The sequence below is a fragment of the Pinus tabuliformis genome, chromosome J (assembly GCF_031772625.1).
Source record: "Pinus tabuliformis cultivar Carrire ecotype Pingquan chromosome J, CPIR1, whole genome shotgun sequence".
Lineage (NCBI taxonomy): Eukaryota > Viridiplantae > Streptophyta > Pinopsida > Pinales > Pinaceae > Pinus > Pinus tabuliformis.
Window position 1 is genome coordinate 785803056 of NC_142295.1, and position 576716 is coordinate 786379771.

General features: G+C 40.2%; 2 protein-coding genes across 3 annotated transcripts; one reads left to right on the top strand and one right to left on the bottom strand.

Annotated features, from left to right (window-relative positions):
- Nucleotides 1-65446: 65446 nt before the first annotated feature.
- Nucleotides 65447-445878, top strand: LOC149229075 (Pseudouridine synthase family protein). Of its 2 annotated transcripts, none has more exons than XM_089378450.1 (14): nt 65447-65654; nt 65767-65824; nt 107210-107237; nt 107343-107389; nt 132474-132564; nt 132974-133163; nt 140402-140489; nt 207259-207346; nt 231367-231442; nt 231775-231842; nt 293336-293405; nt 371714-371807; nt 392626-392707; nt 445326-445878. In XM_089378450.1, exons 1-14 carry the CDS (start codon nt 65579-65581, stop codon nt 445416-445418), a joined length of 1149 nt encoding a protein of 382 aa, XP_089234576.1. In that variant the 5' UTR covers nt 65447-65578; the 3' UTR covers nt 445419-445878. The 2 variants fall into 2 exon arrangements, with proteins under 2 accessions (XP_089234576.1, XP_089234575.1); XM_089378449.1 differs by having other exon boundaries at nt 65449-65654; nt 392626-392719.
- LOC149229076 (uncharacterized) lies at nt 313050-342359 on the bottom strand. The gene is made up of 3 exons (XM_089376870.1): nt 342102-342359; nt 313704-313879; nt 313050-313575 (listed from the first exon to the last, which is right to left on the bottom strand). The coding sequence occupies exons 1-3, from the start codon at nt 342357-342359 to the stop codon at nt 313113-313115; spliced, it is 897 nt and encodes a 298-aa protein (XP_089232996.1). The 3' UTR covers nt 313050-313112.
- Nucleotides 445879-576716: the final 130838 nt, after the last annotated feature.

Here is a 576716-nt window from a genome sequence, read left to right on the forward strand (position 1 = left end):
GGCTATGAGAGGAGGAGAAGACATGATACAATGAGCCATAGATGTCTGAACAGAGATACCTGCAGCAGTAGATATATAATCAATGGATGAGAGAGGATGGATCAGAGGAGTACCCGAAGCGATCACGGCTTCAGCAGCAGAATGGGCCCTGGTCAGCGGCGACGAAGAATGTCTATTTCCCGGATCCACCGAGGGAGTGGTTACCACCGGAGCCGGACCAGAGGGTGCGGGGCGCGTGCTGACCGGTGAATTTGCCCTGGAGGGTGCAGGTGTGATCTTCGGGGAGTCTTCTGCTTTCCGATTAAGAGGGCAGTCTTTGAATAGGTGTCCCACCTTGTGACATCACCTGCAGCGGAACGGGACCCCCTCGTAGTCCAGTATCTGAACTCTGATGTATCTCCCCCACTGTAGGGTTATCTTTTCCTCCAGTCCCTCGCGAGTATCCAAGTGAACCAATATGCGTGCAAGGGTTCTGCTTCTTGACTCCACAAAGGTACGATCATGATCTAGATAGGTGCCCAGAGCATTTCCAATCCTGATGAAAACTTCTTCACCCCAGAACTGTAGCGGAAGACCTGGCAAGCGCACCCAAATCGGTCCTGCTCCAATTTGTTCACGTTCGGGGTTGAATAAGGGGCTCCACCGCTTAAGAAGGACCGGGGCCATCTCGATGTGCCAGTACCTGGCCAGTACTAAATCCGTGTAACTTTCCTTAGAGAAATGTAGGGAGAACCAACCTCTGGGTAGGACATGGACTTCTGGCAGTTCAATAAGCATCCCTCCCCAAATCTCCTTAACCCACTGAGTCAGCATATTGGCTGAATATGCCCGACCACGTACATGCCCAACCAACACAGTGCCTGTCATGATTTCAAACTCACCAATAGCTGAGGTCTCGCCGAATCTGATGGCGATATCCTTTGAGGTAGCCTTGATGCACTTCAACTTCCTTTTGCTGGTGCGAGGAGTTGACGGGTGGTCCACCAGAGGGTTTGGGATGCCTTCCTGGGGAAAGTGTTTTGTTGGTTTAACCTTAACCGCTGGAGTCTCAAAACACCCAGACAGACGGGCTCCCGCACAGGAGGTGTGTGCCGCAGCAGTAACCAGGGTATCGACAAGAGAAGCAGTGAAAAATGATGAAAGCGGGTCAAAGGAGGGCGAGGGAGGAGTGTGGGAGGATAGTATATGGAGGGTGCCCAGAGAAAGAGGAGGCACTTCGAATCTCGGTGAATCGATGGAGTGAGACCCGATCAGGGGTGGGGCAGGGCTATGTCGAGGTAAAGATAAGACGGGAGAGCGATGAGGCAGTTCTGGGGCCGCCAGCGGTGTGGATGTATCAATCGATGGGGCAGTAGTAAAACTAGGGTTATCGAAAATAACGCGATCCGGGTAGGGCTCCTCTGAATAGTCTACCTCTTCCGTCTCCATAATGTCACCCATATCCAACCACAGGTCGATATCAGAAAGTGACGAGTGTGAGACAGCAACGGACAGGGTGTACATTGCGTCGCCAGATCAGTGACGGAAGTCTGCAGTGCCCAGAAAGCGTAACCCTAGGGATTACCCTAGACCTTCACGAACGCTCTCCATTCTCTCCGCCTCACTCCTCCAGCTCCTTCCTTCACCACGTAATTTAGAAATATAAATTAAAATATAAAATATATATATATATATATATAATAAACAAAACATACCCTATCCTACGTCATGCATATACGTTTCACTTAAAACTTAAAAAAAAAGTAACGAACGTATGGGTTAAATAAAGCCCAAACATATTTGATAATCCCTTTCAAATACGCCTCTACGAGACTGACTTAACATTCGACTCATATGTGCAGCCCATCAACCATTACTTCCGACCTGACGGTAAACCTACTTCCGACCGGACGACTTATATTTCATCGGGCCTAAGGTCTCTTAGATTTCTCTATCCATCCAACAACCCAAAAAATAAGGTTTATAAAGTTTTAATACATATATAAACTTTTATACAGTAATATATATTATACTTCAATACATTATTATATATATTATCATTCACACATTATTACTTTTTTATATATGGTTTATAATATTTAAAATTTTATATTAAAATAGAAATATAAAATATATAATTGAATTTTTATTTTATTTTTTTAACATAAAATATATATATATATATATATACACGATTTTATTTCACTTTGTACTTAAAATATTCATAACTAATAGTTCAATGGACAGTGTAATTTATTTGTGACCGGGAGGAGTGTTGAAGTGGACTAGTACATGATTTTTAAAATTTGAAATAAATTTGGAATTGTTTCAAGCATATTAGAAAATATAATTTGTTTTTCCATCAAATCTAAACTAGTTTTACATATTTAAAAATCTAATTAATTATGGCATTTTTGTTGGGGACTAATTGTCAAGGTTTTGTTTCCTCTGGTAAATGAATTAATAGTTAAGTTTGTGATCCGTTGGTGGACACGGTCACATTTGTACGCGCCTTAAAAAATTTCCAGTATATATTCCTTTGTTTTGTTGTTCACTTAGTGACTCCTAAATTGTTTTTTACAATGGATTTCTCTTGGGCTTCTTTGGTATCCAAAGTATCTACTTCTCTTTTTTTTCCTGACATACCTGGTTTATTTCATGTTCCTCATCACACTAACATTGATGATTCTAAGCATGGAAACTTTGAAAGAGAAAAAAGGTTATACAACCTCGACGAAGTAAAGGTATATGATGGTGTTTTCCTTAGTTCCGATGTTGATTCATTTGAGCTTCATGTTAACTACTCAAAACCTCATATATATGATGAGTACAATGATGATTATTCATTTATATTTTTAAATTACAACCATAGTGCAACAATAACACCTCTCATATTAAAAATCATGATGAACATGACTATATAACTAATAAGGAAATTGTCTATGATAATTATGCACATGATAAAGTTATTGTACATGAAAATACAAATAAACTAACTCTAAACTTTATTTTTAAGAATATACATTTATATATTGTATATATTTTATCATATATACATCATCTCTTTAATAACACCTTTGAAACTACGCATGGCTATATCAATAATTCTTCTTCTTCTTGTGATGAAAAAAAAAATTACCACAAGACTAATCTTGGTATGATCTTAGATTGCCCCGAGAGGGGACTAAATTATGAATATGTTACATATACGTTTATGTTAGAAATGTTTCATCATTTAAAACATCACACAAAATATCATGACTTTGTAGAAGATTGGATGGAAGAGGTCTTTGAGAGAACATGATCTTATTTTTATATAAATATCAACTCTTTTCTAGGGAGTAAAATGAGCGAAACATCTTACCGTTACTTATAATTACTTAACATAATACTATTTTCATAACATAGAGGTAACAGTTATGGAGCTGATAAATTATTGTCCTGGTTGCATTGGCTATTTGATTTCTTTGAACAAATTTACTCTCGAGAATACTAATGTGTATAAATTATGTACACAAATTAACTTTTGCTTACTTGTGCTTTATAGTTTAGAATGAAAAAATATGACAATATTTACACCTTGAAGGAATCACTGCGAGAATGAAATATGAATTTATGATCCCCAACATATTCTATAACGATGAGTTTCGAAAACCATCCTAAAAGTCTTTGTTCGTAAATGAAGGTTGAGGGATAATTATTTTTCTAAAGGGATCAAATCTTGTCTCTTTAACAATCTCAAACTTCAAATTGAACATTTTTTACCACATCTTTCTTTTCATACTACTTACACACAACTACCATGAGGGATTGCATTAACTCATAGGTGCTAGAACTATAAACATAAGGTTTGGCTTTCATAAAATCTAATTGAAAATTTTATGGAACTAGTTAGTTACAATCATTCATGAGACCTTCCCTAATCACCATACTACCCTAGGGACAGGAACCTATGTTTTCTTCGGTGAAGCATGTTGATATCCCTACCAGCGCTATAAATGTTCACTGACAACAGAGTAGGATCAATGGTGCTAGAATAAAACCTAGTGCATAATCCTCCCACTCCTTCTATTGAGGTAACTTCCAATGGGGTATTTTGATATATTCATCAGGGCTATAGATGCTCGTTGGAGACGGAGCAAGGTAAGTGTTATTGGATTAATTCCAATGGATGACCCTCCCATCCTGTAAAAAAAAACACATATATTCAAGTAAAAATGCATACTTGCTAAATAAATTGAAAGAAGGCCTCTAACACGAAGAGTAACCAAGAATTTAGAAAGTCTCTTATCTAAGGATAGTGGATGACTTTGTTAGGGCTATGGATGCTCAATGGCAGCAGAGGGACATCCAATTCTAGAAATTCATGTTATGCAAACAAAAAAGGGAAGCAAATCCTTGATAACTAGTCTTCATAGTTTTAGTGAAACTGTGTTCTAAGATGAAAGTCGCACTTGTGATCTTAAATCAGTACTATGACTTCTGCAATCTCTTGATCATTAATTGTAAGCATGTATTACTTATATATGGTGTTGAAATGTTCTTATGAAGAATGAGACATATACAAATCTATGATCAATATGCCCTAAACACTACAACAGTATAGGGAAATAACACCCAAAATTACACCAAATTTTAGTGTTTATCAGTTCACGAATTGGACACATTTCCTAGTGCAAAAAAATGGGCGCAACCAAGTATGTTTGTACTACCACCAGATTTTGCATCATAAATTTCTCCAAAAACAGCATTGAAAATAGCACCGGAAAAATAGTGCCATAAATAATTCCCAAAATAGCGCCTGAAATAGCACCCCACAATTTTCCTAAAGTTGCACTGGAAATAACATCGTAAGTAGTACCAAAATAATGTTGTAAATAGCGTCTGGAATAGCACCATTTTAGCGTCAAAAATAGCGCCAAGACTTGCTTCTAATTTGGCTCCTGGCTTAGCTTCTAGTTTAACGTCCAATTTTGCTTCACGTTTTGCTTCCAGTTATGCCTCTAGTGTGGCTTCCAATTTTGCTTCCCATTTTTCTTCTAGCGTTGCTTCCAATTTTGCTTCTAGTTTTTCTTCTATTCTGGCTTCCAATTTTGCTTAAATTTTGCTCCCAATGTGGCTTTCAATTTTGCTTATGGTTTGGCTTCCAATTTTGTTTCCAGTTTTGCTTCTAGTATGGCTTCTAATTTTGCGTCTAGTTTTGCTTCTAGCGTGGCTTCCAATTTTGCTTCAGTTTTGCTTCTAGTGTGGCTTCCAATTTTGCGCCTAGTTTTTCTTCTAGTGTGGCTTCCAATTTTGCTTCCAATTTGGCTTCCATTGTTGTTTCGTTTTTTGCTTACAATCATAGGAAATAATGCCACGTTTAGCGCTAGGATATGCATCCAATTTGGTTTCTGATTTGTCTTCTAGTTTTGCTTCCCATTTTTCTTCTAGTATGGCTTCCCAATTTGCTTCCAATTTGGCTTCCATTGTTGCTTCTTTATTTGCTTCCAAAAAATGAATATTTTTTAGCATACAGTTAAATTAATATGTTTTATTTAAATTTAATTAGTTAAATATATCATGTCCCTTAAATAATTTATATGATTATACATCATATGAAAGCATTTGAAATATTTTATAGGATAACATTTATAAAGAATTTTAGGGAAACAAACATCCATACAAATTAACAACATCATTATACTTATTAAATCTCCATCAAAATAGAATCTACAACATCTAGTATATATAAAATAACAAGATAATTATTGTAACATGATCATCATCTATAATTAAAACAAGTGAATCAAATATCTATAATTTAAGTGAATTTGACAACATCCATCATGAGAAGTAAATCAAAACCATCATACGTAATAAATATGCATCCAAATCATCAACCACTTTCAACATATAAAAGTTGAAGAGTCAAGACTAGCAAGATCATCATCTTTGGAGACTCTCTCATTACAATTCAAAAATGTATCAAATTGAATCATTGTAAGGACCCAAATACAACACCAACTCTGCAAAGAATCCAATTGATTATGGATAAATCTGAATTTTGGAGTTCTATCATATCAATAGAGAGAACAAAACTTTGGTGGACGATCAAGCCAACAAAGGCATCAATTTGGTTCAAGGCGAGTTGATGGAGGAGGGCGACATAACAACTATATGTCACATACCATGATTTCTCATAACTCAAGGACCTTGAGATGCTTAAGGGTAATTAAGGAAGACAATCTGACTGACTGAGGTTGCATAAATTTGGTATTCATTTCATGACACAAAAGCTCATTGGTGATCGCTCCAGCAAAATGACGGGTCAATCATCCAACAAATGGTTAAACACGAGGATTAATGCTAAGCATGTGGCCAGGTGGGATGTCGTCAGCAAAGGATTTGATATTTCTGTGGCCAAGGAAGAACGTCTTAGTTCGACCATGTGTGTTTATGGTCCATACCAAGAAGCAATGAATTCGCAATTGTTAATGCGAACAACATTAAACTCAAAGGGACTCCCCCCGCGATTATTTTGGAGTTAATTCTGGATATAAGAGAATGGTTGTGCATAATTCACACAGAGTGGCTTTCCATACATTTTTTCTGAGGCTAAGAGATCATGTCCTCCTCGTCAGGCAATGGCATTGGTGGCTCCCCATATGAGATTGACCAGACGTTCAAACAGGAAATCAAGGAGATGATCTCCAGGACATGTGGGCAAATAATTTCTAAGGCTCACTCTCATTTCACCCTGGTAATGGGTCAGTTGGAAGGTATCAAAAAATATGTTGAAATTGTACAAGTGATGGTGGAGGTAATTATATCCAAGATAGAAAATCTTGATTACAAGGTGGAGAACTCTGAGGTCAATGTGGAGAATGCAATTGTTTTAGTGTTAAAATAAATATTTGACCTTGATGACAGCAGTGAACAGGATATGGCGATTGGGGAGGGAGAGGCTCTCCCTACGTTGTTTCCCGATCAGCAGGAGTTAGAGCAAGAGCAGGGGTAGCAAGGAGCAGCAGAACCATTTCGGCAGGAGGAAGCGACAACGCTGCTACAAAGGAACTCGGCTAGAACAATGTGGAGGGAATTGGGTAGTTAATTTCATAGTAATAGCTAAGTAGATTATGTTATGTAGGTATGTAAGTATTAATGGGGTATTTTGGAGAAATTACAAGAAGAATGATGTAGTAAATCTGGAAAAAAAACGTTACTGCGTACCCAAAGATACAGGTAACAACAATTTTGGAGAACCTTGGAAATTTTGATGCTTTCAAATGTAATGGCACTGGCCAGATTCCAATTTGATTAATAGAAATATACTCGTTCCTTGTAAAAAAAAATGTGAAAATGATGCATGTCCAACAGTCGACATAAGTCAAAATGATACATCATGTACAAATGATATAAATAAAAATGATGAATTATGTAAGACAAAATGATACAAGTCAATATGATACGTCATGTCCAAATGATATAAGTCGAAATGATACATGTCAAAAAGATACAACTCAATAATATGGTACAAGAGGTCATGAAAATGATACATATGATAGTAACCATGAAAATTGACATCATAAAAATATATCAAAAATGATCCATGATGCAGTCTATATGATCATGAATGTCACTAGCTGCTACCAACAACTGCCTCATGATCATCATCACCATTGTGATCATCATCATCACCATCATCGTCATCATCATATTCTATATCGGCATCGACCTCATTGTCATCTATATTTGCGTAAACATGAGCATCATCTACCATCTCAGCATCGGAGCCAACGTGATCTAGATCTATGTGATGAGGATCATTCTAATTTTTTGGAAGATTCTTGTGCTGCAAAAAAAAACATTTAGAACGAAAAGTTATTATTTATTTCATGCAATAATTACTTTCGATGTTATATAACTAATATTACATCATATCAAAGTGCACATATGATAATAAAAAATCAAATAAGTTATAACTAAGATGTTGTAACAACAAGTCATTTCATATTGCTTGTCAGAGCTTGAAAGTGGATACCAAAGAGGTGTTTCTACCACTAAACACTACATCAACACTTGGGGGATCAAGAAAACAAATTGAGAAGCACAAACATAGGTAACAGTGGATTGAGAAGAAGGTGTTGTAATAGTCAGTGTTGTAGCAGTAGATTTTGTAACAATAGATGCCATAACAACATGTCAATGTTAAATCTACTGAAAAAACTATAACACTCATTACTGATGAAAATGTTAAAACTGACGTAAAAGTTGATGCTATAACAACCACTACTATTGAAACTACTAAAACAATGACCATTAGAGCAGATGTTGTAACAACAAATGTTGTAACAATTGAAGGGGTAAAAATCCATTTCATCTTGCTTGTTAAATCTTTGAAAGTGGGCAGTCAAAGAGGTGTTTCTGCCACCCAACACTACATCAGCACTTGGCGGATCAAGAAAACAAATTGAGAAGCACAAACATAGGTAACAGTGGATTGAGAAGTAGATGTTGTAACAGTGAATGTTGTAACAACATATACCATAACAGATGTTGTAACAAAAAGACATTTCATCTTTCTTGTCAAAGCTTGAAAGTTGACATCCAAAGAGGTGTTTCTGCCACCCAACACTACATCAGCACTTGGGGGGTAAAGTAAACAAATTGAGAAGCACAAACATAGGTAACAATGGATTGAGAAGCAGATGTTGTAACAATGGATGTTGTAAGAACAGAAGCCATAACAACATGTCAATTTAAATATGTTGAAAATGTTGTAGCAGTTGATGTTATAGCACCCATTACTATTAAAAATGTTGAAACTGCTATAAAAGGTGATGTTCTAACAAATGCTACTATTGAAAGTTATGAAATAGTGACCATTACAACATATGCTGTAACAATGGACGTTGTAACAACAGATGTTGTAACAACAAATGGGGTAGAAATCCATTTCAATTTGCTTGTCAAAGCTTGAAAGTGGACATTCAAAGAGGTGTTTTTACCACCCAACACTACACTGACACTTGGGGGATCAAGAAAACAAATTGAGAAGCACAAACGTAGGTAACAGTGGATTGAGAAGCAGATGTTGTAATAGTGGATGTGTAACAACACCCAATCCCTCATACTGTTAGAGGAATGGGGTTAAACATATATATTTATTTTTTCCCTCTGTACTCTACTTGACTTCCCAACTCATCATGAGGGCCTCACAACTAGAGTTGTTACTCTACATGCTTTATATATATATAAAAGCATGTAGAGTAACAACTCTAGTTGTGAGGCCCTCATGATGAGTTGGGAAGTCAAGAGAGTATATATATATATATATATATATATATATATATATATATATATATATATATATATATATATATATATATATATATATATATATATATATATATATATATCAGGCTCTGCCGAATGCAACGACCTACACTCATCACATCAACCTGTCACGGACCTATCAAGAGGGCCCACCTCTGACCAATCACAAAACTTCTGGGCTAGCGTGTTAGCCAGATCATCCTAGTTGACATCATCTTAGTCGATTCCATAGCTACACCACACAATCCTTCAAGGTAATCTTTCGGGTTTGTACCTCTGGGCCACGTCAACACTTCCTCATCCAATTTTGTTAAAGGAAAAATCAGCCCATGCCAATGAAGAGTCTCCACAACTAGGGTTTGGAGTGATGCAAGGTTTTGTCGATTTTTCATTATAAGTTTAAGGCTTGCCCTCCTGCATCGCATCAAGCTTGCCTTCAATCTCTGCCATGGCTCGACTAAGGGATCTTGACCCTGCCTTAAGCAATGCATCAGACGAGGATCTTTATGGCTGTCATAAGGGCAAGCCTAGACTTGTCCATAAGTTGGTTTTTTCGACCATGGCTCTATCTCATAGGTCTTGCAAACCTCTGTATCAAAGCTAGTACTCAGTGCCAACGTCGATGGCTTATTAAGTTGCCCTATTGTGTTATCCCTCATAATCTTGAGCCACTCCAACTCCAATGTGTTTTTGGCCCTTCTACATTCCCGATTCTCAGATAAGGAATTTCGGGAATGTTGTCATAAGTGTTCCTGAAACCCTTACCTACCACCATATGCGTGTGAACTCCTGAAAGGTATCGACATTGCCTACCACATGCCAAAGGTTTTAGGCTTCAAAGCAGTCCTATAATCATCTCCATGGTGATATGCAGATACTTCCGAGGCTAATCTAGCTACACCTTGATGCAAGAAGAAGATATATAGGTTTCTTATAATGCAAGGCTGGTGAAGCCTACCTGCATGGGTTTCGGCTATTCCTACACTTAAAGGGAGGATAACCCTTCCAATGTTGACTTAATGCCTTTTGCACAGGTTCAAGAGCTTACATCCCGATGAAGGAACATCCATGTAAATGTACAGACCCTGTTAAGTGGGTGGTCTCTTATGTACTTATTTTATGTTAATAAAAAGGGTCTATGTGCCCAATGTTCCAAGTTTTTATTCCAGATCATTATGAATCCTTCCGCTGCATGTGGCATTTCATGACATATTTGTATTACTTACATATGCATTGTTAATCAATACGAATTAGAATTTACCCCAAGACAGGATTCTGGTTCAAGAAAATGACTCGAGTTAGTTTATTGTATACAAAATTTCACATTTTGCTACAGAGTATATGTTATGAACTATGGTAATGAGCATTTAACACATCACTTCATTCCATTGCAGATGCATACACTAGTTCAACTTGTTTATCAACATTGTTCATTTTGGAGGTGTAGCATATGTGTTTATGTATGCATTTATTCATCATAACTATAAACCTATATATGCATGAGAGGCATCAACATTCTCATCACATTATAAATGTTGTTACAGTCCAAAAAGAATCCAAACCGTTTCATCCAGAAATGCATCATAAGTTCATTAATCTTTAAGCAACACAAACAAATACTTATCTTTAAAGTTGCATGGAAACTGAGTATGGGACAAAGATTCTCCACCCAACCATAGATAGTTGTAGCCACACTTGCAGCTGTCACCCCAGAGCCAGATTTCATATTATGAGGGGGTGCTTTCTTAAGGGATTAGAACACCAGTTGTCAATGGAAACAGGGAATCCAAAGGGCCTCTTCATCAATCCCACCAGTTTATGCTAACTTCTTCTCAGGATAGGGAGTCCAGAGGTTCTTACCTCACCCCAAGTGCATAGACAGCTATTCACTCCCTTCCAAGGAGTCCAAGATCCACTATAACAATAATGTCATAACCAAGGTCTTTAATCAAGTCTTCTTTTGATGTTGCTCTAGGATTAGCCTCTTCCCAAGCTGTCCAGGGCTCCAGAGCCTACTATCTCAACCCATAGCCTCTAGGGAACCCAATGTATTACAGGTCTCTATAGATTACATCCCAACCCAAAGCCTCGAGAGATCCAAGTTGTTACAGGACTCCAGAGATTATCTAAACTCATAGCCCCCATGGACCCAACTTGTTACATGGCTCCAGGGATCCTATCTCAACCCACAGCCTCCATGGGACCCCAAACTGTTATAAGGGTCTAGAGACTAGCAGCTCAACCCACAACCTCCATGGAAACTAAGAGTGAATCCCCTTCTCTTCTCTCCTATTCTGCAATTCCTATTGATTGAACTAGATTTATCTATTTTTTTGTTGCTCGAATTCTGTCTCCTCTCTCCTTCAGCATGAATTCGAATACCATGCCTTGCCTTCTTTTCTTGTCTCGCATTTACTGCTTCATCCTTCATTTCTTTCATTATGCAGTTCCCCTCTTCGTTTCTTCTCCCTTTTCCTTGTGAGGGTTCCCAAGTGCATGGGCTTGTGTACCTTCCTTGCAGGTCATTCAATTTTAAGAACCAATTCATTAATTCATGCACCAACCAACTTTTAATGGATGTCCTAAACATTTTAGATCCTATCCATAAGAAAACCTCATCCTCCCAAGGAAGCAATCCTTCTCCCCAGCTCTGGAATCTGTGTCCCTTTGACTCGATCCCTTTTCCTTAATTTCACATATTTGTAAAAAATGTTTACAATGCATTTTATGAAAGGACCATGGATGGGGTTGTCACAGGATGTTGTAATAGCATATGTTGCAATAATAAATGCCATAACAGTTGTCAACATTAAATATGTTGAAAACGTTGTAACAGTTGATGTTGTAACACCCATTATTCTTGAAAATGTTAAAATTGTTGTAAAAGTTGATGTTATAACGACTGCTACTATTGAAACTACTAAAACAATGACCATTAAAGTGGATGCTATAATAACAGATGTTGTAACACCCATGGAGATCCCTTCAACTTGGTAGTATCACCACTTTTCAGCAATTTGAAGAAGTCTTGCTTAAAATATGGTGTTGTAGCTATTTTATCATTGTCTTTCAAAAAAAAAATCAAAAAAATTATATATACATAGATACATAAAAAGAAAAGGGAGGTATAGGGACCCTTTGAGCAAAGCTTCCATAAAATTTTGTGCTATATATACACTACATTTCCACACTCAAGTGAAGGGATGGTTAATGTTTCCTTTCAATTTTGAGTAGCTAGATGTAGTAAAGGTGTTGAAGTTAAAATGGTTATGGGGAATGAGACTAGAGTTAACTCCAGGTGGAGCAGAAGGATCAACAATAATGGCACAAGTGAAATTGTAACTAGTAGTGCTGACTCTCTAGTTTCAAGAAGTGGTGAAAGGAAGATTCCCTTTGTCTATGCCACTTCCTGTAGAAATGGTTGTGTTTGAAGCTCACATTCACAATAGATAAGAGATAGAGGGATCGTTCCACCTTAGGCATAGAGGTCAAAAACAATTCAATGACTTGTGGGACGATGAAAGAACTTGACTTTAGTCTAAGAATGAATGCAAGGAAGGTGACTTAGAGGTGACCTAGAATTGTCCTAAAGGGATTCTATAGGTTTGCACTAAAACTATAAGTTGATTGTCCTTTTCGACTTCTACAGGGTAAACACTTTCCATATAGATGATTGTTGCAAATTATTTGTGCTTCTCTAACAGTTTGAGAACATATTCAAGGTAGAGTTTGTCAGGGATATTAATTAGGGGTCAAAGTCAAAATCAAGATAATCCATGGAATCTATTAATTGGCATCAGACACTTCACAGATTGGTCATGATGAACCTCTATTCACTGGTGAACCCATGCATTTTAGATGTTGCAGCAATTTTCAACTAAATAAATCGAACTTCCTTGTGAAATAGCCTCTTATTGATGAATTATAATGTTGGAATACATTTGGAATTAGTCTTGAAACCTAATGCAAACATAGTCGATTATGCCCTTTGTTGATCAAGAGCATTGATCCTAACAAATGTTTATTTTGGTCAATTGTATATAAGTTGAAGGTTGAGCATTCGTTACGTGAATTACAACAATACATCATGGGTAGGATCCTTTAACTCTAATCTAAATTGGATCATTATATTGTTTGTTGTCCATCTCGATGCATTTGGAGTGTAAAAAGTGGAGGAATCAGTTCACAGGATAGTTTTTACCAGCGGGACCCAGTTTGGTGAAACAGGATCTGAAACCTTTCGGGAGCATTTTGAGGCACCAAATGATGTTTTTTGGGGGTAAAAAAAATTCACTTAGGTGTAGCATTTTCTAAATCAATTCTACACACAAAGATCTTTCCAACGGTGCAAGAAATGAGTCAATCGGAGTCCGTATGCAAAAAATATGCCACTCAGAAGTTGACCTTCCTGTTTTCACACCTATAGTTCGGAGGGATGTCACATCAGCTCCCATTATTTATAGAAAAGGTGCTATCCATGTGTTTGTGGTGTAAAATACACTAGATGATTCTATTTTGTAACTCTAGTTAAGAGTTGATGTAGTCAAAATTAACCACTAGTAGGCTATCTGATTGGGTTATAACCGGGCCACTGAGAGGAAGAGGCATTCCATTCTTTCGAGATCATTTTGTTTCATAGATGAGAAATATAGCCAGGTTAGATAGGAGGTAGAGCACACAGAGAGGATTTGTGCATTGTAGAAGCCCACAGGCCACAAGCATTACTTCTTTGTAGATGTAGCCATATTTCCAGACAGAGAAAGAGAGCGAAGCGACCTCACCTTCCAATTGGGTTTTCTCCTGAAAGGGTTTCCCAGGGAGTATATATTGTGTCTTATGTGTGTGTGTGCTTATTTTTTCGTTCTTTGCTTTTATGCATAATTTCCATTTGCATGCATGCACTAATTACAGTTAAATTCACAGATCTTAAAGTTTAATAAATTGTAATAGTGTAGAATTTCCAAAGTTTTAATATAATATTATTAGATCTGTTGTGACGAACTATCTAGTGGAACATCCATGGAAGTTTACGGATCATTTGGTATCAGATCAAGTTTCTTTGGGTATTTGTGGATATTTGCAGCAGATCCAGGTCGGTGGGGTCGGAAATCGTAAAACCCTAAATGGTCAACAAATCAGTAAATGAACCTCGTGATCCTACAGAGGTGAGGTTTTCGAGGCTCAAACAACAAGTCGATATAAATTGCAATGTAAATATCCTCATGGCGTCCCTAAGAAATAAGTTGGGGATATTTAAAGAAGATGGGCTTCAAATGCAGAGTATAAATCAGAAGGGGGATCAAGAGATCGGGAAGACTCAGAGAACTAGTCGAAGAAAGAACCCAGAAAAGATCAAAATAATTCGAGTATCGTGAATCAATCCCTGTTGAAAATGGAAGCAAAAGTAGATGTCAATCCATACCACAATGGCATCGACGCTCTGAAGCTGAACCACTGATTGCAACAACTAGAATTTTATTTCAGCTTTGATCAGATTGAGGAGGGGCGAAAGATCTCATTCGCGTAGCCAAAATTAGAGGGTCATGCACTAACTTGGTGGGAGAGCCACACGGAAACCTTGAGGTTGGAGGGAGAACCTCCAGTGACTAAGTGGGAGGATTTAAAAACCCTCATCAAGTCACAGTTTTATCCCATTGGGTACGTGGAGGACCACTAGATCCGGTGGCATTATTTCAGGAAAAAGTTGGGCCAAATCATGCAGGAGTACACCATAGAATTGAGAAAGATGGATATAATGTTGGTATCTCTCCAAAGACTAAGATTTACTCAATTATTTGGGGGGTATACACTGACATTTGCATGAGAAAGTGATGTTACTCATTCTCAAATTGGTGGACAAAGCTTGTGTACAGGCACAGTACCTGGAGAACATAGGCCTGAAAAGAGTGCAATCAAGTGGATCGAAGCAAAAGGAGCAACAAGAAGATTATAAGGAGGGTAAGAAGAAGAAAAAAGGGGGAAATATAAAAAGATGGCAGTCAACCAAGGAAAATATCCTAGCAACCACTGCAACATTGATGGCTATACATAGAAGAGATGGAAGTTGCATCCAGAGCTAAACCTGAAGAACAAGAAGAAGTATAAGAAGAAGAAGAATCTCATGGCCACTCATTCGAGCAACCAATTTGAAAGAAGCTCGAACGTGGATGAGAAGATCGCATGTACATTAGTGTAGAAGGAGGTGAATTTGAGTAGCCTTCAGCAACAGGAAGAGAAAGAAATGACCAAGCTCTTCCATATAATGATACAGATCAAGAAGACAAAGATTGATTCCATGTTTGACTCAAGATTGCAAGTGAATCTCATTACCGTAGAGCTAGTCAAGAAGGTGGAGTCGGAAGTTTGTGATCATCCAAACTCATATCCACTGGGATGGGTAAATAAGGATGTAGAGCTGGAGGTAACAAAATAGTGAAAAAATAGATTTGCTATCAGTGTTGATCTTATTGATGAAGTAGACCTGGACGTGGTTCCCCTTGATGTATGTGGAGTCATGTTTGGGAGTCCATACATGTACATGCATGATGAAATATTTGTGATGAGAGCTAACCAGTACCATCTCATCAAGGATGGAAAATCATTCTTCATCAATGTGCATAAAGGAAGTAAAAAATTTCACTGGTAAGTGCCAACCAAGCCAAGAAATTGATCAGTTCCAGCAAGAAGTATGTTTTATTATTTTTAAGAGAAAGTCAGACTAAAGAGGAGTCAATAAGAGGCAAGGCATCCCTGGAGGGGTGTACTAAGAAACATAAACAATAATTAGATGATTTGTTACAGGCATACAAGGATGTGTTCTGAGAGCCTAAAGGGCTACCACCTAAGAGAGAAGTGGATCATGAGATCTAGTTATTTCCAGACTCCTTATTGGCAAATATTGGGTTGTACAGGTAGCATGTTATAGAAGTAAGTAAGGTGAAGAAACAGTTGTAGCAGCTGCTGGAACATGGTGTCATTTGGCCGAGTACATCACCTTGTGGGTTCCCCATCATCATTGTGCTAAAGAAGGATGGGACTTGGTGGATGTGTATAGATTACAAGGCATTAAATAAAATCATGCTCAAGAACAGATACCCCCTACCTAGGATAGATGATCTACTAGATCGGTTACAGCAAGCAAAGTATATCACCAAGCTGGAATTGAAGTTTGTATATCACCAAGTTCGAGTCAAAGAAGAAGCTACATGGAAGACTTCCTTTAAAACCAGGCAAGTTTTGTATGAGTGGTTAGTTATTCCATTTCATCTATGTAATGCACCTATTATGTTTATGAGATTAATGAATGATATAATGTACCCTTTTATAGATTCATTTGGTATTGTCTATCTGGAGGATATACTAGTATAAGGTGCTACCTAGGAGGAGCATATTTCACATTTAACTTAGGTGTTGGAAACATTGAAGAAGCACGAGCTACTAACAAATCTCAAGAAGTGCAAGTTTTCGCAACCGTCCTTAGTGTATTCGGGGTATGTGATTGGGGAGGAGAGTTGAAGATAGATCTTTCGAATAGGAGGCCATCATGCAATGGCCTATGCCTACTAATGTTTCTGAGGTTAGGAGTTTCATCAGAGCAGCATAGCACCTGAGGAAATTCATAGCCTCATTTTCAGCGATAGCAGCACTACTCCACGCCATAATAGCAAGTGGCAAGAGTTTCTAGTGGGGAAAAGGTCAGCAAAGGGCCTTAGAGAAGCTAAAGAAGAAGATCAACCAAGCACCAGTTTTGGCATTACCAAACTTACAACGACCCCTTGAAGTGGAGATAGATGCAAGTGGGTATGTTATGGGAGTTGTCTTGATGCAAGGAGGAAGGGCCATTTGCTACCATTATGAAGTATTTCGTGGGGCAGTTCTTAACTACCATACTTATGATACAAAGCTCTATGCCATGGTTCAAGATGTGAACAAGTGGAAGCACTATCTAATGGGAAAGGAGACAATAGTCCACACAGTTCACTAGTCGTCATAGTACTTGCAGGCCTAGAGTAAGCTACAACATACCAGGCTTTACAAGCGGATGGGGTTCTTACAACAATTTCATCTGGTGATGAAGTATAAGAAGGGCAACACAAACAAGTTGGTCGATATGATTTCAAGGCCACCCACATCAAATATTACAGCTTTGGGGACTCTTATGCACATGGCGTCATTCACCCATGATGCATACAGAGAGGCATATTTAGAAGATGAGGACTTCAAGTAGGTGTATCAACAGTTGGAGAGTAAGAGTCATGTGTACGATGGCGACAGCACTGTTGGCTACCATCTCCAGGGTGGGTTACTCTATGGGATGGATAAGTTATGTGTTCCTAAAGGTGAGCGATTGCGGCTGATTAGAGAGGCTCACACCTCTAAGGTTGCAAGGCACTTTGGTGTAGGGAAGACTGTGGCTAACTTGCAGAGGTATGTTTATTGGCCCAAGATGCAAGAGAACGTAGCTAGGTTCATAAGAGGATGCATGATTTATTGTATGAACAAGCCTAGAAACATGAAATAGGGTCTATATCATCCCTTACATGTACCTACTCATCCATGCGAAAGAATTGACATGGACTTTGTGGGAGGTTTACCGACAAATAGGAAAGGACATGGCTACCTGTTTGAGGTAGTTGACAGGTTAAGCAAGATGTGTGTTATGATTCCCTGTAAAAAGACTGTCATCAAACAATAAGAAACAAACTTATTCTTTGGACAGGTTTGGTTGCACTTTGGGATACCAAGGAGCATCATTTTAGACAAGGACACAAGATTTCTCAGTGCATTCTAAACAACATTGTGGGAGAATATGGACGCAAAGTTGAAGAGATTTACAAAACTCCATCCACAGATAGATGAGCAGACATAAGTAGTCAACAAGAATTTGGTGTAGCTTTTGAGGGGATACAACCAAAAGCATCTGAAGGCCTGGGATGAAAATCTAGTATATATACAACATTCTTATAACATAGCAGTCCACACTTCTACAAGAAAGTCCCCATTTGAGACGTGTTTTGAATATTTTCCACCTTCACCATTGGATATTGCATATGGGCAACAAGGAGGAGTGAGGGAAGATCTTAAAGGAGATGCTTTGAGGGCTGAAAAATTTATAGAGAAAATTAGGCAAATCCATCTACATGTATAGGAAACACTGCAAAAGTCGCATGAGAAGTACAAGGCGAGGCATGATCAACACAAAATAGAGAAATCATTCAAGGTGGGAGAAAGATTATGGCTATAGTTGAACAAGGATAGGTTGCAGGGGTCTAGAAAGAAAATCAAGGCTCTAAGGTATGCTCTCTTTGAGATACTGGAAAAGGTGGGTGATAATGCCTATCGACTTAGTTTACCACCATATATGTGCATTTATTCAGTTGTCAATGTAGAGAATTTGAAACGCTAAGAGCCTTCCATGCTAGATCAGGAAGAGGAACATGTCCTACCTTTTATGGAGGATTTGGCACTAGACGCTTAGGAAGAGCTTACCAAAGATACAATTTTGCAGAAGAGGTCTAGAACTACAAGACAAGGGAAACATGACCTTTGCAAAATTGGGTTAAAGGGACAACTTCCAGGCAAAGCTAAATGGTACACCAGAGAGAAGGAGGAAAAATTTCCTCACTTCATTTAGTAAAAGGTTTTGGGGACCAAAAGCCTCCCAAAATGGGGAGGTGTGATCTGAATTGGATCATTATATTTTTTTCAGCCATATCGATGCATTTGGATTGGAAAAAGTGGAGGAATCAGATCATGGGACTATTTTTACCAGTGGGACCCAGTTTGTGAAACGAAGTCTAAAACCTTTTGGGAGTGTTTTGAGGCATCAAACAACATTTTTTTGGGGTAAAACTTTTTTCGCTATAGTTTTTCACCTTTTAATTCTATTATGTTAGGACCCTATACTACTAGTGTAAACCTTTATTTTTATTATTACAACCCCCTTATTATATTGTTGTGCCCATGTAGTCCCCATATTGTTATTATTGTGCCCCATAGAAGCCCATTATTGTTATTATTGTGCCCTTACATTATTATTGTTATGTCGGCTCTGATTATATTATGACCCCTTAGACTCCTATATATAGAAAGGAGGTCTTGTCATTTGTATCATCCAAGAATTGTTCATTTATGTAATGTAAAGGAGGTCTCCCCCTCGAAGAGGCTGAATTCTAAGGCGTTGATCTATCTTTTCTATCTTTTTGTGAGTTGGTTTCATAACATTTGGTATCAGAACTTTGAATTCTAGGGTTTCACTGCTCCAAACAGGTCATCATGGAATTTGCGCTATAACTTTTTTCTGCGACGTTTCAGACGCTAAAAACAAAACCCATTTGAGCCAAAATCGTTATGAACCTCGGGTCTGAATTTCAGAGATTTTCACACAATATTGGCGGAGATATGATCTAAGGAAGTTGGCCTTTTTGCAGACTCCTGAATTACATTCCAAACAACTGACCTAGGGAAAATAGTCATAACTTTTGTTTTGAGCATCAGATTGAAATTTCATAAGAATCTCCAGAAAGAGGACAAACTGTAGTTTCTTGTGTATATTTTTAAGATCCTAAGGTCAAAACAGTGACACATGGCACTTCATACAAGTTCGCTCTTTTGAAAAGGTATATAATCAGGTCATCTTGGGAGATTGTGCACAACTCTTCCTTGGAGAATCTAAATTTGATCAGACTGGTGGCATTGGAAAGAGGAAACAGAGTGCTACTGCAAGTCACAATTTCAGAACTGGAAGAGCCAAAATTACAAAGTTATAGGCATTTCAAGATCGAGCTCCTAAAATCAAGAAAAGGATATATGAGGAAGTTTGATGGCAAGGATCCGATAAATTGGATACTTCAGATGGAGCAATATTTTGATCTACATGGTGTACCACTGTTACAAAAGGTATGTATTACATCTTCATATTTAGAACCGGATCAATTTTTATGGTATAAAGGGCTTTGTTCTCGTAAACAACTTGTTATGTGGTCAATTTTCACGGAGGAAATGATAGCACATTATGAGGATACAAAGAGAAACACCTTCTTTAGCCAATTGATAAATCTCAAACAAAAGTGTTCAATGGCAGAGCACATTAAGGACTTCCAAAATTTTAATATAAGGGTAAATGATATTCCAGAGAAGCAAAGGCTTGATGTCTTCATAGGTACTTTAAAGGATAACATTCAACATGAGGTTCGCCTTTGCGAACCTGATTCATTGGAGAAGGCATTCAGGTGGGCAAGAAAAATTGAAAGCAAAATTATGGAAACAAGGAATCTCACCACTCATGACTATAATTATGAAAGTGTTTCTTCTCCTAGCCTTCCACAACCTACAAGGATTACACCACAAAAATTGGAAGAAAAAAGAGAAAAGGGGCTTTGTTACAATTGTGATAGCAAATTCACTAAAGGTCATAAGTGTGTTGAGAAGAAATTATTTTACATAGAGTATGAAGAGGAGGAATAAAAGGATCAAGAAAAATCAAAAGAAGAGGATATACACCAGGAACAAACCCCAAAGAAAGAAGAAATGAATTCGATCATATCTTGTAAAGCATTGACAAGAATTATCACTCCTCAAACTCTCAAGATAGAAGGACATATCAAGAAGAAAAAGGTTCAAGAAGTGAAAAATCATATCGAGAAAGAAGAAATGAATCCAACCATATCTTGTAATGCATTGGCTGGAATTACCACTCCTCAAACTATCAATATAGAAGGACATATCTAGAAGAAAAATGTTCAAGAAGTGAAAGATCACATCAAGCATCAAGAAATGAATCCGACCATATCTTGTAAAGCATTGGAAGAAATTACCACTCCTCAAACTCTTAAGATAGAAGGACATATCAAGAAGAAAAAGGTTCAAGCAGTGAAAGATCACATCGAGCATCAACAACAAGTTCTCCAACTTTTAAAGGATAACACCACTTTGGTGCAGAGTCGAATGAAACAACAGGTAGATCAACATCGCAGTGAATTTTTTTTTGATGTAGGTGATTGGGTATTTTTACGGCTACATCTCAAGCAAGCTATTTATGAGAAGGAAATGTTGGCAATACTACATGCACTTAAGAAATGGAAACCTTACCCACTGGGAAGACACTTCAAGGTAAAAATGGATCATGATAGTCTTAAATACTTTTTAGAACAAATAGTATCCTTAGAAGAACAGAAAAAATGGGTCACAAATATGTTGGGTTATGACTTTGACATCATCTACAGAAAAGGGAAGGAAATTATTTTTGCAGATGAATTCTCAAGAAAGAATGAGGATGTGGAAGAATTGTTTTGTTCTATTTCTATTATCCAACCAGATTGGATAAATGAAGCAAGGGATGAATGGAAGAAGGACAAAGAAGTGTGGCCACTCATTCAAAAGTTGCAGAATGTCCCAATTCAAACAATATTGCCAGAACTTGAAGAGGAAGGAAAAATCATATTGGAACCTGGAGCAGTCACAGAAACAAGAACCCGACAGCTACGAAATCGATCAATTTCAGAGTATCTCATCAAGTGGAAGAACTTACCCGCCGAATATTCCACATGGGAGGACAAGAATTTTATATAGAAGCATCAAGAACTACTCAAGCATTGAGGACAACACTTTTTTAAGGAGAGTGGCATGTTAGGACCCTATACTACTAGTGTAAACCCTTATTGTTATTAGTACAACCCCCTTATTATATTGTTGTGCCCATGTAGTCCCCATATTGTTATTATTATGCCCCATAGAAGCCCACTATTGTTATTATTATGCCCTTACATTATTATTGTTATGTCGACTCTGATTATATTATGACCCCTTAGACTCCTATATATAGAAAGGAGGTCATGTCATTTGTATCATCCAAGAATTGTTCATTTATGTAATGTAAAGGAGGTTGCCCCCTCGAAGAGGCTGAATTCTAAGGCTTTGATCTATCTTTTCTATCTTTTTTGTGAGCTAGTTTCATAACATATTATACACACAGATACCTTTCCAATGATGCAAGAAGTGCATCAATAAGTGTATGTATGCAAAACTTATGCCACAAAGAAGACCTTCTTGTTTTCACACCTATAGTTCGGGAGGATGCCGCAGCAGCCCCTATTATTTATGGAAAAGGGGCTAGCCACATGTTTGAGATGTAAAATAATCAATAAGATTCTATTTTGTAACTCTAGTTAAGAGGTCATGTAGTCAAAATTAACCGCCAATAGGCTATCGGGTTGTGTTATAACTAGGCCACTAGGAGGAAGAGGTATTCCATTCCTTCGAGAGCATTTTATTCGATAGATGAGAAAAAATAGCCATGATAGATAGAAGGTAGAGCACACAGAGAGGATATGTGCACTGTAGAAGCCCACGAGCCACAGACATTACTTCTTTGTACTTGCAGTCATATTTCCAAACAGAGGAAGAGAGCGGAGTGGCCTCACCTTCTAGCTAGGTTCTCTTCTGAAAGGGTTTCCCAGAGAGCATATCTTGTGTCTTATGTGTGTGTGTGTTCTTATTTTTTTGTTCTCTACTTTTCTGCATAATTTTCATTTACATGCATGCACTAATTATAGTTAAATCCACGGATCTTAAAGTTTAATAAACTATAATACTGTAAAATTTTCATAATTTTAATATAATATTATTAGATATGTTATGAGGAACTGCCCTATGGAATATCCACAACAGTTTACGGATCAAACTCGCTTGGACTAACAAAGTATCCTTGAAATAGACTTGATAAAGGTATGGTTTTGTAAATGAATTTCATTGACAACTGATTAATGAATTGCATTGGAAACAATCATTGAGTTTTAGAGACATCATTGTTTTCTTTTATATTTATTTTCACAATGATCCATGTTGATGAGATAAACAGACCATAGGCCTACTATTTATGGATCATATGTTATCAAAGCAGTTGAATTTGTAGCCTTGAAGGATATGTAGCACCTTGAGGAGAAAATTGAGGGGGTAGAAAGCTATTTCAACTTGTTTGTCAAAGCTTGAAAGTGGGTAGCCAAAGAGGTGTTTCTGCCACCCAACACTACACCAACACTTGAGGGATCAAGAAAACAAATTGAGAAGCACAAACACATGTAACAGCAGATTGAGAAATAGATGTTGTAACAACAGATATTGTAACAACGAGCCACTTCATCTTGCTTGTTAGAGCTTGAAAGTGAGCAGCGAAAGAGGTGTTTCTGCCACCAAACACTACAACACTTAGGGGATCAAGAAAACAAATTGAGAAGCACAAACATAGTTAAAAATGGATTAAAAAACAATGTTGTAACAGCGTGTGTTCTAACAATAGATGCCATAATAACATGTCAATGTTAAATATGTTGAAAATGTTGTAGAAGTTGATGGTGTAACACCCATTACTATTGAAAATGTTGAAATTGTTGTAAAAGTTGATGTTATAACAATGGATACTATTGAAACTACTAAAACAGTGACCATTATAACGGATCTTAACAGCAGATGTTGTAACAAATGTTGTAACAACAAAAGTTCTAACAATTGAGGTGGTAGAAAGCCATATCATCTTGCTTGTCAAAGCTTGAAAGTGGGCAACCAAAGAGGTGTTTTTGCCACCCAACGCTACACCAGTGCTTGGGGTGTTGTAACATTTTCTTGTTACATTGAAAATTTCAAAATTTTGAGTAAAATCTAAAAAAAATTGTCTATATTTCCCTTTGTAATAGTTTGCGCGCAAATATATAATGTCGCAATATATTATTTTGTTTTATTTTAATAAATAAATGTCAAAACGTCGCACACTAACTATCGTGCACACTAACTAACTATTGGCAATGATTGATGCTTTGGTGATCGATGACTCTTGTTCTATTGTGCAGCCCCCCTGCTTGCTTGACATTTAACCAAAGAGGGGGGAGGGCGCGGGTGGGGGTGCAAAAATTTGTTTTTCCAAAACAACTTTTGCAACGTAGCATCAACAATTGAATTGTGCATACCCCGCCCCCCAACTCATTACCACTTACCGCCTACCCTCCCACGCAAAAAACCATCCTCGGTTTTCGGTAATAAATATCACCCACCACCATTTTATTGATCGTTTTCCATTTAATTTTGAATACCATTTTCAATTTAAGTCTAAATATGCCCCTTATCAGAATGTTCATTCCACTACTTTCTCTCTCCCATTCATAATTTAATCGCTCTCGCCTTTTCCTGTCCCCTCTCACCTTTCCTTCAGTTGCCAGACATAGAGAATCAAAGTGCATAATAACATAAAGCCCCTCAATGACAGAGAAAAATTACAACATGAAGTATATTTTACAGGTAATTTTGCTCCTTACTACAAGTTGATAGTTCGAAATGAGTTCAACTAAAGGAAAAGTCTTACGTTTAGTCTGAAACCCTCTCAAAAATTGATGAATTTCCCTTAGTTGATAGGGAAAGCATAATAGGAGATATAAACTTAGAGTTTGACCTATTTGAATTGCAGAATTGGGCTTCCCAAAAGTTTCAAGATAACAACAACGATTTTTCTCTGTGGGAGTCATTTTTACTCGAGTTTATATTTCCTCAAAGTCATCCTTTTCTGGAATTTGTAGTATGGTGTGCGGACAAGTACTTACCCAATGAGAAAACCATAATTGCTCAAAATGGTGAAACCCTATTTTCTGTAACTTCTAAGTCCATTTTAAAATCCTTGTGCATATCTTTGCCCAACTCTTTGCACCCATTCTCGAGTGAAAATATCTTGGAAATATATCAGAAGTTAAGTTTTGAAAAAAGAGTAGTTGTTTTTGAATTATTCATGCCTGAAGGGACTCGTATTCCCACTCATAGTTTTCCTTATCCTTCATTAATGTTTCCAAAGTTTTCAAGACAAACCATATCCATTTTATGTTGTATTTTAGGGTATCAGAGTGATGAGAAAGTGGATGACGTAGTTCTAGATTTTCTGTCAACTTTTTGTCTAGATAAGAAATCACAAACCTTATTCATTTTTAACAAATTTTTATCTGAGGCCATTCATGACCAGTTTCTTAAATTTGGAGTTGAAAAATATTTTAAATATCAATCAGTCATGGTGTACTTGTTTTTGTATTATCAATCAGAAAGATTCCAAACACAATTGCAAAAGCAAGATCTTCAAGGGAATCAATGGTTTGTGATTCATTGGATGTCGTTGGTTAGAAGGAATTTAGATGAATTTTCTTTCATTGGTTTTGTGAAAAAAATTCTTCACATATGCTACAGTTTATTGATTAGTGATAGTCCTCCCAAAATTTCACCTGAAATCAAAAGGATTATGCATCTTAGTGAACAAACAAAGCTTGGTGATTGGTATTTGTACCAACATTTTATAGAAATTAGATTGTATGGGTGTGAACTTCCACTCTATCAGTTTCCAGTTTTTTTTCCTGTGTGCATTTTTGTGCTTGAATTCATCAAACAAAGCCTCAATATAGATCAAGTGTATTTTTTTCCTAGAATGAAACATACGTTGCTTAAACTAAAGGCACATGTATGGCCATTTATAGTGAATCAGAGGTCAACAGACAAACAGGTGGAACAATTATTGGGACAAATGAAGTTTAAATTGGGGGTTACTTGGCCATATGACCCCATTGGGAGAACTTAAGCCATCATAGTTCAACAAGAATCCCCACCTTATTTCCATGTGTCCAAGCCTAAGATAGAGAAGTTTGCTAATAATGACGCCTAGGAGGAAAACACTTTGCAGGAAGTGACAGAAGAACAAGTTGTGGAGCAGTCAGCAGAACAGAAAATTTTGGTTACACTTCCAATGAAAGAAAAAGAACTTAAGAGGATAGATCAAAGCTTATCAGAGTTAGAAATGGAACAGTTCAGAGTATACAAGAGAAATAAGACAAATAATATCAAGGGAGTTGTATCAAACATTGTCTCATCTTAAATTTCTTCACCAACTACTATTGTTTCAAGTGAGCCTATTTTCAAAATGCAAGAATTCGATCTAGGGACAAAACAATCTTATCCTTCTTCTTCTTCTAACCAAAAAATATTTTATGAGTTTTTGGAAATGAAGAAAAAGAATCAGGCTTTGAAGGTAGTAACTTATACCAAGTTCTAGAAGTAAGATTCTTCCAGTAAAAACAGGTTACTTTCAACTCTTTATACTAAAAAAGGTGAATTTAATTTATCATTTATTGAACCTAAAGTTTATGCTCTTAGAGTTGTTGGAGATTATAAGACTTATGTTTTATCTTTCAATACTAAAAATCCATCCTATAGATCAGCGTGATCTACATAGACAAACTAGTTAGATTATTTATTCCTCTCTCACTAGTTCTACTTCAAATGTTTCAAAATTGTAGAATTCTTTGAATAATACTATTGTAGAACTTAAAATAGTAAACAAGTTATTCTCTGATGAAGAATCTTAGGATCAAATCATTGGAAGACCTTGTAATTAAATTAGGTTTGGATCCCAAAAATGTGGATGCAGCTCAAGAGATTGTTAATGAAGATATTCAAGCACTTAGAAGACAGTTGAAGTTTCCTATATAATTGAACAGAATTTGCAAATTCAAAAAATGAAAGAAAGGATGGAAGAGTTGTTAAAAGAGAAGGCCCAAACTGAAAGTGTACTAATTCCAACAACAAAATCAGGTTCCACAAAAATTATATCACATGCATTATCTTCTCTTAAACTAAAGGATGTTGAGATTGGCAGATTGAAATAAAAATCGGATAGAGCTGAGATGAACAAAAATGAATCACACAATGCCTCAGTCAAGGAAATAAAGAAAAAAAACAAATTTGCTAAAGCAATTAGAACAATATTTGAGCAACTCTAACAATATTCAATGTTTATCACATGCTAAAAGACAAATTTGGATAGAATTTATGTTATATGTGTCTGATATTTCGCAGTTTGTGGAGATTATTGTAGAACACGAGGAGTTGATTGAAGGAGCCAAAGACGTTATTAATGATATAAAAATACAATTGGGAAATAAACCTAGACAAGCAAGTCATATAATAAAAGCTCTAAAGACAAGGTCCAGAGAAGAACTTGAAGAACTAGGAATTGTAGATAGAACATAATCAATTATTCAGACTAGAAAAGCTCTCATGAAGAAAACTTTGATGCTGAAGACAAAGGAAAAGTGTGAAAATATTCTAGTGCAAATCAATAAATTCTACAAAAATAATAATAATAATAATAATAAATTAATAATTAAATTAATTAATTAATTAATTAAATAAATAAAAAAAAAAAAAAAAAAAAAAAAATTATATATATATATATATATATATATATTCTAAAAGAGAGAGGTCTTCCATCATTTAAGAATTCATATGGCCAGATGGTAATAAAAGATCAATATGAAAGATTGTTGAAGAGAGAGGCAGGGGACAGGACAAAGTTTGTTGGAATCAAGGGAGAGATCAGTGGTTAGAATCTATTTCAAATGTTAGATGACAACCTTTTCATCTGCTACAAAATCAAACACTTGTTCATAGTAAAACCTTCTTATGATAAGTATAGTGATGTAGATTAATCGTACGGACAGATGATGGATCTCAGTTACCCAACAGATAAAGAATGGGAGTAGTTATTCAAATTTGTTCAATAAATCCAGCTTATCAATGCAACATATTAGCAACATATCACAGTTATTAAGGATTTTGAGAAACAAGAACATAACAATTTCAAATACATCAAACCTTAATGCAGAAATAAAGCACATCTGCAAACATTTTTGGAGTAGTTTTCTGAGCAGATTTCAATTTTTAGTTAAAAGCAGTGTTGCAAACATCTTGATAACATCCCAATTTTATCTCGAAATCACAATTTTTTGGCCTAGCTGATGTTTGCCGATTTTTATCGATACTTGATGGTATCTTGATTTTGCCGATGTTTGTCATTTTTTAACCGATTTTTACGATTTTTTGGTTTTCCGGACCCTTGTCGATTCATCCCGATGTCGATGTTCACAACATTGGTTAAAATTTGTTTAAACGTTATCCAAAGCTTTGGATAAAGAATACTTTGAAGGTAAATCTTTTAAGAGATAGGATATTTTGTAAAGCACTCTATATATACTTTATTTTTTAATAAGAAAGGGTTGATACCTAGAGCAAGTTTTTTGTAATATTGTTGTAATACTTTCAACTTGGATATAATCAAAGGCTTATGGTTTTCGTTCTTGACAACAATTGTGTACTTGTGAGTTATTCTTGTAATTTCATAGCGTGTTTCTGCGTTGGGAATAGTATAGGATATTGGGAAGGGCCAGATTGAGTATAAATCTCCTTGATGTCCCTCTCCAAAGTTATGTTCACACATGAGTTAGAAATTGAACAATCTGTTTAATTTACTACCCATAAATCTTTAGATTGTTGCTTCTATGTTGTACTTGGATATATTTGTGTTGACTTTATAGGTTCACCTATATGTCTCTGTTATTATTAGATGATTAAATGTTCAGGGAGAATGTTTAGCCTTCTAAATTCCTCTCAATTCCTCATATTGATGCTTTGGCTCATTTCTTTAGCTAAGGACTATCTACAAAGATACAACATGGGGGATCAAGAAAACAAATTGAAAAGCACAAACATAGGTAGTATCGGATTAAGAAGAAGATGTTGTAACAAAATATGCCATAACAACATGTTAATGTTAAATCTGTTGAAAATGTTGTAACACTGATTACTGTTGAAACTGTTGTAAAATTTGATGTTATAACAACTGCTACTATTGAAACTATTGAAACAATGACCATTACAGCGAACGTTGTAACAATGGATGTTGTAACAACAAATGTTGTAAGAATTGAGGGGGTATAAATCCATTTCATCTTGCTTGTCAAAGCTTGAAAGTGGGCATCCAAAGAGGTGTTTATGCCACCCAACACGACACCAACACTTGGGGGATCAAGAAAACAAATTGAGAAGCACAAACATATGTAATAGTAGATTGAGAAGCAAATGTTGTAACAATGGATGTTGTAACAATAAGCCATTTCATCCTGCTTGTCCAAGCTCGAAAGTGGGCATCCAAAGAGGTGTTTCTTAGTAACTATGCATTTTTTTTATTCTTCGTTTGAGACCTGTATAATAAAGTTGTTGGTTTATTTCATTAATATATTTATCAATGTTATGTGAATAGTTGAGATACTTGTGACTTTTATCTAAGAAACCTTAATGAAGCACTATGCAGTCTTTGCTCCTTATTTTATTTCATTTCATGCTCTCTGTTGTATATTTAATGCTTAGGATTTTGTTAAGCCCTATGCTTTGAACCTCAAATTTCTTTTATGTTCTTCTCTCCATACTACAACATCGATTTTAAAGGTTGTAATCACATATAAGTAGGCCAGCTAAATTTATTCATTAATTTCTCCAAAAACTAGTTCACATTGAATCTATAGGTCTATCGTCACCTGCCCCATGTGTCTGGTTGTTTTAGGATTAATAAGGGTTTGATAGAGTTGGAATAATGAGCAAACTTGTGTTGTAGTCTAGAATGTAGGAAGAATTATGTTTTAAAAATCACCAAGTTGTGTGCTAACCATACTCCCCATAGGGCTAGCAAGGAAGTGCCTTATATAGTTTCAGATCATTTCTTTCAAACTAGGCCTTCAAAGTTCAAACATGCTCCAATAGGCCTACATTGTAAATGTTCCTATTCTAATAGAAATGTCCCTACATATCTACTTATTCATTCAATATATATATCACTACAAAACAAGTGTTTTAGACCTCAATACACCCTTCATCCTACCATATGGAAAATAATTGCTAAGACAAGTGCTAAGGATCAAGATCATCCCTAGTGCTAGCATTCATATTCATTTCTTCTCTAGGGTTTACGTCCCAAACTCTAGGTCTTCCTCTATTGCATCACACAAGTAGTAAAAACTCTCCATGAAATTATATAAATGGAATAATCAGTATAGTGTAGACAAAGACATTTGCTTCCCTCTATATAGAGTAGGTGAGGGAGGCCAACATTGGTAAAGTGGACTAATTACACAAGAAATTTAATCCAATGCACAATATAATGTCTCCAAGTGAAGTACTCTCTCTCCAAGGTGTTAGTGTCAGTCTTTCCAGCCTTCCTCCAGTGATCAAATATGCTCTTACAAAGTGATCTCAGAGTGTCAAGGTCAAATTTTGTCATTTCAGTGAGTCTTCAAGCAAAATTTGGTCAATAGGCATTAGGTTTAGGGTTTGCCCAAATGTCAGTCCATGTCATCATTCAGCTGAGCCTATCATCATTCAGAGGGTTTTCATTATCATGTTAGTGTCGAATGAGTCATTTTACACCTTATTCATGCTTCAGTTGTGCCTAGGCAAGGTCATTTCCCTCTCCTAAGGTTTTGAAGGCAATTTCTCTTGGATGGTCAAATCACTGGCAAAACTTGTTTCCTGATGTTCATACACCTTCCCCTATCCTTAAAGTACCTTATCAAACACTTCCCATCCCTTAGATACGCCAAATTCCTCATTTTTGCACAAACCCTAGTTTCTAGCTACAACTTGGCAATTTTCTAGGTTTGGCCTGTGTTTTGCCCTTTTGGACCCCTTCCCCTCACTCAATCTTTGAGATTCCACTTTCCCCTGCTTCCTAACATCCCTCCCTACTTCCAAAAATTTCCCCAAAAATTTAGAAGCCCCCTATCCCCTTCATTTCGCTCCATTTCGACAAAATTCCTTGTTTCACACATCGGGACAAGTCGCACTCAAATGATGTTCCAGAGCAATGAAAGATGAATTTTGGAAAACTGAGAGAGGTTTTTGTCCAAAACATGCCAAAGAATAAAAACCTCCTTCACTTTTTGCACAGGTGTCATGGTTTTAGAGAAATGTCAAAATTACAATCACCGGATCCAAGGCGGTTGGCCAAGGCACAAAAAAGGAGAAAGAGGCCCGATCCCCTCCATATCTTGGCTGAGGCCTCACTGAAAGATCAAGGCACTCAATAGCCTAGCCACAGCTCAAATCCCAAAAAATTTTGAGAATTTTGAGTAATTTTGGCATTTTTTGGAAATTTACAGGTTTTGGCTCCTCAACGGGTCTCACCCCCGGTGAGACCCTTTGTCATGGCAACTCCTTTTCACAAAAACTCAGCATTTCCTGATTTTTTATGCAAAGTTACATATGCCCATGGATGGAATTGAGTTTTTATGGAGTTTTGGGCCTCCGAAGGTCAAAATACATGAAAAATTTGACTTTCTGCCACTTTTTTGAACTGCAGAAAGCTGTCTTGGGAGAATTGATTTTTGACAGGGAAAATGAACTCAAAATTGAAAAATTCCAGTTGGGTTGGAAATTAGACTCAAAGACCTTTCCAACGAGCTATCCTGCACCTGATTCTGACACCGGGAAGTGCCTCAAACAGAGCTCCAAAGGGGCGCGACCCGTTGAGCAGACTTTGCCAGATTTCACTGTACAGCTCGAAAAAGCACAGTTTGACTTGGTTTGACTTTTTGGGGTTGAAGATGATTATCTTTGATGTAATTTTTGTAACTCTAAGACACTTTTACTCTTGTTTAACACTTCTAGAAGATTCATTCATGTCAAGGGTAAATATTTAATGAATGGATTGGTTTCCTAGCTTATAGAGGCAAGTTGTTTTGACTGCCTAGATTTTAGTGCTCAGTTTAGAATTAGTTGAAACAGCTCCTAGAAGGATGAGCTCGACCCCTAGAGGCAAGGGAAGAGGTTGGCTTGCCTATATTATGTATTTTCTTAATCATTTTCAGAGGTTGGAAGGTTGGACTCTTGAGGGAGAAACTATCATTGTATTATCACTTGTATCTCTGCAATTTTTGGCTAAGGAAGACCAGGGTTTTGCAGTCATCTTTGGGATTCTTGTGGACTCATGTGTTGATGATTTTTATCTTAATGTACTTGTAAGTGTGTTTATGTGCTTCATCTCCTTTCTTTACTTCTGCATATTAAACAAATGAAGTGATAAAGTATGAATTCATGTCTGCCATGCTCTGCTTTTAAATTTGTTTAATTTCTATGTTTTCTGCTGTCTAAAGAGAATTCAAAGTCATTGTTTGCTCTCTTTAGCTTCTCCTCTTTCTTTCCTAATCATCCACTTCAGCTAAAGGCATCAATACAGGCTCCTACCTCGCCCCAAAGACCCCCCTGCAGAAACTGTGTCAAATCCCCGCACCCAAAATTGCAATTCCTCAATCTGCCACCAAAAACTCAAAAAACCCCAAATCAACCTTTTTAATCAATTTACTAGCCTAATATCAGTTTTACCTTGTTGGTCATCTCATCCCATTGAAGATCTACCGAGATTGACCGGAGAGAGCCTTCTCCTGCCCCGTAGGGCTAGCTACGAGGCTGAATGGTTTGATGTAGCCTTGAGGTTTACCTTTCTCAGCCTGAGGTGAAATTTCAAGCGCTAACACAAGGTATACACGTCAAGAGACCAATCCTCGAGTGGTGCACTCTCTAAGCATGGGTTGCAAGTGTCAAGTGCTCTTCATCACAAGGCTTCTTGTTTTCCAAGACGATCATCCCGTGCTCCTCAACACATGTATCTTGGGTCCATAATCAATCCCATGTAATGTGCTCTCAGCCCAAGCATCTACAATCAATCCCATGTAATATGTTTTGTTGTCTACAGGTTATCTATTGCATGGTCTTGCATCCCTCCTTTGGCCGAGAGTTTTTGGCAAAGGACTTGATATAGCCATGATTGGATATTGATTTCTAAGGACTTGAGCATAGTGAAAGGTTTGTGATTTATAAGGTTGTTATGACCAATGGGAGCACAAAAGAACTCAAGCTACACATAAATAAACAACTCAACACAAGAAATGCAAATTGACATATTAACGTAACAATATCCACGTAAGTTATTGAAAGTCAACTAATGATACCTTTTTCTCCATCCAGATAACAAAATTGAACCACTTTCTTTCTTGTATCATATCAAATTCTGATCTGATCATTTAACACAACAACGTTATAGAGCCGAACTGAATCTGGAAGGATGGCAAGGGTTTGCGCGAGGAAAACTGGGGCCGAGCTCAACGAGAGTGCAGGCACGCTCCAAACTGGTAGTCGGGGACGAAGCAAACGCAGCCAGGGCCAGGGAGAAATCGTCAAGGTTTATGCATGTCAGTTTTCAGACCAGCATTTCTTAAACGCAGATCCTGGCATGCAGCGGTTCAGGCGATGGATTTCGAGGACTGATCGGGCCTTTTTCCCTCTGATCAGAGGTTTGATGCATAGATCCAGCTTAGTTTTCACCTCTTCAGACATTCGTTTGCCGGATCGACCCCTATACTGGTCGGATCTGGGAACCCTTATCGGTGGGGATCGGGATACTGTAATAACAGTCAATGTAAAGGAACAGGACTGGCATATGATCGATGCCGCTGGCCCGCAGATGGATCTCCGGTTCCAAGACATCGCCATCAACCTGACGGTGCTTCAGAAGCGGCTGCAGGATAGGTTTTGGATCCGAGCAGTACTAAAGCGGGGATCAGGGAACAAATCAATTTTTTTTCCCACGGACCCCTTTTCAAGAACAAAGGAACTGCGTAAGGGAAGTGAGATCCAAAGCTACGCTCAGGAAACTAAGCTTTTTAACAGATCGGATAAGGTATGGGATGGCTCAGATCTGACAAGAATAGAGCCATCCCAGACTGCCAGACCCGGTGGGCAAATTTTTGTAAAAACGCCAAAAGGAAATACAATCGTGATCAGGTCTTTTGACAGTGACAGGGTTTCAGACCTGCAGAATAAAATCGTCGAACGGTCTGGCTACCCGGCTGAGGAACAACACCTTTTATATGAGGGCAGATCGCTGCAGGAAAGCAGAACCTTGCAAGAATACAACATCCAGGCAGGCTCTACAATCATTTTTAATATGAGGTTACGAGGGGGTGCCGAAAGCGCTGGAACTAGCTCGCAAAGTAAAGGGACATTTAAGGAAGCAGTGAAGGGAAAGGGGAAAGAATCTACAGCTGTCACTGAACCCCAGGGGCAGTATATTGTAGATCAAATACCGGAGAGCCCCTCCATCTCCATCGACATACCAGAGGTAAATAACATATTCTCAGATCTACAAAAAAATGCAGTTATTTGTAGATTCAATGGTTTCTGGCCTAGAACTGATGCATTGTATCAATGGATCCACACGGTTTGGACAAAAAATTGCCAAATCTACCTATACCCTAAGGGGTTCTTCATAGTATGTTTTCACACAGAAGAAGAAAAGGAAACAGTTCTCAACCAAGGGCCATGGTTCTGGGGCAGTGCTGGACTTTTTATTACTCCATGGTTCCCTGAGTTTGATGCCAACACCATGGTGGTATCAAGGATGCCAGTATGGGTTAGAATGCATAACCTTCCTTTACATTTCTGGCATTCAAAGGCTTTAACAGCTATTGGAAACACCCTGGGGAGAATGTTAAAGATAGACGGAGAGAGACATATAAAAGGGATTTTTACCTTTTCCAGAATATGTGTCGAGGTAGATCTAAGCCGAGGACTACCTGAAAGCATAATCCTGAACTTCAATAATACACAGTGGAAACAACCCTTGGACTATGAGAATACAGCTTTCAGATGCCGGGGATGTCAACAAACAGGTCATTTGTATAATGCATGTCCAAGCCTCAACAAGAGCAAGCCACAACAAAGGAAGCCGAAAGGATGGCAGAATATAGATGTTGCTTTAAAGAAGGCAGATACAGCAAAGAAGGAAGAACATAAAACAACAAAGGATAAAGATCAGGACAATAAGGAAAAAGAGATAAATGAGGAAAAGGAAAAAGACCTCCAGCTGGAAATAAGTGGTAATAAACGAAGTCTCAGTCCTGATGGATCAAATTCAGATAAGGAACAACAAATGAACACAGTAGAAAACCAGCTCGCCATTATTGCCTCCACGCTCAACACTGATGGTTGGCGAAAAGTGGAGAAAAAGAAGGGCAGGAAGACTTAGGCCAGCTGGTTTTTGAGGGCTGCTCTTCGGTTAACTGGAGAGCATTTTTCTTTATTTTGCTTGTAGGCAGGAGTGTATCCTGCGGGCTGTATGTTCCATTTTCATACAGTCAATTTGAATGCTTAACGCATATACTTGTAAGTTTTTATTTTTATTAATAAAAAGTTCGTTTTTTTTCTTTGGAAAAAAATCATATCAAATTCTAATTGTGATCGATAATGATCATATTGTTGCTCCTATCAAAACATGGCAAATGGACAAGTTAAAGTAATTAATATCCAGTCATTTAATTTTTTATACAATATATATATATATATATATATATATATATATATATATAATTTCAAATATTAAATATACTTACAAATTTTCATGTTAGGGCTTCTAAACTTGTCTGGCCACTGTGATGTGTGGCACGATATTTGGCAAGCTTGGCCTTCGGGGCCTTTTCTTGAAACATACGCTAATTCAATTTAATTATGCAGCAATAAAATATAAAAATCATTTAATGAGTTTGAAATAATCTTATGACCAAATGTAAGTACATGTATGCTCTCCTCGTCAGACTTCCTTCGTGCTTTTCTCTATCATATGCTTTCACGAGCTCTTTCAATACTTTCCCGCTTACATCAATTGGCCTTATTTTGGCCCTTAGCTCGGGAGGAATTTGTTTTATCTTTTTCGTTTGCTTGCAATAGAATATCTTGCAGTTTTTAGTCATTTGTTTTTTTACTTGCTTTATTGACCAACCTATCGCAAATTCAGTCTACATGTCAGGGATGACTGCCTTTTGAAGGTGCATGGGTATCTTCATTAATGCAAGATGTAGATGCTCTTTGAAGCATTGAAGGAATGATTCCTTCAACCTATAATTGAACACTTTCCTGGCATCTGTCATTCTGATTTCGTAGAGGCAACATCATATTCTATCTCGGTTTCATATGTACCAATGCAAGATGCATAAGTACCTGTACTAGTGGTGGAAGAAATTTGTGTTCCAAGAGGGTGCGACATTGGACGTATTTGTTCCTTTTTCCACATTCTTAGAGGTTATTGTGATTTATTTTTTCCTATATCTTTTGCTTGATCCAAGAGTTGATGGGGAATCAATCGATTCCCTTTGACAGGGTTGCTTTGGTTGGTCTATTTCAGTGCCTTTAGTACGTTCTTCCACGTATTTGGAAAGCATGGACAAGTCCATACCTTCTATTTTATTCATTGCTTCTACCCCCAATATAGAAGTCATTTCCTCTTTCAGTTTCTCACTGTCATGTCCCTATATATGTATAATAATTTTTTTTTATTTTTTATTTGAAAAAAAAAACCCTAATTTCTTCTTTTATAATTTTGAAACTAAAAAATAAAAAATACAATTCAAACAAGCAATGGAAACATGTGCAAATCTATAAATTGAGTATGAAATACCTCATTCTCACAAGAATCAGATCCCTTTTCTTGTTTCCCTTTGTTGTTGCTTGACATTTTTTGGCGTCCTAAGGCAATTTTTTTTCCTCCGCATTGTGTAAAATCCATTCCCTTTACTCCCTATGTTTTTCTCCCTTCCCTCTAACTGTTTTAAACAACAATAGTGCAAAATGGATGGACAGGGGTTTTATTTTTGTCTCTAGTAGGGGGTGAATGAGATGCACAAATTGATTTCATGACTGCTAGAGGTCGAATCACACCCACAAATCAATTTTTTTTATTGAAATCCACAACAGGGGAGGAGAGGTTTGTCAATATCTCTGCCCACCATCAACAAAGATCCAATCGATTAGTTATTTTCTTTCATAGCCTCAATGCATTGCTCCAACCGTGGTCTGCTCCAACTCTGCACAGAACTTCAAAGCTCCCTCGATTTGCAATTGGTGAGTATTAGAATGGAAATATGGTGAATGTACTACATTGTTTTGGTTGAATAGTCGGGATACACAATATTTTTATCCATTGTGCGCGCCAATTATAGATTGGTGGGTTTTTTTATTTTAATTTTGATTTGGTCTAATTTGTATTCATTGTCATCTTTGCACTTTGCAATGTCGATGTGGGAGGCTTCCATGTTATTATCATTTTTTATGAGGTTTAATTGAATACCAATATTGGATGTGCAATGTGCATAGGCACACGGGATAATTATAATAATAATAATAATAATACTAATTATTATTATTATTAAATGTGGTTGATATAAATATTAATAAATGTGCTTAACCCCAAAGCTTAGTTCAGTTGGTTGAGTTCTCATTGCTAAGTACTTTTCCATTTGGGAGGTCACGGGGTCAAATCTCCTTGATGCCCTTGGGGTTAGGCCCTACTTGTTTGGCTGGTGGGTAGATCCCTTCGAGTTGATCTACTTGGATTTTCCCGTGGATGTAGCAGCCACCCAGTGTCTGTGAACCACCCTAAAAAAATATGAATAAATGTGCTTAATATACGCTTATCAACCACATTTTTTAATGTGGTAGTGCTAGTTGAATACCAATATTGGATGTGCAATGTGCATAGGCACATGGGATAAGCTAAAATATTGGTTGATGTAAAGCCATATATATGGTCTTTTGACTGTACAATGAAAGGTGTTTTATGTCATATTTTCCTAGCCCACTAATGAATTTGGTTTGATTTCAAACTTTCTAATTTTATTTTAATAGCCAATGATTCATAATGTAACAATCCACTAGTTATAATCACATATATTTTTTCACCTTTAAAGGTCATGTTTCTTAGTGATTATGTATACATCTTTACTCCTTTATAGGGTGGATGGTGGTGTTGAAAATATATCTCATCCACAAGTTAACTTATACAAATTATTATATTATATATTGAGTTCATTTAGAAGACTTAAATATCAAAATTTGAAAATAGTATATTCTCTAACATATAGGGTCAAAGGTTTTTTCTTTCAATATACAAAAATACATATATTTGGCGGTTTAAAACTATGGATGAAGGGTTTGAATTAAGTTAAACGAAAATATGAAGAAAAAAAATCTAGTCCATTAGTTTTTATAATCCTCATCTACGATTTATAAGAGTTGTGTCATGTCACCATATCGGGAGTATAAATTAACAAAAAAGGTTTATATTGAAGATAGGGGCATTTTAATTAGAAAGGTGTGGTGAAAACTAGTTGAGCTTAAATCGATTGTGCATTTAGAAAATTGGATGGAGCAACAAAGAAGTGCATAGATGTTATGTGACTAATGTCATTGTTGTGTATTATAAGATCTCTAGGAGGCCATGGGCAGAGGACATGGACGATGTAGGCCTACTAAATCAACGAGAGGAAAGTGGGTGGCCATAGAATCAGATACGAAATCTACAGATACAACAAAGATAAGAAGATAAAGCAACCTCAACCAAAGGAGGATGGTGTTTATGAATTCACAAATGCTACAACATAGATGAGATAAAGTTATATAAAATATGTTGTTTTTTTTTTCAATCCAAAACATGATATCCATATGTCAAATATATGAGTAAAGTGAGCATTTGTGTTGGATAGAATATCGGTTGAAATGATATAATTGGTGTACTAAACATCATTGACTATGTTATGTGTTATAGGGGCAAGACGAGGACATGGAAACAGATCATGTCATATTAAATAAGGACACAACAAATGTCACAGGACATCAGGTGATTATTAAATTTTAACTTAAATTAGCAAGAGTTCTATGATATGTCCCTCTTTTTTCACACTATTATTAGACTTTATATTGTATTATCCAACCTTCAAATAAATGAATGCATGTTGTTGATATTTCAGATGGAAATTGGAACAAATGCACAACCTAATTGTTCAACTAGCAAAAGAAAAAAAACATACGTATGTGGGTCTGGACCTAAAACTGTTAAATGACGAAGAACAAGTGGATGGAAGAGGATATGACAATGGATACTTCAGACACAACAAATAATTGCACTGAAGAAGAGGTTGGTCAAGACTATAATACATGGGATGGGATTTGTTAAGCAATATTTGATTATATTTCTTTGAAATTGATACATTTATGATTTATCCAATTCTTGCCAAACATTAAATAATGGTTTCATTTGTTGATAGGTATAAGATGATGATGAAAGAACGACTACTAATACCAAAGTTGATCCAACTAGGCTATTAAGATTTGGACGGGATGATCCAAACCATACCAGGGCAAAAATAACATATTTAAAGAGAACTCTACCACCTAAGAAATTTGAACAACTAATGAGATTCACATACACTAATGACAGAAATATGCTACCAGCTATTGGCCTTAATGATGATGAGCATGGAAGTCAAAATGCAATGCATGAAGAAGGATTGGATGAGATTCTTACAGGTTTCTTTGGGAATGGAAACAATGATGACATTAATGATCATATGGTTAACAATAATGATGACAATAGGGGTAATTACCACCAACGTAATGTTGATGATAACAGCCTATTGAAATACTCCATCAAGCAAGCAGCAAAGACACCCGTGTTCAAATCAGGTGCAAGTAAAACCTCAAAACTCACAGGCACATTAATATTATTAGAAACCAATTCAATATTTGGTTGGTCAGACAAAGGATTCACCACTCTATTGAAGTGAGTTTAAATCTGTTTCTTACAATGCATTGTCAATTGGTCTACGTAATTTGTAAACATTCATCAACTTCGTTTATATTTCTTTAAAAAGCTTTTAAAACCATATATTTTCACATGAATAGTAATAATATAGATTGACATATCAAATATGTTCATCATAAGTCAAACATTCAGTTGATCTAATCTTTGGCAATCTTACAGGGCAGTAAAAACTAAAATATTTCCTAAAGAGAATGTGTTGCCATCAACTTGCAGAGAGTTGTGCCAGTTGTTGGTTGAGTTAGGGATTGAATATAAGCAAATTCATTAATGTCAAAATAATTGCTTTTTATACATAGATGACTATCAAGACAAGGTAGAATGCCCTGTATGCAAAGAGAAGAGATATCGTACAGATGTACAAGGTCCTACAGTTCCAAAGAAGGTTTTACATCACATGCCAATTATACCTAGACTTCAACGAATGTTTCGTTGCAAGTCACTTGCACAATTAATGGACTGGCATGCAAAGAATAGGAGTAAATATGGATTCATGTGAATTCCAACTGACTCCAAACCATTGAAACACATACATGAAAAATGGCTAACAAAATTCAAAGGTGAACCCCGTAGTATCATTCCTAGTCTTACAATTGATGGAGTGTGCCCATTCTCTTTCATGAGCTCAAATTATAGTGTTTGGCCAATCAAATTGATAGTATACAATATTCCCCCATGGATGAGTGTTAGAAAGGAGCACCTTATGCTAACTCTCATTGTTCCAGGAAAACATCAAGTTAAAAACATGGATGTTTATCTTGCGCCTTTTATTGATGAGATGCAACTACTATGGAAAGGCATAAGAATGCATGACATATCACATCCTCCATCAAATAGGTCCTTCATGTTGTATGGTGTGCTATGTTGGACTATTCATGATTTCCCAGGACTTGGTTGTTGTTTCGGTAAGATAAAAAAAAAATTACTCTTTACACTCATAATTTGTTTTCATCCCAACTCTCATACTTAGTTTTGTACTACTATTTTGATGTTATTAACCTTATTAAATTGCAGGGCTTCAAAGAAAGGGATATTTGCATGTCCAAGATGTGCAGAACAATTTTAGGGGTGGTATTCTAAATATATTTGTAACTTTATTTATGCAAACAATATGGTTTCTCTACAACCATATCATAGGATTAGAAACCACCATAAGAAACAATTTGATGGAAAAGTTGAAAATAGAGGCCCTCCCATGATTATGGGTCCAGCTGATTGGCTTAAGAAGTATGAAGATGCAGAATTGAAGACTTGTTAGGATTTTTTTGATGGGGGTGATTATATTGAAGAACCAGAACAAGTTGTAATTAAGATGCCAGAAGCAATGAAAAGGAAATCCATATTTTATGAGCTCCCACATTGGAAGGATCTATTAATATTTCACCTCTTAGATCCCATGCACATCTTCAAAAATGTCCCAGATTTAATTTTTCAACATATATTAGGCAAAGATAAGGACATCTTGTCATCAAGGAGAGATATTTCTCTTTCGCATACCAAATTTGATAGAAAACATTTGTGGCCAAACAGGGAAAATGAAAAATATGCAGAAGCTCCATAGATTTTGAAAAAGAAAGAGCTACTCCAACTAAAAGATGTCACACATTCAATAAGGACACATACTGACTATGGGTCATCATTAAATAAAGCTTTTACAGTTGATGGACATATCACATGATTTAAAACACATGATTTTCATAATTTTATGAACGTAATATATATCATCATTTAACATGTATTGATAAAATTAATTAGGTACTAAATATATTATGATAATCTATTGTGTGACAAAAATCATTAATGATGATGTTTGATAAATGTGTTTGACAACATATCATGCCATTGGCAATTAGGGGGGATCCATGTCTTATTGTTGACTTGAGGAATGCCATAAGTTGATTGTCAACATTTGCAAGGTATGTGGTATGGAATGTTCATGTGTGAGAGACATAGAGATATTGTATTGCATTTTAATTTTTGCCTAAAGGTTCATACTAATTTAGTATTCTTATATTAGGTGGGTGACATCCAAGGAGATCCACGAATGTGAAGTGCCAAAATGGAAGAAGGAAATTGCAAAAATTGTATGTGTATTTGAGAAGGAGCTCCCTACAAGTTTCATGGACCTACAAGTCCATTTACTTATACACCTAGTCAATGACATTGAATTGGCAAGTGTCATATCGACGAGGTGGATGTTTTTCTTTGAGAGGTATATGAAAACTCTAAAAAGATATGTTCGAAAAAAGGCACATCTATAGGGTTGCATGGTTGAAGGTTATGTACTGAATGAAGCATTTTTCTTCCTGTGAATTCCTTGGTAAGGTTTTTGAAGGTGGGCCACGCTTATGGGATGAAGAACAAGCATTAGATATTATTGATGGAGAAAAACCACAATCTAATGGTTTTCAAGTAGAAATTAGTAAGTAAACTCATGATCATTGTGGTTGTTTTTATTGTGATCATTAATTTACACTATACTATATTTGTCAAATTAACAATATGGGCTTTGGAGTTTGAAATAAGCATGTTGACATGCAATAGGTGTAGACGAAAGTTATATACTCAACAAGTTCATTCTGTACCACATGGACTTTATGAACAAATGGATTGATTTGTATGATAAAAAGAGATAAAAAAATGTTAGAAGCAAGGAGACAATTTAAGAGATCGGACCCAAGGAATACCCCATTTCCTATTGATCTACAAGGGGAAAGGGCTAAAGAGTGCACACTAGAATGGGTTATTGAACAAATTCAAAATCAAATAGAAGATGCGGGTATAGATTCAAACATAACAGAAGATGAAATCAACATGTCTAGAGGATGTGAAAGTCGCAGTTTTGACACTATTATCTATTTTAATATTCGTCATTCTATTTGTTTTAACCCAAATAAATAGTATTTCACAGGTAAGGAAATATCCAACAATGTGGGCATATGGTCGACATTATTGCGTAGAATGTGTAGATGTAAAGAGAAAATCCTTCAATTGTGGCATCATGGTTGAGTTCGAGCAATCCAGTCGATCAAGCTGAAAAGATAAGAATATTATTGAAGGGAATCTACAATATGTTGGGAAAATATAAGAAATTATTGAGTTAGATTACCGCTCTTCTAAATATTGTATTTTTAAGTGTAGATGGTATGAAGCATTTGAGAGGACACGAAGACATGATACCCATAGTGGATTGTTTTCTATAGATTCCTCAAAGTTCCTACCAGAGGATAAGGAGCCTTATGTTCTACCAATTCATTATGAGCAGGTATTTCTTTAACTCAAAGAATTAGAAGCAGTAGTGATCAATAATCTATTAATACATTAATTATTGTGAATATATACATGTGTTTATTAATCAATAAAATTGTTATAACATATGTCTAATATATGTATGTACTCATTCATGTGCAAGTATTTTTCTATGAAGATATTCTGGACCCGAAATGGATATTTGTCATACATTATGATCCAAGATTAAGGCATGTATTTGATGATGCATTAGTGGATACTGAGCAAAACAATGATGGCCAACAAAATGAGAGAGAGGGATTAGAGAACATTGAAGAAATTGACATCCATGATGATGCTGAAGATGGTTATGTTCAGGCACAAGAAGACAACATTAATACAGAGTTACATGATGTTACAAAAGACAATAATATGGGTGGTAGAGGAAATGATGATCCAAATACATTTGGTAACAATATGGATGGTCTACAGTAAGATTTCAGTGATGATGAAGATGATGCAAGTCAAGACGAGAATGATGATAATATTAACTAGTTAAAAGATCTTTTGGACATTAACAATGATACACTGGATGAAATTGTTGCAGACAATGATGTTAATGATCAAGACTTCTAAACTTTCAGAATTATTTGTAATCTGTATTTAAAAAATGATGATTATTATAGCCTAAACTTTGAAATGCTTTAGTATTATTTGTGTCAATACAAATTACCTATTGCAATATCATTAAAGTGTTCAAGATATGGTATTAATTGTTGGCAAAATAAATTAGGATTACATGAATGCTTCTTCCATTCATTTTGTATCAACATATGTTCATGAAAACATAAAAAATAAAATATTAATACTCATATCTCACAATGATTTGAATAAGAAACTTTGTTAAATTCATTATTTTTATATTCTTTGCATTTTAACGTTGGTCGACCTGCTCTTACATTTAATTATCGATCCAGGTAGGCTTTATTTTTTAGAAGATTGTCGTGCAAAGTCTATGCTAAGGCAAATGATGACTAGTTTAAAATAATCCGAATCCAAATTTGTTGTACACACACTCTCAGCAATCAACAAAGTTGTTACACACTCCACACAGATTCAATGTGAAGAAATACTGCAAAATAAGCTACTCTGTCATTCAACCACTCTCACAGCACTCTTGAAAACCATTACTCATTCAATCTGCACACATAAAAGGAAGTGAAATCCAAACAGTTAACAACAAAGCAAATAATTCATTACTACACTAAACTGAGGGAACGGTCCATGAATTAAGTTGTCACACCATCCAAATCTTACTACAATTAATTAAATTACACACAATTAACTATAACAATAGCAATCCCTGGATCCGGATGATCTCTCCCTTTTATTCTTCCTTTGGTTGCCTTCCCCTGTGATCGTCGTCGCTCCCTCTAACCTCATCCTTGCACCTTGCTTCCCCTGCATCACACTCATGAGTGGTGACAGAGGGAGAGTTCATCGCCCAGGTCGGGGCAGAGGTCGTGGACGACCCTAAACCACCCTCGACGACACCTCCATAGGCACATTGTTTGACTACGACATATGTGATAGCATTCGCAGAAAGATGTTGGCCATGGAAGAAGAGGAGACACGTCGTGGATGTTCGTCCCTCTAGGCCCTCTACAACCTCTTGGTGAGACAACTGAAGGAAAAGGAAGAAGCTAAAACCAAGGCTACCAACCGAATTACTGAGCTCTTTGTGCTCTTCAGCCACTCGTCCTCCTCCCTGAATCATTTGGATAGAGGCCTGGATATCGATTACCCTCCCAACATGCCTTCCCCTGTTGTGTCTCTCGCACACTCCCCTCTAACCAAATCCTCCCATCCCCCCTCTCACAAACCTTCTCCACCTCCCTCTATGCCACTCGCTCACCCGCTGATGACTGAAGCTCTCCCCCCCCCCCTTCTTCCCTTCAGCCCAGCTCATACGGGTGTTTTCTTATCGAGGAGATTTTGGAAGTTACCAGTTTGATGTAAGCTCGTGGCAGCTCTCAAGCACGTGGCGACTCCAGTTCAGAACCAGTTTGCCTTCACAGCAACACGCATTATCTGTCGGCCACTTGATCAACACAAGGTTAGTTCTCTCCCCTTGTTTTGGTTTGATGGATTGCAAAACAGTTTTGTTTTGGCTCAATGGTGATCAGTGCGATAGCACCCCATGCTTGGCCCATAAGTTCCGAGTTTGCGACTGAGGCACCCTCAGTTTTGTTGCAATTCACATTTGTTACCACCCCTCAGGCTATTATCCAGATGCCACGAGGCTCAACCCTCCTATGTAATTTGTATGGCCACACATTTTTTAGAAATAATTTGGAAGTTGTAAGCTCTAGTTTCCCCCTTCAAGGGCAGACAAATTTTGATTTGTCTCTTTGGTTTTCTCGTTTCTAGGCTGAGATGAACCTCATGGCTATAAATACTGTAAATTCTGTTCAGTTAATATAATGTTTAAGATATGGTATGAATTATTGGCAGAAAAAATAGGATTACTTTAATGCTTCTTCCATTCATTTTGTATCAACATATGTTCGTGAAGACATAAAAGTTAATAACATATTAATGCCCGTATCTCACAATGATTTGAATAAGTAACTTTGTTAACTTCATTATTTTGAAATTGTTTGCATTTTAATGTTGGTTGACCCACTCTTACATTTAATTATCGATCCAGGTAGGCTTGAATTTTTACAAGACTGTCGTGCAAATTCTATGCTAAGGCATATGATGATTAGTATAAAATAATCTCAACCCAAAGTCGTTGCACACACACTCTCAGCAATCAACGAAGTTGTTACACGCTCCACACAGATTCAATGCAAAGAAATACTGCAGAATAAGCTACTATGTTATTCAACCACTCTCACAACACTCCTGAAAAACATCACTCATACAATTTTCACACATAAAATGAAGTACAATCCAAACTGTAACAACAAAGCAAATAATTCACTGCCACACTAAATTAAGGGATCAGCCCAGGGCTTAAGCTGTCACACCATCCAAAGCTTATTACAATTAATTAAATTACACACAAAATTAACTATATCAGAAGTAGTAACAACAATCACATAAGTGAGAAATATTTATGCAATTTATCATTCAACCACTCTCATAACGCTCCTGAAAACCATCACTCGTTCAATTTACATGCATAAAAGGAAGTGCAATCCAAACTGTAACAAAAAAGCAAATAATTCACTGCCACACTAAATTGAGGGAACGATTTAGGAATTAAGTTGTCACACCATCCAAAGCTTATTGAAACTAATTAAATTACACACAAGATTAATTCTAATAGCATCAGTAATAGCAATCACATAACTGAGAAATATTTATGCAATTTTTCATTCAACCACTCTCACAACACTCCTGAAAACCATCACTCATTCAATCTGCACACATAAAAGGAAGTGCAATCCAAACTATAACAAAAAAGCAAATAATTCACTACCACACTAAATTGAGGGACTAGTCTAGGACTTAAGCTGTCACACCATCCAAAGCTTACTGCAATTAATTAAATTACACACAAAATTAATTATAACAGTAGCAGTAACAACAATCACATAACTGATAAATATTTATCTAATCTATCATTCAATCACTCTCACAACACTCCTCAAAACCATCACTTGTTCAACCTGCACACATAAAAGGAAGTGCAATCCAAACTGTAACAACAAAGCAAATAATTCACTGGCACATGAAACTGAGGGAAAGCTTATTGTAATTAATTAAATTATGCACAGAATTAACTGTAATAGTAGCAGTAACAAAAATCAAATAAAAGAGAAATATTTATGCAATTATGTATTCCACTCTAACTAACCAGTGGTGCCTGCTAAGAAGGAGGGCCCTTCCTCTTCAACAGGGGTTGGTGTACTAAAAAGCATACAAACTACTCAAAGGAAATTATTGAACCACAAAGTTGAGGTTTGAATTAATAAAAGTATCAGGATTACAAATCTTTGGTGTTTCCCCTTTCCAATCCTATTCTCCAATTCTTCACTCTAGCCCTCGCGGGCAAATAGTACTCTCTTTTATAGATCTTAATTACAATGAGAATATCTTGATTCTCATGTGATCTTAAAATAAAACAATATCTTAACAATTACACAACAATTTCCATTGAAGGGGCAAAACTATAACAATTTCCTTTCATTACAAATAGAGTTACAAAAGATCTCAACCAAATGATCTAGATGCTCCATAAATATCTCCAAATGATGAGTTATATCTTTTTACTTTGACGCGCTCCTAGATCTAGTCTGATTAGGAAAGGCAACATGTGCTTAAGAAATTGTCTATGTAACAACAACAACTCCCGAAACCTTAATTAATCCAAATCGGTAAAGGAATTGAAATGTAATCCTATAACAACAAGCTTCGACAAACCATCCAAACCTGAAACAACCCATACATTAGTTTTATGATAAAAAGTAGCCTAAGAAAGTAGTTCTAATTTCAAATTATAAGTAGAATTGGACTAAGAAAGCGACAAGTGAAAAATGACATACTTAGGTGAATAAGGGTTGTTACAGTAATAAGATATAGCCTTGTTGGTCAAAAAGGGATTAAAAAATAGGAAAATAAGTAGGGAAAATATGACAATTTTGTGACGTAACATCTCCCCCCAACTTAAGCTTCTGCATGTACTCATGCAGACTCATGTCACTAATGCATGACATGTTGAGAGTAAAGTTGTGTGAGGTTGTATTTTCCTTTCATGTCTTCACCTCTGGCCCTGCATCCTCAAGAAATAACCAATTATCACTCCCAACACATATCCGTAATAATATATGCATGTTGATACTGATGTGTGGGTAACCAAACAAGAGGGAACTTGAATCTAAGTCCTATCCATCCTGCACCAATCTTCCTAATATAGTCAACATACTGATGAACTCTGGAAAGTGCTTACTCAAAATTCTGATAATAATAGGAGTCTCCCTTCTTCAATTCTTATCGAGAAAGATCCCATCTCAACTTGCTTTCTTCTAAAGAACCATCTCTTATTCCTTGTATATTTATCTGGCATCTCCATAGAATTGATCCTTGATGGTCAATCAATAGTGTCTTAGTGGATGGAAACTGCCATATTTTGTTGTATTTGTGTGCAACAACTTCAACTGAACCACATTCTCCTCTAATAAATAGCTCTACCCATTCTTCATTAGTTGTTACAGTATCATGGAAAACTTTCCAGCCTACCTAATTTTGCATAAAATACATGAAAGCACTGAGTTGTACATCTCCCACATAAGGTGCCAGATTGAATGATTTGTCCCCAAAGCAAGTGAGATCATGCAAGTACAGCGTGCACAACAAATGTTGTTCTAAGAAATTAGCACTTTGATATGTTTCTAAGAAGTCGTGTATCTCCCTTATCTTATATGGTTGCTTTTCCTTCAGGGTTGTTAATTGGAAGAGATAAATGCTTTTCTTGCAAATATAAAGGATACGAAGGAGAAGGAATCCCACTACACAATAAGCCATTAATGATCTCATAAATGAGCTTATTTTCATGTTCTAATATCTTAACCTCTCATTGCAGTTCCTTCAACTGTTTCATTGCTTGATTCCTCTCGTTCTAAATTTTCACAAATTCTGCAATGCTTAATTTTTCAGCCCAATACTTATTAAGCTTATTAACCATTTCCTCGTGTTCCTTTAGGAATATGACTTCATCTTTGGGAAAGAGAGCTAATTTCTCCCTGTACTCTAGTACCCTCATCAAATCTTCAAATTTAACGCGAGTTGTTTAAGATGTTGTTTCAACATCCTCCTTCTAATCCCTTTTCTCCTCCTATTGATCTAGCTCAGTTGTTGGTTCTTGTGTAACCAACATCATTGATGGGTTCTTGTGGCACAATAGTCTTTTTATTTTCAGTCTGCTCTGTTTCAACTGCTAGTTCTTATGTACCAACAACATCATAAACATGTTCTTGTCAATTAGCAGAATGTTTTTCTTCTTCCTGCTCTACTTTGACTACTGGTTCTTGTGTAACAACAATGTCATCAACATGTTCTTGTGGAATAGCAGGTTGAAATTCTTTGTCCCGCTCCCCCACTTGTACTCCAACTGAAATAGTAATAGTCTCCATGATTTTAGCCTCCTCAAGGATTTGTTGGCGGCCTTTACAAATTTTTTCTGAGACATTAGATGATGCCATTTCTATAGCCTCTGCCAATGTATCCAATCCAGTTTCATTCTTAAAACGAATTTGTTCTTTAACCAAGGCAACTTGTTTCTTTAACTCCTCATTTTCCTTTATCAAATTTTCAATTTGATCAAGAGGGTCAATTTTTGTCTTACCTAGTGAAGTAACAACTTTTTCTTCTTTTGTCTGCTCTTCTATTACCGGTCCTTATGTCTCCTGTTGTTTCTCTGGTTCTTGTTCAGGCTCCGGTGCAACAATCGGGATTTCAAATGTAGAGGGGCCTTCCTCTACATACTTCTCTTGCTTTTCTTGCTCCTATTTCTCCTCAAACCCATCAGGTCTAGTTGTATCAACACATTCCCCCTCAATTGTAGCAATAGGTTTTTGAGTCCCTTTTGTTATAACAACTACTCGCACCCTTTTGCCAGGGGTTCTTCCATTAATTGGATTTTTCACTTTCTTTTTCTACACTATTACCTTCATTGATACTCCCAACCTGGTCCATTCAGTTGTCTTCACTTCCTCATCTCTAGTTTTAGACACAGTTGTTGTTCCAGCAATTTCTTCCTCCAACACTTCCTCTACAATCGATTACCCACCTCAACTTTCCTCTAACGAGTCACTAGACACCACCATAGGTTCTTCTATCTGCATCTCCTTTCTTCGTGAGGATGAACTAGGGGTTGTTCTAATGGAACTCCACCTCTTAGGGTTTCATCAATGAGTCATAGGAGGTGTATCAACCCTACTCCGCTTAGATCCTATAGTTGTCTTTCTCCTGGAAGATATAACAGTTTCAACAATAGGTGTTGTTTCATTGTTGGGTGTTGCTTCATTACGTGGTGTTGTTTTAGCATTAAGGGTTGTTTCATCACCCGGTGTTGCTTCAACACTCTCTTCATGCTCCTCATTCACACCATATCAAGGTATCACTATTAAAGCATGCCACAAGCTCCCTTGTCTCTATAATGAATGCATGATGATTAATTTAATGAGCGCATGGTTAGTGACGCAAGTTTCTGGATGTTTTTCCTCTTTCACAGCCTTTGCCATGTGTTGTAATGACTTTAGCAAGTAGTATGGTAAATTAATCAAATGCATTGTCCTCAAGTGTGCCAACAATTGAAAGTGATAATTGAAAATAAACCTAAAACGACCCTCATAGGTAATGGATTTTTGGATGAAGAGGGCTACATCTTCCCAAGGGTGATGAAGAGATGTTCTATCAAAACCCCTATGCTTGGACGTCAAGTCTTCTCCCTGCTGTAAAAATATGGCATTAGCTTCAAGATTGGCCACTTTGGTTGAGAACCATCGTTCTCTTGTCTTAAGAAGCCCTATCAATTTTGCGATAACTTCGTCTGTAACAACAATTTTGAAGCCCATGACAACATAGTGTTGTTCAAATTCTCTTCAATGGAAATTATAGTGGAAATTCTCTTTAATGGAACTATAGCTTTAGCTGGTCATAATCAAGAAACCATTGGTTTTTCTTAGTGGGTTGGTAATGCCCAACTTATCAATTTGTCTGATAAATTTCTTGGGGCTCACATGGCTCATGCGAGATTAATTATATTATGGTCCAGGGAAATGAACCTATTCGAAGTGGCTCATTTTGTACTAAAAGAACCCATGTATGAACAAGGATTCATTTTACTTCCCCATCTAACTATTCTAGGATGGGGAATCAGTCCTGGTGAGGAAATCATGGAAACTTTTTCATATTTTGTGTTTGGGCAACTTCACTTAATTTATTTTGTGGTTTTAGGTTTTGGTGGTATTTATCATGCACTCATAAGATTCGAAATGTTGGAAGAATATTTTCCATTCTTTGGCTATGTGTGGAAAGATCGAAACAAAATGACCACAATTTTGGTTATTCACCTAATCTTGTTAGATGTTGGTGCTTTTCTTCTAGTGCTCAATGTGAAAATTCCTTGAATGCAACAACTAGAGTTTAATCTCCTAATTATTAGCAACTTATTTGTCTTTTTAATTATTATTTGGCAAATAATGATTAAATCACTGATGCATTCTTCACAAATATGTTGCAAAAATATAAAATACAGAACAAAGAAATAGATGCACACACACAAAATATAACACTGTTATTTTTGGATAAATGTTCGTGGGAAAACCCCGAAAGGAAAACCAATGCATCATATATCAAATGAAGGCTTTATTATTGATTCTTCAGCTATAATAATTTGCCTACCAATCTGGCAAGGATCAGGAAATTTTCTACTGACAAAATAAACTAGAAGACACCCTTGTCTCTCTCTACAACTGATCTGCCCTATGTCCTAGCAACTCGCATCGCCTCTTGGAAATGTGCATTGTTGCTCAAGATAAATTCACATAACCTTGGATCTGCCTCCAGGTGGTACGTCTAGTTTCATTCTACTCTGGAATCAATTCACTCTGCCTTCCAAACCCTGATTTGGTTACTCACAACTGAAACAAGTCTCTTCCTGCAACTCACACTAGGGTTTTTGGTTAATCACACTGCTCTGTATGACCTCCTCTGTAGATAATGGGCCTCCTCTTTCGTTTCTCCCAAACATTAGAAACATTGAGGAAATTTTCCTTTGGAATCCTTGCTCCCAAATCTTTGTTGATCCCTCACTCTCTTATGCTTCCCTAGCTTCAACTGCACCCTTACTAAATAATACAAATACGGTAAGTTGAACTGCTCAAATGATACTTAGTCTTCTTTGATGCCTCTTCTCCAAGTCCTAGACTTGCTCTTATAATCTTATGTTGGGAAGTGAACGACCAAAATCTAACCCTGATCAATGACTTTGACTTTGACTCCACCAATAGAAGTCTCTAGAGAAAAATTGAATTAACTTAATTAATTAACTTTAATTAACCAACTTCCCTAAGTTAGACTTAGGAAATAATTAAATGATTGGCTAATTAATTTAATTAAGGCCTTTTTTAGTCTTATCTCGTGAAACCTTTTCTGGGTTTTGGAGATCTCTTGTTTCTTAGCCTCTTAGACATCATAGACACTAGAACACTTATCCACTGCTACCAAATCTATCAAAAGCTAACACTCCCTCTTAGCGAATAAGGTGTTCTCCACTATACCCACTTGTTCTCTGAAGTAGATGAACTTAGCTCTCCCCAAATATTTCGTGAGTATATTAGCTACCTGTTGGTTTATGGGAACATGTTGTAGCAAAAATGATCCACGTTTTTGGTGTCTTACATCTGTGATACAGACTTTATTCACATCTTCAAACTGATATGACTCCCTTTTGCTCAAAATCACTATGAATAAAATACTATGGTAGATATTGTCCACCAAGCTAATGAGCATAATCTAATATCACATTGTTGATGCCTCTATGCTGGGGTATCTCTGCTTGGAACTGCACCTTCCTCACAATAGCTGGGAAATTCACACTACGTTCTACGTGTGGCTGTGTTGTTTCCATCGCTGCACCTATGTGAACTGACCTCTCAGAACTTGAAGATCCAACTCCCATAGGTTTCTCCCTCTAATGCCAAACTCCCTCTGAGGTCATCATTAGAAACACAAATCAAAATGTTGCTGAAGAAATAAGACAGGACGTCGCCAGAATTCTCAGAAATGCCAAACCCCCTCCCAACAACATTTTCAAAGAAGAATCCATAGCTTTAAAAAACATCAAGAAGAACAAGGATATCATGATTTTAAAAGAGGACAAAGGAAATGCCACTGTTATTATGAATAGGACAGATTATGATAAGAAGATGGAAGAACACCTTAACAAAAGTGGTTGCTATAGAACTCTCAACAAGGACCCTAGCAACAAAATCCTCCGCCTAGTTAGTAACAAAATCAAAAACTCCTCTCTAGATTCTACCATTAAGAACAGGTTAATTCCCAATAGTGCCATCATCCCTAGAATCTATGGTGTACCCAAAATCCATAAATCTGGAATTCCTCTAAGACCCATTGTGAACACCATAGGATCACCCACTTACTGGTTAGCAAAATACCTTGCAAACAAGCTTAGACCTTTATCAGGTAACACTCCCTCTTACATCAAAGATTCCGCTTCTTTCACAGAATGGATTAAAAACCTAGAAATTAGTGACAATGATCTCCTAGTTAGCTTTGACGTAGTGTCTCTCTACACTATGATTCCAGTAGATCAAGCCATAGAAGTCTTGAAGAATATTACAGACCATGAAACGGTGGAACTAGTAAGCATTTGCCTTAAATCTTCATACTTCAGTTTCAAAGGAAAAATCTATGAGCAAACTCATGGAGTTGCCATGGGTTCTCCTTTATCTCCGCTGATTGCCAATTTATACATGGAACATTTTGAACAAATGGCCCTTAAATCTTTCCCCTTTACCCCAGACGAATGGAAAAGATATGTAGATGATATTTTCGCTAAATGGAGACATGGTTTAGATAAACTTAATGAATTCTTATCCCACTTAAACAGTCTCTCAGAACACATTAAATTCACTATTGAGATTGAAAAAGACAACCAGCTCCCCTTCCTAGATGTCCTCCTTACAAAGAAAAATGGCAAACTAAGTCACCAGGTCTTCAGGAAACAAACTCACACTGACAAATATCTTCACTCAAACTCCCACCACCATCCAAAGCAAAAAGTCGGTGTTATCAAAACCCTAACTACCAGAGCTTCAAGAATCTCTGACCCTGAACATTTAGAAGAAGAACTTAACCATCTCTACAAGGTCTTTATAAACAATGGCTATCAGAAAAATGTTATCCAAAAAATAATTAAAGAAGCCATAACCAATACCCAAAAAAGAAAAACTCCAGAAAACCCTAGAATATCCTTACCCTATATTAAAGGAACCACAGACAAAATCGCCAGAATTCTCACCAAGCATAACATTATGGTTGCCTTCACACCCCCTAACACCATCAAAAACATGCTACATTCTGCCAAGGATCTAATTGACCCAAAAAACCACAAATGAGTATACTCGATTCCTTGCTCATGTGGCAAAATATATATAGGTGAAACAGGAAGATCATTTGGCATTAGGCTAAAAGAACATATCAATGATATTTCAAGAAATAGGTCAGGAAAATCAGGGCTAGCTGAGCATGCATGTTCTTCCTCACACTATATTTGCATGGAACAAGTGAAATTAATTCACAAAAAGACCATTATTTAAAAAGAAGGGTGAAAGAAGCAATTGAAATCGAAAAATCCTCCAATAACATGAATAGAGACGACGGTCTAAAGTTAAGTAATACCTGGAAACCCCTATTAAATAAAATAAAATAAAAAATAATAATAAAATAAATATAAATAAATAAATAAAACAAATAAATTAATTAATAAAAAACAAAAATAAAAATAAAAAAAAAACAAAATAAAAAACAAAACAAAACAAAATAAAATAAATAATAGAAAAATAAGGAGAAAAAAATAAATGAGTAAATAAATAAATAAAAATAAAAAGAATAAGAATTTATTAAAAATAAAAAATAAAAAATAAATAAAATGAAAATGAAAATAAATAAATAACTATATAATGAAATAAATTTTAATATTAATAAACCAAATGATTTAATTAAGAAATACATAAATAGAACCTACTCTCCTGTAAATGAAATTTAACAGGATCACATTAAAAAAAAATAAAAAAAATTGGTTAACATACAAAGTCAAAACTAATCCTTAAAATTATATATATTATAATAAAACAACTAACATATAGCTAAGGATCTAAAACAGGTAATAATAATAATTATTATTATTATAATTATAGTATATATACACACATATATATAGAGACACATGTATGTAAATAAATAAATAAATATTAATAATAAATAATAAATAATATTTAAATAAATAAATAAAAATATTATTAATTAAATTAATTATTTGTAAGCCGACTACAGAAGAAGACATCAAAAATATTTCTCAATAACTAGTACGTCACTGTAATTGACCCTATAACTGTCCCTTAAGTCTCTGACTGCACCACTCTAGCTCCTGCATTGTCTCTCAAGTACCTGATTGTGCCTTGTTGACTCTTTTATCCTCCTGTTACTAAAAATATTGTTGTCCTTCGTAGCAAAGGTATTGATCCATGTGAATAATACACAAAAATGGATTTGATATACTAATAAAGTCCACCATGGCTAGACCTAGACCTCTCACTACTCTTCCCACTGACCTTGCCTGATCTAGCATACTGGAGCAACGTACTCCTCCTCCATTTGACAATAATGTTGCAAACATAATGAATTCATCATCCAATCTGGAAGACAAGTCATCAATCTTTATCGAAGTAGTTGTATGCTTCCCATTCTTGTCCTTCTTCCTCTTTGGACATCGGGTGATGTGGTGACCAAACTCTCCGCAATCGAAGCACTTTATGTTCGACAAGTCTTTCTTCTTCTTCTCTCCTTTAGAGTCTTGTCCCTTACTGGGACCCATCTTTGATTTTCCCTTACCTGCAAGAGCTACATTCTCCTCCTCCTTCTCTACCTTCGGTCCCTTACCACTGTTGTTGGTGGTACAATCTATGAGGCTAAGCCTTAGCTCCTCTTGAGTGAAGTCACTTTGTAGGCGCTCCCAACTAGGAAGTGTGTGTTGCCAAAAAATCACTTGGACGAATGTACACCACTCCTTGGAGAACCCATTGATTGTTGTGTGGACTAGCTCACTATTTGATGGTTTCTCTCCAACAAATGCAAGTTCATCTCTAACTCCATGAAACCTGGTGTGATAAGATGTAAAGTTCTCACCCTTCTGCATTTTAATTGTCCGCAACTTCCCCTTGAGAATCGTTTTCGATTCTCAGATGGATCCTGGTACAACTTCACAATGACATCCCACATGTCCCTTGTCGTATTCTTACCTGCAATATGCAGGATGATATGATCCCAAACCCCAATAAGAACCATCCTCTTAGCTTTGACCATATCCTTCTTATAATAATGTAACTAGACAGGATCTATCGGTTCAGCTACAACTATTGTCATGAACTCCTTGAGACCATGCTCATCCAATAGGAATTGCATCCTTGCCTTCCAGACGCTAAAGTTGGAGGCTTCATCCAACCTGTCCTAATCTCTTAGTCCCACTGCGACCATCTCTGCAAAACTCAAAAACACGAGAAATATATGTTAGAAATCTCCTTCTCCTTCTAGAAAATTAACTCTATATGCTCCCTGCTACTCAAACTCCTACCTACAACTAGATCCTGAAACTCGCATTGGACTATGTAATATTGCCCTAGGATTTTGATCTTGCTACCAAAAATCATTTGTCGATACTGTCACTACCTGCTATCAGACACTGAAGCTGCTCGCTCTACCTTTGTTCTAGTACTAACACACGATCTGCAGCTTTTGCAACAAACACAACTGAAAGTGTAACTCGAACTGGCAATCAAACTACTTGCAATGTGTCACGTCTACTGGAAAGCATAGCCTCCTTTCCTGCAACTAGAAAACTGGAAACGCTCCGAGAATTTTACTAGAAATTCCGTCGGCGTGCTTTTCTCTTCCTTTCCCTACACTGATATGCTACTACAAAACCCTTGGTGCAAAATCACTACGCTAGATCTACTCTGCGAACTAACTAATCTGCTCACCGAAAACCCTCTTCGATAATCTTACTACCTGTTGCTACTGCTCCTGAGGCAAATCCAACTTTTCCTCCAACATGGACTAAAAATCGAATTTTTGCCTCCTGCAATTTGCATTGCCTGGATGGCCTACGTAGATTTGAAATTTTTGCTTCATATCTCCCTCTGAATCTACACGATCCTACTTCCTCTTTCTTAGAGACTCTTTAATCTAAACTTATGCTCTAATAAAATATGAAAATTCCTTGAATGCAACAACTGGGGTTTAATATCGAAACTGTTAGCAGTTTATTTGTCTTATGAATTATTACTCGATAAATACTGATTAAATCATTGATGCACTCTTCACAAAAATGTTGCGGAAATATAAAATATGAAACTGAGAAATAGATGCACACACACAAAATATAACACCATTATTTTTGGACAAATGTCCCTAGAAAAACCCTAGAGAGAAAACCAGTGCTGCAGAGGAGGGTTTTATTATTAATTCTTCAGAAAATTCAGGAGTACAATAATATTCATGCCAATTTAGAAAGGCTCCAAGAACATTCATTTATCAAAATAAACTAGAAGACACCCTTGTCTCACTCTATAATTGATGTGGCCTTTGTCCCAGCAACTCACACTTTCCCAAGCTATTCGCACTACCTCTGGGAAATGTGCATTGCTAGTCAAGTTAAATTCGTACAATCCCATATTTGCCTCCAGGTGGGATGCCTATCCTCCCTTTTCCTCTGGAATCAATTCGATCTATCTTCCAAACCCTTATCCAGCTACTCGCAACTGAAATGAGTCTCTTCTTGCAACTCACATTTGGGTTTCTAGCTATCTGCACCACTCTGTATGACCTCCTTTGTAGATAATTTGGCCTCCTCTTTCTTGTCTCCTAAACACTAGAAATATTGATGAAATCTTCCTCCATAATCCCTACTCCCAAATCTATGTTGATCCCTTGCTCTCTGATGCTTCCTTAGCTTCAACTATGCCCTTGTTGAATGCTGCAAACTGGGTAAGTCAAACTGCTCAAATGATACACGATCTTCTCTAATGCCTCTTCTCCAAGCCCTTGACTTGCTTTTATAATATTTTGTTGGGAAACTAACGACCAAGATCTAATCCCAATCAATGGCTTAGATCACTTTGACTCCATCAATAAAAGTCTCTAGAGAAAAATCGAATTACCTTAATTAATTAACTGTAATTAACCAACTTCCCTAAGTTAGACTTAGGAAATAATTAAATTATTGGATAATTAGTTTAATTAAGGCATTTTTGAGTCTTATCTCGCGAAACCTTTTATGGGTTTTGGAGATATCATGTTCCTTAGCCTCTTAGACATTGTAGAGACTAGAACACCTGTCCGCTGCTACTAAATCCATTAAAAATTAACACTCAAATATCTGCCTTTTGGAGGTGTATATGATACTTAGGCTCTCGATGGTGGTGATGTAAGAAAAATTACGAACCCAACTCTTAACCCAAGTGTTATTTTTGTTTATTTATCGAAATCTCCTTTTAGAGGAGAAGGATGGATCATTAGAATGGACAATCTAGAAGATGTAATTCAAGGACATGTATGGTTAGGTTCTATTTGTATCTTCGGTGGTATATGGCATATCTTAACCAAACCTTTTGCACGGGCTCATCATGCATTGTATGGTCCAGAGAAGCTTATTCATTCTATACTTTAGTGGCTCTATATGTATTTGGTTTTATTTCTTGTTGTTTTGTTTGTTTCAACAATACAATTTATCCCAGTGAATTTTATGGGTCCACTGGCCCATAAGACTTGCAAGCTTGAGCATTTACTATTTCAGTTAGAGAAAAACGTCTTAGAGCTAGTGTGGGGTCTGCCCAAGGATCCACTGATTTGGGTAAATACCCTATACATTCTCCGACCAGAGAAATTGTATTTGAAGGGGAAACGATGCATTTTTTGGATCTCCGTGCTCCTTGGTTGGAACCCCTAAGGGGCTCCAATGGTTTGGATCTGAGCAAGTTGAGAAAAGACATACAACCTTGGTAGGAATAATGTTCAGTAGAATATATGACTCATGCTCCTTTAGGTTGTTTAAATTATGTGGGTAGTGTATCTACTAAAATCAATGTGGTGAATTATGTATCTCCTCAAAGTTGGTTAGCCACCTCCCATTTCGTTCAAGGGTTTTCTTCTTTGTAGGTCATTTGTGGCATGGGGGAAGGGGTCGTGCAACTGCAAAAGGATTTGAGAAAGGAATTAATCGTGATTTTGAACATGTCCTTTCCATGACTCCTCTTAACTTAAACAATAGGTCAAACTAGATGAAAGAGAAATTGATTCAATTTCATTATATCTATCTCCTATATCAATGGGATATGAGTATTTGAAAATTTTCTCTTTCTAACTAGATCCTTGTAGCTCATTTATATACAACTAAGTTATTTTTATTTTTTTTGTATCAGACCGAACTAATAAATGTGATTTTTGAAAAACAACAGGAGGGAGATGGATTTGAACCCTCGATAGTTTTTTTTACTATACCATTTTTCAAGATCGAAGCCATCAACCACTTGACCATCTCTCTTGGGGACAACTTATATTCTACCACTTGGAACAATCCCTAAATATAAGCATAAGGTTGTGTCAATACCAACTATACCTTTGGCATATGATGATTTTTCATCGTAATATGGAATGGAAAAAAGAAACGAATTTCCCTCTCTTCTCACACTCAAATATCAAATTGAAAAAGTTTAAAAAGCTCAATCAATTTATGGTCAAATCCTTTCCATAGTGAATTTGATCAGAATTGAAAATTGGGGATCGTATGGTACATTCTATTTAATTTGTTGGGAGCTTATAAGATCACAACCATGACTATTGCTTTCCAATTGGTCGTGTTTACATTAATTGCTATTTCATTTTTACTAGTGATTAGTATCCTCTTACACTTGCCTCTCTCAATGGTTGGTCAAGTAGAAAAATTGTTGTATTTTCGGTTGTATTATTATGGATAAGATCAATCCTTTTTGTAGGTATCCTTAATTCTTTCATATCTTAGATTTGTTCTAGATGTTTTAGGTTCAAACTTCCTCCCCCACCTCCGAGAGGGTTTTATAGCTCTTATGAAGGGCCTTTCACTTTAGGACCAAGGAGGAAGGGTTTTCCATATATGTAATTGAATGAATAACTTGACCATTCAAAAATGGTATCTACCTACGAATGAGATTAAACATATATGCATTTTCCATTTCAATTATATATATATAGATAACAAATAAAATTCAAGTATGGTTGAATGGTAAAATTAATCTTTTCCAACGAGAATATGTGGGTTCAATCCCTGCTACCCACCCGTCACATGGAATATGAAAACGAATAGTTGATGTAATGATCGTTTAATCTCCTCACTTATCATTCAATTATGAAATGATAATTGAGAGAGAAATCCTTTCTAGACCAAAAGACTTCGTATGTTCTGGTTAGGAAAAGATAGGATTTGAACCCTTGATCTCAAGGTTATGAGCCTTGTGAGCTATCAGTCTACTCTACTCCGCACCATTTATTGATATCATAATCAAAATGGGTACACCAAACAATCATGGGATATACTACCCCTATCCCTATATATGGTTAGGGGTACTTTTCCATTACCACAAGAAACTTCAATTACTTTTTTTCTTTCTTTTCCTACCGACTCGATTTTGCTATCATCGGGAATAAACATGCGTGGGCCATCTCACAAAGTATGTGTTCGAACAATCTAAAGTATCGATAATTGGCTCTAGGTCTTCCAGTCGAAGAACAACATCGATGGAGACATGTAGGTGCACTATTACATGGTGAAGATTGCAATTTTTTTATATGAATTTCGCATTTGTCATCCAATGATGAAACTTTGTTTTCTTCCTCCAAAGATTGATGAATTAAATGCTAATTCCATTCGTGTGCTTGTTTCTTCTTCTCTCTCTGAATGAGACTCTTTCTCACCATAATAGTTTAGTCAGTACTATTACCTGCCAAAAATAAAAATATAGATCATATTTTAGATGGAGTAATAATACATTGATTACTTTTTCTTTGTGGGGTATTGTTATTGATACAATGGTATCCTATTCACTCATGAAACTGATGAAGACTAATTAACCAAATTTAGTTGATGTAGAGGCAATTAAAAATGTTAGATAAGTGAATATATATAGCCTACGGAAAAGTGAGTTAATCCAACTAATCATGCTTAAACAATGGAAATGGATATTGGTTTGTCTCTCCATCGAACTAAATTAGCTAAAGGCGTGTGTTCATGGGCCTACACAAGAGTTTCGATCAGTTCCTGCCAATATCCATGCCAAGAATCAGGAACATAAATCTAATAGCCCAAACAAGATGCCCGAATAAGAAAATCCACACCCAAATAGATAAATTGTTCATACCAAAAGGATTGTATCCATTAATAAGTTGTGAAGAATTTAACCATAGATAATCTCTTGACCATCCCATTAAATAAGTGGAATACTCATTGAATTGCGCTATAATTACCCTGTTATAACGTTATATGCCTCCAATGCCAATAGAAAGTAAACCATCCAATAATATTCAACATCCAGAAATGCGTTAAATAAAAAGCATTCCATGTTGAGATATCGCAAGTACCACCCTATCCCAAACCATCACAAGGAAAACTATAACCAATTTTGTTTTTATGTGGCATTAGCCTAGAACCACACACATCAAAAGCACCTTTAATTAGGACCAACGTAGTTGTATGCAAACCTAGAGCAATAGCGTGATGAACCAAAATGTCTTGAGGACTGATTGTTGAGAAAAATGAATTATTATTATCATTAATAACATTTAACCAACTAGGTAACAATATGCTCTTACTTGCATCAAATGATGGACCACTGATTGAAGATAGGAGTATATCAAAACTATATAACATCTTACTATGAGCAGATTGTATCCACTGAGCAAATACGAGCTTGATCAAGATTTGTTTATCTTGAGTACTGAAAGCAAGCATAACATCATTATGAACATAAAGTCCGAAGGTGATGATTAACATTATTCAAATCATTTTATTAGTTTCAATCCCATTTATTTACTTTCTTGAGTATCACTTTATACCATAAGTACTAAGAGAACTACTCACATTAATGATAAATTAAAAAAATGAGAAAAAAGTATTCATAAAGTAAATAATGTTTTTTTTGTTTGCTAGATTATGTAAGTCCTGAGATTATTGACACGTATAACTTGTGGCTTGAGTAGTTGCGACCCAGGGGCATCTAAGCTATCAAAATCACCCAGGGATTACACCTACCATGGGCCACACCATCCCTTAGCATGGTTGGATTTTTTCCCATGAAGTTTCAAACTAGTGACCTTTACACCATAGAGTGGCTTAATAGAATACATTGTCACTGTCTACTCTACACCCAGTGAGCCATAAAATATGTTAAATTAACTACCATTATTAAATATGAGCATCATATTTTGACTCGGTCAAACTATATATATATATATATATATATATATATATATATATATAAGTGTGTGTGGACTACAACTTCTCACCACGATCGTGGGGATAGCACAAGATTTGAATCCAATACTTTTGGTTCGGTGAGACTTCATTTCCACGGCCATTGCCAATTGAGCTACCCTAAGCAAACAATAATAAAATATTAAAAGATAAAAACTAAAAAAATTAAAAAATTAAAGTTAACAATTAAAATAAATTTGAGGTAAGCACTCGAGGTTTTGACAACCATGATTTTGCTAATGGTGTGTGTGTGTGTGTCTATATATATATATATATATATAACCAACCTAGATTCATCTTAATTCTGAATCTACAAGCGTCAAAGGATTAAATCTCTTGAGGTATAAACCTCTTTTAGAGTGAAAAGGGATTTGATCCCTCTTAGCGCTTGGTAGATCCCCAATTAAAATGGATCTAAGTTTGTTAGTAATATAAAACATTAAAAGAAATAATTAATTATTTTTAAGAAAAAATATGAAAGGCAAATATAAATATAAACAATGCTTCCTTTTGTTTATGAATAACAATCTCTATCAAATAAATTAGTAAAATGAAATATTTATTAACTTAAAACTAACCAAATAATAAAAGTATTAAATACTATTATTTAAACTAAAAACACATATATGAAAGGTGTAGTTTATCCATTATAAGTTTTGGAGATTTTTTGAGCATATTTTCTGGTTGAATTTGCAAAGAATTCAGTAAGGATTTGTTGGAATCACAAGTTTGAGTTGTGAACTCAATACAATCCAAGTGCCCCAAAGATTTTTTAGGGTGAAGAATCTATATTGCACTCAAAAACATATTTTAAATAACAAGAGATCGAGATTTTGATTTTTATTTTCAAACACAAATGAGTAGAAATTAGGTTAATATTTGCGCTCAGTCGTAGCAAATACACGAGAGATATAAAAGCATTACATCTTCTTTTTTCATTAAATCCTCCAAGGAGGCAATGTCTGATGTACCAAAAAAACTAAGATGGAAACAAACTATGATAACGAAGCAACACTCATGGATCCTACAAAATTGTTCTAACAATAGGACGCATTTACAATATGAGTTCGTTAAAAAAGGAAAAAGAAAGCCTCCTTAGGAGGCTTGTTAAGATCTAAATGCCAATTTCTCATGGGATGGCTTGAAGCAATATTGCCAATTTCTTGGTTTTTAGGAGCATGAGGCATTTGCTTTAGGTCCTCTATTTGCCACCACAGAACATCAAGTTTGTCATCTTGACAAGATAGCCTGTCCTTTAGTGAGTGAATTTCCTTAGTGAGGAAGGTAAGAGAGTTTGTCTTTTGATGCACATTCCATTTAATTTCCATGTTCTCCATCTGAAGGGCCTCAATTTAATGGTTGCAGAAGCGGAGTTGAATTTCCTAGTAAACATGACTAACAGTGAAATAAGGGGGACCTGGGTGACAAAGTAGGTAGGGCTCAAGGGATTCAAATAAGAGGCATTAGAGCAGTCAAAGGTGGTGCAAAAAATGTTGATAAACACAAAGCTAGTGGAAGTTACACAGATAAGATGGGAAACGAAAAAAGGCTAGCTTTACCACAATTCTTTCACAAGGATTGGGAAAAGTGAGCGAACTTAGAACAAAGGGAGATTCCAAAGAAGGGAAACTAATAACCAATGTGGCAAAGTGTCAGGGGAATAGAGGATTCTCTTTAGGGAGAAGAGGAAACCAAGAAATAACAAAGTTTATGAAAAGACCGACATGTGGATTTCACCCTCTATTATTGAAGTCCAAACGTCTAAGGCAACCACGAGCCTGACAACTACTACTTCTATACATAGATTGGGAACTCTATTGAGCTTCTATGAGGAGATTGCTCCACTTGGCATGGGGGAGTCGATTACGTACCCCGTTGACGCTAATAGAGCATGTATGTTCACATAGAGCTGGTTGTAGAACCTACTGTCATTAGGGATAGCATACTAGACTATGTTTATAGAATGAATTGACGAAAAAGATGCTTGGGAGTAATAGGGGGATGCTCCCACTGGAACTGCACCTTGGTATAACCAAGAAGGAACCAGGCATAACTCGTGGATTTAAAGTAAGGGCCATTATCCTCACACGAAGAGGATGTAGAATCACCATTAATTTTCATGATGCCCAACATCTCATAGTTCATCACAAAGCGAGGTGCTTATTCAATTCGAGGCAAGTGATTCCGTCTGAACGCTAAGGAATAAGCATGTGAATTAAATGGGTTAACATCCCCTGTATGACCTTCTTTCTCGTTTGTAGCCATAGCATCAATCAAATGCCATTGCATGCGATCCTTAAACTTTATATTGCCCTCGTGAATGAGATGAGGCGCGGTTGGCATGGGGTTTTTATGCATCAAAATGAAACCTAAGGTATGGTTCTCCAATGCTTGGAACCATTTATTTCAGTCTGGCCCACATTGAGGAGGCATGCTAGATTGGCTTGATGGTCTGCTTCTAAGTTTTGACCTCTGAGAATATGGAAGAAAGACTTCGAAAAAAAGTGTTCCAAAGCACGTTCAATCCTTTGTAAAAGGAGCTTGAGATGATTCTCTTTAGGAAATGTGTGGTTGCTAAGATGTTGTATAGTAATCAGAGAGTCTCCCAAGATTACTATCTTAGAGATTCACATATTTTGAGTGAGTATTGTGGCTAGTAATAGTCCATATATTTTCGCTTCGCTGTTGGTCTTCTTGCACAATGCTTAGAAATATTTAGTGACTAGTTTTCCTTCGGGATTAAATATAACCCCTCCCTCTCCTGCCACTCGTAACAAGAGATCAAGATTTGACCAAAAAAATGTTTTGCTAAATTAAGACAAAAACTCCCAAACCTATCATAATTAAACAAAGCCTATATAAAATTTAAACATACTATTTAAAATTATTTTTTAGACCGTATAAACTCCAGATTAACTACCATGTCCTGATCAAAATTAAGATAAATTTCAAAATTAAAATAAGTTTAATTTTTTAAATACCATAGACTCAAGATTAACTATCATGTACTAATCAAAGATTAAGATAATTCTTGAGAATTTCCTCCTTCCCTCTTCCCGACAACACCATCCTTTTTGGTTTGCTGTTTTTATTTGTTCGCATATGAACAGTTTCAACGACACAGCAACACTGTCTTCCTTTCAGTTCGTTGAAAGAAATTGCAACCCGAAACAAAGGAGACAACAATGGAGTTTGGAATTCCTTGGCCGGAGTTTAACGATGGCTTATTCTACACAGACACTGTCAAATCGACTTCGACTCGTAAGCTGTTTTCAACTGCAAGCTTTGTCTTAACCATTTTATGCGCCCCGGCGCTTTATTTCTAATCCGTCTTCAATTTTTTCTGATTCTTGTTTAATATATGTTTTTCCAGCGCTCACTCTGATCGATTTTTACAGTTCACGGTATAAGAGCTCGGCTCCAAGAAAAGGGTAAATTGCATTTCTTCGTCTGGCTTTTCATACATTCACTAAATTTTGTTTCTTTAAACAGACAACAAATCCGATTGTGTTCATTCACAAATACGGGTGTTAATTCACGGTCTAAATAAAAGAAGTCGGAAGGCACAGACATCCTCCATGCAGGATTTCTACTCAGCAGACATAGTATTACATCTCTCGAAATATACCCCATGAGATTTGAAATTTTGCCATTCTGGTAAAAGGATTGCTCATAATCACTTTCTCTACCTACCAATCCCTTCCCAAGTTGATTACATATCCCACCACCTGATTCCCTCGCCAAAATGTTCACAATCTTTTTTCCTTTTCTGCTAGTTCTATAGGTGGAAAGAAACTCTCTTAGCAAATGGTTTAAACCCGCAGCATTAGAGCGTACATACTTTTGATCTTTTATAAGACTAACTGCAGGGACCTGAAAGGAGTGGGCTGCCTAGGATGGCCGGATTTGCAATTTATGCATGTTAATTCTTATCGCGCTCACACACATACACATACATCAATGTAAAGAGAAGTAAATTTTCCCTTATTGCATTATGTAAACTCAATTCTTGGTGTAATTCTCTTTCTGTATTTATTTTCTATGCAATAATTACTTGCGTGTGTTGGGATTGTGTTTTCTTTTTACATGGTGTCCGAGCTGTAGGTAGTTGGCACAGTGTTTGACCTCTTAATTTGAATTCTCACTTAGTGGTTTCCTTAATAATAGAATAGGTTTCAGAAGTACAGTTTACAATATAGCTATGAGCATCGCGGCAGAATAGCAGAAATAGTATGGCAATTGGATGGCTAAAAGTTTTGCCTTTGAAAATTTCAGAGAGAGATGTTATTTTTGGAGAGGGAGCTGCCTGACATTGTGAATGGGGATCAGGTGAAACCTGTGGCTACAGAGACGACTGAACTGAAAAAGTGGCTGATAAAGGATGGGACTGCACGGGCCTGCATTACTCACCGTCTAAGTGACCACACCGTTATAATTGCAAGTTAGGCGGAGCCCTTGAAACATGCATGGGACAACTTCGTTCAGATTCTTGAAAAGAAGTATTTGAACACTAAGCTTGATCTGAGAAATAATTTTTTTCGACTGAATATGCAAAAATCTGAGAGCATGGGGTATATATAACACAATTTCAATCCCTCATGGAAGAATTGGCAGCACGTGCTGTTAATGTCTCTAATGAAGATGCCCTTATTACAAACCTTGGAAGCATGCCTGTTTTGTATAAGGGATATTGTTGATAGCAGGGTCTGAAGGTCAAATTAACCTTTGAAGAAGCATGCTTTGACCTATTGAAGGAAGAGCTTAGAAAAAAGGGTGTTGGACTGATTTCGGACAAGAAATTCTCGTGAGCATTATGTCCATCATGGGCAAGAAGAAGAATAAGCGTCAACAGAATCAGCAAAAATCAAATCTCCTAAGGATAATTCAAAGGGCGAGAAGAAGAAGGTGAAATGCTTGTCCTGCCATTAGATAGGGCATACGGAAAAGGAATGTTTGAAGATTATTGTTGGGAGAAGAAAGAATAATGATGTGGCCAATCTCTTTTCATCACAACCTTCATGACCATAAACATGGGATCATTGTTTCTTATAGAAACTCGTATATGAATTTTGGTGCAAGTGAGTTCATGATGTCTGAATGAGCATGGTTTGTGAGATATGAGTCTGTTGAAAAGGGAAGGGAGGTGATTTTCGGAGATGGTGTTGGGCATGGCATTATATTGAAAGGCACTATCTTAGCGACAATGCTGGATGGTGCCTACAATGATTAACAATGTCTTGCATGTTCCTACATCGATTAAGTTAGTAAAATAAAAGATGTTAGATTGACCATGGAGTTACATGTAGTTGGAGGCAAGTTCATGAATGGTCATGGCAAGGTGATGCAGCAATGGTGATTTGTACAGACTTAATGCAGGGGCGCCTAAAGTGACATTGACTGCCACTGATGAGATTAATGATGTTGTCATTTGGTGTTATAGACTTGGGCATGCCAATACACAATCATTGGAGACCATGGGGAGGGAGAAGTTGGTTGAAAGCCTTGGAGCTGAGAATGCTTGTTTCATTTGGCATTTGCAAAGGACGGATCTTTGAGAAACAACATTCATTTCATTTCTTAAAGGATGGTGTCGATAGAGCTGAAAATGGTTGGAGCTAGTTCACAGCATATCAATGGAAACTCTAGCTCAAGGTATTTCTAAAACTTTTGTGGATGGTTTTTCAAGGAAAACTTTTGTTTATTTCTTGAAGGAGAAATAAGAAACAAGGGAATATATTAAATTGTTGTAGGCCTTTGTGTTGGGGATTGGGAATTTGCTAAAGAGGTTGAGGTATGAGAAATAAGAAACAAGGGAATATTTTAAATTGTTGTAGGCCTTTGTGTTGGGGATTGGGAATCTGCTAAAGAGGTTGAGGTATGAGAAATAAGAAACAAGGGAATATTTTAGATTGTTCTAGGCCTTTGTGTTGGGGATTGGGAATCTGCTAAAGATTTTGAGGCATGACAATGGCAGTGAGTATGCTTTGATGGCCTTCAAGACATTTTGTGAACAATAGAGCATCAAACTTGAATTCATAGTGCCGTAAACTTTGTAGTAGAATGCAGTAAAAGAAAGAATAGGACATTGATGTAGAGTGCAAGGTGCATGTTTAAGAGTTGGATTGCGAAATAATTTTTTGGGTGGAGGTGGTCATTGCAACACCAAATGCTTATGATTAGTTACCCACAACAACATTTAATTCAAAAACTCTTGATGAAGCATGGTGTAGGAGGAAACCCAAATATTCAGTGTTTGAAGGTGTTTGGCTCTCTTGCATATGTACATTGGCCTAGTGAGAAGCAAAAGACATTGGATGACAAAAGTGTAAAATGCATCATGGTTGGTTATGATGGTGATGTTGGAATTTATAGGTTTTATGACCTAGTTAAGGAGAAATTTTTCAAAAGTAGGGATGTGATCTTTGATGAAAATGTTGTGTTGTAGAGGAAAGTGGGAGATATGGGCGTGGGAGGTGCTATGGAGAAATAATCTCAGATGTTTGATTTTAGGTTTGATAGTGTTGTTGTTGGTTTAGCGGAAAACATCAACATGGATGTTTGATTCAAAATGGATCATTGAGAAGTTGAAATGGCTTGGCTTGAAAGATTGAAGGCTCAAATTGACTAAGGTCAAAAAATAAGGCAGTAAACCCATGGAATTGACTTGCTAAAGGAACACAATTGATAGGGTTGCGCTGTTTTGCTAAGGCAATGAGTGTTGGTCTAAGGTGACAAAACTAACTACTTGAGCGAGGTCAACTTGGCGCATTAGATTGGCAGTAAAGGGGATCATAAAACTAGAGGAGCACATGGGGGAAGATGACAATCTACTCTACAAGCACCGCTATTGGATCAATCTCATTAGATCTTATGTGTGAGGTGGCATAATATTCCATTTTGACTGAATGGTATCTTAGTCGACGAGGGCCTTCGTTGACTCAGGACTAAGATGAAGAAGAAGAGACGTGGAAGGACAATTATCCATGTCATTTGAACTTATGAGTTGCATGCTTGTTAAATGGAGTTAGAGGAGGAAGGGTTTAGCCAAAGTTAGATGTGCGCTAAGTTTGGCAGAGGGACCCACATGTGGACCAAGGCACAAATTTGCATTTATCTTATCATTTGACTTGGGAGAAATTTAATTTCTCCTATAGTCAAAAAGTAAAACAATCTCAGTCGTCCCAAAGATCTAATCTCAACCCTTCATGGCAGTGGTGGGCCCAAGTCGATTTCTAAAAGGGAAAAAAGGGTGCTCACTTGGTTCATTCATGCACTAGAGACTTGGTGGCTAAAGGCAACAAGAAGAGAACACTTCAAGCTAGGGTTTCAACGAACTAGGGCTTCAAATCAACATAGTTTAAGGGAGAAAGAGAGGCACACAAGCCTCAGATCTTATCCAACATCCATCATACTCTAGCCAGGCCATGTTCAGGGCGTAGAAGGGGCCATACTCGGCTGTATTTAGCTATACGGATTTGTATAGTGCACAGGTTGACTTGATTGTGAGGTTGATCAAGGGTGTCTCAACCTGTTGAAGAATTTGCAGTGGCGAAGGAACGTTTCCCTTCTTTGTAATATTTTCTGAACAATACTTTTGTTGAAGCAGCCTAATAAAAGCCACCAAGTTTGCAGGTTTTCCCCAGTTAGGGGTTTCCTAGGTAAAATTTGTTGTGTATAGTTTTATGGTATGTTTGTCTTCATTTTTTATATTTGTGGATTGAAGTTAAAGTTCAGTTTTTCAGCTCTTTGCTTAGATATTAGATTGTTGAGTTTTAAGAAATCTAACATGGTATGAGAGCTAAGTCTCTGAGTGAAGACCAACACCCTTGTTTCGACCTCAGGAACAAGTTTAAGGCGCAGAGGAGAGGCACAGTACAATTGGAGGTTGCGCTAGGGTTTTCTAGTAGTGCGACCGAGGGTTTTGACCCACATAGGGCAGATTTTCCAATCAGACTTAACGCGCTAAGGTTTCTGAAGAGTTCGATTAGCATAATGTCCTACCAGGGTTGGAGACCAGAGCATAACTTGGAGGGAGCAACAAATTTATGCTCATAGAAGGAGAGGATTATTATGGTGCTAGAGGAGCAGGGTGTGAAGGAGTTTGTGGAGAATCCACTAGCCACACCAACTGACCCTCAATAGTTGGCTTAGCATAACAAGAATGATGCCAGAGCAAGGAGGATTATCCTTGAAGGAGTCAAAGACCACAGTGTACCACATTTTTTCGGCAAGAACACTGCCAAAGAAATGCGGACAACCATTTTGAACCTGTACCAAGGCTCAAGGGAGGCTAGAAAACTTGTGCTCAAGGACAAACTCAGAAACATCCGGATGGGCAAGTCTGAGCCCATAATCTCTTATCTCACCAGGTTCACCTAGGTGAAGGACGAGTTGGCTGGTGTGGGGGAGACAATACCTGAAGCAGACATGGTGAGTCTTGCACTATTAGGGCTTCACAAATCATGGGTTAGCTCCCAGGACGTAGTGAGTGGCAGAAAAAAGATTCCAGAATGGGAGCGGTTGTGGGGTGACTGTGTCCAGGAGGAGATTTAGAGGTGTGAAAATTTGGATGCCCCAAATTTCTACTGCAACAATTGATTACGTTTCTCCTATTTGTTAATTACTAAAGCAAATTATTCACTGTTTCCTACAGTAAACATTGAAACAAATACACTGCAGTCTACACCATTTAAATTATAAGCGGAAACAAGAAATTGAATAGGAAAGAGATACAACACATCTACACAGTTATTTTTGGAAAAATGTCCCCGGAAAAACCCAATGCGGGAAAACCGGTGCAGTAGCTCTGAGGGTTTTATTATTAAGCAATAGTAATGTTTGAATACAATCTCTGGATGCCTTCCCGACAATCCTGTTACAGAGAATATCACTGACAGAGAGATTTGTGAGATTACCTCACACTATTGCTGGAAGTCTTGCCTGATCTAACCCTTGAATGAACAACCCCTGGTTGCCTTTGCGCTGCCTCTCCGCAGTGTCTGTGTAAACCCATCGTCACACTGTCTAGGGCCTGCGTCACTCTTCTCAGCTGATCGATTTGTCTCTGAGATTTTGACTTCTGCTCTCTCGGTTTCACACCCTAACTTCCAGCTACAGAAATCGAACCCTCCAACAAATTTCAGATTCCCTCAAGGCTTTTGTGTTGCCCTGCATCAGCCTCTCTGGCTCTGCGCTACCTCTACTGGATCTCTCTTTCTCTTCTCTGCTGAGTATTCTCCGACCGAGAAAGATTTTTGGATACTATCCCTGCCCCTCTCTGCAAAAGATCACTGGCGAAAATCTCTCCGACAGCCCCTCTGCTTCAGAAAATCGAACTTTTGATTTTCTCCCAGTGTGTTCTCCAAGTGCCCATCAAGCCTCTTCTTATAATCCTCTCGTTGATCAATCAATGACCCAAATTAGATTCTAATCAATGGCTAGGATCATATTGACTTGATCTCCGCCTTCTTCTAGAAGTTTCACCCACAGTTTAGATTAATACCCATTAATTATTTTAATTTCCTAAGTTTAGACTTAGGGTCCCATTAAAAATAATTAATTATTTTAATAAAACTATCTCTGGGTGGAATTTCCCAAAACAATTTTTGGGTATTGGAGAATGCATGTGTCTAAGCCTCCCTGCAAAATTTGAGACTTAGAGCACATTCGATGCTACCAGAAATCAACACTCCCTCTTAGCGAGGAATGTGCTCTAGCAATGCACCCTGCTGAAGCATCACTTTGTTCTGTAACATCTCCTTCTGCGCTGATGATGTTTGACATCCTATCCACCAACCACTGTGCAAATGTTGCACCTATACTGCTGCTGACCCTGCCACTGTCAACACTGCATCCATACTGCAACTCCCTCTCAATTTTGCATCCATGCTGCTGTTGGCACTGCCACTGCCAATTGCATGCACTGCAACCTTTTCCAACTATTGTTGCTACTACATCAGCGACGGAAAAGCATCTCAAATTACTGAACAAGTGTTTAGTATGATGCGTGTCGTTGCTGGAGTCTGATTGTTGCTAGTCTCTACGCTGACCCTCTGAAGTCTCTGCGCTGTTGCTTACCTCTGTTTTGTGCCATCTGCACTGCTGCCAACTCTGCTCTGCACTGCTCAGTCTTTGGCGCTACTAGCTATTGCAACTGTCACTCCGACACTCCTTTGCACCAACTGACACTAGTCCATCCTGCTACTTCTGATCCAGGCTCCTGCAGCAAGGAATTGATCTGAGAGGTGGGCTCCTCAAGGATCCTGCCCATTTGTAGCTCTTTCGAACTACAACTCTAAATCAGCCCACCTCCCTCTTGGAGGTATCTCGGCTGTCATGGAAAACTCATCCTCCTCGATCTTCGCGACTACAACTTTCAGATCATGCTTCTCATCTTTGTCCTTCTTTCTGAGAGGACACTGTGTTGCGTAGTGACCAAGTTCACCACACCTGAAGCATTTGATCTTCGAAACATCTTTCTTCTTCTTCCGTTGCTCCTGTTGCCCCTTGGATGCGAGGGTTGCATTCTCTTCCTCCTCCTTGGGCTTCGACCCACTGCTACTTCCGTCAAGTTTACACTTGACCAAGTCCCTCCTCAGCTCCTCTTGCTTAAGAGTTGCCCACATCTCATCCCAGTTTGGCAAAGTCGCCTTGCCCAAGATGCTCTAGACAAAGACTTGCTACTCAAATACTGAATTTAGGGCTAGTCTTACCATCTCAGAACCTTGAGGTGTTGACTCCACAGTTGCCAGTTCATCTTGGGTCTCCTGAAGCTTTGCAAGGAACGGATCAATGTGTTCCCCCTTTTGCATTTGCATAGATCTCATCTTTTGCAACTCGAAAGATCCTTGATACAACGTCGACAATGCATCCCACATTTCCTTGGTAGTGTTTCTGCTAGCGATGTGATAGATTATATGATCCTTCACTCCGTCGAGGATCATTCTTTTTGTCTTCGCCATTTCTCCCTTGTACTTCTTGAGCGGATCTGGATCCGCGGGCTCAGCTACCACGCTGTCGACGTAGACTTTGAGAAATGTTCATCCAAAAGGCATGCCATCCTTGCCTTCCAAATCACTTAGTTGGATGCCCCATCCAACCTACCCTGATCTCTTTGTCCATTGGTTGCTATCTCTGGCAATCAAAAAGTTGAATAGCCTCCTCTCTTCTCTACGCAGCACTAGATTGGCCTACGCACTCCCTTCTGGAGCTTGTAGATCTACCCGTCTCTACTGCTGCTCAACTAGTGAGAATTCAGACTCCTTGGCTGGAAGTCCTCTAAGGAAGAATTCCCTCAACTGTGTCTCTCTCTTCCCTCTGACGTCTTTTTTCCTAGCAACTGCCTGCAAAAAACTGCGTCCCACCAGAATTCCCTCTTCATTGAGGTTTCTGCTGTGCTGCTCCCTCTGTCGCTGACAAATCTCGATCTGGAAATCCTACCTCTCTATCGACTCACTCAAAGAGAAATTTACCACAAAAATCTTTCCCTCTTGGCCTGACTGCGCAAACCCTTTGGTGATCCGAATTGTTGCCTTTGTAGGAATTTCGAATTCCCTTCTTCCTTCAACGCTGGGTCTTCCGGCTCTGCTCTTCTTGCTTCACTTGTAGCTCTGATACCATGTGAAAATTTGGATGCCCCAAATTTCTATTGCAGCAACTGATTACATTTCTCCTATTTGTTAATTACTGAAGCAAATTATTTACTGTTTCCTACAGTAAACACTAAAATGAATACACTGCAGTCTACACCATTTAAATTATAAGCGGAAACAAGAAGCTAAACAGGAAAGAGATACAACACACCTACACAGTTATTTTTGGACAAATGTCCCTGTAAAAACTCAATGCATGAAAATCGATTCAGCAACTCTGAGGGTTTTATTATTAAGCAGTAGTAATATTCCTTGCATGCTTAATAACATCCCGCGAGGTTGGCGGATTAAAAGATTTTACCTTGTTATCGCCTAAAATGTACACCTCAATGCGGACAAAATTCTAATCCCACCAGGTGTAATTTTAGAGCGCAACCATCAGAGTAGGGGTTGTCACCTATTCCCTACTCACTCTGTTTAAGCTCTCTCCTAGGAAAGCTAAGGTGGGTAGTCCCTACAGGATGAAATTAAAGGAAAACGTTGTTGGAACAAAAATTCTAGGAGATCTAAGGGCAAGGCAATTATTATCAATGTAACATGATTATTAATTAGAGTAAGTGTAATTATTTATGAGCAATGTGTATGAGATGGATTCGATTAAGATCAATGAGGGAAACACAAAATGTAAAGGTGATAGACCAGTGCCTTAAAACAATGCTAAATGAAAATCAAGATACTTGCAAGTGAACAAATTTTCATGTTACAATAATAACAATGTTACAAGACAAGTGTTAGTACAAAAATGAGAAAATATGAGCGGAACAATATAACTTGCAAAATGAAAGAAACTTGTACTTTACTCTAAAGAGATGCCCAAATGACAATATCACAAGGAAAATGAGCAAGGAAATTAAATGACAAGTACAAGAGCAATCATGTAATGTTGTAAGGAAAGATTAAATGCTCATAGTTAATAATATGCCCAATGAGAGAAAGTTAGAATGAATGCAAGACTAAGCTAGGTGAGATGCAAGATCTTGGTTAATTTTAGTTAAAATGCCTAATCTAGATGAAGGCCTTCTCTTCAATTATCGAAGCAGGTCTTAAACAAGGTTGTAGAAAGAATTGTTGGGGAAGGAGGCTAAGGCCTCATTATTAATATCTACCCAGGAGTTCTGACGACCCAAGTGCCTTCGTTCCTACATGGGATTTCTCACAAGAGAACTGCAAGGTCACTTGTTTTAACCGTTGAGTAAGGGTCAAGCTTCTCAAATTGGATGTGAAGAAGGTGGTCCTAAACTTTCTATACAACCAAGCTTATGCTTGGAGGTAAATTTTAGGAATGCAAATCTAAATCTAAGATGATGGTGCAAATGACAATGATGACAAGATTAAATTGTTTCAATGAGATTACAATTATGGCAAAATGCTTCAATGAAAGAAGTTAAATCACTTATAACCAAGCTTATTGAATATCACTTAAAACACAAGATTATAAGATCACAATAGCAAACAAATGAAGCACTTTAAAATCTGCTTAGTGAAACAATGACAACAATTCAAATGCCTTGAATTATAGTGCTTATTAGGATATTATTCACTTATATGAAATGACAATTTACAATGAGTGAGAATTAAATGATGTAAGCACAAGTAGGTAATAGCAAATGAGATTACTAACAAACAAAATGAGGAGATGCAACTCAAAAGACTAGATCTAATTTATGATATTAGTAAAATTCTATCTAATCAAATGAGAGCAATAGAAAGGGTTAATATCCAAATCTGAAACTAGAACAAAGAGAAACTAACTACAGAGATGAAGAGTCCCTTTTAAATAAGGAGGATACCATAGTATTGAATGCAAAGTTTCCTTCAAGCAAGAAGATCAATTTTATATTGAGTTTACAATGAAGAAGAAGCCTTTGGACAATGAGAAAGGCTCTTCTTATACCTTGAGGAGACTTACAAAGATGAACAACACTTTTGCAACAAAACAATGACTCCTCAAGTCTCCAAACGCCAAAAATAAGGGCACAAACAAATAGATAACAAGCATCAGTGAAAAATGACTTGCACCAGACCTCAGGAAACCCAACCTTGATGAATCAACCCTTAAAGCCCATGACTCCACACAAGAAAGGCTAGAAAAAAATAATAAAATTTCTATGGCAAATTTACAGATTTTCCAAGACTTGAACACTTCAAATATAATGTGAATACCCTCAAATTAATTTAGTTCAAGTCAGAAGGGTATGTGGCCTTTTGAAAAGCCCACGACTAGGAGGAGGAAGGCCTCCTAGGCCTGCGACTTCCCTTGAAAAATTTGAAATCAAGTTGAAACCCTCCAACATGCAACTTATAGCAAAAAATATGATGAAAACCCTCCAAACATACCAAATCCTCTTCGAAAGAAGTCAAGGGTTAGCCTTTAAAATCAAGAGCAAAAGTGAGAAGCCCTATAGGACTCGCGGCTAGAAGAAACAAACTCCAAAAACTTGCGGGTAGGCTAGAAATGGATAAAGAGGCTATCGACTCTCCAAAGGAAGGTATAGGATCCAAACATGAGCCACAAGAAATGTCTATTCTCTGCAAAATCGAAACCCAAGATAGATTTTCAATGGAAAAATGGAGAAAAATTTTAAAAATTATTTACAATTTTTTTAAAACCAAGACCCTTGCCAAAAGCAAATTCTGAAGTGAGAAAAGGGACTGAAACCCTTGCAGATTCCTTAGAAATTTTTTATTTGATGAGATGAAGCCACAAAATTTAAATCGTTCCCCTTGAGAGGCCTAAAAGTTTGCGACCCTAAAGAGGAAGGGTAACAAGTAAACGACCTTCCAAAAAAATGATGCGTTGAGGCAAAACCATAGCTGTTTAGGTCAGGTGAGGGCTTAGCCCCTCAAAAATTTGATTTCTCTTTGATTCATTGAGAAAATCCACTTGCAAACAAAATCAAAATTGAAACCCTCGTCCCTCCCCTCAAATATACAAGACGAAATAAATACCCCAATCGTTGTATACAAGATAGAGAAAATATATACAAGGGTTAGAGAATATATATACACACACACGCAAAAATCTATTTACAAATTTACAATGATAAAAGCTCTTATAGAAGATTTATTCATTAAAGTGCAATAGATAAAAGAGTTGATGAATAAATAGATTTAGATGGAGCACTAGCTAAGAAACGTGTCGACAAATGTATTATCATGTGATTTACGTCGAAAAACTTTTTCTCTTAAAAGAAATTATTCGTTGGATAAGTCTTGGAAATTCAATCAAATAGGCTCTTTAGAGATTATGTCTTGGGAGTTGGCTGGTCCAACTGAAGACTTCCCCTCATGCCCAAGATCTGAATATGAAATTGATCTCTACACACTTAAGATCAAGTTGTTAGATCAATAGAGATTAGATAACAAAATAATTCTCAAGAACTAGAGATACTTGCTAGATCAATTGAATTAAAATGCTTCTCTAAAACTAGTAACTAATGCAAGATACTTGTGCAATTAGTTATTCCACAACTAGCTAATGAAATAACAACTCTTTAAAATTTATTCAGTAGAGCATTAAGAATAGTATGCAAAAAAAATTACCATAAGATACAGGAGAGAAACACCACCATCAATGAACCCCAAATACTTTTGTTTTATTATTTCAAAAAATGTATTATAGAGAGAGAGAGCTTCCAGAGCCAATTACACCATCCAAAGATGTTTATAATGAGGAGCCTTAGGCTCAATTTATAGAAAAATGAGAGACCTAGATCCCGCTGCAAGTGGAAAATGGCTAGGTCCAGTGAAGTGCACAAATTTGATTTGATCCCAGAGAATAATGACTAGTTGAAGCTTGATCCATGCTAAAATTTAATCTTGACCTTTGATCTGGAAGAAAAATTCGAATTCCTTGATGAAGGCTTTGATCCCAGCCCAAATTTTAATTTTAATAATTTTTTTTCCTTGAAAAATCCCCATTCACTTAACCAACTTGGTCCATGAATTTGATTTTCCTCAAAAAATCGATTTTTTACTTTATGGAGGGCCACAAAATATTTCTTAAAATTTTTCCTTCTCGAAATTCTCTCATTCAGAGTAACTAGTTGGACCAAAAAATCAATTTTCCTTGAATATTTGTTTTTGGGCCAACGATTTTTTTGTGGGAATTTTTTGCCTTGGAAATGAGTACTTCAAATTTAACCTTCCTTAGAAAAGTCAATCTTCTCCAAAAATTCGTTTTTCCACTTGGAGATAATTTTTTGACTAATTTCTAGTTAAAAGAAAATAAAAATAATTTGAGGGGATATAGACATGATTTCAACCCTCAGGAAACTGTCTAAATAGAGAGTTGAGGTGTAGAGGTTCTAATTATGAGTACTCATACCCCCATCAACTTCTATAGACATTACATTTTACATTTTGCATCAAAATAATTATTAAAATCTTGACTAGTGGGAAATTTTAATAATTAAAGTAGACACTTAGACTTAACCAAATTCCGTGAGACTCAAGACATGATCTAATATGATAATTTACATCGACTCTATACACTAGGACTCACTTAAGACATCACCATCGAGCCCCACCCTAGCTTTGGGGTATGCTTGGGAGAAAAATTCCGCTAATTATTCGATGTTTAGGAAAAACACAAATAATTAGTTAAGGTTAAAAAACTCCCTAGAGTGAAACTATTTGTTGGAAATTCTTAAGCCTACCTAGGTGTTTTACATGGTTTTATAAACATATTAGAATCATTTTTACAATGGCCACATAGGGTTGTAGAAATTGGATTTATAATTTTGACAAAAATGCTGAAGAATAGTGATGATCTCTGGCTGTCTGACTTCTCACTCATGATGGAAAGCTTTGATTTTTTTTTTTTATGCTGCTATAGGGTAGTTGACACAAAGTGGTCAACAAACCCAACCCTTGAGAGGTTTTGACAAGCTTTGTATGAGCCAAGAAATCAATCCCTTCTCAGTCACATCAGAAACCATGGTTGACAATTGAAGAACCTTTGAAATATATGCATCAAGTGTCCCACCCTATCTCAACAGAGCCAACTTTTTGGAGTGCACCGCTGAATCCTGGCGGTCAAACTGTTTTATCAATGTGGTGTAGAATTGATCAAGAGATTGTTGCACCATGTCCTTGTGTCACTAAACCGTGATACCACCATTCAAGTGCAGCTCCCTCAAGGCGAAGGGTAGAAAAATTTATGGCCTCAATCTCCTTCATTTGATTTAGGGCAAGATGAGTATCCAATTACAGAATCCAAGCCCTAGCTGTACACTTGGACGATCCATCAAAACTTGGTAAGGATAGACAATACAACCTCATTTGAAGCCCCTAGTTCTGCTTCCCTTTGTCCCATTGCATTTGCTTTGGCTTTGTGCGCTTTGTGATCTCCAAGTAGTCCTTAAGGGAGATGGCTGATTCAAAATCTGCCCCCAAAGCTTGATACTTAGTTAATATTTCAGCGTCCTCATTGTCCTCCATAGGTTCTCCTTCTGTAGGCTCATCCTCTTGTATAAAAGTAGGCATGAAAGGTCTAGATTGTGTTGAACTTGAAGGTTTGCTGGAAGAATGTTCAATGTTTTCTTCAACCTTGCTACTTTCCACTCCTTCTGTATGAACCAAATCTCTTCCATTTGCCGTGTTTTGAGCCATCTGGCTCAAATAAAGGTTATTTATTTATAGCTGTTTAAACATTTTTGCGAACAATTGTTTTACCTCCTCCTCATTTGATGGCGATGATTGAGCATTTCCCGCCATTATTTCTTCCAATGTTACTAGACTCGGAATTGACAATAAATCGGATGCAAAAGAGCGAAGAGTTTTAACCGGAGTGGGGAAAATCGGGTAAAAATCAAGAAAAATTCGGGAATAAATTGGTGAATTCAATAAATAATGATATACACATATATTGAATTCAAAAAACATTTTTCATTGATATTCAATAAAGCCATGTACAAACAATGCATAATATCAATAAATGTCCAAAATATCATGAATGAATAAGTATCTCCTATATGTTATGAGTCGAAACATGATCCAAAGCACTGATTCTTGTGTTGAAAAGTGTAACTAGGTTCGGTCTTCATAATGACATGTAATTATGATTTTATGTAATGAGATGTAAAGAAGAAAAATAAAATTATTGTATTGACTTGCTTCATGGGTTTCATGAGCAAGAGATTTTATTTTTGAGTCAAGACTCCCATTGAGAGTCTTTAGGATTTATTTGTCATCTAGTCATAAAATGTTAGAGTCATTGTCATGTAATGAAGTCATGTTACACTTTGTAAAAGGTCAAACTTGTCTATGAAAAGTATCCTCCAAGACCTTGTCACTTATCCTCTTCAAGTCAGCCTACAACGATGGAAGAAACTGCTAGAAGAAGTTGGCCTAACCACAAGTGATCATGTTAGCCTAAAGGACATGAGGAAAGGTGTATATATAAGCCACACTCGGCCTCACTTAGAGCAAGCAACTCGACAAGCATTCGATCAGGGAGAAGTGCAAGTAGAGTCCAACAAAAGAACTGCGAAGAAGGTATAGTGAAGCAAATTCTTCTGGGTATTGCGAAGTAGGGTTTCTTCTAGGATCAACGAAGAGAGGTTTCTTTTGGGGCAGCGAAGGAGATATTCTTCTGGGGCAGTGAAGAAGAGGTTTCTCCTGGATCAACGAAGAGAGGTCTCTTTTGGTGCAGCGAAGAAGAGATTCTTTTGGGGCAGCGAAGAGGAGGTTTCTGTTGGGACAATGAAGGATGTTTCTTCTGAGTAACCCAGATCAAGATCTAGAGACTGAGATTCCCTAGAGGAAGCCAGTGAGATCATAGAGACTGAGTTTCTCTAGAAGGAGCCAAGGAGAGCAGTTCGAGATCAAGAAGGAAGTCGAGAAAGGGAAGAGGCAAAGCATCAAGGTTAGTGACAAGGTTCTTGCGAGGAAACTAGAGTCAAGGATTTGTGTCATGGTCTTGGTACTCATCAATTGAAGATCTAGAAGAAGAATTTTGATTGTGTTTTCCTCTCAAGAGGTGAGAGGTTTTGGCCCTGGTTGACAAGCCTACATACTGTGTCACTTGTCTTTTATTGTGCATATTGGTAATTGTCTTTACGAAAAAGAACACAATAATAACATAATGAAGAAAAGACTATAAGCTAGGAAGTAAAAGTATATCACAAGAAATTATCAAGTAGAGAAATCTTTTAACTATTCATGCCCTAGATTTCTCAACATGGTATCATAGCTTAGGTGTTGAAGTCAAGAAGGGGCATTCAAGCAAGTAGACACACGAGAATCAAGCTTCAAAGAAGGATCATAACAAATCCAAGGGCTACCAAGGGCAAGATCTTTAAAACCCTAGATCGAAGAAATCTACAACAACAAGAGTCTTGAAATTATCTTCAAGAAGGAAGCAGGAAGAAAGATCGAAATCCTAGAAGAACTTCAAAGATCATCACTCATACATCACCGAAGAAGTGGAAGTTCTTCAAATCTAAGGAAGGTTAGATCGAAAGGCAATCTTCTCTCTATTGAAGCAAGGATCTCATTTGAAAAGGATCATCTGAAGAAACAAGTTTGTCATCAAGTTGAAGATTCTATCTTCACAAGTAAGTACCTTTTATTATAATCTAATCTAGTAAAAATGACTTCATGTTTCAAGGAGAACCATAAGCTGGTTGAGATATCAAACTTCCTTGCATGGAAAAGAAGGATAGACATAGTCCTCGAAGTAAATGAAGTCATTGATCATGTCCATGGAAAGGTCTCCAAGCCATCCCAAGAACAAGCATTATCTGAATACATGGAGAGGGATCTCAAGGCTCAAAAGATTCTTAAAAAATATATTAAAGATCCTCTCATTTCCTATGTAGTTGAGCTGGAGACATCTAAAGAAAGATATGATAAGTTGGTAGAACTTTTCTCTAAAAGCACGATAGGAAACATCATATCACTTAGATCTGATCTATATAAATTGAAGGTGTCAATGGATGAAGGGATATCGTCATGCCTCTCAAAAGCATCTCAAATAAAAGGTTAATTGCATGATCTAGAAGAGATGGTATCTGATAACGAAATGATCTCCGTTATTCTAAATGCATTGATTGATGAACAAGGTAACCTCATATCTACTAGGGAAGAGGAAGCTATCCCATTCATCAAATTATGGTCTCTTGCAAGGTAGAAGAAGACAAGTTGAAGAAAGAAAGTAACAAAAGATCAGATAGAAGGGATCAATTAGTGACAAAAAGAAAAGGAATATTTGGAAAGTTTGGCTATCCAAGGGAAAAAGAAGAACATGGTTAAGGAAAGATACTATGGTTGTCAGAAACTTGGGCACTATAGAAGAGATTGTCCTAAACGTAAGAGGGACAAAGAAGAAGTCCATATTACTGAGGAAGTGAAAGAACTTGAGACAAAGGAGCTTACGAAGGAAGAAGCAAAAAAATCTATACTATGACTGAGATGATCTTCTTCACTAGAAGGTACTTTTAACTTGTAATTTATAGATAGAAAGCATTATAAATAAGATAGGATACATCAAATTAAAAAATAGCATTTTGATAGAAGCATTAGAAGAAAGAGCTTGTGACATGAGAAGTAGAAAGGATGTTTGTGTGTAAGGTCCTATTTTTACATAATATATATATAGTTGCTGTTAACAAAATATGACGTCTATCCCAACCATTATGCCAGAATCCATAATTTACCTTAAATTTATCATTAAGTAGACATTGAATTTGAAAATTAAGTGCAGAGGAATACCTGGAAATTAGCTTGGAGATGTTTCCCAGTTTGTTCCCGCTCTTGTTACCAAAAGACCAAAACCTCCCAGCCAAGCTGAGCACAACCTTGGTACTCAGCTCCAAAATACTTCCAAATTGGAGTATTTTGGTCCCCCGTGCCCAAAAGCTTCAAGAATAATCGAATCTTCGGCTTTGATTCAGATCTCCTGTTCTCCTTCCAGTGTTTCTTTTCCCAAAATTCCCCCTCCTCAGTGGCTCTGCGTACTTGGGATAAATACCCTTCCTAGGCGGTCACCGCCCTCTTCCACCGCCCCTCAACAGATTTTTATTTGACATTCATAGCTTTACGTGTAATCAAAAGGTGAGGGTATGTATGTTTATATAGCTATGTTTGTTATGTTTAAACTTAATAACTTTAACTTTAATAAAATTTAATTATAATATATAATAAATGAATAATTATGCACACACACACACACACACACACACACACACACACATATATATATCAAATGTTTGTTGTATGAATTTAGAAATTTTAACTTATATATATATATATTAACAATAATTAATTTATAACTTCAATTCTATAGTGATTAATATTTACATTAGAAGGATTGGAATTGTAAATTTTATTTAACAACCTTATAAGTACGAAGTATTTAATATGTAAATTTTGAGTGTCGATTTTTTTTGGTAATATCGCTCCTCACTAATTTAGTTATTCAGTCATTTTTCATTCATTTAAACATTTTTCCTAATTATTTAATAAGTATACTAGTGCAAGACATGCGGGGTGTGCATATGTAGCTATCATATGCATACATCGTATGTCTGCTAATACTCTTTTGCTTATAGATCGAAATGGGTCATTACATACTTCCTTTCTTCAGAAAACTTTGTCCTGAAGTTAGGGTTTATATAATATATCAGTAATTGCTTTAGTGATTAGTGTGATGATGTAAGGATTGCATTTCAAGATTGAATTTTTGTTTGTTTGTTTGAACATTTAAAGTTTTATAAACTTAATAATCATTCCCTGCCCCAACTGGGATCCCAAGCTATTCTAGAATCATCCTATCCTTCCTAATCTCTTCCACTTCCTTCCTATTCGTCCTCTATTGGAGTATGCGATGGCGTCAGCTATACTGATCTAACCATTTATAGGCTCTTAAGGGTGTCAGCGTCGATTATATCGACCTGATTGCCCAATAGGCATTTGGCAGTCATCATCACACATCTAGGGGAGCGTGATTCGCACAATCCTCCCATGACTCCAGGTTTTGGAGGATAAAGAATGGGCAATATCTCCACCCCTCCTAGTAAAACTAGGGTCAACACCCTATCATGAAACCTTATTGAGTTTCAGTTATTCTTGAAGCTTTTGTCAGCACGTAGTCATTTGGTAACGATGTTATCTGTAATGAAAACACTTGTTTATACATTATAACATGAATCAATATATTCAAAACAATTCGTATTTAAATAACAGTTTCTGCATAATGCGTACATATTTTTATCTACAGTATAACATACTTGGCCTTACCTAGCTCATGTAATATTTAGCTTTCATGTTAACATGTAATCATTTTTTTATTTCTATTTCATCAATCATATCAGTATGTAGAAATGAAATAAAATTATAGCTCTCTCATCCATAACATAATTCATAATTTAGATTTCATCGTAAAGTTAATCAAATACTAGACTTCATATTCGTATTCATAATTCAACAATATTAATGTAAATAACATATCTCAAATTGGTATCCACGTACTAGTATAATTAAATAAATAACATATATCCTGTTCCAGTGACATAAAATTCATTTTTACATGTGATCACCATCAAATAGTTTTAAGTGTCTGATTCAAAGTAAATATATACAACACATGGGTTTAAGTTCTTCAAAATTGACACAAGTTGGGGTATTTTTGGCATATGATCTCCATATCTTCTTAAGTAGCCAATCCAGGGCTTTACTTGTCCCACTAGATCTTAATTTGGTCTACCAGATGGTTCCTAAGTTGTCGAACCATACGTTCTAGTATACGTAATGGTTCGACCGAAATGGTTCCCTCGTCCGTTACCTGCAGTTCCTTCCATTGAAGGTTATGCGATTTGTCAGCTATGTAATGTCTTAATCTATGTTGCACAAAACTTCAAAGAACTCGACGTTTCGGGCCGTACACGTACCCGAAACTCTGAAACTTGGCTGAAACTCGGCCAAAACTCAACTATCATGTAATCATCTATTAGAGTTTTTTTTTTTTGAATATGTCTACTCCTATATTGATACAAAAAATATTTACATAGAGGTGGCGGCCTCGAAAAGTCTAGCCCAGAGAGGCGGCATACTCACATTACATAGCTGAAAATTTGACCAGAAAGACTTGCTGTAGACTGACTAGAATACAACAGATTACATAGCTGAAAATTTGACCAAAAAAGACTTGCTGTAGTGCATGGACACAGAATGCAACATTGTCAAAACTGTAGATTGACCGGAGGTAATTCAGGGACCAAAACGGATTGTCTGGGCTTATGCTAATAAGCAAGGAAGCGTTGCCCAGGTCAAAACTGTAACCTGATCCAAAATGCAACTGTACCCGTAACTTAGAGCAACAGGGAAACAAAAACCAAAGAGCGCAGACCTGATTATGCTTCATTAGTGGTGGAAGGCGACTCTTCAATGATACGACACCCATAATTGAAGGGGTCATCATCATCAGAGGGATGGCCCTCTTTGCCTGAAGAACCGCCAACAGTTGGGACACTCGGACCAGCATGAGTTTGCGTTGGGACACTTGGACCTGGAACCTTATTCTGCTTGCTGTGCATCTGTGAAGTGCTAGGCGAGTCTTCTGCCTTCGTCTCCATAGTTACTCCTGGAGTTGTGGCCACCAGACCCCCAGTACCCTCGCGCAGCTCAATTGTGACAGAAGCAATGAAAGAGTGATTGCTGAGAGTGCAGGGGAATTGAAAACGAGCAGTGTGAGAGTGAGAGTTATGAGAGCTCGACGCTAAGCCATGATGCCCACGACCTCGTCCACGACCGCTCCTGGTAGCGGGATAGCGATCAGAGCCAAAGCCCGAGGAGTAAGACGAGGAATCCGTGGTAGAGGAGGAGGGCTGGCAGAGAACTCGCCCACGGGAGCTTCCCCTCCTGCAGCCCATTCGTTGGCGCAGTTTAGGCATGATGAAAGGAGCAGTAGGAGCTAAATTGACAGCAGGACTGTGCAGGCCGCGGGAGACTGAAAGGGGCAGAGCTTCAGCACGCAGAGGAGCGCTGAGAGTGACAGAGGCCGAGCGACACTTAAAATTGCAGGAAGGACTTTGGAAAGCATGAAATCCCGGCTGAGAATCAACACTACAATCCTGAGCACAACAATTAACCGGTCTGGACCGAGAGCAGGGCTCCGCGGCAGCAAGGGAGCAATACATACACAGGGGAGGAGCGTTGAGAAAATGGAGGAGCGCCATATCAAAAGGACGAGCAGGCAGGTATGGAGGAATGAGCTGCAATAACGCAACATTGAAGGAGCTTGCAGTGAGTATTAAGGCCGGCAGCACGCGAGGCCAGATGGCGGTGGGAGTGAGCCACGCGCCAACCCACCTAGCCGCCTTCGTACCATATGCCGTGCTAAACACCCGCATCTGGGAATCTATTAGAGTTAATATAGACTTGTTTTTCCTTTTAAATCGCTATCTATGGGTCGTATTTCCCTTTTTCTTGCAAGATAGTGTGTTATTCACTTATATATATATATATATATATATATATATATACATATATGATGTTTTGACTGACGTTTTGGTCGACGTTTTCATTTTTGGGATGTGACGTTTCTAAACGTACCCGTTTTGGAAACTCTGAAACGTTTCGGCGTTTTGTGCAACTTAGGTCTTAATATAGATGCATGAAATACATTATGCACTTTATGCAAGTGGGATGGCAGTGCAAGACGATAGGCGACAAGTCCAACTTTTTATTTGACATTCATAGCTTTACGTGTAATCAGGAGGTGAGGGTACGTATGTTTATATGGCTATGTTTGTTATGTTTAAACTTAATAAATTTAACTTTAATAAAATTTAATTATAATATATAATAAATGAATAATTATGCATATATATCAAATGTTTGTTGTATGAATTTAGAAATTTTAACTTATAAATATATATATTTATATACATATTAACAATAATTAATTTATAACTTTAATTCTATAGTGATTAATATTTACATTAGAAGGATTGGAATTGTAAATTTTATTTAACAACCTTATAAGTACGAAGTATTTAATATGTACATTTTGAGTATCGATTTTTTTTTGGTAATATCTTTCTTCTCACTAAATTTAGTTATTTAGTCATTTTTCATTCGTTTAAACATTTTTCCTAATTATTTAATAAGTATACTAGTGCAAGGCATGCAATGTGTGCATATGTAGCTATCATATGCATACATCGTATGCATGCTAATACTCTTTTGCTTATAGATCGAAATGGGTCATTACATACTTCCTTCCTTCAGAAAACTTCGTCTCGAAGTTATGGTTTATATAATATATCAGTAATTGCTTTAGTGATTAGTGTGATCATGTAAGGATTGCATTTCAAAATTGAATTTTTGTTTGTTTGTTTGAACATTTAAAGTTCTATAAACTTAATAATTATTCCTTGCCCCAACAGGGTTCTCAAGCTATTCTAGAATCATCTTATCTTTCCTAATCTCTTTCGTTCCCTTCCTATCCGTCTTCTACTGGATGCGATGGCGTCAGCTATACTGATCTAACCATTCATAGGATCTTAAAGGTGTCAGCGTTGACTATATCGACCTGATTGCCCAGTAGACATCTCACAGTGATCATCACATGTTTAGGGGAGTGTGATTTGCATAGTCCTCCTATGACTCCAGGTTTTGGAGGATAAATAGTGGGCAATACCTCCACCCCTCCTAGTAGAACCAGGGTCAACACCTTATCATGGAATCTTATTGAGTTTCAATTATTCTTGAAGCTTTTGTCATCACGTAGTCATTTGGTAACGATGCTATCTGTAATGAAAACACTTGTCCATACATTATAACATATGCATCAATATATTCAAAACAATTCGTATTTAAATAACAGTTTCTGCATAATGCATACATGTTTTTATCTACGGTATAACATACTTGGCCTTATCCAGCTCATGTATTTAGCTTTCATATTAAAATGTAATCATTCTTTTATTTCTATCTCATCAATCATATCAGTATGCAGAAATGAAATAAAATTATAGCTCTCTCATCCATAACATAATTCATAATTTAGATTTCATCGTAAAGTTAATCAAATACTAGACTTCATATTGGTATTCATAATTCAACAATATTAATGTAAATAACATATCTCGTATTGGTATCCACGTACCAGTAGAATTAAATAAATAATTTATATCCTGTTCCAGTGACATAAAATTCATTTTTACATGTGATCACCATCAAATAGTTTTAAGTGTCTGATTTGAGGTAAATATATACAACATTTGGGTTTAAGTTCTTCAAAATTGACACAAGTTGTAGTGTTTTTGACATATGATTTTCATATCTTCCCAAGTAGCCGATCCAGGGCTATGCTTGTCCCACTGGACTTTAATTTGGTCTACCAGACGGTTCCTGAGTTGTCGAACCCTATGTTCCAGTATACGTAATGGTTCGACCGAAATGGTTCCCTCGTCCGATGCGTGTAGTTCCTTCCATTGAAGGTTATGAGATTTGTCAGCTATGTAATGTCTTAATATAGATACATGAAATACATTATGAACTTTATGCAAGCGGGATGCTAGTGCAAGGCGATAGGTCCAACTTTTTCTAGAACTTTGAATGGCCCAATAAATCGGGGTAACAACTTTGTTCATTTTCCGAATCAAATAGTGATTTTGTTTGGTCTGATACAAATGAAAACTTGATCCCCTACTTCATAATTCCTATCTGTCCTGTGAGCATCAACATAGCTCTTTTGTCTATCTCCATGTTGCGGGGGAGCGCCCCCCCTCCCCCCCCCCCTCGAACCCGCTCCCGAATCGCGCTCCGGGCGGGAGCGGCTCGGGAGCGCGCTCCCTTAAAAAAATTTGCGCTCCCTGGTCTGTTAGGGAGCGACATAGGGAGCGATCGCTCCGACGCTCCCGGAGCGGTTTTTAATGCCTGGGAGCGATCGGGGAGCGATCGCTCCCGGACATTAAAAATCGCTCTAGGAGCGATTCGAGCCGGGCAGAGAGCGGTTCGGCGGAAAAAAAATCCGCCGGACCCGAAAATAAAAAAAAATTTAGAATTTTTTTTTGGTTTTATAAGCCCAATGGGCCAAAAAAATATTCATTCTAACTTCATTGAGCTTGAGTTTGGAGCTGGAGCAAGAGCAAAGGAGCGAGGAGCAAGTGTTGAGGAGCGAGGAGCAAGTGCCAAGGAGCGAGGAGCAAGCCTGCAAAGGTAAGTAATTTAGTTAGTTTAGCTGGTTAGGTAGTTAATTTAATTTAGCTGTTTGAGTTTAAAGATCATGTATTTAAATTAAATTAATTAATCCCAATAAATTAAATTAATTTGCAGATTCAAGAATCAAAACCCTACAAACATCAAACACCATGGACCTGGCTATATTTATTGGCATTTTTCTCTTCCTGGTCCCTTTTATGGTTATTATGGTGTTGGAGAGTAGGAAATGGAGGGGGCCCCAAACTGAAGAGGGGGATGAAGAAGCCGGAGAAAGTCAAATGGGTGAAAACCCCAGTGAGGAGGAGCTGGAGGAGGGTGAACATGACCCTCAAAAAACTAAACAAGACCAAACTCCATTGTGGAAATATGTTCACAGGGCTGAAACAGGGAGAGGGGGTGGAACCACTAAATTTCATTGCCCCCATTGCAACACTGATTACACAGGTTCATACACTCGTGCTAGAAGACACCTCTGCGGGAAAAGGCCATGGGATGGAGAGAAACAAATAGGAATCAAAACTTGTACAACGGTGTCAATAGCAGATAGAGCCAAATACATAAGGGAAGAGGAAGAAGCCCAATACAGAACAAAAAAATCAAGGGGTTTCTTTGAACCAAGCTCACAATCACAAAGAACTCCTTCAGCATCCTCCCAAGGCAGTGGATATGGACATGGAGGCACAGGGTCATCATCTTTAAGGCGTAGAACCATATCAGATTTCCTTGATGAGGGGTGTAGGAATGATGTGGATTCAAAAGTTTACAGGTTTCTCTATGCATGTGGGATACCATTCAATGTTCTACGCTCACCTTATTGGCACGAAATGGTTTCTGCCATAAATGATGCCCCTAAAGGATACAAGAGCCCTGGGTATGACAAGGCAAGAACCGTTGGCCTTGATCATGAAAAAGCAAAAATATCACATTCTTTGAATAAAATGACAAGTTCTTGGACTGACCATGGGGTGTCCATTGTATCTGATGGATGGACAAATGTAAAAGGCAAGCCATTGATAAGTGTTCTTGCTGTGTCTGTTAGTGGTCCCATCTTTCTAGCTGCACATGATTACTCAGACAAGTTCAAGACTGCCATCAACATTGCAGAAGCATTACTTGAAACAATTGAGCTTATTGGCCCATACAATGTCATCCAAGTCATCACTGATAATGCTCCTAATTGTAAGGCAGCGGGAGCAATTATTGAGGATAAATACCCGAACATATTTTGGTCTGGATGTTTGGTTCACACATTGAACCTTCTGTTGCATGATATTGTCAAAAACAAAAATGAACAATACCAATGGATTGGTAATTTGTACAAGAAAGGCAAACAAATGATAAAATTTATTACAAATCATAGCAATACCCATGGCCTTTTCCGCAGTCACTCGAGATTGGAGTTGCTGAAGATTGCGAGGACTAGATTTGGTAGCTATTACCTCACCTTCAGGCGCCTTTTGAAGGTAAGAGAGGCATTAGCTAACATGGTATCAAGTCCACATTGGCAGGTGTTAAAGGAAAGGGCTACAAATGTAGCTGACATGGCAGGTTTTGAAATGGTGGAGGAGGCCGCTCTTGATGGGCAGTTTTGGACAAGTGTGAGGCAGGTATTGGATTTCACCAAGCCAATTTATCACATGATTCGGTTTGCAGATACAGACAAACCAGTGATTGGCGAGGTGTATGAGCAAATGGATACCATGTTGGGGGAAATAAAAGACATTGTTCATAATAGAGATCCCAACTTGTACAAACTGATTCATGATTGCGTGTGTGAACGGTGGAATAGGCTTAACCTTCCACTACATTGCTTGGCGTATATCCTTACGCCAAAATACTACTCTACATCTTGGTTGGGCCAACCTGCAGCAGGGGGTGGGGTTAGGACCAAACCCCATTTAGATCAAGAGGTAACTAAAGGATATTTGGAAGCATTAGAAAAGTTGGTACCTGACAGGGAGGAATGTGCAGCTGTGCGCCTTGAAATAGGCAGATACTTCAGTGGCACTGGTTTGTATGGTAACTTCCATGCAATGGACGACAAAGATAAATTTGAATCTCTCACATGGTGGGAAACATATGGCGGCCACGGACTTTTGCCAAAATTGGCAAAAAAAGTTCTTTCACAGGTTGTAAATTCTTCTTCTGCAGAGAGGTGTTGGAGCACCTACATCTATATACATAATGTGAAAAGAAACAGACTCAATGAAAACCGAGCAGAAAGCTTGGTTTATGTGCACTACAACTTGAGGTTGTTGAGTCATTACTGTGATCGGGCTAATGAGGATCCCACACATAAAATTTGGGACAATCACCCAGAGGATGACAATTTGGAGGATGGCATTGTACATATTGAAGAACTAGAAGAGGAACTTGTAAGGGATGAAAATGAAGCAGCAGCCATGCCACCTCCACCTCCACCTCCACCATCCAGTAGCAGTGCTTGAGGTCCGAGTCTTGTTCCTTTGCTGTCGCCACCTCCATCTACACCCTCGCATGGAGGTTCTAGTTCTGGTCGTCGGTCTGTGCGGGAGACTCCTAGAAGACCACCACGACCTGCTTATACTCCTGGAGACTCTCGTGGCAAGGGCCACATGTAGATTTACAGTTTACTTGTCTTTTTTAGTTTCTATTAGACTTTAGTTTTCATAACTGTTGAGTTTTGAGTCCTTGACTCTTGACTCTTGACTCTTTCATATCATAATGATATTTTTTGTAAACATTATATCACTGTGACAATGAAAATTTGAAGTTTGAAGTTGGGCCTTGGCAATTATAACTCATTGGTAATGATTGTGAATTATGAATATGATGCTTTGTGAAAGACTAAAGTTGTTTCATTTCATCTCATTATTCATGTTTCATTTTATAAATTTTTAACATTTCATATCATGTTAACAGTTAGAAGTTAGGACTTAGAAATATCTTGATATTACTTCTTGTAATGGTTAAACTTAGCTTACAAGTACAACTTTGGTGATCAATGATGATAAATGTTATTGAATTTTCAATTCTGAAAGCTTGAAGTTGAAACTTTAATATTGAATTTGATGAATCATGATTTATAAGACTCAATATGTTGCAGTTGTAATATGTATTTTACTAACTTGTGGACATGGTTGATGACGATTATAATTTCTAGATGATTGATGTGATATGGTTCAATGATCAATCTATGTTTTTTTATGTTTTTTATGTCTAATTCATCATTCTACATGTTTTTGTTGACATATATGTATCAAAAATTAAAAAATATATATATATTTTTAAAAAATCGTTCCCGGATTTGCTCCCAAATCGGGAGCTTCTGAAAATGGTCGCTCCCGCTCCCCGCTCCCGCTCCCAAGTAACATGGGTCTATCTTGTGCCTCTTTCAATCGTTGCCTAATTTATTTCACCTGTTTTTCCATCTCTTGAATTAATTCTGGCCCTACTATCACCCGATCTTCTAACCTGTCCCAACTTAACGGTGTCCTGCAAGGTCTGCCGTACAATGCTTCAAATGGAGGCATCCCGATTGAACTGTGGTAACTGTTATTGTATGAAAATTCAACTAAGGGTAAATACTTTTCCCAGTGTGATCGCTGATCCATAACGTACATCTTCAACATATCTTCTAGTACTTGGTTCACCCTTTCTGTTTGTCCACCAGTCTCAGGGTGATAAACTGTACTTAAATTTAGTCAAGTTCCTAAGGCAGATTGCATACAAGTCAAAATCTTGAAGTGAATCGTGAATCTCTATCTGATATGATCTTAGGTACTCCATGAAATCTGATAATTTCAGCAACTTCGTAAGTATCTCTTACGGGAATGAAATGGACGCTTTTCGTTAATTTATCCACTACAACTAGAATGGCATTGTGCTTTTGTAGAGTAAGAGGTAGCCTGACGATAAAATCCATAGAAATTATCTCCCATTTGGTCATAGGAATGTCGTACGGTTGCAGGAGACCTGCTGGGTGACAATGATCAGCTTTCACTTGCTAACATTCAAGACATTTTGCAACGAATTGAACAATATCGTGTTTCATGCCTGCGCAAAAGAAGAGTTTCTTTGTATCATCATACATTTTCTTTACATCAGGTCCTAGGATGTGCGCAATGCAATGTTCTGTGAGCTTCCTTAAGGATGGTGTTTTGGAGGTCCCCATTATCAGGAATGTACATCCTTTCATGGAATCGCCAAATTCCATCATCTTCTAGTTCATATCCCTCAAACTTAGGTTCTTTTGAATTTTTACTATCAAGACTGGATCTCACTTTTAAATACCAATTATATCTTAAGAGATGTTCTAGTATTCACCGCCTTAAGTCTACCTTGATAGGTATGAGGGAAAATATCTGAGGTCTTCTGTTTAAAGCATCTATCACTATGTTCTCTTTTCCTTTAATGTATGAAATTCCAAAGTCATACTCACTTAGGAATTCACTCCATTGTCTTTGCCTAGCATTCAAGTCTCTTTGAAGAAACAAATATTGTAGACTTTGATGGTCGCTTTTGAGCATAAAGCTTCTCGCTACTAGATAGTGTCTCCATATCTTTAAAACTAGCACTACAACGACTAACTCTAAATCGTGAGTGGCGTAGATTTCTTCATGATGCTTTAACTTTCTTGAGGCATACACTATTACTCCTCTATTTTGCATTAATACTGCACCTAATCCTTGCTTGGATGCATTAGTACATACATGAAAATCTTTGTCCATATCAGGGAATTGCAAGATTGGTGGACTGGTCAACAATCTTTTAAGTTCAAAAAATGCTCTATGACATTCCTCAGTCCATTCATATCTAACCGCTTTACGCTGGAGGGTTGTGATAGGTTTTGCAATTTTGGAGAATCATTTCACAAACCTTCGGTAGTAGCCATCTAAGCCCATAAAGCTTCGCACTTCATGTGCATTTTTCAGTATTGGCCATTCCATGATTACTCTTACCTTCTTAGGATCTACTGAGATTCTTTCACCAAATATGATATGACCTAAGTAATGAATCTTCTTCTGAAAGAAAGAACATTTGGATAACTTTCTGTATAATTGGTGTTCTCTGAGACAAGATAATACTATCCGCAAATGTTCTCCATGCTCTTTCTCATTTTGGAATAGATGAGAATATCGTCTAAGAAGACTTGTACAAATTGATTGAGATATTTGCGGAAAACGCTATTCATAAGGTTAATGAATATTGTTGGTGCATTGGTCAACCCAAATGGTACCACAATGAATTCATAATGTCTAAAGCGTGTTTGGAATGCAGTCTTATAGATATCTCTTTCCTTAATTCTTAATTGATGATAGCTTGATCGTAAATAGATTTTTGAAAAGACAACAACTCCTTTCATTTGGTCGAAGAGGTCATCAATTCGAGGCATTGGATACTAATTCTTTACTGTAGTTCGATTTAAGTCTTGGTAGTCTATGCATAATCGCAAGGAACCATCCTTTTTCTTGACGAATATTACAGGTGCACCCCAAGGTGAAATACTACGTCAAATATGTCCTATATCCAGTAGTTCTTTCAATTGAATTTGTAATTCTAGAAGTTCTGGAGCTGTACTAGGTTTCAATTCTATTGTGAGATCCAGCTCTCTTTCTGGAGGTAATCCTGGTAGTTCCTTCGGAAAAACATCTGGAAATTCGGATAATACTAGATATTGTTCTAAGGATGATCCTTTCTATTTGCTTACTTCTTGAACTGTGTATACCTGACAACCTTTTCTTAAACAACGCTTCATTTGCATTGCTGAGATGAAGCATAAAGATACTTTTATTTTATGACCTTGGATTTGGATCGTCTCTCCTACATCATTTATACCGAGAATTGTTTTCCCGTAACAGTCTACCCATGCTTGATGAGCTTCTAACCAGTCCATCCCTATGATGAGGTCATAAGTTCCTAGGGTTATGACATAAACTTTTAACTTAGTCAAATAGATCGTTAGATCAACTTTGCATTCCTCAACATTTAAATCTACGGGTTGGAGTTCTCCTGAGGCCATTTCTACCTGTCTGAAATTGTTTTGCTTGCGAGCTATCAACCCACATTTATTTAATGCATATGACGAAATGAAACTATCAGTTGCACCCGTATCAAATAAGATTTTGAGTTTTATGCCATTAATAATACCTGAGGATTCCACTACAGTGGACTGATGTGCTGCCTGGTTATCGCTGACTACTGCATGGATTCTATGATTGCCTTGGGTATTTGATGATGGTTCCTTTCTTGTTCTATGCATTATACTTGAAGCTTTCGAAAAATCACGTTGAAAATGCGGTCCTCCACATCCCCAACAATTAACCTGGGGTGATCCCCGTGAGTCAAATTGCAGTTTTTTAAACAAGGAACTTTGTTCTCTTCTGCCACTTCCTCTCATGTTTCTTCCTCTATTAGCATTTCCTCGAGATTTCCATGGACTTGTATTTGATGATTCAACAACTATAGTATTAACTACCATGGGGGCTTTTGCTCCTGCTCCTCTTGTGGTAAATCTATTACCATAAGGAGGTGGTCTCGAGCTACTTCCCTTGAAGAAGTTTCAGGGAGTCTTTCCTGGAAATCCTGGCTGTAGAGGTTCTGTTGGCCTGACATTCCTTTTTATCCCTAGATGCTCCTTTGCATAACGACCACATTCAACTGCTTCGACTACTGATGATGATTTCCACATCCTAACCATGGCCCTGATGGGAGAGTTTAATCCATATATGAAGCACTTAGCTTGACATTCGTCAAAATCTAAATAATGAATATATTTCACAAGCTCCATAAACCTCACCTCATATTCCTTTATTGTTTTGTTACCTTGGACTAGCGTATGAAAGGCCCCTGCTTGCTGCCCTTGAAAATATGGAGGTAAGTACTTGGCGCGGAATCTTTCCTCAAACAATTCCCAGTGAGCATTATCCGCTATGAGGTGTAATTGTTTTTCTAGATTCCCCCACCAAATCAAAGCACTTTCCTTTAACTGAAATACGACAATTTTTGTTTTGGAAGTAGAAGAGTACTCTCTTAGCGCAAAACATTTGTTCATTACTTCTAACCATGCTTTAGCACGTTCTCTAGCTCGTCCTCTTGAAAATTTTGGGAGTTTAACTTTCTGCAGCTCCTTAGAAATATCTTCCTTTGATTGTCCATATTCAGAACTTTTAGGTTCCGTTGAATTTCTTTCTTCAATTGAGGTTGCTTTTCTTTAGTATTAGCTATTGGTGGCCCTTTTAATGTTTCCAATATGGCCTCCAATGAGCACATTATAACGGTTAACTCCTGTGCTGGAGTGATTGGTGTTGATGATGGTCTCGTTGGTGGTGGCGATGGAGATGGTGATGACGACGGTGGTGGCTTTAACGATGGTGATGCTACCCGATCATGTTGTCGTCATTGATATGTTCTTACAATCGTAGCTTTTTCCTAGATACATAATAAAATTATTAAAATCTGAGGTATGAGTTAAATTTAATAAATATAATTTTTGTAAATTCAAGCTCTCATATGGGTATAGTTTTTTGTTGTTGCTATTTTTCCCTACTAGGCAGGTCTTACTGGTATCGAGGTCAAGGAGGGTGGTATCGCTACCTCCTTGGCCTAATGCATGATGTTCTATCCTAATACGTAATAATTCTTAGCAAAATGCATGGGTCTTCTTAGACCATAGTATTACTTTGTATTATTTGCCTAGATTGAATTTATATAAAATTGGTCTTCTCAACATTTTTCTCATGTACATCTCAATCTCACATTGACAAGGACAAGAACGATGTTGCAAGCATGTTCTTAAAGAAATGGGGTTAGGTTGGAATATGTGATACCATAATGTAATACTCGTTTCGAAGGTATAATTAAAATAAAGTGAGAATATAATTATACAAATCAAAAGATAATGAAATGAGAATAACATTATATCAAAAGTTCTTATATTGAATACAATAATTTAACTAATGAAATAAATAAGTAAATAAGTGATATTTTCAAAATCTTCCTCTAATAAATTATAATAATTACATCTTTTTAATTATTAATCTAAACCATATTAGGTTTATTATAGTCAAGATTGTATTTTAAATGGTACCATCACTAAATTAAAAAAATGTGAATCCTCATTTTTAAAAATTGACTTGCTTCATATATCTAAATTACGTATACGAATATATATGGAGGATTGGTTATAAATATATAAAGCATATGAATTGATTAAATAAGAAAATTAACTTTTCACTTATTAATTTTTTTTTATCTATTTAAGAGTCCAATTTTACCAATTTATACACAGAATTACTAAATCAATTTAAAATAAATAAAGTGATGAATATAATATTAATTAGGCTAGACTATTACACAACGATATCTTACATAGACAACCCTATTATTATTAATAATTAAAGAATATACCACCCATAAAATACTCTAGATTTGCCTTCCTAAGTATACAGTTACGTGTGATATCTAAATTCACATGCAAGGTTATACAACTAATTATCTATGAATTACTTAACAATTAATTATCACAATTGCTTTCGGTCAAAGATTCCATAATCTATAATGGTATGTGCCTTGGCCATGGTTCATTAATATTTTAATGATGAAAGGGGTACATTTGAAATTAAGTTCTTTTAAGACGGCCATGTTAATTTTAGGTATGTTCTATGCTGATAACAAATTTACTTCAATTTATGATAGTAAAAAACAGATAGAACATAAACATAAATCGCAGAAGACAAGCCAAGACAAGAGGACACAAGATGTGGCGCCAGCCAAGGACAAACCCCGATGTGGGGAAACCCTTGATCAATTCTTCTTATATGTTCTTCAATAGTTCAATAGAGAGAGAGACAATACATATACATCAGAAGTCAACATTTTGACTTATCTAAATAAGAGCAGAGATCTTCTCTAAGAAGATGTCACATGAGATAGCTAATCTGGACACAGGTGATTCCATCACCTAGGTGTACCTATCTGTGCTGCACCTCACTGTGCTGCACCTAATCATCATGTTGGACCTCATTACTATGTTGCACACATCATATCATGTACATCATCACTGTGCTGCACCATGTTGCACCATCACTGAGTTGTACCTCATACTTATAACTATCTCTAACACCATGCAACATCCAACTGTTGCTTCTAAAACATGTTGCTTCTAAAATCGTGAAGTCACAACACATAATTGAATTTCACAAGTTAGAAACGGAAACAATCGGAGGCTGGCTAATATGCAGAAGCTTGAAAACGAGATTTAATGGGCGTATAAGGTCTCGCAGGGTTCTAACTATCCTCTGATACCATATGTAAGGTCCTATTTTACATAATATATATATATATATATATATATATATATATATTAAGGTCCTATTTTATATAATATATATATATATATATATATATATATATATATATATATATATATATATATGATAGTTGTTGTTAACAGAATATGACGTCTATCCTAACCATTATGCCAGAATCCATAATTTACCTTAAATTTATCATTAACCAGACATTCAATTTGAAAATTAAGTGCAGAGGAATACCTGGAAATCAACTTGGAGACGTTTTCCAGTTTTTTCCTGCTCCAGTTACCAAAATACCAAAACCTCCCAGCCAAGCTGAGCACAACCTTGGTACTCAACTCAAAAATACTTCCAAATTGGAGTATTTTGGTCCCTTGTGCCCAAAAGCTTTAAGAATAATCGAATCTCCAGCTTTGATTTAGATCCCTGTTCTCCTTCCAGTCTTTCTTTTCCAAAAACCCCCCTCCTTAGTGGCTCTGTGTACTTGGGATAAATACCCTTCTTAGGCGGTCACCGCCCTCTTCCACTGTCCCTCAACAGGTTTTTATTTGACATTCATAGCTTTACGTGTAATCAGGAGGTGAGGGTACGTATGTTTATATAGCTATCTCTGTTATGCTTAAACTTAATAACTTTAACTTTAATAAAATTTAATTATAATATATAATAAATGAATAATAATTATGCATATATATATATATATATAAAATGTTTGTTGTATGAATTTAGAAATTTTAACTTTTATATATATATATTAACAATAATTAATTTATAACTTTAATTCTATAGTGATTAATATTTATATTAGAAGGATTGGAATTGTAAATTTTATTTAATAACCTTATAAGTATGGAGTATTTATTATGTATATTTTGAGTGTCGATTTTTTTTGGTAATATCTTTCTTTTCACTAATTTAGTTATTTAGTTATTTAAGAAGTATACTAGTGCAAGACATGTGATGTGTGCATATGTAGCTATCATATGCATACATCTTATGTATGCTAATACTATTTTGCTTATAGATCGAAATGGGTCATTATACTGTGTTGATTTCTGGTAGCATTGGATGTGCTCTAAGTCTCAAATTTTGCAGGGAGGCTTAGACACATGTATTCCACAATACCTAGAAATTGTTTTGGGAAATTCCACCAAGAGAGTTTTATTAAAATAATTAATTATTTTTAATGGGTCCCTAAGTCTAAACTTAGGAAATTAAAATAATTAATGGCTATTAATCTAAACTGTGGGTGTAACTTCTAGAAGAAGACGAAGATAGAGTCCAAATGATCTTAGCCATTGATTATAATATAATCTGGGCCATTAGTTCTCAACTGGAGGATTATAAGAAGGACATCAATGGGCATTTGGAAAAGACACTAGAGGTAGATACTCAGTTACCCGAGTAAGATCGATTTTCTCACTGGTCGAAGTTCGGCAAGAGAAAATCGAATCAGAGGGAGAGTTGCAAGTGAGAAGGAGAGAGAGGTTTTCAGCATCAGTCGGGAGTGCAGGAGCAGAAGACACAGAGTAGACGAAGGACAACGCAGAGGCTGTGACGCAGAGGAGGGACAACGCAAAGGCAGTGTGACGCTGGGATTGCGCAATCCCCACGTAGAAGCTGACACAACGAGACACAGAGGGGGAAATAGGTCCTCTCCTGGATGAGAAACTCGTTGAGAAGTATCTGTAAAGTTTCTCATAGAGAATTCTCTTCTATTCTGTTGGTTGTATCTTGTACATGAGATTTTTGCTGAAGATTAATAAAGAAACCTTCATTTGCTGCACTGATTTTCGCACATTGGGTTTTTCCAGAGACAATTGTCCAAAAATAATTGTCATCGTGATTATACTTGTGCTAGTATTTTTCTTTGCATTCACTTTCCGCAGTATTTTAATTGTGAAGGTTGCAGTAGAATTTGTTTTGATATTTGCTGTAGAAACGTTGTGAATAACTTATTTTTGAGTTAATAAGTAGAAGAAATAATATTAATCATTGCAGTTGGATTTCTATTTAGAAATTTTCACAGTCTGGAATAAATTCTATTGTTTACAAAGAATGGGAGCTCTTGGAAACCTCATTGAAATCTCAAAAGAAGTAGAGGTCATCATCAACTAGGATCATCATACTATAGTCAATAAGGAAACATTTGCGAGGTGAAGATATGAAAGATCCTCAAGCTTCTTTGATGGAATCCTCATCAAAGGATTCATCGATCTAGAAAGGAAGCAAGAGTTTCATTAGGAATTCCAACTTGTGGGATTCAAGAATGGTATGATGACATAACAGGAAAGCAGGTCTAAAGGATAAAGTTCTTTCGTTCAAATGAAGCTGCTACAGGAAGTCTGGATGACCAAAAGGAAAGATGAGGTATGTATGCTTACATAGATTATTATGAAAGTCATGTCATATGGTTGTAGATAATATGGATCACTATTTCCATCTTGGGAAATATGATCAAAAGAAGAAAGGATCTCCTCCTCTGAAAGATTGCAGAAAAGCATAAGTCGCACTAGATGAAATCAACATAATATGTTCTCATATGAATCATGAGGAAGCTGACTACAATTAAGGAACTCTGATTAGAAGCTCCTGGGAATGAAGTGTGTGAAAAGAAAGGAGGAGATCATAAAATATGCAACAAAGATAAAAGGCATTCAACATCTGAGACCAAGAAGAGTTGACTAGAATATCTCCCAGAAAGATATGAAGACTTCGACATGAGTCGGAAAAAGGTGGAGACCCTTAACAATGGATATCTTTGGGAAATGTGTCAATCTGCATGCAGGATGCTGATACTTACAGGAAGATGTCATGATGAAAGACCATCATAAAGGTAATTTTGATTTAGTGTTCATCTCTTATTTTTGAACTAATATCTGGATGGGCTTATGTAGGACTGCCAAAGGGAAGATCTGTGGATGACTTCCAGGAAAACCATAGTGTTCATCTCTTATTTTTGAACTAATATCTGGATGGGCTTATGTAGGACTGCCAAAGGGAAGATTTGTGGATGACTTCCAGGAAAACCATATTGAAGGATGTAAGATCCTTTCGGAAAATATGGCATGAAAGAAAGCAAAATGACATGAAGCAAAGCCAAATGGAAAACTGATGGATCACTTTCTGATGAAATGAGGACATGACTAACTCATGGATGAAAGTGATGGATGGTCTATGCCCTATGAAGAAGTCCTCGAAAGATGAAGACTCCATGACAAAAGAAATTGATGACATCGAAGAAGAGAGGAGTTCTTCAGGCAGCTGGTTGTTCCACATGAGGAGCTGCTGTAGGTCCCTAGTTAAGAGGGAGCCTGAAAAAGAAGTTTCTTACTTGGAAGAAACTTGGAAATTCCTAAGCCAAGAGGGAGCTTAGGTACATTCCTTTTTGGTAGGAATGAGTACATTCCTTTATTGGAATATGTCCTCCCTATTTGAGAGGGAGAGATAGACATGTCATTCTAGTTTTCACTTGGAAAGACAGAATGGAGGATTGGGTAATCATTTGGCATCCGATACTCTTTGAGGATGAGATAGGGCATCCAATAGGAGAGTAGTCGTGGAGGACCGATATTCTTTGAGGGCTGGGGAGTCCAAGATAAGAATAGTCCTCATGGAACACACCCTGAGTACCCGGGCAGGGATGTTCCGAGAGAGACAATGATGAGAGTGTCTATAAATCATTGGTCTCGCCAGCATTGAGCTCAGATCTTGTGGAGATAAGGAGCTGTTAGTCAAGGCCTTGCTATGTAACAATGCTAGTTGATATGATGCTATACAAATGAGTTACAAATCCGAATTCTTCTTATGAGAAATTCTTCAGATTGAGAAAGTCCAAGTACCATTATGAATACCTCCCTAGTTAAGAGGGAGTGTTGAAAAGTGTAACTAGGTTTGGTCTTCATAATGACATGTAATTATGATTTTATGTAATGAGATGTAAAGAAGAAAAATAAAATTATTGTATTGACTTGCTTCATGGGTTTCATGAGCAAGAGATTTTATTTTTGAGTCAAGACTCCCATTGAGAGTCTTTAGGATTTATTTGTCATCTAGTCATAAAATGTTAGAGTCATTGTCATGTAATGAAGTCATGTTACACTTTGTAAAAGGTCAAACTTGTCTATGAAAAGTATCCTCCAAGACCTTGTCACTTATCCTCTTTAAGTCGGCTTACAACGATGGAAGAAACTGCTAGAAGAAGTCGGCCTAACCACAAGTGATCATGTCGGCCTAAAGGACATGAGGAAAGGTGTATTTATAAGTCACACTCGACCTCACTTAGAGCAAGCAACTCGACAAGCATTTGATTAGGAATAAGTGCGAAGTAGGGTCCAACAAAAGAAGTGTGAAGAAGGTATAACGAAACATATTTTTCTGGGTATTGCGAAGTAGGGTTTCTCCTGGGATAAATGAAGAGAGGTTTCTTTTGGGGCAACGAAGGAGAGATTCTTTTGGGGTAGCGAAGAAGAGGTTTCTTTTGGATCAACGAAGAGAGGTCTCTTTTGGGGCAGCGAAGAAGAGATTCTTCTGGGGTAGCGAAGAGGAGGCTTCTTCTGGGACAATGAAGGAGGCTTCTTCTGGGTAACCAAGATCGAGATCTAGAGACCGAGATTCTCTAGAGGAAGCCAATGAGATCATAGAGACTGAGTTTCTCTAGAAGGAGCCAAGGAGAGCAGTTCGAGATCAAGAAGGAAGTCGAGAAAGGGAAGAGGCAGCGCATCAAGGTTAGTGACAAGGTTCTTGGGAGGATACTAGAGTCAAGGGTCTGTGTCATGGTCTTGGTACTCATCATTTGAAGATCTAGAAGAAGAATTTTGATCGGTTTTTCCTCTCAAAAGGTGAGAGGTTTTGGTCGTGGCTGACAAGCCTACATACTATGTCACTTGTCTTTTATTGTGCATATTGGTAACCGTCTTGATGAAAAAGAACACAATAATAACACAACGAAGAAAAGACTATAAGCTAAGAAGTAAAATTATATCACAAGCAATTATCAAGCAGAGAAATCGTTTAACTATTCATGCCCTAGATTTCTCAACATCCTGAGTCCTAACCAACGACTACATAGAACCAAAACCATCTGCTTCTAAAAGTTTATAAAATACTGCATACTATTCAGTAAAAGAGCAGTAACTGAAATCTCTTGATTGCTGTTGAAATGATACGATGGTTTGCTACTGAAATCTCTAATAGAGCACACACTGGAGCACATTGCACACTATGCCTCTATTACATTATGACTCTATCACGCGGAGTAAACTGAAACTGAAACCATGCCTCTATTACCTTCTCGACATATGAGTTGCGGGCCTGAGCAGTGAGAATTCAGTTATGGATCGACATTTAATTTTTAACCTAACTAAACCACATAGTGAAAAATGTAGGAATCCTAAAAGTTAAAACCCGCGCTCGTCGAGTTGAGGGTTGAAAATTGCCTAAATTTCAATTAATCGTTGAGTCGTAAGTCAAATTCGCGTTGACCATGAGTCAAACTCGGTCAACGCGGGTTTGACTCGCCCAGAGTTGAATCAGATCGTTTGAGGGAAGAGCAGAGTTTGACTCGCGATTAATCACGAGTGATTGAAGATTCATGTTTCACTGATTTCTTCTTGTTTTTCCAGGTTATGACCACCCTCTTTACGCATGCAATTAACCCAAAAAGATTGCCAAGTCTTGCAACTCTGATACCACTGTAATATCCCCAAGTAGAGATACTAGTAAAATAACAATATTTTTAAAATGAGGGCACAACATAATTTTAAATTTTAGTTGCATATAAAAATCATGAATTACAACTTTGAAAATTACTTGTTGAAATAAACACAAATCTGAAACTGTCCATTGGATTTTATCTCCAATTCGAACTCCAAGCCTGATGAATGATTGCAGCCTAGAAAAGATGATGTGCTAGGGTCTCACAAATTGAAGCTCTTCCACTGAAACACACCCATCCGATTAGGGGGCGTCCATTATGTCTTTCTGAAACTAGGAATACTTAAGTTTGTCAAAACTTAAGCCCAAAATTATAGCAGTGTAGGATAGAGAACTCACAATGTCTATCCTACCCAGCTATCAAATCGACCTTCCCCCTTTAGCAATTATGGAAGCCGAATTACCCATGCAAGATTGCCTTCAAATTCTATGCATTTAGGTTAACTAATGGTGAACTAGGATGAGATGGCCATGCACATGGCTAAGGGAGTACACTTGAGTTCAAATGAAGGAGAAGTGGAGAGAAGAAGCACGTGCTTAGTCTAGTGGAGATACTCTTATGTTAAACTGTTATGAAGTGGGAGTGTAAAGCCCTAAATTTCAGATTTTTACTAGGGTATAACCATTCAGAATATCAAAATTTATCAATTTGATTTTGAGTACCTACTTAGGTTTCTGTGGTTGAAGATACTTTTGATTTGCTGGGCTCTCACTCATGTTTTCGCTCCTGTTACCAAATGATCAAAACCTCCCTACCAAATTGGGTATAGTCTCAGTACGCAGCTCCAAAGTACTTCCAGTTCGAGGTACTCTGGGCCCCGTGCCCAAAATTTCAAGAACAATGAAAGCTCAACTCATTCAATACTGACTTGTTCATAATTCTTCCTCTCTGTAAAAATTCTTCTCCCCCTTGTTATGGCCTCCTCAACCCCTTTATATGCTTCATTCGACTGTCCCCATCTCTCCACTGCCCCTGCACAATATCTTCTCGGCTCTTCTTTACTCCTTGCCACCTGCAATGCCTTAGGCTCTCTCTCTCTCTCTCTCTTATGTTTAAAGAGTATTTATAGCTTACGTGTCTCATCACCTTTATTATTTCCTTTTTAATTTGATAGGTGTTATTTTATGTTTATTTGGGTCTTGTTTAGTTAATATAATGTCTCATGAATACATTCATGGTTTTATTTGTAATTTTAATATTTTACTTTATTAAATATTTAAATAATTTTATTTATTTATTTAATTAAATCAATTAAATTAAATTTATGTTTTATTTCCTTTAATTATGTATATAGATATATACGTATACGGGTGTTATGTATCAAAGACTTCACTTGATATATTTATTATATTGTGGTAAGCTAGGAATATACTTAGATAAAATTTATTTATTAACCTAAATTAGATATTTTCCAATATTAAACGGTATGTATACTAGTGCCGTGTATGCGATGTATGCATATGTAGCTATCATATGCATGACTCGTATACATGCTAATATTTACATTCTGTTTGTAACTGTAGGAAAGTCGTTACATGGAGAGACAAAGGCATGCACCTAGTTAACTAGACCACATGCTTAGTTATCTCGCCATGCATGCACGTGCTGTAGTTAACTCCAAAAAAGTGCCAACTCATTCCTACATTAGTGGATGCGTCCCAATGGTCTTTAGTTCACTCATGCATGCGCTTCAAATAACTCCCAGTCATGCTTAGTGTTATCCATGCACATTAATCCTCGTGCATGCACCCTAACCCAATCTGGCTCTGCTTCCTTTTCCTCTTGGGTAAGCCAAGGAAAGGACAGCTGATTAGCTGTTAGTTTTCCTGGTTTGAGTTGGGGACATTACAAGTTAATCCTCGTATTGAGTTGTTTTCCAAATTAGAGTCAATGTTCCCTGAAAATTTCAACCCACCTACCATAGATGCAAAGGCTGATTTAAGCTCTAATAATGATTATTTTCTACACTGCAGTAGTAAAATATATCACTCTTGAAGAACTGGGCTTTTGGAGCCTACTGTTAACCTGTAAAGAATCCCATCTACAAGGTCCTTCTTGTTTACAATAGCCCCTCTTATGGCTGATTTTTACGACTCTTTACATCCTACCTGCTAACCCACTAGCCAGGTTGTATTCCCAAGGTTGGCACTCACTTGAATATGCCAAATTACGTTATAGAAGGAACTTTGGCTTCCGCCTCCATGCATGATTTCTTGTTCTCATCTTTGCCTATTACCTTTTTATCACACCAATATTCAAGAGACTTTAGCACAACAGTCAATAAAGCAAAATAAACCTGTTCTTTAGTTGGCTTAGATATATTTTTTTATTAGGGAAATATCATCTCCTAAACCATGATTCATGAGATGTCAATAGAATTGCCATCAATACCATATGAAATGTCCTCACATAGACAAGTACACAGAGTTGCAGACAAGAGATTTGTATATTCAATATTGCACAAAGTTGCTTTGGCATTCCCACAGTTTCTCACTACTGATTTGTACTTTTGAGTCCTCCTGACATAATTCTTTTGGTCATCCATGACATTAAGAAAATTATCTTATTTTATTTATCTCATCTCTCAGTTGGCCATTAGCTTAGCTTAATTCAAACTGTGCTAATTGTAGTTAGGTTGGTTTATTTACATAAGATATGAGCTAGCCTAAGATTACTACAGTTGGCTTAGGATGTAGATTTATTAATAATTTCCAAAATGTTTAACAGTTTCCAATCTTCTTAAATCATCTTTGAAATACTTTAATGTATGTTTAATTCATCACTCAATGAGTGCTAAATCAATTTCATATGTAGTTTTATGTTTTAATTATGTGACATCATCTTTCAAAGCTGAAAGTTGAAAATCAGTCCTTCCTTTTAATAAATGTTGATGACTGAACACTGGTCAACATACTTTAGATTCTAGAAAGAGAGAGGCAACAGTTAAGTGGTTATATCTGGGAAAATTTCTTAATATTGGAGCAGTTGGTTGCAGCGGATTCACAATGACCAGGTGAGCTTTCTGTTAAACTTCCAGATTACATAGGATTTTTGTGGCACATGGAGAGTTAGCGGGCAACTTGCAAGTACCATCTGACATGGACAGTTCTTTGGACAGATCACCATTGATGGGAAAACTGTAAATGAGCCAGACACTGCACTCAGGTCAGCCTCAATGCTCTCTCTTTCATAATGGTTCTCAGCACATTGTTTTCACTGATTAATAAGCTTGAACTGCAAGTAAGAAGGATGGTTCATTATAATTTTAAATTACTTAAGTCTTTTCTTTTTAGTGCTCTTGAATCAGTTACATAACTTTGGATTCATCTTACACATTATAATTTTTTTTTAATTAAATTTGATGAATTATCATTTAGCATGAATTAGTAATGCTGAAAACTCACAATAATACAGCAGAAAGCCAGCAGCAAAATCATTCAAACTACCATAAAAAAATGAAAAACTAGACATGAAACTGAAAAAATCAGATTCTGGAATAAAAGTTAAGATCTGCATTTTATTATAACAGCTGCATACGATGCTGCTAGATTTCCACAAAAAGTTCTAATGAAGATCCATAACCAAGCAGATTAATTCTTACATTAACTTTGATGCATGTTTACAAAACGGGGGAGTTTTAAATACCTCTAGAATGCACTTTTCTACAATCTGCTGATGTCATCTCACATCATCCTTTGGCAAAGGGGCCCTGCTTACATTAACTTGTATTTTACTTACTAGGACTGTTTGCATGGCTGGAAACTTATTGGCTTGGATCTTGCATTAGCTTATATTTTATTGGCTAGGATAATTGACATGACATGAAACATATTGACTTGGATATTACATTAACTTACATTTCTGTGACTCGGACTATTAAATGCCATGAAATAAGACTTCTTACATCACATAAATTCTGCCAACATGGACTGATGGCCTCACATAAAATCAACATTAAGACACTAATAATTAGCATTCTAGTACCCTCCAGCAAATTATTATTATTTTTCCTTGGCTTCTAGTATATTTCTGCATTTCTTATGCTTTTCCTTGCTGAGGAGTAGGATTTGAAAGCTGGTTGAGTTGCCTGAGGGAAAGAAGCCCATTCACTGCAAATGGGTATTCAGAATGAAATATGAGGTAGATGGAGTCATGGATAAATATAAGATGAGGTTAGTAGCACAGGGATATGGACCAGTGTTGTGAAAATTGCGATAATATTGCGATATTATCGTTTTATTGCGATTTTTTCCTGAAATCGATATTATCGCGAGTAATAATCGCAGGATTTTTTTTTTATACCTGATAATTTCGAAAAAATCGCGATAATTTGAAAAAATCGCAATTTTTTCCCAATTTATCGCCGAGGGTCGGGGCAGCGTGGTTTTATAAGGGATGTTAAATGTTCGAAATGCAATTTTTTTTGAAAGAAACAAATAATTTTTGAGTGGAGCAGCTTAATGATCAAGTCTAGGCCCTAGTATTGATATGCTATTCATGGTAATGTTAAATTCTTAAAGTAAAAGTGACATTCTCCTTAATCTTCATTTTCATCTATTCATGGTAATGTTAAATTCTTAAAGTAAAAGGATGAAAATGAAGATTAAGGAGAATGTCATTCTCCTTAATCTTCATTTTCATCCTTTTACTTAAATTTTTAACATTACCATGAAATGACTCAGGATGTTTGAGAGTGGTTCCGGCCTCATTGGATTTCATATGGAGAAAGCAAAATTTTAGATTTCATTCAAAATCCAGCAGACTTATAAGTTTTTCAGGATTTCAGGATTGGGAGATTGTAATGTTCCCAGGGGACGCCACCTGCTCAGGCTACCCCTGCCACCAGTAGAGGACGTGATCTACCTCGTATAGCTTCTACTTCTAGTTCTTCAGCTTCTAGAGCATAGCAGACTCCACTGCCAACTCCACCAGCACCAGCATCTACATCTAGAGGGAAAGGGAAAGCTGTGGCATTTTCTCGCAAGAGGGGCAGAGGAAATCAATAAGATTAGACTTTAGTTATTTTCTTCATTTTAATGTATATGACATTATGACATGATGAGATACATTATTATATTTTTTGTTGATATTTTGAGGCTGAGTTGGGACTCAGAAGTGAGGACTTACTATTCAGGACATGATTCAATGTTATGTGTGATTTTAACACTAGAAATGATGTTAAACATCTTATATATTAGTTCTTTTATCATATTTATGTGTCAATGTATTTATTTTATGTTGTAGATGGTTTAGATATTAAAAAAATTGAAAAAAAATGAATATTTTTGTACCAAACGATTTTTTCCCGATTATTTCCGATTATTTCCCGATAATTATGATTTTTCCCGATTTTTTCCTCGCGCCAATATTATCCCGATAATGATTAATGCAACATTGATATGGCCAGCAAGAAGGGTCGATTTTGAGGAGACTTTTGCCCAAATTGCAAAGCTAATCACAATCAGGTTGGTGCTATAGTTGGCAACACAATTTGGTTGGAATATCCACTATATGGATGTGAAGGTGTGTTCTTGAATGAAGACCTTGAAGAAGAGGTGTGTATGACTTAGAGATAGGGGTTTGAGGTAAAGGGTAAGGGATTTGCTGCAAAATCTAGCAGGCCTTGGAGAGGGAAACCCTACAAGGTATAAACTAGACAATGGGACAACAATGAAGTAGAGGCCCAATGTCACCTCAGCCAAAACCCCCTGCTCTTTATGGATTTTTGCCGATGGAAGCAGTCTTGGTAAGAGAGAGATCACTTAAAATAGATATGCTAGGGATAAGGTATACCTTGCTAAAGCTCATTCAAGAGAGAGACACAATAATGGTTCAAGGCTTCAAAGAAAAGCCCTAGAAAACGAGGTTCAAGACCTAGGATTTTGAGGTTTTCAATGATAATAGGTATTTTCAAGGCCAAGACCAGAAGGAAAGGGTTTCTTACAAAGGAAATTAGCTACTCCAAGGTTCATGAAACCCTCAAGGAAGTCCTTAAGTTGAGAGAATGAAGACTACGGTTTCCCTCTTAGGGAAAACACCCAGGGCAAAAGAATTTATGGACGAAATTCGAGTGGATGCTCACCAAATTGAGAGATTTTGTGGAAAACCAATTCAACTTAATGTATAGGCTCTCAAACCTCGGAAAACCCTCTTTCCTAAAAATTCGCACCAAGCCCTAGTTGTTGAAATTTGGTACCGGAGGACAGGTGGTTCCCTAAGGCTTTGATCTTTGGCCTAGGGAAAAGTGTCCAAAAGAATTTACTTTTTCTCCTAAAGTGACTTTATAATTTTTATAAAGTCAAATCTAATTTAAAAGTGACTTTAAGTGATAAAGTTACTAAAGTCTAATTTTAAAGTGACTTTAATAAAGTCAATGTAAAATTAGAAAGGAAAAGTGACTTTGGAAATAAATGACTAAATGGGTCTTTATTAAAGTGGGGTGAATTAAAAAATAGAAAGTGAGATTTAAATGAGCATTTAATCTCAGCCCTAGATCTCAATCTATTTCAGCCATTGGATTTAGGGATCACCCAAAAGTCACTTAGGGTTAGAATAAAGGAGGAAAATGAGGAAAAGATCATTTATTTCTTTCATGAGCAGATTGGGAGAAGGAGAGCAAGAGAGCAAGGGAGATTTTGGATAGGGAGGAGGAGGAGGCAACAACTTGGCACACATTCCAAGGTAGCATTCCAACAAGTCCGTACAGTTGAGTTAGCATACAGTGAAAGGCAATTTTTTGGGCACGATTTTCAAGGAGGCCGTACAACAGTTTGCACAGAAATCGAGGAGCAGAAATCTGAGTTTGCTGGCACGATTTTCAAGGAGGCTGTACAACAGATTTTCAAGGAGGCCGTACAGCAGTTTTCGGCATAGAAATCGAGGAAATCGTGCAACAGAATTTCTGGCAGCTTGCACGATTTTCTAGTCAGGCGTACAACAGAATTTAAGGCTGAAAATTGGCACAGAAATTGAGGAGGACATACAACATTTATTGCTGTTCAGATTTTGTTGTTTGCAAGTTTTTCTAGTTGGCTGTGAGGCACGGAAAACGAGATAAGTTGTAAAAATTTTCTTGCTGATTTTTTGTTGAATATTTCTCACTGTAAAAAGCATTTTCCAGAAACAAGAAGGATCTCTCGAACTGGTTTTCCCCAAGAGTTGTAGGGGGTTTTTCCAGGGTCACCTTGACAAAAAATCACTGTGTTTAAATGTGTTAAATGACTGTTTGTACCTGCTGATTTTTTATTTCTGCATTTTCCAGCATTCTGTAAAATTTCCAGAATTTGTGTTTTCAGCAAAATTTATTTTTTCAGTTGTTGAATGTATGGATATGGGAAAGGGCATTTAACTATTTTGGAGAAATAAGGTGAAACTGAAAACCGGGGTGGGAAATGAGAAATTTTTACATGGTATCAGAGCTTGAGTGCTGAAGTGCAGTTTGGGACAACAAGGAGGAAAATTACAGCCTGCTGATTTTTCACTTAGAAAATTCCAGCAAGCTTATTTTCACAAACAACAGTTTTATCTTTACTATAGCAGTGCTATTTTTCAGTTTTAGGACAGCAGGATGTCATTGGGATTGAGGGTGGAGGATAAGCTGGATGGGCATACAAATTACAATGTTTGGAAGGAGAGAATGCAGAGTATATTTGAGGAGGCAGAAGTCTGGGACATCATGGTGCATACCACACAGAACCCTGTTGTTGTGCCTACTGATGCTACTCAGTTGGCTGAGTATAATAAAAAGAACAACAAGGGTAAGAGACTGATTCTAGACGGAGTCAAAGACCATTGCATTCCTCATGTGAGAGGAAAGAGAAATTCCCATGAGATGTGGACAGCATTGTCCAATCTCTACTAGAGTACCAATGAAAACCGGAAAATGGTCCTGAAGGAGAAGCTGAAGACTATTAAGATGGGCAATGATAGTGTAGCTGGATATCTCACAAAGATTACTAATGTGAGAGATGAGTTGGCAGCAGTTGGAGAGGACATTCCACCCACTGAGTTGGTGCGGATTGCAGTGAATGGCCTCCCCCGTTCATGGATGAACTTTGCTGATGGGGTTTGTGCACATGAGACCCTTCCCACATGGGAGAGGTTTTGGGATGATTACATTCAGACAAAGATCAGGAAAGGTCAGCTTGGGGCAGCCAAGCCAGTTGAGCAGGATGAGGATGTAGCACTGGTGGCAGGAGGCAAGAAAGGCAAAGGGAAGAAGCAGGCTTCCACAAGCAATGGTGGGGGCAAAGGCAAAGGTAAAGGTAAACAGGATAACGCACAGAAGGACTATTCCAAGGTGAAGTGTTGGAATTGTCAAAATATGGGACACTATGCAGTTGTGTGTCCGGAGAAGAAGAATAAGGGGAAGAACCAGAGCATGGCAACTTCAGCAGAGGTTGAGGACTTTGCAGTTCGTTTTGACCGGGAGTTTGCGTTCACTGCGTGTAAGTCCTCTAGTGCAGGATCACTTGCCACACAGGTTCAGAGGGAGCATGCTTTTCCCTCGATTAGCGGAGCATCTTCGGGTATCTGGTATGTGGATAGTGGGGCTTCACGTCACATGACAGCAGTCCGTGAGTACTTCTCAGAGCTTTTAGAGAGTGGCACTGATATAGAGGTAGTATTCGGTGATGACAGAGTTGTTAGAGTAGTCGGGGTGGGGACATTGACATTTTAGAGGGAGTCCAAACCTCCCTTGAAGGTGACAGATGTTCTTTATGTGCCAGGGATGAGGAAGAACCTCATATCCGTCTCAGCTTTGGAGGACAAAGGATATGAGGTACTGTTCAGGGGAGGACAGGTGTTGATGTATCCCAGGGGCACTCCAGCTGATTCAGCTAGAGTGATAGGTGTACGCCATGCAAAGGTGTACAAGTTTGCATTCCAGTCCCTTTTGGCATTGAGCAGTAGTACCGACAGTAGAGCTAGCAGTTCTGAGTTGTGTGAGATTTGGCACCGTAGGATGGGACATATGTATCATGGAGCCTTGAGGACCTTACGGGAGATCACTACAGGTGTGCCAGATTTCAGTACTGATCCTTTGATACTTGCAGAGGATGTGCGATGGGCAAGTTTGCCAAATCCCCTTTTCCCAGCAGTGACAGCAGAGTGACTGGGATGCTTGATTTGATTCATTTCGATGTGAGCGGTCGGATGTCTCATGTTTCCTTGAGTGGATATGAGTACTATGTTTTATTCATTGATGATCACTCCAGGAGGACCTGGATTTATTTCTTGAAGACCAAGAGTGAGGTCTTCAAGCGGTTTCAGGAGTTTAGAGCTCTTATGGAGACACAGACAGGTCAGAAGATCAAGTCCTTGAGGTCGGACAATGGGGGAGAGTACACCCTTGGAGAGTTTGTTGACTATTGTGCGGAGGCAGGCATTAGGAGGGAGTTCACTGTTCCTTACAACCCCCAGCAGAACGAGGTTGTAGAGAGGAAGAACAGATCCATCGTAGGGGCTGCCAAAGCCATGTTACATGATCAGGGGTTGCCATTGTTCTTGTGGGCAGAGGCTTGCAACACAATTGTTTATTTGCAGAACAGGAGTCTGCATTGTGCCTTGGGGCACATGACTCCGGAGGAGGCTTTTTCTGGGAAGAAGCCTGATATTGGTCATTTTCGTATCTTTGGATGCATTACATACTCCTACATACCCAAGGATAAGAGGACCAAACTAGAGCCCACCGTAGAGAAGGGTATCTTTGTGGGCTACAGTGAGACCTCAAAGGCCTTTCAGATTTACATTCTTGCACAGAGGAAAGTTGTTGTCAGGCGGGATGTGAAGTTCGAGGAGGACAGGGACTTTAGGAGGTCACGGGAGTTAGAGTATCTGGATCAGCCAGACCCTCAGTAGCAGTTGAGTCAGTCGCAGGGATCCAGTGGGCAAGGATCAGGAGGTACATCTATGAGGATGTCAGGTCCGTCAGTGAGCAGTGGCTTGCCGAGCCAGAGGGGTGGTGCTCCGGGCAACATGCAGAGCAGTTCACATAGCAGTTCACTAGGGAGTCCACTGATGGACAGTTCACACGATACCTCAGCTTCTACAGGTTCAGGTGCAGGCAGGAGGACAGCAGGCAGACAGTCAGGAGTTCAGGCTCCTGATGGTGATGATGATGAGAAGTTTCATTTTCCAATGGGAGAAGTGCGCTCAGGGAAGAGGAAGCCCAAGTGGCTTCAAGACACCTTGAGAGATGCCACATCTGTTGCTGAGCCTAAGAGGCCGGTCAGAGAGAGTAGACCACCTGAGAGGTTTTGTAGCTATATGGCAATGGCTACCAGCATCCTTGACTCTGAGCCTTCTAGCTATGAGGAGGCAGCTAGCCAGCAGGTCTGGACTCTGGAGAGAGGCCATGCAGGAGGAGTATTCTTCTATCATGAAGAATGATGTTTGGGAGGTGGTGCCGAGGCCTGAGGGAAAATTCGTGGTTACTTCCAGATGGCTTTACAAGGTAAAGCATGCTGCAGATGGCAGCGTTGAGAAATTCAAAGCGAGGTTTGTGGCTAGAGGGTTCTCCCAGGTAGAGGGAGTTGATTATGAGGAGACCTTTGCTCCCGTGGTTCGATATACTTCGATCCGCTCCATTATATCGATAGCAGCAGAGATGGGTTGGAAGATCCACCAGATGGATGTGAAGACTGCATTTCTCAATGGCTTCATACAGGAGGAGGTGTACATTGAGCAGCCACAGGGCTTTGAGGTGCATGGGAAGGAGTCCCATGTGTGCAGACTGAAGAAGGCCCTTTATGGCCTGAGGCAAGCTCCCAGAGCTTGGTACTCTAGGATAGATGAGTACTTGCAGGGGATGGGTTTCACAAAGAGTGAGGCAGATCCTAATCTTTACTTTATTGTGATTGGTGAGGAGCCTCTCATTCTGGTGCTGTATGTGGATGACTTGGTCATTACAGGTGCAGAGAGACTCATAGAGCACTGCAAGAGAGATCTTGCGGCGGAGTTTGAGATGAAGGACATCGGCTTGATGCATTACTTTTTGGGTTTGGAGGTGTGGCAGGAGGAGGGGCATTTCTTTCTGGGGCAGGGGAAGTATATTGTGGACATCCTTGGCAGATTCCACATGGAGGATTGTAGACCCATGTCGACACCGATGATCACCAACTGGAAGAAGCTTCATGCTTTGGATTCCGAGTTGGTGGATCCCACATTGTACAGGGAGCTGATTGGTTCCTTGATGTATTTGGTCAACACTAGACCAGATATTTGTTTTGCAGTCAACACGATGAGTCAGTATATGTGTGAGCCTAGGAAGGTTCACTGGGTGGCTGCAAAACACATTTTACGGTACTTGCAGGGGACAGTGGATTATGGTCTGGACTACAGGCAGGGGGATGGAGTGAGATTCGCAGGTTATACTGATTCTGATTGGGCAGGTTGTGCTTCTGATAGGAAGAGCACTTCAGGGTGCTGTTTTGGGTTGGGTTTGGCAGTAGTGTCATGGTTCAGCCGGAAGCAACAGTCAGTAGCATTGAGTTCAGCGGAAGCAGAGTATATGGCAGCCAGTCTAGCTAGTTGTGAGGCCATCTGGCTTTGCAAGATGTTGTTTGGCTTATTTGGTCAGCCGTTGAGACCTTCAGTGATTTACTGTGATAATCAGAGTTGCATTAAACTCACGGAGAATCCAGTATTTCATGACAGGTCAAAGCATATCGGGATCAAATATCATTTCATCAGAGACTGTGTTCAGAAGGGCGCTGTGAAGCTTGAGTATATTCCCACCGATGAGTATGTTGCAGATATTCTTACCAAATCCTTACCACGGGGCAAGCATGACTACTTCAGAGACAAGATGGGTGTGGTGAGGAACACCTTCCTCGGTAAGAGGGAGTGTTGAAATTTGGTATCGGAGGACAGGTGGTTCCCTAAGGCTTTGATCTTTGGCCTAGGGAAAAGTGTCCAAAATAATTTAATTTTTCTCCTAAAGTGACTTTATAATTTCTATAAAGTCAAATCTAATTTAAAAGTGACTTTAAGTGATAAAGTTACTAAAGTCTAACTTTAAAGTGACTTTAATAAAGTCAATGTAAAATTAGAAAGGAAAAGTGACTTTGGAAATAAATGACTAAGTGGATCTTTATTAAAGTGGGGTGAATTAAAAAATAGAAAGTGAGATTTAAATGAGCATTTAATCTCAGCCCTAGATCTCAATCTATTTCAGCCATTGGATTTAGGGATCACCCAAAAGTCACTTAGGGTTAGATTAAATGAGGAAAAGGAGGAAAAGATCATTTATTTGTTTCATGAGCAGATTGGGAGAAGGAGAGCAAGAGAGCAAGGGAGATTTCTAGACAGGGAGGAGAAGGAGGCAGCAGCTTGGCACACATTCCAAGGCAGCATTCCAGCAAATTCGTATAGCTGAGTTAGAATACAGTGAAAGGCAGTTTTTTGGGCATGATTTTCAAGGAGGCCGTAGAGCAGTTTGCACAGAAATTGAGGAGTAGAAATCTGAGTTTGCTGGCACGATTTTCAAGGAGGCTGTACAACAGATTTTCAAGGAGGTCGTACAACAGTTTTCGGCACAGAAATCGAGGAAATCATACAACAGAATTTCTGGCAGCTTGCACTATTTTCTAGGCAAGCCATACAACAGAATTTAAGGCTGAAAATTGGCACAGAAATCGAGGAGAACGTACAACAGTTATCGCTGTTCAGATTTTGCTATTTGCAAGTTTTTCCAGTTGGCTGAGGCATGGAATACGAGATAAGTTGTAAAAATTTGCTTGCTAATTTTTTGTTGAATATTTCTCACTGTAAAAAGCATTTTCCAGAAATAAGGAGCTCTCGAACTGGTTTTCCCTAAGAGTTGTAGGGGGTTTTTCCAGGGTCACCTTGACAAAAAATCACTGTGTTTAAATGTGTTAAATGGCTGTTTGTACTTGCTGATTTTTTATTTTTGCATTTTCCAGCATTCTGTAAAATTTCCTGAATTTGTGTTTTCAACAAAATTTATTTTTTCAGTTGTTGAATGTATGGATATGGGAAAGGGCATTTTACTATTTTGGAGAAATAAGGTGAAACTGAAAACCGGGGTGGGAAATGAGAAATTTTTACACTAGTTTATCCTCTATTCTTGAAAGGACCAAAATTTAAAAGGGAGATAAAATGGATAAAATTTTAGATTGATCACCAAAGACTTGGACTAGTGACTTGTCTCTTGGGTATATAGAGTCATGGATGTCAAAGATAAGCCAATCTTTTTCTTAAGGAGGTTCAAATTTGATGCCCTAGCACAAATTTCAAGCATTTACCCACTCAAGGAGTAATGGAGTTTATGGGAAGAGCTAAAAAGAATTTCACCACTAGGATAAATATTACAATGTCATGTATGAATAATGCATGCAGTTTTCTTCTAACTAGCATTCAGTAGACGCTTATCAAAATTTAGGGCACAATTTATTGAAGGTTATAACATGAAAAGAAAGATCTTCAACGATAAAGCACTTACAAGGCAATTTAGCAAGAAATTCCATCCATTATGCTAAGAATAGCTCCAGAAGATGTTTAAAAATCAGCTCCAAATATCAAAATGCATCCAATCATCCAATAATCCAAGAAGAGAACAAGTGCGAGTCTCTCTGGTGGACATGGGCCCCACTTAAGTTGCCCAACCCATAATGAAACCACTTGCCAATCACACACAATATCCAGTGTTGCAACTTATATCATCAGGTACATTTAATCATTTTTGCATCTAAGTGAACCAAGCTTGCAAGAAATGGGCAATATGACATTTCATACAAGGCTCCTCTTCCAAAATTGGGGCTTTAGTCACGTAATCATGTCGATTTTTCCACGACACTTAAGAATCACGTTTGAGTTTTGTTACTGCTCAAACTAGCAGGGGTCCTAAAAGGGGATCCTTGAAGGGCTACCACTAGGTCAAGGGCAACAATGGAGCAATAGCCCACTGTCACTTGGCTAAGGCTCCCTACTCTTTACGACCTTTCACTGATGGGAGGAGACCTAGTTATAATAAGGATCACAAAATTGAATGGATCAATGATAGGATGAGAGGTGATCCTAAAAGCCTATTCACAAGAGAGGCTCAAATATATGGCTTGCTTGCCTTGAAAGCAAGATGAAAGGCTCTCTAGGAAGGGCTTAGGGAATTCTAAGAGCTAGGGTTTGAGTATATGACTTGTCAAGAAGATTCTTAGCTCCTAAAATCCTTGTGGAAACTTGGCTTCCAAGTGGTCTTTGTGAAATTGGCTTCAATAAGTTGTGGGACCACATGGGACCAAGTGGACCCGGGTTAGGTCAAGGGGGTAGGGTTTAGCAACCAATGATATACTTGACCTAATTAGGGGGGAGAAGGGGATCAAGGAAGGAAATTTCAATGAAAGATAATGCAATGATCCCAGTGAGGTTTCTAGCCTAAGGAAAGCAGGGGCAAGAATCAGTCTTCAAGCTAAGGCTTGGGATATCTCAAGATCCCACCATCGGAATCTCATGAAATTTGGAGGGATTCTTGAGGACACACCAACGCAGTTGTGGGCCAAAAATCGAAGTGTTTGGATGGCTAGATTGTGAGATAATTAATGTCCTATGTGACCTATGTAGGCTAGGCCTAGAAAAGAGGGGAACATGAAAGAAATAAGCTTTGAGGTGATCACCCATGGAGGACCAGTGCCTAATTCTTTTGGGGAGATTGGAGTCAAGTAGAATTATGACTATGGACTTTGGATTTTCTATGTCAAGGAGGCCTTGAAGACAACGTTGCTTATCATTATGGCAACAACAAAAGCAACTTCAAGAGCTTTATACTTTGTTTTGAAAAATAGATGGCTTATCAAGATGAATTTCAATGATGAAGCATCTCTAGGAACATTGCCCATTCATGAAGCATCACTATCTAGAAACAAAATTTCCACAACTTCTCATCAATGGATGCAGTAAATTAGCCCTAGTATAGTGAAATCCCAGCAACGATGTATGTGACAAAATAGAAAGAAAGAATAGCATTAAATTGCACTTACATGTTTGAAGAGTATATCCAACAATGAAAACTTTGCCAATCAAGAAGCTCCAAGACAAGCGAAAATGATCCAAACATCAAAATTCATTCCATGCTCCAAAAGTTCATCCTCCAAGAAGGATAGCCAAGTTCTCTAAAGAGATACAAGTCAAATCCAAGTGATGATGGTAAAATGAATTCACATCTTGTGAGGACACTCTCTAGCGAAGTGGCCAAACTTGTTACAATTGAAGCAACTTCCTTTTCTTCCTTCTTTGAATCCTGGCTTGAACCCTTGTCCTTGATTCCTTGGACCAACATTGTTCCTTCTTCTAGAATGAGCGGAGAAGGCAGTAGGATTGTTTCCATTTGAGGGCTTATCTCATTCTATCATTCTTATTTCTTCTTGAGTGCATTTGGCTAATAGTTCCTCATATCTTGGAATCCTGTCATTGTTAAGAATGGTGGTGTTGAACATATCCCAATCTCTTGTAAGGTCCTCAAGTGCAATAAGAGAGAGCTCCCGGTCACCAGTGACTTCTCCAATAGATAGAAGATCATTCTTGATCTCGGTGATCCTCATGAAGTAGGATTGGATGGATTCTCCTCTATCCATCTTGATGTCTTTCAACTTGTTCTTGAGAAAGAGAATTTGATTTGCATTGTTCACTTTGAACATCCCAACCAGTCTTTCATACATCTCCTTAGATGTTTCCAAATCAGAAATATATGCAACCAAAGGCTTATGAATAGAATCAACAATAATCTTCTTAGCTTTTGTCTCATCTTTCTTGTACTTGGTTTGAACAACAGTGAATGCACTTGAAGGAGGCTCGACTATTCTTCTTTTGACATAGTACATGGCATCATTTTCTTCCAAAGTAAAATCCAAAATCATCTTCCATGCATGATAGTCAGATTTGTCCTTGAACTTGTCCTCGGTTTGAAGAAAGATGTAGTCATCATTGGGACTAGTTCCAAGTCCTCGTCCAATAAATTCCTTTAGTGATTGCTTTGCTTCACTCTTGCTTGGGCTTTGTCTTCACTTCAACGCTGATACCATGTTAATTTTAGATAGCAATGGTATGTTCTATGCTTAAGACAATTTACTTCAATGTTCCTTTAGCAGTCCAATGACAAATCCAATTATATCCAGTAGCAATCACATTAACTGATAAACATTGATAGTAAATGCAGATAGAACATAAAATCATATGCATAAGACAAGCCAAGACAAAGGACATAAGATATGGCGGATGCCAGGGACAAACCCCAATGTGGGGAAACCCTTTGATCAAATCTTCTTATTATTTTTCAATAGTTTAGCAGAGAGAGAGAGAGTACAAATGTAAGCCCAAAGTAGATCTGCCAAATCAACAATCAAATCAGCCCTAACCAGAAATTCAACTGTGGTCAAAGCTGCCCCAAAATGTCCTCCAATTAGCAGTTCAATTTGGCCTTCAAATCAGCTCAAATTCTTTGGTCAAACCCAATTAAAGGAGAGAGAAAGTCTGTTGTAATTTTTGCAGTCAAACCTAAAGTCAACGCTGGTCAAACCACTCCAAATGCCTCGATTTCTATGCCAATAAATGTGGTCTAGAAAAATCGAAATTTTGGCCCAAAAACTAAGGTTAATGCTGGTCAAACTTCCCTTGGTCAACGCTCTGAAATTTCGGCTCGATCTGCACAGAAAAACTCGGCCTCCTGCCACTGTGTGAAGTAGAGAGAGAGTTGCCCAACCACATGTGCGAAGAAGAGAGAAGCCTCCAATGTTGTACGGCCCAATCAAGAGAGAAGAAGTGTGATGAGATGATGTCCAAATGAGGGAAAGGTCTCTCCTATTTATACACTTTTTTGAGGATGAAAAGACACATCTGTTGGGCTTCATGAGCCTACATTTCACTGGAGCTGACCTTGACAATTTGTTCATAGGAGAAATAAATTCATAATTCCATTTCTGCTTGTCAGAATCAGATGATCTTTATATCAAAATTGTACCTCTCCAAAAGAGGAATCCAACGCAATAATCATCTCCATCATATGAGCTATCCGAAGGTGGAATTTTGCCCTAGTTGCCAATTTTAACAGAAGGAATCAAAATTTTGTCTATCTTAGAAAAATAATCGATCACAAATCTAACCATCCAGTTAGAGCCGTGATAAGAAAACTAAAGATGCACAAAATTCATCTCAGCGACAACACGTTCCTATATGGCAACATATCTTTGAAATGCCATAATCTGGGTTGAACATGAATCTATTTCTATGGTAGACCGAAGCACAAGCCATATTATTATGACAATCAATGAAAAGTTGCGAAATATAGTATGCTATAATACATGGTTCTCCAAGGTTTAAGACTGAGCATCATTAAAGAGTATGTGACTACAACAAAGGAATTATGATAACCAATGATCAAATTTATGAGGAAGCTCATCTCTGTTGCATTGTATGCAATCAAAGGAAGAGACCGAAAGACCAAGACCTTGTAAAGAGCTGAAACTAGATATCTGAAGTCTTATAATGCATTGGTATGAGAAGCAATTACACTATCAAGATTCCTATACGTAATAGAAGAGTAAATGACATCAATGAAGCCGACCTATCTGAGAATCCATGACACTGCCAACAGATAATAGGAATATGACATCCTGAAAATTGAATTCTTCTTTGTGCCTAGCTTGAAGGACAAAGGACTAAAATCACTGAGAAGATCATATGAAGAATTGGTTATGGACAAAATTAAAGTTTGAATTTCTCTGTAAAGCAGGGCAATGAAATTTCTAAGGTTCAAGGAATTGAGGCACCATTATTGAAGAATGTTGGCACTTAACAAGCTAAGGTTGTAAAGGTATGTACAATTTTTGTGTGCATTTCATGATCCATGCCATTAGTTTACTAGATCATGGTGATGATCATTTGAAAAATAGTAAAAGGGTTTGCATAAATATAGACTAGAGACAGTGACATATTGTTGATTTGGTAGCGCACCAAGAAGATCACTGCATATGAAGACTAGATCAAGAAATGAATTGGATAAAAAGCATGTCAATAGTATGATTTAGTGTTTTGCAGTTAGCAACATGCTTGTAGTGTTTTGCAATTCCTGTATGGTAGGTCTTGATGAATATGAAGAATCTAGGGTTTGTAGAATTTGCAGTTTGTGAGGTCTTGAAGACTTCTGGCATTTAGGGTTTATGAACGCCAGCATAGTTTGGATCAAGAAGAACCCTAGGAGCAAGACTCTATCTAATCACATCCACTGTTATAGGTAGTTCTAACCCTTACCCTTCATGTTTAATATGACAACGAGGTTGGTGAATAGGTCCTAGATTAAGAGGGAGCTAATCCTTCTCAAAAGATAAGTACTCTATATCTCCTTGTTTATTATCTTTGTGTCTTTTCCTTTTTGTTCTTTCATGGTCTTCTAATAAAGGCTGCATGTCAAGGAAAGATCTATATAAAGCTTGGCTACCAGATGAAATATTTGAAAGAATGTGGCATATCATGGAGAATATGAAGGAAGGAGCAGTTTGATGTATGCATCAAAGGAGACAACTAGATGGCAAGAAGTTCACTTACCTTAGATGAATAGAAGGAGCTATAAAGATCTGGGTGAAAACAATAGTAATTGAAGTTTGGCAGAAATCCCCAAGAAGCTTGTGATCAAAAGGAAAAATGATTGATCTAGGACAAAGTCCTTAAGCAAGAAGTTGAAGAGTTCTGATATTGTTGTATCAATAGTCGATTGGTTCATTCTAGGAACACATTGATTGATGATTGAAATTTGAAGAGCATGAAGCGTAATTATGAGGATAGACCATGCAAAGGAATGTTCATCTCAGAGGGAGTAATTAGCAGAAATTGACATGAAGAATCCCACACCTTGACCAACGGATTTTGTGATTTGGTAACTTAGATATTGATGATTTGTTTGGGATATCATTTGGCTCCTTGGAAGGACATATTGTAGAAGTATGGGTAGAGGCTGGAAAGACAGCAGTTGAGATAATAAGCTGTACCTATAATTGTTTGGTTTAATTCGATTTGGGAGCACATGGATTGAGTGGACAAAACTAATGATGGCTTGCAAGAGAATGAGGGCATAATTATATTATATAAGGAGAAGACATGTGCTAGCAGCTGTGGAGAAGTTTGGCTCGTTGAAGATGATAGTTGAACCATTTTGTTATCTATGATAACCCTTGGAGTTAGTTTTTGAGTCAATGGTTAAATTAGATAGGGTTTTCAGTTTTCTTAAAATAAAATTCATGTACAAAAAAAGTCTGTTTGGTCACCTAGTCAGTGTGTAGAGTCGACATGAGCCTAAGTGAGGATCGATGATGTGAGAAGACCACTTTTGTATATTTTTCAGTTAATAAGAAATACAGTTTTCAACAATACTCTGTTTTAACCTGAGATTCATTTTGGTTTCAGTTCCATCCTATCATGCTTTCATGTTGTTATCTGTTTTCATAGTTTATTTGATCACTTGGAATTCAATGTTATATTGCTCCAACTTCCTTCAATTTGCTCTGTTTTATTGTAAATGTTTACTTGACACCAGTTTAAAGTCAAAAATGCCTCAGCTTCCATGAAAACAATGTTGTTTATAATTGATTTTCTTTAATTGACTCCATGCCCCAATGGTGGCTTTCCTCACACTCTTTCCCCCGCAAAATCACATGAAAATCCACAGTTAGCCATCTAAAACTGAGTTTTAGAATATTTTCTAGTTTTCCTTGAGAGAGCCCTGTCATGCTAGAAGGGCTAACTTCTAGCTACAAGTGGTTTGAAATAGTTATGCTGGGTTGATTGTCTCATCTGATGGTCTATATGGATCGAGGACTTCCTTGAGAAGGCACTCAAAATGTTGAGTGAATTCCCTAATAGTTTAATTTTCAGTTTTCTTAGCATCTTGGAATTTGTCAAGAAGCATGAGTCCCTCCTTGACTGTGGCCCATCTTTTGTCGAAAGCTCGGTGAAAGGTATCCCAATCAGTAATGCTACTGTGGGGTAGACTAATGCACCAATCTCTTGCATATCCTTCTAAAGTTAAGGCTAATAACATCATAACTATATCTTCCTCCATGTTCAATTTGGCACTTACAACCCAATAAAACTCCTGCATATGTTTTTCAGCAGTAATATCATTCTTACCATTTAATTTAGGCAACCATTCACTATACTTCTTAGGTAGAGGATATGGTGCATTAGAAAATTTGCTAACATTCAAGGGCTTGGATGCTGCAATGAGCTAGGGCTTGTCCATGGTGTTAGGGGTAGCAGTATCTATAAATAGGCTTTTAACCCATAGTCTTAAAAACCAGTGGGGTTGAACTGCAAATTGGTCAAACCGACCGGTCAGATGCTTGAGCTTGCTAACTAGAGCAATAAACCTGATTCATGGCCGATTAGGATTGGTTAGGTACCAAACCGGTTGGTTTTAACTTTTTGTACCAAACCAGCTAGTATGGTATCTAACTAGTCCTAACCGGTCGGGTTTGTAAAAAACCGGCCACCTTGGAATAAGCATGCACTAGTTTTGTAATTATAAAGGAAAATATTTGTTGTTGGTAAGAGGGATAGCAATTCTAAATTGTCCACTCCCAAGGTGCTCCCTTGATGCTCCCTGATACTTCCTAGATGCTCCATACTGGTAATTTTAAATTCTTATTACTTAAATTTTTAACATTACCGTGAAATGACTCAGGATGTTTGAGAGTGGTTCCAACCTCATTGGACTTCATATGGAGAAAATAGAATTTCATATCCCATTCAAAATTCAACAGACTTAACAATTTTCAGGATTTCAGGATCAATGGGATTGTGGCATTTCATTAGATTATATCACATATGAGGGTATGTGATTGGCATTTAATCAAGAGCACCAAGCCCTATATGTACCCTAGTGTTGGTGGTGTTGATTGTTGAACTCCTTTGTCATGGCCTTAGCAAAAATGTTATTATAGGGAAACTCGATGAGTTATTATCAAGCAATCAAGTTAATGTGGAAGCCTGAGTTTGATGAGTGATCACGTTGATCAGTGATTTGCAGTAGGCTAGTGGCCTAGTAGCTTGAGTTGTAGCATTGTTTTTTTACTCTAGATGCCCTTTAAAGCCTCATTGCTTTTGTTTTTTGTTGATGATATGCAGTGCACTTGGTGCCAATTTGATATATGCAGTTGCACCCTTACATGGTATATAGACGAGCAAATTTTGCATATTTTGTCTCTAATTGTTTGGAATCATCATTTGTAATCTTAAAAATATTTTTTTCATTAAAAATTAATTATTGTATGTATTTTTTTCAATTCCAGTTTATTGAATCCGGTTCAATCTCGTTTGATTGAGTTTTGGTTCCAATCATGGTTACATAGGTAGTTGGTTCGATACCTGGTTTCAACTTTTAAAACTATGTTCTAACCACAGGGCTCTTTGGGATCACAAGGGATGTAGTTGTGTTAGTTGTTTTGCGGTTAGTCTTCTTTCTTGGAGCTATGGTATCGTCAAAAGAACTACCGAGGGATCTAATTGGATTAGTATAAGTAGTCACCAGAATAGAAGCTATTTTTTTGTTTCAAATATTCTCTTCAAAAGTAAGCGAAGCTTAATGTTCAAACAACGAGGAGGTTGGCTCAAATCCTCCCTGGAAAGGGCGTCGGAAATGTTGCCTAAAAATCTTGCAAGTCTTGAGAGAGGCCTCACAAGACAAGGGCTAGACCAAGATACAACAATGAGGTGGAGGCCACTATCACCTCAACACTCCACTCCCTTCTCTTTAGTGGAGTTTCACCACAAGGGAGGTTCCTGGTATAAGTCACCTAATAGATATTCTAAGGCAATAGCTCAAAGGTGACAACTTTAATAGGCGTAGGAAGGACACTTAGACTAAGAAGAAGGCTCAATTCAATATGACAAGGAATAACATGCTCTCCAAGGAACTTGCCAAGAGTACTTATAGCCTAGTGTTTGAGTTATATCAATATGCGACAAAAGTGGCACACTTGGCATATAAGACCAAGAAAAAGCTTGTAAGATAGGTATGATCAACAAGAGCGAACCACAAGCCTTCAACAAGCCCTAAGTTGAAGCCTTAGTGCTAGACTAGGGTTTCGTAGGGCAAAATTGCCCAGGGTTTGTGATGTCAGCCCTAGGGAGGCTATTCCAACTGTCTAAAAAGGAATATTTGGATGTTATAAGGTCCAAATAGCAAGAAAAGCCTCAAAACATGTCAACGACTTAACCCTAGTTGAATTTCACCCTATGCCCTAGCCTTAGCGGCTCGCTTTGATGGGCCGAAATTGAGTGAGAGAGGAAAAACGATGAAGTTTTAGTAATTCTTGACCATCTATGTGGAAGCTAGTTCCTACTAACTAGGGTGATGGAGTCTAAGGGAAAATTTACTTTAGAGATATCAAACCCTGAAAGGGAGCAAGAGGGAAACCCTAATTTCCACTTTCAAAGCCCTAGCTATCACTCAATACGAGGATAAAGGCAAGAGAAAATAACTCGCTTGGAGGTTCTCAAAGGATGTTCAAGATTCTTTAATTACATCATGCAACATTTCACCAAAATTTCACATAAAGATATGCATTTAGACAAGAAAAATAGAAACCCTAGCAAAATATATAGCATACAATATTGATAAAAGATATTCAACAATAAAATAACTCACAAGGTATCAATAAAAAATCCTTCCTTATCCCAAATTGACGTCTCTACCAATGTTTTAAAACTCCGGCTCCGACTTTGACTCGGCTGAGTGTCGACTCCGACTCCGACTCCGACTTGGCCGGCTCGATTTCAATGACTCGGTCGTTGTAAAAAATACATTAAATATTTATTTTTTATAAAAACACATAATTTTAAAGATTTTCATTCATGTTTCCAAACACATAGCGTTAGAATATAGATAGAAGACAACATATGATCAAAGTAGGCTCATGAATATATCCATTATATCAAAATGGCACCCAGTGCACTGTCCAATACATACACGATGATGATATAGAGATCAAAACAAAAACACATAACTAACGAGGCTAGAAATGGCCTCTACAGCAAAAGTCCGTGACCAGTACTACTTAGTACTGGCTACTGCTAGAGTTGCCAACATCATTTGGCTCAGTGTTACTTGGGAGTGGGAGCGAAAGTGGGGAGCGGGAGCAACATTTTCAGAAGCTGCCGGTTTGGGAGCGAATCCCGGAGGAGTTCGACAACCAATGTCACTAACATCAAGGTACATAGAGGGATTGGTGCTCTTGATTAAATATGAGTTCCATACCCTAATACATGACAAAAATCAATGGAAACATTGCAATCCCCTAATCCTATAATCCTGAAAAACTGATAAGTCTACTGAATTTTGAAAGAAATCTAAAATTCTACTTTCTCCATATGAAATCCAATGAGATCGGAACCACTCTCAAACATCCTGAGTCATTTCATGGTAATGTTAAAATTTTAAGTAAAAGGAAGAAAATGAAGATTAAGGAGAATGCAACTTTTACTTTAAGAATTTAATATTACCATGAATAGCATATCAATACTAGGGATCAGAGTCAGACAGGGAAACCCATGAGTCAGACAGGGAAGCCCAGGGAGTCCCCAAAAATGAAATTTCAAAAAAAAAAATGCCGCTGAAGTGACTTGACTAGCCGCTGTTACCGAGCTGGCCGAGTTGGCTCGGACTCGGCCGAGCCGGCCGGGTTGTTACCGAGCTGGCTGAGTTGTTAGCCAACTCGGCCGGCTCGGTAACAACCCGGCCGGCCAGTCCAGTTCAAAGGCCGAGTCGACCTGGTTGGGCTATGACTCGGACCAACTCGGCCGAATCGGAGTCGAAACGGCCGGTTTTTAAAACAATGGTCTCTACAACATGGACTATTCTCCAAAAGAAAAAATATCCACAAAGATCACATCTCCACAAGAGTAACAAGCTACAAGAGCTAGGCTGGAAATCTCTAAGAGGGCCAAAATAGGCACAAGTGATGATGAGATGTAAGAGTGAGGTGACCTTTATTTATATTGTGAAATTTTTATCTATTGCAGTAATTAGAAATTATTCTTTTAACTGTAAATTTAATTATGCAATTTATTTGCTACGACAAACAATGAATAAAATCGCAACTGCAATTTTCACCATAAAAATGTTGCGGAAAATAAAATGCTGAAAACTGAGAAATTCTAGCACACACAAGAATTTTGACACAGTTATTTTTGGACAATTGTCCCCAAAAAAACCTAATGCGGGAAAACCAATGTAGCAGATGAGGGTTTTATTATTATTCTTCAACAACCATTCTAAGTACAATAATTTAAATGCTTAACTGGCAAACTAATTTGAGGAAAATACCATCTAGGGTATGTGATTGGTGGAGGAGAGTTGAAGATAGATCCTTCCAAGATGGAGGCCATCATGAAATGGCCAGTGCCTACTAATGTTTCTGAGGTCAGGAGTTTCATTGGGGCAACACAATACTTGAGGAAATTCATAGCCTCATTTTTAGCGGTAGTAGCACCGCTCCATGCCATAACAACAAGTGGCAAGAGTTTCCAGTGGGGAAAAGGTCAAAAAAAGGCTTTCGAGGAGCTAAAGAAGAAGATCAGTCAAGCACCAGTTCTGGCATTACCAAACTTGCAGCGGCCCTTTGAAGTGGAGACAGATGTGAGTGGGTATGCTATGGGAGTTGTCTTGATGCAAGGAAGAAGGCCCGTTTGCTACCATTTTGAAGTATTTCATGGGGCAGTTCTTAACTACCCTACCTACGATAAGGAGCTCTATGCCATGGTGCAAGATGTGAAGAAGTGGAAACATTATCTGATGGGAAAGGAGACAATAATCCACATAGATCACTAGCCATTACAGTACTTGCAGGCCCAGAGTAAGCTACAACATACTAGGCATTACAAGTGGATGGGGTTTTTACAACAGTTTCATTTGGTGATCAAGTATAAGAAGGGCAACACAAACAAGTTGGCCGATATGCTTTCAAGGCCACCCACATCAAAGATTATAGCTTTGGGGATTCTTATGCACATGGAGCCATTCACCCATGATGCATACAAAGAGGCATATTCAGAAGATGAAGACTTCAAGGAGGTGTATCAACAGTTGCAGAGTTAGAGTCATGTGCACGATGGCGACAACATTGTTGACTACCATCTCCAGGATGGGTTACTCTACAGGTTGGATAAGCTATGTGTTCCTAAAGGTGAATGTTTGCAGCTGATTAGAGAGGCTTACACCTCCAAGGTTGCATGGCACTTTGGTGTAGGGAAGACCGTGGCTAACTTGCAGAGGTATGTGTATTGGCCCAAGATGCAAGAGCAGGTAGCTAGGTTCATAAGAGGATGCATGCTTTGTTGTACCAGCAAGCCTAGCAACAGAAACATGGTCTGTATCATCCCTTACCTGTACCTACTCGTCCTTGGGAAAGCATTTCCATGGACTTTATGGGAGGCTTACCAACAACCAAGAAGGGACATGACTACTTGTTCGTGGCAGTTGCCAGGTTTAGTAAGATGTGTGTTTTGATGCCCTGTAAAAAGATGATCAGCGGACAAGAAGCAACAAACTTGTTCTTTGGACAGGTCTGGGTGCACTTTGGGATACCAAGGAGCATCATTTCAGACAGGGATACAAGATTTCTCAGTGCATTCTAGACTACATTGTGGGAGAAGATGGACACAAAGTTGAAGAGATCTACAACATTCCATCCACAGACAGATGGGCAGACAAAAGTAGTCAATAGGACTTTGGTGCAACTTCTGAGGGGATACAACCAAAAGCATCTGAAGACTTGGGATGAAAATCTGGTATATATACAACATTCTTATAACAGAGCAGTCCACACTTCTACAGGAAAGTCCCCATTTGAGACTTGTTTTGGATATTTTCCACCTTCACCTTTAGATATTGCATATGGGCAACAAGGAGGAGTGAGGGAAGATCTTACAGGAGATGCTTTGAGGGTTGAAAAATTTATAGAGAAGATTAGGAAGATCCATCTACAGGTACAAGAAACACTGCAGAAGTCGCAGGAGAAGTATAAGGCCAGGCATGATCAACACAGAACAAAGAAATTATTCAAGGTGGGAGACAGAGTATGGCTACAGTTGAACAAGGAGAGGCTGCATGGGTTTGGTAAGAAAATCAATGCTTTGAGGTATGGTCCCTTTGAGATACTAGAAAAGGTGGGTGATAATGCCTATCGACTCAGTTTACCACCATACATGCGCATTTAGTTAGTTGTGAATGTAGAAAATTTGAAACTCTATGAGCCTTCCATGCTAGATGCAGAGTTGACAGAAGATACAGTTTTGCAGAAGAGGTCCAAAACTACAAGACAGGGGTAGCATGACCTTTGGCAGATTGGGTTGAAGGGACAACTTCCGGGCAAAGCTAAATGGTACACTAGAGGGAAGGTGGAGGAAAAATTTCCTCACCTCATTCAGTAAAAGCTTTTGGGGACCAAAAGCCTCCCAAAATGGGGAGGTGTGATCCAAATTGGATCATTATATTGTTTGTCATCCATCTCGATGCATTTAGAGTGGAAAAAGTGGAGGAATCATCTCATGGGACCGTTTTTACTGGCGGGACTTAGTTTGGCGAAATAGGGCCTGAAACCTTTCGGGAGCGTTTTGAGGCATCAAACAACGTTTCTTTTGGGGGTAAAACTTTGCTACTTCAACACAACACCTTTTCATGCTATTCTACACACAAAGACCTTTCCAACGGTGCAAAAAGCGTGTCAATCAGAGTCCGTATGCAAAAGTTATGCCACTCAGAAGTTGACCTTCCTGTTTTCACATCTATAGTTCGGGAGGATGCTGCGTTAGCCCCCATTATTCATGGAAAAGGGGATAGCCATGTGTTTGTGATGTAAAAGACTCTAGAAGTGTCTATTTTGTAATTCTAGTGAAGAGTTGATGTAGTCAAGACTCAAACTTAACCACTAGTAGGCTATCGAGCTGTGTTATATCCGGGCCACTAGGAGGAAGAGGCATTCCATTCTTTTGAGAGCATTTTTTCCATAGTTGAGCAAGATAGCCAGGAGAGATAGGAGATGGAACACACAGAGAGGATTTGTGCACTGTAGCAGCCCACAGGCCACAGGCATTACTTCTTTGTACCTGCAGCCATATTTCCAGATAGAGAAAGAGAGCGAAGCGACCTCACCTTCCAGCTGGGTTTTCTCTCGAAAGGGTTTACCATGCATCTATACAAGAAGCATCTATTTGCATGCATGCACTAATTACAGTTAAATCCACAGATCTTAAAGTTTAATAAACTGTAATAGTGTAGAATTTTCAGAGTTTTAATATAATATTATTAGATTTGTTGTGACGAACTGTCCAGTGGAAAACATCCACAGCAGTTTACGGATCACCTCACATCCCCCACTAGCTGGTCTCCATGAGCAGGAAATGTCACTTAGTGCTTTTTAGTATTGACTGGCCAACTTGGCTCATTCTTGTACTATATTTAAAAACACCTTAGGGTCTTCAAATTTCAAATGGATGCACAAAACCTTAATAAGTTAACACATGAAAGAAATGATAGGTCATTTGACATGGTCATACCCATCATAGCTTGCATTTATACAAGAAGCTGACTGTGGTGGACCCTCATATACATGGAAAGGAATGGAACTCTTTTTGTCTATTGGGGTTAAGAGCAAACCAAAGTGGTCATAATACTTTGGGAGCAACATAACAAAGACTTGATGGCAATGGCCCTTGGAAGGGTATCGTGGATCTCTGATTGCTTTCCCAACGACAGGCAATACAGATTGAGGGCTGTCTATAGAAAAACGGCTCCAAGCATGGTCATTTTAGTGCCAGAAATTGAATGGGATGTTTAAATTTACATGTGCATGATTTAAAGTTTATGCTTTTGAATGTTAAAATTCAGATCCATAAGATTTTGTATGGGAAATACTTTGTTGGATCTGTTGCATGATGGATTTGTGATCCATTGTTTTAGCAAAAATGTGCCTCGATATGTTATATCTTCGGCATGTTCACAAATTTGTTGGTGAGGAATGACACTGTTTCCTAATTTTTCATCTTTTTCCATTCAGGTCCCAACTCATGGTTTTTTTGAAAGAAATGTGATAACCTTTCTGCATACTTGTTACTATTGGAACTTGGGCAGTTATTAAAACTTGTTTGTTTACAGTCCAACTTTTATTGTTATGATTGAAGTGCGATTGGATACTTTTCTAGTACATTGTGTACCCTCATTTATCTTTTGCAATTATGGGATATGCAGGATAGGGTCCAAATTGGTTTATCATCGCCTTTCATGGAGGGAGCCAGTTGCACCCTATAAATTATATGTTCTGTTTGAAGATGATCATCTGGTAAGTTTCTGTACGACCACATTTTGGTTGATAAAAATTTGAGGTGACAATGCTGAAGCACGGAGTGTTGATCTTTTTAATTTCAAAGACTTGTAATGATAGAAGAGTGCAGACAGTGTACTATTGTTTTGAGTTTGTAGCATTTTACAACTACAAGTACTCACACCACATGCTAGTTTCTAATAATTCATTATAGTACAGGTCATTTATGTAACCAACTTTGAAGTTTATATAGGTGAACTTCCTAGTGTGTTAGTTTCTGGTAGATGACATCTCAGCAGGAAGCTGACTTGGCTACTGCAATTGCTTGAGTCCGGTGTTGTATTTCAGGTTATCTTGAGATGTTGTTAACATCTAATATAATGTTCTATGGTGTTTTACATCTAATATGATGGTTTATGATGTTCAGCTTGCAGTGAATAAGCCATCTGGCCTGCAAGTTCTACCTGGGGGACTATTCCAACAGCGGACTGTATTAACTCAGCTCAAGTGGAAAGCTAACCAGTCGAGCAAATATAGATTAGTGGCTGGAAATACCATTGTTGATTTGCAAGAATCCCATCCTGTTCCTGTTCACCGCTTGGGTAGAGGCACATCAGGTACTTTCAGTTTCCATTAACATGACCTTAAGTTAGGTTTTTTAGGAATGATTTGCCCCCCAAGGAAAATCTCATGGGGAAACCCAAGAGATGCTTCCTTACATTTGTGAATGTCATCTTTAATAAACCCGTTGGTGTAGAGTCTAGACTAGTGCGCCTTACCAAAGGGGATTTGAAATGTGCGCCTGCATGTGCAGAACTAGTCAAACACCTAGCAACAATGGTGATAGCTAGTTGAGCTAATCCCTTGGGCCAGGTTTCTAGGAATGTCATCTGATTATGCCTAGCTTTGTTAGTGAAGTAAATTCAGGTTGTGTTGAATAATAATTGTAAATGATTCAAAATCTTGTCAGAGACAATCAAAACCTGTTATCCATTTATTGTCATCTCTTGTATTGCTGATGTGATCCCAGTTCAGAAGTTCTGATGTGACACTATGTAACAATAGTTGTGCTTTGTAAAAATGTGTCTCTAATAATTAAGTTGAATTAGGAGGCTATTTGTCTATCAAAGGGTCTATTGCATATTGAAGCAGACAAAGTTCCTTCTTCAAATTAATTACTCCAGAAGACTTGGAATATAAAGATATCCATGAGGATACAAATATTATATATTAAATGTGTGAATAAGAATGATGATGCAATGAGAGTGAGAGCTTTGCTTATATACTATGCAGGCGCCTCTTCATGGAGAGTCATGTCTCATTTAGACACGACTCTTCAACCTAATTACTAATTTAACTAATCATTATTAATTATTATCATTTACATTATTTCCTATATATTTATTCATAACATTGCCTTTCTCCTCAAAAAGCTTTGTCAACAAAGCTTGTCGATGAAAAAGGCTTGATCTCTTTTTCGGGTTCGAATTTCTTCTCGTCTTGAAACAATAATCTTCGTCGATACAACTTGATATGATTTTCTAAGTGACAAACAAAATTGTCGCACTGAGAAGGAATCAGACCATCCTAGATTAATCTTTTGTGGAATATTCTAATCCATGTATTTTTGTCTATGTCACACGGTTCGAGTTCAAATTCGAGTTCGACAACGATTAAGTTCGATTTGAATTCAAGTTTGACAATCAGGTTCGAATGAGGTTCGACTATACATATTTTTCAACATATATATATATATATATATATATATATATATATATGACAAAATAATAGAAAATTCAAAATCGATCCATAAACACATGAATACAAATTCTTATTAGTAAACATACATGAATAATGTAATCATTCTAACATCTAGTTAAATGTAAACATACACAATAGTAGTTTGCAAAAGGAGATGACATAATTTTCAGTCTTCAAAATTTAAATGAATGTCAAATACTAGTAATCTTTTAAAAAATCACATAATCAAAACATGATCAAAATTTAAACATACACATCATTTAAGGACATCTTCCAATTTCAAAATTTTAAATATCATCAAAGTCATAATATCATAAAAGTCATCAACACATGGAATTCCATCATTTGGCTCATCTAGTGAGTCATCATCAATGCTAATATAATAAGGAAGTCATAAAGACCATTGCCAAATAGTTATAATCCAGCCAAAATTTCCTTTGTTTTTCTCAAAATCCAGCCAAAATTTCCTTTGTTTTTGAGAAAAATTGTAGCCTCATTTGACTACAACATTTATTTTTTATCACAGTTTAATCAACAAGAATAAATTAATATAACATACTATTTAATACACATTGATAGATAACTTTCAAATATTTTATTAAATTACTTTTAAATTTATTGCGCCTCTCAACTCAATATGTTAGAGATGTTGTAATGTAATGTTTAATATTTTGACTAAGTCAAACATTTTAACTTCGTAAAAATAAAAATAAAAATAACCCATAATAATAAAAAATAAAAATGGCCAAAATAAATTTGTTAATTTTAAAATATAATTATGCTAATAGGGATATTTATACTTACTATCCAGCTAATAACTATTCATAATTAAGTTAAAATTCTAAAATTTTATTCTACAATAATCATGCCTATTATTATTATAATTAAAAAAATAATATATGAGTTAGACATAAATATTAAAAAAATCATGCAACAAAAATTGTAATTATAGAGAATCAACTCCACTCTACATGGAGATTTTGTCATGGCTTACTCATACCACAAACTCAAAAAATCATAACTCATGTTCATAAAGCATATTTTTTAATTAATGAATTTAATTAAAAGGTAGAATGAGATAACAGCTCTTAAAATAAATCTATCGCCATAAATATTCTAGAATATTTTGTGGAGTTTATATGATAAGCTATTTAACTACTTCTATAACAAACCTATGGGCAATCTAGGTCATAACATTAACTATGACTCTTCTAAGACTCGGACTCCTAACAAAACTTTAGTTAGTGTTATGACTCAAACACCCCCTTAACATGAAAAAGCACTTTTCATTTTTATTCCCCCTCCCGAATAGAAAACTTCAAGATCAAAGTTTTGTTGCCAAGAGTTAGAGTTAAAGATGTTAACAAAAACTTGGTAATGACTTAGCTACTCCTCTCTTGTCACAGATCTCCATACAGATGTAGTCAGACTCATATAGGCATGATTCCAAAGTTCCCTCGAAATTCCAGAATTCCTTAATTCCATTACATAATCATCCATGTCGAGCAAGCATATACCTTCCCCGCTCTCATGGAGGTCCATTTGTTCACAATAATAACTCATCATTGTGACTTTTTACGCCATCATCCTGTCGAATATTTTTCCTTTTACAAGCAAAAAAGTTAGCGGTAGGCTCTTAGCCTTGTCTCACTGAAACACTTGACCAAATGTGAGACTCAAAACCATACTTTCAGAAGCATTTTTCATATTTTCGTAACAAATACATATTGGTTTCAAAATTTAAATTTAGCTCAAGTTCTTCTAGAGCCAGTATTACGTATGTACTAAAACCAACTCAATAAAATACATAATAACTAAACTGCATATATCTTCGGTCATTGTGCTTCTTCTCGAGATTAACCAAGAGAATGCTCTGTAACCCTTAGCCTTGTCTCACTGAAACACTTGACCAAATGTGAGACTCAAAACCATACTTTCAGAAGCATTTTTCATATTTTCGTAACAAATACATATTGGTTTCAAAATTTAAATTTAGCTCAAGTTCTTCTAGAGCCAGTATTACGTATGTACTAAAACCAACTCAATAAAATACATAATAACTAAACTGCATATATCTTCGGTCATTGTGCTTCTTCTCGAGATTAACCAAGAGAATGCTCCGTAACTTACATAAGTCTACAAACACAAGATCTGGGTTTTCTAAAATTTTGCTGCCACAAATCTCGGCTTTGCAAGTCTTCACGCCTACGTCTTAAGAGTATCTATCTAATAGCAACACGGTATGCGGCCCCTGGTTTTTCTTCTAAATAGCCAAATAAAACTGTCAAGAAAATCGTCGAACCTCAAAAAATTCGTTTAAGTTCGCGTTGAGGTTCGTTGAGGTTCGATTAGGTTCGATGAGGTTCGGGTTCGACTTGAGGTTCGAATTTCAGGTTCGGCGAACCTGAACGAACTTCAATTTTTTTTTTTCAGGTTCGCCGAACCCTGTGACATAGATTTTTGTAACAACTTATCATCATAGGACTAGATTGAGGTTACATTAATATTCTTTGGAACATCAGTTTGTTGTTTCTGTTCTGAGTGGTCCCGATATGTAGCATGGTTGAGTTGTCTACTCTCATGATTCAAATGTCGATAGGGAAATTTTTTGGCTTGACTTTCCCTTATTAAGTGTGTGGAATTTTTTTTATTTACTTTGTGACGATGTTGTTGAGTTGGTTACAGAACCTTCACTTGGGGTGTTTATCATTTGAACTGCAACATCTAAGTGCGTCTTTTCTTCAACTAGTTTGCATTCTTCTTGAGTTATGATATTCACTGGATCAGTATTCGTTCCCTTATCTTCAACTTGGACCATTATCACTGGAGATTTCGAAACATCTTCTTGAGTAAATTGTTCTAACCTGTCTTTTAATACTTTCTTATCATCTTTAAGTTTCTTAATTTGAGTGAGTAGATTTTAATTATGGTTTCTCAGATGTAAAAGTTCTTTGTTTTCTGATTTATCAACCTTATTTTCAGTGTTTTGACTTTTAAGCTTTTCATCTTTTAGATCTCTGATTTGTTCTAAGAAATTTTTATTAAGGTTCTTTGAACGTAAATTTTCCTCTTCTTGTTCTGATAAGTGTTGCTTGAATTCCTTCTTTGTGACTTTAGTCTTCTTGTTTGTATCATTAATTTTTCAACGTGGTCCTTGAGGCAAGAAATTTCTTCGTCCTTTTCCATTACTTGTTTGTAATGAATATCTGCAAGATCTTCATATTCTTGTTGTAACACTTTCTTGTTTTGCCAAAGTTTGGCTATTCTGTCTTTCTTTTGATCTTTCAACTGCCATTTCTTGGTACATTGGATTACATTGTTTTGTAGGGGTGATAATGGGCGTTTATCTTGTAATTTGGATTCCGTTTTCTTCATTTCCTTATTAAAATCTGTATGTTGTTGCCTAATTGTTGCCATTAATTGTTTCATATCTCTTGCTAATGATTGTTTTTCTGTATCACTTAGACTTGGAATATAAAGATATCCATGAGGATACAAATATTATATATTAAATGTGTGAATAAGAATGATGATACGATGAGAGTGAGAACTGTGCTTATATACTATGCAGGCGCCGCTTCATGGAGAGACATGACTCTTGAACCTAATTACTAATTTAACTAATCATTATTAATTATTATAATTTACATTATTTCCTATATATTTATTCATAACACATATGCATATCAAGAAATGACAAAGGGAACGCAGTATTTTTGGAATGCATTTTGGTCCTAATTCAAGGAGAAATTGAAGGATAGCCCAAAGACTGTAATGGTTGTAGTCATTTTGATGGACCTTGATAAACTCTTTGGTTAGTTTCTGTCTGTTGTGATAGATTGTGTTTATGTTCATTGAATCCCCATTATTGTGGATTCTTAGCCATTATGTGGTAAAAGTTCTTTATGTATATTATATATAAGCTTCTATCCATTGTGACGAAAAATATTTTTTCCAAGGAAAACTTCGTGGGGAAACTGAAGCAGATATGCTTTGCTAAATTTGCTTGGTGTGATATATATATGAATGAACGAATTGAATGATAAAATACTTGTATTACAATGAGGGTCCCCATTTAAATATGTGTGAGGGGGTGCCTTGATACCTTTTACAAAATGTTGTCATTTTTTTTTTTCAATTATTTATTTCTCTTTCATTTTATTTTAATATATAGTTACCCTCATCTATGTATACATTTTGTTATTATTTTTCTTTTTATATCACATCGCTTTTCCCTTTAGAGATTCTTTCTCCTCAAAGCAATCTTGGATGAATTTTTCTTCCATTGTAAATAGGCGTCTTGATTCCGGTTTTGTTTTTGAATACTTACAAGCTGTTTTTTGATGATGAAGTTGTTGAAGGAAAGGTAACTAGGTTCAGTCTTCATAAATGTACTTTTGATATTTGTATTTATTCAAGAAATAAAATATTATTTTTATAATATATGTCAATGAGTTTCTTGCTCATTGAAAATAGGTCCAACACTATTTAAAGTGCTATAGGTGAGTCAAATAGTCAAAAGAATAAGTTGAAGACATTAAGGGCATGTTATACCTTGTATGTATATGTATTATGGTCAAGAGAACACCTCCAAGCAAAGTCACAAGTCTCCTCCTAGCAATGGCACCATCAATAAGCTCATTCAAGCTCTCTACTCCATCAAAGAACCATCCGAAGTCCACTCTACAAGTCGGCCTACAAGCAGCCAGACAAGTCGGCCTAAAGGACTGTCTAGTCGGCCTAAAGAGGAGGGACAAACCTCTATTTATAGAGGCTGTCCACTCCTCATAAAACACACAACAAGAGCTCTGAAATCAATGAAGAAGAAGGTAAGGAAAACGAAGTGAGAAGGTCTCCAAAGGCAGCAAAGTGAGAGGGTACACCACCGAAGTTTTGAAGGTTGTTCCAAGGACTACTACAGTCACACGTGTGGAAATCTGAGAGCTGTTCCTACGGCTAGGACAACAGTAAACCACAGTCACACATCCACCCTCGGTTGGGGCTGAAACTAGGCCTACAAGGCCTACTACTCTAGCGTGGAAGAAAGACCCTCAAGCGAAGAAGAAGGGCACTCAAACGAAGAAGGAAAAGAGGCTACAACAGTCACACGTGCAAGAATTTAGGGCTGCCAGACAGTCACTTCCAGTCTGCACCTACACTTTGAAGAAGGAGCTCATTTGGTTGGAGAGTGAAGGATCATCATAAGGGAAAGACACCTTCTCTAGAGCAAGTGCAACAAGGTTACTAAGAAGTTGAAAGAAGAACAAAGTGTCAGAGGAAGGAGGACGAAGTGCTGGAGTACATGGTGCAGAAAGGAGTGAAGACTTGACTTGTGCTTGGAGGATCTTATCGTCAGGGGTCTAGAGTGTGGCATTGATCAAAAGAAGCTTCAATAAGAGAAATTCACTAAAGGGTTTTCCTCTCAAGAGTAGAGAGGTTTTGGCCTTGGCAGAGAGGCAACATCTTGTCTTCTTGTTTTACGTTTTGGTAGCAGTTTGATGAAGTACACAGGCATGCACTAATAATAAGAAGAACAAGAATAAGCTAACAAGAAATGTTAAAAGACTCCACAAATTGTTATCAAGTAACGAAGAATCACACTACACTACTTTGCCCTAGATTCTTCAACAGAAGTCACTCTCATGCATATACTTTGTAGTTCTTTCCTTGCCATTTGAATTCCATGAATTATTCTTGTAGGTTTGTGGCATAGGTGCCCAACTGTATCAACCACTCCGCTCCTAATGCCATGTTTGTTCCACTAAGGGGTAAAGCATAATAGCCAAATCGTACTTTCAGATTTTGTATCTTTACAGAAACCTTATTGCATCGTCTGAATCCTTTGATTTATTGACCATCGACTGTTGTAACCATGAGACTTTATAGGGTATACAAAGTGATTTAATTGTCTGGTGAGAATATTATCCATGGAGTTGTGTGTTTTTAAAATCTGCTAAAATTGTGATATTTTACCCTTAATGCTTCCCTTGAATTTTGTGGTTTTTGTCTCCTTTTTTCCTATAATTTTTGTGGTTCTTGGCTCCTCTACACTAACTTTCCATATATATTCTAATCCTTAGATGCGACTATCCAGGTATATTGCTCTGTGCAAAATCAGAACTCGCGAAATCACAGCTTGCAACAGATTTTGCTGATGGCACCTCTCTTATCTGCAGTAACAGGTTTGTTACAGATTTCATTTTTGCTTTGCCAGTATATGTAGATTGCTGTGCTCATTGGATCTTTCCCCTTTGATATGCTTTTTGGAGTGCACAGAGTGGGATGTGCAACTAATGCATTAATCTCTTTAATGTCATTTGCTTCGTGGATGTTTTGGGATTCAACAGTGTGTTGTGAATGAAGAGGCAAGATTGCAGAAGCAGTTGAGCCTAAAAGGCTCTTCAGAATCTTATTCACTAAACATACCCTTTGTACATAAATTATTCATGCACTGAACAAAGCACAAATGCAGTGCTTGAGAAATCTCTGCAATGCAATCTTTTTGCTTCTCAGAAGCCCATTGCTTCTTATTATTAAGATAAAATTAAATGTTCCAGAATACAGGAACAGTTCTTGTTGTTGAGGCATCTTGTTCTTAACCGAGAGATAAACTGTTTATTTAAAGTGAAGCCTGAAGGTAAATCTTTGTTTCCTTTTCTATACGTAGTATGTACCCTTTCCTTAATTTTGAACTATTCGGTTAGCTTAGTTTGGCAATCATGTGGCATTTCCTAGTGGTCTAAACTCCAAAGTCCTACTCTTCCAAATCTCACTACGTCTTCATTTTATTATATGATATACTTATGCTGCCAAAGGAAGAAGGTCCATCAAAGACTTCTTAGAAAGCCCTGCAGTTGGTAAAATTAATTTGTATGACTACACATTATTTTGTTCAGAGCCTCTTTTATCTTAGTTAGCCATGTCTACTATGATCTGGTTTCTTGCCCACAAACCCTGATAACATTGGGGTGTGTTAGCAATAATTCTCGCACTTAAGAAATGGAGCCCAAAATTGGGTGCAAGGTTAAAGGTAAATATACTGTCCCAGACAGATAAAATTTTAAGAACTTTGGAACACTATAATGTTCCTTTTTTTTTTACTTAGGGTTTCCAGAAAAATGCTTTAGAAAATATTGCCAAAAAATTTCTTGATAGAAATAGCACATTTATGTACAAGAAATATCGACACAAAATAAACCCTGAAACCAAATACACAAGAAATAGCCACAAACTTGGCTAGATTCAACCTTATTATATTATTATGAAAACCTGTTACAATAGCAGCAATGGCTGACAATAGCTCCTCGAATCACTGGAGATGCAGCATAAATTGGAGATTTGTGTGATCCCCACTCCAATGTACAGATCTGCTCCAGACCTGATTCACAAATGATTCTGACGACACTCCGTGAGATTTATGGCTCAAGCCTCCTTGATAGTGGGTTGGGTTTTCATCGAATCCACACAAGGAAACCCGATGGTTTTCGTCCTAGGGCTTACTGAAGCTGAGAACTACGTTCCTAAAACCTATCCATAAAAGAATACTCAAATCCAAAATATCCCAAAAGATTTGCTTCCCCTCCTTTTAAAGATCTAATGGATCCATCTCCAACCTTCTAGAAGCACTTTATTGTATTATTTTATTTCCATTCTCGGAGATTCTCCCCTTTATATAAGTGACTTATAATTTATTTTATTTAAGTCACTTTCCCTTTTTTGGCCTTTTTCTCTAATTAAACAATTTCCCCTCTTTTATTTAATCAAGTGACTAATTAAAGTCACTTTTAATCCTAGGAAATTATTAATTCGTCAGCGTGCTTCTTCCAACCACTAGAAGTCAATTCTCACCATCCCATCCTGTAGATTTCTTCATTCCGGTTCCAACGAGCTATTACACAGGTGTTTTTCCAAATAATCCCCTCCAAACGACACCTTTAGTATTTTTTTATTAAGTTATGTTGATAATAACCCCGTTTTACGGGATTCACCAAAATGCAATGGAACCAAGAACAAACTGTGCGAAACAACCCTTGATGATGAAGTACAACAATCAAACTTATTCAGACCCCTCCAAAACCCTTTGGGCCCACTGATGATGTAATCTTACTCTTATGACCTCGCTGTCACACACCCTGGAAATCCGTCCTAACTGCTTCACAAGGGAAACTAAAAATGTGGACATTACAAATCGTCCCACCCCAAGATTGCTTGCCCTCAAGCAATCCACATCTGTGAACTGTAGAGGCATTTGTACATTGATACTAGGATCCCATATAAACCATCGTGTCGCATGCCTCTGCGTCATCCAATCATGTATGGATCCCTTTGTTAAAATTTGGGTACCAGAGGACAAGTGGTTCCTTAAGGCTTTGATCTTTGGTCTAAGGAAAAGTGTCCAAATTTATTTGTACTTTTCTCCTAAAGTGACTTTATAAGTGGTAAAGTCAATTTAATTTAAAAGTGACTTTATAAGTGGTAAAGTTACATTTTAATTTGAAGATGACTTTATTAAAATCAATGGAGAATTAGAAAGTGAAAAAGTGACTATGGAAATAAAAGGCTAAGTGGGTCTTTATTTAATTGTGGGTGAGTTAAAAAATAGAAAGTGAGAATTAAATGCATATTTATTCTCATCCCTAGATTTGAATGAATCTCAGCCATTAGATCTTAGGGTAACCCAAAAGGTCATTTAGAGAGTAAAGGAGAAGAGAAGTGAAATAGATCAATTCATTTTTTCATGAGCATTTGAGAGAAAGAGAGGAGAGAGCAAGGAGAAAATTTCTGAGCAGTGAGGAAGTGAAAGAGAGCAGCAAGAAGACATTTCAACAAATCTGGACAATAACATTTATTGACATGCATCCCAAGGCAAAACCGTACAGTAGGAGAAAGACACAAAAATCAAGGAAGAGGGGCAACAACAAAGGCATGAATTTCGAGGCAGTTGTACTGCTGAAATCTGTGTGGTCCGTACATCAAATTTTGGGCATGTTTTTTGAGGCAAGCTGTACAACATTTAATGTTTTATTGCTAGAAAAATTTCTGTTTTGGTTGTTTGCTGATTGGCACGATTTTCGAGGCGGAGTTCCAACACATAAATCAAGATAAGTTGTAATTTGTGGTTGTTGGAATTTTTACTGTATATTTTAGTTTCTCTGTAAAATCATTTTCAGAAATAAAGAAGAGCTCTCAAACTGGTTTTCCCCAAGAGTTGTAGGGGGTTTTTCCAGGGTCACATTGACCAAAAATCACTATGTTATTTTCTGTGTGGCTGTCATAATTTTGCTTGTTTTATTTTTGCAATTTCAGTAGTTGTAAAATTTCTAAGTTTGTGTTTTCAGAAAAATATTGTCATTTCCCGATTTTAGAATTTTTATCATGCTTGGATTTAAAACTAAATGCATGGAGTGATAAGAGAAACTGATAACTGGAGTGGGGGTTGAAATTTCTTCATGGTATCAGAGCTTGATTGGCTGAAAAGTGCAGTTTGGGACAACAAAGTGAAAATTACAGCACGCTAATTTTTACATAGAAAACATAAACCTTTACTACAGATTTGAAAATTTCAGTTTGGTAGGATAATGAAACATGTCTTTGGGTTTGAGAGTTGAAGATAGGTTGGATGGGAAGAACAACTACAATGCATGGAAGGAGAGAATCCAGAGCATCTTTGAGGAAGCAGAAGTCTGGGGCATTATGGTAAATACCACATAGAACCCAATAACATTACCTGTTGACCCTGTACAGTTGGCAAAGTTTAACAAAAAGAATGCAAAGACAAAAAGATTGATTCTGGAAAGAATCAAAGATCATGTCATTCCTCACGTGAGAGGAAAGACTTATGCACATGAGATGTGGATAGCCTTGACCAGTCTTTATCATAACTCAAATGAAAACAGAAAAATGGTCTTAAAGGAGAAACTAAAGGCCATTAAAATGGCTAAGACTGATAGTGCTACAACATACCTCACAAAGATCACTTTAGTGAGAGATGAGTTGGCAGCCGTAGATGAGATCATTGCACCCATTGAGTTGGTGAGGATTGCTTTGAATGGTCTTCCCAAGACTTGGGAGAATTTTGTGGATGGCATTGTTGCACGGGAAAACCTTCTTGACTGGGAGAGGTTGTTGGATGATTGCATTCAGAATGAGATCAGAAATAACTATCTTGGGGCAACCAAACAAGTGGAGGAGGATGACAATGAGTGTAGTATACCTAGGGGGGATAATATGGGGTACAGAAGGAGTTACCCAAGGGAATAATGTAATAATGGGATGGGCCATAGTAATAAATAAGGTGGTTAACCCGTATCATGTAAGGGACCACAAGTAGTTAGCAATAATGTAATAAGCCCATGGTATTAGATAGATAGTATTGAGGGAACCATGGTAATGACCCATGGTATTGTATGTATGAGACCTATATAGAGGCTAGAGACTCCCCAGTGAGAGATGTGAAGGAATATTGTATGAACAGGCATATGGCTTGTGGGGTGTTCTCCTTCTTTAAGGAGTGAAGGTATGGTGTTGCCCTACCTTAAGGGTTTGATCAATAAAGAAGCATTTCTATATTCAAATCTCGTTATTTCTTGGGTTTATTTCTATTATCATATATTTTTGGATCAGATTTATAACAAGTGGTATCAGAGCACTTTCTTGGGCAAAGTGGAATTTTTTATTTTTATTTTTATTATTTTGTAGGAATTTTTTGGGTCGGCGAGTTTGCAGCTCAGATCTGTATGTTTTGGTGCAAAATATGTAGAATCTAATTGCAGATTTGGATTGTTTGTGAAAAAATACCCAAGTTCAAAAAAAAATCGGCCGAATCGGAGTCCGAATGAAGGAGATATAATTGATCTAAAAATCAGTGGTGTTGTAGACATTTTTCAGGGCGGCGGGGTTGCAGATCAAATCTGTAAGTTTTGGTGCAAAATCTGCAAAATCTAATTGCAGATCTGGATGGTTCGTGAAAAAATACCCAATTTCAAAAAAAAAATTGGCTTAATCGGAGTTCGGATGAAGGAGATATCGCTGATTTAAAAATCAGTGGTTTTTCGGGGCGGCGAGTTTGCGTCGCAGATCTGTATGTTCTGGTGCAAAATCTGCAGAATCTAATTGCAAATCTGGATTGTTGGTGAAAAAATACCCAAGTTAAAAAAAAAAAATCAGTCGAATCGGAGTCCGGATGAGGGAGATATCGCTGATTTAAAATCAAAGCTTTTTCATAATTTTTTTGTGATGGCGGGACAGTTGTAGTGTGAATCGGAAATTCCAGTGCCTAGATCGGGATTTCTACCACATGGGAAGATGCAAAATGGTTGTTCCATTTTCGAAAACAAGTCATAATAAAGATTCTGAACAATATTGACTAAACTGCAACCATTTTAAATTTTTGCCAAGTGATTTTTTTCATGCCGTCTAGCAAGATGTTTTTTACAGGGAAAGATAATGGCCCTACTATTGAAGAATTCATAGAAAAAGAAAAGTCATTATGGTCAAAAAATTGGAAAAGTTTCCTAGGGCTTGGTATGAAAGATGAGGCTGCCAGATGGTGGTTCTCACTTGACCGCAAACAGTTGTCCAAACTTTCAGATGAAGAATTTGAAAGAGTCCTTTTAGACAAATGGTCTCATGCTAGAAAACAGGAGAATGAGACATGTAAGGGGTTATTTTCTATTGGTATTTTCTTATTGCAGATTCATGGATTCATTCAGAAAGAGAAGATTGTTGTGTCTATAAATCCTAGTTGTCAGCATAATTTTATCAATGTTAATTTGGCAAAAAAATTGCAAGTTCCAGCAAAACAGATTGAAAACATACAGGTTGATAATGAGGATGTTCAAGTTTATAAAGATTTGAAAATTTCTATGGACAAGTATGTATTGCATTCTGATTTTTATGCTTCAGATATGGCTAATGAGGATGTTGTTTTGGGATACCCTTGGATGGAATCGGTGGGTACTATAAATATTATTGTGCAGAAAAAATTCCTGAAGTTCTGGTATAAAAAGAAGAAAATTACATTACAAGATATTTCCATCAATAAACAGGTAGAGTCTAAGGACGCTGAAGCAGAAGATGTTCCGGGGATTGACATATCAAATGATGAGCCATTGATGGTTGACAACCAAACACAAACATCAAACCAGGTACCAGAAAAACAGGTAGAGTCCAAGGAGGCTGAAGCAGAAAATGTTACATCGGATGAGGACTCAGTGGTTGAAGTAATATTGGAAGATAAGAAACAATAGCAAGCACCACAACATGTACTAGATACCAATCAGGCTCCATTAGGTGGTGAATTAAAGAAAGATACACCGTCAGCATATCACCACCCACATCACCCAGCAAGAAAACAACCAACAAGATGGCAACAAATTAGCTACAAGGACAACAACCCCCACATGACATATAGAGAGGGGCGACGATCCACCTACTACTACACACAGAAGAGTCGCGAGGGTCAGCTTCTATCTCAAGCGAGCGAGGCACCAGCAAGATCGAGAGTTCACCTTTCTCTGGGATGGCTAGATGCATGTGCATAGTACCAATGGACTAGTCTTTTGAGTAGATCTTATTATTTGTGTTCTTGCCATGTTTTGGGGACGAAACATGTTAAGTGGGGTGGAATGTAGTATACTTAGGGGGGATAATATGGGGTACAGAGGGAGGTACCCAAGGGAATAATGTAATAATGGGATGGGCCATAATAATAAATAAGATGGTTAACCCGTATCATGTAAGGGACCACAAGTAGTTAGCAATAATGTAATAAGCCCATGGAATTAGATAGATGGTATTGAGGGAACGATGGTAATAACCCATGGTATTGTATTTATGAGGCCTATATAGAGGCTAGAGACTCCCTATTGAGAGATGTGAAGGAATATTGTCTGAACAGGCATATGGCTTGGGGAGTGTTCTCCTTTCTTAAGGAGTGAATGTATGGTGTTGCCCTACTTTAAGGGTTTGATCAATAAATAAGCATTTCTATATTCAAATCTCGTTATTTCTTGGATTTATTTCTATTATCATATATTTTTGGATCAGATCTATAACAATGAGGCATTGTTGGCAAGAGGCAAGAAGGGCAGAGCAAAGAAGCAAGCTTCCAACAATGGAGGCAAAAGAAAAGGTAAAGGCAAACAACAGAACAAGGAGAAGGACTATTCCAAAGTCAAACGTTGGAATTGTCAAAAGTTGGGACACTATGCTGTTGTGTGTCCGGAGAAGAAGAACAAGAAAGGGAGAGACAAACCCATGGCAGCTTCTACAAGATAGAGAGCTTCTCCGAGAGCTTTGATCGGGAGTTTGGATTCATAGCTTGTGAGGCCACTAGTGCAGGATCATTTGCCATACAGGTTTAGAGGGAGTGTGCACTCCCTGCTACTAGCAGAGCATCTTCTAGCATTTGCTATGTTGACAGTGGCGTTGTTAGGGTCCAACCCTAACCCCCTTATTTATGTAATAGGGTCGAGTCATAGTTATAGTTAGTTAAAGAGTCAATAAAGCCCATATTAATAATTGTAAGTTAGTTAAGGGAACCATGGTACTGACCCATGGTATTGCATGTATAAATCCTATATAAAGGATAGAGACTCCCCATTGAGGAGCGTCGTGTCTTATTTTGTAATCAAGCCCTGCTCTATTAGAGGTTGCCCCCTCGAAGAGGCAAGTGAACATTGCTTTCATCTCTGAATAATAAAATACATGCTGTTATTTCTCATTTTGTTCTGTGTTCTGGGTTGTGTTTCTTCGTATATTTGGTATTCTGGCATCTTCTCGCAGGTCAAGAGCATAACAAGTGGTATCAGAGCGCTTTCCAGGGCTGGTGGTATCTCCATTTTTAGCAGATTTTTTTTGGCTAGAGACGTGTTCCGACGTCTTTAAACCACGGGATCTGTCGTTGAGCGCATAAACTTGCGGATTTGGGGAGGCATGCACGCAGGAAATACAAGAGGTGGTCACGCTTGTTGGACTCCCTTGTAACCCCTGTGGGTACCCCTTCGAGTAGTAGCGCATTAGACAGAACCGCGCACGGACTGTCTTCCACATACCCTCGGGATATATAGGAAGCCCCCTAGGCTCACCTGAAACCTCGCCGTAGATAAACTGTCGGCCGTCTTGCTGCTATAGTACACCGAGAACACCACTCGGGGAGATTACTCGTGCATACGATAGCGTAGTCGGGTAGTATGGCTAAGGGTACAATTGATCCTCCTTAGTGCCCTGAAAGATTGGGCCGAGTACTACTGTTGGACCCTTATGTATATTGCGATTTGTAGCACCTGACACTCCTTGAGACCATAGTTCCCTCATCTCTCTGAAGATCACCTATTATCTTCTTTGCCAGGTCAGATCTCGCAGTTGGGGTTTTGTCGCCATCGCAAAAATTAGATCCACTAGTTCAGGGTCTACTGCCACAGTACCATTCAGATCTAGCAGCTGGGGTTCTGTAGCTACCGTAATCCAACTCACATTCAGTAGTTGAGGGTTTCGCAGACAGATCTGACCATTTGTGCAGGGAAGCTTGTGGCTCCTATACCTTGGGGCGATTATCGCAGGACATTGGGCAGGATTAACTTTTCTAGAAATTGGCCACTGCAGTATTGATAAGCAGAGAGTAAAACTCTCAGGACGCTTATTAGAGACTTAGCCCATAAGAATCAGGACGATGCGCTGAGCGTGGTGGTACCATTCACTTGTCAGCCTCAATTTTCGGGTGGTCCCAATTTTTTTCAAGTGAAGACAAGTGAACTAGATCTGTGTATGGTAGAAACCAGAGCTCAAGCCATGGCCCATGAGAAGATTGAGGGCATTGAAAAAAATTTGGGTTGGTTAATGGATCAGATGAAGACATTAACAGTCACAGTCACAAAGGGCAAGTCAGTGTTACAATTGGAGGCATATGGTTTTAATGAAGACCTTGAAGGAGAATCTAGCCATCATCTTCACTTCCATGGAAATCACCAACATTCCCACCCTCGACCACCCAAGCTGGACATGTACAAATTTGATGGCTCTAATTTGGCAATATGGGTAGCACAAATGGAACAATATTTCACTCTGAATCACATCGTAGATGATGAAACTAAACTACGTGTGGGAGGCCTTTACTTGGACCAAGAAAGATGGCAATGGTGGCAGTGGCATCAGAAATGCTATCCAAGGACAATTACTTGGCAGGTGTTCACAAAATCCATTTGTGACCACTTTGACCATGAATCTAATTTTTTGGGTTGTCTTACTAAGCTCAGACAGACAGACACAGTAAACAACTATATTACAGCCCTTGAGACATTGGCCTTCCGCACATCAGGTTTGGGAGACAAATTCTACTTGGAATGTTTTATAAGTGGTCTCAAAGAAGCCATCCAAGCCCACGTCCAGATGCACCACCCAGCCACATGGATGGAAGCTTGCACAAAGGATATCGAAGTGGAACGTGCTTTAGCGGCCCAGTCGCCTCGTCCAAATTTCATAGCCAAGGGACGCCCCACCCAGGCTCAGGGCACTACCCAAACACTTAAGGTTCAAAAGGTGTCCCCCGCAGAAATGGCTGAAAGAAGAAAGCAAGGATTGTGTTACTACTGTGATGACAAATACTCCTCAGGGCATAAATGTAAGGAACCCAAATTCTTTCAAATTGATGCTACTGATCATAGTTCATCTGAGGAAGCCCCACCCTTTAAGGGACCAGAGGAGGAAGATGAGGACAACCAGCGGGACAATGAGCTCCCAGCTACACTAGAAAAACCAGTTATCTCACTCCATGCTTTGGCAGGCATTTCTTCTCCCCAAACTCTTAAAATCAAAGGTTTTATTAAACATCGCTCGGTAGTAGTATTGATTGATAGTGGCAACACGCATAAATTTATCCATCAGAGAGTCGCAGAAGCTGTTCATTGTTTTGTCAGAGCAGTCTCTAATTTCCAAGTCCAGGTTACTGATGGGGGGACAGTGAAATGTGAATGCCGCTGTGAAAATATCAAACTGCAGATGGGAGATTACCACCTAAAGACCCACATGTTTGCCATCAACATGGGTGGTTGTGACATTGTCTTGGGTGCTGAATGGTGGGTGCTGAATGGCTCCGCACACTAGGCCCAATCACAATGGATTTCTAGGAGTTATATATGAGCTTTAAGTAGAATGACCACATGCATACCCTCCGCGGACTCCAGGCAGGTACTCCTTCTATCATCAGCTCGCATCAAATGGAAAAGTTGTTAAAAAAGGGCCATCATGGAGTTATCGCCCAATTTAATGCCATCCAGGCCATCAAGCCCACTACTCTTCATATTCATCCTGAGATGCAACAGGTCTTAAACAACCACCCGCAGGTCTTTGACAAACCTCACGAGCTTCCACCCTCTAGAGGGGAACATGATCATAGCATCACTTTGGTCCCAGGGGCACAACCACCGAATGTGCGCCCATATAGATACCCTTTCGCCCAAAAGAATGAAATTGAAAAAATCATCAAGGAACTCCTGGAAGCTGGTGTCATTCGTCCTAGCATCAATCCTTATTCATCACCTGTGGTCATGGTGCTCAAGAAAGATGGGGAATGGCGCATGTGTCCAGACTTCATGGCCCTCAACAAGCTTATGGTCAAAGATAAATTCCCTATCCCGGTTATTGATAATTCGCTGGATGAACTAAATGGTGCTCAATTCTTCACTAAGATAGATCTTCGCTCGGGCTATCATCAAATACGCATGAAAGAAGTAGACATTTCCAAGACTGCTTTCCGAACTCAAGAAGGCCATTATGAATTCCTGGTCATGCCATTTGGTCTCTGTAATGCCCCGTCCACTTTTCAGAGCCTCATGAATCACCTGCTCAAACCATATCTCAGAAAATTTGTTCTCGTTTTCTTTGATGACATTCTCATCTACAGCCTCACCTGGTAAAAACATCTTCAACATGGAGACTTTCTCTTGCAATTGCTCCGGAAGCATAAATTATTTTTCAAATTGTCCAAGTGCTCTTTTGGCATGGAAGAAGTCGAGTATTTGGGCCACATTGTGGGGCGTGAAGGTGTCAAGGTGGATCCCAAAAAGATCTAGGCAATGCAGGATTGGCCCCAACCAAAGACCTTGAAGAGTTTGAGAAGATTCTGGGGTCTTACCGGCTACTATCGCAAATTTGTCCGCAATTATGGTCGCATTGCTAGACCCCTCACTCAACTTCTCAAGAAATATCATTCCTCTGGAGTAATGAAGCACAACAGGCGTTTATGGCTCTTAAACAGGCGATGTGTTCCACTCCCGTATTGGGACTACTTGACTTCACCAAATCTTTTGTGATTGAATGTGATGCTTCAGGTACGGGTATTGGGGCTGTCTTAATGTAGGAAGGTCGACCCTTGGCCTTCACCAGCCAACAACTATGTGGGAAACCTCTGGGACAATCTACCTATGAGAAAGAGATGATGGCCATCTTACATGCAGTGGATACCTGGCGACCATACTTATTGGGGCAGCATTTTCAAAAGCCTCAAATATTTTTTGGAGCAACGACTATCCTCGCCACAGCAAAATAAATGGCTAGCCAAAATGCTGGGATATGATTATGAGATAATTTACAAGAAAGGGCACGAAAATGTCGTAGCGGATGCTTTATCACGCCAATTTGAGGAGGACAACACCTTGCTAGCAATCTCTCTTCCCATTCCAGATTGGATTGAAGAAGCCCGCAAGGAATGGTTTTCACATCCTTCGCTCTCCCAACTCATTAATAACTTGCGAGCAGATCCTAATTCCATAGTGGGCTACTCTTGGAAGGATGAGATTCTTCGCTACAAGGATAGAGTAGTGATATCACCAACATCCACCCTCAAAACGCGCATTTTGGCAGAGTTGCACTCATCTCCCACTGCAGGTCATGCAGGCTTTCAGAAGACTTATGCTTGCACTCGTCGTTCCTTCTTTTGGACAGGCATGAAAACTGACATTCTTACTTTTGTAGCTGAATGTGATGTGTGTCAGCGCCACAAAGGAGAAACAGTCAAGTCCCCAGGCACTTTACAACCATTGCCCATCCCTGCCTCAATCTGGACGGATGTTTCTATGGATTTCATTACTGGTCTTCCGAAGTCAGGCAACAAGTCAGTCATCATGGTGGTTGTGGACAAACTTTCTAAGTATGCTCATTTTTGCGCCCTACCCCACCCATTTACCCCCACTTTGGTGGCTCAATCTTTCATGGACCAAATCTTCAAACTGCATGGCATGCCCACTTCCATTGTGTTTGATCGTGACCCGATCTTCACCAGTAACTTTTGGTAGGAACTTTTCAAGCTACAAGGCACCCAACTCCAACTAAGTACTTCCTATCATCCCCAAACTGATGGTCAAACTGAAGCAGTCAACAAATGTCTGGAGACCTACCTCAGGTGCTTCACTTTAGAAAAGCAACATCAATGGGTACAGTGGTTACCTCTAGCTGAATGGTGGTATAATACTAACTATCATGCCGCCACCAAGATGACTCCATATGAAGCAATTTATGGTCAACTCCCCCCTTCACCTACTTCTTATATCCCTAGATGCTCTAAGGTGCAAGCAGTGGATCAACTCCTACAGAACCGTGCAACCATGCTAGCCCGTCTCAAAGATAATCTCCATCAAGCTCAGAATTGCATGAAGCAACAGGCAGACCAACATCGTTTAGAGTGCACATTTCAAGAAGGGGATCAGGTATTCTTGAGGCTGCAACCATACAAGCAAACATCACTCAAAGACAAGGGCCGTCAGAAATTATCTCCAAAATTCTACGGACCTTATCAAATACTTCAGCGCATTGGAGAAGTAGCCTACAAGCTAGCCTTGCCACCCACTACAAAAATCCATCCCGTCTTCCATGTATCATGCCTCAAGAAAGTGGTGGGGAACAATTGCAGAATTCAAACCAGTCTACCTGAATTGGATGAAGAAGGTTCAATCTGGCTCCAACCTGAATAGGTCCTTGACACGCGAGAACGACATCTGCGTGACCGCACGATCAAGGAAGTCCTCGTCAAGTGGAAAGACACCTCTCTGGAAGATGCGACCTGGGAACCAACCACTATTCTTTAGCAGTTTCCGCAGCTTCAGCCTTGAGGACAAGGCTGTTTTGATGGGGAGGGCATGTTAGGGTCCAACCCTAACCCCCTTATTTATGTAATAGGGTCGAGTCATAGTTATAGTTAGTTAAAGAGTCAATAAAGCCCATATTAATAATTGTAAATGGTTGACCCGCATTTAAAAAAAGGGACCACAATTAGTTGCAAATGGACCATGGTATTAGATAGATGGTATTAAGAGAACCAGTACTGACCCATGGTATTGCATGTATGAATCCTATATAAAGAATAGAGACTCCCCACTGAGGACCGTCGTGTCTTATTTTGTAATCGAGCCCTGCTCTATTGGAGGTTTCCCCCTTGAAGAGGCAAGTGAACATTGCTTTCATCTTTGAATAATAAAATACATCCTGTTATTTCTCATTTTGTTCTGTGTTTTGGGTTGTGTTTCTAACTTTCTTCATATATTTGGTATTCTGGCATCTTCCCGTAGGTCAAGACCATAACAGGCGCTTCTCGCCACATGACAGGAGTCAGAGAGTACTTCTTAGAGCTTTCAAAGGATGATACTGATATGGAGGTAGTACTTGGTGATGACAACATTGTTAGAGCAGTCGGTGTGGGGACTTTGACATTTGATAGGGGACCCAAACCTCCCTTGAAAGTGTCAGATGTTCTATATGTGCCTGGAATGAAGAAGAACCTGATATCCGTCTCAGCACTTGAGGATAGAGGGTATGATGTGTTGTTCAGGAGAGGGTAGGTGCTTATATATCCTAGGGGAACTCCAGCTTCTTCAGCTAGAGAGATTGGTGTGCGCCATGCCAAGGTGTACAAGTTCTCATTCCAACCCCTGATGGCATTGAGTAACAACACCCGAGATAGGACCGACAACAGATCTAGCAGTTCAGAGTTGTGTGGGATTTGGCACTGCAGGATGGGGCATATATATCATGGGGCTTTGAGTACATTGCGGGAGATCACCATTGGTGTGCCAGATTTCAGTTCTGATCACCTTGATGTATGCAGAGGATGTGTTATGGGGAAGTTTGCCAGATCCCCTTTTCCCAGCAGTGACAGCAAAGCGACCGGGATCCTTGACTTGATTCATACCGATGTGAGTGGTCGAATGTTTCATGTATCCTTGAGTGGCTATGAGTGCTATGTTTTATTCATTGATGACCACTCTAGGAAGACCTGGATTTATTTCTTGAAGACCAAGAGTGAGCTCTTCAAGCGGTTTCAAGAGTTCAAAGCTCTTGTGGAGACCCAAATAGGTAGGAAGATCAAGGTCCTCAGGTTGGACAATGGAAGGGAGTATACCCTTGGTGAGTTTGTTTAGTTTTGTGCTGAGGCAGGCATTAGGAGGGATTTCACAGTTCCTTACAACCTCTAGCAGAGTGGGGTTGCAGAGAGGAAGAACAGATCCATTGTAGGGGCTGCCAAAGCCATGCTTCACGATTAGGGGTTACCTTTATTTTTGTGGGTAGAGGCTTGCAGCACTGCTGTGTACTTGCAGAATAGGAGTCCACAACGTGCCTTGGGGAATGTGACTCAGGAGGAGGCTTTTTCTAGGAAGAAGCTTGATGTTGGGCACTTTTGTGTCTTTGGGTGCCTTACATATTCCTATGCCCCCAAGAGAGTAGGATCAAGCTAAAGCCCACTGCAGACAAGGGCATCTTTGTGGGTTATAGCGAGTCCTCGAAAGCTTATCGGATTTATATTCCTGCGTAGAGGAAAGTGGTTGTCAGGCGAGATGTGAAGTTCGAGGAGGAGAGAGATTTCAGGAGGTCATGGGAGTAGTATCCAGAGTCACCAGACCCTCAGGGGTAGTTGAGTCAGTCACAAGGATCCAGTGGTTAGGGATCAGGAGGTACATCTTTTATAGTGTCAGGTCCATTAGTGAGCAGTGGCTCTCAGAGTCAGGTGGGTGGTTGTTTGGGCAGCATGCAGGGTAGTCCGCAGAGCTGTTCACAGGGTAGTCCACTAATGGACAGTTCGCACGGTACTTCAGCATCTACAGGCACAGATTCAGGCATGAGGTCAGTTGGAAGGCCTTCAGGAGTTAGCGCTTCTGATGATGAGGATTTTTTCGCTCTATGTAATATTCCTAATTAGCCATGGCTAATTGGAATATTCGATTTTGCTCAATTTTGCCTTCTATAGTTATTTATAAATAAAAAGGTGAGGAAAGGGGGACATAACTCACTTTTTGAATAAAGTCACTCCCTAGTAGCACAACGTTGAAACTTAAAAGGGGAGCCAAGGGGGCCAAAGGACCACGTAGGGAAGGGGGCTCACGTAGACACTTGGAGGGACTGTGCAGATGGAGGAGGAGCACGTGGCAAGAGAGAGGTTGGAGGAGATGGGCCTTAGGGTTCTGAGGAAGGCCAAGGCTATAAAGGAGAGAGGAGCCTCCTCATTTTGGCATTCGATTATGTTGCATTTGAGCTAGTCACTTCGACTTAGAGCACGCTGGCTGTTTAGCCTGTCTGCAGCGCTGTTTAGTGCATCGAGTGTCTCCGTTCGGAGATCTCACCCTTAGCCCCGGGTGACTTCGAGTGCCTGCTCGGGCAAGGTAGTTTCATTAGTATTTTGCAGGAGGAGTGATCTTTGGAGTTGAGGAGGAATGGAGCATTTTGATGACTGCGCAGCCTTGAGAGGGGAGGACGCAGTCTCTTTTTGTAGGAGCTCCGGAATTGGGGTTTTGTGGAGGATTTGAGCTTCGAGATTGAGCAAGGGATCAGCCCTTGCATATTGGAGGATTTTGGCAGAGTTTCGGGTAGAGTTTTGGAGGATTCTCTTCAGGAGCAGCGTAGAGCCTTGAGGGATAGCGTAGATCCTCAAGGGGGTGATTTTTGGGGGTCAGCTATTTTAGAAAAGCTTTATGGGCTTTTCTGGGTTTATTGAGTAGAGGCTGATTCCAGAGTTTCGACATTTTCTGAGGGGAACAACCCCAAATCCTCACTTGATTCCAGCAGTAGCAGCAACACAACAGTTCTCCAGTAGCTTGGACGTAGTTCAGAGAGGCCATTTCCTTACCATTCTGAGTGTATTTCTTCACTTGCCTTGTGCAAGTCGAGGTGCTATCTTTCTGATCACCTCTCGTACTCTTTCCATTACTCAGTATAATAAAATGGCTTAGTGTTTCTCTCTGCATTTCTCGAGTATTTGCTTATATTCCATGTATACATTATTGTATGTTGCACTACTGTTATTTTTATCTCTTTGAGCTTCCCGACTACTATACCACTTGTGTGTTTTTCTCCTATACTCTTAGACAGAGTCTGGAAAGGGCCAGGTAGCCTCCAGATCTTGTCCTCTTTTCAGAGGCGACAAATCTGGTAAATGTCCTCCCAGTCCATCTCTGGTTGGAGTTTGCTTGTGTTAGAGGGATATCCCTAATAAGGGATATTACAATGGTATTAGAGCATATATCTGGCTCAACCTGTGGAGCTAGCAGTCTATGACACCGAAGGAGAAGGCCTACATCTGTTACAGAGGTAGGAAATACAGAGATAATGAGCGTAGGTTGGCAACACCTACGGAGAGGGAGACTGTGTTCGGGTGGTGGACACAGAACAGGAGGAGCCGGTGGTGAACACAGAACACGAGGAGCCTGTGGTGGATGCAGAGCAGGAGGATCCGATGGCAGATGAGGATGAGAAGAGATTTGCGGACATGCTCCTCAAATTAGTGCAGGATCTATCGAGGTGATGGGGCAGAGATTCACGGCGGTGGAGGCTAGACAGCGTGAGAACCCACGGGTTTTCCAGGTTGGTGAGGGATCGGGTACATCCCACGATTTGCCTGAGCAGGGTGCCACTTAGCATGATTCTACTTAGCAGATGGCCTCACATGCCCCTACACTCTCTACCATGCCCACTTTCCTAGGAGTAGACACGGGGGCCGGAGCCAAGCAAGAGGCAGAGCCGGGTCATATGGGCGATTATTTTGCAGAGTACCAGGCCTATGGGTAGGAGTTTAGGGATGCTCTCTCATTCAGAGACTTTGTTCAGCTCTAGCGGGATAGTAGACCCCGCGACCATCACAGGGGGTACCGGCATTATCATGATGGAGACACCCACTGCACAGCTAGTAGATTCCACTTGCCTACATTTGATGGCTCATCAAACAGTTCGGCAAAGTCTTGGGTGGAGAAGCTGGACATCTATTTCTAGCTTAACCAGATGTCAGAGACAAAGGCCATCAAGGTGGCGACATTACATTTGGATGGTGAGGCCCAGGACTGGTGGTTCCATGGGATGGTTACACTCGGACACTCCACAGTGACGACATATGCCGAGTTCACCAGGAGATTGATAGAGAGGTTTGACCGGGGGGATCCGGAACAACACTTTGTTGAGTTGACGAGGCTCAAACAGACCGGGAACCTAGAGACCTACATTGCAGATTTCTTGAGGGTTTCAGTGATGGTTCTAGATCTATCCACGACACAGAGGATCTACATGTTTGTTGAGGGGTTAACAGAGCCACTTCGGGGTCTAGTCAGATCCACTAGACCAGCCACACTCCAGGATGTTATTAGCAGGACTCGGGACCTACAGGATGCTATTAGCAGGACTCGGGACCCGGACCCAGACACCTTACCCCCAGAGACTGGCTTTCCAGCCTAAGGGGAAGGATGCGAGGATTCCACCTCCAAAGGGGAATCCAGGACGAGCACAAATTGATGATGATGCCAGGAGGGAGTTGAAGAAGAAGCGATTGTGCTTTACCTGTCAGGAGCCGTGGGCATTGGGACATAGATGTGTTGCTGGCAAAGCACATTTTATTGAGGTCTTCTCCGAGAGCAGCGGGGAAGAGGATGAGGAGGATGACATGGGGGCAGGAGATAGTCATGCCGCGCAGGATCCTTTGCCACCTCCACCACCAACAACAGGTGGTGCAGCTTTTGCACCTACTGGAGGGGCCCTTGCAGCATTGCGAGGAGTTCCCAAGTATTTGACGCTGTGCGTATGGGGGACAATATGTGGCCAGCGAGTATCAGTTTTGGTTGACAGTGGGGCAACCCACAACTTCATCGATGCACAGATGGTTGAGCGGAGAGGTATACAGACAGAGAGCTTTGATGGCTTTTCAGTTTTGGTCCTAGGAGATCAGACCATGGTGTGTGCTCGTTATGTCCCAGAGTTATCAGTGACGATGGGCACCTACACACTGACTGACCACTTTTTCGTGGTCATTATTCCGGACAACAACCTGATACTGGGTGTTCAGTGGCTTATCACTCTAGGGAAGGTCACGACAGATTGGAAGGCCCTAGTGATGGAGTGGGATGATGAGAAGATAGGGAGGCATGAGAAGATACGGGGACAACACACATATCCGCCTCAGATTGTTTTGGCTCATCGGATGGAGGCAGTCTTCCGAAGGGGAGACGTAGAGTGGGTAGTGGAGTTGCATGCATCAGAGGCAGGGACTACAGGGCAGACGGTGCACCCAGAGATACAATCCATCCTTGACCAGTATGCCACAGTGTTTGGGGAGATTCCGCCAGGACAGCCACCAGACCGGGGGTTTGAGCACACCATTGAGCTTGAGCAGGGCATACAGGAAGTGATTACTACCCCCTATAGGCATCCCAAGGCCTATCGAGTTGAGATTGGGCGGGCCATTCAGGAGTTGCTGGCTCTTGGGCACATTCGGCCGAGCACGAGTCCTTTAACTTCTTCCGTGGTGTTGGTGAAGAAGAAGGACGACACATTGAGGATGTGCATTGACTACAGGGCCCTGAACAAGAAGAACCTGAAGAACAGGTACCCCATAACCAGGATCGATGAGTTGATGGATGAGTTGAGAAGAGCACGGTTTTTCTCAAAGATTGATTTGAGATCTGGGTACCATCAAATTCACGTGAGGGAGCAGGACATTCCCAAGACCACCTTTAGGTGTCACTATGGGCACTTTGAGTTTTTGGTGATGCCCTTCGGGCTAACCAACGCCTCAGTTACATTTCAGTCCTACATGAATCACATCTTCCGCAGTCACTTCAGGAAGTTTGTGTTGGTGTTCTCTGATGATATTCTCATTTACAGCAGGACTTGGGAGGAGCATCTTCAGCACATTGAGACAGTGTTGCGCATCTTGGAGGAGCAGCAGTTCTATGCCAAGCTCTCCAAGTGTGAGTTTGGGTTGACGAAGATGTTGTACTTGTGACACATCATAGGGGTGGATGGAGTGAGAGTCCACGTGGAGAAGATCAGGGCTATCAGAGATTGGCCGGAGCCGAGGAACGTGACAAAACTTTGGGGATTCATTGGCATTTGTACTTATTATTGGAAATTCGTCAAGAGTTTCTCACAGCTTGCTGCACCCCTGACATATTTGACGAGGAAGGGGGCATTCAGTTGGTCAGATATAGCGCAGCGAGCCTTTGACAGGCTCAAGGAGGTTATGAGCAGCTGCCCAGTGCTTGTATTGCTGGATTTTTTGCAGCCATTTGTTTTGGAGTGTGATGCGTCAGGAGAGGGGATCGACGCAGTGTTGATGCAGGGAGGTCACCCTATAGCCTTTGAGAGCTGGAAGCTCCTTCCACATGAGAGGTTGTATTCTATATACGACAAGGAGTTGCTGGCCATTATGCATGCATTGGCCAAATTCCGGGAGTATTTAGTGGGTAACAGGTTCAGGGTGAGGACTGATCACAACAACCTCAGGTTCTTTTTGGAGCAGAAATAGCTACAGGAGAGGCAGCAAAAATGGATTAGTAAGATTCAAGCGTATGACTTTGACATTGAGTATGTCAAGGGTAAGAACAACGTGGTAGCAGATGCCCTTTCACGTAGTCTAGCCACGTTGTCTCTTATGAGCTTGGACACAAACTGGAGGGCTCGACTCTTAGTGGAGTACTCCAAGGACAGATTTGCATGTGAGGTTCTAGATGGGCAGGTGGCAAATGACAGGTACAGGGTAGCTGATGAGATCATCTACTATAGGGACTGGATCTTCTTGACCGAGGGATCTCAGCTCAAGAAGAAGATACTTCAGGCATCACATGATTCACCATTGGACGGCCATCAGGGGTTTACCAAAACCTACAGGGCCATTAGAGAGAGGTTCTCATGGAAGGGCCTTAAGGAGGACGTACTCCAGCATATCCGGGAGTGCGATATTTGCCAGAGGAACAAGGGGGAGATGAGCCATACTGCAGGATTATTGCAGCCTCTTCCCATTCCGGAGGGGAATTGGGAGAGTATTTCGATGGACTTCATCACAGGGTTGCCCATGGTGTAAGGAAAGGATTGTATCTTTGTCGTCGTTGATTGACTGACAAAGTACGCACATTTCTTCGCCATACCTGCACACTACACTGCAGCGTAGGTGGCCGAGTTGTTCTTCAGAGAGGTCTTTAGGCTACATGGTCTTCCTAAGACCATCATCAGTGACAGGGATAGCCGTTTCATGGGCAGGTATTGGCAGGAGCTTTTTTGGTTGGTGGGAACGGAATTGACACTGAGTACCAGTTATCACCCACAGACGAACGAGCAGACAGAGATAGTCAACAAGTGGCTGGAGGGCTACTTGCATAACTATGTCAGTGGGCAGCAACGAGCATAGCTGAAATGGCTGCATCTAGGGGAGTACTGCTACAACACTACACATCACATGTCCATTGGTATGTCACCTTTCTATGCTTTGTATGGATATCATCCTTTATCTTTTGCTGATGTGATGTTTGGTGCTAGCAAGGTTCCGAGAGCCAAGATTTGGATTCAAGAGAGTCAGGATATTCTCTGAGCTCTCAAGGATAATATGGCTACAATGCAGAACCAACAGAAGCTGTATGCTGATAGGGGTCGGGTGGAGAGACAGTTTGAGGTAGGGGACTTGGTCTACCTACAGTTACAGCCATATCGACAGTCATCACTGAAGCAGAAGGGCGCTGAGAAGCTCAAGCCCCACTTTTATGGGCCATACAGGGTGATATGCAGGATTGGACAGGTTGCGTATGAGTTGGAGCTGCCCCAAGGCAGTAAGATTCATAACGTTTTTCATGTATCATGCCTGAAGAAGGCATTGGGGCAACAGGTGACAGTGTCAGATGAGCTACCACCCATGGATGATGAGGGGCATTTGGTGTTGCAGCCAGAGGCTATTATTGATACCAGGGAGAGGTAGCTACGGAACAGGACAGTTCGAGAATTCTTGGTGAGGTGGAAGAATTTACCGGATGAGGATGCCACTTGGGAGAGTGAGAAAAATTTGCAGCATCCATCACTTCAGTTGCTTGAGGACAAGCAACATTTTGCCGGGGGAGACTGTAATATTCCTAATTAGCCATGGCTAATTGAAATATTCGATTTTGCTCAATTTTGCCTTCTATAGTTATTTATAAATAAAAAGGTGAGGAAAGGGGGACATAACTCACTTTTTGAATAAAGTCACTCCCTAGTAGCACAATGTTGTAACTTAAAAGGAGAGCCAAGGGGGCCAAAGGACCACGTAGGGAAGGGGACCCATGTAGACACTTGGAGGGACTGTGCAGATGGTGGAGCACGTGGCAAAAGAGAGGCTACATTGGAGGAGGTGGGCCTTAGGGTTTTGAGGAAGGCCAACGCTATAAAGGAGAGAGGAGCCTCCTCATTTTGGGATTCGATTATGTTGTATTTGAGCTAGTCACTTCGACTTAGAGCACGCTAGCTGTTTAGCCTGTTTGCAGCACTGTTTAGTGCATCGAGTGTCTCCGTTCGGAGATCTCACCCTTAGCCCTGGGGGACTTCGAGTGTCTGCTCGGGCAAGGTAGTTTCATTAGTATTTTGCAGGAGGAGTGATCTCTGGAGTTGAGGAGGAATTGAGCATTTTGATGACTGCGCAGTCTTGAGAGGGGAGGACGCAGTCTCTTTTGGTAGGAGCTCCGGAATTGGGGTTTTGTGGAGGATTTGAGCTTGGAGATTGAGCAAGGGATCAGCCCTTGCATATTGGAGGATTTTGGTAGAGTTTTGGAGGATTCTCTTCAGGAGCAGCGCAAAGCCTTGAGGGATAGCGTAGATCCTCAAGGGGGTGATTTTCGAGGGTTAGCTATTTTAGAAAATCTTTCTGGGATTTTTTGGGTTTATTGAGTAGAGGCTGATTCCAGAGTTTCAGCATTTTCTGAGGAGGGGAACAACCCCAAATCCTCACTTGATTCCAGCAGTAGCAGTAGCACAACAGTTCTCCGGCAGCTTGGATACAGTTCAAAGAGAGGCCATTTCCTTACCATTCTGAGTGTATTTCTTCACTTGCCTTGTGCAAGTTGAGGTGCTATCTTTTTGATCACCTCTTGTACTCTTTCCATTACTCAGTATAATAAAATGGCTTAGCATTTCTCTCTGCATTTCTCGAGTATCTGCTTATATTCCATGTATACATTATTGTATGTTGCACTACTGTTATTTTTATCTCTTTGAGCTTCCCGGCTACTATACCACTTGTGTGTTTTTCTCCTATACTCTTAGACAGAGTTTGGAAAGGGCCAGGTAGCCTCCAGATCTCGTCCTCTTTTCAGAGGCGACATATTTAGTAAATGCCCTCCCAGTCCATCTCTGGTTGGAGTTTGCTTGTGTTAGAGGGATATCCCTAATAAGGGATATTACACTCTGGTGGGAGAAGTATGCTCAGGGAAGAGGAAGCCTAAGTGGCTTCACGATACCTTGCGCGAGGCCACATCAGATGCTGGGCCAAAGAGACATGTTAGAGAGAGTAAACCACCTGAGCAGAGTTATATGGCATTGGTAACAAGCACTGTTGATTCAGAGCCTTCTAGTTATGAGGAAGCAGCCAACTAGCAGGTCTGGAGAGAGGCCATGATGGAGGAGTATTCTTCTATTATGAAGAATGATGTTTGGGAGGTAGTGTCGAGGCCTGAAGGTAAATCAATTGTTACTTCTAGATGGCTTTACAAGATAAAGCATGCTGCAGTTGGTAGCATCGAGAAGTTCAAGGCTCGATTTGTGGCGAGAGGGTTCTCACAGGTATAGGGAGTTGACTATGAGGAGACCTTAGCTCTCGTAGCTCGGTATACATCTATTTGCTCCATTATATCAATTGCAGCAGAGATGGGTTGGAAGATCCACCAGATGGATGTGAAGACCGCATTGCACAATGGCTTCATTCAGGAGGAGGTTTATATTGAGCAGCCGTAGGGCTTTGAGGTGCATGGGAAGGAGTCCCATGTATGCAGATTGAAAAAGGCACTTTATGGCCTGAAGCAAGCTCCTAGAGCTTGGTACTCGAGGATTGATACATACTTGTAGCAGTTGGGTTTCACAAAGAGTGAGGCTGATCCGAACCTATACTTCATTGTGGTGGGTGAGGAGCCTCTCATTCTGGTGTTGTATGTTGATGACTTGATCATCACTGGCGCAAAGAGACTCATTGAGGGTTGCAAGAGAGATCTTGCTTCCGAGTTTGAGATGAAGGATATTGGCTTGATGCATTATTTTCTGGGATTGGTGGTGTGACAGGAGGAGGGGCATTTCTTTCTGGGACAAGGGAAGTACATTGTGGATATTCTTAGCAGATTTCACATGGAGGACTGCAAACTCATGTCTACACCTATGATCTCTAACTGGAAGAAGCTTCACGCTTCTGATTCCGAGTTGGTGGATCCTACTCTATATAGGCAACTGATTGGTAAATTGATTATATGGTCAACACTTGACCAGATATATGTTTTGCAGTTAACACTATGAGTCAGTTCATGTGTGAGCCCAGGAGAGTGCACTGGGTAGCTGCAAAACACATTCTTTGTTACTTGCAGGGGACTGTGGATTTTGGTATGGATTATGGACAAGGTGATGGAGTGAGACTAGCAGGGTACCCGGATTCAAATTGGGCAGGTTATGCTTTAGATAGGAAGAGTACTTTCGGGTGTTGTTTTGGGTTGGGTTTAGCAGTTGTGTCGTGGATCAGCCAGAAACAACAGTCAATTGCATTGAGCTTAGTTGAGGCAGAGTATATGGCTACTAGTTTGGCTAGTTGTGAGGCCATATGGCTTCGCAAGATGTTGTTTGGTCTATTTGGTTAGGCATTGAGACCTTCAATAATTTACTGTGATAATCAGAGTTGCATAAAACTCACGGAGAATCTAGTTTTTCATGACAGGTCAGAGCATATTGAGATCAAGTATCACTTCATTAGAGACTATGTCCAAAAGGGAGCTGTCAAGCTTGAGTACATTTCCACAAATGAGCAGGTAGCGGACATTTTCACCAAAGCCTTACCACGGGGCAAGCATGTTTACTTCAAAGACAAGATGGGAGTGATGAGGAAACCTTTCCTCGGTAAGAGGAAGTGTTAAAATTTGGGTACCCGAGGACAAGTGGTTCTCTAAGGCTTTGATCTTTGGCCTAGGGAAAAGTGTACAAATTTATTTGTACTTTTCTCCTAAAGTGACTTTACAAGTGGTAAAATCAATTTAATTTAAAAGTGACTTTATAAGTGGTAAAGTTACATTCTAATTTAAAGGTGACTTTATTAAAGTCAATGAAGAATTAGAAAGTGAAAAAGTGACTATAGAAATAAAAGGTTAAGTGGGTCTTTATTTAAGTGGGTGAGTAAAAAATTAGAACGTGAGAACTAAATGCACATTTATTCTCATCCCTAGATCTAAATGAATCTCAGCGATTAGATCTTAGGGTAACCCAAAAGGTCATTTAGAGAGTAAAAGGAGAAGAGAAGTGAAAACGATAATTACTTCCAATGATTTATTAGTTTAATTTGTCACATACCACATGTATCATTTAGCAATTATACTTAGAAAATATTCAACGGTAATACAATAATAACAGTAGGATCAATAAGAGACAGTCAAGCACAATAGAGACAACAAATTTACCTTGGCAAAACTAACTTGGGTAAAAAACCCTATAACTTTTTTTCTTATGAGAATTTGTCTTTTGATGATAAATACAATTCCAAAATACTTCAGAAATCTGTGCTAGAATTCCAAGTCAAATATACTAGTCAAACTTGGTCACATAAAAACTATTCAAGTGCTGGTCATAAATTGCAAATACAGAGAGGTCAACACTAGTCAAAGCCTCCAAATAACAGAGAAGCCAACGCTAGTCAAAGGGGCCAAAATTCGGCGTGAGGTCAACTTGGACTTGTCGTTCAGTAGTCTATAGTCAACTATGGTCAAGGTGCCCATAACTGTGGTCAAACATGTCTGAATTTTGGTAGTCAACTCAACCTTCTTCAACGGTCAAAATCCATCCAAAAATTGGTCAAACATAAGTCCGAATCTCAGTCAAAACAACAAGTCAAAGATGGCCAACGAACAACTTCTATTACTTGTCAAATAACAAAAAATTTCCTCCTCTTCCTTGCACATGTGAACAAAATTGTAGAAGATGTCGAGTGATCTGAATTGTCCAAATAATGGAGGTTGAATTGATATTTATAATGGTCAAACAAGATGGGTTTTGACCAAGGGTCACACCCATTCACATGGTGGGGCTTACATGAAGGCTAGAAATAATAATCTTTTATTTTTCATTTTGTGCAATATTCTTTAGCCAATTTAGGAAGCCTATTTGGCATGTGGGAATACCTCCCGATGCTACGCAAAAATCAACACTCCCTCTTAGCGGGGGAGGTATTCTCCAACAACAAATTTCTTTTTGAAAATTCTCCTTTATGAAAAAAGTTCATGAGCTCATAGATGAATCCATCTTGGAGTGGGCGATGTAATTTTTCACGTGCACGTTTTATAGATCATTTCATCTTCTAGGGTACTTTGCCACAATCCTCTATGACTTCTATCAATTTCTCTTGGTCAATTTCCATTAGGCCCTATTCAAGTCCTTTTGGTAGCCAAGTCCTTCTGGCTCCTCAATTTTTTTTTATTCACCTAGATAAGGTCCATTATGGCTTTTCGGGTGAATTACATTTATCTTTTCTGGTCAAAGTCCATTATGACCTAGCCAAGTCCTTATGGCAACCAAGTCCATATAGATTCTAGAAGATTTGCCCAATTTTATAATTTGCCTTGCAATCATTCATCGTTTGGTCAAAGTCCGTTATGACCCAGCCAAGTCCTCTGGCATTCAAAAGATGCCTTGCTTTTTACCATGGACATCTTGGATCCCTCTTAATGAGGAAATAACATTTGGTCAAGCTTGCTTCTGAAGTATACAAGACTTACTTAAGAGAATGTCATCAATTTACTTATTTGTAGATATTTATTGGAGCGTCATTGCTCCTTTCTACACCATGTCTTGGATAAAGTAACTTGGCCATGTCCATCTAGCCTTTAATGCTTTATAGCTTCATGGTTTGTAATACAGGTGCAGTATATATAAGTCTGCTTTTTGTTTCAACAAGGATATCATAACTGAAGTAGTTCCCTTAAGATGTTCTTCTGTCTTCTGCACTATCTGAATTTGTAGCCTCTCTTCATTACCATATTCAATTTTACTACATAGGTGTTAATTTTAGGGCTAGATAGTTCTCTGTTGTAGATAATTGCATCTTTAAAATTTTTCAACATTTTCACATTATTTTCACCCCATATCATCATATCATCATAAACAATTATTTAGAGAGAACATTAACAATGCAACAGAACAAGAAGGAACATTAGAAGAAAAGGATATACCATAGAGACACGAAGATTCAGGTCAAAGAACATGCAAAACCCCACAAGGGGGAAAACCGAAAAGTCAATTATTCTTCTTCTTTAGCTATTCATCAAATGTTCAGCTGAGATACAATGTACAATAATAATTAGACATAGGTCTTTCAACGTAAATCACATTAGGCCTTCTAGGCCAACCCTAGATCATACAAGATCCTTATGAGATGACGACAGACAAACTTATCACGGAGGCATTTATAGACCTTCCATAGGACCTCTGATATCATTGTCACAAGCATCACATATCCCTGTCTCAAATAGCTTACAAGCAACTGCCATAACTGTTATGCATCACTGTCATTAGGACACTATAATACATTACTGTTATAGGGACATAGCCATTCATTACTGCCATAAGCTCATCGCCATACGTTACTGTCATCACTATTATGAACACATTGTCATCTATGTCACCTGACACGTGGATTCAGGATTCGACGGATACAGGGATTCGAGTGTTGAATAGGACATGTTAACGTATCCGAATGTGTCCTATATATAATAAACTAATATATAATGTATCCGAACGTGTCCTGTTCGGGGGGGTCAATGTGTCCGTATTCGATATATATATATATATATTAAAAATCAGATATTTCTTACACAAATTCTCATTCATGATCCAAATTAATTGATTTCAAACATAGATCTTCATCTACATGTAAGTTTTATTGTTTACAAAGTAACATTATGCATAGTACATAGTACATACAAATACAATTGTGACATAAATGATAAATCATGATTCATAATACATATTCAATTCATCAATGATCCAATAGGAGAAAGACAAGATCGTAAGATAAAGGTACTGACAACTGTCGTTTTCTCATTAAGTCATCATAATCAAAATGTGTTACATAGGTAGTGCAATGCCAATGGAAAATAGAAATATCAAATAGCAAATACAAAACAACTACAAGTATACAAGCCTCAAGGCAGTAGGTAGCTCATGACTCATGAGTCATCAATCCTCATAGTCATCATCAAAATCAACATCATTGTCCTGATCATCATGGTCACCAGTACCACTGCTCTCCTTTGCTGCATACTTCTCTGTATCCAAAGTCATCTTTGCATTTGCTGGTGTGTAGGATGACCCCTCTATAGTATCACTATCATCAAACCTGACGGGCTCTAGCACTGGATCATTGAGATCCAAGTTGGCCAATGCCAACTCAACACTGTTGTCCAGACCCATATCATCAGGAAATACATCCCACATCTTTGTCTTGCCCTTCAACCACTCATCCCTCTGCCTGAAAATAAGACGAAGGTTGGTGTGCACATACACCATTGTCTCTGCCCTGGACTGCTCAAGCCTTCTCTTCTTGACACGATACAATTTCCCATATGTGCTCCAATTATTCTCGCAACAAGAGGATGAAGTCATTTGAGAGAGGAGCCTCATGGCTAACTGTTGTAGAATAGGGCTTGTTGCCCCATGATTTTCCCACCAAGAATAGGGCTTCTTAGTCCCCTTGTCTGTAATCAGATCATGTCCTGTAAATCGACTAGTGCCAGTGGAAAACTTTGCAAAGGCATCCTCCACCTCATCAAGGATGCTCGATCCTGAAAAGCCCGCCTGAATGCATCTTTCCTCCCCTGTGAGATTTCACCATCCATGTGAGAAGGGAATTTGCGGGAAGGTCCACCATTCAGAGGCTCATGGTTGTAATATTTTGGGTTTAATGAGTGAGCCAAACAATGTAAAGGTGTGCAATTCTTGTCCCATCTGCTGACAAGAATATCCTATATAGTGGTGAGGAAGGCCTCTGATGATGTCTCATACTGGGGGCACTCACTCTGTAAAATAATGCTCCTCACAGACTCAATCATGGAATCACATCCCTCATAAACCTCTCCTAGGATGGGTTGGTCTGCATCTGCAAATTGAAGCAAAGAAATGATGGGGTCCATGATCTGAATAACTAGATCTACCCTCTCCCACCAAGCATCATCTAACACTGTGTCCTTCACTCTTTTAGAGGCTACCTGATCTGTCTTTCTCCAAAAAGACCAAAACTCTGAAATAACCATGGCCCCAAGAGCGGTCTTGACTTCCCTCAACCTCTTCAACATGATGAATGAAGATGCAAATTGTGTATCCACAATCTTCAACAATGATAGATTGTTGTACTCCTTGTACATAGTGAGGGCATTTGTATGCTTTTGTACAAAGTTATGGATATGTCGTGCATCCTCAATAATGTTACCAATCCAAACCACATCAAAAGCAATTTATTTCAGTGCTAAGTTCAATGAATGTACAATGCAAGGTGTCCAAAACACTTGTGGATATTTAGCTTCCACAATCATGCCAACAACCTTGCAAATAGGTGCATTATCTGTATTATGTAATGATTTGCACACAAGAATCAACACCTACATCTTCAATAACTTTAATAAACAACTCACCCATATATTGTGCATCCTTGTATTGTCCAAGTGCATCCACTGCTTTCAAGAAAACTGGACCATTCAAGGAAGACACCATGAAGTTGATGAGTGGGTGTCATGCTGGATCTGTTCATCCATAAAAAAAAATGCTAACCCCAGATATTGGCCATGATGCTTTAATTGGCTCAAACATTTTTTCGACCTCTTTTTTGCCTTCGTCAACAATGTGGTTCTAAGCTTCTCTGACCCAAGGGGCACATACCGTGATGGAGCCCCTTGAGTTAGAGCTCGACACATCTCAATAAATAGAGGTGAGCATGCAACATTGAAGGATATGAAGTTTTGATAGAAAAAAAAGGCAATGGTGAGATGAAGCTCTTCCCATTTCTCCTTCTGAAAAATCTTGTCCATTGGACCAAGTGAAATTGCCTTTCTTTTTGTTGCTTGTCCCCCACTAGAACTCTCAAATGGGAATTTGTTGCTTCCTTTCCTCAAGATTGGAAGCGGGTCATCATTCTTGGTTTTTTTTAATTATGTAGCCACATTTGCCATACCAACATTGGACTCTCTTTCCATTTCTTTCCTCTTTGGTAAATGCAGCTTTGTTCAAGTTTCAATCCCACAACCTGGTAAAGCCAAAAAATGACCTTTCACATGGAAATATGTGCTTGTGAAAGTATTGTGGCAATAGCTGCATTTCCAACTCACATTGCCTCCTCCCTTCACCTTGTTACTTGGCCCTTGCTCTCTTGCGACATATTTCCACAAGGGATATTTGTCAATGTTACATTGAGGAGGAAGTTTTCCCTCAACATTACTTGCAGCAGACTCTGATGAAATTGGGAGAGGAGGGCATCTCCAATGGGGACATTCTTCCCCTTCCTTTGCCCCTTCCCTGCTGCCCTTGATTGAGCCATGAATACTATAAAAAAATAAACAAAAAATGCACAAATTTGTAAAAGAAATGCATTTGCAAACTGTTGTAATAAAAATGAAAAAATATTAGAGAGAAAATGCACTTACTTGTTGCTTGAATCTCCTTGAAAATGCTCCCACACCCTTTGCTCCTTGCTCCCAAACACCCACAACAAACCCACAGTAAAGTAAATGAGTGAATGTGCAAAAAGAAATGAGGAAAGCCCTCTTAAAAAGCCGCACATGTCGTTGTTTTGTCGTATTCGTGTCCGGAAATCGTGACACATAGTGTCCGATCGGGACACGATCCAGATTTGATCGTGCCCTGATCAGGCACGACATGTCATGATATCCAGACACGAATCCGTACGAATTGTGTCAGATTCGCTGGATTCGCGACACGTAGCCCCTGTAGGACGAATCCGATTACATAGATTGTCATATATTACTGTCATCACTATTATGAACACATTATCATATATTAGTGTCATCACTGTTATGAGCATATTGCCAAGTGTCATTGCTATAAGCACAAGTATCACTAATATAACTCACTATCACAAGTATCACTACAATAAGAGTCACAACCATTCATCATAGGCACAAGTATCACTGTCATAGGAATCACTACAATAAGAGTCACAACTATCACTGTCATAGGAACAAATAAGAGGCATAAGTATCACTACAATAAGAGTCGCAACTTTTATGATGTACCTGCAATCCTCATTTAGGAGGTCATGAAAGAAACAATTATAACCAAGTAAAAGAAGATAAAGACTAAAGTTATCTAAGGAATAAAACAACAATAGTAATCAAGGGAGAAGGATATGAATTACTTATCTTTGATAAATTTGTCTTCTTGATTCTTGCTTCCTTATAGACATCATTTTAAATCTTCCTGCAATCTTTATCAAGCTTATGCAACTTCCTTTCTTGCATTAAGCATTCCAAATCCAATTCTAGGGTATCCCACAAACCCTAGAATTTACAGTAGGCTGTCCTTTGCCTCCAATATAATTTAATGATCTTAACCCATGTCATGGTCCTAGGTGTTTATCAATCTATTTGTGAGCAGAGCAACAATATAGTTATTGTTCTCTCCCTTTTGTAGGAAAATCCTTCTTCCTACTATATAGCTTTGTACTTTCTGATGCTGCCATAAGTCATTGTAATGGTAGTCTTCACAAAGGTCTTCTTTTATAGGAAGGGTTTATAATAGAATTATAAAGAAAGTACCAAAGCTATGCATAAAATTTAAAAGAACAAGAAACTTGAATAGAACAAAAATACTTATCTCTTGATTGAAAGAATCCTTTGACTTCTTTTGAGGTGGTTGGTTGCTTTGCATGATTTGTAAGGACTAGGGTTTCTTCATCCTATCGAGTTATTTAGTCATACATAAGCTCAACAACAGGCTAGCATCAATACAAAGCTGTCCTTTTTCTCTCAAAGAGATGCATCACAACAACTTTACTTGCATCTTCCTCTAGAGCTTCATTTCAACCCTAGGATCTTTTCATTCGTTACTTTAATACAAGTTGTAACTTGCAAGTCTTCTAGGATTTACAAACCCTAAGACTTCCAACTTTTGTAACACACAACTAAAGAGACTTCACAAAAGGGCACATATTGTGATACAAGTGTTATGACGGGTTCTTTTCTTGCTTCATAGGTGAAGAAGCCTTTCCCCTCAGCTCCCTCTAGCTCTGGAGTAACCAATGTTCCACCAAGACTCTTGTGCGGGGAGATGCAGGTGCGGAGAGACACACAGGGGGGACGTGTGGGTATATATTAGTGTTCCACAGGGACTCCCCCCCCCCTAGGGGTCTAGTTTCCTTGCTCCCCCATGCTCCGGGGACTTGGGGATGAGTAGGGGACATTTCCCTACGCTCCCAAAAATCAGGGTATGCAGGGGGGCGTGCCAGGGGTCATTTCCCTATCCTGAGGGGACGTTTCCAAAAAGGGGGACGAGGGGGGTCGTGAGGGGACGAGGGGGGTCGTGGGGGGACGAGAGGGGACGAGAGCACGCTTTAAAAAAAATGTTTAAATTAACAGTTTTAAAACTAAACTAAAGTTAAACTTTAATTAATTTATAACTAAAATTTAATTAATTTAATAGACACGTAGGGTTTTAAGTTATAATGCGTAGGACATCTATGCTTGACGTTAGATCGAGATGAGAACTTGGAGAAGAGAGATGCCATCAGCTTGTAAATGATTGAAACTGCTTCATGGAACACTGGAACTGGCTACTGGACTGCTGCTACAAGTTGTGTATGCTGAGAATTCGGTGATTTGAATTTTGGACGACAAAAAGTTCTTTGTTTTATGTCAATGAAGTTAATGAACACTAGAAACCCTAGGACTGTACGCTGGTAAAGCTGTGTTCACCTGTGGGAGCTGAACTGGGCAGAAATCTGCACAAAATAATGAGCGCAGTGAAGATATTTTTTGTTGTTGGTTTTATATAGAAAAACATCTGGAGTTTTTGATTGGGCTTGTGAATTTGAATTGCTGAGCTATGAAAAGCTTTGCAATACTCACCAGTTAGATAACCTGCAAGTGCTCGCATGTGTATTTTCTTGCTGGTAAGTTAGACTCACTATTAGCTAGTCTAGCCTGTAGCTGTTTCATAATGGCTTGTTTCAGCAGTTGGGCCGAATTTGACTCTCGAGTCTGAGCCAAACTTGTCGGGATTTTCTGCTGCTTTGGACCCAATCTACTGTGTTAACTTTTTGCTCCAGAAAACCTTGTTTTGTCTCCAAGCAATATTATCTCTGTTAGATTAGAAATTACTTAGAACTGAGTGCTATCTCTTGTGGTTCTTCTGGTTGCAACAGATGACTAATGTGTGATCTATCACTGTGTCTATAGAATACACATCTATGAGCTCCTCTGAATTCATATTACTGTCTGATTTACATCTTCTTACACAGACACACACTAATACACACATTAGTTACTTCAAATCACACTACAAATAAGTGGAAGAGAAAACTTCAGCTAAAGTATAGAATACAAATAAGTGGTATTGAAACCGTATTTTATGTGGTTCATGGTAAAAGATCTTTGCGGTTAAAGACCTTTCAATCTCATAGTAAATTTCCTCCTTGTTGATCATAAAATTTAATGATATTTGAAGACACATACCCTTTAATCTTTAAATCTATATGATATTAGATAATGATATTCATATCAATGATCATGCTTTGTAGCTTTTCAATTCAAACCCAATTGTCATAGTGGACTCAATTAATAAATTACATTTTATATTTATAAGTTTTTAAGACCCTGATGCTCCCCCATGTTTCCTAAAAATTGGTGGGGAGCTTTTGCATAGGCCGCTCCTGCATATCCTCGCTCCCTCTCCCCCTCGTCCTGGAACCTTGGTGGAACATATATATATATATATATATATATATATATATGAAATTCAAGTTCATATTCAATAATGAAAGCATAAATAAACTAATAGTAATAGTAAATACATTGATCCACACATAACATTTAAATTCATAATTGAATTAAATAATGACATACATTGATCCATCCTCATCATTCATTTTGATACATACATCTTTCGTATGACATACTCATCATTCACCCATACCATGAGATTCAATAATAAAATTCAATAATGAAATATTCAAATACATTGATCCATATCATTTGTCATTCATCATTCAATAATCTACATTGATTTAAAAAATAAATTCATCATTATAGAATCTAAATTAAAAGCAAAACAAACTAGTATATACTATATACTAGACACTGAAGTTTGAATACTAAATTCAAAATTCATATAACTCAAAGTATAAAACTCAAAAATAGTTAAGAGTGAGGAGTCAATAATCAGTCTGAGATCATCAATATCTAGTGTCATGACTCAAAAGTTAAAATTGAAAAGTAAAAATAGACATTGAGGAATTTTCAAATTTTTTTATATTCAATGTTATTAGACAAATTCAAGGGGGATGCGTCTCTCCTCAAAAGGGGATGCCGAGAAGCACCCCTTTTGAGGGGGGACGCCCATAAGCACCCCTTTTGGGGAGTTGTGTCCCCCACACTGGGGATACACACCCCCTTGTGTCTCCCAAGACTCCCCAAAAGGGTGTGTGGGGAAACACACCCCCAGAAGTCCCCCCCTCCTAGGTGCGAGGGGTGCGTGCACCCAACCCTGGGGGACATGTCCCCGTGGAACACTCGGAGTAACTTCCCCAACAACTTCAAATCTGTTTATACACATTACATGTCAAGTTTGGAGAGTTATCATTCAAATTTCATACTGTAGACTGTCTCAGATTATTTAATGAGAACAAATGATGTGTTATCCATCTTTAGATCATTCTCCAGACCATTGACCACTGAATTATGAATACATTGTGGATATAAGTCTTAACTACACAGGCTGTCCTTCAAATGCTCACACAGGGACTTCTTTTGATCAACATCAATCAATAGTTTGTTAGTCTTCCTTGAGGTCTCTCTGTCTGGTGCTGGTTACAATATCTTGTCTTAGCTTACCAAGCTTCCAAGTCCAGGTCTCGGTGAAAATTTCTTGAGTTCAGGTCAATCTTACACTCCGCAGTTCAACTTATACTCAGCTTCAACCCTTTCTGATTGGGGTCTTTTCTCATGTAAATGATTATATAATTGTTGATGCCACCATTGATTTCCAAAAATAGTCTTGTATACTGAAAATATGTTCACATACCATTGACATATATGCTAATTTCACATGCAAATTAAGGAGGAGGTGATCCCATCAAATTCATCCATGTTTTTATGGGTGAGTTCTGTCAAAAAGTGAAAAATGAACAGACCTTACAACATGTCACTTAAATGCCATTCTGCTGCTAGATCCCTTCTTCCTTCAAGATGTCAATGAGTGCACTTATCATAAAGGCTAGTCTCCTGATCTTGCTTCTTCCAATTCATTCTTCATGTGATCAACATTAAGGCTGTCTCGACTTAGTTAGTTAGAATTCTGTTCCTTCAAACTGCAGCTAGGGCATTGACTCTTCCACAGTCCAACTTGGTTCTCCTTATAGGGCATTCCAATGGCTGCTCTTTAACCTTGCTTATCTTTTGTCTTAGGGAAGCTCTTTAACAACCTTTGCTCTGATACCATGTTGAGTTTTCTACAATAGTGGACAGTAGAATCTGTTCTTCTAACTTTGATAATTACTTCCAATGATTTATCAGTTTAACTTGTCACATACCACATGTATCAGTAAGCAATTATACTTAGAAAATCTTCAACAGTAACACAATAATAATAGTAGGATCAATAAGAGACAACCAAGCACAATAAAGACAACAAATTTACTCTGGGAAAATCCACTCGGGGAAAAAACCCATCAACTTTTCTTCTGAAGAGAATTTGTCTTTTGATGATAAATACAACTCCAAAATACTTTTGAAATCTGTGCCACAATTCCAAGTCAAATATACCAGTCAAACCTGGTCACATAATAGCTATTCAAGTGCTGGCCAAAGCTTGCAAATACAGAGAGGTCAACATTGGTCAAAGCCTCCAAATAGCAGAGAAGTCAATGCTGGTCAAAGTGGTTGAAATTTGGCTTGAGGTCAGATCGGACCTGTGGTCTAGTAGTCTGTAGTCAACTGTGGTCAAGGTGCTCAGAACTGTGGTCAAACAGGTCCGAAATTCGGTGGTCAACTCAGCCTTCTTCAACAGTCAAAATTCATCAAAAAACTGGTGAAATAGAAGTCTGAATCTCAGTCAAAACAGCAGGTCAAAGATGGTCAATGAGCCACTTCTATTACTTGTCAAATCACAAAAAATTTCCTGTTCTTCGTCGCACGTGTGAACAGAATTGTAGAAGATTTTGAGTGATCTGAATTGTGCGAATGATGGAGGTCGAATTGATATTTATAGTTCTCAAACAGGTTGTGTTTTGACCAAGGGTCACACCCATTCACACAGTGGGGCTGACTTGTCTTTTGGGGTCTACATGAAAGCCAAAAATAATAATTTTTTATTTTTCGTTTTGTGCAATTTTCTTTGGTCAATTGAGGAGGCCTATTTGGCATGCGGCAATACCTCTTGATGCTACACAAAAATCAACAATTACTAGCTAGGCCTTAAGTGTGTTTTCTATGTTTAGGTTCAATGTATATTACCATGCTAGGCATTACCCAGAGTCTCACCGAATTGCACTAGGTATTTCTATTTAACAAATAGAAAAGTGGCACTAGGAAATGTTGTATTGCATGAGTATTCAATTTATACTCAAAGGACCAACATTATCCTAGTACCCTCTTTGGGGTACAAAATATTGATTTTTTCTCACCAAAATTCACTTTTACTCAAAAAGTGGGGAAAAGGACAAGAAAAAGCAGTTATTAAATATCTGGGGACATCTTAGAAACAAGTTTTTAGTTGACTAAAAGTCACACCCAGTTTGAAGTGAGTTGACGAGGTAACAAAGAATGAACCAAAGCATGAGTTTGAGGCCACCTAAGAGGGCTGAGTTTGCTGCCTCTTGGGAGGCCGAGTTCATGTGGTGTTGTGGCCAAGATAAGTGAAGTAGGAGGGGACACCTTAGAGGAGCTTAAATACTTAACCATTAGTTAGTTTAATTTTATTTCACTAGTTTATTCTAATTTCATTAGAATAGCCTCAATTTTTCAAATTAGTTTAATTTCATTTTCTTAGACTAATCCCATTTCATTTAATTTGATAAGAGTTTGATTTTTCTCTTAGTCTAGATTTCAATTCTTGTTCTTAAATTAATTTCAATTTCTTACAAAGTAATCAACCCCATCAAAATCTTTGTGCTCATGCCATTGCAAGCTTGCCTTGATCCTTGCCTGTGATCATTAAAAATTCGTTGGTTGACTTAGTCTAATAGGGAAAACCACTTCTATATCTCCATATTGTGAGATTGGCGGAAATTGGTAAATGTTTGACTTACGAAATTAGGCTAGGGGCTTGCTACTCCTAGTGTTGGATCTCTTTGCAAATAGTTTGACTTTGGACTCTCGAGAGTACTCATTGAAGCAAAGATTCCTCCTATAGGATCTGCTTGCAACTTAGTTCGATGAGGATAAGGCTGGAAGAGAAAACAAACATTAGTTAGATTTACTTTATTTAAAGTTGCACTTTTCACATTGTACACTCATACAGATCACAACATATCCATCAAATTAGCTTAAAACCAAGTGAAATCTTTCTCTCTGTGTGCTCTACCTCCTATCTCTCTTGGCTATCTTTGCTCAGTGTTAATTTTAGGCAACAATGGTATGTTCTATGCTGTAGAGCAATTTTGCTTCAATTTCTTTATTAGCCCAGTATCAATATTCAGATTAGCAATCACATCAACATGATAGTAAAATGCAGATAGAACATAAACATAAACAGTAGAAGACAAGCCAAGACAAGAGGACACAAGATGTGGCACCAGCCAGGGACAAACCCCAATGTGGGGAAACCCTTGATCAAATCTTCTTTTAGTCTTCAATAGTTCAACAGAGAGAGAGAGTACAATTTACAAATATGATAATTTATAACAGTAGCAAAAGAGCCCTAACCAGAAAAGTCAACGCCAGTCAACAGAGCAGATTTGACCCTTAGCAAATCGGTCAACTTCAGCCTCCAAACAACAAGATAAAACAACCCTCAAAACAGTGAAATTCAGCCCAGTCAAAGTCTGGTCAAACAACCCAGAAAATCGGTCTCCTGAAATTTCGTTTCCCTAAAATTTCGACCGCCTGAAATTTCAGCGTCCTGAAATTTCACTCCCCTGAAATTTCGGACGTGTGGAGAGAGAGAGTCCCAAAAATCCGTATCCAATCAATGAGGAGAGAGAGAGAAGTGTGAAGATGGGTGTGTCCAAATGAGGCTAAGTCACCTTCTATTTATATGCAAAGTTGAGGATGAATAGATGTGACTGTTGGGCTTTTGAGCCTACATAAGTTCGCTGGCCGACCTTGACAATTTGATCATAATCAAAATAAATTCATAACTTCACTTGTACATGTTAGAATCGGATGATCTTTAGATCAATCCTACACCTCTTGGAGAGAGGAATCCAAGAAAAATATCAGCAATCATAAATAAGATGATCCATGTGGAGTTTGGCCCTAGTTGCCAATTTTAACACTCCTCAACTAGGGAGAACTCCATCTGCCAATCTGTACTATCTCTGCCATCAATGCACTGTTGTGCTCTGCTGAACTATGAAGAAGAAGAAGTGATCAAGAATGTATCATACAATTCTCTACTGACCCGAAGTTAGTCCCAATTAAAGGAGACTGTGTCATATCACTCTTACTGAACCGAAGTCAGTTCCAATCAAAAGAGAGTGTCTCATACCACTCTTATTGACCCGAAGTTAGTTCCAATTAATCCTAGATCAATATTGGTCATCCTCGCATAGGGAGTACGGTAGTACACAATGCGTCCATCGGTAGTACTATGGTCCCTATCCTCATTTCCCTACTCATTGGCTAGATGAGAGGTACTTCCCATGAGTCCCAGACTGCATGCGTAGGATGTCTTAGCAGGAGATGGATAAACCACTCATCTTGCCTACATGTCGCCAAGGGGTATCGCAGGGGAAGGATGAACCACTCACCCTGTACACAACAAACCACTAGGGGAGGGCTAAACCACTCACCGTATGATTTCTCATCGCTCCAAGAAGTACCCCAAGCCCCCCAGAGCTCCCAGAGCTCAATGTCCATCTCATGTAGGGCCCTCATATGAGGGTCTTTCCACGACTCCAAGTCATTGTCAGAAGGCCAAGAACTTGACCTTCCCCAGGGGTTTTGTCAGAACATCGACGACCTGCTCATCAATCCCAATGTGATGGAGCCTTATTGCTTCTCGTTGTACCATATCCAGGATAAAGTGGTACCTGATATCTATATGCTTGGAGCGAGCATGAAACACAAGATTCTATGATAATCTGATCCCACTTTGGTTGTCGTAGAAGATCACGGTGGTATCCAACACATGTCTAAACAGCTCACTGAAGAGCTTCCTCAACCAGACAGCTTCAGAGGAGGCCATACTAGCAGTTATGTATTCGGCCTTGGTGGTGCTCAAGGCAACCGATTTTTGCTTCCTGCTCATCCAGGATATCGAAGTAGAACCCAAAGAAAAACAACATCCAGAAGTGCTCTTGCAATCCACCACACTGCCAGCCCAAATCAACATCAGAATAGCCATGCAACCCCACATCTCCAGCAGTGTATCTTAGTCCATGAGTGATTGTGCCCTAAAGATATCTTAGAAGATTCTTGGCACCAATCCAATGTATATGATGAGGCTCAACCATATATTGGCTCAATGTGTTAACTGCTAAACATATGTCCGGACGGGAGTTCACCAAGAACAATAGTGCTCCTATGAGTTGACGATACTTAGAAGCATTTCCAATTTAGGTCCAGCAACACTACCGCATAACTTCTTAAAGTTAAGTTTCATCAGAGTAGTCACAGGCTTGCAGTCCACCATCCCAAATCTTTCCAATATCTTCACAACATATTTTCTTGGAGAGAGGAAAATCTCACCTTGCTTTTGCCAGACCTCCAACCCTAGGAAATAGTGCATCGGTCCTAGGTCCTGCATCTCAAATTCAAAGGCCAACTCCCTCTTACATTTGTGAATGAGAGGGTCTACACCTATCAGAAAGAGGTTGTCCACATAAAGTACCAAAATGAGAGATTTATCATTTTCAACCTTAAAGTAAAGGTTCGGATCGACTTCACTTCTAGTGAATCCCAGCTTCATCAGATAGCTATCGATCCTCTCATACCAAGCTTGAGGTGCTTGCTTCAATCCATAGAGAGATTTCTTCAACCTTCATACATGAGATTCCCGATCATGAACCTCAAACCCCTCAGGTTGTTCCACATAAACTTCCTCTTTGATTGAACCATGCAAGAAAGCGGTCTTGACATCCATCTGATGTAGGTTCCATCCTTGCGAGGCAACAAGGGCTATGATCGAGTGGATGGTGGTGTATCGGGCAACAGGTGCAAATATCTCATTGTAATCTACACCTTCCTTTTGAGAGAAGCCTTGAGCAACAAAACTAGCCTTGAACTTTTTTGCACTTCCATCAGCTCCATTTTTGATTTTGTAGAGCCACTTAGAGGTGACAACCGAATTTTCCCGGGGTCTAGGGACCACATCCCAGACATCATTCTTCATAATTGACTCATATTCTCCATTCATAGCATCCTTCCATACTTGATGCTTCACGGCTTCTTCGAATGATGAAGGCTTGTTTTGAATGATAGTGCTCATGGCAGTCAAATATCCTTGATACCTGTTCGGTTTCTTGCTTTCACGGAAAGCCCCCCTTAGTGCAATGTGTCTCTCAGCATCTTCGAGAGTGTCCCTAAGCCATGAGGGTCTCCTTTTGGAGGAGGAGGGCTCATGAGGAGGAGGATCAATAGGATCCATAAGTTTATCAACATCATTCATCATTTCGTCTTCTTTTGCACCCTGATTTCTAGTGTCATCTTTTTTGTTCTTCCTTAGGATAGGAAGGTTGTTGATCTTCCTGAGGGCCATATTTTCGCCGAAGGTGACATCATGACTTATCTCAACTTCCTTTTGACCAGCCACATAAATTCTATATCCCTTAGAATTTTCACTATAACCCACAAAGATTCCTTTCTTCTCAGATGCAACCAATTTGCTTCTTTTCTCTTTCGGCACATGAAAATATACGAGACTTCCAAAAAATTCTAAAATGAGAGACATCGGGTTTCTTACCAGTGAACATTTCTTCGGGAGTCTTGGAGTCCAATGCTTGATGAGGGCATCGGTTTTGAACATACACGATAGTATTTGCAGCTTCAGCCTATAGGAACTTCGAAAGGCCTTGATCATGAAGCATGGCACGAATTGCTTCTACAATAGAGCGATTCTTCCTTTCGATCACACCATTCAACTCAGGAGTGTATGTCGTTGTAGTCTCCCTCTTAATGCCAGCTTCTCTGCAATAATCTTGGAATTCATTGGATTCTTCTCAGATTGGTTTTCGATCAAGGCTTTGAAGTGTTGGAACCAGGTGAACGCTTCATCCTTCTTCTTCAAAAAGTAGATCGAGGCCTTGTGAGAATAATCATCCATAAAGGTGAGATAATATAAGTATCCTCCCAAAGAGTTTACGTGCATTATACCAGATATGTCGGAGTTGATTAATTGCAATATATCTATGGTCTTGCTATTACTTGAGGGGAATGGTCCCCTTGTAGGTTTTCCTTCGGTACATCCCGGACATACAACTTCATGCTCTACTTTGAACTTGGGCGTACCTATCACCATATGTCTCACATCGGGTAGGGCCTTATAATGAAGATGGAAAAACCTCCGGTGCCATAGTTCAGATTGTAGAGATGTGTCGCAAGACATGGCTCCCAATGGACTTCCTCCAACTTGATACGAAGTGTCAACCCTGAACCCAAGAGTAAAAGCATCTTTAAAATTTCTTTTTCAAACACGTACCTTTCCATCAATGAATGCCACCTTGAATCCTTTGTCCTCCATGGCTGAAATGGACATTTGGTTCTTCTGGAGATCATGTACATATAGTACTTCTTGCAAATGAATAGTGTTACCTTTATTCAGTTGAAGGGTAACGTTCCCTACGCCCTTCACGGGATAGGTGGCATTGTTTCCAAGGTTGATCTCCAAGTTTGCCTCCTTTTCTATCAAATTAGAGAGGGCTTCCTTGTATCCGATGAAGTGCCTTGAGGCACCACTATCAATTAGCCAATTTCCCAAAGTGTCCAGAGGAGAGGCAGTGTAGAGGGCCGATATAAGATAGTACTCTTTTTGCTTATTGTTAACAACATTTGATTCTTCATACCTAGAGTTCCTTGATTCCTTGGAGGGTCGACCATTTCCTTGACGTCTCGCATTACTTTTTCCTTTGCCATTGGACCTGCCATTCCTTTGATCGTTGATGTTGAAGTTGCCCTTGGAATGCTTGTGATCACCATCATGCAATGTGTCCCTTTTATTTGGACACTCCCTTGCATAGTGGCCAAACTTATTGCAAACAAAGCACCTGCCCTTCCTTCCTCCCTTAGATCCAGGCTTTCTGTTATGAAACCAGCTCACAAAAAGATAGAAAAGAGAGATCCACGCCTTAGAATTCAGCCTCTTCGAGGGGGCAACCTCCTTTACATTACATAAATGAACAATTCTTGGATGATACAAATGACAAAACCTCCTTTCTATATATAGGAGTCTAAGGAGTCACAATATAATCCAGCCGACCTAACAATAATAATATAAAGCCACAAAAATAACAATAGAGGGATTCTATGGGGCACAGAAATAACAATATGGGGGTAATAGGGGCACAACAATATAAATAAGGGGTATAACTACAATAGTAATGGGGTAATCACTAGTATTATAGGGACCCAACATGCCCCTCTCCTTCAAAAAAGTGTTGTCCTCAACGCTTGAGCAGTTCTGGATACTTCTGCATAAAATTCTCATCCTCCCATGTGGAATCTTCAGCGGATAAGTTCTTCCACTTGATAAGATACTCTGAAATTGATCGATTTCGTAGCTGTCGAGTTCTTGTTTCTGTGACTGCTTCTGGTTCCAATATAATTTTTCCTTCTTCGTCAAGTTCTGGCAATATTGTTTGAACTGGGAGCTTGTCGCCTATAACCTTCTTTAAACATGAAACATGGAAAACTGGGTGCAATCGAGAAGCTGCAGGAAGCTCCAATTTGTATGCCATAGTACCAATCTTTTCCAACACCTTGTACGGACCATAATACTTTGGTGATAATTTATTATCCTTCTTAGCTTGCTTTAGGGACATTTGCTTATATGGTTGTAGCCGTAGGAATACCCAATCACCTACATCAAAACTTCTTTCACTGCGATGTTGATCTGCCTGTTGTTTCATTCTATTTTGTGCCAACACGAGGTTATCCTTTAAGAGTTGGAGGACTTGTTGTTGATGTTCGATGTGATGTTCCACTGCCTGAACCTTAGAATTTTCTCTTAAATATGATGTGATTGATGGTGGTTGGTACCCATAAAGTGCCATAAATGGGGTCATTTTTGTTGCTGTATGGAAGGAAGTGTTATACCACCATTCAGCCAGAGGCAACCATTTGACCCATTGTGTCTGTTTATCAGATACAAAGCAACGAAGATATCCTTCCAAACATTTGTTTACTATCTCAGTTTGCCCATCAGATTGAGGATGATAAGATGAGCTATGAGCTAACTGAGTACCAAGACAAGAAAATAATTCTGTCCAAAAATTTCCAGTGAAAATGGGATCTCTGTCACTTACAATAATTTTTGGGTTTCCATGTAGCTTTTGAACTGTTTCCATAAATGCAGTAGAAACTGTACTGGCTTTAAATGGATGTGATAATGCACAAAAGTGTGCATACTTGGTAAGTCTGTCAACTACCACCATGATGACACTCTTTCCCTCAGACTTGGGTAAACCTGTGATAAAATCCATTGAAACCTCCTCCCAACGTTGGCTTGGAATGGATAAGGGTTGTAATAGACCCGGTGTCTTAATTGTTTCAACTTTATTTTGTTGGCAAACCAAACATTTCGCCACAAACTTTTGAATATTTGATTTAAGGCCATCCCAAAAAAATTCCTTCTTAACCCTGTGGTAAGTTTTTAAAAATCCTGAGTGCCCTCCTAAGGGAGAAGTGTGCAATTCCATAAGAATCTTTTGTTTTAGCTGGGAATTCTTACAGAGGTATAAGCGATCTTTGTACCATAATGAATCATTTTGCCAGCTAAATGTATCAGAAGTACTGGAATCTTGTTGTAGCTTTTGAATAAGTGCCCACACTTCTTCGTCATTCTTCCATTCCTCCTTTGCTTCGTTTATCCAATCTGGTTGGATAATAGAAATGGCACACAACAATGCTTCCATATCCTCATCCTTTCTTGAGAGTGCATCTGCCACCACATTTTGCTTCCCTTTTTTGTAGATGATTTCAAAGTCATAACCCAACATCTTTGTGACCCACTTTTGTTGCTCTTCAGAGGATAATCTTTGTTCTAAAAAGTATTTAAGGCTATCATGATCCGTTTTTACCTTGAAGTGTCTTCCCATTAGGTAGGGTCGCCATTTCTTAAGTGCATGGAGTATTGCCAACATTTCCTTCTCATAAATAGCTTTGCTTAAAAACTTTCCCTTGATTGGACGACTTTCAAAAGCAATGGGTCTTTCATCTTGCATTAGAACAGCACCAATTCCATTTCCTGAAGCATCACATTCCACAATAAATGTTTTTGTGAAGTCCGGTGTAGCTAAGACCGGTGCTTGGCACATTGCCTCTTTAAGATGTTTAAAGGCCTTTGTTGCTTCCGGAGTCCATGAAAATGAATCTTTCTTCAATAATGTTGTTAGAGGTGCTGCTATTCTCCCATAATTCTTAACGAACTTGCGATAATACCCTGTCAACCCAAGAAATCCTCGCAGATGCTTTATGGATGTGGGGATTTTCCATTCCTTAATGGCTTTAATTTTGCTAGGGTCTACCTTAACTCCTTCATGAGATACAATATGACCCAAATATTCCACCTCCTGGACTCCAAAGAAACATTTGGATCTTTTTGCATATAATTGTTTCTCCTCCAATAGTTGTAGCACCTTGTCAACATGTTCAACATGATCCTTCCAAGACTTGCTGTAGATTAGTATATCATCAAAAAATACCAACACAAATTTTCTAAGGAATGGTTTGAAAATTGAATTCATCAAACCTTGAAATGTTGAAGGTGCATTGGTAAGGCCAAAAGGCATGACCAAAAATTCATAATGACCCTCATGAGTTCTAAATGCCGTTTTCGGAATGTCTTCAATCTTCATTCTGATTTGATGATATCCCGAACGAAGATCCAACTTGGTGAAGTAAATTGATCCATGCAATTCATCCAGTAATTCATCAATGACAGGAATGGGGAACTTATCTTTAATAGTGAGCTTGTTGAGCTCCCTATAATCTGGACACATGCGCCATGATCCATCCTTCTTGTGCACCAATACTACTGGAGCTGAGAAAGAACTTTGACTCGGTTGAATTATACCAGCCTCTAGCATTTCTGCAACCATACGTTCAATTTCACTTTTTTGGACATATGGATATCTGTACGGCCTGATGTTTGGAGGAACACTTCCTGGAATCAGATGAATAGCATGATCATGATCACGCATAGGTGGGAGACCTTTGGGAGTCTCAAATACCTTGGAATGATTGTCCAGGACTTTTTGGAGATCTGGAGAAATAGATGATTCCAATGTGGAAACATCTAGCGAACATAATTGTGCAATTACACCTCTTTGCTCCTTTTTTAGAAGCTTTGTCATGCCATTAGAGCTGATTATCTTTCCTGGTTTCCCTGCAATACCCCTTAATTCAACTTCCTTTCCTTCGACAGAAAATTTCATGAAAAGTTCTTGAAAATTAAAAGCTATTGTACCCAAGGATTGTAGCCATTGGACTCCTAGTACAACATCAGCACCTCCCATTGGAATGGAAAGCATTGGGCTAGTCAATACATATTCTCCCATGGATAGCTTGATATTATGGCACTTTCCAGAACAATTTATTGTTCCTCCATTTGCAATCATCACTTGACACTCTGGTGCTGGATATAGGAAGCAATTCAATTCTTTTGCTACCCTACAATGAATAAAATTGTGGGTGCTTCCTGAATCAATCAACACTATTACCTTTTTCTTCTTGATTTGTCCTTCTATCTTGATGGTTTGAGGAGTGGTAATTCCCGCCAATGCATTACAAGATATGGTCGGATTTATTTGTTCTTCATCTAGGCTTTGTTCCTGGAATATATCCTCTTCTTTTGACCTTTCTTGCTCCTTTTCTTCTTCCTCTTCACAATCTATGTAGAATAATTTCTTCTCAGCACACTTATGACCTTTTGTGTATTTGCTATCACAATTGTAACAAAGCCCTTTTGCTCTTTTTTCTTCCAATTGTTGTGGTGTCAACCTTGTAGGTTGTGGAAGACTATGGGCAACAACACTTCCATCTTTATAGTTGTGAATGGTATGCTTCCTAGTTGCCATAATTTTGCTTTCCATTTTTCTTGCTAACCTGAATGCCTTCTCTAATGAATCAGGTTCCCAAAGGCGCACATCATGTTGGATATTATTCTTTAAAGACCCTATGAACACATCAATCCTATGCTCCTCTGGAATATCTTTTACCCTTATGTTCAATTTTTGGAACTCCTCAATGTGCTCCATTATTGAACCCTTTTGTTTGAGACTTATCAATTGGCTAAAAAAGTGTTGCTTTTTGTATCCTCATAATGTGCTATCAATTCTTCCGTAAAAATTGCCCAAGTGATAAATTGTTTACGAGAACAAAGCCATTGATACCATACAAACTGATTTGGTTCCAAATATAAAGTTGCCATACGTACCTTTTGTGTGTTTTGCACATTATTGAGATCGAAGAATTGCTCCATCTGTAATATCCATGTGGCGGGATCCTTGCCATCAAACTTCCTCATATCGATTTTTGGAACATGGTGAGTCTTCGATCCAACATTAGAGTCTATGGAATCATGATTAACATTTCTTTTGTTCTCATCATGAGTTTCCTTTACTACCTTTTCACCATTAGTGACCCTTTCTTGTAGCAAGTTCTTCAATTCTTCCATGTCTGTTTTCAAATCTATCTTCAAATTTACCATCGAATCCTCCATCTTAGCTTCCATGCCCTTTATCTTAGATTCCACACCATTTATCTTAGATTCCACGCCACTTATCTTAGCTTCTGTTAGCTTTTGTGAGCGTGACATTTGTTGCACTTGTTCTTGTAATTTTGATATATCATGTAGCATTTCTTCCTCTTCTTCATGAGTCATGCTAGAGCTTTCAGGTTCCTTACTAGGTGTTTGCATTTTCTTTCCTCGGGGCATCAGTTACCGATAATAATGCTTTACTATGCCCTTTGAATTCCGTTAAACCAAGCTTACATAAAAATTTAAAAAAAAAACTACACACATTTTTTCACTTTATAGAAGCCTGATATTGAATCTGATGTATCTCTGTAATTTCGGATCATCCAGTTCTGAAATTGCTACCTGTAGTAGCCTTCTGTGTCCTCTTTCCAACGCCTTGTACGACGTGCCACGAGTCACTGTTTCAACCTTTGAATCTGAAACACACCTACAAGAAACTACAGTCCGTCCTCTTTCTGTACCTTTTTACGAAATTTCAATCCGATCCTCAGAGAGAAAGTTATGACGATTTTCCCCAGGTCACCTGTTTTGAATGTAATTCAGGAGTCTGCAAAAAGACCAACTTCCTCAGATCATATCTCCGAAAATATCGCGCGAAAAGCTCTGAAATTCGGACGCAAGGTTCAGCGCCAATTCTTTTCAAATGGGTTTTTTTTGCGACTTCTGAAACGCCATAGAAAAAAAGTTATAGCGAAAATGCCACGATGACCTGTTTGGAGCAGCGAAACCCTAGAATCCAAAGCTCTGATACCAAATGTTATGAAACTAGCTCACAAAAAGATAGAAAAGAGAGATCCACGCCTTAGAATTCAGCCTCTTCGAGGGGGCAACCTCCTTTACATTACATAAATGAACAATTCTTGGATGATACAAATGACAAAACCTCCTTTCTATATATAGGAGTCTAAGGAGTCACAATATAATCCAGCCGACCTAACAATAATAATATAAAGCCACAAAAATAACAATAAAGGGATTCTATGGGGCACAGAAATAACAATATGGGGGTAATAGGGGCACAACAATATAAATAAGGGGTATAACTACAATAGTAATGGGGTAATCACTAGTATTATAGGGACCCAACACTTTCCATGGAAATGACCTTTAGACCTTGCATTATTTCTCCTTTTGGCATGAGTGGAGAATGCAGTGGGGTTGCTTCTATTAGAAGGCATTTCTTGCTCCGCCATTCTTGTTTCTTCTTAAATGCATCTCAACATCAATTCTTCAAACCCTGGAATTCGATCATTGTTGAGTACGGTGGTTCTAAATACATACCACTCAGGTGGGAGTCCTCCAAGGGTGGCGTGAGTAAGTTCCTTGTCAGGAATGACTTCTCCAACTGAGAGTAGATCATTCTTGATTTCAGTAATCCTCAAGAAATAGGATTGAATATCCTCGTCTTTGCCCTTCTTAATTTTCTTCAACTTATTCTTGAGAAATAGAATTTGATTAGCATTATTAACCTTGAACATGCCGACCAACCTCTCATAGGTCTCCTTGGAGGTCTTCAATTCGGAGATGTAGGCCACCAAATGCTTGTCAGTGGAATCCCTGATAATCTTCTTTGCTTTGACTTCAACCCTATTGTACTTGGTCTTCGCAGCAACCGGTGCATTTGAAGGAGGTTCAAGGATTTTACCCTTTACATAGTCCATCACTTCTTTTTCTTCCAAGGTCAAATCAAGAGACATCTTCCATCCATGATAGCCAGATTTATCAAGGAGCTTGTCTTCAGTTGGGAAGTAGGATGAGGAACCCATTGAACCTTTTGTCCTTGTCCAACTACCTTTGGTGATTGCTCTTTCACTATTGCTTGGGCTTTGTCTTCACCTCACCTCTGATACCATGTTAATTTTAGCCAACAATGGTATGTTCTATGTTTTAGAGTAATTTTACTTCAATTTATTTATTAGACTAGTATCAATATTTAGATTAGCAATCACATCAGCATGATAGTAAAATGCAGATAGAACATAAACATAAATAGTGGAAGAGAAGCCAAGACAAGAGGACACAAGATGTGGCACCAGCCAGGGACAAACCCCAATGTGGGGAAACCTTTGATCAAATCTTCTTTTAGTTTTCAATAGTTCAACAGAGAGAGATAATACAATTTACAAATTTGATAATTTATAATTGCAACAGAAGAGCCCTAACCAAAAAAGTCAACGCTAGTCAACAGGGCAAATTTGACCCTCAACAAATCGGTCAACTTCAGTCTACTTCGACCTCCAAACAGTAAGATAAAACAACCCTCAAAACAGTCAAATTCAGCCCAATCAAAGTATGGTCAAACAACCCAGAAATTTTGTCTCCTGAAATTTCGGCTTCTTTTTATTTCGCATTCTTGAAATTTCGACCTCCTAAGATTTTGGCTTCCCGAAATTTCGCTCTCCTGAAATTTCGGACGTGTAGAGAGAGAGTCCCAAAAATCAGTACCCAATCAATGAGGAGAGAGAGAGAGAAGTGTGAAGATGAGTGTGTTCAAATGAGGCTAAGTCACCTTCTATTTATATGCAACATTGAGGTTGAATGGGCTTCTGAGCCTACATAAGTTCGCTGGTCAACCTTGACATTTTGATTATAATCAAAGTAAATTCATAACTTCATTTGTACATGTCAGAATCAAATGATCTTTAGATCAATCCTACATCTCTCAGAGAGAGGGATCGAAGAAAAATATCAGCTGTCATAAATAAGATGACCCATGTGGAGTTTGGCCCTAGTTGCCAATTTTAACACTCAGCTATGGAACAAAATGCTCCCAAAAGAATGAAATGCCTCTTCCTCCTAATGGCTCGGTTATAACACAACCCGATTGCCTACTAATGGCTAATTTTGACTACATAAACTCTTAACTAGAGTTACAATATAGACTCCTCTAGAGTCTTTTACATCATAAACATGTGGCTAGGCCCTTTTCCATGAATAATGGGCGCTGACGCGACATCCTCCCAAATTATAGGTATGAAAACAGGAAGGTCAACCTCTGAGTGGCACAACTATTGCATGCGGACTTTGATTGACGCGCTTCTTGCGCTGTTGGAAAGATTTTTGTGTGTAGAACAACATGAAATGGTGTGGCGCAAGGGCAACAAAGTTTCACCTCCAAAAAATGTTGTTTGATGCCTCAAATGCTCCCGAAAGGTTTTTAGATCTCGTTTTGCCAAACTAGGGCCCGCCGGTAAAAACAGTCCCATGCGCTGCTGATTCCTCCACTTTTTCCACTCCGAATGCCTCAAGATGGATGACAAACAAAATATTGATGCAATATAGATAACACCTCCCTAGTCTGGGAGGCTTTTGTTCCTCAAAAGCTTTTAGTGCATGAGGTAAGAGCGAAGCGACCTCACCTTCCCGCTGGGTTTTCTCCCGAAAGGGTTTCCCAGAGCATATTTTGTGTCTTATGTGTGTGTGTGAGGTTATTTTGCCGTTCTCTATTTTTCTGCATAATTTCCATTCACATGCATGAACTAATTACAGTTAAATCTATAGATCTTGAAGTTTAAATAAACTGTAATAGTGTAGAATTTTCAGATTTCTAATATAATATTATCAGATTTGTTGTGATGAACTGTCCAGTGGAATATGCATGGAAGTTTACGGATCAATCTAACCTTCACTAAAATCTACCAAGAACATTTCCTTTTGCAGCATTTGGTACTTGGTCATTATCTTATATCCATCTACTTTCAAGCTCATTTATTTTTGGTACTTTCATTTCCAAGTACAAGCACTTTACTTTCAAGCAACTGCTATTTACTTTGAGTATTTCATTTTCAAGTATTTACTTTCAAGTATTTGAGCATTCACTTTCACAAGTTATCTTACTTGGCACTGGTCTGTATTTGTTATATCATTTGTGTGTTTCATTCATTTGATCACTATTGATACATATCTTGCTTATGGATTGTTATATGTGTCTTTGATTATTTCTTTTACTTGTGAAATTATTTACATGCTCTTGAAGTGCTCTTGGTTAACTCATTTAACTCCTAGAATATTGGTTTCTTAACTTAATTTAGTCAAGCCATGGTTTTCTTTTTCTCATATGGACTAGTCACTTCCAGTGTTTTAAAAATTTAGCTGGTCTGAACTGGCAACCGGTCAAACCGGCCGGTTAGCAAGGCCTCCGGGTCAAACCGGCTTAAAAACCAGGTTTACCTCCTCACTTTGCTTGTTTTTTTCCCTAACTAGCCCTATCATGCTGGTTTAGGACGAAACCGACCGGTTTGTGGTCCAACCGGTCGGTTCCATCCTAAACTGGCCGATTTGCTGCCACGGCCGTGGAGGACCCACACAGCGATTTATCCAAGTTGCTTAGGGTGTTTTGGAGGGAAGTAGGGTTCCTTACCCTCCAAAAACACCTTCTCCAAGCCTTTAAAAGGCCCTTCTCCCTCTCATTTGTCTCACACATCTCATTTCGAGTATTTGTGAGTTTGTTTGGGAGCTTGGAGAGTGTTGAGTTTTTGCTGGAGTAGTCATCTTGGAGGCTTGGAGTTGGAGTTGGAGCTATTTTGGAGATAGTTTGGAGTTGTTAGTGGAGTTGGCATCTTCAAGAGGAGGCCAAAGGAGTTAGTTTGCATTTCCAGGTAAGGATTTTCACTTGAAAATTTTTCATTTGAATGCTGTCCATGTATTAATTTTTTTTTATGTGTTATAAACTTCTAACTTCTATCATCTATGCTATCAAATCTCTAGTTCTATGCTATCAAATTTTGTAGGCTACATGTGCATTTGTTTTCCTAAATTTAGCTTTGGTTTTCCATGTTTCTTACCTGCAATTTTTTTTATATGATAGATTTCTTTGCAAATTGTAATTATTTCAAGTAAACATGGCTCCAAAAGGAAAAGACAGTGCATGGGCTCATCGTGATGTGATTTATGGAAAAATGTTAGGTCCCTATACTACAAGTGTAACCCCTTATTGTTATTAGTAGAACCCCTTTATTATATTGTTGTGCCATGTAGTCCAACTATTGTTATTATTCTGCCCCATAGAAGCCCACTATTTTTATTATTGTGCCTTTACATTGTTATTGTTATGTCGACTCTGATTATATTATGACCCTTTAGACTTCTATATATAGAAAGGAGGTCTTGTCATTTGTATCATCTAAGAATTGTTCATTTGTGTAATGTAAAGGAGGTTGCCCCCTCAAAGAGGCTTATTTCTAAGGCGTTGATCTATATTTTCAATCTTTTTGTGAGCTGGTTTCATAACATTTGGTATGAGAGCTTTGGATTCTAGGGTTTCACTGCTCCAAATAGGTCATCGTGGTATTTTCGCTATAACTTTTTCGCTACAAGGTTTCAGAAGCTGAAAAAACCCATTTGAGAAGAAATCGGTTTGAACCTCGGGTCCGAATTTCAGATCTTGTCTCGCTATATTTTTGGAGATATGATCTGAGGAATTTAGGGTTTTTGCAAGCTCTAGAATTTCATCTCAAATAGGTCATCGTGGAATTTTCGCTATAATATTTTTTCTACAAAGGTTCAGACTCTGAAATTAAAACCCATTTGAGCCGAAATCTTGGTGAAGCTCGGGTCCAAATCTCAGATCTTTTCTCGCTATATTTTCGGAGATATAATCTGAGGAAGTTAGGGTTTTTGCAGACTCCCAAATTACATTCTAAACATGTGACCTTGGGAAAATCGTCATAAATTTCTCTCTGAGCAACAAATTGAAATTTCATAAGAAGTTACAGAAAGAAGATAGACTGTAGTTTTCTGTGTATATTTTTTAGATCTGAAGGTCGAAAAAGTGACACGTGGCACGTTGTACAAGTTTGCTCTACAGAAACATTATATAATCTGGTCATCTTAGGAGATTGGGCATAACTCTTTCTTGGAGAATCAAATTCTAATCAGACTTGCGGGGTTAGAAAGAGGACTTAGAGGGCTACTGTAGGACGCAATTTCAGAACTTGGAGATCTAAAATTACCGAGTTACAGTCGTTTCAAGATCAAGTTCCTAAAATCAAGAAAAGGCAATATGAGGAAGTTTGATGGCAAGGATCCAATAAATTGGATACTACAGATGGAGCAATATTTTGATCTACATGAGATTCAACTGTTACAAAAGGTACATATTGCATCTTTATATTTAGAACCAAATCAATTTTTATGGTATAAAGGGCTTTGTTCTCGTAAAGCACTTGTCACTTGGTCAATTTTCATGGAAGAAATGATAGCACATTATGAGGATACAAAGAGTAACACCTTCTTTAGCCAATTGATAAATCTTGAACAAAAGGGTTCAATGGCAGAGCACATTGAGGACTTCCAAAAATTGAATATAAGGGTAAATGATATTCCAGAGAAGCAAAGGATTGATTTCTTCATAGGAACTTTAAAGGATAACATTCAACATGAGGTTCGTCTTTGGGAACCTGATTCATTGGAGAAGGCATTCAGGTTGGCAAGAAAAATTGAAAGCGAAATTATGGAAACAAGGAATCCCACCACTCACGACTATAATTATGGAAGTGTTTTTTCTCCTAGCCTTCCACAACCTACAAGGTTTACACGACAACAATTGGAAGAAAAAAGAGAAAAAGGGCTTTGTGACAATTATGATATCAAATACACCAAAGGTCATAAGTGTGTTGAGAAGAAATTATTTTACATAGATTATGAAGAGGAAGAAGAAAAGGTTCAAGAAGTGAAAGATCACATCGAGAAAGAAGAAATGAATCCGACCATATCTTGTAATGCATTGGCCGGAATTACCACTCCTCAAACTATCAAGATAGAAGGACATATCAAGAAGAAAAATGTTCAAGAAGTGAAAGATCACATCGAGCATCAAGAAATGAATCCAACCATATCTTGTAATGCATTGGAAGAAATTATGACTACTCAAAGTCTTAAGATAGAAGGACATATCAAGAAGAAAAAGATTCAAGCAATGAAAGATCACATCGAGCATCAACAACAAGTTCTCCAACTTTTAAAGGATAACGCCACTTTGGTGCAGAATCGAATGAAACAACGGGCAGATCAACATCACAGTGAAAGAAGTTTTGATGTAGGCGATTGGGTATTTTTACGGCTACATCTCAAGCAAGCTATTTATGAGAAGGAAATGTTGGCAATACTACATGCACTTAAGAAATGACGACCTTACCTAATGGGAAGACACTTTAAGGTAAAAATGGATCATGATAGTCTTAAATACTTTTTAGAACAAAGATTATCTTTAGAAGAAGAGAAAAAATGGGTCACAAATATGCTGGGTTATGACTTTGAAATCATCTACAAAAAAGGGAAGCAAAATGTTGTTGCATATGCACTCTCAAGAAAGGATGAGGATGTGGAAGCATTGCTTTGTGCTATTTCTATTATCCAACCAGATTGAATAAACGAAGCAAGGGATGAATGGAAGAAGGAAGAAGAAGTGTGGCCACTCATTCAAAAGTTGCAGGAGATCCCAGTTCAAACAATATTGCCAAGGAAGGAAAAACCATGTTGGAGCCTGGAGCAGTCATAGAAACAAGAACCTGACAGCTACGAAATCGATCAATTTCAGAGTATCTCATCAAGTGGAAGAACTTACCCGTTGAAGATTCCACATGGAAGGATAATAATTTTATACAGAAGGATCAAGAACTACTCGAGCGTTGAGGACAACACTTTTTGAAGGAGAGGGGCATGTTAGGTTCCTATACTACTAGTGTAACCCCTTATTGTTATTAGTACAACCCCCTTATTATATTGCTGTGCCCATGTAGTCCCCATATTGTTATTATTGTGCTCTTACATTATTATTATTATGTCGGCTCTGATTATATTATGACCCCTTAGACTCCTATATATAGAAAGGAGGTCTTGTCATTTGTATCATCTAAGAATTGTTTATTTGTGTAACGTAAAGGAGGTTGCCCCCTCGAAGAGGCTTATTTCTAAGACGTTGATCTATCTTTTCTATCTTTTTGTGCGCTGGTTTCATAACAAAAAATGATATGCAAACTATGCCATAAATCTATTGGAGGTGGGGGTATTCTTAGATTGAAATCAGTGTTGAAAATATGAGTATCGGCAAAATATTGGTGAGGGTCTAGAAAACATCTTATCGGCAATATCGGCGAAAATATCAGCAAAATATCGGCAAATATCAGCAAGCAGAGAAAATGCATAATATATTCAATTTTTTTATTTTTATTTTTTTAAATTTATTTATTAATTATTATTGTTATTATTATTTTTTTTCTTCAGATTTTTAAACATATAAAGCAATAACAACATGAACTAAACACATTGGCACATAAATATGAAGAAAGCACTGATATATATGATGTCAAATAGAAATGATACATCAAACTTCAAAGGCGATACCAAATCCTGCTGATCCTTGATAATTGTCCAATTAAGGACTCAAACAAAATAACATCACATATCTTGCTGATCCCTGATAATTGTCCAATCAAGGACTCAAACAAAATAACATCACATATATAAAAGTATTTCATCATCATGAGTTATAAACTTATATGTAGCAAAACAAATAAAACTAGCAGCTATCTATCTGAGACCAGTGGCCTCTCCTTAGAAACTATCTTTCTGTCTTGTTCAATAATTGTTTCAAGAGCTTTTTCTATAACCTCCGCACTAGAAACCATACAAGGCATTACATCTGCATCATGTGCAGGGAATCTAGCCAGATGGTATTTCAATCGCGTAACCCCTCCTGACATCTTGGTCCCACACAATTTGCATGATATATATGCCTGATTTTCCCGACCAACAGGTTCCCCATAGTCCCAAAATGGGTCCAAGGCTTTTGGCATATTTGACATTTGTAGTGAACTAATTCAAACCTAGGGCACAAAAAAAACAAAATTGGCATTAAACCCCCCAACACAAAAAATAATAAATAATAACCACCTCATTTAAAAAAAATTACTACATTATTTGCAGTTTGCAATGTGAATGAAAAATGGCAATAAGAGGATGCATAAAGTTATGGTATGTTCTATGCTTATAACAGTTTACTTCTTTTTCTTATTATATTCCACCGTTTAGCAATCACATGTACATAAAGTAAAGTGCAGATAGAACATTAAGCGATCGACAGAAAACAAGCCAAGACAAGAGACACAAGATGTGGCGGCTAGCCAGGGACAAACCCTACAATGTGTGGGGAAACCCTTTGATCAAATCTTCTTTTATCTTCAATAATTCAGCAGAGAGAAATAGTACAATAAATCTGATTCATATCAACAGTAGCAAACCCTAGATCAGTAGCATCAGCATTAGCGGCTTCATTATCAAACTAGGGCAGACCATATCTCACAAACCGACAGTCGGATTGACTTCATTCCACCACCAAAAGTTTCGGCTTCTAGAGGAGGTTCAGATGAACCTACAGCGCAGTTCAGATGAGGAGATCTTCTAGGCCACGCAAGTCAATCTTTACTTCTGTAGTTGCTGCTTCAATTTCAGCAGTTTCCGGCTTCAAACTAGGGCAGTCGATATCTTGCAAACCGTTCGTCGGATTGATTTCATTCCACCACCAAAAGTTGTGGCTTTCAAAGGAGGTTCAGATGAACCTACAACGCAGTTCCAAAGAGGAGATCTTCTAGGCCACGCAAGTCAATCTTTACTTCTGCAGTTGTAGCTTCAGTTTTAGCAGTTTCCGGCTTCAAACTAGGGCAGTCGATATCTTGCAAACCGTTCGTCGGATTGACTTCATTCCACCACCAAAAGTTGCGGCTTTCAAAGGAGGTTCAGATGAACCTACAACACAGTTCCAAAGAGGAGATCTTCTAGGCCACGCAAGTCAATCTTTACTTCTGTAGTTGCAGCTTCAATTCAACAGTTTCCGGCTTCAAATGTGTGAGAGAGAGAGACCCATTTCAGCGTAGTAGAGAAGAGACTCGTATCTGCGCAGTAGAGAGAGAGAGATGTGATGAGATGAGTGAGTCTAAATGAGGAAAAGTCCTCTTATATTTATACACAAGGTTGGTGGGTGAATAGATGCGACTGTTGGGCTTCTGAGCCTACATGAGTTGTAGGTCGGCTTGATAATAATTCCATAATCAAAATAAATTCATATCTCCATGAATAATTATCGGAATTGGATGATCTTTATGTCAATCCTACACCTCTCAACGAGAGGAATCTAATAAAAATATTATTAGCCATGAATAAGATGACCCACATGAAGTTTTGCCCTGGTTGCCAATTTTAACACTCCCTCTCAACCATGGAGAACTTCATCTGCAATCTGTCTATCGGTCGTTACTATTCATCCATCAAATGCACTGCCTTGTACAGCCTGACCCTTGCCCTGCTCTGCTCTATTTTGCATGTTCTGATTTGTCTTGTTCTGCCCTGCACTGATCTGTACTGCTTTGTTCTGTTCTGCTCTGCTCTTGCATTGTTCTGTTCTACTCTTCTTTTGTCCGAATTATGAAGAAGAAGAAATGATCGAGGATGTATCATACTGACTCAAAGTCAGTCTCAGAGTATGTACCACTGGTCCCAGACCAGTCTCAACCAACCCAAAGTCAGCGTCATAGTGAGTACAACTCCAATGGTCCCAGACCAATATCATCCTCCACTGACTCAAAGTCAGTCTCAGAGTATGTACCACTGATCCCAGACCAGTCTCAACCGACCCGAAGTCAGCGTCATAGTATGGTACAACTCCTACCACTGGTCCTAGACCAGTATCATTGATCCCAGATCAATGGAGGTCATCCTAGCGTAGGGAGTACGATAGTTACAACGATGCGTCCATCGGTACTACTATGGTCCCTAACTTCATTTCCCTACTCATTGATCAGATGAGAGGTACTTCCCATGAGTCCCAGACTGCATGGGTAGGATGCCTCGACAGGAGAACTAATCAATCCTGTCCTCACAGGAGAACACATCAATCCTGCTACAATTGCCATGGAGAACACATCAATCCAGGCCGCCATGGAGAACACATCAATCCAGGCCTCACAGGAGAACACATCAATCCTGCTACAATCGCCATGGAGAACACATCAATCCAGGCCTCACAGGAGAACTAATCATCCTGCTACACAGGAGAGCGAATCATCCTGTTCCACAAGAGAGCGAATCATCTTGTCCCACAAGAGAGCGAATCATCTTGTTCCAGTGTGCACCACCAGGGGAGGGTGAGTCACCCTGTGGTCGTATGTTGCTCCAGTAATAACCGCAAGCCCTCAGAGCTCCTAGAGCTCAATGTATGCAACATGCAGGACCCTTGTACAAGGGTTTCTTACCGACTCCAAGTCGTTTGGGAAAATCACAGATTAGATCTTTCCTCGGGGCTTTGACAAGGTGTATCAACCTGTACATCATCTTAATGCGATGGAGCCTCCTTGCTCATCAACTTACCATATCCAAGATGATGTCTATCTGCTGGAGCAATCGACGAATACGGGATTCCTCAATAATCGAATCCCACCTCTGGTTGTTATAGAGAATCACAGTGGTATCCAATGTAAATCCAAACAGCTCACTGAAGAGCTTTCGCAACCAGACTACCTCACACGAGGTTATGCTAGCAACAATATATCCTGCTTCGGTGGTGCTCAAAGCCACCGACTTCTGCTTCCTGCTCATCCAGGATATCGAAGCAGATCCCAAGGTGAAACAACACCCGAAAGTGCTCTTACGGTCCACCACACTGCCTGCCAAATCAACATCAGTATATCCAAGTAGTCTCACATCTCCGGCAGTGTATCTTAATCCATGAGAGATTGTGTCCTGAAGACATCTCAGAAGATTCCTGGCATCAATCCAGTGAGGCTCAACCAAATATGAGCTCACAATGCTAACTGCAAAAAATATGTTCGGACAGAGGTTCACCAAGAACATCAATGCGAATGAGTTTATGAAACTCAGAGGCATTTCCCAAATCTGGTCCGACATCACTACCATATAACTTCTAAAAGTTAAGATCCTCGAGGTAGTCACAGACTTGCAGTCCATCATACCAAATCTTTCCAATATCTTTACCACATATTTCCCTTGAGATAGGAAAATTTCCCTTGGCTTCTGCCATACTTCAAGTCCTAGGAAGTAGTGCATCAGTCCTATGTCTTTCATTTCAAATTCAGAGGCCAGCTCCCTCTTACATTTGTGAATGAGAGGGTCTACACCTGTTAGAAAGAGGTCATCCACATACAATACCAGTATGAGAGGCTTGTCATCTTCAACCTTAAAGTAAAGGTTAGGATCGGCTTCACTCCTAGTGAATCCCAGCTTCATCAAGTAGCTATCGATCCTCTCATACCATGCTCGGGGTGCTTGCTTCAGCCCATAGAGAGCTTTCTTCAACCTGCATACATGAGATTTTCGATCATAAATCTCAAATCCTTCGGGTTGCTCCACGTAGACCTCTTCTTTGATCGAGCCATGCAAGAATGCAGTCTTGACATCCATCTGATGTAGGTTCCATCCTTGTGAAGCGACAAGGGCTATGATCGAGCGGATGGTCGTATATCTGGCAACAGGTGCAAATATCTCATCATAGTCTATACCTTCCTTTTGGGAGAAACCTCGAGCAACAAAACGAGCCTTATACTTTTCCGTGCTTCCATCTGCTGCATGCTTTATTTTGTAAAGCCATTTTGAAGTAACAATTGTCTTGTCCAAGGTCTGGGAACTACTTCCCAGACATCATTCTCCATAATAGACTCATATTCTACGGTCATAGCATCTTTCCATATTTGATGCTTGACGGCATCTGAGAATGACGAAGGCTCATTTTGTATGATCGTGCTCATGATGGTCAGGTATCCTTGATACCTATTAAGTTTCTTACTTTGACTGAAGGTTCCTCAGGGTGCAGCATGTCCTTTAGCATCATCAAGTATCCCCCTAAGCCATGAAGGCCTCTTCCTAGGAGAGGAAGGCTCATGTGGATGAGAATCTATCAGATCCATGGGTTCTTCTACATCAGGCATTGATTCATCATCCTTTTCTTTCGGTTCCCTGGTGTTGGCTTCTTGAGAGCTCCTCAAAGTCGAAAGATTGTTCACCTTGCGGTGAACTTTTCTTTAGGAGTCTTGGAACCCAATGCTTGATGAGGGCATCAATTTTGTACATATACGACGGTGATTGTAGTTTCAGCCCATAGAAACATCAGAAGTCTTTGATCATGTAGCATGGCCCAGACATCTTCCATTATCGTGCGGTTCTTCCTTCCCACCACACCAATCTGCTCAGGAGTATGTGGTGTAGTAGTCTCCCTCTTAATGCCAACCTCAGGTATGCCTGAGTGAACCAATTGTAATATATCAGAGGTCTTGCTTTGGCTTGAGGGGAATGGTCCCCTTTTGAGCTTTCCTTCAGCACATCCTGGACATACACCTTCATTCTCTATTCAGAATTCAGGCATCCCTATCACCATTTGTCTTACACCGAGTATAGCTTTATAATGAAGGGGGGAAAACCTCTAATGCCAAAGTTCGGACTGAAGAGATGTATCATAAGACATGACACCTAGCAGACTTCCATCGACCTGATATAATGAATCAACACTAAACCCAAGAGTAAAGGCATCTTTAACATTATTTTTCCATATACATACCTTGCCATCGCTGAAGGTTACCTTGTAGCCTTTGTCTTCCGTTCCCGAGATGGACACTAGGTTCTTTTTGAGGCCAGGTGCATTTAATACATCCTGGAATTTCTGGCCTTCTTTAATGCTTGTCCTCTTCCTTGATTCCCAGCTCTCCTCTTACCTTTGCTGTTGAATTTGTCATTCCTTTGATTGCCATCAGAGGGATTTTGATCATCGTCCTAGAGTGAGTCCTTTCTATCAGGGCACTCCCTTGCATAGTGACTTGCTTTATCGCAAATGTAACATCGTCATTTTCTTCTAGCCTTAGGTCCAGCCTTTCCTTTTGATTTAGTCCCGGAATTATTTCTTTTCTTTGCATGAAGAGAAAAGGCAGCAGGAGGACCTTTAGGCATGGGCATTTCTTACACTTCTTCCCTTGTTTCTTCTTGAATGCATCTAGCCATTAATTCCTCGAAACCAGGAATTACATTATAGTTCAGAAGAGTAGTCCTGAACACATACCATTCAGATGGTAATCCTTCAAGAGTTGTGAGTGCCATTTCTCTGTCAGTAATAGTTTCCCCAATAGATAGGAGATCGTTCTTGATCTCGGTGATTCTTAAGAAGTATGCTTGCATACTTTCATCTTTACCCTTCTTGATTTCCCTCAGCTTATTTCTAAGAAACAAAACTTGATTTGCATCATTAACTTTAAAAAAACTCACCAGTCTGTCGTAGATTTCCTTGGAGGTGTCTAGATCAGAGATGTAGGCCACCAAGCGCTTGTCGATAGAGTCCCGGATGATCTTCTTTGTTTTGACTTCTCCATTTTTCCATTTGTTCTAGGCAGCAGCAAATGCATTTGATGAAGGCTCAACAATATTGCCTCTTACATGGTCCAGCACTCCTTGATCTTCAAGGGTTAGATCGATAGACATCTTTCATCCGTGATAGTCAGCTTTCTCACGGAGCTTGTCTTCGGCAAGAAAGAGTATTGAGGACCCCATAGTTCTTTTAGGATAGCCTTGCCAATCTTCTCTTCAATGATTGCTCTAGCTCTTGCTCGGGCTTTGTCTTCACCTCAGCTCTGATACCATGTTAAGTTATGGTATGTTCTATGCTTATAACAGTTTACTTCTTTTTCTTATTATATTTCACCGTTTAGCAATCACATGTACATAAAGTAAAGTGCAGATAGAACATTAAACGATCGACAGAAAACAAGCCAAGACAAGAGACACAAGATGTGGCGGCTAGCCAGGGACAAACCCCACAATGTGTGGGGAAACCCTTTGATCAAATCTTCTTTTATCTTCAATAATTCAGCAGAGAGAAATAGTACAATAAATCTGATTCATATCAGTAGTAGCAAACCCTAGATCAGTAGCATCAGCATTAGCGGCTTCATTATCAAACTAGGGCAGACCATATCTCACAAACCGACAGTCGGATTGACTTCATTCCACCACCAAAAGTTTCGGCTTCCAGAGGAGGTTCAGATGAACCTACAACGCAGTTCAGATGAGGAGATCTTCTAGGCCACGCAAGTCAATCTTTACTTCTGCAGTGGCAGCTTCAGTTTTAGCAGTTTCCGGCTTCAAACTAGGGCAGTCGATATCTTGCAAACCGTTCGTCGGATTGACTTCATTCCACCACCAAAAGTTGCGGCTTTCAAAGGAGGTTCAGATGAACCTACAGCGCAGTTCCAAAGAGGAGATCTTCTAGGCCACGCAAGTCAATCTTTACTTCTGCAGTTGCAGCTTCAGTTTCAGCAGTTTCCGGCTTCAAACTAGGGCAGTCGATATCTTGCAAACCGTTCGTTGGATTGACTTCATTCCACCACCAAAAGTTGCGGCTTTCAAAGGAGGTTCAGATGAACCTACAGGGCAGTTCCAAAGAGGAGATCTTCTAGGCCATGCAAGTCAATCTTTACTTCTGCAGTTGCAGCTTCGATTCAACAGTTTCCGGCTTCACATGTGTGAGAGAGAGAGACCCATTTCAGCGCAATAGAGAAGAGACTCATATCTGCGCAGTAGAGAGAGAGATGTGACGAGATGAGTGAGTCTAAATGAGGAAAAGTCCTCTTATATTTATACACAACGTTGGTGGGTGAATAGATGCGACTGTTGGGCTTCTGAGCCTTACATGAGTTGTAGGTCGGCTTGATAATAATTCCATAATCAAAATAAATTCATATCTCCATGAATACTTATCGGAATTGGATGATCTTTATGTCAATCCTACACCTCTCAACGAGAGGAATCTAATAAAAATATTTTTAGGCATGAATAAGATGACCCACATGAAGTTTTGCCCTGGTTGCCAATTTTAACAATAAGAAAGTTGAAAAAAATGAAGCTTGCTGTCCAAATATGGAGAAAACCCTTGCATTGGCTCATGGGCATGAAAATCATAGCAAATGGAAAAAAAACAAAGAAATAAAATGTTGGTAGGCAAAGAGGCAAGCAAGCATAACCCTAAATCTATGAAAAATTCATTAACATAGGGGTTTTTAAGAACATACCTGTTAATGGCAGAAATGAAGTTTGTCTCACTGTTATTCAATCTTTGATCCACAAAAAATCTTAGTTGGTGGTGATAATTGCTGTTTGATCCTCAATCTCTCCTTCCTTCCTTCTCCAACACTCAGAAACAGAAATGAAGAAAAAAAAGATGATTTTCCCTTTTTTTTAGCTGCAGCATATCCTGCGCTGCAATATTTTGCCGAGATATTGATGATATCTCCGAAATATTGCAATATTTTCAAGAGCCAAAATATTGCGATATTTTCGATTATCGGCGAAATCTCGCTGATATTATCATCACTGATTGAAACAACACTTTGCTGGGGTAAGAGGCCAAATAAAGCCATGTGATGCACCAAATGCAGTGTTAGGTCCTATTAGGGCAGAATACCTTTCCAAGTTTGCATGAGGATAAGGCTAGGGAGAAGGCCATTCAAGATAACATTGCAAGGAAGAGGGAATTATTAGAAGCCATGAAAGAGAGTGGTTATGATGATTATGAGATTCAAGACTCCTCTTCTATCCCTTCCACCAATGGCCCCTTTCACTATGTTCATCATTCTTTTGGCCAAATATCAAAAGGAACGAAGAGAACAAACATCTAAAGTTATTTCTCATCTTCTGCCAACATTGCCTCTTCTAATCCCACTTCCTCCTAGCCAAGTCGTCAACCCACTTTGGGACAACATTGGAAAAAACAACGCAAAGAAACTTCTCATCAATACATTGCTAGATGGTGGTATGATTCAGATATCCCATTTAATGCTGCTCGCTCACCTTATTACCAAGCTATGTGGGACTTTGTTATAGATGCAGGAAAAGGCTTCAAAGGCCCTAGTATGCATGACTTGAGGGGAGCTCTTTTGCAAAAAGAGATTTCTTCCATTGATGAGTATTTGGTTGAGTATAAAGATTCATGGCTCAAAATAGGTTGTTCCATCATGTCATATGGATGGACCGATGGAAAGAACCGCACTATGATTAATTTCCTTATTTCTTGCCCTCAAGGAACCATGTTTTCGAGATCAGTTGATGCATCTGATAAGGTGAAGGATGCAACCCTTCTATTTGAGCTTTTAGATGGCATTATTCAGGAAGTTGGGGAGCAGAATGTTGTGCAGGTCATCACCAATAATGCCTCAAACTATGTTCTTGCTACAAAGATGCTTGAGTCCAAATATAGGACCGTATTTTGGACTCCATGTGCTGCACATTGCATAGACCTCATGCTTGAGGACATAGGCAAAGTGTAGTCGGTAAAAAACACTGTAGAGCATGCCAAGTGCACTACAAAATACATTTACAACAACTCATAGGTATTGAACCTAATGAGGATAAACACTGGGGGCAAAGAGCTTGTTAGGCCTGCAATTACGAGATTTGCAACTCAGTTCCTCACGTTGCAATGTCTCAATGGTCAACATAAAAACTTGCAGAAAATATTTTCTTCTGATGAATGGATTGAATCTCGGTGGGCTCATAGACAAGATTTCAAAGACACCAAAAAGAAAGTGTTTGACAATTATTTTTGGAAAAGGTCTGTAGAGCTTGTGAAAATTACAGAGCCCCTTGTTAAGGTGCTAAGGATGGTGGATGGAGAAAAATTGGCCATGGGCTACATTTATGAGGCTATGGATCAGACAAAGGAGCATATATGGGCAACTTACAAGGACAGGTTAGTTAAATATGACCGTATATGGGAGATCATTGATAATAGATGGAACAATCAACTTCATCGTCCTATACATGCAACTGGGTATTTTTTGAACCCAAAGTATCATTATAAAGCTCGGCTAGGAGATCTGCAGGATGGGGAGGTCAGAGCTGGATTGATTGATTGCTTGGAGCGCATGGTCCCTAGCCATGCAGACTAGTTGGAAATTCATAAACAACTTAGTGTTTTCAGTATGGCAAGTGGTACCTTTGGCAAAAACTTGGCAAAGATGGCAAGAGATGTGGATCAACCAGGTAAGCAATTCCAATTTCCAATTTGTTTTTCTTTTCAAGTTAAAATAGTTTACAAATTTACAATTCAAATTTTAAACTAAGTTACTAATTAATGTCTTTTTCTTTGCAGCACATTGGTGGGAGTCATTTGGCAGCCAGTGTCCTCAATTGCAAAAGTTTGCAATTAGAGACTTCAACCAAACTTGCAGTGCTTCAGGTTGTGAGCGCAATTGGTCTGTTTTTGAGCGCATAAACACGAAGAAAAGAAACCGCTTGGAACAAAAACGGTTAAATGATCTTGTCTTTGTGCAATACAACCTTTGACTAAGGAGGAACCAAATGATGAACAAAACACCTGATCTAGATCCCATTGTGTTGGATGATATTGCTCAAACATCAGAATGGGTGGAGGAGACTAAAGACCCTGTGTTTGATGTTGATTTTGATATCGACATGGCATTAGCGAGGGATGAAGCAGATTTGGTGGCGGCATCAGAACTAGGATCAGTAGCGGCATCAAGGAAAGGCAAAGAACCAATGGAAGGCACTAGTCGTGCAGGTCGACAAACTTGTGCTTCCATTAGGTCCACTACTTTTGTTATTGGTGGCATTGCTATTGAGGTTGTAGATCAGGCTGAGGCATCCTCAGACTCTGAACCAAATGATGTCTATGTAGCTCCTGATGATGATCCTGTGTCTAGTAGTGGTGATGAACTTGATGATTGATCATGTGTACACTGTAGACCTGTAGTAGGCCAATGGCCTCATAGCTCGCAGCATTGTTTTTGGACTTTATAGGCCATTTAGAGCCTCATTGCTTATGTATTTTACTATTTTGTCGATGATATGTATTGTACTCGGTGCCATTTTGATATATTCACCTTTACGTGGTATATAAATGAGCAAACTTTGCATATTTTGTCTCTATTGGCTTGGAATCATGGTTTTAAATCTTAAAATAGTTTTGTTTCATTAAAAATTAATTATTTAATGTATTTTTCTAAAACCGGTTCGTTTAGACCTGACCAGTGCCGGTTGGACCGGTTCCGGTTTGAAACCCAGTTCATTAGGTGGACCGGTCCGGTCACCGGTTCCGGTTTTTAAAACATTGGTCACTACCCCCCTTGGCTTTGCTAGGAGGTAGCCTAGATTGAAGAGTTGAGAATTGAATGACAGCTGCTCAACTTGAGACTTGCCCCCAAGGCCACACCAAGTAGATTAAAGATTTATTCCATGTTAGCCTAGGTGTGGATTTAGTCAGCAACACAGGCCTGCTCCCCTTGATGAAGACATGGTTCCCATATCTTGGGTCCTTAATGATCTGTTGGCATAATAAGAGGATCAGAAGAGCATATCCTAAAAATAGTGTGGGATAATTGCCCATTTTGGAGGATAGAGAGGCATAAATATTTTGAAAGCTGTACTTGTCTTCAAAAGTTGTAAACTGAGGTAAACATAAAAACAGTCTTAACTGACTGTGTTTGAAGGCAAAAGTGAGATGTTTCCTGGCTGGTGATTCATTTGTGGTGCTGAAGATCTTCACCTTGGCATTGCCAAGGTTAACCTCAGACCATCTATAATAACAAACAAATCACAAGAGCGTCCTCCAGTTCTAGACCCCTCGGGAATGAAGAAAGGAGAACACCATAATCTGCAAAGATGATAGTAGATACTGAAAATCACCTGTACCTAGCATCAGTCCTGTCTTAGTATTCTCACAGATATTCTGCTTAAGCTCATAAACCTACAAGTCGAGGAGGATCAGAGATAGAAGGCATTCCTTTTAATATTGATGCCACTTTGAATATCTTGTAAGAACATGTATGCCATAAGGCAAGAAAACTTTTCCAATCAGTCTCTGATACTATGATTCTCTTGCCATTCAAGGTAGCAGAAGTAGAACCCTGTCCATTGCAAAGCTGTTATGCTGTGTGTCGATTCTCGAACATCAGAAATCCTGGATGAGTGTGATAATGAACAGACCCTTGTGTGTTTCCCAACAGGCCTGTGAGCAGATTATATATGAATATTAGGCTACTACTTATTTTTTTGGTTCAATTTTTTCTCAAGAACTGTAGTTTTCCTGATTTTAGTTTATTTAAGTAGCATTAGAATGAGTATTTAAAATATTTGAAACTGTTCTCTTCACAGTGGTTCTGACATTGATGCTGGTGAGATCAAGCGGAGAATTTATAAAACATACCGTGCGTTGGCAGAGGGAATAATTGAACAGAACAAGGTAAGAAACATATATTAAACTGAATTCTTCTTTGGATGCTTAGCTATTGAAGATTGAACTCTTAGGTGAAATATCTCCCAACATGTTTCCTAATTACTCTATCGTGCATTTGGCCTGATTATCATTCATTCATAGTATCAATGTAAAATGGCATGCATGATATATGAAGTGAGACATTGGCAAGCTTTTAATTCAATAAGAAGAAAAATTTCACCTAGAATATTTTAAAATCCCATGGTCAGGTTTCTTCCCTGTTGCTTGGTAGCTGCATCTGGACCATCATGGTTCACCTCTGCTGGTTCTGTGAACAGAATGAGGGCGAAGCAGCAATAGCAGGAGCCTCTATGAGGCACACTAAATATAGGCAGAAGTTGAGGATGTTTTCAGCCCTAGCTAGTTACTATTATGAATTTTCCAGTTTGGCTTCTCTGTTTTAGAAAATGCTTTTGTATAGGTAATGGATTGTTTTTTCCAGAATTCAAATAGTTGCATTTTTTCAGATGTTTTGTAATTCTAGGAGAAAGGCATTGATCTCTAGGAGGTTGTCGATGCTCTTATGTGTAATTACTCCAGCAGTTGGTTGCTTCTATCTAGGCAAATCTCCAGTTATTCTGTGTGCACTATCCTATGCCAAATTCAGGGTTTGGTGTTACCAATAAATTTAGGGTTTGTCAATTTGTGAAACTCTTGCTTTCTTCATCTATAAAATAAGGCAGAGTGGGTGATTATTCATTCAGCTTTTGTGAGAGAGATAGTGATTAGCAGTTAAGGTTTTGGGCTAGAGCATTGTATTTTTTCCAGTCAACAAAATACAGATCTACGTTTGAGAGTTCAATTTTGTGTACCCTCTCTTCAAATTTTCACTGTGCTGTGTTGACAAATTACAGCATTCAGAATTTACTGTTTTGATTGGTGTTTGGGTTCTAAGCTTCCTAAATCTTGTTGGGAAATCCTTAGGGCAGCATAGTTGGGTTTTTTATAAAATTGATTTCTCTTTCTTTGACACTTTCTTGTGATGTTTCTTATTAGTTCTTCTTTCCAATTATTATATTATTATCATCAAGACAAATGCCAAACAATGAAGATCACAAACACAATAGAGAACACAAGATGTAGGCACTCAGCCAGAGCAATACCCCTCTCCTAGGGGAAAACCCAAAAGTTGTTCTTCTCTTCTTTAGAAACAAATCAAATGGGACAACCTTGACCCTTTGACCAAGACATAGACAACCTCCAATCCACCAAGTCAGCCTCCCATGTAGACAGGTCGAACTTCAAGAGTCAACATAGGTCATCCTTCCAAAATCTGAGTCAAATAGGGTCTCGGCACTCTCTGCAATTCCTGAACTTCGGCCTGCAACAGATCAGTCCTGTGATAACCCAATCTCACACGTGTGACAGGAAAATTTGGAATTTCAGCTTCCTTTGCTTGTCTAGTGTCACTCACTCCTTCGCTTTGGTTTTCCCTCCTTTTCATGGCTTCTTCTCTCCTCTTTTCTGCTCTTCAAACCTCAGATTGAATTGCTTGATGATGCTTGTTACCGCTCAAACTAGCAAGGGACCTAAAGGGGATCCCTAAAGGGGCAAATGCTAGACCAAGGGCAACAAATGGAGATTTAGCCCACTATCATCTCAGCTAAGGCTCCCTACTATTTACGGACTTTCACCGATGGGAGGAGACCTAGGGTATATGGAGTCACGAATGAAGGATAAATCAATAAGTGGATATAAAATGACCCAAATAATCCCTTTCTAGAAGAGGTCCAAGAATGAAGCTTGCTTGCTTCCTAAGCAAGGTACAAAATCTTCTAGGAGAAAGGTGTGGGGATTCGAGGGCTAGGAAAAACTTGTGAATGAATTTTCCAATCCCTAAAATCTTTATTGAAGTTGGTATCCTAGGTGGTTCTTGAAGAACTATCTTTTCAAAGGAGCGGGACCACACGGACCAGGTGGGCCCAACCTAGGTCAAGAGTCATGGATTTAGCAACCAATGATGTTCTTAACCCAGATAAGGAGGGGGAAAGGATCAAAGAAAGATTTTCACTTAAAGGTGTAGATTTCATCCTATGAGGCACTAGCCTTGGGGAAACTATGACAAAGTTTGGTTTCAGAGCTAGAGCTTGGCTTTTCTCACAACTTCACTGTCAGAATGGCTTCAAAATTTGAGGAGGCCTTGAGGAGACACCAATGCAGAAGATGTTAGGAGATCAAACTTTTTGGAGGGCTATTTTGTCTGGAAAATGATGCCCTAGGTGACCCAACTTGGCTAGACTTAGGAAAAGGTGAAAAAGAATTGATTTTGGGTAACCACCTCTTGGTAGATCAATGCCTTAGTCTTGGGAGTGTTAGTTTTTGGTAGCATCAGAAGTGCTCTAGCCTTGAAAATTGGTGGAGCGGCCAAGGCACATGAGTTCTAAAGAACCCAGAAACAATTTGGTGAAATTCCACCCAAACTGTATTTTATTAAAATAATTAATATTTTTAATGGAGTTCCTAAGTCTAAACTTATGGAAATTAAAATATTAATGGGTATTAATCAAAATATGGGTGAGAATAATCTAGAAGGCGGATCAAGTCATGTTTTAATCTTAACTGTTGATTAGAGACTTAATCTTGGCCGTTGAAGACTCAACAGGAAAAGTATAAAATGGAGGCTTGGGGTTCATTTGGAAACACACACAAAGAGATTGAGGAAATCAATTTTCTGAGGTGAGAAGTTCTTAGGAGGAAAATCGATTGGGGAGATCTTGCCGCTGAGGGGTAGAGAGAATCTGAGAGAAGGAATTTCTGGAAAATGCAGAACAAAGAGGCGGAGAGAGCTTGCAGAGAGGCAGTGCAATAGTCGGGAGCTGTTGGGAACTACCGGGAACTGCCGGAATAGTTAGGAGAGCTGACACAAAGGGCAGAGAAGGTGACGCAAGGCTGATGGAGAGCCAATGCAGAAATAACTGGGGTTAGCCAGTCTTGTGTCGGATCAATCGAAATTCTGCTGGGTGAAGTGAGGTAAAACTCACTTAGATTTTCCGCGGATTGCTAGATGAGCATCCTAGATTTGTATTCAGATATTTCTCCTGCATAATAATAAGCCCTTAGAGCTGCTGCATCGGTTTTCCCGCATTGGGTTTTTCCGGGGACTATTGTGTCCAAAAATAAGTGTGTCCTATGTATTTTTTTCTTTGCTCTGTTTTCTGTTTCATGAGATCAAATATTTAATTAGTGTAGGTTGCAGAAGTAATTTTCTATAGTATTCAAAAGAATAACTTGATGAATGTAATTTAAAAATCAAGTAGGTGAAGTAGATTCAGATTTGTTGCAGTAGGGCTTCCTTCGAGTTTAGGAATTTTCACATGGTATCAGAGCATTGATTTTGAAACAGGAAGAGCGGATCCAATGTTGAGCAGTGAGGCCGAAAGATGCACTTGGCAGCAATTCGAATCCCCTTAAGGGGATTGCGTAGTCCTTGCCGGGAAGTAGATTCGAGGAAATCATTCTCTGAGTGAGACGACATAGAGGTACGATTTCCAAATCGCGAGTTTGCAGAGGCAAAGGGAGTGATGCAGAGCCTCAGCGCAGTGCTTGAAGGGCATAGTTTCTACCGGGGCAGAAATCCGCTGGAAAAGAACGAAGACACGTAGAAGGGGAATTTTCTCCATAGAGAACTTTCCGCCAGAAAGTTCAAATTTCTCACTTGCTGAGCAGTTGAGCAGTGCTAAGAAGTGACTAGAAGAGTCAGTTCGACAGTTGGGTGAGATGGCATCGCATGGGCTCAGAGATCAGGACATGTTGGAAGGTGCTTTCAACTTTTGTCATATGGAAGACCAGAATCTTAGCTGTTATGGAGGAATATGATCTTGAAGCCTACGTCAATAATGTTGTAGCTGTTCCTGCTGACAATGATCAAAAGAAGAAGTACAAGGCCGAGCAGGGGAAGGCAAAGAGGCTCATTCTCGATGGAGTTCGAGATCATGTGGTGTCACACTTGCAAGGCAAGGATACCGCCTGAGAGATGTGGGAAGCCTTGTTGTCTTTGTATGAAGGCTCTTCCGAACAACGAAAGATGTATTTGGAGCAGAAGTTGCAGTGGACTTTGATGCAAAAAGGAGAAGGGGTGATCCTCTATCTTCAGCGTCTTCAGGACACTAGAGAGAAGCTTGCTGCAGTGGGGTCCACTCCTCAACCAACCACGATGATGTGGATAGCCATGAATGGAGTCTCGGATGAATGGCCAGTTTTCGTCCAAAGCACATTGGGCAGAGAAAAACTACCTTCACGGGAGGAGATGTGGGCGGCTCTTCAATAAGAGGAGTTAAGGAGAGACCTAGTGATGGTCAACCTTAGTGGCAACAGTGGGAGTGGGACAAAGACAAAGGAGGAGGAGGAGAACATAGCTCTAGCATCGAAGGGACGACAGAAGTCGAAGGGAAAGGACATTTCGAGGGTGAAATGTTTCAGTTGTGGCGAGATGGGCCACTATGCATCCCAGTGTCCTTTGAAGAAAGAGGAAAAGGATGAGAAACATGATCCTAAGGCTGGTTCAACAAAGATTGACGATGGTGAGTATGCCATGAGTGCCCACGCATCTCTAGGAGGGAGATGGGGCAATATTGAGCTGTAGTTGGGAGGACTACATGTGGGTAGGATCCTTGAGGAGTACACCTCTTGGATCAATTCCTTGCTACGGGAGCCCAAAATTCAGTAGTAGAGAGATGGACTTAGTGTCAGATGATGCAGTGGAGTGTTTGGAGGATAGATGCAGTGGCTTGGGACCAGAGACTGATCAACGCAAAGCAAGGTTGGCATCAGTGTAGTTGGCACAATGCAGGAGTCAGCAACAGTCAGATTCCAACATTCATTTTATTATGTTGAACACAGTTAAGTTCAACTAATTTTGGATGTTTTTCAGTGGCTTCTCTCAGCAATTGATTTGCAGTACAGATGCTGTGTTAGCAATGGCAGTGCTAGCAACATAGCAGATGCAACATTTGAGAGGGAGATTAGTATAGATGCAGTAGTGGCAGTGTCATGGGCAGCAGTACAGTAGCAATAGTAGCACAGTGTTGGTGGCAGCAGCAGTGCAGAAAGGAGGTGCTTCAGAAATAGAGCATCATGCAGGTGGACATTGTTGCTAGAGCACTTTCTTCGCTAAGAGGGAGTGTTAGTTTTTGGTAGCATCAGAAGTGCTCTAGCCTTGAAAATTGGTGGAGAGGCTAAGGCACATGAGTTCTAAAGAACCCAGAACAGTTTGGTGAAATTCCACCCGGATTGTATTTTATTAAAGTAATTAATATTTTTAATGGAGTTCCTAAGTCTAAACTTAGGGAAATTAAAATATTAATGGGTATTAATCAAAATATGGGTAAGAATGATTTAGAAGGCGGATCAAGTCATGTTTTAATCTTAACAGTTGATTAGAGACTTAATCTTGGCCTTTGAAGAGTCAACAGGAAAAGTATAAATTGGAGTCTTGGGGTTCATTTGGAAACACACACAGAGAGATTGAGGAAATCGATTTTCTAAGGTGAGAGGTTTTTAGGAGGAAAATCGATTGGGGATATTTTGTAGCCGAGGGGCAGAGAGAATCTGAGAGAAGGAATTTCGGAAAATATAGAACAGAGAGGTGGAGAGCGCTGACGCAGAGGCAACGCAGTAGCCGGGAGAGTTGACGCAAAAAAGCTGACTGTCACGCAGAATCCAGAACTGCCGGAACTATCGGAACTGCTGGGAACTGTCGGAATTGCAGGAACTGTCGGGAATCGCCAGAACTGCGAAAATTCTGTGGGTGAAGTGAAGTAAAACTCACTCAGATTTCCGCCAGTATTTTCTCTGTAAAGGATTGCTAGACGAACATCCTAGATTTGTATTCAGATATTTCTCCTGCATAATAATAAACCCTCAGAGCTACTGCACCGATTTTCTCGGATTTGGTTTTTCCGGGGACTATTGTGTCAAAAAATAAGTGTGTCCTATGTATATTGTTCTTTTCTCTGTTTTTTGTTTCATGAGATCAAATATTTAATTTGTAGGCTGCAGAAGTAATTTACTTAAGTATTCAGAAGAATAACTTGATGAATGTAGATTAAAAATCAAGTAGGTGAAGTAGATTCATATTTGTTGTAGTAAGGGTTCCTTCGAGTCTAGGAATTTTCACAGGGAGAATGGAGTCTATGATAAATATGAATGAGGACTTCGTTTCTTAGTCAAGGAGGCCTTAAGACTACCTCACTAGTCTTGTAGGGCAAAGGGAAGCAACCTTACAACTTTTATACTTCGACTTGCAAAAGGTGATGGCTTATCAAGATGAATTTGTTGATATAATTATCCATAGGAAATTTCGTTCAAATTACATTGCCCATACATTGAGAGATGCTATATAGAGACAAAATTCCACAATTTAAGTAGTAAATGCATGCAGCAATTAGCCCTAAAAATAATGAAAATCCCAATCCAATGTATATGACAAAGTAAAACAAGAATAATATTAAAAGCATGTAATATCCAACCATCCACAATTTGGCAATAGAGAAGCTCCAAGACAAGATAAACCAAATCCAAACATCAAATTCATACTTAAAGCTCCAATTCATCCTCCAAGAAAAAGTGCGAAATTCTCAAGAGAGAGACGATCCAATCCAAAGTGATGATGAGCAAATGAACTCATCTCACTTGTATTTATACACTAAGAAGGAGTTCGAATTAGTCTCCTTGGCCTACATAAGCCCCAAAACTAAAATAATTTGCTAATAATCTAGCTTTTGATGACAAGCCCACCAAACTAGCTCACAAATGAAAAAGTAAGCCTCTTAAGAGGTCAGATGATGAATAATACATGTCGTAGGTCCCTCCAAGAGGCTTGATGAGGTCCATAGGTGCCATAATGAACAATAGGACCCTTAAAAGTGATGGAAAAGGGGTTGGCCCTTTGTTCTTCAAACCAATTTTGTAGGAAACATCCCCCCCGGGATCTAACCCCTGAAACGCGGTCCGTACCGATGCATCCAGGAAGCGCTTCCCGAAACGCGTTTCGGAATTTTCGAAGCGCGTTTCGTACGACGGAAGCACAGCGCTTCAGAGGCCAACTGATACGGTTCCCATACGATTCCCATACGATTCCGTACACGCTTCGGAAAAGTGTGCTGCGCGGCCTAAAAAAATCAGTTTTTTTTTTTTTTTTTTTTGGTGAGTTTGCTTGTTGGGGGTGGGTCCACCTTGGGTTAGGGTTAAGGAATGAAGGGAATAAAGTCCCCATTCATCCCTCATGGTAATGTTAAATTCTTAAAGTAAAAGTGACATTCTCCTTTATTTTTCATTTTCACCCTTTACTTAAATTTTTAACATTACCATGAAATGATTTAGGATGTTTGAGAGTGGTTTCAGCCTCATTGGACTTCATATGGAGAAAATACAATTTCATATCCTATTCAAAATTCAGCAGACTTAACAGTTTTCAGGAATTCAAGATCAATGGGATTGTGGCATTTCATTAGATTACATCAAGTATGAAGGTATGCGATTAGCATTTAATCAAGAGAACCAAGCCCTATATGTGCCCTAGTGTTGGTGGTGTTAATTGTTGAACTCCTTTGTCATGCCCTTAGCAAAAAATTACCTTTCAATCAAGTCAAAATCATCTATCAAGCATGTTAAGCTTTTTCTACCATATTTTAAGTCTTGGATTGGGTAGTTTGATCAAAATTGGGCAATGTTGACGAATATCCCTAGACAATCGAGGTAGAGGCAAAGGCTAGACAAGAGGAGAAGAATCTAGATTCTAGATGGTTGATGCATTTAAATGGTTGATACTCGACTAATTAATCATTAATGTATAATGGATGCTATATCTATCTTGATTTATGCAAAAATATGTATGTTTTCATGTCTTCTACAACTAATTTGGTATTTGGGATGTTTGTTTTGAGTATAAATGCAAATATATATATATATATAGCAGACGCTTCTGCAGATGCTTCGCTTCCTAGATTTTTGGAAAATGAGGCTTCTGCAGTCCCGCTTCCAAAAAATGTCCCCGTTTCGTCCCTACTTCGTGCAACATTGCTCCAAACAATAAACTTGTGGTGCTCCCAGTGGATGTGGGGGCACAATAATAGCCTCATGGGTCTCCAAAATGAGTCGAGTATGCCTATAGATCATCTGCAAGGGCTCTGATGATGGTTTAGGTGATGCCACATCATCCTACAAGTCTTGGGTCAGCTGCCAAGTATATGGTACATCTGTGCGGTTGGCTGGGCAAAGGTGAGCCAAGTGCATCTTTCTCGTCCAATAGGTGAATATCGAGCACTCTGAACATCCTCGAGGATCCATGGAGTACTGTCTACTGCTGTGGAGGCCCATGCTTTCAACACACACTCTACATGTGCCAATGTAGCTCTCTAGAGGATTAGGACCTGTATACGGAGACCAAACCCAAGATGGAGACCATCTGCAATCCTGCATAAGATGGAATGCATCCCCTAGCCTTCCAATACAACAAGTCATTAGAGAAATCGAGTAAATGAGCTTATCAACCATGGACCACAGTTGGGGACTTCATAATGGCCTTCCCTTTCAAAGTGGGCTTCGAGATGTGCCAGTGTCTCCTAAACTCCAAATGGGGTTAATCAAGTATACTATTAGGTGGTTTCTACTTCTAAAGCAGATAATATGTTCAAGGTACATCCTTCAAAAGGTGGTGGCATGTGATAGATAGGTGAATGAAGTAGGGGATGAGAAGGGGCATCCCTGGGCCACATACTGGGGTACAAGGGTAGCTAATTAAAGGGAAGCCCACACTTGGGTTTATAATGTATAGGAGGGAGCAATCATGTTACATGAGGTGCCCCGACTGTTATTTTTCCACCCTTCTTTATATGCCTTTTACCTTTTTATGATTTTCTTTTATTAACTGCTCAGAGCTCAAGGGGTAAGAGCATGATGCATAAGATATAGCAGTGAATACCCCCTTTTAAGTTAGGGTGGTTCATTGCCCACTAGGGGTTGGGACAATCATGGATTCCCATATGATGAAGGAGGCTCATAGAACCTGTAGGAACTAGAGTGATGGCCATGATGATGGGGTAGAGCTCATGTATTGGCTTTTTTCCACACACTAAATGTGTTTGTCCCAACCATCTTTTGCATTTTGTGGTACATTTTTCTGTTGAATGTGGCCAAATATGCTTTTATCTTTCTTTTTAGCTGCATCAACCTTCGGGGCATCATTCCAAGCCTGATCCAAGGTGTGGGCAAGGGGAAGGGGTGAGCAAACCGTATGTGGACCCAGTGGAGGAATGTGGACCCAGGTGGGAGAAATGATGAATGGGGTAATAATGAGCGGAAAGGGTGTAATATATACAGATAAGGAAGCAGGACCATGCAACCAAAATCAGGGTTTCCTGTGAAATACCATCCTTAAAGCCAAATGGTCAGTAAAAGAGATCCCGCGGGACTAGAATTCAAGGTTAATATCCAAAAGTTGTCTAGGGGACAAGAGCACAGACCTAGCCCATTCTTTCCGCCAAATCCCCTCATTAATCCATGCCCAAAAGTGTTCATGATAACCAAACTACAATATTCAATTACCAAATGACAAAGCATACCTTTAGGTTCGGGAGGCCCACCTTCAAACATATGATCATGACAGATGGGCGAGGGGCCACATGGATGGCTTAGGTGGCGGAGAAATTGCATAGTGAGCTAGCTGGTGGCTGCCGAATGATGATCATCTTGGATATTTTTTTTTCTCATAGGGATATCACCTACAAAATGGTGGGTAACATCTAGCTCCAACTGGGACGTGATCTCTCGAGGAAGTGGACGAAGCTACTCGAACATGAAGTCACGAGAACTCCAACAATCTCTTGGTTACCGTACACTTGTCACCTGCACATATAATAGATGAAAAACACGGGGAAACATGCATTCACGACATCTCATGGTTGCACATGCTAAATGTTAGGCCATAAAACCAACGGAAAATAAAATATGCAAATAGGCGTCTATCTACCATGAGAAATATCATATGACGTTAATTCTAATGAAAAAATAATCATGCAATGCATCCTATTCTACCATGCATATGATATAATGTCAAATCTCAAGGAAAAAGGTGATATGACTTAATTTGACCGGCTCAGGCCAAAGTTCATCGTTAAGTTTGGTAATGTAGTAATAATCCTCCCTAACCTTTCCATGAATCCTGACAAGTATGGGATCTCTATCAACCAAGACTAAATGCCCAACCTTATATTGTTTCTTAGGCTTCCACTTTTTACTCATTTTAGAGATTGGCCAGTTGAGGATACTGTAATATTCCTAATTAGCTATGGCTAATTGGAATATTCGATTTTGTTCAAATTTTGCCTTCTATAGTTATTTGTAAATAAAAAGTGAGGAAGGGGGACATAACTCAATTTAGAATAAAAAGTCACTTCCTAGGTAGCACAACATTGTGACTTAAAGAGGAGCCAAGGGGGCCAAAGGGGGACGCAGAAATGGAGCCCACGTAGACACATGGAGAGATTGCGTAGGAAGGAAGAACATGTGGCAAGAGGAGAAGCACGCAGGAGGAGGTGAGCCTAGTGATTGTGAGAGGCAGAGGCTAAATAGAGAGGAGCCCCCTCATTTTGGATCATTCAGTTATGTGCATTTTGAGTTAATCGTTTCGACTTCTGAGCACGCTGGCTGTTTAGCTAGTCTGCAGCGCTGTTTTGTGCATTGAGTGTCTCCGTTCGAAGATCTCACCCTTAGCCCCGGGGGACTTCGAGTGCCTGCTTGGGCAAGGTATTTCCTTTGGCATTTTAGTAATAGTTTTATTAGTATTCCAGCAGTAGTTTCAGCAGCGTTTGGAGACCTGCGCAGCACTGGGAGAGGGACGCAGTTCTTTCTGGCAGCAGTGTTGGATTGGGGTTTTTGCAGGAGGATTTATGTTGGGTGATTGAGCAGGGGATCAACCCTTGCATCTTGGAGGATTTTGGCAGAGTTTCAGGCAGAGTTCTTGAGGGGTTTCTTCAGTGGCAGCGCAGAGCATTGAGGGACTGCGCAGATCCCCCAAGGGGGCGATTTTCGAGGGTCGGCCATTCCAGGAAATCTTTCTGGGTTTTTCTGGGTTTCTTGAGTAGAGCCCGAATCCAGAGTTTCAACTTTTTCCGAGGAGGGGAGCAGCCCCAAATCATCATATGTTTACTAGTAGTAGCAGCAGCACAGCAGCGACATCCACGTAGAGAGGCCATTTTTGTCATTCTGAGAGTATTTCCTCACTTGCCTTGTGCAAGTCGAGGTGCCATCTTTCTAATCACCTCTTGTACTCATTTTATTACTCAGTATAATAAAATGGCTTCGCATTTGTCGCTGCATTTCTTGTGTATCTGCTCATATTTCCGGTTTACATTATTATATGCTATTCCACTATTATTTTATCACTTTTGGGTTATTATATCATTTGCACATATTTGGCTGGAGTTTTTGCTGGGGTTTGAGGAATATTTTGGGTTAAGAATATTACAGTGGTATCAAAGCATAGATCTGGCTCAGCCTGTGGAGCTAGCCATCTATGGCACCAGGGGAAAAACCCTACATTTGTTACAAAGGTAGGAGGTACAGAGACACTGGATGTAGGTTGGAGAATATCTACGGGGAGGGAGACTGTGTTCCTGTGGTGGACGCAGAACAGGTGGAGCCTGTGTTAGACTCAGAACAGAGAGAGCCAGTAGTAGACGTAGAACAGATGGCCGATGAGGACGGGAAGAGATTTGCAGATATGCTCCTCAAATCAGTGCAGGATCTGTCGAGGCAGATTGAGGTGATGGGGCAGAGATTCACGGCAGTAGAGGCCAGACAGCGTGAGAGCCCACGAGTTTTTCAGATTGGTGAGGGATCAGGTGCATCCCATCAGTTGCCAGAGCAGCGTGATATTGCGCAGTAGGTGGCCTCACATGCCCCTACATGCTCTACCATGCCCACTTTTTTAGGAGCAGACATGGGGGCCGTAGCCTAGTAGGAGGCAGAGCCCAGACATATGGGCGATTATTTTGTAGAGTACCTGTTAAGTTATGGTATGTTCTATGTTTATAACAGTTTACTTCTTTTTCTTATTATATTCCACCGATTAACAATCACATGTACATAAAGTAAAGTGCAGATAGAACATTAAACGATCGACATAAAACAAGCCAAGACAAGAGACATAAGATGTGGCGGCTAGCCAGGGACAAACCCCACAATGTGTGGGGAAACCCTTTGATCAAATCTTCTTTTATCTTCAATAATTCAGCAGAGAGAAATAGTACAATAAATCTGATTCATATCAGCAGTAGCAAACCCTAGATTAGTAGCATCAGCATTAGCGGTTTCATTATCAAACTAGGGCAGACCATATCTCACAAACCGACAGTCGGATTGACTTCATTCCACCACCAAAAGTTTCGGCTTCCAGAGGAGGTTCAGATGAACCTACAGCGCAGTTCAGATGAGGAGATCTTCTAGGCCATGCAAGTCAATCTTTACTTCTGCTGTTGCAGCTTCAGTTTCAGCGGTTTCCGGCTTCAAACTAGGACAGTAGATATCTTGCAAACCGTTCGTCGGATTGACTTCATTCCACCACCAAAAATTGCGGCTTTCAAAGGAGGTTCAGATGAACCTACATCGCAGTTCCAAAGAGGAGATCTTCTAGGCCACGCAAGTCAATCTTTACTTCTGCAGTTGCAGCTTCAGTTTCAGCAGTTTCTGGCTTCAAACTAGGGCAGTCGATATCTTGCAAACCGTTCGTCGGATTGACTTCATTCCACCACCAAAAGTTGCGGCTTTCAAAGGAGGTTTAGATGAACCTACAGCGCAGTTCCAAAGAGGAGATCTTCAAGGCCACGCAAGTCAATCTTTACTTCTGCAGTTGCAGCTTCAAATTCAACAGCTTCCGGCTTCTCATGTGTGAGAGAGAGAGACCCATTTCAGCGCAGTAGAGAAGAGACTCATATCTGCGCAGTAGAGAGAGAGAGATGTGATGAGATGAGTGAGTCTAAATGAGGAAAAGTCCTCTTATATTTATACACAACGTTGGTGGGTGAATAGATGTGACTGTTGGGCTTCTGAGCCTACATGAGTTGTAGGTCGGCTTGATAATAATTCCATAATCAAAATAAATTCATATCTCCATGAATACTTATCGGAATTGGATGATCTTTAGATCAATCCTACACCTCTCGACGAGAGGAATCTAATAAAAATATTATTAGCCATGAATAAGATGACCCACATGAAGTTTTGCCCTGGTTGCCAATTTTAACAGTACCAGGCCTATGGGCAGGAGTTCAAGGAAGCCCTCTCACTCAGAGATTTTGTTCAGCTCCAGTGGGATAGCAAACCCCGTGACCATCACAGAGGGTACCGACATTACCATGATGGCGACACCCACCGTGCAGTGAGTAGATTCCACTTGCCTACGTTTGATGGCTCATCTAACAGTTCGGCAAAGTGTTGGGTGGAGAAGCTGGACATTTATTAATAGCTTAACCAGATGTCGGAGGCAGAGGCCATTAAGGAGGCAACATTGCATTTGGATGGCGAGGCCCAGGATTGGTGGTTTCATGGGATGGTTACACTGGGGCACTCCACAGTGACGACATATGCCGAGTTTACTAGGAGACTGATGGAGCGATTTGATCAGAAGGATCCATAGCAGCATTTCGTTGAGCTGACGAGGCTCAAACAGACAGGGTGCCCAGAGGCCTACATTGCAAATTTCTTGAGGGTCTCCGTAATGGTGCCAAACCTATCCATGGCACGGAGGGTCTATATGTATGTTGAGGGGTTAGCAGAGCCACTTCGAGGTCTAGTCCGATCCACTAGACCAGCCACACTCTAGGCGCTATCAGCAGGACCCGGGACTTACAGGATGTCTTACCCAGGACTCGGATACCCCAAAGACAGAGTTTCCAGTCTAAGGGGAAGGACGTGAGGATTCCACCTCCAAAGGGGAATCCAAGACGAGTACAACTTGATGATGATGCCAGGGGGGAGCTGAAAAAGAAGCGGTTGTGCTTCACCTGTCAGGAGCCATGGGCACCAGGGCATAGATGCGCTGCTGGCAAAGCACATTTTATTGAGGTTTTCTCCGAGAGCAGTGGAGAAGGGGATGACGAGAAGTATGTGGAGGCAGGAGATAGCCATACCATACGGGGACCTTTGCCACCTCCACCACCAGCAGCAAGTGGTGCATCTTTTGCACCCAGTAGAGGGGCCCTTGCAGCGTTGCGAGGAGCTCCTAAGTATCTGACGCTACGTGTACGGGGGACAGTATGTGGCCAGCGCGTATCAGTTTTGGTTGACAGTGGGGCAACCCACAACTTCATTGATGCACAGATGGTTGAGCGGAGAGGTATTCAGACAGAGAGCTTCGATGGGTTTTTAGTATTGGTGCCAGGAGATCAGACCATGACGTATGCCCGTTAGGTCCCAGAGCTTTCAGTGACGATGGGCACCTACACATTGACTGACCACTTTTTCATGGTCGATATCCTGGACACCAACATGACACTGGGTGTTCAATGGCTTATTACTCTAGGGAAGGTCACGACGGATTGGAAGACCTTAGAGATGGAGTGGGATGATGAGAAGATAGGGAGGCATGAGAAGATACGGGGACAACACACATATCTGCCTCAGACTATGTCGGCTCATCAGATGGAGGCAGTCTTCCGGAAGGGAGACATAGAGTGGGCAGTGGAGCTGCGTGCATCAGAGGCAGGGTCTACAAGGCAGACGCTACATCCAGAGATCCAATCCATCCTTGATCGGTATGCCATAGTGTTTGGAGAGATTCCACCAGGACAACCACCAGATTGGGGGTTTGAGCACACTATCGAGCTTGAGCAGGGCATCTAGGCAGTGATCACTACCCCCTATAGGCACCCCAAGGCCTAACGGGACGAGATTGAGCGGGCTATCCAGGAGTTGCTGGCTCTTGGGCATATCTGATCGAGCACGAGTCCTTTTGCTTCTTCTGTGGTGTTGGTGAAGAAGAAGGACGGTATATTAAGGATGTGCATTTACAGGGCCTTGAACAAGAAGACCCTGAAGAACAGGTACCCCATACCCAGGATCGATGAGTTGATGGACGAGTTGAGAGGGGCACGTTTCTTCTCAAAGATTGATTTGAGATCTGGGTATCATCAGATTCGCGCGAGGGAGCAAGACATTCCCAAGACCGCCTTCAGGTGCCACTATAGGCACTTTGAGTTCTTGGTGATGCCTTTTGGGCTAACCAACGCCCCAGCTACATTTCAGTCCTGTATGAATCACATCTTCCGTAGTCACTTGAGGAAGTTTGTGTTAGTATTCTTCGATGACATTCTCATTTACAGCAGAACTTGGGAGGAGCATCTCCAGCACATTGAGACAGTATTGCGTATCTTACAGGAGCAGCAGTTCTATGCCAAACTCCCCAAGTGTGAGTTTGGGTTGACGGAGATGTTGTATCTGGCACACACCATAGGGGTGGACGAAGTGAGGGTCCACGAGGAGAAGATCAGGGCCATCAGAGAATGGTCGGAGCCAAGAAATGTGGCGGAACTTCGAGGATTCATTGGCATTTGTTCTTACCATCGGAAGTTCGTCAAAGGTTTCTCGCAGCTCACTGCACCCCTAACAGATTTGACAAGGAAGGGGGCATTTAGTTGGTCAGATACAGCACAGCGAGCCTTTGACAAGGTCAAGGAGGTTATGAGCAGCTGCCCAATGCTTGCGTTGCCAGATTTTACGCAACCTTTTGTTTTGGAGTGTGATGCGTCAGGAGAGGGGATCGGCGCAGTATTTGATGCAGGGAGGTCACCCTATAGCCTTCGAGAGCCGAAAACTCCTTCTGCACAAGAGGTTTTATTCTATATACGACATGGAGATGTTGGCCATCATGCATGCATTGGCTAAGTACCGGCAATATCTGGTGGGTAACAGGTTCAGGGTGAGGCCTGATCACAACAGCCTCAAGTTCTTTTTGGAGCAGAAGCAGCTACAGGAGAGGTAGCAGAAGTGGATCAACAAGATCCAAGCATATGACTTTGACATTGAGTATGTCAAGGTTAAGAATAATGTGGTAGTAGATGCCCTTTCACGTAGACCTGGTACGTTGTCTCTTATGAGCTTGGATACAGACTGGAGGGCTCGACTCTTAGTACAGTAGTCCAATGACAGGTTTGCATGTGAGATTCTGGACGGACAGGTGGCAGTTAACAGGTACAGGGTGATCGATGAGATCATCTATTACAGGGATCGAATCTTCTTGACTAAGGGGTCTCAGCTCAAGAAGAAGATACTCCGGGCATCACATGACTCACCATTGGCAGGCCATCAGGGGTTTACCAAAACCTATAGGGCCATCAGAGAGAGGTTCTCATGGAAGGGCCTCAAGGAGGACGTACTCCAGCATGGCAGGGAGTCCGATGTTTCCCAGAGGAACAAGGGGAGATGAGCCATCCCGCGAGATTATTGCAGCCTCTTCCCATTGTGGAGGGGAAATGGGAGAGTATTTCGATGGACTTCATCACAGGGTTGCCCATGGTACAGGGCAAGGATTGTATCTTTGTCGTTGTTGATCGACTGACAAAGTACGCACATTTCTTTTCCATATTCGCACATTATACAGTAGCACAGGTGGCCAAGCTGTTCTTCAGAGAGATCTTCAGGCTACATGGTCTTCCTAAGACCATCGTCAGTGATAGGGACAACTGTTTCATGGGCGGGTTTTGGCAGGAGCTTTTCCAGTTGGTGGGGACGGAGTTGACACCGAGCACCAGCTATCACCCACAGACGGATGGGCAGATAGAGATAGTTAACAAGTGGCTAGAGGGCTACTTGCGTAACTATGTCAGTGGGCAATAGCGAGCATGGTTGAGGTGGCTACATCTAGGGGAGTATTGCTACAATACTACACATCACATGTCCATTGGTATGTCACCATTCTATGCCTTATATGGGTATCATCTTTTATCTTTTGCTGACGTGATGTTTGTTGATAACAAGGCTTCTAGAGCCAAGATTTGGATCCAAGAGAGTCAAGATATTCTCTGAGCTCTCAAGGATAACATGGCTATAGCACAGAATCAACAGAAGCTGTATGTCGACAGGGGTCATGTGGAGAGACAGTTCGAGGTAGGGGACATGGTCTACCTACGACTACAGCCATACCGACAATCGTCACTAAAGCAGAAGGGGTTTGAGAAGCTCAAGCCCCACTTTTATGGGGTACAGGGTGATACACAGGGTTTGACGGGTTGCATAGGAGCTGGAGCTGCCCTAAGGCAGCAAGATTCATAACGTTTTTCATGTATCATGCCTGAAAAAGGCATTGGGGCAGCAAGTGATAGTGACAGATGAGCTACCACCCATGGATGATGAGGGGCATTTGGTATTGCAGCCGGAGGCTATCATTGATACTAGGGAGAGGCAGCTATGGAGCAGGACAGTCCGGGAATTCTTGGTGAGGTGGAAGAATTTGCCGGATGAGGATGCGACTTGGGAGAGTGAGAGGATCTTGCAGCATCCATCACTTCAGTTGCTTGAGGACAAGCAACATTCTGCCGGGGGAGACTGTAATATTCCTAATTAGCTATGGCTAATTGGAATATTCGTTTTTGTTCAAATTTTTCCTTCTATAGTTATTTGCAAATTTTTCCTCGAAATGCCTCTTCGTCCTGTGCCGATTTGCGTATACCTTTTGCTGCTTTTGAGCTGTCACTAAGTTATCCTTGAGAGCCTTGAGGATGTCATGGCTCTCCTGGACCCAGTCCTTGGCCTTTGGGGCCAGACTGTCTCCAAAAACAATGCCAACAAAAGATAATGCATCATATACATATAAAGCACAGAAAGGAGTCATACCAATGGACATGTGGTGGGTGGTGTTGTAGCAGTACTCGCCTAGATGCAACCATCGAGTCCAAGCCCTCTGCTGACTAGTCACATAGTTCCTCAAGCACCCCTCCAGCCACTGATTAACCCTCTCGGTCTGGCCATCTGTCTGAGGATGATAGCTGGTGCTAGGAGTGAGCTCAGTCCCGACCAATCTGAAAAGTTCCTGCCAGAAGTCTCCCACGACTCTGTTGTCCCTGTCACTCACAATATTCTAGGGAGTCCATGCAATCTCCCGAAAGAACAGTTTTGTGACCTGTGCAGTCGTGTATTTGGTGGGGATGGCGAAAAAGTGGGCATATTTGGTCAATCTGTCGACCACTATGTAGATGTTGTCCTTCCCCTGCACTGTGGGGAGCCCTGTTATGAAATCCATAGGGATACTTTCCCATTTCCCTTCGGGGATGGGAAGTGGCTGTAGTAATCTTGTGGGGTGGATCATTTCCCCCTTGTTCCTCTGACATGCCTCACACTCTCGTACGTGCTGCAACACGTCCCCCTTGAGGCCCTTCCACATGAATCTCTCCCTGATTGCCATATAAGTTTTGCGGAACCCCTGGTGCCTGGATAATGGTGAATCATGTGCTGCTTGGAGCATCGTCTCTCTCAACTGCGAGTTGGGTACTAAGAAAATGTGCCCCTTGTAATAGATGACCTAATCCATCACTCAGTAACGATCATCTGCATGGGTACCCTCCATTACCTCGCATGCCCTCCCATCCTTGGAGTACTCCACCAATAACTGAGCCTTCCAATCATGGCAGATGCTCATGAGGGATAACCCAACTGGTCTTTAAGATAGAGCATCGGCCACCACATTGTGCTTCCCCTGCACATACTCTATATCGAAGTCATAGGCCTGCACCTTGCTAACTCATCTCTACTACTTGTCATTGAGGCCCTGCTGCCCGATGAAGTGACGAAGAATGTTGTGATCAATCTTCAATCGAAACCTTTTGCCCACCAAGTATTGAAGGAATTTGGCCAATGCATGCATGATGGCCAGCATCTCTTTGTCATATATGGAATATGATAGCTCATGTGGTAGGAGCTTCCGACTCTCGAAAGCAATGGGATGCCCCTCTTGTGACAATACTGCTCCAACTCCTACCTCGGATGCATCACACTCCACGGTGAATGGCTGGGAAAAATCTGAAAGTGCCAAGACCGGGCAACTGCTCATCACCTCCTTGAGGCGGTCGAAGGCAACTTGTGCTCCATCAATCCATGTGAAAGCCCCTCTCTTGGTCAAGTTGGTCGGGGGTGTTGCCAGCTGTGAGAACCCCTTATAGGTGCAAATGCCTAAGAATCCTCTTGGCGCAGTCACATCTCGGGGTACTGGGCAGTCCCGGATGGCCCGAATCTTCTCCTCATGGACCTTCACCCCATCAACACCAATGATATGCCCTAGGTAGAGCATCTCTGTCAAACCAAACTCGCACTTGGAGAGCTTGGCATAAAACTGCTGCTCCTCCAGAATGTGTAGTACCTCCTCCAAGTGTTGGAGGTGCTCCTCCCATGTCCGGCTGTATAAATCAGAATGCCATCGAAGAAAACTAGCATGGACCTCCTCAACTGTCCCTAGAAAACATGGTTCATGAATGACTGGAAAGTGGCTGGAGCGTGGGTCAGCGCAAATGGCATGACCAGGAACTCAAAGTGCCCATAGTGGCACCGAAAAGTTGTCTTAGGGATATCCTGATCCCTCACCCTAATCTGGTGGTACCCTGAACGCAAATCGATCTTAGAGAAGTACTTGGCTCCTCTAAGCTCATCCATCAGCTCATCTATGTGGGGAATGGGTCTTTTGGTTGAGGGCCTGGTAGTCAATGCACATCCGAAGGGTTCCATCCTTCTTCTTCACCAGTATCACTGAAGAAGCGAAGGGACTGGAACTTGGTTTGATATGGCCCAATGCTAGCAACTCCTAGATGGCCTTCTCAATCTTGTCCCTATAGCCTTTGGGATGCCTATAAGGGGTGGTGATCACCGCTTGCACGCCCGGCTCCAACTCAATAGTGTGCTCAAATCTCTTGTATGGTGGCTGCCTTGGTGGAATGTCCCCAAACACCACTGCGTATCTGTCCAGCAAAGCCTGTATGTCTGGTGGTGGTGGCTAAGCCTGTCTCCCAGCCTCTGAAATCCTCAGCTCAATTGCCCATGCAATGTCCCCATGTCGCAGATCTGCCTCCATCCTGTGGGCCGAAACTGTTTGAGGTGGATAAGACTGCATGCCTCTCAAAACTACCAGTTTTCCATCCGGCCCAATGAACTCCATCTCTGGCTTCCTCCAATTTGTCGTGACTTTCCTAAGGGAATACAACCACGACACCCATCACCATGTTGGTGTCTGGCACATCGACCACAAAGAAATGGTCCGTCATCGAGTAGTTCCCCATAACTACTGTCAAGGAAGGCACATATCTAGTGCATTGTATGGTACGGTCACCTGGTACTAGGACTGAAAAGCCCTCGAACTCAGCCGTGGTGAGGCCCCTCCTCTGAACCAACTAGGCATCTATGAAATTGTGGGTAGCCCCACTGTCAACTAGGACTAACACCTTTCGCCCTTGTACAGTGCCTTTGATCCTTAGTGTAAAAAATTTGGGAATCTCGCATAAGGAAGCAAGGACTCCCCTAGCTGGGGCAAGGGATGCCCCACCCTGTGGAGGTGGTGGTGTTGGCCCTCTATTTGCCAGACTCTCACCATCTCCCACACCACAATCCTGCTCCACCTCGTCCTCTTGGTCACTGTCAGAAAAAACCTCAATATAGTGTGCTCTACCGGTAGTGCACCGATGGCCTGGTGCCTAGGGCTCCTTGCATGTGAAGCACAACTTCCTCCTCCTGAGGTCCTTTCGTGTCTCATCATCTAATTGCCCCCTACCTTGTGTGGTCCTCTGAGGTGGAGGTCTAGTTTCATGCCCCTTTTGTGGAAAATGGGTCCGTGCGGGGAAAGGGGCTCTAGTCTTGGGGATGTCCCCCTGTAGATCTCTGGGCACAAGACTACTTCCTGCAACGTGGAGGGTCTGCGTGACTTCACTGGTCCACACAGGGGCTCAAGCAAGCCCTCAATGAAGGTATACACCCTCCTAGCCTCGGATAGATACGAAACCATCACTGATACTTGCAGAAACTCTGAGATGTACTACTTCGGGTTGCCTGTTTGGCGCAGTTGGATCAGCGCTCTAAAATGGGCCTCTGGATATCTCTAGTCAAAATGATCCACCACCCTCTTGGTGAATTCCTCATAAGAAGCCACATTGGCATGCCCTAGGGTGGTCAAGCCATGAAACCACTAGTCATGGGCTTCCCCCTCCATGTGCGACGTGGCCATCTTGATGGCTTCCTGTTCTGTCATCTGGTTGAGTTGGAAGTAGGTGATGATCTTCTCAACCCAAGCCCTAGCCGTGCACTTGGCAGTGCCATCGAAAGTAGGGAAGTACATCCTCCCTATGGTCCTCTGCAGCTCTTTGTTTTGGGTTCCCTGTCATCGATAACCCTTGCTCTTCTCACTCTACTTGAGCTTGCAGAAATATCTGAAAGAGAGGGCTTCCTTAAAGTCTGCATCCATAGACTGCCACTCTCTGAAATAGTCTCCCATCTGAATGGGGTCTTCACCCTTTGCAGGTTCAATTTGTGCCATTGGTACAAAAGAAGGTAGTGCAGCACGAGTTGGCCCACTGGCTGATGGGTGTTGCGCTGCTGGTGAGGGATGTTTGAATGGCTGAAAGGCCCCAGAAGTTTCCCGAAACAAAATCCCTCTAAGAGTGGTCCTCTCTCTGTTCTGCGACTTGATCTCCTCCAGCGTATCTTTTTGACCCTTGCCTAAGTCATTCAGGGCCCTCAGAGGTTGTCGAAAGCCATCTCTTTCGTGCTCTTGAGTTCGACCATGTCCTCCTCTTCTACCACTGCTTTCCCTCTGTCCTCCATGTCTGGAGTAATCTCCAGCTCTCTCTCTTTGCTCTGGTACCTCTGCCTTTGGTAGGTGATGTTCTGCTGGTCCCCTTCTCTCATAGGAGACAATCCCCACAACTGAGCCAAGAACTAGGCTCTGATACCAGTGTAAATATCCTAAATAGGAATACAAGTGATATTAAGCAAATAATTTGTGCAACAAATTATAAAAACGAAATACGCATTAAACACCGATGGAAAAGCTGCAAATAAGGAACTGATAAGCCATTTTATTACTTTTCTGAAGGCAAAATACACTGGATAATAAGATGGTGCACCTAGGCTTGTCTCAATGGACAAGCATGACCAAACCTAGGTGAGAAAATGGCTGAATTGAAGGCTGTCCAACTGCTGCACCAATCTGCACTGCACTGCCTAGAAAACTGCCTTTCTGCTGCAGTTCGAATGGCTAGAATTTGCACTTGTAATTCCCAGAAAATTATGTCCTTTTAATCCTGGACTCCTTGGCCTAAACCCAGAAAAACCCACGAAGGATTTTGGCTGGTTCAGACTTCAGAAATTTGACCCCCTTGGAGTCCAACTTCAGCTGCAACTGCAAAACTCGGCCTGCTGGAAACTACCTGTAAATCCTCTCGGAAGTGTTCACAAAATGCTGAGCTGACCTCTACTATCAAATCCCTGACTTCCTGGATGGGCTTTCAGCGTATGGCACCTGCTCCCAAGCTCCACAAAAACTGCTGGAATGGTCTCTGCGCTATCCCCAAGCCCAGCAATTCGAATTGCTGGAATGCTGGCTCAAAAACTCACCAAGAGTGCTGGCCTATTGCGGCTTTCTCAATCCACTAACTCTGCCGACAAACACTTGTTCTCTGATGGCTCCAGACTCCCTCTACGTAATTCCCCGCTGCCTAGAAATACACACTCCTTGCTTTGCGCTGAATTCGTGGCTAAACAGCCGGTTGACTCAGCTAAACGGCAGAGCGAACAATCAAGTAATTTGTTTTCAAGATGTAAGAATGAATTCCTAAATGAGAGCTGCTCCCCCCTTATGACTCCTTGGGACTCTCTTGTCTCATGTGGATCCCTCCATCCACGTATTCGACTTCCCTCCAAGCCATTCGAATGGCCCAATTCGACTTCTCATGTGGGTGGCCCCCACATTCCATTAGCAACCAAATAAAGTTGAATTGCCTCCTAAGTCCTTCAATTGAAAATGATGGGTTCTTTTCCTTAGCCAAAATTGTGCAAAATTGTGTAGCAGCACCCTGTTACAAATGTATTTGAGAAGGGACATGACAGATATTTTGGAGCTCCTGGTGAAGGGGAAGTTTGAGATGCTGAGGGAGACATTGGGCTTGATGGTGAACAACTTTTTTGCAAGGTATTATAATTTTTCTTGTTGCTTGTTGGCTGTGTTTCCAGCAGTATTTTACACCTCTACTGGTTCTGTGAACAAAACGAGGGTGCGGTAGCAGTAGCAAGAGCCTCTAAGGCCCAGTAGATATAGACAGGAGTTGAGGCTGTTTTCAGCCTTAGACAATTTCTATTTTCTAGACTTGCTTTTCTGTTTTTTAGAAAAAATGCTTTTGCATAGGTAACTGTTTTCCAGAGTATGATAGTTTTGTTTTTTCCTGTGTTTTTCTATTCTAGGTGGAGGGAGTCTATCTCTATGAGGTTGCACATGGTTTTTTGTGCTAATTACTCCAGGAGTTGGGTTCTCCTGTCCAAGTAGCCTTCTCCAGCTATTTTGGGTGCACTATCTGAGGCTAAATTTAGGGTTTCTAAGTTTGTAAAACCCATGAGTTCGTCATCTATGAAAAAAGGCAGAGTGCGTGATTGTATTCATACAGTTTTTTGTTACAGATCTAGTGATTAACAGTTAGGGTTTTTGAGCTATTGTATTTCTTCAGTCAATAGTATAAAGATGTAGGCTTGTGAGATCAGATTTGTGTACTTTCTGTTAATATTTTCAGGGTGATATGTTTGTAGTTTACAACATTCAGGATTTACTGTTTTGATTGGTGTTTAGGTTTTGAAATTTCTTAGTTCTTAGGGTTTAAATTCTGAATGCAGAATCTGCTTACCATGATCCAAAATTTAACATGTTGTATGTCTTGGAAATAATATTTTTTTCAGATTATGATTAAACTAAGGTGCTTATCATAATCTAAAATTTAACATGTTGTATGTCTTGGAAATAATATTTCTTGCAGATTACGATTAAACAGCCAATTGGGAAAATGCGATATCCTGGAGTACAATCTGGACTTTATGTTGCTTCTCCCATGGGTCATCCTGCTTCTTCTTTTAGTCCATATTTTTGGCTGCTTATATTTCTATTAGCATTATCAAATTCATTGTTATAATTTTGCAATATTGAAAGGTTCCATGATAGACCATTGAGATCAGATCTTGAATTTTTTAATGAAGAGAACAATTGGCATGGCAAATATGCTGGGTGCTGATCATTGTCAACACAATGTTTATCACTTTTGGATTTCTGTTCGTGGTGCTCACTATTTTATGAAGTTTTGGATAATTAGTTCCAAATATAAAGTTATAGGTCTTTATTATTTCTTTTGGAGGGCATTTTATCTTATATCATGTTTCTTATTTTGCAGGAAAACCAGCTGAGAGCAGAATAACAGTTTTGAGTCGAGACAAAAATAGGAACTGCACCTTAGTTGAGGTGTGTTTTGAATGAGTTTCATATGATTGTAGGTCATTCTGTGGAATAAGAGTTGCAAATATGTATTCCTTATATGAGATCGAATCTTTGTTGATAATTTAGACCGAGGACTGTCGAATGGGTATTATTATTTCATGCAACAGGCTACATTAAAATGCACACCGTAAAAATCTTGGTCATAGTCTATTTTGTTTTAAGGTTGCATGTTGCATGATTCTTACTGTGCTTGTTGTAAATATTCAAAGTTTGTTTAAGCCATATTCTAGGCTATGAGGAAAAACACACATTACATTTGCTTCACAATAGTAGCGTAATTGTTGTTTTCTCAATTTTGCTTTGCTAAGTTGCAGGTTCTTCCAATTATGTTCATTTTTCTATCCTTCTTCCAATGGTCTATTTGTGAGGAAAATGATACTGTTTGACAACGTATTGTTTATGGGACATTTTGATCCCCTCTATTCCCTTTATCTCTTTTAGTGTTCCAGGTTTCTCAACCTTTGGATTTCTTTTACCGTTGTGTTAGTATTCACTTTGAGTTTTGTCTTTTGGTAGTTTTCTTTGCCAAACAAACTTATTATTCATTTCAATCATTTCATTTTTTCCAAAGTTGACATTGATGTAGGCATAAGTTATGAAGGCCATAGTGATGGTTTCAACAATAAACTAGGTTGCTTGTTGATGCATAGTAGTGTTGAAATTCAATTGGAGGATTGAATTTCTAGTCATGATAATAACTTGTGAAGATGTTTTAGTGTTCTTCTTAGTTTTTCTTTAATGTTTATTAAGAAATTACCATTCAAACACAAGAAAATAGAGATCAAAGTGCACAAGAGACAAGAGACACCAGAGATTTGGCCAGAAGCCAAGGAAAAATCCACAAGGGGAAAACCCATCAATCCTTTCCTTGTAAATTTTTCGTCAACAAGAGAAATCCAAGTCAACCTAACCAATGATCCAAGTGCCAAGTCAACCCTCCCAGCTCTGCCATGTTTAATCCATAAGATAGTCCACCAATCAGCCATATGTCAGTCCTTAAATGCCTCTGAAACTTGCATCATCATGTAGCTCTGAAACTCGCATCATCACAGTAGAATGTGCTTCTGAAACTTGCATTAATATGTACTTATGAAACTCGCATTATCACAGTAGAATGCGCCTTTGAAACTTGCATCAATATGTACTTCTGAAACTCGCATTATCATAGTAGAACGTGCATCTGAAACTTGCATTTACACAGAGAATCATACCACAGGAACTCACATGATCATAGAGGAATATGTCACAGAAAATTGGCATCACCGAGAGCCTTAGATATTCGTGTGTTACAAACAATAGGAGCCTCAAAACCTTTGTATATGTATGCTCAGATTTAATGCTTCGGATTTGAATTGTCTTCTACAGATGATATCCAAACTAGCTTGGCAAAAGGTGGAGGATAGGTGCCAATATATAGTTGTTCCTGCATCTGAAAGGACACATCTTTTGGGCAGGTCGACTTGTCTTCTAGAGGACCAACTTGGCAGATTGGAGGAAAAATGACGCTTTTTCAAAAATTCAAATTTGCTTCTTTTACAAGGGTCATGAAGAACATGCCCTTTTACATTTTTCTTTTGACCAAAATACAACATGAATTGCATGCTAGAAAATATTAATTTTTTCTTCTTTTTTTTACATAAAATACATAATGATATAATGACAATTATGAAGACTGAACCTAGTTACAACTTCAACACTCCCTTTTAACTAGGGAGGTATTCATAATGACCCATCGAGATATTCTGAAGTTGAAGACTTCTATAAGTAAGGATCCTGATTGATAAGCATCAGTGATGATAACATCATCATAACCAACATTGTCAAATGCTAAGGCCTTGACATGTAAGCTCTATCTCTCCACTAGATCAGAGCACAATGCTGGGAGGCATTCAATAGGACACCACCACCTCTCAAGGCACATACCCCACTTAGGTTCACTAAGGTATATCCTCACAGGACCATTTCCTCCTAATCCCAAGGAAATGTTCGTCCACCAGACCATTCTTTAACCAAGTCCATGTACTTGACTTACGATTGTTAGCCCTGGTCACAGTACACGATCTCAAGAATGTTCGTCCTTGATGCTTATCCAATCCACCATTCTGCCTATCCTTGTTCATGTACTAGAATTACAGCCCTTAGTCTTGGCCATTTTACATGACACATGGAGAACACAGTGTCCATCCTCACTCTCTCTCAAATAGGGAGGAGATATCCACAAGCCTAAACTTGTCTCAAAATTTAAAAATACTCATCCTTTCCCTTAGGAAGGAACTTCATCAATGCATTGACTACCTAGTCGTCAGTGGAGATATACTGTAGCTTCATGGCTCCATTCTGCATCAAGTCACGAATCATGATGTTCTTCAACCTTCTATGTAAACTTGGTTCTTGACAATCTTCATATTGCTCCGATCATTACAAAATATCATTGTCGAGTCCAGCATGCCATCAAACAGTCGATCAAACAAATATTTTTATGGAGCCAAACTACTTCAATGCCATATCTTCTACCTCTGCAATGCAACAAAGTCCTTCTTCATGCTCTTTCACAAAACCATACCAGATCCAACTATCTATAGTATCTCAATTCATTATTAACACTGCCAAGCCAAATGATGTATCCTCAAGTCCGAGGTTGTAGTGTAAGATCCTTTATGTCAACTTCTGCTTCTAGTTCCCTTTGAAGTCAATATTTCTTCCTTTGACTCGCGAGTCCTTCTTTTCTGAAGTATGAGGTCTTCTTTAATCATAAGGCTCCTTTTTAAAATCCTGGGATAACTCTTCTACCTGAGGCAATTGTCTAAACATGATCCTTTCCCTCTTATTTGGAGAACCTTCTTTCTTACAAGCTGCCATTTGGTGCATGTTAGATTTTTGACTTCTCTAATGCATATTTCAAACTACTCTCTCCTTCTGCATTCACGTCTTTTGTGATTCAAGAAAGTCCTTGTGCTTTGCTACGCTCTTCCAAATCTGCTATCAGGTCTTATCATCGACTTGCAAACTTTACTAGGAAGCTATGGAAGAATAAATATGATTAAGCAAAGTGTAAAGGATTATCCAAAGATGATAGCAACAATAATAATCAAAGAAAGGAGATGTAGAGTACTTATCTTTTAAGAAGTGAATCAATGTTGAAATTTTAACTCTGACACGTCAGAAATTCCTACTGCATTATCTGGTTTGTTTCACCTACTTGTTTATTCCATTAACAAGTTATTTATACATATAAATACTGAAAATAAACACAAATGCATCCTTAATTCATATATAGATCAACAACTGAAATACTAGACAAACACACAAGGGACACTGTTATTTTTGGACAATCGTCCCTGGAAAAATCCAATGCGGGAAAACCGGTGTAGCAGTTCTGAGGGTTTTATTATTATGCAGATTTCTTGAGTACAACTACGATGCCAAACTAGTTCACCCAATAGATATTTTTACACGGTAGTAATACCTATTCTCGGAGACAGATATTCAGCAAGTCTACCCCACGAAAATCCTTCCGGCGCTTCTCCAAGGCTCTGCTTCAACCCTACTAGCCTCAATGTAGCTCTAGAACCCTCTGAGTTAGCAACTGCCTCTCTGCGTCAGCTCTCTGGCCTTTTGCATCACCCACGCAGGCCCCTCAGCGTCTGCACAGTCTCTCGCTGCCTCTACGTGGCTCTTGCTGCCTCTGCGTAGCTCTGGCTGTCTCTACGTCAACCTCTTTGGTCACTGCGTTGACCCTCTGGCACTATCTCTGCCTCTCTGCTATGTTCTCACTGTCCCTCGCTGCAACAGATCACTTGCTCGAATTTTCTCAACAAACCCCGCTCCAGAAAATCAAATTCACTGATCAATCTTGGTGTATCTCTAACTGACCCTTAAGCCTCCTCTTATACATTTTCTGTTGAGTCTTCAATGGCCGAAATTAAGTCTCTAATCAACGATTAAGATTAGATTTGGCTTGATCCATGTCATTTAGAACATTCTCACCCAGTTTTATATTAATACCCATTAATATTTTATTTTTTTCTAAGTTTAGACTTAGGAACTCCATTAAAAATATTAATTATTTGAATATCTTTCTAACTGGGTAGAATTTCCCCAAACCATTTCTGGGTCTTGGAGATCTCATGTGCTTTAGTCTCTCTGTTGATTTGGGGTAGCATCGGATGTGTACTAGCCATGACAATTGGTGGAGAGGCTAAAGCACATGAGATCTTCAAGGCCCAGATATGGTTTGGGCAGATTCTAACCAATTTAGGAGATAGTAAATTAATTAATATTTTTAATGGCGTTCCTAAGTCTAAATTTAGGAAAAATAAAGTATTAATGGGTATTAATATAAAACTGCGTTAGAATGTTCCAAAAGTCATGCATCAAGCCAAATCTAATCTTAGCCGTTGATTAGATATTTAATAGCGGCTATTGATGGACCAAAGAGAAAAGTATAAGAGGAGGCTTGAGGATCAGTTGAAGAATACACCAGAGTGATCAGTCATTCTATTCTTTAGAGTGGGGTTTGCTAAGAGAGATAGAATGAGTGATCAGCAGCGAGGGGCAGTGAATACATAGTAAAGAGGCAAAGTTGGTACCAGAGAGAGCGCAAAGTCGGGAGAGGTTGACGTAGAGGCAGCTGGGGGCTACGCAGAGGCAGCTGGGAGTTGCACAGAGCCAAGAGAGGCCAGTGTGGGCGACACAAAGGTTTCAGTAGCTACGCAGAGGCTAGCAAAGCTGATGCAGGACCAAGAGGTAGTGCTGGGAAGATTTTCTTGGGGCAGACTGGGTGATGGTGAGCCGGGAAGGGTGACACAGTCCCTATTAGAGTGATGCAAAGCAGTGGAAACTGCAATTGTTGCTGTGGGATTGTTCATCCAGTGATTGATCAGCCAAAATATCTGTCTCCGAGGAGAGGTACAACTGTCGAGGGAATTCTCTATTGGGTGAGCCATTTTTGGCACACTAGTTGTATTATGAAAACTGCATAATAATAAAACCCTCTGAATAGCTGCACTGGTTTTCTCGCATTTGGTTTTTCCGGGGACATTGGTCCAACAATAACGGTGTCACTTGTTTTCTTTCAACTGATGAGCTTAGATGTTGATACTGTACTTATGTTTATTTTCAGTATTTACATGGTAAATAACTTGTTAAGTAATTAAACAAGTAAGAAGAAATAAACCAGATAGTACAGGAAGAATTTCTAACAGATCAAAATTAGAAATTCCAACATGGTATCAGAGCGAGGTTACAGATCGCAGGATATTTGAAGGCATCAGCTAGCAGAGCAGTAGCAGCAGATTTAGTTGTCTCGAGTGACAAAGTTGATTCGTGCAGAAGGCGACAAAAGGAGTGACACGGAGAGGCTGCATCGTCATTATGGGCCACAGAAAGGGAGTGCAGAGGCTAAGGGAGGCAGAATCAGGGTCATGCAGAGCCACACAGAGGCCAGGAGAGCTGACGCAGTTGACTAGGGGAGCTAATTTGTCGGTGCCAGGATTGCGCAGAGGCAAGTGGCTCAATCCTTCAGTTGCTGGGGTATAGGAGGATGCGAGTAATTTGCAGAGCGAAGCTGGTGGGGTACTGTGGTCAGAACAATACCTAACAAGGCAAGACCAAGGTGGAGGGAGTTGCTGCCAAGGCAGATTTCTACCCAAGGAATCCTGATCAGTGTCATACGATCGGAGTGGGGCAACTTGATGTTGGAAAAAGGATTTCCAGAAGGGAAATCGAGACTCAGAGGGCGTCAAACCAATAACTTCTAGACGGGAAGTTGAGAGACTCGGAGGAGTCGAAAGAAGAGCAGCGAGATTGCCATGAATGGACTGAGAGATCAGGATAGGTTGGATGGTGCATCCAACTTCGTGGTTTGGAAGGCCAGGATCTTGTCCATTCTAGACAGATATCACATCAAGGACTTCGCCTTGAAAATAATAGTGATCCCAGTTGACCCAGCTCAAAATGTGAAGTACGAGGAGGCAATGGCCAGGGCAAAGTGCATCATCCTTGATGGGGTCAAGGATCATGTGGTGCCGCATATTGCCGAAAAGGACATAGCAAATGAGATGTGGGAGGCCCTGAAGAAATTGTACCATCATACTTCTGTGCAGAGGAAGATGTTACTTGAAAATCAGTTGCGGTCATCCCAGATGGAGAAGGGAGAGCAGATAGATTTCTTCCTCGGTCGATTGAAGGAGACCCGTGACCAACTAACTTCCATAGGGCCCACACCAGATCAGGAATTGATGGTGAGGACCGCATTGAACGCAGCCTCAGAGGATTGGGAGGTATTTGTCCAGAACATACTGGGCAGGATGAGCCTTCCGGATTGGGAGGAACTGTGGGTGGTTCTTCGTTAAGAAGAGATCAGACGAGTGACCAAGGTGGGGAATAGTGGCAAAGGGGTTAGAATCAAGGAGGAGGAAGAAGAGGATGCGGCTCTAGCATCTGCGGGAAAGCAGGAGAAAAGAAAGAAGGACCTCTCCAAGGTCAAGTTCTTCCATTGTGGGGAACTAGGTCATTTTGCGAACTAGTGTCCTAGGAAGAAGAGTAAGGGAGAGGCTTCTGAGACCTAGGCAGCGCTAGCGAAGGAGGAAAAAGAAGTTGAGGAGGATGACGATTGTGCCATGAGTGCTCATGTACCACTCGAGAAGAAGTGGGGAGACATTGAGCTATAGTCAAATGGATTACATGCGATAAGGGGCAGGATCCTTGAGGTACCCAACCTCTTGGATTATACCTTGCTACGGGAGGTCTGAACAGGAGTAGCAGGAATAGTGGATGTCAGTAGAGACGGACGCTAATGGAGCGACAATGAGTGCTATAGTGCAGGAGTCTCGGGACAACACGAGGCTAGCAGGTTGCAACAGTGCAAGAGGCACGGGAATGTCGCGCCAGTGCGGGATGGCACAGAGAGGTGTGCAATGGTGCGAGATGTAGGGAGTTGTTGCAGCAGCGTTAGTGGCAGAGGGAGCTTCAACATCGGGAATGTCTCTAGCCTGACAGGGATGTCAGAGTTAGGTGGATCAGTTACTTACTTCTCGGTAACTGAGTTGCAGTGCAGCAGTTAGCAGTGGCAGTGCTATGGGCAGCATGATGCAACATGATGAGAGGGGGATGCAGTGCTGGGAGTATGGGCTAGCAGCAGCACGGATGCAGAGGGAGCTATCATATAGATGCAGCAGTGGCAGTGGCAGGGCCATGGGCAGTAGTACAGGATGCGGCAATGCAGAGGATGTTGGGTAGGGAGGCCTAGCATCAACACAGATATCGGTGCTGGATAATCAGAGTGATACTCACTGTGGAGTATTACTAGAGCACAGTCCTCTCTAAGAGGGAGTGTTGATTTGGGGTAGCATCGGATGTGCTCTAGCCCTGAAAATTGGTGGAGAGGCTAAAGCACATGAGATCTTCAAGACTCAGATATGTTTTGGGCAGATTCTAACCGGTTTGGGAGATATTAAAATAATTAATATTTTTAGTGGAGTTCCTAAGTCTAAAATTAGGAAAAATAAAATATTAATGGGTATTAATATAAAACTGTGTTAGAATGTTCCAAAAGTCATGGATCAAGCCAAATCTAATCTTAGCCATTGATTAGAGATTTAATCTTGACCGTTGATGGAGCAATGAGAGAAGTATAAGAGGAGGCTTGAGGGTCAGTTGGAGAATATACTAGAGTGATTAGTCATTCTATTCTCTAGAGCAGGGTTTGCTAAGAGAGATAGAATCAGTGATCAACAGCGAGGGGCAGTGAATACATAGCAGAGAGGCAAAGTTGGTACTAGAGAGACAACACAGAGCCGGGAGAGGTTGATGCAGAGGCAGCTGGGGGCTACACAGAGACAACTGGGAGTTGAGCAAAGCCAGCATGGGTGACGTAGAGGGTCTAAGGGCTAATGCAGAGGCTTTAATAGCTACGTAGAGGCTAGCAGAGTTGACGTAGGGCCAAGAGGCAACGTTGGGAAGATTTTCGCAGGGCAGACTGGGTGCTAGTGAGTCGAGAAGGGTGACACAGTCTCTATCAGAGTGACGTAGAGCAGTGGAAAATGCAATTGTTGCTATGGGATCGTTCACCCAGTGATTGATCAATCGAAATATCTGTCTCTGAGGAGAGTTGCTACTGTCGAGGGAATTCTTTGTTGGGTGAGCCATTTCTGGTACCCTAGTTGTATTTTGAAAATTGCATAATAATAAAACCCTCTGAATAGCTGCATCGGCTTTCCCGCATTGGGTTTTTCTAGGGACATTGGTCCAAAAATAATGATGTCACTTGTGTGCTTGTTTTCTTTCAGTTGATGATATGTAGATGTTGATACTGTACTTGTGTTTATTTTCAATATTTACATGGTAAATAACTTGTTAAGTAATTAAACAAGTAGGAAGAAATAAACCAGATAATACAGGAAGAATTTCTAAAGGGTTAGAATTAGAAATTCCAACACTCTCCACCAATTTTCATGGCTAGAGCACATCCGATGCTACTGCAAATCAACACTCCCTCTTAGCGAGGAATGTGCTCTAGTAATGCTCCACCACTGAACATCACACTGATCCTTCTGCATCGATACCTGTGCGGATGCTTGGCTTGCTGCCCAACATCCACTGCACCGCTGCTTCTTGTACTGCTGCCCATGGATGTGCCACTGCCACTGCTACATCTATACCACAACTCCCTGTCAACATGCTGCGTCATGCTGCCCATAGCACTACCAATGCTAACTGCTGCACTGCAACTCAGTTATTGATCTACCCAACTCCTGACATCCTTGTCAGTTCGGAAGCCTCTAGATGTTGAAGCTATCTCTGATGCTATCGTGTGCTCCCTCTGCTGCCTTTGCACTGCTGCAAACACCTCTGTGCCTCTCGCACTGCTGCGACCTCCACTGCGTTGCTACATACCTCTACACTCTAGCACTGCCTTGTCGCTCCATCGCATCTTGCTTCTTCTCGACATCTGTCATCCTGCTACTGTCATTCGGGGCTCTCGTAGCTGGATATGATCCAAGAGTTTGAGCACCTCAAGGATCCTGCCCCTCATCTTCTGTAGTCTTCCTGACTACAGCTCGATGTCTCCCCACCTCTTCTCTAGAGGTGCATGAGCAATCATGGCACAATCTTCATCAGTCTAAAGTGGAGCTGCCTTGGAGTCAGAAGCCTCTCCCTTGTTCTTCTTCTTCGGACACTGGGTTGCATAATGACCGAGCACCCCGCAATGGAAGCACTTTACCTTGGAGTTGTCCTTCTTCTTCCTCTTCCCCTGCTGTCCCGCAGATGCCAGAGCCGCATCCTCCTCCTCTTTCTTGATTCGACCTCCTTTGCTGCTACTCCCCGCCTTGGTCAACCGTCTGATCTCTTCTTGGCGAAGAGCTGCCCACATCTCTTCCCATCCTGGAAGAGTAGCTCTGCCCAAAATGCCTTAGACAAATGTCTCCCACTCCTCAGAGACTGCATTCAGGGCGGTCCTCACCATGAACTCCTAATCTGGCATGGCCCCTATGGAAGTAAGTTGGTCGCAAATCTCTTGCAATCTGAGGAGGTATAGATCTATCTACTCCCCTTTCTGCATCTAATACGATCGCAGCTGATTCATTAATAACATCTTCTGCTGCACGGAAGTGCCGTGATACAATGTCATCAAAGTATCCCACATCTCCTTTGCCGTGTTCTTTTCAGCAATATGCGGTACGACATGATCCTTGACCCCATCAAGGATTATGCACTTTGCCTTCGCCATTTCATCCTCATACTTCTCATTATCAACAGGGTCTACTGGGATAGCCACAGTTCTCAAGGCAAAGCCCTTGATGCGATGTCTATCTAGGACTGACAGGATCCCGGCCTTTCAGATGACAAAGTTGGAAGCCTTGTCCAACCTGCCTTGATGCCTCAACCCGTTCATTGCCATCTCCACTCCTCTTCTGGACTTCCTCTGAGATTCGACTTCCCTCTTGGAAATCTCCCTCTAAGTCCTGATTTTCCCGCTGGAAATCTTCCTGCCAACTGTCAATCCGCTCCTCTCCAATCCTCTTTGCAACTGCAACTTAGATCTGGATTTCTTGGCTAGAAATCCATCAACGCAACGACTCCCTCTACCTTGGTTTTGTCCCGTTAGGTACTGTTCTGCTTCGACAGAAACAACATCCCACCAACTTTCCATTCCACAATTTTCCGACGACTCCCTAGGCCTCGACAACTGAAGAAACCCAGCCTTTGAGCTTTGGGCAATCCCGACAAAGGTTGAATCACTCTTCTGGCCAATTGCATCAAGCCTTCCTGGCTGAGTAGGATGATGTGGCTCTTCATGAGCCTCTTTTGCCTCTCTCTGCCTTTGCACTGGCCCTCTCTCAGGCTCGAAATGATGATGCAGGCCCTCTGCATTACTCCTCTGTTGCCTTCTGCTTAGGAGCAGCCATGTCTCTCGGGATAGCTGCTATTGCTACAAATTTCTGATATTGTTGGTGCTTTCAGTCCTCCCGTGATTTTGCAACCCTCTAATACCATGTTGAAATTTCTAAGTTTGACACGTCAGAAATTCCTATTGCATTATCTGGTTTATTTCACCTGCTTGTTTATTCCATTAACAAGTTATTTATACATATAAATACTAGAAATAAACACAAATGCAGCCTTAACTCATATACAGATCAACAACTGAAATACTAGACAAACACACAAGGGACATCGTTATTTTTGAACAATCGTCCCCAGAAAAACCCAATGCGGTGTAGTAGTTTTGAGGGTTTTATTATTATGCAGATTTCTTGAGTACAACTAGGGTGCCAAACTAGCTCACGCAACAAAGATTTTTACACGGCAGTAATACCTCTTCTCAGAGACAGATATTCAGCAAGTCTGCCCCACGAAAATCCTTCCGACGCTTTTCCAAGGCTCTGCGTCAGCCCTGCTAGCCTTAGCGTAGCTCTAGAACCCTCTGCGTCAATCCTGCTAGCCTTAGCGTAGCTCTAGAACCCTTTGCGTCAGCCTTCTGCTTCTCTGCGTCAACTCTCTGGCCTTTTGCATCACCCACGCAGGTCTCTCAGCCTCTACACAATCTCTAGTCGCCTCTGTGTGGCTCCTGTTGCCTCTGCGTGGCTCCTGCTGCCTCTACGTAGCTCTGGTTGTCTCTGTGTCAACCTCTTTGGTCACTGCGCTGACCCTTTGTCACTCTCTCTGCCTCTCTGCTATGTACTCACTGCCCCTCGCTACAACAGATCACTTGTTCGAATTTTTTCAGCACCAGAAAATTGAATTGACTGATCAATCTTGGTGTATCTCTAATTGACTCTCAAGCCTCCTCTTAGACTTTTTTCTATTGAGTCTTCAATGGCTGAGATTAAGTCTCTAATCAACGGCTAAGATTAGATTTGGCTTGATCCATGTCATTTAGAACATTCTCACTCAGTTTTATATTAATACCCATTAATATTTTAATTTTCCTAAGTTTAGACTTAGGAACTCTATTAAAAATATTAATTATTTTAATATCTCTTTAACCAAGTGGAATTTCCCCAATCCATTTCTGGGTTTTGGAGATCTGATGTGCTTTAGCCCCTCCACCAATTTTCATGGCTAGAGCACATCCGATGCTACCACAAATCAACAATCAACTCCCGCTTAATTTAATACTTCTTGTAATCATCCTAGCCCTCATATCAACATGATGTTAATTTTGTCATTTTCAAGAGCTAGGGCTTCTTTCAACGGAAACAATTCGTCCTAAGGTTTTGTTGCTAGGGTTTTCAGACAAACTCTAGATGCTTCAAAAGTCTTCAAGACTTGTCAACTTTCAAATTGCAAGTTCTACATGTATACTGATGTGTTAGTTACAGACGCTAAAATGCCATTTATAAGCCTTCTATATTAGAGATGGAGCTCATTGATATTTTAATTGTCTTATTCGAATGGTAGCACAAAACTTTGACCTATATATGTTGAAATTTGGGGCAGCCATGGGATGAATTCTGCATGAGAAACCTATCTAACCCAAAAGAAGCCCATGTTGTCCCAAAGATGAAATCAAATTGGATAAAAGAAAATTTATTATTGATATGTTCAAATCGTCATGGCACTCTCTCATTTTTATTCGATATATCAAATCTACTTGGGCAAGTAATCCTCAAATCATGTGGAAAATATATTTAAATATTTTCAAAAGAAAAATTGAATTTATGTTTCCCTCCAAAAATTCACGTCGACCTCATATACATTCATGTTGGCCTACACAAGGGATGTGATTCTTCATAGGTGGAAACAACTATAAATAGGCGTCTATTCTCCTCCATTTGGCACATGAATTTAGACTTCTTTGTGGCTTTTCAATGTGGCTTATCTAAGGCATCTCTATGACCTTGTGTGGCATACTTTTGCGACCTTGTGTGGCATACTCCCACGGCCTAATCATGGCATCATCTGCGGTCTAGTTCAGCGACTTTCTTCGACCTAACCTCAGATCCAATGCGCCTACCTATGGCATTCTAATATGGCCTAATGATGGCAATTAATGTGGCCTAATAGAGTGTTGATTTGGAGTAGCATTGGATGTGCTCTAGCCACGAAATTTGGTGGAGAGGTTGGGGCACATGAGATCTCCAATACCTAGAAAGGGTTTGGGCAAATTCTAAATAGATCAGGAGATATTAAAATAATTAATATTTTTAATGGAGTCCCTAAGTCTAAACTTAGGGAAAATAAACTATTAATGTGTATTAATATGAATCTGTGTTAGAATGGTCCAAAAGACATGGATCAAGCCAGATCTAATCTTAGCCGTTGATTAGGGACTTAATATCGGCCGTTGAGATGTCAACAGAAAAAGTATAAGAGGAGGATTGAGGGGCACTTGGAGAATACACTGAGGGAGACTAGTCAGTTCAATTTCTGGAGTGGGGTTTGCTGAGAAATTGAACTAGCAGTCTAGAGAGAGTAGTCAAGAGGCAGCAAGTACGGAACAAAGAGACGGGAGATCTGCGCAGAAGAGGCAGACGAAGAGCTAAAGGAAGCGACACAAAGGCAACAGAGACTGCACAGAGCCTCAGTAGGCTGACACAGAGGGTTTCAGGCTGACGCAGAGGGTTTAGGAAAGTGCTGGAAGTTTGTCTATTTTTGGGTAAGCCAGTTTGGCACCCTATTGTACAAGAAAATTGCTGAATAATAAAATCCTCACTTGCTACACCGGTTTTCCCACATTGGGTTTTTCCGGGGACATTAGTCCAAAATAATAGTGTCAATGTGTGCATATTTTGTTTTTGTATTACGATGTGATATCTGCAGCAATATTTATTTTAATGTTTGTTGAAGTAATTTCATGAATAACTTATGATGAAATAAGTAGGAAAAGTAAATCAGTTGCTGCAGTGATAGAATTTTGACATGGTATCAGAGCAAGTAATTAGAGATAGAAAGGGAAAATTAGTTATGGGTCGAGACCACGATGTAGAGGCATCGACCTCAGGGGACTCACGCAGATTTTCAAAAGATTGCACAAGAGAGAGAGGTTTCGATTTATCTATGTTGGCTTCCAGGTTGGAAGAAGAAGTGGCGTACATCTAGTGCTGCATCATTAGAAGTATGGTATATAGAGAGTGGAGCCTCGTGGCATATGACAGGAATCAGGGAGTGTTTCTTAGAATTTTGAGAAGAGAAGATGAACTTTCAGATCACCATGGGGAACAAGGCAAAGTGTACTCCAGTGGGAAAGGGTACCATAGTTTTTCAGATAGAATTGGGAGAGTGGTTCTGTGCCACAAATGTGTTGCATGTGCCAGGATTGGGGATGAACTTACTTTCCGTGTCACAATTACAAGGCAAGGGCTATGACGTCTACTTCTTCAAGGAAAAGGTATACGTCAAACACCCGAGCTGGAAAAAGAAAGTGCAGATCGGGATCAAAAGTAATCGGTTGTGCAGATTACAACTAGAATCTCCAATGGCACTAATAGGTAGTCATGGGGACAAAGACTTGAATGAACTATGGCACAGAAGGATGGGTCACTTGCACCATGGAGCTCTGAGACTTCTCAAGAGCACTGTGACAGGAGTTCCGGATCTGAGTACGGAATGAGATGATGTATGCAGGGGATGCGCTCTAGGAAAGTATGCCAAGGCGGCATTTCCTAGGAGCAAACACAGGGCCAAGAGTGTACTAGGATTGATACACTCAGATATCTGCGGACCTATGTCCGTCAAAGCTCTCAGCAGTGCCGAGTGTTTCCTTACCTTCATCGATGACCACTCGAGGAAAACTTGGATGTATTTTCTGAAAACCAAGGATGAGGTTTTCTGTCGATTCAAGGAGTTCTAGGCTTTGGTGGAGAATCTGTTTGGGAAGCAAATAAAAGTCTTGCGCTCAGATAATGGTGGAGAATATGTCGATAAGGACTTCGCTGATTATTGTGCTAAGGAGGGCATCAGAAGAGAGTGGACAACTCCCTACAATCCGGAGCAGAATGGGGTGGTAGGAAGGAAAAACAAGACTATTGTAGAAGTAGCTAGGGCCATGCTGTATGATCAGGATATGCCAGAATTCTTGTGGGAAGAAGCATGCAACACAGCTGTCTACGTTCAGAACAGGACTCCTCATCGGGCATTGGGCAAGATTACTCCAGAGAAAGTCTTCATTGGGAAGACACCTGAAGTCAGTCATTTCAGGATATTTGGGAGTGTGGCATATTGTCGCATACCCGAAGAAAAGAGGAAGAAGCTGGATCAGACTGCAGAAAAGGGGTATCTGGTAGGATATAGCGAGAACGCTAAGGCATACACTATCTATCTTTGAGGGAGCAGGAAGGTAGTAATACGACGAGATGTAAAGTTCATGGAAGACGAAGCTTTCAGAAGATCTCGCGAAATGCCTTCCAAGGAGCAGTCGAAAGAAGGATCCGTTGGTCATGCCTCCTCAACCAACGAAAGTGAAGAATCCTTCCTCAGATCAAGAAGATTCTCAAGATGGGGAAGAGGAGCAAATAAAAGAACCTGTTGGCAGAGGAAGAACCAACAGGGAACTTCGTCAGATTCTGCGTGATGCACAGAACTTCATCGGAGAGCCAAGGAACAGTAAAAGGGAGCAAAAACAGGCAGACGGGTATCAGGCGTTAGTAGCTCAGGATGGAGAGCCTGCCAGCTTCAAGGAGGCAACTCAGCATTAGGTCTGGCTAGATGCGAGGGTGGAGTATAACTCCATAATGGTAAACGATGTCTGGGAGGTGGTGTCAAGGTCTCAAGACAGATCTATGGTAGGTTCAAGATGGATCTACAAGATCAAATATGCTGCGGACGACAGTATTGAAAAATACAAGGCCATGTTTGTGGCTAAGGGGTATGCTCAAAAGGAAGGGATTGACTATGAGGAAACCTTTGCCCTGGTAGCCAGGTATACATCTATTAGGACCGTGATATCTCTTGCAACCTAGATGGAATGGGAGATCCATCAGATGGACGTCAAGACAACATTTCTGAACGGGGTAATAGAAGAAGTATACATTGAACAACCAGAAGGCTTTGAAACTTATGAGAAGAAGTCTCATGTATGCACACTGAAGAAAACCTTGTATGGGCTGAAGCAGGCACCAAGAGTGTGGTATGGTCGAATAGATGGCTACTTGTAGAAGATGGGGTTTGTCAAGAGTGATGCGGATCCGAATCTCTGCTATCTGGTCGTAGAGAGCGAGCCACTTATCTTAGTATTATATGTGGATGATTTCTTCCTAACAGGATCATCCAGACTCATTGAAGATTGCAAGAAGAATCTAGCCACAGTGTTCGATATGAAGGATCTGGGACGAATGCACTATTTTCTAGGGTTGGAAGTTTGGCAACAAAAAGGAGAAATCTTCCTTGGGCAAGGAAGGTATGCTACAAAAATTCTGAAAAGATTCGGGATGGGAGACTGTAGACTTATGGCTATGCCAATGATCACCAACTATAAGAAGGTTGATGCATCAGAAGACAAAGATGTCGATCCCACCCTATACCGACAACTCATAGGGTCCCTGATGTATCTAGTCAATACCAGGCCAGATATTTGCTACGCTATCAACACCCTCTGTCAGTTCATCGTGGAACCAAAGAGGGCTCATTGGGCAACAACCAAGCACGTTTTCAGGTATTTACAGGGAACATTTGATTATGGGCTCTTGTACAACAAGGGGAAGGATATCAGGTTGAGTGGATTTACGGATGCAGATTGGGCAGGAAGTTCAGTGGATAAGAAAAGTACCTCTGGGTACTGTTTCAACATTGGATTAGGAATAACCTCCTGGTGCAGTAGGAAACAGAACTTCGTGGCTCTGATGTCGTCTGAGGCAAAATATATGGAAACAAGCACAACTTTGTGTGAGGCCATATCGCTTAGAAAATTGCTGGTACACCTATTTAGAAAAAATATGGAGGCGACCAGGATCATGTGTGATAATCAGAGTTGCATCAAACTCTTTGAGAATCCTGTATTTAATGATAGGTCAATGCATATTGATATCCGGTGTCACTTTGTCAGAGATTGTGTCCAACGTGGAGTTGTACAGTTGGGCTACACTCCTACAGGGGAACAAGTGGCAGATATCCTCACCAAGGCCCTTGGAAAGTCAAAATTTGACTACTTCAGGGAAAAGATGGGGATGGTAAAGAACCCCTTTTAGAAGTAGTGTGTTAGCAACACAAATGAAGAGGGAGTTGCAGTGCAGATGTAGTGTTGGGAGAAAGGACCAACAACAGCACAGATGCAGTGTTGGGAGAGAGGACCAACAACAACGCAGATGCAGAGGGAGTTGCAGTGCATATGCAGTGTTAGGAGAAAGGACCAACAATAGCATAGATGGGGCGGAAGGTGCAATGCAGATGCAGTGCTGGGAGAAAGGACCAGCAACAACACGAATGTAGAGGGAGTTGTCATACATATGTAGCAGTGGCAGTGGCAGAACCATGGGTAGCAGTACAGGAGGCAGCAGTCCAAAGGATGTTGGGCAGGAAGGCCTAGCATCAGCATAGGTACCGATGCCGGATGATTAGAGTAATACTCAGTGAGGAGTATTGCTAGAGCACAGTCCTCGCTAAGAGGGAGTGTTGATTTGGGGTAGCATCAGATGTGCTCTAGCCACGAAATTTGGTGGAGAGGTTGGGGCACACGAGATCTCCAATACCTAGAAAAGGTTTGGGCAGATTATAAATAAATAAGGAGATATTAAAATAATTAATATTTTTAATGGAGTTTCTAAGTCTAAACTTAGGGAAAATAAAATATTAATGTGTATTAATATGAATCTGTGCTAGAATGGTCCAAAAGACATGGATCAAGCCAGATCTAATCTTAGCCGTTGATTAGGGACTTAATCTCGGCCGTTGAGATGTCAATAGAAAAAAGTATAAGAGGAGGCTTGAGGGGCGCTTGGAGAATACACTGAGGGAGACCAGTCAGTTCAATTTCTGGAGCGGGGTTTGCTGATAAATTGAACCAGTGGTCTGGAGAGTAGTCAGGAGGCAGGAAGTACGGAACAGAGAGACGGGAGATCAACGTAGAAGAGGCAGACACAGAGCCAGAGGAAGCCACGCAGAGGCAGCAGAGACTGCGCAGAGCCAGAAGGGCTTGCGTCATCCACGCAGAGGCTGCAGGAGTGACGCAGAAGCCCAGGGAAGCTGCACAGAGCCTCAGTAGGCTGACGCAGAGGGTTTAGGAAAGTGATGGAAGTTTGTCTATCTGTGGGTAAGCCAGTTTGGCACCCTATTGTACAAGAAAATTGCTGAATAATAAAATCCTCCCTTGCTGCATCGGTTTTCCCACATTGGGTTTTTCCGGGGACATTAGCCCAAAATATCTGTCAATGTGTGCATATTTTGTTTCTGTATTATGATGTGATATCTGCAGTAGTATTTATTTTAATGTTTGTTGAAGTAATTTCATGAATAACTTATGATGAAATAAGTAGGAAAAGTAAATCAGTTGCTGTAGTGATAGAATTTTCACATAGAGTGGAGTGTATGTGATCTATTTCTGTGCTTATCTCACTGGTATATGCGAACTATCTTTGGGCCTATCCTTTGTGGTTTGTGCGGCCTAACTCAGTGTTTATATTGGTTTCTTTTGGTGACATATGCAGCCTAATACAATGGAATATATGCGACATATTTCCGTGCTTACCTCAGTAGTATATACGACTTATTTCTGTGCCTATCTCTGTGGTTGAATGCAATCTTCTCTTGGAAATGTCCATGGCCTAATGCGGCCTACCTCAACCAATATATGCAACCTTCCTCTATGATAATATGCACTCCTTTATGTGAGTATATGCAGCTTCCATGTCCTATTTATATGTGGTTTTTTCTGTGAATGTGTGACCTGTTCCAATGTGGTTTAGTGGGCTTCATATGCTGTTCATTTGACTTATTTTGTTACGGCCCTAATGACCCTAATCCTTCGAAGTTAGAATGATGCCTGTGTGACCTAATCTTCAGTGCATATGACTGTGATATATGGAAATCCTTATGGTAGTGGCATATGATATGCCTAAGATGGATAACAGTGCTTATGACAATGACCTTTATATATGCCAATGATCTATATGACAGTGACTTATTGATGTATGACAGTGACCTTGATGTACTATAGTGATCCTTGTTTAGAAATATATGACAGTGATCCTTGCTAAGATGAGTAACAATGATCCTTGATTCAGTGACATTTGGGCTTATGATGATGACGATGACGTGATGTATGACCATATCCTTATGACTTTGATGTGACAATTGTAACAGTGCCTCTATGACAGTTGTGATATTGCCTCTATGGAAATTGTGACAGTGTTCTATGATAGTTGGGATAGTGGCTCTATGATAGTTGTAACAGTGGCAAGTGCCTCTATGATAGTTGTGATAGTGCCTCTATGACAGTTGGGACAATGTCTCTATGACAATTGTGATAGTACCTCTATGATAGTGATGTGTGGCAGTACCTCTATGATAGATGTGACAATGCCTATGACAATGGTGCTTATGATAGTGTTAACAACAATTCTTGTTACAAGGATAATAGGGCTTGTGAATACCTGCTTGAGAGGTAAGTTTGCTGCAGGATTGGTCCTAGGTGGTCTAATGTGATTGATGATGAAAGACATATGTCTCATTCTTATTGTACTTTGTATCTTAGCTGAACATTGATGAATATCTAATAGAAGAAGAAGAATTAATTATGGGTTTTCCCCCTTGTGGGGTTTTGCCTTGGTCTTCAACCAAAATCCTGGTGTCTCTATTGTGTATGTTTTTCTTCTGTTGTTCCTTACTGTTCCACTGCATTGTTGATGTTATTGTTCTCTCTACATAATTGCTAATGATGTTATGGTGTTATGGGGTGAATGTAATATGAAAATGTTGAAAAGTTTAAAAATACAATTATCTTCAGTAGAGAACATTCTAGCCCTAAAAATTAACATATGCAAGGACATAATAAAGCACTAATCACATTGATTATGTCTTTATCCGCAAGACAAGAGACACACCCATTGTAGCACAAATCCATGCAATATGATAGACTTGTAAGATTAGAAATCTTTGAGATCATGCTCTAGATAAACTTGGGAGTCATTAGTTGCAGGAGAACTTGAAATGGACTTACAGTCTAGATCTATGCTTGGTTCTTGAGTTATGATAACAAGATATTATACATACCTCTTCAGCCTTACCTGTTCAACTTTGTTCTCTATTATTTCCTTCGAGTATGGTACCATATTATAACTTCCTTGGGCCGGTTCAAAGAGATATGCTTACAACAAATTCAAACTTCTCATTCAATTCTGTCCATAAGAATTCCTTTCGTTTCTTGTCCATAGGAGTTCTACCACTAGGTCTTCAAGAGGTCCAAACATCGACCTTCGAGTTATTCACAAAGAGTAGCTTAAGTCCTTCAAACATACTTCACTTCAAGGATACAGACTTTGAACTTTAGATATGTTTAGGAAGGAGGCGACTTGCACTTGAACAATACCAAGACGCAACAAATTCTACTTCAAACATCATCTACAAATCTTTAATTTACCACACATACTTGGCTTTACACACAAGGATCATAATCTTAGCTTTGATTCACGGGGGTAACACAGTCATGTCACTGAGAGATGATGTGATTCAGAGCTTCTTTCAAATTGAACATTGTAGATGTAATAGGCTTTAATCACCACAGGAAAATCGAATCACACTTTGGATATATAACTCATATGTCATCACAGTTGCAAACTCGGATCATCGTACACCAATACACCAACACAAAACTCAGATTACTGAATTTGTATACAAATAACGCCACAGGGCTTGTATGAGAGGTGTTACAGGGTTCAAATAAGATTCCAAAAAGATGTGTTTGTATAGTGCACGAATCACAAATCATACATAGATTTGACTTTAATTCCAATGATAATTCGCTTAGTACCCGTTACTGCTTAATCTAGTAGGGGTCCCAGGAAAGGTTCTGTTAGTACTTAGAAAGTTTTCTCTTGGCTATAGGAGAGAAGTTTCCAAGGAAACCTTTTCAATCCAACTTATAGATTGAAGGCTAGCCCCTTCAATCTAGAAAGGGCTCTCTCTGATCTTTACACTGTGGCTATATAGTTAGATAGGTTGTGTTGATGTAGGGTTTGGTTGTGTTGAAAAGTGTAACTAGGTTCGGTCTTCATAATGACATGTAAATATGGTTTTATCAAATAAGATGTAAATAAAGAAAAATGAAATTATTCATGGGTTTCATGGGCAAGGGTTTTTGTTTTTGAGTCAAGGCTCCAATTAAGAGTCTTTAGGATTTATTTTTCATCTAGTCATAAAATGTAAGAGTCGTTATCATGTAAATGAAGTCATGTTACAGGTTGTAAAAGGTCAATATTATCTATGTAAACTATCCTCCAAGAACTTGTCACCAAAACTCTTCAAGTCGACCTACAAACGATGAGGAAGTTGCTAGATCAAGTCAGCCTAACTCTAGCTGTCAAGTTGGCCTAAAGGGCAGCGAAGGAGGTGTATATATAGCCTAACTCGTCCTCCATTTGAAGACAAGAAACTTGACTTACTTGAGACTAGAAGAAGTGCGAAAGAAGGAAGAGAAGCAGTAGTACGAAGAAGGAAGAGAAGGAGAAGTGCGAAGAAAGAAAGAGGGTTCTAAAGGGTAATACAAAATTAGGTTTTCTTTTGTGCTAGCGAAAAGAATTTCTTCTGGGGCAATGCGAAGTCTGGGCTGTAGAATCTTCTGGGGTAGTGCAAAGTCTGGGTAGCAGAATCTTCTGAGAAGTGCGAAGTTAGGATAGCAAAAGAAGGAACCTTCTGGGAGGTCAAAGTAGAGACCTAGAGACCGAGTCTCTCTAGAGGAAGCCAGGAAAGACCTAGAGACCGAGATTCTCTAGGGAAAGCCAAAGAGAAGCAGTAAGAAGGATAGAGATTGAGTTCTTTAGAAGGAGCCAAAGGAAGCAATGTGAGAAAGGCAGAGCAAAGGAAGAGGTGGAGTATCTAGGTTTTTGACAAGGTTCTTGGAAGGAATCGAGAGTCAAGGTTTATGTCATGGTCTTGGTACTTATCAATTGAAGATATGAGAAGAAGAATTTTGATCGGGTTTTCCTCTCAAGAGGTGAGAAGTTTTGGCCTTGGCTAGAGAAGCCTATATTCTGTGTCACTTATCTCTTTTATTATTGAATATTGGTATTTGTCTTGATGAAAGAACACTTTAATAAGCTAACGAAGAATTGAATATAAGATTAAGAAGAAAAAGAGCATCACAAGCAATTATCAAGAAGAGAAATTGTCATTTATTGAATGCCCTAGATTTCTAAACATGTAATCAGAGCTTAGGTGCGGAAGACAAGAAAGGACAGTCAAGGCAAGTGAGCACACTGTTGACCACTACGTGTCAACTACCCATAGCAGTACACCCCCTTTTCTTCACAAAAAGGGATAGCGCTTGATCAACATGTCCATGCCATTTGACAGTCATCGTCGACTTGATCATATTATGTTGTAAACCCAGTCTGCATGCGTGAATTGTAAATAATCTTAGCAGATATGAGTCATGTATGTAAAATTGCCTAGGTGGACCTAATTTCCTAGTGATAATCTACGTTCCGGAAGGTTTTTTGTCTCACCGATCTATGATCGGCAGAGTTTTCCTTCAGCCTAACCCCAAAGCCAGAATGAATTTTGTCATTAGAATCTTAGGAGAATCCTAGTGTGTTAATCTGCTAGATTATAGTTGTGTCGCAGAACTGGGTGGTTTATGAGGGTCTATGTCAAATGGGTTCTCACCCTTGAGATGTAAAGTTGTAAAAGTCATGATGTAAAGTGTCTTGAGGGTTAGAAAATGTTTTAATCCCCTCATAAGTCCTAAGTCCTAGGTCCTAGGTGATTTTTCCAAAGGCTAAGTTCGAGGATCCATTTAAAAATAAATTAAAAAACTAAAAAAAATAACTGAAAAATAAAAATTTAAAAAAAATAAAAAATAATAAAATTTTAAAAATAAATTTTAAAATAAATAAAAAATAAATAAAAAAATTTAAATAAAAATAAAAAATAATAAAATAGAGTAAAAGGCTAAAAATAATAAAATAATAATATTTTTGAGTAAATAAATGCAGAATTTCAATTTTTAATGCATTAAAAAATTCGACGGATGAGATTAAGAGATGTCTTGATCCTCATCGACGGTCGAGATCATTTTGACGTGGATCACTCGAACTAGCCGTTGGGAATTTTTCCTTTAAATAGGGTGCTAGGGGTCATTTGAGAGAAGATGAGATCTGAGTCTTGTGCTAAAGAAGCTCTCTTGTAAACTTTTTCTAGTGCTAATAAAGAAAGACTTTGGGGTTGAAATCTTGCTGGTGTTACTCTCTTGAAGTGCTGTGAGCTATTTTATTTTCTGCATATTTTAATTTTCAGCCATTAGTAACAGCTTATTGTAGAGTATTGTTGAACACAAGTATCTTGTTCACTTACTAGGGTTTGAATGGTATTAGAATTTCTGAAATAATGGCAGGTATCTCCATTGCATCTGAGATCTAGTACTGTTTTTCTCTCTTTATTGATGGTTGAAGTGAGTTGTGCAGGAAATCCTTATTGAAGAAGATCAATGGGCGTTTGGGGAAGTTCTCGACTGAATCAGCCAACTCCCGCAAGCATTCTCTTATAGAGCCACGCCAGTTTCGATCCTGGGTTTATCATTTAAGTTTGTTTTGGCGAATGCATGAGAGATTTCTGAAGCTTTTCACAGTAAATCTGGAATTTTGATAACATGTCTGTGGATTATTGATGAATCTGGCTGTTTAGAGTCATTTATCTGTTAAAACTGTAATTAATCTATTAAATTTTGGGTTTTATCCTTGTATATTTTGTCTCTGGTTTCTTTGTTCTTTTGCAGGTTGTAGGAAGAGATTTCTCGTTGGAAGCCAGATCTAGGCCTTGGGGCAAGATCTAGCCTCACAACCAGTTTTCTACAGGGACATTGTTTTGTTGATAAAGGGTTTCAAATTCAGTCATCTTCAGATCCAGAGAATTGTTGCAGGGTTTCCATCAAAAGCAAGGGAATTAAAAAAAAAATTTGCCAGAAAAAGTTCCAAGCTCCATATTTCTCCATCAAACCCCCCCACGTTGGTCTCTTTTGCTGCTGTCAAACCACGCAGCCCATCCCACGCTACCACCACAAACTTTTTCTGTTTCATTTTTGCTCTCAACCTGTACGCTGCAAGGGGATCACTGCATTTCTTCATTTTTTTGCCTCCATCCAACTCCACGCAGCCATATATAATCGTTTCTATCCACCCCTGTGGCTGTATCCAGTCAACCATACGTTGTTACCTCCCTTCCCCTTAACCTGCAAAATGCATCAAACTGGTTCACCCTTGCATGCTGCCGCTGTTCAGAACCTGCAATAACAAAGCAGCAAATCAATAAATCTACGTCCTTGATGCGCAACCTTATTCTTCTTTTACTTACGCGTCCTTGCATCGTTCCTCACCAAGCTGCCCTCTGCACGCAGTCACTCCATCACCTGGGTATTGTCCTTCTGCCGTTAAACACCTGCCTAGCAAATCAGAGACATGAATTCGATTTTTTTTTGCTATGTTAGATTTTGTTTTGATTTATATCTTAGTTTAGTTTCAGAATTTTTTTTATGTATATATGTTAATTCATTTTTAGATTTTTTTTACGTTGTGTCTTTATTTTAAACATGAGTTTCATTTCGGTTAGATTTTAGATTTAGATTTTAGGTTTTGTTGTATAGTTTATGCTTTTGATTTTTGATCATGGTTTTAATTTTTTTATTTATTTAACTTATAGTCTTTAGTTATAGTGTGTTTGAATTTAAAATTTAAAAAATATATAAAAGATATAAAAAATCATAAATGTTTTAAAAAAATAAAAAAGGTTCCTTTTCAATTTTTTTTTTGATCTTAGTTTAGATTAGAGTTTAGTTTATTTTTGGTTTAGCCGTTCATTCATTAAATTTTTGTTTTAGTTTTTTTTTAGGACTTAGATTTGTTTAAAGTTTTAGATTTAATTTTTTATTTTTATTTTTGTAAGTTTTGATTTTAAACAAATCAATAAAAAATTTAAAAAAAAATTAAAAAAGTTAAAAAGTTCATTTTTATTAGACTTTTGATTTAAATCATAAAAAATCATAAAAAGCTCCTTTTTGTTTGTTTTTTTAAAATAAATTTTAGTTTAGATTTTAATTAGTTTTGGATTTATTTAGATTTTAGTTGTATTTCATTTTAAGCTAGAAAATCTTTATTTAAAAATTAAAAAAAAATAAAAAATAAATAAATAATAATAATTTAAAAATTAAAAAATATTTTGAAAAAGCTTTAAAAAAAAGAAAAAAACTGAAATTTCATCGTTTGTGGTATTTTCCTATAGCTAAGTGCACTTAATGTTTATCTTGAAGTTAGCTATGTGAAAGTGGTATCTGATTCAGCATCTAAATTTTATGATCATTTAAAGCATTTAATTTTTCTTTAAGTTTAATTGCTGGATCATCGTTAAAGCATTGTGAATTTACTGGATATCTTGCATTGCTTGGGTTATTTGATGATAAATGTTTGTTTTACATGGTTCATATTTCTGCAACATCTAATCATTTAATCATTAACTCCATAAGGCACTGGTCTATTAAGCTTAACAAAATCAATTTAGTGCTTGTTTCTTCGTGTCTCCCAACCCATCTGGTCCACAGTTGGTCTTCATCATCTCATAGGGTCTACCCCCCTTAGCCGCGGGAGACAAGCTTAAACGGAGAGATCGGGGATCAGAGCGACAGCCCCCGGTCTGAGCGTTGTCATGACAATCTATGCGACAACACACACAAGAGACAAACTTTAAAGAAGGATCGAAGCAAGTCAAAGTACTCCAAGCAAGAAATCTAGATCTTCATCAATCCGAAACCCTTGATCTACATCTACTATATTGAAGGCATCTTCAGGAAGGAAGATCGAAAACCCTAGAAGCACTTCAGAGATCATCACTTATACATCATCAAAGAAGTAGAAGCTCTTCAAGAAAGAAGGAAATCTAGAACATTTAAGAAAGATCGTGAATCAAGCTCTCCCTCTTTAATCATTGAAGAAGTAGATCCTTTATCAACATCAAGATTAAAGATGAAGCAAGCAACAATCACTCGAGTAAGTCTATGACTATATCTGATAATATAAAAATGTCTTTTTGCAAGGAAAGCAATAAATTGGTTGGGTCTGTAAATTACTTTGCATGGAAGAAAAGGACATACCTAAATCCTATTGAAAATGAGGTCATGGAGCACATCAAGGGATCACTGACCCAACGTCTGAAGGAAGATACTCAAGCACATGCTAGATACATGAAGGGAGAAGTGAGAGCCCAAAGGATTCTTATAGAATCTATAAAAGATTCTCTAATCCCATATGTATCAAAGTTGGAAAATTCAAAAGCTATATATGACAAATTTGTAGAGTTGTTTTCCGTGAGTACTGCAAGAGAAGTAATCTCATTAAGGCAAGAACTCTACAAACTAAAGATATCCAAGGAAGATGGAATAGCCTCATACTTCATGAGGATATCAAAAATTCGAGATCAACTACAAGAACTAGGAGAAGCCATGTTTGATAGAGAGATGACCACAGTGGTACTAAATGCACTACTGGAAGAATGGGGTAACTTCACTTCAAGCTTATATGGGAAGAAAGAGACTACTCCTTTTCAAGATCTATGGTCACTTTGTAAAATTGAAGAAACCAGACTTAAGGCAAACGTTGATGTTGTACCAAATGAGCAGAATCAAGCATATGCTGCTATGACAAGAAGAAAAGGGAAATTTGGAAAGTTTAGTCCACAAAAGAAAAAGAGGAACACGGATAAAGTAAGATGCTATGGATGTCGAGAACTTGGGCACTATAGAAGGGATTATCCTAAATGAAAGAAGCCCACATTACTGAAGAAGTGAAAGAGCTTGAGTCAAAGAAATGTAAGAATGAAGATGTAAAAGCTCTCTACTATGATTGAGATGATCTTCTTCATTGAAAGGTACTTTTCACTTGTAAATTTATAGATAGAAAACAATGTAGGATGCATCTGATTAGGAGGTAGCATCATAATAGAAGCATTCGAAGTAAGTGCTCATGGCATGGGAAGCAAAAAGTATATCTGGTGCAAATTCCACTAACTACAAAGAATAGGAAGCTCTTATGGAAGCAGAGGTCATCATTGACTAGGATCATCAGGGTCAATAAGGAAACCTCTGTCGGGTGAGGATTTGAAAGATCCTCAAGTCTATCTGATTGGATCCTCATCAAAGGATTCACCGATCGAGAAAGGAAGCAAAGATTTTCATTAGGAATTCCAACTCGTGGGATTCAAGGAATGATGGTATGATGATAGAACAAGAAAGCAAGTCTGAAGGATAAAGTCCTTTCGAATGAAGCCGCTACAGGAAGTCTGGATGACCAAAAGGGAGATGAGGTATGTATGCTTACATAGATTATTATGAAAGTCATATCATATGGTTGTAGATAATATGGATCACTCTTCCCATCTAGGGAAATATGATCAAAAGAAGAAAGAATCTCCTCCTCCGAAAGATTGCAGCAAAACATAAGTCGCACTAGATGAAATCAACATAATATGTTCTCATATGAATCATAAGGAAGCTGACTACAATTAAGGAACTCTGATTGGAAGCTCCTGGGAATGAAGTGTGTGAGAAAAGATAGGAAGAGATTGTGATAATATGCAACGAAGGTAGAAGGCACTCAACATCCGAAGTCCAAGAAAATTTGACTAGAAGATCTCTCAGAAGGATGTGAAGACTTTGATGGAAGACAGAAAAAGATAGAGACCCTTGACAATGGATATCAGTGGGAGATGTGTCAATCTACATGCAGGATGCTGATACCTATAGGAAGATGTCATGGTGAAAGATCATTACAAAGGTAATTTTGATTTAAAAGTGTTCATTAATTTTTGAACTAATATTTGGATGGGCTTATGTAGGACTGCCAAAGGGAAATCTATGGATGACTTACAAGCAGACCATATAGAAGGATGTAATGTCCTTCCGAGAAATATGGCATGAAAGTAAAATGACATGAAGAAAAGCTAGGTGGAAAATCTGATGGATCACTTTCTAATGAGTTGAGGACGTTGAGGACATTACTGACTCATGGATAAAAGTGATGGATGATCTGTGCCCTATGTAGAAGTCCCCAAAAGATGAAGACTCCCCGACAAAGAAGAAATTCATGACACCGAAGGAAGGAGCTCTTCAAGCAGCTGATTGTTCCAGGATCTCCACATGAGGAGCTGCGGTAGGTCCCCAGCTAAGAGGGAGCCTGAAAAGAAGTTTCTTACTTGGAAGAAACTTGAAAATATTCCTAAGCAAGAAGCTTAGGTACATTCCAGTGTGATAGGAATGAGTACACTCCTTTAATGGAATTTGTCCTCCTGGCTTGAAAGGGAGAGATAGACATGTTGTTCTGGTCTTCACTTGGGAAGACAGAATGGAGGATTGTGTAATGATTTGGCATCCGTGTAACAACCCATCTTTAAATACACATATTATATGCTCCTAAAAAATAAATAAAAATAAATAAATAGAATAAAAATTAAGTATTAGTATCAATAATTACTTAATCTAAAGTTCTAAAGTTTATATTAAAAACAAACATAAATAAAGTAAATATTAAAAACAAACATAAATAAAGTAAAGGTATACATGAATATAAAAAGGGCAAAGAGACAACGAATATGATAAGGTACATATCAGTGTTATAAAGTTATAAAAGGATACGTATATGGTTATATAGAGGTGTAATAATATTATAATAACCATAACACATATATGAGGGTTAAACATTATAAAACCTTAATGCTGCATATGAACACCTGTAACGGAAGGATGACTCACGCCCTTGAGGAAGCTGTCACCGCGGGAGAAAGCGGTGGAGTCGTTGGTGTATAGGGCGGCCACCGCTAAACCCAGCTATAAAACCGCGGATAATGGGCTGAGAACGGGGGCGGGAAAAAGAAGAGAGCAGGAGAAAACCAGAAGCAGAAAATCAGCAGGAGAAAACCAGGAGGAAGAAAATTGACCATTGGAAGAGCTTTAAGCAGTCTGAGGTTCTGGGCACGGGGGACAGTGAGCTTCTGTTGAGAAGCTTTTTGGATTGAGCAGCCAGGCTCTGCTCAGTTTGGCTGGGTGGTATTGGTCTCCCGGAAATTGGATCAAAATAGCCACAACATCATCAACGACACCAGTTCAGTAGCAGTTAAGGTAAGTACAAATTTAAATTCTTTACGCTTCCTGTATTTCAGTTTTGGTTATTGCATATGGTTATTACACATGGTATCAGAGGGTTGTTCAAACCCTTTTCGACCTTACAGGCCCACAATTCGTTGTTCTTTGGTATATGAAGAATGAAATGGATTTCTTTAACCTCATAATTTGTCCCAAAACATGTCTACTGCACCTTCAGGAAATTCACGCTCCATGCTGTTATGTTATTTAACAGTCAGTTTTATATGACATATGGCCTGACATGGTATTCCACTGCCCGCATACCACAGTCCGCTCCTCACGACTCTGGTCCTCTCGCTTGGTCCCTCCGTTGCAAAATATATAATACTGCTAGTATAACAATAGCACAATATCGCAATACCACAATCCCATACCACCGTTTGCTTATACGTTGCCACTATTTGAATCCACTCCTGTTTTTTTTTATTATATATAAGGTATATATTGTTGTGTTTTCCTATTTCATTACTGTGCATCGGACAGTGAAACGCTCCTTCTCAGCGCTATCTACGCTATTCTACAGGCTGTCGTCTCTGTATTCCATTCATTGTCTTACACTGTTTTGTTGAGCAATTTTCTCGTGCTCATTGCCTTAGGGCATCATTCCGACGCTTGCAGCATCCCATCCTGTATATCTTCTTGTTCCGGTTCCAACAAGCTATTACACTAAGGTGTTCCATCAATTAATTTCCTCGAAATGCCACCTCGAGCATAATTAATTAAGTTATGCCCAATAATAACACTGATTTCTGAAAGTTGTCGAAATGCGACAGAACGAAAGGAAAACTATGCAGATGATGGAATATGCCTAACGAATGCCATCAAATCCCATAAAAACTCCTCAAAACCCCATCGGAACCCTTGATGACATAAACTTGCCCCACTGACCTGGCCATCTCCTGCCCTGGAAATCCACCTTGGCTGTACTATGAAGAAGAATAAAAATGGGGACATGATAGTGTAGGGTTCCCCAAGAAAGACCTTGGAGGAAGCCTAGACCTAGGGATTAAGGATATATCTTGATAAGGGATAGCCTAGACCTAGAAATCCTAAGAGAATAGGGCTCTTAAAAATGACCCTTGTGAAGTTAGAGTACGAAAGGTGTGGGACCACAAAGGTGCCCTAGTGGACCCAAACAAGGCCAAAGGCTTGAGATGAAACTTCAAACAAAAGGTCTTGACCAAGTAAGGGATGAGAAAAGGATCAAAGAAATTAGATTTGTCTTGAGTTTTCAATACAATGATCCTTAATGAAGCCACTAACCAATGAAACCTAGGGCTAACAACAAAAATTGGAGCTAGGGCTTGAGATAATTCCAAATCTAGCCATGAGAATTGTTTCAAAATTTGTGGACGCCTAGAGGACACCACAACGCAGTTGTAGTCCAACTCGCTTACCAAATGGATTACTGCAATAAATTTTGTGTGATGCCCTGAGAGAGACACTAGGGTTAGGGCTTTAGAAAAGAGGGAGAGGGAGGTGAAAAAATGTTTGTTGAAGTGATCACCAAGGATTAGACCAGTGCCTAGTCTATTGGGAAAATGGAGTCAATGAAATTTCAATCTTTGGAGTTTCTTTTCCCCAACAACTTCGTGTTGATTTTTGGTAGCATGAGATGTGGTCTAAGTCTCAAAATTTGCAGGGAGGCTTAGACACATGCATTCTCCAATACCCAGAAATCGTTTTGGGAAATTCCACTCGGAGACAGTTTTATTAAAATAATTAATTATTTTTAATGGGACTCTAAGTCTAAACTTAGGAAATTAAAATAATGAAAGGGTATTAATATAAACTGTGGGTGAAACTTCTAGAAGAAGGAGGAGATCAAGTCAATATGATCCTAGCCATTGATTAGAATCTAATCTGGGCCGTTGATTGATTAACAAGAGGATTATAAGAGAAGGCTTGATGGGCACTTGGAGAACACACCAAGAGTTGATTCGTCAATTCGAATTACTGAGGCTAGAGTAGTGTAGTGATTTTGTGGTGATCATGCAGAGAGGGGCATAGATAGTTTTTGGTTGGAGAATATTCTCCTGAGCTAAGAATACACAGTAGAGAGGCCGAGAAAGACACAAAGGAGGCAGTGTAGTGCCCATTGAGGGTGATGTAGAGCAACGCAATGTCTTTAGTGCAAAAGTTCGAAATTTAGCTGGAGGTTCGATGTTCTGAGCTGGGAGGGCTAAAGTCGAGGCTCCTGAGAGAAAATCGATCCAATAGAGGAAGTGACGCATTTTCTCAGAGGCAGTGATGTAGGCCCACGCAGTGATTGCGTGGGGACAACGCAGAAGTAGCCGTGGACTTGTTGTTTTAGTTGCTGGATCAGCCGGGACTTGCAGTGTAGAGTGAGATAATCTCGCTAATTTCTTCTGCCAAGTGATATTCTCAATACTGGATAGCCGGCAATGCATTCATAGTTTGTATTCAGATTTACTAATGCATAACAATAAAACCCTCAGAACTGCTGCACCGGTTTTCCCACATTGGGTTTTTTCGAGGACATTTGTCCAAAAATAATGGTGTAATTGTGTTGGATCTATTTCTTGTTCAGTTTCTTGTTTCCGCTTGTAAATTTAAATGGTGTAGCCTGCATTGTGTATTTCAATGTGTGCCGTAGGAAACTGCAAATAACTTGTTCATGTAAATTAACAAATAGAAGAAATATTATCAGTTGTTGCAATAGGAATTTGGGCATCCAAATTTTGACATGGAATTTCTAAGTCTAACTCGTTAGAAATCCTCCATGCACTTTACTGATTTATTCCTAGCTACTTGTTCTGTTAATTAACAAGTTATTTACCATGTAAATACTGAAAATAAACACAAGTGCATGCTCAACACATTACAGATCATCAACTGAAGGAAATAGAAACAAGCACACAAATGACATCGTTATTTTTGGACTAATGTCCTCGGAAAGACCCAATGCGGGGAAACCGATGCAGCTATCTTAGGGTTTTATTATTAAGCAACTCTTTTCTGAGTACACTGGGTGCCAAACTGGCTAACTCGACAAAGATAAAAAATCTGGTAGAAATACCTCTCTTCGGAAATAGGTATTCAGAAAGCCTGCTCCACGAAATCCCTCTCTAGCACAATCTGAAGCTCAGCGTCAACCCTGCTGGCCTTTGCATCAGCCTGAAACCCTCTGCGTCAACCTACTGAGGTTCTGCGCAGCCTCCTGGCTCTCTGCGTCACTCCTGTAGCCTCTGCATGGTTGACACAGGCACTTCTGGCTCTGCGCAGTCTTTGCTGCCTCTACGTGGCTTCCTCTGGCTCTGCATCTGCCTCTCTCTGCTTCTGCGCTGGTCTCTTGGCACTGTCCCTGCCTCTCTGCCTCGTACTCACTGCCCCTCACTGCAACTGATCACTGATTCTATCTCTCTTAGCAAACCCCTCTCTAGAGAATAGAATGACTGATCACTCTGGTGTGTTCTCCAAGTGACCCTCAAGAGTCAAGCCTCCTCTTATACTTTTTTCGTTGACATATCAATGGCCGAGATTAAGTCCCTAACAGCTAAGATTAGATCTGGCTTGATCCACGTCTTTTGGACCATTCTAACACAGTTTTATATTAATTCACATTAATATTTTAATTTCCCTAAGTTTAGACTTAGGGACTACATTAAAAATATTAATTATTTTAATATATCCCAAACAATTTAGAATCTGCCCAAACCCTTTTTGGGTATTGGAGATCTCATGTGCCCTAACCTCTCCACCAAATTTCGTGGCTAGAGCACATCCGATGCTACCCCAAATCAACACTCCCTCTTAGCGAGGACTGTGCTCTAGCAATACTCCTCACTGAGTATTACCCTGATCATCCAGAATTGGTCGCTGTGCTGATGCTAGGCTTGTTGCCCAACATCCTTTGCATAATGTATTGTTGCCCATAGCTCTGCCACTGCCATTGCTGCATCTGTACGACAACTCCTTCTGCATCTGTGCTGCTGCCCATGGCCCTGCCACTGTTGCATCTGCACTGCATCTCTTCTCATCATGCTGCATCGTGCTGCCCATAGCACTACCACTGCTAATTGCTGCACTACAACTTAGTTACTGAGAAGTAAGTAATTGATCTCCCAACTCTGACCTCTCTGTCAGGCTAGAGTACTCCTGATGCTGAAGCTCCCTCTGCCACTGACAAGTGCTCCCTCTTTGACCTCTGCACTTTTGCAACAAATCCCTGCATCTCGCATTGTTGCACACCTCTCTGTGCCATCCTGCACTGGTGCAACGCTCCCATGCCTCTCGCACTGTTGCATCTTGCTAGCCTCGCACTGTCCTTGGAATTCTGCACTGTAGCTCTCTCTGTCGCTTTATCCACATCTGTCTCTACCCACATCCGCCAGTCCTACTACTCCTCTTCGGGGCGCCTGTAGCAAAGTATAATCCAAGAGGATGGGTACCTCGTGGATCTTGCCCTTCATCGCTTGTAGTCCGTCTGACTACAGCTTGATGTATGCTCACACCTGCTCAAGTGGCATGTGTGCACTCATGGCATAGTCATCGTTTGTCTCCACTTCCTGCTCTGCCCTTGCTAGCGCTGCCTTGGTCTCGGAGGCCTTTCCCTTGTCTTTTACCTTGGACACTGGGTTGCATAATGACCCAGCTCCCCACAGTGGAAGCCTTTGATCTGGGAGAGGTCTTTCTTCTTCTGTTTCTCTTGCTTTCCCTCAGATGCTAGGGCAACATCCTCCTCTTGCTTGACTCTAATCCCCTTGCCGCTGCTTCTCGTTTTGCTTAGTCTTCTGATCTCTTCTTGGCGAAAAGTTGCCCACATTTCCTCCCAATGTGGAAGGGTCGCTCTACCCACTATGCTCTGGGCAAATACCTCCCAGTCTTCTGAGATTGCGTTCAAGGCTGTTCTCACCATCAATTCTTGATCCGGCGTGGCCCCTATGGAACTCAGTTGATCCCAGATCTCATTCAGTCGACCCAAGAAGGTGTCGATCGGTTCTCCCTTCTTCATCTAGTATGACCGCAACTAATTTTCTAGTAACATCCTTCTCTGCACAGAGGTATGTTGGTACAATTTCTTTAGGGCCTTCCACATCTCATTTTCCGTTTCCTTCTCGGCAATGTGTGGTACTACATGGTCTTTGACCCCGTCAAGGATGATGCTCTTGGCTCTCGCCATTGCCTCCTCGTACTTGTCGTTATCAGTTGGGTCAACTGGGATCGCTATTGTCCTCAAGGCGAAGTGCTTGACACGATTTTTGTCAAGTACGGATAAGATTCTGGCCTTCCAGATTGCGAAGTTTGAGGCTCCGTCCAGTCTGTCCTGGTCTCTTACTCCGTGTAGTGCCATGCTGCTCTTCTACTTCCCTCCTGGAAGTTCTCGATGTGACTCCCTCTGAGCCTTGATTTCCCTCCTAGAAACCCTTCTGCCGATGTCGAGATGCCCCCTACTCTGATCATCTGTGCAATTGCACCATTCATACGGATTTCTCCGCTAGAAACCCTCGGTAGTGTTGTGCTATATAACAACCCCCCATTTCATAAAATTTTCTTGAAAAAACATAATATGAAATGGGTCCCTTTTAAACTTAGATGTGTGAATAAATTGGTATTAACTCATCATTTGAAAATCCTCATCAAAAGGTCTAAGGGAAATGATATATTATAAACCTTTTGAAGAATAATACAATAGGTCTTTTAAATAATTGCAAAGTCCTTTATTATTACGATAAAGCGATCGCAAGATCGCATATCGTAATAATAAGAAAAACATATATAAAAGACCCATTAACTACTCGATCCAAAAAAGGAGATCGCCATCGGATATCGGGGAAAGGCAAAAACACATCGTATATATAAAGCACCTCTCCCATTCGTCCGATGCGATAAAAGGCATCGCCATTGGCAATCGACCTTAACAACCCTGCATATGAATTGTCACACCTTCAAATCTTTCGATGCGATAAGGCATATTGCCATCAGCGATCGGTGATTTCGCAATGGCATAAGTAATATGACCCGAGCCCATTCCCGATTGTGATACATTAAATCAAGGCGCGTGTTTCGAAACATATTTGAAAGGCTTGCATGTATTGTATCACCTTTTGGTGATGTATTAAAACCTTCCCGTTCACGTCACCAATCATCAAATGCGATTATCCGCCAAAAAATCTAAGCCACGCTTGAATCGATCATTCACCATATAAACTTTATGATGGGTATTTAAAAGCTCCCTTATCATGATTGACAGGTGAAGCGGCCAATTAATGAAGCAGTTATGCCGAAATGTTCCACTTAGATTCTATCTGCGGCAATTTCACTATAATCTTTGATTATTCGCTAATAGATATAACTCTTTCATATTGGCTCATGCTACCTATTTCCCTGTATCATGCTGGTTTCATTCCTTGTGCAGTATTCCGCCGAAATAACAAGTTTTAAGCAAATGGGAAAGAAATCCAAGAGATCCGCGGCAGCAGCAGCCCCTACAGTAACAGTGCAGCCGACCAGTGATCCAGGACCAAGTAAAAAAGGCCTAATCTCAGACACTACATGTCTCGGCCTTGGAAATACAAGCTGGCAAAGCATCTATAATTTAATTGAAGCAGAGGAGCCTGAGGAAGTGTCAGAAGAAGCTACTGCGGATTCAACTAATAAATCAGAAGCCTCTCTGAAAGATTTAGCCGACTCATATTTGCACAGGATAGCAGCTCGGGAGAAAATTCTTCCATACACTGATGTAGTCAGATGGGTGGTTGAAGAAATTCCAGTTTCAAATAGAACGTTTTGCACAGTTGATGGAAGAATTTTTGGTTCATTTCAGCCTAATGACTTAAGGAAGATGTATCATTTGCTTGAACCTGAAAAGAAATACAACAAAGCCTTTTTGGAGAAATTCGCAGCGGAGAACGAGATGGAATTGGCCCCGATTAAGCCATGGAGACAGAATCTCGCAAAGCACAAACATGAATCATTGGGTAAGTACTCCGTGGATTCATTATCATCTCCTTACTGTTACGTTGGTGCAATGATGTGTAGGATATGGGGAATGCATGATTCAACAAAGTTTACTATTGAAATGGTTCCTTTAATGGAAGCGGCTGTTAACAGTTATGTGATGGATTGGGCTAACATATTGTCTGATAAATTAGCCTCTGCAATTCTTGATTTTAGATCAAATTCACGTAAAACCACCAGGACCATTCCCCCTTTCTATTACAGTGCTTATGTTATGGATATGCTTTGCTTTAATTCCGAATACCCGGTACTTGGATGGAGATGGACGCCACAAGACCCTAAGCCAATCCACATTTATCATCAAATGTTATGGAAGGCGCACTATAAAGACCACTTGTATCAAATCTGTAATGGTTTCATGTTGCCTATCTATTATGCCATTTTTGATAAGCCTGCCTCAAAGATTTCTGAGGAGGCAGAGATTGACTTGGCTGCTGTAGGAAATTGGTTCGGGGAGGACAGGTTCACATATATAAGAGTTTTTGGTAGCCTTGCAAGACCCCATGTCCTTCCTTTGTATGTACCTGATAAGCTATTAGCTTGAGATTTGGCCTACCAAATAACAACAGCCGGAACATCCAAAACTCTTAGGACTTCTAAAAAGCAATCATGGCTTATATTTCCTTTGAGATGCGGTGTTTATACTTTACATGATTACAAGCATGCGGAAAAGGAGGCAGGAAAAATAAATTTGCTCAATCTTCCAACCATTCCTAACAGGGAATTTGATCCAAGAAAAGTTACCTATAATGTGCTTGAACAAGCCAAACTTACAAAGTTTGACCATGAAAAGGATGAATTCGACGAACTGTTTTCTTCAGCAGAATCATTATTTCAAGTGAAAACATTGGCCAAAATGAAATATAAAGATGAAGGACTGGTAGAATTCAATAGGCTCAGAGAACAGAGGTTGCAAACTCTGCCTCTGGACTTATTAGCTACTACACCAACAACTAAGTCAAGCGAGCCTAAACAGAAAATTATTGACAAATCTCCTGCTATAGAGAAAATTCCCAAAAAGGGAAAAGAGCCAGAACAAGAAACAGAGCAGGAGAAAGAGAAAAAGCAAGACAATGAATATATTGATCTAGAAACTCAAATTGATCCCAAACTCTTCAAAGAGTGGCAACAATTTGACTCTATTATAAGCAATCCCGAGACTTCACAAGGGTTCGGCACACCTCAAGTAACGGTCAGTCAAGAGACAACAACAACTACGGTTCCAATTGAAAGGACCAGCGACCTATCCGTCATCAAAGATGTAGAAATAATTCCTAAAGATCCATCCGATCAGATTGTTTTGCAGATAGAAGACATACCACCATTAGATGTCTTTTACAGTCCCAAACACAGCGCTGTGGTGAAAAGACAAAGGAAAAGGAGGAGACTTGATCAATCTTCCCTTTTACCAGAACAAACAGAGATGGCTAATGTGGTGTGGAAGGAGGAATTTAACCCTTCCGATGACCTTACAAAACTTTCTTAGTATGCAGGAGCCTATTCAGCAGCCACCATGGATAAAGCCTCGGAAGTAAGCAATCTATTTAAGGAAAGAGACCAAACAATTGTTTCATTGTAGTCACAGGTGCCCGAAGCACAACGGAAAATAGAACAGTTAGAACAACAACTATCAACACAGCAGCAGATAAACAATCAATTAAATGAGCAATTGCTCAAGGAGAAGCAGAGGATAGACTTAAGCGCAGTACAGAAACAAAAGGAATTGTCCGAAGCATTGGCCAGATTGAAGACGATGAATGAACAAATGAATAAGACGAAAGATGAGCAAATCGCTCAACTGTCACAAGAAGTAGAAAAGTTCAAGAGTCTTCCTCAACCAACAGAGTTCAGAACCGAAGCTCTCCAAATCAATAAAGCATTGATTACACAGCTAAAACTGCTATGTCATAACATTTCTCTGGTTGAGCCCCTTTGTGAGATTACTGCATCAATAGTTGATAAATCAGTCGATGCCAGGCAGGATTTAGAACAGGCCGATGAGACTTTAACCAACTTTCTTGCTTGGCAAGACACAAGTGAAGGACAAGCCGCGAATCTGCCCAAAATTCTAGAGTCACACAAAGACATCCTTTTCCTAGAATGGCAGTCACAACTGATGAAAGCAGAGAGAGAAACCTCAAGATGCCGAGTATCTACCAGTAATTTAATTGAGTTAATCAATGACACTCTTTATCTGTCTAACATGATTTCACAGTGCACTCCAGGTAAATTGACGTCAGCCAAAGCCTTGGAACAAACATGCAATCAAGAATTGGAAAAGAATGGAAGATTAATTGCCGGCATCCAAAGTTTAACTTGGGATACCTTTTGGTTTTTCTTAATTAAACCATACAGTCAAAGGGCTGCACTCAAATGTTTAACCGATGCGATCGGTTGTATGATTCCCGAAATCCATGATGCCACATACTCAGCCCAACTGCATTCTCGTCTAAGTCGTCCTCCGGAATTGCAACCGATGCTTGATATCTGCCAGTTCAAGCCAAAGGGAGATCATCCGAAACAATGAATCATGCTGCCGACTGCGAACAAGCCGATTTTGAGGAGATACTCATAATGTAGTTGTACCAATTAATAGCGTTTTTATTTTGTAATTAGTTAGCCTAATTAGTATTTATAGGCCCTTTCATGCATTTAGAAAGGGTCCTCAGTTTTTGTATAAACTCATATCAGTAAGTCACACTATTGTGCTTCTGAGCTATTTTTTATGAAGACTGGGCCAGTATTTTGAATTTTAACGAAAAAAGCTTTGATGACATGTGCACTATTGCTTTATTATGGAAATGTTTCCAAGTTAGAAAAAGGAATTTGAATTCGATTGATATCAAGAGTGATTCAAATAACATATGGTACTATTATCTATGCTATTGTTTCATTCTTACATGTGAATCAACATTTATTTAATCTTGCTATCATTGGATATATGTATGTGTTTTAACAACAATCCTTATACTTATCACTATTGAATGTCTACGGAGTGTTATTCTTTCAATCATATTTATGTCTATGATATATATGAAGAATAGTATAATAATGTTTTCTTGATTACTTTGTTCAACTACTTGAACAAAGTAATTATCATACGAATGAATGTCTTTGTTTACCAATAGAGTCATCTATATTCCTGTTTATGGATAAAGATCATCAAAAGTTATACTAAAACAGAAATTTCCCGGGATAGGATCGTTGTTTATAATTCTACTTTTAGATTAAATCATTCATCCATTATCATTAGATGTTAGAGAATCAACCATTTATCCATCCTATTTACCAATCATTGGGAAACTGGTCCCATTATTTCCAATCGGAGCCACCACACCAAACAGAAAAGGAGCTGCCTTTAAGGTCCGGACTGGGTGGTTTTCCCCGATGTTGTTGCAGCGATTTTCGAGGGATCAACAGGTAGCAACTCCCTCTTCCTTGGCCTTGCCCTGTTAGGTACTGTTCTGACTACAATACCCCACCAACTCCACTCTGCAAGTTACCTAGAGCCTCCTAAACCTTAGCAACCTGAAGGTGAGAGCTCCTAGGTTCTGCGCAGTCCTGGCATCGGTAAACTAGCTCCCTCAGCCAACTGCGTTAGCCCTCCTGGCCTCTGCGTGAGCTTGTCTTTGCCTCCTTTAGCCTCTGCGCAACCTCTTCTTGGCTCGAACTTGGTGACGCAGGCACTATGTCACCCCTTCCTTGCTGCTTTGCTGCTAGGAACAACTTCTGTCACTCGGGACAACTGTTTTCTGCTGTTGCTACTTTGCTCTGCTGATGTCCTCAGTTCTTCTGTGATTTGCAACGACGCTCTGATACCATGTTGGAATTTCTAAGTCTAACTCGTTAGAAACCCTCCATGCACTTTACTGATTTATTCCTACCTACTTGTTCTGTTAATTAACAAGTTATTTACCATGTAAATATTGAAAATAAATATAAGTCCTTGCTCAACACATTAAAGATCATCAACTGAAGGAAACAGAAACAAGCACACAAATGACACCGTTATTTTTGGACTAATATCCCTGGAAAAACCCAATGCGGGAAAACTAGTGCAACTATCTGAGGGTTTTATTATTAAGCAACTCTTTTCTAAGTACACTGAGTGCCAAACTGGCTAACCCGACAGAGATGAAAGATCCGGCAGTAATACCTTTCTTCGGAAACAGGTATTCAGAAAGCTGGCTCCACGAAATCCCTCTCCAACACAATCTGAAGCTCAGCGCTAGCCCTGCTGGCCTCTGCGTTAGCCCTCTTAATCAGCCTACTGAGGTTCTGCGCAGCCTCTCTGGCTCTCTGCATCACTCCTACAGCCTTTACGTGGTTGACGCAGGCCCTTTTGGCTTTGTGCAGTCTCTGCTGCCTCTGCGTGGCTCCCTCTGGCCCTGCGTCTTCCTCTCTCTGCTTCTGCATTGGTCTCTTGGCACTGTCCCTGCCTCTCTGCCTCGTACTCACTGTCCCTCATTGCAACTGATCACTGATTCTATCTCTCTTGGCAAACCTCTAGAGATAGAATGATTGATCACTCTAGTGTGTTCTCCAAGTGACCCTTAAGCCTCTTCTTATACTTTTCTCGTTGACATATCAACGACCGAGATTAAGTCTCTAATCGACGACTAAGATTAGATCTGGCTTGATCCATGTCTTTTGGACCATTCTAACACAATTTTATATTAATTCACATTAATATTTTAATTTCGCTAAGTTTAGATTTAGGGACTCCATTAAAAATATTAATTATTTTAATATCTCCCAAATTGTTTAGAATCTACCCAAACCATTTCTGGGTATTGGAGATCTCATGTGCCCTAACCTCTCCACCAAATTTTGTTTCTAGAGCACATCCGATGCTACCCCAAATCAACAAATCTCACTAATTTTTTCTGCCGAGTGATATTCTCTATACTGGATAGCCAACAACGCATCCAAAGTTTGTATTCAGATTTACTACTGCATAACAATAAAACCCTCAGAACTGCTGCATCGGTTTTCCTACATTGGGTTTTCTGGGGACATTTGTCCAAAAATAACGGTGTCATTGTGTTGGATCTATTTCTTGTTTAGTTTCTTGTTTTCGCTTATAAATTTAAATGGTGTAGGCTGCAGTGTGTATTTCAGTGTGCGCCATAGAAAACTGCAAATAACTTGTTCATGTAAATTAACAAGTAGAAGAAATATTGTCAGTTGCTGCAGTAGGAATTTGGGCATCCAAATTTTCACATGGAATCAGAGTTGCAGGTGAAGCAAGAAGGACAGAGCCGGAAGACCCAGTGCTGAAGGAAAAAGGGAATTTGAAATTCCTGCAGAGGCAACAATTCAAATCCCCCTAGAGGAATTGCGCAGTCCAGACCGGAGGGCAAAGATTTCCAAGGTAAGTCTCTCTCTAAGTGAGTTAACAGAGAGGTAAGACTTATAGGTTGAAGTTTACTAGCGTCAGAGGGAGCAGCACAATAGATCCAACGAAGAGGGGTTTTCTTTCTGGTGGGACGCAGTTTTCTACAGGCAGTTGCTGGGTAGAAAAGACGTTAGAGGGAAGAGTTAGACACGGTTGAGGGAATTTCAGAGAATTCCTAGCCAAGGAATTCAAATTCTCACGAGCTGAGTAGTAGCGAGGTGCAACAGATCTACTGACTCCAACTGAGAGTGCGTAGGCTAGCCCAACAAAAGCGGAGAGGAGAGAGGAGGTCATTGGACTTTCTATTTGGTAGAGATGGCAGCGAATGGACTGAAAGATCAGGACAAGTTGGGTGGGGCATCCAACTATGTGATCTAGAAGGCAATGATGTCGTGCCTTCTGGATAAGCATTTTCTCAAAGTCTATGTCAACAGCGTGTTCGCTGAGCTCACGGATACAGATCTGCTCAAGAAGTACAAGGGAGATATGGCAATGACGAAGAGGATGGTCCTAGATGGGGTGAAGGATCATGTAGTCTGTCACATCGCTAGCAGAGGGACTGTTAAGGAGATGGGGGATGCATTGTCTACGCTGTATCAGGGATCTTTTGAGTAGCGGAAGATGTACCTTGAGTAGAAGATGAGATCTACACAGATGCAGAAGTGGGAACACATTGATCCGTTCCTCACGAAGCTTCAAGAGACCCAAGATGAATCAATAGCTATGGGGTCAACACCTCAAGGTTTCGAGATGGTTAAACTGGCCCTCAACTCTGTCTCAGAGGAGTGGTAAGTCTTTGTCCAGAGCATCCTGGTCGGAGCGACTTTGCTAAACTAGGACAAAATGTGGGCAATTCTTAAGCAAGAGGAGCTGAGAAGGGACTTGGTCAAGTGTGAACTTGACGAAAGAAGTGTTGATTTGGGGTAGCATTGGATGTGCTCTAGATATGAAAATTGGTAGAGAGGCTAAGGCACATGAGATCTCCAATACCAAGAAAGGATTTGGGCAGATTCTAAACAGTTTGAGAGAGATTAAAATAATTAATATTTGTAATGGAGTCCCTAAGTCTAAACTTAGGGAAAATAAAATATTAATGTGAATTAATATAAAACTTTGTTAGAATGATCCAAAAGTTATGGATCAAGCTAGATCTAATCTTAGTCGTTGATTAGGGACCTATTGTTGGCTGTTGATTTATCAACGAGAAAGGTATAAGAGGAGGCTTGGGGGTCACTTGGAGAACACACTGAGTTGATCAAGATAACGACTTTCTGGGGTTGGGTTTGCTGAGGAAGTCGAGAGAGTGATCAGAGTTGCAGCTGAGGGGCAGTGAATATAGAAACAGAGAGGCAGAGATAGCACCAGGAAGATCAGCGCAGTAGCCAAGAGTGAGGGACGCAGAACCAGCCAGGGGTTCACGCAAAGCCAGCTAGGATTCACGCAGAGCTAGCTAGGAGCTGCACAGTGCTTCAGAGGGCCAGTGTGGGTGACGCAGAGGGCTAGAGGGGTGACGCAGTGCCTCCAGAGGCTGACGCAAGCCAAGGTAGAGTGACGTTGGGAAAACACTGGGCCAGAAAGGGCTAACGCTGTCCCTAGAGGTTGACGCTGGAGTTTTGTGGGGAAGATTGGAGTTGTGAAGCTGTTAGAGTTTTTATCTGAGGTTTCAACTGGAATATCCGCTTCCAAATAGAGAGGTACTACTGTCGAGATTATTCTCTGTTGGTTGAGCTGGTTTTGGTACCCAGATTGTATTCAGAAATTGCGTAATAATAAAACCTTCAGATAGCTACACTGGTTTTCCCGCATTGGGTTTTTCTGGGGACATTGATCAAAAAACAATGGTGTCTCTTGTGTGCTTGTTTTGTTTCCTTTAATTGATGATTTGTAATGTGTTGAACATGTACTTGTATTTATTTTCAGTATTTACATGGTAAATAACTTGTTAATTAATCAGAACAAGTAGGCAGAAATAAATCAGAGAAGTACATGAAGAGTTTCTAACAGTTAGACTTAGAAATTCCAACAAGAAGCAGCAGTGCGTGGAAGCCCAAGGAGGAGGAAGTAAATGCAACCCTTGCATCCAAGGGGCAACAGGAGCAGCAGAGGCAGAAGAAGGATGTCTTGAAGATCAAATGCTTCAGGTGTGGTGAACTCGGTCACTACGCAACATAGTTTCCTCTCAGGAAGGAGGACAAAGATGAGAAGCATGATCCGAAGGTTGCAGCCGCGAAGATTGAGGAGGATGAGTTTTCTATGATAGCCGAGATACCTCCAGGAGGGAGGTGGGCTGATTTAGAGCTGTAGTTCGAAAGAGCTACAAATGGGCAGGATCCTTGAGGAGCCCACCTCATGGATTAATTCCTTGCTACGGGAGCCTAGAACAGAGCTGGCAGGATGGGCTGGGCCAGTTGATTCAGAGGAGTGTAGGAGTGAAAGTTGCAGTGGCTGGTAGCGCCGAAGATTGAGCAATGGAGAGCAGAGTTGGCAGCAGTGCAAATGGCACAGAGTAGTGGTCAGCAACAACGCAAAGGCTTCAGAGAGTCAGTGTAGAGATTAGCAGTAGTCAGACTCCAGCAGTGAGATGCATCATACTGAACACCAGTTCAGTAATTTGGGATGCTTTTCCGTTGCTGATGCAGTAGCAACAACAGTTGGAGAAGGTTGTAGTGCAAATGCAGTTGGCAGTGGCAGTGCTAGCAGCAACACGAATGCAGAATTGAGAGGGAGTTGTAGTACGGATGCAGTGTTGACAGTGGCAGGGTTAACAGCAGTACAAATGCAACATTTGTGCAGTAGTTGGTGGACAGGATGTCAGACATCAACAGCGCAGAAGGAGATGTTACAGAACAGAGTGATGCTTCAGCAGGTTGCATTGCTAGAGCACATTCCTTGCTAAGAGGGAGTGTTGATTTCTGGTAGCATCAGATGTGCTCTAAGTCTCAAATTTTGCAGGGAGGCTTAGATACACGCATTCTCCAATGCCCAGAAATCGTTTTGGGAAATTTTACCCGGAGACAGTTTTATTAAAATAATTAATTATTTTTAATGGGACCCTAAATCTAAACTTAGGAAATTAAATAATTAAAGGGTATTAATATAAACTGTGGGTGAATTCTAGAAGGCGGCGAAATCAAGTCAATATGATCCTAGCCATTTGTTAGAATCTAATCTGGGCACTTCGAGAACACACTGAGAGTTGATCAGTCAGATCGAATTGCTGAGGCTAGAGTAGCGCAGTGATTTCATGGTGATCACGTAGAGAGGGGCAGAGATAGTTTGGTTGGAGAATCTTCTCATGAGCCAAGAATACTTAGCAGAGAGGCAGAGAAATATGCAGAGGAGGCAATGTAGTGCTTAGTGAGGGTGACATAGAGCCACGAAGGGCTCACGCAGAGTAGTGCAATGTCTTTAGTGCAGAGGTCCGAAATTTAGCTGGGAGTTCGATGTTCTGAGCAGGGAGGGCTAAAGTCGAGGCTCCTGAGAGCAAATTGATCCAGTGGAGGAAGTGATGCAGTTCCTCCGAGGCAGTGACGTAGGCCCATTCTGTGATTGCGTAAGGACAACGCAAAAGTAGCTAGGGACTCGTTGTTTCAGTTGTTGGATTAGCCAGGACTTGTAGTGTAGAGTGAGGCAATCTCACTAATTTCTTTTGTCGAGTGATATTCTTTATACTGGATAGCCAGTAAGGCATCCAGAGTTTGTATTCAGATTTACTACTGCATAATAATAAAACCTTGGAGTTGCTGCACCAGTTTTACCGCTTTGGGTTTTTCCGGGGACATTTGTCCAAAAATAACAGTGTCATTGTGTTGGATGTATTCCCTGTTCAGTTTCTTTTTTCTGCTTATAAATTTAATTGGTGTAGGCTGCAATTTATGTATTTCAATGTTTGTCGTAGAAAACTGCAAATAACTTGTTCATGTAAATTAACAAGTAGGAGAAATATTATTAGTTGTTGTAGTAGGAATTTGGGCATCCAAATTTTCACACTTCGTATAGCCCTAAAGACAGTAACTAGGTTACCAAAGAAATTTACACTTCTTATTACTGCAATTTGATGACTTATCAAGGCAATTATATAGATAATATACCCTTAGGAACATTGATTCACTATACTAGATATGTAACATATGCAAAACCATCACAAAATCAAATTCACACTTCAATTAGGGTAGAAACATAGATTTGACGCAAAAATTCCATACATTATACACGTGACATTAAATAGAGAATAGACCCATGAAAAAGCACTTACAAGTATAGATAATATATCTAACCATCAAAGAGAGACAAAATCGAAGCTCCAAGACCAAGACAAGATTTATAAATGTCAAAATGCATCAAAGACTATCCAATTCATCCTCCAATAGGTATAGCGAAATTCCAGAAAAAATAAAGATCCAAATTCAAGTGATGATGATAAGAGAATAAGCCTCTCATTTATTTATATCATCCTCCAAGGGTTCAATTTGCCTAATTAGGCCTAATGATGCCCCAACTAATAAAATAATGTACAAAATAACATTACTTGGTGACAAGCTCACCAAGATAGCTCCATAACATGGAAATATGCCTCTCAAGAGGGCTAAAATGATAGATACAATAGGTCGAAGGGCCATTGGAAGGCCTAATGGAGTCCAATATGTGCCAAAATGAGTGGAAGGGCTCCAAATATAGTGACAAGGGGAGTGGCCCCTTGATCTCCAAGCGAATGACCTGTGGTGCTCTCAAGTGCCTATTGGGGCACAAAACATCCTCATGGGTCTCAAAATAGATTGAACTAACCTGTATCCCATGTGTAATGGCTGGAAGAGTGATGCAAGCCCTCCCTTTGCCTCCCATGGTGAGACATAACCTCATTTGGGCCCTGGATCAGCTGCCAAGTGTGTGGTGCAAGAGTGTAGCCGACTAGGCAAGGTGGTCCAGATGCATCATCATCATGAAATAAGTGGGAAACAAATGGGCAATGGATGGTACTGATGGATCCCATGATGTGGCAATCTGCTCTCTGCTATAATGGAGGTCCATGGCTCACACTCACCCTACAAATGCTAATATGACCCTCTAGGGGGCTTGGACCCCATATAGGGAGACCAAACCCCATATGAAGACCCACCTGCAATCCTGTATAAGAGCCAATGCGTCTCCTCGCCTTCTAGTTCAACAAATCATTAGTGCAATTGAGTAAATGAGCTTACAAATCATAAAACCAAGTGGAAACTTCATAGTGGCATGCCCTTCCATAATGGTAAAGAGGGTGCAAGTGTCTCCAAGTTCAAGAAGAAGGTTAACCAACGACCCTATTAGGTTGGTTTCAACCTCTAAGGGAGTGACAAGTCCATAGTGCATCCATCAAGAGGTAGGTGTCATGTGAATAAATGATGGAACAAAGCAGGGCATTAGGGGAAGGCTCCAGGTCACATGCCACAGTACAAGTGTAGCTGTGATAAGGGAAGCCCACATTTGGGTGTATAGATGTAGGAGGGAGCAATTGTGGTATATGAGTTACCCCGACCTTTGTTTTTCCACCCTTTTTCATATGCCTTTTGCCTTACTGATTTTTGTTTTTATAACTGCTTGAGGCTCCAGAGGATGAGAGCATGATGTTCATGATATAACAGTGAATACCCCTTTAAGGTTGAGCATTTCATCGCCCACCAGGGGTTGGGATAATCATGGGTTCCTTAGTGATTTACGGGGCTCATATAGGGGCCCTAGGAACTAGGGTGATGGCCATATTGATAGAGGGTAGAGCTCATGTCGGGTTTTGCCCACGTGCTAAATTTGTATGTCCCGACCATCTTTTTCATTTTGTGGTACATTTCTTGTTGATAGTGGCCAAATTATGATTTTTACTTTCTTTTTAGCCGCATCAACCTTAGGGTTATCGTTCCAGGCCTGACCCAGAGTGTGCACAAGGGGAAGGGAAGGCTAACACCTTGTGGACCCGATGGGCAAATGTGGACCTAGATGGGAAATATATGAAAAGGGGTTATAAATTATAATGAGCGGAGGGGAGTGATGTATATCGTGTCGGGAAGCAGGACCACACAACCAAAATTAGGATTTCCCATGTAGCAGCACTCCTAAAGCTAGTAGCCAATAAAGGAGATCCCACGAGACTTGGATACAAGGTTAACGACCAAGTTGGATAGAGGATACAAGAGTGCAAACCAAGCCCATTCTTTCTGCCAAATCCCCCCACTAATCCATGCCCAAAAGTGTCCATGATAAGTAAGCAAAAATACCCAACTACATAATGAAAGCCATACCTTTAGGGTTGGCGGCCCACCTTCAAACATACGATCATAACATATGGGCGAGGGAGCACAATGGCTGGCTCAGGTGGCCGAGATGGTGGCACATCGGGCTAGATGGTGGCTGCAAGGGGTTGCTGGCTGCCAGCTGAGGACCATCTGGGAGAAAAATTTTCCCCTATGGATATCACCCATAGGTGGTGGGTAATAGTACCACAGTCATATATGCCCTCAGGTTCGCATGGAGTCAAGACTAGTAGAGAGCCTTAGGTTCGTATAGTTTCTATAGAGAATTAGATACCTCACAAGTGTTGATTTGGGGTAGCATCGGATGTGCTCTAGCCATGAAAATTGGTGGAAAGGCTAAAGCACATGGGATCTCCAAGACCCAAAAATGGTTTTGGCAGATTCTAAGCGATTTGGGAGATATTAAAATAATTAATATTTTTAATGAAGTTCCTAAGTCTAAACTTAGGAAAAATAAAATATTAATAGGTATTAATATAAACCTGGGTTAGAAGGGGCCAAAAGTCATGGATCAAGCCAAATCTAACCTTAGCTGTTGATTAGAGATTTAATCTCTGTTGTTGATGGACCAACGAGAAAAGTATAAGAAGAGGCTTGAGGGTCAGTTGGAGGACACACTGAGGGAGATAGGTCCGTTTGATTTCTGGAGCGGGGTTAGCTGAGAAATTCAAACTAGTGGTCTGGAGTGCAGCAGAAGGCAGCGAGTACAGAACAGAGTCGGGAACAACACCAGAAGACCAGGGCAGAGGTTGGAGAGGCAAATTCAGAGGCAACAACAGACTGCGCAATCACTGGAGCGCTTGCGTGGGTGACGCAGAGAGGTAGGGGCTGACGCAGAGTGTGTGGGAGCTACATAGAGGTCAGCCAGGTTGACACAGAGACTGGGAGAAGTGCTGGAGATTTTTTCTCTCTGTTGGGTAAGCCAATTTGGCACCCTGTTGTACTGAAGAATTGCTAAATAATAAAATCCTCCCTTGCTGCACCGGTTTTCCCACATTGGGTTTTTCCGGGGACTGTTGTCCAAAATATCTGTGTCGATGTGTTGATTCTTGTGCATGTGTTTGTTTCTGTATTATGGTGTGATATCTGCAGCAGAATTTATTTTAATGTTTATTGAAGGAATTTCATAAATAACTTATTGGAAAATAAGTAGGTAAAGTAAATCAGTTGTTGCAGTGATAGAATTTTCACAACAAGTCTTTCTGGGTTAGCATATTTACACAAAAGTTAGGTGTCTCAGGTAACAACTTTCCACAGGTCGTAAATGCTGCAGGTCCACAGTTTTCATAGAGGATAAGTGCCACAAAGAAAATTCGCATTGAATTTCGTGACTGTATCTTCAATTCGGCCCTTCCAGATCTTGAGGACAGAGCAAATTCAATGAGCCAATGCTGCTCCTTAATCCTAGCTCTGATAGTAGTGTTGAAATTCAGTTGTAAGATTAAATTTCTAGTCATGATAATTACTTGTGAAGATGTTTTAGTGTTCTTCTTAGTTTTTCTTTTTTATTCATCAAACAATTACCATTCAAATACAAGAAAATAGAGATCATAGTGCACAAGAATCAAGAGTTGCAAGAGATTAGGCCAGAGGCCAGGGCAAAACCCACAAGGGGAAAAGTTGAAAACCCATCAATCCTTATAGATTCTTCGTCAGCAAGAGAAATGCAAGTCAAACTAACTAATGATCCATGTGCCAAGTCAGCCCTCCAAACTCTGCCATGTTTAATCCATAAGATAGTCCTCCAATCAGCCATGTCTGTCCTTAAATGCCTCTGAAAATTGCGTCATCATGTACCTTTGAAACTCACATGGATAGTGGAAAACTAAAATTTGCATGGTGGGGTCCTCACATACCTGTTGGCAGAAAGACTCCTTCCTAAGTGGTTTGTGCTGACCCATTCCATAATACATGTATGACGCAAATAATTAAAAAATGAACTTCCTCTTGACCAAATTGGGTGATATTTTGGTCAATTTTGGTCCTCTCGAAAAAATGTTGGGCCATATGATCTATCCACCTCCTCATTTGTGGGGCCCTCAAATTAATAGGCTTGAGTACAATCTATTCAGGCTGAAGTAATGACACCCATTCTAGAGAAAAATAGACTAAGATCAAGCCATAGCTCACTAGCTTGATCAATTTCCATAAAATCATGAGACACCACCCAAGGATCAGGAGGTCTATGGTGTCCACAGGTGTAAGAAGAGACCATATGCATAGGAGCTTTAGAAGATAAGATAGTAATTTGGAAATTCAACAGCTTGGCCAAATGTCTTCAACAACAAATTTCGAAGTCTTGGAAAGCTCCCTTAACATATGTTGTAGCTATATACCACTAGTAAAGAGAGTAGCAGTGGACGATACTCAGAAGGATTTCCCAAATCGGGCCAAGCAGCACTTCCGCATAACTTCTTGAAGTTAAGTTCCATCGGAGTAGTCACGGACTTGTAGTCCGCCATCCCAAATCTTTCAAGCAGTGTTGCCAAAATCGCGATTTTTCGCTGAAACGATTAAATTGAAGCGATTTAATCCACGATTTTTTGGGAAAAAATCTTGATTTGCTCTCTATTATTATTCTCGACTTGGAAGTCCCTGACTTGCCCAAATTGTAATGCTTAAAGAAAATCATGTCTAGCTTTCGTTCATGATCAAAACCATGTCTCCCCTCTTATTGTGTCATTGGGAGATTGAAATTAATTGGAAAAAGTGATTGCTACTAAAAGAAGAATTTGTTAAAGTGATTGTTACAGCATAGAACATTGGAAAATTAACATTGCGTAAATACAGCCAACAACTTTACATTGTGACAATCAAAGTCTCATCAAGATGACAAAGATGTTTTAGTGTTCTTCTTAGTTTTTCTTTTTTATTCATCAAACAATTACCATTCAAATACAAGAAAATAGAGATCATAGTGCACAAGAATCAAGAGTTGCAAGAGATTAGGCCAGAGGCCAGGGCAAAACCCACAAGGGGAAAAGTTGAAAACCCATCAATCCTTATAGATTCTTCATCAGCAAGAGAAATCCAAGTCAAACTAACTAATGATCCATGTGCCAAGTCAGCCCTCCAAACTCTGCCATGTTTAATCCATAAGATAGTCCTCCAATCAGCCATGTCTGTCCTTAAATGCCTCTGAAAATTGCGTCATCAAGTACCTTTGAAACTCACATCATCATGGTAGAATGTGCTTCTGAAACTCAAATCAATATGTAATTCTGAAACTCCAATTATCACAATAGAATGTGCCTTTGAAACTTACATCAATATGTAATTCTGAAACTCGCATTATCACAGTAGAACGTGCCTCTGAAACTCACATTTGCACAGAGAATCACATCACAGTAACTCATATCATCATAGGGGAATATGTCACAGAAAATTCACATCAGAAAGAGCCTTAGATCTTTGTGTATTACAAACAATAGAATCCTCAGAACCTTCATATATGTATGCTCAGATTTGATGCTACATATCCGAATTGTCTTCCACAGATGATATCTGAACTAGCTTGGCAAATGGTGGAGGATAGGTGCCAATCTATAGTTGTTCCTGCATCCGAAAGGACACATCTTTTGGGCAGGCCGAGTTGTTTTCTGGAGGGCTGACTTGTTAGATTGGAGGACAAATGAAGCTTTTTCAAAAATTCAAATTTGCTTCTTTTACAAGGGTCAGGAAGAACATTCCCTTTTATGTTTTTCTTTTGACCAAAATAAAGCATGGAGAACATGCCAGGAAATAATAATTTTTTCTTCCTTTGTTTTTACATAAAATACATCATGATACAATGACAATTATGAAGACTGAACCAAGTTACAACTTCAACAAGTAGACTCGCACATATGCCCAACAAAAGGCAGTTACTTAGGGAAAGTGTTACGATAGCAGTAATTAATCTCAATTGAACAATGTATGCATGCCTTGTATAATTTTTGTTATTATTTTAATAATAAAAAATAAATTGAAGAAAAATTGGGGTCGAATAAAGTTATTATTCTAAGTAACAACTTTAAACAAATAACAGATAAGTTAAAAACAAAGTCAAATTTTTTTACTATTAAATAAGAAATAACGATAAAAATACTCCATAGTGAATAATATGGTGGCACTCTAAAGAGAATTTTTTTATTAATATTGTCTCTTCCATATTATTCATCTTGTTCATAGTGAATAATATGAATGCCTTGCATAGTTTTGGTAATTAACGGTTTCTTGAGGAGTTGCAGTGGCCAATTCTACAATAGGAAAAAAATGACATCAATATTAGATTGGAGGACCTAGAGAAGTGATGGGAGTCCGCTAGATGCATTTGATGTTTGATGGTTGGACAAATGGGAAGAGTAGGAACCTTTTTAATCTATATGCTATTGTTAATTAATATGGTGGCACTCTAAAGAGAATTTTTTTATTAATATTGTCTATTCCATATTATTCATCTTGTTCATAGTGAATAATATGAATGCCTTGCATAATTTTGGTAATTAACGGTTTCTTGAGGAGTTGTAGTGGCCAATTCTACAATAGGAAAAAAATGACATCAATATTAGATTGGAGGACCTAGAGAAGTGATGGGAGTCCGCTAGATGCAGTTGATGTTTGATGGTTGGACAAATGGGAAGAGTAGGAACCTTCTTAATCTATACGCTATTGTTAATTGAAGGGAACTGCTCCTTGTATAATTTTAATAAGAAGCAGTTCACAGATTCTAAGCTATTTGTTTTCTCAAATAGTTTAAGTGAAATCCTCCTGTATTATTAATAGTTATTAATAATACTACTACTTCACCTCTAAATTGAAGGGAACTTCTCATTATTAAAATTATTCAAGATAAATGTAATAAAACCCTAAAATCAATAACAAATAAAAATATTAGCATTTAACTATGGTTGCTCAAATGCTTAGAAAATAAAATATTCACATAATAAAGGAACACCTTTTGAGATGGAATATACCCACTTCATAAGGTCCAACATGAGCATAAAAATAATATAGCACCGAAATTTAGGAGAAATGGCAGCCCATAATTTTCATAGCCATTGAAAAACTAGGACTTCTAGGCCAACATATAGCAAAGGTTATTTTGAATGACTGCATTCATCTATAATTACAAATACACCTCCACACCTTTGTCCTTGCCTTGAATGATTGTGGTGTTAAGGCAAGACAGAACAAGGGGCATAACTTCAAGGTCTCTTCCCACAACCTATAACTGCTACGAAACTCCAAAGATCTTCCGTTGTGCTGCGAGTGAGGAAATCTCATGAAAATGTGAAAAACTCCTGCAATTTCAGAGAGAAACAAACCCCATATATACCCCCATTGGAGTCATAACTGGTTGAATAATTGATAGAAACCAATTATTAATGTATATAGATAAAATATATCAATGGTGAATAATGTCATGTTCTAGTTGTTTCATGGATCTGATTTTCTATTTCAAAAATGTTTAAGGGAAGCATATTTTGTTTCCTAGTCATTTGAATATATATGTATTTGTCTTCACGTCTATCCATCTATCTAAATGTTTCTTTCTTGTATCATGAATATTCCTATTTCATTTTTATTTATTTACTATGTTGCCAGGAAACGTGGGTGCGGGGACGGGGACGGGGACGGCATTTTTGGAAACAGGGTGCGTGGGTTCGTCGGGTAATATAATAATATTAAATTTTAATAATTAAATTTTATAAATTTATAAATTATAATTTATAATTAATAATATATGTGAAATTTGAATTTGACAATTTGTATATTTTTTCAACTTTAAACAAGAAAACTTTAATGATAATCATTTAAACATTGCACATCATTGAACATTCAGCATTGACATGCTTCCCTCGAGCTCTCCTGTGATTCTCTAGCACGCCCTTGGAAACTATCCATGTTTCTGTGACCCTTTTCCTTACACTCACTGTCACGAAATATGGAACATCTGTTGTCTTAATTCAGTGCAGAGTCTACAAGGAGGATGTGTCTCTAGCTAAAGAGGAAAAATGGCGTTTAGAAATATTGATGATTCAGGAATCTTTGCAAGATTGCAAGAGCATTAATGCTAGTCTCGTTTTACAACGTGATGTTTCGAGTCTCAACGGTGTGCTGTCTTGCACACGAGGACATATACCTAGCTAGATATACTAAACCAACCTTGGTTTACCAGTAGATATAGAAGCTACTTGCCACATTTTCTAATCGAGTGATGATTATGAAAGGTTACCAATTCTGCAATACCAATACGCATACAAAACATAAGAAATTATGCTTAATCCTTATTTATGCTAATGCATTAATGTCTTAGTCTAATACTTCTCAATGTTTTACAAGAGACTCAATGTTATATATTTTTATTGTCTTCAAGAAGACCTAATGATATACATTTTGACTCAATGCTAACTACCTCTGCAAAACAGAAATATCAGTCCTAAAATCTGCTTACAATTAGGAGGTAAATAAGCTGAAATCTCACACCTATTCTCTCAAATATGAGTTGAATTTTAATTAGAATTTCAAAGCAAATTTGTCTGGTGACTGGTCTCTTTCAGAATCTGTAGCAAATATTTAAGTGATTGCAGGCCTAATAAATCCCGTCACACCAGCTACTACAAGCAAGCCCCTAGACTCACGGCTAAAGGGAAATAGGTCACCCAAGTAGCCTCTTTCCACCCTGCAAAGGAAACACTGGCAGATCTGCAAATTTTACGATGGAAACACGCGGAAAACCCTCTTAAGATCAATTTGAATTTTTTATTGTCTTCAAGAAAACCCTGTACTCTCACTCTATCGGTGAAACCCTCTGGTAACCGTAATACTAGTTTCAATGACTTCAATGATTTATGCTTCAGCTTTCATAAATTTTAATTTTTAAAACCGTATTAGTCTGACATTTATCCTGAGCTTTTATAGGTTTAACTGTAGTCTCCAATAACTAAGTAGTTTGAATGGTAAGTTAATCTAGTATAAGGAATTTCTTCACTTTGGTCCAACTAAAAGGTGTCGTGGCTACGATGACAAAATCCCCGAGATCATTCAGAGATACGAGGGAACTCCTGTAACATACCAGGTTTCCACCAATATTCCTTTAATGATGTTATACTGTAAAAATACACAGTGTTTAATAAAGAATCGCACTGTAACATTAAACAGACGGAGACCAAACTCTCACATTAAACAAATGAATCAGACATTACTAAATAGTAAATACGCACTCACTGCAACGCTCCACTGCCCACTGCTGCCGGAAGCTGCCCACGGTCCACGCTGAGCAAGCTGCCCACGGTCCAAGCTGAAGCTGCCAACTGCTATGCTGCCAACTGCTATGCCGCCAAGAACAATGCGTATAGCGTTTCACTTATGTTTTAAACAATGATATTTGCCTTTAAGATTTAGGGTGTTTTAAATTATTTTTTAAATTTCATTGTTTCAATAAAAAAAAAAAAAAAATTTTATGAAGAACCCATTAGTTTTTTATTGAAGAACCCGAAGAACCCAACTTGAAGAACCCGAAGAACCCAAGAACCCAAGCACCCGAAGAACCCAAGAACCCAAGAACCCGTCAAAGGCTAAGAACCCAAATTTTTTTTTTGAAGAACCCGGTTCTTCACAGAAGAACCCGGTTCTTCTGGGTGCGTCTGAGAAGAACCCGTACCCGTTTCCGAGACTTGGGTGCGGGAACCCGGTGCGGGTTCGAGAACCCCACCCCCGGGTGCGGGTACCCGTGCAACACAGTTTATTTATTTGTGCACACATGCACACACATATTATTTCTGTGCAATCTTATGTGGAGTTTTGTTAATTTTTGGTATGTTCTGTGCTAGAGCAATTTATTTAATTTATTTTCCATATTAGCAATCACTTCAGCATAAATTAAACTGCAGATAGAACATAAATATAAATCGCAGAAGACAAGCCAAGACAAGAGGACACAAGATGTGGTGCTAGCCAGGAACAAACCCCACATTGTGTGGGGAAACCCTTGATCAATTCTTCTTTTATGTTCTTCAAAGTTCAGCAGAGAAAGAGAGAGAGAGAGAGAGATTGTACATTTACAATAGACGTCAACACTTTGACTTATCTAGATCTAGCATAGATCATTTCGTATAACGATGAGGTCAGTTGAAGACATTCTGCTTCAACTGATTCTCCAAGGTGACAGCTTCACCTATCATAGTACTAAATCCAGGTCCACGTGCTGCATCACTACATATGACGTCATGCTGCAATAGTTGTGATTATCATCATGCTGCCCATGTCCATGATCTCATCATGCTGCTGCCCTTCATGTTCATGATCTTATAATGCTGCCTATTCATCATCATCATGCTGTCCTATATGTCCATGATCTCATGCTGCCCTTTATGTCCATGATCTCATTTATCATCAAGCTGCCCATGCTTATTATTACATTCATCATGATGCTGTCCATGACCATGATCTGGTTCATCATCATGCTGCCCTTGATCATTATGCACATGATCTCATTCATCATGTTGTAGGATACTGAGATATTCTTTTCAACATTTCATAGCACATCAAGACACATTGTCCAAATATCACTAAAGTCGCTGCGCAAACATTATTGTCATAGGAACAAATATCGTTTCCATATATTATCTCCATTCATCACTTGTCAAGAGAACATATCACTGCTATGCATAACTGTCATAAGAGTAAGTGACACTACAATAAGCGCAGAAGATCACTGTCAGAAAACTTTGTCATATTGTCATATTTCACTGTCATACGTACAGAAGACGGGGTCTGCCCTTAAGCTCTTCCATATATCCATTTTTATGATTCCAAATCATCTGCCTTTTAACAGCCCTTGTTGTCCCTCTCAAGGGACTATACTTGGAGCTTTACCAAGCATCTTCATACAGCCCATTATACGAGAATTGCAAACTTTCTAATCTGGACCATAATATTTGGAAAATTCATCATTAGAAAAGACAAGCACATACCTGTGATAGACGTCATATTTTTGTCCACAAATACATTTCGGCCAGTGCACAGGATCCTGAAATTTCAGCTCTATCATATGACAGCAGCCGAGTGTGCTTTTATGCCTGCGTGCTTCAGCGGGTTCCACTATGTTAATTCACTACGGCTCCCATCACGTTAATATGAACCTTCATATAGTGCGGATCTGCTAATATCCACATGAAAGAATTTGAGTTGCTGTTAGCGGATACCCTAGCTCACAGTAATGCGTATCTTCCGTTCCTTCATCCGAGAGCGTATAAGAACTGCGTGTAAGTGTCTTCACGGGTAAGGAGTCTTCAAGAACTGCGTGTAAGTGTCTTCACGGGTAAGGAGTCTTCAAGAACTGTGTGTAAGGAGTCTTCAAGAACTGCGAGGTCTTGGATAGCTCCATTGACTGTGTTGTATCTTCCAGAACAGCGTTACCTATATCTTCTGTGTAAGGTCTCATCCTCATGACCTATGTATAGATGAGGAGTCTTTATGCCTTGCATATAACTATGGTAGGGCTCCTTCCATCTGCGGCTTCACCATGAACAGTGTATAAGCTTATGACCGTGTTGGATTTAGGGCATCATCAAACTAGGTCAACGAATTCCTTTTTGTGACTCTCTTTCTCCAAAAACCCAAGACGTGGAGAGGAGATCACATCGAGGATGTGGGTTGAAATGAATTCAAGTCCTCTATTTTTATACTAAAACATATATGATGAATAGTCATGATGTTTGGGCTTCTTGAGCCTACGTAAGCGCTGGTCGGCTAGATAATAAAACCATAATCTAAATAAATTCATATCTCGATAAATACATATCGGAATTGGATGATCTTTGGATCAATCCTACACCTCTCGACGAGAGGGATCCAATAAAAATATCAGCTGTCATAAATAAGCTGACCCACAAGGAGTTTGGCCCTAGTTGCCAATTTAACACTCCCTCTCAACTAGGGAGAACTCCATTTGCTGATCCATATGCTCGGCTGTACTATCTTTGCCATCAGTGCCCTGCACTGCTTTGCTCAGCTCTGCTGGCTCAGCTGGCTCTGCTAGCTCTGCTTTGCTCTGCTCAACTTAGCTTTGCTGAACTATGAAGAAGAAGAATTGATCGAGAATGTCTCATACCATTCTCCATTGACCTGAAGTCAGTCTCAGAGTGCGTACCACTGGTCCTAGCCTAGTCTCAACAGACCCAAAGTCAGTGTCATAGTGGGTACTACTCCTATGACTGGTCCCAGACCAGTATCGCAGGCTCAAAGAGTGTACCACTGGTCCCAGACCAGTCTCAACCGACCGAAAGTCAACGTCATAGTATGTACTATGTACCACTCTCACTGTTCCTAGAGCAGTCCTACACTGACACAAAGTCAGTCTCAGAGTATGTACCACTAGTCCCAGACCAGTCTCAACTGACCCGAAGTCAGCGTCATAGTATGGTACAACTCCTACCATTGGTCCCAGACCAGTATCGCAGGCTCAGAGAGTGTACCATTGGTCCCAGACCAGTCTCAACCGACCCGAAGTCAGCGTCATAGCATGTACCACTCTCACTGGTCCCAGACCAGTCCTGCACTAACACGAAGTTAGTCTCAGAGTATGTACCACTGGTCCCAGACCAGTCTCAACTGACCCGAAGTCAGCGTCATAGTATGGTACAACTCCTACCACTGGTCCCAGACCAGTATCATTGATCCGAGATCAATGGAGGTCATCCTAGTGTAGGGAGTACGGTAGATACAACAATGTGCCTATCGGTACTACTATGGTCCCTAACTTCATTTCCCTACTCATTGCTCAGATGAGAGTACTTCCCATGAGTCCCAAACTGCATGGGTAGGATGCCTCAACAGGAGAACTAATCAATCCTGTCCTCATAGGAGAACACATCAATCCTGCTACAATCGCCATGGAGAACACATCGATCCAGGCCTCACAGGAGAACACATCAATCCTGCTACAATCGCCACAAAGAACACATCAATCCAGGCCTCACAGGAGAACACTTCAATCCTGCTACAATCGCCATGGAGAACACATCAATCCAGGGCACACAGGAGAACACATCAATCCTACTACAATTGCCACAGAGAACACATCAATCCAGGCCTCACAGGAGAACACTTCAATCCTGCTACAATCGCCATGGAGAACACATCGATCCAGGCCTCACAAGAGAACACATCAATCCTGCTACAATCACCACAGAGAACACATCAATCCAGGCCTCACAGGAGAACACTTCAATCCTGCTACAATCACCATGGAGAACACATCGATCCAAATTAGAGAGTGTACCCTTCTATCTGATGAAGTGCCTTGAAGCACTACAATCAATATGCCAGATTCCCAAAGAATCTGAAGGAGAGGGCCAATACAAGATAACACTTCTTTATCAAAAACAATATTTGATTCTTCTTCCCTGGGGTTCCTTGCTTCCTTGAAGAGTCGGCCGTGTCTTTGATGAAGGGCATCTCTGTCATTCAGACACTCCTTCGCATAAGGGCCGAACTCATAACCAAGACATCTACCTTTCCATCCGCCCTTTGATCTGAACTTCCCAATGAAGTGATCTTTAGGTATGCCATCAGAAACTTCCGCTGCGTCATTCTGATAACATTCTCTGCTTCAACTTCACTCTAGGTGAATTATGAGGAACTGATTGATCCTTCTGTCTTGTCCCAACTATCTTCGGTGATTGCTCTTTCACTCTTGCTGGGCATTGTCTTCACCTCAGCTCCGATACCATGTTAATTTTTGGTATGTTCTATGCTAGAGAAATTTGTTTAATTTCTTTTCCATATTAGCAATCACATCAGCATAAAGTAAACTGTAGATAGAACATAAATATAAATCGCAGAAAACAAGCCAAGACAAGAGGACACAAGATGTGGCGCTAGCCAGGGACAAACCCCACAATGTGTGGGGAAACCCTTGATCAATTCTTCTTTTATGTTCTTCAAAGTTCAGCAGAGAAAGAGAGAGAGAGAGAGAGATAGTACATTTACGATAGACGTCAACACTTTGACTTATCTAGATCTAGCATAGATCATTTCGTATAACGATGAGATCAGTGGAAGACATTCTGCTTCAACTGATTCTCCAAGGTGACAGCTTCACCTATCATAGTACTAAATCCAGGTCCACTTGCTGCATCACTACATATGACGTCATGCTGCAATAGTTGTGATTATCATCATGCTGCCCATGTCCATGATCTTATCATGCTGCTGCCCTTCATGTTCATGATCTTATAATGCTGCCTATTCATCATCATCATGCTGTCCTATATGTCCATGATCTCATGCTGCCCTTTATGTCCATGATCTCATTTATCATCAAGCTGCCCATGCTTATTATTACATTCATCATGATGCTATCCATGACCATGATCTGGTTCATCATCATGTTTCCCTTGATCATTATGCACATGATCTCATTCATCATGTTGTAGGATACTGAGATATTCTTTTCAACATTTCATAGCACATCAAGACACATTGTCCAAATATCACTAAAGTCGCTGCCCAAACATTATTGTCATAGGAACAAATATCTCTTCCATATATTATCTCCATTCATCACTTGTCAAGAGAACAATATCACTGCTATGCATAACTTTCATAAGAGTAAGTGACACTACAATAAGCGCAGAAGATCACTGTCAAAAAACTTTGTCATATTGTCATATTTCACTGTCATACGTACAGAAGATGGGGTCTACCCTTAAGCTCTTCCATATATCCATTTTTATGATTCCAAATCATCTGCCTTTTAACAACCCTTGTTGTCCCTCTCAAGGGACTATACTTGGAGCTTTACCAAGCATCTTCATACAGCCCATTATACCAGAATTGCAAACTGTTTAATCTGGACCATAATATCTGGCAAATTCATCATTAGAAAAGACAAGCACATACCTGTGATAGACGTCATATTTCTGTCCACAAATACATTTCGGCCAGTGCACAGGATCCTGAAATTTCGGCTCTATTATATGACAGCGGCCGAGTGTGCTTTCATGCCTGCGTGCTTCAGCGGGTTCCACTATGTTAATTCACTGCGGCTCCCATCACGTTAATATGAACCTTCATATAGTGCGGATCTGCTAATATCCACACGAAAGAATTTGAGTTACTGTTAGCGGATACCCTAGCTCATAGTAATGCGTATCTTCCGTTCCTTCATCCGAGAGCGTATAAGAACTGCGTGTAAGTGTCTTCACGGGTAAGGAGTCTTCAAGAACTGCGTGTAAGGAGTCTTCAAGAACTGCGAGGTCTTGGATAGCTCCATTGATTGTGTTGTATCTTCCAGAACAACGTTACCTATATCTTCTACGTAAGGTCTCATCCTCATGACCTGTGTATAGATGAGGAGTCTTTATGCCTTGCATATAACTATTGTAGGGTTCCTTCCATCTGTGGCTTCACCATGAACAATGTATAAGCTTATGACTGTGTTGGATTTAGGGCATCATCCAACTAGGTCAACGAATTCCTTTTTGTGACTCTCCTCCAAAACCCCAAGATGTGGAGAGGAGATCACATCAAGAATGTGTGTTGAAATGACTTCAAGTCCTCTATATTTATAGTAAAACATATATGATGAATAGTCATGACGTTTGGGCTTCTTGAGCCTACGTAAGAGCTGGTCGGCTAGATAATAAAACCATAATCTAAATAAATTCATATCTCCATAAATACATATCGGAATTGGATGATCTTTGGATCAATCTTACACCTCTCAACGAGAGCGATCCAATAAAAATGTCAGCTGCCATAAATAAGCTGACCCACATGGAGTTTGGCCCTAGTTGCCAATTTAACAAGTTTCAACCAATCTTTGCAGCATTGTACAACGAAAGGTTGTTTGTCTGCTCAATTTATTTGTTGGTTATTGTCATTTGGTTGATATACATTGAAAATGTTGTTTTAATAATTGATAAAAATGGGAACCATGGAATAACTTGGCATGCAATAGAAAGTTGTTTGGCTGATTGGCTCATGGGTAACTTTCTAACAATTTTTCTTTGGTATGTTGTGACATTTGATGTAGGTTGAGATATACTCAGGCAGGCCTCACCAAATAAGGATTCACTTGTCCTTTATAGGACATCCTCTTTTAGGTAAATTCCTCTGTTAATACTATCTTCATTTGCTTCATATTAGATTATTTTTCATTGTTATTTTAGAATTTGGCTATGAATAGAAACCATCTTCGTTCCTCATGATTTTGATGTAAAGGATGGCTGACTTATTAGCATCTCTCATGATTTCAAAGTAAAATATGGCTGACATGTTTCATTTTCAAATGATAAATAATAAACTGGATTCTTTGTCATCTTGATGAGACTTTAATTGTCACAATGTAAAGTTGTTGGCTGTATTTACGCAATGTTAATTTTCCAATGTTCTATGCTGTAACAATCACTTTAACAAATTCTTCTTTTAGTAGCAATCACTTTTTCCAATTAATTTCAATCTCCCAATGACAGTGAGCAATTGTAGATAGAACAATAAACAGTATGCACAATAGAAGACAGCCAAGATCAATAGAGACACAGATTTTTGGTCAAAGACCAGGGAAAAACCCCACAAGGGGAGAAACCCTAACCAGATTCTTCTTCTATTAGATGTTCATCAAATGTTCAGCAGAGAGATGCATAGTCCAAGTACATCAACAATTAGTCAAAGGTCAAAGCCTTAACTTCAAGTCAACTAATCCAATATCCAATCAAATATGAGCAATATAGTCAAATCTGGTCAAATAATAATTCTGCAATTTCCAACTGTCACAGTCAAAGTCAACAGCAATCAACGCAGCACTAACCAGTCCAAAGTCAATGGTCAAATCAGCTCCAAACAGTTCCGTCAAAGCAGCAACAAACTTGGCCTTCCTTGCTTTGTCAAACCCAGTCAAAACGGTCCACAAATCTGCCTCAGAAATCGGGCAAAGTCAAGTCAACCCTTCAGAGACCCTATCTGTACATCTGCGGTCAACGCTGGTCAAAATGCCCGGAAAATTTCGGTCTTCTCTTTCCTGAGTTTGGCCTCCAAGAATAGACCCAAAACCCAAGTCAAGCCAAGCCCAATCACCCAAAGTCAACACTGGTCAAAGGTGCCAAAACAGAAGTCAAATTCGGTCAACAGAATTTCCCTCTCTCCTGTTTGAATGTGTGAGTTCAGACCCTGCAATTTCAGACCAGATCAAACCAATGAAGAAGAAATGAATGTGTGATATGATGCCTCCAAGTGATGCCAAGTGAGGTGTATTTATATGTGGTCTAGGTGGATGAATTTCTCCTTTAGTCCAACTTGTACTTTTTGAGGAGACATGGACCAGCATTAAAACTAGTATTTTACCATGTGCAAATTAAATGCAAGAGCGGTCTCCTTAGGGTTTGCTGGGCTTCCCCAAGGAGGGAATTGCTCCCTCAGCTGCCAATTTTCAAAATGCAAGCTTCAAATCACATAAAATTCTATTTATCTACTCTGATTCTCATGTTGCTCCACCTGGTACTCTGTATTCTGCTTCTATTCTGGAAAGAGGTACTGAAAGTTGATTTTTACTTGGTAAAAGCACACTGACTGTAGTTTTTCTTTCATCTTTATCACCTTCCCAGTTTGCATTTGAAAAAAATTGCAACATGAAGTTTTAATTTTTCGCAACTACGATATGAAATTGTGAAGTACTTTTGATATTGCTAAGTAATCTCCTTGCTATATTCCAATGTGTTCCCTTGGGACATATCTCAATGCTGTCTTTTCTGTAGACCAACGTTCTACTTTCAGTTCTGTCATGTATTTGGAAACAAAACTGATAGAGTAGCTGAAATGAGGCTTAGTGGTTGTAAGGTATATCAAGCTCCCCACTAGGTGCTTGTAGACAAACTCCTTATCTGCCTTAGAGTTGGTCTTGGCTGAAAGCTTCAATCCTTTTCCCATAGGTGTAGATGAAATTTTGTAATCCATCATTTTGAGCTTGTCGAGTGAACTCGTGGCATATTTTGTTTGTGAGACAAAAGTGCAGCTACCTATTTGCCAAACTTCTACACCTAGGCAGTAATGTAGGAGGTCTAGATCAGTGATATCAAAATCTTTACTCATTGTTGTGGCCCAAACTCTCACCTAGGAGGAAAAGTCCTAACCTCAGTGGGGGAGCCAAGATGCAAAACTCGGGCAAGCCACCCACTGTCACCATGGTGGGCTTGCCCCACTCTTTAGACTATGGAAAGGGTCCTAGTCAAGGGGGGAATCCCTAAAGGGCAAACTAAGTCAGATTATTGAGTGTGAAGAGGAGCTCTTTGAGTTGCTTTTGACTAATACAATTCGATACTGCCCACTCTCAAGGTAGTAGATCAAATTGCCAATTATGAACTAGCTCAAAAATTTAGACAAGTGTTTATTCAATATTGTGCTTGGAAAGTAAAGGACATGTCTTGCTTAGTAAACGATATGCCATGAAATGCTAGTGATAGAGTGAAACATATGTCAACAGATTAGAGCATAGCATTCACTATCTGTAAGATCATTCATTGAGTTATCCATTGAACATTCATCATATCATAGCATCGATTATTACTGTCATCAACAAGAGATTATATAGCAAGGATTTGCGATAATAAACCTGAAAGTGTACTGCTGCTATTATAAATAGAGAGGACAGCAGGCCTGTGGCAGAATTATATCATCAAAGTGTCATTCAACAAAGGTCATAGTGCATCATTTGAGGACATCAAAGATGGCAGAATTGAACGATGAATCATAGAACATAAATTTATCATTTCAATCATAAAACAGGCAAATAAAGGCAGCACTTATGTTATAATCATGAAATATTTCCAGACAGTGAATGGGCAGTGAGTAATGGTATATCCACAACACTTAAATATTGGGGAAATATACCAGCCTTAAGGCTCATTTTACCACAATAATTCAAGAGCAGATTTGTAATCAATGACATGAGTGAGCAGTGAACTGATACAAGCACATTTACCACAGTAATCTAGGACAAATTGTTACCATGAATAGTATGTTATCAAGAGTGTAATCACCACAATTAGTCAGTGATGTAATGATGAATTTCGAGCAGTGAAAGGTAGATTCAGGGAGCAGTGAACAGTACTTACAATTGAATGAAATGCACCAGCGTGACATGCCAGAGGTCTATTGTCAAACAATGATGAGATCATGTGATAATAGAGTGATATGATAAAGTTAGCAGCCAATCAGCATGCCTATAGTGCTCTAAACAAAGTCAAGACACCAACATTCAAACCACAGTCCAATGGCTAATCTTGCAATGCTCCAACTGACAAAACTGCATGAAATAGATAGTGAACAAAGGCATCCACAGTGAAGTTTAAAGAAAGATAATATATGTTAGGATTCAAAGCTTTGTCAACTGTGTTACCATCAGACAATGATGCACAGTACCCCAAACGCTGGTCAAGATAACTGAAGTGTAAACAGAGCTTACCCACAATGAAACGACTAACCACTGAGGTCACGGTGAATGTTATTTAAGATCATGAAGAAACCATAAATTCTGCAGAAACAGTGCTTAAACCTTCAAAGGGTATGGGAATTGGTAGCACTATATGTTAAGTCATTGGGACTTGTAGCATCAATTTAGTTTGAGAGGTATTTTAGATGCCAGATCCACCAAAAACAATGCAATATGAATCATGATGATCCCATAGAAATGAACAGCAAAATGGAGCGTATTTGTGGCCAAGAACTATATAAACAATTTTATGCAATTATTGTGAACCACAAAATTTTATTCCACTGCCAAGCAAACTATATGTGTTCCAAAAAATTAAAGGAAATCATTGACCAACTTATGTCTTCAATTGTGAATTCGCATCTAGCGTTTCAACATTATTCACTAACATAAATTATTTCATGGAAAGTGCTGGACATGTTTAAACATATGCAAATATGACCTAGTAACAATGCGAGATATGTGGTCCAAAGATCAACAACATTAAAAAAATGCAGAATATTGTCATTAATGTTTACTTTTAAGTTTGACTTCTGAGGTTTAAAAGTATGATGAAAACCAATATTGTTTTAAGACTTTGGTACCATGGGATCCAAGTTTTCTATTTATCAAACCAAGGATGATCATGGATAGATATTTACCCTTTAGGAACTCGAAAAAATAATCGTTGTATGCTTTGTGTCTGATGTGTGGTGCATTTAATTCGAAATCAATTCTTAAGCTTTCAAACCTGTGAAATTATAGTCCCAAAATATCATTTAACTAGATGGCATTAGTTTGTGATACCTTTTATATGTAAGGGAAATAAGTCAAGAGTGTGTGAAGATGTTTATGGCCTTGTAATAAAATATATTGTCTTATGATATTTTGATTTTAACAAACCAAATCACTACAGGATAAAAAATAAGGTTTTCAAATGTGTAGATTAAAGAAAAAATTGTAGTGAATCAATTGGTGAATTCAGACTGATCAGAACCGATGTGCCTGAGAGGTTATATATGAAAGAAAACTATGTGATCAATGTCAAAATCTTCCCTCCGTAACTTGGCAAACCTTGTACAAAGTGTTTGAGTGTAGGATGAGCACAAAATAAACCATGGTTTCGTGGCTAAGTTCCATGCAAGGGTTTCTCTGTGGCTTGGTTCGTGACCCTCTCTCCTTCATTTATTCGTGGGCATCTTCTATCTCTTTGCACGAGGGTCAAAGCTTGAAAGATGCAATGTAGGCCTTTCAACACCTGCAGCCACAAATCATTAGCTTGAAAACAAAAGGAAAAGGCCTTCAAACCCTCACGGCTAGGGCAAATGAGGCCTCTTAGGCATGCGGCTAGGGCTAGAGAGTGAAAGTGACAAGTTCAAACCCCAAAATGCTGAGATCTAGTCCTCATTCAAGCATCAAAACTCCTTGAAAGCTTTGCAACCACAAGATATTAGCCAAAGACGAATTACAATGATGAATCAAGCCCTTTAAGAGGCCATGAATAGGGATACTAGCCCTTAATACCTTTGTGGCTAAGTGAACAAGAGCCTTCTAGGCTTGTGGCTAGGCCTAAAGGCGAATTTGAGACCACAAAACTCCTTCAAAATTGATTGTAGCCCTGGAAAAGCAATATTTAGCAAAGAAAACTCAAATCCTTATGGATCAATGACAATACTCAATGAGAACCCACTTCAAATCCTTGCCAAATTTGTGATTAAGCCTACAAACACCAAGAGTTAGTGCCAAATATCAATAATGAAGAGATTATCCAACCAACAAGGGTTGTGGATAGGGTTATTAGGCCCTCTTAAGCCTGCGACTAGGCTAGAAAGGCCTATTAGGCCTGCGGCCAAGCCTAATGAGGCCAAAAACCCCTGCGGCTAAGCCTAATGTGGTTGAAACTTGAAAGCCCCTGTGGCCACCTAATCAAATATTAGCCACAAGAATGTGATTAAATCCAAGAAATTTGCCTGCAAAAACCTTAGATGATAATTCTTTGCCAAGAAATGTTGATTTTGGAGTGATTTTAGCCCTAGCAGCTCCCTCTGGAAGGCATGGTGTTGCAAATGTGTCATATGGGTCTTGCAAATCAGGGCCTCTAGACGCTAGACCCACCTTCCTTGGCTGAATGCTCCCCTCCTTTGGGCTAGACGACCTTTCCAAAAGCTAAATAATACCCAAATCCTAGCTGTCTAGGTTAGGTGAGGGCTAGGATCCTCTAAATTCGAATTTCTTTTTGAAATTTTGATCCTTGACACTTGCAAGTTATATAAAAAGAGTCGTCCACAAAATCTAGAAATAATTTGAAAATATAACCCTCAATAATTGTTTACAAATTGAAAAATAAATAAAAAACAAGAGTTAGAAAATTTATTTACAAATTACAAAATATCTACGAGAAAATTTAAGCTCTAATTACAGATGAATCATTTATAGCCCAAAGTAGAAGTTTGAAAATAAGAGAAGGAATATTTTATTTTTAATATACTGGCCAGAACCCTACAACACAAATCATTAGATCAAGCCGAGAAGCCAAACAAGATGAAGATCTCCTCAAAGTCTATGTACTTGGGGGTTTCCCAAGGGTTGAATCACTTGAAGATCTCTACACACTTTGGAAGATAAATTGTTAGTTTCAAAAGGGGTTTAGATACACACTTCAAACCCTCAAGATCTAGAGATACTTGCTAGATCGAGTGAGCAGAAAATGCTTCTCTAGAACCCAACACCTAAAGCAAGATACCTGTGCTAATAGATGATCCAACCATTGGCTATTGAAACAACAATATTCAATATTACACAATTAGAGCATTAAAATCATTCAACACATACCATAAATCATTGAGAGAGAGACACCTTGAATTGAAACCCCAAAGACTTATGCTTTATTATCAAAAGAAATCTAACAAAGCTTAGCTCAATACATCATAAGTTGAAGTTACAATGAGGAGCTAAAGAGCTTCCTTATATAGAAAATGAGAGGGATCAACCCCTCCAAGTGGAAAATAATAGCTAGTAGCTCGATTTAGGGCTTGATCCTTCTCCAAAAAATTCGAACCCTTGATACACTGACACAAATCTCTGAAAGAATTCGATCTTCCTTGTTTACTAGGCTAGAGGGATCAAACTTTGACTTTTGGAGCACAAGAGAATCTCCAAAAATAGAATTATTGTTATTTGTGCAAAATAAATCAACTGCTTGGTCTAAAAATTTGAATTGCTGGGAAAATAGCCTTTCTGGGTTCAACGAATTTTTTGAATGGGTCATCCTGCGTTTGAAATGAGGCTTTTTATTTTTGACTTGAATTTTTTCCTTTTAAAATAGCCTCAATAATTTTTTTGAATAATTTTTCCACTTGGAGGGTAATTAATTTTTCCCTTCATTTGATTTTTGACAATTTGTGGCTAATTAATTTCTTTTATTTTTTCCAAAAAATAAATAAAAAGACTTAAGAGGGGAGAAAATATTTTTCCACCCTCTAAGTGGGTCTAAAAAATGTTTTGGCAATGGTGTTCTAATTATGAGGAACCATTCACCAAAAATATTCCTAGACACACTTTTTACATCAAGATATTACAATAATCAACCCTTAGAAGGGGAATTTTAGACACAACCTCTTAAGACTCAACCAAATTTTTTGACACAAGACACATGATCTAGTATGATAAAATATATCGATTGATAACACTAGGACTCACCTAAGACCTTATCAATGAGTTCCACCTTAGCTTTGGGGTATGTTTGGGAGAAAAACTCTGCCAATTATTTGTGTTTACAAACACAAATAATTTGGAGAGGTTAACAAACTCTTTAGAGTGAAAGCCTTTGAGAAGAATCATAGGCTTAGCTAGGGTTTGTTACATGGCTTCATAGTCATACTAGAATCATTTTTACAATAAATTAGTAGAATTTGGTATTACAATGATGACAATGACTAAAATATTTTAATCAATGCTTTATACTTTGCTTCTCGGAACTGTTGACGTGTACATGGTCAACATCTGGCTCTACTTGGGGACACGTTGCTTCATCGAAGGAATGTGAGAATCCATAATTTGCTTTTAAGAAAACAAATTAACATCAGTAGATATCTATTCAAATACAAATCAAAATCATCATATACATCATCAACTGCTGGAATAGAAAACATAAAACATAAATGCTGAAATTAAAACTATTCTAATGACAGAAATGAAAACTAATCTAGAAGAATAGGGTTAGAGATACAATACAAAGGATGCCATATGGCATCAAATGTCATTTTTGAATTCCAATATGAAGAAGCTATCTTCTCTCAAGTGGATCCATTGGCTGCTTCTCTAATGTTCCTTGTTGAATCTTGGTTCTCTTAGGTTGATGAAGGGTTTCCACACTATATTGTATAGGCCAGTCAAATCTCTTTCACTTTCGTCTCTTATTCGCAGTTGATGATGTGATATCTAAGGCACTTTCCATCATAGGCTCAACAAAATCAATCAATATTGTGGTATATTCTCTAGGAGGTCCATCAACATCTATATTGTTGGGTTTCCTTGGATCCTCAACATGATGTCTCCTCTCAACCGTTGAGAAATCTAGGGCAGGTAGATAAGATGATTTCTCTCGCTTGATATTTGCTTGTGATATATTTTTACTTCACTTAGTTAGCTTCTTCTTTTGTCTTGTTTATTATTAGTATTTTCTATTATCAAAAAGCTATCAAATATAAATAACAATGAGACAAAGGACACCAGATATAGGCTATTATCCAGGGCCAAAACCTCTCCAAGCTTGAGAGGAAAACTTACCAAATTCTTCTTCTTGTAGAATTTCAATTGATGAATTCCAAGACCAAGACTCTTGACCTAAGAACCTGTCCAAGATCAAGTCACAAGGCTTCCTTGAGCAACTCTTCTTTTGCAAGTCAATGCTAGTCAAACTAACTTCTACACCTCTGGTTTCGGCTTCTCTGGAATTTCGACCTCTTGTTATAGACTTGCAATATTTCAGCCTCTTTAGAAACCCTAGTTGCAACACGTGTGAGAGATAGACAAAGATTTATCCCTTGATTCCTCTTTGCTTGGATGGAGATTCCTTCTTTTGCAATTCAGCTTGAAATGTGTCTTGATTTCCTCCTTGTTTTGGCCCTCTTAGATGACTGTAATGACTCGGCTTCGGCAACAACAGATAGTACCCAATCTTCCTCGCACGTATGAGGGATTTTCACCCTAAAACAAACCTAAACAATTTAGTACTTCCTTCTTCTTCCTTCTCTAGGATAGGAGGCTTCTTCTCCCTTGATCGAACTTTCTTACGCTTGAATGAGTGCTCTTCAAATGAGGTTGATGACTCTATATATAGGCTTCTTGACACATCCTTTTAGGCTGACTTGAAGTGTCCTTAGGCCGAATTTTTGCTTGCATATTTGACATGGTCTTGGAGGGTCTTTTGACTCTAATTTGACTCAAATAATTCTTCTTACAATATGTAACATGCCCAAATGGGTCATTCATTCATACATGACAATGACTCAATGACTTTATAAGAAACCTAGAAGCACTTAATGGGTGTTTTGAGTCTTTTGACCTCTAAAAATAAATTCTCTTGATCATGAAACCCATGCCTCAAGACTCACAATAATAAATTTATTTTTCTCTTTCCATTAAATACATAAAATCATGATTACATCTGTCATTATGAAGACCAAACCTAGTTACATATTTCAACACTTCCTCTTAACTAGGGAGTTATTCATAATCCATACCAGTACTTGGACATTCTCAATCTTGAAGAATTCTGATAAGAAGATTCGGATTGGTAACCCATCTGTATAACATCATATCATCCAACATTGTCACATAGCAAGGTCTTGACTAAGAACTGTATCTCTCCACAAGATCAGAGCACAATGCTGGCGAGACCAATGATTTATAAACACCTTCATCATTGTCTTTCCAGGAGCATACCCCACCCGGGTGTTCATAGGGTATGTCCTCCAGGACTATTTTTATCTTGGATTCCTAGTCCTCAAAGAATATTGGTCCTCTACGACTACTCTTATCTTGGATGCCCTACCACATCCTCAAAGAGTATCGGATGCCAGATGCTTATCCCATCCTCCATTCTTTTCTTCCCAAGTGAAGACAAGAATGATTTGTCTATGTCTCCCTCTCAACTAGGGGGGATATACCCATTCTAGTGAAGGAATGTACTCATTCTTATAATGTACCCAAGCTCCATCTTAACCAGGGACTTGTCCAAGCTCCCTATTATCTAGGGACTTTCTTCCAAGTTTCTTCTTAATTAGAAACTTGCTTCTAGGCTCCCTCTTAATTAGGGACCCGTTTCCAACAACATCTCTTTCTTCATTGTTGGAGATCATGGGACCTTCAATTGCTTGTAGTGCTCCTTCATTCGATGTCATGAATTTCATTTTAAACATTATGGAGCCTTCATCTTTGGGACTTCTTTGTAGGGCATTGACCATCCATCACTTTCCTTCTCAAATTAGTGTAGTCATCTCTTTCTTTCTTTTATCGGAGAGTGATCTATTAGACCATATCTAGCTTGGTCTCATACAACTACCTTTTCCACATCATGTATTCTTTAAGATCTTTCATCTCGCCACATGAGCATCAGTTGTAGATGACATCCACACCTTTCTTTTGGTAGCCCTGTATCAACCCATCTAGATATTGTTAAAAAATCGGAAATGCACATGAAATAAAAAATTACTTTTGTGATGGCCCTTAGTCATGATATTTGCTTGCTACGACATCGACATACTGCATTCATATTGACACATCTAAAGATATTCATTTGTTAAGGGTCTTTTTCCTTTTCGTACTTTTCCAAGGTCTTCATATCTTTCCCATGGAGATATCATAGTCAATTCTTCTAGTCTTAGGATGTTGATTGCCTATTCCATAGTTGCATTTTTCACGATCTCTTCCTTTCTCTTTATTCGCTAGGAAATCCCAATCATAGTTCCTTTATTTTGTCAACCATTTCATATTTCATATGAGGACATATTATGTTGATTTCACTAGTTAATATGTGACCCATGCCTTTATGCATCCTTTTTAATGAAAGAGATCCTTTTCCCTTGATAATGCTTATGCATTCTTACTATCTGCAACTATGACATGACTTGACTCATTGAATATATGCATACACACCTCTTTTCTTTTTTGGTCATCTAGATTTCCTTCAACAACTACCTGTCCTTGTTTGAGAGTGCTTCATTCATCTTTGACTTGCTACATTCCTTTGTTATCACACCATCATTCTTCTAAACAATGAGTCCCATCTCAAGTGGAATTCCTTTTTTTAACAAGTTCGGATATTGAGATTTCCATTCCAAAAGGAAAATCGAACAAGCTCCCATTACAGATAGCTTTTTGGAGATTAAGTCGATTTTAGAGGCAGAAGAGGGAGTGCAATCCCGATTACCCCAAGCATTAGATCCAAAATTGCCCAGATTTTCTACTACATTATGCTTATATTGTCTTACAAACTGATTAAGCAAAAATTTACATTTACATAACATGTGAAAAACTTATGATAATTGCCGAGAATGCTGCATTAGTATCACTGCTGTGATCTTCTAGAACTGATTGACTGATGGTTCTTGCTGAGACTTGATCCTGCTGCCCTAGTAGTTTGAGTTCTCGCCAGTTTGGTTTATGATGAGTCCCTTGAGATAGTTGATTGATTCCTCAAGGTGTGAGCACTTGTTCTTGAGTGAAGCAATTTCAGTATTCTGATCATTAAGCTGCCTTTTCAGAAAAGAATTCTCTGACTTCGATTGCTGCCTTATATCCTTCACTGTTTTGCAGAGCTGATCTATCATAAATTTATTTTCTCTACATACTATGCACTTGTCATTTTGGGAAGCTCTATCAAGAGGATTCATTTCCATTGTTGAGCAGAGGGATGGCTTAGCTCTTCTCTGATGTCTGGAGATAACAAGGGATCGCTTTGATAGGGAGGAGGATGAGAGATCTGCAGAGAGTGCTCCCTGTTGGTAGATATTGAATAAGATGACAAAGGATGAGAGATGAGGCAGAGAGCAGCTTGGAGGCGATGAGACAAGCAGAAGAACGCGAGGGATGCTGGATAGATGGAAAGCAGGCCTGCGGGAGAGGGAGTGAAAGGAAAACAAAGAAGCAAAGGGAGGCCGATGCGCAATGGGATACACAGATGAAGGGGAGAAATCATAACTGAAGGGGGAGAGGAAGCCACGACAGAAGATGAAGGATGGAGCGAAAAAGAGGCAAATATAAAGGAGAAAACAAAGGATAGGTTGAGGAGAGGATAAGGTCGATGAGGAGTCACGAGAAAACTGAGGGAGCTTATCAGACTTGGAAATCGAGCAGGAGCAGGAGAGGGGTACGAGAAGGATTTGAGAGAGATCTGTTTTCAGAGAAGGAGGATTATTTATAGTTTTAGTCAAATTCCTATCCATATATCGATGTGACAATGACATGATTGGTCTGAAGGATATTTTTGTTGATTTGGGGTAGCATCGAATGTGCTCTAGGCCTCAAATTTTGCAGGGAGGCTTGGGCACTTGGGCACATGTATTCCAAAGAACCCAGAAAGCATTTTGGGAAATTCCACAAAGAGACAATTTTATTAAAATAATTAATATATTTTAATGGGACCCTAAGTCTAAACTTAGGAAATTAAAAATATTAATGGGTATTAATCTAATTGTGGGTGTCACTTCTAGAAGAAGACAATGATCAATCTAAAATGATCTTAGCCATTGATTAACTTTTAATTTGTGCCGTTGAATGCAATGTGGAAAAAGTCGACGTCGAGATTAAATTAGCCAGGGTCGAAAAGTTGAAAAACTCGTTAAAGTCGGGAGTTTTTTGAAAAAGTCGGCAAAATTAAAAAGAACAAAAAAATATTCATTTATTTTTATTTTTTTAACATCTAGAGTATCCACAATCCATTAGGGCTTGTAGTTTGCAACATCAAATCTGCAATCTAACCAATGAGAAATAGACAAGAACAAACATATAGCTTACTTGTTGAAGTAGCCAATCTAGATCAACCCTTTTTGCATTTTTTGTCCTTGACACCTGGCAGGTCCTTTGCCTCAATCACTGAGTATTTGCTGCTCCAAAATACACAATATACTCGGCCCTAACCAGATCTACTTCTCAAGTGGATTTGACCACCAAATCACTGTACAATCAGTGTCAAAGTATATCATCAACTCACCAATGGTTTGGCCCTTCCAAGACACTGAATACTAGTTGTCCAAACCCCTTATTGTTCAACCTCCTCACAACAAATTTGCCTCATCAAATTCATTGTATAACAGCTCTAACAACAGTGGAAACTCATAGTAATTTTGCTTATCAAATCACTATATGATAGCCCTTAAACACCACTGTCATATCCCACATTCAGCAGAGATGGCCGACTTTTTTGATCGACTCCCAATAAAATCGGGCATATAACGAATAAATTGCAATTTTTTTTGTTTTTGAAAAGTCTGCAAAAAATCGGAGGATTAAATCGTTTTGTTGAAAAAATCGCAATTTTAGGATTTAATCTCGATTTTTTGCAGACTTTTTCCACATTGGTTGAATGTCAACGAGAAGATTATTTAAGGGAGCTTGAGGGTCATTTGGAAAACACACCGAGAGATCAAGAGATCGAATTTTTGAAGTGAGAAGTTCTCAGGAGGAAATTCTGATCGAGGAGATTTCTTGCAGAGAGGGGCAGTGAGTATCTGGAAGAAGGAAGTTTTCCTGGGCCAGAGAGTACGAGGCAGAGAGAGGGCAGAACGACGTCCAGAGAGAGGCAGACGTTGGCCCACGCAAAGCTGACATAGTGGCAACGTAGGCCTTAGAGGGAGATCAAATTCTTGCTGAGGAAATCGAGTTTCAGTAGCCGAGAGTCAGGGTGTGAGATTGGGAGGCAGAGATTCGGATTTTCCAGCCAACAAAGGGTCCAGAGAAGGAGCAACGTGATACCCAGCAGGGGTGATGCAGGAACTACGTAGGAGTGATGCAGTTCTGTGCAGAGGCTACACAGAGGCTCCAGTTTAGCGTGATTAAACTCAAATTCTCCCAGTGACAGGGTGAGATCATTTCACCATTCATTTTGTCCAGTTTCTCTCTGTATCGGATTTCTAGTTGAGCATCCAAGAATTGTACCTAGATTTTCTCCTACATAATAATAAAACCCTTAGATCTGCTGCAACGATTTTCCCGCATTGGGTTTTTCTGGGGACATTTGTCCCAAAATAATGGTGTCAGTTGTGTTGTATTTTCTTTCTTGCTCAGTCTCTTGCTTCCGCATATAATTTAATTAAGTGAAGGCTCCAATAGTATTTACTTCGATATTTATTGTAGCACACAGTAAATAACTTGTATGAATTAACAAGTAGGAGAAGTAACATCAGTTTGCTGCAGTAGGAATTCTGGTTAAGGAATTTTCACATGGTATTAGAGGTGTAGGTGAAACAAGAAGAGTAGAGCCTGTGGATCCAGCGCTGAGTAGAAGAGGGTGATCGAAAAGCTGCAGGAGGCAGCAATTTGAAACCCCAGAGGGTTTGCGTAGTTCTTAGCCGGAGCGTTGAAATTTCGAGGCGATCTCTTTGAGTGAGTCGACGGAGAGAAGGACTCCTAGTTCGAATTTTTGTCGGGCAGAGGGAGCAGCGCTGAAGCCTCAGCGTAAGGAGAGCTGGTGGGACGCAGATGTTTTTGCGGTAGTTTTGCTCGGCAGAAAATCGTTAGAAGAAAGAGGGGAAGCATGACTGAGGGAATTTCTTCTTCAGAGAATTCCTAGCCAAGGAATTCAAATTCTCTAGAGCTGAGCAGCAACAAGGGGCAACTTCTAGAAGAAGACGAGGATCAAGCTAAAATGATCTTAGCCACTGATTAGCTTTTAATATGGACTATTGAATGTCAACGACAAGATTATTTAAGGGAGCTTGAGGGTCATCTGGAAAACACACTGAGAGATTAAGAGATCAAATTTCTGAAGTGAGAAGTTCTCAGGAGGAAATTTTGATCGAGGAGATTTCTTGCAAAGAGGGGTAGTGAGTATTCGGAAGAAGGAAGTTCTCTTGGGCCAGAGTATGAGGCAGAGAGAGCGCAGAACGATGTCCAGAGAGAGGCAGACACTGGCCCACGAAGAGCTGACGCAGTGGCAGTGCAGGTTTTAGAGGGGGATCAAATTCCCGCTGAGGAAATCAAGTTTTAGTAGCCAGGAGCTGGGGTGTGAGACCAGTACGCAGAGATTTGGCTTTTCCAGCTAGCAGAGGTTCTAGAGAAGGAGCAACATGATACCTAGTAGGGGTGATGCAGGAACTGCGTAGGAGGACACAGTTCTGTGCAGATGGTACGCAGAGGCTCCAATTCAGCGTGATCAAACTTAGATTCTCCCAGTGAGAGGGTGAGATCATTTCACCATTCATTTTGTCCAGTTTTTCTCTGTATCAAATTGCTGGTTGAGCATCCGAGAATTGTACTCAGATTCTCTCCTGCATAATAATAAAACCCTCAGATCTGTTGCATCGGTTTTCCCGCATTGGGTTTTTTCGGGGACATTTGTCCAAAAATAATGGTGTCAACTGTGTTGTATTTTATTTCTTGCTAAGTCTCGTGCTTCCACATATAATTTAATTAAGTGAAGGCTGCAGTAGTATTTACTTCGATATTTACCATAGCACACAGTAAATAGCTTGTATGAATTAACAAGTAGGGGAAGTAACATCAGTTTGCTACAGTAGCAATTCTGGTAGAGGAATTTTCACAATTTTATGGAATTGGAATATGTATAATGTCATGAAGAATACGAGATTCACCAAGAGGGCGTGCCATTGCCAAGTTGGCCTGGGTGTCAACTGAGTTGTTGTTTTCTCTCAGAATGTGCTTGAAGGAAACTTGGCCCAAATTTAACAGATTTTGTCTGATTCTTGTTATGGATTGGCACAGAGTAGCATTTGTTGGATTCCTTCTTTTAACCATAGCTTGAATGATTATAGCCGAGTCACCCATTATGATTGGATTCTGAATATTCCTTTTTTTGAGGATCATTGTGCCCAACAACAAACCGTAGGCCTTTGCCCTGTTGTTTGTGTTTTTTCCAAGTCCCCATTCATAGGTGATAGGGTTAATTCCACTTGGTTCTAGGAGGATGCCACCAGCTCCTGCTTTTCCTGTATTTGCCTTTGAAGTGCCATAAAAAAATGTAGGGTCTATTTAAATTTTTCATCCAGAGGATGAATTCCTCATTTTTTAGCCAAGTTTTCCAATTCTGAAGTGTTGGCTTTAAATTGGGGGTGCTTGGCCAATTAGGCCTGCAAATTGCATAGCTGATCCAACCTCTCTCCTCTTGCTGTTGTTGATTTGGGGTAGCATCTGATGTGCTCTAGCCATGAAAATTGGTGGACAGGCTAAAGCACACGAGATCTCCAAGACCCAGAAATGGTTTGGGCAAATTCTAACTGGTTTGGGAGATATTAAAATAATTAATATTTTTAATGGAGTTTCTAAGTCTAAACTTAGGAAAAATAAAATATTAATGGGTATTAATATAAAACTAGGTTAGAAGGTTCCAAAAGTCATGGATCAAGTCAAATTTAATCTTAGCCGTTGATTAGAGATTTAATCTCGACTATTGATGGACCAATGAGAAAAGTATAAGAAGAGGCTTGAGGGTCAGTTGGAGAACACACGGAAGGAGACCAGTCAGTTCGATTTCTAGAGCCAGGTTAGCTGAGAAATTCGAACTAGTGGTCTGGAGAGCAGTAGGAGGCAGCTAGTATGAAACAAAGAGTTGGGAATAGCACCAGGGGAACAATGCAGAGGTTGGAGAGGTAGACACAGAGCCTCTCAAGCAAATGCAAAGGCTGCAAGACTGCGCAGTCACTGGAGGGCCTGTGTGGGTGACGCAGAGAGGCCCAATGCTGACACAGAGAGGTAGGGGCTGACGCAAAGGGTTTGGGAGCTTCGCAGAGGTCAGCCACGCTGACTCTGAGACTGGGGGAAGTGCTGAAGAATTTTCTCTCTGTTGGGTAAGCTAGTTTGGCACCCAAGTGTACTGAAGAATTGCTGAATAATAAAATCCTCCCTTGCTGCACCGGTTTTCCCACATTGGGTTTTTTCGAGGACTGATTGTCCAAAATATTTGTGTTGATGTGTTAATTCTTGTGCATGTGTTTGTTTCTGTATTATGATGTGATATCTGCATCAGGTTTTATTTTAATGTTTACTGAAGGATATTCATAAATAACTTATCGGGAAATAAGTAGGTAAAATAAATCAGTTGTTGCAGTGATATAATTTTCACATGGTATTAGAGCAAGTAACCAGAGACAGGAAGGGAAAATCAATTATGGGTCGAGACCATGATGCAGAGGCATCTACGCTAGGAGACTCGCACAGATTTTTAGAAAATTGCACAAGAAAGTGATTTCGATTTCTCTATGTTGGCTTCTAGGCTGGAAGAAGAAGTGGCTTGTGTGACAAGCTCTACATCATCAGAGTATGGAATATAGACAGTGGGGCCTCTTGGCATATGACGGGAATCTGGGAATGTTTCTCAGATTATCGAGAGGAGAAGATGAACCTTCATATCACCATGGGGAACAAGGAAAATTGTACTCCAATAGGGAGGGGTACCATAGTTATTCAAACAGAAACGGGAGAGCGGTTTTGTGCTACCAATGTGTTGCATGTACCAGGATTGGGGATGAACTTACTTTCCGTGTCGCAACTTGGCAAAGGCTATGATGTTTTCTTCATCAAGGAGAAAGTATATGTCAAACACCTGAGCTGGAAAAAGAAAGTGCAAATCGGGATCAAAAGGAACAGATTGTACAGACTACAACTAGAATCACCAATGGCACTAATAGGCAGTCATGGAGACAAGGATTTGGACAAACTATGGCACAGAAGAATGGGACATTTGCACCATGGGGCTCTGAGAATTCTCAGGAGCACTGTAACAGGAGTTCCGGATCTTAGTACTGAATGAGATGATGTGTGCAGAGGATGTGCTCTAGGAAAGTATGCCAAGGCATCATTTCCTAGAAGTAAAAACAAGGCTAAGAGTGTACTAGGGTTGATACACTCAGATATTTGCGGACCCATGTCCACTAAAGCTGTTAGTGGTGCCGAGTACTTCCTTACCTTCATTGATGACCACTCAAGGAAAACTTGGATTTATTTTCTGAAAACCAAGGACGAGGTTTTCTATTGATTCAAAAAGTTCAAGGCTCTAGTGGAGAATCTGGTTGGGAGGAAAATAAAAGTTTTGCGCTCAAATAATGGTGGAGAGTATGTCGATAAGGACTTCACTGATTTTTGCGCTAAGGAGGCATCAGAAGAGAGTGGACAACTCCGTACAATCCGGAGCAGAATGGAGTAGCAGAAAAAACGAACAGGACTATTGTAGAAGCATCTAGGGCCATGATGTATGATCAGGATATGCCAAAATTCCTTTGGGTAGAAGCATGCAACACAACAGAGTATGTTCAGAATAGAACTCCTCATCGGGCAAGATCACTCTAGAGAAAGTTTTCACAGGGAAGACGCCTAAAGTCAGTCATTTTAGGATATTTGGGAGCTTAGCATATTGCCACATACCAGAGGAAAAGAGGAAGAAACTGGATCAAACTACAGAAAAAGGATATCTAGTGGGATATAGCGAGAACGCTAAGGCATACAGAATCTATCTTCCAGGGAGCAAGAAGGTAGTAGTTCGACGAGATGTGAAGTTCATGGAGGACAGGGCTTTCAGAAAATCTCGAGAAATGCCTTCTGAGGAGCAGTCAAAAGACGAATCGTTGGTCAAACTTCTTCAACCAACGAAAGAAAATAATTCTTCCTTGGCTCAGGAAGAATCACATGATGAGGAGGAGCTAACAGAAGCACCTTCTGGCAGAGGAAAAACGAGTAGGGAACTTCGTCAGATTTTGTGAGATGTAGAGGACTTCGTTGGTGTGCCAAGGAACAATAAGAGGGAGTGAAAACATCCAGATAGATATCAGGCATTAGTAGCTCAAGATGGGGAGCCTGCCAGTTTTCAGGAGGTAGCTCACCATCAGGTTTGGCTGGATGCGATGCTAGAGGAGTACAACTCCATAATGGTGAACGATGTCTGGGAGGTAGTGCCAAGCAGTGTTGATAATATCGGTATCGGGAAAATATCGGCGAGGGTCCGGAAAATATCTTATCGGAAATATCGGCGAAAATATCGGCAAAATATCGGCAAATATCGGCAAGCATAAAAAATGCATAATATATTCATTTTTTTTCAGATTTCTAAACATATAAAGCAATAACAACATGAACTAAACACATTGGCACATAAATATGAAGAAAACACTGATATATATGATGTCAAATAGAAATGATACATCAAACTTCAAAGGCGATACCAAATCCTGCTGATCCCTGATAGTGATAAATTGATAATTGTCCAATCAAGGACTCAAACAAAAATTAAAATAACATCACACATCCTGCTGATCCCTGATAGTGATAATTGTCCAATCAAGGACTCAAACGAAACAACATCACATATATAAAACTTTAAAAGTATTTCATCATCATGAGTTATAAACTTATATGTAGCAAAAGTTGCAAAACAAATAAAACTAGCAGCTATCTATCTGAGACCATTGGCCTCTCCCTAGCAGCTTTCTTTCTGTCTTGTTCAGCAATTGCTTCACGAGCTTTTTGTATAACCTCTGCACTAGAAACCATACAAGGCATGACATCTGCATCATATGCAGAGAGTTTAGCCAGATGGTATTTCAATCGTGTAATCCCTCCTGACATCTTGGTCCCACACAAGTTGCATGATATATATGCCTGATTTGCCCCACCAACAGCCTCCCCATACTCCCAAAATGGGTCCAAAGCTTTTGGCATATTTGACATTTGTAGTGAACTAATTCAAACCTAGGGCACAAAAAAAACAAAAAATTGGCATTAAATGAGTATAACTATACAGTGCCCAGCAAACACTCAAGAAACTATTTTAATTTTTAAAGCAACATCTTCATGTTCAGAATTTAAACAACAAAAGCAAGCATAAAAAATGCATAATATATTCATTTTTTTCAGATTTTTAAACATATAAAGCAATAACAACATGAAATAAACACATTGGCACATAAATATGAAGAAAACACTGATATATATGATGTCAAATAGAAATGATATATCAAAGGCGATACCAAATCGTGCTAATCCCTGATAATTGTCCATTCAAGGACTCAAATGTGGAGAACCAATACAAAATAACATCACATATAAATTTATAATAATAAAAGTATCTCATCATCATGAGTTACATGTAGCATAACAAATAAAACTAGCAGCTATCTATCTACTGCCCTCTCCCCCTTTTACGGGAAAACATGATGGGCTGTTTGTCAGGCCTGCCCCTAGTAGTAGAAGGCCCTGACACTGCCTCTGCACCTAATGTCAAATAATGAGTGATAGGCATGGAGCTATGCTCTCCTATATCTATAGCAGATGGTGTTGATGCTGATGCTCCCGCAGTGTCCTCCTCCAGCTCCTCCTGCTCCTCCTCTAAGTGCTGCTGCTCCTCTGACTCCGAGTCCTCCTCTTGCTGCCCCTGCTCTAATGGATCATCTGCCACTGGCTCCTCCAACCATGAAGGTGACTCCTCCAATATGGGCTCCTGAGACTCCACCCTCCACGGAGACAATACATCAATATTGTCTAAGGAAATGGCATCTGGATCCACTGGTGATTCTATTTGCCTCACTCGAAGTCGGATGTTGTAATGCACATACACCAAATCGTTGAGGCGTGCGAACTCCAACCTGTAAGAGTGTCAAAAAAAGTAATGAGTCTTGACTCTTGACTCTTGACACTTGAAGGTCATAAATTAAAAATTAAAAATTACAATAAGTGTAATTGCTCAACTGAAGGCTTGAGTTCAAAGTTATACCTGTTGCGCTTTTTGGCGTGTATTTTCTCAAATACACTCCAATTGCGCTCACACCCTGAAGAGCTACATGTTTGACTCAAGATTCGTATAGCCAAATTTTGCAAATTTGGTACCCTTGCACCATAGCTTCGCCACCAAAGATCTACAACAAAATAATGAAATAAAAAATTCAAAAACTTTAAAGTTAAAAGTTAAAAGTTAAAACATAATTAAATTCAAATTTCTAATTTCTAATGAATGATGACTTGTCACTTACGTGGCATGAAGAGGTCCCTTCCCTTAATGGCATCATCAAAGCCAAATAGGCCAACACAATCCTGATAACTATGTATCTCGCGGATGATTTTGCGACGAAGCTCAGAATCAAGTACCATCCTCTCAATACAGGAATGGAGCCCTTCCATCACCTCGCCATCAAAACGAAATTTGCATTTGTATGCAAATGCAGGGTTGAGGAAGAGTGCTGCTGCATGAATGGGTCGATGAAGCATCCCTGTCCACCGACTATCGATCACATCCCATAACATCATTTGCCTATTAAGGCCAGCAGAACCCTTGTCTGCATAATAGGAACGAATGGCCTCCTTGGCCCTATCCATGCCCTCATACAAATAAGGCATTGCAGGCTGCTCTCCATCCACCAATCTAAGAACCTTTACTATAGGTTCGCTAACTGCACATGCTTCTTGTACTCCACGCCAAAATGTCTCAGAGTACACCATTTTTTCAATGGCTCTCCCATCAGGTCTCCTGCTGTATCTACAACCACGCCAATCATCAGACACAAACATTTGCTTCAACTCGAACTGACATCGAAGCAAAGACTGGAGAGTAATAAAGGTTGTGGCAAAACGTGTGATGGCAGGACGCCGCAACTCCTTGTTTTTAGTGTACCTCCTCATAAGGCTAAGAACAAAAGCATGGTTATAAATAAACTTGGGGATGCTCCTAGCCATATCAACTGCCTCCTTGATGAAGGAGAGTTTCCCCATATCCTCAAGCAACAAATCAAGACAATGCGCTGCACATGGAGTCCAGAACAATGTGGGATGCCTCTCCATAAGCATTCTGCCGGCAGACACATAATTAGCTGCATTGTCTGTTACGACTTGCACCACATTCTGCACACCAATCTCCTGAATGAACCCATCTAACAACTCACATATCGTTGCTGCATCTTTGATATGTTCTGATGCATCCAACGATTTAATAAACATGCTACCTTTAGGACAATGTACCAAGAAATTTAGAAGGGTCCTACCCTTCCTATCTGTCCAACCATCAGACATCACTGTGCATCCAGTGACTTCCCATGTCTGTTTCAACTCCACCAATCTAGAGTTGATGTCCTGTTTTTCTGCTTGAAGAATTGGCCCCCGCAACTCCTCATATGTGGCACTTTTGTACCCTGGGCCCACAACAGCAATAGCATCACACATTGGTTGCCAAAATGGATTGGTTTTTGTGATGCTGAGAGGTAAGTCGCTCCAAAAAATACACCTCCCCATGACTCTATCTGCTTCTTCCTTCTCCTTTTTTTTATAAAGCGATTTTATGCCAGGTTGTGCTCCAGCTCCTGTTCGTGGAACAAAAAATGATGACCTCGCATTCACACTAGCAGTAGCGCTAGCATGTGATGGTGTGCCAGTTGTGGAGCCCCTCCCACTAGGGCCAGTAGGGCCACTACCCTGAACATCAAAATCAGGAGAAGATATCCCAAAAGATCTACCTGCACGTTCAGCTTTGTTTCTTTCCGCCTCTTCCTTCTTTCTGTCCTTTTCTTCAATTGCCTCAAGAGCTTTTTGTATAAGCTCCGGACTAGAAACTTTACAAATGCCAACATCATGTCCAGGGAGTCTAGCAAGATGGTATTTCAGTCGTGTAACCCCACATGTCATCTTGTCCCCACACAATTTGCATGAAAGATATGCACGATTTGTCCCACCATCAGGGATCCCATACTCCCAAAATGGGTCCAAGTTTTTTGGCATATTTGTATTTTGTAGTGGGCTAACTCAAAAGGAAACCTACAGCACCAAAAAAAATTTGGAATTAGTAACTTAATAACTTAATAAGTAATACGAATTTACGAAATTCCATGGGTGCAGGTCTCAATATCAAATCCTCATTCTTCAAAGACAAATGGACTAAACTTTAACAAAGTTCTACAATCTGCAATCTTCACACAAAGGACCCTAGTCAAGCTATGTAGAAAAGAGTCAAAAGACATTAAAATCATAAAATATAAATGTATTCAATAACAGCGTTAGAGGACTGCGATTTGGCTGCTACAGGCAGTGTATACATTGAGGATAATAAAAGCATTTATATTTATGCTTCTAATGTTGGCTTATATGCTATCTTCTGAGGATAAGCAACTGTTGGGAAAGATTTCAATATGGTAGAGTGGGAGGGCAACTGTTGTGAAAGATTTCAATATGGTAGAGTGGGAAGGCAACTTTCCTAATCTCAGGCCAAAACATGGGATTATGCTCCATCTATTCTTCTAATATTGGTTCACTAACAATCTTTCTGAGGCTAAATGAGTGTTGAGAGGGGATTTTAATAAGGTAGACAAGTAATTGTAGGAGGTGAAATAAGAGTTGATGTAAAATAAAATCAACACATCAAGTTTTTAATGTGAATTGCAGCCATAAACATCATGATATTGGAGGCTGCTTTACATGGTCCAATACAAGAAGGCATCAGGAAAGAGTACTGGCAAAACATGACGTGTTAACTTTTAAGCCCCCAAAAAAGGATTAGTGTTTTCAAGAACTGAGAACAGATTTGTTGATGTTGGGTTGGATGCTACAGGGTTTGACCAAATTCTGTTGGTTACATGCATGTTGAGACTCATGAGTCATGACAGTGTGACAGTAACCTCATAAGGCAGTTACCTTTGACGGTGACTTTGGCGTTGTGTTGGTGACTTGAAGGCATGATTGTGTTCATGGCAAGAGTCCTTGATGAAGGATTATGTCAGTGACCTGTGAACTGGGTAGCAACCTTCTATAACAAGATCTTGATGAAAGTAATTAATGGCAGCATGACAGCAGTAATCTTGACATAGTGACCTGATGACTGTAATGATAGTTGTTGTGACATGACAGTGACCTTGTTATTACCATACAGACAGTGATCTTGCTAACAGTAACCTTGATATGTTTGGAGTCTGGACAGTATAGCAGATATATCTGAATGCAAAGGACCCTTTTACATGTGCAGAGAAACCTTATGGTTGTGTGGTATATAGATAAACCCTATGGCTGTGAGGATTATGGTAGTATTAACTTGAGAGTGCCAGGAATCAGTATCTGCCCTTCCTTTCAAACTTAAGGTATCTCGTCTTTAATCAAAAGATTGAATAATGTACATAGTAGATATTAATAATTATATGTCAAAAGTTTATTGTTGTGTGAAAAGATATTGACCAAGGATCTGCTCTCTGTAACCCTTACTAAATTGCTTGTCTTTGCAAGTGTTTGTCACAAGTCTCAGCTTAGCAACAAGAGCTATACCCTTAAATATCTAATGAGCTAGAAGGACTTCGCTAATGGGAGGACCAAATATGACATGAAAAGCCAGTTCTGAACATAGCTTTGTGGAAAAGCATAACGGCAAAGGCTGGAAAAGCTAAGTCACCAGGATTAGGATATCACGTGCAGATTTTTAGAAGACTTTGCATATAACATATATGAATACAACACATATAATACAAGCCACAAAATATAGATGCGAATCTGCGATGACTGTAGAAGACAAACCATGCGATCACTGTAATAAGTTATAGACTGTGCGTACTGCGTATATAGTCTCGACTCTCCATGGCACATGCATATAGAATGACGTGCATACCTGTAGGCTGGCCGCTGTAAACCCTCCTTCGCAGCCAAAGTTCAACTTCAAACCCTCCGCACTGTTCGCACTCGCAGCGTCTCGACTCTCCAGCTCACGAAAATCAAATGACGCCCTTACGGTAAACAAAAACCTAATTTATAAACTCTGCCGGCGATATTCACCATCGTCGCGCGATTTTTATAAAAATATCGCCGAAATCTCGGATTTCTCGCGAGATTTTCAAAATGAGAAAATATCGCGATTTTTGCCAGCCGAAATTTCGTTTTCATGAAAATCGCGCGATATTTACGAATATCGCCGAAATATCGGCGATATTATCAACACTGGTGCCAAGGCCTCAAGACGGATTAGTGGTAGGTGCGAGATAGATCTACAAGATTAAATACGTTGCAGACGACAACTTTGAGAAATACAAAGCCAGGTTTGTGGCTAAGGGGTATGCTCAGAAGGAAGGAATTGACTACGAAGAGACCTTTGCCCTAGTAGCCAGGTATACATCTATTAGAAACGTGATATCTCTTGTAGCACAGATGGGGTGGGAGATTCATCAGATGGATGTCAAAACGACATTTCTGAACGGTGTGATAGAAGAAGAGGTATACATTGAACAACCAGAGGGCTTTGAGACACATGAGAAGAAGTCTCATGTATGCAGATTGAAGAAAGCCTTGTATGGGCTGAAACAGGCACCTAAAGCGTGGTATGGGCGAATTGATGGCTACTCGCAGAAAATGGGATTTGTCAAGAGTGACGTAGATCCAAATCTCTACTATTTGGTTGTAGAAAATGAGCCTCTGATCTTACTATTATATGTGGACGATCTCTTCCTGACAGGATCATCCAGGCTCATAGGGCACTGCAAGAAGAATCTAGCCACAGAGTTCGACATGAAAGACTTGGGACGAATGCATTATTTACTGGGGTTGGAAGTTTTGCAGCGAAAGGGGGAGATCTTCCTTGGGCAAGGGATATATGCTATAGAAATCCTGAAGATATTCAGGATGGAGGACTGTAGACCCATGGCTACTCCAATGATAACCATCTCGAAGAAGATTGATGCATAAGAAGACAAAGATGTTGATCCCACCTTATACAGGTAGCTCATAGGGTCCTTGATGTATCTGGTCAATACGAGGCCAGACATTTGCTACGCTGTCAACATCCATAGTAAGTTCATGGTGGAGCCGAAGAGGGCGCACTGGGTAGTAGCCAAGCATGTTCTCAGATATTTACAGGGAATAGTCAATTATGGACTCTTGTACACCAGGGGTAAGGATATCAGATTGAGTGGGTTTACTGATGCTGATTGGGCAGTAAGTTCAGTGCATTGGAAAAGTACCTCTAGGTACTGTTTCGACATTGGATTAGGAATGACCTCCTGCTGCAGTAGGAAACAAAAATCCGTGGCTCTGAGCTCTATTGAGACAAAATATATGGCCACAAGCACACCTTCGTGCAAGGCCATATGGCTTAGAAAATTGCTTGTGAACCTATTCAGAAGAAAGATGGAGGCAACTAGGATCATGTGTGATAATTAGAGTTGCATCAAGCTCTCTGAGAATCCAGTTTCAGAGCGGTCAAAGCATATCGATATCCGGTGTCACTTTGTCAGAGACTGTAGCCAACGAGGAGCTGTACAGTTGAGCTACACTCCTACAGGAGAACAAGTGGCAGACATCCTTACCAAGGCCCTTGGAAGAACCAAGTTTGATAATTTCAGGGAGAAGATGGGGATGATAAAGAATCCATTTCAGTAGCAAAAATTGGTATGATGTTGAAGTGCAGTGGCAGTCAACAGTATTACGATGAAACATAATGAGAAGGACCAGTAGCAGCACGAATGCAGAGGGAGTTGCAGTGTAGATGCAGTGTTGGGAAGATGGACTAGCAGCAACACAGATGCAGAGGGAGTTGTAGTACAGATGTAGCAGTGGCAGTGATAGAGCCATGGGTAGCAGTACAGGATGCAACAATGTAGAGGATGTTGGGCAGGGAGGCTTAGCATTAGCACAGGTACTGATGCCATATGATCAGAGTAATGCTCAGTGTGGAGTATTACTAGAGCAGAGTCCTCGCTAAGAGGGAGTGTTGATTTGGGGTAGCATCGGATGTGCTCTAGCCATGAAAATTTGTGGAGAGGCTAAAGCACATGAGATCTTTAAGACCCAGAAATGGTTTTGGCATATTCTAATTGGTTTGGGAAATATTAAAATAATTAATATTTTTAATGGAGCTCCTAATTCTAAACTTGGGAAAAATAAAATATTAATGGGTATTAATATAAAACTGGGTTAGAAGGTTCCAAAAGTCATGGATCAAGCCAATTCTAATCTTAGTCGTTGATTCGAGATTTAATCTCGGCCATTGATGGACCAACAAGGAAAGTATAAGAAGAGGCTTGAGGGTCAGTTGGAGAACACACCGGGGGAGACCAGTCAGTTCGATTTCTGGAGCGGGGTTAGCTGAGAAATTCAAACTAGTGGTCTGGAGAGCAGCAGGAGGCAGCAAGTACAGAACATAGAGACGAGAACAACACCAGGGGAACAATGCAAAGGCTGGAGAGGCAGACACAAAGCCTCTCAGGCAGACGAAGAGGTTGCAAGACTGCGCAGTCACTGGAGGGTCTGCGTGGGTGACGCAGAGAGGTCCAGTGCTAACACAGAGAGGCAGGGGCTGACGCAAAGGGTTTGGGAGCTACACAGAGGTCAATCAGGTTGGTGCTGAGATTAGGGAAAGTGCTGAAGAATTTTCTCTCTGTTGGGTAAGCCAGTTTGGCACCCAGTTGTACTGAAGAATTGCTGAATAATAAAATCCTCCCTTGCTACACCGATTTTCCCACATTGGGTTTTTCCGGGGACTGATTGTCCAAAATATTTGTGTCGATGTGTTAATTCTTGTACATGTGTTTGTTTCTGTATTATGATGTGATATCTGTTGCAGAATTTATTTTAATGTTTACTGAAGGATATTCATAAATAACTTATCGGGAAATAAGTAGGTAAAATAAATCAGTTGTTGTAGTGATAGAATTTTATAGTGTTGCGAAAATCGCGATATTATCGTGATAATATCGGAAAATCACGATTTTTTGAGTTTGGCGATATTATCGCCCGATTTTTACACTATCTTTTTCACAAAAAATAGCGAAAAAATTGCGATAACTTAAAAAAATAGCGATTTTTTGGGAAAAAATCTTTGGAAAAAAAAATTTCTCCAATTTTTTGATGAGGAGGAGGAGCAACAGGAGGAGGAGGTGACACAACCTACCCAAGCTACCCCTGTCACTAGTAGAGGACGTGTTCTACCTCCTGTAGCTCCTAGTTCTTCAGCTTCTAGAGCACAACAGAGTCCACTGCCAACTCCACCAGCGCCTACATCTAGAGGGGTAGAGGAAATCAATAGTATTAGACTTTAGTTATTTGGTTCATTTCATTGTATATGACATTATGACTCATGATATGAGATACGTTATTATATTTTTTTGTTGATATTTTGAGGCTGAGTTGGGACTCAGGAGTCAGGAATTACTATTCAGGACATGATTCACTGTTATGTGTGATGTAGCACTAGAAATGATATTACACATCTTATATATTAGTTCTTTTATCATATGTATGTGTCAATGTATTTATTTTATGTTGTAGATGCTTTAGATATTAAAAAAATTGAAAAAAAATGAATATTTTTGTATGTTACAATTTTTTCCCGATTTTTACCGATTTTCTTCCGATTTTTATGATTTTTTTTTCTTCTGATTTTTCCCCTCGCCGATAATATCTCGATAACGATTACTGCAACATTGGAATTTTCACAGCTGTAGCTGATTAGTGTCAATTGGTTTCATTCTTTTTGAAGATAGAAATTCAGATGTAAGACCCCAATTCCTAGACAATACTTTTTCGATGACTGGAGGGCGGTCATTGAAAATTTGTTGGTTTCTTGCTAACCAAAGCTGCTAGCACAGGAAGGAAGGGAGACTTGTCCAATACCTTTTGATGGAGTGCTTTTTTTTAAGAGAGTAGGGATATTCCCTTTCCCAAGCTGTAAAGAAGCCAGGATTTAAATAATTATTATTAAATAAATATACAATTACCTAATGTAACTAAATTCTAAGAATAATAGTAATACTATTTGTTTGTATTTAAATAATAATAAGTATACTAGTATAATTTATTAATTTAATTTAATGATCATTATAAATAATAAATATGGATTATATAAATATTTATATTAGTCAAATAAATTCTTTTAATTTATAAGTTACTTGATTTAGCTAATTTTTAAAATAATAAATTATATATTATTGGAATTAACAAATGAATCCTTTTAATATATTATTTACCTGTTTTAGCTATTTTCTAAAAATAATATTGGTTTGACTAGGATCATTAGGTCTAATTAGCCGTTGGCAATACAACCGTTGGAGTCTCTGCACACTCTATTTAAACAAGCTAAGCCGGATTGGTTTTTCAACTTGTCCTGACGATGAACCACACTGGTTGGTTCGAAACGCGTCGACAAAAGATTGGTTATGTGATTTTGCCGAAGATTATCTAAACAATGCTATGGATCACAGAAGTCTAAATTCCTTAAGCCATTAAAAGGTCGGGATAGATTCAGATCGATCTCCAGGGGACTTACTAGGAGGTTCCAACATTCTTTTGCAAAGGGACAATCGAGAAAGAGGTGTTGAATGCTTTCTTCAGCCATTAAGCACAAAGGGCACTTGGAGGGCCCTGAAAATCCCTTTTTTTTAGATTATCCACAGTTAGGACTTTGCCTTTTAGTAGAGTCCAGATGAATATTTTTACCTTTGGCAAGATTTCAGTTTTCCACACCGTTCTCCAAGGTGCCCAATCCTGTTTATCTTGTTGTGCTTGAATAGTCAAATATCCTGATTTCACCAAATACTCTCCTCCATTAGGATCCCATATAAATGAATCTTGATTAATTGGAGCAGCTCCCTTGAGAAGGATGATTAAAGAGTCCCATTGTTTTTTGAGGTTTTGAGGGAGGATGGGGATCTTCCAATCTGCCCAATTACTGTTTTGCCAAAGAGAGATTGCTTCCAGTGTGCTTATTCCCTTTGAGCTCATCCATCTTCTTAAATTTTGGAGATTTGAATGAGTGGCTAGGGGAGGGTTCCCCATTATTCTATCTTCCCATAATTTAGTACCTTTGCCATTCCTAGGGAGTTTAGATGTGTGCTCCTTGATGAGAGGGAGGACTTTTTTGACTAGTTTCCAAACTTGAGAGCATGGCCTGATCGAGGTGCCTTCTACTAGAAGGAGAGATCGAGCATGATTCATATACTTAGATTCCAAGACTTGCTTCCACCAGCAGTCCTTCCCTGTGATAAGCCTCCATGCTATTTTTGCCCCTAGAGCCAAATTCAAATGAGCAAGGAGTCTTATGGACAGACCTCCTTTTTCATATGGCAAGGTTACTTGATCCCATTTTACTAAGTTGAACTTTTTTTATTCAGATTTCCCTCCTTGCCATAGAAATCCCCTTATTATTAACTCTATTTTCTTGTGTATGCTAGTTGGTGCTAAAATTGCTGCAAATTGATAGATTGGGAGAGCTGTGAGCATTGACTTAATTAAGATCACTCTGCCTGCTAAATTGAGCCAATTCATCCCCCAATTTTGTATCTTTTTTTTCATTTTCTCAATGTGGTTGTTCCACAGTTTTGTCTTCAGGCTTTCTTTAGATATAGGGAGGCCTAGATAGAGGAAATGACTCCATCTTGCTTGAAAGGGAATGTCCAAAATCTGAGATATTCATTGAAGAGTGTGTGGAGGCACATTCCAACCATAGATTCTACATTTTTTGTTGTTTAGGAGTCCTCCTGAAACCTCCATGAAATTATTCAACACTTTTTTTATCCTTCGGGCTACTATGCAAGAAGCCCCTCCCATCATTAGTGTATCATCTGCAAATAATGAGTGATTGATGCTTTTGACTCCAGAGGTTATAGAGAGGCCAGTTAATGTGCGTTCTCTTCTGCACTTTTCAAGAGTTCTACTCAACGAGTCTGCCATTATTATATAAAGAAATGGAGATAAGGGGCATCCTTGTCTCAATCCCCGAGAACTTTGGAAGAACTCACTCGGCCTTCCATTGATCAGAGGGGCGATCCATGGTCCTACTGTGCAAGCTCTGATTACTTCTATTATCTCACTTGAGAATCCAAATTTCTTGAGGATTGCTGATAGGAAGGATATATTAACTCTATCAAATGCATTTGCCATATCTAATTTTATAATGATGCCCTGCTCTTTCCTTGATACACTTGAGTGCAATGCTTCTTGGACTATCATAATATTGTCCAGGATCTGTCTGTTAGGCACGAATCCTCCTTGGTTTTTTGAGATTAGATCAGGGAGGAGAGGCTTTATTCGATTGGCTAGGATTTTTGTGATTATTTTATAAGAGGAATTACACAAGGAGATTGGTCGGAATCGACTAAATGTGGAGGGCCTTACCTCTTTTGGGACAAGAGCAAGGTAAGAAGAGTTGGTGAAACCTCCTAACTTCTTTTTCCTAAAAACATTTCTTATCATTCTTATAAAATCTTTTTTGATAATGTGCCAATTGTAACGATAGAATGCAATGGAAAATCCATCGGGGCCAGGTGCTTTGTCCAGATGAAGGTCCCACACAGTTGATTGGATCTCATTCTCATCGACTTCTTTAGTGAGTTCAAAGTTGATTTCTTCACTTATTTTATTGGGAATATGCTAGATGAAGGTGATTTCAGCATCCTCTTGTTGATCAATCAACGACCCAGATTAGATCCTAATCAATGGCTAGGATCATATTGACTTGATCTTTGTCTTCTTATAGAAGTTTCACCCACAGTTTAGATTAATACCCATTAATTATTTAAATTTCCAAAGTTTAGACTTAGGGACCCATTAAAAATAATTAATTATTTTACTAAAACTATCTCTGGGTGGAATTTCCCAAAACAACTATGGGTATTGGAGAATGCGTGTGTCCAAGGCTCCCTGCAAAATTTGAGACTTAGAGCACATCCGATGCTACCAGAAATCCACACTCCCTCTTAGCGAGGAATGTGCTCTAGTAATGCAACCTGCTAAAGCATCACTCTGTTCTGTAACATCTCCCTCTATGCTTGTTGATGTCTGACATCTTGCCCACCAACTATTACGCAAATGCTGCATCTATATTGCTGCTGACCCTGCCACTTGTCAACGCTGCATCTGTACTACAACTCCCTCTGCCACTGTAAGTGAAAAATCACTTGTTTCTGCTTCTGAAACAGATTCTCTACCATACCCATTTGCTCTCTGAATTGAATGAACTTAGCTCTTCCTAGAGCCTTTTTGAGTATGTTTGCTACTTGATCTCCTGTGGGGACATACTACAGCTGTACTGCCCCATGTTGAACACAGTCTCTGAGAAAATGACATTTGATATCATTGTGTTTCGATCGATCATGAAATATTGGATTCTTAGAGAGTTGGATACAACTCTGATTATCATAGTAAACCGTGGTCACTTCCATCCTTTTTCTAAACAAACTCACAAGTAGTTTTCTAAGCCATATAGCGTCGCACGTGGCTGTGTTGGTTGCCATATATTTAGCTTCTATTGAGCTAAGAGCTACCAACTTCTGCTTCCTGCTGCACCAAGAGATCATTCCTGATCCAACACTGAAGTAGTACCTTAGAGGTACTTTTTTGGTCTACTGAACTACCTGCCCAATCTGCATCTATGAACCCATTCAATATGACATCCTCCCCTAGGGAGTATTTCAACCCATATCTGACTGTTCCATGCCCGTTCCTAAGAATGTGTTTAGCTGCTTCCCAATGCACCCTTTTCAGTGCCACCATGATTTGACTAAGAGAGTTGACAACAAAGCAAATGTCTTGCCTAGTGTTGACCAAATACATGAGTGACCCAATGAGCTGTCTGTACAAGGTGGGGTCCACTCCCTTGTCTCCTGATGCCTCAATTTTCTTTCAGTTGGTGATCATGGGAGTAGCCATGGGTCGACGATCCTGCATTCTAAATCTCTTCAGAATATCTGAAGCATATCTTCCTTGCCCAAGGAAGATCTCCCCATTTTTCTGCCAAACTTCCAACCCTAGAAAATAATGCATCAGCCCCATATCCTTCATGTCGAATTCAGCTTCAAGATTCTTCTTGCAGTTCTGTATGAGCCTAGATGACCCTATTAAAAACAAGTCATCCACATATAATACCAGAATAAGTGGCTCATTCTCTACCATTTGTCTACCATGAAATAGTAGAGATTGGGATCAACAACACTCTTGACAAATCCCAACTGTTGCAAGTAACTATCAATCTGACCATACCATGCTTTGGGTGCTTGCTTGAGCCCATACAAGGCTTTCTTTAATCTGCATACATGAGTTCTCTTCTCATGAGTTTCGAAGCCTTCGGGTTGTTCTATATAAACCTCCTCTTCCATCACCCCGTTTAAGAATGTTGTCTTGACATCCATTTGGTGAATCTCCCATCCCATTTGAGCTGCTAGGGATATAACGGATCTGATAGAGGTATAATGGGCAAATGGGGCGAAGGTCTCTTCATAGTCTATTCCTTCCTTTTGTGCATACCCCTATGGCATGAACCTAGCCTTGTATTTCTCTATACTGCTATCTACAACATACTTGATCTTGTAGATCCATCTTGATCCTACAACTGATCTATCCTTTGGTCTAGGTACTACTTCCCAGACATCGTATGTCATGATAGAATTGTACTTTTCTACCATGGCATCCACCCAAACTTGGTGTTGAACAGCTCTCTAAAAGCTAGAGGGTTCTTCAACCTGAGCTACCAATGCCTGATATCTGTTAGGTTGTGTACGCTGCCTTTTCTTATTTCTAGGAGCTCCAAAAACTCCTTTGTGTCCCTCAGTGTCTTTCGTACTTCCCTGCTGGTTCTACCACTAGTGGTGGGAGGCTCAATCAACTCCTCTTCCTGATCATGTCGTTCCATTTGCTGAGAACTATCTGGATTTCCTTCCTATGAGGAAACACTAGTACTGGTCATTGTACTCAATCTAGGTGTCTGTCCTCCTTGCTGCCCCTGCTGCTGCTAGACTAATGGAACATGTACTGACTGACCTTTTGTTAGCATCTCTTGAGATTTCCTAAAAGCTCTATCCACCATGAATTTTGCATCCCGTCCCACTACAATCTTCCTGCTACTAGGAATGTAGATTTTGTATGCCTTTGAGGTCTCGATATATCCTACGAGATACCCCTTTTCTACAGTCTGATCCAGTTTACTGCGCTTCTCGTCTAGAATGTGACAATATGCTGCACTTAGAAATATCCTGAGATCATTGACTTCTGACTTCTTCCCTATGAAGACTCCTTTGGGTGTTTTCTTCCCCAATGCTCTATGAGGAGTTCTATTCTGGATATACACCGCCATTTTGCAAGATTTTGCCCATAAGAACTTAGGTAGATCCTGATCATACAACATAGCTTTGGCTGCCCCAACAATAGTTCTATTTTTCCGCTCTGCTACTCCATTATGCTCCAGATTATATAGAGCTGTCTATTCTCTTTTTTGCAGAAATCTGTGAAGTCTCTGTCTGTATATTCTCCATCATTATCTAAATGCAATACCTTAATCTTTTTCCCTATCATATCTTCAACGTGAGCCTTAAACTCTTTGAATCAATCAAAGACCTCATGCTTGGTCTTTAAGAAATAGATCTAGGTTTTTCTAGAGTGATCATCAATAAAGGTGACGAAGTATTTGCCACCACTAAGAGCTCTTGTGGACATTGGACCACAGATATCTGAGTGTATCAATCCCAATACACAATTTTCTCTATTGTTACTTCTGGAAAAAGCTGCTTTAGCGTACTTCCCTAGCACGAATCCTCTTTATGCTCACTACTAAGGGTTTGTACTCCTGGAATAGTCTCTCGCAGCATTCTCAATGCTCCATGGTCTAAGTGTTCGATTCGCTTATGCCATAATTCATTTCATTCCTTTTCACCATTATAGTTGCTACCTATCAGTGCCATTGGAGACTCAAACTGCAAGCTACACAATTTGTTTCTTTGAGTCCCAATTTGTCTCTTGTTCTTCCAGCTTGGATGCTTGACGTATACTTTCTTTCCTATGAAGTAGACATCATATCCCTTGTCCTGTAATTGGGACACTGAAATCAGATTCATTCCTAATCCTAGCCTATTAAGAACATTGGTGGCTCGGATGCTGGTCCCTGCTTTTGTTTGAAATGCTATGGTGCCTCTCCCTACTGGAGTACAGTTCGTTCTGTTTCCCATATTAATCTGGAAGTCCATTTGTTCTTCTTGATAGCTCGAGAAATGTTCTCGTACTCCAGTCATATGAGCTGAAGCCCTGCTATCAATGTACCAAACATCTGTTGACGTTGAATTTGCTAAGCATGCGAATTCTTCTTCTAATTTGGAAGACAATTTTGAGACACTTTGAGTATCCATCTTTGCACTATTTTCAACCGATTTAAGACGCTACCCTACCCCAACAACTGTTGTAGGAAAAACTGCATCCAACCCCTCTTCGCTGAATCTTTTGCTGTGTTGTTCCTTTTTTTGTTTACAGACTTCGATTGGAAATGTTATCTCTCTGCCGACTCACTCAGAGAGAGCTTTTACCATGAAAATCTAGTCCTCCAGGCCTGAATTGCGCAAACTCTCTAGGGATTCGAATTATTGCCTTTGCAGGAATTTCGAATTCCTTTCTTCCTTCAACGTTGGGCCTTCCGACTCTTTTCTTCTTGCTTCAGCTTAGCTCTGATACCATGTCAAAATTTCTAAATTGAAATCCAACTGTAGTGATTAATATTATTTCTTCTACTTATTAACTCAGAAATAAGTCATTCATAGTGTTCTTACGGCAAATATCGAAATAAATTCTACTGCAACTTTCATAATTAAAAAACTGCATAAAGTAAATGCAAAGAAAAACATTGGCACAAATATAATCACGATGATAGTTATTTTTGGACATTCGTCCCCAGAAAAACCCAATGTGAGAAAACTGGTGCAACAAATGAGGGTTTCTTTATTATACTTCAGCAAAAATCTCATGTACAAGATACAACCAGCCAAACAAAAGAGGATTCTCTATGAGAAAATTTACAGATGCTTCCTAACAAGTTTCTGATCCAAGAGAAGTGCTTCTCTTCCCTCTGCGTCTCACTGCATCCTAGTGTCAACCTTCCCATGTTGTCCCAATGTCAAACTGCCCCGCGCTATCTCTCTCTACGTCACAACTTCTATGTTGTCCTCCCTCTGCTCTGCGTCTTCTTTCCTTGCACTCCCAACTGATACTGATACCTCTCTCTCTTTCTCACCTGCAACTCTCTCTGATTTGATTTTCTCTTGCCGAACTTTGACCAGTGAGAAAATTGATGTTACTCAGGTAACTGAGTCTCTGCCTCTGGTGTCCTCTCCAAGTGCCCATCAAGCCTTCTTTTATAATCCTCTCGTTGATCAATCAACAACCCATATTAGATCCTAATCAATGGCTGTGATCATATTGAAACAGAATAATAAAGTGTTTTCCGTGTTCATGAATTAGCTATTCCTCCCCTTCATTCTTCTCTTGGTGCGAGACTTCCGATTTCTTATTTTTAGGTTTGGTTGAATCAATATAGTAGCAGAATTTTTGACAGGTAACTATGATAGCTACCTACTCTCACCCCAAAAATGATTTGGAACCAATAATTGAACCATGCAAAATAGAAATACTATTGACTTGATCTCTGCCTTCTTCTAGAAGTTTCATCCATAGTTTAGATTAATACCCATTAATTATTTAAATTTCTTAAGTTTGGACTTAGGGACCCATAAAAAATAATTAATTATTTTAATAAAATTGTCTTCAGGTGGAATTTCCCAAAACGATTTCTGGGTATTGGAGAATGCATGTGTCCAAGCCTCCCTGCAAAATTTGAGACTTAGAGCACATTCGGTGCTACCAAAAAAAAATACTCCTTAGCTGCTTGAAGAACTCCTTCCTTAGATGTCATGAATTCCTTCGTCATAGAGTCTTCATCTTTTGGGACTTCTTCATAGGGCATAGACCATTCATCACTTTCATCCATGAGTTAGTCATGTCATCATTTTTTTCATCAGAAAGAGATCCATTAGTCTACATCTAGCCTTGCTTCATGACTTGCTGCTTTCTTCATGCCATATTTTCCGGAAGGATCTTAACATCCTTCTATATGGTCCTCTTGGAAGACATCCAAAGTTCTTCTTTGGCAATCCTGCATAAGCCCATCTAGATATTTGTTCAAAAATAAGAAATGAACACTTAAATCAAAATTACCTTTGTGATGGTGTTTCATCCTGACATCTAACTGTTTGCATCAACATCTTGCATACGTGTTGACATATCTCCCTAATATATCCATTGTCAAGTGTCTCCATCTTTTTCAGACTTCCATCAGAGTCTTCATATCTTTCTGGGAGATCTCCTAGTCAAATCTTCTTGGTCTCGGATGTTGAATGCCTCCTTCAATGGTTTCATAGTCTATGATTTCTTCCTTTCTTTTTTCACATATATCATTCCCAGGAACATTCAATCAAATTTCCTCTAATTACTTTCAAGCACCTCATTTTCATATGAAGACATATTATGTTGATTTCGTCTAGTATGACCCATGCCTTCCGACATCCTTTCATTGGAGGAGATTCCTTTCCTTTGATCATGCTTCTGAAGATAGAGCGGTGATCCATGTTACCTGCAACCATACAACATGACTTTATAATATTGAATACAAGCATACACACCTCATTTGCCTTTAGGTCATCTAGGCTTTTTCCAACGACTTAATTGATTGAAAAGAGATTTAACCCTTGATTTACTTCATCTCTTATGTCATCATACCATCATCCCAACACTTGCTTCCTCTCTAGATTGGTGAACCTTTTGATGAAGATTCCATTAGAGAATCTTGAGGATCTTGCATATGCCTATCCAGGAAATGTTACCCTTTTGATGTATGATGAGCCTTGTCCTGGATGACTTCTTCCTTTCCTTAAGTTTTCAATGAGGTTCCCAAAAGCTATATCCCTCATAGTTGACTGCCATAGATTTTGTTCCAGACATCCTTCATGTTTCCTATGGTGATGTCACAAGCTCGCTCTTCTAATGCTTTTCTTCTTTCTGCTTCCCCCACTTCTTTGGTGAAATGGACTGCTTCTCTATCATCCTTTTTATTACTCTTCTTAAGCTTAGGACAATCTTTCCTATAATGCTCATAGTATTGAATCTTAGCTATGCCCTTCTTTCCTTTCGACAAATGTCTGAATTCTTTTTGCCCTCAACCTGTCTTCTCTTATCTTGCAAAGAGACGACACGTTGTTGAATGGGATAGCCTTCTTATCCTCATAGACATTTGTTACCTTGTTCATCAGTTAGTGTATTTAGAACAATGAGGATTATCTCTCCTAGATCTTGCAATTGAGATCTTATGAAGATAACGCTTTATCCTTTGATACTTTTCAATTTGTGTAGGTTAGATCTAAGTGATGTGACCTTCTTTATAACATCTTCAGAGAATATTTTTACCAGCTTATCATATATCTCCTTTGATGTCTCTAATCCTGCTACGAGGGAATCCTTGATGGATTCCATAAGAATCTCTTGAGCTTGTTGACCTTGCCACCTACACCTACCTACAAGTCAGTGAGAAAAACCTTCAACCCCATAACGTGTGGTTGGTGGCAATGAACTTAGAGAAGGGGTTGTCAAACTAATCCCGACTCTCTCTGTTTGAGCTATCCCCTAGGTTAGCTAAGGGGGGTGGTCCATAATGAAAATTTAAGTTAAAGAGATGTGAGTTTCTAGGAGAATTGTTAGAGTTAAATAGATTATCTTTTTAAGATTTATAAGCAAAAAAATGATATGAGCAATAACCATCATAAGATAAGCATCAAATACATACACAACCAGTGCCTTCCAAGTATTTGCTCTTTAAGAAATGAAATTGTATTTTGTTTAAAATGAAGTGAAATGCTTTCAAATGGAAAGCCAAAATAAACTTGAAGAGTGAAACACTAAATTGTTAGCACAAGATATTATAAATTCTTTCAAGATGAATAAGTCTACAAATCAAAGCATGGAAAGTTGGAAACTATCTTGCTCAAAATGATACAAAAATAACTGAAATGTTAGACCAAGATGACAACAAAGTATGTTACAAAAATAATCTACAAGAGGCTAGGCCAAAGAGTATGAGGAAACTCTCCTCTTTGACTAGCTATGCCTTAGCTCTTTGAAATAGCCAGATATTGAAAAATGAAGTACACTACGTAAAAAATAAATTTTTCCAAGTTTGATATTTTGATGCAAGAAATAAAAGCTTTAAGAAACTTGAAAGAATCCCTGCAAGACACAAATAAGATATAGATGAGACCTTGGAATTCAAAACATGCAGGTTCTCCTTGAATATTTTTCAAGAATGGGTTGATTCCTCTGAGAATTTCCCCTTACGCTTGAAAAGCTTGAACAAATAATGATTCATCTACAAAACTTCACCACAAATCATTAAATCGACATGAAATTAAATAAGTGCAGTGGAAAGAACTTCTAGAGATAATTTATTATCCACTACAAGATTTCTTTTCCTATAGCAAATAATTAATTCTTATGCTAATATGAGATAGTTGCATACTAACATAACTTGAAACAAGCATGAAAGAAATAATGACATGAGGAAATAAATAGAAGCATGACAACAAATCAAGAATTTACCACACATGCAAGGAGAAGAACACCATCACGCTTTACCCCAAAGACTGTTGTATTATATTACAAGTAGTGAATACAATCCCGCAGAGTCTCCTTAAGCACAATAGCTCGTGTTACCTGATACAATGTGAGAGCCCGTGGCTCTATTATATAGAGAGTTGGGAGCAAATCCCAATGAAGAATGACAATGAAAAATGGCATTGGAGTCAATCCCAATGTAGAAGTGATTAAACAAGTGGCGTGAGGTGATAATCCCAAAGAGAAATTCGAATTTGTTGGATGGAGCTCCAATGCCAAGTGTAAAAATCGAATTTTGGCAAGTGGACATCATTTTCTTCTTCCCTTGTGTGCCAAATTCGAATTTTATGATAGAATGACAAGTGTATATGGGTGGTAACCCATGTGGGGACAATTTCGCACAAAAATCTCCACCAAATATTCTCCCAAATCCTCCCAAATGTGCAGTAACTTCACAGACTCGAATTTCCAAGTAAGTAGCTTTCTCCTTTAATGACAGAAATTTGATTTTATTTGAGCATATGTCCTTTCATTGATTTTAGGAGTCCACATCACTTTGGGACTTCACTTTAACTCCCCCATAATTTTCCACCTCATTTCCACAACATTTAGCATGTGTGGATATTTATTTTTCTCCATTTATTTAATTTTTGGCTTAATTAATTGCCGGATTTCCCACTAAACTTATGAAAAGTGGGTTTTGAGGGTTCAAAATACGTTTTTAACCCATCAAAGTGTGTCATAGTAGAATGTTGAGGGTGAGAGGTGTAAATTTCATTACTCATACCCCATACAACTTCTCAGACATCATTTATTACATTACAAGTACAATTTTATTTGCAGTTTTTGATCTGCAGGAAATGTAAAAATTAAAAAATGACTACCTTGACCTAACCAAATTCCATGGTTTTTTTGTGTGATCTAGTATGGTAATATACATCGACTCTAGACACTAAGTTGCGTTAGGGGCTCAACCTTCAAACTGTCACCCCAGCTTTGGGGTAAAATGTGAGTGTAAAAACTCGGAAAATTAGCCACCTCTGATGAAGAAACGATAATTAACCAGATAAAAAAAACATTCCAAGGTGTATTCATTTGCTGATCGAGTCCCAACATCCTAGGCCTGTTACATAATCAAAACTCATCATTATTAGTATCACTTATTACAATTCCTTGTAGGGTGTGGAATCTGGGTACAAGAAAGATGATACGAAGATAGAAGTAGAGTTAAAAAACTTTGTTGACTGATGATATCTGATGGTACAAGTGTTCTCTGGATCATCCTTGGGTATGGAGTCTTCATATAATCATCAGGTGCCACTCTAGTGGTTAACATTTGACACCATATGGGAATGCATGTTAGATACAAAGTGATAGTGTGCAAGAACTTGGAATTTGCATCCATTGACAAAAGACATATATCAGCAGTATCCATTCAAAATATCATCAAATGAAATAGAGTACATAAACAAACTAATAGAAATTTATTTCAAGAGTACAAATGACAATTTATTTATGAAATAAAACTAATTAAACAAAAATGATGAGGGATAAGGTTAGAAATATGATACAAAAAGATGCCCATAGCATCAGATGCCCTTAATGAAGTTCATGCTGAGAACCTGATTACTTTCAGGCAGATCCCTGTCCAATTCTGAATATTTGAGGACTTTGATCAATCCCAACACTGTGTTGAACATGGCCATTAGATTTACCAAATCCTTTCCTTTTTTTTCTTTTCTTCTTAATAGATTGTGATGTTGATGTTGAGGTGATCAAAGTAAACCTTTTTGTCCAATTTTGAAGACGATCTGATGGAAAATTTGAAGTATCCAAGACTTCTTTGACTTTCCTTTGTCCATTCTGCTTATGCTCTAACATGGGTGATGGATCAATTTGATAAGTGTAAACCTGATTCTCCTTAGTTTCCTTGCTGTCCAAGTCTCCATCAATTAGCCATTTTTCAATGGAGTAAATAACCTCCTCATAATGAGACGAAGATTGCTTCAGTGGATCGGGAGGCTTATGATTTGTTTCTTTGTTCTCTTCCCATTCGTCATTTAACCTAAGTTGGAATTTTTGTACTTGTAGTCCTTCCATTTCATCCAACCTATTCTGAAAAGTGACTTGATTAGCCTTCATAACACTTATTTCGTTGACATGATTCGTTTCCATGGTGTTGATTAATTGCACTTGTTTTTCTTCCATGGCGAGCAACTTGTTTTGAATAGAGGTCATCTAATTAGAATGATTGACTTCCATGGTCTTTATTGCTTGTGCATGATTTACCTCCAGGGTCTTAATGAGTTGAGCTTGGTTGAGTTGCATATCCTTAATCATTTGAGTCAACTCCTTGATGAGATCCTTACCATTCTCATTTGTTTTCACTTTGATCTTTCTTTCATCTCCATATTTTTCTTCAAAGGTGTCAATGATTGATTCTAGAGAATCAAAACTGTTAGCAGGTAATTCTATGAACCAATCCATTACATTTCGATTTAATGAAAAGATGAAAAGTTTCATTTTAACATCTTCATGGTTAATATCATGACACCATTTGCTCACACAAAGGTGGAAATCTTTGTTTTTTTAACATCTTCGTTTTTTTTTTTCAATTTTTTTTTAATTTTAGGTGAGTTTGCTTGTTGGGGGTGGGTCCACCTTGGGTTAGGGTGACAAATGAAGGCAAAAAAAATATAAATATAGCAGATGCTCCCTCATGGTAATGTTAAATTCTTAAAGTAAAAGTGACATTCTCCTTTATTTTTCATTTTCATCCTTTTACCTAAATTTTTAACATTACCATGAAATGACTCAGGATGTTTGAGAGTGGTTCTAGCCTCATTGGACTTCATATGGAGAAAATAGAATTTCATATCCTATTCAAAATTCAGCAGACTTAACAGTTTTCAGGAATTCAGGATCAATGGGATTGTGGCATTTCATTAGATTATATCAAGTATGAAGGTATGTGATTAGCATTTAATCAAGAGCACCAAGCCCTATATGTAACCTAGTGTTGGTGGTGTTAATTGTTGAACTCCTCTGTCACGCAGCACGCCCTTAGCAAAAAATTACCTTTCAATCAAGTCAAAATCATCGATCAAGCATGTTAAGCATTTTCTACCATATTTTAAGTCTTGAATTGGTAGTTTGATCAAAATTAGGCAATGTTGAGTCTTGACTAATATCCCTAGACAAACGAGGTAGAGGCAAAGGCTAGACAAGAGGAGAAGAATCTAGATTCTAGATGATTGATGCATCTAAATGGTTGATGCTCGAATAATTAATCATTAATGTACAATCGATGTTATATCTATCTTGATTTATGCAAAAATATGCATGTTTTCATGTCTTCTACAATTAATTTGGTATTTGGGATGTTTGTTTTGGGTATAAATGCAATATATATATATATATATATATAGCAGACGCTTCCACGGACGCTTCGCTTCCTAGATTTTTGGAAAATGACGCTTCCGCATCCCCGCTTCCAAAAAACGCTTCCGCTTCGCCTCCGCTTCGTGCAACATTGTGTTGGCTTCCAAGCTAGAAGAAGAAGTGGCATGTATGACTAGTGCTGCATCATCAAAAGTATGGTATATAGACGGTGGAGCTTTGTGGCATATGACGGGAATCAAGGAGTGTTTCTCAGAATATTGAGAAGAGAATATGAACTTTTAGATCACCATTGGGAACAAGGCAAAGTGTACTCCAGTAGGGAAGGGTGCCATAGTTTTTCAAATAGAATCCGAAGACCGGTTCTGTGCTACAAATGTGCTGCATGTACCAGGATTGTGGATGAATTTACTTTCTGTGGCGCAACTACAAGGCAAGGGCTATGACCGCTACTTCATCAAAGAGAAGGTATATGTCAAACATCCGAGCTAGAAAGAGAAAGTGTAGATCGGGATCAAAAGTAATCGGTTGTATATATTTCAACTAGAATCACCAATGGCACTAACAGGCAGTCTTGGAGACAAGGACTTAAATGAACTTTGGCACAAAAGAATGGGTCACTTGCACCATGGAGCTCTGAGAATTCTCATGAGTACTATAATAGGAGTTTCGGATCTGAGTACGGAACGAGATGATGTATGCAAGATATGTGCTCTAGGAAAGTATGCCATGACAACATTTCCTAGGAGCAAACACAGGGCCAAGAGTGTACTAGGATTGATAGACTCTGATATTTGCGGACCTATGTCTGTCAAAGCTCTCAGTGGTGCCGAGTATTTCTTTACCTTCATTAATGACCACTCAAGGAAAACTTGGATTTATTTTCTGAAAAACAAGGATGAGGTTTTCTGTCGATTCAAGGAGTTCAAGGCTTTGGTGGAAAATCTGACTGGGAAGAAAATAAAAGTTTTGCGCTCAGATAACAATGGAGAATATGTCGATGAGGACCTCGCTAATTTTTGCGCTAAAGAGGGCATCAAAAGAGAGTGGACAACTCCATATAATTCGGAGTAGAATGGGGTGGCAGAAAGAAAGAAAATGACTATTGTAGAAGCAACTAGGGCCATGATGTATGATTAGGATATGCCAAAATTCTTGTGGGTAGAAGCATGCAGCACAACAATCTATTTTCAGAACAGGACTCCTCATCGGGCAGTAGGCAAGATTACTCTAGAGAAGGTCTTCACAGGGAAGACACCTGAAGTTAGTCATTTCAGGATATTTGGGAGTCTAGCATATTGCTTCATACCCGAAGAAAAGAGGAAGAAGCTGGATCAGACTGCGGAAAAGGGATATCTAGTAGGATATAGCGAGAATGCTAAGGCATACAGAATCTATCTTCCAGGGAGTAGGAAGGTAGTAGTACGACGAGATGTAAAGTTCATGGAGGACAGGGCTTTCAGAAGATCTCGCGAGATGCCTTCCGAGGAGCAGTCGAAAGAGGAGCCATTGGTTAAACCTCTTCAACCAACATAAGTAAAGAATTCTTCCTCAGGACAAGAAGATTCTCAGGATGAGGAGGAGGAGCGAACATAAGCACTTGCTGGCAGAGGAAGAACTAGCAGGGAACTTCATCAGATTCTGCGAGATGCAGAGGACTTCATCGGTGTGCCAAGAAACAATAAGAGGGAGCGAAAACAACCAGATAGATATCAGGCATTAGTAGCTCAGGATGGGGAGCCTGCTAGTTTCATGGAGGCAACTCAACATCAGGTTTGGCTAGATGCGATGGTAGAGGAATACAACTCCATAATGGTAAATGATGTCTGGGAAGTGGTGCTAAGACCTCAGGACAGATCAGTGGTAGGTTCAAGGTGGATCTACAAGATCAAATACGTTGCAGACAGTAGTGTTGAGAAATACAAGGCCAGGTTTGTGGCTAAGGGGTATGCTCAAAAAGAAGGGATTGACTATGAGGAGACCTTCACCTCGGTAGCTAGGTATACATCTATTAGGACCGTGATATCTCTTGCAGCCCAGATGGGATGGGAGATCCATCAAATGGATGTCAAAACGACATTTCTGAACAGGTTAACAGAAGAGGAGGTATACATTGACAACTAAAAGGATTTGAGACTCATGAGAAGAAGTCTCATATATGCAGATTGAAGAATGTCTTATATGGGCTGAAATAGGCACCGAGAGCATGGTATGGTCAAATAGATGGCTACTTGCAGAAGATGGGGTTTGTCAAGAGTGATGCGGATCCGAATCTCTACTATCTGGTTGTAGAGAACGAGCCGCTAATCTTAGTATTATATGTGGATGATCTCTTTCTGACAGGATCATCCAGACTCATTGGGCACTGCAAGAAGAATCAAGCCACAAAATTCGATATGAACGGTTTGGGACGAATGCACTATCTCCTAGGGTTGGAAGTTTGGCAGTAGAAGGGAGAAATCTTCCTTGGGCAAAGGAGGTATGCTACAGAAATCTTGAAAAGATTCAGGATGGAGGATTGTAGACCTATGGCTACGCCAATGATCACCAACTGGAAGAAGATTGATGCATCAAAAGACAAGGATGTCAATCCCACACTATACAGGCAGCTCATAGGGTCCCTGATGTATTTGGTCAATACCAGGCCAGATTATGGACTCTTGTACACTAGGAGTAAGGATATCAGATTGAGTGGATTTACTGATGCATATTGGGCAGGAAGGTTAGTGGATCGGAAAAGTACCTCTAGATACTGTTTCAACATTGGATCAGGAATGACCTCCTGGTGCAGTAGGAAACAAAAGTCTGTGGCTCTGAGTTCATCTAAGGAATATTATATGGCGACAAGCACAACTTCGTGTGAGGCCATATGGCTTAGAAAACTGCTTGTGAACATATTTAGAAGGAATATGGAGGCGACCAGGATCATGTGCGATAATCAAAGTTGCATCAAGCTCTCTGAGAATCCTGTTTTTCATTATAGGTCGAAGCATATTGATATCTGGTGTCACTTTGTCAGGGACTGTGTCCAACAAGGAGCTTTATAGTTGAGCTACACTCCTATAGGAGAACAGGTGGCGGACATCCTCACCAAGACCCTTGGAAAGACAAAGTTTGACTACTTCAGGGTAAAGATGGGGATGGTAAAGAACCCGTTTCGGTAGCAGAAATGGGAGTGATAACAGCAAGGATGTAGAGGGAGTTGCAGTGCAGATGCAGTGTTGGGAGAAAGGACCAAAAATAGCACAGATGCAGAGGGAGTTGTTGTACAGATGCAACAATGGCAGTAGCAGAGCCATGGGCAACAATACATGATGCAACAGTGCAGAGAATGTTGGGCAGGGAGGCTTAGCATCAACACAGGGACCAATGGTAGATGATCAGGGTGATACTCAGTGATGAGTATTACTAGAGCACAATCCTCTCTAAGAGGGAGTGTTGATTTGGGGTACTAGCGGATGTGCTTTAGCCACAAAAATTGGTGGAGAGACTAAGGCACATGAAATCTCCAATATCTAGAAAGGGTTTGGGCATATTCTAAACAGTTTGGGAGATATTAAAATAATTAATATTTTAATAGAGTCCCTAAGTATAAACTTAGGGAAAATAAAATATTAATGTGAATTAATATAAAACTGTGTTAGAAGGGTCCAAAAGTCATGGATCAAGCCAGATCTAATCTTAGTCGTTGATTAGGGACTTAATCTTGGTTGTTGATTCGTCAACGAGAAAAGTGTAGGAGGAGGCTTGAGGGTCACTTGGAGAACTCACTGAGGGAGACCAGTTAGTTGAATTTCTGGAGCGGGGTTAACTGAGAAATTGAACCAGTGGTCTGGTGAGCAGTCAAGAGGTAGCAAGTACGGAGCAGAGAGGCAGGATCAACCACTGGAGATCAGCGTTGAGGTAGGAGAGGCAGACGTAGGGCTTTTCAGGTAGACACAGAGGCAACAGAAGACTGCGCAATCACTAGTTGGGCCTGCGTGGGTGACTTAGAGAGGCCCAGGTCTGACGCAGAGGGTTTGAGAGCCACGCAGAGGTCAGTCGGGCTGACGTGAGGATTGGGAGAAGTGCTGGAGAATTATATCTCTCTATGGGTAAGCCAGTTTGGCACCCTATTGTACTGAAGAATTGCTGAATAATAAAATCCTCCCTTGCTGCACTGGTTTTCCCACATTGGGTTTTTCTGGGGACAGTTGTCCAAAATATCTGTGTCAATGTGTTAATACTTGTGCATATGTTTGTTTCTGTATTACGGTGTGATATCTGCAACAATATTTATTTTAATGTTTATTGAAGTAATTTCATAAATAACTTTTTATGGAATACATCGGAAAAATAAATTAGTTGCTGCAGTGATAGAATTTTCACATAAACAATATATGACAATTTAAGTTTGAAGTTGGTAATTATAACTCATTGGTAATGAATTATGAATATGATGCTTCGTGAAAGTTGAAAGTTGAAACATTTCATTTCATGTTAGATATTCTTTGTTATCGTTTGGTTACTTGGTAATGGTAATGGTTACAAGTACAAGTTACAACTTTAGTGATCAATGATGATAAATGTTATATATCAAATTTTGAAAGCTTGAAACTTTAAGATTGATGAATCATGAGACTCGATATGTTGTATGTTACTAACTTGTGGACATCGTTGATGAAGATTATAACTTCTAGATGATTGATGTTATATGGTTCAATGAATGTTTTAATGCTTTTATATCTAATTCATCATTCTACATGCTTTTGTTGACATATATGCATCAAAATATATAAAAATATATATTATATAAAAATTTGCTCCCGAACCAGGAGCTTTTGAAAATGTTGCTCCCCGCTCCCACTTTCGCTCCCACTCTCGCTCTCAAGCAACCTTGCTATGAAGTGCCCACTTGGTTCCATGACTTGTAAACTCATTTGCTCAATTGCACTCATGAATTGTTGTATTGGAAGGTGAGGGGACACATTGGATCTTATACAGGATTGGAAGTGGGTCTTTATCTTGGGGTTTGGTCTCCCTATATGGGGTCCAAGCCCTCTAGGGTGATATTGGCATTTGTAGGGTGAGTGTTGAGAGCCATGGGCCTCCACCATAGCAGAGAGTACATAGCCACACCAAGGGATCCTTCAGCACGATGATGATGGACTTGGACCACATTGTCGAGCTAACAACATACTTGTACCACACATGTGGCAGTTGATCCAGGGCCTAGACGGGGTTTTGGCTCACCTAGGGAGACAAGGGAGGGATTGTGCCATCACTCTAGTCCTTTAAGATAGAGCACATGCTTGCTTGATCTAGTTGGAGACCCATGCGGATATTCTTTGTGTAATGTCCTAAATGAAATAAATTTTGAACAAACCCTTCACATAGAATTTCCTCTCATAAACATAAGTTTGCCATGTGAAATTTAACAACATAGAACATGCAAATAATAGTGATGAGCAGAAGGAAATCTCAACTTTATTATATTAACCAAAAATAAGAGTACATAGCAATATGAAATAGCTGGAAAATGGCTAAGAAACTCAAACAACTACTGCAAACTAGATCCAGCTTCAAAATGTGTCTGCTATAGCACTGGATTTGGCCTCTCCAAATTGAAACTGTAAACAATAAGAGCTCTTGTGAATTCTGAATGAATTCACCAAGGGAGATGGGTACTTGCCCAATCTCATCGAATCACCTGAGGGTTTCCTTCCTGGGGCTACCAATGGAGTAGAGAACTAGGTTCTCAACCTCTCATATCAGAAACAATATCAAATCCAAGATGTCTTTAAATGGCCTCCTCCTCCTCTTTTATAGATCTCCAAGCCTCTAGAAGCATCTTATTTTATTATTTTATTATTATTCTAGAAGCTCCTCCATTGAATTTATCTTAAATGACCTTTTAATTTTATTTTATTTCACTTAAGTCACTTTTGACCCATTTCCTCTGATGAATTATTTTTCCTTAATTAAATGACTAATTAAAGTAATTTTTCATTCCGGTTCCAACGAGTTATTACATTGAGGTGTTCCATCAATTAATCTCCTCGGAATGCCACCACGAGCATAATTAATTAAGTTAGGCCCCATAGTAATGCTAATTTTGAAAGTTGTTGGAATGCGATGGAATGGAAGACAAATTGTGCGGATGATGAAATATGCCAAGCAATTGCCATCAAATCCCATATAACCCCTTAAAACTCCATCGAAACCCCTAATGACATAAACCTGCTCCATTGACTTGGCCATCAACTATCCTAGAAATCCACTCCAGTTGTACCATGGAGGAAAATACAAATGGGGAGATTACATTCCTCTCGCCTCAAGATTGCTCGCCCTCAAGAAATTCAAATCTATGGACCAATCTGGTGGCCCAACGTAATTGAGACGCAATGCCAGGATCCCATACGAATCGCTCGGTGATGCTTTGCCCCTGTGTCATCTCACCATGAACGGATCCCTCAATGCCTGGATCCCAGACCAATCTCCAACTGAACTTGTGATCGACAAATGCTCCTGGATCCCAATGCCACCAAGAAGGAGCATCAATGCTCCACGACTCTTGCTGTGCTATAACTCCAGCTGTGAATGCTGCCCCACCAACTGCGTACCAACTCATCACCTCTCTCCAGTCCAACCCCTGACTCAATCCACCGCTAATCCAACTCTACTGATGCTGGGAAGGAATGCTGAAGAGTTGTCAACCTGTATCCCACAACTAACTGGAGCATGTAGTCTCTGACATGTTTGGGGTCTCCGCTCTACTATGCCCCTGACTAAGGATATCACATCATCAATAGGATACCAACTCATGATCTCATGCCAATCTAATGTATGGACACCTGTGCAAGGGATACATCTGCTATGCTGATACTGGTCCATGCTTAAGTCCTGATGCTCTACCTAACCAATGAAAACATGTCCGAGAAATCCTTCCTCTCTCACTGTAATGGGAAAAAATGGGCACACTGTGCAGCGAGCCCTATCTATGTACTCTAGGAGAGGGATGCTCCCTGAAAGTCCTGTAGCTCTACCAATTGCCTGCGCATCTACCCACACCTCATCAGTGGGTTGACCCAAAGATGGATGCACCAACATCTCCAACAACTTTTGCCGTCTACTAGCCTTCTGCAAGACCACCTTCTCAATCTTCAACACCTCCTGAGGACAAGCGTCTGCAAATACCTCCTCCTTGGATGTTGCCCGCACATCCGTCTGCTCCACTCTGATGGGTGGCCCCAAGGGTGTCTGCTCATCCAACATCATGGGCTCAACATGAGCCACTAGCTGACTCTCCAAAAATGTCCCATCCCACACTCTATGTGTATCATCTGACTCATGCTCCTCTATGTGTTCTCTATGCTGAATATTAGTTGCTCATCTGCTCCCTGATCCCCTTTGTTGAAATTTCTAAGTCTGACACATTAGAAATCCCTACTGCATTATTTGGTTTAATTTCTCCTACTTGTTTATTCCATTAACAAGTAATTTATAAATATAAATACTGAAATAAACACAAATGCAGCTTTAACTCATATACAAACCAACAACTGAAATAACTGAGACAAACCCATAAGGGACATTGTTATTTTTGGACAATCATCCCCGGAAAAACCCAATGCAGGAAAACCAGTGCAACAGATATGAGGGTTTTATTATTATGCAGTTTCTAAATACATCTAAGGTGCCATAAATGGCTCACCCAATAGAGAATGCCCTTAGTAGTAGTACCTCTCCTCGGAGACAAATGTTCTGGTTGATTAATCACCGGATGAATGATCCCACAGCAACAATGGCAGCTCCTTAACTGGACAACGAAAGCTGCTCCAAGCTTCTCTGCTGCTCTGCGTCACTCTGCCGGGACTGCGTCGCCCTTCCCGGCTCACTAGCACTCAGTCTGCCCCACGAAAAATTCTTCCGACGCTGCCTCTTGGCCCTGCGTCAGCTCTGTTAGCCTCTGCGTAGCTCTCAGACCCTCTGCGTCAGCGCGCAGATCCTCTGCATCACCCACGCTAGCCTCTTCAGCCTCTGCGTAGCACTCAGCTGCCTCTGCGTCAACCTCTCCAGGCTTTATGCTGTCTCTCTGGCACTATCTCTGCCTCTCTGATCGACTCCATATGACTGCTCGTGCTCCTTAGAGGTATCATCATATGAACCCATGGACTCGTCCAATGAAGAGTTCTCATTCTGACTGACATGAAGAATAACTCCCTGCTCTACCGTTGTCATCTCGTCAGTGTCACTTAAGCATGAGTGGTCAGGTCCCCAAGGTCCTTTGTTGATGAAGCAAATCTCCTTCCTCCTCAGCTCATTCTTGCTGCATGATCCACCAAACCTGAGTAGCTCCTCCCTGGTCAACTGTCTCCTGAACAACCCAATGTTCTACTCAACCAACCTTTCAGCTAGCTCATAAGCAGCAGGTGAGACTAGTTTCTCTCTCCTCCAAACAGACAACAATCGAGACTGCAACTCCCAACAAATGGCATCACGACCTCTCATACGTTATGATAAGATGGAGTGCATGTGTTCTATAACTGTGTCAAGATGATGTTCCCTAATGCTGAAGAAGCATTGGGACATTTGCAAGAACAAACTATCACACTCTAGATCAGGCATGATTTGATAAGTCCTAGTCATGGCCATAACTTCTAAAATCTCAAGTTTTTTCCCAAAGGTAGAGCTTGCGCTGTTGTCCAAGTCTCTGAAAGTTTCTATCACCAGTCTGAAAACTCTCCTCATAACATCATCATTGTAAGGAACTATAGGGGTGTTTAGTCTCATGATGTTACTGAGACAAGATACAACTGGGAGTCTAACCCCTTCACAAGGTTCATCCAAGAACTTGTGTTGTATGAGAGCAAACATCGCTAGTTTTAGAGCCCATATTAGTTTATTCACTTCTAACTGGCTTACTTTGGAAAGGAGTGCATCTAGTTCATCAAGTTTGAAAAGAATTTTCCATGTGACCCTCATGTGCTTCAAATCTGTCCCAAGTGCAAATATTTTGTGCCCCAACTCATGCTCTTTTTGTGACTGCTCCTGCTGTAACATAGTATGTATTCTCTTGGAAAGAGATCTGCTAGTTTCTGCTGCTAGTTTATTGAGGGAATTTATGAAAGTTTGATCCATGTTTCAATACATTGTTAAAATTGGCAACTAGGGCCAAAATCCATGTGGGTCACCTCATTTATGGCAGCTGATACTTTTCCTAGATTCCCCTTGTTGAGAGGTGTAGAATTGTTCTAAAGATCATCCGATTCCGACAAGTATTTATGGAGATATGAATTTATTTGTATTTACTTGACAAATTGTCAAGGTCGGCCAATAGTTAAATGTGTGGCACACATGCCCAGTGAATCATATAAATACAAGAGAGGTTGATTCATTTTCTCCTCATCTCATCTCCACATCTCTTCTCTCTCCTAGTATATGCATAGGAGGAAGAAGACTCTCTCATGTGGGAAGAAGAAAGAGGATGCAGTTAGGGCAGCAAGCTGTGATGTGGAAGGAGGAGGACACAAGAAGGTACAACAACAAGTTTTGGGTGCTAGAGGATTGTGTTGACCAGCGTATAGGCACCCTTGACTGCGGATTTGTGTGGGGAGTCTCTCTCTTGCTAGCCACAATTCAGATCAGCCTTGTTGACCTCTGTTTGACCACTATTTTGGGGCAGCGTTCACTGGTTAGGGCTCACTGCAGGAGCTGATATATTGACTGCTATTTTGACCATGTTTTGAGGACCGTTTTGGGCTGCTACTTATTGCTGTTGAAGACCGAGTTCTTCAATTTGACTAGAAGTCAATCTGTGGCTGTTTGACCAAGTTTGACTTTGTTGATCTAGGGTTGCTGCTGCTGATATAAAATTATAGAATTCTGATATTGTACTATTTCTCTCTGCCGAGCTATTGAAGATAAAAGAAGATTTGATCAAAGGGTTTCCCCGCATTGTGGTTTGTCCCTGGCTAGCCGCCACATCTTGTGTCTCTTGTCTTGGCTTGTTTTCTGTCGATCATTTAATGTTCTATCTGCACTTTACTTAATGTATATATGATTGCTAATCTGTGGCTAATAAGAAGAAAATAAGTAAATTGCTCTAAGCATAGAACATACCATAATTTAACATGGTATCAGAGCTGAGGTGAAGACAAAGCCCAAGCAAGAGCAAGAGCAAGAGAAATCACCGAAGGTTGTTGAAGCGATCTTAAAGAAGTCATGGGGTCCTCAGCACGCTTCCCCACTGAAGACAAACTCTGTGAGAAGTCTGACTATCACGGATGGAAGATGTCTCTCGATCTAACATTGGAAGAGTAGGAAGTGTTGGACCATGTGAGAGGCAATATTGTTGCGCCTCCATCAAATGCATCCACTGCTGCTAGAAGCAAGTGGACCAAGGGAGAAGTCAAAGCAAGGAAGATCATCCGGGACTCTATCAACAAGCGCCTGGTGGCCTATGTTCCGAGCTGACCACCTCCAAGGAAATCTTATGATAGACTGGTGAGTTTATTTAAAGTTAATGATGCAAATCAAGTTTTGTTCCTTAGAAATAAGCTGAAGGAAATTAAGAAGGGAAAAGATGAGAGTATGCAAGCATATTTCTTAAGGATCACCGAGATCAAGAATGATCTCCTATCTATTGGGGAAGTAGTTTCTGACAGGGAAATGACACTCACAACTCTTGGAGGACTGCCACTTGAATGGTATATATTCAGGACTACTCTTCTCAACAATAATGTAATTCTTGGATTTGAGGAATTGATGGCAAGATGCATTCAAGAAGAAACAAGGATGGAACAACAAGAAATGCCCGCACTTAAAGGCCATCCCTCTGCCTTTTCTTCTCATGCTAAAAAAAAAACAATTCTGGGGTTAAATCCAAAGGAAAGGCTGGACCAAAAGGTGGAAGAAAAGGTCGATGTTACAATTGCAACAAAATGGGCCACTATGCGAGGGAGTGCCCTGATAAAAGGGACTCACATGATGATGATGATCAAAATCACTCTCAAGGCAATCAAAGGAATGGCAGGTCCATTGGTAGAGGTAAAAGAAATACCGGAAATCAAGGAAGAGGACAACCCTTCAAGAAGGCAAGAAACTCCAGGTCTGAATCTAATGTTGTTAACAATAAGCAAGATGAATATTGTCTACCAGCGACCCTCTCTACTACTGCTCCCTCGGACTTGCTGGGAAATTGGCTTATTGATATTGGTGCCTCAAGGAACTTCACTGGTTACAAAGAAGCTCTCTCTAATCTAATAGAGAAGGAGACCAACCTGGAAATTGTTCTTGGGAACAACTCAAAATATCCCGTGAAAGGCATAGGGAATGTCACTCTTCAATTGAATCAGGGAAATACAATTCATTTACAAGAAGTATTATGTGTACCTGATCTCAAAAAGAACCTAGTGTCCATTTTTGCAATGGAAGACAAAGGCTACAAGGTGGCCTTCATTGATGGCAAGGTACGTGTATGGCAAAAGAACTTTAAAGATGCTTTCACTCTTGGATTTCGAGTTGATTCATTATATCAGGTCGGAGGAAGTCTACTGGGTGTCATGTCTTGTGACACATCACTTCAGTCCGAACTATGGCATCGGAGGTTTGCTCACCTTCATTATAAAGCTCTACCCGATGTGAGAAAAATGGTGACCGGGATGCCCGAGTTCAGATTAGAGCAAGAAGGTGTATGTCCGGGATGTGTCGAAGGAAAGCTCAAAAGGGGACCATTCCCCTCAAGCCAAAGCAATACTTTCGATATATTATAGTTGGTTCACTCAGGCATATCTGATATGATGCCTGTGAACTCCTTAGAAGGATATTTATATTACCTCACTTTTACAGATGATTATTCTCACAAGACTTGGATATACTTCTTGAAAAAGAAGGACGAAGTGTTCTCCTGGCTTCGTCACTTCAAAGCCTTGATCAAGAATCAAACCGAAAAGAAGATCAAGATCTTAAGGACTGATAATGGGATTGAGTATGAATCTAGTGAGTTTCATGACTTTTGCAAAGAGGTTGGCATTAAGAGGGAGACTACTACACCATATACTCCTGAGCAGAATGGTGTGGCGGAAAGGAAGAATCATACGATTGTGGAAGCTGTCTGTGCTATGCTCCATGATCAGAGACTTCCAAAGTTTCTATGGGCCAAAGCTGCAAATATTGTCGTATATGTACAAAACCGATGTCCTCATCAAGCATTGGGTTCCAAGACTATCGAAGAGATGTTCACTGGTAAGAAACCTAATGTATGTCATTTTAGAATTTTTGGAAGTGTTGTATATTTTCATGTGCCAAAGGAGAAAAGGAATAAATTGGGTGCATCTGGAAAGAAAGGAATCTTCGTGGGTTATAGCGAAAATACTAATGGCTATAGAATCTATGTGGCTTTCAAAGGGAAGTCGAGATTAGCCATGATGTCACCTTTGACGAAGATATGGCTCTTAGCAAAGTTGACAATCTTCCTACTCTAAGGGGATCTAAAGAAGCTGACACTAGGGAATCGAAGGAAAAGGAAGATGAGACAATGCTCGATGTGGAAGAACCTATGGATCCTATTGATCCCCCTCCGCAAGAGCCATCCTCTTCTAGGAAGAGGCTTTCATGGCTTAGGGGGACACTTGATGATGCTGAAGGGCATGTTGCACCTAGGGGAACCTTCCAAGAAAGTAAGAAGCCGGCTAGGTATCAGGGATACTTGACCATCGTGAGCACGATGATCCAAAATGAGCCTTCGTCATTTGCTGACGCTGTCAAGCGTCAAGTATGGAAGGATGCTATGACTGAGGAATATGAGTCCATCATGAAAAACGATGTCTAGGATGTGGTCCCTAGACCCCAGGACAAAGCAGTTGTCACTTCGAAATGGCTTTACAAGATAAAGCATGTAGTTGATGGAAGTGCAGAAAAGTATAAGGCTCGTCTTGTCGCTTGTGGCTTCTCTCAGAAGGAAGGTATAGACTATGACGAGATATTTGCACCTGTTGCCCGATATACCACCATCCACTCAATCATAGCCCTTGCTGCTTCGCAAGGTGGAACCTATATCAGATGGATGTCAAGATTGCTTTCTTGCATGGTTCGATGAAAGAGGAGTTCTATATGGAGCAACTCGAAGGATTTGAGATTCATGATCGAGAATCTCATGTGTGCAGGTTGAAGAAAGCCCTCTATGGGCTGAAGCAAGCACCCCGAGCGTGGTACGAGAGGATCGATAGCTACTTGATGAAGCTGGGATTCACTAGGAGTGAAGCTGACCCTAACCTTTACTTAGGGTTGAAGATGACAAGCCTCTCATACTGGTGCTGTACGTTGATGACCTCTTTTTGATAGGTGCAGACCCTCTCATTCACAAATGTAAGAGGGAGTTGGCTTCTGAGTTTGAGATGAAGGACCTAGGATCGATGCACTATTTCCTAGGACTGGAAGTCTGGCCGAAGCCAGGGGAGATTTTCCTATCTCAAGGAAAATATGTGGTGAAGATATTGGAGAGATTCAGTGTGGTGGACCGCAAGCCTGTAACTACTCCGATGGAGCTTGACTTCAAGAAGTTAAGTGGTAGTGCTGCAGGACCTATTTTACGAAATGCTACCGAGTATCGTCAACTCGTCGGAGCATTGATGTTCTTGGTGAGCTCCCATCCGGATATATGCTTTGTAGTCAACACGTTGAGTCAACATATGGTTGAGCCTCACCACACACATTGGATTGGTGCCAAGAATCTATTGAGATATCTTCATGGCACAATCACTCATGGGTTGGGATACACTGCCAGAGATGTGAGACTACCTGGATATACTGATGCTGATTGGGCAGGTAGTGTGGTGGATCGAAAGAGAACTTCCGGGTGTTGTTTCTCTTTGGGATGTGCCTTGATATCCTGGATGAGCAGGACACAGAAGTTGTTGGTTTTGAGCACTGTCGAAGCAGAGTACATTGCTGCTAGTATGGCCTCTTGTGAGGCGGTTTGGTTGCGAAATCTCTTCAGTGAGCTGTTTGGATTTACATTGGATACCACCGTGATCCTGTGTGAAAACCAGAGCGAGATTTGTTTATTAGAGAATCCCATATTTCATGATCGCTCCAAGCATATCAATATTAGGTACCACTATATAGGGGATATGGTGCAGCGGGAAGAAATAAGGCTCCAACATATCGGTACAGATGGACAGGTCGTTGACATTTTGACAAAGCCCCTGGGAAAGGTCAAATTCTTGACTTTCCGAGAATGACTTGGTGTCGTTCAGAGACTCTCTTATGAGGGTCGAGTATGATGTATTGAGCTTTGGGAGCTCCAGGGGGTGCGGGGTACTTCTTGGAGCGACATGCAACCATAGGGCGACTCACCATCCCCTGGTGGTGCACTGCGTACAGGGTGGAAGGTTCAACCTTCCCTTGTGACACCCCGTGGTGACTGTAGGACACGATGATTAGTTCTCCTGTGGGCCAGGATGATTAGTTCTCCGTGGCGACTGTAGGACAGGATGATTAGTTCTCCGTGGCGACTGTAGAATAGGATGATTAGTTCTCCTGTGGCAACTATTGGACAAAATGATTCGTTCTCCTGTGGACAGGATGATTAGTTCTCCTGTCGAGGCATCCTACCCATGCAGTCTGGGACTCATGGGAAGTACCTCTCATCTGATCAATGAGTAGGGAAATGGGGTTAGGGACCATTAGTAGTACTATTGATGGACGCATCGTTGTATCTACCGTACTCCCTATGCTAGGATGACCTCCATTGATCTGGGATCAGTGAGAGTGGTATGACACACTCTGAGATTGAATTCAGGTCAGTGGAGGATGGTATGATACTCCTCGAACATTTCTTCTTCTTCACAATTTGAACAGAGCAGAGTAGGGCCAAGCTGTGCAGGGCAGTGCATTTGATGGCTGGGATAGTAGCGACGGTTAGATGGATTGCAGATTGAGTTCTCCCTAGTTGAGAGGGAGTGTTAAAATTGGCAACTAGGGCCAAACTCCATGTGGGTCACCTCATTTATGGCAGCTGATATTTTTCCTAGATTTCTCTTGTCGAGTGGTGTAGGATTGATCTAAAGATCATCTGATTCTGACAAGTATTTATGGAGATATGAATTTATTTGTATTTACTTGACAAGTTGTCAAGGTCGGCCAACAGGTAAATGTGTGGCGCACATGCCCAGTGAATCATATAAATACAAGAGAGGTTGATTCATTTTCTCATCATCTCATCTCCACATCTCTTCTCTTTCCTAGTGTATGCATAGGAGGAAGAAGACTCTCTCACGTGGGAAGAAGAAAGAGGATGCAATTAGGGCAGCAAGCTGTGACGTGGAAGGAGGATGTAGGAAGGTACAACACGTTTTGGGTGCTAGAGGACTGCGTTGACCAGCGTATAGGTCCCCTTGACTGCGGATTTGTGTGGGGAGTCTCTCTCTTGCTAGCCGCAATTTAGATCAGACTTGTTGACCACTGTTTGACCATTGTTTTGGGGCAGCGTTGACTGGTTAGGGCTGACTGCAGGAGCTGATATATTGACTGCTGCTTTGACCATGTTTGGAGGATAGTTTTGGGCTGCTACTTATTGCTGTTGAAGACTGAGTTCTTCAATTTGACTAGAAGTCAATCTGGGGCTGTTTGACCAAGTTTGACTTTGCTGATCTAGAGTTTGCTGCTGCTGATATAAAATTACAGAATTCTGATTTTGTACTATTTTTCTCTGCTGAACTATTGAAGATAAAAGAAAATTTGATCAAAGGGTTTCACTGCATTGGGGTTTGTCCCTGGCTAGCCACCACATCTTGTGTCTCTTATCTTGGCTTGTTTTCTGTCGATCGTTTAATGTTCTATCTGCACTTTACTTAATGTATATATGATTGCTAATTTGTGTCTAATAAGAAGAAAAGAAGTAAATTGCTCTAAGCATAGAACATACCATAATTTAACATACATCAATAATACAATAACACTTGACTCAATAGATGTCCTAATACATAGGTCTCTCACATTCGACTAGTAGCAGACATGGCATAACACTTCAACAATCAAGCATTCAACCCCTTTGTGGCAAGACACACTCAATTCTAGCAACAATACTCTCAACAACGATTATTCAACCCTCTCTCCTCATCAAAATGGCTTGGACTGATAGACTTTTCAACAAAATTCAACACTTAGCGATGTTATACAATGCTGCCTCACTCCTTGAGACTATGACAATACTCTGACTTAATATGACAGATGAACAACAACAGTACAAGGCAGCTTTATAGACTCACTGTTCTAGCACAGTCAAAAGCACCCTCTCTTTACATTTAGCTGAACTAGACATTCATACCATAAACCAGCATACAAGCCTAGCATACAGATGGATCTCTGCAAACAGAATCTGAAATTAAGAAATACTAAGCAGTAATGGAACCTGGAACTTGCCTTCATTAACAATTTTACCACTGGAAGAAGTCTTAGCTCACGAAAGCTGCCAATTTGATTCTTCTAATACCACTGATATAAAAATCAGCAAGGCATCCTGTAGTATATTGTTCAACTTCCAATGTGATTTCAGTAGCGCAATTTTCAGGTAGATGTTCCCAATGTTCCGACTCTTGCTCTAATTAGATCCACAAAGTTCTAGGACTCTTCCACAGTGCTGGTAATTGCTCCAGCAAGTTAGACTTCAGAGAATGAGTGTAATCTGCAAACTAAGTTCTTTCCAGTGATGAAGGTTTCAACGTTCTGTCTTCTATACCAACAGAATACCACCCTTTTTAATCTCGACGCTGCTCAGGAAATTACACACACCCTACAGACCAAATAATTAGTGCGCACCCCTGGAGTGATGCTCTTGGCCTCTTCCAACAGCGATACACCAATGACCAATACAAATAGCATCAAGCTTACTCAACGTTAGAGGGCAACATATATATAAATCTCCTCAGTATGAAACACCCGCAATACAAATATGCTATCTATATAAAACTCCACAGGGATTAACCTCTGCAAACACGACATTAATATACAATTCTTCATTCACTACAGGTATACATATGGGCACAAGTGAGACATTTTCTTTAGCTACTCTGCCTTCGAACAGTCACTGCATAATAAAACAGTTCGATCTTTTGCTCCCAAAGCTCGTTATCGGCTCAGATCTAGGGCTTTAAAAATATTTCCTTTGATAAACCTGGTGTAAATGGCCTGCCTGTTTGCCTTGCTCGATCCTTGGTTGATAAGCTGTTGGATTATTCAACGTCACTTGGAATAAGTATTGCCGCTTCTATGGTGATATTCGGTCCTCTATTATTTTATTGCGTACCCACGTGCACCTTGTATCAATCCCACGCTCAATCACCAGATTCGGCGAATTTCAACGATTAAATTCGAAATTCGGCGAATTTTAAGTAGAAAAGAATATATTCGTTTGAGTTCGCCGAATTTTATGGCGAACTCGAATTTCAAGGCGAATTCGAATTTTCCCCGAACAAAATCGTTTGAAGTTTGATTAAATTCGCCTGATGTTCGATGAATTTCGTTTTTTTTCGCGCGTTTTAGGCTTTAGCGCGTGGGTTTTATTGCTCGCCGGTTTCATTGTTGCATTGTTTGGATCCCTAGTTTCCTTCTTTACCTTTCATGTCTAGGGTTCGATTCCTGGTTTTGTACGAGCTCTGATATGAGGAGATCAAGCTACTACATTATATCTTGATATTACCTCACGATCTTGATATTATTTTGTGCTTTCCATTGGATTTCAATTTTTTGAGAGGTAATTCTTTCCCCTTGCCTTTTGATTAGAGTTTTAAGGGGGCCTGGACTTTGGAACCTGCCCTTCTGTTCTAACTCTATTTCGAAATTGTGAGATTTGACAGGCACAATTGGAAATACAACGACTTTATTGTTTATTTTCTTATGGTGTTTTGGTGCCAACAGTTTCATCTTCCACAGTTTGTGTTGCCTTATGGCCTTTTGTTTTTCATCTCGTGTTTCCTATGTCTTGAAACACTTTCAATTCATGTTCTGCGAAAGCTGGATGATTTATTTGTCGGACGCTCAATCTGCATGCCTTAATTGATGATTTATTCGTCAATAAAATCTAATTTGTGATAACGATCGTCCCTATTGGGCCACTCGACACTAGTTTAGGCTCATTTTCAGCAGATCAGCAGATTCACGAGTAACCTATTAATTCCCATGTATTCGGGACGCCAAACTACTTATTTTTTTTCTTTTAGAACACAGCTGAGCGGTGTCTGGATGTTCGAGAGCATTCGTAAAAACCGTTTGCTTGGTTTTGATAGTCTAATGGTTTCTTAGTGAAAGAATTTCGTCTTCATGTGAACTCTAATAATTTTCATGATTTTGATTTTCTCATTATTAGGCCTTTTATTAGTTTTTGTTTTCGACTGACAGTATGCAGGCAGTTGGTTTTACTTTGCATATTATTTTGACTGATCACATCAATCCAATTTTTTTAGCCAGGAATAGGTTTGATGGGAAGTTTGGTATTTTTTCAATGGAGCAGGATAAAGTGCGAACATTTTGTCCCTTTTCCGATTTGCTCTCACCAAAATCTGGTCACCAAAAATTTATTTGAATTTGACTTTAAATTGATTATATATATATATATATATACATTTTTTTTTTCGAATTTCTATATGTCGAATTTTATCGACAAAATTTTAGTTGCCGAACTTTATTCGAATTTCATGGTCGCCGAACTCGAACTCGAACTCGAACCTGGTGACTAAGATCCCACGTTGACAGTTTGATCCTTATACAACTGCACTATTTTCCCTTCGATTGACAGCTTGTCCTTCTCATGGCTACTTTACACTGTCGCGTGTGTAGCATCGTTCTTCCTTATCCTGGCAGGGATCTGGCTTTTGCTTAAGAATGCTTGAGAATGCTGACAATGATGCCACGCCTAAGCGAAAGCTAGAGTCTTATGGTTCTGCCGTCCCACTTACGTCAACTACCCCCTCTTTGAACTAATGCCGCCACAAGTCAGTGATGACTTCAATGACGTCTTCAGACTGTATGATGATGCACAACCTTAGACAACAATGACTTAATCAAATCGGCCCTTAGATTGTCTGTGTAGTCACCTCATGCTGGAAATGAGCGTGGTTCCTCTGCAAGCTTCACATCCCCTGTTATTTGATCCTTAGGTACATACAGGCATATATTGAGCCTGCTAGCTCCGTTAATGTGAATCGCACCAGGAGTATTCAATATCACTCTTTGATACACAAGCACGTGTACACATGTTCATTGGCCTCAAATTGCATGTACGACGACTCAAAACATTCTGATCGCGTTAGCAAACACTAAGGCTCCTGTATATATGCAATTTGACCTTTGTACTGCATTTCCAACTTCAGGAGAACGATCACCTGGAACAATGTCTCAGCCTCTAATATTCCTAATCAGCCATGGCTAATTAGAATATTCGATTTTGTTCAATTTTTTCCTTCTATAGTTATTTGTAAATAAAAAAAGTGAGGAAGGGGGACATAATTCACTTTTAGAATAAAAAGTCACTTCCTAGTAGCACAATATTGTAACTTAAAGGGGAGCCAAGGGGGCCAAAGGGGGATGTAGAAATGGAGCCCACGCAGACACATGGAGGGATTGCGTAGAAGGGGAGAAACACGTGGCAAGAGAGGAATCACGCAGGAGGAGGTGAGCCTTGGGATTGAGAGAGGCAAAGGCTATAAAGGAGAGAGGAGCCCCTTCATTTTGATCATTCCGTTATGAGCATTTGTGATAGTCATTTCGACTTAGAGCACGCTCGCTGTATAGCTAGTCTGCAACACTGTTTAGTGCATTGAGTGTCTCTGTTCGGAGATCTCACCCTTAGCCCTGGGGGACTTCGAGTGCCTGCTCGGGCAAAGTATTTCCATTAGCATTTCAGCAGTAGTTTCATCAACATTTCAGCAACAGTTTCATTTGCGTATTGGAGGACTGCGCAGCAGTGAGAAGGTGACGCAGTTCTTTCGGGCAGGAGTCTGGGTTGATGGTTTGCCACAGGATTTGTGCTGAGAGATTGAGCAGGGGATCAACCCTTGCATATTGGTGAGTTTTGGTAGAGATTTCAGGTGGATTTCTGGAGGGTTTCATTCAGTGGCAGTGCAGAGCATTGAGGGACTGCGCAGAACCCCAAGGGGATGATTTTCGGGGGTCGGCCATTTCAGAAAAGCTTTCTGGGTTTTTCTGGGTTTCTTGAGTAGAGTTTGATTCTAGAGCTTTAGCCTTTTCTGAGAAGGGGAGCAGCCCCAAATCCTCATTTGATTTCTAGTAGCAGCAGCGTGACAATTCTCCAGAAGCTTGGACGTAGTTCAGAGAGGGGCCATTCTTTTGCTATTCTGAGTGTATTTCTTCACTTGCCTTGTGCAAGTCGAGGTGCCATCTTTTTGATCACCTCTTGTACTCATTCTATTACTCAGTATAATAAAATGGCTTAGCATTTCTCTCTGCATTTCTTGAGTATCTGCTTATGGTTATATTGTTATATGTTGCACCATTGTTATTCTATATCTTTGAGCTTCTTGGTTATTATACCACTTGTGTGTTCTCCCCTATACTCTTAGACAGAGTCTGGAAAGGGCTAGGTAGCCTCTGGATCTCGTCCTCTTTTCAGAGGCGACATATTTGGTAAATGCCCTCCCAGTCCATCTTTGGTTGGAGTTTGCTTGCGTTTGAGGAATATTCCTGATAAGGGATATTACACAGCATCCTTTAGCGATTTAGTCTTGAAATTTTCACAATTCGACCTCCAATGGATGACCAGAAATCTTCCTCCCCAAATTAAGCAACTTGATCTCTCAACTAAATGAGTAAATCAATCTCCAGGTAAATACGTATTTGGTTTCTAGAGAAATCGGCTTGCTCCAAACAATAAAAGTCAAACCCTTGAACAAAGCAATAATTTGGCCTTCTTCTATATGAATTCGGCCTTCTATAATAAACCCTTGGTTTGGAGATTCTATTTGAAAATGGAGGGTTTCTTTTCAGGTTTTTTGCTCCAACACCTGCAGTAAATATGGTCCAACGATTTTGATAAGAAAACCCTTAGGCTTGCAGGAAAACCAGCTCTGATACCACTATAATGCCCCAAATGAAATAAATTTGGAACAAACCCTTCACATAAAATTTCCACTCATAAACAAAAGATTTCCATGTAAAATTTAACAACATAGAACATGCAAATAACGATGATGAGCGGAAGGAAATCTCAGCTTTATTATATTAACCAAAAATACGAGTACATAGCAATATGAAATCGCTGGAAAATGGCTGAGAAACTGAAGCAACTACTGCAAACTAGATCCGGCCTCAAAATGTGTCTGCTATAGCACTAGATCTGGCCTCTCCAAAATGAAACTGGAAACAATAAGAGCTCCTGTGAATTCTGAATGAATTCACCAAGGGAGACGGGTACCCGCCCAATCTCATTAAATCACCCGAGGGTTTCCATCCTAGGGCTACCAATGGATTAGAGAACTAGATTTTCAACCTCTCATACTAGAAACAATATCAAATCCAAGATGTCTCCAAATGACCTCCTCCTCCTCTTTTATAGATCTAATGGATAGATCTCCAAGCCTCTATAAGCATCTTATTTTATTATTTTATTATTATTCTAGAAGATTGTCCATTGACTTTATCTTAAGTGACCTTTTAATTTTATTTTATTTCACTTAAATCACTTTTGGCCCATTTCCTCCAATTAATTATTTTTCCTTAATTAAATGACTAATTAAAGTAATTTATAATTAAGAAAATGGTGAATCGCCCACCATATCCTCTTTGGCTATTGGAAGTCACTTCCTAGCATCCCATCCTGTAGATCTTTTCGTTCTAGTTACAAGGGGCTATTACATTGAGGTTTTCCATCAATTAATCTCCCCGGAATGCCGCCTCGAGCATAATTAACTAAGTTAGGCCCCATAATAATGCTAATTTTTGAAAGTTTACGGAATGTGACAGAACGAAAGACAAACTGTGCGGATGATGAAATATGCCAAGCGAATGCCATCAGATCCCATAAAAACTCCTCAAAATTCCATCGAAATCCCTGATGACATAAACCTACCCATTGACCTCGCCATCACCTGCCCTAGAAATCCACTCTGGCTGTACCATGGAGGAAAATACAAATGGGAACATTAAACTTTGTGCCCCCACAACCACTTGGGAGTACCACAGGTTGTTTGCTTGGAGATTGAGTGGCCACCCCCTTCATCATTGTTGTTGGAGCCCTCCTATTTGCTATGGCACATGAGGGACTTCATTTGGCCTTCCAACTGCTCTCCTAGCTATTGTATTATAGTTTTGACCCTCTTGAGAGGTTAATTATTCACATTTTGGAGCTATTTTGTGGGCTTGTCACCAAAGTGATGTTGTTTTTCCCATTATTTTATTGTAGGGGCATCATTAGGCTAAATTAGGCCATTCAAATTGCTCAAAGGCTCATATAGATACAATAGAGCCTCATTGTAACAACCACCATCACTTGGATTTGATTAGTTCTCTCTAAAAATACTTTGGACACGCTATTAATGGATGAATTGGAGGATAATTAATGCATTTCGATGTTTGGATTCTTGTCTTTTAAATCTTGGAGCTTCGCTTTTTCCATTTTGTTATTTGGATATAGTTGCTCTACCTTGTAAGTGCCATATTGATGCTATATCTCTCTCTTGTTGCATGATTAATGTATGGAATTTCTAATGTGCCCTAAATGTGATACAAATTTATGAAAATTTGGATTCTTGAAGTATTGCATATGCTACATGTCATGGTATTGCAAATGAATGTTTCTAGGGGTGGGTTTTGTCCATTGCTACCTTGAAAAGTCAACAAATTGTGCAAAAGGAAATGTAAACTCCTTTGTGACATAGTTGCTGCCTTTTAGGGCTAGACAAAGTTGTAATAGGACTCCTTGATTGAGCAAAGTATTCAAACAAAAATACATCTTGACTCCATTTATCCCAATAGGCTAGGCACTGATCCTAACCCTTGGTGATCAACCCCTAAAACTTCATTTTTCCCCTTTTACAATTTTTGGCCCGAACCGTAGACAACCTAGGAAGGGCATGAAACGATTTTCTTTAGAGCCATCCACTTGAGGAGCGAGTTGGTGGAGAACTCCGTTGGTGTCTCCTCTTTTGGTCCTCCCAAGTTTGGAGACAATCCCACGGTCAATTTTCAAGAAACATCTATCCCTATCTCCAAAACTGTTTGGTCTAGGTCTCCTTAGGGTAGCGACATTTCAAGGGGTCTAGTGTGCTTGAAAACTCAATGGAAGTTCATCTATCATTGATCCCACCTTTCACCCTTACTTGACATAGACATTTGGCTGAAGATAACCGTAAACCCTAGGCCTTGTTCGAATATCCTTGGTCTCTTTGTGGTCCCATTCATTATACGACAAACCATCTTACAAAGACCATAATATAGATCATTCTCCTTTCCCTGGGAAGCCTTGATCTAGGCATAGCCATCGTATTGATGTGAAAATTTGGATGCCCAAATTTCTACTGCAACCACTGATTACGTTTCTCCTATTTGTTAATTACTGAAGAAAATTATTTACAGTTTCCTACAGTAAACATTGAAATGAATACACTATAGCCTACATGTTAATTTTAGGTATGTTCTATGCTTAGAGCAATTTATTTCAATTTTCATAGTTAGCTCAATATCTTTTCTAGATTAGCAATCACATCAACATTAAAGTAAACTGCAGATAGAACATAAACATAAATCGCAAAAGACAAGCCAAGACAAGAGGACACAAGATGTGGCGCTAGCTAGGGACAAACCCCAATGTGGGGAAACCCTTGATCAATTCTTCTTATATGTTCTTCAATAGTTCAGCACAGAGAGAGAGAGAGAGTACATTTACAACAGAAGTCAACATTTTGACTTATCTAGATAAGAGCATAGATCATCTCTAGGAAGATGATACATGAGATCAGTTGAAGACATGCTGCTTCAACTGATTCTCCAAGGTGACTCCTTCACGTATCATTGTGATGCATCTCGTCATCACGCTGCAACTCACCGTGCTGCACCCATCATCACAATGCTGGACCTCATGACCATGTTGTACACATCATACTGTTGCACCTTATGCTGCACTGCTGTCCCATGTGCCATTGTTGCACCATGCTAGCCACTGTTGTCCTATGTGGCATACTGTTGTCCCACTATTAGTGACATAGCTATTCCATGTTAGCTTGCTGTCCCATTGTTTTTATTGCTGCCCCATCATAGCATGCTGCTGTCCCATCATAATATGTTGTTGCCCCATCAATGTCATTGCTGTCCCCTCATAGTATGCTGCTGTCCGATCAATTACTGTCCCATCATAGTATGCTGCTGTCCCATCATAGTATGTTGCTGTCCCATCAATGTCATTGATGTCCCATCATAGTATGTTGCTGTCCCATCAATGTCATTGATGTCCCATCATAGTATGTTGCTGTCCCATCATAGTATGCTACTGTCCCATCATTGTCATTGCTGTCCCAATTGCTAGTGCAGCACCATGTCTTGTTGCTGTCCCAATTATTAGCATTGCTGTCTTGGGCATGTTTGAGTCTTCAAACTCTCAAGTTGTCCTTGTTTTGAGGGTCACCTACAACCCACCTTTTCAGCCGTATTAGGCCGCACCTAGGGCACCGTAGGTTAGTGTTAGGGCTCCCTTTAGACTGCATTAGGGCTGCCTTTAGATAACATTTAGGGCTGCCTTTTAGCTTGCATTTAGGGCTTCTCTTAGACTGCTTCTAGGGCTGCCTTTTGGACAACGTTTATGGCTGCTCTTAGACTATGTCTAGGGCTACCTTTTGGATAGTGCCGAGGCCTCTCTTAGACTGCGTCTAGGGATGCCTTTTGGACAGCATGAGGGCCTCTCTTAGCTGTGATAAGACTCCTCCAAGACTCCGGCTAGGGCATGCTTCCTTGACAACGTTTTTGACTTCTTCTTTGACAACGTCTAGGGCTAGGGCATCTCCTCTAGGGCAACTCCCTTAGTCTTCTTTCCTCCAACGTCTAGGGCTTCCACTCCTAGATTCCCCTTCCACTAAAACCCAAGGCAAGTGGAGAGAAATCAAGATAGAAGTGTGTGAGAAATGACTCTCAAGTCATCTCCTTTTATACTAAAACGTTGAGCATTTCTGGGGATTATTTGGTTGCTGACTGACCTTGACGAATTGTCTTATAACACAAACAAATTCATATCTCCATGAATACTTATTGGAATCGAATGATATTTAGATTAGTCCTACACCTCTCGATGAGAGGGATCCAAGAAAAATATCATCTGCCATAAATAAGATGACCCACATGGAGTTTTTCCCTAGTTGCCAATTTAACACTACACCATTTAAATTATAAATGGAAACAAGAAACTGAACAGGAAAAAGATACAACATATCTACACAGTTATTTTTGGACAAATGTCCTCGGAAAAACCCAATGCGGGAAAACCGGTGCAGCAGCTCTGAGGGTTTTATTATTAAGGAGTTGTAATTTCTGAATAGAATCTCCGGATGCCTTCCCGACAATCCAGTTACAGAGAATATCACTGAAAGAGAGATTTGTGAGATTACCTCACACTATCACTGGAAGTGCTAGTTGATCCAGCCTTTGAATGAATAACCCTTAGCTGCCTCTGTGCAGTGTCTGCGTCAACCCAATGTCACACTGTATAGGGCCTGCGTCATTCTTCCCAGCTGATCTTTGCCTTTGAGATTCTGACTTCTGCTCTCCTAGTCTCACACCATGACTGCCAACTACATAAATCAAACCCTCCAGCAAATTTTGGATTCCCTCAAGGCTTCTACGCTGCCTCTGTGTGGCTCTGCATTAGCCTCTCTAGCTCTATGCTGCTTCTATTCGATCTCTCTCTCTTATCTTCCGAGTATTCTTTGACTGGAAAAGATTTCCCTTCGGATACTATCTCTGGCCCTCTCTGCAAAAAATCACGATCAAAAATCTCTCTTGCAGCGGCTCTACTTCAAAAAATCGAACTTCTGATCTTCTCCCTGTGTGTTCTCCAAGTGCCCATCAAGCCCCTTCTTATAATCCTCTCGCTAATCAATCAATGACCCAAATTAGATTCTAATCAATGGCTAGGATCATATTGACTTGATCTTCGCTTTCTTCTAGAAGTTTTACCCACAGTTTGGATTAATACCCATTAATTATTTGAATTTCCTAATTTTAGACTTAGTGTCCCATTAAAAATAATTAATTATTTTAATAAAACTGTCTCTGGGTGGAATTTCCCAAAACAATTTTTGGGTATTGGAGAATGCATGTGTCTAAGCATCCCTGCAAAATTTGAGACTTAGAGCACATCCAATGCTATCAAAAATCAACACTCCCTCTTAGCGAGGAATGTGCTCTAGCAATGCACCCTGCTGAAGCATCACTCTGTTCTGTAACATCTCCTTCTGCGTTGTTGATGTCTGACATCCTATCCACCAACTACTGCGCAAATGTTGATAACCTTGCCAATATCAACACTGCATCTGTACTGCAACTCCCTCTCAATTCTGCATCCATGCTACTGCTGACATTGCCACTGCCAGTTGCATCTGCACTACAACCTTTTCCAACTGCTGTTGCTACTGCATCAACAATGGAAAAACATCCCAAATTGCTGAACAAGTGTTCAGTATGATGCATCTTGTTGTTGGAGTCTGATTGCTGCTAGTCTCTACACTGACCCTCTGAAGTCTCTGCGCTACTGCTGATCTTTAATCCTACTACTTTTGATTTGGGCTCTGGTAGCAAGGAATTGATCTGAGAGGTGGGCTCCTCAAGGATCCTGCCCGTCTGTAGCTCTTTCGAACTACAACTCTAAATCAGCCCACCTCCCTCCTGGAGGTATTTCGACTGTCATGGCAAACCCATCCTCCTCGATCTTTGCGGCTGCAACTTTCGGGTGATGCTTCTCATCTTTGTCCTTTCTGAGAGGGCACTGTGTTGTAGTGACTGAGTTCACCACACTTGAAGCATTTGATCTTCGAAACATCTTTCTTCTTCTTTTGTTGCTCCTGTTGCCCCTTGGATGCGAGGGTTGCATTCTCTTCTTCCTCCTTGGGGTTTGTCCCACTGCTGCTGTTTCTGTCAAGTTTACACTTGACCAAGTCCCTTCTCATCTCCTCTTGCTTAAGAGCTGCCCACATCTCATCCCATTTTGGCAAAGTCGCCCTGCCCAGGATGCTCTGGACAAAGACTTGCCACTCCTTAGATACTGAATTTAGGGTTAGTTTTACTATCTCAGAACATTGAGGTGTTGACCCCATAACTGCCAACTCATCTCGGGTCTCTTGGAGCTTTGCAAGGAACGAATCAATGCGTTCCCTCTTCCACATTTGCATAGATTTCATCTTCTGCTCCAAGTACATCTTCCGCTACTCGGAAGATCCTTGATACAACGTCGACAATGCATCCCACATCTCCTTGGCAGTATTTTTGCCAGCGATGTGACAAACTATATTATCCTTCACTCCGTCGAGGATCATTCTTTTTGTCTACGCCATTTCTCCCTTGTACTACTTGAGCGGATCTGGATCTGTGGGTTCAGCGACCACGCTATCGACGTAGATTTTGAGAAAATGCTCATCCTAAAGGCACGACATCCTTGCCTTCCAGATCAAATAGTTGGATGCCCCATCCAACCTGTCCTGATCTCTCAGTTTACTGGTTGCCATCTCTGCCAATCGAAAAGTTGAATAGCCTCCTCTCTTCTTCGTATTACACTAGACTGGCCTACGCACTCCCTTCTGGAGCTTGTAGATCTGCCCCTCTCCGCTGCTACTCAACTAGTGAGAATTCAGACTCCTTGGCTGGAAGTCCTCTGAGGAATAATTCCCCCAACCGTGTCTCTCTCTTCCCTCTGATGTCTTTTTTGCCCAACAACTGCTTGCAAAAAACTTTGTCCCACTAGAAACCTCCTCTTCGCTGAAGCTTCTACGCTACTCCCTCCGACACTGGCAAACTTTGATCTGGGAGTCTTACCTCTTTGTCGACTCACTCAGAGAGAGACCTTCCTCGAAAATATTTTCCCTCTTGGCCTGAACTGTGCAATGCCTCTGGGGATTCGATTTTCTGGCTCTGTAGGAATTTCAAACAACCTTCTTCCTTCAACACTAGGCTCTTCCAACACTGCTCTCTTGTTTCATCTGTAGCTCCGATACCATGTGAAAATTTGGATGCCCAAATTTCTATTGCAGCTACTGCTTACGTTTCTCCTATTTGTTAATTATTAAAGCAAATTATTTACTGTTTCATACAGTAAACACTGAAACGAATACACTACAACCTACACCATTTAAATTAGAAACGGAAACAAGAAATTGAACAGGAAAAAGATACAACACATCTACCCAGTTATTTTTGGACAAATGTCCCCGGAAAAACCCAATGCGGGAAAACCGGTGCAACAACTCTGAGAGTTTTATTATTAAGGACTAGTAATTTCTGAATACAATCTCTGGATGCCTTCCCGACAATCTAGTTATAGAGAATATCACTGAAAGAGATATTTGTGAGATTACCTCACACTATCACTGGAAGTTTTGGCTGATCCAACCCTTGTATGAACAACCCCTGGCTGCCTCTGCGCTACCTCTGCACAATGTTTGTGTCAGCCCAACGTCACACTGTCTAGGGCTTGCATCACTCTTCCCGGCTGATCGATTTGACTGCTACTCTCTCAGTCTCACACCCCAGCTTCAGCTACAGAAATCGAACCCTCTAGCAAATTTCAGACTCCCTCAAGGCTTCTACGCTGCCTCTACGTGACTCTGCATCAGTGTCTCTGGTTGTGCGCTGCCTCTACTAGATCTCCCTCTCTCTTCTTTGCTAATTATTCTTCGACCATGAAAGATTTCCCTTCGGATACTATCCCTGCCACTCTCTGCAAAAGATCACTATCGAAAATCTCTCTGACAGTTGCTCTGCTTTAGAAAATCGAACTTCTGATCTTCTCCTTGTGTATTCTCCAAGTGCACATCAAGCCTCTTCTTATAATCCTCTCACTGATCAATTTGCTATGTAAAAATTATTTAATTTTAGGTTTATTATTTAATTTTAGGTTAATTAGACGAAAGGACACGATCATAAGATCATGCCCTTTCCCTAAAGGGTGCCGATGGCGGTATATAAGCCAGGGACCCTTACTGTAAACGAACATCATTCAATCATTAATAAAATATTTACTTATTACTGTTTATTATGAAGTTTATTTACTTCATCTGGTATCAGAGCGCGTTCGCTCCTTAGGCTATATTGATCTACTGCCATCGATTTCCTTCTGCTGCCACGTTCCTTCATTCATTAACCCCACTGTCTGACTGTGCAACTACGCCAGTCTTCCCATCGTCTGCTGTCTGCCGCAGCTGCTTCCACTGTCCATAGCACCGTGTTAATACGACTACTGTTCCACTGTAATCCACTAAACCCTCTGTCGATTCCGACTGCCGTTGAATTGTCACACGCCCTCCTTCACATTCCGCTGCTACCTACAGGTCACCCACTGACCATATGCCTGCACACCGCGTCCTTGTCTCTCGTTGCCTACCTGTCCATGAAACCCTACCTGCGTCGTTCTTCATTTGGGTGGGCTCTGCGGTGATACACTGAATCCTAGGAAGTTCCATCGTTTTTTATCTGCTGTGATACGCTGAACTCCAGGTCTTTTCCATTACGGTGGGCTGCGGTGATATCCACTCGAAGTTTTTTGAACGATCAAACGGATCAGATGTGACTGTCCGTAGTGGATATATATATATATATATATATATATATATATATATATATAAATTAACGTATATATATATATTATAACATATATATATAAATATATATATATATATATATATATATATATATATATATATATATATATAATATAATTATATATAAGTTATATATAATACATAACTTTAATTTAATTATAAGTTATAAGTTATATATATAAGATTAAATTAATTAATTTAATTTAATCATTTAAAAAAAAAATTAAGCTGGCAGATAAATATACACCCCCACAAACTCGTTCAATGTCGACAATGTCAATGGCCGATTTCAATAAAAGATTGATTGAAGTGGAGAATAAGGTTACTAGCCACACCGATGAGGTCAATAAAAAATTAGCTGATTTCCAGAACAAGTTTAATGGGCACGCTGACGATATCAAGAGGCTTCAGGATACGACAAATCGAATAGAACTACAGATGGGGCAGCACCATATCCAATCAGAAGTGAATCAAAACGAGACCTTAACATTGCTGAACCTCGTGTGTAAAAAGATGAATATTATACCTGCACAACTACTACAAGAAGATGAAGGAAATCAAGAGCACAACTCATCAGACTCAACAAAATCAACAGACTCTCAAGAAAAAGCTGAATCCCCAAAAAAATCAGCAACGCCCCACCAAGAAAATAGTAAAGCGACTTTTTCAAATAAGCAACTCTGGGATACATTTACCAATCAACATCCTTTTTTCGCTCAACCATTAGCGACATATCAAAAAAGGGCAAAAGTCGAGATGCCTAAATTTGATGGAAACGAAAAATACAGTGTTGCATGGATAAATAAAGCAGAAGAATACTTCGAGATTTATGACATCAACGATGATGACGAAAGGCTTAGGCACAGATCCATGAAAATGGAAGGAGAGGCATATAATTGGTATATGTGGTGGAAGAAGACGATAATCGCCATTAGTTGGAGGAAATTTAAAGATGCATTCTTTAAAAGATTCCAAGGTGTAAGGGAAGAAGAGGTTTTTTCATCACTCATCAAATTACGACAAAAAGGAAGTGTGGATGAGTATACTCAAGAATGGGAAACCTTAGTGACACGAGTACCTGGGTTATCAGAGTCTCGTCTAGTTCAATCCTACATCTTCGGACTTAAAGCTCATTTACAAGTAAAAATTGACCTTCATGACATTAAGTCAATAGAAGTAGCAAGACGAAAAGCAAAAACTACTGAGAAGAAATTTGAACAAATATTTTGGTCAAAATCGGAAAAAGTATGTTCAAGACGAAGGGTACCCCAGTTTGTCGACTCAAACAATACAAGATATGTTCCACCACATCGTCGTGAAGGTGAAAAATCTAATGTAGAAATACAAAGGATAAAAGAAGGCAAATGCAAACGCTGTGGTGAGAAGTGGGACCCCAAACATAGGTGTGCTAAAGGAAAAGAACCAAAGAATCTATATAATTGTGAAGCAACTAATGATTCAAACAGTGAAGATTTTGACATAGAAGAAATAGAAGATGGCCCAGAATTCTCACCAGAATTAGATGACGGAAGTATTCCGCAAGTGTCACTATCAGTTATGATAGGTATATCACAACCTCAAATTTTAAAGTTGAAAGGACATATAAAGAAGAACAACGTAGTGGTTCTCATTGACTCTGGTAGCACCCACAATTTTTTAGATGCAACCGTGTCAAAGAGACTCAATATTTTTTCATTTCCCTTACCAAACATGAAGGTGGTGGTAGCTGACGATAAGAAGATTGAAAAAGTGGGAAAATGCCATAAGGTCAAATTGCATATTCAAGACTTTAATTTAGAATCTCCGTTCTTCACGATACCATTAGGTGGAGTAGATGTAGTCTTAGGTATCCAATGGCTACGAACTCTAGGCACTTATGCTGCCAATCATCAAGTACAATTCATAAGATTTAAATGGAGAGGCCAGAGGTATAAATTACACGGATTCCAAGAACCAGAGAATCAAATTGTATCATCATCTTAGATAATGAAGATGATTCGAAAAGGAGCACCCACTTATGTAGTACGATATCACCAATTAGAAATGTTATCTGCAACTATGATCAATGAAGAGTCACCAGAGATCCAAGATCTAATTCAGAAGTATGAAAAAGTATTTCAAGACCTACCTATGAAAATGCCTCCTAACAAGGAAATTGAGCATACAATAGAAGTCAAAGCAGGATCAGAGCCCGTCAACATTAAGCCATATCGATATCCACATCACCAAAAAACGGAATTTGAGAGATTAATCCAAGACCTTTTAAAGTGTGAGATCATCTCGAAAAGTAAAAGTCCGTATGCTGCTCCAGTGGTATTGGTAAGGAAGAAGGATGGTTCATTCAGGCTATGCATTGATTATAGAGGATTGAACAAAATAACAATTAAAAACAAGTTCCCAATTCCATTTATCGACGAAATGTTGGATGAGCTACATGGCGCAAAATACTTCTCAAAATTGGACTTAAGGTCAGGCTACTATCAAATCAGGATCAGATTGGAAGACATACCAAAAACGACATTCCGAACACACGAAGGTCACTATGAATTTAAAGTAATGCCGTTTGGGTTAACCAATGCACCAGCAACGTTTCAAGCAACTATGAATGAATTATTTCGTCCACATCTTAGGAAGTTTGTATTAGTATTCTTTGACGATATTCTAACTTACAGTAAAACTTCGAAAGAGCACTTACACCATCTGGATAAAGTTCTTACACTACTAAAAGAGCATCAATTTTATGAAAAAATCCAAATGCACCTTCGGAAAGGAAGAAGTAGAATACCTTAGACACATTATATCCCATGAAGGCGTAAAGGTGGACCCTAACAAAATCAAAGCTATAAAAGAATGGACCAAACCTGTTAATGTATCCAAGCTAAGAGGGTTTTTAGGTTTGATTGGATACTACCGAAGGTTTATTAAAAACTATGCACATATAACTGCACCTTTTGACAAACCTTTTAAAGAAGAATTCATTTCTATGGGATGAGGAAGTAGGAAAGTGTTTTGAAAAATTAAAGGAAGTTATGTCTAATGCCCCCGTATTGGCAACACCAAATTTTTCTAAACCATTTATCATTGAGTGTGATGCTTCCGGATTTGGTATAGGTGCAGAGTTAATGCAAGAAGGACATCCAATAGCTTTTGAAAGTAGGAAACTCAATAAAAGAGAACGCCTCAAGTCCACATACAACAAAGAAATGCTTGCTATTATGCACGCACTAGCTAAGTGGAGGAAATATCTTTTGGGAAGTAAGTTTTCCATTCGAACAGACCATAATAGTCTCCAACACCTCCTTCAACAAAAAACACTTACCAAAGAACAACAAAAATGGATTGAAAAAATTGTTGCCTTTGACATGGAAATACTACATAAAAGAGGAAAAGACAATGTAGTAGCAAATGCCTTATCCAGGAAAGATGAAGAACCAACACTACTTGCAATCTCGGTTGCTGTTCTTGAATGGCTTAACAAAATTTGAAGTGAGTATGCCAAGGATCTAGAAATAACGACAGTAATCAATAACCTTCCCAACAACTCAAAATTTCAGTGCAAGAATGATATTCTATGGTACAAGGCAAGAATCTATCTAAATGAAAATTCCAAGTTTAAATTTAAGGTACTCAAGGAGTCACATGACTCACCGTCAGCTGGACATGTAGGATTCTTTAAGACTTACTACAATGCATGTCAATCCTTCTTTTGGAAAGGAATGAGTCGCGATATTCAGAAGTATGTAGCAGAGGGTGACACATGTCAAAGGAATAAAAGTGAAAATATTACGACACCGGGATTACTTCACCCTTTAAACATTCCAAATCAGAAATGGGAAGAAATTTCGATGGACTTTATCGAAGGATTAATAGTATCTGAAGGCAAGGACAAGATTTTCGTAGTGGTCGACAGACTCACCAAATATGCTCACTTTATGGCAATTAAGAAATCATACTTAGTGAAAGTAATCGCTGAAATATTTTGCAAAAGTATACATATAAGTTACATGGTTTTATGAAAGTCATTGTGAGTGATAGAGATGCCAAATTCAAGGGTAATTTTTGGAAGGAGTTGTTCAACCACATAGGAACCTAGAGTTTCGCTTATCATCCTCAAACAGATGGACAAACAGAGGTTGTCAATAAATGTTTGGAGGCGTACCTACGTTGCTATCCTATAGAAAAACAAAATAAGTGGGCTCAATGGTTACATTTCGCTGAGTGGTGGTATAATTCTACTTATCATACGTCAGCAAAAATGACGCCATTTCAAGCTTTGTATGGATATGGACCCCCAAAATGGAAGGATCTAGCTATTGTCCAGACAAATCTACCAGTTGTTAAAAATCAACTAGAAGAAACCCAAAAAATCGTCCAAATATTGAAAGAAAACTTGAATAATGCGAGGAATCTTATGAAGTGACAAGCAGACCGAAACAAAACCGAAAGAGAGTTTGAAGTCAGAGAATGGGTGTTTATCAAGCTCCAACCATACAAACAATTGTCCTTAAAACAAAAAGGAAAAAACAAATTCGCACCAAAGTTCTATGGACCTTATTAGACCAACAAAAAGATCAGCCAAGTTGCATATGGTTTAAGCCTTCCAGAGAAAAGTTGTGTTCACAACATCTTCCATTTCTCTTACCTTAAAAGGGCACTACGCGACAATCAATCAACGCAAACAACGCTTCCATCCCTGGATGATGAGGGAAGGGTCATTCTAGAACCAAAAGGTATTTTATCTACTAGAGAAAGAAAGCTTCGACATCGTACAATCAAGGAATATCTGATCAAGTGGAAGGACTTACCCGAAGAAGAAGCTTCTTGGGAGAATGAATCATTTTGTCAACAACATCCGTCGTTACGTATGCTTTGAGGACAAAGCATTCTTTTGAGAGGAAGGCAATGTTATGTAAAAATTATTTAATTTTAGGTTAATTAGACGAAAGGGCATGATCATAAGATCATGCTCTTTCCCCAAAGGGTGCCAATGGCGGTATATAAGCCAGGGACCCTTACTGTAAATGAACATCATTCAATCATTGACATGAAAACGATGACAAATTGAGTGAATTGTTAAACACAATATAAATTTCTCGATCATTGATCATTCTATCAAAGTTGCAAGATAATTATGCAAAAAACTGTGTTTAGAAATATTTATATTTATATTATTTTAAATACTGTGTATCCAAAATTTTGGGTGCTTGTGTTTCCATGGTGTACCTGTTTTAGAAACTTTTACCAGTTATCACTTTTTGTGCAACTTAGAACAAAATGTTTCGTGTTCTACAATCCTAGTTTTGCAGTGGTAAATGATTCTAAGTTTAGCTTCAAGAAAAAGTCCCGATAAAATCGGGATTTATTCCCCAAAACGCGATTTTTTCAAGAAAAGGATTAAATCGGCCGATTTTTTGTCGACTTTTTAAGAAACGAAAAAATCGGGATTAAATCGAAAAAGTCGGGATTAAATCGGGACTTTTTCCAAAAAATCGTGGTAGTTTCTTTAATGATTTTTTTTTTCTTTGAAAAAATCGGGATTTTATTGAAAAAATCGGGATTTTATTGAAAAAGTCGGGATTTTATTGAAAAAGTCCGGATTTTTTTAAAAATGAATATTTTTGTATTTTTTTAATTTTGCCGACTTTTTGCCGACTTTTTCGAAAAACTCCCGACTTTGCCGAGTTTTTCAACTTTTGGACCCTTGCCGAATTAATCCCGACTTCGACTTTTTCCACATTGATTAAAACTACTTGCAAGTCGATCATTTTCTTTTTGACGCTATCTGTGAAGTTATAACAAGGCTTAGAAAGTTAATCTAAGTGAATGTAAGAACTGGTAAACAAAGTTAAAAACGGCAACATACAAGCGTTGTGGTTTACCAAACTTTCAGTTCTCTAAGTTTAAACACGTGAGACAGAACTGGAAAATGACAACCTTGCAGAAGCATACCTTGATGTGATATGAAGCCAGACACTACCTACTATGATCTCTATTTGAGGTCATTCCAACCTAAGCCCATCATTGATCTGGCTGAAGCAATTAACTGATTGTGCCTTAATTTGTATGTGAAGGTTTAATATATTAGAGTTTAGCGAAGCATATTTATATTTGATGTTACCATACTTTTGGATGGTTGAGAAACAAAGCTCCTGTTGAATTGCATTTGTTTCTTGAGCAGGGGATCCTCTGTATGTTGCTGGTGGTAGACCTTCCATAACTGTGTCTGACAGTTGCTGTGAAAGCTGCGATGGTGACAACTTCGCCGAGGATGGGTATGGAATATGTTTCACTTGTATAGTGACCTGAAACTGATTGTTGGTGATGGTCTACAAATGGAGCTGTTTGCATCTTATTCACCTGCTGTCTTTTAGTTGTGTCATTTGTTTATCTACTCATTTTTCATTTTCTGAGCAAAAAATCTTCATTGATATTGATCTTTAAGACAGCCAGTAGTAAGGAGGCTTGTGTAGCAGAAATGATTGATCAAAAAAAGTTGTGTATCAGTTTCAGTTCAGACAAAATATTTTACCCTCTGACACTGAATATTCCTTTTCATGAGTTAAAGCATAAAACTGCTATATTTTGGAGTACAAGCTAATCTATCGAAATTACAATGGTTCTATTTTGTGAGAATTGTTGAATCTCTACAACCATAAAAGGAATCAGCCTACAGGTTTAATTATTTGGTCTACTAAACAGTAAATTAATCTGATGTATATGAAGGGGTTAAGTAATCCATATTGGCTTTAATATGGTTGGAATGCATGGATCAGCCATACATACACCTCTTGTACCTGTCCCTTGATGACCTCTTGGTTTGCAAGGGAATGTTGCCACACTATTGCATAATTGGTTTAATGTGTTTAAACCCTTCTTGCACACTCTTTTACACCTGCATATGTACCCAAATGCATCCATACGGCACTGATGAATGCTCAAAATGCAGATAGTATAGCCTCGGAATACAATGGGACCCAGTTACAACCAGTGCATTTTTCTATAAAGGCAAAGTAATGGCAGATACACAAGCAACTAATATGATATTTGAGATAACGAAGGTTTAGATATAAGAAAAAGAGGCGATATTGATCTAAGTAGGGGCCGCTCACCTAAATGTTAAATATCCAATACTAGATCTGATTTATTTATATCTCAACAATTATTTTATACCCAGACATTATCTACTCAATAAAATATGAAAACTGTTGGAAAATAAACTCACTGGTATTTTAATTAATTAAATTTGCAATGGGAAAAAAATAAGGAAATCAATCGCACAAGAGTAGAAAGTTCTGCCCAAAACAATATTCCTTCACTTTATATTGCTTAGGGAAATTAGGGCCTATATCCACAAAGAACACACAGAAAAATTACAGCTGCTTGGAATTTGGAAATTGACTCCTCTGGAGAATCAGCCTCAAGGAATTTGGCCCTCCTGAAATTTCCAGCCTTGTAGAATCCGGCCTCTCTCACCAGCAAACTTGGTCCCTTCTTCTCACCTCGTATATCCCCTCCGCTCTTGAGAAAGTTGGCCCTGGAAATTTCTGCCCTCCAAAACTCAACCCCCCTCTTTAACAATTTGACTTCTCTCTCCTAGACGCGGCCTCCTTGAAATTTCCTCCTGAAATTTCGTCGTTACAATCCTTTTCCCTTCTCTTCAGTCCTAGAGTCTCTCACTCCTTGAGAAAATCACTCTCTCAACAATAACAATGTAATGTGTCTTCATCCTCTCCCATAGGTTCTCTTTATAATTTCTCCATGGGCCAAATCCCTAATCTCCAAAGTGATAGATAGCTAAGATTAAATCCTAACCTTCTTAGATCAACAATGGAGATTAGATCTAAGTCACTTAAATAATTTAATATATATCCTTAGATAAATATTAGTCCAAAGTCAACAATAAATAAATAGTTAATCAATGTGCTTTTTCATTAGTTAAAAACTCAGGAAGGAGATAATATTAGTTGCTCCTCTTGAACAACCACCTAAAGAGGACTTCTTCCCCTGCATGCTAGACAAAAGCCTATGCAGAAGACCTTCCGAAGCTAAAAATTCAACACTCCCTCAACCCTCCAATCCTCACCCCTTACCCCTGGAAGACCAAGTCCCTTGCTTAAAGAGCAAGCAAGTTCCATTTTTCAACTCCATCCTTGGGAAAGGGTTTCCAGGGTCACTTTCTGTAGGAGTTTACAGGGCAAGTTCCTCAGATAGAACACCAAAGGACACTACTGGCAAACAGATCACAGATCAATACACCAGTATTCTTGATGTGGTTAATACCCTCAAAGAGGGAAACAGTCCATGGCCTGAGCCAACGCAGCCACTTCAGGCAATTTATTAATAAAAGAATGAAAATTTACATAAGCTTCTTTCATGAATGGTCACCCTATAAATGACCCTCCATGCTCTTTAAATAGAGATCATGGACCAATTGGGTGCTAAGCCACGGATCAAGTGTTGGTCATACCAAGGAGAGAATGAACCATCGGATCATTTCATGTCTAGAACATATTGTGACCGTTGGATTGTAAGTTACAAAAATGAATAGTAAAGAAACACGCTTTACCTAACTCTACACTAGACCAAGTTATACTTAACTATTTCCCATGTGTCGAAATATCCCAACTTCCCCCCTTAAGAACAACTTGGGATAGGATTGAAGGATGTACAAATATGACACAATATGAGAAGGAAGGAGGCATTAGAGCCTATCCCCCCTTAGTGACAACTTCTTGAACTCCAACCATAAATCGAAATGTTGATTTGGGGTAGCATCGGATGTGCTGTAGCCACGAAATTTGGTGGAGAGGCTAAGGCACATGAGATTTCCAATACCCAAAAGGGGTTTGGGTAGATTCTAAACAGTTTAGGAGATATTAAAATAATTAATATTTTTAATGGAGTTCCTAAGTCTAAACTTAGGGAAAATAAAATATTAATGTGAATTAATATAAAACTGTGTTAGAATGGTCCAAAAGTCATGGATCAAGCCAGACCTAAACTTAGCCGTTGATTAGGGACTTAATTTCAGCCGTTGATTTGTCAACGAGAAAAGTATAAGAGGAGGCTTGAGGGTCACTTGGAGAACACACCGAGTTGATCAAGATTTCGACTTTCTGGGGCAGGGTTTCCCGAGGAAGTCAAGAGAGTGATCAGAGTTGTAGCTGAGGGGTAGTGAATACAAAAGCAAAGAGGCAGAGATAGTGCTGGGAGGATCAGTGCAACGGCCGGGAAAGTTGACACAAAGGACAGAAGCCGGAACTGCCAGTAACAGTGGGAACTACCGAACAGCCGGGAAAGCTGACACAAAGGGTAGAAGTCGGAACTGCTAGGAAAAACCGGAACTGTTGGAACAACGGGGAAAGCTGACGCAGAGGCCAAAAGCCGTAACTGCCGTGAATAACCAAAACTGCTGGGAACTGCTGGAACAGCCGGGAAAGCTGATGCAGAGGGCAAAAGAGGCTGACGTAGTCCCTAGAGGCTGACATTGGGGTTTTTCGTGGGGCAAATTGGAGTTGAGGAGTTGCCGGAGTGTTTATCCGGGGTTTCAGCCGGAGCATCTGTCTCCGAAGGAGAGGTACTACTGCCTAGATTGTATTAAAAAACTGCATAATAATAAAACCCTCAGATAACTGCACCGATTTTCCCGCATTGGTTTTTTCCGGGGACATTGGTCCAAAAACAACGGTGTCACTTGTGTGCTTGTTTTGTTTGCTTCAGTTGATGATCTGTAACGTGTTGAGCATGTATTTGTATTTATTTCTAGTATTTACATGGTAAATAACTTGTTAATTAATAGAACAAGTAGGTAGGAATAAATCAGAAAGTACATGAAGGGTTTCTAACGTGTTAGACTTAGAAATTCCAACATGGTATCAGAGTGTGGTTGCAGAGCACATGAGAACTAAGGACAGCACTCGAGCAGAGCGGTAGAAATCAACTATCTTGAGTGACAGAGCTGATCATTGCAGAAGGCGACAGAGGAAGGAGTGATGCAGAGGGATTGCGTCATCATTCTAAGCTAGAGAAAGACAGTGTAGAGGCTAAGGGAGGCAGAATCAGGCTCATGCAGAGGCTAGGAGGGCTGACGCAGTTGGCTTGGGGAGCTGATTTGCTGGTGTTAGGATTGCACAAAGCCAAGTGGCTTAATCCTTTAGTTGCTGGGGTATAGGAGGCTGTGGGTACGTTGTAGAGTGACGCTGGTGGGGTACTGTAGTCAGAAAAATACCTAACAGGGCAAGACCAAAGGGAGGGAGTTGCTGCTGAGGCGGATTTCTAGCCAAGGAATCCAGATCAGTGGTGCAGTTGCACAGACGATCAGAGAGGGGCAACTTGATGGTTGGCAGAAGGATTTCCAGGAGGGAAATCGGGACTCAGAGGGAGTCCAGAAGAGAACTTCCAGACGGGAAGTAGAGAGACTCAGAGGAGTTGAACAGAGAACTTCCAGATGGGAAGTAGAGAGACTCAGCAGGAGTTGAACCAAGAACTTCCAGGCGGGAAGTAGAGAGACTCGGAGGAGTCGACAAAGAAGAGTAGAGAGATGGCCATGAATGGGATGAGGGATCAGGATAGGCTGGACGAAGCGTCCGACCTTGTAGGTTGGAAGGCCAGGATCCCGTCCACTCTAGATAAACGGCGTATCAAGGCCTTCGCCTTGAGGGATGACGATTGTGCCATGAGTACTCATGTGCCACTTGAGAATCAGTGGGGAGACATCGAGCTGTACTCAGGTGGACTACAGGCGATGAGGGGCAGGATCCTTGAGGTACCCAACCTCTTGGATTATAACTTGCTACGGGAACCTCAATGAGGAGTAGCAGTACTGGTAGATGTCGGTAGAGACAAATGAGGATGGAGCAACAAAGGGAGCGGTAAGGCAGGATTCCTAAGACAGTGCGAGGCTAGCAGGCTACAACAGTGCGAGAGGCACGGGAGTGTTGCACTAGTGTAGGATGGCATAGAGAGGTGTGCAACGGTGCGAGATGCAGGGAGTTGTCACAACAACGCAGAGGTCAGAGAGGGAGCACTTGTCAGTGACAGAAGGAGCTTCAACGTCAGGAGTGTCTCTAGCCTGACAGAGATGTTAGAGTTGGGAAATCAGTTCCTTACTTCTCAGTAACTGAGTTGCAATGCAACAGTTAGCAGTGGCAGTGCTATGGGCAACACGATGTAGCATGATGAGAGGGGATGTAGTGCAGACGCAGCAGTGGCAGTGGCAGGGCCATGGGTAGCATCACGGATGCAAAGGGAGTTGTCATATAGCTGCAATAGTGGCAGTGGCAGAGCCATGGGTGGCAGTACGAGATACATCGGTGCAGATGATGGGCAGCAAGCCTAGCATCAAGGACCGATGCCAGATGATCAGAGTAATACTCAGTGAGAAGTATTGTTAGAGCACAGTGCTTGCTAAGAGGGAGTGTTGATTTGGGGTAGCATGAGATGTGCTCTAGCCACGAAATTTGGTGGAGGGGCTAAGGCACATGAGATCTCCAATACCCAGAAAGGGTTTGGGAAGATTCTAGATAGTTTGGGAGATATTAAAATAATTAATATTTTTAATGGAGTCCCTAAATCTAAACTTACGGAAAATAAAATATTAATGTGTATTAATATAAAATTGTGTTAGAATGGTCCAAAAGTCATGTATCAAGCCAGAATTAATCTTAGCCGTTGATTAGGGACTTAATTTCGACCGTTGAATTGTCAACGAGAAAAGTATAAAAGAAGGATTGAGGGTCACTTGGAGAACACCGAGTTGATCAAGATTTCGACATTCTGGGGCATGGTTTGCTTAGGAATTCGAAAGAGTGATTAGAGTTGCAGCTGAGGGGCAGTGAATACAGAAGCAGAGAGGCAGAGATAATGCCGGGAGGATTAGCGCAGCAGCCAGGAAAGCTGACGTAGAAGGTAGAAGCCGGAACTGTCGGGAACTGTAGGAACAGCTGGGAAAGCTGACGCAGAGGGCAGAAGCCAAAACTGTCGGGAACTGCCAGAATAGCCGGGAAAGCTAATGCAGAGGGCAGAAGCTGGAACTGCTGGGAAAGTTGACGCAGAGGGCAAAAGAGGCTAACACAGTCCCTAGATGCTGACGTTGGGGTTTTTTGTGGGGCAGATTGGAGCTGAGGAGCTGTTGGTCCGGGGTTTCAGTCAGAGCATCTGTCTCCAAAGGAGAGGTACTACTGCCAAGATTTTTCTTTGTTGGGTGAGCCGGTTTTGGCACCTAGATTGTATTCAGAAACTGCATACTAATAAAACCCTCAGATAGCTGCACCGGTTTTCCCGTACTAGGTTTTTCCAAGGACATTGGTCCAAAACAACAGTGTCACTTGTGTGCTTGTTTTGTTTCCTTCAGTTGATGATTTGTAATGTGTTGAGCATGTACTTGTATTTATTTCTAGTATTTACATGGTAAATAACTTGTTAATTAACAGAACAAGTAGGTAGGAATAAATTAGAAGGTACATGAAGGGTTTCTAATGGGTTAGACTTAGAAATTCCAACACGAAGTTTAGTAAACTTCGGCTCTGTGAGAGCCCTTGTAAAGATGTCTGCAACTTGATCATCGGTTGAACAATATTGCACTTGAAGAACATGGTCATGAATGAGCTTTCTAATGAAGTGCATGTGTAGTTCAATGTGTTTGTTGCGCTGATGTTGGACTGGATCTTTGCATAGTTGATTGGCACTTTGATTATCACACCAAAGTGTCATTGGATGCTGCTGTTGAAAGTCAAACTCTAACAGGATCTGACGAAGCCACAAGGCTTCCTTACTAGCTTCTGCGACACCACGATACTTTGCTTCTGCTGAAGAAAGAGAAACGACACTTTGTTTTTTGCAAGCCCATGTAATAGGTCCAGAACCAAGAGTGTAGACATAACATGCAATAGACTTCTGATCATTAGGGTTACCAGACCAATCGGAATCAGTGAAACCAACCAATAGAGGAGATGCTTCTGCACTGTAATGAATCCCAAACTGAACTGTACCTCGAACATAACAAAGTATTCTTTTAGCTGTTTTCCAATGACTTTCATGTGGGTTTTGCATAAACCGAGCAATAAGGCCAACAACAAAGGAAAGGTCAGGATGGGTATGGGTCAGATACAAAAGTTTTCCTACAAGTTGACGGTATAAGGTAGCATTAACTTCAGGGGAAGTACAGGTGATTGAAAGTTTGGCTCTAGACTTAAAGGGAGAAGGAGCTGGCTTACAGTCTTCCATGTGAAAGTGGCATATAAGATCAAAGGCATACTTGGATTGGGAGAGGGAAATACCTTCCTTGGATTGCAAGACTTGAAGGCCAAGAAAATAATGCAAGTGTCCTAAGTCTGTCATTTCAAACTGCTTTTTAAGGCTGGACTTCACATGGTTCTAAGGTTGGGATCACTACCAGTAAGGATAAGATCATCAACACAAAGAACAAGAATGATAAGAGACTTGGTGTAGATAGTATTGTCAGAATGACACTTAGAAAAGCCAGTATCTAAAAGAAAGCTATCCATTTTGGCATACCAAGCTCGAGGGGTTTGCTTGAGACCATAAAGGGATTTCTTAAGCTGACATACAAGGCTGGAGTCTGTTTGTATAAAGCCAGGATGTTGTTCCATATAGATTTCTTCATGCAAGTCCCCATGCAAGAAGGCAGATTTAACGGCCATCTGATGGAGTTCCCATTTGAAAGAGGTAGCAAGGGAATGAAGAAGGCAGATAGAGTTCATTTTGGCAATAGGGGAGAAGGTTTCAATATAGTTAATGCCTTCAACCTGTGAAAAACCCTTAGCAACAAGACAAGCTTTATGTTTATCAACTTTTCCATCTAGTCCAAACTTGGTTCTGTAAACCCATTTGCATCTAACAAGTCTTCGTTCCTTTGGAAGAGGGACAAGATCCCATGTATCATTTGCTAATAATGAACGATATTCTTCATTCATAGCCGCATCCCAATCTGGATGGCCTGAAGCTTCTACAAAGGTGTCAAGATCATAATTCGCTAAAGCTTGAGCCAGTAAAGAAGAGGCTCTATCGAACTGAGAACGTGTACGTCGCTGATCTATAGGATCACAGGCAGGAGCACCTGTTTCATCTCGAGTAGCACGGACCCATTTTGGAAGCTGAGGAGCTGAAGGAGGATCCTGAGAAGGTGGGGGAGGATTGTCATCCTCGCTGTCATCATCTGAAGAAGAAATATTTTCAGAAGTAGAAGGGATAGAGAGAGGTGGCACATCCGCCAAACTAGGCTCGTAGGCCGTTATATTTTCAGCAAACTTTACATCTCTTATAATGATAACATTTTTGGACTTAGGTGAAAGAAGTCTATATCCTTTGACATCTTCATAATATCCCACAAAACTACATTTTTCACTCTTAAGTTCTAAAGCTTTATGGTTCTCATGTGGAATATGGGCCCATGTCTCACTTCCGAAAACACGAAAGTGACTTACATCTGGTTTAATTGAGTTCCATGCTTCTTCTGGAGTGATATTCTTTAAAACCTTAGTAGGAGTGCGATTTACTATGTCATTTGCACAGTTAATTGCATCTGCCCAAAAATTAAGACTAAGTCCTTTAGATTGAAGCATACAATTATCCATTTCCTTAAAGGTGCGATTCTTCCTTTCAACTACACGATTTTGTTGTGGATTATATGGAACAGTATGTTGCATTTGAATTCCATGCTCGGTGCAAAAGTTGATGAATTTGTTGTTAACATATTCTCCGCCATTATCAGATCTTAGCTTAAGAATTTGATGTCCAAATTGTTTCTCAACAAAGGCCTTAAAGGCCAAGAACATGTTAAAGACTTCACTCTTGAGTTTTAAGAAGTATACCCAAGTGCATTTGGAGAAATCATCAATGAAAGTTAATAAATACTTGTAGCCAGAGAATGAAGCAACTGGAAGTGGACCACATAAATCACTATGCACAAGTTGTAAAGGGGCTGCGGAGTGCCCAGAGGCACGTTTTTCAAAACTATCTCGATGATGTTTTCCAAGTACACATCCGGAACAAACACCATTTTTGCAAGATACCATAGGAAGACTTGTCACCATATTTTTTTACATAGATTTTGAAGGGAGCGATAGTTTAAGTGACCAAATCGCTCATTCCAAAGTTTGCTCACTTCATCATTATGAGCAACAAATACCGAGGGAAGTGGTGATGACCCAAAGTTGTTAAACTTAGACAACCTTGTAGAATCATCAACAATGCCAGTAGCTAAAATCTCTCTAGGATCTATTAGGTCCTTAATTACAACATCATGAGGTGAAAATTCAACGGTTTTACCTTCAACTGAATGAGTTATCAGATATACAGATAGAAGGTTGCAGGATAAGGTTGGAACACATAGTACATCATTAAATTGACCATTGTCTAGATGAATAGTTCCAGTCCCTACAACACTAAGAGATCTATCATCACCAACATCTATATTTTTGGTGTTACAATCATTTAAAGAAGAAAACATGGCTTTGTTTTTGGCCATGTGATAAGAAGCTCCAAAATCAATGAGCCACTCATGAGAATGAGAAGAAGAAGATACATTTAGTGCATAACCAAACCGAGATGCTTGACAACCACATGTGGAAAGTGCTATTCTTGAAGATGAAGTTGAAGTTGAAGAGTGCTCCAAATGGATGTTATGCTTCTTCATTGCTGCTTCCAAGGCTCCATCTTTTTAAAGCATCTGGATTCGAAGTGGCCATCTCGATTACAAAAGTTGCAATGCTTATCAGTCTTCTTCCATTTGCTTTTATTTGCCTTATCATTTTGTTGAATTGATTTTTCATTTTGAGAATGAAATTTCTTAGGACCCTTGTTTGGTTTAGGACCATTCTTTTTAGGATACCGCTTTTTAGGATTCTTTGAATTTGGTTGTTGCTGGGCATCTAAGGCTTTCTTAGAAGAGTTTCTAAGATTAAAAAGACCAAGGTGTAAGAGTTTTTCTTGTTCTCTTATTAAAGAATCACAAAAGGCATCAAAAGAGGGGGACTTGTTGTCTTGTCTTTGAGAAATAAAGGCTTTTCTAGTAGAATGGATGGTGGAAACAAACACAAAGTAGGTTGGTCCCAACTTAGTAAGAATGGAATAGATAAGGCTACCATCTTCTTTCTTAACCTTAACACCTTCCAAGAGAAGTCTAAGGGTTTTGAACTTAGACAAAAAATCTTCAATGGAAGAAAAATTATTGGGGTCCAACATAAGCAACTCATTTTTGAGTTGATGGGCTCTAATTTCATTTTTAATTCCAAAAACTTTAGTAAGCTGTTTCATTGCTTCATTAGGGGTATCAAGTTCTGCAATATGGAATCTAAGGTTTGGAGAAATAGACATCCCTATCAACCCACGTGCTTGATTTTTCCTATTTTGCCATTTGACTGCCTTATCTTCATCTTTAGGTTTAGTTTCTTAGCCTGAGGCTATTTTGTAAAGACCTTTAATTCTAAGTAAATCCACAATGTAGGATCACCATTGGAAGTAGTTGATGCTGTCAAGAATAACTTGGCATGGACTTTCCATTTTAACAGAAACTAAAGCTGTAGATGCTGAAACGAAGTGTTCCAATAGAAAGATCTCGAAAAATTAGGCAGATAAAAAAAAACGGCTTCCAGATGAGGGAGTTATGGCTTTTTGAAGAAAAGTTGTTGAAGATGTTGACGAATTGCGTGAATGTGCGGATGTGAATGATAATGTTATATTTAAAAAAAAATCTCCCCCCCTTTCCAAACTTAATGTAATTAGCTCACTTTAAAATAAAATTATGTGACCCACTTTTGTAAATAAGTGAAAGTCACTTTTACAATAGTACTTTATGAGCTACCTACTAAATTGTAACTTAAATAAAAGATAAAGAGACTTTAGAATTATAAGTGACTCACTTTTTATAATGGGTGAGAACATTTTTACATAAAGTAACTTTAAAACATAAGTTACACATGCTTTTTGAAAAAGTAACTCAACAAAAAGAAAGACTTGAACCCAAGACCTCTATTCTCATAAAGTAACTTTGGACCAAGTGAGCTAGTTTAAAAGGTAAGTAATTTTTGGAAAAGAGGAAGGTTTTTTTTTTTAGTCACTGAAGCTTTGGGGTGCATGCTTAGTTGAAAAAGCTCTTTTTGCCTACGAAACAAAAGACATACAACTCAATGCGGACATACAAAAAAAACCAATCCTTATGGCTTTAAGTTAGCTTTGCCGAAAACTAAATATTTTCCTCAATGTTTCTGATTTTTCGAGATCACACTAAGGCACGACAGAAAAGAGCATACGCATGGGAAAAATCCTTCCTTTCTGTTTTTGATTTGCCCAGATCACACAGGGTCGCGGGGCAAAGAGCATACGCATAAATAAAAGGTATAGATCTGGTAATAAAAAACAGAGAGATAAATAAACCGAAATAAATAGAGAGAAAATAACTAAAACTGCAAATAAACACTATATACTTCCAGATCTTAAAAATGACGTAGCTAGGGCTATTGGAAACCTTTTCGTGTGAAACAAAAGCGGTTCCTTGAACAAATGCTCCTAACACAATAGAGTAGTCCTCTCGGCCCGAAAGTGGTCAAAAATAGTAGATCTAGGAGATGGTAGTCGGAAGCAGTTGTACCGACTTCGGATTTGGATCACCAACAGACGCGGCCCTCAAATAGCTTCGATACCATGTAGGAATTTATAGGGTAAGTTTCTCAGATAGAACACCAAAGGAAAACGCTCACAAACAGATCACAAATCAATACACTAATATTCTTTATGTGGTTAAAAGCCTCAAAGAGGGAAACAGTCCATGACCTGAGCCAATGCGATCACTTCATGCAATTTATTAATAAAAGAATGAAAATTTACATAATCTTCTCTCATGAATAGTCACCCTACAAATGACCCTCCATACTCTTTAAATAGAGATCATGGACCAATCGGGTGTTAAGCCACGGATCAAGTGTTGGTAATATCGATGAGAGAATGAACCGTCAGATCACTTCATGTCTAGAACATATTGTGACCATCGGATTGTAAGTTACAAAAGTACACAGTAAAGAAACACACTTTACCTAACTCTACACTAGCCCAAGTTATACTTAACTATTTCCTATGTGTCAGAATATCCTAAGACTTTCCACCTATGCATTGACATGTACTTTACAAGTGATCACTACACTACCATGACTCCTCCCATCAGTGAAAGTTCGTAAAGAGTAGGGAGACATAGCTGTGGTGACAGTGGGCTAAGCCTCCACCGTTTCCCTTAACCTAATAGTTGCCCTCTTAGGAACCCCTTTTAGGTCCCCTGCAGGTTTGAGTGGTAACAAACCCACACACATCAATATGGATGAGGTCTAATATCTTTTTAGACCTAGTTTCACTATTCAAAAATGGCTTTTTGTATGTTTTCCCAGAGAGCATCCCTTGCACAGACCTTCATGATCTAACTTCATATTGCGAATACCATGTTGGAATTTCTAAGTCTAACCCATTGGAAACCCTTCATGTACTTTCTGATTAATTTCTGCCTACTTGTTCTGATTAATTAACAAGTTATTTACCATGTAAATATTGAAAATAAATACAAGTACATGCTCAACACATTACAAATCACTAAAGGAAAAAAAATAAGCACACAAGTGACACCGTTGTTTTTGGACCAATGTTCCTGGAAAAATCCAATGCGGGAAAGCCAGTGCAGCTATTTGAGGGTTTTAATTATTAAGCAGTTTCAGAATACAATCTGGGTGCCAAAACCGGCTCACCAACAGAGGATAATCTCGGCAGTAGTACCTCTTTGTCGGAGATAGACATTCCGGCTGAAACCCCCCGATAAGCACTCCGACAACTCCCAGCTCCAATTTGCCCCACGAAAACCCCAGCGTCAACCTCTAGGGACTGCATCAACCCTTTCTGGCCTAGTGTCTGTCCAATGTCACCCTAGCTCGCCCTGCGTCAGCCTCTGGAGGCAGTGCGTTAGCCCTTAGAGCCTTTGCATCACCCACGTTGGCTCTCTGAGGCATTGCACAACTCTTGGCTGGTTCTGTGTGAGCCCTGGCTGGCTCTGCATGAACCTCTGGCTGGCTCTACATCCCTTTCTCCCGATGTTTGCACTAATTCCCTTGGTACTTTCTCTGCCTCTCTGCTTCTGTATTCACCGCCCCTCCGCTGCAACTCTGATCACTCTTTCGACTTCCTCAGCAAATCCTGCGCCAGAAAATCGAAATCTTGATCAACTCGGTGTGTTCTCCAAGTGATCCTCAATCCTTCTTTTATACTTTTCTCGTTGAAATTCAACTATCGAGATTAAGTCCCTAATCAACGGCTAAGATTAATTCTGGCTTGATCCATGACTTTTGGACCATTCTAACACAGTTTTATATTGATACACATTAATATTTTATTTTCCCTAAGTTTAGATTTAGGGACTCCATTAAAAATATTAATTATTTTAATATCTCCCAAACTGTTTAGAATCTACCCAAACCATTTCTGGGTATTGAATATCTCATGTGCTTTAGCCTCTCCACCAATTTTCGTGGCTAGAGCACATCCGATGCTACCCGAAATCAACACTCCCTCTCAGCGAGGACTGTGCTCTAATAATACACCTAACTGAGCATCACCCTAATAATCCGGCATTAGTCCTTATGATGATGCTAGGCCTGCTGCCCAACATCCTCTGAAGCTGCTGCATCATGTACTGCTACCCATGGTCCTGCCACTGCCACTTTTGCATCTGTACAACAACTCCCTCTACATTTGTGCTACTACCCATGGCGTATGCTGATGCTAGGCTTGCTGGCCAACATCCTCTGAAGTTGCTGCATCATGTACTGCTACCCATGGTCCTGCCACTGTCACTGTTGCATCTGTACAACAACTCCCTCTGCATCCGTGCTGCTACCCATGGCTCTATCACTGCCACTGCTGCATCTGCACTGCAATCCCTCTCATCATGCTGCATTGTGCTGCCCATAGCACTGCCACTGCTAACTGCTACACTGGAACTTAGTTACTGAGAAGTAATTAACTGATCTCCCAACTCTGACATCTCTGTTAGGCTAGAGACACCCTTGATGCTGAAACTCCCTCTGTCGCTGACAAGTACTCCCTCTCTGACCTCTGTGTTGCTACAACAACTCTATGCATCTTGCACTACTTCCTCACGTTGTCACAGGAATCCTGCACTATAGCTCCCTCTGACGCTCCATCTGCATCCGTCTCTACTGACATCTGCTAGTACTACTACTCCTCTTCGGGGCTCCTGTAGCAAGGTACAATCCAAGAGGCTAGGTACCTCAAAGATCTTGTCCCTTATCGCCTGTAGTCTGTCTGACTATAGTTTGATGTCTCCCCACTTCCTCTCAAGTGGCGTGTGAGCACTCATGGCACAATCATCATCTGTCTCCACTTCCTTCTCCCCCCTTGCTGGCACAACCTTGGTTTCGAAAGCCTCTCCTTTTCTCTTCTTCCTCAGACACTAGCTTGCATAGTGAGTCAGTTCCCAATAGTTGAAGCATTTTACCTTGGAGAGGTCCTTCTTCTTCTGTTTCTCTTGCTTTCGCTCAGATGCTAGGGCAACATCCTCCTCTTCCTCCTTCTTGATTCTGATCCTCTTGCCGCTGCTTCCCGCCTTGCTCATCCTTCTGATATCTTCTTGGCAAAGAGCCGTCCACATTTCCTCCCAATTTGAAAGGGTCACCCTGCCCTGTATGCTCTGGACAAACACCTCCTAGTCTTCGGAGATTGCGTTCAGGGCTGTTCTCATCATCAATTCTTGAGCCGGCATGGCCCCTATGGAAGTCGACTGATCCCAGATCTCCTTCAATCGACCGAGGAAGGTGTCAATCTGTTCCCCTTTCTGCATCTGGTATGACTGCAGCTGATTTTCAAGTATCATCCTTCTTTGCACAGAAGTGTGCTGGTACAATTTATTTAGGGCCTCCCACATCTCATTTGCTATGTCCTTTTTGACAATATGTGGTACTACATGGTCCTTGACCCTGTCAAGGACGATGCTCTTGGCCCTCGCCATTGCCTCCTCGTACTCGTCGTTCTCAGCTGGGTCAACTGGGATCGCTATTGTCCTCAAGGCGAAGTGCTTAACATGATTCCTGTCTAGAGAGGACAAGATTCTGGCCTTCCAGACTACGAAGGTTGAGGCTCCGTCGAGTCTGTCTTGGTCTCTTACCCCGTTCACTGCCATCTCGATGCTCCTCTACTTCCCTCCTGGAAGTTCATGATGTGACTCCCTCTGAGCCTCGATTTCCCTCTTGGAAACCCTTCTGCCAATGTTGAGATGCCCCCACTCCAATTGTTAGTGTAGCTGCACCACTAATCCGGATTTCTTGGCTAAAAATCCTCGGTAGCAACTCCCTCCTCCTTGGTCTTGCCCTATTAGGTACTGTTCTGACTACAGTACCCCACCAGCTTCACTCTGCAACTTATCCACAGCCTCCTAAGCCCCAACAAATTGAAGGTTAGAGCTTCTAGGCTCTGCACAATCCCGATACCGCATATCCGCACCTCCTGGCCACGGGTGTTAATCCTTCCTGATTGAGAAAGATGACTGGGCAATGCGTAGGTCGAGTTTGCTCTCCCCTTTGCCACTGCGCTAATTCTCTTCCCGCTCAAACTTGATGATGCAAGCACTATGTCACCCCTTCCTTGCTGCTTCTCTGCTAGGAACAACTTCTGTCACCCAGGACAACTGTTTTCTGCTGCTGCTGCTTTGCTAGGTTGATGTCCTCAGTTCTCTTGTGATCTGCAACCTGGCTCTGATACCATGCTGGAATTTCTAAGTCTAACCCATTAGAAATCCTTCATGTACTTTCTGATTTATTTCTGCCTACTTGTTCTGATTAATTAACAAGTTATTTACCATGTAAACACTGAAAATAAATACAAGTACATGCTCAACACATTACAGATCATCAACTGAAGGAAACAAAACAAGCACACAAGTGACACTGTTGTTTTTTGAAGAATGTCCCCGGAAAATCCCAATGCGGGAAAACTGGTGCAACTATCTGAGGGTTTTAATTATTAAGTAGTTTCAGAATACAATCTGGGTGCCAGAACTGTCTCACCCAACGAAGAATAATCTTGGCAGTAGTACCTCTTAGTCGGAGATAGATGTTCCGACTGGAACCCCTGATAAACACTCTGACAGCTCCTCAACTCCAATCTGCCCCACGAAAACCCTAGCGTCAGCCTCTAGGGACTACGTCAGCCCTTTCTGGCCCAACGTCACCCGAGATTGCCCTGCATCAGCCTCTGGAGGCATTGCGTCGGCCCTTAGAGCCTCTGCGTAACCCATGCTGGCTCTCTGAGGCATTGCGCAACTCCTGGCTGGCTCTGCGTGAGCCCTGACTGGCTCTGCATCCCTCTCTCTCGACTTCTGCACTGATCCCCCTGGTACTATCTCTGCCTCTCTGCTTCTGTATTCACTACCCCTCAACTACAACTCTGATCACTCTTTCGACTTCCTCAGCAAACCCTGCCCCATAAATCGAAATCTTGATCAACTTGTTGTGTTCTCCAAGTGACCCTCAAGCTTTCTTTTATACTTTTCTGGTTCACAATTTAACGGCCGAGATTAAGTCCCTAATCAACGGCTAAGATTAATTCTGGCTTGATCAATGACTTTTGGACCATTAGTTTTATATTAATACACATTAATATTTTATTTTCCCTTTGTTTAGACTTAGGGACTCCATTAAAAATATTAATTATTTTAATATCTCCTAAACTGTTTAGAATATGCCCAAACCCTTTCTAGGTATTGGAGATCTCATGTGCTTTAGCCTCTCCACCAATTTTCGTGGCTAGAGCACATTCGATGCTACCCCAAATCAACATACCATGAACCAATTGACTAAGAGTAGGGATGACCTTATAATGTAGATGATGACACCTTCTATGCCATAGCTCAATGGGAGTTATTTCCATATGAACCAAAGCTTGAGGAGGTGGTGTAATGACTCTATAAAGGCTTCCTTCACGAACTCCAATAACCCTAGCTTTATGAATGCTAGAGTCTTTTCCCCAAACCAATACTTTTCCATCAACAAAAGCAATTCTTTCCCCTTTAACTTCTAAACAAGAAATACAAAGAAAATTCTTTTCAAACCTGGAACATATAGAATGTTGTTGAGGTGCAGGTTCGATCGATTTTCCAGCTTCAACGGTGTCGATCCCAAGCCTCTAATAACATAGATTTTATTGTCACTCAATTCCATTGCATGAGAAGATGGTTCCTTTGATAGTTTATGAAGTTTACTTTCTCTTGTCATGTGTCTTGATGCTCCACTATCAATGATCCATGCGTTGTCATCATTAAGAGAACCTATAAGAGCAACTGAGAATCCATGACTTTTGACCTTGTTGAATAAGTTGTAGAGGATCTTCTTGATCCAACTTCTAGCAGTGTTGATACCCATTCTTATGTAGTTCATCAAAGAGGGAGAATCTATGCCAACAAAGTGATCTTTGACTTTTCTTGACCTTAGCTCCAATACCATGTAGGAAATTCAATGCAAATAGATTAGGGTTTGATTCTCCTTACTTGATAATTACTCGTGAGTTATGTTGGCTTTGTTTACTTCTTTATTATATTATCATTCATCAAGTAATTACCATATTATGTGTGTATAAAGATCACAAAACAAGAGACACAAGATGTAGGCATTGTGCAATGTCTGCTGGTTTGACAACCTACCGTATCGCAATATCCAAAAATTTGTTGTTTGCAAGAATAAGGTCAATTCTAAGTTTCCAAGGCCTAAAATTTGAGGCTGCTTCCAACTTGATCTCATATTTCATAAAAGAAGCCATGAATGCAAATCAACAAGGACTAAGACAAGAGTGATCTCAATGTAGGGTTTCTTCAAAGGTGATCTCTGCGTTCCTTCTTTTACCAAAGCCCTGATTCCATGTTGATTTTCTAAGTGCAATAGAGACTAACACCATATTTTTGAAAAACTAATAATTACTTTTGAGGTTGATCTTCTTTTAATTATTCCAATATATCATTCAACAATTATACTTCAGCATTTCAACCATACAAGAACAATAGAACAATAGAGATAACAATGCAAAAGGAGAAGACAAGATTTATCGTGGGAAAAGCCACAAGAGGAAAAACCAAACAACCTTTTCAATAGAGAAATTCTTTTGTTTAACAAGAGACACATGTAGACCTACTAGTCATCAACTAGGTCACACTTGGTCGAACCCTCCAAGTGAAGCCACCCAAACTGCTCCAACACTTCACTCTGCCTGCTCTGATCCAGAATTTCAGCCCTCCTACAACTTCCAGAATCCTAGAATTTTGGCCCCCAACAACCACACATAAATTTCAATCCACACGTGTGAGCTTGAGAGAGAGAGAGAGAAGAGATTCAATTCATCCTTCTTTTTTGTCATTCTTGTCTTTCTTAATCTTCACTAGGATGCCCAAAAACTGTCTTCTTGAGAGAGTGCGAATTGGGGGTGAGAGAATGAGGTCGAGCTTCCTTTATATAGTGATCTACTGGGTCAAATGGGTGTGTCCTTTGCCTGGGTCGACTCAACTTGGAGGGAGACAAACTTGACAAACTTGGAGCCAAAAATTTCAAATTTTCTTCTTTCAAATGTCCAAATGGGACTTGACTCAAAATGTAATTTTCTTTTGACTCTAGCATTTAGAATATGCTTTACAATAATCAATATAAATACATCAAGTGACCAAATATACATTATGAAGATCGACCATAGTTATAAAATTCAACATTGTCACCTTTTGACCTTCACATATGTGGCCAATCTGGATGTTTTGAATAACCAGTCACTATTCGATCTATTGCTTAGTTTCAAGCATTGTGATTCCTTCTAACAATTGGTGTTGTTCAGATCTCAATGGGATGTAACTAGTTGTTAGAAGATCGACCAATAAATCCATTTGTTACATCGATACACATAACTACTTTGCAGATGTTAACTCTCTTTAGAGAACATGAACTTGCCTTGGAATTTGAACAACTACTCAAGTCTGATGTATAATAGTGTTGCCAATATTCAAACTCTGCCTTTGCAGCCAAAGTTCAATACCTACTGCGCTTATGTGTTGTAGCTTACCATACAGTGATTGCTCTTTGCATTTGGGATGAGGAGTATTCCAACTAACTCTGCGGAATTTTAAATTGTGACACAAATGAGTTCTTCACTACCTCCGTTTGTGCTTGATTACATTTATGCTCATTGTGTAATATATGTAACCAAACCAAAAATTGAACTTGACTTCGTATCTTCCACGTAAGTCAATGGCCAATCTGTCATGCCTTGTGTTGATTTTCTTAGTGCAATAGAGATTAGCACAATATTTTTGAAATTCTGATAATTACTTTTGATATAATTCTTCTTTTAAATTATTCCAATATATCATTCAACATTTATACTTCAGAAATTCAACCATAAAGAACAATAGAATAATAGAGATCACAATGCCCAAAGGAAGACAAGATTTACCCTGGGAAAACCCACCAAGGGGAAAAACCCAACAACCGTTTGCATAGAGAAATTCTTCTTGTTCAACGAGAGACACACCTAGACCTATGGTCAATTTTAATTTGGGAAAATGGTAAATCGCCCATCATACTTTCTCTAGCTGCTATAAGTCACTTCTCATCAGCCCATCATGTAGATCTTCTCGTTCTAATTCCAACAAGCCATTACATAAAGGTGTTCCTTCAAATATTCCTCCTGGAATGCCATGTTAAGCATAATTAATCAAGCTTCAATAATAACCCCGTTTTACGAGAGTTATTGGAATGCAATGGAATCAAAAGCAAGCTGTGCGAAACTGACCCTGATGATGAAATATGCCAAATGAATGCCGTCAAACCCCATAAAACTCCTCAAAACCCCTCCGGGACCCTTGATGAGATAATCCTGCCCCTGTGACCTAGCCATCACATACCCTGAAAACCCATCCTGTCTGTACTATAGAGGAAAACTGAAAATGGGGACATTACAAAATCATGACATAATACAAAACTTAAAATAGATAATGTTTCAACTTTCAACTCCCATTTATGAGGATGCCTAGCATATCTCCAAAATGACTTTCATTTGGGTTGTATCTTCCACAATGCATTGATCACAAATGATGACATCTGTGGCTTTTATTTGTGCTAGGTGGTGTTTGAGCTTGTAGATGCCCCATTCATATGGTGGTTACAATATTTATGCTTTACCTTGTTGTCGTCAATTGGCCTAATTTGGATACCATGTTCCTATGCTTGATTCAGGGAGACTCAAGGCAAAGAAATCTAAAGTTTGAACTTGAAACTGTAGGCTGAAATCATGAAAGCCACTGAAAAACTAGAGATCAAAAAATGCAATTGAATGGCTCTGCACCTTGGGTTCAGTCCCCAACAAGCAAATACAAACATTCTCCAAGAGGTCGCTATGCAAGAATACCTCAGTCTGCTAAAAATATTTCTTAAATCCCATTCATTTAGAAAGCCACCTTTCTAAAGCTAAAATGATGAAATGGAAGTAAGGCAAGGCTTTTGGTTTTTTTTATAGGGTTTAAGGCTTCACTTCCTCCTTTTCCCTCCCTTTTTCTCACTACTTTTCTGTTTTCATTTTTTTCTTTTTGTTGTATATTATCAAAATAGGTCCTGCGAGTTTCTAGACAATTATGCATTTTCAAGTTGACTTGGGAAAAATCACGAGGCATGAATGGGTTTGCTAACTTAAGTATAAACCAAAAGAAACATCAGTTCCTCTAGGTTTTCAAGTGTAAATAGATATTTTTAAAACTGGGAAATTCAAGTATTTTTATACCTTAGGAAAAAGATGATTCATGTAAATTTCTCCGGTGGATTCTTTTGCTAGTGCATTTCATTTCAGTTGGAAGCATGTTTTTCATTTTTTTAATCTACGTGGTCATCTTCTTTTTTCACCATTGCTTCTCCCTGTGATCACTCTTACTTGGCTTTAAGGTTTATACTTCTTATCATTATGCATTTTTTATGAATTGGATTGCACCTGTTTATTTGCATGGATTTAGCAACACAAATTCAAATATTTCCCATATTTTATTTATGTTTGTTTTGGCAGAGGATATCAAAAGCCTTTAAATCCTGTTCCTGGTGATTGTGGTTACTATCTACATGCTTATAGGCTTGCTTTTCGCCACCCAGTAAGTGATGAGGTATGGATTACATTGTTGAGTTCGAAATTGCTTTTCCTTCAATACAAAAGTTACTGCAACATTAAATGCTGTTGCATAGAAATTGTTTTCAGTTTATGTGCACATTGTAACAATCTTCAGCTAGAGAACCAGTTTTCTAGGGTAGATCTTTATGTAAAGTTTGAACATATGAAGACATCGTGATCTAGTGCTACCCAAAATTGCAACAAGAATGATTATTTGTCTCTAACAAATTACAAAACTTGATACCTTTGAAACTTAGAGTAAGTTTGGATATGCAGGATATTATCTTTGGCTAGATATTTTCAAATAAGTTTCTTATAGCAGGTTGAATTAGTTTAAGATGTTGGATAAGTAGTAAAATATCATGTGACATCACAACAATATGCTTCAGCACCACAGCATTAAATTTCCACTCTCAGCCAGCAATAGAATCACACTGAAAGCACTGTGCAAGAGGACTAATATACATAGCAGAGACATGGCTTGGTGATGGAATATTTAAGTGTAACTTATGTTGAAGTAAACATGTCCCAATGCGTAGAGAAACTTGTCCTTAGAAGAATGCCCACAGATGTATGTGAACTCGGCCCCTTTTGTGATTATATTGTCACCCTTATAGCAAGAAAGAACTCGACCCAATGAAGCCAACTCGTTCTTGAGCAAAGATGGGATATCTGTCTTGGAACCAGTGCTGAACTCGTCCTGAGTGGAAATGCTAAGCCCATGGCCAACAAGGAATCATTCTCAGCTTGAAGAGAGGAAGACGTGGAAAATCAACATAAACTCGTCCCCACTGTTACCACTCTATCTAGCAGGGGCCCAAGAGTACCTAACGGACAACTACTAGACCAAAAGGCAACAATGGTACAAGGACCAACTGTCACCTCAGTCAATGTCCCCTGCTCTTTACGGGCTTTCACTGATGAGAGAAGTCCCGGTATGGAGGAAATCACTTAAATGATGGGATCAATGGCAAGGTATAATGTGATTTCCAAGGCCCATTCGAAGGAGAGGCTCAATTAATGGTTCAAGTGCTTAAAGAAAAGCTGAAAGGCTCCCCAAGAAAGACCTATGAAGGATGACCTTGGGCTTAGGAATATTAAATAATGATGAATGCCTAAGATCAAAACTTCCAAAATCCCTCACTTGTGATTGATGTGTTTATACTAGAGTTCAGTGAGGCAAGGATGGCTCATTCAATGGAAAGATTTAATTAAAGTGTGAGCTTTGGGAGAAGCTAGGGTGACTTTCCACAAAAAACCCCTTGAGAGAAATACTATAAGAGACCAAGGGTTGAGAGATATACTGTGGTAAAGGTTCATCCAATGATCACCTATAATTAAGAGAAAAGGTTTTAAACGATGAACTACAAAGTGCAAACCTTCAAGAAATTCCCAAGTCAGCTTCAAGGGTTCCCTCTTGGTGTGATTTCTAGGGCATCAATTTATTTGAAATTCCACCGTCAAAATTCGTTCAAAATTGGAGGATGCCTAGAGGAGACATAAATGAAGAAACTTGTCAGGATAGAATGCTAAAATTCCTCCTCCCTAAAATTTCGTACCAAGCCCTAGAAAATCTCCTTATCCTTAGAGGACCAAGAAAAGAGGTGAAAGAATGATATTTCGTTAAGTTAATGTGATCACCAAGGATCTAGGACCTGTGCCTAGCTATTGGGAAGTTTGGAGTCAAAATGATCAAGATTTAGGATCTTCAAGGAGGCCTAAAGAAGTAACGATGCTCTCTGTGGACGCAACTTCACAGCAACTTTAGACTTTTATACTTTGATATGCAATATTTGATGGAGTTTCAAGGTAAAAGGTGCACAACCTACCCCCAAGAAAATTCGTTCTTCTTGCCAAGATGAATAACATATGCAAGGAGCCAAGATTACAAGTGCTTCATAAATTTGTAATAGTTTTTAGGGCACAAGTAAAATCATGAGATAGCATTCCATACATTAGTCTTGAAACATTATGGAGTTTGCATGAAAAGAGAACTTACATGACAAAAAGAGTATATCCATCCATAAACTTGCCAAATAGAAGCTGCAAGAGAGATATCAAAAATATTCCACACATCGAAATGCATTTAATCATCCAAATCATTCCACAAATTGTAGGTCCAAAATCTTTAGAAAGATATATTCCAGATCCAAGTGATGATGTTTGATACACAAGGCTCTCATGCATTTATATGAGCCTTTAGGGTATTCGAATAGCCTAAGTTAGTTGAATAGTGATCCTAAAGTAAAATAATACGCAAAATAACATAATTTTGGTGACAAGCCCACCAAACAACTCAAAAATATGAATAATTAGCCTCTGAAGAGGGCCAAAATGATAGAATAGTAGCTAGTAGGGTTGTTTGAAGGCCAAATGATGTCCCTCACGGGCCATAATGAATGGGAGGGCTCCAATAACAATAATGAAAGGGGTGGCCCCTTAATCTCCACGCATATTGTGAAAATTCGATTACTCGAATCACCATTGTAGCAACTGCTTAAGTTCCTTCTATTTGTTGATGATTGAACAAATTATTTACTGTTTCCTACAGTAAAAACTGAAACTAATACACTGCAGTCTTCACCAATCAGATTATAAGCGGAAACAAGAAACTGAGCAAGAAAGAAATACACAACACATTACACTGTTTTTTTTGGACAAACGTCCCTGGAAAAACCCAATGTGGGAAAACCGGTGCAATCGCTGAGGGTTTTTATTATTAAGCAATAGTTTCTGAATATAATCTCTGGATGCCTTGCTGACTATCCAGTACAGAGAATATCACTAACAGAAGAATAGTGAGAAGTACCTCACACTATTAAAGGAAATCCTGGCTAATCCAACCATAGAATGGCTTGCACCTTGCGGCCTCTGTGCTGTCTCTGCGCAGTAACTGCGTTAGCCCAACGTCACAACATCTAGGGACAACGTCACTCCCTCTGCTGATCGATTTGCCTCCTAGGAACTTCGATTTCCACCTCCCGGTCTCACACCCTGGCTTCCGACTTCAGAAATCGATTCCTCCAACAAAAGTATGAACCTCCTCAAGGCACTACGTTGGCTCTGCGTCAGCCTACACCGGCTAGGTTAGCCTCTTCACTGCCTCTCCTTGATCTCTCTCTGCCTCCTCTGTTGAGTATTCCCGAATCAGGAGAAATCTCTAATTGAAACTATCCCTGCGCCTCACTGCAAAAGATCACTTCGAATTCTCTTCCCGACAACTGTTTTACTTTAGAAATTCGATCTTTTGATCTCCACTTGATGTGTTTTCCAAATGCCCATCAAGCCACCTCTTATAATCCTTCTGTTGAGAACCAATGACCCAGATTAGATTCTAATCAATGGCTCAGATCATCTTGGCTTGATCCTCATCTTCTTCTAGAAGTTTCACCCACAGCTAGATTAATACCCTTTAATTATTTTAATTCCCTAAGTTTAGACATAGGTCTCCATTAAAAATAATTAATTATTTTAATAAAAATGTCTATAGGTGGAATTTCCTAAAACAATTTTTGGGTATTGTGGAATACATGTGTCCAAGCCTACCTACAAATTTTGAGGCTTAGAGCACATTCGATGCTATCAGAAATCAACAGTCCCTCTTAGCGAGGAATGTGCTCTAGTAATGAAACCTGCTGAAGCATCACCCTTATCTGTAACATCTCCCTCTACACTGCTGATGTCTGACATTGCTGCCCACCAACTACTGTGCAAGTGTTGCATCTGTACTACAACTGACCATGCCACTGCCAACTCAACATCTGTTTTGCGACCCTCATAAGTTCTGCATCTGTGTTGCCGCTGGCACTGCCACTGCCAACACTACATCTGCACTTCAACCTTCTCCAACTGCTGCTGCTACTACATCAGCAACGGAAAATCATCCAAAATTACTAAACTGGTGTTGAGCATGATGCATCTGTTGCTGGAGTTCTAACTGCTACTAGTCTCTGCACTGACCCTCTGAAGCCTCTGCACTGCTGCTGACTCTGCTATGTGCCAACTGCACTGCTGCCAACTCTAGCTCTGCATTGCTTAGTCTTTGGCACTCCTAGCCACTACAACCGTCACTTCGACACTCCTCTGCACCAACTGACACTGGTCCATCTTGCTATTAGTTTTTTGGTAGCATTGGAAGTGCTCTAGCCTTGAAAATTGGTGGAGAGGCTAAGGCACATGAGTTCTAAAGAACCTAGAAACTGTTTGGTGAATTCCACCCGGATTTTATTTTATTGAAATAATTATTATTTTTAATGGGGTTCCTAAGTCTAAACTTGGGAAAATTAAAATATTAATTCTTATTAATCAAAATATGGGGGAGAATGATCTAGAAGGTGGGTCAAGTCATGTTTTAATCTTAGCCGTTGATTCGAGACTTAATCTTGGCCGTTGAAGACTCAACAGGAAAAGTATAAAATGGAGGCTTGGGGTTCATTTGGGAACACACATGGAGAGAACGAATTGATCAAGAATTTGATTCCTAGGGCAGGGTTTGCTAAGGATTTTGAACTAAGTGATCATCCTGGGGCAGGGTTTGCTAAGGATTTTGAACTAAATGACCATTCCGCAGCAGAGGGGCAATGAGAATCTGGAAGGAGGACTTTCCGGAGAATATTGACAGACAATCGAAAGCGCTGGTGTAGAGGCGACACAGTAGTCGGGAGAGCTGATGCAGGAAAGTTGCTTGTCACGTAGAATCCAGAACTGTCGGAACTGCTAAAACTGCTGGAACAGCGAGGAGAGCTGATGCAGAGGCAGTGCAATAGTCGAGAGAGTTGACATAGAAAAGTAGCCTGTCATGTAGAATCCAGAACTGTCGGAACAACCGAAACTGCTAGAACAGTTGGGAGAGCTGATGCAGAGGGCAGAGAAGGTGATGCAGGGCTGACGCAGAGCCAGCGCATAAATAGCTGGGGTTAGCTAGTCTTGTGCCAAATCTGCTGGAATTCTGCAGGGTGAAGTGAGGTAAAACTCACTCAGATTTTCTGCTAGTATTTTCTCTGTAAAGGATTGCTAGATGAGCATCCTAGATTTGTATTCAGATATTTCTCCTGCATAATAATAAACTCTCAGAATTGCTGCACTAGTTATCCGGCATTGAGTTTTTCCAGGGACTATTCTGTCCAAAAATAAGTGTCCTATGTATCTTGTTCTTTTCTCTGTTTTCTGTTTCATGAGATCAAATATTTAATTAGTGTAGATTGCAGAAGTAATTTGCTTCAGTATTCAGAAGAATAACTTGATGGATGTAATTTATGAAATCAAGCAGGTGAAGTAGATTCAAATTTGTTGCAGTAGGGGTTCCTTCGAGTCTAGGAATTTTCACATGGTATTAGAGCTTTAATTTTGAAACAGGAAGAGTAGATCTAGTACTGAGCAGTGAGGGCGAAAGTTGCACTTGGCAGCAATTCGAATCCCCTTGAAGGGATTGCGTAGTCCTTGCCGAGAAGCAGATCCGAGGAAAGCTCTCTCTGAGTTGGACAACAGAGAGGTACGATCTCTAGTTCGTGAGTTTGTAGAGGCAGAGGGAGTGACACAAAAGCCTCAACGCAGTACTTGAAGGGCGCAATTTCTGCCGAGGCAAAAATCCGTTGGAAAAGAATGCAGACACATAGAAGGGGAATTTTCTCCTCAGAGAACTTTTTGCTAGAAAGTTGAAATTTATCACTTTTTGAGCAGCTGAGTAGTGCTAAGCAGTGACTAGAGGAGTCAGTTCGACAGTTGGGTGAGATGGCATCGCATGGGCTCAAAGATCAGGACAAGTTGGAAGGTGCTTCCAACTATGTCATATGGAAGACTAGAATCTAAACTTTTATGGAGGAATATGATCTCGAGGCCTACGTCAATAGTGTTGTAGCTGTCCCTGTTGACAACGATCAAAAGAAGAAGTACAAAATCGAGTAGGGGAAGGCAAAGAGGCTTATTCTTGATGGAGTTCAAGATCATGTGGTCTCACACTTGGAGGGCAAGGATACAACCCGAGAGATGTGGGAAGCCTTGTCTTCTCTGTATGAAGGCTCTTTCGAATAGCGGAAGATGTATTTGGAGCCGAAGTTGCAGCGGAATTTGATGCAGAGAGGAGAAGGGGTGAACCTCTATCTTCAGCGTCTTTAGGACACTAGAGACCAACTTGCTGCAGTGGGGTCCACTCCTCAGCCGACCGCGATGATGAGGATAGCCCTGAATGGAGTCTTGTATTAGAATATGTCTATTTAGTATTTAATGCTCAGTCTTCTAGCTGTTGCTAATTTTATTCTTTTAGCAGTTTCTTAGATGAAACTGTTTGTACATAGAAACCTGATGTTTCTATTATTGTAAATATCTTTGTATTATCATTGAGCTGTTTGCTCTTTGTGAATTAATTCATTCAACATTCTTTTATGGTATCAGAGCACAGGGATTTTTTTCGAAATAATTTTTCATAGTTTGAAAAATTCAGGAGTTCATTTCGAAACTGCTCTCAGGGTCTGTAGATTTCTTGATCAGCTATCCTCTTCATTTCTTTCTAAGGTCGAGCCCTCTGTAAGCCAGGTAGCCTTCACTGAGTCTTAGCTTCGGCTTTGCTCATTGTGATAAAAGCTTACAGTCGTCAATCTCGATACAGAAAGGGATTCTTCTCCTGCATTATCTTTATTATGAGGAATTAACTTTGTGGCGGTACTCGGGATCGTGAAATTCTCTTGAAATTAAATCCGGCATTGTGAATCCGGGGGCAGCAGTCGATTTGTCGGTTGAACAGTTTATCTGTTTTGAAGTCTTGTTTATTTTTGTGGCCCGTGAATTCTCAGTATTCAACCCTAGTCTCGTACCAGCGTTTTCACGGTGAATCCTCAGCTGAGACGATAACCACGGGAACGTGGCATCTCAGTGTTCTTCTGTCACGATATCTGGAAATCGCACGCATATCCGGTTATTTTCTTCGTGGGAGCGGGATTTTTTTTGGCTGGCGAATCCGGTTATTTTCTTCGAAGTTGTGGAACCTGTGGATACACCTCGGGTATTCAATCAAGCTCTCGTATATTGATATTTGAACCCTCACGGCTTCTAGCGTTTGCTCTTACCTCTGCGTTCTCGGCTTCGAGTGCTTCAATTCTCGCCTCGGTATGCTCAAACCCATCAATTTTCATGGTCAAACTATCTTAAGTAAGTATATACTTCACATGTCTATGCTGTTCGATCTTCGATTTAGAGGAAATTGCTTGTCGATTTAATATACCGCGGCACTGTGGACGTGAAGCCGTAACACAAATTAAACGTGGGTTCAGAAGTGAAGACGTGGGTTCATTTTTTGTTATGAGCCGTGAAAAATTAAACCGTAGCTGAGACGTGAAGACGTGGGTCCATTTTTTTTGTTGTTTTGTGAGCCGTGAAAAATTAAAATCGTAGCTGATATACCGTAGAACTGTGGACGTGAAGAAGACGTGGGTCCATTTCCTTTTTTTCAATCTACGTATTTAATTTTCAAACAGTCTTGTCTGCCGGCAGTTGTTTTCCAGTCAGCGAATTTTTTTCTCCATAGTGATCCTGACAGCCTCCATTACAACTCAGATTTGAAGGAAAATTACCTGTTTATAGCCTGGACATTGCAGCAGTCAGACCTGTGCTTACCTTATCTTATGATTTGGACCTGTTACATTCATTAAAATTCTGTCCTGTGGTATTTGCCTAAAGAAGGGTACAGCTACAGCCGTATTGCTATTTTTTAGACAGGGAGAGATATTTTTGCTGGGTAATTTTTTTTTTTCAGAACAAAATCTGTTTTGATTTACATCAGGATAAACAGGCAGCTACATTCTTTTTGTGTATCAGACTTCTGTATTTTCTTTAAGAAAATGGCCACGCTCACCAATCTGATGTTAGAAGGAAATCAACGTTTTAATGGCAGCAACTATAACATTTGGAAACAAAGAATGTTGATCATTTTTGAATACAGGCGTCTTGATCAGCTCATTTTGGGCAAAGAGCTTCGTCCCGGTACAGCTGGGACCGATCAAGATAAATTTGATGATCGAAATCGAGAGGCTGTTATGCTTCTCAAGCTCTCTGTCGCTGATGATCAGTTACCACAGATTCCTTCTGGCAAGACCGCTGCCGAAATCTGGCAACAGTTGAAAGAACTGCATGAGACATCTGACAAAAGCAGAGCATTTTTTCTCAAAAATCAGTTGTTCTCCATCATGATGGATGACCATATGTCTTTACAGGAACATCTCAACAAAATTAAAGACATTCGAGATCAGCTCGAAGCTATTGGTCGGACCATGGAGGAAGAAGATATGGTAGTCATTACTCTGAAAAGTCTACCGAAATCTTATGAACACTTCATCGAAACTCTCAACATTACAACCACAAATGTTGATTTGAAGTTTCCAGATTTATGTACCAAACTTCTGCAGCGAGATAGGTGGAAACAGCAGTTTGGTAGTGGTACTTCATCAGTGCCCTTGGAAAATGCATTTGCTGCAAAATATCAGTCCTCTCAGTCGTTTCAGCAGAAAGGCTCGCCTCAGTCTTTTGATCCTGCCAGGAAGAAAAGTGTACAGTGTAATTACTGTCACAGGTTCGGTCACATGAAGAAGGATTGCCGACAGAGGATTGCTTCTGAACAAAAGAAACAGGGAGGGCCACATCAGACAGCGAATGTTGCAGAACATTCCGAGCAGACAGATTCTGCCTTTTACGCCTTTATGGCACAATGGGGGGGAATTTTGTTCCTCAGCTTTTGCCAACTTCTGTGATATTCATGGCATCAAACGTCAATTAACCACACCTTACACTCCCTAGCAGAACAGTGTTGTCGAGCGTCACAACCGCACGGTTGTTGAAATGGCTCGTTCCATGTTACAACACCGGAGTGTTCCAAACAAATTCTGGGCTGAAGCAGTATTTACTGCTGTTTACCTTCTTAACAGATCCCCTACTCAGGCTATTAAAGGGAAGACTCTTGAAGAAGTGTGGTCTGGTCGTAAGCCTAAGATCAGTCATCTCAAAGTTTTTGGCTCAGTTGCATATGTCTGGATTCCATCTGCTAAGCGCTCTAAGTTGGATTCCAAAAGTCAGAAACTCATGATGACAGGTTACAGTGATCATCACAAGGCCTATAGGCTGATAGATATAGCCACTGGTCGACTTAGCTTCAGTCGAGATGTAGTATTTGATGAAGACAGAGGATTCTTTCAGTCTTCTTCTTCTGAGCAGCGTTCTGAGGATCCGCCTCACAGTGTTCTTCTCCCAGTCAGTCCACCTGATGGGAGGGATGATGTAGCATCAGGATTTGATACTACTCTATCTGAGCTTCCTCCAGAAGCTAATCCTCCTCTTGCTGTTCCTATTGCTCTTGAGCCTTCTTCTCTTCCTCCTGATATTGGTTCCTCTAATCCTGATATTGGTTCTTCTTCTCTTCGGCCTAAATGGTGGGCTAAAACCATAGGTGATCTCCGGGATGATGAGCTCCTTGAAGGTAGAACTTCTAGGCATAAGAACAGACAACAGTCTACAGTCAATTTTGCTCTTATGGCTAACCTTCACAGTATTTTTGAGCCTCAAACCTATTCAGAGGCTAAGGGTACATCTGAGTGGGAACAGGCTATGGAAGCCGAATTCCAGAGTCTTCAGAAGAATCACACCTGGACTCTTTCTGATCTTCCTGCCGAAAAAAAGCCCATAGGCTGCAAATGGGTGTATAAAGTAAAATACAAAGCTGATGGAACCATAGACAAGTATAAAGCTCGTCTTGTGGCTCGAGGGTTCTCACAGAAGGAAGGCATCGATTATGAGGAGACTTTTGCTCCTACAACCAAGATGAGTACCATAAGGCTTGTTCTTGCCCTAGCAGCTCAGTTCAATTGGAAAGTTCATCAGATGGATGTAAAGAGTGCTTTCCTAAATGGTGATCTTCAGGAAGAAGTCTACATGACGCAGCCTCCAGGATTCAAGGTTGCTGGTCAAGAACAGAAAGTGTGCCGGTTAGCTAAAGCACTCTATGGATTGAAACAAGCTCCTCGGGCTTGGTACATGAAAATTGATCAGTATCTGAAAGATCAGGGTTTTCAGCGGAGCCCATCTGATGCAAACCTGTACATCAAGCATACTGGTGCTGATATCTTATTTGTTGTTGTCTATGTGGACGATCTCATCATTACTGGCAGCTCTGCACATTTGATCCATGGGATCAAACAAGATCTATGCAGAACTTTTGAGATGACAGACTTGGGACTTCTTCATTACTGTCTGGGGGTTGAAGTTTGGCAGACTGAAAATCAGATTTTTCTCTCTCAGTCCAAGTATGCCAACAATCTTGTGGAACGGTTCAGAATGCAGGATTGCAAACCAGCCACGACTCCTATGGAACCAGGGCTCAAACTTTCAGCACAATCATCCTCTCCTCTTGTGGATGAAACTTTATTCAGGCAATTAGTGGGCAGTCTCATCTATCTTACTGCTACCAGACCTGATATCAGTTTTGCAGTAAGCTACATTTCTCGCTTTATGTCAGCTCCTAAAGCTGATCATTGGATAGCTGCAAAGCGGGTGCTACGATATGTGCGTGGTACTTCTGATTATGGCCTCTTATATACTCGCAGCTCCAATCCTATTCTCAGTGGCTACACTGATTCTGACTGGGCCGGTTCGGTTGATGACCGTAAATCTACAGCTGGGTATGTGTTTAGTCTAGGATCTGGTGCTGTTACTTGGACTAGTAAGAAGCAACAGGCAGTGGCTCTCTCCTCAACAGAAGCAGAGTATCGGGGAGCAGTTAAGGCATCCTGTGAGGCAGTTTGGCTTCGCCGTATGCTTGCAGATATGCATGTTTTTCAGACAGGGCCTACTTCTTTGTTTTGTGATAATCAGGGCGTACTCAAACTTGCCAAGAATCCAGTCTTTCATGAACGAACAAAGCATGTGGAAACTCATTGCCACTACATTCGCCAGCTGGTTGAAGACGGCTCAGTTCAGTTGCAATATGTTCCCACAACAGAGCAGCTCGCCGACATTTTCACCAAGCCGCTTGGTCCTGATAAATTTGTAAAATTCCGAGGGTCTATTGGTGTTGTAAATAGATTGAGCATTAAGGGAGGGTATTAGAATATGTCTATTTAGTATTTAATGCTCAGTCTTCTAGCTGTTGCTAATTTTATTCTTTTAGCAGTTTCTTAGATGAAACTGTTTGTACATAGAAACCTGATGTTTCTATTATTGTAAATATCTTTGTATTATCATTGAGCTGTTTGCTCTTTGTGAATTAATTCATTCAACATTCTTTTATCTTGGATGAATGGCAAGTTTTCATCCAAAGCATATTGGGTAGATAAGATAAGATAAGATAAGATAATTTTATTAATGTCCAACAAATGGCCATAAGAGGTCAACGAGACTGTCAGTTACAATGATTACATCATGCCAAGTCGGTGGACCAGACGGTCCTCTTTAACATTTCTTTTAAAAAGCAGAAAATACATCTATAATCGAAGTAAATGTAAATTTAGAAGCTAGAAGCTGTCGGCTACGAAACAAAGCATTGTGATGAAGCAGAGAAGGAGAAGAAGAAGAAGGGGGAAGGAGTCTCCTGTCCAGTTCCTACTCCTAACATCCGAGGTTGAGAGAAGAAAACTGAGAGAAACTTGTCAAAGATTGTTGTCGTGTGGGCATACTGGGCTGTCGCTGCTGTTGCCTGGAGGTTCTAGGGCGCCTCCCAGGGGTGGATCCAATCCTGGAGCGTTGGTGCAGTCTGGTGGGTCGGCCCCCTCGGGACCACACTGATCTGGTCTCAATGTCTGTGGGTCGGTCAATGGTTCTTTTGGTGCCTCGCGCTGATGGTAGCACCCTAAAGAAGTCCGTGTTCTTCTGCGTGGTGTCCGATCTGGTGGGGGGCTAAAGAAGACGGGCTCAAAATCTGAAGGCATCCTGGAGATAAAGTGCAAGGCATCTCTGATCAACATATCTGAGGAAGTTGGTCAAAGTTTGAGAAGACCTAAAGAGACAATGGAAACGACCTCGAATCTTGTAGTAAGTAGGGCATCCGAAGATGAAGTGTGTCTCTGTCTCTATCTCCTGTAAGTGACAGAGCTGGCAAATCCTATCTGCTCTATCGATGTGGTGATCTGTCTCCACCCGGAATCTGTGAGACCCAACTCTGAGCTGCCCGAGGGGGATTCTAAGGGCAAGCATCCAATGCTGGAACATGTACTGGGGTCTGATGATGAGCCCATCCCTGATCTCCAGGCAATGCTCCGCGTAGAAGGCCATTTTTGGACGCAACCCATTGGGAGGATTGGTCCATGTAGTCTGAATGTATCGTCTGTAAATATCCTCCTTAATGATTTTATTCAGCTCTTGTTGATTGGGAAGGAGGTGGCCTGGAGCATTCAGAGAATACTAAAAAGGAGGGAGATGGTCAATTTGGATTCCTGAAGCCTCCAGAAGCTCTATCACACCGGTGTACCAACATTTGGATCGGCCTATCTGCATATGGGCGATGTTCTCCGAGGAGTAATATGCTAAATATGGGTATCTGTCACGACCCTTCCTCGTGTCTGCTAGGCGATGGAGCTTGTGCAAGAGCAACACTAACCTGAATATCACCTCTAGATGGAAGGGTTGAGCCCTGAACTCTGCTAGAATGATGTGCTGAGGAACTGTTTGGTTGCACCTAATGAAACGACACAAAAGGAGGGTTTGGACCCGCTCCGCTGAAGCCCAATCTGACTCTAGGAGAGAGGGAACCCAAATCTCTGAGCCGTAAAGCACTGTGGGGCAAATCAAAGTGTTCATGATGCTCATTTTGGACAAGATGTCTTGGAAATGGTGCCGGAAACACTACCTCTCCAGAAGGGCTAGGGAACCATACCCTTTGTTGATTTGAGGCTGAAGGCCTGGCCGCAGGCTGAAGCGAGCCCTGAAAACTGAACTCCCAAATATGTATAGGTACTGACAATCTCGGTCTCTTCTCCTTTAAATAGGAAGTGGAAGTCCGAGGTTTTCTTGACTCCATTGAAGATAATCACTTTGGATTTACCCAAGTTCACAGTTAGATGCCTCCGGTCACAAAAAGCTGTGAGAGCATCCCGCTGTCTCTGAAGACCTTCTTGGGAGGAGGAAATAAGGGCAATATCGTCTGCAAAGAGGAGGATGGAAATCAGGACTGGTGAAGAAGACACCCATCTGTATCCTGGATATCCTCCTGGAGGAAAGCCTCAAGCTCATCGATATAGATCCCAAATAAAGTAGGAGAAATGGGGCATCCTTGCTTGACTCCAATGGTGCTTCGGATGAAATCTGACATTCCTCCAACTATGCAGAGACGGCCAAGGACGACCTCATAGAGGTGCATGGTAACTGTCAGGAGAGTCAAGGAAATGCCAATCTCTCTTAGCCTCTGGAAAAGATCTTCCCTCGGGATTGAGTCAAAGGCCTTCCGGAAGTCTACAAAGCAGCAGTACACTTTAGAGGATCGATGCCTAGCCTCCTCGATCACCGCATGGAGAGTAAGGATGTGGTCGATTGTTTGGTGGTCTAGGTAGAATCTTGGTTAGCCCTTGGCCTTGAGTTGTCTCTGCTCAAGGAAATGGGAGAGTGTCCTGTGGAGTGCTGTAGCATATAACTTGGAGAATGTGTGCCCAACCATGATTGTCCTATAGTTGTTGCGGTCGGAAGTAGGCCCTGACTTGTGGATTGGGTAGATAATGTGGTGTGACCAACCATCCGGAAATCCATCCCGAACCACCTGGTTGAAAAGGTCCACCAGATATCCTACTAGGGGGCGAAGTCCATGCTTGAAGAATTCTTCCTGGAAGCCTTCTTTGTCTGCTACCCTGCTGCTATTCATTGTCCATATTGCCTCTCTGATATCTTTGTCAGAGAAAAGGTGGCAAGAGGGGGGGGGGGGGGGGAAGTAACCTGAATCAGACGCTGCCTAGGAGTGTCATACAGCTGGGAGGTGTGAGAGAACATTGAGGCAGGATCAAGGTCGACTGGGGTATGTGAACGCCTAAAAAGGATGGTCCCCCAGAAATCTTTAGGGGAGCGAAGGAGGAGAGTAGAAAGAACTTGTCTCCTATGGGCAATGAAAAGGCGCTTCTTGTGGTGAAGGAGGCGACGGTAGGCTGAACAAAGGTTTGGCTATGTTGGTAAGGAGCTCCGGAATGCGTGTTGGAGGTCTTGATGCATAGACTTGCATTCCTGGTCATACCATTTATTCATAGGGAAATTTCCCTGTTTGCAGGAGGCGGTGGTGGTACGGGTAGAGTGGGGGAAGGATTGGAGCGTAGCTTCCCAGATGGCGGCACTTCAAAAGGAGGAGTTAAGGAGGGACCTAGTGAAGGTCAACCTCAATGGCAGCAGTGGGAGTGGCACAAAGACAATGGAGGAGGAGGAGAATGAAGCTCTAGCATTGAAGCTCTGGCATTGAAGGGACAACAACAGCCGAAGCGAAAGGACATTTCGAAGGTGAAATGTTTCAGTTGTGGCGAGTTGGGCCACTATGCATCCCAGTGTCCTTTGAAGAAAAAGGACAAGGATGAGAAACATGATCCTAAGGCTACTTCAACAAAGATTGACGAGAATGAGTTTGCCATGAGTGCCCACTCATCTCCAGGATAGAGATGGGGTGATATTGAGCTGTAGTCGGGAGGACTACATGTGGGCAGGATCCTTGAGGAGTCCACCTCTTGGATCAATTCCTTGCTATGGGAGCCCAAGATTCAGCAGTAGCAAGATGGACTTAGTGTTAGATGATGCAGTGGAGTGTTTGGAGGACAAATGCAGTAGTGGGGACCAAAGACTGATCAACACAGAGCAAGGTTGGCAGCAATGCAGGAGTCAACAACAACAATGCAAAAGATTGAGAGGGTCAGAGACTAGCAGCAGTCGAATTCCAACATTCATTGTATTATGCTGAACACAATTAAGTTCAACTAATTTTGGGTGTTTTTCAGTTGCTTCTCTTAGCAACTAAGTTGCAGTATGGATGCAGTGTTAGCAGTGGCAGTGTTAGTAGCATAGCAGATGCAGCATCTGAGAGGGAGCTCTAGTACAGATGCAACAGTGGCAGTGGCATTGTCATGGGCAATAGTACAATAGCAGCAACTACACAATGTTGGTGGCAACATCATGTAGAAATGAGGTGCTTCAGAAACAGAGAAACATGCAGGTGGAGATTGTTGCTGGAGCACTTTTCTTGCTAAGAGGGAGTATTAGTTTTTGGTAGCATCAAAAGTGCTCTAGCCTTGAAAATTGGTGGAGAGGCTAAGGCACATGAGTTCTAAGAACCCATAAACCGTTTGGTGAAATTCTACCCAGATTGTATTTTATTAAAATAATTTGCTACAACAACTTTTGTCTGAGCTAGCACCATTATTCTTATCTCCATGACAATAGTTAACCATGACCAAGAAAAGGAGATGGCTATTGTACCCTTGTCCTCTCTGTATGCTAATATGATTGAACCTGAGCAGTAGTCAATGTCAGACCTCTTTCAGCCCTTCCCAGCCCAATCATTGAAATCTTCTTTAAGATATTCAGAGGGAGCTATGATTCAGAGGGAGTCGATTTCTCCCTTAGCTTAAAAGTTTGATGAGATGGAGAAGTTGTTGGTCTGCATCCCTGGTGTTCTTGATAAACACCCTATCAGTGATATGCCACGCTATGAAGTCTTTGAGTTGATCTATGGAAGAACCTCATATACTGAATATTAGAATATTTCTAATTAGTATTTAATGCTCAGTCTTTTAGCTGTTGCTATTTTTATTCTTTTAGCAGTTTCTTAGATGAAACTGTTTGTTTCCATATTCTACATAGAAACCTGATGTTTCTATTATTGTAAATATCTTTGTATTATCATTGAGCTGTTTGCTCATTTCTAATGAATTGATTCAATATTCTTTTACATGCGTGTCTCGCACTGTTTTATGGTATCAGAGCACAGGGATTTTCGAAATAATTTTTCATAGTTTGAAAAATTCAGTAGTTCATTTCGAAACTGCTCTCAGGGTCTGTAGATTTCTTGATCAGCTATCCTCTTCATTCCTTTCTAAGGTCGAGCCCTCTGTAAGCCAGGTAGCCTTCACTGAGTCTTAGCTTCGGCTTTGCTCATTGTGATAAAAGCTTACAGTCGTCAATCTCGATACAGAAAGGGATTCGCTTAAAATTAAATCCGGCATTTTGAATCCGGGGGCAGCAGTCGATTTGTCGGTTGAACAGTTTATCTGTTTTGAAGTCTTGTTTATTTTTGTAGCCCGTGAATTCTCAGTATTCAACCCTCGTCTTCAACCTGCGTTTTCACGGTGAATCCACAGCTGAGACGATAACCACGGGAACGTGGCATCTCAGTCTTCTTCTGTCACGATATCTGGAATCGCACGCATATCAATCTATTGACTTGGTGAATAAAGCTGGAAGCGGTAGCAGAAATCAAAGTTAATACGTTTTTTGTTTGAATATTTTCGCTCACTTGTTCGACAGAACCACGGCACTTTCCAGTGGCTTTGGGTATCTGCGTCAACATTTGTTTTAGTATTTTCGCTCTCGTATTCTACAGAACCACGTGAAGGCATTTTCCAGAGGTTTCGGGTATCCTCGTCAGCATTTTCTCCGACCACGAAGCTTCATTTCTCAATGTCCTCCGCAAAAGTATAAGTGACGGCAGGGTTTACCTCCCGTGTATTCTTTTTACCTTCAGTGTGTGCGACTAGTGTGATAACCAACTACACGGCATTACAGTGACGGCATTACAGTGACGACATTTTTTTCAAGTTCAGATTCTATCACGCATATATATCACGTGACGACTTTCTTTAGTTCCAGTGACGGCTATCACGCATATATATCACTTCAGATTCTAGTGAAGGCTTTTTTATGTGACGGTGATACATTGAAGAACGACAGAACCCTGTTGAAGAACATTGATACAGTTAAAAACAAATTTTTTTTTCACTCGCGTATTTTTGCTCACGATTTCAACAAATCGATATACTCCAGAGATCCTCCAGATCACGTGACGGCAGTTTCCAGATCATAGTAACGGCATCACGCATTTTCCAGGGATTTTCCAGTGACGGTATTTTCAAGTGACGCCATTTTCCAGATTCACATGTTTGTGTAGCGGTTTGATTAAAAGTTTATTGTGATTTTCTTTTGAAGCGGTGGGACCAGAACAGCGTATACAACACAGTGTGGACAGCTTCAGTTTACGTATTTTTTTTCAGCTTTAATTTTCTAAAGATACATGTGACCTCTTGTCTGGTGCTTTGATCTGGTGTTTTGGTCTGGTGTTTTGATCTGGTACAGATCTGAGTTATTTTTTTTTTGCATTGTTCAAGGCAGAATTTGTTAAGGTTCTGTGTCAGTCTCATACAGTCATCTTGATATTTTCTTGAAATTTATCTGTGGTTCCTTCATTTGAAAAGGCATCACCTGAAAGAGGAATTTTAAAACGTATCTTGTAGCCCTAGCCATACAAGAGTCTCGGCCCTTATTTCTTGTTACTTGATCTCTGAAGTTTGGCATTTGTTTGCTCAAGGCTGCCTGTGAAGAATTTGTTCTGCAGCCTGTGTTAAACCAGCAGCTATATAGTCAATAAAATCACTTCAAACAGCAGTGTAAGACTTGTGAAAGAAGGGTACAACTACAGCAGTGGAATTTGCTCTATTGCTATTTTTTTAGACTGTGGAGATATATTTTGTGTGCTGACTTCTGTATTGTCTTTGGGAAAATGGCCACGCTCACCAATCTGATGTTAGAAGGAAATCAAGCCTTTTACGCCTTTATGGCTAAAAGGTCTTCAGATCATGTTCCTTCTTCTGCATGGTACATTGATTCTGGTGCATCACGCCATTTCTCTCACAGGCGTGACTGGTTTATTGACTTCTCCCCTTTCAGTGATTCCGTGGTATTTGGCGGAGGTGAAAAGTACACAGTAGCTGGCAGAGGTACAGTTCAAATTCAGTCTGGTGGGCGCACACTCATATTTCTGAATGTATACTATGTTCCTGGTATGGAAATTAATCTGCTGTCTGTCAGCCAGATTATGAGGAATTCTCCTCAGCTTGATGTTGTGTTCAGTGCACACAAGTGCTCTATTATTGACAGGGAGACTAGTCTAACAGTTGTTGTTGGCCTAGAGGACCATGGTCTATATAGGCTACTTGACACCGGTGACTCTCCAGAAGTGGCTCTAGCAGCACGTGTCTCTCCCATCAGTACTCTTTGGCATCAGCGATATGGGCATCTAAATATGCAGTATCTCTCTCAGCTCTCCCGGGAAGGACTTGTGTCAGGATTACCTGATATTCAGACTCAGCAGTTGGGGGTATGCGGCGCCTGTCAAGCGGGAAAGCAACATCGGTCTTCATTCAAGAATGGAGAATCTTGGCGCGCATCTAAGGTACTCCAGTTACTTCATTCTGATATTTGTGGTCCTATGAATACCGCTTCTATCACTGCTTGCAAATATTTTTTACTTATTGTAGATGATTTCAGTAGAAAGATGTGGGTGTATTTTCTAAAAAATAAATCTGATGCACTTAGTACCTTTCAGAAGTTTAAAACCTTAGTTGAAAAAGAGTCTGGCTGTAACATCATGACTCTTAGGACCGACAATGGGGGGGAATTTTGTTCTTCAGCTTTTGCCAATTTCTGTGATATTCATGGCATCAAACATCAGTTAACCGCACCCTACACTCCTCAGCAGAACAGTGTTGTCGAGTGCCGCAACCGCACGGTTGTTGAAATGGTTCGTTCCATGTTACAACACAGGAGTGTTCCAAACAGATTCTGGGCTGAAGCAGTATTTACTGCTGTTTACCTTCTTAACCGATCACCCACTCAGGCTGTTACAGGGAAGACTCCTGAAGAGGTTTGGTCTGGTCGTAAGCCTAAGATCAGTCATCTCAAAGTATTTGGCTCAGTTGCATATGTTTGGATTCCAGCTGCTAAGCGCTCTAAGTTGGATTCCAAAAGCCAGAAACTCATGATGACAGGGTACAGTGATCATCACAAGGCCTATAGGCTGATAGATATAGCCACTGGTCGTCTTAGCTTCAGTCGGGATGTAGTCTTTGATGAGGACAGAGGATTCTTTCAGCAATGTTCTGAGGATCAGCCTCACAGTGTTCTTCTTCTAGTCGGTCCACCTGATGGGAGGGATGATGTAGCATCAGTATTTGATAATACTCTATCTGAGCTTCCTCCAGAAGCTAACCCTCCTCTTGCTGTCCCTATTGCTCTTGAGCCTTCTCCACCTCCTTCTAATATTGGTTCCTCTGCTCCTGATATTGGTTCTTCTTCTCTTCGGCCTAAATGGTGGGCTAAAACCATAGGTGATCTCCGGGATGATGAGCTCCTTGAAGGTAGAACTTCTAGACATAAGAACAGACAACAGTCTACAGTCAATTTTGCTCTTATGGCTAACCTACACAGTATTTTTGAGCCTCAAACCTATTCAGAGGCTAAGGGTACATCTGAGTGGGAACAGGCTATGGAAGCCGAATTCCAGAGTCTTCAGAAGAATCACACCTGGACACTTTCTGATCTTCCTGTTGAAAAAAAGCCCATAGGCTGCAAATGGGTGTATAAAGTGAAATACAAAGCTGATGGAACCATAGACAAGTATAAAGCTCGTCTTGTGGCTCGAGGGTTCTCACAGAAGGAAGGCATCGATTATGAGGAGACTTTTGCTCCTACAGCCAAGATGAGTACCATAAGGCTACCATAAGGCTTGTTCTTGCCCTAGCAGCTCAGTTCAATTGGAAAGTTGTTAAATTTGGACAACTAGGTCCAAACTCCATGTTCTAATGCTCAGATTAAGAGGCTAATATTTTTGTTGGATTCCTCTTTCTGAGAGGTGTAAAATCCATATAAAAATAGTCTTAATCCGATGAGCAGAACTTATATTGTGAATTTATTATTCTTAATAAATTATATGTGCAAGGTCAGCCAGTTTTGTAATGTAGGCTCACATGCCCAACAGATGTGTCACACACCCTCATTGATGGATATATATACAGGAAAAGTTGGAGAGAATTTGATCACAACTCAACTCACATCTTCCTCTCTCATCTTAGAGAGTACGCTACCTGGAGGACGAATTTCAGCCACACGTGGGAAGGACGAAGAGGACAGACCGTACGGATTTTCTGCTGCTAGGGTTTCGCAGAAAGTTTGACCAGCGTTGACTTTGGTCAACGCTTGGTCCAATCAAGCTGAAAATTGGTGGAAAGTTCGATTTTTGAAGGCCGTACTATCTGGCACAAAAATCGAGGTCAAAGGGTTGACCGTTTTGCTGCTGCGTTGACTTTTAGCTTGCTGCCCCTGCGTTGACTTTTCAGGACAGCGTTGACTTTTGTAGAATTGACTTGGGTTGACTCATCTACTAGTTGGAGGGATCTTGTGACACATCTGGGCTGGCTGACCAAAGGAGACTTTGCTGGTTGAAGCATCCTGTTGACCGCCGAAACAATCTCACACATTTTTCCTGTTTCTGATTTGTCTTCTGTAAGATCTGCTTATATGTTCTATCTGCATTTTGCTTAACTACTTGTATGATTGCTGTGAGAAAAGTGAAATTGCTCTTAGCATAGAACATCTTCAAAACTTAACATGGTATCAGAGCTGAGGTGAAGACAAACTCTATCTATAGCAATCATCATCGATGTCAATGGATGCCTTTGTGTCGCTGTACATAAAGGATTATATACGCTATCAATGATATACACGTTGTAACGGAAAGATATACAGCGCAGCTGTAGAGGATATGTTTAGGCAGTAAAGGAAGCCGCAGTCATAAGGACATGAGGCTGCAGTCATGAAGAGTCAAGTATCCGCAGGCTTAAGAGCTCTGGCCAAAGTGCGAAGAGGAGTATTTCTGTGTCTTTTGTTTATGATCTGATTGGCCAAGTAAGGAAGGAGGCTAGCCGAGCTTGTAAAGAGGAGTTCTGGGCATAAAGACAAGGGTTATTCTCTATGCACAGGCCGCTGAGTGATTTTGAGTTTTACAATGGGACAAAAGTCTGTTTTGAGAGGGCCGAGAGGCCCAACAAGGAGCAGGAAGAAGGCCGCAGTACCCTTGACCATCAACGCAGTAATTAAAGAAGTTTGAAGGCTGTATAGTAGGGCTGTCGTAGCAGCCACAGAAAGCCCTAACCAGGGCCGAAATTTCAGGGTCTGTGCATTGGTCGAAATGTATTTGTGGACAGAAATATGACGTCTATCACAGGTATGTGCTTGTCTTTTGTAATGATGAATTTGCCAGATTTTATGGTCCAGATTAGACAGTTTGCAATTCTGGTATAATGGGCTATAAGAAGATGCTTGGTAAAGCTCCAAGTATAGTCCCTTGAGAGGGACAACAAGGGCTGTTACAAGGCAGATGCTTTGGAGTCTTAAAAATGGATATATGGAAGAGCTTAAGGGTAGTCAAGTGGGCTTATTATCAGACCCCATCTTCTGTAGTGAAACATGACAATATGACATAGTTTTCTGACAGTGATCTTCTGCACTTATTGTAGTATCACTTACTCTCATGACAGTTATGCCTAGCAGTGATATTTCAATTTTCACAAGTCCTCCATCCACAAGATGTACTCTATGTACCCAAATTAAAGAAGAACCTTGTGTCTGTATCTGCCATGGAAGACAAAGGATTCAATGTAACTTTCCCTGATGGAAAGGTACTCATGTGGAAGAAGAGCTTCAAGGAAGCTATCTCAATTGGTTTTAGAGTTGGTACACTCTACCAGGTTGGAGGGAGTCCGTTGGGAGCTATGACTTGTGATACTATCCGTCAAACCAAACTATGGCACCGAAGATTTGGACACCCTCATTACAAGGCTCTTCCCGAAGCAAGGAAGGTGGTGACAGGGATGCCTGATTTTGGAAATAATCATGAAGGTGTATGTAAGGGCTGTGCTGAAGGAAAACATTCAAGGGGACCTTTCCCCTCAAGTGTCACAAAGACATCTGAGATATTGCAACTGGTCCATTCTGATCTTTCCGGTATGTTGCCTGTAACATCCCTAGGGGGATGTTCTTACTATATGACATTTACTGATGACTTCTCTCGCAAAACCTGGATATACTTCTTGAAGAAGAAGGATGAGGCTTTCATGTGGTTCCGTACCTTCAAAGCCTTGGTGGAAAATATGACCGGAAAGAAGATCAAGATTTTGAGGACTGACAATGGCACTGAATATGAGTCAAATGAGTTCAAAGACTTTTGCAGAGAAGCTGGCATTAAGAGGGAGACTACCACTGCATATACTCCTTCCCGAAGCAAGGAAGGTGGTGACAGGGATGCCTGATTTTGGAAATAATCATGAAGGTGTATGTAAGGGCTGTGCTGAAGGAAAACATTCAAGGGGACCTTTCCCCTCAAGTGTCACAAAGACATCTGAGATATTGCAACTGGTCCATTCTGATCTTTCCGGTATGTTGCCTGTAACATCCCTAGGGGGATGTTCTTACTATATGACATTTACTGATGACTTCTCTCGCAAAACCTGGATATACTTCTTGAAGAAGAAGGATGAGGCTTTCATGTGGTTCCGTACCTTCAAAGCCTTGGTGGAAAATATGACCGGAAAGAAGATCAAGATTTTGAGGACTGACAATGGCACTGAATATGAGTCAAATGAGTTCAAAGACTTTTGCAGAGAAGCTGGCATTAAGAGGGAGACTACCACTGCATATACTCCTGAGCAGAATGGTGCTGCTGAACGCAAGAATAGGACTATTGTGGAAGCTGCCCGTGCCATGCTATGTGACCAGGGTCTTCCAAAGTTTCTGTGGGGAGAAGCTGCAAATACTGCTGTGTACATTCAAAACCGATGCCCTCATTCCGCTTTGGACTCCAAAACTCCCGAAGAGTTTTTCTCTGGTAAGAAACCTGATGTCTCACATTTTAGAATTTTTGGATGTCCTGTCTATTTTCATGTGCCGAAAGAAAAGAGAAGTAAGCTGGATGCTACTGGAAAGAAAGGAATGTTTGTGGGCTACAGTGAGACTTCTAAGGCATATAGAGTCTATGTACCTGGTCAAAGGGAAGTAGAGATAAGCCATGATGTCACTTTTGACGAAGATGCTTCCCTGAAGAAAGTAGTAGATCTTCCTAGATCTGAAGAAAATCATGAAGAAAGACCTGGAAATCTGGAAGAACCCCAGGATGAGACTATGCCTGATGTTGAAGGGCCTATGGACCCTATTGATCCTTCCCCTTCTCTAGGAAAGAAGCCATCATGGCTCAGGGACACCCTCGAAGATGCTAAGGGTCATGCTGCCCCAAAGGGGGACATTCCGAGAAAGCAAGAAGCCGTGTAGATACCAAGGGTATCTAGTTGCCATGAGTTCTATTATACAACTGAACCTGGATTTTTTGAGGAAGCCATCAAGCATCAAGTCTGGAAGGATGCTATGCATGAAGAATATGAGGCTATTATGAAGAATGATGTCTGGGATGTGGTCCCGAGACCGAAGGACAAATCTGTTGTCACCTCTAAATGGCTCTACAAGATTAAACATGGACCTGATGGGAGTGCTGAAAAGTTTAAGGCAAGATTTGTTGCCCGTGGCTTCTCTCAAAAGGAAGGAATTGACTATGACGATATATTTGCACCTGTGGCACGATATACCACCATCCGATCCATCATAGCCCTTGCTGCTACGCAAGGATGGAGTCTTCATCAGATGGATGTCAAGACCGCTTTTCTGCATGGTGCAATAAAGGAAGAGGTGTATGTAGAACAACCTCTGGGATTTGAAGTTCAAGATCGAGACACTTATGTCTACAGGTTGAAGAAAGCCCTCTATGAGTTAAAGCAAGCACCCAGAGCTTGGTATGAGAGGATGGATAGTTACTTGATGAAGCTGGGCTTCACTCGAAGCAATGCTGATCCAAACCTTTACTTTAAGGTTGTGGAAGGAAAGCCTCTCATTCTAGTGCTGTATGTGGACGACCTCTTCCTGACAGGTGATGACCCTCTCATTCATCAATGTAAGAGGGAGCTTGCTGCTGAGTTCGAGATGAAAGACCTAGGACTGATGCACTATTTCCTAGGCCTGGAGGTCTGGCAGAGACCTGGAGAGATTTTCCTTTCTCAAGGAAAATATATTGTGAAGCTTCTGGAAAGATTTGGGATGGTGGACTGTAAGTCCGTGTCGACACCAATGGAACTCAACTTTAAGAAGTTGAGTGGCAGCGCTGCAGGGCCTATCTTGGCTAATCCTACTGAGTATCGTCAACTCATAGGAGCTTTGATGTTCTTAGTGAACACCCGTCCGGACATATGTTTTGCAGTGAATACTTTGAGTCAACAGATGGTTGAGCCTCATCATTTTCACTGGGTTGGTGCCAAGAATCTTTTGAGATATCTTCGGGGCACGATAAACCATGGGTTGAGATACACTGCCGGGAGTGTGATACTCCGTGGATATACTGATGCCGATTGGGCTGGCAGTGTGGTGGATCGTAAGAGCACATCTGGATGCTGTTTCAATCTTGGTTCTGCTTCGATCTCATGGATGAGCAGGAAGCAGAAGTCGGTGGCTTTGAGCACCGCGGAGGCCGAATACATTGCTGCTAGTATGGCCTGTTGTGAAGCAGTTTGGTTGAGGAAGCTCTTTAGTGAGCTGTTCCAACATGTGCTAGATACCACTGTGATACTCTGTGATAATCAGAGTGGGATTCATATGACTGAGAATCCTGTGTTCCACGACCGATCCAAGCATATTGATATCAGGTACCACTTTATCTGGGATATGGTACAGCGAGGCGCCGTAAGGCTCGATCATATAGGAACTGATGAGCAGGTCGCGGATATTCTCACTAAGCCCCTGGGGAAGGTCAAGTTCCTAACCTTCCGTGAGAGTCTTGGTGTCGTGGAAAGACCCTATGATGTGGGTCCTGTTGGACGATGAGCTCTGGGAGCTCTGGGGGGCTTTGGGGATAGCTTCTCGGAGCTATAAGCACTCATAATGCTTTTGCCCCACCCTTGTGATTATTGAGCTGGTTCGCCACTCATTTATCTGTGCCCCGTATGCATCCTACCCATTGAGTTCAGGGCTCATGGGAAGTACCTCTCATTTGGCCAATGAGGTGTGGAAAAGTTAGAGACTATTAGCAAAGACTGATGGACGCATCAGAGATTGCCGTACTCTCTATCTAGGATGGCATGGTCCAACCACTTGATCTGGGATCAAGATTTGTGAGGTCTGGGACCTCTGGACTGACTATGTCAGTCGGGGAATGATGTCTTTGTGACTGACCCACTTCTGTTCTGAAATAAAGAAGCTAGCAAAGCAAGTTTCGGCGGGATGACTCACGATGTTGATTGCACTAATAAATGGAGTTCTCCCTAGTTGAGAGGGAGTGTTAAATTTGGACAACTAGGTCCAAACTCCATGTTCTAATGCTCAGATTAAGAGGCTAATATTTTTGTTGGATTCCTCTTTCTGAGAGGTGTAAAATCCATATAAAAATAGTCTTAATCCGATGAGCAGAACTTATATTGTGAATTTATTATTCTTAATAAATTATATGTGCAAGGTCAGCCAGTTTTGTAATGTAGGCTCACATGCCCAACAGATGTGTCACACACCCTCATTGATGGATATATATACAGGAAAAGTTGGAGAGAATTTGATCACAACTCAACTCACATCTTCCTCTCTCATCTTAGAGAGTACGCTACCTGGAGGACGAATTTCAGCCACACGTGGGAAGGACGAAGAGGACAGACCGTACGGATTTTCTACTACTAGGGTTTCGCAGAAAGTTTGACCAGCGTTGACTTTGGTCAACGCTTGGTCCAATCACGCTGAAAATTGGTGGAAAGTTCGATTTTTGAAGGCCGTACTATCTGGCACAAAAATCGAGGTCAAAGGGTTGACCGTTTTGCTGCTGCGATGACTTTTAGCTTGCTGCCCCTGCGTTGACTTTTCAGGACAGCGTTGACTTTTGTAGAATTGACTTGGGTTGACTCATCTACTAGTTGGAGGGATCTTGTGACACATCTGGGTTGGCTGACCAAAGGAGACTTTGCTGGTTGAAGCATCCTGTTGACCGCCGAAACAATGTCACACATTTTTCCTGTTTCTGATTTGTCTTCTGTAAGATCTGCTTATATGTTCTATCTGCATTTTGCTTAACTACTTGTATGATTGCTGTGAGAAAAGTGAAATTGCTCTTAGCATAGAACATCTTCAAAACTTAACAAAAGTTCATCAGATGGATGTAAAGAGTGCTTTCCTAAATGGTGATCTTCAAGAAGAAGTATACATGACGCAGCCTCCAGGATTCAAGGTTGCTGGTCAAGAACAGAAAGTGTGTCGGTTAGCTAAAGCAATCTATGGATTGAAACAAGCTCCTCGGGCTTGGTACATGAAAATTGATCAGTACCTGACAGATCAGGGTTTTCAGCGGAGTCCATCTGATGCAAACCTGTATATCAAGCATACTGGTGATGATATCTTGTTTGTGGTTGTCTATGTGGATGACCTTATCATTACTGGCAGCTCTGCACATTTGATCCATGGGATCAAACAAGATCTATGCAGAACTTTTGAGATGACAGACTTGGGACTTCTTCATTACTGTCTGGGGGTTGAAGTTTGGCAGACTGAAAATCAGATCTTTCTCTCTCAGTCCAAGTATGCCAAAAATCTTGTGGAAAGGTTCAGAATGCAGGATTGCAAACCGGCCACGACTCCTATGGAACCAGGGCTCAAACTTTCAGCACAGTCACCCTCTCCCCTTGTGGATGAAACTTTATTCAGGCAATTAGTGGGCAGTCTCATCTATCTTACTGCTACCAGACCTGACATCAGTTTTGCAGTAAGCTACATTTCTCGCTTTATGTCAGCTCCTAAAGCTGATCATTGGATAGCAGCAAAGCGGGTGCTACGATATGTGATTGGTACTTCTGATTATGGCCTCTTATATACTCGCAGCTCCAATCCTATTCTCCGTGGCTACACTGACTCTGACTGGGCCGGTTCGGTTGATGACCGTAAATCTACAGCTGGGTATGTGTTTAGTCTAGGATCTGGTGTTGTTACTTGGACTAGTAAGAAGCAACAGGCAGTGGCTCTCTCCTCAACAGAAGCAGAGTATCGGGGAGCAGTTAAGGCATCCTGTGAGGCAGTTTGGCTTCGTCGTATGCTTGCAGATATGCATGTTTTCCAGACAGGGCCTACTTCTTTGTTTTGTGATAATCAGGGAGTGCTCAAACTTGCCAAGAATCCAGTCTTTCATGAACGAACAAAGCATGTGGAAACTCATTGCCACTACATTCGCCAGCTGGTTGAAGACGGCTCAGTTCAGTTGCAATATGTTCCCACAACAGAGCAGCCCGCTGACATTTTCACCAAGCCTCTTGGTCCTGATAAATTTGTAAAATTCCGAGCGTCTATTGGTGTTGTAAATAGATTGAGCATTAAGGGAGGGTATTAGAATATTTCTAATTAGTATTTAATGCTCAGTCTTTTAGCTGTTGCTATTTTTATTCTTTTAGCAGTTTCTTAGATGAAACTGTTTGTTTCCATATTCTACATAGAAACCTGATGTTTCTATTATTGTAAATATCTTTGTATTATCATTGAGCTGTTTGCTCATTTCTAATGAATTGATTCAATATTCTTTTACATGCGTGTCTCGCACTGTTTTACTGAATGGTTGTTTATTAAGATAACATTGTGATTCTATTTAAGCTACACTGTTGGAATCAAAGATTCCTTGAATATTCTGAAGCTGGCTCGGTTGGCAGTTTGATGGATTGAAAAAGCACATCTAGTGCTATACGTTTCTCATTTGGTTGCTCTGAAAGCATTGTTGAGGTTGAATCCTCAACAGACATATGTTTTGCAGTTAACACATTGAGGCAGTGCATGGTTGAGCCTCATCATATACATTGGATTGCTGCCCATAATATTTTGAGATATCTTCGGGGCACAATCCCTCATGGACTGAGATACAATGCTGGAAATGTGAGGTTGCATAGTTATTTTGATGTTGATTGGGCTGACAGTGTGGTGTATCGCAAGAGCACTTTCGGATGCTATTTTTTTGGGTTTTGTTTCGGTATCCCGGATGAGCAGGAAGCAGAAATCAGTTGCCTTGAGCACCGCCAAGGCTGAATACATAACTGCTAGTATGGCCTCTTGTGAAGCTGTCTGGTTGAGGAAGCTCTTTAGTGAGCTGTTTGGACATGTGTTGGATACCATCGTGATCCTTCGCGACAACCAAAGTGCGATCCGATTTTCAGAGAATCCCGTGTTTTATGATCGCTCCAAGTATATAGATATTAGATACCACTTTATTTGGGATATGGTACAATGAGGAGCAATAAGGCTCCATCACATTCGGACTGATGAGCTGGTCACCGATATTCTGACAAAGTCCCTGGGGAAGGTCCAATTCTTGGCCTACCGAGAATGACTTGGAGTCATGGAGAGATCCTCTTATGCGGGTTCTGTATGAGATGGACATTGAGCTCTGGGAGCTCCGGGGGGCTTGGGGTACTTCTTGGAGCAATGAGAAACCATAGGGTGAGTGGTTCAACCTTCCCCTAGTGGTTTGCTGTGCACAGGGTGAGTGGTTCAGCCTTTCCCTGCGATACCCCTTAGCGACATGAAGGCAAGATGAGCCGTTCATCCTTCTCCTGTTGAGACATCCTACCCATGTAGTCTGGGACTCATGGGAAGTACCTCTCATCTGGCCAATGAGTAGGGAAATGAGGATAGGGACCATATTACTACCGATGGACGCATCATGTACTACTGTACTCCCTATGCTTGGATGACCGGTATTGATCTGGGATCAATTGGAACTGACATTGGGTTAGTAAGAGTGGCATGAGACACTCTCTTTTGATTGGAACTGACTTTGGGTCAATAAGAGTGGTATGTCACACTTTCCTTTGATTGGGACTGACTTCGGTTCAATAGAGAATGATATGATACATTCTCGATCACTTCTTCTTCTTCATTGTTTAGTAGAGCAGAGAAGAGCAGTGTAGAGCAGTGCATTGATGGTAGAGATAGTACAGATTGGTAGATGGATTAGCAAATGGAGTTCTCCCTAGTTGTGAGGGAGTGTTAAAATTGGGAACTAGGGCCAAACTCCACATGGGCCATCTTATTTATGACAGCTGATATTTTTATTGGATTCCTCTCTCCGAGAGGTGTAGGATTGATCTAAAGATCATTCAATTCTGACATGTACAAATGAAGTTATGAATTTATTTTGATTATAGTCAAATTGTGAAGGTCGGCCAACAAACTAATGTAGGCTCAAAAGCCCAACAATCACATCTATTGATGCTCAACGTTGCATATAAATAGAAGGTGACTTAGCCTCATTTGTACATAGTCATCTTCACACATCTCTCTCTCTCATTCCTCATTGATTGGGTACGGATTTCTGGGCCTTTCTCTCTCCACACGTCTGAAATTTCAGGAGAGTGAAATTTTAGGAGGCCGAAATTTCAGGAGGTCGAATTTCTGGACAGTTTGACCAAGCGTTGACTAGCATGTGTTGACCTCCTTTGACTGCGTTTTTATAAGGGCTATCTCTGTTTGGGCAGGCCGCATTTCTAGGCACAAAAATCGAGGCCAAACATTGACTGTTGACTGCAGCTAGGGTTGACTGTAGGTGGGCTGTTTGACCAGATTTTGATTGGGCTGAATTTCACTGTTTTGAGGGCTGTTTTATCTCGCTGTTTGGAGGTTGAAGTTGACTGAAGTTAGCTGATTTGCTGAGGGTCAAATCTGCCCTGTTGTCCAGCGTTGACTTTTCTAGTTAGGGCGCTTTTGCTGCTGTTATAAATTATCAGATTTGTAAATTGTACTATCTCTCTCTGCTGAACTATTGAAGACTAAAAGAAGATTTGATCAAAGGGTTTCCCCACATTGGGGTTTGTCCCTGGCTGGTGCCACATCTTGTGTCCTCTTGTCTTGGCTTGTCTTCTACTGTTTATGTTTATGTTCTATCTGCGTTTTACTATCATGTTGATGTGATTGCTAATCTGAATATTGATACTGGGCTAGTAAAGAAACTGAAGTAAAATTGCTCTAAAGCATAGAACACACCATTATTCCTAAAATTTAACAATTTCCCCCTTGGTGGGATTTTGCCTTGGCCTCTGGCCTAATCGCTTGTGTTCATGTCTCTTGTACACTCTGATCTTAATGTCTTGTATCTAATGGTAATTACTTGATAGAGAATATGAACAAACTAAGAAAGAAGAACTATAATAATGTTCACAAGTAATTATCATGTTAATCAATTCACATTTTCACTGGAATTTTAACATGATATTAGAGCTATGGTAAGGACAAGTGCAAAGGTTACAAGGTAGTCTTAATGTCAGAACAAGATACAAGAAGCTCTGAAGTGTTGATTTGGAGTAGCATCGGATGTGCTCTAGCCACGAAAATTGGTGGAGAGGCTAAAGCACATGAGATCTCCAATACCTAGAAAGGGTTTGGGTAGATTCTAAACAGTTTGGGAGATATTAGAATAATTAATATTTTTAATGGAGTCCCTAGGTCTAAACTTAGGGAAAACAAAATATTAATGTGAATTAATATAAAACTGTGTTAAAATGGTCCAAAAGTCATGGATCAAGCCAGATCTAATCTTAGCCATTGATTAGGGACTTAATCTCAGCTATTGATTTGTCAACGAGAAAAGTATAAGAGGAGGCTTGAGGGTCACTTGGAGAACACAGTGAGTTAATCAAGATTTCTATTTTCTGGGGCAGGGTTTGCTGAGGAAGTCGATAGAGTGATTAGAGTTGCAGTTGAGGGGTAGTGAATACAGAAGCAGAGAGGCAGAGAGTGTGCTGGGAGAATCAGCGCAGAAGCCGGGAGAAAGGGACGTAGAGCTAGCCAGAGGCCACGCAGAGCCAGCTAGGGCCCACACAAAGGCAGCTAGGAGCTGTGTAGTGCCTCAGAGAGCCAGCGTGGGTGATGTAGAGGCTCTAGATGCTGACGCAGTGCCTCCAGAGGTTGACGTAGGGGTTATTGGGTTGACGCTGGGCTAACGTTGCGCCAGGAAGGGCTGACGTAGTCCCTAGAGGCAGACGTTGGGGTTTTCATGGGGCAGATTGGAGCTGGGAGTTGTCGGAGTGTTTATCCGAAGTTTCAGCCGGAACATCTGTCTCCCACTGAGAGGTACTATTGCTAAGATTATTCTCTGTTGGGTGAGCTGGTTTTGGCACCCAGATTGTATTCAGAAACTGCATAATAATAAAACCCTCAGATAGCTGCAATGGTTTTCCCGCATTGGGTTTTTCCAGGGACATTGGTCCAAAAGCAATGGTGTCACTTGTGTGCTTGTTTTCTTTCCTTCAGTTGATGATTTGTAATGTGTTGAGCATGTACTTGTATTTATTTCCAGTATTTACATGGTAAATAACTTGTTAATTAACAGAACAAGTAGGTAGGAATAAATCAGTAAAGTACATGAAGGGTTTCTAATAGTTAGACTTAGAAATTCCAACACAGTATCAGAGCGTGGTTGCAGATCACATGAGAACTAAGGACATCAGCTGAGCAGAGTAGCAGCAAGGAAGGGGTGACGTAATGCCTGCGTCATCAAGATTGAGCCAAGAAGAGGCCAACGCAGAGACCGAGGAGGGCAGAAAAGGCTCACGCAGAACCACGCAGAGACTTGAAGGGTTGACACAGTTGACTAGGGGAGCATTTTAGCCAGTGCCTGATTGCGCAGAGCTTAGGAGCTCTAACCTTCAATTTGCTGGAGTTTAGGAGGCTGTGGGTAGGTTGCAAAGTGGAGCTGGTGTGGTGTTGTAGTTAGAACAATACCTAACAGGGCAAGGCCAAGGAGGAGGGAGTTTGTTAAGTTTTGAAGATGTTCTATGCTAAGAGCAATTTCACTTTTCTCACAGCAATCATACAAGCAAAATGCAGATAGAACATATAAGCAGATCTTACAGAAGACAAATCAGAAACAGGAAAAATGTGTGAGATTGTTTCGGCGGTCAACAGGATGCTTCAACTAGCAAAGTCTCCTTTGGTCAGCCAGCCCAGATGTGTCACAAGATCCCTCCAACTAGTAGATGAGTCAACCCAAGTCAATTCTACAAAAGTCAACGCTGTCTTGAAAAGTCAACGCAGGGGCAGCAAGCTAAAAGTCAACGCAGCAGCAAAACGGTCAACCCTTTGACCTCGATTTTTGTGCCAGATAGTACGGCCTTCAAAAATCGAACTTTCCACCAATTTCCAGCTTGATTGGACCAAGCGTTGACCAAAGTCAACGCTGGTCAAACTTTCTGCGAAACCCTAGCAGCAGAAAATCCGTACGGTCTGTCCTCTTCGTCCTTCCCACGTGTGGCTGAAATTCGTCCTCCAGGTAGCGTACTCTCTAAGATGAGAGAGGAAGATGTGAGTTGAGTTGTGATCAAATTCTCTCCAACTTTTCCTGTATATATATCCATCAATGAGGGTGTGTGACACATCTGTTGGGCATGTGAGCCTACATTACAAAACTGGCTGACCTTGCACATATAATTTATTAAGAATAATAAATTCACAATATAAGTTCTGCTCATCGGATTAAGACTATTTTTATATGGATTTTACACCTCTCAGAAAGAGGAATCCAACAAAAATATTAGCCTCTTAATCTGAGCATCAGAACATGGAGTTTGGACCTAGTTGTCCAAATTTAACACTCCCTCTCAACTAGGGAGAACTCCATTTATTAGTGCAATCAACATCGTGAGTCATCCCGCCGAAACTTGCTTTGCTGGCTTCTTTATTTCAGAACAGAAGTGGGTCAGTCACAAAGACATCATTCCCCGACTGACATAGTCAGTCCAGAGGTCCCAGACCTCACAAATCTTGATCCCAGATCAAGTGGTTGGACCATGCTATCCTAGATAGAGAGTACGGCAATCTCTGATGCGTCCATCAGTCTTTGCTAATAGTCTCTAACTTTTCCACACCTCATTGGCCAAATGAGAGGTACTTCCCATGAGCCCTGAACTCAATGGGTAGGATGCATACGGGGCACAGATAAATGAGTGGCGAACCAGCTCAATAATCACAAGGGTGGGGCAAAAGCATTATGAGTGCTTATAGCTCCGAGAAGCTATCCCCAAAGCCCCCCAGAGCTCCCAGAGCTCATCGTCCAACAGGACCCACATCACAGGGTCTTTCCACGACACCAAGACTCTCACGGAAGGTTAGGAACTTGACCTTCCCCAGGGGCTTAGTGAGAATATCCGCGACCTGCTCATCTGTTCCTATATGATCGAGCCTTACGGCGCCTCGCTGTACCATATCCTGGATAAAGTGGTACCTGATATCAATATGCTTGGATCGGTCGTGGAACACAAGATTCTCAGTCATATGAATCCCACTCTGATTATCACAGAGTATCACAGTGGTATCTAGCACATGTTGGAACAGCTCACTAAAGAGCTTCCTCAACCAAACTGCTTCACAACAGGCCATACTAGCAGCAATGTATTCGGCCTCCGCGGTGCTCAAAGCCACCGACTTCTGCTTCTTGCTCATCCATGAGATCGAAGCAGAACCAAGATTGAAACAGCATCCAGATGTGCTCTTACGATCCACCACACTGCCAGCCCAATCGGCATCAGTATATCCACGGAGTATCACACTCCCGGCAGTGTATCTCAGCCCATGGTTTATCGTGCCCCGAAGATATCTCAAAAGATTCTTGGCACCAACCCAGTGAAAATGATGAGGCTCAACCATCTGTTGACTCAAAGTATTCACTGCAAAACATATGTCCGGACGGGTGTTCACTAAGAACATCAAAGCTCCTATGAGTTGACGATACTCAGTAGGATTGGCCAAGATAGGCCCTGCAGCGCTGCCACTCAACTTCTTAAAGTTGAGTTCCATTGGTGTCGACACGGACTTACAGTCCACCATCCCAAATCTTTCCAGAAGCTTCACAATATATTTTCCTTGAGAAAGGAAATTCTCTCAAGGTCTCTGCCAGATCTCCAGGCCTAGGAAATAGTGCATCAGTCCTAGGTCTTTCATCTCGAACTCAGCAGCAAGCTCCCTCTTACATTGATGAATGAGAGGGTCATCACCTGTCAGGAAGAGGTCGTCCACATACAGCACTAGAATGAGAGGCTTTCCTTCCACAACCTTAAAGTAAAGGTTTGGATCAGCATTGCTTCGAGTGAAGCCCAGCTTCATCAAGTAACTATCCATCCTCTCATACCAAGCTCTGGGTGCTTGCTTTAACTCATAGAGGGCTTTCTTCAACCTGTAGACATAAGTGTCTCGATCTTGAACTTCAAATCCCAGAGGTTGTTCTACATACACCTCTTCCTTTATTGCACCATGCAGAAAAGCGGTCTTGACATCCATCTGATGAAGACTCCATCCTTGCGTAGCAGCAAGGGCTATGATGGATCGGATGGTGGTATATCGTGCCACAGGTGCAAATATATCGTCATAGTCAATTCCTTCCTTTTGAGAGAAGCCACGGGCAACAAATCTTGCCTTAAACTTTTCAGCACTCCCATCAGGTCCATGTTTAATCTTGTAGAGCCATTTAGAGGTGACAACAGATTTGTCCTTCGGTCTCGGGACCACATCCCAGACATCATTCTTCATAATAGCCTCATATTCTTCATGCATAGCATCCTTCCAGACTTGATGCTTGATGGCTTCCTCAAAAAATCCAGGTTCAGTTGTATAATAGAACTCATGGCAGCTAGATACCCTTGGTATCTACACGGCTTCTTGCTTTCTCGGAATGTCCCCCTTTGGGGCAGCATGACCCTTAGCATCTTCGAGGGTGTCCCTGAGCCATGATGGCTTCTTTCCTAGAGAAGGGGAAGGATCAATAGGGTCCATAGGCCCTTCAACATCAGGCATAGTCTCATCCTGGGGTTCTTCCAGATTTCCAGGTCTTTCTTCATGATTTTCTTCAGATCTAGGAAGATCTACTACTTTGTTCAGGGAAGCATCTTCGTCAAAAGTGACATCATGGCTTATCTCTACTTCCCTTTGACCAGGTACATAGACTCTATATGCCTTAGAAGTCTCACTGTAGCCCACAAACATTCCTTTCTTTCCAGTAGCATCCAGCTTACTTCTCTTTTCTTTCGGCACATGAAAATAGACAGGACATCCAAAAATTCTAAAATGTGAGACATCAGGTTTCTTACCAGAGAAAAACTCTTCGGGAGTTTTGGAGTCCAAAGCGGAATGAGGGCATCGGTTTTGAATGTACACAGCAGTATTTGCAGCTTCTCCCCACAGAAACTTTGGAAGACCCTGGTCACATAGCATGGCACGGGCAGCTTCCACAATAGTCCTATTCTTGCATTCAGCAGCACCATTCTGCTCAGGAGTATATGCAGTGGTAGTCTCCCTCTTAATGCCAGCTTCTCTGCAAAAGTCTTTGAACTCATTTGACTCATATTCAGTGCCATTGTCAGTCCTCAAAATCTTGATCTTCTTTCCGGTCATATTTTCCACCAAGGCTTTGAAGGTACGGAACCACATGAAAGCCTCATCCTTCTTCTTCAAGAAGTATATCCAGGTTTTGCGAGAGAAGTCATCAGTAAATGTCATATAGTAAGAACATCCCCCTAGGGATGTTACAGGCAACATACCGGAAAGATCAGAATGGACCAGTTGCAATATCTCAGATGTCTTTGTGACACTTGAGGGGAAAGGTCCCCTTGAATGTTTTCCTTCAGCACAGCCCTTACATACACCTTCATGATTATTTCCAAAATCAGGCATCCCTGTCACCACCTTCCTTGCTTCGGGAAGAGCCTTGTAATGAGGGTGTCCAAATCTTTGGTGCCATAGTTTGGTTTGACGGATAGTATCACAAGTCATAGCTCCCAATGGACTCCCTCCAACCTGGTAGAGTGTACCAACTCTAAAACTAATTGAGATAGCTTCCTTGAAGCTCTTCTTCCACATGAGTACCTTTCCATCAGGGAAAGTTACATTGAATCCTTTGTCTTCCATGGCAGATACAGACACAAGGTTCTTCTTCAATTTGGGTACATAGAGTACATCTTGTAGATGGAGGACTTGTGAAAATTGAAATATCACTGCTAGGCATAACTGTCATGAGAGTAAGTGATACTACAATAAGTGCAGAAGATCACTGTCAGAAAACTATGTCATATTGTCATGTTTCACTACAGAAGATGGGGTCTGATAATAAGCCCACTTGACTACCCTTAAGCTCTTCCATATATCCATTTTTAAGACTCCAAAGCATCTGCCTTGTAACAGCCCTTGTTGTCCCTCTCAAGGGACTATACTTGGAGCTTTACCAAGCATCTTCTTACAGCCCATTATACCAGAATTGCAAACTGTCTAATCTGGACCATAATATCTGGCAAATTCATCATTACAAAAGACAAGCACATACCTGTGATAGACGTCATATTTCTGTCCACAAATACATTTCGACCAATGCACAGACCCTGAAATTTCGGCCCTGGTTAGGGATTTCTGTGGCTGCTACGACAACCCTACTATACAGCCTTCAAACTTCTTTAATTACTGCGTTGATGGTCAAGGGTACTGCGGCCTTCTTCCTGCTCCTTGTTGGGCCTCTCGGCCCTCTCAAAACAGACTTTTGTCCCATTGTAAAACTCAAAATTACTCAGCGGCCTGTGCATAGAGAATAACCCTTGTCTTTATGCCCAGAACTCCTCTTTACAAGCTCGGCTAGCCTCCTTCCTTACTCGGCCAATCAGATCATAAACAAAAGACACAGAAATACTCCTCTTCGCACTTTGGCCAGAGCTCTTAAGCCTGCGGATACTTGACTCTTCATGACTGCAGCCTCATGTCCTTATGACTGCGGCTTCCTTTACTGCCTAAACATATCCTCTACAGCTGCGCTGTATATCTTTCCGTTACAACGTGTATATCATTGATAGCGTATATAATCCTTTATGTACAGCGACACAAAGGCATCCATTGACATCGATGATGATTGCTATAGATAGAGTTTGTCTTCACCTCAGCTCTGATACCATGTTAAGTTTTGAAGATGTTCTATGCTAAGAGCAATTTCACTTTTTTCACAGCAATCATACAAGCAAAATGCAGATAGAACATATAAGCAGATCTTACAGAAGACAAATCAGAAACAGGAAAAATGTGTGAGATTGTTTCGGCGGTCAACAGGATGCTTCAACCAGCAAAGTCTCCTTTGGTCAGCCAGCCCAGATGTGTCACAGGATCCCTCCAACTAGTAGATGAGTCAACCCAAGTCAATTCTACAAAAGTCAACGCTGTCCTGAAAAGTCAACGCAGGGGCAGCAAGCTAAAAGTCAACGCAACAGCAAAACGGTCAACCCTTTGACCTCGATTTTTGTGCCAGATAGTACGGCCTTCAAAATTCGAACTTTCCACCAATTTTCAGCTTGATTGGACCAAGCGTTGACCAAAGTCAACGCTGGTCAAACTTTCTGCGAAACCCTAGCAGCAGAAAATCCGTACGGTCTGTCCTCTTCGTCCTTCCCACGTGTGGCTGAAATTCGTCCTCCAGGTAGCGTACTCTCTAAGATGAGAGAGGAAGATGTGAGTTGAGTTGTGATCAAATTCTCTCCAACTTTTCCTGTATATATATCCATCAATGAGGGTGTGTGACACATCTGTTGGGCATGTGAGCCTACATTACAAAACTGGTTGACCTTGCACATATAATTTATTAAGAATAATAAATTCACAATATAAGTTCTGCTCATCGGATTAAGACTATTTTTATATGGATTTTACACCTCTCAGAAAGAGGAATCCAACAAAAATATTAGCCTCTTAATCTGAGCATCAGAACATGGAGTTTGGACCTAGTTGTCCAAATTTAACAGAGTTGCTATCGAGGATTTCTAGCCGAGAAATATGGATCAATGGTGCAACTGCACTAACGATTGGAGTGGGGGCATCTCGACATTGGCAGAAGGGTTTCCAGGAGGAAAATCGAGGCTCAGAGCGAGTCACACCAAGAACTTCTAGGAGGAAGGTAGAGGAGCAGCGAGAGGGCAGTGGACGGGGTAAGAGACCAAGATAGACTAGACAGAGCCTCAAACTTCGTAGTCTAGAAGGCCAGAATCTTATTTGTTCTAGACAGGAATCATGTCAAGCACTTCGCCTTGAGGACGATAGCAATCCTAGTTGACCCAGCTGATAATGACAAGTATGAGGAGGCAATGGTGAGGGCCAAGAGCATCATTCTTGATGTGGTCAAGGACCATGTAGTACCACATATTGCCGAAAAGGACATGACAAATGAGATGTGGGAGGCCCTAAAGAAATTGTACTAGCATACTTCTGTGTAGAGAAGGATGTTACTAGAAAATCAGCTGCGGTCATACCAGATGCAAAAGGGAGAACAGATCGACCCCTTCCTTGGTCGATTGAAGGAGATTCGGGATCAGCTGACTTCCATAGGAGCCACGCCGGATCAAGAATTGATGGTGAGAACAACCCTGAACATAGTCTTAGAAGACTGGGAGGTGTTTATCCAAAGCATACTAGGCAAGGCAACCCTTCCATATTGGGAGGAAATGTGGGCGACTCTTCGCCAAGAAGAGATCAAAAGGCTGAGCAAGGCAGGGAGCAACAACAAGGGAATTAGAATCAAGAAGGAGGAGGAGGTAGATGCTGCCCTAGCATCTGAGGGAAAGCAAGAGAAACGAAAGAAGGACCTCTCCAAGGTCAAATGCTTCCACTGTGGGGAACTGGGTCATTATGCGACCCAGTGTCCAAGGAAGAAGAGTAAGGGAGAGGCCTCTGTGACTAAGGCTGTGCAAGCAAGGGCAGAGAGGGAAGTGGAGACAGACGATGACTGTGCCATGAGTGCACACACACCACTTGAGCGGAAGTGGGGACACATCGAGCTATAGTTAGACAGACTACAAGTGATGAGGGGCAGGATCCTCGAGGTACCCAGTCTCTTGGATTAGACCTTGCTACGAGAGCCCCGAAGAGGAGAAGCTGTACTGGCGGATGTCAGTAGAGACAAATGCGGATGGAGCCACAGAGGGAGCTATAGTGCAGGATTCCTAGGACAGCGTGAGGCAACAGTGCGAGAAGTACGAGAGCGTTGCACCAGTGCAAGATGGCACAAAGAGGTGTGCAACAGTGCGAGATGCATGGAATAGTTGCAGCAGCGCAGAGGTCAGAGAGGGAGCACTTGTGAGTGATAGAGGGAGCTTCAGCATCATATGTGTCTCTAGCCTGATGGAGATGTCAGAGTTGGGAGATCAGTTACTTACTTCTCAGTGACTGGGTTGTAGTGCAACAATTAACAGTGACAATGCTGTGGGCAGCACAATGCAATAGGATGAGAGAGAGTTGTAGTACGGATGCAATAGTGGTACTGATCGTGCCATGGGTAGCAGAATAGGATGTAGCAGTGCAAATGATGGGTAGCAGGCCTAGCATCAGGACAGGGACCGATGCCGGATGATCAGGGTGATGCTTAGTGAGGAGTATTACTAGAGCAGAGTCCTCGCTATGAGGGAATGTTGATTTGCGGTAGCATCAGATGTGCTCTAGGCACGAAAATTGGTGGAGAGGCTAAAGCACATGAGATTTCCAATACCTAGAAATGGTTTGGGCATATTCTAAACAGTTTGGGAGATATTAAAATAATTAATATTTTTAATGGAGTCCCTAAGTCTAAACTTAGGGAAAATAAAATATTAATGTGAATTACTATAAAACTGTGTTAGAACTTAGAAGGGTGCAAAAGTCATGGATCAAGCCAGAATTAATCTTAGTCATTGATTAGGTACTTAATCTCGACCGTTGAGTTGTCAAGGAGAAAAGTATAAGAGGAGGCTTGAGGGTCACTTGGAGAACACACCAAGTTGATCAAGATTTCGATTTTCTGGGGCAGGGTTTGCTGAGGAAGTCGAAAGAGTGATTAGAGACTGCAGTTGAGGGGCAGTCAATATAGAAGCAGAGAGGCAGAGATAATACGAGGAGGATTAACATAGAAGTCGGGAGAGAGGGACACAGAGCCAGCCAGGGCTCATGCAGAGGCAGCCAAGAGCTGCGTAGTGCCTTAGAAGGCCAACGTGGGTGACACAGAGGCTCTAAGGGCTGTCGCAGTGCCTCCAGAGGCTGATGAAGGGCGAGCTAGGATGACGTTGGGCCAGAAAGGGCTGAAGCATTCCCTAGAGAATGACGCTGGGGTTTTCGTGGGGTAGATTGGAGTTGGGAGCTGTCGGAGTGTTTATCCAGAGTTTTAGTCGGAATATCTGCTTTTGAGTAGAGAGGTACTACTGCCGAGATTATTCTCTGTTGGGTGAGCCGGTTTTGGCACCTAGATTGTATTCAGAAACTGCATAATAATAAAACCCTCAGATAGCTACACTGGTTTTTCCGCATTGGGTTTTTCCAGGGACATTGGTCCAAAAACAACGGTGTCACTTGTGTGCTTGTTTTGTTTCCTTTAGTTGATGATCTGTAATGTGTTGAGCATGTACTTGTATTTATTTTTAGTGTTTACATGGTAAATAACTTGTTAATTAATCAATAACAAGTAGGCAGGAATAAATCAGAAAAGTACAAGAAGGGTTTCTAATAGATAGACTTAGAAATGCCAACATGAAGTATAAAGTTTGAAGTATATCAATGATGAGATCCAAGTTCGGTCCAAAGGACTGAGCATTGTTCTAAGTTTAATTCGAAATCTATAACATCTGTGGAAGGGGTCCAACACTGGAAGCTATGATCCGAAGTTTGAGGCAACTTATCTTTGTAATAAGTGTGATGTTTATGGCTCATCTAATCTCTGCAAAATTTTGGAACATCGAGTAGGAAAACAAAGACACTAAATCCCTGTGGAACAATGCGATGCTAAGATGTTAATTTTGAGTTAACATGTTCTTTGCTTAAGTCAGTGACTTCATTAGCCTATTATTTATTCGATTAGTCCATTAGAAATCACATTAACCATTATCTTATGATAGTAACTGATGAAAGAACATTCAACATAACTGCAGAAGACAAGTCAAGACAGGAGAATAGAGGAATTGGCTCAAGCCAGGGTAAAACCCCATGTTGGGGAAAACCCTTGATAAAATCTTCTTGTTATTAATATCAAACGTCCAACAAAGAGAGAGTACAATAACTTAAAGTCAAAATGACTTTCCAATTGGAAGATCCAATCTCAAACAAGAAGATGGCTCAAAAGGTAGCAATTCTAGCACTTTGTCAACAATTGTCACTCATGGTCTAGTTAGGGCTTCTTACAAAATACTTGTTGTCTCACTCAATTGTTCCAAAACACCTTCTTTCAAGTGCAGCTTACCCTGGCATACAAGGAGCTACCCTTGCTAGTCCTTAGGGTTAATTTGGGCTAGATTCAGCCCTCGAGATTACCACAAAAACCACTTGCTATTTGCGGCTTATTTGGGTAGTATTTTGACCTCAAGCTTCTTTAGGCCTGTGACCTTCCTGATACAAGCTCCTGGAGCTGCGGCCCATTTGCACAAAAGAACCCCATACAAAAGAACCCTAAAACATCTTCCATTCAATTCTCAGGCATGTGACTACCTGTTGGATCTCGGTCTATAATGGAGGATAAATATTGGTCAAAACACATTAAATCAGCCCAGACTTTCTCTTGATAGCCTCGACCTCCTGCCTAAGAAACTCAACATTGTTGCAGAAGAAGAACCCAAAACAGAATAGCCCTTCATCCTCCTCCTAGAATTCGGCTGCCTCAGACATACATTGGAGCTCTTGGATGTGACAAATGAGGTTAGAGGACACCTCTATATATACAAGTTTGTGAGGGTCAAGAGACATGACGTTTGGGCTTTATGAGCCTACATGGAGGTGAGGCTGACCTTGACAGTTTGCATATGAGAGGTCATACATTCAAAAACCCATTTCTCCTTATCCAAATTTGATGATCTTTAGGTCGATTTTGGTCCTCTTGAAAAGAAGAATTCAATGCAATAATCATCTCCATCAAATGAGCTGTCCAAAGTGAAATTTGGCCTTGGTTTCTAGTTTTAACACTCCCTCTCAACTAGGGAGAATTCCACTTGCCAATTCATCCATCACCATGCCATCCTGTCATCATATACCATCTCTGCATCTCGTCTCAACTCTGCTGAATACTGATAGAGATAATGAAGAAGAATCACTTGAGCGTGAGTCACAAGACATTGCCACTCCATTCACAAAACTCAGTCCTCATAACCAGGGGTCGAACCCCATTCAAGCTTGCTCTATGATCAAAATCGTGCTGAACACCATGCATCCTAGTCATAGGGCGTACGACAGTACATGATTGTGTCTATCGGTAGTGCTATGGTACCTAACCACCTTTCCCAACTCATTTTCCATATGAGAGGTACTTCCCATGTGTCCTAGACTACATGGGTAGGATGATGCCGGAGAAACATTAGGGAAAGAATAAATCACATCCTGCTCTCAACCACATGTAGGGAAAGGATAAACCACATCCTATAGTTACATGTCACATGTTACAACCATCGTAGGGAAAGGATAAACCACATCCTACGTGCATGCAAACCACCGAGAGTAGGGAAAGGATGAACCACATCCTACATGGATGTCAATCAACAATTGTAGGAAGGATCCTACACATGGGGAAAGGATGAACCACTTCCCACTGACACGTCAACCATTGATCATAGGGAATGAGCATCCTACATGTGGGGAAAGGATGAACCACATCCCACTGACATGTCCACATGTGACAACCGATAGATGCCTATATATGCATCTCTCATTGGGGTATCCGCAGGAGAAGGTAAACCACTCATGTTGCTCATATGCCATAGGAGAAAGTGAACCACTCATCCTATGCATATATCATCATGGATCATCATAGGGGAAGGTGAACCACTCAGCATGTACCTATAGGGGAAGGTGAACCACTCGCCCTGTACCTATAAGGGAAGGTGAACCACTCACACTATGGTCATACATAGCTTCAAGAAGTACCCCGGGCCCCAAAGAGCTCCCATAGCTCAATGTTGAACTGGGACCCTTATAGTAGGGTCTTTCCATGATTTCCAACCTCTCTCTGAAGGCAGATAAACTTGACTTTAAAAATCAACTTCCTCTTATATTGATAAATGGGAGGATCATTATTTGTCAGACATCACCAATAAAAATCATATCTCCTTCTGAACATCGGGAAAATAAGCTTGCTCAAAACATATCCATCAAGCTATCTGCACCCTACTATTAATCCTTTGGTCCATGCACCAGAGTCGGCCAATTATAATCATGTTGCTTCTCAAGTAACAAAGATATCATCATTAGAGTCATCAATCATCATATCCTAATCAATTGTCATGTATTGCCTTTGTCAACGTCCTTTGACATGGTTATCTTTCTTGAAATATTCTATAGCTCCCTTTGAAGTCTTACGTCAGCTGGTCATCTAGCTTTCAATGATGAGATTGCTAAATGATTTCTTCCACATGCATTAAACTACCCAATCCATTATAAGGATGATCTTCTCATCCAGACATCTATATCCATATGACCGTTTCTGTATGAAGAGAAGTTGACAAGTAGCTTTTCTCTACCTTTTGAATTACATCATCTTCCGTCAAATTCTCAAAGCCAGAGGAAGTATGACATCAATGTTTATTTGGGGTTGCATCGGATGTGCTCTAGCCATGAAAATTGGTGGAGAGGCTAAAGCACATGAGATCTCCAAGACCCAGAAATGGTTTGGGCAGAGTCTTCCTAGTTTAGGAGATATTAAAATAAATAATATTTTTAATGGAGTTCGTAAGTCTAAACTTAAGAAAAATAAAATATTAATGGGTATTAATATAAAACTGGATTAGAAGGTCCTAAAAGACATGGATCAAGCCAAATTTAATCTTAGCCGTTGATTAGAGATGTAATCTTGGTCATTGAAGGACCAACATGAAAGGTATAAGAGGAGGATTGAGGGTAAGTTGGAGAACACACTAGAGTGATCAGTCATTTGATTTTCTAGAGCGGGGTTTTCTAAGAAAAGTTGAATCAGTGACTAGTTTGCGTTGAGGGGCAGTGAGTACGAGACATAGGGGAAGAGATAGTGCTGGAAGACCAGCGCAGAGGCAAAGAAGCAGAGGCAGAAGTCAGAGGGAGACACGCAGAGGCTAGCAGAGACAGCGCAGAGGCCAGAAGGGCTTGCCTCATCCACGTAAAGGCTGTAGGAGTGACGTAGAGGGCTGTAGAGGCTGTGTAGTGCCTCAAAGGGCTGATGCAGAGGCCAGGTGGGCTGACGCTGGGCTTCAGATTGTGCTGGTGAGAGTTTCATGGGGCAGATTTTCTGAATATCTGCTTTCGAATAGAGAAGTATTACTGTTAGATTATTTTCTTTGTCAGGTGAGCCGGTTTGGCACCCAGTTGTACTCAGATAGACTTCATAATAAAATAACCCTCAGAATTGTTGCACCGGTTTTCCCAAGTTAGGTTTTTTCGGGGACAAGTTGTCCAAAAAATAATGCTGTCACTTGTGTGTTTGCTATTTCTTTCAGTTGTTGATCTGAAGATGTTTGAGACTGTATTGTGTTTATTTCAGTATTTATATGATTAAATAACTTGTTCATAATTAACAAGTAGGAGAAATAAACCAGAGAATACAGATAAAATCTCTGATGGGTAATACTTAGAAATTTCAACATGGTATCAGAGTGTTGTAGATCACAGGAGAGCTGAAGGCGCCAGCTGATTCAGATCATTTGCAGTAGAAACAATTGTCTCGAGTGACAGAAATTGTTCCTAGCAGAAAGCGGCAGAGAAGGGTTGACGTAGAGGAATTGCGTCATTAGTTCGAGCCAGAGGGAGGCCAACACAGATGCTGAGGAAGGTAGAAAAGGCTCACGAAGAGCCACGTAGAGACCAGGAGGGTTGACGCAGTTGGCTAGTGGAGCATTTTAGCTAGTTTCGAGATTGCGCAGAGCCTAGAGGCTTAGTCCTTCGGTTGCTAGGGCTTAGGAAGCTGTGGGCAGTTTGTGGGGAGTGAAGTTGGTGGGGTGTTGTTGTTGTTGAGACAGAACAATACGTAACGGGGCAAAACCAAGGTAGAGGGAGTCGCTACCTAGGCGGATTTCTAGCCAAGAAATCTAGATCAGTGTTGCAGGTGCATAGGAGATCAGAGAGGTGCGACTTGACGGTTGGCAGGTGAGTTTCCAGGAGGGAAATCAAGACTTAGAGGGAGTCTAGTAGAGAACTTCCAAGAGGGAAGTAGTGACTCAGAATGAGTCGAAGAGAGAACTTCCAGAGGGAATTATAGACTCAGGGGGAGTTGAAGAGAGGAGCGGAGATGGCCGTTGATGACGATTGTGCCATGAGTGCTCATGTACCTCTAGAGAAGAGGTGGAGAGACATCGAGCTGTAGTCAGGAAGACTATAAATGATGAGGGGTAAGATCCTTGAGGTACCCAAACTCTTGGATTGTACATGGCTTAAGAAGCCCCGAAGAGAGAGTAGCAGGACTGGAAGATGTCGGTAGAAACGAATGCGGATGAAGCGACAGAGTGCTATAGTGCAGTAGTCCCAGGTAGCGCAGAGCTAGCAGGTTGCAGTAGTGCGAGAGGCACAGAGGAGGTTGCAATAGTTCAGAATGGCACAGAGAGGTTTGCAGCGGTGAGAGAGGCAGGGAGTTGTTGCAGCAACGCATAGGCAGTAGAGGGAGCACGAGATAGCGGCAGAGAGAGCGTCAGCATCGGGAGTGTTTCTAGCCTGACAGGGATGTCAGTGGTTGGGTGGATCAGTTACTTACTTCTCAGTAATTGAGTTGCAGTGCAATAGCAGTGGCAATAACATGATGTAACATGATGAGATGGGGTTGCAGTGCAGATGCAGTGTTGGGAGAAAGGACCAACAATAGCACAGATGTAGAGGGAGCTGTTGTACGGATGCAACAGTGGTAGTGGCAGGGCCATGGGCAGCAGTACAGGATGCAACAATGCAAAGGATGTTGGGCGGGGAGGCCTAGCATCAGCACAAGTACGGGTGCCGTATAATCAGAGTAATGCTCAATGTGGAGTATTACTAGAGCATAGTCCTCGCTAATAGGGAGTGTTGATTTGGGGTAGCATCAGATGTGCTCTAGCCATGAAAATTGGTGGAGATGCTAAAGCACATGAGATCTCTAAGAACCAGAAATGGTTTGTGCAGATTCTTCCCGGTTTAGGAGATATTAAAATAATTAATATTTTTAATGGAGTTCCTAAGTCTAAACTTGGGAAAAATAAAATATTAATGGGTATTAATATAAAGCTGGGTTAGAAGGTTCTAAAAGACATGGATCAAGCCAAATCTAATCTTAGCCGTTGATTAGAGATGTAATATCGGCCGTTGAAGGACCAACAGGAAAAGTATAAGAGGAGGCTTGAGGGTCAGTTGGAGAACACACCAAAGTGATCAGTCATTTGATTTTCTAGAGTGGGGTTTGCTAAGAAAAATCGAATCAGTGATCAGTTTGTAGCGAGGGGCAGTGAGTATGAGATAGAGAGGCAGGGATAGTGCCGAAAGACCAGCGCAAAGGCAGAGAGGCATATGCAAAAGGCAGAGGGAGACACACAGAGGCTAGCAGAGACCACGCAGAGGCTAGGAGGGCTTGCGTCATCCACGCAGAGGTTGCAGGAGTGGCGCAGAGGGCCGTAGAGGCTGCGCAGTGCCTCAAATGGTTGACGCAAAAGGTTTCGGGCCGATGCAGAGGCTAGGTGGGCTGATGCTGGGCTTTAGATTGCACTGGAGAGGGTTTTGTGGGGCATATTTTCTGAATATCTACTTCCGAATACAGAGGTATTACTGCCAAATTATTTTCTCTATCAGGTGAGTCGGTTTGGCACCCAGTTGTACTCAGATAGACTGCATAATAAAATAACCCTTAGAATTGCTGCACCGGTTTTCACAAGTTGGGTTTTTCTAGGGATGAGTTGTCCAAAAAAGTAATGGTGTCACTTGTGTGTTTGCTATTTTTTTCAGCTATTGATCTGTAGATGGTTGAGATTGTATTGTGTTTATTTCAGTGTTTATATGATTAAATAAATTGTTCGTAATTAACAAGTAGGAGAAATAAACCAAAGAATACAGATAAAATTTCTAATGGGTAATACTTCGAAATTGCAACAATCAACTACTGTATGAGGAACAAATAATGTTGCTACATCAGGGATATCCAAGGCCAAATCATCTGCTGAGTTGGGCGATTTACCAAAATCTTTGCTAACCTACTTAGTGACAAGGGTAGTGCAACTGTCTCCTTTTCTCAGTCATACCTATCTATTGTCATGGAGATAAATAATGGTGATAGTTCATAACAATGTGGAAAAATTTGAAGTCGGGATTAAATCGGCAAGGTTCCAGAAGTTGAAAAAGTCGTTAAAGTCGAGAGTTTTTTGAAAAAGTCAGCGAAAAGTCGGAAAAATTAAAAAAAAATACAAAAATATTCATTTTTTAAAAAAATCTGGATTTTTTCAATAAAATCCCGACTTTTCAAAAAAAAAAAAAAATTGTTAAAGAAACTACCTCATTCACGATCTTTTGGAAAAAGTCCTGATTTGATCCCGACTTTTTCATCTGGGAAAAAATCGGCAAAATATCAGCCAAAAAAATCGCATTTTGGGGATTTAATCCTGATTTTTTCCCGATTTTTTCCACACTTACCCAGACCAGAAAGATCAGTAGCTGTTGAAGCCATATTGTCAGTAGCAAGATGCTCCATTATTGTTGTATTCCTCCAGAGACTCAGATAGAGTTTTAACCCACCAGATGGTAAGGTTTCTCCTTGCTATCATATCTTGGGTCATTGCGATCAGGATGCGCACATCCACCTTTGAACTTCATCAAAGGCTTGCAATGCAATGCTGAGCTCTTATAACTGTTCTTCAAGAATGAAGACTTCAAAGGTACTTTATCCCTTGTCGAAGATGCCAAAGAAAAAGGTGCTGGAATAAATCCTTGAGCTTCTTCATAGTGGATCACCTTTCGAAAGATGATATTTATGCTTTTCTTAATATGGTCTACTTGCTTTAGACTGGTTCTTCAAAGGGTGATGTTATCTTTGACTTTAATGACAGCTTCAGGTCTACAAGATTCCAGGGAGACCGTTTCTTTCTCAAGAGATATTTTTCCAAAATTAATAGAATGCCACTACAATACTCCTGCAAAGTTGAATTCTAACTGTAACAAAAATGAGTCCCTCTATTGCACATATACTTTGTGAAATTGCTTCCTTAAAAAGAACATAGTCTGTAACTTTGGATCTCTCTTCAGAATGAATGGAATAGACAACAAGTAAGGCTGAAATATGTATTCTTTGTGTTAAATGATTCTCAATAAGGTCAGCTCAATTTCGTTATGAGGGTTGGATTCTTTGCAACAAAGAAGTATGCCAGAACAATGAATTATGGTTTGCACATAATATGTCATTTGTCAACAAGGCTACATAATGTCGGCTGTGAACAGTACTGTTGTTGCTTCACAGGCTGAATAATTTTCTGAGGTAATGTCTATCAGAGGAGCATCAAACATATATCTTGAACTGCTCAGATTGGTGCATCAAAATCTTCTCATGTAAACAATAATGGATGGATGTGCCTTCTTGTTTCTTTACTAGTACACAAACACATGAAGGACCCCTTATGCTCAGAACATGCTCAAGACTTCTTCGCTAGTCTTTGACTTAAGTTTTCCACAAAGGATAGAGACTGAAACCTTCATATGCTGAAATATTGCACTAACAAAACTGCACCATTTTACAAGAAAGAGGCCTGTAGAGGTTTATGTGATTAGGTCATTGGCACAACTTATTTGTTGTGCCTAGACCACATAAAATGATGCTCAGCAATAAACCCTAAGCCATATGATGCTTCTGATCAGGGTTTTAGTCCTTCAATCATGCTTTAAGAGCCGATACTTCTAACTAAATTGATGAAGATGGATCCCTAGTTGCCAATTTTAACATAAGACAATATGCAACATGTCCCTTTGGTGTTATAACTCTGCAACTTAGGCCGAGTTCTGTGGCACTCCTGTCTACTATATATGGCACCTCGTTGTTGATTTTCTTAGTGCAATTAGGGTTAGCACATTGTATTTGAAATTCTGATAATTACATTTGATGTAGATCTTCTTTTAGCTTATTCCAACATATCATTCAATAATTATACTTTAGAAATTCAACCATAAAGAACAGTAGAACAGTAGATATCACAACACACAAGATTTACCTTGGGAAAACCCACTAAGGGAAACCTGCAGAGCTGGAATCTCCTCTTCACATACCTTGTGCATCTTTGCTCTGATACCACAATAATAGTAGAAGTGTCCTCAGACACACAAATTTTATTAATAAGGAAAAGAAATTACATAATATCTGCAAGAGCTTACACACGATCACTCAACCCTCTTGCAAGTAGAGAGAAACAAGCTTTAAATAAGTTTGTGTCCTAAACTAATTTTGTTATGGATCACTTATTTTATTTACAAGTGTCCATTTACATTTAATGCTCTTATAACAGCACTCCCAACTATTTTCCTAAATTAGTTCTTGGGAACAACACCTTTCTAGATGTCATATCTTTTACAACAATTAGCTATTCTAAAATGTCTCCAATATTTAATTAAATATTCTAGATAATTGAATATTAGACTCTAAATAATTAAACTATAGTTTATGTATTTTGGATCATCTAACATTCCCCCCTTTGATCCAAAAGTACATTACAACAGATACCAAGCTCTTCCCGGAACTTAGTAAATTTGATCCTGCCAAGTGGTTTTGTGAAAATATTTGAGATTTGATCTTCTGAAGGACCATATACTGGTTTGATGACGTCCTTTGCAATGACTGTCCTGATGTAATGCCCTGCTAGAGACAAGTCGGACCAGAGAGGGCTATTTGACCTCCAGAGATGAGTATAAATAGAAGTTGTTTGACCTCATTTGGCAACAAGTTCGATCTGCAATCAAGAAATTCGATCTGGGGTGCGAAACTCAAGGAAGAATTCAAGAAAGACAAGGAGAGGAGGAGTTGAAGCTATAAGGAAGAAAAATCGAGGTTTTGGTCAAGGTTTTCCCTAGTTTTCTCTCAAACGTGCAAAGTAGCTGTGCTGCTATAGGGACTGAAGTTACAAACTACTGCAGGTCTGAAATCTTGAAGCTGGGGGCTGAAATTTTGAATATGGTGCAGTTCTGTAAGGATTTCTCTGTCGTTGACTTGGTTTGACTTTGATCTAATTGGAAGGTCTTCATGTAGGGCTGACTTGGTGCAGGATAAAGCATTTCTAAGAGAGGAAATGTTATAAACATAAATAACATAAATATATGTAAAATGATATAGATAATAATATTTAATTAATAAAAAGACATTATAATGAAAAGGTGTCTTATAAAAAAGATACGACTATTAATAATACAGCATTATGACTTAAGTATATATAACATGGCCCTCATTTGTATATCAAATCATATCGTTTTTACTCATATATATATATATATATATATATATATATATATATTAGATTTTCAATTCATGAGCCAGGTTTGGTTGTCATAGAATGCATGTATCAAATGCTCAAGCATGAAGTGATTTAGGTGTAATACCTTGACACTATTTACCAATAAAGTCCCCATGATGATGATTAAAGCAATATTCTAGCAGCATTCTTGCCTAGCATTCAATTAAGATTTCATACAATGCTCATAAACTAACCAAGGTTGGAGACGTGCTGTACTAACAAGGTACGATGACTGCTACCAATTTAATTGCATAGGCCACTTAACTAATCACCAGCACTAATTGAAGTATGGAAATTGATCATAGTTCCAATGATTGAAGTTACGAGCTACAATGGCAACGACGTGATAACATTCAACCACTCAATGTAAATCACAAGACACATCTCAACTTTGACCAGCCACAAGGTCAAGACTCATGACAAAGTGCCATTTTAATATGCCATGTAAAATACAAGTCATAGCCATCAGAGTTACCCAACCATATCCTAACCATTTAACCATTTAAGTCTGGAAACGATTGAAGCTATGAATATCCTCAACTCAATCAAGCATGCCTAATTGGCATCAAATACTTGCAAATTTCAAGGGAAAGGGACATGTTTTAGGTTTGCCAATTAGAAGTTAAAATAATTAAGTCGGGAATATTGTGGAGCAACATCTGTACACAAAATTATTCTTCCTACGCTTCATGGAATGTAGCTCAATCGATTTTAGGGATTACAAGTCACAATAATTGAAACAGTCATGGCCACACAAAGTGCAAATAAGCCTTCAAGAAAGATCAGGTATCCACCCCAGTTGAAAGAAGATTGTTTGGGTAGGAATGGATCATATTTGACCAAACCATCAAATAAGTTTGAAACTAGTAAACTTATGAAGCTTCAAAGCTCAAAGTGTCCCAATCAGGACCTCCACGGAAATATTTCATGATGGCCCAAAAAATAACCCTTTGGGTTATTTGGACACAACACAACTGTATGTGAAGTGAACTTGTCATGTCTACAATATTTTATCTGAATCATGCTGTCATTCATGCATGAATCTGATGTTTTTACTATAGTTTGATTTTTTTATTGCTGATGAAAAAATCATTGATTGATCCATTGTAGTACATAATACATATCTAGAATCCTTTTGTAATGTTTAATAATCAAATTTTATTTTCTGTTGAGTTTATATTCGATATAATTGTTCTAGAATGTAGATTTAATGGGTGTGTGTATTCTATTTTATCTTTAATTATAGAAATTTATATTTTTTTTATATTTTTTTTCCTAACGATGCTCCATATCTCCTGAAAATTGTGGGGATTTCCCAGCTATCACCAAATAATCTTCCTCTTTCCCATCTCAAAGCCTCAGTGTAACGTAAGTAAAAGTTGATCAAATTCATTCCCAACAGAAATTTAAACTAAGTGAAGTGTGTTTCATAAAGTCCCTTCACACTTGAAGCTAATCGGCCTGTCTGTGCAGAGTCACCCTATATCTGGTGGACATTTGGACTATATCTGGCTTCCAAATCTTTATCAACTCTTTTGTAGCAAACGGAAAGGAAGAGACACCTTTTCTTCCACTCGTGTCTTAAAATGATTTTGTGTTTCACACCCCACAACATAAACTCACCTATAAGAATTTTCCTTTACATGATGACGTATGCAGTCGTTTTTGTCTCTATTGAAACTTCTCATTCTCATTGACAGGGTGCTGTGTCAGCTTGTCATTAGTGCTTTGTTATCTGTCTCCTTTTCCCATGTTCTTGAAGTTCACATGTTATTCAAACTGTATATGCACTGTAGTCCATGTTAAATGACTCCTAAGAAGCTAACAAATTTTAAGAACTTGATTCAACCTACTTTCATGGTTGAATTGTGGCTTTAATGTCCTTGATTCTGTTACTGATCTCATACCTTGCATACTTCTTTGCTACATGTTCATATTATAGATTTGATGTAACTGAACTTGGTTCCCAATCTAATAATGTCCTTATGGCATGCTTCTTCCATAAAGTCTTGAGAACTGCCACTACCCTAAGAGTTTGTTGAGCACCTGTCATCACGAGCATACTAAAAGAATGTTTTGTTGGACATTGTTTTGCAGGTAGTAGAAATAGTGGCTCCACCTCCAGCTATGTTGTCTGCATGTAATGAAGATGCAGGGCTGGATGATTTGGTTCGTAACAAGGGGTTCTAGTCATCCTATGTTTCCTCTCCACCATAATGTTCAATTTATACTCCATGTAGCATATTTGTTTGAATGGATAAGGCCCAGAAGTAACTGGTTTAGCAGGAAATTAACATAACCAATATCACTTCCCTTGTGCATTCATAATGAAGATGCAGGGCTGGATGATTTGGTTCATAACAAGGGGTTCTAGTCATCCTATGTTTCCTCTCCACCATAATGTTCAATTTATACTCCATGTAGCATATTTGTTTGAATGGATAAGGCCCAGAAGTAACTGGTTTAGCAGGAAATTAGCATAACCAATATCACTTCACTTATGCATTCATAAGCAGGATGGATACAATTTTCATGAATCCAGTCAAGGTAAGTCTACATTATTGCAGACTACCCCATGGCTTATTGGTAAGAGGACTCATCTTTCAAGGCAGAGGTTTAATGATTCAATATCTTGGAGTCTTCCTGTCAATCATGTTATATGTAAAAGCTAGGGTTGATAGTTGCCCTGAAATCAAGAAAAGCATTTAAACAAATAGAAAAAGAAGCATGTGTCATTGGCCAAAAGGAAAGATTTCCTCTCTGGAATGTAGCACATCATTAGAGAAACAAATCTAAATCATACACCACACAAATCATTTTTTTCCAAGGAAAACCTTGTGGGGAAACCTAAGGGTTGCATCCCAACATTTGTGGATGGCATCACTAGTAAACTCATTAGTGTAGACTAGTGCACCTCATCCCTAGGGATTTGAACATGGCACTTGTGGGCATAGAACTAGCCAAATGCCCAGAAACATTGTGGACAACTGGTTGAGCTAAAACCTTGGGATTAAAGTACCACATAAATCATTTAATAGGGAACTACCCTTTAAAAGCCTATAATTGTGTTTCAGATTACACTTGATGAAAAACATAGCACTAGTTTCATTTCCCACTACAAAGCCTTTAAACAGAGTTCATGTCAAAAAAGGATTGTGAAGGCATCCATATAACAAAAATTCAAGAGTTTCAAGTTGAATTTTAACAATTCAAATGACAAGGAAAGAGAGAATGTGTGTTTATGTGCTCAACTAAAGCAAGAAAGACTAATCACACCAAAGCCATTCAATCCCCTATAATATTTCATCATAAAGTTTAAACAATGTCGAATATGACGTCAGAAAATATTGAATATACAAGTGCAGATGTGAATTTTTGTGGCAAAAATCTAAAAATGCAAATCCTAGAAGTTCGTTTTATTTTAAACAACTTGATATTGATTCTTGTGAGGCTCAAACCTCTTTACTTATTGGGTACCTACGATCATTGGCTTGGCAGGCCCACATTTTGTTGAGAAATCTAGGGGGCACCAAGTGTAGGTGATTTCTCTTATTTTGATAACTGCTTGTGATGTATTTTTACTTTATTAGATTAATTTATTCTTTCCTTCATTATTATTAGTGTTCTCTATCATCAAACAACTACCAAATCATAAAGAACAATGAGACAATAGGACACTAGATATAGGCAATCAACTAGGGCCAGAACCTCCTCAACTGAGAGGAAAACCCATCGGAATCCTTCTCTTCTTATAGAACTTCAATTGACGAATTCTAAGACCTATGACCCTTGACCAAGACCCTCCAAGACTGTTAGGTTATGGTATGTTCTATGCTTATAATAGTTTACTTCTTTTTCTTATTGTATTCCACCGAATAGCAATCACATGTACATAAAGTAAAGTGCAGATAGAACATTAAACGATCGACAGAAAACAAGCCAAGACAAGAGACACAAGATGTGGCGGTTAGCCAGGGACAAACCCCACAATGTGTAGGGAAACCCTTTGATCAAATCTTCTTTTATCTTCAATAATTCAGCAGAGAGAAATAGTACAATAAATCAGATTCGTATCAGCAGTAGCAAACCCTAGATCAGTAGCATCAGCATTAGCGGCCTCATTATCAAACTAGGGCAGACCATATCTCACAAACCGACAGTCGGATTGACTTCATTCCACCACCAAAAGTTTCGGCTTTCAAAGGAGGTTCAGATGAACCTACAGCGCAGTTCCAAAGAGGAGATCTTCTAGGCCACGCAAGTCAATCTTTACTTCTGCAGTTGCAGCTTCAGTTTCAGAAGTTTCCGGCTTCAAAATAGGGCAGTCGATATCTTGCAAACCGTTCATCGGATTGACTTCATTCCACCACCAAAAGTTGCGGCTTTCAAAGGAGGTTCAGATGAACCTACAGCGCAGTTCCAAAGAGGAGATATTCTAGGCCACACAAGTCAATCTTTACTTCTGCAGTTGCAGCTTCAAATTCAACAGCTTCCGGTTTCACATGTGTGAGAGAGAGAGACCCATTTCAGCGCAGTAGAGAAGAGACTCATATCTGCGCAGTAGAGAGAGAGAGATGTGATGAGATGAGTGAGTCTAAATGAGGAAAAGTCCTCTTATATTTATACACAACGTTGGTGGGTGAATAGATGCGATTGTTGGGCTTCTGAGCTTACATGAGTTGTAGGTCGACTTGATAATAATTCCATAATCAAAATAAATTCATATCTCCATGAATACTTATCGGAATTGGATGATCTTTATATCAATCCTACACCTCTCGACGAGAGGAATCTAATAAAAATATTATTAGCCATGAATAAGATGACCCACATGAAGTTTTGCCCTGGTTGCCAATTTTAACAAAGACCAAGTCATCCTTCCTTCTTGATGAGCTTTCCTTACACAACTTCCAGTAACAAAATTCGACCTTCCAGCAACTTTGACCTAGTAGTTTCACAACTTCGACCTTGATTCAGCTTCAACAACTTCGTCCTAACAACTTCACAACTTCGATCTAGAGGTATCTTCACAACTTCGATCTTGCAGCTTCACAACTTCGACCTTGCAGCTTCGATGCAACTTCAAAATTTTGTATAGCCCAAAAACTATAGAAACTCTAACAAAAGAGAGAGAGAGAGAAAAGTTGAAAAACTTCGATCTTGATCTTCCTCTACTTCTTCGTTCTTTTCCGGCTTCTATCTTGAGGAGATTGAACTTGCATGAGTGAGTGTGTAAATGAGGTAGAATTCCTTGATGAGTTTTCCTTACACAACTTCCAGTAACAAAATTCGACCTTCCAGCAACTTTGACCTAGTAGTTTCACAACTTCGACCTTGATTCAGCTTCAACAACTTCGTCCTAACAACTTCAGAACTTCGATCTAGAGGTATCTTCACAACTTCGATCTTGCAGCTTCACAACTTCGACCTTGCAGCTTCGATGCAACTTCAAAATTTTGTATAGCCCAAAAACTATAGAAACTCTAACAAAAGGGAGAGAGAGAAAAGTTGAAAAACTTCGATCTTGATCTTCCTCTACTTCTTCGTTCTTTTCCGGCTTCTATCTTGAGGAGATTGAACTTGCATGAGTGAGTGTGTAAATGAGGTAGAATTCCTTCTTATTTATAGGCTTGTGTGGGGTACAAATTCTATCTTGAGGCCGACTTGTCCCTTCATGTAGGTCGACTTGATCTTTGTGCCATGACAAGGTCTTGGAGGGTCTTTTGACTCGATTTTGACTCAATAAATTTTTCTTTACAAGATGTAACATGCCCAAATGGATCTTCAATACATGACAATGACTCAATTGACTTTATGACAAACCTAGACACACTCAATGGGTGTTTGACTTAAAAATAAAATTTCCCTTGAGCATGAAACCCATGCCTCAAGAATACAAATAATAAATTTATTTTTCTCTTTTCATTAAATACATAAATTCACGATTACATATGCCATTATGAAGACCAAACATAGTTACATAGTTCAACACTCCCTCTTAGTTAGGGAGGTATTCATAATCCATACAAGGTACTTGGACATTCTCAATTTGAAGAATTCTCATTAGAAGAGTCGGATTGGTAACCCATCTGTATAGTATCTATTTATCCAACATTGTCACATAGCAATGCCTTGACGAACAACTCTATCTCTCCCCAAGATCTGAGCACAATGCTGGCGAGACCAATGATTTATAGACACTCTCATCATTGTCTCTCTCGGAACATACCGCACCCCGGTTCTCTCAAAGTATGTTCCACCAGGACTATTCTTATCTTGGATTTCCAGTCCTCAAAGAATATCGGTCCTCTACAACTACTCTTATCTTGGATTCCCCACCACATCCTCAAAGAGTATCGGATGCCATATGCTTACCTAATCCTCCATTCTATCATCCCAAGTGAAGACAAGAATGGTGTGTCTATCTCTCCTCATGTCCTTCACTAAGACTTATAGTTGTTAGTCCTGGTATAGTGTATGGCACATGAAGTAGAGAACCATATTTGTCACTCCCTCTTAACGAGGGATGACCAACCCATTCCATAAAAGGAATGTACCCAAGCTCCCTCTTAATTAGGAACTTGTCCAATCTCCCTCTTGACCAAGGACTTGCTTCCAACAACTCTTTAGGTGGAGATCATGGGACAACCAACTGCTTGAAGAGATCCTCCTTTAGATGCCATGAACTTCTTTTTCTTTATTTAGGAGTTTTCATCTTTTTGAGACTTCTTCGTAGGGCATTGGCCATCCATCACTTTCATTCATGAATCTTGTCATTCATGTCATCCTTTCCTTCATTGGAAAGTGATCCATTAGTCCATATATGGCCTTTCCTTCATACCTTGATACCTTATTCACATCATGTTTCCTTCGGGATCTTTCATCCTACCACATGAGTGTTAGTTGTAGATGACATTTTTGGTAGCCCTGCATTAGCTCATCTAGATATTGTTCAAAAATAGAAAATGAATATTAAATAAAAAATACCTTTGTGATGGTCTTTCGTCATGACATCTGCTTGTTTGCATCAACATCCTTCATATATATTGATACATCCCCAAAAAAATATACAACACCAAGGGTCTCTTTCTTTTTCAGACTTTATCCGGATCTTCATATCTTTCCCATGGAGATAGTGTAGTCAAATCTTCTAGTCCTTGGATGCTAATTTCCTTCTCCATAGTTTCATTTTTCATGATCTTTTCCTTTCTTTATTCTCACATTTCCTCTTAGGAACTTCCAATCATAGTTCCTTCAACTTTGTCAACCACCTCATATTTTGTATGAGGACATATTATGTTGATTTCATCTTGTCATTGTGTGAACCATGCCTTCATGGATCCTTTCATTTGATCATGCTCTTGAGGTAGAGCACTCATTCATGATATCTGCAACCATATGACATGACTCTATTTTATCAAGTACAAGCATACATACCTCATCTCTTTCTTTTGGTCATCTAGACTTCCTTTGGCAGCTTCCTTGATTGAAAGAACTTCAATCCCTTGACCTGCTTCACTTCTTTTGACATCATACCATCATCCCATGAATCCCATACAAGTTGGAATTCCCGACGAGACACTTTCTTCTTCCAGTAGGTGAACCTTCCAATGAAGATTCCAACGGAGGATCTTGATCATCCTCATCCTACAAATGCTCCTTTTGAATGATGTATGATGAGCTCTATACTAGATGACTTTCTTTTTCCCATAAGTACTACTTATGCTTCTAATGAGGTTACCAAGAGCTACAACCATAGACTTTTTTTTGTTAGTTTTTGTAGCATCGGATGTGTTCTAGCCACGAAATTTGGTGGAGAGGCTAGAATACATGAGATCTCCAAAACTCAGAAATTGTTTCTGGAAATTCTGCTTAGAAATGACTTAATTAGATTATTAACCATTTTTTCAAATGTTTCCTAATTCTAAACTTAGGGAATATGGTTAATTAATTAGTATTAATTAAGTCAAGGCGAGAATCATCTAGAAACTCACAGGGATCGATCTAGAGATGATCCTAGTCATTGATTATGTTTTAATCTTGGCCGTTGTTACTCCATCAAAGGATTATAAGAGAAGGTCGATGTGGTGATGGAGAATACACTTGAGCTATTTGATTTCTTAGCAGATCAATTTCCAGAGTAGCAGCAGTCAGTTGTTGGAGAGAGCTAGAGATTGAAGACGTGTGTGAGGCACAGAGATAGTGAGGCTGGAGGAAGTATTCCAGATCTAGTGAGTGCATTTGTAGAGAGGCAGAAGAGCCACAGAGAAGCTGACGCAAGGGGTTGCGCAATAGCTTCTAAAGGCAAGTTCAATTTGCTGAGAGGGAAATACGTCTTCAGTTCCAGAAGCCGAGAAGGAGTCCCAGAGTGCCAGAGAAGAAATTTCATAGCCAGCAAAAGGCAAGACAACTTCATCAAACACCAGTCAGAGGCTTGACATCAAACAGGCTGTGCAGAGGGTTAGAGGGACGAGTTTCTCAAGGAAAGTTGTGTTAGAATTTTCCTATGGGGTGAGGAAATTCCTCACTAGAGTTTTGCTAGTATTTTTCTCTGTAGGATTGCTAGATTTCGACATCTAGTTGTACTCAAAATTACTGCTACATGATAATAAAACCCTCAACTGTTGCACCGGTTTTCCCAAGTTGGGTTTTCTCCGAGGACATTTGTCCAAAAATAATTGTGTTAATTTTATTTTTTCGGAGAATTTTTATTTGTCAAGGTTGTAGTGTATTTATTTCGATATTTTCCATAGCAAGTAAATTGTTAATTAATTAACAATCAGGAGAAATAATATTAGTGGCTACAATAGGGTTCCTGTTTGAAAATTTCACATTTTCAGCTATCTTTCAAGCTTCTTTATGGTGATGTCACGAGCTCTTGCTTTCAATCGTATGCTTCTATGATGCCATCTCTTGACATCATGCTTCCTATCATGCTTCTAATGATTCCCACCATGATAGTTATATTTTTCAACAGAAAGCTTGAATTTTTTTTTTGAAAAGAACTAGATGAGTAATACTATCTCAATCATAGTAGAGATCTTTTACTTCGTCCTCGAATTTCTTCTTTTCAGCGTCTTCTTCTTCTTCAATGATATGGGTTTTTTCCCTTCCTCTTTTGTTGTTTTCTTTCTTGAGCTTTGGGTAATCTCTCTTGTAGTGCCCATATTCATGACAACCATAGCATTTGAACCTTCAACATTGTTGATTTGGGGTAGCATCAAATGTGCTCTAATCACTAATATTGGTGGAGAGGCTAAAGCACACGAGATTACCAATACCAAGAAATGGTTTGAGCAGATTCTAAACAGTTTGGGAGATATTAAAATAATTAATATTTTTAATGGAGTGCCTAAGTGTAAACTTAGGGAAAATAAATTATTAATGTGAATTAATATAAAATTGTGTTAAAATGGTCCAAAAGTCATGGATCAAGCCAGAGTTAATCTTAGCCGTTGATTAGGGACTTAATCTCTGCCGTGGAATTTTCAATGAGAAAAGTATAAGAGGAGGCTTGAGGGCCACTTGGGGAACACACCAAGTTGATCAAGATTTCGATTTTCTGGGGCAGGGTTTGCTGAGGAAGTCGAAAGAGTGATCAAAGATTGTAGCTAAGGGGCAGTGAATATAGAAGCAGAGAGGCAGAGATAGTACAAGGAGGATCAACGCAGAAGCTGGGAGGGAGGGACGTAGAGGTAGCCAAGGTTGACACATAGGCAGCCAAGTGCTGCGTAGTGCCTCAGAGAGCCAACGTGGGTGACGCAGAGGCTCTAAGGGTTGACGTAGTGCCTTCAGAGGTTGACGCAGGGCGAATTAGGGTGACATTGGGCAGACGTTAGGCTAGAAAGCGCTGACGCAGTGCCTAGAGGGTGACACTAGGGTTTTGGTGGGGCCAATTGGAGTTGGGAGTTGTTGGAGTGTTTATCCGGGGTTTCAGCCGGAATATCTGCTTCCAAGTGGAGAAGTACTACTGTCAAGATTATTCTATGTTAGGTGAGTTGGTTTTGGCACCCATATTGTATTTAGAAACTGCATAATAATAAAACCCTCAAATCGCTGCACCAGTTTTCCCACATTGGGTTTTCCCAGGGACATTGGTCCAAAAACTGGTGTCACTTGTGTGCTTGTTTTGTTTCCTTCAGTTGATGATCTGTAATGTGTTGAGCATGTACTGGTATTTATTTTCAGTATTTACATGGTAAATAACTTGTTAATTAATCAATAACAAGTAGGCATAAATAAATCAGAAAAGTACATGAAGGGTTTCTAACAGTTAGAATTAGAAATTCCAACATGGTATCAGAGTGTGGTGCAGATCATAGGAGAATTGAGGACATCAGCCAAGCAAAGCAGCAGCAATAGAAAACAACTGTCCCGAGTGACAAAAGCTGTTCCTAGCAGAGAAGCAGCAAGGAAGGGGTGGCGCAGTGCCTGCGTCATCAAGTTTGGGCTGGGAAGAGGATCAACGCAGTGGCAGAGAGGAGAAAACTCGACCTACGTAGTGCCCGATCATATTTCTTAGTCAAGAAGGATTGATGCTCGTGGCTAGGAGGTGTGGATTTTGCTAGTGTCGGGATTGCGTAGAGCCTAGAAGCTCTAACCTTCAGTTTGCTGGGGCTTAGGAGGCTGTGGGTAAGTTGCAGAGTGAAGTTGGTGGGGTACTGTAGTCAGAACAATACCTAATAGGGCAAGACCAAGGAGGAGGGAGTTGCTACTGAGGATTTCTAGCTAAGAAATCTAGATCAGTAGTGAAGCTACACTAAGGATCAGAGTGGGGGCATCTCGATATTGGCAGAGGGGTTTCCAGGAGGGAAATCGAGGCTCAGAGGGAGTCACATCGAGAACTTCCAAAAGGGAAGTAGAGGAGCAACAAGATGGCAGTGAACGGGGTAAGAGACCAGGATAGACTAGACGGAGCCTCAAACTTCGTAGTCTGCAAGGCCAAAATCTTATCCATTCTAGACAGGAATCGTCTCAAGCACTTCGCCTTGAGGACAATAATAGAAATAGTTGACCCGACTGATAACGATAAGTATGAGGATGCAATGGCGAGGGCCAAGAGCATCATCCTTGACGGGGTCAAGGACCATGTAGTACCACATGTTGCCGAGAAGAATACGACAAATGAGATGTGGGAGGCCCTAAAGAAGTTGTATTAGCATACTTCCGTACAGAGGAAAATGCTACTAGAAAATCAGCTGCGGTCATACCAGATGCAAAAGGGAGAACATATTGACACCTTCCTCGGTCGATTGAAGGAGATTTGGAATCAGCTGACTTCCATAGGGGCCACGCTGGATTAAGAATTGATGGTGAGAACAACCTTGAACATAGTCTGAGAAGACTGGGAGGTGTTTGTCCAGAGTATATTAGGCAAGGCGACCCTTCCAGATTGGAAGGAAATGTGGGCGGCTCTTCGCCAAGAAGAGATCAAAATGCTAAGCAAGGCGAGAAGTAGCGGCAAGGGGATCAGAGTCAAGAAGGAGGAAGAGGAGGATGCTGCCCTAGCATCTAATGGAAAGCAGGAGAAACAGAAGAAGAAGGGCCTCTACAAGGTCAAATGCTTCAATTGTGGGGAACTGGGTCATTATGCGAGCTAGTGTCTGAGGAAGAAGAGCAAAGGAGAGGCTTTCAAGACCAAGGCAGCGCCAACAAGGGTAGAGAAGGAAGTGGAGACAGATGATGACTGTGCCATTAGTGCTCACATGCCACTTGAGCGGAAGTGGGGAGACATCAAGCTGTAGTCAGACGGACTATAGGCGATGACAACCTCTTGGATTATACCTGGCTACGGGAGCCCTGAAGAGGAGTAGCAGTGCTGGCAGATGTCGGTAGAGACAAATGCGGATGGAGCGATAGAGGGAGTTAGAGTGCAAGAGTCCCATGATAGCGTGAGGCAGCAGTGCGAGATGCACATAGTTGATGCAGTAGCGTAGAGGTCAGAGAGGGAGCACTTGTCAGTGACAGAGAGCCTCAGCATCGGGAGTGTTTTTAGCCTGACAGAGATGTCAGAGTTGGGAGATCAGTTACTTACTTCTCAGTAGCTGAGTTGTAGTGCAACATTTAGTAGTGGCAGTGCTATAGGTAGCACGATGTAGCATGATGAGAGGGGTTGCAGTGCAGATGCATTAGTGGCAATGGCAGGGCCATGGGCAGTAGCAAGAATGGAGAGGGAGCTACCGTACAGATGCAACAGTGGCAGTGACAGGGCCATGGGTAGCAATACATGATGGAACAGTGCAAAGGATGTTGGACAGCAGGCCTAGCATCAGCACAGGGACCAATGCTGGATGATCAGGGTGATGCTTACGAAGGAATATTACTAGAGCACAGTCCTCGTTAAGAGGGAATGTTGATTTGGGGTAGCATCGGATGTGCTCTAGGCACAGAAATTGGTGGAGAGGCTAAAGCGCATGAGATCTCCAATACCCAGAAATGGTTTGAGTAGATTCTAAACAGTTTGGGAGATATTGAAATAATTAATATTTTTAATGGAGTCCCTAAGTCTAAACTTAGGGAAAATAAAATATTAATGTGAATTAATATAAAGCTTTGTTAGAAGGGTCCAAAGTCATGGATCAAGCCAAAGTTAATCTTAGCCATTGATTAGGGACTCAATCTCAGCCGTTGAATTATCAATGAGAAAAGTATAAGAGGAGGCTTGAGGGTCACTTGGAGAACACATGAAGTTGATCAAGATTTCGATTTTCTGGGGCAGGGTTTGTTGAGGAAGTCGAAAGAGTGATCAGAGATTGCATCTAAGGGGCAGTGAATATAGAAGCAGAGAGGCAGAGATAGTACCAGGAGGATCAGCGCAGAAGTTGGGCTATAGGGACACAGATCCAGCTAGAGATTCACGCAAAGCCAGCCAGGGCTCACGCAAAGGCAACCAGGCACTATGCAGTGCCTCAGAGGACCTGCGTGGGTGACGCAGAGGCTCAAAGGGTTGAAGCAGTGCCTCCAGAGGTTGACGCAAGGCGAGCTAGGGTGACACTGGGCAGACGCTGGGCCAGAAAGGGCTGACACAGTCCCTAGAGAATGACGCTGGGGTTTTTGTGGGGCAGATTGGGGCTGGGAGATGTCAAAGTGTTTATCCGGGGTTTCAGTCAGAATATCTGCGTCCGAGTAGAGAGGTACCATTGCCGAGATTATTCTCTGCTGGGTGAGCCAGTTTTGGTACCCAGATTGTATTCAGAAACTGCATAATAATAAAACCCTCAGATAGCTGCATCAGTTTTCCCGCATTGGGTTTTTCCGAGGACATTGGTCCAAAAACAATGGTGTCACTTGTGTTCTCGTTTTGTTTCCTTCAGTTGATGATCTGTAATGTGTTGAGCATGTACTGATATTTATTTTCAGTATTTACATGGTAAATAACTTGTTAACTAATCAAGAACAAGTAGGCATAAATAAATCAGAAAAGTACATGAAGGGTTTCTAACAGTTAGACTTAGAAATTCCAACAAACATGTTCTTATTTTTCTGAGGACCAAGGTTTCCAAACTTCCCTTTTCTTCTAGCCATGGAAGCAAATGCTTGAACTTGCTCGCTTGATCCTACATCGATTTTTACCTTCAGCCTTTTTTATTTTATTTTGCACAATGACTATAGTTCGTTGAATGGAGTAGCTTCCTTCTTACCATAGATGCCTGATGTGAAGTTGCCTCATTCCTCTGGTAGTGCATTGAGCAGTATGGTAGTCATTTCCTTGTTAAACATTATTTCTCCCAATTCTTGGAGTTGGTATTCTTATTTTTGACACCTTGATAAAGTATGAGGCTATTCCTTTTTGTTTTGATATCTTCACCTTGTAAAGCTTGAGCTTATTCTTTCGGTCGTTTGAGAATTAAACCCTTAACATGACCAACGCCTTCATTTTTCTATGAGGATAAGATCTATCCTCTTTAAGAAAATTTTGACGACTCAACCAATTTGTTGCTCTCCTTGAAATATGAAGTCATTTTGGCATATTCAAATATAGATATAAAAATACTTACTTGTCAATTGAAGATACTCCCAGATGATGAAACCTTCAACTTGATTCCTTCTTGATTTTAATGATGATGTAGATAATAGAAGATGTCTTTCTTCAAAAGTGATCCTTGGCTCAAAGAAAGAACACATTGATTCCTTGATGATGATGACAACGTTTTTTCTTGATTTTCTTCCTTCAAGGCAATGCTAGTTAAACTTGTTTCACACCCTCAAATTTTAGCCCTTCTTCAAAATTTCGACTTGATTTAGCAGTTTTGCGATTTCAGCTTTTTCTCCAATAACCCAAGTTCACACATGTGGATAGAAGATGGAAAAATTTGCCTCCTTTCTACTTCGCTTGACTTGACTTACTTTTCTTGTTATTTCAGCGTCCAAAGGAGACCTTTCTTGGCACAGAACTTGATCCTTGATGGTAGTTGCAATTCGATACTTGTTGCTGCAGAAGGATGTCTTAATACTTCGCATGTGTGGAGAATATGGCCTAGAAAAACAGACCCAAAAGTGCTTCGCTCTTTCTTCCTCGTGATAATGATTGTAGAATGTGTGAGATTCCCAAGAACGCTTCAAGTGTGGAACCCTTCTTTGGATGAGCTAGGGCTTTTTGGTCTTCTTTAATGCTCTTAATTATTCCCTTTCAATATGATGAGAGGGTTAGTCCTTCTTGATGATTGATGCTCTTGATGTTTCCAAGATGATCTCTTATAGTTTAGCCCTCTAGTGTCCCTCTTTGTGTTGCCCTTCCTTGATGTACTCACCTTAGCTTTGAAACCATGTTGAGAAATCTTGGGGGCAACAAGTGTAGGTGATTTCTCTTACTTTGGTAATTGCTTGTGATGTATTTTTACTTTATTAGATTAACTTCTTCTTTCCTTTATTATTATTAGTGTTATCTATCGTCAAACAACTACCAAATCATAAAAAACAATGAGGCAATAGGACACCACATATAGGCGATCATCCAGGGCCAAAACCTCTCCAATTGAGAGGAAAACCCATCAGAATCTTTCTCTTCTTATAGAACTTCAATTGGAAAATTCCAAGACTTATCACCCTTGACCAAGACCATCCAAGTTCAAGTCTTCCTTCCTTCTTGATGAGCTTGTAATGTCCCTTCCTAATTGTTTTCCCAAGGGAAGGAAAAACCATTTTTGGCAATTTTGTTATTTTTGGCTTAATGCATTTTTGGTGGAAGAACTTAGGAGAAAGGGGGTCGATGTGCATTTTAGTGGATTGTGGGGGTCACTCACCCACCCAAAATAAGCACCCCTTGGAGGCAGCTCGATTTTCTTAAGTGGAGGATCGAAATATTTGATTGGAACCATGTGGGGCCCAAGGGAGCAAGCATAAATAGAAGGAAGTGGGCAACATTTGGGGCCTTTTGATGATTTGAGAATTCATTATTGCTTTGGCTGTTTAGCTAAGCTACAAGTGTTGTTCAGCACAAGAGCTTCCCAAGGAGTGAAGCTCATCCCTCTCTTCGGTAGACTTCGAGTGCCACCCTAGGAGGGCTTTCTTTGCCATTGGAGACAGAGAGAAAGATCACCCAGTAGAGGAGTACACTGCCTTGACTAGCAAGGATGTAGTTTGGGAGTAGCAGGGATGCAGTGGGAAAGATTGCGTGTTGGTGGAGCAATAAAGCCAGGGAATTTCAATGTGAAGGTTGTTGGAGGTGTTCTCATCGAATTTTCACTTCAGAAAGGAGAATTTGCAGCAGGAAGGCAAGCCAAATACTTAGGTCTAGTTGCTGGTCGAAGGGACTATGTCATCCTCACTAAGAACTACGTAGTCACTAGTGGGGGTCATTTGGAGGGAAGCTTAACCGGAGGATTGAGGAGCTGGGTTGTGGGGAAATTGTTGGGACGCTAATTTGGGAGGTTTCTTGACATTTTGACAGTGAGTTACAATAGTTCTAGTTGTAGGCATCGTTTTCCAGTATTGGAGGAAGGCCAATCCCCAAGGGGTCGAAATTGGTGGATCAAAACCAGGGAAAACCCTTTTTAGGTTTTTCTGGGTTTTTGGAGAGGAGTACATCTCCAAAGTTGCAGAAATTTCTAAGTTGTTTTGAGGGGGTAAATCAGAGCTTGAAGTCAGCTAGCAGTGCATATTTGAAGGGATGGTCCTTTGAGGAGCAAAGAATTCACAGTAGCTGGGCACTATTGTATTGATCACCTAAGGATTGTAGCTTGCCTTATGCAAGCTCAGGTGCACCTCATCTAACTTCTATTGTACTCCAACATATTTGTTTAATGAAAAATGAGCCAGTTGGGTGTTTGATGAGAAATTTTTATTCATTTGTTCATTACTGAATAAAAATTTATTGTGAATTTTATTGTATGTCTTTGTTATCACTGTAATTCTTCCTTTAGGAATATTACAGTGGTATCAGAGCATGTTCTTGGCCAAGGTGGGGAACAAGAGCAGGTGATGCCACCGAGATACCAAGGACTTGTTTTCTAGAGAGGTCGTGGTAGAGGCAAAGGCAGGGGTCAAGGTAGAGAAGAGGGGCCAGACCCATTTTCAGACATTGAAGTGGAAAATATCAGAGGCAGGATGGAGAACCAAGAAGAGAATGAGTAGCCTAGGCAGAGAAACATGGACTAGGTCTTAGAAGAGCTGCTAAGGACAAACCAATAGATGATGAGGCAAGGGCAACTGATGATGGACATGATGCAATAGGTGATGGGCCTGCAAATGGGTGGAAGACCGAAGGAAGAATCTCAAGGTGATGGGGGTTCCAGAGCGGGAGGAGGCAGCCGTACCTATCAACTTCCACACACCCCACAACGTGGGCAAGCTGGCCGCCCCACAATGCCTCATTTCATGGAGGAGGCTGTGCTAGAGGGAGAGCCGGACCCCGTTATGGACATGGTACATGTTGTTGCATCAAGCATTGATGAGTATGATGGGTTGGATGGCCAGATCAAGAGGGTGATGTCCTTTGGAGAGTACATCCACCTCAAGGAGAGGCACACTACTGGGGCCGGAGGCCACTATATGGGAGGAGCATCCAACAAAGATGTGCAAAAGCTATTAGGGAAGATTACACTTCCAAATTTCGATGGGTCAATGAAGAGCTTAGCTAGGGCATGGATCCAAAAACTTGATATATATTTTCACTTGAATCCCATGAGGGAAGTTGATGCCACACGTTTCGCCACCCTTCACTTGGAAGGCGATGCACAGGAGTGGTGTTACCACAGATTGATCACATTGGGGCACCTTTGCATCACCACTTATACAGAGTTCACCAAGAGATTGTTGGAGAGATTTGAGAGGAAGGACTTGGAGCTACACTTCAGAGCGCTGGCCCACTTGAGATAGACTGGCAACGCAGAGGTCTATATTACAGAGTTCCAGAGACTCACATTGATGGTGACAAATATTTTGGAGGCACGACTGATCATGTTGTTAGTAGAGGAGCTTGCTGAGCCTCTGCGTTGATGGGTGAGGGCTTACAAGCCCACAACACTACAGGATGTTATTTCTAGGACTTGGGACATGATCGAGGCAGTGCCCAAGAACCGGGCCTTTGTTCCCACGAGACCCACAACCCCATAGGGGAAAATAGATACGAGGCCACCATAGAGAGATGGAGGACATAGCCAGTTGGATGATGACACCCGGAGGGACCTCAGGAGGAGGAGGTTGTGTTTCACATGCCAGGAGCCTTGGGCATCGGGGCACAAGTGCACCAAGGGAAAAGCCCATTTCATTGAGGTGTTCTCAGATAGCGAGCCTGAGGAGGAGGAGGCCAAGGCAGTAGAGGAGCTGAGAGATGAGGGAGGACCATCATCAGGAGGGCGCCACCACCACCACCACCTAGACGGGGGTTGTTTGCCCCAACCGGGGGAGTCCTTGCTTCACTCGGGTTGTGCCAAAGTATTTGACACTCAGGATCAGTGGGACTTTGTAGGGCTAGTGTGTGTATGTCTTGGTTGAGAGTGGGGCCACCCACAATTTCATTGATGCCCAAATGGTGGAGCGTAGGGGCATCCAGGGGGTTTTCCGGGATGTTCTACTAGGTAGACGGCTAGACCGTGGATTTGAGTACACCATTGAGCTGGAGGAGAGGGTGAACGTAGTCATCACCACCCCTTATAGGCACCCGAAGACCTATAAGGATGAGATAGAGCAGGCCATTCAGGATTTGTTGAGATTGGGACACATCAGGCCTAGCTTCGAGCCCATTTGCTTCTTCTATAGTGCTGGTGAAGAAGAAAGATGGGATGTTGCGCATGTGCATAGACTACCGAGCTCTCAATAAGAAGACCTTGAAAAATAGATACCCCATTCCACGCATAGATGAGTTGACAGATGAGCTTAGGGGAGCTAAATACTTTTGTAAGATAGATATGCGTTTGGGGTACCACCATATTCACATGAGGGAGCAGGATATTCCAAAGACTACTTTTCGCTACCATTATGGACACTTTGAGTTCTTAGTGATGCCCTTTGGGCTAACCAATGCTCCAACCACATTCCAGTCCTATATCAATCACATGTTCCGTAGACAGCTGAGACGCTTTGTCTTAGTTTTCTTTGATGACATACTCATTTACAGCAGAACATGGGAGGAGCATCTTCAACATTTGGAGGAGGTGATTCGCATACTTGAGGAGCAACAGTTGTATGTGAAGTTGTCCAAATGTGAGTTTGGGCTAACAGAGATGTTGTACCTAGGGCATGTGTTTGGGGAGGATGGAGTGAAGGTCCACTAGGAGAAGATTCGGGCAATTATGGATTAGCCCACACCCATGAACGTGACAGAGCTGAGGGGTTTCCTGGGCATTTGTACGTATTAGTGGAGATTTGTGAGGGATTTCTCACAGCATGCAACACCTCTTATGGATTTGACAAAGAGGGGAACTTTTGAGTGGACGCAAGTGGCAAAGGAGGCCTTCACATGCCTCAAGAGGGTCATGAGCAACTGTCCGGTCTTAGCCTCGCCGAATTTCACGCAGCCATTTGTGCTGGAGTGCGATCTGTCCGGTGAAGGGGTTGGGGCCATTTTGACACAGCGAGGCATCCTATTGCGTTTGAGAGTAGGAAATTGCAACCTCACGAGCGGTTGTACTCTGTGTATGAAAAGGAGAAGTTGGTAGTGATGCGTGCATTGGCCAAATTCAGACAGTATTTAATGGGCAACTGATTCAAAGTGATGTCAGATCACAACAGTCTGTTGGAAATACTGGGGGGGGGGGGTGAATCACTGTTTCTTTTCAATTTTTATTTTTTTTGGTTAAATTATTTATATTTAGAACATAGAAATAAATAACAGGAATGAATGCTTTTATTCATATAATCTTTGCAATAAATCAATTATAATGTATATATAGCTTCAATCAATTGCCAAGCACCAATAATATAATCTTTGCAATAAATCAAGTACAATGTATATATAGCTTCAATCAGTTGCCAAGCACCAACTTGGACTTTTTGTGAGGCTCCAACCTCTAGAGCACCAACCCTGTCTTGTCAAGGCACCAACCTTGGATTTAGGAGCACCAACTCCCAAGACACCAATCCTTCCAGTTCTGAGGCACCAACCCCAAGGGCTCCAACCCTCTGCTGTAAATTGTCTGGATCTGTTTGGTAGTAATTCTCTGCTCCCAACCCTACTGGACCTATGACTTACTTCTATCCTCCTGCTTCTTCCACGTCTGCTAGACCTTCGGCTTCCTTTGTTTCTTACAGTTTCACCAACCAATAAACTTTCCTTGTTCTCTGTTATATATGCCTGATACTCCTGACCTTTGGCTTCCTTTTCGCTCACTTGATCTTTCGGCTTCCTCTGCGCTCGCTCTTCGGCTTCCTCTATCTCTTTGAATTCACCCATATTCAAAGGACACGTTCATTCGGAAGAGAGGCCTTTTTTAATATTCATACAATAAACATTAATTGTTCACGAAAATCACATTACAAGAGAGGTTATGCCCATATTGGAGATCCCATGTGCCATGTCATTCCTTTAATCACAATCGCAGCTTCTGGAGGTTTTTTACAAGTCGTGCCCATAACATACTCTGTCCTCCAATATCAACATCATCAATCTTCATATATCAACATAGTTAAAACAAAACATATAATGGGTGGTCCCACCAGCCACATCATCACCTTAATCACAATCACAGTTTTTCGGAGGTTTGCACATAACACAATGATTCCGCCACTGCCGATGGAGCGGATGCGATGCGATCTTAAGCAGTAGTTAATAAACCCACTGGGTCCATAACCTTATCGCAATCGGCGATTTTCCGTTGTTACATCTCTTCAAGACTTGCGATATGCGATGGATGTGATATTTCTTTAGGACGTATTATAATGGTGCAGCGGGTCCACATACTTATATTGCAATCGGGGTTTTAATGTGACAATAGATTTTTAAAAACTTGTGATGTGGCGGATGCGATGTTGTATTACAGCATATTGTAATGGTCCTGTGGGTCCGTATATATATATATACATTGCAATCACAGATTTCAAGTGGCATTCCTTTTTAATACATGACTTCCAATGCGGATGCGATATAACATTGAATCATGTTGTAATGGTGTAACGGGTCCACAATAATATAACGGGTCCATGTAGATGCGATATTACAATAGGGCGGTTTATAATGGAGCGATCGGGTCTGCACCTTATCACAAACGACGACTTGTGGGACTTCACAAGTGAGGGACTTGAGTCATACTTTCGTACCCCCGTTCTTCCGATAGTTGTTGTTCCTGTTGGCGCTTTCCTTGCTGCATGTTCCTCTTTTCTCCTTCTGATGAATTCTTCCTCTTTGCGAGACTTCCCGAGTGCAACTGTTGTTCTTGTTGGCTCTTTTTGATATTTCATGTGATATCTCTGATATGGCTCTTGCTCTTGAGCATATGCAATATTTTAAAAATAACAGTTTGTAATAGACTCTCACTCATGGCTTGGCTTTCCTATGGCTTCGTTCCTTGGCTTTCCTGTGGCTTTGCTCCTTGGCTTCTTGCTCTAGTTTCTTCACGGATCTGCTATGCTTCTCCTTGGCTTCATATCTAGAATATTTCCATATTGACATCAATGACAATCTAGATCAACAATCTCCCCCTTTGTTATTGATGGCAATATTCTTCTTCTCTCCCCCTTTGACATCAAAGGCAAAGGAATGCACAAGGACTCTCCCTATCGAATTGGTCCCCCTGTCATGCAACATCTTTATGAATCAACTTAAAGTGATGCTAAAGAAATAACCCCCATATTTTGATGAAGATGTTCAAATGCTTCTCGAAGAAGAGGTTTTGTGAAAATATCAACTATCTGCTCCTTAGTATTGATATATTCCAAGATGATGTTTTGTTCAACTACTTGTTCACGAAGGAAATGATACTTGATTGGTATATGTTTGGTCTTTGAGTGCGTCACTGGATTTTTGTTGAGGCTGATAACACTTGTGTTATCACAATAGATGGTGATTGGTTGACTTGTACCTATGTTGACATCTTTCGGAGCTTCCTTCATCCATAATATTTGAGTACAATAATTTGCGGCAGCTATATACTCGGCTTCAGCTGTAGATAGTGATATGGAAGTCTGTTTTTTGTTGAGCCGTGATACTAGATAGTCTCCTAGGAAGAATGCATTTCACTCGTACTTTTTCGATCATCGACATGTCCGGCCCAATCAGCATTCGTGTATGCGGTCATAGTAAGAGTTGAGCTCTTAGGGTACTAAAGACCGAAATCAGGAGTTCCTTTCAAGTATCTAAGAATTCTTTTTATAGCCATCAAATTGGATTGTTTAGGCTCTGATTGAAACCTTCCCACATTCCTATTGCTTGCATAATGTCGGGTCTCGTAGTTGTTAAGTATAAAAGGGCTCCAATTGTTGATTTGTAATGAGTTGCATCTACCGGAGGGGAGTCATCATCTTTGCTTAATTTGCAATTTGTGGTCATAGGTGTGCTCATGGGTGCGTAGTCTTCCATTCCATATCTTTTAAGCATGTCGTTAAGATATTTGGCTTGAGATATGAACTTGCCTACCGTGGTTTGAGATACTTGTAATCCAAGGAAGTAAGATAACTTTCCTATCATCGGCATCTTGAACTCTTTTGACATATTTTGAGCAAACTCATGGCTCATTTCATCATTATTACTAGCAAAAATCAGATCATCAACATAGACAAGTGTCACTAGTAACTTATCCTCATCCATCTTTATGTAGAGATTACTTCTTTCCACCCCATTCTTGAAGCCTCGTTGTTGTAGATAGTGATCCAATCTTGTGTACCAAGCTCTAGGAGCTTGTTTCAACCCATATAATGCCTTTTTCAACTTAGAAACAAAGTCTTTTCCTTCTACTAGATTAAACCCTTCTGGCTCCTCCATGTAGACTTCTTCCTTGAGTTCCCCATTCAAAAACGCTGATTTAACGTCCATTTGATAGATTTTAAATCCTTTTGAGCAAGAGAATGCCAAGAACATCCTGATAGCTTCCACACGAGCTATTGGTGCGAAGTTTTCTTCAAAGTCAATTCCTTCAATTTGTGAATAGCCTTTACAAACCAGCCTTGCCTTATTTATGATGATTTGTCCATCTTCATTCATTTTGTTCTTGAACACCCACTTGGTTCCAATTATATTCTTATCCTTTGGACGAGGTACCAGCTCCCATGTCTCATTCTTCTCGATTTGAGACATTTCTTCTTCCATGGCTTTTACCCAATGAGGATCCTTAGTTTCTTGAGTAAATGTTTCTGGTTCTATCATGGATAGTAGAGCAACATCATTTTTCTTTGGTGTATTGTCATTCTTCTTCGGGTTTGCATCCCTTCTTCTATATTGCCAATAATCTGCTCTTCTGGATGATATTTTTGGAGAAACTTCATCTTTGAAGGGGTTTGAGATGGTTCCTTTTCCTTGGGTTTTTCTTGATCTTTTCTTCTTTTTCAAGTTCTTCTTCAATGAGAGGGTCAACTTCATGTTCTTCAATTTCTTTTTCTGGAAGGTCTTCATCAATCTTCACATCAATGCTTTCCACTATTTTCCGTAGTCAGTTATTGTAGCATTTGTAGGCTTTGCTCCTTGTAGAATATCCAAGGAAGATCCCTTCATCAACCCGAGAATCAAATTTCCCTAGTGAGCCATCATTGATTTTTATGAAGCACTTGCTTCCAAAAATCTTGAAGTATTTTACTGAGGCATGTCTTCCATTCCATAATGCATAGGGAGTCTTCTCATTATTTGGTCTTAATTGAGTTCGATTCAAGGTATAGACAACGATCTCGACTGCTTCTGCCCAGAATTTTCGCTGCAAGTCAGCGGCTATTAACATTGTTCTTGTCATTTCTTGAACTCTTTGGTTTCTTCTTTCAACTACCCCATTTTGCTTGGGTGTTCTAGCAGTCGAGAGTTCTCTTTCGATTCCATTTTCTTTACAGAATTCATCAAATTCTTTTGATGTGAATTCTCCCCCTTTGTCTGTTATGAGACACTTAATCTTAGAGTCCTTTTCATTTTCTACAAGAGCTTTAAGATTCTTAAAACACTCAAATGCTTTGGATTTATATTTTATGAAATATACCCACATGATTCTAGTGTAGTCATCAACAAATATAGCAAAGTACCTTTCTCCTTGGAGTGTCGGAGTTCTAGTTGGTCCACATAAACCAGCATGGATGATCTCCAAAGGCTTTGATGTAGAAAACTCTTTGGTCTTGTGGTTGGTTCTAGTTTGCTTTCCATGTTGACATGGACCACATACTCCTTGATTTGGCTTGAATAACTTTGGGATGTCTCGTACTGCATTAATCTTGCTGATATTGATCAAGTTATTGAAGCTTGCATTTCCAAGTCGCTTGTGCCACAGGCAAATTTCATCTGTTTGACTTAAGTAACATTTATCTTCTTGAATTTTGTTTAGAATGTAGATGTTGTCTGGTGTTCTAACCCCTTTCGCCACAAGTTCCCCCGAGGAAGAGTTCCTTATTTCACAGTGTTTAGTGCTAAAGACAACTTTATGTCCTTGATCATAGATTTGGCTAACACTCAGGAGATTGTGTTTGAGTCCATTTACTAGCAAAGCATTTTGAGCTTTTCCTTTTCCATTAATAAGGGTAAGAGTTACTTTTCCAGCAATTTGAGCAGATCCACTTCCAAAGGATACATTTCCTTCCTTTTTGTTCAATGAGACAAACTTCTTATTGTCCCGTGTCATGTGTCTGGAGTACCCACTATCCACAGACCAACGATTTTCATCACTGGGAGCACATAGAGCTAGGCCACATTTATCTGTGTTGGGATTCTCATTTTTTGCTTTTCTTCTTTTGAGGGGGAAATTTTGTTCATTGTGTCCATTATCATTACATAATGAGCAAATTCGATCAAATTTGGCCAAGGGATCAAAAGAGTTGTAGGTCTTGATTTGTCCTTGCCCTTTGGGACCATATGATTTGTTTGTTTGATCTTTCAATTTTGGTGTTTCATTCTTACGGTCCATGCAATGTCTAGCTTGATGACTAAAATCTTTACAATAAAAACAATGCCCAAAAAAACAGTTTTGTACCTGTTGTAATAACCATGATTTGAATCAACATTCTTCCTTGGAGTTACTTTCTCTTTATTCTTTGGATCTGAGATGGGCCTATGATGAAATAATCTTTCTTCTTTTGGGTTGCTGGAAAGTATGGCGACATAGCTTTTTGCATTGTTCTTAGTACTTGATGATTCTCCTTTAAAACCTATTCCAGATTTGTCATGTTGAGGTTTTTGATTATTTAGGATAGTGTGAAGTATTTGAGAGCTTTCCCAACCCTTCTTGACTTGCTCGAATTCCTTCCTCAAAGATACTATTTCGGCTTCACGTTCTTCACAAGCTGCTTCTTTTTCTTTTAGCTTATTTTTCAAGAGGTCTTCCCTTCTTTTTGTTTCCTCGTTTTCTACCTTGAGAGGGATGATTTTATTTCGTAATTTCTCATTTTCTTCAATGGCACTGATTAAGAATTCATCTACATTTCCTTCTGGCCCTGAATCATCATCATTTGTGAATGCCATGAATAATACTTCTTGGCCTCCAACATGGTCATTTTCTTCATCTAATTCTTCATTACCTCCTTTGCGGTGAGGGAACTGATTAGTTGATTTCTTTTTAATGACTACAAATTCATCTTCATCAAACTCATCTTGCTTAGAGAAGAAATTCTTCTTATTGAACCCTTTCTTTTTGTATACCATTCTTTTATAATTTTCCTCACCATCACTATCATGCTTATGAGGACATTTTGCAGCATAATGACCTATTTTTCCACATTTGAAACAAATAAGAGGGTACTTACCTTTTAGCTTAGATCTTTTCTTTAGTCTTCGTACAAATTGCACCAATTCGAATTCAACATCGGAGTCATCACTACTGGCATTCCGTTCTTTCCCCTTTTTTTATTTTGAGGCCTTGAATGCTGCATCTTTGGAACTTGGGCATCCTTTTCTCATCTCATAGGAAATGAGGATTCCATGAAGTTCATCCATCTTGAGAGTATCTAGATCCTTCATTTCTTCTATAGCACGCACTTTGGAGTCAAATCTGTTTGGGAGAGATCTTAGGTCCTTTTGAACAATAGTGCTTTCTTCAATGTTTTCTTCCAATCCTTTAAGAGAGTTGACTACTTCAGCTACTCGGAGAAAGTATGATACAATATCTTCTTCATCATCCATTTTCAGACTTTCAAATTGCCTTCTATGAGTTTGAAGCTTAACCTTCTTAACTTTGGAGTCCCCATTGTATAAGCTAATTCGCTTATCCCATACTTCTTTGGCCGAGTTACAATTCATGACTTTTGTAGTGATTCCACTAGTGATGGAGTTTAAGGATTTTGCATTTGCAATGTAGGCTTTCCTTTCATCTTGATCTGTTGGAAGAGTGGAAGGAGTTACGTACTCATTTAAAACCGAATGCCAAACTTCAGGTCCAAGGGACATTAAGTAATAGGACATTCTCTTTTTCCAAAAACCAAAATTTGTGCCATCGAACAGAGGAGGTCTTCCTGACATTTCTTGATTTCTCATCATGACTAAGAATCCTTCTTCAAGGTGTTAGGCTAATATGAAGAAGCCTTCTTGGATACCAATTGTTGGAAATACTGGGGGGGGGTGAATCAGTGTTTCTTTTCAATTGTTATTTTTTTTTGGTTAAATTATTTATATTTAGAACACATAAATAACTAACGGGAATGAATGCTTTTATTAATATAATCTTTGCAATAAATCAAGTACAATGTATATGTAGATTCAATCAGTTGCCAAGCACCAACTTGGACTTTTTGTGAGGCTCCAACCTCCAGAGCACCAACCCTGTCTTGTCAAGGCACCAACCTTGGATTTAGGAGCACCAACTCCCAATACACCAATCCTTCCAGTTCTGAGGCACCAACCCCAAGGACTCTAACCCTCTGCTGTAAATTGTCTGGATTTGCTTGGTAGTAATTCTCTGCTCCCAACCCTGGTGGACCTATGACTTACTTCTGTCCTCCTGCCTCTTCCACATCTTCCAGACCTTCGGCTTCCTTGTTTCTTATAGTTTCACCAACCAATAAACTTTCCTTGTTCTCAGTTATCTATGTCTGATACCCCTGACCTTTGGCTTCCTTTTCGCTTGCTTGATCTTTCGGCTTCCTCTGCACTTACTCTTCGGCTTCCTCTGTCTCTTCGAATTCACCAATATTCAAAGGACGCGTTCATTCGAAAGAGAGGCCAAATTACCAAAGTGTTGCAAATTAAAACTATATCAGAGAGGCCCTTTTTAATATTCATACAATAGACATTAATTGTTCATGGAAATCACATTACAAGAGAGGTTATGCCCATATTGAAGATCCCACGTGCCACGTCATTCCCTTAATCGCAATTGCAGCTTCCAAAGGTCTTTTACAAGTCATGCCCATAACATACTCTATCCTTCAATATCAACATCATTGATCTTCATATATCAACATAGTTAAAACAAAACATATAATGGGTGGTCTCACCAGCCACATCATCACCTTAATCGCAATCGCAGTTTTTCGGAGGTTCACACATAACACAGTGATTCCACTATTGTCAATGGAGTGGATGCGATGCGATCTTAAGCAATAGTTAATAAACCTGTCGGGTCCATGACCTTATCGCAATCAGTTGTTTTCCATTGTTACATGTCTTCAAGACTTGGGATATGCGACGGATGTGATACTTCTTTAGGACGTATTATAATGGTGCAACGAGTCCACATACTTATATCGCATTCGGGGTTTTAATGTGACAATAGCTTTTAAAAAACTTGCAATGTGGCAGATGCGATGGTCCCGTTGGTCCGTATATATATATATATATATATATATCGCAATCACAGATTTCAAGTGGCATTCCTTTTAATACATGACATCCAATGTAGATGCGATATAACATTGAATCATGTTGTAATGGTGTAATAGGTCCACAATAATATAACAGGTCCATGTGGATGCGATATTACAATAGGGCGGTTTATAATGGAGCGATTGGGTCCACACCTTATCACAAACGACGGTTTGCAGGACTTCACGAGCGAGGGACTTGAGTCATACTTTCCTACCCCCATTCTTCCGACAATTGTTGTTCCTGTTGGCGCTTTCCTTGCTGCGTGTTCCTCTTTTCTCCTTCTGATGAATTCTTCCTCTTTGCAGGACTTCAAGAGTGCGGTTGTTGTTCCTGTTGGCTCTTTCTGATATTTCATGCGATATCTTTGATATGGTTCTTACTCTTGAGCATATGCAATATTTTAATAAGAACAGTTTGTAACAGACTCTTACTCATGGCTTGGCTTTCTTGTGGCTTCGTTCCTTGGCTTTCCTGTGACTTCGCTCCTTGGCTTCTTGCTCCAGTTTCTTCACAGATCTGCTCTGCTTCTCCTTGGCTTCATATCTAGAATATTTCCATCTTGACATCAATGACAATCTAGATCAACACAGTCTTTTCTTCCTCCTTGAGCAATAGTCCTTAGAGAAGAGGCAGCGAAAATGGGTGAGTAAGATCCAAACTTACAACTTTGAGATAGAGTATGTGAAGGGAAAACACAACGTGGTTATAGATGCCCTCTGTAGGAGACTAGCAGTGTTGTCTTTGATGGATGTCATGCAGGATTGGAAGGCTCAATTATTGATTGAGGACTCCAAGGATAGATAGGCTTGCGACATTTTGGATGGCATGCATTGAGATGACTGATTTTGGGTGATGGACGATGTGATTTACTACAAGGACCATATCTATTTAGTGCCGGGATCTCAGCTAAAGGAGAGGATCATGTAGGCAACCCATGATTCTCCACTAGCAGGGCACCCAGGTTTCCTCAAGACATACCATGTTGTCAGGGAGAGATTCTCTTGGCGGGGACTTAAAGGAAATGTTCTGAAACACGTGAGGGAGTGCGTGGATTGCCAAAGAAACAAGGTGGAGTTGGGTCACCCGACTGGTTTGATACGATCGCTCCCCATTTTGGAGAGGAAGTGGGAGATCGTATCCATGGATTTCATCACCCGACTTTTGACAGCGCAAGGGCAAGATTGCATCTATGTGGTGGTCGACAGACTGACCAAGTTTGCCCACTTCTTTGCTATTTCATCGAGATCTTCAACTCCCCAGGTGGCCAAGTTATTCTTTCGGGAGGTTTTCCGGTTGCATGGTCTCCGCAAGACCATTGTGAGTGATAGGGACAACAGATTTATGGGGGATTTTTGGTAGGAGTTGTTCTGCCTAGTGGGTACAAAATGCCCAACACCAGCTATCATACCCAAACCGATGGGCAGACAAAGATTGTGAACAAATGGTTGGAAAGGTACCTGCACAACTATGTGATTGGACAACAGATTATCACGTCCATTGGTATGACTCCTTTCCGAGCACTTTATGGTATGATGTACTTTCTTTTTTTGACATGGTGTTTGGAGATAGTAGGGCCCCAGGGGAAAAGGATTGGGTTCAAGAGAGCCAAGAGATTCTCCGAGCTCTCAAGAACAACTTATAGGTGGCCCAGAATCAACGTAAGGTATACGCTGATAAATAGAAGGTGGAGAGACACTTTGAGGTAGGGGACATGGTCTACCTACGCTTGCAACTACACAAGCAATCTTTGCTCAAGCAGAAGGGAGTAGAGAAGCTTTGCCCACGGTTTTATGGGCCGTATAAGGTGGTCCGAAAGGTAGGAGAGGTGGCCTACGAGTTAGAGCTACCTAAGGAGAGATTCACAATGTATTCCACATCTCATGCTTGAAAAAGGCATTGGGGCAGAATATTACAGCAGCGATTGAGTTGCCTCCCTTGGATGATGAGGGGCACTTAGTTTTGACACCTAAGATCATATTGGAGACATGAGAGAGGAGGTTGAGAAATAGGGTGATCAGGGAGTACCTGGTCAAATGGAAGGATCTGCCAGGAGAGGATGCCACATGGGAGAGTGAACAAATCTTACAGCATCTAGTTTTGTAGTTGCTTGGGGGCAAGCAACATCCGGGAGGGGAGGACTGTAATGTCCCTTCCTAATTGCTTTCCCAAGGGAAGGAAAAACCATTTTTGACAATTTTGTTATTTTGGGCTTAATGCATTTTTGGTGGAAGAACATAGGAGAAAGGTGGTCGATGTGCTTTATAGTGGATTGTGGGGGGCACTCACCAACCCAAAATACACACCCCTTGAAGGTAGCTCGAGTTTCGTAAGTGGGGGATCAAAATATTTGATGGGACCCACGTGGGGCCCAAGGAAAAAAGCATAAATAGAAGGAAGTGAGCAGCATTTGGGGCCTTTTGATGATTTGAGAATTATTGTTGCTTTGGTTGTTTAGCTATAAGCTACAAGTGTTGTTCAACACAAGAGCTTCCCAAGGAATGAAGCTCATCCGTCTCTTCGGTGGGCTTCGAGTGCCACCCTAGGATGGCTTTCTTTTCCATTAGAGATAGAGAGAAAGATCGCCCATCAGAGGAGTATGCTACCTTGACCAGTGAGGACACAGTTCGGGAGTGACAGGGATGCAGTGGGAGAGACTGCATGTTGGTGGAGTAGTAAAGCTGGGGAATTCAAATGTGAACGTTGCTGAAGGTGTTCTCATTGAATTTCCACTTCAAAAAGGATAATTTGTAGCAAGAAGGCAAGCCAAATACTCAGGTCGAGTTGTTGGTCGAAGGGACTACGTCATACTCACCCACGACTGCGCAGTCACTAGTGTGGGTCATTTGGAGGGAAGCTTAATCAGAGGTTTGAGGAGCTACATTGTGGGGAAATTGTTGGGACGCTGATTTGGGAGGTTTCTTGACATTTTTACAGGGAGTTACATCAATTCTATTTGCAGGCATCGTTTTCTAGTGTTGGAGGAGGGCCAATCCCCAAGGGGTCGAAATTGGTGGATCAAAACCAAGGAAAACCCTTTGGGGGTTTTTAGGGTTTTTTGAGAGTACATCCCCAAATTTGTAGAAATTTATAGCTTTTTTTGAGGGGGTAAATCAGAGCTTGAAGTTAGCCAACAGTGAAGATTTGAAGGGACAACGCAGTTCTCTGAGCAGCAGTGAATTCACAGTAGCTAGGCACTGTTCTATTGATCACCTGAGGCTTGTAGCTTGCCTTGTGCAAGCCCAGGTGCACCTCATCCAACTTCTATTGTGCTCCAACATATTTTTTTAATGAAAAATGAGCCAGTTTGGTGTTTGATGAGAAATTTCTGTTCATGGGTTCATTACTGAGTAAAATTTTATTGTGAATTTTATTGCATGTCTTTGTTATCACTGCAAATCTTCCTTTAGGAATATTACAGAGCTTTCGTTACACAAATTCTAGTAACAAACTTCGACCTTCTAGCAACTTCGACCCCAACAATAATTTTTGCAACTTCGACCTAGCAACGTCAACAACTTCGACCTTGATGTAGGTTCAGCTTTTTCGTCCTAGCAACTTCGTAGTTTCGATATAGAGGTATATTCACAACTTCAACCTTGCAGGTTCACAACTTCGATCTTACAACTTCACAACTTTGACCTTGTAGCTTCGATGCAACTTCGATGCAGCTTTAGAATTTCGTCTAGTTCAGAAACTATATAAACCCTAATGAAAGAGAGAGATAGAGAGGCCCAAAAAATTCAATCTTGATCTTCTTCTTCTTCGTCGTCCTTTTCCAGCCTCTATATTGAGATCGAACTTGCTTGAGTGAGTGTTCAAATGAGATCGAATTCCTTCTTATTTATAGGCTTGTGTGGGGTACGGATTGCTATCTTGAGGGCGACATGTCCCTTCATGTAGGTCGACTTTATCTTTGTGCCATGACGAGGTGTTGGAGGGGCCTTTCACTCTATTTTGACTCAATAATTTTTTCTTTACAATATGTAACATGCCTAAATGGGTCTTCAATGCATGACAATGACTCAATTGATTTTATGACAAACCTAGAAGTACTCAATGGGTGCTTGACCTAAAATAAATTTCCCTTGAGCATGAAACCCATGCCTCAAAAATAAAAATATAAAATTATTTTTCTCTTTTCATTAAATACATAAAATCACGATTACATATGTCATTATGATGACTGCACCTAGTTACATATTTCAACACATTTAATGCAAAGATTGAAGAGTAGAGCGGCCCCACTGCTTATGAGGAGATTACATTTCACATAATTAGCAAGTGTTATTATTTTAAAATGCAAATAAAAGAGTTGAGCTCTAATTATTGATAACTTTTGCTTGGGCTATAATAGATCAACTTTAGTGTTTGAAGATTAAAGTAGTTTTATAGCAAGGGAGACCAATTTTGAATGTTCAAATGATAACTAAAAGAACAACTATGGAAGATTGAATCAAGATTATTTCAGATTTGCAAGAATAATTATTTCCCTTTCTGAAATGATTCCAACAAGTGCTATCTATGAAGTAATTGTCATTTTGATAATTGCAATATGATCATGGCATACTATGTTGATGGGTTTTTCCATAGGATTGTAATACTTGATCCCCAATAACGAATTGAAGGGCTAGTAAAAGACAATGTATATCATTAAACACAAGATGTAGGTTAGGGTTTGGACGATAAGAATGAAAAAAATGCATAACTTTTGTTTTCATTTAAGAAGTCTTCCAATGTGTAGTTGAGCTAAAGGAGCAGGGGGATGATCTATTTTGAGTGAGTTGTATGAAAACCTTGTAATCTACTTGCAAGATTTAATGTGATTCAAACATATGCAATCAAATAACAACCTTAAATCAACACAAGTAAATGATTTGAGAGGGGGGTTGGGGGTTGGGGGGTGGGTGAGTGTTGGGGATAAATGAGATTTTATTTACAAGTTAAAGAAAATACACCAAGCCTAAAGAGGTTGGATCCAATGGTCAAATGTGAGTTTTTCACCATTGGGCAAGGTTAAATTCTCATAAGGGCTAAACCTGAAGTGATGGAGTCACCTTGAGGTAGTGGTCAAATGTGTGGTTGTATCCAGAGAGATTATGTTAAATGATCACATGACTCGTGCACACATAAGTGAATCAAATCCCACCCTAGTGTCCTTCAACCTTTTTTCTTAGGGTGGCAAGTTCTGGAGGCTTTCTCACTAACTCTAGAGGAACAATGGTGTTTTCATATTCCCAATTTTTTTTCGTTCCCTCTGATAATTAGGTAAAAACAATAATCTCCTATAGAGAATAAACTTAACCAACACCTTAAGCATTAAAAAACTAATTATTGTTGGTGACTCTATGAATACCATTAGATATCTACATGAATGCACTTCTCCTCAAGACTCTTAATTAGGTTGAATCTTTCCAAGAAGTTGTTGTGTTTTGAGTTATGTACTTGCTATGGAATATCATTATGTGTTATGAGGTAACAATGTCCAAACCGATTTCCATGTCAATGAAGCAGTCAAAGATAAAGAAGGTGAAATAATTATCAATTGCAGTGTTTATTACCAAATGATACCTTAATTCCCTTTAGAATGATTAGTGTGCATTTAATAGCTCAACATGTGGCTAGAGTCCAAGTGGACTATACTTGTGGATTTCCATGCATTGCCCTATGTAATTTGTTGTTCTCTTGAAACAACCAAGCTCATGGTGGGATATTTCTTTAGGTGGTGAATTAGAATGTGTAGAGCGTTCGTGATTACACAATGATGATAGTGAGTGTGGATGTCATTGATGTTAAAGGAAGGTTGGGACAACATCAATGGTTGGAAATTGAGAAACTCTTGAAGTTGCAATGTAGCTTTTTGTTGCCCAGGATTTATGTCCTCCCTTTGCTTGTTACATTCATCCTTTCATTTGACACCTAATCTTTGGGATTGGGAAAAATCACATAAATATTGTAAATAGAAAATAAAGGACGCTGGAAGATGAAGAGACATTGGGAGATGAATCCCAATAGTCTCCCTCTCCTTGTATATATCCATGTTTTCTCTTAATGCAAAAACAAAATTCATTTGTGGAGTTACTCTCTTGGCAGGACATGGTATTAGAGCCCACCCTATTTTTAGTTTTCCTCTGTCTTGTAACTCCTTCTTGCCTTTGTTCTGTGTTTTTGTAGACTACCATCTTTGTCAAATCTCTGTAAAATCTTGTGGCTTGTTGTGAATGTGTTGGTCGAGACATCTCTCTACCTTGAGTGTGTTAAACACAACATTAACCTACAACTAATCTCTAGATTCCCGCTTTGAGTTAAAGAATGCGACTGTTAAGAGAAACGAAAAACAAAACTGTCTTCCCATGATAAACTTCATGCTCAGTTAACTAGATTTTCGTGGATTAGAAGTTTGTTGTTGCATATATGAAATCATGATGATGCGGTGGTCGTGTTGAAGTCAAGTCTACGTTTGGTGCGATGGTCTGAAGGTTGTGCATTGGTTTTATGCATATGCTGGTATGCGTCATGTGAGCTACTCCATTGAATAATTATGGTGTTTGTGCTCTTGTTGCATTGAATGTTGTTCAAACAACCTATGCTTGGTGCATTGAAAAGTCCCTGCAACTATTCGGTGCGTCGAAAAGTCTATGAAGGTTGTACATTCAAATCCCTGCATATGTTTTAACTCCTTCCATGTTGTGTTGTTTTTCTATGGCCGTATGGTATGATGTTGAATGGTGTGTTGGAATTGTTTATATACTTTTGAATGGTGCGTTGAAGTTTAAACTATGAGTGTGGATCATTTTTATATGCGTGTTAGCCATTTTTGAAGACCGTGTGTGCATATTACATGGTATTATTTATGGAATAGCAAGCGTGGACATATATGGTGCGGTGAATATTTTTAAAGGTTATACATGGTGAATGCATAATAGTTGGGCATGATGGTATTATATATGGTGGAGCCATATGTAATGCCCCTTCCTAAATTATTTGGAATAGGATTGATTTCTACATTTTAGGGCCGATTTTGGAGGTGATGGGGCCCATTCGATTTTATTAGGAGGCTAGACTTAGTAGAAGTTATTTCGATGTGGTTAATTTCTATGTGGGGGCCACCCACACTAAGATAATACACATTCCCTAGTTCGATTTGCATAGATGGGAAATCAATGGTTAAGTAAGGGACCCACGATGGAGGGAAAATGGAGGGAAAAGTGCTCCACGAAATCGATATAAGGAAGACAACTCTCCCCATTTCAGCATCTTATCTTTTGACATATTGAACTCAACCTTAGTTGCTCGAGCTACTTAGCCGATTACTGTGTTGTTTAGCACACAAGTGTCTTCGAGCGGAGAACTCAACCCTTGCTTCGGTGGACTTCGAGTGCCACCCTAGGAAGGCAATTTGTACTACCTTGGAGGAGAGTCGGTGGAGTTTCACAGTCATATCATTCAAAATTTGTCTCAACCAGTGCATGTTTTTGGAGGACGTAGAAGGGGAACACGCAGGGGTTGCTTGTGGGTTCATCCGGGCAGCAATTGTCGGGGGAGTTTGGGCATTGAAGATACAATGGAGGATCAACCTTTCGGAGGATTGTTGGAGTAGGAGGTTACTACATTGGAGTAATTCGATTTACAGTCACCTGGGCTTGCGCAGAGAGCCATCACTGGGCTCACGTGGGAGTCAGAGGAAGGAATTGTAGAGGTGGAGCTGGCTGGGAGAAGAAGGAGATCAGTTGGAGGGCCATTTGAGGAGGATTGTTGGAGTTGGGAGAGTAGAGATTGATAGGATCAGTCATAGCAACAAAATTTGAAATTAGAGGAGGGCCAAGCTGTGAAGAGTTGATTTTTGAAGGTTGGAATCAAGGGAAACCCTTTTTGGGTTTTTCTAGGTTTTGGGCAAAGATCACACTTCTAATTTTATAGAATTTTTTGTGCAGATCTGAGGGGTCAAACAGGGGTCCCAACTCAGCCAACAACTAGAGGAGTAAGGGGAATTTGGGCCAAAATTTGGAGGTCAACATTTGGCCAATTCCTTCATGGGTTATTTTGGGTATCTTGTGTATAGGCTGGCATTAATTTCCCATAATTTTCTAACAATAGGGAAGGCTCTAACAGTGTATCATTTCAGGGAGTAACACCTTTATGGGTAATAACAACGCAGCTGTTGGGCCGAATTACCAGCGGATTTGAGGAGGGTGTTCCGTTGTTCATTTTGGGCTTTGCTAGCTTGCCTAGAGCAAGCCCAGGTGCACACATTCCAAAACCTTGTTGTCAGTGTTTTAAAAACCGGCTAGTCTGAATCGGTAACCAGTCAAACTGGCTAGTTAGCAAGGCCACTGGGTCAAACTGGTTTACCTCCTCACTTCGCCTGTTTTTTCCCTAAACTGTCCTAACCGGCCGGTTTAGGACAGAACTGGACGATTTGTGGTCAAACCGCCCGGTTAGTTGCCATGGCCACGGAGGACCCACGCAACGATTTCTCCAAGGTGCTTAGGGTGTTTTGGAGGGAAAGTAAGGGTCCTTTCCCTCCAAAAACACCCTCCCCAAGCCTTTAAGAGACCCTTCTCCCTCTCATTTGTCTCACATGTCTCATTTGGAGTATTTGTGAGTTTGCTTGGGAGCTTGGATAGTGTTGAGTTTTTGCTGGATTAGTCATCTTGGAGGCTTGGAGTTGGAGTTGGTGCTATTTTGGAGATAGTTTGGAGTTGTCAATGGAGTTGGCATCTTCAAGAGGAGGCTAAGGAAGCTAGCTTGCATTTCCAGGTAAGGATTTTCACTTGAAAATTCCTCATTTGACTATTGTCCATGAATTAAATTTTCTTATGTGTTATAAACTTCTAACTTCTATCATCTATGCTATCAAATCTCTGGTTCTATGGTATCAAAGTTTGTAGGCTACATGTGCATTTGTTTTACTAATTTAGCTTTGGTTTTCGATGTTTCTTAGTTGCAATTTTTTTTAGTGACAAATTTCGTTGCAAATTGTAATTATTTCCAGCAAACATGGCTCCAAAAGGAAATGATAGTGCCTGGGCTCATTGTGATGTGATTGATGGAAAAGTGATATGCAAATAATTCCATAAATCTATTGGAGGTAAGAGGCCAAGGAAAGCCATGTGATGCACCAAATGCAATGTTAAGTCCTATTAGGGCATAATACTTTTCCAAGCTTGAAAATTTTCATGAGGATTGTTAAAGTTTCTAAGTCTAACAGTTAGAAACTGTTAAGTTATGGTATGTTCTATGCTTATAACAGTTTACTTCTTTTTCTTATTATATTCCACCGATTAGCAATCACATGTACATAAAGTAAAGTGCCGATAGAACATTAAACGATCGACAGAAAACAAGCCAAGACAAGAGACACAAGATGTGGCGGCTAGCCAGGGACAAACCCCACAATGTGTGGGGAAACCCTTTGATCAAATCTTCTTTTATCTTCAATAATTCAGCAGAGAGAAATAGTACAATAAATCTGATTCATATCAGCAGTAGCAAACCCTAGATCAGTAGCATCAGCATTAGCGGCTTCATTATCAAACTAGGACAGACCATATCTCACAAACCGACAGTCGGATTGACTTCATTCCACCACCAAAAGTTTCGGCTTCCAGAGGAGGTTCAGATGAACCTACAGTGCAGTTCAAATGAGGAGATCTTGTAGGCCACGCAAGTCAATCTTTACTTCTGCAGTTGCAGCTTCAGTTTCAGCAGTTTCTGGCTTCAAACTAGGGCAGTCGATATCTTGCAAACCGTTCGTTGGATTGACTTCATTCCACCACCAAAAGTTGCGGCTTTCAAAGGAGGTTCAGATGAACCTACAACGCAGTTCCAAAGAGGAGATCTTCTAGGCCACGCAAGTCAATCTTTACTTCTGCAGCTGCAGCTTCAGTTTCAGCAGTTTCCGGCTTCAAACTAGGGCAATCGATATCTTGCAAACCGTTCGTCGGATTGACTTCATTCCACCACCAAACGTTGCGGCTTTCAAAGGAGGTTCAGATGAACCTACAGCGCAGTTCCAAAGAGGAGATCTTCTAGGCCACGCAAGTCAATCTTTACTTCTGCAGTTGCAGCTTCAGTTTCAGCAGTTTCCGGCTTCAAAATAGGCCAGTCGATATCTTGCAAACCGTTCGTCGGATTGACTTCATTCCACCACCAAAAGTTGCGGCTTTCAAAGGAGGTTCAGATGAACCTACAACACAGTTCCAAAGAGGAGATCTTCTAGGCCACGCAAGTCAATCTTTACTTCTGCAGTTGCAGCTTCAAATTCAACAGCTTCCGGCTTCACATGTGTGAGAGAGAGAGACCCATTTCAGCGCAGTAGAGAAGAGACTCATATCTGCGCAGTAGAGAGAGAGAGATGTGATGAGATGAGTGAGTCCAAATGAGGAAAAGTCCTCTTATATTTATACACAACGTTGGTGGGTGAATAGATGCGACTGTTGGGCTTCTGAGCCTACATGAGTTGTAAGTCGGCTTGATAATAATTCCATAATCAAAATAAATCCATATCTCCATGAATACTTATCGGAATTGGATGATCTTTATATCAATCCTACATCTCTTGACGAGAGGAATCTAATAAAAATATTATTAGCCATGAATAAGATGACCCACATGAAGTTTTGCCCTGGTTGCCAATTTTAACACTCCCTCTCAACCATGGATAACTTCATCTGCAATCTGTCTATCGGTCGTTACTATTCATCCATCAAATGCACTGCCTTGTAGAGCCTAACCCTTGCCCTGCTCTGCTCTATTTTGCCTATTCTGCTTTGTCTTGTTCTGCCCTACACTGATCTGTACTGTTTTGTTCTGTTCCGCTCTGCTCTTGCATTGTTCTGTTCTACTCTGCTTTTGTCCGAATTATGAAGAAGAAGAAATGATCGAGGATGTATCATACTGACTCAAAGTCAGTCTCAGAGTATGTACCACTGGTCCCAGACCAGTCTCAACCAACCCAAAGTCAGCGTCATAGTGAGTACAACTCCAATGGTCCCAGACCAATATCATCCTCCGCTGACTCAAAGTCAGTCTCAGAGTATGTACCACTGATCCCAGACCAGTCTTAACCGACCCGAAGTCAGCGTCATAGTATGGTACAACTCCTACCACTGGTCCCAGACCAGTATCATTGATCCCAGATCAATGGAGGTCATCCTAGCGTAGGGAGTACGGTAGATACAACGATGCGTCCATCGGTACTACTATGGTCCCTAACTTCATTTCCCTGCTCATTGATCAGATGAGAGGTACTTCCCATGAGTCCCAGACTGCATGGGTAGGATGCCTCGACAAGAGAACTAATCAATCCTATCCTCACAGGAGAACACATCAATCCTGCTACAATTGCCATGGAGAACACATCAATCCTGCTACAATTGCCATGGAGAACACATCAATCCAGGCCTCACAGGAGAACACATCAATCCTGCTACAATCGCCGTGGAGAACACATCAATCCAGGCTGCCATGGAGAACACATCAATCCAGGCCTCACAGGAGAACTAATCATCCTGCTACACAGGAGAGCGAATCATCCTGTTCCACAAGAGAGCGAATCATCTTGTCCCACAAGAGAGCGAATCATCTTGTTCCAGTGTGCACCACCAGGGGAGGGTGAGTCACCTTGTGGTCATATGTTGCTCCAGTAGGAACCGCAAGCCCTCAGAGCTCCCAGAGCTCAATGTATGCAACATGCAGGACCCTTGTACAAGGGTTTCTTGCCGACTCCAAGTCGTTTGGGAAAATCACAGATTAGATCTTTCCTCGGGGCTTTGAAAAGGTGTATCAACCTGTACATCATCTTAATGTGATGGAGCTTCCTTGCTCATTGACTTACCATATCCCAGATGATGTCTATTTGCTGGAGCAATTGACGAATACGAGATTCCTCAATAATCGAATCCCACCTCTGGTTGTTACAGAGAATCACAGTGGTATCCAATGTAAATCCAAACAGCTCACTAAAGAGCTTTCGCAACCAGACTACCTCACATGAGGTTATGCTAGCAACAATATATCTTGCTTCGGCGGTGCTCAAAGCCACCGACTTCTGCTTCCTGCTCATCCAGGATATCGAAGCAGATCCCAAGGTGAAACAGTACCCGGAAGTGCTCTTACGGTCCACTACACTGCCTGCCCAATCAACATCAGTATACATCTCCGGCAGTGTATCTTAATCCATGAGAGATTGTGTCCTGAAGACATCTCAGAAGATTCCTGGCATCAATCCAGTGAGGCTCAACCAAATATGAGCTCACAATGCTAACTGCAAAACATATGTTCGAACGGAGGTTCACCAAGAACATCAATCCGAATGAGTTTTTGAAACTCAGAGGCATTTCCCAAGTCTGGTCCGACATCACTACCATATAACTTCTAAAAAGATCCTCGAGGTAGTCACAGGCTTGCAGTCCATCATACCGAATCTTTCCAATATATTTACCACATATTTTCCTTGAGATAGGAAAATTTCCCTTGGCTTCTGCCACACTTCAAGTCCTTGGTCCTTCATTTCAAATTCAGAAGCCATCTCCCTCTTACATTTGTGAATGAGAGGGTTTTCACCTGTTAGAAAGAGGTCATCCACATACAACACCAGTATGAGAGGCTTGTCATCTTCAACCTTAAAGTAAAGGTTAGGATCAGCTTCACTTCTAGTGAATCCCAGCTTCATCAAGTAGCTATCGATCCTCTCATACCATGCTCGGGGTGCTTGCTTGAGCCCATAGAGAGCCTTCTTCAACCTGCATACATGAGATTTTCAATCATAAATCTCAAATCCTACGGGTTTCTCCACGTAGACCTCTTCTTTGATCGAGCCATGCAAGAACGCAGTCTTGACATCCATCTGATGTAGGTTCCATCCTTGTGAAGCGGCAAGGGCTATGATCGAGCGGATGGTCGTATATCTGGCAATAGGTGCAAATATCTCATCATAGTCTATACCTCCCTTCTGGGATAAACCACAAGAAACAAAATGAACCTTATACTTTTCCATACTTCCATTTGCTGCATGCTTTATCTTGTAAAGCCATTTTGAAGTAACAATTGTCTTGTCCAGGGTCTGGGAACTACTTCCCAGACATCATTCTCCATAATAGACTCATATTATATGGTCATAGCATCCTTCCATAGTTAATGCTCGATGACATCTGAGAATGATGAAGGTTCATTTTGTATGATCGCGCTCATGATGGACAGGTATCCCTGATACCTGTTATGTTTCTTACTTTCACGAAAGGTTCCTCGGGGTGCAACATGTCCTTCAGCATCATCAAGTAACCCCTTAAGCCATGAAGGCCTCTTCCTAGAAGAGGAAGGCTCATATGGATGAGGATCAATCGGATCCATGGGTTCTTCTACATCAGGCATTGATTCATCATCCTTTTCTTTCGGTTCCCTGGTGTCGGCTTCTTGAGAGCTACTCAAAGTCAGTAGATTGTCCACCTTGCTGAGAGCCATATCTTCGTCAAAGGTGACATCATGACTAATTATGACTTCCCTTTGACCGGCTACATAGATTCTATAGCTTTTAGTATTTTCACCATAGCCCACGAAAATTCCCTTCTTTCCAGATGCTCCCAATTTATTTCTTTTCTCTTTCAGCACATGAAAGTATACAGGGCTTCCAAAAATTTTAAAATGAGAAACATCAGGTTTCTTACCGGAGAATTTTTCTTCAGGAGTCTTGGAACCCAATGCTTGATGAGGGCATCGATTTTGTACATATACGGCAGTGATTGTAGTTTCAGCCCATAGAAACTTTGGAAGTCTTTGATCATGTAGCATGGCCCGGACAGCTTCCATAATTGTGCGGTTCTTCCTTTCTGCCACACCATTTTGTTCAGGAGTATATGGTGTAGTAGTCTCCCTCTTGATGCCAGCCTCTTTACAAAAATCATGGAACTCATTAGATTCATATTCAGTCCCATTGTCAGTTCTTAAGATCTTGATCTTCTTTTCGGTTTGATTCTCGATTAGGGATTTGAAGTGTCGAAACCAAGGGAACACTTCATCCTTCTTTTTCAAGAAGTATATCCAGGTCTTTCGAGAATGGTCATCTGTAAAAGTGAGATAATATGAGTATCCTCCCAAGGAGTTCACAGGCATCATACCTGATATGTCTGAGTGAACTAGTTGTAATATATCGGAGGTCTTGCTTTGACTTGAGGGGAATGGTCCCCTTTTGAGCTTTCCTTTGGCACATCCCGGACATACACCTTCTTTCTCTACCTGGAATTCGGGCATCCCTGTTAACATCTGTCTTACATCGGGTAGAGATTTGTAATGAAGGTGGGCAAACCTCCGATGCCAAAGTTCGGACTAAAGAGTTGTGTCACAAGACATGAAACCTAGTGGACTTCCATCGACCTGATATAATGAATCAACACTAAACCCAAGAGTAAAGGTATCTTTAACATTATTTTTCCATATACATACCTTGCCATTGCTGAAGGTTACCTTGTAGCCTCTATCTTCCATTGCCAAGATGGACACTAGGTTCCTTTTGAGGTTTCTAGATCAGAGATGTAGGGCACCAAGCACTTGTCGATAGAGTCCCAGATGATCTTCTTTGTTTTGATTTCTCCATTTTTCCATTTGTTCCAAGCAGCAGCAGATGCATTTGATGAAGGCTCAACAATATTGCCTCTTACATGGTCCAGCACTCCTTGATCTTCAAGGGTTAGATCGATAGACATCTTCCATCCGTGATAGTTAGCTTTCTCACGGAGCTTGTCTTCAGCAGGAAAGAGTGTTGAGGACCCCATAGTTCTTTTAGGATAGCCTTGCCAATCTTCTCTTCAATGATTGCTCTTGCTCTTGCTCGGGCTTTGTCTTCACCTCAGCTCTGATACCATGTTAAGTTATGGTATGTTCTATGCTTATAACAGTTTACTTCTTTTTCTTATTATATTCCACCGATTAGAAATCACATGTACATAAAGTAAAGTGCAGATAGAACATTAAATGATCGACAGAAAACAAGCCAAGACAAGAGACACAAGATGTGGCGGCTAGCTAGGGACAAACCCCACAATGTGTGGGGAAACCCTTTGATCAAATCTTCTTTTATCTTCAATAATTCAGCAGAGAGAAATAGTACAATAAATCTGATTCATATCAGCAGTAGCAAACCCTAGATCAGTAGCATCAACATTAGCGGCTTCATTATCAAACTAGGACAGACCATATCTCACAAACCGACAGTCGGATTGACTTCATTCCACCACCAAAAGTTTGGACTTCCAGAGGAGGTTCAGATGAACCTACAGTGCAGTTCAGATGAGGATATCTTCTAGGCCACACAAGTCAATCTTTACTTTTGTAGTTGTAGCTTCAGTTTCAGCAGTTTCTGGCTTCAAACTAGGGCAGTTGATATGTTGCAAACTGTTCGTCGGATTGACTTCATTCCACCACCAAAAGTTGTGGCTTTCAAAGGAGGTTCAGATGAACCTACAGCGCAGTTCTAGAGAGGAGATCTTCTAGGCCACGCAAATCAATATTTACTTCTGCAGTTGCAGCTTCAGTTTCAGCAGTTTTCGGCTTCAAACTAGGGCAGTCGATATCTTGCAAACCGTTCGTTGGATTGACTTCATTCCACCACCAAAAGTTGCGGCTTTCAAAGGAGGTTCAGATGAAACTACAGCGTAGTTCCAAAGAGGAGATCTTCTAGGCCACGCAAGTCAATCTTTACTTCTGCAGTTGCAGCTTCAGTTTCAGCAGTTTCCGGCTTCAAACTAGGGCAGTCGATATCTTGCAAATCATTCGTCGGATTGACTTCATTCCACCACCAAAAGTTGCGGCTTTCAAAGGAGGTTCAGATGAACCTACAACGCAGTTCCAAAGAGGAGATCTTCTAGGCCACGCAAGTCAATCTTTACTTCTGCAGTTGCAGCTTCAAATTCAACAGCTTTCGGCTTCACATGTGTGAGAGAGAGAGACCCATTTCAGCGCAGTAGAGAAGAGACTCATATTTGTGCAGTAGAGAGAGAGAGATGTGATGAGATGAGTGAGTCCAAATGAGGAAAAGTCCTCTTATATTTATACACAACGTTGGTGGGTGAATAGATGCGACTGTTGGGCTTCTGAGCCTACATGAGTTGTAGGTCGGCTTGATAATAATTCCATAATCAAAATAAATTCATATCTCCATGAATACTTATCGGAATTGGATGATCTTTATATCAATCCTACACCTCTCGACGAGAGGAATCTAATAAAAATATTATTAGCCATGAATAAGATGACCCATATGAAGTTTTGCCCTGGTTGCCAATTTTAACAGAAACCCTCCATGCACTTTATTTGATTTATTCCTACTTACTTGTTATTTTACTTAACAAGTTATTTACAATGTAAATACTGAAAATAAACACTAGTGCATGCTCAACATATTACAGATCAACAACGAAAAGAAACAAAAACAATCACACCATATGACACCATTATTTTTGGACCAATGTCCCTGGAAAAACCCAATGTGGGAAAATTGGTGCAACTATCTGAGGGTTTTCTATTAAGCAATATCAGAGTACAATCTAGGTGCCAAAACTGGCCTACCCAACAGAGAATTTCCTTGGCAGTAATACCTCTCAGTTTGAGATAAATCTCTTGGCTGAAACTCCAGATAATCCTTCTGGCAGTTCCTCAGCACCAATCTGCTCATGAAACCCCAGTGTCAACCTTTTCTGGACTGCGTTAGCCCCTCTACCCAGCGCTGGCCTTGCGTCACCTCGGATGGGTCTGCGTCAGCCTTAGGAGGCCCTGCATCAACTCTCTAGCCCTCTACGTCAGCAATGCTGACCTCTCTGAGGCTCTGCGCAGCGCCCGGTTGCCTTTGCGTGGCCCTGCGTGAGCCCTGGCTAGCTCTGCATCACTCTCCCTGGCTACTGCGCTGCTCTCCCGACACTATCTCTGCCTCTCTGTACTTAATTCCCCTCAGCTACAACTCCTGATCACTAATTCTATCTTTCTTAGCGAACCTTGCTCTAGAGAATAGAATAACTAATCACTTTGGTATGTTCTCCAAGTGACCCTTAAGCCTCCTCTTATAATTTTCTGTTGAAATATCAATGGCCAAGATTAAGTCCCTAATCAATGGCTAAGATTAGATCTGGCTTGATCCATGTCTTTTGGACCATTTTAACACAGTTTCATATTAATACACAGTAATATTTTATTTTCTCTAAGTTTAGACTTATAGACTCCTTAAAAATATTAATTATTTTAATATCTTCTGAACTGTTTAGAATCTGCCCAAACCCTTTCTAGGTATTGGAAATCTCATGTGCCCCGACCTCTCCACCAAATTTCGTCGCTAGAGCACATCCGATGCTACCCCAAATCAACACTCCCTCTTAGCAAGGACTATGCTCTAGCAATACTCATCATTGAGTATTACGTTGATCATCCGACATTGGTCCCTGTGCTAATGCTAGGCCTGCTGCCCACCATTCTCTGCACTGTTGTAGCTTGTACTGCTGCCCATGGTTATGCCACTGCCACCGCTGCATCTGTACGACAACTCCTTCTGCATTTATGCTGTCGCTGGTCCTTTCTCCCAGCACTGGATCCACACTACACCTCTCATGATGTTGCATCGTGTTTCCCATTGCTGCACTGCAACTCAGTTACTGAGAAGTAAGTAACTGATCTCCCAACTCTGACCTTATTGGGCTAGAGACACCCACTGATGATGAAGCTCCCTCTATTGCTGACAAGTGCTCCCTCTTTGACCTCTACGTGGTTGCAACAATTCCCTACATCTTGCATCGTTGCACACCACTGTGTGCCATCTTGCACTAGTGCAACAGTCCTGTGCCTCTCGCACTACTGTAGCCTGCTAGTGTCGCGCTGCCTTGAGACTCCTGCACTGTAGCTCTCTCTGGCGCTCCATCTGCATTCGTCTCTACCCAACTCAACTAGTCCTGCTACTCCTCTTCGGGGCTCCCGTAGCAAGGTCTAATCCAAGACGCTGGGTACCTAGAGGATCCTGCCCCTCATTGCCTGTGGTCTGCCTGACTACAGCTCGAGGTCTCCCCACTTCCGCTCAAGTGGTACGTGTGCACTCTTGGCACAGTCATCGTCTGTCAACACTTCCTTTTGTGCCCTTGTTGGCGCTGCCTTAGTCTCGGAAGACTCTCCCTTACTCTTCTTCCTTGGACACTGGGTCGCATAATGACCCAGCTCCCCATAGTGGAAGCACTTGATCTTGGAGAGATCCTTCTTCTTCCTCTTTTCCTGCTTTCCCTCAGATGCTAGGGCAACATCTTCCTCCTCTTGCTTGACTTTGATCCCCTTGTTGCTGCTACCCGTCTTCGACTGCCGTCTGATCTCTTCCTGGCGAAGTGCTGCCCAAATTTCATCCCAAGGTGAAAGTGTCCCTCTGCCTAGTATGCTCTGGACAAATACCTCCTAGTCTTTTCAGACTATATTCAAGGTTGTCCTCACCATCAACTCCTGATCCGACGTGGCTTCTATAACAGTGAATTGATCTCAGATTTCATTCAATCCATCGAGGAAGGTGTCGATCGGTTCTCCCTTCTTCATCTGATACGACCTCAATTGATTCTCAAGTAACATTCTTCTTTGCACAGAAGTATGCTAGTACAATTTCTTGAGGGCCTCCCACATCTCATATGTCGTTTCCTTCTCGGCAATGTTTGGTCCTACATGTTCCTTGACCTCGTCAAGGATGATGCTCTTGGCCCTCACCATTGCCTCCTCGTACTTGTCGTTATCATTGGGGTCAACTGGGATAGCTATAACCTCTAAGGCAAATTTCTTGACACGATTTCTGTCAAGTACAGATAAGATTCTAACCTTCCAGACTGCGAAGTTCGACGCTCTGTCCAGTCTATCTTGGTCTCTTACTCCGTATAGTGCCATGATGCTCTTCTACTTCCCTCCTGGAAGTTCTCTGTTCGACTCCTTCGAGTCTCTACTTCCCATCTGGAATTTCTCTTCTGGACTCCCTCTAAGTCCTGATATCCCTCCTAGAAATCCTTTTGTCGCTGTCGAGATGCCCCCTACTCTGATTGTCTTATGCAACTGCACCACTGATCCGGGTTCCTTGGCTAGAAACCCTCTGCAACAACTCGCTCCTCTTGGCCTTGCTCTGTTAGATATTGTTCTGACTGCAGTAACTCACCAACTCCACTATGCAATATTCCCACAACCTTCTAAACCCCAACAACTTGAAAGTGAGAGCTCCTAGGATCTGCGCAATCTAGGCATCAGCAACCCGGCCTCCTCAACCAACTACGTCAGCCCTCCCAGCTTCTTCATGCCTCTGCGTTAGGCTCCCTCTGCCTTCCTTTGCCTCTGTGCTACCTCTCCCCGGCTCACCCTTGATGACGTAGGCACTGTGTCGCCCTTCCTTGTTGCTACTCTGCTAGAAACAACTTCTGTCACCTCGGGACAATTGTTTTTTGCTGCTATTGCTCCGCTCGGCTGATGTGCTTAGTCCTCTTATGATCTGCAATCACGCTCTTATACCATGTTGAAGTTTGTAAGTCTAACAATTAGAAACCCTCCATGCACTTTATCTAATTTATTCCTACCTACTTGCTATTTTACTTAACAAGTTATTTACAATGTAAATATTGAAAATAATCACTAGTGCATGCTCAACATATTACAGATCAACAGCTAAAGGAAAAATAAACAATCACACCATATGATACCATTATTTTTGGACCAATGTATTCGAAAAAACCTAATGTGGGAAAATCGGTGTAACTATTTGAGGGTTTTCTTGTTAAGCAATATCAAAGTACAATATGGGTGTTGAAACCGGCCTACCCAACAGTGAATTTCCTTGGCAGTCATACCTCTCAGTTTGAGACAAATCTCTTGGCTGAAACCCCAAATAATCCTTCCGACAGCTCCTCAACACCAATCTGCCCATGAAACCCTAGCGTCAGCCTTTTCTAGACCATGTCAGCCCCTCTCTGCCCAGCGCTGGCCCTGCGTCACCCCGAATGGGTCTGTGTCAGCCTGAGGAGGGCCTGCATCAGCCCTCTAGCCCTCTGCGTTAGCAACGTTGGCCTCTCTAAGGCTCTGCACAGCGCTCGATTGCCTCTGTGTGGCCCTGTGTGAGCGCTGGCTGGCTCTGCGTCACTCTCCCTGGCTACTGCACTTCTCTCCCAGCACTATCTCTGCCTTTCTATCTCTCTGTACTCAATGACCCTTAGTTGCAACTCCCGATCACTAATTCTATCTCTCTTAGCAAACCCCGCTCTAGAGAATAAAATGTCTCATCACTCTGGTATGTTCTCCAAGTGACCCTCAAGCCTCCTCTTATACTTTTCCTGTTGACATATCAACGGTCAAGATTAAGTCCCTAATCAACGACTAATATTAGATCTGGTTTGATCCATGTCTTTTGGACCATTCTAACACAGTTTCATATTAATACACATTAATATTTTATTTTCCGTAAGTTTAGACTTAGGGACTCCATTAAAAATATTAATTATTTTAATATCTCCTGAACTGTTTAGAATCTGCCCAAACCCTTTCTGGGTATTGGAGATCTCATGTGCACTAACCTCTTCACCAAATTTCGTTGTTAGAGCACATTTGATGCTACCCCAAATCAACAAGGATAAGGCTAGGGAGAAGGCCATCTAAGATGACATTGTAAAGAAGAGAGAATTATTGTTGATTTGGGATAATATCGGATGTACTCTAACCATGAAAATTGTTGGGGAGGCTAAAGTACATGATATCTCCAAGACCCAGAAATGGTTTGGACAGAATCTAATCGGTTTGGGAGATATTAAAATAATTAATATTTTTAATGAAGTTCCTAAGTCTAAACTTAGGAAAAATAAAATATTAATGGGTATTAATATAAAACTGGGTTAGAAGGGTCCAAAAGTCATGGATCAAGCCAAATTTAATCTTAGTCGTTGATTAGAGATTTAATCTCGGCCATTGATGGAACAATGAGAAAAGTATAAGAGGAGGCTTGAGGGTCAGTTGGAGAACACACCGAGAGAGATCAAGAGTGACGCAGAGCAACAAAAGCTGCATTGTTGTTGTGGGATCATTCATCCGGTGAGTTAGCTGGAATATCTGTCTCTGACTGAGAGGTACTATTGCCAAGGGAATTCTCTATTGGGTGAGCCATTTCTGGCACCCAGGTTATATTATGAAACTGCATAGTAATAAAACCCTCTCAATAGCTGCATCGGTTTTCCCGCATTGGGTTTTTCTGGGGACATTAGTCCAAAAACAACGGTGTCACTTGTGTGCTTGTTTACTTTCAGTTGATGATCTATATGTGTTGATATTGTACTTGTATTTATTTTCAGTATTTACATGATAAATAACTTGTTAATTAAATTTGTAGGAAGAAATAAATCAGATAGTACAGGAAGAATTTCTAACAGGTTAAACTTAGAAATTCCAACATGGTATCAGAGCATGGTTGCAGATCATAGGAAAGCTGAAGGCGTCAGCCGAGCAGAGCAGTAGCAGCAGAAATAGCTGTCCTGAGCGACAAAATATGTTCCTAGTAGAAAGCAGTAAGGAAGGGGTGACGCAGAGGGTTTGCGTCATCAGTTCGAGCCAAGAGGAGGATCAACGCTAAGGCAGAGAGGAGCAGAACTGACCTACGCAGTGCTTGGTCATCTTTCTCAGTCAGGAAGGATCGACGTTGTGGCCAAGAGGTGCATATTTTTCCTGTGCAGAGCCTAGAGGACCAGACCTTTAGATTGCTGAGGCATAGGAGGCTGTGGGTAAGTTGCGGAGCGAAGCTGGTGGGGTACTGTGGTCAGAACAGTACCTAACAGGGCAATACCAAGGGGGAGGGAGTTGTTGTCGAGGATTTCCAGCCAATAAATCTATATCAGTGGGGCAGTTGCACAAACGATCAGAGTGGGGCATATTGAATTTGGCAGAGGGGTTTCCAGGAGGGAAATCGACATAGAAAATTTTAGGGGCGAATGTTCGCCCTTTGGCGAAATTAAGGGGTTTTAAATTTTTAGTGGGCGAATATTTTGTATCATAGTACATTTTTACAAATCACCTCAAATAGCCCACCTTATTTTAAGGGAGAGGGTAAAAAAAGTAAATTTCGCCCTTGAAATTAAGAGTTACAACCTTCCATTCGCCCATTTTCAAGAATAGATTTTATTTAAGTGAATCCATTTGCCCATTTTCAAGAATAGGTTTTATTTAAGTGAATCCTATGGGCCAAATACCATATTTATAAAAGAGGTATGGTAAATTAATAAAAATATAAATAAATGAGAGGTATGGTAAATAAATAAAATATTTTTTATATTCACTCCATAAGTCACCTTTTTACTCAGCAATACTAACTAATTTATATTAATATATACAGGTGAACTTTACATCCAAAAAGACTATCTGCCCAGGGCCAACTGTGGCTCCTTGGGTGACTCTATCATTCTCAAACTTTTGCCTCGCAGGGCGATATATCCAGACTAGATCAGTTTTCAAAACTCGGTGATGTTTCAAAGATGCAACAAAATTGCCCACGCAGGGGCATCCCACAAAAGACATACTACCCAGAAAGACTTTAGACTCCAAGAGCATAACACAGAACAGACAAAAAACAAGCATAGTCTTCAGACGGATACCAGACATATGACGCCAACCCAGCAAGACTGTAGTGGCCGATACCACGACTCAGAACATGAAGGAAACAAACCAAAATATAAGACGAAAACCGGAAGTCCACCAAGGCCCCGTACCCGGCCTGCGCGAAGGAATCCAATGCGGAGGAGAGCCACTGTGCGCTAGTCCTCTGGTTCTTCTTCCAGAACTCTACACCATCCTTGTCCCTCTGGGATTCCCTCCCACATCGCCATAGGGTCCTGTGAGGGGCTGGCCTCTCATGTTCACGAGCTCGGGAGGGGGCTGGCTGAGGCGCCCTTTCTGAATTGTCCTCTGAATTCGATGGCTCCCCCATTGGGCGCTTCCCCTTGATGTTCTCGGAGCGATTCTCAGCAGGTGCCTGTGGCGGTCCGTCCTCATTCTCCTCAGGAATTTTGGTGAAAAGCACTGAGATATGTGCATTGATTCCTGCATTGTCCCTGGAGCTACCCAGTGTGAAAATGACTGAACCAAACGCTGGGAGCATGGGTGCTCCATCATTAGAGCCACCAGCTTCCAGAAACTGACTAGAAGGAATTGGGGTGGCTCCTGCCCTCCTGTAACAGTAGCAGCAGCAGCAGTGATGGTGGACATCCGCTGCAGGGGGACGAGAGGATTCTCCACGCCCCGAACCTCTTCTGCAAGGCATCCGTTCTCGCAGCCGCACCATGGAATCCTCAAATTCCTTACTCTGTTCCAAAGCAAAGGTGGGCGTGCTGTTGTTGCGTTCCCTTCCTGGAGCTTGCCGACCCCCAATTGAATCGAACCTGAGCTCAATTGAGCCAAGACAAAAACCAGAAAAATCAAGCAAGGAGCGGACCGCGTCCGAGCTCTCATCCACCAAGTCACAGCATCTACGCTCAGAGTTCTGAGTTTCTTCCTCGACATACTGAACTCCGCTCCCCAACATTCCAACATACTTAACCCCACTGTCATTCCCTCGTAACTTGCCCGCATTGAATGCGCTCTGCAGAATTACCATCGCCACCAGCTCCCTCATTAAGGCGTCCCTTATGCCTCACCCGGCTTGCAGTCTCGGCGGCGAGGGGCATTGAAGGCTCCAGCTCTTCACGTGGCAGCCCGTGCTGGGCATGTGGCTCGCCATTAGCTACCTTTATGACACCCGCATCCGGGGACTCCATAAGTCACCTTATATACATGCAAGGGTGTAAATAAATAAAAATATAAATAAACTAGACGTATGGTAAATAAATAAAACCTATTTTTATATTTAGTCCATAACCCTCATTCTATTTATGAAGGCTCAAGAAAGAGGTTTTATTTAAGTGAATCCTATGGGCCAAATACCATATTTGTAAAAGAGGTATGGTAAATTAATAAAAATATAAATCAACGAGAGGTATGGTAAACAAATAAAACATTTTTTTATATTTACTCCATAAGTCACCTTATATTTACGAACACTCAAAAAATGCCTTATATTTAGGTGAAACCTATGGGACAAATACCATGGCTTAGATTGTTATTAATACCATGCAAAAAAACATTATTAACCCTAATATTAATATTAATAAAAATAAAAATGGCACATGGCATTGACCCATGGTATTCACCAAAATGGCACATGGTATTGACCGATGATATTCACCAAAATGGCACATGGTATTGACCCATGGTATTCACCTGAAATGTAGCCTATTTAAATGGGGGGAATTAAACCAGCATAGATCCATCTTTACTCTGGATCTACTAACCCTCGAGAGGTATTGATATGAAAACTAGCAAAGAGTGAAAAATATTTGATCCCTCTAAACATTTTAGCTTGGTTAAAATAAAAAATAAAATAAAAATCAACTATTAATTTTATTAATTTTTATAAATTACTAATAGTAATTTTTAAGCTCCAGGTTGATAATAACCCATGGTATTGACCCATGGTAATACCAAGATCTTACAAGATTTTATAATTGAGTAATATTCGCCATGCCTGGTGAGACATTCGCCAAAAAATTATATATACATATTATATTATTGATAAAATCGCCTTCCATTTTTCCTATATACCATGGAGATTCGCCCATTTATTATATATATAAATTTAGGGGGGGTTCTTAAAATTTTTCCTGGAAATCAAGGCTCAGAGGGAGTCAAACCGAGAACTTCCAGACAAGAAGTTGAGAGACTCGAAAGAGTCGAAAGAGGAGCAAAGAAATGGCAGTGAATGGGTTGAGAGATCAGGATAGACTGGACGGAGCTTCCAACTTCATAGTTTGGAAGGCCAGGATCTTGTCCATTCTAGACAGATATCACGTCAAGCACTTCACATTGAAAACGATAGCGATCCCAGTTGACCAAGCTGAAAATGAGAAGTGCGGGGAGGCAGTGGCCAAAGCAAAGTGGATCATCCTTGATGGGGTCAAGGATGGTGCCGCATATTCCCCAGAAGGAGACGACAAATGAGATGTGGGAGTTCCTGAAGAAATTCTATCAGCGTACTTCCGTGCAAAGGAAGATGTTACTTGAAAATCAGTTGCGGTCATACCAGATGCAAAAGGGAGAGCAGATAGATGTCTTCCTCTATGGATTGAAGGAGATCCGCGATCAGCTAACTTCCATAGGGGCCACGCTGGATCAGGGACTGATGGTGAGGACCGCATTGAATGCAGTCTCAGAGGATTGGGAGGTATTTGTCCAGAGCATACTGGGCAAGACGAGCCTTCCAGATTGGGAGGAACTGTGGGTGGCTCTTTGTCAAGAAGAGATCAAAAAGGTGACAAAGGCAGGGAGTAGCGAAAAAGGGGTTAGAATCAAGGAGGAAGAAGAAGATGCGGTTCTCGCATCTGCAGGAAAGAAGGAGAAGAGAAAGGCGGACCTCTCCAAAGTCAAATGCTTCCATTGTGGGGAACTGGGTCACTATGTGAACTAGTGTCTTAGGAAGAAGAGCAAGGGAGAGGCTTATTAGAGCAAGGCAATGCCAACGAGGGCGGAAAAAGAAGGAGACAGATGACGATTGTGCCATGAGTGCTCACGCGCCACTTGAGAGGAAGTGGGGAGACATCGCGCTGTACCTAGACGGACTACAGACGATGAGGGGCATGATCCTTGAGATACCTAGCCGCTTGGATTATACCTTGCTATGGGAGCCCCGAAGAGAAGTAGCAAGATTGGCAAATGTCAGTAGAGACAGATGTGGATGGAGCAACAGAGGGAGCTTCAATATCGAGAAAGTCTCTATCTTGACAAGGATGTTAGAGTTGGGTGGATTAGTTACTTCCTTCTCAGTAACTGGGTTGCAGTGCAGTAGTTAGAAGTGGTAGTGCTATGGGCATCACGATGCAGTGTGAGGAGAAGGGGATGCAATGAAGATGCAGTAGTGGCAGTGGCAGGTCCATAGGCAGCAACACAGATACAAAGGGAGCTGTCGTACATATGCAAAAGTGGCAGTGGCAAGGTCATGGGCAATAGTACATGATGCAGCAGTGCAAAGGATGTTGGGCGGGGAGGCTTAGCATCGGCACAGGGACCGATGCTGGATGATCAGGGTGATACTCACTGAGGAGTATTACTAGAGCACAGTCCTCGCTAAGAGGGAGTGTTGATTTGGGGTAGCATCGCATGTGCTATAGCCATGAAAATTGGTGGAGTGGCTAAAGCACATGAGATCTCCAAGACCCAGAAATGGTTTAAACAGAATCTAACCGGTTTGGAAGATATTACAATAATTAATATTTTTAATGAAGTTCCTAAGTCTAAATTTAGGAAAAATAAAATATTAATGGGTATTAATATAAAACTGGGTTAGAAGGGTCCAAAAGTCATGGATCAAGCCAAATCTAATCTTATCCATTGATTAGAGATTTAATCTCGGTTGTTGATGGACCAACGATAAAAGTATAAGAGGAGGCTTGAGGGTCAGTTGGAGAACACACTGAGAGAGATCAAGAACTCGATTTTCTGGGGCAAGGTTTGTTGAGGAAGTTGAGTGAGTGATCAGAGTTGCAGCTGAGGGGCAGCGAATACATAGTAGAGAGGTAGAGTTAGTACCGGGAGGATCAACGCAGAAGCCGAGAGAGGCTGACGCAGAGCCAGCTAGAGGCCATGCAGAGCCAGCCAGAAGCCACGCAGAGGCAACCATAAGCTGCATAGAGCCAGCATGTGAGACGCAGAGCCCAGAGAGGCTAACACTGGGCTAGAGAAGATGATGCAGGGCCTAAAGGCAGCGTTTGGATATTTTTCGTGGGATAGACTGGAGCTGGAGAGCTGGATAGGGTGACGCAGTCCTATCAGAGTGATGCAGAGTAGCAGAAGCTGCATTGTTGCTGTGGGATCATTCATCTGATGATTTAGCCGGAATATCTGTCTTTGATTGAGAGGTACTAATGCCGAGGGCATTCTCTGTTGGGTGAGCCATTTCTGGCACCCAAGTTGTATTATGAAATTGCATAATAGTAAAACCCTCTCAACAGCTACACTAGTTTTCCTGCCTTGGGTTTTTCCAGGGACATTAGTCCAAAAATAATGGTGTCACTTGTGTGCTTATTTACTTTCAGTTGATGATCTGTATGTGTTGATACTATACTTGTATTTATTTTCAATATTTACATGGTAAATAACTTGTTAAGTAATTAAACAAGTAGGAAGAAATAAATCCGATAGTACAAGAAGAATTTCTAACAAGTTAAATTTAGAAATTCCAACAATTATTAGAAGCCATGAAAGAGAGTGGGTATGATGATTATTAGATTCAAGACTCCTCTTCTATCCCTTCCACCAATGACCCCTTTCACTATGTTTATCCTTCTTTTGGCCAACTATCAAAAGGAACAAAGAGGACAAACATCCAAAGTTATTTCTCATCTTCTGCCAACATTGCCTCTTCTAATCCCACTTCCTCCTAGCCAAGTCGTCAACCCACTTTGGATCACCATTGGAAAAAACAATGCAAAGAAACTTCTCATCAATACATTGCTAAATGGTGGTATGATTCAGATATCCCATTTAATGTTGCTCGCTTACCTTATTTCCAAGTTATGTGGGACTTTGTTATAGCTGTAGGAAAGGGCTTCAAAGGCTCTACTAAGCATGACTTGAGGGGAGCTCTTTTGAGAAAAGACATTTCTTCCATTGATGAGTATTTGGATTTGTATAAAAAATCATGGCTCAAAACAGGTTTTTCCATCATGTCAAATGGATGGACCGATAGAAAGAACCACACTATCATTAATTTCCTTATTTCTTGCATTAAAAGAACCATGTTTTTGAGATCAATTGATGCATCTAATAAGGTGAAGGATGTGGCCCTTCTATTTGAGCTTTTGGATGACATTATTCAAGAAGTTGGGGAGCAGAATGTTGTGCAAGTCATCACTGATAATGCCTTAAACTATGTTCTTACTGGAAAGATGCTTCAATCCAAATAGAGGACCATATTTTGGACTCCATGTGCTACACATTGCATAAACCTAATGCTTGAGGACATAGGCAAAGTGGAGTGGGTAAAAAACACTGTAGAGCATGCCAAGTGCATTACAAAATACATTTACAACCACTCATGGATATTTAACCTAATGAGGAAAAACATTGGGGGCAAAGAACTTGTTAGGCCTGTAATTACGAGATTTGCAGCTCACTTCCTCACGTTGCAATGTTTCAATGGTCAACATAAAAACCCACAGAAAATGTTTTCTTCTGATGAATGGACTGAATCTTGGTGGGCTTGTAGACAAGATGGAAAAGACACCAAAAAGAAAGTGTTTGACAACTATTTTTGGAAAAGGTCTGTAGAGCTTGTGAAAATTACCGAGTCCCTTGTTAAGGTGCTAAGGATGGTGGATGGGGAAAATTTGGCCATGGGCTAAATTTATGAGGCTATGGTTCAGGCAAAGGAGCAGATACGGATAGCTTACAAGGTTAGGTTAGCTAAATATGCCTGTATATGGGAGATCATTGATAACAGATGGAACAATCAACTCCATCGTCCTATACATGCAACTGGGTATTTTTTGAACCCAAAGTATCATTATAAAGCTCGGTTAGGAGATTTGCAGGATGGGGAGGTCAAAGATGGATTGGTTGATTGCTTGGAGCGCATGGTCCCTAGCCATGCAGACTAGTTGGAAATAGATAAACAACTTACTGTTTTAAGTATGAAAAGTGGTACCTTTGGCAAAAACTTGGCAAAGATGGCAAGAGATGTGGATCAAGTAGGTAAGCAATTCCAATTTCCAATTTGTTTTTATTTTCAAGTTAAAATTGTTTACAAATTTACAATTCAAATTTTAAACTAAGCTACTAATTAATGTCTTTTTCTTTGCAGCACATTGGTGGGAGTCATTTGGCGGCCAATTTCCTCAATTGCAAAAGTTTGCAATTAGAGTCCTCAGCTAAACTTGCAATGCTTCAGGTTGTGAGCGCAATTGGTCTATTTTTTAGCGCGTACACATGAAGAAGAGAAACCGTTTGGAAAAAAAACTGTTAAATGATCTTGTTTTCATGCAATACAACCTTCGACTAAGGAGGAACCAAATGATGAACAAAACACCTGATCTAGATCCCATTGTGTTGGATGATATTGATCCAACATCAGAATGGGTGGAGGAGACTGAAGATCCTGTTTTTGATGCTGATTTTGATATCGGCATGGCATTAGCGGGGATGAAGTAGATTTGGTGGCGGAATCAGAACAAGGATCAGTAGTGGCATCAAGGAAAGACAAAGAACTAATGGAAGGCACTACTCATGCAGGTCGACAAACTCGTGCTTCCATTAGGTCCACTACTTTTGTTATTGGTGGCATTTCTACTGAGGTTGCAGATCAGGCTAAGGCATCCTCAAACTCTGAACCAGATGATGTCTATATAGCTCCTGATGATGATCTTGTGGCTAGTAGTGGTGATGAACTTGATGATTGATCATGTGTACACTGTAGAATTGTAGTAGGCTAATGGCCTCATAGCTTGCAACATTGTTTTTGGACTTTATAGGCCATTTAGAGCCTCATTGCTTATGTATTTTACTATTTTGTCGATGATATGTATTGCACTCAGCACCATTTTGATATATTCACCTTTACATGGTATATAAATGAGAAAAAATTGCATATTTTGTCTCCATTGGCTTGGAATCATGGTTTTAAATCTTAAAAGTAGTTTTGTTTCATTAAAAAAAAAATATTTAATGTTTATTTCTAAAACCGGTTCGTTTAGACCAGACCAGTCCAGTTCGATCGGTTCTGGTTCGAAACCCAGTTAATTAGGTGGACAGGTCCGGTCACCGGTTTTGGTTTTCAAAACATTGCTTGTTGTACACCTCTTTCCATTTAATAAAATGAGTAGGCATCGTAGTTTGGTTGCCAATTTTGTGGTCTGATGGTCTGATTTAATTTTATGGTGTTGTTTTTATTGTTCGCTTTGCATTGCACTATTTTTCCTAGTGTGGAACATTACAGTGGTATCAAAGCATGATCTTGGCCTAGCTGTGGGAAATTAGCTAGAAGATCATGGAAGCTTTGGGTATGAATGCATAGTGACGGGTGAAACCAGAGACAAACCCATGGCTCAAGGGAAATCTAGTATGGAAATATTTTGGGGTAGAATTCATTGGGACGATCAGAGGTTGGCCCGTGGAGGAGGGTGACAGGCCAAACCCATCCTCAGCCTTACAACAAAAACATTAGAGGTGAAAAGGCCATGGGAGTGCAACCATCTACATCGTGTGGGGAAAGTCGACCAGATTAGGGCACCAGATCTCCTGAAAAGGAGCAGACAGGACAAAGACGGTTAGAGGGTGAGACCAACAGGAACTTTTGCTGATGGAGACCTGGCTTTAGATATCAGGAGCCTGAGGAGGAGGTTGAGCATGATGCTGAGAGCACACAGGATGGTGAGGAGCACATCGATATACTTGGTGTGGCGTAGGAGTCACCTTTATTAGAGACCTCTTTGATAGCCCCAGTTGACACCTTGGTGGAGAGGATAGAGCCTACTCGCATAGAGCCATTTGTTGAGGGGGTGCCACCCATGGACGTGATGCTAACAATTGCTGAGGTATTTGGACCCGCGACCGAGTTTACAGGTGATAGATGCCCACGGCAGTTCCATCAGTTTCAGGCCGACCTAGCATTAAAAAGGAAGGTCGCATTAGTGCGAGAGGTGATTCTGCAGCAGAACAAGGCGTTGGAGGGCATGAGATCAATTTGTGCAGAGTCCACGACCAAATCACTCACATTGTCGAGCAGTTGGATTCCCTACTGGTGCAACTAAAGTTCATGTCGGAGTGTGAGAGAAGCCCTCTTCAGGCATACATAGATTTGGTTGGAAACATTGTTAGGTTACCTTGGCCCATTGGACAGAGGGAGACAGAGCTACCTAGTCAAATTGTATGTATTGCATTTCTTGAACGAAACCATCAGCGCGCTCACAAAAGAGTTCCAGGTGTATCATCAGAAAAGCACAGCGTATCACCCACAAGCCAATGGGACAGTAGAAGCCTTCAACAAAATACTGGAGATTGCGCTAACCAAAGTGTGCAATGCGCAACGAAGCGGTTGGGACCTACACATACCTACAGTACTATGGGATTATAGGACAATGTGCAAGAAATTGGCAGGGCAAATACCTTTCCGGTTAGTTTATGGCATGGACGCTGTCATGCCGATGGAGTATATTGTACCTAGTCTGCGCATCACAGCGCTCACAGGTATGATGGATCGCAAAGCTCTGGAAGAAAGGCTCGCACAATTGGAAGAACTTGAGGAGGAACGGTTCTTGGCTGGTTTTCATCAGCAGGTACAAAAGCAGTGTGCAAAGGCCTGGCACAATCGCCATATTAAGTTGCGCACCTTCAAGGTCAATGACTTAGTGCTCTTGTATGATAGTAAGTTTGAAAAGTTCCCGGGAAAGTTCAGAATGCATTCGTTGGGACCATACGTGGTTAAGGAGGTCATAAATGGAGGTGCAGTCCATCTAGTCAAACTAAATGGTGAACTTTTCCCAAGCAATGTGAATCCCAGCCACTAGAAGCCCTACATGGGTGGGCCGGCTATTTGACTAGCCGGCAGAAGCACAGTCTTCACGCTCCAAGGATCCAGATAAAGGCGCAGGACTATAAACATATCCAACAGATTCCGGTACAGATGTAGAGAAGCACTTCGGACACAAAGGTCTTGGAACAGCGTATGCAGCAGATCCATCAAGCAGCAGCTCCATGTGTTGCTGACCTCTGCGCAGTTCGAGAACAGTTGTAGGGACTCCACGCAAATATTACCATGCCGACAGAGTGATTCGAGGGCAAGTCACGTTGTTTGTGTTGGGGGCCTGTTGGGCATAGAATCCCCTCGAAGGCATGTTTTGGGGCTTAAATCCCCCAAGTTTTGAGCGAATCTTATTGTAAAGCTCCACGAATTGCAGGCGCGGGGTGCGACAGTATGATAGAGTCACAGGGTTGTCCACCCTAGTTTTGCAATGTAATGTTGGCTAGATAGACCTACCATGGTCTGCGGACCATGGGATTGTATAAATAGAGCGAGGCTCTAAGTGTATAAGATAACTACGAATAAAAGAGGAGAGTAGAGAGAAGTCTAAGTGAGTGAGTCGGAAGTTGAAGTGTCTTTGGGTCGTAGAGTAGGAGAAGGCTCTGCAGCTGAGTGCGCAGAGGCCTAGTAGTCCGCAACTGAGTGCGTGAACCCTTGCAACTGAGTGCGTAGGATAGAGTCAAGTCTGTAACCGAGGAAGGAATTAATAAAGAGAAGTTTTGTTATAATTCTATGTATCTGTTCTTGGGTTAATGAAGGATTGATATAATTTGCAAATATACTATTTATTTATTGCGCGCACCTGTATGAATGGTTTATATTGCTAAATATACATAAGCACTCAAGTAGGCAAAGCTACATAACTAATGTTGGAGTACTAGTAAAGTCTTGGGTAATAACGCAGAAGCACGGTGTTCAGCCCTTGAATAGGGTTGTGCGAAGGCAGTAGTATATCAGGCTACGAGGTTTGGGAAAGTGCGTGAAGCCACCTGCGCACAAGGTCAAACCACAGACCAATCGAACTCATTAGACATCTCCAGGATGCGGAAACTTGGTTCTAGCACCCTCCCATACTACTTTGGCTGAGACCTCAGTCTGCGCTCCGCGGACTGTTGCCGGAAAGGCCAGTAGTACCGAGATTTGTTTGGCTAATTAACTTCGAACTTGGGTTAGGCCCCAATAAGCCAATAGGTGGGGTGGAATGTGGCTCACCCTCCTTCAGTTTCTAGTATTTTTTCTAGTTGCAATAGATAAATATTTATTTTTCATGTTAATGATATTACTATTATATATGGTTTAGTGACATGGATGATTATTTAATTACTCTCTTGAGAAATTTTATATGTACATAAATTTATCATTCATCACATTTATCATGGTTGTGGTTGTTATACTATTCCAACATAGCTTTTTATATGTATTCAATTTTGTATGGCAACACTGGTCAAGGAAGATATGCTTCCTAAATTCTTCCTTAAACAAATCATGTTGGAATTTCTATTATAATTTTTCTTCTGGTAGGTTCCAGAAGCTGAAACTTGAACCATATTGAGGGAAAATCCTGTTGATCCTCTGGTCCAATTTTCAAATCTTGGGTCACGAAATTTTAGGAAATATGATTGGAGGAATTTAGGATTCCTAAATGCATATTTAAACAAATCATGTTGGAATTTATTCTATAAATTTTCTTCTGGGAGTTTCTATAATCTAAAACCTGAACCATAGTGAGGAGAAATCATGATAATCATCTGGTACAACTTTTAGATCTTGGGTAACAATATTTTGGGATATATGATCGAAGCAACTTGAGTTTCTTCGATGCTAAAATGATGCATCAAACATGTCATGTTGGAATTTTTTCTATAACTTTTCATCAAGAAGGTTCTAGAAGTTGAAACTTAGATCATAGTGAGGGTAATTCCCATTGATCATCTAATCCAAATTCTATATCTTGGATTGTGATATTTTAGGAGATATGATCATAGGAATTTGAGCTTCCTAGATGCTCCTAAAATCATGCATCAAACATGTCATGTTGGAACCTTTTGTTGTTTTTAATATCGAAGATGTGAGAAGATGATACTTGAACCATAGGGATGGAAAATCTCATTGAAAATCTTATTCAATTTTCAGAACTTGGATTATTATAATTTATGGGATATTCCCCAAGGAATTTGATATATTAGTTTTCATGCAAAGTGTTCCAAGAAATGTCTAAATGGTTTAATGATTCATTACATACAAATTGTTTGATGAAATGTCTTAGTGAAAATGATGTTTTCTGGATGGGTATAGTATTTATGTATGTTATCATTGTTCTATGATAGTATTGTTGTAGATTATCTATGTCTATTTGCATGCAAATCATTTGAATAAATGTATTAAAGGTGTTTTATTAGAATTTGTATACAAACTATCTCATAAAATACCTCAAAGACAAGAATCAAAATCTTTGGGATTGAGTGGTATATTTTAGTTAATATGTTACAAGTCGAATCAGAGCCATGTTTCCTATTTGATTTCATACAAAATGTTTGATAAAATGTCTACAAGAAAAATACTAATTAATTTTTCGTATATAAAGTATGTAAAGAAAGGTTTACATGTAATGCATTTGAATTTTTTTATGAGAGATGAAAATCAAGTTTTTGCAAGTGTGGTTAGGATAAATTTAGTAAGGGTATGTGACAAAGTGGTATCTGAACTTATTGTCAGGTGAAAAAAAAAGGAGAAATTTTTATTTTTGGGTACCTTGTGTTGTCAATCCTAGAGACAGTCTCTGGATCGCAAGGAGACTAGTGCCTAGGACATCTGAATCTGAAGCATCTCTGATTATTCTTCGCATGATTTAGAGAACCATTTGTAATGTTTCTTACAATTTGGATTTAGTTGGTTCAAACAAATTCGGAAAGACATGGTCCATGAGTTCTTTATACATAAGAGGTACTGAGTGATATAACATATCAATCAATAGTGGCCAAAATCATCCAAAGACTTACAACTCATTTTCTTTAATATGAATGTGATAGCAGAAGGACTAAAAGAAGAAACCCATCATATAGAACTTGAGATATCCAGTATTCTACACATATCTGGATTTAGAAAGAAATGAAAACTATGGAATAATGGTGGATGCGAAGACTCACAGAGCGCATTTAAAGATCTAGCTTCCAAAATTCATACAGGAATTCTTCATCAACATCTTAATTCAAATGAATTTATATAAGAGAGGAAACATATCTAGCAGCTACTATTACACAGTAATTTGTCACTGTCTTCATCCCAGTGTTCCTACTGTGTCATGTGTCCAAGTCATACATGCTCATATTAGACAAATGCTCTCTGATGTTGCCAAATGACCCACTTTTCTAAAGGTTTCTGCCTCATCGCGTCTGTTGGCTAAATAAACGCACTGAAGGGCGCTCCAAAACAGCGCAGAAGCTCTGCCATTGCGGAAGTACACCTGATTCCCGCGATGGTCCGATTTTATGTGCCAGCGCGACTGTTGCTTGTAATATTCAGTGATGACCTGACTAGCTACGTTATCCAATAGCGATGTCGGCGCGGAAGATCAGTGATGTGCCCGCGATGATCCAGATTGGGCGAATTTGTTCCAACAGTCGGCTTTCCAGATGACTCCAGACCTAGTTGTTGGCATAGTTTATGTCGCCCTCCTTTCTCTGGCATGGTTGTTCTGTCATTTGTGCTACCTTCCTTGGAGATAAGCTCGCTCTTCTACCTTTCATGGAGACTCCTTCTCCTATTTAAACTCTCACCATTGCTATGTGCTGCCTGTTTTTTGGAATGGTTGTTGATAGTGCTGTTAGTGCTTGTGAGTTTGCTAGGTAGCTGGTGTGAATGTGACAAGTGTGGGATTGTTGATAGCTTGAGGAAGGTTGTGAAGTGCCTTTAATCTTGTGTAAAACTTGTGAGTGAGAGAGACTTGTCTGTTGGGAAATCCATCTTCAAATAGTGAATGCTTGAGGAACATGCTGGCTGGACCCTTCTGAGAAGGCTTGTGACGTCAAAACTTTGGTTGTAAGCTTACTCTTATTTCATTATTAATGCAATCAATGATGTTTTCCTATGTCTTGTATGCAATGTACTTGATAGCTCATGACTTCTTGACTTTGTGAGTAAATAGATCATTGTTGTTCTGGTTACGTGCTTTGTTTTATTTCCTTTGCATTGTTTCAGGTTGATTACTCATTAGGAGAAGGAAGCGGAAGCTGGAGCAACGCAACGGAACTATATCGACCACCGGTTGAGGTAGGCCTCCAACTATGACTATTTAAGGAAAGCTATTGTTGATATTTCCTTGTTTGTGACTAGACCCACTCTAGGGCTAGAGGGGTTGCCTCTGTCCGCAGAGGGAACACTTTCATGCGTCACAAATTGGCGACTCCGCTGGGAACCTTTGGCCTTTGTCCTTTTCTTGTTTACTCTTGTCTTGATTTTTGTTTTGGTCTCTTTTGAAGTTTTGGGGATTAGTTACCAGTCTTTTGAGTTTCCTGGCCTGATTTTGGAAATGCCCTTATTTGATTAAAGGATTGATTGTCTTTGATTTGGGAGTTTTTGGTTCGCCTGTTACTGTTTTGAGCATCATCGTGGCTTTAATTTTAACAGTCGCGTTGTCATCGCGTCACCCCTTTTGTAGTATCTTGTTCATCGCGTAATTATACTTAACAGTCGCGACGGTTTTGTAAATCGGACCATCGTGGGAAAGTCGTGTACTTCCACGCTGACATCGCTTTGTTGCTGCGGTGTGCTCTTTATCAGCGCTTGTTGCTTGTGTATCACCCGCGCTGATTGTTGTAGCATTGATTTTCTCAATTCTACCTCTTGAATCCATCAGTCTTGCTAGTCCCTTGATGTTTTCACTTGTTTGATAACTTGTTTTTCACTGTTTATAGGTTGAGGCACTCTCTCGTGAGCTTTGTTGAATGAATCTTGTTTTTTTCTTTGCGACCTAGTTTCATTGTTTCAAGTCTTTTGGATCAGTTTCGCTTGGTTGCGTGGTTGCTCAAAGATTCGTTTGCAGCTTGCTGTTGGTTTGATTGAGCCTTCCCCTTTGCTTACTTTTGGTTGATTGTTTAGTGATTGTTATTGGACCAATTTTGGCATTGATTCGATTTCTCTTCACTACCTGGACATAGATTACAATTGTTTGGATCAACCATTTTTTCCACATTTTTTTATTGCTTATTGGTTTCTTTTAGATTTAAGAGACATCAAAATCAAAAGGATTGCATTCATTTAGTCTACGAAAGTGAAGGTGAATTTGCATTTCAAGTTGCATATTGAAAAGCGAATGTTAAATCTTTCATTAGTGGTATCCGTGCACTTTAGGAATTGATGCATGTTTGCATTGAGTGACTTCTTTGTTGTCTTGGTTTTCTTGGTTTGGGAATGATCTCTTTACCCTCCCATAGGTAGGTGTTCATCGAAAAAAATGGATATTTCATTCATTCTAGCTACATCCTAGGATTTGTTATATACATACGGTAAGGCCTGAAAACTGAAACTTAATCCAAGATCAACTCTAAAATGAACTGAATAAATCTAACAACGCATTGGGACATAATGCACACATTTAGAGGTCTTGGCTAGAGACGTGCTCTGGCGTCGTTAAACCTAGTCACTTTTGTTACCACTCAAGGTTGGGTGATTCCTCCTTCTGTGACTCAATAGTGGTCTAGCACGGAATTGTGCTCCCATGTACCGTTGAGTATATGCTGGGAGACCCCACTAGGTTATCATCCTTTATCCATAGGAAGCCGTGTCTGCCGCCTTACAAACCGTAACGCATCGAACACAACATTCGGGAAGATTGACTGCCGTACGGAAAGTTCTTGGTTTTCATATGACTGCCAAGGTGTATATGCAATTTTACGGATTTATCTGGTAAACCTTTTGCCTAGTTCTCCAGAGTAGTCACTTTTGTTCCTTTTCGGACTCCCTAAAAGAAAAGGTCCATCTGAACACTTGTCACTTAAGGCTCATTAAATATTTGAAGGCGACTAGAGTCATCTTTTGTCTTTTTCTCGACTCTTTAAAGATGAAAAGGTCAAGTTTTGTTCCTGTGTCTTAATATTTATTCGGCCACGATTCACATTTACCCTGTTAGATCTTGTTTGTGTTAGCTTGAGTAGGGTCCTTTCTCATTAGTTTGCCTAGGATTTTTTGAAGTCATCATCCTGGCGGAATCACCGGACCCGTCTCCCGTTCCGAGTGACGAAGGGTCTCCTTCTTCTGTTGCTCCTGAGGTACCGGTTGTGAGTGATACTCTCCCTGTTATTCCGAGTATCCAACCGATTAACTCTCGCACTCCAGAGGACGAGACTTACGAGATTCACTGGAACCCCATTTGAGAGCCTTCCGAAGAAGATATTCCCGCTACTCCTCCTAGCGTTTCGGTCCCAATGTCTTCTTCTAATATGGAGGACACATCCCCTATCACAAGTGAAGAATCTGTTGTGACGAGCGGTGAAATTCCCACCCCAAAGGAAACTACACCTTTTCGTATCACCCCTCTTGGTGTTATGTTGCCTTTACACTATAAGGCGTTAAGGGATGTTATGTCTTTTAGGACCCCCCTTACGAGTTCTATGTGGTCGCACACCATCACTCCGATCTCGGAGTCCTTTATTCCTCAAATTCACAATGTGTCTGTCACTTCAGCCCCGATTATTCCAACTATCTGTGTGGCTTCTTCAACCCCCGTTGTCAATGCCGTTACTGCATCCTCAGTTGTGACCGCTGCTACTGGACGTTCTTCAGAGTCAGCTAATAGTGGCCCATCGCACTTGTACCCGGAGTTTTTGATCCTACATTAAGTGCCCCACCTTCTTCTGGTTCCATTCCAGCAGGGGGGCCATACAATCAATATCTGCATGCTCTTCAGAATCCGGATCCTCAAAATATGTTTCATTATTATGATTCTAGAGGGGCTCATCTCTATCACCATGGATCTTTGCCACCTCAGCCTGCGGTTGAGGTCATGGTCCTGTTATCCGTTGCTTGGACCACCACTGGTTATGGCAGTGGCCAAGTATCTCCAAGGACCACCTTATCAAGGCCAACCGTCTTACATGCAACCCTCTTATGGTCAACTTTATTATGGGCAGTCTTATCCAGGGCAACCTGGAGGCCCACAAGGACAACCCTTCCAGGGACAACCTTCGGTCTCTGGTGGTCTATCTTTTACCTATTTCGCGCAACCTTCTGGTAATTCGGGACAACTTTACATGCAACAAGGCCAACCCGGTGTCCAGCAAGGCTACCCGTCTGGGAAATTCGGTCAACCTTACGTCCAGCAAGGCCAACCCACTATCCAGTATGGTCAACCATCTGGACAAGTCGGTCAGCGTCAAATCCAATAAGGTCAACCAACTTTCCAGTCTGCTCAGCCATCCGGTCTATCGGGACAACCCTCAGTTGTGCAAGGACAGCCCAACACCCAGCAAGTTCAACCTTCTGGGCAAATGGGTCAGTCTCAATCTCAACCAGGTCAACCTTCTGGCCAGATGGCTCAGCCCCAATTCTCTCAAGGACATCCTTCTGGGCCTGCTCAACCGGGCACTCAAATGATTGTTGCTTCTCAAGCTCAACCCGGTTTTCAGCCCCAGGCTGGGCTCCAGACCCAATCCGGTCTTCAAATGCAGGTTGGATCTCAATCCCAACCGACCTATCAAACGCAGCCTGCCTCCTAGGCTCAGTTTGGAGCCCAGCCGCCTTATGGTTTCCAGTAATCCCAAGGGCAAAATCAATTTGCCCCGTATCAAAATTATTAACAACTGCAGGTGAGTCCTTATCAGAATTACCAGCAACCTTATGTTGCTCCTACAGGCCAAGTTGGTAATCAATGGAATGCTGGGGGGCAAATCCAGGGTCAACCATCCTATAACCCCTATGGACAAAATCCCTATAGACAAAACCCTCCTGGGCCAAGTCCGTCTGGACAAAATCAATGGGGGCAACCGGCAACCGGTTGGAACTCTGGTACCACCTCCTACCCGCAGCGTCAGATGTCCTTTAACCCTCAATTACCCTTTTTAGCAACATTGGAATTACGAGATGTGTCCAAACTAAAAAATGATCTTATTCTTCATAATTTGTATTGGCCCCCAGTCCCAACTAAGATTCCCGGTGATTGTCCCAAATTCGATGGTAAAGCTGGACAAGATCCCCAGGCTCACGTCATGACTTATCATCTATGGTGTTCATCGAATTCACGGCTTGATCATTCAATCCGGCTCCGCCTTTTTCAAAGGACTCTCACTGGCTCTACTGCTAAATGGTATATTGAGTTATCTCGTGGATCTTTTCAATATTTTAACTCATTGGCTATGGCATTTTTAACTCATTTTTAGTTGTCGATTTGATATGAAATGGGCACACACCTCCTGACATCCTTGAAACAGACAACAGCTACGCATATCTCTGATCATATCCATAAATGGAGACGGCGTCATCGTTTGATTAAGTTTTGGATTCCCAATCATCGTCTCACCGATTGGTTCATGACCTCATTCTTCGGTCCGATAGCACGGGACATTGCTATGGGGGCATGTGTAACTGAAGAGTAGGCTATTGCGCGCACTCATTACCTTGACTTGGTTTACTCCCTGTCCGATATGCTATATGATTATTTCCCTGATGCCCCAAGACCCGGAACTTCCAAAGCCCCACCAACACCATCTATTGATGGTGTCATTGGTTCTGTTAATCCGCCTTCTAAGAAAACTTCTACAAACCCTGGGAAGAAAAAGTCGAATGCTCCGAATGAAAATACTTCTCAGGCTGTGTCCAATTCTAGTAGTACTTCCGAGGTTAACGTCGTTCAGTCCACCACAACGGACAAAGCCTCGAAAGGAAAGAAGAAGGGAAAAGGAAAGAATAAAGCGGATCAACCTAAGCAGGATTCCCCTAAACCTCCACCTGAGGACGATGCCAAACGCAAACCCAAGTATCCTTGCCTTATCTATGACGAGTATCACTATACCAAAGACTGCCCAAGGCGGTCTGAAGTTAGTCGTCTGTTGAAAGGTGCTCCCGGGACTCCTGTTGTGTTCAAAGAACCTTTTCCCTCGCTGCAAACGCAAATGGTGGCTGATCCATCCCAATCCTCTCCCACTGGTCCCATACAATCAATATCTGCATGCTCTTCAGAATCTGGATCCTCAAAATCTGTTTCATTATTATGATTCTAGAGGGGCTCATCTCTATCACCATGGATCTTTGCCACCTCAGCCTACGGTTGAGGTCATGGTCCTATTATCCGTTGCTTGGACCACCACTGGTTATGGCGGTGGCCAAGTATCTCCAAGGACCACCTTATCAAGGCCAACCGTCTTACATGCAACCCTCTTATGGTCAACTTTATTACGGGCAGTCTTATCCAGGGCAACCTGGAGGCCCACAAGGACAACCCTTCCAGGGACAACCTTCGGCCTCTGGTGGTCTATCTTTTACCTATTTCGCGCAACCTTCTGGTAATTCGAGACAACCTTACATGCAACAAGGACAACCCGGTGCCCAGCAAGGCTACCCGTCTGGGAAAGTCGGTCAACCTTACGTCCAGCAAGGCCAACCCACTATCCAGTATGGTCAACCATCTGGACAAGTCGGTCAGCGTCAAATCCAATAAGGTCAACCAACTTTCCACTCTGCTCAGCCATCGAGTCTATCGGGACAACCCTCAGTTGTGAAAGGACAGCCCAACACCCAGCAAGTTCAACCTTCTAGGCAAATGGGTCAGTCTCAATCTCAACCAGGTGAACCTTCTGGCCAGATGGCTCAGCCCCAATTCTCCCAAGGACATCCTTTTGGCCCTGCTCAACCGGGCACTCAAATGATTGTTGCTTCTCAAGCTCAACCCAGTTTTCAGCCCCAGGCTGGGCTCCAGCCCAATCCGGTCTTCAAATGCAGGTTGGATCTCAATCCCAACTGACCTATCAAACGCAGCCTGCCTCCTAGGCTCAGTTTGGAGCCCAGCCGCCTTATGGTTTTCAGCAATCCCAAGGGCAAACTCAATTTGCCCCGTATCAAAATTATTAAACAACTGCAGGTGAGTCCTTATCAGAATTACCAGCAACCTTATGTTGCTCCTACAGGCCAAGTTGGTAATCAATGGAATGCTGGGGGGCAAATCCAGGGTTAACCATCCTAGAACCCCTATGGAAAAAATCCCTATAGACAAAACCCTCCTGGGCCAAGTCCGTCTGGACAAAATCAATGGGGGCAACCGGCAGCCAGCTGGAACTCTAGTACCACCTCCTACCCGCAGCGTCAGATGTCCTTTAACCCTCAATTACCCTTTTTAGCAACATTGGAATTACGAGATGTGTCCAAACTGACAAATGATCTTATTCTTCATAATTTGTATTGGCCCCCAGTCCCAACTAAGATTCCCGGTGATTGTCCCAAATTCGATGGTAAAGCTGGACAAGATCCCCAGGCTCACGTCATGACTTATCATCTATGGTGTTCATCGAATTCACGGCTTGATGATTCAATCCGGCTCCGCCTTTTTCAAAGGACTCTCACTGGCTCTACTGCTAAATGGTATATTGAGTTATCTCGCGGATCTTTTCAATATTTTAACTCGTTGGCTATGGCATTTTTAACTCATTTTCAGTTGTCGATTTGATATGAAACGGGCACACACCTCCTGACATCCTTGAAACAGACAACGGCTACGCATATCTCTGATCATATCCATAAATGGAGACGGTTTCATCGTTTGATTAAGTTTTGGATTCCCAATCATCGTCTCACCGACTGGTTCACGACCTCATTCGTCGGTCCGATAGCACAGGACATTGCTATGGGGGCATGTGTAACTGAAGAGTAGGCTATTACGCGCACTCATTACCTTGACTTGGTTTACTCCCTGTCCGATACGCTATATGATTATTTCCCTAATGCCCCAAGACCCGAAACTTCCAAAGCCCCACCAACACCATCTATTGATGGTGTCATTGGTTCTGTTAATCCGCCTTCTAAGAAAACTTCTACAAACCCTGGGAAGAAAAAGTCGAATGCTCCGAATGAAAATACTTCTCAGGCTGTGTCCAATTCTAGTAGTACTTCCGAGGTTAACGTCATTCAGTCCACCACAACGGACAAAGCCTCGAAAGGAAAGAAGAAGGGAAAAAGAAGGAATAAAGCGGATCAACCTAAGCAGGATTCCCCTAAACCTCCACCCGAGGACGATGCCAAACGCAAACCCAAGTATCCTTGCCTTATCTATGACGAGGATCACTATACCAAAGACTGCCCAAGGCGGTCTGAAGTTAGTCGTCTGTTGAAAGGTGCTCCCGGGGCTCCTGCTGTGTTCAAAGAACCTTTTCCCTCGCTGCAAACACAAATGGTGGTTGATCCATCCCAATCCTCTCCTCCCTTTGGTTCTCAAGTATTTATGGCTGGGACGATCCCCGTCCACATCAGTACTCGGGCAAAAGAGTATCTGTCACCTGCCGGGAAAGAGCCTAAGGTCCCCTCTAGCACTCCTCCATCCAGTGCTAGTCCACTCCATATCGAGAGACCTAGCACTGAGACGTCCGTCCGACCCCCTCCTAAAGGTGTACTCCGGAAATCTTCTTACAACCCTAATGCTCGTGCTGCCCAGCACTACAGCATCATTGAGGACTTAGCCCAAGCTCCATCATCTATGTTCGCCTTAGAAGTTCTCCAAAGCTGCCCCTCACAGAGGAAGTCCTTGCTATCGGCCATAAATGGCATAGACCCGACTGACTCGGATCTGATTACTTTTGACCTGGAAAGCCATATACCGAGACTGCCTCACCAAATTTCCTTCCTCATTCAGGTCATCATCAATTCCAAAACAATTCATCGTACAGTCATTGATAAAGGCGCTTCAACTTGCATCATGTTTGTTGCCTGTTGGAAGGCTATTGGTTCTCTGACTCTGAGCCAGTCTCCTACGACCTTGGAAGCCTTTGATGGGAGAGAGTCTTGCCCTTATGGTATACTCCAACATTTGTCCATTACTTTGGAAGGGAGGACGGTCGAAGTGGAAGTTGAAGTAGTTGATGCTATTCTTACCTACGACCTCCTTCTGGGACGCAGCTGGACATACGCCATGCGAGCCGTGGCTTCATCTCTATTTCGTGTCATTCGTTTCCCTCATCAGGGGAAGATCGTCACAGTAGACCAGCTGTCCTTCTTCGCCTCCTATTCTGAAGGCAACGTGCCCTTTGTGGAGCATACCTCCATCCCATATGAAAGTGTGGGAGCTGGACTTTTTAAAGATCCTGCCCCGATGGGTGTTTTTTCACTCCCACCCCCTAACGTTGCTCCTATCAATATAATTTATGTTCACTCTGATCCGTGGGTTCTTCCCCCCGCTAATCAGGTAGACTCTTGGGGCGATGAGATGTCGTTGAGTCCTGTCGAGCTCAACTACGTCAAAATTGTTTCTGCATCAGCTCCACCTCCTGAATCTGCTCCTTCGAGCAAAGCTCTCAACTCGTACGTTCATTCCCCTTAGCTTGGAGATGACGCTTCTTCGGATCCTTTAAAGGAAATATTTCCTTCTGATGAAGCCATTATTGAAACCATGTCTCTCGAGGAACCCCCTTGGTCCGATCATCACCATCATTCCTCGTTCCTCCCTGCATACCGGGAAATTCTTACTTGTCTCGAGCGGTTTGCTCCTTTTCTCCCATTCCAACCCCTTCAGACACCCATTCAAGTTTATCAAGTATCTTCTGAAGGAAATATGGGAAACATCACGCAGACCCAGCCCATAGACATCTCTGTGAAACCAGGGATCTTCGAGCATATCCATGTCGGAGTAACTTGTACTCCGGAGGAAATTCAGCTCTATACGGATCTTTTTCGTGATGTCTTTGCTTGGTCCTACGAAGAAATGCCCGGCATTGATCCTAGCATAGTGGTGCATGAGATACCTACGTATCTGGGTGCTAAGCCTGTTCGCCAGCGTCTACGCCCCGTGCACCGCTGACACGCTGCGACTATTAAAGCGAAAGTTGAAAAGCTTCTTAAGGATGGTTTTATTTACCCCATCCCACTCACAGATTGGTTCTCCAATACTGTCCCTGTGACTAAAAAACAGGGTACTATTCGAGTTTGTGTTAATTACTGTGATATCAACCGGGCCTGTCCCAAAGATAACTTCCCCACACCCTTCATTGACCAGCTCATTGATGAGTGTGCCGGGAGCAAAATGTATTCATTCATGGATGGTTTTTCTGGGTATAACCAGATCAATATTGCGCCCGCAGATCAACATAAGACTGCCTTTATCTGTCCGTGGGGCACTTTCGCTTACAAAAAGCTCCCTTTTGGTTTGAAGAACGCTGGTGATACCTTCCAACGTGCAATGTCTTATGCATTCCATGACATTCGACACATTGTACAACCCTACCTGGATGATCTACCAGTTCATTCATCCAAGCGCCAAGACCATCTTGCTCATCTTCGCGAAATCTTTCTCCGATGTCGACACTACCGCATCAGGCTTAATCCTCATAAGTGTGTCTTCTGCGTTTAGTCAGGCAGACTACTCGGGTTTATCGTCTCCCGAGAGGGCATCCGTTTGGATCCCCTTAAAGTCTAGGCTATTCTGAATCTTCCTCCCCCTACTTCTTTGCAACAATTGCAGAGTTTGCAGGGTAAAGCAATTTTTTTAAGACGATTCATCCCCAACTATACCGAAGTGGCTAAAGGTTTCACACAGTTATTAAAGCGAGATACCCCTTTTCATTGGGATGCCGCTACTCAAGAGTCCTTCGAGCATCTCAAGGGTCTCCTTGTTTTGGCTCCATTGTTGCGTCCTCCGAATTATCATCGTGACTACACTTTGTATTTGGCCGCTGTCGATACCACTATTCGCATGGTTCTTGTTCAAGATGATGATGATGACACTGAGCATGTTATATATTATCTCAGCCACAATCTTCTAGATACGGAAACTCGATACGCTTACGTCGAGAAGTTGGCATTGGCCGCCATTTTTTCCGTCCAACTTTTCCGCCATTATATCTTGTTGCACATTACGACCGTGGTTTCTGATTGCAACCCGATGACATACATTTTGTCACGTCAGTTGTTGGGGGGCAAGTACTCAAAGTGGATCGTTATCCTCCAAGAGTTCGACTTGGAGTTCACCACCGCCAAGTCTAAAAAATCCCTTGTCTTTGTTGAGTTGCTTTGCTCTTTTCCATCTCCTACTATGCCCTCTCGGTCAGAGGACCATATCCCGGACGAAACTCTGTTCCTAATTAGCACCCTCGATCCCTGGTACAGGGATATCATTGTATATCTGCAGACGTCCTCTTTTCATCCCGATGTGTCTAAGGATGCTTGGTGATGGATTCGTCATCAGTCTCAGCCCTATCGTATCATTAGGGACACCCTGTACCGTCTCAGCGCCGACTCTGTTCTCCGCCAATGCTTAACATTCGAGGAAGTTGAGCGAGTTTTGAATGACTGCCATTTTGGCGCCTGTGGTGGTCACATGTCCGGATATGCTACTGCTCAAAAGATCCTCCACGCCGGTTATTTCTGGCCCTCCATCTTTAAGGATTTCATTCTTGTCGTCCGCTCCTGTCACGAGTGCCAAATCTACCAGCGGAAGATGCGTGCGACTCCCGCTCCATTGCACCTTGTTGTTACCATCGGCCCTTTTTCAAAATGGGGCATTGATTATATGACCTGTAACTCTCGCTCAGCCGGGGGGCATGGGTATATCATTGTTGCCATTGATTACTTCACAAAATGGGCCGAGGCGATGCCCACATTATCTGAAGACGGTCACACAGCGGCGCAATTTTTGTTTAATCATGTTATTTCACGGTTCGGAGTCTCTGAAGCTATCGTCATTGATCACAGGAAGCATTTCCGTAATCACATGATGACTGAGATAACAACCCAGCTAGGCTTGCGACATGATAGTTCGACTCCATACTATCCTCAGGCCAATGGCCAAGTAGAAGCTGTCAACAAGTTTCTAGTTACGATGCTTCAACGTACCGTTGGCATGCACAAGTCTAACTAGCACTTGATGTTGTTCTCTGCCTTGTGGGCCTACCGAACTTCTTTGAAGGATGCCACCGATTTCACTCCATTTCAATTAGTTTACAGACTGGAGGCCACCCTTCCAATCGAGTGTGAAATCCCTTCTCTGAAATTGGCTGTTGAATTACTCCCCAACACTACTCTAGTAGAAGAATGCCTTCTTTACCTAGAACGGCTGGACGAGACCCGTCGCCTAGCCTCTCTAGCCATCAAAGCACAGAAAAAGAGAGTGAAAACTCACTTCGATCATACTGTCTATCCTCGTTCTTTTGTTCAGGGAGATTTAGTCCTGCTCTACGATCAAGCGAATGATAAGCTGGGGGCAGGAAAATTCGAGCCCATGTGGCACGGGCCTTATATTGTAAAGAGAGTTTTGGAGAAAGGGGCCTACGAGCTAATTGATTATAAAGGGAATCCTCTCGATAAACTCCAAAATGGGCTTTACTTGAAAAAGTATTATGCGCGAATTCCATGCACTTTGGTTTGTACATACGTGTGTTTTTAGCAGGTGTGTTGTGTGTGTGTTTTCATGTTTTTGGCTTGGTGTGAAGGCGTGATTGCCACTTATTGTGTCTTTTGCTTCTTGTGCAGATGTCTGGTGCACCTTACGTTGGTTTCACCGATGGTGCTTGCCGCGATATCAGCAACTTGTCCTTTGCGGCGTGGGTGATCTACGATTCTCATGGTGAGTTGATAGACCTTCAAAGTGTTTGTTTAGGTTGTACCACAAACAATGTCACTGAATATAGTGCTGTGATTGAGTTACTGGCTGAAGCGATTAATCTCAGTATTCGTACATTGGTTGTGAACCTAGACTCTCAGCGTGTTGTCCACCAACTCAACGGGCGATATTCCGTCAGAACCATCAGATTTTAAGGTTGTATTTACGTGTTAAATTGTTAGAGAGGAATTTTGATTTCATTACATATCAGCATATTCCACGACGATTAAACACGTTAACTGATGCATTGGCTAATCATGTATTAGACAGACATTTGTCTAACATGTAATCAAAACAGCATACAAGAAGCATGTAAAACACAATAATAGACCATAGGAATATATATATATATATATATATATATATATATATATATATATATATATATAGATATAGATATAGATATAGATATAGATATAGATATAGATATAGATATAGATATATCTATATATATATATATATATATATAGATATATATGTCGTGTGGCGTACTGAGGCGCTCAAAAAATAAGTGTACATGTCCAAATAGAGTCTGTGTTCTCCATATTTCTGAGACACATGTCTCTCAAGAAATCACCAGCAGGAAATAAAAAACCTAGGTGTCTACTGCAGTGGGTTATGCTCCCTATAGCATACCACCACCTGTGCCACTCACCTCAACAAGCAGTGCACTCTGGGTTCCACTCCTACTGTGTGGATTTAGAACGCTATGGGGATCTCCTCGATCCCCATGTAATCTGGAATCCCTGCTGTGAGGCCCTTAAGGTTTCGGGCCACTGTCTCCACTGTATTATCTGCTGGAGGAGCCAAGGCTAGTGCTGCAATGCCCTGTGCATCCCTCTGCGCCTCTGGAGCCAGCCCGATGGGTCTCACTGGTCCTACATCTGCATACCATAGCATTCGTCATTAGGACATATACATGAAAAAATTCAAAAAACATCATAAAAATAATAAAAAAAAAATGTGTGATCAAGTGTCTTACCACCGTCATCCCACTGCTCTCCAGCGGGTAGCTGCATGTCAGGATCTCCACGAAAGTCCATGCCAGTATATGGCCAATCCTCCACAAAGATCGTCTGGCGCTCCAGCCACTCTCAGAACAATGTCCCCCACGCCACTAGTCGTCTGCCACCTCCTCGTGGCATGATGTGAGCCCATCGTGTGGCCCTTGTCTCACGTGGCCTATGTAAATCCAAATCCATGTCCTGTAATTGCAGTGCCGACACCCGATCCAGCATAAGCGGGACTAAGATGGATCCATAACCAAACTGCTTTGTCTCTCCTCGACGATATTTGGTGAGTTGCCTCTTCATGTTCACCATCACCGTCTCTGCCCAGTTAAACAAGGTGGGATTGAGACACTCGAGAGCCAGTCGGAGATGGGTCTTCGAAATCTCATGTTGGGCTTGGGAGCCCGCTGCCCACATCACCATGAAAAGCATAGCACGAAGGACCACATCATCCACCATTGGGATTGCCACCTTCCCACTCGTTGTCTTGCGTGCCCGTGGGCACACTTGAGCCATCAGCGTCTCTAAGGAATCACCCCCGGGTCGCTGCCCCTCTAGAATGGACCTCTCACCTTGACGGGACAACTCGGTCAAAAAATATATGTCTGTAGCGTCAAACTCGATATCCCGGCCTCGAATGATGAATTTCCCATCTGTGGGATTCCAGGCCCGAATTAGTAGCTCCAGCAAATCAAGTTGTGATCGGAGATGCGGAGTTAGGAAGAATTTGAGCAATCCGCATGCTCATAATGCATTTTGGCACCCCACATCGGCGAAAGCTTCTATATCGTTGTCATCATGCATACGCTCTTGCCAAACAAACGCCATTATTACCTGCATGACGAAGAAAATTGAATTAGCACTTCGTTTTTCAAATTCAACGCTTAATTTGCATAAAAAATAAGTTCGCGTCGTCATTGCGTCTGTTTTAAAAACAGACGCGATGACGCGAGGTCTCTAGTTCATTTTTTTCGCGATCATCGCAGAAGTACACCACTTTTCCGTGATGATCGGAGTGCGCTATGTGTCAGTTTTTTCAGTCATCGTGGCCCCGAAGGCTATCGCTGCGATGACCGAGCGGCGGAACTCAGTTCAAAAACCCACCCAAATTAACACATTTAACATTCAAAATGCGTGAAAAAGGTATGAAAATGAAGCACAGGACAAAGACTACTTACCTGGAACAAGTTTTGTGATGAATGATGGATGATCAAAGCCGAATTTAGCTCGCCAACTTTGGTGCTCCAAAATGCTCCACAGTGCAATGAACAGTAACTATGGTAAAAGTGGTTGGATTAACCCCTTTTTATAGTAATTTTTGGAAATTTAAAAATTATATCTTATAAATGTGGGTTTTTCTCATTTTTTTGCCACATGGTTAGTAAAATTTTGGCTTTGTAACTATATCTTTATGTATATTGTTCATTTTATATCTAATGGGTTTACGTGTGATGTGTTTTTGTGCAGAGCTACACGTAGTGGAGGTATGATAGTTTCGTATACACTTGATCCATAAAGTCGTCTTTAAGCTCTTTTCCGACTTGAAAAATGAAAAGATAGCCGAGTTTTCCTCTTGGCTCGTTAAAAGAAGTAAGTCGCCTTTAAGCTCTTTTCCGACCGTTTAAACATAAAAAGATTGCTGGGCCGTTGTCGTTTCAAGCTCGTTATCGGTTACGAAACGACGTGATTCGACCGCTTTTCTACTTTTTCAGGTCGAAGTCACTACTTATGAAAAGTACTCCTCGATCGTTATGGTCGGGCGGTTCTTTCGAGTATCATTTTATACTTTTTTGGGCTCGAGAGACACAAATCTACGAAAAAGGACCCCCCTGGAGTTTTCTTTTCCGTGTCTTTTTCAAACTCTCTAAACATGAAAAAGACTCTGAGTTTCACCTATGTCGGACTCGTTAAACCCTGACAACATTGGACTCGTCAACATGACGAGACTCGAGCTTCTGCTTCCTAGGGCTCGTTAAACTATTACTAGGTTGGACTCAATAATAGGTTTATCATTGATTGTCTATGGCAACTAGTCACTCTTGAACATGGACACTTTTGCTTCTTGTCGGGTTGGGACATCCATACATCGTCATTTGGCTTTCCGCGGGTTTGGGTTATCATTCTAGCCTCATTCCATCTGATTCATGCCGTCTCCTTCGAGCCTTTGATTCCTTGGTGCCTGAATGCTGCCACTCCCCTCTAGAGTCGTGTCACTGACATGTTCAAGAGTATAATCCTTCTGCTGTTTACACCCTCGTCTTCTCCTCTAATACTCTGTTTCGCCATCTGCCACTTGTTCCTTATCTTGTGTTGTTGATGGGGGAAACATTATGGCCCTCCTGCGATGAGTTATCTCCTGTCGACATCAACTCATTATCTAGGAGATTGATCTAGAGATCCCCTTTGGTACCGTAGAGCTTGCATGCCTCAATGGCAAGTTCTTCGCAGCTGACAGTCGACTTTCATCATTGGTCGTCGATTGGGTGATTCCACGAGTGTTCGACTTCAACCTCTTCTTCACACTTCATGGATTGTGCTAGCTAGTACCTTGAGAACCATTGGCATTATTGGTGGTTTCTCTCGCGCTTGTTAACGGTTTCCATCATTGACCGGTAATCAAGCGACATTCACCATGCTCGACCTTAGCACATCTATTCGCATGTTAGAATTTGTACTATGATCAGATGGGTTCCAGACCCCGAACTCAGATTACACATGTTCGGGCTGCGTGGATTGATTTATGATTACATGACTCATTGATGGATGGCTGCGACCATACCTGAGTCTTCATGGATGGCTGCAACCATACCTTTATTATCATCATGGTCTCATTAGCTGGATGGTTGCGTCCATACCACAGACCTATTTCGTATGTCTTTTGGATGGATGTGCCCATGCCTAGACTACATGTAATTCATCATCAGAGATATCAGTTGTACTTGCGTGCAGGTTCTTCCAGATGGTGTTACGACTCAGCCAGTTTCGTAAAGCATTTCACCCCTCCCTCTCTCTCGGGCTTCATACTTTAGGGGGCATCTATTACACAGTAATTTGTCACTGTCTTCATCCCAGTCTTCCTACTGTGTCATGTGTCCAAGTCATACATGCTCATATCAGACAAATGCTCTCTGATGTTGCCAAATGACCACTTTTCTAAAGGTTTCTGCCTCATCGCGTCTGTTGGCTAAATAAATGCACTGAAGGGCGCTCCAAAACAGCCCAGAAGCACTGCCATCGCAGAAGTACACATGATTCCCGCGATGGTCCGATTTTATGTGCCAACGCGACTGTCGCTTGTAATATTCAGCGATGACCTGACTAGCTACATTATCCAATAGCGATGTCAGCGCGGAAGATCAGTTATGTGCCCGTGATGATCCAGATTGGGCGAATTTGTTCCAACAGTCGGTTTTCCAGATGACTCCAAACCTGCTTGTTGGCATAGTTTATGTCACCCTCCTTTCTCTGGCGTGGTTGTTCCGTCATTTGTGCTACCTTCCTTGGAGATAAGCTCACTTTTCCACCTTTCATGGACTTCTTCTCCTATTTAAACTCTCACCTTTGCTATGTTCTGCTAGTCTTTTGGAATGGTTGCTAATAGTGTTGTTAGTGCTTGTGAGTTTGCTAGGTAGCTGATGTGAGTGTGACAAGTGTGGGATTGTTGATAGCTTGAAGAAGGTTGTGAAGTGCCTTTAATCTTTTGTAAAACTTGTGAGTGAGAGAGACTTGTATGTTGGGAGATCCATCTTCAAAGAGTGAATGCTTGAGGAACATGTTGGTTGGACCCTTCTGAGAAGGCTTGTGACGTCAAGAATTTAGTTGTAATCTTACTCTTATTTCATTATTAATGCAATCAATGATGTTTTTCTATGTCTTGTATGCAATGTACTTGATAGCTCATGACTTTTTGACTTTGTGAGTAAATAGATCATTGTTGTTCCGGTTACGTGTTTTGTTACATTTCCTTTGCATTGTTTTAGGTTGATTACTCATTAGGAGAAGGAAGCGGAAGCTGAAACAGCGCAACGGAACTCCATCGACCACCGGTTCAGGTAGGCCTCCAACTATGACTGTTTAAGGAAAGCTATTGTTGATCTGTCATTGTTTGTGACTAGACCCACTCTAGGGCTAGAGGGGTTGCCTCTGTCCGCAAAGGGAACACTTTCCTGCATCACAGCTACTTAACACAAAATCTAAGAAGAACATGAACATTTATGAAATTACAAAAGAGAGGAGACATACTATAATCCCAGAACGAAGGAATTACCATTGATATGCATTAATATTCTGAGTAACAGATACATTGAAAGAACCGAAACATTGTCAAAACAATACAGAGTTTCTTTCCAAAATCATGAACCTTTCTTTCTTTATAAAAAGTTTCATATATAGGCCTCTTTGGACAGAGATAAGCCATTAGAGAGATATTCCTTCTTGATTTGGTTCATTATGCCAAAGCAATACTCAAAATTCTAGTGTGTGAATGCACAAATGTTTTAACCATAATGTAATGATATAACAAAATAACGTTAAAAACCATAAGTACAAATAACACGAAAGTAAATGAAATGCCAAGGCTGACATAATTTGGATGAACTTCAAGAACAATGTGATGATGAAGCCTGATGAGAAGCACGAGGATGGACCGTTTGTACGAGTGGTGGATATACAAATTGTTCGCACTATTGCCACAAGTCTAGAGGGGGATGAGGAGCAGAACTTAACCTCCTGTAGTTAATCTTTAGATCAATCACCCTGGAGCATTCCAAACTAGGGTGAAAAAGACTTCTACCCATCGCGAGTAGCTGAAATTCCTTCTTTGGTAATTTTACCACAATTGTACCCTTAAGAGTGGTTATTTTCTTGTGATTTGATCCTACCCTACTCTTACCCTCTGTCAATTTTCGATTGTACTACTCCTAAGATAGTAGATCCCCATGAGATCCCTAGAGGTTAGGTAACCCAGCCTGTATGATCCTATCAAATTCTTCATTGAAGGAAGCCACATCCTTTTGTAATATGACTAGGCTCTACCCTGCTCTAGCTCAGGCTTCTTCTTTCGAAACCACCTTAGAGATATCCTCCACTGCACTGACTCTATTTGTTATTTCTATTGGTCTCAGCTCCTTGATTGGCCTTTCATTTAAGAAATGAATGAATTTCAGAGAAAATTGGGAGTTCCTTATACTCATCTCTTTAGCATTTGTTATTTTTGATCCACACTCTGCACTAATGACCTTGTGATCATGTGTCAAAGTCACATATTCCTAGTTGTGATTCATTTCCCCATTGATCTTGTCCCATACCAATTGCCTAGCTTCAAGGAGAGACATGTTCCCCTTCAGTTTAGCCTTCAGTTCAGCTATCTCTTGTGTGGCAGCTTGTAGGTTTTTAGTGACTATTTAGCATTAATAACCGAGTTTTGCAGTTGTTTCTCTTTCTGAGCTAGCTGGGATTTGGAAGTGTCTAAGTCCCTTTGTGTATTTTTTAGTTCACCTTCACAAAGTTGAAGCTTGGTCAGAGCTTGAGTGAGGAAATCAATGGGGTTCTATGGATCTACAAGCACTACTACTGTACACACATGAGAATCAATCTTCCTTTGCAAATCGGTCATAGTTTTCTCCAAAGCCAATACTTTATCTTTACTTTCTACCAACTCCTTCATCAAATTTTCTTTCTCCATCTCGACTTGTGCCAACTCCTTTGTCTGAATATGTTCATCACCAGGCATCTTTAGCCTATGCCTTAGCTCCTGATTTTCCTTTAGAGTTAACTATAGAATGGCTTCTATGATTGATCTATCAACTGAGTTGATACCTAGTTTAATTATAAATTCATTATATGATTTTTTCTAGAGATACAGAGCTCTAGATTTAGCACTATTTTTATTTTATTGGAGACTTTTCCTATATATGTCTCAACACTATTGATAGTCATGAGGTTCTTACCTAGATCATTATATAACATTTCGCCAACCTGCATGTGTATGTTGACCTTATCTGACAAAGGGACACTTGCTAGATTCAGGGAGACATACAAGGTCTTGAATTGAGGTCTTGTAGGAAATACCTACACTGATGGTGTTGTAGTGAAATTCTCATTTCATCCTTCTTGCGGTCTGTCACGTGGAATAAGTCGATCTTGCGGACAAGATAGACCTTCCTAGAATCTAAAGAAGACCTAATGACAAGCAAACCAACCAGACACTATCTTTCTCTAAATATGCTTTTATAAACAAAGGTGAACAAGTGTTTTAGTGCCTACCTTAGGTCCAACGCAAGTTTGTGGATGCCCTCGCTCCTTCGATCCAAATGAGCTCCTTTGTCGCGAATCTGCAAACACAAACAAGCAAACAAATTAAATAGCACCTGAAAAGCCAATATCATAAAACATATTCAACATGAAAATCAAGGAGTCCATGAAACAAATAACATGAGATACTTGTTGAGAAAAATGAGTTTGATTGTATTAATTCAAAAAAAAAAGAACTTTACAACCTGTGCCTTGACGCTATACAAGCTCCTCCCAAGGTCCAGCAAGAAGTCTCCTCTATTTTGACAAGTTTCACTCACTTCCCAATGAAGCCAAAAAGGTATGTGATCTCTCCTCTTTAGCTCAACTAGGAAGTCTTAATTTCACCAGCATTTACCCTAAAAAATCTTCAACTTCCATGTAGACAAGGTGCGGTCCCACGCACTGTGTCTAACCCGGAGGGTGCGGTCCCCGTCGCAAGGGTTTTTAACCCAAAAATTCTCAAAATTGGACCAAACAAAATAATTTCTAGCATTTTAATTTATCTTTTTACTTGATGCAGAGAGTACATCATGCTAGATTGGCATGAACGAGAGCATGAGGACGTGGATGCTGTCGTATGGAATCATCAGCGTTCACTTGATGCTTTGAGGGCATGCGGCTTGTACAAATTCTGGTCCATTCCTGGCATAAGGGCTCAGGTGGATTTCTTACAGTGGATAGTTGACAGATGGAGCATACAGGACCAGTGCTTCTTCATTGGTGGCCACCAGCTCGAAATCGAGCCGGCGGACATATATTTCTTGATTGGTTTGCCTAAGAGAGGCGAAGACTTGACTCTGTTTGGGGCTAGGCCAGGAAGCCAGTCTGTCGATAGCCTCCGACTAGAGTTCTGCAATACCCAGGCTAGAGACAAAGGGATAGACATAAAAACCATATCCCGTCCTGAACTCATGGTGATCGCGTTTACTGTCACCGGACTTTGCGGGAGTGCCTCATTACATATTGCCACCGGATCCCAGATGCGTATGGCAGTTGATTGCTTTCGAGGCACCATCTTCAACTGGTGCGATGCTGTGTTGGCCAATATGAAAGGACAACTGACCAGGGCCAGAAACGGACAACTAAAGACCTTTGGTTATGGGGCTTTGGTTGTGAGTTTTGGCCTAGAGAGGGTTCCCATGTTGATTCCGCAGCACCTTACTGTTGGAGCTGGGCTTCCTCGAGAGCCCAAACTGATGCGATGGGTCGCAGTTATGGCCCGTCACCCGGACGAGAGGACAGAGGTTGCTCGATTCAAACCTGAGTATTTCCAATGGTTGGAAAACCAGGTCTTTTCTATTCAGGACTTCCCTTACGCTGGGGTAGATTTTCGTGGCGACCCAGACATGGCTCTTCCACCAGGAGAGCAGTGGGATGACTCAGGTAAAATCATTTTCAACATTTTCCTTATTTTTTATTTTTTATTATTTTTCTATCATCCCAAAACTGATAGCAAAAGTTTCAAATGCAGATGTGGGTCCACAGTGACCTGCCACTCTCCGGCCTTACGAGAGGAAACAACCAGTTGCAGCTGCGCTAGCCCCACAGGACGAATCAGCAGAGGTTTTGGCCGAGTTGGAGGGTCATCTCGAGCGCTTAACAGGAGATATTCCGAAGACCACTATAGATGACATTCCTCGTCGACTTCGGCGCTATGTGATTGGGGTCCCAGGACCTTTTAGGAGGTTCCTTTGCAAGGTGTCCCGTGCAGTGGTTTCTTATCGAGATCATCACCAGTGATAGGATGATCACCTATTGTGGGCACATATGACATTTTTGTTTTTTGTACTTATCATTTTTGCTGATCATAAGGTGTTTTTCAACCTATGATCGAGGACAATGCATTTTTTGACACACTCCTATATATATATCACTATTACCGGCTCATCTTGTAAATCATGTTATGGAATGGTTTTAAATTTACATGTATGATTATTGCAAATGTCTACTTAACATTCGAGAAGCAATTGCATCTGCTAATGTATTTAAAGATCTTGGAATATGCTGATATTCAATATAATCAAATTCACGTTCCAAGAGATGCATTCTCAAAAATAATCTTAATAATACTGGATTTCTAATGGCATACACTCTATTAAGTTGTAATACAACGAGTTCAGAATCTAACCTCACTATCAAACTCCGAATCCCAAATGAAATAGATTCAGAGAATAACTCAATCACTGCACTATACTCGGCAATGTTGTTCGTTGTTTGACCGAGGCTTACCCCATGCATAAATACTAACTCGTCAAAGGGTGAATAGATAACCCAAGCTGCGGAAGAAATGTTCCGTGTATTACGACAAGCACCATCAACGAAACCAATGTATGTTTGGAGAGACATCGACATCTACGATATCAAAAGTAAAACCAAGATAAGCAGAAATAATGACGAAAAAACACTCTCTAAGCTAAGCACACTATTTAAACTAAAACACACCAGCTAGAAAGAAAATCTATCCTAACTAAAAATCTCCATACCCATTCTTTAAGCATAATACCTCTTCAAGTAAAGACCATTTCTGGGTTTACCCAAAGAGTCCCCGTCAAAGTCTACCAATTCATAGGCCCCTTTTGCTAGCTTTCGTTTGACAACATAGGGACCATGCCACATAGGAACGAATTTTCCAGCGCCTAATTTATCATTAGCTTGATCGTAAACTAAGACTAGATCTCCTTCCGAAAAATTTTGAGGGGTCACATTTCGATCATACTGAGCTTTCATATGTTTTGCGTGAGTCTCGATCACCAATGCAGCATCACGTCGATTCTCATCTAATTGCGCCAAGTATAACAAACGCTTTTCCTCTTCGGAAGTGGCTGGAAGTAATTCGATGGCCATTTGCAGTGACGGGATTTCTCATTCAATGGGTAGCACAGCTTCCAGACTATAGACTAGCTGGAAAGGAGTGAACCCTGTTGATGTTTTTACTAAAGTTCAGTACGCCCAAAGCGCTGAAAATAGCATGTTATGCCAATTCGACCGATAAATCCTAATGACTCGTCGGATCATGATGACTAAAACTTTGTTGATGGATTCAACCAGACCATTAACTTGTGGATAATAAGGGGTTGAACTATCATGACGCAAACCAGGCTGGCTTGTAAGTTCGGTCATCATAACGTTTCGAAAATGACGCCCATGATCAGTGATTATCGCTTGCGGGACACCAAACCTAGCAATTATATGATTGAACACAAAAATTGCAGTTGTCTTGCAGTCTGCCTCAAATGTAGGCATCGCCTCGGCCCACTTGGTAAAATAATCTACCGCAAGGATGATATACGCATGCCCCCTGACCGAGTGAGAGTTACATGTAATAAAATCGATACCCCATTTGGAAAAAGGACCAACGACAATTATAGGGTGGAGAAGAGTAGGTGGAGCACGCATACTTCGATCAAAAAAATTGGCAGTTGTGGCATTTTCGGACCGCAGTAATACAATATTTAAACAAAGACAGCTAGAAGTAGCCAGCGCGCAATATCTTTTGGGCTGTGGCATACCCAGACATATGACCGCCACACGCTCCAGAGTCTGCGAAACTAGAGATTCTGGGTTCGATCCCCAGCGGAGTCGCCATTTTGTCACGCGGAATAAGTCGATCTTGCGGACAAGATAGACCTTCCTAGAATCTAAAGAAGACCTAATGACAAGCAAACCAACCAAACACTATCTTTCTCTAAATATGCTTTTATAAACAAAAGCGAACAAGTGTTTTAGGGCCTACCTCAGGTCCAACGCAAGTTTGTGGATGCCCTCGCTCCTTCGATCCAAATGAGCTCTTTTGCCGCAAATCTGCAAACACAAACAAGCAAACAAATTAAATAGCACCTGAAAAGCCAATATCATTATACATATTCAACATGAAAGTCAAGGAGTCCATGAAACAAATAACATGAGATACTTGTTGAGAAAAATGAGTTTGATTGTATTAATTCAAAAGAAGAAGAACTTTACAACCTGTGCCTTGACGCTGTATAAGCTCCTCCCAGGGTCCAGCAAGAAGTCTCCTCTACTTTGACAAGTTTCACTCACTTTCCAATGAAGCCAAAAAGGTATGTGATGTCTCCTCTTAAGCTCAACTAGGAAGTCTTAATTTCACCAACATTTACCCTCAAAAATCTTCAGCTTCTAACCTCCCTAGCAACCATCCCAATGCTTGAATTTATAGTGCAATGGAGGGAAGTTACTAGGTCCTCCTTCAAAGGGATAAAGCCCTCCTTCAAAGGGATATCTCCTCTCATCAAGGGATTAGCTCCTTCTCTTTTGGGATGCATGAACCACCTAAGAGCGGCAAATCCACGTCAAAATTCCTTCTAGAATCATCTAGAATTAACCCAAAGTGAGTTTTTTAGAATAAACTTGCGCCTTTTTGACTTTCACAGGGGTCCGCACCCACACCTTTAGGGACAGAGCAGGCAGGTCCGCAGTTTTTGTAAACAGAAGGTGCGGGACCGTAGGTGACAATGAGAGAAAGTGCGGAACCTGATTTTCATTGATTTTTAATGTCTTTCTCCTATTTTCAAAGCTTGACTTGAAGAGCTGAGGTCTGAGACTTGCCTAGGAGGACAGTACAAGTGATGATAGACCCATACTGACTGCAAATAATCATGGTGATGATATTTTTGTGTAACAAGGTCAATAGTAGCCAGTAGTCGGGTGTGTCGAGGGGTTGATTGGGCAACCATTCCTCTATGCATCCTATCTTTGACTTTATTTTTCTTTCGTTAATAACTCTTCCTAGAGGCCAATTGGATCCTGTAGCAGCAACAATGTCTTCAAGATGTGGAATAGCTACTTCAGTGATGGGTGAAGCTGTTACTACTTGTGGATTTTCCAGGTTGATATGAAAGCCTGGATGATGCAGAACTAGTTTTTCTACTTGTATCCCCACTTCCTCTTCCTCTTCTTCTTCATGTTCTGGACCTTGACTTCTATCTTTTTTATTTATATGGCCCTCCTCTATGTTAGTATCCCCTGTTTAGTCAACAGTCCTCTTTGATGCTTTGCCCGTGCTGACTGGGGACTCGATCTCCATCTCTATATTAAGAGGCCATGAATCAAAGTTATCTTTCCATTCAATTTTGGGCTTAGAGTCATGTACAGAAGTCAATGCTTTAATCTTTCCTCTCCTTCGGGTAATGATGCCTTAGGGATCATAATGCCATGTGTCTCCCTTTTCGAGCTCCATAGATTCTAGTAGGGCCTCAACTATTTTAAAAGCATGCCTTTTGTTTAACACAAAAAAACCTACTGGTTGTCCCATTTTGAATATGTAGCCCTTTTTTTGGCATGGAAAACCCCGAAGGCGTGTTTTGGGGCTCAAAGCCCAATTTTTGACCGAATCTTATTGTAAAGCTCCACGAATTGTGGGCGCGAGGCACGAAAGTATGATAGAGTCACAGGGTTGTCCGCCCTAGTTTTGTAATTTAATGTTAGCTAGATAGACCTACCCATGGTCCGCGGACCATGGAATTGTATAAATAGAGCAAGGCTCTAAGTGTATAAAGATAACTAACTAAGAATAGAAGATGAGCATGAGAAATCTAAGGGACCAAGTCGAGGTGTAAAGTGTGTCTTTGGACCGTAGAGTAAGAGAAGGCTCTACAGTTGAGTGCGCAGAGGCCTAATAGTCCGCAACTGAGTGCGTGAACCCCTGTAGCTAAGTGCGCAAGGCAAAGTCGAGTCTGTAACCGAGGAAGGAATTAATAAAGAGAGGTTTTGTTATAATTATGTGTATCTGTTCTTGGGTTAATGAAGGACTGATATAATTTGCAAATATACTGGTTATTTACTATGCTCACCTATATGAATGGTTTATATTGTTAAGTATACTTAAGCACTCAAGTAGGTAAAGCTAATTAACTAACGTTGGAATACCATTAAGATCTTGGGTAATAACGTAGAGCGTGATGTTCAGCCCCTCGGTAGGGTTGCGCGAAGGTAGTATATCAGGTTGTGAAGTACGAGAAAGTGCGTGAAGCGACCTGTGCGCAGGGTCAAACCACGGACCAGTCAAATTCATCAGACATCTCCAGGATGCGGAAACCTGGTTCTAGTACCCTCCCATACTACTTCGGGTGAGACCTCAGTCCGCGCTCCATGGAATATTGCCAAAAGGGCCAGTAGTACCGAGATTTGTTTAGCTAATTAACTCTGAACCGGGTCAGGCCCCAATAAGCCAACAAATGGTTCCATTGCCGGGATCGGGATTTGCATAGAGATGTCTGATGTTGTATCACTGGAATTCAACAAAGAATGGAATTGAAGAGTGGTTGGACATAAAAATTTACGAGTTCGCGGCGCGGGGAAACAAGAATCTGCGATTATCGAAGGAAGAGTGGCTAGATTGCTACTTATATTCGGAAATCCACGAAATTTTCTTTGCATCCTTCCCCTCTAAGTTGTACAAGTGGATTGCGAAGCTAGCAGACAGTCAAGGAAGGTGTAGACTCGACAGAACTATTGTGTGGACTCTAGAGTTAGTGCGCAGACTGGAAGCATCTAAAGACAAGATCGTGCGCGCTATCGATCACTGGTTGGATTTTATCATAGGAGGGTTCATCATCGAATTCGCGGTAGATACTTCAGTAAGTTATAGCGAGGTGGAAGGACGCTTCCTCAAGGGACCGCGAGGTAAGTACGTTAAATCTTTTAACACCTGGATTAAAATGCTACTATGTGAAAAGCGGGTTATGTGAATAAATTGATGTTTGGGGCTACGAAAAGTGGGAAGATCTACAGAAACGAAGGTGGTACAGAACTCGAAACTAGCCACTTGATATCACCTCCGCGAGGGGGCAAAGAAGAGCTCGCGAAGGTTTCACCAAGAAGTGTGATCAATCTGATAAATCAGATAATTCTGCGCATACAACCCCCGCCCACACCACCACAAGTTTCACCATATTCACCCCCGACTTCGCCCATACCACCTCCACCACCACCACGAAGTAGTATGGCCAGTGAGATAAAGCTGCCAATGTTCAAGGGAGTAGGGAATGAAGATTTGAACCAATTTTGGTTCGTGGTAAAAGTAGTATGGGAAGCACAGGGTGTCACAGATGACAATATAAAAAAGGCAATGTTGGTCAGCGCTCTGTAGGATCGCACGCTGACTTGGTACATTAAGCATTCCAATGACAATCCAAATGCGGGGATAGCGGATATCCAGAGTGCGCTAAACAAAGAATTTAGCAGGTCGAAATTAGAGGCATAGTTGATTATTGGATTCAAGGAAATCACAATGCTACCAGGCGAAACCCTGTGGGAGTTAGATCAAAGAATGAAGTGCACAATTCACAAAGCGAACATGACTGTAATAGATGGGCAACACCGCGAATGGTTTGTATCCTCATTAACACCGCATCTACAGAACGCATTGTTGCAACAAAGACTAACCACTCAAGTTGAAGCTTTGGAGGTCGCGATGAGATTGCATGAGACTCCGATACAAGATCCTAACCTGGGAGTCCAGCAGATTCACGCGTAGTTGAAGAACTTGTGCCTTGAGATGCAAAGTTTAAAACAAGACAGGACAACTCGTCTAGAAGTGCGCGATGAGGTATGATGTGTAAAGTGCAAAGGTCGGGAACATGACAAGGACCATTGTCCAATCTTCGCAAACTACCTGGCGGAAGGAGGACCAATGCCTTTGAGACTAGAGGCACAAGAAGGACCAAGCACAGCGGCTGCATTGTGGTGCGCGATTTGTAAGATAGGAAGGAAGCACACTACAGATAACTGCCATTTATTACAGAAGTATACACAGAATTCCCAGCAATTGTTTTGTAATTTCTGCAGGTCAGTCGGCCATGATGAGTGCACCTGTAGAAGTTACGAACTGATGATGGATCAGACTCCTACCTACAGATTTTAGGCTGAAACATGGCCCCTCGATCAAAATGCAGGGATGGCACGCACTGGATTTCAGAGGCGCGTATGTGGCCGAGGAGGAATGGGACCAGGAAGAGGTCGCGACCAACTGATATGTTACAATTGCAGAGGACTGGGGCATTATGCCCACGATTGTACAAATCCAACGAGACCACCATGCTTATATTGTATCCAATTTGATCATGAGATGGAGGACTTTCCCACGCTGATAACAAGGTTGTGTGATAAAGGAGCACTCCAACCTCCCCCGACTCAGAACTTGCAAATGATGATGTCTGAGCTGCGCGAGGAAGACCAGAATGTAAATATCATGCTCCGAAGTAGTATTACGACGAGGGATGACATGGGCAAGCAGCCTGAAGAAAGTACCTAGGTTCGCAAGGCTCCGACGAAGGAACCTGAATTTGATCTGGAGCGCTCTAAAGAGACATTCATGGAAGCTAAGAAGAGCTTCGCGGATGCCTCTACTTGAGGAAGAAAAGACAAACTGGAACTAGAAATGGACCCATCAATGCTCACTTCATTCTTGGAGACATGCACGAAATTGTTGCGCGACAACAAGGCTGTGAAGGGGCTGCAAGAACTCATAACTAGATGTGCTAGGACCGTGCCAAGAGAACCGCGCGTAGTCCAGAAGCTCGGGAAGCACACGACGTGAACATGAAGGGAGATGAGATTGATCGCGCAGATCAAGGAATATGAAAATGGATCAAGTGATTCTGGATCTTGGATCGGACGCAAACGTCCTGCCAAAGCAGACATGGGAATGCATGGGCAGGCCTGTGCTGCAATGGTCTCCCATCCAACTACGAGTAGAAAACCAACAGAAGATCCTACCTATGGGGGGATTGCAGGGAATAACGGTAGATATCAAAGGTGCGAGCGTGCTTGCAGATTTCGAAGTGATAGAAATTGTTGATGACAACAATCCCTATCCCGCGCTATTGGGAATAGATTGGGCCACTGGCATGAATGGAGTGATAAATCTAAAGAAGTGCAAGATGATTTTTGAGAAAAAGTCACTGCGCGTAGTGGTACCTTTAGACCCTGCGGAAGGATCACGCTACACAGAACCAGTGAGCGGCAACAATAGCGATGACAATCTAGACTGTACCTACAAGATAACCGCCCAGGAGTAGGACTGGGTAAATCCAAGAGGGGATGGCAGGATTTCGTGGGAGCGTGAAAGCTCCTGCACCTCAGATTCAGATGAGGAAATAGAACGATGGCAGAACCGACTACATGAGGTAAACACACTCAACTGTAAGATGATGACAAGGTCGTTGCCTGCGTGGCAACAGAGATAAGAGATCTGCCTATGTATGATGGGTTGAGCGAGTTGGATGACTTCCTAAACAAATTTGATGAGGAAGTACTGTAACAACAACATTTCGATGCTCTGAAATGGGTACTGTGTGCTACACCCACAAGGTGGTGGGGTACGCACCAGCAGAGTTTTGAGGATTGGTGTGAATGTAGAAGGATGATGCGCCTACGATTTGGAAAACCTCAGATGCGGATAAAAGCCAAGTATGTCAGACAAAACGGTCTGTGCACCCACCTTTCCAGATGGATACAGGCATATGATGCACAACCTGCACAAAGGCACACTGTTCGCACAGTAGGAATCACGATTGGCAAGCAGGAGCGAGAAAGACAATGGCGTGAACAAACCCTCCGTTTTGGGACTAGGAGGTATGATAAGACCAAGCGTGCAGAAGGTTATCCTCATGGAAGCCTTTGAAAAAGTGTGTGAAGTACTGAATAGGGTCCACAATACGAAACAGACTCACTGGGACCTGCATGTACCAGCGGTTCTATGGGCGTATAGGACCATGTGCAAGAACCTAACTGCGCAAGCATCGCCAAGGCTGGAATATGAGACGAACGTTGTAAGCCCTCTAGCACTTGAAATGCCTAATCCAGCACTGGTAGGGATGATAGTTCGCGGAACCTTGGAAGCCTAAATCCAACAAGGAAACTTTAGACTCCAAGACTTGAAGAAGAAAGGGTACGGTTAAGAAAGAAAAGTGCGCTGGTAGACGTGGAAGTCAAGAAGCTGGAGGACGAAATAAAGGAATATTTTCTCACCGAAAAAACTAGGATGGTAAGACAAAGTGCGTACAATCATGCTGACAAGTTTGAGAACTATCGCTGCAAATTGATTAGTTTGATGCCTTGGTTTGGACCGCATATTGCTAAGCATAGTAACCAGGTAGCGCATTGCAAATGGTGAAGTGCACAATACCGACCATAACAATAAAAGGTGGGGATTCTCTAGGAACCATGATGGAGGACAGGATGGAACTCTAAACAGTTGGTGCGCCACCTGACTAGTCGAAGGAAATATAGTCTTAGTGCTCCAAGCAATTGAAAGGAAGCGTGGGACTAGAAACTACTATGCCCGGAAGCTGTGCAAGGTTGGAGATGCGCGCAGAAGCAAAGAGTCATAGGGTCTGCGATAGCACACAGGGGGGTACGCCGCTGTGTGGATTGGTTAGAAATTGACCGTTGAAGTCACTATTCACGATGGGATGCTCGACTTGAGGCCAAATGGAGCGGGTGATAGGCATTTAAGATGCGATTTATGGGCAAGATTTGGGAAAATTTGCCGCCAAGAAAGAATTAATGAATCAGAATTGGGGGGAATGGTCAAATTCAAATTCAAAATCACTATAAAATACAAAGGGCTGCCCAGCAAACAACACTTGGTCATTTGTGAATTGAGCAATTGAGTAGAGCCCTGAGGGTTGTGAGTCGAGCATTGATTGAGCCCCTGAGTTCATGAGTGTTAGATTTCCGGGCGAGTACAATGGACACTGCTTAGGATGTTATGGACATAACAGAACTGACCGCCGAGGAGGTCGCGCAGACCCTAACTATGGAGGATGTTCTAGAAGATGTCAGGATTGTGGTAGAAATCCCAAAATCACTGCACACGCCAAGACTTAAGAAGGACAAACAAGCAATGGCTCCCGTACGTGTGTCCCCGCACAACCCGCTGCACAACAAACTATCGATGGAGGAGAAGGGGAAAGTTGTCACTATAGAAACAGATGAGGAAGAAGGAGATCTGGAGGATCTTATCATCTCATAGGAGGGGGATGAAGGCATGGAGGAGGACACTCAACCTACACGCTTTGCAACAAATATGTCCCGCCACGAAAAGGGAAGGTGAAAGTGCCCAAGGACCTAGACGAGACCAAGAGCTTGCTCCAGACCCCACTCCTCCCAGATAACATTATATTTGAGGGCATGCACCTGGGATGCATAATGAGCCTAAAATTTGAAGATTGGGACCTCAATGACCACAAGAAGTTCCCTCGCATGGATACAAGGAACCTCATGAAGCCCAAGCAGAACACCGCAACAAGGGTTACAGAGCTAGAGCCGCAGAAGTGGTTGTGCAGAGTGGAGAAGGTTGGACTGCTGAATTTGCTTTGGGTGTCACACTTCCACCACACCCCAATAACCAATTTCGTCATCAGGCAACTGCTCTGCCTGGTGCATGATGGGTGGTTGTGGCTAGAGGAGCCCATCCCCATCATGACAGACCTGATTCAACGTGTCTCCTGGCTTCCATGTAAAGGAGAGGACCCCGCGGACATATCGGAATGGAAGGGCAGTGACTTGGCCATCGTGGAGGCCATGAAGAAAAAGTATAAGCTAGAAAAGAAGAAGAGGGGCTACACCATCTCCAACATCAAGGAGAAAGCAGCGCGCGTAGCGACCCAAATCCTGGCAGGAAAGGTCATGCGAAAGTGCCGCGTGGACGAAGTCCCCACGCTAATGGTAGCACTGGCTGAGTAGTGCGCGGAGGGGGTCCAATTTAACTGGTCCAAGTTCCTCTGCCAGGAATTTTTAGAAAATTGTCGCGAAGCCCAGGAACAAGGAAAAACGTTCCACTATGCATGGATGTTGCTGGCCATAGTGCTTATGGTTGGGGAGTTGTCGGAGAATAGTCAATTCCCCATAATTGACAGGGACCTACCAGAGGCCACGAAGTATGCTTCACTTTGGGCCACAAAGGATGCTAAGCGGATACGCGATAGCAAAATCTTCTGGGGGTTCATGGAAATGAACCTCAGAATGGGGATCAACCGTAAACCGCGGTTGTCACCCACTGTTTACAACAGTCTGCAAGGTTTTGCAGAATTTAAAGCAGACATGCATAACATCTATATCAGGGCGCGCAAGGACTCGACTAAGCAATGGGAAAAGCTACCCTTTGTAGCCATCGATGTCGTCATTTTCAATGTTCTGGAGGCATGGCCGCCGGAGTGGCGCGCCTCAGACATTGCAGAGATCGAGAAGTCGACGACGTAAAGAAAGAAAGACGAGGCCAAGCTGCGCATTTCACAGTTGGTCGAAAAACGAAGGAAGGAAGCAACGACAGCAGAAGTGCGAGCAGCACGGGACGTGACATAGAAAGCAGCTGAGTAGGAAAAGGCTGCAGCAGCACAGGAAGCAGTTGTGAAGGTGGGCGAGGGCCAAACAACGCCTTCATAGGGGAAGGAAGCAAAGGAAGCATAAACAGAGGAAGGAGGCGTGGACCCACGAACCGTGTCAACATAGCTGAAGCACCAACACCCAGCAGAGTGGGCAGGGTCACAGAAGAAAGCCAAGGCCTCGAAATTGTCCATTGACCCTATCACCCTAATCGAGGATGATCTGCATGACATCAGCGAAGCAGTGTGTGATGTCATTATTAAGGCTCTCCAAGATTTCATGCAGGAGAACCAAATTGTGTTGGGGGCCCTCAACGTAGCTACAAGAATTACAGGTACACCCCCCTCATGTTGGTATTGTCGGATCCTCAGCATCAGAGTAGATGTTGTGCGTGCAGATAACGAACACCATAGTGCTGCCAGAAGGGGCACTAGTGGCATCAAATGAGGCTGACCAGCCTCCGGCTAGTGCACTAAAAGGTCTCAGTATCAATCTAGCTGCACTCCCGTGCGAGACCTTATATGTATTGCAGGATGGGATAACTGCAAAGCTGCAAGCTAGGGAGAGTTGCGCGCTCGAAGTCCTCAGTGAGCAGAAAATAAATATGGAACAACTAAGCTTGTAGCGCAACAAATTGGTGTCCCAGAACCAACAGTTGGTACAGGTGATAGACGACGCTTATCAAAGCATCCTGGAGCTGGCCATCCCAGCAGACATACCAGCAGAGGCACAGATCCACAGGTTAGCAGCAGGGGTCCGCGAGGCGAGGGAAGAAATGACAAAGGTTTAGCTGGATCTGGACCTTCAGATCGCGGAGCTGTGGTTAAAGGTGCAGCCATCTACTCCCCAGAAAGTCAGAGAACAGCACGCTAACGCTATCACAGTGGGATTGGAGGAAATTGGAGGTGCAACGCGAGACTGCACCAGTATGTTGGAGGAATCACTTGAGGTCCTCTTAAATTTGTAGGAGGACCCCAACATCTAGCGCTTAGATACAGAGACGCGAGAAATCCAACAGCAGTATGACAATGTCCGAGGAACTACGCAGATGGTGGTCCTCACTCAGAGGCTGGCATAGATGCAGTAGGCTAAAGCACTGAAGGAACAGGTGGACGTGGCATGACATAAGGAAGCAATCCTGAAGACGCGCGTTCAGCCTTGGATCAACAAGACCTGCACCATCATGCCAGAAATCGAAGGCCAGCTCGCACACATGCAGGGGATGCACATATTGATGTAGAGAAGCACTCCTAACACTGAGGTCTTGGAGCAGCATATGCAACAGATCCAGCAAGCAGCAGCTCAGTGTGCTGCTGACCTCTGCGTAGTTCGAGAACAGTTGGAGGGACTCTGCGCCAAAATCGCCGCACCAACAAAGTGACTCGAGGGCAAGTCACAATGTTTATGTTGGGGGCCTGTTGGGCATGGAATGCCCCCGAAGGCATGTTTTGGGGCTCAAAGCCCAAGATTTGACCGAATCCTATTGTAAAGCTATGCGAATTATGGGCGCGAGGTGTGAAATTATGATAGAGTCACAGGGTTGTCCGCCTTAGTTTTGTAATGTAATGTCGGTTGGATAGACCTACCGAACCATGGGATTGTATAAATAGAGCGAGACTCTAAGTGTATAAAGATAACTAACTAAGAATAGAAGATGAGCATGAGAAGTCTAAGGGGCTAAGTCGAGGTGTAAATTGTGTCTTTAGGTCATAGAGTAGGAGTAGGCTCTGCCGCTGAGTGCGCAGAGGCCTAATAGCCCGCAACTGAGTGTGCGGACCCCTACAGCTGAGTGCGCAGGGCAAAGTCAAGTCTATAACCGAAAAAGGAATTAATAAAGAGAATTTTTGTTATAATTTTGTGTATCTGTTCTTAGGTTAATAAAGGATTGATATAATTTGCAAATATACTATTTATTTACTGCACACACCTATATGAATGGTTTATATTGTTAAGTATACTTAAGCACTCAAGTAGGTAAATGTAATTAACTAACGTTGGAATACCATTGAGGTCTTGGGTAATAACACAGAGCGCGATGTTCAACCCCTCGGTAGGGCTGCGCAAAGGCAGTATATCAAGCTGTGAAGTATGGGAAAGTGCACGAAGCGACCTGCACACGGGGTCAAACCGCGGACCAGTTGAACTCATCATACATCTCCAGGGTGCGGAAACCTGGTTCTAGAACCCTCCCATACCACTTTGGGCGAGACCTTAGTTCGCACTCTACAGACTGTTGCCGAAAGAGCCAGTAGTACCAGGATTTGTTTGATTAATTAACTCCGAACCTGGGTTAGGCCCCAATAAGCCAACACCCTTTTTCGTTGGTACAAAATGAAGTAGGTCTACACTGAGTAAAGGGCGAAGATCCTCATAGGTATGAATACTGGAAAACGGTATGGATGAATTCCACAACCATAAACCCAAATTTTTGTGTAGTCCTCATAAAGGTACCAATCTCCTATCATAACATCCTTTCTAAGTTGGAGGAACTCTTTTTGTTGTGGAAAGATTTTGGGTGGCGGGGTTCCATGAATAATATAGTAAGCAATAGCCATGAAGGTTAAGATGAATTAGGAATACCTACCCAAGCCAGTCCTTTTTCTCACTAAGGGATTCCAATCAAAGACCAAATTTTGTTTATTATTGGGAGAAAACAATTGAAGATCCAGACATTGGAATTCCTCAACATGGGTATACATGAACAAGTAAAATAGAAGGGAATAGTGAAAAAAATAAGGAGGGAATAAATAAAGCTGAAGGCATATGGCAGCAGATAGGTAAAGTTGGATGTTAAGTAAGAAATCTAGTTGCTTCATCTTGTGTAGAAACCCCAAGGTGGATTTATTTATTGTTTGTGAGTCATCTTCGCCCATTAAGCAGGCGATTTCAATCAAGATTGGTCGATAGGTTTTTGGAAGAGGGTTATTGGGAACCACTCTTCTGGAGGAATGAATTTAATTCTAAGGACAAGGATTTCATCCAGGAAGGATTGTTGTTAATCAGGGGGCAATGTAACGAAGTGACGAACCAAGGCAACATCAGTGAAAGGCTACATTGTGGAAGAAACAAGGAAAATTAGAGCCCTTTGGATCAAAGTAGGAGTTATTTCTAGGATTTTGGTCCCTGAGGTAAAAACAAAGAAATTCTTATCCTCTTGGTATGTTGTGGCCAGCCAAGATATGAATTCAGGGAAATGATGAACATAAGGCACAATTTGAAAATAGAGACCAGAGTTGACAACCCTAAAAGGGTCTTCTTTCCTCACATGGTTAGCAAACAGTTCACAACGGAGGTCGGAAAGCGAATAAGGACAAGTGGGGTTTGCAATTTGACTCTCTGCATCCACCAAGGGTTTGACACTAGTGGATTTGGCCTCATGAGTTTTTGCGGTTGCAGGCACAGTATGCTTCATTTTATTGAGAGAATAAAAGAAAAATACAGGTGGTTGGGGTGTCAGGTTACCTGGAGCCTGTAGGAATAACTGAAAGTGACATTGGGGAGTGGTACTTATACATTTTAGAGATGCAGAGCACTAGATCTTGCGCAAGTGACCATACGGGGAATATTTTCACCAAGACTGTATAATAGTTGTCGGGGGGAAGAAATCTAGACGACAAGCTATTATATAGTAAAAGGGGCATGACCATCTAAGTGATGGGTTTAAGGATCGAAGCAGAGGATACGTGGCGGTGGGGGGTAGGTCAATAGATTGGGAAATAGAGATTGGAGATGAGAGCGGGCCAGTGTGTTTTTACTTTACCCTTAGGCTATTGGACCTTAGATCACGAGGAGCCAATGGGAGGAGAAAAATTGGTCGTTGGCCCCACCACGCTACGGCAGGGAGTACACCAGATGGAACAAGCTCTTCGCTAGCCCCTAAAACCAATCAGGACCCTTAATTCATCCTTTTACCTTTCAAATTGGCGTTGTTCACTCAGTTTATATTCATGCAATTTAACCCGCCGAAGTTGGTTTTAAGAGCGCCAGGGGTGTTGAGGGATGCCAATCCGGGTGAAAGCAACACACCATTTACTATGTTCTTAAAAGACATTTATTGAGCCTCTTGTTTATATTGCACCTTATTTAAACTCAAACCTTTGGTTCATTGGGCAATGGATTAGCGCTGAGAGAGGTAAGTCTTCAAAATCCTTTCGAATGTGCTTATTTCCTTTTATTTTCGATGGTCACCACACTCTTTGCAATCTTTGGAAAAGTTTATTAGGTCCAAATATAACATTGGCTCCAACTGGGGATGGGGTATTGACATCAATGCACCGAGAACCTACAACTTGACATTTTCTCCTTGGGCATGGAGTCTTGAAACAAAAACTTTAGGAAAACAAAGCAACAATAACTTGGAACATTATAAAATATTTACATACATCACACCGGTATTTACAATGAATTGGGGAAAAAGTACCTTTAGTGCTGGAAATAGAGTTTGAGGAACTACCCATTTACTGGTAGTTCCTGTGATTCTCTTCTAGATTTTCCAGCATTATAAGTATTATTTCCTTTTGTTTCAGATATTTTGAAGGGGCCAAAGCACAATGGATTGAACTTCCCGTGTTTACCCTTTTCTTCCCTTCGAACATCCCACCTCAAAACTAAATTGCCAAGTTGAAGTGGTCTGTCCCTTGCCTTCTTGTCAAACAGAGATTTCATTTTCTGCTGATAATTAACCAATTTTTGGCTAACTTGTTCTCTACTTTCGTGAAGTTCCACTAGCTGGTTTATCCTTTGGGTTAAAGCATTTGGTTCCTCTTCTGCATCTTGCAGTATTCTCATGACTGGCATTGCTAGTTGTATTGGGAATATTGTTTCTTTTCCATAGACTAATTCAAAAGGTGATTTTCCTGTGGATCACTTAGGAGTGACCCTATTAGCCCATAAAGCGAATTTTAGCTGAGAGTCCCAATTTCTTTGATTCTCTACAATCGTTTTCTTCAATATCCTCACCACAGTCTTATTGGAGGACTCAGCTAGCCCATTTCCCTGGGGGTAATATGTAGTAGAATGACCAACTGTAATATTAAAATTTTGACAAAAGCTGATGAATTTGGCTGACTTAAAAACCTGAGCATTATTTGTTACAATCTTCATAGGGCAGCCAAATCTGGACAGGATATTTTCTTCTAGAAATTTTATAACCATCGAGTTAGTTGCATTTTAGGTTGGGATAGCCTCCACCCATTTTGTAAAGTAGTCAGTGGTTGTGAGTAACCACTTATGTTGACCACTAGAAGGAGGATGTGTCTCTCCTATGAAAGTTAGTCCCCATTCCCTGAAAGGATCTTCAATACACACAGGGATCAAAGGGAGGGGAGCTAGCTTCTACTTTTCAACAAAGATCTGACATTTCTAACAAGCTCGGACCTGAGAGTGAACCTCTCCAAAGAGTGTGGGCCAATAAAAAACCACATTTAGTATCTTGTGAGCAGTGGTTTTCCAGCTATAATGTCCCCCACAAACTCCATTATGGAACTCTTCCATTATCTCTTGAATTTCAGCCTCCACCAAGCACAACAAAAGAATCCCAACGGGATCTTTCCAATAGATCTTACCATTAGATATGACAAATTTTTGAGCTTGTAGTCTTAGTGTTGGTACTTGGATTTGTCCATTTTTAAGGGGCACCTTAGAAACAACAGATAATGGATAATGTTCTTATACCAGGCCGACGTTTCATATTTGACATGAATATTTTGAATTGAAGTTTTGATGTTCAACTGCTGCATTTTTGCTTCATCCTTTTCTGTCAATAAATTAATCCCGAGTGCCTGGCAGTTGGATTCTGATAGGATTTTGGCTAATCCCTGCCCTTTGATAAGATTTGTAGGCTTGATGTCTAAGTCATATTCCTAAATCTTAGCGATCCACCTTCCTCTTTTTCCCTCGTCTCCTTGTACCAAAATTTCTTTGATTGTTGTTGTTGGAACATATGCTATAATGTCAGACTGCAAGACATAGACTCTGAATGCCTTCAATGCCTTGACTAGAGCATAAGCATGTTTCTCCAAAATTTTGTACTTCAGTTCAATGTCTCTCAATACTTGACTGAAAAAGGCTATTGGTTGTTCATAACCTTCCTTATTCTTTTGTAACAGCACAACAACGATAGTATGAGGGGAAGAAAAAGAAAAGATATAAAAAGGTGTTAAATAATTAGGGTTGACTAACACAGGTGCTTTTGCAAATGCTTCTTTGATTCTAGCAAAGGATTCCCAAGAAGTTGGGCTCCATTTTACCTCATTCTCATTTTTCAACATGTCAGTGATACATTTCACTATTTCAGCATAGTTAGGTATGAACCTTCCTAGAAAGTTGATCCTTCCAAAAAACACTTGAATATCTTTCTTGTTCTTAGGAAAGGGAATGTGACTAATAGCCTCCACTCACTTAAAATCAATTTTTACTCCCTCATTTTCACTATATGTCCCAACAGTTTTCCTTCGCTTAGATCAAACTAAGACTTCTTTGGATTTAGAGATAATCCATATCTCCTGCATTTTTCGAAGGTGAGTTTTAGGTGAAAGATATGTTCCTCATCAGTCTTGGAGAAGACTATGATGTCATCTAAATAGACCACTACAAATCTATCTTGTTCTCCCACAAATACTATATACATGGCCCTTTTTAAAGTCACTCCAACATTATAAGGTCAAATGGCATACAGGCATACATGAAGGTTCCCCAAGGCATGGTGAAGGAAGTTTTTTTGGGTCATCTGGGTGTATTGCTACCTGGTTGTATCCTGAAAAACCATCCATCATGGACATCCGGGTTGAGCCAACCACCTTTTGTAATATGTAGTCCATCTTAGGTAGTGGGTAGTTATCTTTTAATGAGGCTCTATTAAGGTTCCAAAAATCCACACACAACCTTATTTCTCCATTATTTTTCCTGACTGAAACTAAGTTTGCCACCCACTTAGAATATCTCAGAGGCACTATGATTTTTGCTTGTAGAAGTTTCCTCACTTCCTTCTCAATAGATGGGAGCAGGAGAGGATTGATCTGCCGAAGCTTTTGCTTACAAGGTTTCATTCCACTTTTTAGAGGAATCTTATGTTGAATAATGTTAGTATCAAATGTCTTCAAATCATCATACGACCAAGAAAAAACATCTTTATAAACTTTAAAGAGATTTAAATACCTTTGTTTGTATTGCAAGGGGATCCCTTTTGACAATCTGATCATCTGGGGTTCATCCTCCGAGCCAATATTGCAGTCTTCCACCTGTTCATCTATTCCTTGTTTTGTCAGCTTTGAGGCTACATCATTTTTATTGAATAGCCTTTCCAGTGGGACTAGGCCACGAGGGATAGTGTTCCCCTTCAGTTGCAAGACTCTGTGTCCTGCAATAGTTTCTTCCCATGCAATTGTCTTTTCTTCTGTCATTTTTTCCTCTTCTTGGTCAATAGTTGAATTTGAAAATTCTCCAATGACTTCTATAAAGCATTTGATTTTCTCATCATCCTTGAATACCTGCCAATACTTCACGTTATCAGGTATAGAGGGTTTGTATCTAACTTCAACTTCATACCTGAGGAGTGGATTTTAGGGAGGCTTAAAGTTGCTGGTAGCTATAGCAAGGGAGTCAGCCATTCGATTCCCTTCCCTGGGTAAGAATTGGACATTGAATGCCAAGAAGAAGTTGTCCATCAAGTCCCACACCTCATTTCTATAGGCCCTTAGTCTGGGATGTTTAGTCTGACATTGATTCTTTATTTGCTTTACCACTAGCTCAGAGTCTCCAAATACCGTCAAACATTCAATATTCATATTCCTTGTTGTTTGCAGACCAAGTAGTAATGCTTCGTATTCTGCCACATTATTTGTTGCCTCAAATTCTAGTTTAAATGAAAGAGGGATCAAGCTACCCTCTGGGGATACTAACAACACCCCTGCTCCATTACCTTCTCTAGAATTAGCCCCATCAAAGTATAACTTCCATACTTTGTCTTTGGCTTTGTGTTGATCATCTAATTGGACTGTTGGGTGTACCTGAGTTTCTTCTAAGATGATGTCATCTTCTTCTAACAACAGACAAGAAAGGTCACTCTCTTTCCCATACACACGAGAATTCTTTGAGCCCTTAGCTTTGGTAACTATTTTTATGAACCTTGACTCTCTATACAATCTTCTTTCTTCCCCTCCAAAGGTAGGGATGGTGGCATAAGTTAGATCTAACTTGATGGAACCTCAAATTTTAGAACCCCGATACCTGCACAAGAGCATGCAAAATCTTGCAGGGATATCTGCTACCATGATGTCCATTACTACGCTCTTAACTGGGATCTGAGCCAAGTTCACTACTAGGTCCTTTATCATTCCCAAGCATTTTACTCTCTTAGAATTGAAAGAGTAAGATCCTTATAAGGTCTAGTTATTTGCAAGTCGAGCTGCTCCATTACAATTAATGGCATAAGATTATGTGAGGCTCCTCATTCTAGCATACAGTTGTGAAGCAAGAGGTCATGTATTATAAGAGGAACATAGAAGGGTGCAGTAGAGGGATCTTGCTCTTCGATATGAGGTCCAAAAACAACCATAGGCCTTTCTTTTTGAAAATAGTCATGGGATGGTGCCGAAGTGGATGGAAGCATAAACTGGGAGACTTGGGCTTTATAAGTGGGACGCTTCAAGAGTTTAGTTAAAGGAACCAGTATTTTGACCTTTTCAAGTTACTTTTGAATATTGAAGACAATTGGACCCTTCTCCATACTCCCAGATTTTGTTGGTTCTCTTTCTTTTTCACAGGTATTTTTTGAAGTGATGGGTAGCTTCTCCTCTTTAGGCTCTTCAGGCTTGTGTAAATCTTGATTTAAGGAGTCCTTCTTCTTTAACACATTTGGATCTAAGGGTCCTTTTCCCTTGTCAGAAGATCTATGGGTCTCTTGGGGAGAAGCACTTTCATGCTGGTCTTGTTCTCTTAACCTTTTCCTAGAGGAACAAAGATCATATTTCCTATGCAATTGGGCCTGCATGAAATCTGCAAATTGTTTACAATAGTCATCTATCTCTCCATCATTCAACGCTACATCCATATCGTGCCTGCCTTGGCATTTCCTTTACTTTACTGTTATTTTTACTTATGGGTTTTTACTTTATTTTGTTATATCAATACATTATGGTTAAAACAGTTGTGTATTTGCACACACTCGAATTTTGAGTATTGTTTTGGCATAATGAACCAAATCAAGAAGGAATATCTCTCTATCGAACTATCTCTATCCAAAGAGGCCTATATGGTCAACGTTTGATAAAGAAAGAAAGGTTCATGATTTTGGAAAGAAACTCTATTGTTTTGGCAACATTCTGGTTCTTTTGATGTATATGTTACTCAGAATATTAATGGATATCAATGGTGATTCCTTCATTATGGAATTATAGTATGTCTCCTCTCTTTTGTAATTTCATAAATGTTCATGTTATTCTGAGATTCTACATTAAGTAGCTGCTAGATATGTTTCCTCTCTTAATAAGGTTCAATTGAATTAAGATGTTGATGAAGAATGCATGTATGAATTGTGGAAGGTAGATATTTAAATGCGCTCCGTGAATCTTCGCATCCACCATTATTCGATAGTTGTCATTTCTTTTTAAATCCATCTATGTGTAGAATACTTGATATCTCGAGCTCTATATGATGGGTTTCTTATTTTATTCCCTTTGTTATCATATTCATATTAAAGGAAATGAGTTTTAAGTCCTTGGATGATTTTGGCCACTGTTGATTGATATGTTATATCACTGAGTACCTCTTATGTATAAAGAACTCATGGATTGTGTCTTTCTGAATTTATTTGAACCAACTAAATTCAAATGGTAAGAAACATCACAAATGGTGCTCTAAAACCTTCGAAGAATAATTAGAGATGCACCAGATTCAGATGTCCTATGCACTGGTCTCCTTGCAATCCAGAGACTATCTCTAGGATCGACAACACCTTGTAACCTTTGTAAGTCATTGAGACAAATAGGTATGTGACATTGCAATTGTCATATAAATGGTTGAGTATGTCAGACAGCTTACCTTTGAGCTTGTAATAAATAATAATACAACTTGAAACACAAATTTTTAAATTTTTAGAGAGTGATTTGACCATGTTTATTTATCTACAAGATAGGAAACAAGGGAATGAATTTCAAGAACTAGAAAGGTTTACATTTATATCCATCTCAAAAGTTGTTTTCCAGTATATCATGGAGCATATACAACAAAATAATTAGAAAGCCTTGCTATTTGGCAACCTTCAAGGCATAAGAAAAAGGCTATACTAGCTCTATAATAAACTGGGTGCCTTAACAACAAATATAAAAAATTATTCCTTTGGGTTAGCTCAATTTGCTACACCAATATTATGAATGCATTTGGCTAGTTTTATGTTAACAGGTTCCTAATTTAAATCTCCATTAGTGAAATCCACCAATGTATGGCATCAATTTTACTAGGATATCCATCCACAAATTTGAAGAAGCAACCACATAAAAACTACAAAAATATCATGATATCATTTAATAATAATATATTTCCACTTGAGCATACAACATTTAAATTGAGTGTCTACCATAAAACAAACTAATTGAGCCTCCTCACAAAATTTGTTATTAAGACATCAAAAAGGTTTGACAAAAAAACTTAATTTTTTTTAATTAAATCCAAAAAATTTCAAAAAATACATTAAGAATTTTTAATTAAATTTCCAATGGAATCAAACCCACATTGAGAGAGGATTACCCTTATCATTCATGGAAGGTCCCCATCCATTATGAAGTCACGTTGAATTCATGTTTGGTGTAACAACATTCTAGCCATTATATTCAAGGTGTTCTTCATTCTCAAAAATCACTAATTTACGATTTAGGTGTTTATCATTTAATGGTTGTACCAGATGTTATGTGACGAATTAAGTTAAGTTATATGACGAACGATGATGACACTCTTTCCCTTCCCTCACTATCTTCCTAATTCTATGAAAATGATCATATCAAAATAATTAGGTGGCATGGAATCACATCAATTGTTTCATAGAAAGATTCAATATCAAAATCGGTTTTGTATATCCTTAAACCATATAATATTACATAACTTGAAAACATAAAAATGATCATATCAAAATAATTAGGTGGCATGGAATCACATCAATTGTTTCCTAGAAAGATTCAATACCAAAATCGGTTTTGTATATCCTTAAACCATATAATATTACATAACTTGAAAACATACATCTTTGGAAGTTGAAAATTTTCCACCAAATGTTATGACACAAGATTCCTTTAATCATTTCCATTTTCCAAGACCATATATCAATTAGTATGCTTTATGTGACAATGTTGTGCAAAAAGGCCTATTTTTTATTAACAAAATAATATTTCCATGTGAATATAACCCAAGGATGAGTGGAATTAGGGGTTTTGATGTCCACTTCTAATTATTTAGAAACAAATAGGAATTTTCGAATGAATTGCCATGTGTGATGCTCATTTCGATGATCAATATTTTTGTGATAACTGAAAGATATATTCTCCTTATTTCTAGTGGATGATTTGGAATTGATTACTCGAGTATTATTAGGAATAGAACTAGTGGTAAAAGAGTAAGGAGGATAATTTTTTTGGTTTTAATAGAATTTTTAATTTATTTTCATAGTATAATGGGGGAGTTGTTTGATAATAAACCAAGGTCATTTGCACTTATTCCTTATGAGTAATTAAGGATCATAAGAATTTGATTTATTGATCATTAGCTAAGAGTTAAGATAATTTCTCTTCCATATATATAAAATGAAACATATATTTTGGACAACAATCTCCATGAATACATAGAAATTTCAAGAAGATCCATTTACCCTAGTGTGGATATGCTTTGATTTTTAGAGGACTCTTCAATTATTATCTAAAGCACGGTTACATATACTTCTACTTATTTAAAAAGAATTAAAAACTATTTTAGATAGATTACATAAATGTATAAAAAGCTTTAAAAGATATTTTCAATTTGAAATGACCAAGTTTGAATTATAAATCATTGTTGATGTGTAATACAAAAAAAAGAGTGGCATATTCTCCATTTTCATATGGTATGTGCACATATGTAGGCTATAGGTGACAACAACAAAAAAAGAAGAAGTTAAAAAGGCCTTTTTGCATGGATGACAAGGTGTATTTAATGGACTATGTCATGCCATTTAATATTTTTATATCCAATGATTATAACCAAGACCTTTGTCTCATTGAGGCCATTGTATCCATTAGTTACCAAGGAATTATTAGATGTGTATGTCAACATAGCTTATTCAAAGTTGTTAAGATATTCCAAAATAGTGACATTAAGATAAAGGAATTCCCCTATGTAATTGGAAAGGGGAACATAGAATGCAGAAGAAGCAAAGAAACCATCAAAAGAATTTTATATTTTATATTTTTTTTTTTATCTGGAGGAATTGGAAACTAGACTGGTCCTATAGTCATGTGACATAGGCACAATTCCAACCACCACTACTATAACTTCTAGGTGCTTAAGTATGTCCCTTCCACATGCATAAGTGAATCATTGGGATTTGAACCTCAAACCTCCTCATGCATAACACTTCATTTTCATGGGCATCGCCAATTTCATTTCCCCTCAAGGGATACCATCAAAAGGATATTACATTCATTGAAGTATTATTTTTATATTGAAGAAATCCATAATGAAATATGGCACTATCATATAAAGCAGTGATCATCCTTGTGAAAGCAATCATGCAAGTACTACAAGTATTGGGTATAGATGGGATTTTAAAAAATAAGTTTAGGAAGAGAGTATAAATACTTTTGGCACATTAAAATCAATGTGAAAAATTATTGAAACCTTAAAACATTTGGCACACAACTATAAACTAGCAATAACTACCAAGTGTTTCACTTAAGCGAAATGGATGGAAGCGATATATTGTGACTTGCATCATTGTTCCAAAGTGTGCAAGCCTTTATACCTTGGGATTGTTAGTTATTTGTCAATAGAATAATATCATTGTGTTTTTAATGGTTTCCTAGGCATTTATAGATATCTTATCAAATGATTGATAATTTAAAGCTAATGTAGGTGCTCTCTTCCACACACACACACACACACACATACAATATTTCTACTTTTAGTGCTTCACGACATCTATTTTGTTACCTTGTATCAATACCTTCAACAAGTATTCATAAAAGTAATCAACCATGGCTTAGAAAACAATATGGGAATATATTGGAATTTACCTTTCATTTGAGAAAGATGTAATTTCTTGATTACATTTTCAACCTGCATCAACGATAATGATTTTTTCACCTTTTCTTTTCATGAAAGGAAAAACTTTCTGCATATGTAAACTACCTTGATGCCATAGACAGACACTTTAGGAATATCTTACTTTGACATAAGATAAGTTGAAATTCTAAATCTTGAGGTTATAGGAATAAGTCTATTCTTTATTTTTCTAAGGGGACCTTTTGTAGTACCCTCTTATTTTTTGAATAGTTTGATTGATAGTTTGACTTATTGGATCATACTGTTTGAGGGAATTTTGATTAAAAAATGACCTATCTTATTGACATGTGTTATGATGATGAAACTATTAATTCCTAGACAAACATCATGTTAACCCAAAATCCATTATTAAGCCCTAGATATTGAGTTATTACATTTCTATTGTTATATTGTTATGTAGGAAAGAACCTTTCATTATACCCTTTCACTATAATTGGAACCCTTGTATCATATGAATATATCAAGGAGCTTTAGTCTTAAGATAATAATATCTTGTCGCATACATTGTACTCATTGTAAAAGGAGGTTTCCCACTTGAACCAGAATGTAATTATTGGCTTCTTATCATTTTTTAGGTGCATGGTTAATAACATTTGGTATAAAATCATATGAACTTGGGGTTTTTCTATTCAAATGTGCCATCATGAAATTATCGCTATATTTTTTTTTTTTCAGAGAAGGAATATCATGAAAGATTAATAATACTGAGAAGATATCTCAAATTACATTTTCTAAAAATTTCAAATTTTGGTTCGCTATAACTTTGGAGATACACCCTATGGAAGTGTAATACACCCTCCCACCTCCTTGAGTTATTATGGGGTAGTGGAAGGTGTTACATCAAGCAAACCCAATCTCCAAGGTCTCGCTATGGAAATGGAGTTACACAATTTCTCAATTTCCAACTTCCTTAAAAACTAATGTTACTATCACATACAAATTGTTGAGGGATTTTCAACAATATAAATTTTGCCTCAATCTAACTTACAGGTCAAAAGTTATGAGTATATAATGTTTGGGCCCCTTTCTAACCCTACCATGTGGCACCGACATGGCCTCCCACGTGGGGCCCATGTGGTAACCCACCTCACCTTGGTCGTCCATGTCACCCTATTAAGCCAACAAGTATACTGCATGTCGTTTATTGAGCCCATGTGGTAGCTGCCACCTTACCCCTTTGCATAGGCTCCATTAGATGACCCTGCTATGTATTTCACAAAGAGTCTTGGGGCGAGACAAACTTGACTCGACATTAAAGGACAAGAGAAATTCATTTCTTAGCTCCCATCAAACTTGGCCTCTCTTGCCATATCACAACGAGTAACCCCACATTATCTAAGTCCCAAGGTTCGAGACATGAATATTTCCCATATAATGATGGAGTTATTTTTGTCTCTCATTGTTCACCATCCTTGGCCTTTCCCAAGGCGCACCTTGCTTTCTCCCTGAGGTATGAGATTATTTCATCCCAAGGTGACATCATTCTAATGTCATGCTAATGTAAGCTCGAGATGACCTCTTATTGATGCCACATTACCCACATGGTCATCCCCAAGGGTGCCACATGTCACTCATTTTGGACAATTTCACTCTGCAACATGGCCATCGGTATTTGCCACATGGCATGCCCTTCACATGCCATGTCATCTCACTTCCACATCATTGAGCCACATAGGCTTTGTCCTAGGTTCCCCCCATGACTAACCCTTATCATGTTCAATGACAAGCCTATGTTATAATAAAATTTGGGTCTTCAGCCCCGAACAGAGAAACACTTGTCAAACCCCCACCAAACCCTAAACAAGCTTGGACCTTGAACTCCATTGGGACCCACCCAGTGTTCAAGCCTTCGACACTTTAGGTGTATTAAACATTTGTTTCACACCTAAATGTCGAATCCCAAATTCCCCAATTATTGAAGTAATTTAGGCTTGGTTCCACCTTTGTTCATTCAGACCAATCACTGAGATTATAGAGAAAATCATCCTGAACCCTTGAACCACTGAAGTAGTTTAATCCTAGGACCATTGTAGGCCATTCAAACCTTTCAGGCCCTTGGTCGTTCATGCCATTCGGGCCCCTTGGAAATTCAAGCTTCTCAAGCTCCCTTGCCATGTGTTAACCCATTTGGCCCCAAACTACTGAAGTAATTTGGTCCTGGGCCCACATCTGAGCCTTTTGGGCCACTTCGGCCATTTGAGCCCCTTATACATTTAGACCATTCATTACAATTACAAATGTAAATGGGTTCAAATTCCTGAACCTTTCCAAATCAACCCAAAACCACTGTCACGGATCTGCAATGCCCTATTAACTTGGGATATGTTCTAAGTCCTCTACAACTCTATCATAGATGTAATCAAGTTTCTCTAGTGAACTCAGTTTCACCAAAAAACATATGTAACTAATGAAATTAATTCCTCCATGCAATCAAGATGCTTTCAAAAATAAAATACCAATAGTTAGGAACATTCATAAGACATGGATTTAGCTTTACACTCATGCATTACAATCAACCAAATAAATGGGTATTGTGCTCTGTAGATCCAACTACAATAGCATCATATTGATTCATAAAGGCCTTGAATATCAATTTGCATGCATGATCATATAGTAAAATGATATAAATAAACAAACAACTTATCATTAAGGGAAAATTAGCATTCAATCATATCTATCCCCTCACAAGTGAGACAAAACACTTCATAACCATTGCAAAGCATTAGATAGAGATGGACAACTCTCTCACAACCAACACTTAATACAACATAAGCATTATTTTCATAACCAACCATCAGTAAAGGTAAACAAATAATATAGGTGTGCCCCAATCCTTTAAACATGATGAGGGTTAAATGAATCTCATAACGAGCCTAAAGGGCTCATTAACAACAAGATTTATTTATGCCTTCAATCACAGATATCTTCTAAGGGTTGTTGGGGAAATTAATTGCTTAATAAAAATAACTAATCACTTGAACACTAATTATAAATATGAGGAATGTCTCTTTATTTCACGACACTCTATCAAATATATGCAAGCAACTACCAGCAACTAACACTGGTTTTACGTGATTGTGTTCTACACTATCTAGCTTATTCAACAAGAAATAAGATGTAAAACTTGAATAACAATAATAAATTAAAAAAAAAAGAGTACATGACAAGAAAAAGAATTATGCTAATCACACGAATTGAATCAATACTAAATTAAACAACACCTCACTGAATTGGAAATTAAACCTATTCCACCCAACATTATTCAAATGCTAATCTAGAGCTGTAAATTAATATAAATATAGAAATTGTAGGAAACAACAAATATGGAAAATGCAGCAAGTAACATATTACTTAAAAAAAAAAAGGAAATTTACTTTAAGGAACAAAAATTGAAATTCCAAGAAACAAACACACAACTAAACTACTTATATGTTAAAGGCAACACCTTGTCAAAGGTAGTGGGCCCAACTGCCCAAGAGTCAGTTTTTTCTTAAAAAGTAATTCAGATCAAATTATAAGTAAACAATTATGAAATTCCATTGATAGATCCTTTCATGAAAAATTAGAAATAGATACAATATAGCTCTAATCTCTACCTCAAATTCAATAATTGTCCATCCCCCTCTTTGATTTCTATCTTCATTTAAATATACAAAGAGAAAAGGGATAATTACAACTAAACTGAACAAAATGATTTTCCATTACAATTTTGGATTGATTACAATGATTTAATCAGTAAGATCAAATCTGGAAGATATTTCCATCATCAATCAGCTGGAGCAAGTTGAATATGATTTTTCAATTAAGGAAAATTGGAAAATGGTCACAATAACAAATCTAGGAAAATATCCTTCAGAGAACCTTGTGTTTCTCTCAATCTATATTGAATTTTGGAAAATTGCTCATTAAGAAACTAAATTGCTCTGTTTTACACAAAACCTCTTGGATTTTCAAGACTCGTCTTCATTTTCTCGAAATATCCAACACACAATTTTCACTTTTTATCCCAATGAATTTCTGAATTGGAATATTTGACTATGAGTTGAAGATCAAATTTGCAATCTAGAAGAGATCTTGAAGGCTAAAATCATGAGTGATGTTACAAAAAACCCATTAATAAACCATCATTGGAAAAATCATCCATAATAATCTTCAATTTATTAAAAATAAAGGAGAACAAGTATTATTTATCCGCAAGAGCATAAATAATTATGAAATGGAATTATATGATAAATTGTGATAAATTATGATAAATAACGGGATAAAATAACGGTAGAAATGGATGAAATAGATTTCACGAAATGGTAATAATAATGCTAATTTAGTGGCCCAACAAGTGTCATAATCAATTTTAACCCACTCATAACAATTCATTGAGTCCTACCCACACCTTAAGAGTCATGCAATTAACTGAAACACATCAATATTTTGAACACATTTTGAGCATACAAGCAGATTCATAAAACACATATCATTACAAAAAAAAAGTATGAGTACCCCACCATCAACCATAGTTCTCACATATAATTTTCCACATAATAATATGATTCGTAATTTAAGTGCAACAATACATATAAGGATCATGAAGGAGCAACTTATCTCTGAAAAATTAGCAATTGAGGAAGGGAATTTAACTTTCACCCAACCACAGGAAAACTGCAGCCAAATACTTCTTGTAGTTGTTCACCCACAAGCTAGATCCATGGTACAGGGGAGTGTTCTCTCAATGATTCATACTTACATTCAGCTGGGGTCTTTCTCAGCTTTACACGAGTATGGTATTTCTCTGTAGGTGGTTTATCATCCCTTTTGGAAATCACCCTTCACCCAATTTCTCTAGTAATCCTCCCACTAAACTTTCCATCTTGGACACCACAGTCCAAGTACTCCCATGCATCAATTCTAGGGACATGCCCTCAACAACATTGAATGGAATAGTTCTTTAGCTTGTACTTATGCTCCTAATGCTATGCTTCTCCTCACATTCTCCTTCTCTCTTTGGTGTGTGATTCTTCTCCCAAGATTTATTCTCCTGAATGGCCCCCCCTCTCTCTATCTTTATCTCTTTATGTGTCATGATTTTCGAATCCTCTTTTCTTTCCCCATCATGGAATCAAGATCATGAATCAGAGTGATGACTCATCATCTTCCCATCATTTTCGTCTCTAACTATCCGGTGGTGTGGTGTCCTACTAGGCCTTCCCATAGCACTCCACTCACCTAATAACGTGGATCCATCATCCCTCTCCCTTAGGCCAACAAATCAAATTTATTCATATTTTTATATTTACAAAATATTTCCAGCTAGTCATGATCACTCTTACTAGCTTCACATAGTTTTCAATCATGTTTACAAAACAGGGGTCACTAAAATGGATGTTACATACACCACCCCCTTAAAGGAACTCTATCCTTGGTGCATGTGTCAAAAACACAAAATTTCATCAGTGAGATTTATATACACATATATTTTTACATCTATAACTATATTCACAATTGCTTACCCAATAACTCAATGAGTATAACACTTAATTAAATCAACCATTTTCTTAGTGACCCTTTAAATTTCATAGTGCTTTTAATGCACCTAATCTAGCCTTGATGAATTTCTTTCCAAAGTGTTATCTACTTCCCATGTCCAATGTTGCATTCCACCACACTTAGTTCTCCTTCAATGAATAATATCAACGCATTGCTTACTCGGACACACCCAATGTACCTTTGATTCTAATCAGCATTCCCATGAATATTTGAAACACATTTATTTTCAAGTTCTAGTATCCGCATCTTTTCTTCCCAGCCCCTCAGGTGATCTGGTTCCTCTTTTTTTGTAGCAACTCACCTTTCAAGTATAGACACCCCCTTCCCTTGGCAAGGTTTCCTCACATCGGAATAGTTCCATAACTAAGGAATTTCCCCACCTCAACATATTCATATACGTCATTGTATTCTTCAAGGAAATTATTGATCAATACTTTGTTCTAGTGTCGCCACAATGGCCCTGTTAGTTGCTACGTACTTTTCTATCTTCAAGTTGCCATTGTTTAACTTTTTAGCTAGTTTCATTCACCCAAGCCAAGAAATCCAATGTCCTTCCTACATCAAAGGTACATAGATTTATGAGACTCATCATAAAGAAAATTCCAAAAAAACTTAAATCCTACCTATAACAACAAATTTATTCATGATGTTAGTCATGTAATTTGATTTCTTTCAAATAATAAAATCATATTAATCCATAATTTTAACTCATTATAAATAAAAACTTTAAATTAAACTAAATCATTACTTCAATTAGGAATTCATTGAATGAAGTAGATAACACTTATCTATGAATTTCTCTTTGCTTCTTTGATCCCACATACTAAGTGGTTCACCATGCTCAACTAGCACCCAACAATGCTCACACAAATCGATGCAATTTCCCATTTTGTGCATTCCACTCACACGCTCTGGATCAATTTCCAAACCTCGCAAGCACCCAATGGTGTATACCCTCCACACGATCTTTAAATTTGTCTTCAATCACTCGCACTGCTCGATTTCCAAACTTGACAAGCACCTAGTGGTGTATAAGCTCAAACAAAATCCCCTCGCCCCTCTCAATCACTTCCTTACAAGTGTAGGCACTACCAATCTCGCCAGTCATTTGTTGACATGAATATATTTACCATCACAACTCCCACATCAAAAATATCATATATAAACACACACACACACACACACACACACAGATATATATGTGTGTGTGTGTGTGTGTGTGTTTATATCATAAACACAATCTAATTTATATATTATAACAATACATATTTCACACATCATCATGATTCCCCTGTTGTCACAACTCTTGGTCCCATGCAACCCCTAATCTGGGTGGTCTACTTGTAAGTGTTATAAATGATAACATGTGTGCCTCATCCTTTAACCAAGGTCTACTTCTAATTTGTAATTAATATAGCTGTTAACATAACCTTCACCATTTCCTATTTATGGACATGACATAAAAATAAGTATCATAATCTCAGATAATAAAATCATTAATTTAGCAAGAATTCCCTCTTGCTCAATGGATTCCTCACTCAACTAGGAATCACATTTGATAAATCTATGTTGTAGTTGCTACAACACCCTCCAAAATTTTGGACTAAATCCAACTTATGGGCCTACTTTGACTTTTCCTACTGTCATTTCTAGTATCAAGAGTAATTACATATGTTTTTATCTAAGTGTCCTAGTCCTATTTGGAAGAAATCTAAGTGTCATATTTTAGTATAGAAAGCGTCGCATATTGCACAAATGTAGTTTTGGTTTGTTTCAATGGCTAATATTGGTGCTATGAGTCACTCTTATCATGTAGACATGTATCACACTAATTCCCAAATTTTCAAGCACTATCACACAAGTGTCATCAACATCGTCACAAAGTGTACCTTTAATGTCGCACTTAGGGAAATTTGTCGGATTGTCCTCGCATTGAGGGAATTATGTTATTCATGTGTTTTGATTGATTAGTGTTGTGTCGTAAACTATTCTAAGTGTGTGATCATGCTTAGATTTTGTCCTTCTTCACTTTGGTCTTACTGATCCCACACTTAGCCAAATCTAGAAAACTTCCCAACCTAGGAACCTGGCCTCACTCAACCTTCCTGAACTATGCAATCTCATACCTCAATCCTAGACCTTGCCTCTTGGAACTGCGCAATGTGTAGTCCCTGATTTCCATAAGTTTGTACTACACAGTATTAGTGCTCAATCTTGACCCTTGATCTCCATAACTGGGAAGTCTTTGCCTTCATTTAGCTTCCTCTGCACACTATGCAGTCTCAAGAAACAAGCCTCTAGCTTGAGGTCTTGAACTACGAAATTGTGCTTTCCCCGAGCATTTGTCACTCTAGAATTGCATAGTGGGAAACCTCAAGCCTCGATCCTGACCTCATAAGCCCATCAAATGTGCAGTTTCCTTGCCCCAACCTACCCAAATTTCATACTGTGTTAGTGTCAGTATTTGCATCCTACCATTAGTGATCAAAAATCCTCTTTCCATATCATATTAGGGTCCCACTTAGAAATTTTTGTCATTCCACTAGGTCATCATTCAAAAATTTACTCACCGATGGTAGCCCTAGTAAAAAGAACATCATTGTCCCTTAAATTTCATTTCTTGTTGGCACATTGTCATGCATTGTTGAATGTACATCAGTCATGAGGTCAAAGTCATCATGTCATCATATTAGTCATGACACCATCAATTCTGGTCAGTCAAGGTTACCATTAGGTCCTAGGGTTTTCAAGGTCCAATAAAACACCATTTCCATTGCATAATGTCAGCAAGTCTCATAGTGATCAAATAACATCTATTCACTATTTGAGGATGATTTGTAAACAAAAAATCTTGATTTAGCATGTAATTTTAATTTTAAAAGTAATATTTTTTATTTTTCACTATGTAATTTTATGTCTTTCAAATGTAATAAGCACATGATTTCCAAGCTACTAATTCAGAGTTCCAAAATGCCAAAGGACCAAAAAGTCAAAGGTCAAAGTGTTCTCAATGTATATCAAGTGATCAATTTGTCAAAGAAAAATTCAAGTGTAAAGGTATAGTTTCCAAGAGTAAGGTGAATGACAAAAGGAAGAAAGTGGGTCCCAAGGCCCAAATCATCAATTTCATGAAGTATAAAGGCCACCAAGACATTGAAAACAAATTCATTTTCACTCTCAAAGGTCAAGGTCACACTCCCTTGGTTCAAAAATTTGATTTTGTAGGTTTAAATGCAAAAAATTTCTTGGTGCTACGCTTAGGGGGCAGGTGTCGCGCTTAGAGCAGTGGTCGATGCCTTTTTTAACACAGGCACTGCGATTCTAGGCAAGGCGCTACACCTTTTCCCAGTGAGCCCCCAGAGCACCAAAACGCCTCCAAATTCTCTCAAAACTTCAACAAAGTCTTGTTTCCTCTTCTACCAAGTAAGTCACACAAATTTTCCACCTCTTTGCACTCCTAAACAACATTTTTTTAGTGTTTTGGTTCCTAAGAAAAATTGGCACTTGGGCAAGTGATAAAACCCTAAATCCATCCTTATCCCAAATTTTCTACTCATAGACCCTACAACACCTTCCTACATCACTATTAAACCCATCCCTACCCCTACACTATCATTTCCTAGTTCCTAAACCCTTTTCCCATAAAACCCTAAGACCTAGGTTTCCAAAATTCCTAGGAAGCCTCTACCATAAACTTGTAATTTAATTATCATTCCCAACTCCCTTGAAATTTTCACCTTCTATCACCTCCCACAGCTCCATAATCCCTCCCCTCATTTCCTCAAATTTTTATAGCCCTATTCCTATTCCCTAGACCTATTTCCACTTCCCATTCCCATCTACCTTGTCCCTAGGTTTTCTTAACCAAACACTATGGAGGAAGACATAGACTATGTGGAAGAGGAGGATAGACAAGTAGAAGAGGACAGAGAACAAAGGAGGCCACACAAAGGAGGAAAAATCCTAAGGCTGGAGCCCACTAACACAAATGAACTCATGGCTTCACCAATGGCAATCTCATGTTTTCAGTATATAGGTTGCCTTGATTTTTGCAAGATGATTGAAAGGGTAAATGAGCATATTGAAAATATATTGAAGAAGTCAAATAGGGACAACGACTTACAAAGAAAGATGGCTAAACATTACTTCAAGAAAAATCAAATTGCAAGGTCCAAGCTCCAAAAGGTCAAAATACGACTTGAAACCCTAGCCAAGAAAAAGAAGGAAGACAAGCTTGAAATCCTTGTTGAGGCATCACTCATTGCCTAACATACCTCATCAGCCTTCCATAGATCAAATTTTGAAGAATTTTGAAAATTTTGGAGTTTTTGCATTTTTAGCAGTTTTTGCGCCAGTCGCACTACCAAAAGCACAGCGCCCTAGGCATTGCGCTTTTACTAGATGCCTCCAAATGAAAGATGGCCACCACCATTAGATTCAAAAGGCCAAATATAGTCAAGAAAACTACTTTTATAAGCTTTTTTGGGTCAACAGGGCAGTCAAAGGGTCAAAAAACACTGAAAAAATCATGTTTCTGCCCTGTTTTGGAGGCTGGCGCTGTGGTTTTTACCAGTCTTGGGAGAATAAAATTTTGGAGGGTAAAAACATTTTGGAAACTAAGGATAGATATGGAAACTAGATAGGACATGATTTCCAATGAGCTATCCTGGGCTCAATGTGGACACCGGCAACCCCCTCAAAAGTGGAGCTGAAGTTGGCGTTGTGCTTAGGACAATGGCGCTGTGCTTTTGACACAAATTTTCTAAGTTTCATAATTTTGTAAATTTTCTTAGTTTTGACAGTTTCACCTTGACAAATCATGTTTTTACCAATGTAATTGATGGTTGTAAATGTAATAATGATGTTTTAAAGTTACCTAGAGTAAATACATTAGGTGAAAACTCTTTTTGTGATGTAATGAATCAGTTTCCAAAAAGTGAGGGATGAGTTAGTTTGACCTCCCTACACTCTAGGTTTCAATTCAGATTTTGGCAAAACATCTCCTTAGCTCATGGATTCGACCCCTGAGGATGGGAGAAGTTGTTTTATGGCTATATCTATCATTTCTTGACTCATGTCACAGGTTGGACTCCATTGGATATTGTAGTAGTGTTTCAGACTTTGGCATGGAATATATTGGATGAGTTGCAGCCATTGTGGTGGGATTCTTGTGGCATGGTACTTTTATATTGTTTCTTCTTTAGTTACATGTGTGTGAATGTTTTGTATCTTCCATGATCCATTTCACTTCTAAATATGTTTTATTTTCAAGGTGTGATAAGCAGAATTCATCTTCTATGCTCTGTTTTGGGAAAATCATCATAATTTGTTTCATTTCTTCAGTTTAAAAAGAATTCATGATTTTCATGCTCTTTTTAGCACCTCATCGGTCTAAACCATTTCATCAATATAATACAAAGTGTTAAAGTACTTGCTTACCTTGCCCCATCAGATGTCTGCAATTCTGATTTTCTTTTACCTTGACATAGTTCACTCTTTGACCTAATTCACTCATCTAGCGACTACCCCAATCAAATCAAATCGAAACCCTAAGCTACTATATCTAGCCTAAAACCCTAAGACTCAGTCGTGACCCCTGACCTCCTGAGCTATACAACTACGCAATCCTTGAGCCATTTTTGCAGTCTAACACCCAGTTCCAACTCTGTTAATGGTTGTCATGAAACATGTTAGACTAAGCGTTTATTGAACTGATGTTGTCTTGTCATGAGTGGATTTTAGTTGCAGGTATTATACCATGTCATGACAGGATGATGATGAAGGAGATGAAGAAGGAGATCCTCCTAGAAGATTCAATTGTAGCTGCAAAGACAAGTTGATCAATTAAGTCAAGAAAAAGGGACACCAGCTTGTGACAACAACTGTAGATCAAGGTCACATTGAAGACTCCCTACTTTCAATCCTGACAAAGGAGGAAGGAGAAAAACATGCACCATCTCTCAAGAAGACTCAGAGATAGCAACAACAAGAATGGCTTGACATTTCCATTTCATCATATAGTCCATGTCATCATGTATTGTCATATTTTATCAAAGTGTCATGTCATCATTGGCCACATCAGTTTTTTGTATGTAATTTTTGTGTATATGAAATGTAATGTAAAGTGGAAGTCCAAGAGCCATATATAGAATGTGAAATGTCATGAAGGAGTTGAAAGGTCATAGAGAAGTCAAACAGTCATGAGGGTAGTCCAAGAGTCACATGGGAGGTGAATGATCACCCCATTTGTTATATATACACCCTCATAGCTCATGTAAATGACTTTTCACCTTGGCTCCTCCTATCAGGCATTAGAGAGGAAGATAGTTCTTTTAGAGGAGAAAGTGGTTGCTCTAATGCTCCATTATTGGAGCTCGTGGTGTTCACTGAACTGATGTATCTTGGAACTTTTTCTTAATTTTAAAGCTCATTGAGCTAACACACTTTCATGCGTATGTCCTAAATATTATAAGACTATTTTTTGAATGTTTGCGATGTATTTTTTTTCCATCTGTACTAAGGAGATTTAACTATTTTGGCAGCTTTGGTACTTATCTTGTTGAAGGTGTGTTGTATGTGTGTCAAAAAATGGTGCTACTATGTGAACTATTTCGCTAGTTGACCAATGATTCATTCATATGTCTATTCTCATGTGTCTTTACTAGATTAGTATTATTATTTTTCTATTAAAGGATTAATTTTCTCTCCCCTTTGGTAGAAGAACCTTGATACATTCTGCAACTGAAAATTCCACAAGGCATACTCACTTGTTCATCTGAAACAACATGTACATTACTCTCTTCTGTTGACCATCGTGGCCAAGGAAAATCTCCAAATATATATAGCAACGAAGCCTTATTTATAGAAGGGATCCCGCACCAAATGGTGTGAACTATGATTGGGGATTTTCAATAGGGATACCCTCTTGGTTGACAGATTTCCAACATCGTCAAAAAATGGCCCTACAAGGAGGGCCATATGAAAATTTGTTCCTATTGAGTCTATTTTGAATCTCTTATCTTAAATTTCTCATCCCCAAATCATAATCCCAGAATGTTTCTCTAACCAATCCCCTAGTAAACTTTTCATCTGCATGGAACAACTTGATGAACTGTCTCAATTTAATTTTGATAGTGAGGGTGATACATACATTACCGAGCATGCATCACTTTTTCTTAAGTTCTGCAAACACTATGAAATTGATTGTGAATATGTGGCTTGTATTCTTTTTTTCCTCGTGCTTGAAGGTCGTGCTAACTAATGGTGTCATACACTACCACCAAATTCCATTCATTCTTTTGAACACCTCATCAAGGATCTTCATTTAGAATTTGATAGGTATGATTACTAAGATGTCCTTAAAAGAATCAATCAACTAAGAATGAACTTTAATGAATCAATTCAAGAGTTTTCTAATCAATTCCTTCACCTTTGGTATGAATTTCCTGAAGAAGACATAGATTGGGATTTATTTAAACAATTTTTTTGGCATTTGATTCATATCTCTTTTCAAGGTGAATTTGAACCCCCTAATGTTTCTGCTTCCCCAACTCTTGTAAATCATGAGACACCTCTAATTTCAAAGGAGGAACCTACTCTTCCTTTTGTTCCTATTCCTCCTCCCTTTATAACACCATTTGGGGTGCCTTTATGCATTAAGGTTCAAGTTTGGAAATATGTAAATAAGATCACCAATCTGTCTCTTCAACCTTCATCCACCTCTCATGATTTAGATCCAATGGAGAAAATCTTGGAATGGTTTATGGAGCCTAGGGTGAAGACTAATCCTTTCATTCCTCAACATGGTACTAGCATTATTAACCTCAATCTTGAATCTAGTTCCATTAAAAGTATTACTTCTTCAAGGAACATCTACCATCCTCTATCATCTATATTCCATGACTCTGTGTACCATGATCTGCTTGATCAATCTGCTCCACCAACTAGTTCTTCACTCTCTCTTGATTTTCAAGTTGTTAGTTCAAATTGTGATCAAGTTCAAGGTGGTCATATTACACTGGTAGAGGCGAATAAAAGTTAGGATTATTTTTATATTTCTTCTCTTTTTCAAAGTCCTTGATGTCAAGATGATGCCCTTCCATTCTTTGATGATTTTGAATCTAGTAATCTTGGTAGTCAATCAAATGAAGCTAATTTTATTAATCAATGTATAGATTGGGGAAACCATCATTCTAATATTCACGACTTCATTGACGTACACAATGATGAATTCCCAAGTTCACCATTTGATCTTCTAGTTTCTTGAGAAGATTTTGACTTGAAAGAATTAGATCTGGAATTTCATCCATCCAAAGAAGATTTTCTTATCGAAAATTCCTCTTCATCTCACTATCCCGTGTTCTCTACTATTTGTGATGCATCTACTTCCTATGAAGATACTTCATGCTCTTCAAGTTATTCATCTAATGAGATAACTTCTCAATTGACACAAGGTAGTGAGGTTAACCACAATGAAAAAGGAAACAATCAAATCATTGAGTATCCACTCCACTACTTGTCATTTTCCATTTTTCATGAGGAAAACTCTTAAAATAATATTTCTCTTGAAATTGATCTAATTCATTCATCTCTATATTTTTTATTAGAAGAATATTTAGACTTGAGTAATCTGGTTGCTGAATTTGTAAAATCTGGTCAAATCAAAGATAAAGATGGATTCCATCTAGTTAGTAGTGGTCCTATTGAAATTACTGGTAGCAGCTATCTGCACACAATGCATCATCTGATTCAATCTTAAAAATGTGATTTTACAAGACTTAAAAGTTTCAGGACTGGTTAGGAAGTCGAGGCACTTCAAATTTCGTTGATGGTTATGTCAGGATCTCACGACTGTGGTAAGATCCCCGAACTAAGTCAAATCTATTTTTTCTCAAAAAATTCTTTTCTTTGCATGGTTTCACTAGATGTAAATTCCTTATTGAAAGATGTTTGGTATTTTGGATATAGTCTTTCAAAATTTCAAGATTAGTTGTCTGATCAGATTCAAGATTCTATTTCAGTTGATTCATCTCCATGTAGGGCTTTTGTACTTAACTCAGGTTTGGAGTGTGTATGTCTCATAAAGCATGGAACTGCGAAGTTGATAATTTCAAAGACTATCTTTGGTAGAAGGAATCATTTCTATTAGATGCAGTTCAAAATAGTCAAATCCTGGTTTTTCTTGTGAATGTTTTATGACTAATATTTTTCTTCATTGCACCTAAAATCCTCTTGAGTGTTAGTGAATGCATGATTTATTTGGAAAATCAAATTTTTCTTCACTCGCTATATCGTGACTAGATTAACATGTTTTCTATACTGGAATTCATTTTCACTTCTTTCGACGAGTAAGATACTAGTGCAATGATTAACTAGTTACAAGAAAATGGTTTGTTACACTCAACATGTGAGGAAAATGACTATATTACTTAGAGAATTTGTGAAACTATTTAGACTGGACTATCCATGTTATCTTATAATCGAGAATCTTATGTTTAATTAGTCCTTCTGATCATAATTTGTATCCTGATGGTTGTCATTTAGCTTATCATTTTATCACCAACCTCTCTAATGACATTTGTCATATATCCTTTAATATTTATGGTTTATCATCGCACTATTTAGATACTTATCAAGCCATTGAGGCACTTCAGCTCATATTGATGGTTATGTTAGGGCCTCACTATCTTCGCAAGACCTTTGAACTTGATTAGATTCATTTTCCCTCACATGATTCTCATCCTAATCACATACCTTTAATGAAAAATTCATTTTTTCGAGGAGCTCAAGGTTTTCAAGAGGATTGTCCTGAATTTCATGATCCAATCACTGAATAGGTGGATCAATCTTACCTGGAAAGCTCTGTCGCAAATAAGAAGTTTCGATCTTTTCTCATGCTTGCTAAGGTGGGAAGTACAGATGAAGATACATTCATAATAAGCTTCCAAGGTTTGTTTAATTATGTTTTTCATTGAAAAGGTAAGAATTTGAGCTAGTTAGCAGTAGTGGCTATGACATATCTTTCTGCTGACATGAAAGACCTTTAATTTGTTGTGAAAGTTATTCAAGCACTTATATTTTCTATTTCACATTGTCTTATATTTTTTTTAATCGCTTGTCTTTGTATATGTAGGTCAGGAGCATCTACTGTAAATTTCATTACACTTGATCCTAGACTTCTAGTTGGTTAGGTTAGAGTACATCTAGTTGCATACTAGTATCCCCTACACACTCATCTTGCACTTGCTCTCTGTAGCCTTTTCTTACTTTTGTCTCACATCTTATTTTCAGTTTACCCTCCATTTTCTTTGTCTCTTGGATTTTGTTTCCTTCTTGTGTCTTGTCTTTATTTTGTGTTTTGTTTAATAATACTTTGCATGAAGGATGTTCCCTTCAGCTCAAAAGACAATGTGGCAAAATAGAAAAGCGTCTTGTGACACTGCAACATTTGGCTAACCTTTAGTCCTTATTCTTCGTCTTGGTTCATACCTTTTGGTCGATGATGTTTTGATGGAAAATATAATCCTCACGTAAGGAGATCTTTGTGTGAAACCATGACACTCATATATTTTCTAGGACCCTCGTTTCTCTGCTTGATTCTTTACGTTTCAATGTTTTCAACGTTGATCCAATCAAGTAGAGAAGGACAAGGGGAAAATCTTAATGAGAAAACTCATATAAGAGGTTTTATATATGCTTCTCTAAAGGAACAACCTCTTCTGCTCTCAATAAGTTAGGATCCCTCTTCCACCCCATGAAATAAATAAGTGTCGAAGCATGATCCTATAAAATAAAAATAAATAAATGGTGAAGAAGAGAAAGGCTTCTTGTGCAAGGAAGTGAAGCACGTATTTTCATCGGGGTATTATTCAAGCTCGTTGGCAGTGAATAAATGCTTATGTTCCTAAAGTGACTATGTCAGGGTACTATCCAGGCCTGCTATAAGTGGGGCAACACTAGATATGAAAACCCATACTTTGAATATCTTAAGCTCATGAATTACATTACCCTTCTCGTGAATCGAAACATTGTGATATGGCTAGTCTTATGAATGTGTTGAACTGAGAAAGAGATGGAGGGGACTATATATATCACTGATTTAAGTGGGGAAGCTAGAAGTAATTTGTACAATGAATCAATACTTCCTAAAAAACTAGGCCCTGCACAAAATATTATACCAAGGCAAAGAAGTTCGAGTTCTACCAGTGCGTCACTAAGTGTTGTCATTGCTACAACACCCTCTAAAATTTTGGCATACATCCAAATTACAGAGCCTACTTTGACTTTTCTTATTGTTATTTCTAGTATTAAGAGTCATTACATGTGTTTTGTTTAAGTGTCCTAGTCTTGTTTGGAAGAAAATCAAAGTGTCATATTTTAGCATGGAAAGCATCACATATCACACAAATGTAGTTTTGGTTTGTTTCAAGGGGTAATCTTGGTGCTAATGAGTCATTGTTATCATGTAGACATGTATTTCACACATTCCCAACGTTTCAAGCACTTTCACACAAGTTTCTCCACCGTCATTGCAAAGTGTACCTTTAGTGGCACACTTGGGCAAATTTGTCGCATTGTCATCGCATTGATGGAATTATGTTCATTTTTTCTGAGTGATCATTGTTGTGTTTTCAACTATTCTAAGTGTGTGATCATGCTAATATTTTTTCCTTCTTCACTTTGGTCTTATTGATCCCACACTTAGCCAAATCCAAAAAACTTCTTGATCGAGCAACCTAGCCTCACTCAGCGTTCCTACACTACAAATTATGCCATCTCAACCCTCATGCTTTGACCTTCACTCTTGGAACTACACAATGTGTAGTCCCTACCTTCCAAAACTACACATTGCACAGTCTCAGTGCTCAGTCCCGACCCTTAAGCTTTAGAACTATGTAGTCTCTGGCTTCATTCGACCTCCTATATGCACTATGTAGTCTCAAGGAACAAGCCTCCACCTTGAGATCTTTAACTATGCAACTGTGCAAGCCCCCAACCTTTGTCCCTCTAGAACTGTGTAGTGGGCAACCTCAAGCATAACATCCTGAACCCCTAAACTACGCAGTTTCCTTGCTTTTTCGTACCTGAACTGTGCACTACGTAGTATCATGGCTCAGTCTTAGCCCCTAACCTCCTGAGATGCGCAACTACACAATCCTGAGCTGTTCTTGTAGTCTCACACCTGATTCCATCTCAGTTAATGGTTTTCATGAAGCATGTTAGAGTAGGATTTTATCTGACTAATTTCATCTTGTCATGAGTGGATTTCAGTTGCAGGTATTATACCATCTCATGATAGGTGTTATAGCACCATTTACCACCCTTGGTATATTTGATGCTCTATGATATGGCCCAGGGCAACCCTTCCCTACCGGACTTGGTCCATTTTCTAAAAAAAAATGTTTTAAATCCCATACGTGATTTTTCCCTATCTAAAGCGTGTGTACACGCAATTCAGTCTATACCCAACCTGCATATATGTGTTAAAACATTAAAAAATATATAATCTCCCTTAATTCGGGCATGGTTTATTAGTTTGACCTGATACCCACCTACTATAGACCGTGGCCCAACTATTTCCCAACTGAAAAAACTAATTTGGAGAAGTATAAATAAACCTCCATGGGAAGGCCTAAGGGAGGAGAAAAGATTAGATATTGATATTATAGTTGATTACATCCTTGATCAAGTCTAAAGATATCCCTGTGCCTTCTACACTCCCAAGTCATCGGAAACCAATGTTTCCTTCTTGAGATGTTTGTCATCCCTTCATGACATCCTTGTGTATACTTATGGAGGAGGATTGCTGAGGCCTGGGTAGGATGGATCTGGAGGACGGTTTTGCTTGGAGCCAGTGGATGACTCAGGTTGTATTTCTTCTGTATTTTCTTTAGCTTACATTAATAAAGAGGCGTTGTCTTGTTCCTGATGATTATGGTCTTTATGCATTAATTTATGTCATGATTTTCTTATAAAATCTCACGTTAATTCTTATTTTCTTATATGCTTATATGATCTAACACTTATATCATGAACATGTTTTCTATTACTACTGTTGTATGTGATTTTCTTGAATGAGTTATAGATTTTAAGGCATTAGAGGAAGAAGAGGGCTTGGACCCTACGAGAAACACCTCAAACATAGGACCTCCAGGTAATACTCCTTCTTCCTACTTCAGTAGTTTAAGTATTAGGATTGCTTGTTTGTGTATCTCTTTATGTTGTATGCCCTCTGCTCTGTTGGTGTTCTCAACCCAAGACCCTAGGGTGATTCTAACCATAACAGAATTCGCAACTCCACTGGGGAAATCATTCTTTTTTTCCCTAGATTGGGTTGTTTCTTCTTGATCAAGGCTTGCTTGATTGATTTCTTGCTTTTACAGTGTCTGTGACTTGTTTTCTTCCTGGGCATCAAGCCTGATCTTTTGGATCAAGCCTGAATTTTTTGTTTTTCTTTATTGAGCTTTATATACACGTTTTTTCAGAGGATACAATAGCGTATACACATTATTTTCTTCAAAGAAACTCGTGTATACGCAAGTTTCCTTTGTTTCAATCGTGTATAAATGCTGATTTGCCTTTGCACAATCGCGTATACCTTATTTTGAATAAAATTTTAAAATATTTGCCTTAGTTAAGATTGTTTCCTAGTGGTTTTTGCTGTTTTCTGGTCATTCACTATTAGGAAAGCTTTGCTTTTATGCAAGTTTTTAGTTTCTAATCTTCTTCTTATTGAAAAACCTATTCAACCTACGGCTTTCGTTTTTAGTAAATTTTTAGTTTTGGCTTTGGGTTCAAGGCTTCTTGTAGAATTTCTTGGTTATTCTAAATTTGTGGAACAAGAAACTGGTTGCAGTTTTGTTTATAACCCAACTTTCGGATTGCTTTACTTTGCTTTCTTTTTTTGGTTGACCTATTTTGCTTTTCATGGTTTTTGAGTGCCTCTTTGGTGATCTTGGAAGTCTTTCTTGGTATTCTTATGGTTTGTTGAAGTCCTTTATACTGTTGTTCAGATCAATCTATGCAAGTATGTAGTCCTTTTTCGTTTCAAGTTTTATTATAACTTGCGAATTTTGGGACTCTTTATGCTTGTTTTTGGTCTTGGAATTTTAGTAGTCTTTCTGTTCTCAAAAACTTCTTTGAGTTCTTTAAAAAAGAAAAAGACAAAAACATCGTTCTTGCCTTTATTTTCCTTTTCAGTTTTTTGTTTTTGGTTTCTTCATTAGTTTTGATCAATTGTGAACTTTTTCGATTGGATTTGCTTGGTTTTGAGGGAAGTTTGTCATTGAATTTTTTCCCTCCTTATAGTCAAGTTGGCATATTGATCTTGAAAAGGAAAACATTTAATTATTATATGAGCATCCATAGAATCTTTCACCATAATTATAGTTTGCACTGCAGGCATTTTAGTCTTTTTTCTTAGACTTTGAGTGTGTGGAGCGTGTTTTCTGAAATAATAATAATCATAATAATAATAATAATAATAATGTTTTTACAAGTTTATTCTTTTAACCTTATAGAAATCTATTTTCATCGAAGAAAAATAGCTGAATTTTCATATAGATAAGTTTCTATTGATTTCTTTTGCGTCAAAACACCACAAGTTGCACTCTCATTTTACATGTGACCTAAAGAACAACCTTTTCAAATAAAATGCTTAATTAAAAAGAACTAGATTTTTTTTTTATTTTTCATTAACTACACCAACAAGTCTAGCTCTTTAGGGCCTTGGAATAGGTGAGTGGAGAGTTAACTCTCTAAGGCCACTCAAATTGTTAAACATAGATGTTGAATAATGAGTGAAATCTAGTGTCGTTAGAAAGATCGAGAAAGCTCCGTGACTGGGAGTCAAGCACGAGGGAGAGTGGAGACAAGGAAAGAGAGATACCCCCTCTCCTACTTGTTGGATCTCGCCCCAAGACTTTTCCGCCCAGCTTTTGATACGAACTGGTGTCCATAGTTTCTATTCCTAGGGACCACATAGGTTGATACGGAGGGGAATCCTGTGGCACCTGAGGTAGACATTGCATCACGTTCATTAGTAATTATGGAGGGTACCCTTGTGAAGCTTGGGTACTTTCACTAGAAAAAGCTTTTGTCTAGATGTTAGTGTAACTATTTCTGTCACCTTCGCTAGTAGGCTTGGGCCATTATTATCCCAAACTATGTTTGGAAGGTCCTTGATTCCACTTTATTGTATTTTGGTGTCTAATCCTCATCACCCAGAATGAAAATACTTGGAAGTTGTTTGATTGTATGTATATTATAGGGACTTTGTTAGAGAGTACTCTTTGCTCCTAGTTGTCCATAACTTTATAAAAAAATTTAGTCTTTAATTAGTTCTATTAAAATAATTAAAAGTGGTTGATCAACCAATTCGTTGATCTAGGAGGCTTTCTGGGCTTTCACCTATGAGTGCCTAGCCTTCTTCCAGAAGTCATAGGAGAAATTTTGCCGGTGATTTCCAATCAGTGGCAACGGACGTAATGGAGATTGATCCTCCAGTTCAAGTTATTGTTTCACAAAATAGACCTAGTGTAAGTTGAGATTTGGAGAGGAACACTCTAGTCCTTTCTAGAGTCCTCTTCCAATCGGAAGACGTTATAGAGGTTGAAGAACTCCCTGAGTCTCCTATGACTCCTTCTCCTCTCCCTCCTGATTATCCAGACATTCTATTATACGTTGGGACCTCGACCCATAGGCCTTCGAGCCCTGGTCTATATCGGTCTTTTCCTTCGATGGCCATTGTTGGGAGCATTGTTTCAACTATGAGTGCTACTAGTGAATGTACTCCTTTCTTAGTACAAGGAGGAGGTACAATTTCCATACCTTCAATCACTCCTAGCACTGGAATATTTGGCTCTACCTCCATTCCATCTTTGAGTGGTGGTACCCAAGCTTTTACCTCCAACACTGGTTCTTTCCCCTTTGGAATGCCTACTAGGGAAATTCCTTCAGTTCCCTTAACTTTTCCATCCACTTCTTCCACGTCTATGACTTCCATGGCGAGTGGGTCAACTTCTTTTAAGGGTTTCCCTTTTGGAACTGGTCATATACCACATTCTAACCCATCTCTAGGATCAATACTTTTTCCCTCCCAAGGCCAAGGTTATAGTCCTTTCCAAGGATGGACTTATCGAGCTATTAGCAACTTGGGAGACAGGAATCAGTTTCATTTTAGCCAATAGGGGAACATGTTGTACTCCTCTGTGAGTTCATTTAAGAGTTTTTCTCCCTTTTCTAATGCATGAAACCCTTACCAAGGGCTCTCTGCTCCATTTAATACCTCTCTAGGGGGGAATTTCACTGGATATGGCAATTTTTCGGCAAGAGTTGGACAAACTCTGAATTTTTCTGGGGCACAAGTTTTTCCTTATGGTTCAAGCATTTCTATGAATCACCTTAGGAAACTTGGTGCCTTCACAAATCCAGGATATTATTTTCAAAACATTTGGATTTCAACCCAGAGTGGGTGGAATCCTCAAGGTCCTCCACGCTTACCTTTCCTAACAAATTTAAACTTTCCAGATCTATCAAAGTTGACTAACGATCCTATCCAATACAACCCAGCTTGGACTCCAGTTCCAACCAAAATTCCATCAGACATACCCAAATTTGAAGGGAAGACTGGTGAAGATTCGGGCGACCATATAACCACTTTCTATTTATGGTGTTTTTTCGAACTCCCTGGTTGATGATTTAATCAGGTTGAGACTATTTCAACACACCCTAACTAGGAATACGACTAAATGGTATATTGAGCTTTCAAGGGAAACCTTCAGTTTTTTTGGTGACTTGGCCACCATATTTTTAAATCATTTTCAGTTGCTCGTTTGTTATGATGCTGGAACTAAGCTCTTAGCTAATTTCCACCAAGACCAAGTAACACACATTTCTGATCACATCCAGGAACGAAGGAGAAGGATAAGGCTCATTAAAGCTGACATTCCATAAGAATTCCTTCTTGAACGGTTTCTCAAATATTTGCAGCCTGAAATATCTAAGGATGTATCTCTCTCTGGTGTATTCATTGAAGGAGAGGCTATTTTTAGAGCCCAGCAGCTAGAACTCATATATTCTCAATCTGGGATTCTTGAGAAAATTCTACTTGATGCTCCTAGATCTAAAATTTATCTTGCTAAGCCAAAGTCGGGTCCCTATGCCGACGGGCTAGTCGAATCAATTGGTAATAGAACAACTAACCTGCTAAACCAATTGCAGTAGTTGTCTTTACAAACTGCTTCTTCTATTTAGGCATCGCCATCGGTGCCCATGCCTTCTCAACCTTTGTCTATCAATGTCATTCAAACTTATAACCCCAAAGGAAATCAATAATCCAATGGGAAGAAGAAATTATGCGGTAAGAAGAAGAATCAATATGGGAAGGGTAATCCAAATAAGCCTAGCAGTGATGCTGGGGAGGCTAAAAAAGAGTCCAAGAAGAAAGTGAAGTTGCCATGCAAGTTATGCAATGGTGACCATTTGACTCATCTTTTCCCGAAGATTCACAACGCTCAGCGCTTGTTGGATCAACAAGGGTATTCTAGCTCCCAGGATGTGCTAACTAACCCTTCTCCCCAATGGCAACAGTTTTTAGCTAGCACAAATGCTAGTACGGGTACCCTCATTGGGGGCAACCAGGAAGGGAAAAATCCATCAAATGTTTATATGATGAGTTCACATGTTGACGTTTCTACATGGTCACGTGATTATGGTGAACCAGAATCATCGAGGCCAAGACTACTCCTAATATTTCAGAGCCACTCCATATCGAGAGGCCCATATTTGAGTCTATACCTCGGATGCCAAAAATCTCTGCAAAGCATTCAATAATCAATCCCAATGCCAAGGCATCTCAGAACTACTCCATTATAAAATATCTGGCTTAGAGTCCTTGTGTCATGTTAGTGTTATAGATACTCCAATCGTGCCCACACAAAGGAGTGTGTTGCTCATTGCGATCGGAGCGGCAGATCCGAAGAACTCTCTTATCCTTACATTCAACATGTGGAATATCAAGAAGAGACTCCCACATCATATGGCTTTTCAAATCAAGTCTACATACCGAAAGACCAATATCTTTTGAATTGTAGTTGATGAGGGAGATTCCACATGCATAATGTCTATATCATGTTGGAAGGCTATTGGATCACCTTAGGTTGTTCCATCACCTACTCTCTTAACAACATTGGATGGTCATTCTCATATGCCACATGGGATTATTCCAACCTTTCCCATCTATGTTGGGGGCAAGGTTGTAAATATCAAAGTAGAAATAATTGATGCAAATTTGGATTATAACCTTGTTTTGGAAAGAAATCGGATTTATGAGATGGATGCTATTGTATCATAGTTATTCCGCATCCTCTGTTTTCCTCATGAAGGGAGAATTGTAATGGTTAATCATATGGATTATTCTCCAAGTGAATCCAATGCATCTTCTGAATATACTATTCCATTGGTGAACAATCCTAAGAAACCTATTGAGAATCTAGGAGTTGAGATGTATTCTTCCTTAATGGGTACCTTTGATTTTCCTGCTCTTATTGCTCGAATTAATGTTATTTCATCTTCCAAGGCACCTTCTCAAAGAGATTTCCTTTATAACTCATTATTTTCGGATCCTTGGCTCTTACCCTCTCCTATGACAACATTAGATGAGGGGAAAGTGGGTGGAATGGCATTTCCTATGTTTGAAGCTGAAATTTCTTATCAATCTATAGTTAACACTGCAGACTCTGATCCTACTCCTCTTTCACTGGACGATTTGGATGGGGACGTGGCTCTGGCCTAGAATCTATATTCAACTTTGGTTATGGATTTCCTAGATAATTTTTTTCCATCCGAGGAAGACATTATAGAAGCAATGACAGGTATTGAGAGGATGTGGGATGATTTGCATCATCAATCATATTTCCTCCCTGGTTTTTGAGAAGTAGAATCAAGCTTGTCTAGTCCATCATCTACTAGTGATTTTCACACAATTTTAAATCCTTTGGCTCTAGCACAGTTTTCGGTTGAAGGTAACATATAAGTTCTTCCATCAATTGTTCCAGTGAACATCTCTAGGAATCCAAACGTTATCGAGAATGCCTTCATTGGAGATGATTGTTCCCCTGAAGAAATTTGAAAGTATACTGATTTCTTTAAAGAGTTTTGATACATGTTTTCTTGGTCTTATGAGGAAATTCCTAGGATAGATCCATCTATAGTCCATCATGAGATCAAGACATATGAAAATGCAATACCTATTTTCCAGAAGCTTCGACTAGCAAACCCTAGGAAAGCAACAATTATCAAAGCTGAGATTGAAAAGTTGCTTAAGGGGGGTTTCATATACCCCGTTCCTTTAACTGAGTGGTTCTCGAATCGAGTCCCAATTGACAAGAAGAAAGGAATGATCCATGTTTGCATTGAATTTAGGGACTTGAATAAGGCTTGTCCTAAAGATAATTACCCCACACCATTTATTGATCAGATTATCGACAAGTGCGCAAGTAATGAGATTTTCTCTTTTATGGATGGATTTTCTGGTTATAATCAAATCACTATTCATCTGGAAGATCAACATAAGACAAATTTTATTTTCCCTTGGAGTACATTTTCATATAAGAAGATGCCTTTTGGCGTTAAGCATGCTGGAGCTACCTTTCAGCTGGCCATGTCATATGCTTTCCACGATATCAAACATATTAAGTTTATGAGAAAAAGTTTTTCGACGTAAATCACATGATATTTCATTTGTCAATGTGTTTCGAACCAACTAGTGTAGATCATCTTCAGGACAAGTTGAAGAATTAGATCATGGCTGTAAATTAAATAGGCAGAACAGATCATCAAACCGCTAGGTTTGACTAAAAAATGGTTACACTGAAAAACAGCTATATCAGATCATACTGGAAAAATAGCTAAGATTGACCAAGAACGGATAAATTTGACTAATTAAGTTGTATAATTATATAATTTTATTATGCTAAAATAAACATTATTTTAATAACTATCATATGTTATTTAAGTGAAAAGTTAACTATATTTGATTTAACTAGGGAATGTTTATAATAAAATTGCATATAATAATATATCCAGGGAAAGTAATTTTTAAAGGATTTAATAATAACTAATAATAATTAATATTATATTACTATTATCATAATGTTATAGTATTAATCTTATTATTAGTGTCTTGTGTAACTATTTTTTTTTAGTAAGGATATTTAATTGGAATAAGTAT

Bases quoted from the DNA above. Each gene is read 5' to 3' on its own strand.
- LOC149229075 (XM_089378449.1), top strand. From the start codon at position 65,579: ATGGAGTTTGGAATTCCTTGGCCGGAGTTTAACGATGGCTTATTCTAC. The intron at 132,565-132,973 runs GTAAGTTTCTGT...TATGATGTTCAG, and splicing joins TGTTTGAAGATGATCATCTG to CTTGCAGTGAATAAGCCATC. The intron at 231,843-293,335 runs GTGTGTTTTGAA...CATTTGATGTAG, and splicing joins GGAACTGCACCTTAGTTGAG to GTTGAGATATACTCAGGCAG.
- LOC149229076 (XM_089376870.1), bottom strand. From the start codon at position 342,359: ATGAGTTGGTACGCAGTTGGTGGGGCAGCATTCACAGCTGGAGTTATA. The intron at 313,880-342,101 runs GTCCATAGATTT...TTAACTTTAAAG, and splicing joins TACGTTGGGCCACCAGATTG to TTTTTGAATTTTTTATTTCA. The intron at 313,576-313,703 runs GTATAACTTTGA...ACACTCTTACAG, and splicing joins CACGCCAAAAAGCGCAACAG to GTTGGAGTTCGCACGCCTCA.